Consider the following 576,716-nt stretch of genomic DNA (forward strand, 5'->3'; position numbering starts at 1 on the left):
AATTATATCAAATTAAAAAAAAACTTATATAGTATATTCCGTTTTTTAATACAAGTTTTATTACATTTTTCCTTTCATCATACTTATTTTATGAACAGAGTGCTGACCGAGTCACATCTTATACATAATCATAATCATAACTATAATGTATTTTAATCTTCCCATTTTTTTCAATATTAATCTCTTTTATATAATCCTTTATCACAAATTAGTCATTTTTCACCATATCTTATTATTTCAACTTCTGCCATGTTGTTCTCTTTCCATAATTCTTGTATCATTTTCAATTTTACTTACAAATAAGATCATTTTAGGCCTTATATTTCTCCTCACTTTCAATTATTCCAGTTATTTACCATCTTTCTTCATTTCCAGAACTATGTTTCTAATTCCTTTTTCCCAATCATTAGCATTTGAATTATTAATCTTAATTTACATTGTTATCAAAATTAATAATATTAAAGTAGTTATTTTCACATTTCAATCTGCTGAGGTTTCTCACAAACAAGTTCTATTCATTCTTCTTTACAATAATAATTGCTAACATGATTTCAACATTGTTATTCTCTTTACAATTGACATTTGAAATATTCATCTTATTTTACATTGTTATCAAAATTAATGTTATCAAATTACTTATTTTCACATTTCTTTATCATTTCATATTCAATGCCTTCACCTAAATAACATCACAGTATATCCTATAATTCTTCTCTTACCAATACAATAACAATTTAAATTCAAGACTATCACAATCACTATTATTGTTATATTGTCTACTTCCCCATTCCCGTTTATTAATCTACCTTATATGTATTTACTAATATTTATCTCATCATCATTCATCTTTAACCATCATCTCTCAATCTTTTCCCATTTTCTAATAGTTTTTTGCTTGACCCTTTATCTCGCTCTAACTTCTCAATTCTCTTTTTTTTCTTTTTATATATGTTACTTTTCATCTTCTGCATTCCTTTTATCTTTTTTTGTTGTACTTTTTGAGCATCCCTCACCAAGACTTTCCCTTGTCTCTCCCAGATATTTCCCTTTTCCCTTTTAACTGTTTCTTTTTTAGGGAGAATTTTCCCCCTTTCCTCTCTACTCTTTTTGCATTCCCAAAAATTTCTATAATATTATCTATCTGATTTTTATTTTTTAATATTTTCTCTTCAACATTATTAACTTCTTGCTTCTCATTTACAGTTCCCTCTTCACTTTCTTTTTCTATATCTTTCAGTGAATTTTCTGGGGTTTTGCCTAATAAACATTCACACCTACTTTTAAACATCAAAATTAACTCTTCATATATCTGCAACTCCATTTTGTAGCAATTTAAAAGATTATTAAAACTTCCCCAATTGTATCTCTTTGCAATTAGCCAATATTTAAGTCTATTTAATTTTCTTATATCTCTTCTTTTCGTCTTTTTCTTCTTCAATTATTCCTTTGTTCTTCAAGTTTAAAAAGATCACAATTATTAATTGTCCAAATTCAGCAACAGTCAGATCCAATTAAAAAGCTATCTTCCATGAGAGAAGGGAAATGAAACAAAATCTCAGATGTAAAACAGTCACTCCTTAATTGTTCTCAGTGTCCAAATTATCTTCTTCTATATGACCAAGGTCAGGGCTTCCAGCTGCTATTTCTTCTGTTTCGTCTATTAGTACTGCAGTACTTTTTCTTTCCTCCAGCAGATGACTCTCCGTTACTATTCCGTTACAAAATAGTCTGTTAAATCCGATTATCAAAATATCCAGAAATTTTTAAAATCCTCATATAAGTTGTTGTTTTCTTCCGAAAATCACTTTTTACCCCTTTTGAAATATTTTGCTTTTCCCAATTTTCCAGATCTAAAACTTCTTCTTAGGCTTTTTATATTACAGTCCCAGCTTCTTCTTTTTTCCGCCTGTTTTTCCCCCCCAAATGCCAGATATGCTAGTCCAAGCTCAGGAATTTCTTTTAAGACTCCAATTTCAATTTTTTCTTAGTATAAATTGGCAATTATCTCACCCAGTTCTAGCACTCCGTCCAAACACCACTCCAAATCAATTCTTCAGTCCAGTTGTCCCAGCTTCAAGATGGCCACCATAAAATGGCCGCTGGCCCCGCTGCAAAATGCTGTGAAACATAATCACAAAGATTACCAATAGTCACAAAGGTCAGGCAGATCTGTTTTCCTCCCAGGGGCACTTCATAAGCTAAACAAGTCTGCTGATCAACAGCCTTCCAGTATCTTTTCTATTTCACTTTCAGTCAAGGCAAGTGTGGTTGCTCAGACAATAAATCACCCAGTTTTCATAATCCTTCAATATATTTGAGTTAACTATACAGGATAGTCCTCAACCTATGACTACAAATGAGACCAGAATTTCAGTTGCTAAGTATTGTGGTCATTAAGCGAGTGGTTCTACAAACTATTGAATCATAAGGTGTACTTAGTTATTTACATGTGGCTTCTCCATTTTGCTTTTTTTTTTTTTTTTTTTGTAAAAGAAATGATGACACGATATATCATGTGTTGTTCCTCTGAGGTTGTATTTACCTACTTTTAAGATCTGCTAAGGACCTGATGATTTCTCCTGATACATAAAACCGTAGAATTCAAAGAGGGTGTATTTTCTTTTTCACATGACTGTATTTAATGATCATGGCAATTTGCTTAAACCATAATAGCAAAAAAAGACTGTACAATTGGGTATGACTCATTTAACAACCACCTCATTTAGCAATGGAAGTTCCAATCCCAACTGAGGTCATAAATCAAGGACTTCCTGTACATCAAAAATAGAATGGTAACTGCACTTTTAGTCTTTTAGTCATGGGGGATTTCAACCTGCCGTCCATCGGTGAGGCATCTGAGGTGGCTCGGGAGTTCATGGCTTCCATGACGGCCATGGACCTGACCCAGTTAATTCAGGGCCCCACTCACATAGGAGGAAACACGCTGGACTTGGTTTTCGTCTCTGGTCAGTGGTTGAATGGCTTAGATACAGGGGACATAGTTATCGAACCCTTGTCATGGTCAGACCATTCTCTCCTTAGACTTGATTTCCTGACCGCTATGCCCCACCGCAGGGAGGCGGAACCGATCAGGTGGTTCCGCCCCAGACGCCTGATGGATCCTGATAGGTTCCGAATGGAGCTTGGGCCATTTCCTGAGACTCTGGCGCGCGACTCGACGGAAGACCTGGTGGCCGCCTGGGATAGGGCGGCCGCTGGTGCTTTAGATCGGGTCGTGCCTTTGCGGCCTCTGACCCGGCGCCAAATCTTCCCAGCTCCTTGGTTCTCCGAGGAGCTGAGGGGGATGAAACACCGGAAAAGACGCCTAGAGAGTAGTTGGAGGGCCAGTCGCTCCGAATCTGATCGTACACTAGTGAGGTCTTATATCAGGACCTACTTAGTGGCAATAAAGGCGGCGAAGTGTAATTACTTTTCCGCTCTTATCGTGTCGGCAGAGAATCGCCCAGCTGCCTTGTTTAGGGTGACTCGCTCCCTTCTCCATCTGGGAGCGCGGGAAGACCCCTTGCAAGGTCGTGCTGAGGATTTTGCGCATTATCTGCACGATAAAGTCGCTCAGATTCGGGAAGGCTTGGACTCTGACTGGGTAGGTACAGGCAGGTTGTCCGAGGTCTGTCTTGAGATGGTTATCTGGGATGAGTTTGACCCTGTGACTCCCGAGGACGTGGACAGGATGCTGGGGAGGTTGAACGCAACCACATGTTTATTGGACCCGTGTCCCTCCTGGTTGGTGCTGGCTACCCGGGAGGTTACACGAGGCTGGCTCCAGAGGATTATAAATGCTTCCTTGAGTGAGGGGTTCTTGCCTCCCGCCTTGAGTGAGGCCCCTCCTCAAGAAGCCCTCTCTGGACCCAGCTGTTTTAGCAAACTATCGTCCAGTTTCCAACCTTCGCTTCTTGGCGAAGGTTGTTGAGAGTGTGATTGCGCGACAGCTCCCACAGTACCTGGATGAAACCGTCTATCTAGATCCGTTCCAGTCCGGCTTCAGGCCCGGGTACAGCACAGAAACGGCATTGGTCGCGTTGGTTGATGATCTCTGGAGGGCTCGGGACAGAGGTTGTTCCTCTGTTCTGGTCCTATTAGACCTCTCAGCGGCTTTTGATACCATCGACCATGGTATCATGCTGCGCCGGTTGGAGGGGTTGGGAGTGGGAGGCACTGTTTTACGATGGTTCTCCTCCTATCTCTCCGACCGGTCGCAGTCTGTGTTGGCTGGAGGGCAGAGGTTGACCTCAAGGCACTTGGTTTGTGGGGTGCCACAGGGGTCGGTCCTCTCGCCTCTCCTGTTCAACATTTATGTGAAGCCGCTGGGCGAGATCATCCGTGGTTTTGGGGTGCAGTGCCATCTGTACGCTGATGACACCCAGCTGTATATCTCCACCCCAGACCACCCCAACGATGCCCTTGAAGTGATGTCCCGGTGCCTGGAGGCGGTGCGGGCCTGGATGGGGAGGAACAGGCTCCGACTCAATCCCTCCAAGACTGAGTGGCTGTGGCTGCCGGCGTCCCGATATAGTCAGCTGGTGCCATTGCTGACTATTGGGGGCGAGACATTGGCCTCCACGGAGAGGGCGCGTAACTTGGGTGTCCTCCTGGACGCACGGCTGTCTTTAGAAGAGCATTTGACGGCCGTGGCCAGGGGGGCTTTCTATCAGGTTCGCCTGATACGCCAGTTGCGCCCCTTTCTGGATCGGGACTCCCTATGCACGGTCACTCATGCCCTCGTTACTTCCCGCCTCGACTACTGCAATGCTCTCTACATGGGGCTCCCCTTGAGGAGCACTCGGAGGCTCCAACTGGTGCAGAATGCGGCCGCGCGGGTACTTATGGAGGCGACATGGCGCTCCCACGTGACACCTCTCCTGCGCAAGCTGCATTGGCTTCCGGTGGTCTTCCGAGTGCGCTTCAAGGTGTTGGTTCTCATCTTCAAAGCGCTCCATGGCTTAGGACCCAGCTATTTACGAGACCACCTTCTGCCTCCGATAACCTCCCACCGGCCAACACGCTCCCACAGAGAGGGTCTCCTCAGGGTGCCGTCTGTCAGGCAATGTCGGCTGGCGACCCCCCGGGGAAGAGCCTTCTCTGTGGGGGCACCCGCCCTCTGGAATGAGCTACCCCCAGGGATACGACTAATCCCGGACCTCCGGACCTTCCGCCGGGCCCTGAAAACTTTTTTATTTCAGCAAGCCGGGCTGGGTTAAAAATTTTTAATTGGGTGAATTTTATGGGTAACGGGGTTTTAAATTGGAGAAGCCTAAGATAATTTAATTTTGTTTTAATGTATTTTAATATTCGTATTGTGTGTTTTTAATTCTGGCTGTTCACCGCCCCGAGTCTTTCGGGAGAGGGGGCGGTATAAAAATTTAATAAATAAATAAATAAATAAATAAACTTAATGTTTCCTGTAGCCAAAATATAGAGACCTTAACTTTTAGATGGAAGATTAGAGCCAGAAGAAAATGCCATTGTATTTATACAATTATGAATAAATTAAGAAATGTGTGAACATTTTGTGATCACTACCGTTTCCCCTAAAATAAGACATCCCCTGATAATAAGCCCGATCGGGCTTTTGAGTGCATGCATTAAGCCCCCCCCCCGAAAATAATCTCTCTCCAAAAATATTTAAATGCCATGTGCAGCCAGTCCCCGCCATTTCCTCTGGTTTCCTCCACGCGCCTCAAAATAATAAGACCTCCATGAAAATAAGGCCAAGTGCTTATCTCAGGGTTCAAAAAAATATAACAGGGTCTTATTTTCGGGGAAACATGGTATAGTATAAGAAATGGGGAACCTAGCATTTTTATGGCCAGCAAAAAGGATGGTTTGAAAACATTTGTATAATGTGGAGTTACATGGAGACAGTTATCAGATGATGAGGTAGCAGTATCCAAATTTTCTGTCTAATGAAAGGTGATAGAACAAGCTGTTTACCTGAAAAAAATATATAATGCTGATGGAAAGAGGGCTCTTTTAGAAGTCACACTTGATCATATTTCTTAGGACACAGTATAACATATGAAGTCTTCTAAGGGCAAGCTAACTCTTCTGATATGGGTTATGCTTTGAGAAATTTCTGAATGCTCTTAAGGGCAAGAGCAAGAGCCTTCTCTTCATTTTCTTGGAAAGCAAATAAAAAAATCATGATGTTGCATCACAAGCAAAAGTCACTAAGTATAGTACCCAGATGTTGATTATGGATGCTTTGTCCGACATAGACAGGCACCACTTGCAAAGTACCCAAATGTAGATCACGTGACTATAGGACGTTTTGATAGTCATAAATACCCACTGCTTTTTTTTCAGGGTGTCCAACCTTGGCAACTTTAAGACTTGTGAATTCCAATTCCCCAAATTCCCCAGCCACATCCACTCATTACTCTCAAGATCCTATTGGTAAATTTTATGCCCACTTATTACTGTTGGATGAATTTTCTACATCATAACACAGCTATTTTATGCCAAGGAACAGGATCTGACCAAGTTTAATAGCTGAAAAGATTTTAGTCTTTTATTTTTTAGCTTATAGCTTCTTCAAGTCAGATCCCTAAAAGTGATACTGACATTCAATTGGGAGAAGGGGACTTGGATTCGATTTATTAGCGTTGCCTGTGTCAACAGATATTTTACAACCTATATCCTGGTGCCAAAGCGCCCTGAAATCTCCTTAACATTGAGAAATGTTTATGACAGCCATGTGGGACTGTTTCACTTTGAAGGATAACGGACGATAATGATGTGAATACACGTTTATCTGGTTCTCAGGGCAGCTGGTAAAGAAAACATCTTCACACTTGTGTAATGGCTAAAATCTGCATTCTGGCTTAAGGGAGGGGTCTCTACTGCTTTAATCCTACTTGTCTTGCCTAAGGGTATTCGGACGTTGTTTTGTATCCATTGCTGTCACTTCGGCTTAATAAAAGGTTCCTTTTGAAATATCTCATTTCAAGAGTTTTTACTTTCTTAAGTTCAGCCAAAAAGGTTGGAGACCGCTGTTGAATTTCATAGATCTTATAAACTGTTTATAAGTAATGTCCATTTTCAGCTAGATAAAATGGACATTACTTTCCATAATTTCATGTATGTTATGTCAGGGGTCCCTAACCCCTGGGCTGTAGCCCAGTACTGGGCCATGGCCCATTGGGAACTGGGTTGCAGAAGCTACCAATTTGCGCAAGTGGGCATGTGCATGAAACCATCCTCTCGCCCCTCACAGCAGCTACTACTGGTTCGTGGAGCTGGAAAAATTGGGGACCACTGTATTATACAGACAAATACTGATGTTTGTGTACAAATATACTTACACATACATACAAACTAACTTGAATGTACACATCTAATATGTACGGTCTTTAAGTATGTCACCACATTTCAAATTTTAAAAAAGCGATTTTGACTATCTTCAAAGAGCAAAGCACTAGGTATTTTATTAATCACAATGTTGCATTTACCAAAACAATTTTCTAAAGGCAGCCATTTAACTGCTCACAAAAAGAAACAAACAAAAAGGTTTACATTACTCGGAGGTAGAAAGTTGATGATTTATACATTACATTACAGAACTATAATTAGGATAAATTTGGGAAATTAGAACAGTCTTACATCACAAGTCTCCAACAAAACAATCCAGAGTTGTAACTAGCACTCATAGTGCGCAAATTGATGTTGATCACCTTATTTCTGTGCTCAGCAAAGAAAGTGACTGGGTCTGGTTTCTGAAAGTTACATTAAGCTACTGTATAGATAAAGCCATGATGGAGTCATTGCTGGAGTTTTCAAACATCCTCAGGCATGGTATTAAAGTGGTTCTTCCTTGTTCTCCTGTTTTAGTCTTTTGGAAAGATGCTGACTAATGATTGACAGAGGGTTGGCTTTGAACAAAGGGTTTGATATTGTCTTGTGAAACTGTGCCATTTCCTCTTCCCTGGGGGGAAAAAAGGAAGAAAAGGGAGAAATGTATCAATTAATTTGCTGGCATTACATTTTTTGGGTGGGGTGGGGGAGAGAAGATTAAAGTGTGAGGGATGGAAAAATGTCCTAACAAAAGATGCACAGTATTTTAGTAAAGCAAAATATTTCGCTACAATATATTAACACACTCAAATATGACCAACTTAACATAACCAAACTGATAGCATATGTACACTGAAAACTGTAATCCATAAGAAGAGAGCTCTAAGCATTACATTTTAAATAAATCCTATTGCCAATGCTCCCAGCATATATTCTTATAATATAGAGAAATTAAAGACACTAACAAGGCACAGCTGAGCTCACCCAGTGTCCTACTGTCTGTAAAAAAAATATTATATTAATGTACTTTTACAAAATAGTTCCCATTGGTGTCTTCTTTACAGGAAAATGTTTCTACTAAATTAGAGAGCCTGATTTTTGTGAATCTCTTCCACAGCCATATCATCCCATTTCCCCAGAAACAAGATGCTCTTGAGGGTTATAAGGTCCTCCAAAACAAATGGGATGTGATGCAGAGGGCAGAAGTGTGTAGAGCATATCTTCCATTAATTGCTACTGATTTTTTAGGAGCAGAAGCACATTTTTCCTATGGCAGCTTTTGCCTTCCAGATACACTGAATAAAGCCCAACCAGAATATGTTCAAACCCTATGTTGGCTGAAGATGATGGGAGTTAAAATCCAAAGTATTTGGAGGGCACAAGATTGGGAAAGACCATTCCAAGGGCAAGACATCACCTAGAATATTCCAATTTGTTTCCAATTTGGCTCCATAGTCCTCAAATTACAACCATAATTGAGCCTGGAATTACAGTCATATGTCATGGCAGTCATTAAACAGGTCGACACCTGACTGTCCAGTTTTACAACGTTTTTTGTGGTGGTCATTAAGTGAACACTGCAGTCACTAGATGAACCTGTTTCCTTCAAGGGGCATTTTTTTGTTAGAAACCAGAATTAAATGGAAGGAACCGGCAAAAATCACAAAAATCATGGTCATATGACAGTGGGACTGTGTAAATGGCCGTAAATGTAATTGGGTTGCCAAATGCCCCAAATGCAATCATTTGCAGGTGTGTATGTGCAGCCATCAGAAGTTCAGAACCAGGTCATAAGTATCTCTAAGGAAGTCTTAGAGATACTTAGAGTTGTAACTTTGGTTGCTAATGGACCAGTTGTTAAGCCTGTACAACCTTCTCAAATTATTATGGGCACTTTTTATCAGGATTTTGATTGCCTTGTTAATTTCTGTTTAATTTCTGAATAGCAAAATAGGTCAAATATCTATAGTGTATGCTGCACACTAAATGCCAAGTAAAGGAACGTTACTGGTCAACATGTATTAGTATCTTTAATGCAGTGCTCAATAAGGGACACTGTCAGTGCATACATGATGGTATGATAGCAACAAATTGTTAGAGAATGTGAGATGGTACAAGTACTACTGGTTTTGAATTTGTTTTTACAGCTATTTTGCTATTGCCTTGCTACTTGTTAAGAATGGAATCTGCACAACTTCATCACACTGGCAATATCGGGGTGCAGCTACTTTTCCCACAGCAGAACCACAGAATTGCTCTGCAACTGTGATACAGCAGATTTTGGTGTCATTGCTCAAGAGACTTCTTTCCCTATGAATACTTACAAGACCTTGCGCTTCTGGGCTGATTTCATCTGGTTGAAATTTGTCAACACTTTCTTCTTCTTCTGCCTAAAGAAAACAGAAATAATGGTTAATGCACTTTGCCCATAGTTTTGTTTTCTAAAAGTGTCCATCACTTTTGAACAATGTGGTGCTACTTTGAATTCCAAATAAATAGTATTTCTGTGACAGGAAGAACCATGTTACTTCCAACTTTGAAAATAACCCGGAAACCTCATTTTTCTCATTCTACCATTGTTTAAACATCTACTGATTTATCAACTGAGTAGTTGCTAAATTACACAACAGCAAAACATTTTTTAAAAATATATATATAAATTAAGTTTGAGAATTTACTTTAAGACAAATTAACAAGTTTATTGAAAAATGATCTGTAGTTATACATTCCTGGAATAATATTAAAGCTTCACATTTTCAATTATTTACAAATATTTATCTAAACCTCCAATATTTAGGATAGTCCTGATTTTTAATTAAAACATGCCTTCAGGAGTTTGTCCATCTCTTTTGAAGCAAGTATGTGTACCTTTGCAACTTTTCAGTCAACAAAGGATTGGAAAATTTTGAAAGCACATCCTTAGTACCATGTTTCCCCGAAAATAGGACGTATCCCGAAAATAAGGCCAAACCTGATTTTTGGGGCGGGCATAAATATACGCCCTCTCCCAAAAATAAGTCCTAGTGAAGGGGTGGGCATGGCCAGCACAGGAGGCAGCCCTTCCCTTCCCCGGTCACCTCCTGGAGGTTCAGCCCCTTAATTGCTGCCCGCTGATCAGCTAAGCTAGCGAGGGCTGTGCAACTCGGCCTATATCTCTAGAGCACCTCCCCAGCTGCTGGCCTCTGCCCCCTTTTCCTGCCAATCTTTCTTGATTTGGGATCGCAGCACAGACACACATCCCCAAAATGCTCCATCTGAAGCCTTCAGCCTTGCAATCCTGGAAGGGCCATCTGTGCTGCAATCCCAAAGAAAGAACAGTGTGTGTGTGTGAGAGAGAGAAAGAGAGAGATCCGATCCAACATTGGAGAGTTATCCAGGGCTGGCAGCAATGTTCTCTCCACCCCACCCCCTCTCTCTACACAACACACACAGAGGTCCCTCACCCCCACAAACCTCCCAAGGCAGCCACATCCCTTCACTAACCTGCTTTCCATCTCCGTTCTCCACCGTCACATGCAAGGCAAGAAAAGTACTCTGTGGGACTACGGTAAAAACACCTTCCAACTTTGCAAGGTTTTTTTTTTCTTCATGAGAAGTTGGAAGGTCTGAACTACTGGTATTTGTTTTTTTTTACTGTAGTCCAACAGACTATGCGCAGGGGAGAACGGAGCTGGAAAGCAGGTTAGTGAAGGGATGTGGCTGCTCTGGGGGGGAGGGGGAGGGTTTGGCATGGGTGGCCTGGCTGAAGGGCCTTCAGGTAAGCCGATGTGGGGCTTTGGGGCAGCTCCACAGCCCCTGCCTTGGTTTGTCCTCCACCCCACCCCACCCCGCCTTGCTTCGTTCTTCTCTGCAATGTGCAGCCTCTCACAGTAAGGAAAATTGCAGGCAATTCTCATTACTGTGAGAGGCTGCATGTTACTTATGGGCAGTGTGCAGTGTTGCATCTTCTGTAACGTTGACAAAGGCAGGCCAAGAATTTGTGGGGAGGGGGCCACCCGGTAGAGTCCTGAAGGCAGAACCGGGGAGCAAAGGGCTCCTGGCCTGCACTGTTTGTGGGCGAGGCTGTGTGGAGATTAGCTGTGACATTTCTCCAAAGCAACGACTGGCCAGAAAAGGGCACGTCCTTCCTAAGTGAATGAGCCGCTGCGGCAGCCTCGGGCCAGGGAGGCAGTGACCGAAAGCGGTGAGGCTCAGGACAGGTTTGACTCACTGCTGTGAGCGAATTTGTGCGAGCCTCTTGGCCAGTTTATCCCGAGGGGCTGGGAGGCTGTGCAATCGGAGCACTTGGAGAGGGGCGGCCAGGCTAGGGGAAGCGCTGTGCTGGGCCTTTAAGTGGGGCGGGCCTTCGGGAGGAGGAGGCGGAAGCTGCCACTCCGCCCGCCAAGGACAGCCTCCCTGCTCGGAAGTGGAGGGCAGGGAGGGCCCGGTGTCCAGCAACCAGAAAAGGCTTGCACTCGGGAAACTGTGGCTGCCCCACCAGCCACGCAATGCAGGCTCAGCGCACCTGCACAGCGGGTACTTTCATCCGGTGTTTTGCTCGTGGCGACGGTCGCTGCTCTCACCACCCAGCATCTCATCTACCTGATCCTCCTGGTTCCCCTCCACCGTTTCTCTTGCTGCTTTTGCAGCCTCAATCAGCTGCAAAAGCAGCTGTGATTCTTGTCGTCTCTTCTCTCGTCAGGCATGGCAGGGCTTCCTGCCCCCCGTTTCTCCCCCTCCCCACCCCACCTGCCACCCCCAAATTGTGCCCCAAAATAATAAGACTCTTCCCAAAATAAGGCCAAGCCCTTATTTCGGAGTTCAAAAAAATATAAGACAGGGTCTTATTTTCGGGGAAACACGGTAGGAGCTAACAAATAAGTGTATTCATAATCTTGATTAACAGCAAAAAGTGAGAGGGGTTTTTTTATGTATCTAGAACAGCGGTTCTCAACCTGGGGGTCACGACCCCTTTGGGGGTCGAACGGCCATTTCACAGGGGTCGCCAAAGCCCTCTCTCCCCCCCCGACGCCTTCTCTCACCCTCACTCTCTGCTCTGTTGGATCGCCGGCCGTTCGCTTATCCCGCCCACTCCCAATCTATTGCTGCCTCCTGAGTCCCAGCTGATGGCTAGAGGAAAAAAAACTGTTTAAATTCTTGCCGTGGGGCTTCAAAGGGCCGCCCTATAGCCAGTGGTGGGATTCTGCCGGTTCTAGGGGGTTCGGCCGAACTGTTTGTTAAACTGCTGGCTTGCCCTGCCCCTCCGCACCACTATTTATTGCCAATAGTGGTGGGCGAGGGGCGGGCGAGCCAGCAATTTAACAAATGGTTCGGTGTTTTTTTGTAATTTTATTGGCCCGCGGAGCTTCAGCATAGGCTAATTAGCCCTTGATTAGTTCGGCTCCCGACTCACAGCTGATTTGCTCTCAGCTGTTTTGCTCAGGGCTCTGCTGCTTGCTCGAGCAGATTTTTTTTCCCCTAGCTATGCTGAAAAACAAAACTGAAAGTAAAGCAGGCTGTTGGCTTTGCTGTTGCTGCAACATTGGAAAATTAGGCAGGCAGATTTCTTTTCTTTTTCCTCACCAAAAAAGGTAGTTGCAAACAATGGGAAATTTAGGGAAAAAGAGGAGAGTTCAAGGTTTTAAAACACAAAAGAAAAAAAGCTCTATTTAACTAGGGAATTGTAATAATTGAGATACTATTAATTGTATATTGTGTTGAAAGCAGAAATGGTTAAGTTGTGGTTTGGAGGAATATATGGGGGAAATTATTTGGTTTATTATTATTGGTAAATATAATTAATTGATTTGTAAGAAATTGGATTGCATGAAAATAATTGGAATATTCATGTTCATATTGATTAATATACAAAAGAGGTAGTTATATAACTAATTGATTTATATTAAAATGTTGAATTTATATTAAACAACTGTAATATTACATAATTAACCAATGTGAGGATGGATATAAAAATAGATGACAATGGGAAGGGGTATAATATAGAATAGAAGGGAAAAATTGAATTTGATTAAGATTAGAGATGAGGATGAAGGGTAATATTGGTTTTTTATAAAAACAGATGAGGAATAAATATGGCAAAAAGGAAATATAGAAATTGTAAATTTAATTGAAATGACTAAACACTGTTTAAATTTGTGAACCAGCCAAATACTCTGTTCAAAGGAAATACATTGTATGTTTCTTTGTGTGTTTCTAATTATTGTTATTTATTCATATTTGTTCTCTTTTATTCTTTAAAGTTTAACAATTCATTCTTTATCTTAATATCTTTATATTTGTTTGGGGCTGGCTTTCTTCCCTTTCATCTTTTTTATCGTACAGCAATCTTTCTCCTCAAACCTACCACCTCTCTCTTTTCTTTCCTTCTTACTTTCTCTTCCCCCTCTTCTTCTCTTCCCTACTTCCTCTTCCTTTCTCCTTCTCCTCCTCTCTTCCTCCCTCTCTTACTCTCACTCCTACTCTAATTTCCCTTCCCTTCCTTCATCCCTCTCTATTGCTGTATCCTTTTATGCATATGGACTACTCAGAGGGCTGAAAAAGTTATTTCTGACTGGTCCTCGCACTTTTGACCAGATCTTGAATTTACGACTGTCCTCACATTTTACGTTTTTTGCCCTATCTTATCACCATAGTGAAAAGAAGCAGTTGTGAAATGAGTGACATGGTTTTTAAGAATGCTGCACGGGCATAAATGTGAGGATGGTCATAAGTGTGAAGACCAGTCAGAAGTGCGAGGACCTGTCAGAAATGACTTTTTTCAGCCCTCTGAGTAGTCCCTATACACATAGCCATGGCCACCCGGTCACATGACCAGCTAGCCATGGCCACCCAGTCACATGACCTCCAAGCCATGCCCACAAAATAAGCCACGCCCACAGAACCGGTAGTAAAAAAATTTAGAACCCACCCCTGGTTGGGGGTCACCACAACATGAGGAACTGTATTAAAGGGTTGTAGCATTAGGAAGGTTGAGAACCACTGGTCTAGAACCTAAGCAAAGCCTTCGACCTTGAAGCTTTCTTATATACAGCCAGAGTTTGCTTAAATGAGGAATCAGAACCATCTATTACAGTACTCAAAGCACTTACATTTTAGTACGCTGTTTGCAGAACTTGCTTACTGTCACCAGATCTGAAAGTTCAGGCAGAGCATCCATCAATGGATGCATATCTCCAACAACTGGAGTCGCTTTCCGCTTTGCCTCTGCTTTGTGCTGCTGCTTTGCCAACTTAATGCTCTCAATTTCTATTTAAGGGAGAAACATCTATTAGGAAAGTACTTTAAAATTCTGTTAAACTAATTTTTACATTGTGTACTACTGCCTGAATAAGAAGTCGTGTAGTATAAATGCAATGATTAAAATGATTTTATTAGTGAAAGTATAGCGTTTTGTCAAAATGTAAACTTTAAAATGCAAAGCTCCAAAAATAAGAAAATGCAATCTAGTCAGCAGTAAGATTAATGGAACAATGTGATATGAGTCAATAATCCAAAGAATAAATAATTATACAAGAGGAGTAAAGTATGTTGGGTATGTTCACTGCCTTGTAAAAATAATAAAAAATAAAAATAATATAGGTGGGATACAAATAAATAAATAAAAAGAATGTTATACATGCACTAAGTTTTATGGCTTGGGAAAGGAATAGTTTTTGAAGCTGAAAGTTCATTTTTATATTCTCTCTAAACTAGGCAAATATAAGGAACACTTTCTCTCATGTGTTACCCTTGGATTAATGTCCTTAGATGAGCCTCTGCTTCAAGCATGCCAACTTTCAAAGAAACCTGACAAACATATAAAGAATTCACCATTTTCAACAGGGCATCTACATTACAGGTTGTCCTTGGATTATGATGTCAAGGGGGATCAAAATTTCCACTGCTAAGCAATGTGGTTGTAAAGTGCAAAGTAACATGACTGCATTGCTTAGTGATGGCAATCCGAGCAGTCCTGGTTGCTGTTGTAACCCCAGGACTGTGTGGGTCATTAAGCGAGCACCTTACATGACCATGAGGGCCCCGACAAACAAGCTAGTTGGGAAGTACTATGAATGGGAGTGTGCTAGAGCTGGGACAGGCAGTACAGAGGGCGAGTGGGTGGGTGCTGCAGACAAGTGCTATGGAGCATGAGGGAGGGGGGAGTTGCTATGAAGCATGAGTAGATACCATAGGAGAGCATACCATAGGCACTACAGAGCCTGTGTGGGCAGGCAAAAAAGTGGTGCAGGCAATTTGCAGGAGCAATTTGCAATCTTCTGCCAGATTCCCCATGGACTTTGCTTCTGGAAGGCCAGAAGGAAGGGTTGTAAATGATGATCATGTGATCTTGGGATACTGCAACCATCATAACTGCGAGCTGGTTACTAAGCACCCAAATTGTGATGATACTACAATGGCAAATTTGAGGGCCAGTCAAAATTACTGTGTAATTTTCAACAGTCACTGAACAAAGGGTCATAACCCAAAGACTACCTGTAAAAATTTACTATCTTGAACAGCTCACCATATTTATTTAAGTTTTTCACAAAACTTTCTGTTCTGTCAGAACTTTTCTTTAAATGGGCTTTGAGATCAAAGCTTATGCCAATGGGTTTATTTCAACATTGATGCTTCTTCTTAGATTTTTTTTTTAAATCAAACAAAAAAATTAAATACCTGAATTATAATAGTCTGGTACATAATAGGTATTCTGCAATCTCTCTTGATTCACCCCTATTTTTTAGGGCAAAGCTATTGCAATTAAATTAAATCACGTCCTTCTTAAATAAAGGAAAAGAGTGCACAGTCAGAAGCACCTCTCCCTAGTACTGAAAATAGACCTATGATACACTCAATAATTAATAGCTTATTGCCCTTTTAAAGTGTTAAGAAAGAGGAATCTAAAGCACTGGTTTTACTCTCTCTACTTGTAGCATCAGCTTTCTTATATGCAACAGATAAACATATTTTCTGTTCTTTCTTTAAAGGTTTCTGGTAAGAATGAAAGACAGAAGAAAAGGGTAAAAAAGAAATATTTATTTATTCAGGGTTACAACAATGGAATGACAGCACTTTTAGCCTGAACAGTAGAAGCTCAATAGCTTCAAAGTGCTAAAACAATCAGTCAATTTTACTGCAATTTATTCAAAGACCTGGTATAATTTTAAAAATTCCTATTAATGTAATGTTCAAAGAAGACGGAAAAGTACATAACTTGAGTTGGAATATTAGTTCAATCTGGTTGTCTTTTTCTTAGCTGAAGACCTACTCAACATTATCATGGATTCTCTGCATGAACTATTGAGCTGCAAGCATTCTGTTAATTCAGTTAGTACATTACTACTTCCCTGGTCATTTTATTCCTTCATCCTTGAGTTATGCTGTTTTGACATCTTAACGTACAACCTTCATTTGACCTGTCATAGTTGCTTTTAATAGATGCTTATGAAAAATATGGATTGTATATACTTTTCTTGGAAGCACTCTCTTGGCTAGTTGTCAGTATTTTCAGCTCTGCAACACTTCTTTTTTTGGTCTGCAGTTATGAAGTTGTGTTGCTTCAAAGCTTTCCAAAAATGTCACTTACTTAAAGCTTGCACATACCTAATTTTGAATTCTTTTCCTATGAAATCATTTTAGGAGTTAAGCCACAGGGTACATTTTTAGTGGTCAAAATTTGAATTCTTTTTCTTCCTTTTTTCTTAATTTAACATGATTTATTTGTGACTGGACTGGAAAACATAAAACTGCTATTATTCCATTAGAATGAATTTTAACTCTCCAGTTGTCAAAAAAAAAGTAGGACAAAAACAGAATGTCTCCTCTCTCGCCCCCCCCCCCCCCCAAAAATCAGCAGGAAGCAAATCAACTGATGAAAATGTATTTGCTTTGATAGTTACAGAATTAAATTTGCTAATCAAGTAATTTAATCCCCTAACAATTAGTTTACTACATTGATGTGTAAGGAAGTAATATCAACTGTTTCGTAGGCATATAATTGTAACTGATTACTGCTGAAGTAAAAGAAATGCAACATTACATCAATTTCCTAATTAATTTCAGCTACAAGGGATAATAAAATTTGATTTTCACATATTTCTTTCTTATGCATCACCAACTAAATCCCCCCTCCTCCCCCAGGCAAGTACCTGGACAAAGGCCTGCAGTTCTCCTGGCAAAGTTTTGGGCAGCTTCCTAGGGCTGAGAAAATGATTGGCTCAAAGTCACCCAGTTGGCTTCGTGCCTAAGGCGAGACTAGAACTCATGGTCTCACAGTTGCTAATCTACTATAGTATCTTAACCATTACACCAAACTGGTTCTCTTCTTTCCACTGTACCTTTATCTATAAAGGATCACCCTGTGACAGTTCAATTGAACTCAAATCAATTACTTGGTTACACTTTTTGTAATTCTTCAATCCTGTAACTTCCCCCTTCCCTTCAGTAGTTCAGCTATTTCCCAAAGAATAGTTATACAAGGATAAGAGTACAAGGATAAGACTTTTTGTCAGACTTTCCATTTTAATTTCCTCCCTAGTTAACAAATCTCTGCCCTCTAAAAACAGTTCAGCTGTTATTATTAAGTCTCATTATTTTTCTTCTCCAATCATTCTCTCTCATTACTCCAACTGTTCTCAAGATTTATAAATTCAAGTCAGATATGCTAATGACCTTCTAAGATTGAAGTGTGAAATTGGTTCTACAGTATGTACTTAGATATTCATTTTATCATTATTATTCATTTTATTGTCCAGAGATCATTAAAATAACTTATCTTTAATGAAACCTCAGTGAGTTAACTGTGTTTTTTGATCTTGGCATGAAACATCTCACTGAGGGATATTTGTTTGCAAAATCTATATAGCCCAATCAGTACACAGTTTAAAAATACACTTTGTCTATCCTGAGAAACAATTTTTGGTTATTAAAATGTCCTCTCAGGAAACCATTTTAGTTGTTATCTGGCCTTCCAGGATTCCACTTATGAAGAGACTTTAGATGTCTAAGTTCCTTTGTTCGCTCCACTTCCTTTGTGCTGAATCATGAAATCCCATATTTCTTACCACAAGTGGCTCATTATTTTCTTACCTTTCCACTTCTACCCTTTATGCTTTATGGTAACCAAAGACATTACTCTTGTCTTTTTCCTTTTTGGGACTATCTCCTTAACTTAAAGCAATCAAAGGCCCATTATAATCTTAACTAAGCAATACAACTAATACCAAATTATTAAACATTAAGTCAGCATTGTCTTCAAATGTTTGCTTCTGGGAACAGAAGTATTCAACACACACAAAACCACACCCTTATCAATTAAAATTGAGAAGGCTCCTTGGAAACAGGCAAAAGAAGCACCAATGTAACCCCGTTTTCTCCATGTACTTAAATTATATTTCTCCTCCAGTGAGGAATCGTTCCAGCTTCTCTATAGCCCCAGAGAATTTTAGCCATCGAATACAATACAGAAGACCAAAGTGGCCTGGGGTTCTATACTCCCACTAGATTTATCTGTCTGTCTCAGGCGGAAACCTAACCTTCTTAACAGTCAGAATATGGCTCGCTCACATGATTACTTCTTATGTAATTTTTAGGCAAGATCTTAGATTTGGGGGCAAAAACCTTAGAAATTATAGAATTATAGAAGGGGAATTATTTCTGTATGGTTTATTTCTGTAATTAAAAGGCATTACACGACAAACTACTATATAGTATTTAGCATTTGTATTTTATATGCACATATCTAAGCATAATACAATTTATATGTATTTAAGAAAATTAGGTAAATTTTGAAATAATTTGAGCCAGCAGAATTATACACCCCATTCCATATATATACTGGGCTTTTTTCAGAAATAACTGTTCAGACAGATTCTTATTCATATTTCCAGGAGCATTTTCTTGTTTGACACACTGTACCTAACAATCCAGCTATCTGTGAAAATCATTAAACAAATACTAACTTTGCAGCCATCTCTCCTTACGCATCTTCATTTTTTCTTTCTTAGACATTACTTTTTCATCTTCATCTGAAACACAAGAGAAATAATAACAATGTTTCTTTGCATCAATGAACAATATATTCTCTATATGCATAGAGAATATATATGGAAATAAATGTAATTAACTGAACAGAAAATAAAACAACATATTAAACAGCCTACACCTACTGTCTCTGTCTTTTATAATTAATAAAGACTTAAAATATTCTAACTAGGCTATATAAATAACATGATTGGGGTGCTAGTCCATAAGCATCCAATTACTGGATTATAGATGATATCTTTAATAAGGTTTTATGTGAAAACAAAAGATAAATTCTAAAAAAAGGGCAACTATTATTGTAATTGCTTTTTATCTTCAGAAAAGCGATAGAAACCAATATTCCTTCTGCATACAGAAAATCCATAGTGTTTTAATGATAGGACAGGTAAAATCAATTCAGAAGGGAGATACTGATCAGAGAACATGCACCCCATAGTGTGCCCCTTGCAAGTTTCTCCTTATTCTTTCTGATAGTATAGGGAACAGGCAAATATCCCCCTTCCTATATGTACTACATTAATGGGATATGAATGACTACCTCAGACTGAACTTGGATGTTTTAAGAAAGAGGTCACACAACTCTGTAGGATTCTGTATTATTTACACTCAGAAGCAAACTGCAACATTCTTAATGAACCTCTAATTTGCATCCTTTTGCTTGCTCAGGTATCAAAACAGAAAGCTTGCAAAATGGATTTCCAACATTGGTAAATCATTCTTGTCCTTTCCTGATATTATTTTTAGCACTGCTATCATCTGCTGCATGAAGAGGACACTGACAACCACCAAAGCTTGCTCTTTTTTCAGTCAATATTTGTGAAATGGCATTTTCATTAGCAATTTATTGGATTTCCAAACTGTGTACTTCTTCCAGTTGAATGCTTCAGCATATATTCTGATTTGGCATGGACAGACATGTGTGAAGGGCAAGATCATCGAGCTTTAATATAAATTCAAAGCATAAAATGAAAGCCATAGTTTGTTTCAACTACATTATAATCCAGGGGTGTCAAACTCAATTTCATTGAGAGCCACATCAGCATTATGGTTGCCCTCAAAGGACAACGTAAAACTATGATGACTTACAGTGGCCAGGTGGCTGGGTGGTCACAAAGAAGAAATATTCAAACTTTTCGATTTTTTTTTTCTCCTGTGCTATATAATATATTGCCTGTTCCTTTCTAGCCTTTTTCAATCTGGGCTGGCCTTTTTCCATCTGTCCTTTGTTGTCACATGGTCAGATTTGTTCGTATCTAGTTCACACTGATAGTGTTGATAGTATGAGAACTAACTCTTATGAGCAGGAAAGAAAGGAAGGAGAAGTTCTACTGCACAAACAAAAGTCTGCTTCCATAATATTGGCAGTAGCCTGTAAATTCATTTTACAAATATTTTTCCTTCTAGAAAGGAAACATTTTTCTATCAGTTATTACATATGCAAATGAAAATCATGCTTATCCTTCTGAAAAAAAAAATCAGTAACTTTATTAAAATCAACAAGGATATTAAGGGATGTCTAATTCTCCAGAATCTTAATCAGTCAAAATGTAAGAAAAGCAAAGAATGAAGAAGCAAATAAACTTTTTTAAAAAATTGGCGGCATCTGGATGTTACAGCCTCTATTGCTTTAAATTCTGACCTAATGATATCTATATACAATGTTATGTTCTAAGACCTGACTGTTTTAATTCCAAAAATGTAAGCCTCATGAAAACAATTCATTCTGCAATCTAGTTACCACGGAAACTGCAAAATATTAGTATTGAATGTAATAAATGTTTGATTCAAAAGTTAGGAGTTTAACAACATGATTTTAGAGGGTAGATTTGAGATTCTTGAAATAGCAACTTCTAGCTCATGAAAGTTCTGAAAATTCTACAAGATAAGAGCTAATTGTGTTGTAAAAATGTAGATAATTGTAATGACTGGAAAGTAATAGATTGGAGGGTGCAATTTTGCCAACAATTAAGGCATCCATAAGACAGTGAATTAGTTAAATAATATTACAGAGTAATACTGTATTGGATTATCAATACTATAAGAGCACTTGTCCATAAACTTTCTCTTGAACTAAAAGGAAAAAAGCACTTATAAGTAAACTTTTTTTGAAGGGGTGGGGGATATATCATCTTAGGCAAGAATGACTTGCCCAGCTTCTAGCTGCTTATATTTAAGCACCAAGAGGTAAAAATCTGTATTTTTAAAAAAATATAGAGCATTATTGGATGAATTTCTACATTTTATGAAAATTTCTCTCAAGGGACAAGATGCACCACAAGATAACCTGTTTCCCCCAAAATAAGACATCCCCTGATAATAAGCCCAATCGGGCTTTTGAGTGCATGGCAATAAGACCAAGCGCTTATTTCAGGGTTCAAAAAAATATAAGACAGGGTCTTATTTTCGGGAAAACACGGTACTTACTTAGTGTGTGCATGTCTGTATGCATGTGTATCTGTTTGCATGTTTATAGATAGACAGGTAAACTGAGGAACAGTATAACAAATAACAGTAACTAAGACTTCTCAGTCCGGAGGAAACGCCGGTCACATGAAGGATGTGACTTATCCAGTAATCCTAGGACCGAGTCTACCAACTAAAGAAGTCCCGCCTCTTCCTGTATCCAGTTTTTCGACTCGGTCCGGTAGAGGACAGTCGTGTCTGTTTAGCTCTCCCTTTTAACTCCACGTGGGGAGAGCTTTTTTGGCCATTTTTTTGCTATTTTCTACCTATTTTACTCATTTCTACTTACTTTGCTGGCGTTTTACAAAAAAGCAGCAGGACTTAATTGAAATCAGCTGGGGAGCGCTAGGAGCGTTCCGGCAGCCATGAGCAGCCCCGCAGCAGTGCGTAAGCACCGCCGCGCCTATCAGCAGCAGTTTTCTGTCCTTTTGGGGCGATTTGGGAGGTTTCCTTGCCTCCTGCAGCTGTTGGAACCTTTGTTGCTGCAAGTTTTGGCGCGAGACTTTTCCGCGCCTAATTTTGCCGCGCCTTTAAGCCATTTGGCTAGCAGCCATTTCCAGCCTCCTGTTTGACCATCCTGGCTTCTGGCTCCTTCCAGCTTCTCTCCTGGCGCAGTGAGTTACCTGAACCACCAATTATTCCTTGTGGGTGTATATTTAAGGGTTATTTCCCTCTTTTGGTCTTAGATTTCTGAGCTGTGAAAGTAATTTCCTGCTCCAAAATGGCGGATGCTAGGGGCAATAAATCCCAGAACAAAGGAAAGAGGGGCCATACTTCTGATCCTAAGGAAGGATCTTCAGAGGACCCTGTCCCTTCCAAGGCAGCCAGAGTTTCTACTAGATCCACTCATTCCAAGAGTGCCAATCCTGCTGCATCATCAAGGGAAGAGACCAGGAGGCATAAGGCCATGGAAAAGGCCTTTCAGAAGGCTGCATCGGAGGCCTCTAGAGTTTCATCTCCTGCTGTGGGGCCCTCTAAATCCTCTGCCCTCCCCACTTCCAATGTGGCTGTTCCCCCTTCTCAAATCCAAATTGAACATGATTTTTCTCCAGATCAGTCTACTCTGGGTGAGAATGTGGCTGCTGATGCTTCTTCTGTATTTCCTGCTGCTAGGCCTCTATCTCCAATTGTGTCTATTCAGGCCCCTCCAAGGCAAGGACCCCCTGAGGTTCCAGCTCAATCTAGCAATCAAGGGGCTGAGGCTCCTTTGAGTTTAACTCCTGCCTTGGCAGAGCTTATTTCATTATCAATTAGGCAGGGTATTGCTGAAGGCCTGCAGCAAAGAGCCTCTTCTGAGGCCTCCAGTTATGTGAGTCAGCAGAGTCGTTCTGTGAGGGCCCAGGCTGTTGCTGATCCTGTGGATTGTGAGGAAAGGAGGGATTCCCAGGAAAATGCAAGTCAAGGTTCCCTATCTGAAAGGGAAATTGCCCCGGATCAAGATCTCTCGGATGATGAAGGTCTGGAGCCAGACCAGCCTTCCTTCATTGGGCTTTTCAAGCCTCAATTATTCAGATCCTTGTTATATAAAGCTCAAAATGTTACTGGCTTGGGAAGTTCTTCTTCTTCTTCCACTCAAAAGGAGGCTTCTACATCTTCTTCTCAGCATCCCTCTTCATCATTATTATTTCAGGAGCCTTCCATTCGTGCAGAGGTGGTTCCAGCTCCCAAGCTGTTTTCTGATGTGATCCAAAGACAGTGGTCTTCTACTAGTTCTGGCCCTATTCCTAATGGTCTAGATAAAAGATTTTACAATATGGCTTCTGAATTTGCTAACATCCTTCAAGTTCCCTCTGTAAATGCACCTGTGGTGGCTCTCTCTTCAGCATCTCCTATTACTGGTCCGTCAGAGGAATCTCTGCGTCCTGAAGACAAGAAGTTTGAGCGCTCCTTGGTCAAGGATCACCAGGCCTCAGCTTGGTCCATTCAGGCCTCCTCGGCCGCTTCCTTTTTTAACAGGGCTTCCATTCTTTGGCTTCGCCAACTGCAGGAACCGCTGCCTTCTTCTGATGTACGATCCCACCAGGACATCAACAAAATCCTAACTAATGTTGAGTTTTCTGCTGATGCCACTCTGAATGCGGCCAGGTTCTCAGCGAAGGCTATCGGGGCTTCAGTGATATCATGACGGCTTCTTTGGCTTCGACAGTGGCAGGTGGATGCCCGGAACAAGTGGAAGTTTGCCTCAGCTCCCTTCTCGGCTCAGCATTGGATCCACTTCTCATCGAGACAAAGGATCATCGCAAGATTCTGCCTTCCTTATCGAGGAGATCTGATCCTCGTCAGTAGAGTTCCTTTCGAGCCAGTTCCTTTCGCTCTGACTACTCTTCCTTCCAGTCCAGGCCTCAGTGTTACTCTCAGCCCAGGGATGGACAACAGCAGGATTTCCAGGTCAGGCAGGGGTCCCGTTTCCCTTCCCGCAGGCCCTTCAGGGGAGGTAGGGGCCGCCCCTTCCATAGATCCCGTTAGTTCTCCCTTTCCTATCCCTGACTCCATAATTGGAGGTCGGTTAGCATCCTTTACTGACCAATGGGATATTTCAGTTTCAGATCCTTGGATTAGGCGTACAATTAGGTTTGGTTTAACCCTTGAGTTCGCTTCTGTTCCCCCTATCTTGTTTGTCAGGTGCCCGGTTTCCCATGTCAGAACCAAGAGGGTTCTGCTGGAAGAGGCTATTCAACATCTTTTGGAGATTAGGGCTGTTCAATGTGTTCCCCAGGAGGAAGTCGGCCAGGGCTTTTATTCTCGTTTGTTTCTAGTTCCCAAGGCTTCAGGAGGCTGAAGGGCCATATTGGATCTTAAATCCTTGAACAGATATATAGTCTATCGTTGGTTCAAGATGGAATCCCTCCAGACTATTCTCCTTTCTATTCGTCCAGGTGATTTTTTGTCCACCATTGACTTGACGGAGGCATATCTTCATGTGCCCACATTTCCTGAACATCGGAAATATCTCCGTTTTTGTTATCAGGGTAGGCATTATGAGTATAGAGCCCTTCCTTTGGCCTCTCTTCGGCTCCCAGGGTTTTTACGAAGATCATGGCTTCCTTATCGGGCTATATGAGATCATTTCCTGTTAGTTTTGTTTTATCTAGATGATATTCTTATTTTGTCTAGTTCTGAGGCCCGGGGTAATAGGGATGTTCAGGTCACCCTTCAAACTCTGCAGTCCCATGGTTTTTTGGTTAATCGTTCCAAGAGCAACTTAGTTCCTTCCACCTGCATCCAGCATTTGGGGGCTGTTATTGATACTGTCAGGTTGCAGGTTTCCCTTACACAAGAACGTCAGGACAGTATTGTTGAATTGGCAGGTCAGGTTAGAGCTTCGCGTTCTTTTTCCCTCCTGGGTCTTTCCCGCTTGTTAGGGAAGATGGTATCTGCCTTTGGGATCACGCCCTGGTCTCGGTTTCACAGCCGAGAACTTCAGTGGTTTTTGCTTCCGTTTCAACAGTCTCGCAGGAGTATGTCAGTGACCAGAGTTCCCTTGACCCCAGCAGTTCTTCGGTCCTTGGCCTGGTGGACCTCTCTGGCTCTTGCTCGGGGGTGCCTATTCAGAGATCCTCAGCGCATGAGCATCACCATGGATGCGAGCCTCTTTGGATGGGGGGCTCACCTGGGGTCTCATCTGGCTCAGGGGCAGTGGTCAGTCCAGGAGAGAGGACTTCACATCAACATCTTGGAGCTCAGAGCTATCTTCCGGGCCCTTCGCAAGTTCGCTCCTCTCCTTCGGGGTCTGGATGTCTTGATCAGGGCAGACAACGTAGCTGCCAAGGCCCACATCAACCGACAAGGAGGGACCCGCTCCAAGGCACTCATGAGGGAAGCCTCCTGTCTCTTCAGGTGGGCGGAGAGTCACTTGGACTCCATATATGCCTCTCACATCTTGGGGTCCTCAAATGTACAGGCGGACGCCCTCAGTTGCTCAGTGGTGGACCAGACGGAGTGGAGCCTCGATCCGCTTCTGTTCCAGGACATTGTGAATCGCTTCGGTTTTCCAGCAGTAGACCTCTTTGCGTCCGAATCCAACCACCAGCTCCCGAGGTTTCCTGTCCAGGGGGCCGAGGCTGTGGATGCCTTGATCAGCCCGTGGCCTTGTGGTCTTCTTCTCTATGCTTTCCCACCTCTTCCCCTCATCTCCAGGGTCATCAGGAAGCTGTTGCAGGAACAAGCCGAACTCGTCCTTCTGGCTCCCTTCTGGCCCAGACAACCGTGGTTTGCGGATCTGGTGGCTCTCTCTGTCTCACCCTATTGGCAGATTCTGGATGACAAGATCTCTCTGTGGCAAGGCCGCCTAGTTCATCCAGACCCTCAGTGGCTCCGGCTGACCGCTTGGAGGTTGAGCGGTTCCTCCTGTCCACAGCCAGAGTCCCTTCGGAAATAATCTCTACGATCCAGGTTTCTCGTCGCGAGTTGACAAACCGTATTTACAATGCCACTTGGATGGCCTTCTCTGCCTGGTGTCGACGTAAGAAGGTTCTTCCTACTGCTGCTTCCATTCTTGACATTCTAGGATTTCTTCAGGATGGTTTCAAGTCGGGACTTTCTCCCAATACTCTCAGGAGGCAAATCTCTGCCATCTCTTCTATCCTCACCTGCGGTACCTCGGAGTCTGTGTCCACTCACCCTCTTATCCGTTCATTCCTCAGAGGCGCTTCCAATCTGCATCCTCGGTTCATCGGTTTCCGACCTGGGACCTGAACAAGGTTCTATTGGCTCTTACTGGTCCTCCCTTTGAGCCTCTCCGGGAAGTCTCTCTGAAGTTTTTGTCTTTTAAAGTGGCCTTTCTCGTAGCGATTACCTCGGCTCGGAGAATCTCGGAGTTGGCCGCTCTCTCAGTTCATCAGGACCTCTGCATCATTCATGCTGATCGAGTGGTTTTACGATTAGATCCAGCCTTCGTTCCAAAGATCAATACAGCCTTCCATCGTTCTCAAGAAATCATTCTCCCCAACTTCTGCCCTTCCCCCCGTCATCGCCTGGAGAAGGTGTGGCACAAGCTTGATGTTCGTTGGGCTCTCAAGGTTTATGTCTCCAGGACTTCTTCCTTTCGTCGTTCTGAGGCCCTTTTTGTGTCTTTCCAACCCCAGTCCATGGGGTCGAAGGTCTCTTCCACTACCTTGGGTCGTTGGCTCAGGGCCTCCATTTCCTTAGCTTATGAAGCTCAATCCTTGCCAGTGCCTCGTGGTGTTACTGCCCACTCTACCAGGAGCGCAGCTTCTTCGGCTGCCTGGTCTACCCAAGCGTCTCTCGAGGAGGTCTGCCGAGCTGCTACATGGACTTCTCCGTCTCCGTTTATCCGGCATTACCGGTTGGATGTTTATGCATCGGCGGAAGCTTCCTTTGGGCGACGAGTGCTGCAGAGGGTATCTTTCCAGGACCACGAGCGGTGCCGGCCTTCTCCCTCCCAATAGGTACATGGGCTTTGGTATATCCATCCCTCATGTGACCGGCGTTTCCTCCGTGACTGAGAATGGGTGTTGGTCTTACCTGATACGCCATTTCTAGTCACTAGGAAACACCGGTCACCCCCTCCCAGTTGGTTCGGCACCTCTCGTGATGGATTATGGCTGTTGGGGGACAGGGGTGGGTCCTGGGGATTTTTTACTTCTCTTTTATCTTTACAGACACGACAGTTTACTGTACGTCCTAGTCTCAAACTGGATACAGGAAGAGGAGGGACTTCTTTAGTTGGTAGACTCGGTCCTAGGATTACTGGATAAGTCACATCCCTCATGTGACCGGCGTTTCCTAGTGACTAGAAATGGCGTATCAGGTAAGACCAACGCCCAATTTCTCAAAAATTAAATAATTTTACAACAGTCATTTTTGCAAGTTGTTTAGGAAAAAATTAGCCTAACTGCATTATTACACTAAAAATACAGGACATTAAACAAATCAGCAGTAAGTTTTTGCACTCTGTTTTCCATTCTCTTCTGAGCAATTTTGACATAAATGCACTTCATACATAGTCAGGAAGGGAAGAGTATTATGAGCAAAAAACCACAAAGATAGACTTTGAGAACTCCAGTGTGTTCCCAACTTGAGTAAAATATGTGCTTTTGGGAGCAAGCACTGATTTAAGTTAGGGAGATGAACTGGATCCAGTTCACATGCCCTGACAACCAGGATCACATCACCAACAAGTCTTAATGGGGAGAATTCCAGTCCCCTGAGATCATCTATTTCTCACAAAGTAGAGAAGCAGCCAAAGAATCATTGTTATCGTGATGTTAAGCATGAAGAAAAGTATGCTTTCTGTTCAATATGAAGCTATTTCCACTTCTGTCCCTTGATCCAATTTATCAATTTCAAATCAAATCAAATCAAATCAAATCAAATTACAGCCATTACAAGATGAATTTTATCCATTTTTACATTCTTATTCATTGCAAAGACATGTGTAAAGACGCTCAATTCTTACCTTTTATGACTGAAACAGGATTCCTTGAATCAGTGTCCAACTTCTTCACTAGAATTTTTGGATCAATATTCACTCCAGAAAAAATGTCTGATGTCAGAACTCCCTTGCCCTAACAAGAACAAAAAAAAAAGATGGGAGATAGCCAATGTTTAATCATTGTTTCCATTTTGATATACAGAATTGGAGCAATAACTTCATTTCTTCTTTTAAAGGAGGCATGTTTACTGTAATGCAATCTAGTATGCAAACACTGCTAGTCTTTTTGCAGAACGTATAATACTTCAAACCACTTGGTATCTTAGTTTATGTAATCACTACCCTGTTCTTCAAGCTGATTTAATATATTTAGCTTATTAACTTTTATTGTTTCCCCAAAAATAGGACCCAACAAGAAAATAAGCCCTAGCATGATTTTTAGGGTGCTGCTAATTTAAGCCCTACCCTCCCAAAATAACCCCCATTAAGATTGTCAGCCCTGGGGGGCATGGCCAGCACAGGAAGCAGCAAGCATATGGAGGCCGACAGTCTGTGCAGCAAAGGTGAGTCTGAGCGCTGCAACAATCGGCCCGGCCCTCCAAGCGGCAGAGGCATGGGGGGGGGTAGGCACACAATGTAGCACACCATCACAGCTGGGGGCAAGCAAAGACAAACAGTGGGGCGGGGGCCCATGTGAGGCTTGTTCTGCATGTGCGGCAGAGCTGGGACACATGGGATTGAGCGTACAGGAGCCGCGGTGTGGCACCACCCCCACCGCCTGCCTCTGCAAGGACCCTGCAACTCCTCTTGGAGCCTTGTGCAGGGGTGGGCTGAGCTGATTGGTGGTTGGGGAGGTGGGTAAGAGGAGGAATAGGTGCTTCCCAGTTTTGACAATGAAAGATAACTGCTCTGGGGAGAAGCAGGGAGATCCTGTACATCAGCCTTGCCTGTGTTGAAAGGCAGAGATTTCCTTTCTGGAGGGAAGGAGAGAGGAATGTGGAGAGAAATGGGAAAGGGACAAATCTAGCCTGTAAAATGAAGTCACCTCTGTAGTGTTTCACATGGGTGTGCTGGCAACTAAGCACATGAGCAGGAAACCTCAGCTCTGAGTGGTCATGCCAGACAATGCCTTTCCTCTTTGCTTGCCCGCGGCTGCAATGGGGAAGGTGGCCATGTCTGGTGAGCCGGATCGCAGGTGTTGTGGCTCCGTCCTCCGAGCCTATCTTATCGGAGGAAGAAGGCTCCGAACATGAAGGAGAGGAGACGGCCAGGCCTCCCTCTCCAGGACCCTCCTCTCTGGCAATGCCTCAGGTGTCTCCCGAAGGAGAAGAGATTGGCCAGGAGCCAGGTGTTTCCGAGCCGTCGGATAGTGATGAAGAAACATTGTGGTTGGACCCACACCAGCGTCGGAGAGACAAGCGTGCGCAGCAGAAAAGGAGGCGTGCCAGAGATTAAGCTGAGTCACTGGACCACACCCCACAGGCTATAAAAGGGAGTGTGGTGGCCATTCAGACTCTGTGACGGACAAAGCTAATCTCTGGTGAGTCACTTTGCACCTTTGGACACAACGCCTATTTGCTGTGGATTTAATTACAAACTGGACTATTCAAACTGTATTTTTGTCTGTGTTATCGGAGTAAAAGTTCTTGGCAGGCAGCCATGGAGTTGCTGCCAAGTTCCTTATCACTGAAGTTGAGTGTTTGAAGAGTTTATTTAACCCTCGGCTGGCTGGTTGGGTGTGTGCATGGTACGGGGACAGAACAGCAGGCCTCCTCATGCCTCTGCTTCTGCATGCTGCCGGTGCCCCCGCCACAAGGCAGGTAGCGAGGCGGGGGTAGTGCCATGCCATGGCCCCTGCGCGCTCGGCCCTGCTGTCCTCCAGCTCCACTGCACACGTGAGATGAGCCTCCCACAGCCAGCCACCATTCTGTCCCACCATCTGTCTTTGCTTGCCCATGGCCATGACGGGGGAAGTGGCTGTGCAGTGCATCCGGTGGGCCAGATCACATGCCTCCTCCCCTTGCCTCTGCCTGCTGCTTCAAGGGCTAGGCCAGCAGTCGCAGCGCCCGACTTATTCTGAGTCTATCCATCAAAAATTCAAATTCAAATCTTTATTGTCAGTGCACAACATATGTGCAATGAGATTGGTTGAGCTCCCTCAGTTATGGAACAGGCTTTAATACCTCTATAAGAACATTCGTTTGTTTTTGGGGGTACTTTTTCTTTTCTTTCCTCAAAATGTCACTTTAATCATATTGAGACATATGAGGCTGCTGTTTTTGCCATTTTATTCAAGAATGCAAGAATTAAAACAACATCACTGTTGCTACTATAAAAATGCAGCTTAAATGAAAATCAACTTAATTTCTTTTCTTTTTTAGACATAGGAATTACTTTTTAAAATCAGCCTTTCTCAGACTGTCAATTGCAGTGATCAAAACTGCAAACTGAACATTGGTTGAACATAGAAGTCAGAATCATAAGGCTGGCAGGGAGCTCAGAGGTCTTCTAGTCCAGGGGTCTCCAACCTTGGCAGCTTTAAAGCCCGGAGGATTTCAGCTCCCAGAATTCCCCAGCCAGCAAGTCCTCCGGGCTTAAAGCTGCCAAGGTTGGAGACCCCTGTTCTAGTACAATCCTGCTCAAGGCAAGAGATTTCATACCATCTCGGTCAAATGGTTGTCCAGTCTATTTTTGAAAACCTCCAACTGATGGAACTGTAGGAGGCAAGCTATTCCATTGATTAAGTGTTCTAAACTTTCAGAAAATTTCTCCTTTCACAGTAAGATCAGCAATTTCCCCAGGACGTGCGGCGCGTGCGCTGTAAAGTCCGCCCACCACCACCCTTTTTTTTTTTACGGCCACGAGGGGGCGGCAGCGCTGCCGTCTCCTTTACGAGTTGGCCGGGCGGCTTTCGTATTTTGAAGGAGATTCTGGGCAGTGGAGTGTTGAAATAAGAGCTTAGGACACCGAAGAGCGTCTCTTGCGCCCTTGACTTCCTCTTTTCATCGCTTCCTCCTCGCACCATCACCACCCACCTTTCCGGTGTTAGCGCTGAAGGTCTGCACGGCCGCCGAAAGCACCTCCTCGCCCCCACTCGGCTGTGACTGTGTCGGCTTCGGCGCGGGTTGGTGGAGCCTCCTCCGCCTTACTATTTTCCCCACCATCGCGAGCCAAGAGGAACCAGCGCGCGAGGGGGAAGCAGCAATTGGGGGAAGGGGGGGAGGGGGCAAAAGAACTTAGACCACGCGCTCGCTAGCAATTTCCCCCGGAAGTGTGGCGCCTGCGCTGTGAAGTCCGCCCCCCCTTTTTTTTTCGGCCACGAGGGGGCGTCAGCGCTGCCGTCTCCTTTACCAATTCGCCGGGCGGGTTTCGTATTTTTGAAGGAGATTCTGGGCCGTGGAGTGTTGAAATCAGAGCTTAGGGCACCGTTACTCAAGAGATGCACGTGTGCAAAGGGGGAGGAAACGTATTCCGTGTCTGGCAAAGAGACCGATGCAGAACTATAAAAGGAACAGGCTTTCCAAACTGAGACTTAGTGATGATTCCTTACTGATAATTCTGTTCCTTTTTCTTTTATCGGAATGCAGGCGCGCGGGGTGTGTGGAGGGAGGGGGGGGGCTAAATTAAAAATTGGAACTCAAAACATTTTTAAACTAAAGCCGATGCCAGTAAAATAGAGGAATGAAAATAATAGTTAAGAACTCTTTCGATATTTTATCTAGCTCAAAACACCCCAAAGCCGTCCGCAAGATAAATTAATAGCTTTGAATACTTTCTAGCTTGCCAAACAGACCAAAAGGCCTGTAGTTTCATAAAATGAACGAAAGTTTCCATGTTCCACTACAAAGTCTAATCCAAATGTCTAATTTCTAATTAAGTATGAATAATAAAATATGTTGATATGATAAACTCCAAACTTCAACAGGAACTGCATTTTGGACACAAATCTATACAGTATTTCCAAATATGTCCAGAGTCCCACTTCTTAACCGTTCTTGCCAACTAAACTTGTTATTCGTATAACAGTAGAAAGGACACTAAGAGTCTAAGATCTTTATCCTTTTGGTCTCCCTAGAACAGCGATGGATAACCTTTTTGCTGTTGTGTGCCAAAGTGGGGAGAGTGCGGGGGGGATCACACGCGTGCGTGCCTACACCCATAATTCAATGCCCCCCGTGCCCTGCCCCCTGCACATGCGACCCCCCATGCTCCTCCAGCTTTTGGCATGTGACGGCAAAAAGGTTACCGGTGGGCCCAGTAGGCCCGTATTTTACCCTCCACAGGCTTCAGAGACTTTCTTGGAGCCTGGGGAGGGCGAAAATGGCCTCCCCCACCACCCCAGAGGCCCTCCAGAGGCCAAAAACAGCTTCCCAGAGCCTCTATGCGAGCCCTGTACTTAACTGGAATACAAAATGGGCTGTGTGGAGACCCCTGGGAGGGGAGGGGCAGCGTAGGTGGGGCCAGCCGAAAACCAGCTGGCCAACACACTCGTGTGCTGGAGCTGAGCTAGGGCAATGGCTAGTATGTCCACATGTGCCATAGATTCGCCATCATGGCCCTAGAAGTTCCAGGCATATAAATGTTTAACCTATTGGGGCACCCGGGAGAAAGTCTTACTTATTGCAGGGAACAAATCTGTACATCATCAATAAGACTGCATTCTTCATTTCAAAGGCCACCTCAAAGAGGACAGAATCCCTATATCAGATTGGAGTTATACAGTTAACTGCAATCTGATTGGGATGATGATTCATTGTGAATTACTATATTTTGTTTCTTTGAATCTATATGCATTTTTTATCAGTTTTATAAATTTGATATTGTTTACATAATAACCTCCATGACTAAGGTCCTCACTAAGATCATCTATTCCAAATAGAATCTGCCCACCAATGTGTTAGCCAAGAGGGAATACAGTGAATTCCTACTCACTAAGGAATTAGGGAGTGGAGTTCTGTTGGATGGTCACAACTTCTCACTCTGGGAAATTACTTCCCAAGTTAGGATAGTGCTCATTCTGTTAATATTTTGTAAAGTAATAAATATTTTCTTCTTCCGCAGGACCACTGGTGGGGAGAACTCTACTTACATGTACAGCATTACAGTGATGTTTATGTGTGTATTGTTCTGGGAGGGGAAATTGTAAGTTATTTAGCATATCTGGTATATTTAGAATATTAAAAGGATATAATAAATAAATGTGTGTAGCCGTGAATTTCTTTGTATGCTTGCATTTTGGGCTACTTAAAAAAAACTTGACTTTTCCCTGGAAAGGATTGAGAATGTAGTTTCTCTGGAAAATTTGTGTCTTATACTCAATACCCTCTAAATCTGAATTACATTGGATTTTGGGCATTTCTATTACATTCTGATTTGGTTTTGAATTAATAAAAGTAATAGTGTTTGTGCATATCATGAAAAGTTTCTATTTTTAAATAACCTTCCCACTGTTTCATAACACATCTGGCCCATTCTGTTCTGGCTTCTGCATTATTTTACATTTTTGTTCCTTTTTATTTTTATTTATACTATTATTTAAATATATAGGAACCACATCATCATTAGTGCCGTACCAGTTGAAAACAACAACAAAAAAGGAAAAGGATCTGTACAGTACACACCTATACACACTTTCATACAGAATAGAATGAGAAAATTGTTCTCATTGGCAAATTAGAGATGTTTCTCAGGAAACATTAAAGAAGTGACAAACTAATTCTGCATTTCAGATTGCAGCATTGGTTTCCTGTTCCATCTGTAAATAATATTTTTTCCTCTCTCTCATGCAAACACTTCTCACTCTTCTCAAAAGTGTTGTGATGATAATAATTACTTGTCTTTATTGTGAGTTTGCTCTTTATTTTATTTTATTCTATCAAAACTTTTCAGATCCATAGTAACTTAAAAAGTAAAACCACACAGAATGATAATTATAACCTTCAATTTAATTAATATTTAAAAAATTGGTAAAAACATATCTCAAATAGATATATCTAGAGAACATGCATAGCCAAAGTTTTCTTTAAAAGAGTCATTTGTCATTTATCTGATCTTTTGTACCATCCCACCTTTTCTTACTGAAAATGAAATCTGAATATATTCATACAGTTTTCTAACTTCAATAAGTGTTTAAGATTATCACTGGACTTTATCATAATTCAGATTGATCTCAATAAAATATTGATAAAGGTTGCTTTTGTTGCAAAAGGTCAAATTGTTGCTTTTTTAGTGTCTTTTTCTCATCGACTATTTTTTATTTATCCTAAATCAAGTCTGATTATAGGAATGAAAACCTTCAAATTCCCATTATATTTTAAAATGTTTGCCTTCTAATACACTCCAATTAAACAATTAAACTTAATGGGTACAAAACTCAATTTCTTTGTATTTAGCTTTTGCTGTCTATTTCTTCATAGTGCATTTTATAATACATGCACGCAAAGGTCAATCTCAACATCAGTATATCCGATTTACATACAATTTAGTTTAGTTTATTTAGATTTATATACCGCCCTACTCCCAAAGGACTCAGGGCGGTGAACAGCCATAGATAAAACAGATACAATATAAAATTAAAAAAAAAACAATTTAAAAAACATATTAAATAAATTTGGCCCATGCTAATTAAAACACCCCTATTTTTAAAAACAAATTCGAATTAAAATAAAACAATAAAAAAGAGTTAGGTCAGCCCTGCTTGTTGGAATAAAAAAGTCTTGAGGGCATGGCGGAAAGTGCGTAAATCTGGGATCCTCCGTATCTCCGGGGGGAGCTCGTTCCAAAGGGCAGGTGCCCCCACAGAGAAGGCTCTCTCTGCCTTCTCTGGGCCGCCAGTCGACACTGTTTGGCCGACGGCACCCTGAGGAGCCCCTCTCTGTACTTGCAGGTGAGAGGCTACCGATGGCAGAAGGCGGTTTCGTAAGTACCCAGGTCCTGAGCCATGGAGCGCTCTAAAGGTGGTAACCAGTATCTTGAAGCGCACCTGGAAGACCACCGGGAGCCAGTGCAGCTCGCGCAGGAGAGGTGTTACGTGGGAACGCCATGTCGCTCCCATAACCACCCGCGCAGCCGCATTCTGGACCAGTTGGAGCCTCCGGGTGCTCCTCAAGGGGAGCCCCATGTAGAGAGCATTACAGTAGTCCAGGCGGGAAGTGACGAGAGCGTGAGTGACCGTGCATAAGGAGTCCCAATCCAGAAAGGGACGCAACTGGCAAATCAGGCGAACCTGATAGAAAGTCCCCCCTGGCCACAGCCGTCAGATGTTCTTCTAAGGACAGCCGTGTATCCAGGAGGACGCCCAAGTTGCGAGCCCTCTCCGTGGGTGCCAATGACTCGCCCCCAAAAGTCAGTGATGGCACCAACTGACTATATCGGGACGCCGGAAACCACAGCCACTCGGTCTTGGACGGGTTGAGCCTGAGTCTGTTTCTCCCCATCCAGATCTGCACGGCCTCCAGGCACCGGGACATCACTTCAGAAACTTTATTGAGATTTTTTAAAGAACAAAAAAGAAATAAAAAGAAAAAACAAACAAACATTCAAACAATAACGTAGAACACATAAATATAATATACATTTTCAATTTGTATCGGATGTGCAGTGTTTTAACTATTTACATAAATAATACTTGGTGACATTTTAACTCACTTTTAACCAATATTTAACACACCTTTAGATCTTTCTTTCATTTTATCATGCAACCACTTGTACCACCTTTCCCATACCATATAGTAAACTGACTTTTCATCATTTAATTCATAAGTTAATTTAGTCATCTCTGCGCACTCGAGTATTTTCTTAATTGTAAGCTCTTCTGGTGGTTGAATTTTCTCTTTCCAGTACTGTGCGTATGCCAATCTAGCGGCTGTAATTATATGGATCATTAAATGTGTCATTTCCTTTCTATATGGCTTCTTTATTATTCCCAGGAGGAAAATCTCTGGTGTTAGTTCGATATCTTCATCAGTTATTTCATATAACCACCTCCTAATTTTATTCCAGAATCCTTTTGCTTCCGGGCATGTCCACCACATGTGAAAGAAGGTGCCTTGACCGTGGCCACATTTCCAACAATTGGGATGTATATTGGGATATATCTTCGCTAGTCTGGCCGGGGCTAGGTACCATCTATGAAACATTTTGTAATGGTTTTCCTTATATGCCACCGCTCTAGTCAATTTAAGATTTCTGTTCCATGCCTCCTCCCATTCCCCAAAATTTATATTGCGCCCTATATTTTTCTCCCATGCAATTCTTTGTAACATCTTCGAACTTATCATCGCTTAATAAATAATTGTATAGTTTTGCCAGAATCTTTTTATTTGTTCCCATCAAGACTTTATCCAATCCATTTGGTCCCAGTTCTAGACCGTATTGTTCTTTGTCTCTCTGATATCTGGATTTTACTTGTGAATAGGTCCACCAATCTAAAGTTATTCCTTGCTCTCGTAAGGTATCATTTGGTTTAAGCCTCCCTCCTTCGTCTAGAATATCTTTATATCTGCCCATTTTCTCCCTCTCCCACCTATTTGGGTGGGTCAGGGCCTCCATCGTTGAGAGCCCATTTGGGATTTTTTTGTAATGTTTTTGCCTAATCTGGGTCCATGTTTGTATCAAGGAATCTCTAATTTCATGTCTATGGAAATGTGTCTTCCTTTTCTTCTCCGTTTCCCAGATGTGGGCGTGCCAGCCTTTTTGCAAGTCATGGCCTTCTAAGGTAAGAATTCTCTCATTTTCCAGGGTGATCCAATCTCTTATCCAAACTAGCTTGGCTGACCTGTAGTATGTTTCCCAATCCGGGAGTCCAAATCCACCTATATCTCTTTTGCCCCTTAAAATTTTAATGGAAAATCTCGGTTTTTTCCCCTCCCATATAAATTCTCTAATAATTTTGTCTAGTTCTAGAAAGAATTTTTTATCTAAATTTATCGGTCTATTTTGGAATAGAAATAATATTCTGGGGAGGATGTTCATCTTAATTGTGGCTATCTTGCCCAAAAGTGATAGTCTTATTTTTTTCCAGCTATCTAGGTCTTGTTTTATTTTTCTAATTAGGGGAATATAATTATCGTCTTTCAGGGTCGAACATCTTGATGTAATCCAAATTCCTAGGTATTTAATTTTTTTGGCAACCTGTAATCCTAGTACTTCTTCTATCTCGTTTTTCTGGCTCTCAGTTGTGTTCTTGATCAATACTTTAGTTTTAGTTTTGTTCAGTATGAAGCCTGCCACCTCTCTATATTTACTTAATTCCTCCAATACTTTAGGTCCCGACTCTATAGGGTCTTCAAGGATTAGGGCTACATCGTCCGCAAACGCTTGTGTCTTATAAGTCTCCTTCCTGATCTTCAATCCTTTTATTTCGTCGTTAGATCTAATTTTCCGTAGAAGGACTTCTAGGGCCAAAATAAACAGTAAAGTGGATAGGGGACAACCTTGCCTTACTCCCTTACTAATTTGGAATGTTTTAGTCCTATCCCCATTCACCAGGATACTCGCCTTTTGGTTATTATAGATGGATTTAATCATCATTTCAAAATTTGTTCCGAATTTCATAATCTCAATTTGTTTGATCATAAATTTCCAATTTAGATTGTCAAATGCCTTTTGAGCATCGACAAAAATCAGAGCCATCTGTTTTCCGGGGTGTTCCTCATAATACTCTAGCGTGTCTAGCACGATTCTCATATTATCCCTAATTTGTCTCCCCGGTAAAAATCCGTTCTGGTCTTTATATATCCAATTATTTAAAATCTTTTTCATTCTTTCCGCCATTATGCCCATGAATAATTTGTAGTCCGTATTTAGGAGTGAAATTGGTCTATAATTTTGAATTTGTTTTGGGTCGGCACCTTCTTTCGGCACAAGTGTGACATGCGCCTCTTTCCATGACTCTGGAATTTTATGGTCTAACAGTGCATCATTAAAAATTTCTACTAATTTCGGTTGGAGTATTTCTTCTAATTTTTTATATATTTCCCCTGGAAATCTGTCAGGTCCTGACGCTTTATTATTTTTCAATTTGGAAAGGGCTATTTTTAATTCTTCAATTGTAATCTTTCTGTTAAGCATTTCTTTCTCATCATCAGTTATTTGTGGGAGCTCTGCTTTTATCAAATATTGTTCTATTTTGTCATCCGATATCTCCTCTTCTTTATATAGGGATTCGTAATATTCTCTCACCCTATCCTGTTTTTCTTCCTCGTTAGTCAATAATTTGCCCTTAGAGTCTTCTAAAGTATGAATTATTCCCCTTTCATTTTCCTTTTTTAATTTATAGGCCAGCTACCTCCCCGATTTGTTGGTATTCTCAAAAAGATATTGTTTTGTTCTTTTCATTCTTGTGCCAACTCTTCTTGCTCCATGATATTTACTTTATGCTTCCACATCATCCAATTTTCTTTGGCTGCTTCATCTTCTGGATTATCTTGGAGTTTTCTTTCTGATTCTCCTATATGATTTAAATAATCTTCCAGGGTCTTCCTTTCTTCTTTATTTTTATATGCGGTGTATGAAATCACGACTCCTCTCAGGTAGGCCTTCATTGTGTCCCAAACTATTGCGCGGGATGTGCCTTTGTTTTCATTTTCCTTGAAAAAGAAGTTTATTTCTTCTTTGAATTTTTGTATATAGTCTTTGTCGCCCAGTAATTTGGCATTAAACCTCCACCTCCATTGGTATTTTCTCTGAAGAGGCTTCCATCTAATTTCTAATGGATTATGGTCTGCCCAATCGTTTGGATTAATTACAGCTGTTCCAATTTCTAACCCCAAATTCCTACTGACCCATGCCATGTCAATTCTGGACCACGACTTTTGTGCATTTGAAAAGAAGGTATATTGCCTATTGTTTGAGTGCAAGGTACGCCAGATATCAATTAGATCTAATTCATTGACTAACTCAAAAAAAGCTCTCGGTAAGTTTGTCCTTTTATTTTTTTTTACTTTATTGCTCTTGTGGTCCTTCTCCGGATCCACAATGCCGTTAAAATCCCCTATCATACAGATTTCGTTATATGCCATTTTCACTAATTGTTCATGAAGTTTCTTAAAAAATTCTCCCTGTTTTTTATTCGGGGCATAAATGCCCACTAATAATACCTTGGAATTCCCTCTCTTAATTTCAATCATAAGGATTCTACCCTTTGTATCTTTGAATTTCAGTTCTGCTTCAATTCCTTTTTTTACGTAGATAACCACCCCCCTCTTCTTTTTCTCTGCCAGCGAATCAAATGTTTGACCAAATTTTTTATATTCTAAACATTTACTTTCTTCTTTTTTTATGTGCACCTCTTGTAAACACATTATATCAACATTTTGTTTACCTAGTTTTGTTAATATTCTTTTCCTCTTTTTATAATCATTTAGTCCATTGACATTTACAGATATTAGCTTCAAGCCATTCATCTCTATACCCCTATCTGATTATTGGTTCTTGTTTGTTTCTTACGGCCCTTACTGGTCTTGCTTTCTTCTCTTTGGCTTCTTCTTCTTCTTCTGTCTTCTCCTCTACAGTTGCTTTGTTCATGTTCTGTTGGTGTAGGGCTTCCTCCTCCACTACTGCTGTTTCTAGTTCTTCCTTGCTCCCCTGCTCTTCTTCCGCACCTCTTAACTGGTCAAGGAAGTCTTGTGCTGTACTCAGGCTTTCTATTTTAATTTTTCTTCCTTGCCAGGTTATTAGCATCCCTTCTGGGAGAAGCCACCTGAATAGTATCTTTCTTTTATTCAACTGTATGGCCAAAAATCTATATCCCTTCCTCATCTCCCGGACTCTTCTTGGTATCTGTTTTAGAATTATTATTTCTTTTCCTCGGTATGTAATCTGTTCGTCTCTTGCCATGTTGTAAAGAATATCTTTAACTTTTTTCCGTGCGAAGCGGATATGTACTTATCTAGGAAGCTTGTTCCTTCTTGCATAGTTAGTCTGGACCCTATATACGTCGTCCAGCTTCCTAATTATCGCCTGTTTGTCTTGGTGAAGTGCATCAGCTATCAGCTCCGCCATTTTTTCACCTAGGTCTTCCTCTTTGTCCTCGACAACATTCTGAAATCGCAAATAGAAGGAAGCCCGGTCCATCTCCAGTTGGATTATTGTATCTTCTATCTCTTTATTTTGACTCGTTAATGTTTGATCCACAATATCTAATTTCTTTTCAGTTTGGTCAATTCTTGTTTCGGCTTTTTGAATTCGTAGTTCATTATTAACTATTGATGTTTGGATATCATTCATTTTCTGGTCCAATGCGTGTATGTCTGATTTTAATTCGACATGGTTATTTAATAATTTTTCCTGCATTGCCATCATCGTTTCTTGAATCAGGGTTAATGATGCTTGCAGAGTTTGCATTGCCAGGCTTTCTGTTGATTTTTGTGTCGCCGGAGAGGTTGTCACTATAGTGGGATTAGAGGGAGTCTTTTTTCCTGTTTTCCCCACTGTGGATGACATGCTTGTCATTTCTTTCAAGATTTTCTTTTGCTCCTTAATTATCCTATTGATGTTACTCCAAATTCTCATTCGCCAGTTAGCGCCTCTATTATCTTTTTTTTTTTATAAATATATATTTATATATATATATTACTATATCTAATTTTTCCTTCTAAATTTATAGACAAGTATAGCTAGTTTTCTGATGGGCAAGCAATGTCAATATCTATACAGTGATTCTAATCTCTTCCTCACAATACCTTATACTCAGTGTATTATTTAAATATATTAGATATTAAATTGGCTTAGTAGATATAAGTTAGACAGTTCAATACTATACAAATCAAAATATCAGTTAATCAACAGTTCACAATCAGTGTATCAATATAGCAATTAATTTGGCTAAATATTGTACTTTTAAATGCTTAAAATACTATGAATACTGTAAATAGAAATTTTTGAATACTTAATTTTAAATACAATTATAATTTTAGATACTATAAAAATACTGGTAAATACTATAAATGCTAAGCAGCTAAATATATATATAGAAAGATTTAAAATATCAAAACTTTAGAGTGTATTATATTATCTAGTCCAAAAAAAAATCAATTTATCAAGATATGTACAATTTTAACAGTCAGGATACTGAAGACAGAATATCTAAAGGTTCAAGTGTTGTTGTTAATTTTTATATATATATATATATATATATATATATATATATATATATATATAATTTTTTCTCCTTCTTAAGATATACTCTATTCTTTTTTGCTCAGTCTCTGATCTTCTGTGAGCTTAGGACGTTCCTCCAAGTTCAGCACTCTATCGTATTTCTTGCTGCCAAACAAGGCAGATTATTCCTCCGTCAAGTCACTTTAATGGCTGAGCTTCCTGTTCATTACAAAAAAAGAAAGCCAAACTCAATCCACCCAATTTCAGCCTCCGCTGGGTCTACTTATGTTCACAATAAAAAAGGAAATAAGTGCTGGTCTTAAATTTTCTCACCGATCCTCTCTTGGCACGCACACTGTCAATACAAATTTTCTTTCTTATTTCGATGCCGGCTTGTCGGGCTCTCTCTCTGCCAGGGTACTCAGGAAACTTTCAATCGCTGCTTCTCTCATTTGTGAGACTCTCCCGCCTGATTTCACCGACCCCTTTCCTGATGTCCTCTCTCCTCAATGCAGGGAAGGTGTGTATCGATCAACACTGCAGCATCCGATCTCCCTTGCTTCCATCTGGTTGCTGGTTACCGCGGCTTCGCGTCGGCCATTAATTTGGCCGACTCACGTGTGCTGGATTAGACAGAGCCGCCCGGTCTTGCGATCACGCTCGCCCGGCTTGCTCTCTCGTCCGTGGGGCTCTCCAGGCTCCACGCCCCTCAGGGGGTCCCCAAAACACGGTGACTGATGGTATTGAGGAGCAGCAGTCACTCACTCAACGCCATATCGCCGCGGGTCACCAACCGGAAGTCCCGGGACATCACTTCAAAGGCATCATTGGGGTGGCCCGGGGTGGAGATGTACAGCTGAGTGTCATCAGCGTACTGATGATACTTCACCCCAAAACCACTGATGATCTCACCCAGTGGCTTCATATAAATGTTGAACAGAAGGGGTGAGAGGACCGACCCTTGTGGCACCCCACACACCTCGCGTCTTGTCATTTCCACAGATGACAATTAAGCAAATGGTATGAATCCTGACATCATCATACAAATACCAGACTTCCCCATGAAAAAAAGACATGTATTGCTGAGTTAAGGTATGCAGAAAACAGACCAGAGTAGTAATGGGAGACTTAAACTACCCTGACATCAATTGGAAGAAAAATTCTGCATTAAGTGAGAGATCAAATAGGTTCCAGATGTGCCTAGCTGACAACTTTATCATCCAAAGGTGGAGGAGGGAATTTGAGAGTCAGCTACACTGGACTTAATTCTTACTAGTAGGGAAGAAATGGTTGAGGGAGTGGAAGTAATAGGAAGTGGAACCTATAGGAACTTTGTGAGAGAGTCAAACTAGAATTCATCATAATGCAGCCACAGGTAAGTGAACGAAGTCAGACTAATGTTTAGACTTTAAAAGAATTGACTTTAGCAAACTAAGACTAGAAAGAATTCCTTGCATAGAAATCCTAGAAGAAAACACAGTCCAAAATGCTCGGGAAATTGTGAGAAATGAGATAATAAATGCCCAAGCAAAAACAATACAAGTAGTCCTTGGTATACAACCACAACCGAGCCCAAAATTTCTGTTGCTAAGCAAAACAGTGGTTAATTCAATTTTGCCCCATGAATCTGAAAGTTTGCAGGTTTTCCCCACCCAAAGGAAAGTTCAAGTCCCTGCCCAACACTCACAAGTCCATCACATGGTCCAATCATAACACCGTCCCAACTGGAGATGCCTCCCAGATCCAGCCTCCCAGGTGCAGGGCAAGATGTCCTTGACTCTCTGAGAAAGGAATGTTATTATGACTATATATCACTCATGGTCCATACAATCTCCCCTCCCAATTTCCCACAGCAGTAAATGTGGCAGGCCTGAAGGCCCAATGCAAAAGATGGCACACACTTGTCAAATGAATCTGGCTGCCTATTGACTTTGTTTGTTTGTCAGAAGGTCACACAGTGTCTGAATTATGATGATGTGATCACTGGTGGGTTCTAACCAGTTTTACCACCGGTTCGCATCGCACATCCGCTTTGCGTGCGATCACCATGGGGATGTGACCATGCTGCAATGGTCTTAAGTGTGAAAAACAGTTATAAGTCACTTTTTTCAGTCTGTTGTAACTTCAAATGGTCACTGAAGGAATGGTTGTCAGTCAAGAACTATTTGTATCAGACAGAAAGAAAAATATGAAACTCCATTGCTAACACATAGGAAGATAGATTCAGGATTCTGAAGTACCTTGACGAATTCCAGCCCTATCCAACAAGTTGTAGTTCATTGGTGAGAAAAGTAAGGTCATGCACATAGGCATGAAAAATCAAATGCACAGGTACAGAACAGACAGTACCTGGCTCAACAGTAGCACCTGTAATGGGTCTAGGTGTCCTAGTATACCACCATTTAAATATGAGACAGATGTGTGCTGAAACTGCCAAAAAAGCCAATATACAGTAGTTCTAGGTTGCATCAACAAAGCATCAAGATCATGAGAAGTTATAGAATCACTCTATACTGCACTGGTGAGTCCACACTTGGAATACTATGTCTAATTCTAGTCACCACAATACAAAAGAGACGCTGAGGCCTTAAAAAGAGTGCAAAGAACAACAAAGATGAATAGGGGTCTGGAAGCTAAACCATATGAAGAACGGGTAATGGTATGCTAAGGTACGCTTAGCCTACTGAAGAGAAGGCTTAGGGGAGACCTAATAGCTCTCTTCCAATTCCTGTGGGACTGTCACAAGGAAGAGGGGTTCTATTTATCCTCCAAAGTATCTGAGGGCAGGACCAGAAGAAATGGGTGGAAGCTTGTTAAAGAGAGATCCAACCTGGAACTAAGGAGAAATTTCCTGACAATGAGAACAATTTGTCAATGAAACAGTTTGCCTCTCAAGGTTTGGGTACTCCATCACTGAGGTTTTCAAGAGAAGATTGGATTACCATTTGTCCAGGATGGAAGAAGGACTCCTGCCTTGGACAGGGGGTTGGACCAGAAGACCTCCAAGGTCACTCTCAACCCTATTATTCTATGACTTCCATCACAATTTCTAAATCCAGAGATTAAAAGAGCATGACTGTTCTTGATCAGCAGGCAGAGTCAACCCTACATGGGTGTGGCTTGTGACTCCAATGGGATGCCATGTAGTATGACTTTCTATAGAAATGAAAATTCAATTTTAGTCATTCTTTCCACAGGTGGGAGAAAGAAATTTACAACTTTATTTTCAAATTTACGAGTATAAATTTGGGATGTGGGATTTAAACCTAAATGGTTTAAGTTACATATGGCAAAGCAAGTAAGTCTCATTTCCTTCTAAACAGACTAAAACCACATTACTTTATAAACATGTACATATATTATTTCTTTACTTGATCAATTATTTGACTTTATAGTTGGGGGAATCATGGTGGATCTTATCCAATTACAAAAGAGAAATTGTATTTGCCAGTGATAAGTTTTTCTCTCATTTCTATTAGTAGGATCTAAATGTACAACAAATATAACCATTCCCATTTCCTGAAGTACTATTCATTCTTACTTAACTTGCAAATATTGCATCAGAGTCAGGATATGACCCATCCTCACTGGACTATCCATACTTCACCACAACCTTCATTTAGTGTTTTGCTTATTTCTTCAGCAATTGGTTGCTTCGACATTTGTGCTGAATCTTAGCTGTTGTTTTTAGAAGGGTGTTATGGAACATATTAACTAAAATAGGAAGGGAAAAGGGGGTGGAACTAAATCTTTCCTATTTTTCCCATTATCATTTAAGTAGTGAGAATGCTTAAGAGTCTTAAGCAAGAATTAAGGAAAAGGTTGTAAAACACAGCTGCTACAATTCTTTCCGACTTCTTTACCAAAAGTGTGTGGTATACTGTATACATACCCATGTTTCCCCAAAAATAAGACTGGGTCTTATATTAATTTTTGCTCCAAAAGATGCATTAGGGCTTATTTTCCAGTTGGTTTTATTTTCAGGGAAATACAGCATTAAATGCATCCGTCTGGCTGACAATTTTAACGGGGGCTCATTTTTTGGGCAGGGCTTATATTACAAGCATCCTGAAAAATCACACTAGGGCTTATTTTCTGGTTGGGTCTTATTCTGGTTGGGAAACAGCACAGTGGTGAAATCCCCCCCGTTCTATCTGGCTTGCCGAACAGGTAGCGCCAGTGGCGGGAGGCTCCGCCCACCCACCAGGACGTCATTATATCCCGTTGTTTAACCATCTGCGCATGCACAGAAGAGGCGCACGCGCACGTAGTGTGCATGCATGTAGCATGGGAGCATACCCAAACTGGTAGCGATGGTAAGTGGATTTCACCGCTGAAACAGGGTAAATATACTTGTTTCAGAAGTAATAAAACAGTTCCCCAGATAAATAAGTCATTGCAATTTTATTAATAATAACTATATATAATTATTTCTGGCATGCATTCATTAATTTTTAAAATTAAAAAAATAATTTAAAATGTTTTACAGCCAATTTTTGACTTGAGATATCCTGTATATGTATGTGTGTAAGGGAGAGGGAGAGCTTTACAGTACTTTACAGCAGTGGTCCCCAACCCCTGGCCCATGGTCCACTACTGGAATTGGGCCATGCAAGTGGCTGGCTGGAGCACATGTGTATGCAAACACAGCAAGACTTGCATGAGCAGCAGCCCAGTAGACATTCGTGCACGTGTGCACTGACCACTCACACAAGTCAAGCTGCACGTGTGCATGCTGGCCTGCTACTTGCGCACGGCTGCATGCACATGCACAGGCCTACCACTCAGATGGCCCAGTTCCCCTCTCCCAAACCAGTCTGCCAAGTCGCAATGGTTGGGGACCGTTGCTTTACAGCACTCTTGTTGTGACCCAGGCCCAAGTAGATAGTAATCGAAGCAAACAGTTCCAAAACAAACAAACTTTATTAGAACAGCTGAGAATTAACTCATTCTCAGCATAGTCCAAACTAAATTAAAACAAACTCTTCATAACACAAATTCTTCAGTCTAATCACCAACCTTGGTATAATTAGGCAAACTGCCAAAGGCTTCTCTTAGCAAAAGTTCAAAAGCAGAAGACACCGACAAGAGGTAAGTGCAGCAATACTATCAACGTTGTTTTCCGACAAAGGGCCTAAGAGCCGTTGCTGGTCTTTTAAGCCTTATGGGAGGGGCCAATCATCTCTTGGCCCTACTCCTGAGTCGTCCTCTTTGCTTTAGGTGCTCTTGCCTTCTGGCAGCTCTTTTCATATGTGCACTAGAAACAGGCTCCTCCTGTTCCTCTGCCTCTCTACTGTCAGCCTCTGGAGGCTCCGGAGTCTGCACATCACTCCCCGATGGCCCTGGCCCCATCTCTGCCTCTGACGCAGAGCCCTCATCCAGGCCTTCCCCAGCCTCCAGGACTGGCCCATGTTCTTCCTCAGCCTCATCACTGTCCAACTTTGCTACCAGCTCCACAGGCTGCTGGCGAACCACAACAACTCTGTAAGCAGTTTACAGAGTCAGCATATTGCCCCCAACAATTTGGGTCCTCCTTTTACTGACCTTGGAAGGATGGAAGTGTGAGCCCTTCAGGGTTGAAGGAATTGAACAGTGAGTGCAGTGTGAGCAGAGTTAGCCTGCAATACTGCATGTTAACTACTGCATCATCACGACTCTTCTATGTATCTATTGTCTTATAGATCTAGCTAGCTAGCTAGCTAGCTAGCTATCATCTATCTATCTACCTTTATTAAGAATTTTTATTATAATAATATAATAACAATAAAAGAAATATGTAAAGAAGTGACTTCCAACCTTCATCACAATAAGTATAAACAAATTTGGTAATTCTTTGCCCTCTCTAAAGTAATGAACATTTCTCTCTCCTTCCCATATCCCATCTCTTACCTATAAACAAATTCACAAAAATCATCTTTTCAGTCCTGATATTAGCAGGAAGTCCACAAAGGACTGACAGAAGTAACAACATAGCTTGTTTCAACCTTGATCAAATAAACCAGCTTTATATTCCTTTTTCTTCCATCAGTTTTTAGTTCACTCAAATATTGTCCTAGGATTTGATTTCTCTTCATTTCTTCTTTGTCCTATTGCTCAGAGCTCTATAAAACTTTAACAAGTCCTTCTATAAATCCAGTAGGAAAAAATATTATCATGTCATTCTTTTGGTTTGTCACTTGTATTTCCCATTGAAATTATAAAGCCTTGGCTAATTGCTTACGTAGATCCAGTAAAACATCCTTTTCTAAGTCATTCTCTTGGCCTCTCACTAGTAAATCTATTTTCAATGCCATCTCTATCTTGTCATGTTCTACATGACAATTTGTTCTACAGCTTTTGGATATAGTGTATTGATAATGAAACTCAGGTAGAGTAGCCTGCTGAGTCCATGTCTAAGACTGCATAGTAACCTTATTCAACAACTGAACAATAGCAAAGTTATTGGAAAAGGACCTGATAGTAGTTGAATTCTTAAAGATAGATTTTGATTGGTGGGTCCCTCTACTGTTTACTTATGTAGACTATCCTTTTCAGATGCCCAAGCAGTGCAGTCAATTTACTATAGTCCTTATAAGAAAAAATGTGTTGGGCAGAGGAGCAAGTGAGGTTTAAAGTGGTACAGTCAATATTTGACCATTGAATTGCACTCTATCATCTCTTTAAAAAAATATTCCCACTACCTAGATGCATTCTCTCTGCCTCCTTTATTAATATAAATGTAATTTTTGATTCAATCTCCAAAGAAAGGGTATGGGAAAAAATTAGCAGTGTCTATTGTTGATTGTCAACTATTTTGTCTAGTTATAATGCCATGAAAAATACAGAAGCCTTTTTGTACTACTACCATCCCAAGAAAAGCTAAGCAAGAGTGTACCTCAGCTCCATTCTTTTCAGCTTTTAAGTACTGCCCAAAAAAGGGAGGTTCATGTTATGAAGCTAGGATACAAACCATCTTTAGTAGTTATTTATTGATCTTTATGAAAGGACTGTGATCCCATTAATTCTTGTACATCTACAGCCAAAGAAATGTATATTCTGCACAGGTTTGAATTAAATATTCTTCATATTCTTTACTGAATATTCTTTTCTTCATATTCTTCTCTTCATATTCTTTACTGAATTACTCTTCCTCTGTTTTCACTTCCTCTCTACAGAAATAGAAGATCAGTACACTAAAGGAAGGGGGTGTGACTTTAGTCATTTTCTAAAGAGAGGGTTGTGGGCTTGTTTTGTTTTTATTATTAATACAGAAGTGACTCTTCAGAAGAATAGGAATTCCACATTTTCACAAGTAACAAAGAAACCTGATATGAAGCCACGGAGACTGCTTGATGTACGTTTTATATTTCTTTTACATTTTTCTGGGTATTTCTCTCCTTTGAAATGAGATTATTATAACTAATAACTACATTGTATAGTTTTAATTCATTTCCTTTTTCTTTTGAAAAATCTATGAATTGGGATTGCTTTTTACTTATTCTTGTGCTGTGAATTGTCAGCTATTCCACTATTTTTGTTTCCCTGTGGTTTTAATACAACCAAGCTTTAATTCTTCTGCTACCAGCAGCCACAGATGCTTTTCACCATCGAGGTAACATATCTGTTGTGCCACAAAGGCTTGACGCTCTGTTTCTGTTCACTTGTCTTGTTTTATTTTTGTCTAAGAAAAAGCAACCTGTTTCTTGGCTGTTTTCTTAACTACCATTTCTCAATTCTAAATCAACTTCTCAGTTTTAAATCCTGGTATATGGAGGTTACAGAGTGCCTGTTTAGTCATTGCATTGCAAGCAGTCAGGTACCTATCACAGGAATACTGTAAATATCCTAAAATTGTAAAGAGAGAGAGAGAGAGAGAGAGAGAGAGAGAGAGAGAGCACATGGTTTCAGCTGTGTAGTTTATCTGTGTAGTTTATCACCAGTTTATCTGAAGCTCTTAGCAGTGGGTGCATCAGAGTGCATCAAGATGGCAAGGCAGGCTTTCTGGAATTATTAAGCAGAGACCTATTTGTTTTAAAATAAGATGGCTAGTTCCACCCAACATTCTGCATGTGAGGGAATGAGGGAATACAGCAGTGGTTAGAGTGGTATTTCTTTGCTGAAATACTATTCAGAAATGTTTAACTTTTTTCATCGATTACTGTGGAGGAGTTAGCTATTTATAAGCATGTATTATTGGATATAAGGAACTGTGAGAATTTTGTATCATGGCTTGTTTTTCAGTAAGCTATATCCCATTGTTTCTAATTAAATTGGGTGTGCAAATAGTATTCATGCAACCTTGTAATTCACAACTATAAGGATTGCAATACTTTAAATGTGTTGTTTAGGAACTGTGGCATAATGGATCAATAAGCATCGCAATGTTAATTGAAAATGTGTACAGTACTTCCAGGTTGATCTGAGGGACTTGTTTTGAGCATAGTTCCCTACCTTCTGGTAAAAATCATTTTGCAAAAAATGATGTTGTTAATACGAATTAGAGTAGTTGGGAGCCAATGGTATAGAAACTTAATAAATAAAAAATCTTCTTTGTTGTATCTAACATTTTCCTGGTGGCAACAGTCCATAACAACAATATGACAAAAAGTGCTGTTGGCAACTCTGTTGGGAAGCATAATTTCTCAGATATGAAAGCAGAATGTTTCTCTTTATGTGATTATTAAAAATAGAGAACCTCTGACAGAAGTAAGGTTATCTATAATATCTGAATTTCTGTTTTCACAGTTCTTCCAAATCAGTCTCTTTAATCTCCCTTACTTTGTTTTGCATGAGGATCAGCGCTTATTGTTATATCCAAATGTAACTTCCCTGATGATTAAAATTAAAGCATTTTAATTTAATAATAGATTAATATGTATCTTCCAGTACTTAAGTGAATTGCACAACAGGCAGTCTGCAGATCAGAACATCAATTAAGCGGACTCTTGTTAGTCTTTGTAAGAAGTTTAATTTAATCATCCTAAATGGTACAATGGTGACTCTTGCTGTATTCATTTTAACAAGTTTGCTAGATCATTGTCTAGTAGCTACCAAATTATTTTCTTTGGTTAGATTATTTAATATTTGTTTAAAATCACATAGTGTCCACCAACTTATAATTGTAAGTTTGTTAAACAACGATAAAGATGTTTGTAGGACTCATCATTATTATTAAAAGTAACTTTATACTACCGGTACCAATTTAATTGAAGCTATTGTTAAAATGCTAGATAGCCTACCTGTTGAATATGAAATGCCAGTCAAAATCCTTAAATGAAACTCATGATCCATTTTCTAGCTATTGATAATGCTTCTTCATGTATATCATTAGTTGAACCCCTGAAAATGTTCCTTTAAAAAAATGGCTAATGAATGACCAAAGATTTGTCGGTCCCTCAAACGTCCTTAAAACAACAGTAAAATATTTCAACACCAGAACATTTCTGGATTAACACATAGCAAATAGTCTTTGGAACTTTTTAACCAATTTATAAATAACTTTTTATCCTGTTTAGTATTCACAGCATATGTAACCGCTGACTAAAAAAAATGTAACTGTTGACTAAAAGTTCTGCTTCCCTTCCTCCTTTTATGTTGTGGTAATGTTCTCTAGTTTTTAGTTTTTGGGTTGTCATGCTCTGGTAAATTGGCCATCACTTCAGAAGGGGAGGGGAGAGGAAAGTGGTTCCTTGTTTAAGATATAGCTGTTTTTTTCCCTACAGTATTTCATCATATTCATAATAAATTTTGTCAACTTGTTCCCCATTTTTATAAAAATTAAATGTGTCAGAATATGAAACATTGATTTAAATAAGTTAATGGAAATTTAAAAACAAGAAAAATCCTTGAGTTCAGTGCAGCCTTTCCTTTCCTTTCCTTTCCTTTCCTTTCCTTTCCTTTCCTTTCCTTTCCTTTCCTTTCCTTTCCTTTCCTTTCCCTTTTCCCTTTCCCTTTCTCTCCCCTTTCCCTTTCCCTTTCTCAGTCCTTCGATGCCTTTGAGTCAGTGGTGATACCTGGAAATTGCCTGGACACATCCTTGTAATTTTCTCGACAAGATTTCAGAAATGGTTTGACATTGCCTCTCTCCTAGGGCTCAGAGAGAGAATAACTGACCCAAAGTCACACAGCTGTCTTTGTGCCTGAGATAGTACTAGAATTTAAAGCAGCGGTTCTCAACCTGGGGGTCGCGACCCCTTTGGGGGTCGAACAGCCATTTCACAGGGGTCGCCAAAGCCCTCTCTCGCCCCCCCACACCTTCACTCACCCTCACCCTCTGCCTTTGTTGGATCGCCCGGTCACCGTTCGCTTACCCCGCCCACTCCCAATCTATTGCTGCCTCCGGAGTCCCAGCTGGTAGCTAGAGGGGAAAAAAATTTTAAATTCTTGCCGCGGGGCTTCAAAGAGCTAGCTGCAAAGAGGTAAATTCCAGGAGCAAATTTTTTTCCCCCTAGCTATGCTGAAAAGAGAAATTGAAAGTAAGGAAGCAGGGTCTTTGCTGTAACGTGACAAAATGAGGCACAGAGAGAGATTTCTTTTTCATTTTCCTCACCAAAAAAGGTAAGTGCAAACAATGGGAAATTTAGGGCAAAAGAGGAGAGTTCAAGATTTTAAAACACAAAAGAAAAAAAGCTCTATTTAACTAGGAAATTGTAATAATTGAGATACTATTAATTGTATATTGTGTTGAAAGCAGAAATGGTTAAGTTGTGGTTTGGAGGAATATATGGGGGAAATTATTTGGTTTATTATTATTGGTAAAGATAATTAATTGATTTGTAAGAAATTGGATTGCATGGAAATAATTGGAATATTCATGTTCATATTGATTAATATACAAAAAAGATAGTTATATAACTAATTGATTTATATTAAAATGTTGAATTTGTATTAAACAACTGTATTACATAATTAAACAATGTGAGGATGGATATAAAAATAGATGACAATGGGGAGGGGTATAATATAGAATAGAAGGGAAAAATTGAATTTGATTAAGATTAGAGATGAGGATGAAGGGTAATATTGGTTTTTTTAAAAAATAGATGAGGAATAAATATGGTAAAAAGGAAATATAGAAATTGTAAATTTAATTGAAATGACTAAATACTGTGTTGGAAGAAATATCCTTCTGGGTTCTGCTCCAATGGGGAAAAAGACACTGGAAACATGGAGACTGCTTGGAAAGATGGTTTAATGGTGGACAGGATCACATGGCTTGATGGGGCCCATTGTGTTAGTTTCTGTTGCTATTGTGTTGCAAATGTCCTTTGACAAAGGATTGACTTTCTGCCTCTGGCCCATTAACAAAGGGTGGGGGGCAGGAAGGTGGGAGCTGCTTTGTCTGTAAAATATGCTTCTCCATTTCTCATCCAGGGAAATATAATATTCTGCCTTTTTAATATTTCCCAAAATATTTCATTCTTCTAGGAAAGGGGTGGGTGCTAACCTCCTACAACTGTTTAAATTTGTGAACCGGACAAATACTCTGTTCAAAGAAAATATGTTGTATGTTTGTATGTGTGTTTCTAATTATTGCTATTTATTTCTATTTGTTCTCTTTTATTCTTTAAAGTTTAACAATTCATTCTTTATCTTAATATCTTAATATTTGTTTGGGGTTGGCTTTCTTCCCTTTCATCTTTTTTATTGTACAGCAATCTTTCTCCTCAAACCTACCATCTCTGTCTTTTCTTTCCTTCTTACTTTCTCTTCCCCCCCCTCTTCTTCTTCTTCCTACTTCCTCTTTCTTTCTCCTTCTCCTCCTCTCTTCCTCCCTCTCTTACCTTCACTCCTACTCTAATTTCCCTTTCCTTCCTTCATCCCTCTCTATTGCTGTATCCTTTTATGCATATGGACTACTCAGAGGGCTGAAAAAGTTATTTTTGACTGGTCCTCGCACTTTTGACCAGTCCTCGAACTTACGACTGTCCTCACAATTTACGTTTTTGCCCTATCTTGTCACCATGTTGAAGAGAAGCAGTTGTGAAATGAGTGACATGGTTGTTAAGAATGCTGCATGGGCATAAATGTGAGGATGGTCATAAGTGTGAGGACCAGTCAAAAGTGCGAGGACCTGTCAGAAATGACTTTTTTCAGCCCTCTGAGTAGTCCCTATACACATAGCCATGGCCACCCGGTCACATGACCTCCAAGCCACGCCCACAAAATAAGCCACGCCCACAGAACCGGTAGTAAAAAATTTATAACCCACCCCTGGTTGGGGGTCACCACAACATGAGGAACTGTATTAAAGGGTCGCGGCATTAGGAAGGTTGAGAACCACTGATTTAAAGTCTCCTGACTTTCTAGCCCGATGCTTTAACTGCACCAAAGTATAAATTAAAAAAGCTTCTTTGGAGGCTTTAAAGCTCTCAAATTGCATCAGAAAAAAACTTTGCAATTAGTTTTCCATTTATTAAAGAAGAAAGAAAAACTTCAGATGCTGATAGATGCTGCCTCTCTCAACTAGCTGTTGCAGTTTCATTATGTTTTACACTTAGAAGAGAAATGAGGTGTAATTTTCAATAAAATGCAGATGTCTTTGTCACTAGAATTTTTGCACTATTATCAAATGTTTATGTTTAAATAGCGATCCAGACAGCTTTGGGAGACCTGCCACACTTTCCTCTTTTTTTTTTTTTTTAATTTGATTTATATGCCGCCCTTCTCCGGAGACTCAGGGCGGCTTACAATGCGTTAAGCAATAGCCTTCATACTTCTGTATATTTTATACAAAGTCAGCTTATTGCCCCCACAAACTGGTCCTCATTTCACCTACCTTAGAAAGGATGGAAGGCTGAGTCAACCTTGAGCCTGGTGAGATTCGAACGTACAGTCATTGCAGACAGCTGGTGTTAATCACAATGCTATTAGTCTGCTGAGCCACCAGGCCCTTAATAGGCTCTTTACTCGGGAGGGAGCAACCCAGAGTTTCCTGTTTCTCAACACTCTTTTTATTTATTTATTTTATTTTATTTTATTTTATTTTATTTTATTTTATTTTATTTTATTTTATTTTATTTTATTTTATTTTATTTTATTTTATTTTATTATTTCATTTCATTTCATTTCATTTTATTATTTTATTTATTAGTTTGTCAAACATGTACAAGGTAGCAAGTATGAATATGAACATGGACATGAGTGAAGGAAATGAATACAAATAAATGGGGACAGTAGGACAGGGATGGTAGACACGCTGGTGCGCTTATGTACATCCCCTTTACGGACCTTTTAGGAATGGGGTGTCTGTGAGGGTTTGAGGATGTAACAACGGTGTCGGGTAGAGCACTCCAGACATTGGCCACTCTGTTGCTGAAGTTGTATTTTCTGCAATCGAGTTTGGAGTGGTTTACCTTGAGTTTTTATCAATTGTTTGCCCGTGTATTACTGAGGTTGAAGCTGAAGAAGTCATTGACAGGTAAGAAGTTGTAGCAGACAATTTTGTGTACTATATTTAGATAAGACTGCAGGCGGCGCAGTTCCAGATTGTCCAAGCCCAAAATTTCAAGCCTGGTGGCATAAGGGATTCTATTGTGAGTAGAGGAATGGAGTATTCTTCTTGTGAAATACCTCCGAACCCGCTCAATCATATTAATGTCTGAAATACAGTGTGGGTTCCAGGTGGACGAGCTGTGTTGAAGAATTGGTCTGGCAAAGGTTTTGTATGCCTTAGTTAGCAATACAATATTATTGGAGAAGAAACTTCGCAAAATTAGGTTAACAACTCTTAATGCGTTTTTGGCAATAATGTTACAGTGAGCTCTGGGGCTTAGATCGTTTGAGATGAGTACTCCTAGGTCCTTGACAGAATGAGGGTCATCTACAAGGTCATTTCCGCCCAACTTGTATTTGGTGTTCTGATTTTTATTGCCAATGTGTAGGATAGAGCATTTATTAGTTGAGATTTGGAGTTGCCAAATGCGCAACCATTCTGACACGTGGTCAAGGTCGCTTTGTAGGGCAGCAGCATTGTCAATGGTGTTAAATAATTTTACGTCACCAGCGGAGATGATGATGTAACATTATTTTTAAATAATTTAAAATAATTTAAAATGTATTTAAATAATATAAATAATTTAAAATAAAATGTATTTAAAATAAATGTATTTAAAATACACTTTACAATGTAAAGTGCAATTCACACAGTTCCCAGGAATGACAAAGGAGAAGAGCAGATGATGATGGTGAGACAAAAAGGAAGAATCCTCCAAAAATAAAATGAAGCTGACAGTGCCAGAGTCTGACTGACTCTGATAGTGCCTGTCAAAAGAAGTTTCACTTATCTTTCTTGTTCTTCTCCTATTTGAAGGAGTTTTTGAAGACTCTGTTTTTGAAGACCACTTTGATGCCAATAATTCAATGTGAATATTAAAACATAATAATTTAGCAATTATTATTTGTTTATTAAAACAAATAATAATTGAACCTTGGTGGCGCAACGGACTGAAGTGCTGTTAAGTAGCATTTAGCTGCTACTTAATCCATAAAATGAGGACCTGGATTGTGGAGGCAATAAGCTGACTTTGTATAAAAAGAACACTGCTTGGGGGGGCTGAAAGCCCTACTAAGCAGGTATATACAAAAGTATGAAGGCTATTGCTTAACGCATTGTAAGCCGCCCTGAGTCTCCGGAGAAGGGTGGCATATAAATTGAACCAATAAATAAATAAATAAATAAATAAATAAATAAATAAATAAATAAATAAATAAATGATTAGTCTGGGGATCACATGCATTCCTTTACTTTCTTCAGTACAAGCTCATATTTAAAGTTGGTCAGTATGTTAGAACTTGGCAAAACTATTGCTAGCTTAATCAACATTATTTTTGAAACACGTCAGGATGAAACAGCTCTTTAATATTTGTTTCAGCAAATCAGAGTAATGACAAACTTGTTGAAGTTAAACAAAGAAGATACTTTATTTTATTTTCTGCTTCCTTTCTCGCAAGCATTTTACAGATTAAAGGTGCAATGCTAGTGTAGTTTCATTTATAAAGAGATAAACACACCTTCTCCAACTTGCCACCTTGTTACATTTAGAGTACATTGTCACTCACATTTCAGCCAATCTGAATAAAAGTAGTTTTAGCTTTCCTGTGGAATTGAGTTCCTGGTTTCTAGTGGGGGCTGACATTATGAGACAATAATCACTGGGTCCAGTTTAGCTGTAATTCTGGGCAGAAGTGTGAAGCAAGAATCAGCTTGAGAAATTTTCAAAGATATCCTTGTTCCTTTTTTTAATGACCTCTTCTCTGTAATAATTGACCTAAGAATTGCAAATTACAGTAACATTGTAAGCTTGGTCAATGTCTCCCTGCATGCCTCATCCCACAACAGAAGAAGCTGGCAGTGTCTGAGAATGAAAGTTTAAGAAACAAATTTACAGTGCCGAACTTAAGAGTTCATGGCAAAAATAATATTTGACCCAAAGGTTTCTTCAACTATAACTCAGTCTCGCCACTATACAGAGCTTAGTCACCACCTATACTTCTACAGAATTATGTGGGTGTGCACCACATCCATTACTCAATTTATACTAATAGTGTGGTTACAGTTTGATTCTATCACTTGCTTTGTTGCAAGAGAGTTGCCTATGTTGTTCTGTTTCCTAGCTCTTCTCCTAAATATAGTCATCTGCTTTTATGGAAATGTTCCTACCATCATAGATTGACTAATAATCAGATCATATTGCCCAGAAGTTCATTCAGTTGAGTTCAGTGGAGTTTCATCCATTTAAGAAAGTATCCAACCGTATCTGTGTTTGTAGTATGGAATTAATACCTCACTTTCCTCTTGTTAGAAGATTGTCCCATTCTTCCACTGAATGTGGATTGTTCTGTTAAAATTCTGCATCCATTTACAGTGGTCCTCACTTCCAACCACTCATTCAGCAACAACAGCACTGAATGATTGATACTTACAACCGGTTCTCATAATTGTGACTGTTGCAGTGTCCACAATGTGATCACCATTTATAACCTTCTGTGCCAGCTTCCGACAAACAAAGTCAGTGGGAAAGATGGCAGAAGTTGCAAATGTGATGCCCTTGCTTAACAATATTTGTTGATTTGTTTAACAATGGCAATTGGAAGTGCTAGAATTTCTGTGGCTAAATAGTGCAGGTATATGACATTGCAGCTTCCCATTTCATCGCTTAGAGACAAAAATTCCAATCCCAATTGCCATCATTACTGAGGACTACTTGTAATCGTATAGCTTTCGACATTAAATTTTGTATTTCACCAACAACTTATTTATGATTAATTATCTGAGTTTTGTATAATACTTTTTTTAACTCAGTCAAATCTCTAAGTATTCCATGTGTATTTTTTTGTTTTTGTTTTTGTCATTCCTTTTGGATGAGTATATGCTGTTTATTTGTAGATGCTTAAACCAGTGAGGTGGTCCTGGCTATTCTGAAAAAGGAATATTGAAAGATTTTATATTTGTCTTATTAACAATTAAATATTTTAATCTATATCAATTGTCATCCACTGACCAAATTTCTCTGTACATTTTTTTTCATGGTTGTGAATTATCTAATATCAAGATAAGAGGCAATAAACCAACCTTTATTATGGTCAAAAACAAACACAAGAAGGGTGAAGTACAGTACAAAAGAATGTAAAACATATAAAATACAAAAATAAAAATTACATAAAAAGCTAAAAATATCTAAAAATATTAAATAATAAAAGCAATAAATGCTGGTAAAACAACAAATTAAATCTATCATACCACAAAACATTATGTAATAACAGTCTAGATGCTCATTAAAACTAGTTTGTGGCACAGATCATCTTCTGACAAACTTTTAAGTGCTTCTGCACAAAACCTAGCAACACTATATGTTGTAACAGGGTTGGTATTTGAGAGCAGCAGGAAGGTGAAAAATTGTGCTGTGCGCCTTTGGTTTTTATTCAATAACAAAAATGAGACTAAAATGAATGCCTATATAGTACAGCTACTAGAGAAGTACATGTTATATTATTTCTGTGTGTCCAGGGTCACAGGGGCATTGTCACTGTGGGTAGGAGCTCTTCCTGCATCAGCCGTCAAGGACAGCTGAGGGGAAAATGTGACATCTTGCTAAAATAAAGGCCCTTTGATGATTAGGAACATCGATTTGTTAAGTATGCCATAGGGGAAGCAAATCCCTATTGGGTTCACTGGCCCTCTAGAGTCGGGAACAACTAGCACATATATGCGAGGGAAACCTTTACCTTTATTAGGATTAATAATTTTAGAAATTTACTAAGCCTTATATTCCCTCAAAGTATATTGAACTGGTTTCATACATGATAACAACTGCTAGGATTTTCTGCATTTCTAAATGAAAATTATGAGCAATTTCTTCTGTAGAAGAATGATTATGCAATTATGGGCTTGATGTCAAAACTAACTTCTTATTTGAAAAATAATTCTAATATAGAATGTAATTCAACATTGAAATTATTTTTGGATTGTAGTTTTATAAATAGGTTTATATCAAAGCCAAAATTTGGGTTTCTCTTAACGGAAGATTATAATAGCCAATATTTTTGTGATCTGATAAATTTGCCAGAAGATTAGATTAGTCAGATTAGTTTGCAATTTAGATTAGTCAGAAATGTTTGCAATTTGAATTATATTTTATGGGTAATGGTTGTTATAATTATTATGCTACACAATAACCCAATTTTAATATTGATTTATTTTATAATGATTTAAATTTTTAAATTGATGTAATATAATATCAGCCTTTATATAGTATGTAATACATCCACACTTAACATCTAATAAGTACTCAAATATGCAAATTTATATTACATTAATTTTGAAATAGTTTAACTAATTTTATAATCATTGTAATTTTCTATTTTCACTTTTCTCTCATTCTCCCCTTTCTGTAAAATTGCTTGTACTTGTAAAATTAATACATTAAAAAAACGGGGGAAATGGAAAGGCTCTGTCTGTACGAGTAAAACCAAGCCCTTTCGCCACTTTTGAAATCAAACTGGAAGTAAGACAAAAGAGAGAAACATTCTTCCTTTTTTGGCTATCATCTGCCAACAGAGGAAAATCTGAAATGCTCTGTTGTAATGCTAGTAGAATATGAATGTGCAGCTTGCAATGTTTCCTCATACTGTAGTGTTTTACAAATGTCATTGCTTCCTTCATGTCAGCCAGGGGCATGTTATTTCTTTTTTAAATTTGTACTGTCTAGAACAGGGGTCAGCAACCTGCTGACCTGGAGCCGCATGTGGCTCTTTCATCCCTCTGCTGCGGCTCCCTGTTACTCAAAATATGTGTCACAACAACCAATGTGTGACACCTGCCGGCACACGATTTATTGAGCTATTCAATTCCCGGTTAGGCCAACCATGGATAAATCTAAGAAAAGAAAAGTTTCAGAAGAAAACGGAATGTTTAATTCAACTACATATACTAGTTTGACCCGTCGCAGACCCCGGTTGACTCCCTGGTTTACCGAGGAGCTCCGGGGGATGAAGCGGCATAGACGAGGCCTAGAGAGCCGTTGGAGAGCCAGTCGTTCCGAATCTGACCGATTTCAGTTAAGGTCGGCCACACGGGCCTACCTGGGGGAGTTGGCGGCGGCAAAGCACTGCTACTTCACCGATGTCATCGTGTCTGCAGAGAATTGTCCGGCTGCCCTGTTCAGGGTGTCCCGCTCCTTCTTAAATCAGAGGGTGAGGGAAGATCTTTTACAGGGACAAGCCGAGGAGTTTGGTCAGCACCTGTCAGACAAAATCGCTCAGATTCGGGACGGCTTGGACTTTGACTGGATAGAGTTAGACGGGGGTGAGACAGCGGGTCTTGTGCTTTGGGAAGAGTTTGACTGTTACCCCAGAGGAAGTGGACAGGATCATGGGGAAGCTGAGTGCGGCCACCTGTTTGCTGGACCCGTGTTCCTCCTGGCTAGTTTATTCAGCCCGAAAGGTGACAGGAGGCTAGATCCAGGCGGTGATAGTGGCTTCTTTGAGGGAGGGAAACTTCCCGACCGCCTTAAAGGAGGCGGTGATGAGGCCCCTCCTCAAGAAGCCGGCCTTGGATCCAGCTGTTTTAAGTCATTTTCATCCAGTCTCCAACCTCCGCTTTTTAGCAAAGGTTGTCGAGAATGTGGTGGCGCGTCAGCTCCTGCTGGTCCTGGATGAAGCGGATTACCTCGACCCGTACCAATCGGGTTTCAGGCCTGGATACAGCACGGAGACGGCATTGGTTGCGCTGGTGGATGATCTCTGGAGGGCCAGGGACAGAGGTTATTCCTCTGTTCTGATCCTATTAGATCTTTCAGCGGCATTTGATACTGTCAACCACGGTATCTTGCTGCATCACCTCGAGGGGCTGGGAGTGGGAGGCACTGTTCTATGGTGGTTCTCCTCCTACCTCTCGGGTCGCATGCAAGCGGTGTTGGCAGGGGGGCAGAGATCGACCTTGAGGCCTCTCACCTGTGGGGTGCCCCACGGGTCGGTCCTCTCGCCTCTCCTGTTCAACATTTATATGAAACCGCTAGGGGAGATCATCCGTGGTTTTGGGGTGAGGTATCATCAGTACGCTGATGTTACTCAGCTCTTCATTTCCACCCCAAACCAACCCAGTGATGCTCTCGACGTGATGGCCTGTTGCCTGGAAGTGGTACGGGTCTGGATGGGTAGAAACAGACTGCAACTCAAACCGGCTAAGACCGAGTGGCTGTGGGTACCGGAATCTCGGTTCAGGGGAGAGGTGCCATCGCTGACTACAGGGGGTGAAGTTTTGCCCCCTGTAGATGGGGTGCGCAACTTGGGCATCCTCCTGGATTCACGGTTGAGCTTAGAAGACCATATAACGACCGTGACCAGGGGGGCATTCGCCCAGATATGTCTGGTGCGCCAGTTGCGTCCCTACTTGAACCAAGATGCCCTACGCACAGTTACTCATGCACTGGTCACCTCACGGATTGACTACTGCAATGCTCTCTACATGGGGGCTGCCCTTGAGGACCACTCGGAGGCTTCAGCTGGTGCAAAATGCAGCCGCGCGGGTTGTGATGGGAGAATCCCGATACTCCCATGTCACACCCCTCCTGCGCGGCTTGCATTGGTTCCCAGTTGCCCTCCGGGTGAGAGTCAAGGTGCTGGTGATGGCCTATAAAGCCCTACATGGCTTAAGTCCAGGATATTTGGCAGACCACCTACAGCCAGCAACGATATCCCATTGCCCTGTTCGCGCCCATAGAGAGGGCCTGCTCAGGGTGCCTTCATCTAGACAGTGTTGGCTGGCGGCCCTCAGGGGTACAGCCTTCTCTGTGGGTGCACCCACCCTCTGGAATCAACTCCCCTTGGAGCTCCGATTAGTGCCTGACCTTCGCACCTTCCGCCGTGAATTAAAAACTTGGCTTTTCAAATCCCTTGACCTGGACTGATGGGGTTTTAAGGGTTAAATTTTAATTTTTTTAGATTTTAGATTTTATTTTGTATTGTGGCTTGTGTTTTTATTATTGTGCACCACCCTGAGTCCATTGGGAGATAGGGCAGCATATAAGCCGAATAAAATAAATAAAATAGTTTTGTGGCCGCTCAAGAAATAGTCAGGCATGGGAAGAGTTTTGTGGCTCCCGGTGTTTTCTTTTCTGTGGGAAACGGGTCCAAATGGCTCTTTGAGTGTTTAAGGTTGCAGAACCGTGGTCTAGAAAGACAACACGGATACGGGTAGGAACATTTTTGGGAATAAATTAACTTCTTAGAAAAAATCAGCACCATGGATATTTCCAGCAACATATTATCAGAAAATCACTGTACAAAACATGGCAAGAGATTAGAAAGCACTATACCAAAATTCCACGATGGTTATCGACAATGGAAGCACTAATATATCCCAACGCCATGGATATAGAGAAAATGAGGAGTTATAAAGAACTACTGAACAGTGAAGGAGAATTACAAACAAGACAAGAATTACAAAATCAGGGTATAGACATTGATTGGTGGCCATACATGCAAATAGAATCAAGATACAAAACTGATTGGGCACAATTCAGATTCCAAAATGAACCAAATGAACTGGATAAAATATTACAAAGTACAGATGAGAAAATGATTACCAAAATTTATAAGTACCTACTAAAATTGCGGTGGTTCTCCTCCTATCTCTCCGACCGGTCGCAATCCGTGTTGACAGGGGGGCAGCGGTCGACCCCAAGGCGCCTTGTTTGTGGGGTGCCGCAAGGGTCGGTCCTCTCGCCCCTCCTGTTCAACATTTATGTGAAGCCGCTGGGTGAGATCATCCGTGGTTTTGGGGTGGAGTTCCATCAGTACGCTGATGATACTCAGCTGTACATTTCCACCCCAGACCATCCCAATGATGCCTTGGAAGTGATGTCCCAGTGCCTGGAGGCCGTGCGGGTCTGGATGGGGAGAAACAGGCTTCGACTCAACCCTTCCAAGACCGAGTGGCTGTGGCTGCCGGCGTCCCGGTATAGCCAGCTGACGCCATCGCTGGTTATTGGGGGCGAATCATTGGCCCCCACGGAGAGGGCCCGCAACTTGGGTGTCCTCCTGGATGCGCGGCTGTCTTTAGAAGGGCATATGACAGCCGTGGCCAGGGGGGCTTTTTGTCAGGTTCGCCTGATACGCCAGTTGCGCCCCTTTCTGGACCGGGACTCCCTACGCACGGTCACTCAAGCACTCGTCACTTCTCGTCTGGACTATTGTAACGCTCTCTACATGGGGCTCCCCTTGGGGTACACCCGGAGGCTCCAACTGGTGCAGAATGCGGCTGCGCGGGGGATTATGGGAGCGACTGGGCGCTCCCATGTGACTCCTCTCCTGCGCGAGCTGCATTGGCTTCCGGTGGACTTCCGGGTGCGCTTCAAGGTGTTGGTGATCACCTTTAAAGCACTCCATGGCTTAGGGCCAGGGTACTTACGGGACCGCCTTCTGCCACCAATAGCCTCCCACCGGCCGGTTCGCTCCCACAGAGAGGGCCTCCTCAGGGTGCCGTCGGCCAGACAATGCTGGCTGACGACCCCCAGGAGGAGAGCCTTCTCTGTGGTGGCACCTACCCTATGGAACAATCTACCCCCAGAGATACAAGTGATCTCCGACCTTCGGATTTTTCGTCGGGCCCTAAAAACTCATTTTTTTCCAGTTAGCCGGTCTGTCTTGATTTTAGGGTTAGTTTTTAAAATTTTAATATTGATTTTAATTGACAAGTTTTAAATTATGGGCCAAATTATAAATTATTTTAACTTTATTTTTAAACTGTGATGTTTTGTATAGATGTTTTTATCTTGGCTGTTCACCGCCCTGAGTCCGAAAGGAGAAGGGCGGTATAGAAATTTGAATAAATAAATAAATAAATAAAATAAATAAATAAAATACAAATTAGAAGAGGAGGTCGTCAAAGAGAATATGATAACATGGGCCAAAAATATAGGATATACTATTGAACTGGATAAGTGGGAAAATTTGTGGAAGATAAATTATAAGATGACATTGTCTATACCCTATAAGGAAAACCTCTACAAAATGTTCTACCGATGGCACCTCCCACCGGCGCACCTGGCCAAGATGTTCCCAAATACGTCTCCAATGTGCTGGAAATGTAAATCACAGAAAGGGACATATTATCATCTCTGGTGGTCATGCCGAAGGGCAAAACAATATTGGCAACAAATTAAAATAACGATTGAAGAAATCACAAAACAAAAACTGGAAATGAGGCCGGAAATCTTTTTATTGGGAATAATCACAGCACAATATATCAAAGAAATAAAATATCTGATCATCCATATCCTCACAGCAGCATGTATACTCTTTGCCCAACATTGGAAATCTGAACAGTTACCCACAGAGGACAAAATAATAGCTAAAATTACAGAATGTGCAGAATTGGATAAGCTCACAAAAGAAATACAAGAGAAAGACGATACTGACTACTATTTAGTATGGCAAAGATGGTACAGCTGGCTGGAGGCAAAAATAGGAATATAAAGATAATTTTCAACTATTCAATAGAAATGCATAGAAGTAAACAAGGAGTCAATTATATATATACATATATAACCATGTAAATATGTGAATGTAGATATAGATACAAATAGAAGTATGAAAATAACCCACTGTTGTAGTAACTTCTAAAAGTCAGTCATTGGACTGAATTGATGTTTGTCCGTTTTGTATGTTTGGTTTAATGTATTTATGTTGGTTTTTTTTTATTATTATTATTAATAAAAATATTTAAAAAAAAAATATTCAGAAGAATTTGGTTCAGTACTTTATATCTTGATGAAATTCCTGGCCATGAGGGCCCTCTTGGTTTCTTTCCAGGTGCTGAATAATAGTTACTTTAAAACAAAGTAAAATACAAAAAATGACACTTCACTACTGTCTGGCATGGAAGAAGAGAACTACATGTTATAGTGACTCATATTTTTTAAATGCATATCCAACCTTTATACAGGTTTTCCAAAGGATTTGAAGTTTTGTAACTTTATTAGTCCCCACTTAAAGCAAGGCAGACAAGAGGTGGGGATTGGAGGCCATAGTCTTTTTTAAATTGTTTTTTGGCCTTCAGAATTGCAAGGCATGTGGTGATGATACCAGAAGAAGGAGAAAAAACATTTAGCTCGTTGGGAGAGGCTGTCTTTATTCAAAATAAGTTTAATACACCTATATGTGACATATTTTATCAAAACATTTTTGTGTGATAAAAATTGAACAATTGGCCACTGAATTTTATGTGTGTGATCTTGTGAGAGAACAGAAATAGTGGTTATATATAGCACAGATATTGTGGGTTTCCTCACCTTTGTAGTAAAGCATGTACTGAACATATTCTGTGGCTTTTAATCCAGTCTGAGCAAGAAGGCAACCATTTGTCTAATTATAAAATAGTAATATAATATAAATATAATTAGCTTTTTTGGCATAGCAGCACACTGCTCCTTTATGCTTACTTTGTGGCCTACTAGGATGCCCAGGTCCTTCTCATAGGTAGAGGTAGTCCTCAACTTACAATAGTTTGCTTAGTGACCATTAGAAGTTACAACAGCATTGAAAAAAGCAATTTATGACCATTTTTCATACTTATAATCATTGCCACATCCCCATGATTACGTGATCAGAATTTGGACACTTGGCAACTGGCTAATATTTATGATGGTTGCTGTGTCCCAGGGTCATGCAATCATCTTTTGTGACCTTCTGACAAGCAAAGTCAATAGGGAAGCCAGATTCACTTAACAACCATGCTACTAACCTAACAATTGCAGTGATTCACTTAACAACTGATTCACTTAACAACTGTGGCAAGAAAGGTCATAAAATGGGGCAAAACTCATTTAACGAATGTCTCATTTAGCAACAATTTTGGGATCTATTGTGGTCGTACATTGAGGATTACCTGTACTAGTGCCAAGCCAACTCCTATTTTGTATCTGTGCACTTGGATTTTCCTACTTAAATGCAGAACCTTACATTTTTTCCCCATCAAACTGCTTTTTGTTGGATAGGTCTTAATATTCAAGTCTGTCAGATCCCTTTGAATCTTGTGCCCATCTTCTGGAGTGCCAGCTGTCCCCTCCTCCCCCAGTTTTGTTTTATACAAATTTGTTCAGCCCTAACCCTATTATACATTCATCTAAATCATTTATAAAAACGTTGAAGAGCATTTGGCTCAGGACACAACCATTAGGTGCTCCTAATGAGAAGGTAGTCCTTTTCTTCGTTAGACTAGATATACCCAGTTCTCCTAACCATTCATCATATATTTAGCCTCCAGGCCCATCATTATCTTTGTTGCTCTTCTTTGCACTCTTTCTAGAGCCTCAACACTTTTTTTGTATTGTAGTCACCAGAACTGGGTGTAGTATTCAGAGTGTGGTCTTACTAGTTCCAGTTCCTTGATATTGTGTATTTTACATTCGTTAAATTAAGTTAATTATTTTATTAGTGTAACCCACAGTAATTTTAATGTGACCATAATTTAAAACAGTCAACACAAGTATAAACAAATACTACGAATCCTTCCATTTCTTTTCAGGAGTTCTTCCTCCACAAAGTATCTTCTTCCATTTATTATTTAAATTTTAGGCCTGCGTTGTAAAGATAATTGTCTCATTTCTTATATTTCATTGCATCCTATTTACTTTTCACAGGAGATGTTTCCTAGGTACTTCATTTTGCTATTTGGAGCTCTGCTGCTGCTGTTGACAACAGGTAAGCTGCATTTACTAAGCAATATTACTATGCAATTCTGCCATATTGCCTCAGTCGTTAGAATAAGGAAGATGCTTAAGACCATTGAAATAAAGAAGCCCAATTCTTTAGGTTCTGCTGAAGGGTCAATATGTCCCATCACATTCTAAGAATAAGCCACAATCAATTGTGATCCTAAATTGAAGGCTAAGAACTGGCAAAATGCATTTCCAGATTGTAAGTTGCTGCCAAGGTGGGCTATTTTCATATCTGGGGAGATTCAGGGTACTTCAACTTCTATGTTGTTCATTATTATAATATCTCTTTTATAACATTTTCTTCTTCTTCCTTCTTAAGCATTTTCTCTCAAATGTACCAAATACAACGTAAAAACATGTCAGGACTGCATTGAGTCTGGCCCTGGTTGTGCCTGGTGCAAGAAACGGGTAGGTTATTTTTTTTTTTAAAAAAAAAGAGAAACAAAACACAAAACCTTACATTTTAAAGAGTCCTTCAGAATGATGTATCTTTTTAATTTGTCCCTTTCAACTGTCATTAGGTATTTGGGGTTGCTTTTTGTTTTTTTGCTTTGAGTGGAAACTTTTGCTCACATCAAGTTCTGCTTTATGAAACGACTTGTTGCTCTCAGTGCTCTCAAAAAAGAAAATACTACCTTGCAGTCTGAAAATATTAAAAAAAGAATTTTATCTTTATTTTATCATCTGATGAATCTGACCTTCTCTGACTCATCTCTCAAAATGCTACTTTACTGGGGTTATAGGAAACAAAGCATACTTTGTTTCCTATAACCATTACATTCCTTTGTAATGTTCTTTCTTATAGCTGCTTGTAATGGAACTCAAATCCAGGAAGCCCCCGCTGGCACTTGCACAACATCTACCCAAGATCAATTCTCAGTGGAAAACCAAATGGACCACTGAATGGCCAGTTATAGACATATAAATGACCTCAGAAAACAGGTGCCAGGCTTTGAACTATCACATCAGCAACGGGCAATCCTGAATAGAATTCACACATCACGTGGTGTCTGCTGGGACTCTCTGTATAAATGGGGCATAATATCGTCCCCTCAGTGTGACTCTGATGTCCCACATCAAACTGTAGATCACACTGTGGCTGGCTGAAAGCTGAGGGCATATACTGGTCCAGCATCAGATATTTTTAATATAAACAATGCTGCGCTTCAATGGTTAGATGGCAGCATTGATATTTGAATATAGATCTCTTTGACATTTATATTTTATTGGATTCTATTAATCTATGGTAGTTGAAATGTTAATTTATATTTCTAGTCCATGTATGATATACCATAAACTCTTCGGCCGAAGAGGTTGTAGAAAAAAAAATGCTTTTAAAAGCCTCTGACGATCCCAGCTGAGTTGCCTGATTGTCAGAGGCTTTTAAAAGCATTTTTTTCTGCAACCTCTTCGGCCAAAGTGGTTGTAGAAAAAATGCTTTTAAAAGTAAAAAAAAAGTTGGCCACGCCCACCCAGTCACATTAACCCCCACCACCAAGCCACGCCCACAGAACCGGTAGTAACAAATTTTACATTTCACCACTGATCTGCAGGCAATTGTGGTTTTGGATCAGAAAACAAATGCTTACTATAGCTAGTTCCTAGAGGGCAGAAATATCTATGGATACTTCTATTGATTCTAATTTGAGTATGTTTCTATATCGTACTTTTTTTTCAGTCTTTCCTTACATTCACACCTAATGTTAATCCCAAGGAAAGAATGTATGCACAAATCACCAGAAGCATACAGAAATAAATGTTGTTAAAATGAGGAACCGATTTTCCCTCTTATTGTGGAACATAATTAAATTTTGATTGGGTATTGTCTTCATACTCTAAATCAGTGGTGGGTTGCCCCTGGTTCGCACCGGTTCTATAGAACCAGTAGTAAAACTGGTGGGAGGCTCTGCCCAATGACCCCAACGTCATCAGAACGCTTCTATGCATGCACAGAAGCTTCTGCGTGAGTGGCCCTTTTGCGAACCGGTAGTAAAGGTAAGTAAAACCCACCCCTGTTCTAAATGCACAACAATATAAATATGTTTGTGTTTACAGTGTTTTAGGTATTCTGATTTGGTGTTGTAAATGCTAGGGAAACAGAATGTATGGAAAATCTGTAAGATTCTTCTAATTCTCATCCATTTTTAGTTTCCCCACTAAAAAGTGGAATTACAAGGAAGATGTTAAAAATAGGCTTTATTGATCCCAAAAAGAATAAGTATATTCAAAGGCTTGTAAAGGCTATTCTTAAAGAAATAATAATTGTTTTGTGCACACTTGATATTTTAGCATAAATCCCATAAATTTATATTTTCAACTACTTCTGATGTGCCCATCAAGGCTTTGGTCAATCAAGGATTTTAAACCATTTTTACAAGAGAAAAATAAAAATAGCTCCGTCATACTGGAGCCATTGCAGAATTTCTTGCTAATGATAAGGACATTATCAGCCAGTTTTTGGCAAATATTGGCTAGTTTGCCAAAAGGGCAACTAGTGCCCAATTTGGCATGCTTATGTTATTCTATGCAATTTAGGATATCTGAGGCATAGGTTTGCAAGCCAAGATACTATTGACCACACCTCACTGACCAGGAGGCAGATGCAGAGGACCAACATATTCAGTAAGTTAGGCTGGATGAAAAAGCACCCTCGAAAAATACAATCTCATACCACTTCTGTATTGTTGTCAAGGAAACTATATGGCCCTATCATTAAGTTCTAAGAACTGAGTTCAACTTAAAGGAGGTACTATCTTCATGTACCAAGTGAATACCAAGTAGATTAATTATTATTTTAAGAAATAAATAGCCCTAACTCTACCGGTATTTCGAAGGCATGGCTCTTTGCTTAGATTTGATGAGAACAATTGATCCCCATTTACTTTGTTTCTCTTGTTCCTATCTGGGTTTGTTTCTCTGCTTTGTAGTTTTATAGTTTTATGCTTTTTTGTACTGTTACTTGGTTTTTAAATGTTTTAAATAATTGGTAAACTGCCCAGAGTTGCTGGGATGATGATGATCATAATAATGATGATGATTGCAAGAAGTATGCCCTTTAACAATGAAATATTATTTTCCTCTATCTAAAATATATTAGGTCCACCCAATATCTCAAGCTTATTAAGTGTTTTTGTGCTTTGATTGTTATGAAACACAGGATTTCACAAAAATAGGAGAACCAGATTCTGTTCGATGTGACACAAAGCAGCAGCTCCTTGAGAAGGGATGTGATGGAAATATTATTTTCCCAGAAAACTTTGTTGACCCAGTTTCTTCTGCTCAATCAAACACAAAGAAACAAATCCACCCAGAGGTGGTGCGATTGCATCTAAGACCAGGTATCTCACAAGCTGAACCTCAAATCATAAATTTAGGAAATGGCTAAAACGGTGACTGCAATTTTAGGATAGGAAGCATATGACACATGTGACTTTTTCCACCTCTTATCAGGCATTTTTAAAATAGAAAATTAGTATAATCCCACTTCAAATATATTGATATTTTGATTTTTTCTTACCCAAAAGCTATGTTTAGACAACATGACTAACTGTGTTTTCCAAGGCAATTCATTCACCATGACTTTGGCACGATAATTTAGACTAACTTCAATTCTATTAATTTCAATTTTTTACTCTAAAATTTCCTACTTTTCAGTATAATAAAACACTATATGCATCTCTCAGAATATTTATGTCAGATCTGAGTATCGCATATAAAGTTATGCAAATTAAAGAGAATGTGAGCTGTTTGTGTTTGTGTGTGTGTGTGTGTATCCACAATGATTGCTGGATTGCTTTCTGTTTCTCCACCAAATATTCCATATTCCCCATTAATTCTGTGCGTTTTTCACTTTGCTCCTCTGCTCCTACACTCTGTACCTTCCCCTGGGACCTAATTAACTTCAGTGGTACCTTCTTTATCATTCTGCCACAATTTGACCACCATGTTGATTTATTCTGTCTTTTCCTGTCCTTTCATGGGTTTCTCACATGACTCACAATCTACTCAGCCTACAGTCTTCTAGTTCAGAAAAGCATCACTAGCTTTGTGAGATGAGGTAAAATTGGAGCAGATGTTCAATGTCTTCCCTTTTACCAATAGAACAACCTGCTGTTTTTAATGTGACATTCCAGCGTGGGGAAGATTATCCAATAGATCTCTATTATTTGATGGACCTCTCATTTTCTATGGATGATGATTTGCAAACAGTGAAGAAATTAGGAGGAGATCTCCTTAAAGCTCTCCAGAGTATTACCAGACGTGCACGGATAGGTATGTACATTCTTCTAAAATATGCAACTGTCTTGTCACAGCAGTTGGAAGCACCTAACCAACTTTAGCTGATCTTGAAAAACACCTAATAAGAAACATACTCAACTAGTGGTCAATAAGACACCACTCTGAAACTCTAAGGCTGTTGAAATTACGAAAATATATTCCAGGTGGTAATAGTACAAATGGCTTAATATTATTGATAAGAAAATGGCATGGCAGTGTCCATGAATGGCCAAGAACTAAGCTTGACATCATTCTTATTTTTTCAAGTATTTCCAGCTACTAAGATTCTACTGAGATATTCTATACTATGAGATCTATTTATCATATCTTAATTGACATGTCTTAATTTTGTAAGAAATAGCCATTTTCAGAATTTTAACATTATATGCAATTATATTTTATAGCAAGCTTTCCTTTCTTTTGATTTGATATAATAAAATACCATACCATGGGAATAAAGGAGTGTAGGGTTCTGGAATCTGGTGCAATGATTCTGTAAGGAAGGTGTACATTATTTGGAATTAGATTAGGAGCCTTCTGTGTTACTATAGTTTCCACTCTTGAAGCCCTCAGATTTGGTCTCACAATGGTCAGCACTTGTCTCCACTTCAACCATTTTGAATAACCACCAAGGGCAACCAATACTTATTCTGGTGGCAAGAGTGCCAAATCAACTACTTAATGCCACTGCATGTACTTGCCCCATCCTTATCTCAGAAGGATTATCTCCACAGTGAATAATAAGGTATATCCCTGGGTGAAAAGCCCAGCGTGACAGTATCAAGATTTGTAATTTGTCAGCAATGGAGAAGTAGAAATATCAAAGGGAAGCCAGCCTGCCCCAAGCACGAAAGAGCTCCAGCATTGCAATTTGTAAATGGAAATTTTGCAAAGCGACATTTTGGACATTTGGACTGGAAAAATACAGGGGCATGATAATATTGAGAGATCAACACTAAAGCCTTTTGAGATAACTTCACCTCACATTGTGCTGCAAACCAAGATCCTACAAATAAGCTACAGGTTGGGGGAATTTAAGAAAGTGTTCCTCATACTACTAAATGAAATAGCAGAATTTACTTTTTTATGCTATACTGAGAGCCTTCGACTTAAATGGCTTTAAAAGAATATTAAATAATTCATGGAGGATAAAGCTACAAATATGCCTTAATAATATGCCTTCTCCAGGAGAGTTAGCATTGATTTGAATATCCGTTATCTTCTTGTCCTTCTCATAGATGTCTGATGAGATTTGACTGATTGTTGCAAGAAACAGAATGCTTGGCTAGGTAGGTCCTCAGTGCAGTCCAACCAAGCTCTTCTTAAGACAGTTGGTATCTCCAAAACAAGTCCTTGAAGGACAGAAGTTAGTAGAAAATGAGAGGGAATAGTATTTCTAAATGAAGGGAAAAGCATCATTTCTGTTTTGCACAACAGCTGTGTACAAGGAAAATAGCTATTCCTTAACAAAAGAAAAGATAAATATATATATTTATCCAACTGTATCTTGATTATTAAATGATACTGTAAAAGGTAAAGGTAAAGGTTCCCCTTGCACATATGTGCTAGCCGTTCCCGACTCTAGGGGGCGGTGCTCATCTCTATTTCAAAGCCGAAGAGCCAGCGCTGTCTGAAGACGTCTCCGTGGTCATGTGGCTGGCATGACTAAACACCAAAGGAGCACAGAACCCTTTTACCTTCCCACCAAAGGTGGTCCCTATTTTCCTACTTGCATTTTTTACGTGCTTTCGAACTGATAGGTTGGCAGAAGCCGGCACAAGTAACGGGGGCTCACCCTGTTACGCGGCACTAGGGATTCGAACTGCTGAACTGCTGACCTTTCGATCGGCAAGCTCAGTGTCTTAGCCACTGAGCCACCGCATCCCTTTTATTAAAGGATAATCAGTGGTGGGATTCAGCCAGTTCGCACCACTTCGGGAGAACCGATTGTTAACTTTCTGAGCAGTTTGGCAAACTGTTTGCTGGAAGAAATCATTAGGGCAGAAAACCGGTTGTTAAATTATTTGAATCCCACCACTGTGGATAATCCTTTATAATTTTAATAATTGTATGAATAGTCCTGTTTTTTCCTATAATTTTATTTTTAATGATATTTTCCTGAAGTGATTTATGGTTCTCCCATACACACATTTACATTGAACAAGGTTGACTATTTTTCCTTAATATTTCCTTTAGGTTTTGGTGCCTTTGTGGATAAGACTGTCTTGCCATTTGTAAACACCCATCCAGAGAAGCTCCAGAATCCATGCCCAACCAAAGAGACCAAGTGCCAACCACCATTTGCTTTCAGGCATGTGCTTAGCCTCACTGATGATGTACAGAGTTTTAAAGAAGAAGTAGGGAAGCAGAACATATCGGGGAATCTTGATGCACCAGAGGGAGGACTTGATGCCATGATGCAGGCTGCTGTCTGTGAGGTAATAGAATTGTGTGGAAATAGAATTGACTAAGGACCTTTTTGGGTTAAAAAATGAAGATGGTTTCACTAATTTATTATTTCCAATATATGCTACTTTTCCACAAATTCTATACAAATAATTTTCTGTTCAGGAGCATGAATGTAAGCCCATATAAATGCCGCTATTGACATGACACTATGATTATTTACATTTATATTGTGCTTGTTGTCAGTATGGGCAACTGAAACAGCTTGCAGGAAAAAAGTGACAAACTAAACATAATTAACAGTCCAGGATTTACACAGTTATTAAAACTAATATTTGTCTTCTGCTAAGGCTGATTTTTCACCTGGAATGAAACATCTGACTTCAATTATCATATCTTACTGTTTCTTTACGGTTTCTTAAGATTAAAAATTATTAGAAAATAAATTCTTTTTATGGTTCCTGAGGTTTGGTTGCTCTGTTCTTGGTTTCAATAAACACACTAGCTCCGTGATGGCAAACCTATGGCACGCGTGCCACAGGTGGCACACGGAGCCATATCGGTGGGCATGCGAGCTCAGCTCCAGTGCACATGTGCGCACTGGCCAGCTGATTTTCAGGCCTTCTGGGCCCATCGGAAGTCGGAAAACAGACTGTTTCCAGCCTCCAGAGGACCTCCAAGGGGGTGGGGAAGGCCGTTTTTGCTCTCCACAGGCTCCTAGAAAGCCTCTGGAGCCTGGAGAGGATAAAAAACAGGCCTACCCGGTCCACCGTGCCATCACGTGCCAAAAGCGAGGGGAACACGGGGGGGGGGGGGGTCGCTCGCACATGCATGGGGGGGTGCATAGAATTATGGGTGTGGGCACGCGCATGTGTGACCCCCCATGATCTCCCCGCTTTTGGCACATGATAGCAAAAAGGTTAGCCATCACTGCACTAGCTGAATCACAACTGAGGAGCTTTGGGAAGTAGAATGCCTCACATTTATTTTCTTTGTATCTCTGCCACTGAATTCAACCTTAGGGTAGGTCAGGAAAAATAAATTTTCATGAAGAACACTTTTGGTGGAAGATATCAGGAAGGGAAATGCTGAATATCTTTCCTTAGCAGCAGGACAGGTGCCTGTTAAAGCTGTGACATTAGATAAGCTTGCCTATCTTAGATCAAAAAATTGATCGATTCATCATGTTCCTTCCTGTATCAATGATTTTGTAATTTGTTATAATTTCTACTGCTTTAAAATTTGTTATACTTTAAAATCCAGAATATAATTGGCTGGAAGAATGTGACTCGCTTACTGGTCTACACAACAGATGATGGTTTTCATTTTGCTGGGGATGGCAAACTTGGAGCCATCTTAACACCTTTTGATGGACAATGTCACTTGGAAGACAATATGTATAAAAAAAGCAATGAATATGTAAGTATACAAGTAGCTGTCAGCTAACCCTGCTATATGATAAGTAGTTTTCTTTTTCAATCTAGAAATAGACTGGAAGTAACTAAAACAGCAGCTGGTCTGCACTATTTGCCCTCTAGAAATTAGAATCAAGAGGCCAATCATTTTCACAATAAAAACATGATTTACCGAATTATGTGCAATCCAATAAGCAATAATTATATTAAGAGCAAGATTTTATATTGTTTTTAGTTGCATCTACTGTGTTTTCCTGAAAATAAGACCCTGTCTTATATTTTTTTGAACCCCAAAATAAGCGTTTGGCCTTATTTTGGGGCATGTGGAGCAAGATGGGGCTCCTCTTGCTGTCTTATCTAATTTCCAGCTCTGCGTTTAAATATTTTTGGGGAGGCTTTATTTTCGGGGGGAGAGACTTATTTTAGTGCATGCACTCAAAAGCCCGATTGGGCTTATTATCAGGGGATGTCTTATTTTTGGAGAAACAGGGTAATTACACAATTGTATATATATTTCGATTATATATTTAGAGTAACATGTACTATACTTGTACCTCCATGTATGCACACACACACACCAATATACAAAGTGTGCTGCCTAAAAGAAATCCATGGAATAAAAAAAGAACAAACAAAATATTAAAATGTAGTAAGGCTATCTTCTGTCATTTATTAAAAAGACAGAAGATTATTAAACATTTATTAAAAAAGACAGAAGATTATTAAACAGTTATTAAAAGGAAGATGTGCCAATATTGTGTGAACACAGAAGCTATTTATATTCATTAAAGCTGTACAAGATTTTGGAGATTCTGGGGAAAAAATTAGTGGCTTTATTGAATAGCCGAAAGGGGCTGTCCTGTCCACAGCACTTCCTCTAATCCCTATAAACAGGAAGCATGCCCACTACAAACCCATTGTTCTGTTGGTCGTCCCATAACCCCTTTTGAAGAAAGGATGGCGAATGACAGAAGATCTTGATTGTTTAGGCAAGACTAGTGAGGATCACGTTCTGAGAGTGATCATCTCTAAAGCAAAAGGTCTCATAATCTGATCTTCTGTTACTCAAAGCCAGCGTTGCTCTCAGAGTGATGCTGCTTGAACTACCAGTCACATGGCATGGTGCAAAAGAGAGACAGAATAAAATAGTAGAATGCAATAAGGCATCCATACAATTATGAATATAGTAAGTAAGCATTCAGCAATTATTCCATTTTTTTCTATCTCAGTGGAGATTTTCTTGTGGCAAGAAAAAGTGGGAGGAGAAAAACAAGTGGGAAAATATGAGAGTTGTACAATGGTAGCTAAACAATACCTGAAAAGAGAGCTCTCATACCATTTCCTTGGTTCCATAGGATTATCCTTCTGTTGGTCAGTTGATACAAAAACTTAAAGAAAAGAAAATCCAGCCCATTTTTGCTGTTACCAAAAAAGTCTACGATACATATGAAGTAAGTAAATCTCCAATAAAATAGAAGATTTTATAAATTGTGTCACGTGAACAAAGCAAATGCTATTATGGTATCATGCCAGTGGTGGGTTGCTCCCTGTTCTGTCCGGTTCTTGCGAACCAGCAGTAAAAGCGGCGGGAGGCTCTGCCCGCCCGCCCAGACATTATAATGGATGATCTGCGCATGCGCAGAAGCTTCTGACCATGCACAGAAGCGTGCACACTCCCATTGCAAACTGGTAGTAAAGGTAAGTAGAATCCACCCCTGTATTATGCTGCATGAAAGCTCATAAGCTAATGCTTTTGGCATATTTGTTTTTTACTGATAGAAACTGAGCAAAATGATCCCCAAGTCTGCTGTAGGAAAACTGCAGGAGAATTCAAATAATATAATTCAACTCATCCAGCGTGCTTATAATGTAAGTGTTATTAATAATCTTCTTATCTTACTTAAGTCCGCTTCTAGCTCATAGGCTAGTATATATGATCTCTGGAAGCTGCCTGCAGCTCAACACATCTGTCTCTATCCGTTTCTCACTTCCAGGCAGCCTGACAACCTACTTACTTACTGCAGAATGTCATTCTTGCAGTGAAGAAACAGAAAATCTTGTGGCTTCTCATTTTCTCCCAATCCAGTTCTGGGAGAATAATATCTTTTGTCAGTGTTGGGATAAAAAAACCCATAATAGCTTCCCCTTCACTCCCCATCTAAGAGCTTAAAGCTAGTCTGTATATGTATAGGAAGTTCTTTTTTAAAATAAAATTTGTATTGTTTTTGAAATAACAATAAAAAAAAAGGAATAAATTCAAAAGGATATGCATCACTGTATCAAAAGGCTGCATAAAAAATAGATAATAAATGCTTAAAATAAATGAAAAAATATAACAGAAAAAGATACAGTACTGTAAAGAGATACAATTCTCTATGTAATTATTTAATACGAATATTATTTGTATTAGATAATTATAATGCACATATGGCATGTGTGTAAGGAAGATATATCTGTGGATTTCCATGCACCCATCATGCATAGGTGCAGCCCCAAAGAATTTGGTGTAGTCCTTGCAGTGAAAAAGTGTGCTAAATCAGCTATTTATTTAACCCCTTTGAAATATATTTAAATTCCTAAGAAAGTGTCAGGCAGAAGAAGTAAAAACAAAACAACTCTTCACTAGGATAACTGTAGCTGAGCTGACCATTTTGCTTTCCAGGCCAGAGAATAATGCATTCATTATAGGGAGAGAAAATCCAGCCATCTTCCAGAAAAAAATGTTGCTGTGACTGTCTCTTGGTTTGGAAGACTATGTACTTTCTGTAAGAAAGTAGCAGTCAGCTGTATTAGTGGATCATCACTTACAATAAGATATGTCATCAAAATGAGAGACACCAAAATTCTTTGGGGTTGTTTAATTTTATTTTTATTCTGTATGTAAGGAGTGTATAATTGTGAACTTACAGACAACAATATCTTGTTTTTCTTCCTCTGAATATGGTAATAAGACACTGGTTCTAGTCTTTCATCAAGTTTATTTTTATTTCATTTTAGGATTTATCTTCCAAAATTATTTTAGAACACAGCTCTGTGCCAAGCTCTATCAAAATCTCATATGATTCCTTCTGCCTTAATCAGATACATACAAAGAACCAACCACAAGGGGAATGTGACAATGTAAAAATAAATGATAAGGTAGGGGGTAACTCATATATTGTTTCTGTTGAAAAGTATTTTGACTGTAGTGTACATAGAAAGAAAAGGCTAGTAGTTTCTCCATTTCCGAAAGCATTTATGCCCAAAAAGTTTTTCATTTATTTACATACTAATTTATTTTGTAAGCCTGTTCACCAAACCTAAAGATTCTGTTGAAAAGTTTGTGATTTTTTTTTCTTTGAATTTAAAAGATACTATGCTCCATTCAAAATTCCTTCCCATTCCTTCTTTTTTTAAAAAAATGAAATTGACATAAAATTGTGGCACCCCCTTTCTTAAAAGATGTGCCTGAATCCAAGGGACAGATTCTTGACAGAATGTTACATCTGGAGACAATCTTCATTGAAGTTGCTTTTGCATACGTTTAGTGCCAGTTGTTTTATAAAATATATTTCCTGCTCAAGATAAACCTTGTTCAAGGTAGGACAAAATGTAGCTTTTAATACCGGAGTCAACGTATCTTGTCTGATACCCTTCAGCCTATATTTTGTGGCTTCTTCTTAGCTACTGAGCTTCAATGGATTCTGGCCTTGAAACCAGACCCTGGGACCCCCCCACCATCTCTCATCGGTTACTAGCAGAACATTTCTCTCTGCCCACTTCCAAACACAGGAAGCACACTAACTCCATAGATCCTCCACTTTGTAAGTGGCCCATTGAGGCAGCTCTGGAAAGATAAAGCCTTTCATTGCATGTAATACAAACGAGTGACAATAACCTTCAACATCAGCCCTCATGCAAGGCCAATAGAACTGACCTTTTACTAGCTTAAATGTTCTCTCTGGTCTAAGGTGACTAGATTTTAACATTGGTAAAGAGGGACATTGTAGGAGTGGCTTATTTTGTGGGCGTGGCTAGCTGGTCATGTGACTGGGTGGGTGTGGCTAGCTGGTCATGTGACCGGGTGGCCATGGCTATGTGTATAGGGTAAGGTGAACAGATTTTAACATTGGTAAGAAGGACACCATTGTGGGCGTGGCTTATTGTGTGGGCGTGGCTTGGAGGCCATGTGACTGGGTGGGCGTGGCTAGCTGGTCATGTGACCGGGTGGCCATGGCTATGTGTATAGAGACTACTCAGAGGGCTGAAAAGTCATTTCTGACAGGTCCTCACACTTTTGACTGGTCCTCACACTTATGACCATCCTCACATTTATGCCCGTGCAGCATTCTTAACAACCATGTCACTCATTTCACAACTGCTTCTCTTCACCATGGTGACAAGATAGGGCAAAAACGTAAAATGTGAGGACAGTCGTAAGTTCAAGGACTGGTCAAAAGTGCGAGGACCAGTCAAAAATAACTTTTTCAGCCCTCCGAGTAGTCCATATGCACAAAAGGACTAACCAGAGGGCTGAAAAAAGTCATTTCTGACAGGACCTCGCACTTTTGACTGGTCCTCACACTTATGACCATCCTCACATTTATGCCCGTGCAGCATTCTTAACAACCATGTCACTCATTTCACAACTGCTTCTCTTCACCATGATGACAAGATAGGGCAAAAATGTAAAATGTGAGGACAGTCGTAAGTTCGAGGACTGGTCAAAAGTGCGAGGACCAATCAAAAATAACTTTTTCAGCCCTCTGAGTAGTCCATATGCACAAAAGGACTAACCAGAGGGCTGAAAAAAGTCATTTCTGACAGGTCCTCGCACTTTTGACTGGTCCTCACACTTATGACCATCCTCACATTTATGCCCGTGCAGCATTCTTAACAACCATGTCACTCATTTCACAACTGCTTCTCTTCACCATGGTGACAAGATAGGGCAAAAACGTAAAATGTGAGGACAGTCGTAAGTTCGAGGACTGGTCAAAAGTGTGAGGACCAGTCAAAAATAACTTTTTCAGCCCTCTGAGTAGTCCATATGCATAAAAGGATACAGTAATAGAGAGGGATGAAGGAAGGGAAGGGAAATTAGAGTAGGAGTGAAGGTAAGAGAGGGAGGAAGAGAGGAGGAGAAGGAGAAAGGAAGAGGAAATAGGGAGGAGAAGAAGAGGGTGGGGGGAAGAGAAAGTAAGAAGGAAAGAAAAGAGAGGTGGTAGGTTTGAGGAGAAAGATTGCTGTACAATAAAAAAGATGAAAGGGAAGAAAGCCAACCCCAAACAAATATAAAGATATTAAGATAAAGAATGAATTGTTAAACTTTAAAGAATAAAAGAGAACAAATATGAATAACTAGCAATAATTAGAAATACACATACAAACATACAATGTATTTTCTTTGAACAGAATATTTGGCTGGTTCACAAATTTAAACAGTGTTTAGTCATTTCAATTTAATTTACAATTTCTATATTTCCTTTCTGCCATATTTATTCCTCATCTATTTTTTTAAAAAAACAATATTACCCTTCATCCTCATCTCTAATCTTAATCAAGTTCAATTTTTCCCTTCTATTCTATATTTTAATATAGAATCCTCACATTGTTTAATTATGTAATACAGTTGTTTAATACAAATTCAACATTTTAATATAAATCAATTAGTTATATATTTTTTGTATATTAATCAATATGAACATGAATATTCCAATTATTTCCATGCAATCCAATTTCTTACAAATCAATTAATTATATTTGCCAATAATAATAAACCAAATAATTTCCCCCATATATTCCTCCAAACCACAACTTAACCATTTCTGCTTTCAACACAGTATACAATTAATAGTATCTCAATTATTACAATTTCCTAGTTAAAAAGAGCTTTTTTTTCTTTTGTGTTTTAAAATCTTGAACTCTCCTCTTTTGCCCTAAATAATTTCCCATTGTTTGCACCTACCTTTTTTGGTGAGGAAAAGGAAAATAAATCTGCTGCCTAATTTTCCAACGTTGCAAGCAAACAGCAAAGCCAACAGCCTGTTTTACTTTCAGTTTCGTTTTGAGCTTGGTTTGCACAAAGAGAAAAAAAAAACTGCTGAGCAATTTAGCAAGAGCAGAGCCCTGCGCAAATCAGCTGAGAGGGGGAAGCCGAGCTAATCAACGTAAGGCGGCCCTTTGAAGGCAAGAGTTTAAACAGGTTTTTTCCCTCTAGCCATCAGCGGGGACTCAGGAGGCAGCCGGGACTCAGGAGGCAGAATGAAAAATCGGGACTTTTTTAAAACGCCGCGGGACGCGGGACAAATTGCTCAAAAGTGGGACTGTCCCGCCAAAAGCGGGACGTCTGGTCACCTTACTCTGGTCTCAAATCATCATGGTCATGTAAATCATCCAGCACTGTCTCTCTATGCTTTTCAGGTAGAAACAATTGCCACTTATTTCCAGAACTATCTGAGGGGTCCTTTTGTAGGCCACCACATTGTAGAGCTGCAATTGATCCCATTCTTTATGCAATAGATGGGCTTCCTTCAGTAAATCAGTCAGCAAAAACGTCAGCTAACTGCTCTTTAGGGCCTTCACAGTCAAGTTGTACAAGAGGGTCTTCAGCTTGATCCTTCCTCAAATCTTTCTTTATAAGAACAGGTAGACCTCCATCTCTCACTTGTACTGGATTACAATATAGCTTGGGGACACATATGGCAATGACCCCAATAGTTTCTGCCCCTATTGCTCCTCTAGTTCAATGTTCAACTCCTTGACACAGGTCTTGTATAACCTCTGGTGTCAACCAAATCCATTCATCAACAGTGGCTTTAGTTGTAAATCCTTCTCAATAGGTTGTCTGAATCTCTTTTTCCCATTCCTGGTCAATACTTTAAACTGAAGTGGAATCCAGAGGGGGCAACCAACCATTGCTATCCTCTGGCATCAAGTTTGGGTTATTACTCTTTTTTTCCCAAAATAAGACATCCCCTGATAATAAGCCCAACTGGGCTTTTGAGCGCATGGCAATAAGGCCAAGGGCTTATTTCAGAGTTCAAAAAAATATAAGACAGGGTCTTATTTTCAGGAAAACCCAGTAAGTTATTAGGTCCTTAGGTTATTAATTAGGAGCTTTACCAACAATTGTATCTTATTTCCAAAGTTCATACGTCTCTGTTGTAAATATCTCTGAAACATCCATTGTTGAATAATCCTTGACAACATAGAATTTTATTTAACCAAATGATATTCATAAAAAATAATTTGTAAATAATTAGATAAATAATTAATGAAATACACTGTCTCTACTAATTATTTTAAATGTCATTTGAGACTAGATGGGGCAGTCTTCTTTTTTTCTTACAGATTACCTTCCAAGTGCAAATTACAGCAACATCATGCATTGAAAATCAGACTTTTACTCTGCAGCCTCTTGGTTTCACAGACTTGACCACTGTACATATATACAGTCGGTGCAACTGTGAATGTGATGAGGAATTACCAAATAAATCTGATTGCAATGGACAAGGGACTATAAACTGTGGGATTTGCAGGTAATCTAACTATTTTAGCAACACAAGTCAAATATTTGCTATTAGGTAGTCCTCAGGTTATGACAGCAATTGAGCACCAGTTTGGTCTAATGTTTAAGGCACCTGGCCAGAAAACAGGAAACCATAAATTCAAGTCCCGCTTTAGCTATGAAAACCAGTTGGTGACTTTGGGCTCTTAGCCCACCTCATCTCACAGGGTTATTGTTGTGTGGAGGAAGGTGTGTTGGACATGTGATTATAAATTCTGTGATAACCAAAGCGATCATATAGTGCAACATCATATTGCTGTATCACTTAATGACAGCAGTCTCAATAGGTGCAGTTGCCATTGTAACTCCAGGACTATTTAGGTCATTAAGCAGGAAGAGGTGGGAATTCTGGGCAAGGAGTACAGGTGATGCACAGATGTCATGAGGCAGTGTGCAGATACTGCTGGCAGGTGATATAGACAGTGTGTGCTGGCAGGGGTGTGTGTGCTATGGATTATGGAGTTCCTGGCGCTATGTGAACTTGATTGTCCTCTTGCAGACATTTCATTACCAAACTAGGTAACATCATCAGTGCTAGAAGGCAGTGGTGATTGCTCTTGTTTGATATATGAGTGGCTTGCCCTATTAGTGTTGGTGGGAATGGTCTTGGTGGTCCCTTGAGTAGGCTGTTGTTTATTGTTACCTTGTTTGACTGAGTTGATTATTGGTCTAGTATTAATTTTGGTAATAATCTCTGTGTATCTGGCTTGCTGGTGAGGAGGTGTTTGGGTCTTTTTGGCTTTTTGATTGTCTCTTTTGAATGGTATATACCAGTGATGGCTAACCTTTTTGCCATCGCATGCCAGGAGAGGGGGGGCGGGGGAGGGTTGCGCATGCACGTGCCCACATACATGCTCGCGCAACCCCCCTCTCCCCCACTCCTGGTACATGATGGCCTGGTAGGCCCGTTTTTCTTTCTTACCTGGTTCCAGATCCTCTCTATTTATCTGGAAAGGGCAAAAACAGCCTTTCTCACTCCCTCGGAGGCCCTCCAAAGGCCTGAAACGGCCCATTTCCCGATTCCTGGTGGGACAGGAAGTGACATTTTTTGCTGTCCCCAGCTTCCGGAGCCTCTGTAGGAGTCTCTAGGAGCCTCTCTAGGAGTCTCTAGGAGCCTCTCTAGGAGTCTCTGGAGGCTGGGGACAGCAAAAAAGTCACTTCCTGTCCCACTGGGAGTCAAGAAATGGGCCCTTTCAGCTTCCGTAGGGTCTCCAAGGGAGTGGGAAAAGCTGTTTTCACCCTTCCCAGATAAATAGAGAGGATCAGGAGCCAGGTAAGAAAGAAAAACGGGCCTTCCCCACCCCCCCACACCCCCAGGCCCTCCAGACGCAGGAAATAGCCTGTTTCCCTACTTCTGGTGGGCCCAGAAGGCCCAAAAATCAGCTGGCCGGCACGCGCATGCACCCCAGAGCTGAGCTGGCGTGCCCACTAATATGTCTCTGCGTGCCACCTAGCATGCCTAGCAACCTGCTCGACATCGCTAATGCGCACTGAAAGCATCGAGGGACATATACGTACTTGGTGGTGGTGGCACTGGGTGGAGGCGGTCGTATGCAGGGTGTGGGGTGATGGTATTGGGTGCGATGGGATTAGGACCTCACCGGATGACGCAGCAAACAGCACCTTCCAGAATGCGCTGATGCCGCTAACACTAACGAGGGGTATGGTAATAAACAAGGGCGCGGTTTAAATGGGTTAATGGGAGGATGGGCTATATAAATGCCCCGTTCCTGGTGTAACGTAGCACCGATTTCATTCGTATTTACGAATCACAGTGTGTAGCCAGATGCGGATACGAATAAACCAGTGTGCCAAAAAGAGCTGAATAAGGCTGTTGCTGTGTTTTGATTGCGCCTCGCACGGCATTCCTGAGACCTGTGGCACGCGTACCATAGGTTTGCCATCACGGGTATATACTATGTAGATGCTTGCTGTTTATGTCTATGTAGTATTGATATCTGATTTGTCATTGTCAGGGTTCCAGGAATTCTCTAGCATTTTTGGACTTGGCTTGGTCTAGGATATTCAGAGTTTCCCAATTGAAACCATGGTTAAGTCTGTCCATGTGTTGTAAAAATAAGGAGTTTTCATCATGTCTTCTGAATGCTAGTTGGTGTTCATAGATGTACTCTGCTAGTCTTCTGCCTGTTATAGTTTTGAAAATGAATTTGATTTGTAGTTTGGTTTTTCTTTTTCTAGCATGTCTCCAGGAAGTAATCTTCATGAGGGTTGTCGGCCTTTATGTGTGTTCTGGTGTGATGGTCTATACTAATTGTTCCTTGAGGTTTTCCACAGTGTGCTGATATTCGTTTAGTCTGAGGTGTGCAATCATGATCATCAGCCATATAATTTTATGCTTACTTTCTTGGGCCATTTTCCATCCAGCTGTACAGTTTATTGGAAATTTGTATTTCACCCTGGTGGGCAGGGCATGCACCTGGAACCATGAAGACCACTCCTACCAACACTGACAAAGCAAGCCACTAGTGCATAAAAGAGAGCAAACCCCACTCCCTTCTAGTACCAATGTTACCTTCTAGTAGACATTTGGTAATGAAACTTCTGTAAGAAAACCAAGTTCAGAGTGTACCAGGGACCCCACAGATCTACTCTGAGGTACACATACTGTCTTTTATTGCTATAGAGTACCTCAAACTTCATAGGAGCTCCTCGGGGGAAAAAAGCAACTTGTGGGAGTGAGTTGCAACCTTCCTTGCTCACTACCCTGTTGACTTTGTTGTGGAAAGCCAGCAAGGAAGGTGGCAAATGGTGATCATATGATTATTGGGGGGGTGGGTGGGGGAGGGTGCTGTTATGGCCAGAACCTCAAGAAACAGTTATAAGTACCTCTTGTTCAGCACCATGGTAACTTTGAATGGTCGCTGAAAAATTTATTGTAATTTAAGGACTAGCTATATATCAATATTTTTATGTAGAATGTCTATAAAAAAACTGTTCTCATAGAAAAAAGAAATGCCTACTTGAATTTTTTCAAGGCAAGGAACTTAACTTGAGAACAATAAATAGTAATAAAAAACATTTTGGGGAGGGCTCATGGTCTCCCAGTTTCTAGACTAATGCCTTAACCACTACATCAAACTGGCCCTCTGAGTACCTGCCTAGCAAATATTTCATACTGAATCATTTTCTTATCAAATTCACAAATCTTCTGGGTAATTTTTAACACATGCATAGTATACAGAAACTTTTAAAAAATGTAAAACATAAACTTATGAAACAAAGTAGAAATAAAAAAATCTGATTGTATATATTTATAAATGTAATACTTGCCTGAAACCTTTGTGATTGTTGCAAGTGAATTCAAATAGCAGTTTACTAACCTGAGGAGAATAGTGTAATCTGTACAGTCTGAGCAGCAGAGGCATCCATGGGCTGGACTAAAAAGAAATTAGTAGAATAATTCTATGCCTCTCCATCCAGAAGTAAAATCCAGTGGGAATCCTTCTTTGTTGAGTATATATGGATGCAAACTGTATAGTAACAGATTATAAATACAGGTAAAAGAAACTGTAGTTGAAAATAAGGATGAGCATGCTAATGTTGCTTGCTAACGCTATTCTTTGATGTTGAATATTTCTTCTTTCATGCCAGGTGCAATGCTGGCTATGTTGGAAAGAATTGTGATTGTAAGACTGGAGGCAAAACCAGTAAGGAACTGGAAAAAAGTTGTCGAAAGGACAATTCTTCAGTCATTTGTTCTGGCCTGGGAGATTGTGTATGTGGACAATGTATTTGCCATACTATGGCAGATAGCAAAAAGCATATTTATGGTCCCTTCTGTGAATGTGATAACATGAACTGTGAACTTCACAATAATCTAGTGTGTGGAGGGGAAGGTAAGTGACTGATGAAAGCTGAATATGAAAATACCAAATTTACCTCCTCTGGCCTTTGATACTATTACTCCAGACATTTTTACTATAAGCTGTAAAACATGATTCCCATTTTGCACTCTATGTTATTTTTCTGCATTTTACAAAGAGCTGTATAAATAGCACTTTGATCCACACTGTGTAATCTGGAAGTAAAACAGCTGATAACCATATACCTGGGATGAATTTATGTGTTCCTATAAATAAATATTGACTATTTTCTTTAGAATATTGCTTACTTCAGTTTTTGAACATCCAGTTTGCCAAGGACAAGCTGTTCTTGCATTTTTTAATTTGATTTATATGCCGCCCTTCTCCGGAGACTCAGGGCGGCTTACAATGCGTTAAGCAATAGCCTTCATACTTTTGTATATTTATACAAAGTCAGCTTATTGCCCCCACAAACTGGGTCCTCATTTAACCTACCTTAGAAAGGATGGAAGGCTGAGTCAACCTTGAGCCTGGTAAGATTCGAACCTGCAGAAATTGCAGGCAGCTGTGTTAATAACAGGGTGCAACACTACAGTGTTTTTCATATGATGCACAGAATTCCAGGGCTTCTGTACCTGCAGTGGGTCACTTGTGAATGGTTGGCCATCTGCAGCAGAGTGCTGGCCTGTATTTTAACTTAATAACTCTTTCTAGATAATGTGGATGTTATGTGTCAAGGAAGATGCAAAGAAATGCTTTTGGTCCTAACCTCTCCAATTTCTCTTTTCAGCAAGAGGTTCTTGTGACTGTGGGAAATGTAAATGTAACCCAGAATATGACGGCACTGCCTGTCAGTGCCTAGCTTCAACAGAAAAATGCCAGAATAAGAATGGGAACGTGTGCAGTCTCCGTGGGCAATGTCAGTGCAATACATGCAAATGTAATGGACGCTATCAGCCCCCTCTCTGTGAGGACTGCCCAAGTTGCCAATCTCCCTGTGCCAAATATATGTAAGTGATATGCGGGAATTGTCTACTTTGATCCAACTCCTTATCATCACTTAATTTCACTTTGCTACTTGTAATATATGAATCAATCAGCCTGACATCAATACCTGGAAGATTCTGGAAAAGATAATCAAATACTTAAAAGCGAGCAAAGCTATTACTGGAAGCCAACATGAGTTTGTAAAAAAGAGATCATGCCAGACAAATTTTAATGCATTATTTGACAAAATGACTAAATTAGTGGACTAACACAATGCTAGTATACTTGGACTTCAGTGAGGCACTTGACAAAGTAAGCCACAACCTACTTCTTGGTAAGGTAGAAAAATGAGGGATCAACAGCATCTGCCTGATGGATTCATAACTGACTTGAACTACATTCAACATGCCATCCTCAATGGAACTACATTTACATGGAGGAAGCATGCAAGGTTCTGTCTTAGGCCAGTACATTTTCATAAATAATTTCAATGACAGGATAGAAGGGGAACTCATCAAATCTGCAGATGACACCAAGCTGGCAGGAATAGGCAACACTTTATAAAATAGGCTCAAAATACAGAAGGATCTTGACAGACTCGAATGCTGGGTCCTATCCAGTGGTGGGTTTCACATTTTGTTATCACCGGTTCACTCTGCGCGTGGATGCTTGCTTCACGCACTTGTGCGCCTTCTGCACATGCACCTGGCCTCAAAAACGTACCTAAATAGGATGGCATAGCGGGCGGGAGAAGGGGTGAACTGGGGCGAACCGGCTGAATACCACCTCTGGCCCTATCCAACAAAATGCAATTCAGTGGTGAGAAAAGTTAGGTTTTATACTTAGGGAAGAAAAACCAAATGTACAGCTAAAGAAAAGGTACCTGGCAGTAACTATGAGAGGAAGCTAGGAGTCCTAATGGACAGCCACTTAAATGTGAGCCAGCAGTGTGCAGCCAAAAAAGGCAATGCAATTCTAGGCTGTATCAACAGAGGGATAGTATCAAGATCACATGAAGTATTAGTATTTATACTGCTGTGGTGAAACCACACTTGGAATACTGCATCCAGTTTTGGCCACTATGATATAAAAAAGATGTTGATGTTCTAGAAAGAGTACAGAGAATGGCAACAAAGATGATTAGGGAGCTGGAGGCTAAAACATGAAGAACAGTTGCAGGAACTGGGTATGTCTAATCTAACGAAGGGATGGACAAGGGATGATATGATATGAGACTAATCTTCCAATATTTGAGGAGCTGTCGTAGAGAAGAGGGGGTTAACTTATTCTCCAAAGCACCTGAGAATAAGACAAAAAGTAACCGATGGAAATTTATTAAGGAGAGATGTAACTTCAAACTAAGGACAAATTTCCTAGCAGATTAATCAATGGAATGGCTTTCCACCAGAGGTTGTGGATGCCCCATCACTGGAAGTTTTGAAGAAAAAAATTGAACGGCCTTTTGTCTGGAATGGTATAGGGTCTCCTACTTGAACAGGGAGTTGGACTAGAAGACCTGCAAATCCCTTCTAACTGTTATTCTGTAATAATGCGATCCTAAAGGAATATGCCATCTTATTCCATGACTTCTAGATTTACTTAGGAGCCTGTGTTGAAGATCACTGTCTGTCAGTCCTCCCTCTGTTCAAAACTCAAGAAAGAAGACCCCCAACTCCATTGATTTAGAGAAGAGGTACTTTTACTACGTTTGAAGTGATAGCAGTGAAAGCAAGGCAAGATCTGATTCAACAGTTGCAGATTGAAAGTCACCCCAAATCCCTCCCCACAAGATCCAGCTGTGTGAGTCCAATCATTATCCAGTATGATAGTGTAGAAAAGCCCATCTTCAGGTATTTCTTCCATCTGGAGTCTCAGGACAGTTGGCCTTGACAGAGTATAAAAACCTCCCTTCAGCAGCACCATATTTCATGAGTGCAAACCTCCCTTTCAGTTCTCAAGGGACTACACTAGCTCACTTCCCCATCCCAAATATCCGAGACCCCCCCTCCCCGTTACTATGGCAGCCGATACCAAGCACGCTGAAGAAACCCATGCTGGAGATCTGGCTGACACTGTCAGAAATCCTTTGAGAGTAAAAGTATCCAAGGAATTTGAGACATAATGAGCTGCAGTAAACATTTTGCTTGCACACTCTTTCCTTTAGTGTTGCTGTAAAGAGAAATTGGGCTACTGTCATTTCTTTTTTAGATTATATCTGACATTTCAGTACAAAGGAAAAATTCTGTAGCTAGTCTTCATAAAATCATTATTTGTTAAACTAGATTACATATTAAAATTAGCTAGAGTTTAAGGTTTGGAAAATGATTTAAATTATAATTAATTATCCTACTTCAGACATATTTTGCAAACATGAAGCTTTCTGGAAAAGATTCTAATGCTGGGAAAGGTGGAAAGAAAGAGAACAACAGGATAACCAGTAGCAAGATGGATCTGGTTAAAGACAGATTATCATAGAGAAAATCTGTGTGGTTGTCAAGAGTTGACATAGATTTGATAGCCTAGTCTATCAATAGTTAATTGAAAAGATTAACAGAAGAAAAGATATTCTTCAGAATAACAGGAAAACAAAGTTGGAAGGGACCTTAGAGGTCTTCTAGCCCAACCCTCTGCTCAAGGAGACTTTATTCCATTTTGGACAAATGGCTGCCCAATCTCTTAAAAACCTCCAGTGATGGAGCACCCACAACTTCTGGAGGCAAGTCGTTCCACTGATTAATTGTTCTAACTGTTAGGAAATTTCTCTTAGTTCTAGAGAGATGTTCAATTAGGAAATCTTTCTTAGTTCTAGATATGTTTCCATCCATTGCTTCTTGTCTTGCATTCAGGTTCTTTGGAGAATAAGTCAATCCCTTTTTCTCTGTGGCAAACCCTTGGATATTGGAACACTGCTATCATGTCACCCTTTGTCCTTCTCTTCATTAGCTATCAGTTAAATGCTTTGAACAAATTTTACAGTACCAATAATGCAGTAAAATGTTTTTTCTATAATTACATCTTTTTATGATTTTTTTAAAAAAAGTGTGTTGCTAATAGTTCATTGGTCTTTGGGTATATAAGTATCTTAATCTATAAATGCAAATGAATTGCTTATCAATAACTTAATAACATTTATTAAATCTATAGGAATGTTGACACCACTAGAACCTTTCCTACCTTAATCTGGCTAATTAAACTTTTAACCTTTGAGTTTGTGACTGGAATAGTGATTGTAAGCTATCATCAAATATATTGTAAATGGAAGTAAATTTCCCTGGTTTTTGGGGGGAGGGAATAGGATAAACAGTTCTGGGTTCATTCTGTCAAAGAGTTCCTGATATAATACTTTAAAATTTAATTGTAACTCTCTTTTTGGTAGACTGAGCAAGTTATTGCCAAGCTTTGTGCATCATTAAACTTTTTAGGTTTAAGTGATACCTTGTGCAAATATTCCTCTACTTACAACCATTTGTTTAGTGATCATTTGAAGTTACAATGCACTAAAAAGTAACTTTTGATAGTTTTATATACTTATAACCATTGCAGCATCCCTATGTTACATAATCAAAATTCAGATGCTTGACAACTGGCATGTATTTGTGATAGTTGCAGTGTCCTATGGTCACGTGATCACCTTTTGCGACCTTCTGATAAGCAAAGTCAATGGGGAAGTCAGATTCATGTAACTGTGTTACTAACTTAACAACTGCAATGATTCACTGAACAACTGTGGTAAGAAAGATTGTAAATGGGGCAAAAATTGCTTAACAACTGCCTTTCTTAGCAACAGAAATTTTGAGCTCAATTGTGGCCATAAATTGAGGATTACCTGTACTGTCTTTTTCCACAGTAACAGGCTGCTGCTGCTACTTCTTCAAACTTACTATATACTAACTCATATTTTCTTAGCAATTATACATTCATTTTAAAGCAAGGCTTTGATTTAAAAACAACAAATTCAAATTCACATTGTTCTCTTAAAAATCAAAGACCTTTGGAGGCATGATAAAATCTGAAGCAATTCTAAAACATATTTGATCACCCAATGTGATATACTGGTTTGTGATTTAAGATACAGAACTGAAGAAGTTCATTGATACTTTAGACAGATCACTAGTCCAGCATACTGTATATGCATGGGGTACTCCCTTTCAACTGATCAGAATGAGATAATAGATAGATGATAGATTAGCTAGCTAGCTAGCTAGCCAGATAGACAGACAGAGAGATAGATAAAGGTAGAGATATATACTGTAGATACTGTTATATGGTTATGTTATGTTATGTTATGTTATGTTATGTTATGTTATGTTATGTTATGTTATGTTATGTTATGTAACACATTCCCAAGCTATCATGGTGAGAATCAATATGATCAATTGTTTATCATTTCTGATCTATATTCTACTTCCATTCAAATTACAGAACATAGCAAACTCTATGAGACAACTATATAGTGCCTTTGCGCACAAGATGAGTATGTTAATTTTCAGAGCTTCCCTAAGCTGCTCCATTCGATACAAAAAGATGTAAACTATTTAGTAAACATGCAAGGCATAGTTAGTTATGTGTAATTACAGCTTTGCCCTTTTGATGTTGTTGTTGATTAGCCTTTATTTCTTTCTGAAATATCTAGGTATGCACAAATTTAGCAAATAGAAATTTATTAGTAGGGCCCATGCACACATTACAGTCTCTTCCCATCATTATTCAACACCCAGGGAAATGTCCAATCATCCTAATTTTCTCTCAAAAAAAATCTTGATCTTATTTTTAAAAATATGGCAGCAATGCATATTCTAATAAACAAAAAGTAGAGCTCATTGTAATAACACATACAAATGCACAATAACAAATTTAATTTAAATCCCAAAGTACATCATTTTTATTATTCATGTTTTGGTCTTTATGTTAATAGAGAGACAGTGAGCCAGCTACTATATTGTCAGTATAAAGGGTTAAGCAGAACTTACCTTAAACTATTTCCATTGATTTTCCAACCTATTCAGGAATTGGCATCAATTCATTACTGTCTGTAGATTTTGGTATTAAAAATACAAAGAGGGAGTCTCCAACAAATCCTAGGCTCCTAGAGAGATATCTGTTGTACAACTAGATTTTATTGCTCCACTTCAGGTTCAGATTATTTATATCATAAAATGGTTTGGAAGGAGTCTCATTAGTATATTACCTCAGTCTCTCTTCTCCTTAGTAAACAATACCAGTTGACCAGGGACAATTAATGTAAACCAGGGGTGAAATGCTCCTGGTTCCGACTGGTTTGCTGGATCCGGTAGCAATGGCAGCGGATGGTACGGAGAACCGGTAGCAAAAATCCCTCCCCCCCCCCCGCATGCCCAGCTGAGTCGCACGATCATCAGAGGCTTTTTTTTTTTACTTTTAAAAGCAATGCTTTTAAAAGTAAAAAAAAAATTGTGCGCCACAGCTGATCACCCCCCCAACGCACTGTTCTACTTACCGCATACCTCCTTTTGGCATGCACTGTGCACATGCACCTCGCATTTGGTGCATGGTGCGCATTGCGCATGCGCAGCCAGTGAACCAGTAGTAAACCGGTTCAGATTTCACCACTGAGAGATCTCATCTATTTGAGGTTAGCTCAAATTTTTCATCCTCCTGAAACAGAACTTACATAGTATGTATTTTAATAAGTTTGGATTCTCTCAGCTTTACATCCTCACTTACAATATGCTATAATATGCTATATAAAATATAGATTTGTAATGGTTCTGTTATGAAACTTTTTTAAAAAAAGCTTTGCTTCTTGTTTGTTTGTTTTTTAGTTCTTGTGTTGAATGTCTTGCTTTTGGGAGTGGTCCGTTTCAGAAGAATTGCTCTGATAATTGTTCAAATATTGCTCTTGAAAGTAAAGTGCAACCAAAAAGTAAAGAATGCAGGGAGAAGGATTCACAGAATTGCTGGATCTCTTACACAATGTTTCAGACTGACGGAGAAGAGCAATATTCTATTGCAGTCAACCCTGAGAAAGGTATGCTTAGTGCCACATCACCAAAAACTAACATCTGTTCTCCATTGTAATATCTCTTGACTAGAAATGGCATTAGTGCTGTGTTGGTCACAGCCAGTAACAGAAACAGATCTTGGCCTTCATTGTGTAAGTAATGGGAAAAGAGGCAACTTGTATTGTTCAGCATTTTGAGAGGATCTCATGAGGATTTTTCTTCCTTGTGATAGAAGACCCTGTAGGAATTAGTGAGTCAGAATTAGTTAAGAGGTCTCCCTGATGGGATGGCAAACCCTGCCACTGACAGAATATGTGGCCTTTAAAGAGTTTCTGGCAATCTCATATGGAGATTCAGGATCTGTTATTTATATAGGGAAAAGTTTTTGAATTCTGCCTCATCTTTATCCATTAAAAAAAGTTTACCACTAGCATGTAATATATGCAAACAGATATAGTCTTATAAAAACATACCTAGCGCTCAGTCAAGCACACGTATTTTAATCATTTTTCCTTCTTCTCTTAGAATGCCCCCAACCCCCAAACATTGCAGCCATAGTGGGGGGCACTATAGCTGGAGTGGCTCTTATTGGGCTTCTTCTTCTCCTGGCTTGGCGGCTAGTGGCAGAGTTGATTGATCGCAGAGAATATCACAGATTTGAGAAGGAAAAATCCAAGGCCAAATGGAATGAGGTAAGATGTTTAACTCTTGTGGCGAGATATAAAGGAAGGAGAAGAACCTCTTGTGTCGTTTTCTTCCTGTATTTGAGTTATTAATCAAAGTAATTGATTCAGCTTGGGGTACTTGGGCAGGCCTTTGGTTTAGATTCTATCGTCTTCCTGCTGTTTATTTTGGGTTTTATCACGTTAAATGAGTGTATAATTGTCCATCTGAATCCTGATCTACTTTTGAAATATTAGGTTTTATTAACAGCTAAAGGTTTCTGATGTTTTATTGACAGGCTGACAATCCTCTTTTCAAGAGTGCCACTACCACTGTTGTGAACCCCCGATTTAATGGCCAATGAAATGAAACTTCAGCAACAGTGTAAAGCACAAAGAAACTCTTCAGCAGAAAAACAGAAGATGAATCCATTTGCTTTTCCTAAATCAACCGTTATTGCTGTATAATATTAGTTATTTTTGAGAAAACCATTCTGTGGGTTTTCTGATTCATAATTCTATTCCATTTTTTTTTAAAAAAACTAAGCATTAGAGAACTTTACTGCATAACTCAGATGAAGCACTCAGAACAACTAGGCCTCTTCCATTCATCAACCACACAAACTGTAGAAATTTGAATTTTCATTTGTGAAATTACCTAAAACTCTACTATATTACTATATAGTATGTAAATAAAATTGCCAACTGCCACTCAGGGAGTTCTTTTAATTAACAATTTTGCTTAATTAACAATAAGGCCTATTTTAAGGTGAGGTACATAGTGAGAAGGTGATGAGCTATTACCACAAACTGGCAATTTTCCCAAGTAAGCACTATGTTGAATTCAAAACAATCAGAGCAGAGCAGCCAATCAGCATTCAGTCCCTTTGCTTTAAATTGTTGCATTTACTACCTCAGAGGGCTTCCAGCACTTAACACATTTCTAGCATTGCTCTTTCCATACATATTGCCTATATGTACCTATGTGTATGCTTGTCTTTTAGTTTACAAAACCAGGTGAGTAGTCAGAAAATATTGGGGGATTTTTTGTGTGTGGGGGGGAATATTTGGCTATTGTGGAATAGCGTCAAATGGCTTTGGCTCATCCATGATTGTAGGTCAGCAAGCTTTGTGAGGTCTTGTCCAGCAAACCCAAAATTTTGTTTCTGGTTGTAAGGGACAAGTCTGAAGCTATTATCAAATGAATTAGAAAATCCATAAAGACTTTTATTCACCTGGTGCTATATCAGGGATCTGATGATCTGATAACTTTGAGGAGCAGATTATGAACTGAGGATGAGATTCCTTTTGCCAGATGTCTTGTCTGGATAGCAATCGGCCATTGAAGCCCCAGTAATAGGATTGTTTTAAACAATAACATGTTGGTAAAAATGTATTTGCATTTCTTTTCCACTGTTCAGAATGTTTTGTTAGTCCAGAAAAATGAGTTTTTCCAAAAGTATTACCCAGTGAGTGATAAGACTGAGTGGTAACTTCCATTTTCCGGTTTAAACTTAACTATATCAGCTGCTGAATATAGAAAACCCTTCTACTGAAAAAATGCTGACAGATCCACAAATTATGGTATAGCTTTCTTTGGGCTGTTGATTAGCGCTACATTCAAAGAACATGCTAAGTCATAAATCAGGCAAACCATATTATGATTGATGAGATGCATGAACAGAGTTTTATCCTGGTTTACCAATTGAATTAAACCATTTTTACTAATTTGGTTAAATTGGTTAAGTCCACAGAATATAAGCAAATGCAAAGCCAAGCAGCATGAGACATAGTAGCAGATGAGATGTTTGAAAGCTGTGTGTTTCATTTTTGATCTATTGACATATGTAAATCCTAAATTTTCAGCACTGTAGACATCAATTGCTGACATGAAAGCACAAATTCTGGACACTACATGAGGAATAGTATTGTCACAAGTTACAACCCATTTTAACAAATTTTAATTAATAGAGTGGTATATGAATTAAAACTTCTTTGTGGGTTAAAAAAAAAACCCTGTAGTTCTACAGAAAAAGATTGGTTTGATCAGGCAAGCTGTATGCAACCAAGATGAAACAAGATAATTGCAGTCACTTTAGCACTGTATATTAAAGTTTGTCAATTCTCAAGATGCTAGGCATGACCCTCCACAGGGAGAGAAAATGGCAAGACAACAATTGGAAATGAAATTCTCCCGTTTTGTATTAGCACTGCAATGTATCACATGTATAGGTATGAAGGGAGCAGTATTTTTGATGTCACAAATGTGCATAGCATTGTTTTCATAAAATTTTGGCTTGTTGCAAATCCCAGGCACTTAATAAGGTACTTGATAAATGTTGTTAATGCATCATTGAAATCAATAAATCTTTTACTGATTTAAAGCCATTTCAATTTGTAATTATGTAGCCATGCTTGCAATTCTCAACTATACACTGATATCAATAAAGCTCATGTACATTTCAATTTGTGCTCAGATATGCCTTATGTGTTGAAGTAGTCTGAGATGTGAAAGGGATTATTTGATATCAATTTTATTTCCCCTTAAATTATGAATAGGTAGAATGTTCATACGTTTAAAGGCAAGCAGGAGAAGATTCAGCTGGGATTAAATAGTAAATGAGATTCAGGTATGTAATCAGAAATACAACAGATTCAAATGTACTTCCAATTTTCCTAGTGCATACTCTCTGCTCTCTGCTCCACTATTCTTCGCAACTTTGGCCCCCACCCCACCTTCTCAGCCTCTTCCTGCTGGCTCTTCCACCTACCAGTCATCATAGCATCTTCCCACCAGCTTGGCTGCCTCCCATCTTTCTAGGATTGTCTCACTGACTTGCTCATTTCCTAATTTTCCCAGTGTCTTCCCACTGGCGATCTTACCATCCTCCCAGAACCATCTGCCTTAAAATCCATTGAGCATGACATTGAGATTTAGAACTTTGGATGGAACTAATACTGTATCATGCAAGCTGAATTTCACTGTTGCCACAAAACCTGAAAGACCCTCCAGGTCATATTTTGAGGATGCGCAGGGAGATAATTATAGAGGAGAGAATCATTACCTTTCTATTGCAATTACTGAAACTGTTCTAGCAGAAATAGACAACTGGATCCTAACCAACAACTTTATTTTTTTTTCACCATACTAGAACTTGAGAACATATCCATAATAGGATTACATGAAAATATTTTTTAAAAGATGCAGAAACAATTGAATTAGATAACACCAAGCATTGCCATAATGATTATCTTATGGGAGAGAACCGAAGATGAGATGGTAGAACAGTCTTAGAAACGCCCTAGCGTCTTCTGTCAAAATGTGTTGATGATATAGCTGGGATATTGCAGATTCCTTGCAAATGAAACACAGGACAGCAAAGCAACGATGAAATGCAAGGCATGTCCTAATCTAGAAGCGGCTTGACATGTTCACTGATAACAAAATAATAGTGAATTTCTTTATATGAACAGGAATTTAGGTCTTGGATCCAGCATTCATCTATATCATATGTGTTTTTATATTTGGAAGACCAACTTCTAAAATAGAGACTAATTATTCAGAAAGCATTCATTTCTATCTCAAATGATTTCTGAAAGTTTCCCACCATTTTTAAGTATGTTTCCAGAAATCCTTTATACGAAAGTCAATTTTGGGTAACTTTCCATTTCTGAACAGATAGATTCCAATCACTGCTGCTGCTACCATGGTGAGGAAGAGGCCTCTATTGATCACCTTTAAAACAATGAAAAATTTGAATTTTAGTAAAAGGTCTGAAAAATATTGCAGGGGTAACAATTGCAATTATTTTGCCAACATTTTTAGTAAGACTTAAATCTGGCTATTTAAGGCTCTTGTTCTGAACACACATCAATGTCAGTCCCAAAGAAATTTAGGTTTGAGTTCAGCCAGCATTTCTTGCATCCTTAATTACTGTTGAATTCAGTAATCAAGTGACAGTTTAAATAAGCCAATCAGGAATTAGTCCTGAGAAGTGGGAAATTTAGAGGCATGTCAGTGGGTGAAGCCACGGACAGCTCCAGACTATATAAAGGGCTGCCGGGGCTAGAATAGCCATTGCTGTTTTGGAGTTAAATAAAGTGTTTCCAGTTACATTGTGTTGAGTCCTTTCTTCAATCGCCCACGATTTAACATTGGCGATGAAGGTGGGATCTGAAGGAACAGGACAGCACAGCGATCTCCAAGCAATCATCAGCCACCCATCTGATCCACCGTACTGTACCGGTCAGATCATCGGCTACCGTGATGTCTGCAATCACACCACCTGCTCCATTCAACCCAACCGGGGAAGATTGGGAAGCCTACATGAAGCGATTCTACATGTTCATGGAGGCAAACAACCTGTTGAGTTTGTCAGAGCAGAGGAAGAGGGCCCTTTTTCTCACCCATTGCGGCCCAGCAGTGTTTAAAATGGCAAAGGCACTCGCCGCCCCAGCCGACCTGAAGATGATGACCTGGACAACACTGCAGGAGATACTCAAGGCACACTACGCACCGCAGGCATCATCCCTGGTAAGAAGGCATGAGTTTTACCGGAGGGACCAAAGAGAGGGAGAGTCGATCAATGCGTTCGTGGTGACCTTGTGAGAAATAGCCGCCGCATACGACTTCCTAAACCTGAAAGAGGCCATGAGGGATCGTCTAGTGCTGGGACTGAGAGACCTCACGTTACAGAGTAGGTTGCTGGCCCGGCCTCAAATCACATTCAAGGAGGCCTTGGAAGAAGCATCCGCAACCGAGGCATCCCAGAAATCGGCGGCGGCTATGAAGAAGATGAAAAGCGGACCGCCAATAAAGGAGGAGGCGGCCATGCACTACGAAAGAGCGGAATCGGAATCGGAGGAGGAGGACGAGGAGGATGAAGTCCATCACCTTCGGGCCGATCGTAAGGAGAGACAACAAGGGAAGAGAGAGGCCTGGTGCTTGGGATGCGAAGGAAACCACCCAAGAGCCGAATGCAGATTCCGGGACGCTATTTGCCAAAGATGCGAGAAGAAAGGGCACATAGCGAGGGTTTGCAGGGCATCCCAGCCAGCCTCCAGAAGGACCAGACCCCCCCGTTCACCAACGAACAGCAGAAAGTTCCAGACCAGCGGGAAGAGACAACTGTTTGGGCGAGGACAAAGAAACGATGACAGATCGAGGTGAGACCCATCAGACCATCGTGATCGGCCACGCCAGCATGGGGAGAGCGAACAAGATGGCGGCAACAGTCTTGATCGAGGGGAGACCCTGCAAGATGGAGGTGGACTCAGGATCCAGCCTATCGATGGTGTCCTGGACGACGATCAAGAAGCTGCTGCCACATATCATAGCCCGCGACCTCAAACGACAGCGCCGCACGCTCATCGACTACCAAGGGAACTGAATTCCTGTGGTAGGCATCAGCAAGTTCAACGTCGCCTACAAGACGTTCAAAGCCACGCTACCCCTCATGATAGTGGACAAAGACAGACCCAGCCTGCTGGGCATGGAGTGGTTCGAGCCACTGGGGCTAGCCATCACCAGCATCAATCACATCGAAAACGACACCTGGGAGAAAGACCTGATGAGGGAGTTCGTGGAAGTGTTTAACGGCGAGCTAGGCAAGTACAAAGGGTCCCCAATCACGTTCAATCTAGACCCCCAGGTAGCCCCAATCCAAATCAAACCCCGGAGGGCCCCCCAAAATAGATGAATAGATAGATAAGCTGGTCGCGCAGGGGGTCTTAGAGCCAATAGACCACGCGAGATGGGAAATCCCCATCATGACACCCATTAAGCCTGATGGGTCAGTACGTTTGTGCGGAGACTATAAAAGTACATTAAATAAGGCGCTCCAACAAAGCGCCAGTAGTACAACACCTCTTGCATTCCCTGGGGAGGGGAAGAATCTTCGCAAAGTTGGACCTAGCACAAGCGTACCAACAGCTGCCCGTAGATGAAGCCACCGCGGAAGCACAAACTATTGTTACGCACAGGGGGGCGTTCAAATGTAAGAGGCTGCAATTCGGGGTGTGCATAGCGCCCGGGCTATTCCAAAGTCTAATGGAACGGCTCCTACAAGGAATCGACGGGGTCGTCCCTTATTTCGACGATGTCCTGATATCAGCAAGAGACATGACCCAGCTGGAGCAGTGACTGAGGGAGGTGTTGACAAGGTTCCAGAAAGTGGGGCTCAAAGTTAAAAGGGACAAGTGCCAGCTAGCAGAGACCCAGGTCGAGTTTCTGGGATACTTGATAGAAGAGTCGGGGATTAGGCCCACCCCGGGAAAGCTGAGAGCGATCAAAGAAGCAACCACCCCAAAAAATAAAACCAAACTGCAGGCATTTTTGGGGTTGCTTAACTTTTATAATATCTTCCTGCCGCAGAAAGCCACCACTGCTGAACCACTTCACCGGCTGCTGGACAGGAATGCGGAATGGAGATGGGGGGAGCGAGAAAGGAAAGCATTCGAAGACATAAAGAACCTCCTAACTTCGGACAGAATTTTGGTGCAATACAGCGGGACATTGCCAATAAGACTAACATGCATCCCCTTTCAGCATCGGAGCTGTATTGAGCCATAAAATGCCAAACGGAACAGAAGCCCCCATCGCGTTTTTCTCCCGAACTCTGTCGAAACCCGAACGGAACTACAGCCAATTGGACAAAGAAGCGCTAGCCGCAGTAGCCGGAATAAAAAGGTTCCATGAGTATCTCTATGGTCGGAACTTCGAACTAATAACCGACCACAAGCCGCTTTTAGGCATCATAGCAGGGACAAACCAACACCCCCGTTTTGTCGCCCAGAATGCTTAGATGGGTGGAATTCCTAGCGGCCTACAATTACACACTGCTCCATCACCCTGGGAAATCAATCGACCATGCAGACACCCTCAGTACGTGCCCACTTCCAGAAACGGGGGAGGATCCAGCGCCAGCGATGACCACACTGCTAATAGAGACGATGGAGGAAGCCCGAATATCTGCAGCCGACATCGCAAGGGCCACCTTGAAGGACAAAATGTTGGCGCGACTTTTAAATTGGATTTCGAAGGGGTGTCCGGAAGAAAAGGATATAAGCACAGAATTCCCACCATACAGACGGAGGCAAAATGAACTGTCAGGACTAAGGGAGTGCATGCTGTGGGGAGATAGAGTCATTATTCCAGACACATTAAGACAACACACACTCAAATTACTCCACGAAGGGCATCCGGGAATCGTGAGGATGAAAGCGCTAGCCAGGAGCTACGTGTGGTGGCCAGGAATGGACAAAGAAATCGAAACGTGGGTGTCCTCCTGTGTGAACTGCCAAGAGTCTAGGGCAGCTCCGAACTCATCCCCTGTCCACGATTGGGAGAACCCGGGAACACCATGGACCAGATTACATATCGACTTCACAGGGCCATGCAAAGGGAACACGTTCCTAGTCATCGTGGATGCGTACTCGAAGTGGCTCGAAGTAGTGCTCATGACAACGACCACAGCAGACGCAGTGATTAAAGTTTTGAGACGCTTATTCGCCACACATGGAATCCCCGATCTCATAGTTTCCGATAACGGGCCACCATTTACATCGAACGCCTTCAAGATGTTCCTCGCTGACAAAGGAATAAGGCACGCGTTATCCGCCCCAAAAAAACCATCGACGAATGGTCTTGCGGAATGGATGGTGAGATCTACGAAGGAGACGTTGACGAGACTGGGCCCAGGGGACATTCAGGCCAAATTGGATAAACTATTGGCCATCCAGCACATTACACCAAGTGCCACAACCCACCGAAGCCCAGCGGAATTACTAATGGGCCGCAAATTGAGATCCCCCCTGGACAGGCTGCACCCACAGTACAGCACGGAGAAGCCAACTGACTCCACGAGCAGAATCCGAGCGTTCCAGCCTGGGGACAGCATATACGCAAAAAACCTAAGCGGAAACCCACTCTGGGTCCCAGCGATGATAACCCAGGTGACGGGACCCCTGTCCTACTGGGTCCAAAAGCAGACGGCCAGCACTGGAAAAGGCACATCGACCAGATTAGGGGAAGATTGATGAGGGCCGAGAGTGAACCCCAACATAACAGCTAGGGGGAAGGAAAAGACAAACGAGTAGCAGCAGAGTGGGCCGGTCCACAAACGCCAGGACTGGAGATGCCAAACACCAGCCTGGAAGAAAACAACAGCGAGCATGTACCTGAGACCCCGGAGGAGGAGACGAGCACCGAAGGGGACCGGAGAGGACAGCCAAGTGAAGCGGGAGAAGGAAGCGAATCCAGGCCAGAAACCGAGCTCGAGAGAGTTCCAGAGCCCACACAGAGAGAGCAACGGACCTCAACCTCTCACTCCAAAGACACCGGAACGACTGAACTGCGCAGGTCCAGTCGAGCCTCCAAGTGACCCGCCTACTTATGCGACTATGTAGCCTAGGAGACACTGGACCAGCGGACGCTGAACTAGGGGGGAGGAGTGTTGAATATCAAGTGACAGTTTAAATAAGCCGATCAGGAATTAGTCCTGAGAAGCGGGAAATTTAGAGGCACGTCAGTGGGTGAAGCCGCGGACAGCTCCAGACTATATAAAGGGCTGCCGGGGCTAGAGTAGCCATTGCTGTTTCGGAGTTAAATAAAGTGTTTCCAGTTACATTGTGTCGAGTTCTTTCTTCAATCGCCCACAATTTAACAATTACCATTTTTATTTCTTTGTTATATTGCTAATGTCAGCGTTCCAGAAAACCCCCAACTCCCAGTAAAAATGCGGAAGCAGGCATTCTCCAAAGTTCTCTTTACTAGAATAGGTAAACCGGCACATCTGACATTATTCCAAATCTGAAAAGCCCGGGCTTTCCTTCAGTAAGTCAAAGCTCCCAAAACCATCCCACTTCTCCCCTTTCGATCACATGTTCCAATCAACATCCGTTCCACCTTGACCCAGCCCCTAACCTTGACCGAAAGGAAGAATGTTATTATGTCTACTAATTCCCCTCTCCTAGCTTTCTGTTTTCATCTGTCCCTTTACCTCACCATGAAACTGGCAAGATATGGCACAAGGGAAGCTGATGATGATGAGCATTTAACCATCCTACTTCATTAGTTCTCTCAGAACTGTTTGGTGAAGTTGGGCTCACATTCCAGGAAGGAAGAGAGTCCTGGAAGGAAGAGATTTAAGGGCAGCCTCTGATACCCTGCTGATCCTGAACAACCTCAGGACTCACAAATTCTAGCTAGGGGGTTATATGTAGTGGTTGTCCTGGAGTGTGTCTGGTCATGCTCTCCATCCTGATGAACAAAGAGGAGATGAATCGGGTACGACCTGGGAAACTATTTGCATCTTTACAGTACATATAATTTGATGATAATAGATATTCCAAATTTTCATCTTTATCAAATCTAAAGTGAAGACAGATATACTTCTCAACTTTTTCCTATGCATTTGCTACAATAATAAATGTTTGAGGTAGGTCAGGCAAATGCATCTGAATTTAATTTACCTTATTCTGCCATTTCCATCTCTGCACAGCTTCATGGTATCGGATTCTGGAGAATGTTACCTGAAGGAGATTACAAAATCAATACAGGACCCTGGGCATATCCCAGAAGGAAAAAGTGGATAATCGGGAGAAAAAAAATACATGAAAAATCCTACGGTATTAAGGTTTAGAGTCTTACCATAGTATACAGAGGAATGATGATAGAGGGCAGGAGGGCATGAAGCCAATTGTCTATATGCTTTCGGAAAATGAACCACCTTGAATTCACACGTTCCCGCATCTGAAATCAGAAAGAGATAGATTTGCATTTGGTGGCCTTGCCCATAATTCAATGGCCAATCAAATATTCTTTAACTTACCTCTATATAATTATACATGGCTAAATCCGAAATTGCATGATCGTCAGGTACCCTCAGCTTTGAGAACATTGAAAGGCAAATGCCTAAGGAAAAAGCACAGGGACAGGCCTCCTTCAGAGAGAAACTTTGATATGCCATAGAAGATGCAAATAGAAGTTGCAGCTAGTTGCCATTCCCTGATAAGCATTTGTTGCGTGCTTTTTCATGTTTTATTTATAGCTTTATGAGCATACAGTGTCTAGAGATACAATCTGTAAACTGTTTACAGTAATATTCTACTTCAATCCTTATCAATTCAGGTTCTGCAAGAGATTGCAATAAAAAAATATATTTTTAAAAAACTTTGTATGTCACATAATACCAGTGCTTGCAGCGTTGGAAATTTTTACAGACCATGACTCAGCTGCTGGCCTGCCATTTTGCTGTTGCAGATTAATAACGTCTACTGTATAATTTTGTAACTGTTACTTTATATTTATATCATCATGTCACTCACTAAGGGACATTTTTTCAATGTTTTGTATAAAGTTTCTAGATTTTTATACATATTTCTTAGGGTTAAGACTTTTAATAGCTTCACTGTTCAATATTGTCCATATTTTTTCATAATCAGCCTTTTCTTTAAAAAAATGGAATGAGAGTACCTTTACACAAATTACATTTAATTAGCTTAAAAAGTTTAATATTTTAACTTCAAAGGTTTAGTATGTGTGCCTTCTAAGTTTTTAAAATTTATGAAAGGAAAGATTTTAAGAATGATAACCTTGCAAATGTTTTTTGTTTTTTTCAGGAAAGGTAAGCCCCCCCCCCTAATTTTTTTAGTTTAAATAGGGAAAAACTTTACATATATCATTGCTCATTAGCATCTTTACAGAAGAAATTTGTGATAAGACTTTTAGGTTTACTTGTATGTGTTTAAAAAATCAAGCAGGATTTTTTTAAAGAAAGGAAAAAATTAAGTTTCATCTACTTATATTACTGACTTACATTAGACTTCATATCCTTTCTGGCAGGGGAAAAAATCAAACAAAAAACCAGAGCCACAGAAAAATTTAATTCTCCATTCCAAAGACCACCAACAATTATTACTGTATTAGACTATTATACCTACAACTTACTGACCATACTAATGTACTATGAGCTGTAGAAAAAAAATATTTTAATGCGGGGGTTCCCTAAGACCTGAACGTTTTTTTAAAACAAGGTTGAGAATGGCCTCAGTCACACTCTTTCAGCTCCACCCCCCTCACAAGATTGTTGTTGTGGAGAAAAAGGGAGGCAGGAGCATTATGTACACTTGTACAAAATAAAGGCAATATATAATTCTAGCAAATAAATACATTTCTCAGGCTTGTTGTATACAAGGCCACTTTCTAAAAGCTAGGGCTTAGATAGCTAAACTAGTTTTGTCCTTGTCTTTTGCCGAACACAATGTTGACTTAAATGAGACAAGACCTGCCAGATTTTACTGCTTCTCCAACAATGGGTTTTGCCTGACCATATTTTCCCTGTTTCTGTTATTCTGGGGATTCAATGCCATTCTGCCTATTCTTATCCTACTGAATGCCCCATGGCTATTCCAGTTTCTGCCAGCTGAAGCCACTCATCTGCCATTCCTTTGCAGTGTTTATCAACTGCAGCTTCCTTCCAATTCACCCTATACTTTTACCCAGCTTTTACAGCTTTTCCAACTGGCACATATCCCAGGCATGGAGGAAGGGCATAGGCTGAAACAGGAGTTGGTCAGAATTGCTCCTTTTCATTTTTCCTGTAAGCCTGTAATTTGCCAGCCAGAGAATTTTTGGATAAGAGCTTCCCACTCTTTGAAAGCCCACCAAGCAGTGCTATTATGTATCCCACAAACCGGTATCACTCAGTGAAAGGGAAATAAATGCAGGGAAATCCACCAAAAGCTTTCTTAAATTATCTCCACTACACTCACTCACTCACTCTGGCTGGTCTCTGTTATTGTACTGAAGCAGAAGAAGGGGGCTGAACTAAGAAGAAGCAGGGGGTTGGACTAGAAGACCTTCAAGGTCCCTTCTAACTCTATTATTCTATGTTCTATGTTTTAAGCCTCAGCTACTAGAGCAGTGCAATTGATGCCGGCCTCCATTTCTGCTGACTGAAAAACTAGAGGATAATATGTTAATGCAGCTTGAGGAATAACTCATGACCTTTATTCAGCACCTCATTTTAAAGAAAACAGTAACACTAGGGTAGGATAGGATTATTAATTTCATTGAACTAACTACAAAACAAAGTAAAGAGCAAATATATAATGTTTGATTTTGTCTGTAGAACAGTCTTGAGGCAGTTCCAGATTATAAATACAAACAAAATGAAATGCAATATATCAAATTATCAGAACACGTTCACAAGATTAATGAAAAACAGTTTGGTCTTGTTTAAAAATAGTTTGCTAAAAGAGGAATTTCTGCAGGCAGAGACATCATATTTGTCATTGTCTTTAAAAAGTACAGGACATAACAGAAGGGGGACTTTGAGGCCCAAAACTGAGATGTCATGGGATTAGCATAAAAACATGGAGTCAATTTATGCATGTTATTTGCTTTAGATCAGTGGTGTCAAACTCCCGGCCCATGAGCCAGATGAGTCACATGCTGGCCAACCCCACACCTGGTTTAGCAAAGGGGAAAAAAGTCCTGATACGACAATGTGATGAAGTGAGTTTGATACCCCTGCTTTAGACTATTTCATGCATATATTACAGAGTAATTCACAATGTTACTCACAGTACACATGATAAAGAGGAGACTCTGGTCTCATGGTAAGTAGCCAATTTATGGTGTGCTTCATGTTCAATTCCTTCTTATTACTGCTGATGGGGAAACAAATGTTTTTCCCACAGAATAATCCTCCAAACCTGTAGATTGTGACACCTGAGCCGTATTAGTTAAGTTATCTCAGAAAGATTCTTTCCATTTCAGGAGCAATCACAGTCCTTATCTTCTATTCTGCTATACACATACATGTAGCACCTATCTGACTTTATAATCTGCCTAGCACACAGAGGTTGGGAGAGTTGATTCTTATGCCTTTTTGCAGAAGGAGAAGACACACCCTAAATATGTGGATGGGGAAGTAGATGACATAAAGCCATTTCACATAAAGCCATTTTTAATTTGCATTTGGTAGAATATTGTTTTTTCTATCTCATAGCCACTTACAGAGGTCATTTTGAAACTGGTCCATCAGCTCATCAAAGACTAGACAGTCTTCAAATCCCTGGGGGGGAAATGCAAGGAAAGTAAGAACCTAATTTTAAGTAGTAAATTCTAATTCCATGGGTATTGCATTGGGGAAAACATAGAAATGTATGACCTAGTACAGGGGTGGGCAATTGTGGCTCTTTTACAACCTGTGGACTTCAACTCCCAGAATTCCTGAGACAGCTTGGCCAAGCTGTCTCAGGAATTCTGGGAGTTGAAGTCCACAGGTTGTAAAAGAGCCACAATTGCCCACCCCTGACCTAGTAGGTGCCAAATTACTTTTACAGTTTTCAAATGATAAGGTTGTCACACAGGCCAGGTAACACCTCCTCAAACCTTGATGCTTTGTTCTTTCTGACCAGTTAAAACAATTAAATGCTCAATTACAAATATTTAACTCAGAATTAAGAAAGCAGAAGTGATTACCTCAACTTTAATAAATCAGAAGTGGAAGGCATTTGAGGAGAGGCTTCCCCCAAAACCTCAGAGGGGCAAGGGGGCAGGAAGTTTGGCCTGTTAAGTATCACTATTGTTCACAATGATATCTTTTTTTTTGAAAAGTTTTTCAGTTTTATTTCTTATGCACATAACATAAAATGTACATTTTCTTATACATAATTAATAATTATACATAATTAATCATACATATACATGTTTTCCTTAAAGAAAGCATTAAAAAAAGTCATTTTAATTTACATTCTTCTACCCTTTCTTCCCTCATTTTGCAACAACCTTCCTTCTTCTCTTTCCCTTCCGTCCCTCCCTCCTCTCCTCTCCTACTTTCTCCTTCCTTCTCTCCTACCTCATCCTACTTCCCCTTCCTTTCCCCCACTCCTCTCTTCTTTTCCCCTTCTCACCTTCTCTCCTACTACTGTCCCCTACCCTTCCTTCCTCTCCTTTTCCCTTTCTTCCATTCCTCTCCCTCCCTCTCCTCTTCCTAACCTCTACTCCTCTCTCCTTTCTATCTTCTTTGCTGTGGAATATTCTCCTTGTTTGATATCTGAGCAATTTCTGTATTCTAATAGTATATACTTTCTTTCAATTTCTTTTCAGATTTATTCTATCAGTATTATCATCATAATTGTACATTTATCTTCTTTCTTTTCCCCCCTCCCATCCCCCTTTTTCATTTACTCTGGTGTCATCTGGGTTTCTATTTCTTTTTTATCCTCTCCCTCGTTTAACTTTCTATTATCTAAATCATTTATCTATCCTCTTATCTTCATATTTCTTTTCTAACCATATATAAAATCTTCCCCATGTCTTGAAATACATTGATTCCTCTTTATCTCTAATTCTTAAAGTTAATTTATTCATTTCAGCACAGTATAAAATCTTTTTTATTACTTCACCTTCTGATGGATTTTTTTCTGTCTTCCAATTTTGTGCAAATACAATTTTTGCTGCTGTTATTATATGTATAGTTAAATATACATCTTCTTTACTATATCTCTCTGGGAGAATACCCAATTAAAAAAACTCTGGTTTTAATTCTATAGATTTATGTAGTATTTTTTCCAACCATTTCTATATTCTAGACCAATAATTCTTTGCTTCTAAACATGACCATCACATATGATAGTATGAGCTCGGCAAATGCAAACATTTCCAACATTTGGCTGATTTATCCTTTGATGTTTATCTTTGCTAATCTTTCTGTTCACAATGATATTTCAAGAAAGTTCTCTATTGTTAGATTTAAAAAGAGATCAGTAAATAAGAACATCTCTGAAGCTTGTTTTTACTGTTTTTGGTGAATTTACTGTTTTGTTCTTAATCATTCTGGGCACAGCTCAGATCTATTTAATTCTTTGTAATTTTTTGTCCCACCTCTATGATTACTCTTGAAGCAGACATCCTTTGTCTTCTAGGCTTGCTAACTTTCTTACTCCAAGACCTAGTTGTTCTTCACCTGGATTGCCACAAGATTAATTCCTAGAATCATGTGTATGATATTTGTCTAACCCTGACTCCTATCTCCACAACTTGGCAGAACTAGAATCTTTACTTGAGTCATCTTCCTGCTTCATTTACCTAGAAAGACCCATTTGCTGCATCAAAACCAGACTTTAAACTTATTTTCTGCTCTGATAAATTTTGTTTAAAATTTTGTTCTATATCTGGTGTGGTTTTGACAGCTAGTTCCCTTATTACTGGTTCTGAAGATAGATGTGAACTATGTCCTCTGAATTTTCCACTGAGGAAATAGTCAAGCAAGGTAGAAAATTTTCTAGGAAACTATTATTACTACAATTCCTATATATAGTTGTAGTTTTATTCCCCCCTAATGTATTAAGCTTCTGATCAGTATCCCTATGATGGTTATCGCTGCTTGTTAAAGAAATGCTTGAGGTATTTTTATTTAATTTAGCTAGAGGCTGATACAGAACTTATAGTCCGTCCTACTCCAAATCCATCATGTTCTTTTCCCACATCTCCCTTTTTATAATGAAGTTTTTGCCTTCCTGTTCTCATGCTCACTTGTTAATAGATGTGGCATGTTTACATTATCTGCATTCCTGCTCCGAGTCTCTCCTGCCCTAAGAAAATCCAGACACCACCTCACAATCCCTTTGCCCTATTGCTTGGCAGCTTTCCCCTTACTCTCATTCCCGTTTTCCTTGTTGTGTGAACAAATGCAGAGGAAATAGGGTACTGCTTTTTTTTTTAAATTGACCAGCTCCTTCTCCACTCCTTCAGATTAGCAATGAGGACACTTCTGCAATTATCTGAAACTACTGCAGAGGGTGGAAGCTGATAGCTGCAAAGAAGTGCTCTTTATTGAGAAACACAAAACAACAAAAATTTCAGTTGCAAAGATTCATTGACTTACAGCATTCATGCCTTGGCCATAAAAGGGTACAACAGCATGTGCAGCATCTCCCATTAGCACGCATTGAGAGCCAATGTGATACGATGAGCATTTCACAGAGACCATTGCCTGAGCTGGTAGCACAAAGTAATCTTGCATCAGTTCGTGCCTGAAATTTCAAAGTGCTGTATCACTGATTAAATGCTAAGTAAACATTAACATTTGATAACTGATTGGAATATGGATATTTTGAAAGCTGCAAGGAGAATGGGAAGTGGGATTTTGGCATAACTATTCTTAAATACCCAACAAGTAGCAATGTGTAAGTTCAGAACTTCAAAGAAAAATTAAAGATCACAAATACATACATACATATCAAATGAAAAAAATTATAGGCAGATGTATGACTGAGCTCCTGAGGGTTTTCTGCATTGTTTTAAACTATTTTTATTGTTGATCTGCATTATGATATAACATTGAAAAAAACACCACTAAAGGAATAATTAAGTCCTAATATAAAGCAAACATTCAATAAAATATACAAGTTGGGGTTGAAGGACAACTGGACTTGTTTTGGTCTTTACTTGCTTTTTTAATATTCAAACAGTTTATTTTCCTGAGTTAAACTTTTATTAACCATCTTGGATTGCAGGAGAATTTACAGAAAACTCATCTCAGAATCTTTTTTTTAGAGTGAAGACTAAAGTAATAAGTGGAAATTAATGCCCAATAGTAAGCACCACCCAAAGAACAATATCAATGACTTTAGTGTCTATCATAATCTCTGCAAGAGCTTGCTCTGTCATGTGCAATAGCCCACTGATGCTTAAATGCTTCTATTCTTAGATTACGGCTTGTTTTGTTTTGTTTTGATTTGATTTATAGTAGACAGATTGAAACTTACTCTCCTATTAGAGGAACTGAGTCTGGAAAATAAGTTTTGAAGAAATTCAGCACTTGCTCTCCTGTGGCAAGCTTTTCAAAATCATCAAAGGGCATGAAGAGTGTACAGGTGAATGATTTATCCTATGGATTAAAATGGTTAAATTACATGAAAACTTGAAAAGAATTTTGATTTAGTCCAAAACTAATTTCTTTGCAAATGAAAGAATATACATACATACATACATACATACATACATACATACATACATACATATATTCAGTTTTGTCAAGTTCACTTATTTGAATACACACCCACACACATATATACATATATTTATATATATTTAAATCCTATAATTTTCTATGCTGTTCCATGAGGTTTTCAATAAAAAAGAGGGTCCCACCCTTTTCAGAGGTACTGCACTTACTTTAGGGGCTTCCCCCATTGTTTGATTGAAAAAACAGAAAACTATAGTAATATATCTCCATTGTCAAACTCTTATATTTTATTGGCTCTGTTCATTGCTAGTCATCTTAACTTTTCTGGCTGACAAAATCTACAGTTTTCTTTATATTGAGTGTGTTCCTGGGTGTTGTTAAAATAAATGCTTCTTTGGGCTACTATAAAACCAGTATAGCTAAGGATGACTTAAATCTGCTTTACTGATAGATTGGCAATGAGCTGAAGGCAATCTCTTAGGGACATAGGAAAATGCTGTTGCCAGGGCATGTTAGCACTATGATTAGATGCAAGTGGGGAGATACCCACAAATTTTTATCTCTCATCTTGATGAACTTGCAGATCATTAAATGGATGAGATGTTAATCACATTTCAAGGATTTAGAGTCTGTTGGTTTGGAAATGGAACCGGCATTCAAAAATGAAATATTTATTTATTGTTTGCCCACGTTTGGACAGCAACCATCAGCAAATGAGTGCCTATGGAGTAAAAGAAAAGGGCATTTTAAAATACCAGCTCCAAAACTGTCTGTTAGAAACTAGGAGTGTACAAAATATTGATACCATTGAGCCACAGGCAGAGAGAAAGGATGGACTAGGTCAATCTAATCTATCAAGTCCTTGAAGAAAAACAAGTTGAGCAATGAAATAATCCTTAATCCTATCAGTTGAAACTAAAGCCAGAAAAGATAAGGGTGAACAAAGACAGAGCTGATCTTTTCTAACCGCTGAACCACACACCTTCTACTCTGAATTACTGAAGGCTGACTTATGTTTGTTCGTTTGATTTTTCAGGCAGCCCTGATATACTGTATAATACAGCAAGAGAATGTCTAAAGTTGGGAAAGAAAATAAATCCTTAGAACAACTTCATTACTAAATCAGGCCTGTCCAACCTTGATGGAATAGCAAAGGCTCTTTTTCAGTCTTTTTAAAGAAATGAAATAGCAAAGTTGGTTTTGGCTGTCATTTTTTTATCTGACAAGAAACTATCTTTTGGAAGGAAGAAGGGGACACAATAGATAGTAATAGTTAATATTTAACTCTATCTGTTACACTCAGGGGTGGGTTCTAATTTTTTTTACTACCAGTTCTGTGGGTGTGGCTTATTTTGTGGGCGTGGCTTGATGGTCATATGACAATTATTTAGGATTTAGCAGAGGTACTAGTCTACCAGGCTTTTAACTGCTTGCAGAGCTGTACCGATCTACCCATTTATTTTTGCAGGCACTGATCTACCCATGTATTTTTGCAGGCACTGGTCTACCCATTTATTTTTGCAGGCACTGGTCTACCCATTTATTTTTGCAGGCAACGGTCTACCAGTTCGATGATGTCATATCGTCACCGCTACCAGCTCGGCGGAACTGGGAGGAACCCACCACTGGTTACACTCTTCCTTCATTACAAAAAAATGACCATTCGAACCTTGTTCTTTTCTAGAATATGTTATACTGTAACACAGAGAAAATAGAAACTTCTGAACTCTTGTATACTAATCAAGCTTTTAAAATAGCAATTCTGATAATTGAAGTTAATTTCAAATTTTAGTACAGCGTGCAAGTGATGCTTCCTTTCCTCCACTTTGTGACTCCTCCTAAAATCACCCTTCAGGCTGTAATAAACTATGCTGGCAATGCTTTTATATAAGAGAGAACAATTATGAATGAGTGAATCCACTCAGGCAGTTCAGTAGTTGGAGGAGTCAGAAATTACCTGCCAGTAGCAATAAGAGAGGATATAAGAATGGGAATGAACTGCATGAACCATGAATGGAGTGTAGGAATGGAATTTGTATCAGTAAAAATTTAGACATACAGTTCCAGGTATGCAATCCATAATACTGTATGCTTCCAGGAAGTCAATGTTGACTGAAACTGATTGTCCAGACCAAATCCAGATTCCCAATTGTCAAAGATGAAAGATGCATTTAGGGTCTCTTACCAGGTTTGGCAGTGCAATCATCATGAATGTGTTCCTAGGCCAAATGTGAAGATAGTTTGGCTCCATTGCAAACTGAAAGATCAAAAAAAAAAGTAATGTAAAAGTATCTGTCAACGCCAATGTACCTTATGAACTGGGAACATGAATTTTAACTACCTACATCTCCATTTTTTGGAGGAATTTTCAGTTCCAGGTATCCATGTGGAATATATACTTGGCTGTAATCAAACCGTGTTTGTCTCATAAACTGCTTCCTAACTGTGGAAAAGGCTCCATCACAGCCCACAATTAAGTCACAGGTGACCTCTTTAGTCATTTGGTCTGATCTTTAAGAAAACACAAAAAGTACCATTAGTATGTGTGCTCAGGTATAAATAAATATTGTGGTATATTGTGTGATAATAGAACATGACTTCCGTTTACTTAGATCTCTCTTGTAGCACTAAGTTTAAAAAATGTACTTTTTTTCCCTACTTGACTCCTTCAGATTTGGGGAAAAGGAAACTATTTCTGAAATAAGAATTTTGACATCAAATAGTAACTCTAAAAAAATTCAAAAATCCTGACTTTTAAAATTTATATTTTAATGTAACAAATGACACTCTACATGTCATTAGATTTTACTGACAATAAAATAAGGTTTTAAAAATAAGGTATAGATTTCTGAGTCCTATATTCCAATATTATACATAATGATTTTGTGTGAGATGATCTTTTCAAACTCCAATTCAAATATGTTTCCATACATTTCATCTTATATTTTTATTACTAGAAGAAGAAGAGGATGAAGAGGAGACTAAGTAAATACATAAACTTGGCGCTTTGTATTAAGATTTATTTATTGAAAAAACTCATAATCTCCTGAAAATATAAATCATTGCTCAAGTAAAAAATATATCCTGAATTCAGCAGAAGCCCCTACATCCAAGAAGTTATATTGCCAGGAGTTTGTGAAGTGCAGTCTTCTGGTTGTTGATTAAACATTTTTTTATGTTTGTTAATTTGGGTTAAATTATTAATCTTTGCTAACTTGGGGGTGGGGAACCTAATGATTTTTCAATTCACACAAATATAGGGCCATAACAGTTGGAAAGAGTCAGTGTGGCCTAATGTTTGGGTACTGGTTAATGATTAGAGTGTGCTGGAAAAATCGGAGCCATTTGATTACCCTGAAAAGGTCAGTAGCCCCGAGTCTACATTGCAGTGAAGCAGTTTGTGCTCAAAGTATAACTTAACATTGGGATACTTCTCAGCAGCTGTAAATAGAGAAAAAAGAAACAACATGAAATCTAAACATTTAGATATATTTTTTTCTTAGAGGTAGAATAACTGTTCACAAAAAATAGTGTCAGTTTTGGAAGACAATTTTCTTTTTGCTTCTAAACTGCTACAGATTTTAGTTGGGGAAGTTGGGAGGGGGTTGTTGTTGGAGCGGTAGAAAGTTAGTCATAACAACATTCTGTACTCAAGGACTTTTGCCAGCATCTGATGTAGACTGCATGAAGATTGTATCCGGTGGAGTGTGAAGAGTTGATTGGACAATGTGATGAACTTGTGGGTGTGGGGCAGGGCTGTGAACTCTTAGCTGGGTGGGGGAAACCTGGAAGCTTTCAGATTCAGGTTTTTCCAGATGTGTCAACATGACATCTCTAATAAATTGGAACTTTGAAGAACCTCAGGCCTCAGAGCTTTATTTTGTTGGGGGTGTTCCTTGGAGCCCTGACAAATAGTTCTGTAATAAATACTTTTATAGAACGTAGCACATTTTCTAATCACTTTTTCTCACCCAGTCCGTTCACTAAGATCCCTGTAGTTAGATATGGGTAATTTGGCCTGTCACACATGTCAACACAAGATTTGACTTTTGGCATTTGATGTGATGTATCGACTTCCACTTCCTAACTTTCTGCCTTCATCTTCTCAATAACTCTACTTTGCACCACAAAGACAAATCATATGGTGAAAAACAAGTCTGGCCCACTCCAACATACTCATTACTTGCTTAGTGTAAGCAGCCAGGACTCTACCAACTCTGAGCAACTTTCCAGTATGCCTGGTGAAAGTGTTGTTCTCCTATTCTTGAATGGGGGATGGGTTAGTAAACTCTACCAATATAACTTTTGCTATGCCCATTATTACTTTTCTGCAGTCTCTTTTTTTGGCTTGCCACCAAATGTTTGTGTTCTACATAGCAGCATGCTGGGCATTTAAAGCAAAATGACTAGATAAACTCTCTGTCTTGTAGTTACTGAGATGTTCAGCTTGCCTGAGGTTGTGGAAGTGTGTTACTTTGAAAGAGTATTTAAACCTAAGAATTTGGCAGCCGGTTGACAAATAGCAGAAGTTTAATGGGTTTTAAGAGTTGGTGTCTTCAGAGACTTTATTGAGGTGCTGATTTTGAGTTCCCTCTCTCTTTCTACAAGCATGCATTTACTGCTTGTAGTCTTTGCTCATGCAAAAGGAGAAGAAGACACTAATTTTAAACAGTTAATAGCCATTCATCCTTCTTATATCTTGATTCTATCTGTATAATGATGATTCTACCTCAAACACAACATAATTTTAAATATGATAAATTGAGAAAGGATCAAAACAGATTAATCCACACTTACCAGTTAATAACCCCTTATTCAAATTTGCTCTATCTATAGAAAGAATATACTGTTTAAAAACAAACAAAAACAAAATAAGGCAGAGAACATTTTATATGTTTAACTATATTTAAATATAGCCTTGTACAATACACTTTTCCCAATATTTTAGCAATATAAATCTTAGATTATTTTCATGAGCAGAGGCCATGGTTACTAAAAGTCTATCCTAAAGAATTATCTCTTGATGTGCTGGAGGACTCCATATTTTCAAGAACTCTGAGAACAATGCTAATGGGAATATGATTTCCAGAATCAATCTTGTTTGTAAGATAGAAAGGGTAAAGGAAGTCACAACACAGACCATAGCAAGAGAGGCTATGAAGAGATGAAGGAAGACAAAATTAGAAGAAGCATCTCTAAACACCATACGCAGAAGAAGGCAATAGAGGAGCTCTTCTGTATTTTTACCAAGAAAACCATATGCACGTGGCTGAAAATTCAGGCAAGTTTAGACACCAGCTGGTGAGACATTATCACCCCTAGGTCAGAAGGCACTGTTTTAGATACTTGGGAGGAATATTGAATATTCACAGGTAAATCTGGAAGTGATGAACTCACCAGACCAGAACTGCAAGCATAGCTAGTGGTGGCACAGTGGTTAGAATGCAATACTGGAAGGCTAACTCACTGCTCACTCCAGGAGTTCAATTCTGAGCAGTTCAAGGTTGACTCATCCTTCCATCCTTCTGAGGTTGGTAAGATGAGAACCCAGATTGTTGGGAGCAATATGCTGACTCTGTAAATTGCTTACAGAGGGCTGTAAAAAACCGTGAAGCGGTATATAAGTCTAAGTGCTATTGCTATTGCGAGTCAGTGGTGGTATCACTGCTGAAACAATTGGAAAAGAGAATGTGAGAAGCATGAACCAAAGAAAACCTGAAATCATCAAAGCAGAAATGAAGCATACTACATTTGATGCCTTAGGACAGGGATGTCAAACTCACGTCGTCACGGCATCATCACGTTACTTATCATGACTTTTCCACCCCCTCACTAAACTGGGCGTGGGCGTGGCCAGCACGTGACGCATCCGGCCTGTGGGCTGCGAGTTTGACAGCCCTGCCTTAGGACTTTAAATGGACTGGATCTGGTCACTTTAAATCAGATGATTACATTATACTCTTTAGGATACAAGATCATATGAAGGATCAGAATGGCAATGATGCTCCAAAAGGGCATTGCTATATATCAGGGGTCTCCAACCCCCGGGCTGTGGCCCTTTGGGCCTTTTGGAACCAGGCTGTGGTAGTGGCATATGTGTGTGTGCATCTGCACTTGTGGAAACAGTGGGCTAGCATGTGCATGTGCACTCCATTTGCATGAGTGGTGAGCATGTGTGCTCACGTGGAAGCATCCCCTTCCACTCCCTCCCAGTTTGCAAAGCCAGCCCGGAAAGGTTGGGCAACTCTGCTATATATGCTTAGTTAACTCAATGCAGGACAGAAATGATATCTATTAGAATTAGTGGATACCCAGCAACCATTAATGTAATAAAATGTAATAGCATAATGAACTATTATAAATGCAAAGGTGAAAGGTATTTAGGAATTCTATGGCAAATTGCAGGAAATGCTTAACACATCATCTGGAAAATTAATGGGTAAATAGAATATAAATATTTGAAAAAGGAAAGAAGCTAGAATTAGAGGAGAAATTGGAATGGGCAGCTACAATTATGCAGGAGATAGGTTGTGGGGGAAAGCTTTGATTATTCCTAAGCATTGCTTCATGCAATATAAGCACAGACTCTATACACAGGCATTACCAGATGCAGATCTACAGCACGGGACACAGAAAATGGACAAGTGCATGCCAGCCCTCAGAAATATTTCCAGTTACAGACTGTTACAGATAGTGAATTTTCACTATCAAATATATGGATTAAATTGAAGAGAGTAATTGTGCCAGCAAGAAAGGAATATAAATGACATGCTTAATTCATGTGAAACAAAACCTGATGAAGTGGGGGATGAGATAAAAGACATTCCGAAAACAAAAAACATTTCCAAAATTTCAAAGAAGAAAATATCCAAGTGACTTTCAAAACAAACTTTCATGACAGACAACAAAGGATAAGAGCTTTGAATATTAAGAAGAACCAATAAATGTCAGTGACAAGCAAGAAACAGCAAGGTAAGATATCTCAATCAAGAATACCAACAAATAGAATTTAAAAAAAAAAACTTAAGAAAGATAAGTGTTTAAGGTCAGATACATCATAATATTGTATAATTGTAATCCATCCAGGGTATACTGTAAGCCATCTAGAATCGTCTTGGAGAGCAAGACAGGGTGGCATATAAATTATATATAAATATATATAAAGTTGCCACTAAAATAGAAATACTCTGACTAATTTGATAGAAGCAGATGAACATTAAACTGAACCCCTTTACAAATGAAATTGTAAAATGACAGAAGTGTTGGCACAGAAGGAAAATATTTAGGAACTGATTTCTCTAGAAAGTGAGGTACAAAAGAAAGTACATCATTCACTAAACAGGAAAGTATTTACAGAATTATATACAGTTACAGAAGAAGAGGAAGTTAAAATATCTATGTCAAGAAGTATGGCAGAGACTGAAAAAGGGTGGAATCAAAATAGCTGTCCAAAATACAATTTAAGTGGCAAGGCAGCCGATATCACTCTGTTTGTTGAAAGTAGAAAAGAATTGGAAGAGCCCATTTTGAAGGTTACCAAATCAAGGCTGCAATATTTTAGAATTGCTGTTGAATTTCTAGCAGAGCTTACCTGAAATTACTGTACAGTATAAATTATTTGTATGAATTGCATTGAATATGGGCCTCATCTGCTGAGGCAACATTTTGATTTTCATTTCTAATCCAATAACATTTATTCATCAATGTCTGTATAGACACCCTATGATTTTTTTTTAAAAAAAACTCTTATTTTAAAGTCATTTCCCCAAATTTCACTCCATTCTTCCAATATGCTGTCACATTTTAGAAGAAGGGAGAGAGAGAATGAGAATACATATATAAGAGCAGAGATTATTGTTATAGGCTAGATTAGATAACTAGTCCACAGGTATATCTTTCTATCCTCTTCTAGACAAAACAATATAGCAAAAGGGAATCTACTGTGTGCCATGCACTCCTGCTGATCCCAGCTTTCCCTGAGAGCAATGCTAAAGATGGGCGCAATATTGAAAGTGGCCATTTGTGTCCTCATACTTCCAGGAAATAGACAGTAGTGCCACTGTTCATAATAGTAGCCGATTTTTCATTAGTCACATCATGCACAAATATGCAAAAATAAAACACAAAAGTTAAATGCTTTAGCTTTAACATGTTTTGACTGATTTAACATACCTGGTTCTTTATTCCATAAAAAATGGTATATTTTTTCCCTGAGCGAGTGTGAATTCTCCTTCCTTTCATGGGGATGCCTTTAGAAACAATCTGAAATTTAATTGAAAAAAAAATTATTTTAATACTGCATGCAATTTTTGAATTTTCAAAAACCTTGTTACATTTTGGGGCGGGGGGGGGGAACATAACCAGACCAAGGAAGTTTAAATCAGCTGTCTCCGAATATTCTTTGGTTGGAAGCAAATTATTTTAGTTTTAACTAGTGGATTGCTTTTTAGAATCTTGAAATGTTATGGCAGTCCTTTTATAAAAGGCAAACATTACTCCCAGGGGTGAGTTCTACTTACCTTTACTACCGGTTCACAACGGGGCCGTGCGCACGCTCTTCTGTGCATGCGCAGAAGCATTCTGATGATGTCAGGATTGGTGGGTGGAGCCTCCCTCCGGTTTTACTACCAGTTCTATAGAACAAGTCCGAACCGGGGGCAACCCACCACTGATTGCTCCTTATCAGAGACTGTATCATACTCTCAAGCTCAAGTGTGCCCACTTGCCTAAGAAGGTTTGTAACCTAGCTATCACAGAGAAGAATGGATCAGTCTATTCTCCAATGCATCTGAGATCAGGATAAGAAGTGATGGGTGAAAGATTAGTAAAGAGAAATCCAGTCTATAACAAAGGAGAAATTTTCTGACAGTGAGAACAATTAATCATTGAAATGACTTGCCTTCAGAAGCTGTGGATGCTCCATCGCTGAAGGTTTTCAAGAATAGACTGGACAGCCATTTATATGGAAAGTTATAGGGTCTGCTTGAGCAGGGAGTTGGACTAAAAGACTTCCAAGGTCTCTTCCAACCATATTATTTGACATTCTATATGTTCTATCTGTAGTGACTTGCAACATATCTTCCTTTCCTTCTTATTATTGATAATCCATCCAGAGTCATTGGACACGAGATGGGCAACAAATAAATTTCATAATTAATTAATTAATTAATTAATTAATAATCGATCTATCTAAAGATTAACAATTCAAAACTTCCTGCACAATGATCACTGGCCATATTCTACCCCTGTTAATTCTTTGTTGTGTATTGTGTACATTTGTACTTTTCTCCTGCCTGATAATTAAAGCATCCAAAAGGGAGATGGAACCCCTCTTAAATTCTTCTGTTCTCATAGACAAAAATTAATACTTTCTCCCAGCATTTCAGTTCTTTCTTCCATTTCTTCCATTTTTTTGCAACTGGCACAGCTCATGGAGCATTGGGCTGTAAAGGTTGCTGAGAATTCACTGCTTCCCTAGATGTGGATGTTGCCAAGCACCTTCTCTACCAGCACAGATGCCTCTTCAAGCAAGACACCACAGGAGCTTTCTACACATGTCAAGTCATCCTGGAGCAGCTCGGAAAGATTCAAGTAGACCCCAGACGACAAGCTCAGAATCCAAAAAGATCTTGACAGACTTGAACAATGGGCCCTATCCAACAAAATGAAATTTAATGTGGAGAAAAGCAACACCTGGGTACGAAAAAACCAAAGATACAAGAACAGATTAGGCAAAACCTGGCTCAAAAACAGTAACTGTGACAGGGACCTTGGAGTCCTAGTGGAGGATCACTTAAACATGAGTCAGCAGTGTGCGGCAGCAGCCAAAAAAGTTAATGCAATCCTTGGTTGTATAAACAGAGGCATAGAATCAAAACCACGTGAAGTATTAGTACTGCTTTATAAAGCCTTAGTAAGACCACACCTGGAATACTGCATCCATTACAAAAAAGATGTTGAAACTTTGGAAAAAGTTCAAAGAAGAGCAACTAAGATGATTAAAAGCCTGGAGACTAAAACATGAAGAATGGTTGCAGGATTTGGGTTTGGCTAGTCTTGAGAAAAGAAGAACTAGGGGAGACATGATAGCAATATTCCAATATTTGAGAGGCTGCCACAAAGAGGAGGGGTCAATTTATTTTTCAAAGCACCAGAGGGCTGGACCATAAACAGTGGATGGAAACTAATCAAGGAGAGAAGCAATCTGAAATTAAGGAGAAACTTCCTAACAGTGAGGACAATTAACCAGTGGAACAGTTTGCCTTCAGAAGTTGTGGGTGCTTGATCACTGGAGGTTTTTAAGAAGACACTGACAGTCACTTGACTGAAATGGTATAAGGCAGGGCTGTCAAACTTGATTTCATTGAGGGCCGCAACAGGGTTGTGTTTGACCTCGGGGAGCCAGGGTGGGAGTGGCCAGGGTGGGAGTGGCTAGCTCTCATCGAAGCTCTTGGAAACAGCGAAGGACCAACCCACGGTGCCTCTGCCAGCGAAACGGAGCTTGGGAGGGCTGCGCTCGACCTCCCCGGGCTCCGTTTTCACTGGCAGAGGGCTGCAGGAGGCCATCACAGCTGAAAACAGAGCCCTGAGCTCTGTTTTTGCTGGCAGAGGCACTGTGGGCCAGTCCTTCACTATTTCCAGGGTGGCCCCACTGCCGAATCTGGCTCACGAGCCATGAGTTTGACACCCCTGATATAAGGTCTCCTGCTTGAGCAGAGGGCTGCTCCAAGGATCCTTCCAGCTCTATTTTGATTGAAATCTTGTATTTATTTATTTATTTATTTATTTATTTATTTATTTATTTATTTATTTATTTATTTATTAGTTTGATTTATATGCCGCCCTTCTCCAGAGACTCAGGGCGGCTTACAATGTTTTTAAGCAATAGCCGTCATACTTTTGTATATACCTGCTTAGTAGGGCTTTTGGCCCCCCCAAGCGGTGTTCTATTTTATACAAAGTCATCTTATTGCCCCCACAAACTGGGTCCTCATTTTACCTACCTCGGAAGGATGGAAGGCTGAACCTTGAGCCTGCTGAGAATTGAACTCACAGTAATTGCAGGCAGCTGGCAGCTAAATACTACTTTAACAGTAGTTTAGTCCACTGCACCACCAGGCTCCTTCATTATATGGTCTATTTCACTGGAAGGTTCTGGAAGACTTTGTTTGGTCTCTTGAACATGGATCTCTACTGGTCCATTACATATCATTATCTAAACTCTACATCATCCATAACATATTCCACTATGAATTATTGGCAGCCAAGGAGTAATGTAAGCCCATAAAATGAAAGTAGTGGACTTTCATCAAGCAAGACCAACCTAAAAAGTTAACGATTTAATCCCTGTAAGGTCAAACACAATAGCTAGCAGCATGATTTATTGTTCTGTAGAGAGTAAGGAAGATGAGTTTGATGGAGATATGCACGCTCTATTGCCAAGACAACAAGGGGTAAAAGATATAATTATATATTATTTGTAAATGTTTACATTATGGTCAGTAGTGGGATTCAAATCCCGGCGCTACTGGTTTGCTATTGGTAGCATGCGGGCGCACGTGCTCGCTTTGCTTCTGCCCATGCGCAGACTGTTTTTGATGACGTCTGGGTGGGTGGGCGGAGCCTCCCGCCAGCACCACTTCCAGTTCACCCGAACCAGGGTGAACTGGGAGCAACCCACCACTGATTATGGTGGACAGAATCCTTAATACTCTGCCCTAGAAATGTTATTAATAAATTAACAAATAGTCCTATAATGATCCACCTCCCACAGAGAATGTTAGCTCTTTCTCTTTAAGGTCACCTGATCTTCCATTCCAACTGCCTTGAGAGCTTCCCGTCCCCTGTGAGATAAGGCCAAATTAATGCTCCTGCCACGAGTTACACTTGAACTACGGATATCTGAAAAGAAATGAAGCAGACGTTTATTGTGTGCATTGAGATATAATTGCTAGTATCAAAAATGTTCATAATTCCGTATTACTCATTTTCCAAATATTGACTTGTGCCAGGGTAGAACTGTACAATTTTTCCCATTAAGGATAGCAGAAGAATACGAATGACATGTTTATTTATAATTTTGTTGTGGCTCCGTTACCTGAGCCTGTGTCATCGGCAGGAGAGGACTCCGAGAGTGAAGGAGAGGAGTTGGTAAGGCCTCCCTCTCCAGGACCCTCCTCTCTGGCAATGCCTTCGGTGTCCGCCGAAGAGCAAGAGATAGGGCTGGGGCCAAGCACGTCCACACAGCCACAGATGGACAGTGATGAGGGTAATAAGTCTTGGCTGGACCCACGCCAGCGTCGCAGAGATAAGCGCGCGCAACAGAAGAAAGGGCGTGTCCGAGATTAGGCTGAGTCACTGGACCACACCCCACAGGATATAAAAGGGAGCGTGGTGGCCAGTCAAACCTTGTAACGAACAAAGCTGAAAGCTTCCACGCCATTCTGCTTTGTCGAACTTTTGCTTTAAGACGGGATTATCTCTGGACTTGATTGTAATTATTGAGCTGCTTTCCTTTGATGTATCAGAAGTGGGAAGAAGTTATCTCTCCTCTTTGTAAATAATAAATTCTTGGCAGGCAGCCACTAGGTTGTTGCCAAGTTCCGTTATCATAAGGAAAAGGATTTTGCCAGCTGGTTTGGTCTTTAACTCCTGAACTTCTGTTGGTGTGTGTGCGTGGGGTTGGGGACAGAACAAATTTATAAAATTTATTGGCTGTCCATTTAATCTCAGGGTAAGTCTCTGTTGTACCTCATGATGGATATCCTTTGGGGGGGGCAGTGTCAGTCTCTATATGACTGAAAACATGTATAATGAAATCAACTTCATAGCAATTCCAAAGGTGCTTTTCAGGAGGAACTGGACTTTCTTGTTTTTTCTTTGAAGATATTTCGCTTCTCATCCAAGAAGCTTCCTCAGCTCTGACTGGATGGTAGGGAATGGAGGGATTTATATTCCTTGCAGACAGCTGGTCATTTGCATCCTTTCTGAGGGTCGTTGAAGCACTTGGAGATTTATTTGTGTCTTCAGGGTCACCTGAGTAGTCTCCTAGTTTCTGTAGTCTGCAATTTTTCTGGATATCTGTTCATACTCCCACACCATTCGAAGGATGTTCATCCCAAAACATCCAAGTGCTTCAATGACCCTCAAAAAGGATGCAAATGACCAGCTGTCTGCAAGGAATATAAATCCTTGCATTCCCCACTATTCAGTCAGAGCTGAAGAAGCTTCTTGGATGAGATGTGAAATATCTTTAAAGAAAAAACAAGAAAGTCCAATTCCTCCTGAAAAAGCACCTTTGGGACAACCATGACCTGGATGATTGAGAATCTATACAGACTTTCAACCTCATAGCAATTTTCTGCTCCTGGGGGAATGGCTTTACACAATGGGATGGTGAGGGGTTTCATTGCAATTTTGTTTACATCATTCTGACTCTCTTGCCCTCCCTTTTTGGATGTTGATGGACAATGGATTGCTTTTCAAACACGAAGATTCAATCTGGCTGCCACCCCCCCTCCCCCCGCCAAACAAACACTATTGATTCCATAGGATTTTCTGACCTCCTTCTTGTGCCTGACACCAGCCAGAGGAAAACAACTGGCCACAGAACTGCAGAAGGGTCTGCCTGTATGTCTTTTCCTCTGAGTCTTCCCTTGCACTTTTGTTGTTGTTATTATTTGAGCGGAATAGTTTTTTAAACAGTATTGAATCCTCAGCAATGTAAGGAATGGAGCTAGTTTGATCTTTTATCCAGCTTGATCAACAGTAAGCAAGCATAAATGTAGCCACACACACACACACACACACACCAGGTTGTGGCTATAAATTTCAGCCAATAATAGCTTTTAATGAGCCAAATTCTTACCTCCAGGTAGACAAATCCTCTAAGTCTTCTAAGTTGAGGGCTGAATTGGGCACATAGGATAACACTCTGAAAACTGATCTCAGAAATGTTACATTGTTTGAATTGCTTGGAAGGCTTGGAGAACTAAAGGGATAGAATTCCCACTTTTTGAAAAGAAAAACCTGACAATGGCTGATGGACTTCCCATCTAGGCTCTTGTAAACCCTGATTCTAACAAGACAACTGGCTATTTATATGATTTTATCTTCTCATATGTGAGTTTATTAACATTCCATGCTTATACTTTGGCTTTGGATAACACCATTTCCTTGGTCTTATCAAGGAATCATCAATGCTGTATTTCTCCACAGTGTAATATTTGTCACCCTACTTCTCCATCCTGAATATTGTATTCACAGGTAAAATGATTGAACATACAGATTTTTCTTCTGTTTTTAAAATCACACTTGGGGCAAAAGATTCTACAAATTTTTTACTGATTCTGCAATTTTGATCAATAAATGTTGGTATAAATTCATTGATGTGAAGTTTAGAAGCAGGTCCTATTGCTCCAACTTGCAAATATAAGGATAACAGATATGCTGTATTTGATCTGAAAAAACTAAACCATCACTTAAAGTATTATTGTAAATTATTCTAATTATCGAAGTCTCCTGGTGATTTAATACTATAAAATCTCCACTTCTGAAAGAATGAGAAATTTCAAAAACAGCATTGCAGTAAGATTTGCAGGCTTCTATATACAGCCAGGGCCAGAAATATTGGGACATCGACACAATTCTAACATCTTTGGCTCTATACACAATTTGGGTTTGTTTTGTTTCTTCAGCCTAATGATGGCTTGCTTCACTGATAGTGACAGCTCTTTGGATCTCATCTTGAGAGTTGACAGCAACAGATCCACAATTATTCTGTCCCATTACCTTTGGTCCCTTAACAAGTGGGAGGCACATATGCAAACTGCTGTAAGTCCTACACCGTTCACCTGAGTTGGATGTACATACCCTCAAATTAAAGCTGACAGTCTGCAGTTAACGCACATTGTGATTGTTTCATTCCAACTCCATTGTGGTGGTGTATAGCGCCAAAGATGTTAGAATTGTGTCGATGTCCCAATATTTCTGGACCTGACTGTACGTAGGTTTATCATCTAAAATGTTCATATATTATCAAATAACAGATCATACCTGATCTTGCTTCATACATTTCTACTTGGAATCCCCTTCTTGCAAAGAAAGAAGCATTTAGAGAACCCACCTGTAACAGAAGCATTACAGTGTTTTTTCAGCCAAAAACGAAAATATGCTGAAAAGGATTTGAGAGAATGCTACATGGTTTTAAAATGCATACTGCATCTGAAGCCTTTTCTGTAGGGGAGAATCAAGTCAACCAAATCCCCCAAAATGATATATTCATGTGAATCAGGCTCGACAAGATGTTGACAAAATGTAAATGCTGAGGGACTTTCCTCTGCTAGAAATGTGAAGATTGCCACTTCATTGTTTCTATCCACATAAAGAAGTTCCTTTCATAAAAAGTCATGAAATGCAGAGAATAAGGAAACTATTTAATCATTGCTTCTTATAACAGTCAAAACAAGTTGGAAAATATGTTTTTGTCTTGTTATATTTTAATTTTTATGTCATGTTTTATTTTACGTTTATTTATTTATCACACAATCACTCTCAATTCTGTTTTTGAGGCATATTTGTCTCTAGAATTGCTTTCTTTTTTAACTTGCTCAAAACCACAAATTTTACCAACTTTTAACAGGTGTTTTTTTTGTTTTGTTTTTTTGCACAGAACCTTCCCAATTAGGAGAAATTAGCTCTACTGACTTGCTGCCATTCACATCACAGTATCACAGTTAGAAACTTTTAAGGAAAAGACAAATGTCTTTTATGGACCATATTCTAATTTCCATATTATTTTATCCTTATTTCTTTAGACACAGGGGAGGCTTTATATTTTTTAACAATAAAACAGGCATCTGTTACTGTAGTCACTTGTCCTTAATAACAAATTTCTCAGAAAGTTTCAAGAAGCTAAGTCCTCAGGGACGGATTTAGATGAAAAGAGGCCCTAGGCTATTCCACTTATGAGGCCCTTTCACCTATAGTGAAAGTGTAATTTTAATTTTGCTAACAATTTGAATGTAGGGAATGTAGGCCCAGTGGTGGGATTCAATTTTTTTAACAACAGGTTCTGTGGGCGTGGCTTGGCAATCATGTGACTGGGTGGGCATGGCTAGCTGGTCACGTGACTGTGTAGGTGTAGGTAGCTCGTCATGTGACCGGGTGGGTGTGGCTATGTGCATAGACTTTTTTCAGAGGGCTGAAAAAAGTCATTTCTGACTGGGCCTCGCACTTTTGACCGGTCCTCACACTTATGACCATCCTCACATTTATGCCCGTGCAGCTTTCTTAACAACCATGTCACTCATTTCACAACTGCTTCTCTTCACCATGGTGATAAGATAGGGCAAAAACGTAAAATGTGAGGACAGTCGTAAGTTCGAGGACTGGTCAAAAGTGCGAGGACCAGTCAAAAATAACTTTTTCAGCCCTCTGAGTAGTCCATATGCACAAAAGGACTACCCAGAGGGCTGAAAAAAGTCATTTCTGACTGGGCCTTGCACTTTTGACCGGTCCTCACACTTATGACTATCCTCACATTTATGCCCGTGCAGCTTTCTTAACAACCATGTCACTCATTTCACAACTGCTTCTCTTCACCATGGTGACAAGATAGGGTGAAAAACGTAAAATGTGAGGACAGTCATAAGTTCGAGGACTGGTCAAAAGTGCGAGGACCAGTCAGAAATAACTTTTTCAGCCCTCTGAGTAGTCCATATGCATAAAAGGATACATCAATAAAGAGGGATGAAGGAAGGGAAGGGAAATTAAGAGTAGGAGGGAGGGTAAGAGAGGGAGGAAGAGAGGAGGAGAAGGAGAAAGGAAAAGGAAGTAGGGAGGAGAAGAAGAGGGGGAGGAAGAGAAAGTAAGAAGGAAAGAAAAGAGAGAGATGGTAGGTTTGAGGAGAAAGATTGCTGTACAATAAAAAAGATGAAAGGGAAGAAAGCCAACCCCAAACAAATATAAAGATATTAAGATAAAGAATGAATTGTTAAACTTTAAAGAATAAAAGAGAACAAATATGAATAAATAACAATAATTAGAAACACACAAAGAAACATACAATGTATTTTCTTTGAACAGAGTATTTGGCCGGTTCACAAATTTAAACAGTGTTTAGTCATTTCAATTAAATTTACAATTTCTATATTTCCTTTTTGCCATATTTATTCCTCATCTATTTTTGTAAAAAACCAATATTACCCTTCATCCTCATCTCTAGTCTTAATCAAATTCAATTTTTCCCTTCTATTCTATATTATACCCCTTCCCATTGTCATCTATTTTTATATCCATCCTCACATTGGTTAATTATGTAATATTAGTTGTTTAATATAAATTCAACATTTTAATATAAATCAATTAGTTACATAACTACCTTTTTTGTATATTAATCAATATGAACATGAATATTCCAATTATTTCCATGCAATCCAATTTCTTACAAATCAATTAATTATCTTTACCAATAATAATAAACCAAATAATTTCCCCCATATATTCCTCCAAACCACAACTTAACCATTTCTGCTTTCAGAAATATACAATTAATAGTATCTCAATTATTACAATTTCCTAGTTAAATAGAGCTTTTTTTCTTTTGTGTTTTAAAATCCTGAACTCTCCTCTTTTCCCCTAAATTTCCCATTGTTTGCACCTACCTTTTTTGGTGAGGAAAAAGAAAAGAATTCTGCCTGCCTAATTTTCCAACCTTGCAGCAACAGCAAAACAGTTTCAGTTTCGTTTCTCAGCATAGCTAGGGGAAAAAAAATCAGCACTCTTTGCAAGGAAGCAGAAGAGCCCTGAGCAAAACAGCTGAGACAAATCAGCTGAGAGCCGGGAGGCCAATTAGCCTATGGTGAAGCTCCGTGGGCCAATAAAATTACAAAAAAAACACCGAACCCTTTGTTAAATTGCTGGCTCCCCCACCCCTCGCCCACCACTATTTATTGGCAATAAACAGTGGTGCGGAGGGGCGGGGCAAGCCAGCAATTTAACAAAGGGTTTGGCTGCACCACTGGCTCTAGGGCGGCCCTTTGAAGTCCCGCGGCAAGAATTTGAAGTTTTTTTTTTCCTCTAGCCATCGGAGGCAGCAATAGATGGGGAGTGGGCGGGGTAAGCGAACGGCTGGCGATCCAACAGAGCAGAGAGTGAGGGTGAGTGAAGGCGTGGAAGCTGCTTTCTCCATCCTGCTCTCTTGCGTCCGGAGCCGGTGGGAACCACGTGGCAGCCCACGTGGATCCCAGGCAGCGGAACTCAGGCTAGGGAAGGGGTGGGCAATTGTGGCTCTTTTACAACCTGTGGCCTTCAACTCCCAGAATTCCTAAGACAGCCAAGCTGCCTCAGGAATTCTGGAAGTTGAAGTCCACAGGTTGTAAAAGAGTCACAATTGCCTACCCCTGGCTACGGTAGGCTGGAGCCGCGCGGGTGGGAGGCGAGGGGCAGGTGAGCCAGCAATTTAACAAAGGGTTCGGCCGAACCCCCTAGAACCCCCAGAATCCCACCACTGTGTAGGCCCCTCTTGATCTTGAGGCCCTAGGCTGAAGCCTAGTTAGCCTATAGGAGAATCCGGCCCTGTAAGTCCTACACAGGGTTTGGCTCCGTTGGCGCCGCGGACGGTCTTTTTAGACCGCCGGCATCGTGATTCCGTTGGAGCCGTTCTGACAGCGCTAATCAGCTGTCAGATGGCTCAAAAACCTCTCCTTCGGGAGAAGAAGGGGAGGAGAGCTGGTGGGTGAGGGTAGAGCTCCCCGGAAGCCCCTGGAATAACTCCAGGGGCTTGGAGGGTGAGAGCCCCCCCCCGGTCAGCCCACTGAAGCTCCAGATCCGATGCGACTCTGTATTAACAGAGCTAGGCGTCGCGTCCAACTCTGTTGTCAAAAAGAAGATTGATTGAATCCAAAAAGCAGGCTGAACGGAAGCAGGAGAACAAGCTTTTGCAAGTATAATGCTTAACTCCGGGGATATAATGTTTCTATTTGAATTTTCTGAGCTGGAGGTGAAGATGGCGTCTTTGTTGCGAGTCTAAAAGTAAAAGTTAGAAAGGAAAGGACAGATTTGTGCTCAGAGACTGGCTTTAAGTTGCTGGATTTGATTTTAAAGAGCTGCTTGGAGAAAAGATCATTTTGCTTGGGGATTTACAAACAAATTGCTGAAAGCTGTTCAAGAGACTTTATGGCTGTGACTTTATGACTTTATGACTTTAAAGTCATAAAGATGGCTTCCAAGAAAGGAGTTTTTGAAAGTGCTGGAAGTTCTCCAGTGGTGTCAGAAATGACACAGTCGAGTGATTCACAGAGATACAATTCAATTAATGAATTTACAGAATTTGTAAAGGAAGCCATGAACAATCATACTGTAGCTATGATTAACCAAATAGCAATCTTCGAATGGAAATTAAAAGAATTGTTGGAGGACACAAAAGCAAATACAGAGCACAATGACAATGCAGGAGACATTTTGATTAAAGCAGAGAAGGTGGAATCGGCTGGTTCTCAAGAATTTTCAAGCTTACTTCCTGCTCTTTGTGATGATTTGGAGAGGAAAAAAGTAGAAAATGACCAGCCTTGCGAGGTTTTGGAGGAAAAAGGAGATTTGCCAGCGGCTTTCACACAACTAACTGAAAAGAAACAACTGAATTTTTCTTTGCGAACTGATGATAATTTTTGGTTTTACAGAACAAGGAATGAAGTGACTGACTATATAAGCAAGGAGAGGCGATATGGTGGCTCTAAATCAGAGGAAACACTTTCCAAAAGGGGACAATTTTTACAGATACATCAACCTCAAATTAAAATTAAAAACCTCCTCAAAACAGAACTAGGAGGGATGAAGAAAGTTTGGAAAAAATATAAAAAGAAAGCAAGAATGGAAGATTAAACTTTTTTGGTTTTTGCAGTTGATGTTTTAATGACTAATTAAAAGGATTATGTTTTAAGATTTAAAAGTTGGAGGGAGGAAGACTTTTTGTTATAAGATTTTTATGTATTAATGGCTAATTAAAATGATTATGTTTTAAAATTTAAATGATAGAGGGAGGAAGGAAGATTGAGGGGAAAATGCAGAAATTCAATTATTGACTAATTAAGGTTTACTTTTTGTTATAAGATTTTCTAAAATATCTGAATTTTGAGAAAAGTGGAGGGAGAGTAAAATGTTTAAGTAAATTAATTAAGAATATTTTACAGATATACTGAGAGAGTTTTTAGGGTTTGAATGATCAATGTTTGTTAATGTTTTTAGAATCCTTAGAGTTAATGAAAGGGGAGGTTGATGACTTTTTAGAAGGGGAGTTAAGGGGTCCAGGGAGTTTTAAATCTTGCAGTAAGTTAGCATATGTTAGCGAATGTTTGTTGAAGTCTATGCCCTGTTTTTGTTCTGGGAAGTCGGGGGTGAGGGGGGGTTGAAGGTTGATGATAGATTGAATGATTGCTTATATTGTATATTTGTTTGATTATAAAATAAAATAAAAACTTTTTCAAAAAAAAAAAAAAGAAGCTAAGTCCTACACAGAATCAAATTGTAATGCATTGTAAGCCGCCCTGAGTCTCCGGAGAAGGGCGGCATATAAATCAAATTAAAAAAAATAAATAAATTTCTTCCCAATTCATTTTTATACAAAGTAAGTAATATTATCCCCACCCTCTCCCACCCCACACTTTCTCACTCTCTCTTTCTCTCTCCCACACACAAATTCACACCATCCCATACTCAGCAGACATGGGACATCTTATGGTAGCTTCCTGATTTCTGCAGACTGGTGCCAATTAAAAATTAAAATGGTGCTACAAAATACCAACAGAACTTCAGTAGCTACAATTTATAGGGGAAAGCTACTGGAAACAAACAGGTCCAGAATTCCTACAAATACATTTCAAAAGCCATTGAGAAATCCATATGATAAAGTGAAAACGAATTATGACATACTTGTGAGTATACATAGATAAGAAGACATGAAAGCAATCCTTTATCATCACAGAATGTGCAACTATTTTCATCTTAAACAGATTTTTAAAGGTTGAAACGTTTTCTGTCAGACAGACAAACCTTGTTAGGTTTCCTGTTTCATTCAAATACAATAAATAGCCACTATTCAACACCTAGCAATGATGGTTAAAATTTGGTTTGCAGTTCTGCTCAGTGACCATAATTTTGTTATATTTTTATATTTTAAAAGATCTTACCAATCCTCCCCCAATTATAGCTACTTTTTTCCTCTGTGTATTAGAAGAATCCATGGTTTGAATGTCTCTCCTTTGACTAGTCAGAAGATTCTGTACCCTCTTCTTGCATTAAATGTTTGCAAGGGAGGAGAAAGAGGAGGGTCCATTCAGTTCAATGACCAACCAGATTTTGCAGAAGCAGATTACATTTTGACATCAGGTCTTCTCAGGTTGTTCATTCTCTAATATAACTTTCAACAGTAGAATAATAAGACTAAAGATCACCCCTTCCCCACTGCCTCCAAGACAAAATAATTGAATCTGAAGATGGGTATCTGTTACCTATACAGGTAATCCTCAAATTACAACCACAATTGAACTCAAAATTTCTGTTGCTAAGCAAGACAGTTAAGTGACATAGAAAGGACATTCTATGACCTTTCTTGCCACAGTTGTCATGTGACTGACTGCAATTATTAAGTTAGTAGCACAGTTATGAAGTGGCTTCCCCATTGACTTTGCTTGTCAGAAGATCACAAGCGTTGATCACATGACCCTGAGACATTGCAACTGTCATAAATACATGCCAGCTGCCAAGCATTCAAATTTCGATCATGTAACCATGGAGATGCTGCAACAGTACTGTGGTCATAAGTCATAAATCACTTTTTTCATTGCCTTTGTAACTTCGTATAGTCACTAAACAAATGGTTTTAAGTTGAGGACTACCTGTAGAAAGGATGAGGGAATTCCTTGGTGTACTTCTCACTCAGCTCCTATTGTGAATCCATCTTTTTAAATTATTAGAGCAGGCTGGGGTGTTTTTTTTCTTCTTTCTTTCCAGTGTAGGTACTCGTAATCTGAACCTTTTGGAAAGAAAAAGTTCAAGAACGTCCTAGTTGTCAGCCAGACCATGGGACTGCTTCACAAGCTGTGATATGCTACAATCTGAATTAGTTTAACATGTGGCGCAAAGCACAGTAAAAGCTACCTGTTATGTATCTAATTTTGGAGGGAAAATTAGAGCGGGAAAAAGCTTGATGATCATTGGCTAACACATTTGGCAAGTAGCTACTGTATATAAGGAGAGCTGTTAGACTGTAAAGTTGCTGGATTCTCACTGTACATAAAAGACTTGTTGTTCATTTAGACCTGGCTCCTGGCTCCTCATTCACTCTGTCTAACACTGGCAACAAGGGTGGGATCGAGGTAGACAGGTTGCACAAATAAGAGCTGACAACCGAATCCAGCCAGGCAGGAAAATCTGCACAAGCCGAGCATAGCAGAGCTATGTCCGCCTTCACACCGCCGTTCGATCCCGCGAAAGAAAAATGGGGATCATACATGACGCGATTTGAATGCTTCCTCGAAGCAAATGACCTCCAAGGGCTGTCCGACAATTGGAAGCGAGCCCTCTTCTTGAGCCACTGCGGCCACGAAGTGTTTGACACAGCCGAATTGCTGTCAGAGCCAACATCGGTGCAGTCTGTACCGTGGCAGGTCCTGCAAACCACATTGAGGGCACATTATGCCCCCGTGCCATCCAAATTCGTTCAGCGCTATGAGTTCTGGCAAAGACTCCAAAAAGACGGCAAGTCGATAAATACATACATGGCAGCATTACACAAGGCCGCCACGCATTGCAAGTACCGTGATCTAGATGATATTCTCCTAGACCTAGAGCAACTAATCTATGAGGTTAAGGACATTAGCCTCCAGAGGTGACTGCTGGCCAAGACAACCCTCACCCTCCACATTACCCTAGACCAGTGATGGTGAACCTTTTTCTTGTTGCGTGCCGGAAGTGTGTGTGTGCGCGATAATGCCCGCACGTGCCAGCACCATTAATGCAATGCGATCCCCCACGCGTGCGCATGCACACGTGACACCCCCACGCATGCACCCCACATTGCGCACACTCCCCCATGCATACATTCTGCATTGCGCATGCACAGTCCCCCACATGTGCTTCGTGCCGCCCCTACCGCAACTTGTTTTAGGCTTTTGGGAGCAGGGATTGAAGCCCCCAGTTGCTGCTTCTGGCAGCACAATGACCGGCTCCACTAGGTACAAGGGGGTGGGGAGAAAGATCTGCTTTCGGAGCTTCCCTGTCTCCCCAGCCAAGCAGACTGTCCAGGGGCAGGGATTGAAGCCCCCACTTGCTGCTTCTGGCAGCACAATGACTGGCTCCGCTGGGTACAAGGGGGTGGGGGGAAAGATCTGCTTTCTGCTCCTGGTGCTGCCAGGGAAGAGGCACCGCAAGAACCGCTGTTGCCAGGGATGAGGGGGGTGCCAGCGCCAGAAGCAGCGGGCTGGGGCTTCAATCTCTTTCCCTGGACAGCCTGCTCGGGTGCGGAGACAGGGAAGCCACAGACAGCAGATCCTTCCCACCATCCCCTTGCACCTGGCAACAGTGGTTCTTGCGGTGCCTCTTCCCTGGCAGCACCAGGAGCAGGACTTCCTGTGGGTTTTTTCCCCCTTCACACCACAATGAATGAAGAATGAGGGGGTGGGTGGGAGCGACCCGCTTAGCCCTTTTCTGGAGGAGGTGGAAAGGGGGGGGCGGCGTTGTCTTTGTTATTCCGAGGCTGTTTGGGCCAGCCGATTCTTGTTGTGCCACAGCGGCTTGTAAAGCTCGGGCTGAGCCTGCGGGCTGCCAGGTCTGGAGCTGGCAGTGGCTTTTTCCTTCCCCTGGACAGCCTGTTCAGGTGGCGAGACAGGGAAGCCCTGAAAGAAGATCCTTCCCCCCACCCCCTTGTACCCAGCGGAGCCGGTTCTTGCGCTGCCAGAAGCAGCGAGTGGGGGCTTCAATCCCTGCCCCTGAACAGCCTGCTTGGCTGGGGAGACAGGGAAGCTCCAAAAGCAGATCCTTCCCCCACCCCCATGTACCAGGTGGAAAGGGGGGTGGGGATGGTGTTGTCTTTGTTATTCTGAGGCAGGGCTGTTTGGGCCAGCTGATTCTTGCTGTGCCTACACGGTGGGCTGTTTGGTGATCTGGCAAGGCTGCGTGGTTAATACAGCGGCTTGTAAAGCTTGGGCTGAGCTTGTGGACTGCCAGGTCTGGAGCCGGCAGCAGCTTTTTCTTTCACCTGAACAGCCTGCTTGGGTGCGGAGACAGGGAAGCCCCAGACCGCAGATCCTTCCCACCATCCCCTTGCACCCAGCGGTGGTGGTTCTTTGTTAGGGAATGGGGTTGAGGGGTACCCCGGACCGTGAACCACCTCATGAGTAAACACACTGAGACTGAAATAATTCTGACAGAGGCGTCTTGTGTAAAAATATAATTTACTTTAAAACATTTAAAAAGCACTATGTCTTTAAGAAAGCACATTAAAACAAAGTCTTATCTGGGTATGTGAAGCAAGGCTATCTCCCTAGATCCCTCTCCACAATACCAAAACAGTTCACAAGAGAATAAAGCTAGCATGAAGGTAAGCAGCTTCGGCGTCGATACATCATCAAGGCAATCCAAATGGGGGCAGCACAAACATCACAGCTAAAAGTCACCTAAAGTAAAAACAGTTCAAACAGCAAACATTGCTTGAAGCTTGTGGGAGGAAAAAGGTCCAGCAACAGCAGTCCCGATGATAGCTTGCGTGCTACAAAACAGCAAAAGGCAAGCATCGGTGGGATTTTCTCTGCAACGGCGTCTGGAGTCCTTATCTGCATTCTTCTCCCATCTGCGGCGTTGCACTGAGCTTCTTGCAGGAGCTGTGCATTTAGGCCTAAACCAGGAGTCTAGGCCCGAGTAGCAAGCGAAAAGGTCCTTGCTTATATGGGGAGTTAACCTGCAATTAACTAGGGCGGGGAAGGCTTGCAGGTAATTACAAACAGGAGATGGCTTGATTGAAACCATACTCTTTGTGAGTAGGCAAGTAGCCACAGCAATCCTGGAAACACTTGTGACAATCCCCTTCTCTGCGGCTATTTGACTCATTAACAAACATACATTCTACATTGGGTACATGTACACATCAATGGTAAGTACGTTCACATAGCCATCGACATTTTACCCAGAAGATAGAGGTGTTGGTCACGGGGCAGCGATTTGGTAAACACGTCCGCTACCTGTTCCTTGGTTTCACAATACACAGTCTTAATGAAACCTGTTTTCACCAATTGCCTCACATGTTTGTTTTGTATATCAATATGGCGCGATCTCTGGCCTACAGCATCAGCTTCCGATATGTTAATGGCAGCCATGTTATCCTCATAGACTTTTATAGGTTGCATGGGCTGCCTCCATAAGCTTACCAGAAGATCGTCAAACCAAACTAGGTTATTGGAAGCTTTGGACAAACTGACATACTCAGCTTCCGCTGTGGAAGTTGCAATTAACTTCTGCTTCCCAGAGTACCAATACACGGGGCTACTATTTAGGTATACAATGTACCCCGAGGTACTTTTTCTAGATCTAACATCCCCTGCCCAATCGGCATCCGAAAAACAACTCAATCTTAATTCTCTAGTTGCTTCTGGTTCCAATAACAATGAATAGTTCACAGTACCTTTTAAATATCTCAGGAGTTGTTTGATTCCGCTCCAATGGTACTGTGTGGGATGTTCAGAATGTCTAGATAACACATTTACACTTAGACTGATGTCCGGTCTAGTCCAATTTGCAATGTACAACAACGACTCAATCACGGACTTGTAAAGGGTCTTATCTTCTAACTCCGTGCTCTCAGTGTACATATTCTTAAGGAAGTCTGTTGCCATAGGGGTATCGCATGGCTTCACCTCTACCATGCTACACTTTTTAAGCAATTCCTGAATTTTATCTTCCTGAGAGAGCCGAAACCCCTTCTCGGTTTTTACGAATTGCACCCCTAAAAATTTGCTAATGTGACCTAATGGTTTTAAGGCGAAACTCTTACTTAGGTCCTCAGAGAACTTCTTATGCCTGTTCTCTGATCTGCAAATATATAGGACGTCATCAACATACAACAGTACCGTTTCCCTAATGCCCTGATCTTCTTTGACAAAAACACACTCGTCAGCCGACGATGGTAAAAAGCCCATCTCTCTCAGGCTTTTAGTGAGACACTCGTACCATCGTTTACCAGATTGTTTTAAGCCGTATAGGCTCTTGTTCAACAACCACACATCGTCTTCCCGATGGCTTACTCCCTGAGGAATCCTCACGTACAGCTCTTTGTCTAACTGGGTGTGCAGGTACGCGGTCTGAATGTCGAACTGATAGACATGTTCGCCTCGCATGGTAGCGATAGAGAGAGCTGTTCTCATGCTCTCAGGGCGCACCGTGGGCGAGAAGGTGTCCTCATAATCGTCAGGGAATCTCTGCGAGAATCCCTGCGCTACTAGTCTTGCTTTATAGATAAAGCCCCCACCTTCAATGGGCTTTTGCTTGAAAAGCCACCTGGTGCCGATCACACTCTTATCCTTGGGCAATCTTGTTGGCATGAATACATCCAGCCTTTTCAGGCTGTCTAGTTCTGTATCCATGGCGGCCAGCCACTTCTGTCGTTCATGGTCAGGTAAGGCCAACACATCCTCATATCTCTGAGGGGTAGCCAAAACCTGGTCGACTGAGGTAACAAAGTCATCGTACCTCTTAGGCTTATTGCCTCTAGTAGCCCTAACTGGTCTGCGTTTAGGAGTGTCACTCACATCAGAGTCGTCTGATGAGTCATCTACCTCGTGACTATCACTATGCATCTCAGAAGCTGGGTGCCTATCCTTCCTGGCTGCCCCCATCTTACGCTTCAATACCCCTTTCAAGGGTGCCTGGGATGCACGCTTCCCAGAACCAGATGTATCCCTATCATCGGATAGGTTCTCCGATACATCCTCCGATTGCCTATGACAACTACGGGAAGGGTTCTGAGTAAGAATCTCATTGGCATGGATCTTACTCCAATTGGCCCCTTCGTGAAAGGTGGCAGACCTTGATATCATTAATTTCCCGTTAGGGTAGGCAAACCTAAATGCCTTGGAGCCCTGCTCATAACCAATGAATCTCAGTTTAACAGAGATCCGGTCTCCCTTTCTCCTGAGCTCCTTCCGGACATGAACGTCGGCCATCGCTCCGAAAACGTGGAGGTGCGCCAAGCTAGGCTTATGGCTGTATAGCACCTCGTATGGGGTCTTCTGCACCACGCTAGACCACACTCGGTTCAAGGTGTAATTCGCGTATCTAACTGCTTCTACCCAATACGCGAAGTTTAATTCGGAATCCTCTAGGGCGCACCGCATCATAGTTTGTAACACGCCATTGCGTCATTCTACAACGCCATTTTGAAACGCGGAGTAAGGCGCGGTGCGTAAGTGGACTATGCCCTTACTCCTCAACCAGCTGGAGAACTGATTCGAATTAAATTCAGTTCCTCTGTCAGTTAAGATTTTCTTAACTCTGACCTTGTGCTGGTTCTGGACTAAGTTACAAAATTCCTTAAACTTAGTCAACGTTTCACTCTTGGGCATTAGGGGAAAAACGAATCCAAATCTGCTATGGTCGTCTACTATGGTAAGAAAGTACCGTCTTTTACCCACGGAAGGTGCGAATGGACCCACCAAATCCATGTGGACGAGCTGAAACGGGTGTTCAGAGTACCTCTGAGACCTCTTGGGCACAGATTTCACCTTCAACTTTGCACTCCTACAAATTGAACAGTCTAGGAATGTGTTACAGTCATTGATCTTGGTTCCCCTTGAGTGTTCAGTTACCTTTTTCACTATAGGAAAACTCACATGACCTAATCTGTGATGCATCAAGTGAGTGCATTCATTGTGCAACAGCTCACCTGTAGAAATTGCATTAGCATTTTCAGGTTCCCTACTATCTGACTCTAAATTAAAATTTAAAAACTTTTTATTAACTTTACATTTGTCTTTACAAGGCTTCCTCTGGATCAAAGTCTTGATCCTCATCACCTAGTTCTAACTGTGATTCATTGTTACTACCAAATGAGATAGTATAATTGCTATCACTGCAGGTCTCAGCATTCGTATTGGGGGAATAATAAGGCAAGCCACCTATCTTAAAAACCTCCCCAATCACACATTTGTTGTTTTTGTACATACAATGCTCCATGAATTTCTCCTATCCCAGGAATATGAACATCTCCAATGCCAACAACATTCACCTTTTTACCGTTTGCAACTTTGACCATGGATTGATGCCTTCTCATATTAACAAACAACCTTCGGTCACTCACAACATGGTTACCGGCCCCACTGTCCATCAACCATAGTTGCTCTCGCTGTTCCCTTGTAAGCTCTGACTCAGTAGTTTCCACTATACCTACAGAACTATCATTAAACCTAGGATTGTTCCCTTTGTTGCCTCTATTTGGCTTTTTACCCCTTCTGTGGTTAGGAACATCTACACTTGGCTTTCTACCAGGAGGTAATGGCCTCCTTTTACATTTATTATCAGAAGGTACCTTTAAGCATGCCCTAGCATTCACATTTTGTGGGCAATCCCTTCTATAATGTTCTCTTGAACCACAATTGAAGCATTCTCCGATAGTATATGCTCTATCTGAACTATCGGGCCTTCTTAAAGGTTTTTCCTTTTTGTGAAAAGCCGCCCTGCATTTTCGCAGGTTATCTTCAGCAATCAATCTGCCAGATAACACTTCTAAAGATAAATTATTACAACTAACATTATCCAATTGCGATATAAAATTATCCCAGCTGGGATCAAGGGAATTGAGTATAACAGTAATGAGGGTTTGTTCAGACACTGTTTCCCCCCTCAACATCAATTCCTGCCTTAACCTGTTTAACTCAATAAGTGTTCATTAATATCTACTCCTGCCTTCAACCTTGCGGAATAGAACTCCCTATAAACTCTGTTTGTAACATGGGAGCTTTTTGAACAAAATAGCTTATGCATTTTCACCCAAACTTCTGTTACGGTCAGGTTACTAGGTATACTGGGATATAGTGCAGGGTCAATGGACATCAATAAAATACAAAAGGCCTTATGATGTAAAAGATCAACTTCTAAGGACCATGGTCTAGGTGGGGGTTTTAGCAACAACGATAAAACATTCTCTTTCATTAAAATTACTTGGATACTCTTAACCCATTCCTTCCTCCACCCACACTTAAACTTTTAAAATTAGGAGGAAGGACCTGTACATTATTAAACATGGAAACAGACATTAATTGATGTTCAAAATGTGGTCCATCCTGGAATGGGCAATAAGGCATTGGAATGGAAGCACACAGCACAGTGTCTTCCATCAGGCATTCTGACGATCGTTCCTCCCCAATGGGAGGGATTAAAACTTCACGTTGTGCGGATGCAAAGCTCATCCTGGCTTGATCACAAAAGCTCGAGAGTCCTCTCTTGTGCACATCTCTAGGAATTTTTGAATGCGCTCCCAAATTCCTATCTTTAGTTGAGGCAGCCTCCGGAACCGTCCTGGATGTCGATGTCGTCACGGATGGATATATCCCACTCGTGGCGTGTGCTGAATTAGTCGCAGACATCAGGGGTACTTTGGTATGTGCAGCTACTATTTGTTGAGCAGATGGTGCCTGCAAACCATCGCCTAAAATGGTTGCCAAAGTTTCTATCACACTTGCAACCTTACGCTCAACATGAGAGTCTCTTAAATTTTTAGCAGGAGTCACTGATGTCATCAAGGGAGCTAAAGTCTTTATGGCCTGATCTATGATGGCTTCAACAGCAGGTGGCGCAATATCAACTTGGCCATGCTGGTTTAACAAAGAAGCAGGAACATTCGAATCAGGCAGTCTGTTATCCCCCATTGTCCACTTATGGTCTGAGGTAGGGGTTTTAGGAAAAGATTGAAAGTCTCTTACCGATCCGGTGTTTTCTAGGACTTTGATCTTCTTTCCTTTCACGGCTGGATTCTTTAATAATCTGCTAGAATCAGTGGGCAAACCTAAAAACTGAAGGATTGCCTTCCTAAACTCATCATCCACCTCTGTATTTGTTTTCAAGACCTGAAGTGGCGTTCTTCCAGTCTCTACTCCTTTAGGTGATGATGGTTTATTCACTATCTTAGGCCCTTCAGAAGTTAAGGCCTCTGCTCCAAAATTTACAGCTCCACTATTCTCTAAATCAATTAGAGTTTGGGGTTTTTCAGCCAAAACATTTTTGGCCTGAGCCCCAGACAGTCCAGTTTGTAACTTCATACTTTTTGCTGCTGCTGCTGTCCTAGTCAACATCTATTCAACTGCAGACATTCCAGTCTAGCACGTTACCACATGAGCGTAAGTTCGTTAAACCATCCTCTGCTACTAACTGTTAGGGAATGGGGTTGAGGGGTACCCCGGACCGTGAACCAGCTCATGAGTAAACACACTGAGACTGAAATAATTCTGACAGAGGCGTCTTGTGTAAAAATATAATTTACTTTAAAACATTTAAAAAGCACTATGTCTTTAAGAAAGCACATTAAAACAAAGTCTTATCTGGGTATGTGAAGCAAGGCTATCTCCCTAGATCCCTCTCCACAATACCGAAACAGTTCACAAGAGAATAAAGCTAGCATGAAGGTAAGCAGCTTCGGCGTCGATACATCATCAAGGCAATCCAAATGGGGGCAGCACAAACATCACAGCTAAAAGTCACCTGAAGTAAAAACAGTTCAAACAGCAAACATTGCTTGAAGCTTGTGGGAGGAAAAAGGTCCAGCAACAGCAGTCCCGATGATAGCTTGCGTGCTACAAAACAGCAAAAGGCAAGCATCGGTGGGATTTTCTCTGCAACGGCGTCTGGAGTCCTTATCTGCATTCTTCTCCCAACTGCGGCGTTGCACTGAGCTTCTTGCAGGAGCTGTGCATTTAGGCCTAAACCAGGAGTCTAGGCCCGAGTAGCAAGCGAAAAGGTCCTTGCTTATATGGGGAGTTAACCTGCAATTAACTAGGGCGGGGAAGGCTTGCAGGTAATTACAAACAGGAGATGGCTTGATTGAAACCATACTCTTTGTGAGTAGGCAAGTAGCCACAGCAATCCTGGAAACACTTGTGACATTCTTGTGCTCCCCTTCCCCAGCGGTGGCAGGAGCAGCTGGTGGGGGAGAGAGGGTGGTGGCAGGCTGCAACAGCAGGCTGGTCGCGCTGGCTACAAGGCAGCAGCAGCTCCTCCTCCTGACACCCTCGCACTCCAGGCAGCCATATCTGTCCTCTCCCTGCGCCAGTCCACATGGATTCCAGACAGCGCAGCTGCAGGGCCTTTCCTCACAGTGGCGGTGATGAGGCAAGCAGGCAGCCAGGCATAGGGGAGTGACTGGTGGCAGTGCTCCTGGCTGGCAAGGGGTGGATATCCTGCGGCTGTATGCGGGCAACAATGGCATGGCCGGTGCGCACCTGCACTAAAGGCCAGCTGATTGTCATGCACGCATGCGCACCAGTAACCTGCAGACTAGCTGGCTGGTGCTCATGCGTACCCTGGAAACCTGGAAGAGGAATGGGCGACACGACGCATGCCAGGCAACATGGCTCTGCGTGCCACTTCTGGCACGCATGCCATAGGTTTGCCAACATGGCCCTAGATGAAGCCAGAGCACATGAATCGTCGAATAAAGCAGCAGAGTCTCTGCAGCAGCAAGCACCACCCCAGGCGGCACAAAAATCTACCCCCATCCATAGTGAATCAGCTCAAACCAACAGCGCTGAAGAAAGCGAGGAAGAAGTATTCAAAACAGAGAGCAAGCAGCAGAACGATATTGACGACCAGAAACAGAGCTGTGCTAGCTGTGGGGGGTTTCATCAGAAGCAGACATGCCGTTTCAAAGATGCCATCTGCAGGCAATGTAATAAGAAAGGGCATTTGGCGCGAGTTTGCAGGGTGACTCAACCATCCAACCACAGGCAGCGAATGGCTACCAGCCAGGCTGGCCAACCACGACCCCCCAAGAGGGATGGGAACAACCTTCAGAGGAGAAGCGCCTATGTTAAAACCCCCGAGATGTACCAGAGTCACATCAGCCAGGCTACCACATCCCCGGAGCAGAAACTGCATGTGACAGTCAAGATTGAGGGATCGCCATGACAAATGGAGATAGACACTGGCTCATCTATCACAATCATGTCCTGGGCCGAACTAAAGGTGGCCATTCCGAAACTACAGAAACACCAGCTGAAACATCAGCGTCTAAGACTGAATGATTACCAGAGAAATCGCATCCCTGTGGAAGGCTATGGGACATTCCAGGTGAAATTTGGCAAGTTCAACGAGTGGTTGCCAATCACCATGGTCAGCGGACGTCTGTCAAGCCTTCTCGGACTTGACTGGTTCAAGGCCCTGGGCATGGAAGTGACCAGTATCCATTCCGTCACCAGCAGCCTGGCAGACAACTTGCTCTGTGAATTCCAGGATGTTTTCGACAACCGCCTTGGCAAGTATGTGGGGACTCCTATTTCTTTTAATCTGGATCCCCAGATAGCCCCCATTAGACTGAAAGTGAGAAGAGTGCCATTTGCGTTTAAACCTAAGATAGACCAGGAGCTGGACAAGCTCATAAGCCAGGGTATACTAGTGCCAGTCGACCGGGCAAAATGGGAGACCCCGATAGTCACTCCAATTAAAGCTGACGGGTCAGTGCACATATGCACTGACTATAAGTGCACCCTCAAAAAAGCTCTACAGCAGAGCACCTATCCTGTCCCTATTGTGCAACACCTACTCCATTCCCTGGGTCCTGGCAAGGTTTTCGTAGTGGACGCTTATTCTAAGTGGCTGGAGGTCATCCTAATGCACTCCACCACTGCGGAGGCTGTAGTTAAGGCACTCTGGAGGCTATTCACCACGCATGGCCTACCAGACACCCTGGTCTCGGACAATGGGCCTTAATTCATGGCTATGCAATTTGAGGGGTACCTGGCTGAAATTGGGGTCCGACACGCCCTCACAGCACCTTTTCATCTGGCCAGTAATGGTCAAGCTGAAAGGATGGTCATATCGGCCAAAGAGGCCTTGGCCAGACTTGGTCCAGGGGATTGGCAGGCCAGGATTGACACTTTTCTAGCGGCACAACATGTTACCCCATGCATGGCAACGGGAAGAAGCCCGACGGAACTCCTAATGGGTCGACGACTCTGCTGCACCCTAGATAGGCTCCATCCCAATTACTCACTTGAGGGGTATATGGAAGCCAAAAATAGGACCAGGAGTTTCCCCATAAGGTCCACTGTATTCGCAAGAAATTATGTGCAGGAGACCCTCTGGGTAGCTGGGCATATTCGTGAAATCACCGGCCCCCGATCATATATTGTGGAAGTTAGTAATGGGAAAGTGTGGCGAAGGCATATAGATCAATTAAGAAAGCGTATTGCCCAGGCAGAGCTCGACGAACCAGAATACAAGTACAATCCAGTCCAGTGGTGGGTTGCTCCCGGTTTGCACCGATTCACAAGAACCAGTAGTAAAAATTTGTAGTAGTTCTGAGAACCGGTAATAACATTGGCTGGCCATGCCCCTGAACCGGTCCCTGGCCCGGTTGCTGGTCGCTTACCCCACCCACCTCATCAGAGGCTTTTTTTTTTTTTTTTACTTTTAAAAGCATTTTTTCTGCAACCTCTTTGGCCGAAGAGGTGGTAAAAAAAATGCTTTGAAAAGCCTTTGATGATCCCAGCTGTGTTGCCTGATCGGCAGAAGCTTTTCAAAGCATTGTTTTCTGCAACCTCTTAAGGTTGTAGAAAAAAATGCTTTTAAAAGTAAAAAAAAAAAAAAGTTGGCCACGCCCACCCAGTCACATTACCCACCAAGCCACACCCACAAAATAAACCACGCTCAAAGAACCGGTAGTAAAAAATTTTAGAACCCACCCCTGATCCAGTCCCTGACTCACCAATTGTTACTCCATCAGCTAACTCAAACCTGAAGTGGCCAGAAGCCTTACCTGAGGACTTTGGTGTCCAGCACCTCCTCCATGAGAAGCCAGGCCCACCTGAAATCTGTGCCGCCCATGAGAAATTCCAGGAGGTTCCATTGGCTGGGCTGGGAGAGACAGAGTCCATCCGACCAGCCCAGATCTCCGCCTCAAACTGAATTGCGCAGGTCAACTAGAATCAGGGAATGCCCTAGTCATTAGCGCGATTATGTATGTAAATACTTGGTACAATGCCTTCTGGGAGGGAGGAGTGTTATGTATCTAATTTTGGAGGAAAAATTAGAGCGGGAAAAAGCTCGATGATCATTGGCTAACACACTTGGCAAGTAGTTATATAAGGAGAGCTGTTAGATTGTAAAGTTGCTGGATTCTCACTGTACATTAAAGAGTTCACTTTGACCTGGCTCCTGGATCCTCATTCGCCCTATCTAACACCACTTGTGACTTGTAATTTGTAAACCAATTGTGTTATTGAGTGCAATAGCTGACTCTCCAACTTCATGTGTTTTAATGTTCAGCCCGTGAAAATGGTGTATGCAGCAAGCCAAAATTACAATGACAATGTTGTATCATTGTGATACAAGATCTCCCCCAACCCTTATCTACATCCCTGAAAATCACAATGCCAGCACAAGGGGGGGAGGAGTTGTGTCAGATGCATTCTTGATCTTTTAATCCCCCTCCTAAAATGGCCACACAATCAATGTTGAAAAGCAACAACACTTTATTCTGTTTGTTCTTTTTTGGCTATGCATGTAAAATAGGGCAGTAATATCAAAGAAATACTAAACTTCAGTGTTTCTTTATCGAGAATATGGTTTATTTATTTTGACTTCTGAGTACACAATATTTTAATCTTACATGAGAATAATATAATAATTTATAATATAAATTGGTGAAACAAGCACAGAAAAATGCATTTATAGATGCTTTTGAATGATTTAGTTTTTCCAATCACCCCATTAATTTAATGGTTGGAACTGTAATCCCAGGAAAAAACAAAATGTATCAGACTGAACAGATGCAAATAAAATTAAAAAAAAAATTACAATGCAATCCTGTAATTAAGGTTTTCTGTTTGAGATGTAATATTGGTAGAAAATTAGGTACCAGAATTTGAGTTATATTTGTTCAACTACAAATTCTTGCTGCTTCTACTCTTGTGCAAGAGTAAAAATTGGTATTATAAAAATTCACAGTGCTACCACATCTTCTAAGCATCTTCCCACAAACCTAATACCCAATCTTCTCAGTCTCTTTCCACTACTGCTTTTTTAAAATGTATTTATATCTCGCCTTTATTATTTTTACAAATGGCACAAAGTGGTGAGCATATCCAACACACCTTCCTCTTCCTATTTTCCCAATAACAATAGCCTTATGAGGTGAGTTGGGCTTGCTTTCATGGATAAGACAAGGCCTGAACTCATGGTCTGTGCTTTCTAGCCTAGTGCCTTAACCACTACACCAAACTTTTGCCAATCTTCTTGGTGGTCCATAACCCCATCTCCTTATCTTTCCAGTGTCTTTAATTTCGGAATTTACAATAACTGTAAATATTGTATGTTTCGTTGAATTTTGCACAGAATGTCAATGTAGGAAAAAAATGGTACCTGTAAATGGTACCGTGAATTTATACTCTCATCCTATACGCATTACTGCAGATAATCAAGGAGACCATCACACAGCTGGGTATTAGATATCTCAATTCCCATTTCACATACACTTACAATACAAAATGGAGAACAATAGAAACAAACAAACAAAAAAGGCTAACATCTGCCTGCAAACATCCAGCCATAAATTCAGACTTGGACTTTCATGCAGGCCTCTGCTGCCACCTAGTAGTCACCTAAGGTTTTGCAGTCACAATCTGAGAGCCCTAAAGGAAAGACATTTGGCCTGAGAGTATATTGACTTCCCATTCAAGAACTTGAGCTATCACTAACATCTGATCTTCTAAAACTTTAACATGGATTCTGTCAAATCACTCAAGAGACAATTATTGAAGAACTGCAAACCTCACATACAGAGTTGGGGATGCTCAGAGACAGGCATTGCTCAGGAGCAAATTCATGCTCCAAAGCAGAACTCATAAGTGGAAACTTGAGGGCCATTTATGTAATCCTTGACTTACAACCATTCATTTAGTGACCATTCAAAATTAAAGTGGCACTGAAAAAAGTGACTTATAATCAGTTTTCACACTTATGACCATTGTAGCATCCCCATGGTCATGTGATCAAAATTTGGGCGCTTGCCAACTGGCATGTATTATGATAATTGCACATTCTGGGGTCATGTGATCTCCATTTGTAAATTTCCCAGTTGGTTTCCAACAAGCAAAGTCAAGGGGGGGGGAGCCAGATTCAGTTAATAACTGGAGTAATTTGTTTAACAACTGTGGCAAAAAAAGGTCATAAAATGGAGCTAATCTCACTTAACAACTTCCTGGTTTGTTGCTGGTTTTGGTAGCAAAGTGTCATGAACAAAAACAAAACAAAACACAATATCATTCCATTTGGGGAAAAAGAAAGATTCAGAAAGCATTGTTGATGTTTAAACATTAAGAAACCAGAGCCTCCCAAAGCCTGGGCATGCCATCTTCCTTTGTTTCCATGAGATACATAGTAACTCATTGCTCACAATTGGAAGATTGCGTGCTGCTTATATCACTGTTGTAACTCTTCTCCATATACCCATCCTCTTGCTATATTTGATAACAAGTGGCCTGAACCATCAGAGAAACTTTCTTTTCTGCAATATTGCATGCATAATACTGAAACGTAGATCTCGAGAGACAGAAGTTTTGAGACTGACTGGAAGGACCTCTGTTCTGTAAATTGCTTCTAATTGACAGAATTTCATAAGAAATACAAATCTTATTCAGGAACTTGAATACGGAGAAAAATTCAAAGTTAGGGGAGGATGGGTAACATTCAACCCTGCCCCAATTTCTCCAACTATCATGCATGCTTCAGGTGATAGGTCTGAAAGGGAGTTCTAATGTTTACTTAAAGGCAAATACAGCTGTCAGTACAATCTGGATCATGCACAGAGCTGATTTATTTAGGTCCTGGATCATGCACAGAGCTGATTTATTTAGGTCCTGGATCATGCACAGAGCTGTCCTTGCATTCAAGGAAGGACAGGTTCAGTTCCCTTTCAGATCTCTTGATTAACATGAGGAGGTTGGAGAGCTTTCCACTTTCCAGGAGTGGAACACAGGAAAATGATTGAAAGGGATTTTGATCTTGTAGAACTACAGCTGAATGTAAAATGTAGAATTGTCATTATTAAGAAAAGGACAAGGATTTTTTCAGTCTCTGAACGGACTGGATCTGCTGCTGAAGTAAATTCACTGGCTGGCAGCATTAACTTTTTCCCAGGATTCCAGGATTTAAAACAGTTCATTTGGTGACTGGATAGCGTCAGGATGGTTATACCCTAGAATCTCTCTCTCTGTATTTATTAGATTAGAAGATTATAGCTGTAGTCTAGCACGATTTTTTCTATTACATGTAAGCAAATAAAGAATTGGAGTCAATTGGATTTCACTCTGTTGTCTTTGGGCTTGGGCCTGATACTAAAGAACAATAATGTTTTCAGATAGCAAAGAAGGCTCCAAGCCACTCCTGTTGAAAAGCTCTGGCAGTTTTAAACTTTGGACATTCTGCACATATAACCCAGAATTATTTAACGTGCACAAAAGAAAAGGGATGATGAGTGCCTCATAGCTTCTCTATTATTTTGCAACAGAAGAATTTAGCCAGCACAATAGCCAGCACAATAGTTTTGATTTCTGGGCCCCCCTTTTCTTTTGCATATGATGACACTCTTGCTAGCTAAACTACAACTATTTTCTTCCTATTCTGTCTCATAGAGCTTGTTTTGCTGCTCCTGATGCCCTAGTCAATGCACTTTTACAACAGTTCTGGCTTCCTTAGCTTTATTACTCTGTCTGTATGACCAAACACTATTTCCATTGTTTGAGAAGAATTGTGCCACTATGCTCCATGCTACCCCTTCTTCCCTGTTTTGGGGCAATTAGAGCAGTGATTTCCCATCAACTCCTAGTTCGACCACTCCGGTAGACAGCCTTGCAGTGAAAGGCTCTGTTGTTGACATCCTATTTTAAATGTTAGGTGGATTGAACAATGCGCAAAGGTGTCTCCATCACTTCCTAATTATTATCATATGACTGCTGCTATGTAACTCATAGCTTCCAGTATGGCCAGTATGGATGCTGGCACTTTTCCTTATTTTCCTATGGCATTCTTCCTCCTCTTTCATGTCTGTAACATGAATGAACAGGATATGGTGCACAATATTTATCACGTAGTATAGCTCAAATAAAATTGATGCATAAGTCTGTTGTATCAGGTGGAAATTTTATGCTTACTGGAAATCCTATGTTCTCAGCAAATGTGCATAATTTCTGTCTATCTGCAGCGAAGTGAAGTATCAGATGAGAGAGCTCCAATGCTTTTAATTAGGTACTCATTGCCCCTTTGCAAGCCACCTGTAAGAGAAACCAGTTAGCGTGTATACAATATTTAAGCAAGGTAATAGTGTACTTCTACAGTTATGGAGGGGTACAAAGAAAGGAACTAAAAAACTAATTTGGAAAACGAGTTTATATATGCTACTAAAATTCTCTTTCCTTCTCTCTAGCTCCAAAATCTTGCATCTCACATAGTTTCATGAATAAAATCTTTATAGTGTCAAGAAGTTCATTAATAATTGAAATCAATTGCGTGTGTCTATTCATTATGTTTTACTATTTACAGTACTATGCCTGCATCATAGGCTTTCTATAAATTCACATATTTTTCTATTATTGTATAAATTATAAAATAAATAATTCTATAAAGGCAGCATACTAATCTAATTTTAAAATTAAAAATCATATGAATAGCCAGAGGTAGAATGATAAACTATATAAGCTATTCATCATCATCCTAATTCTGGTGGAAAATAAAATATGTATCCAAAAAAATTATTAAAAATATAACTCTAGGTGCTGACGGGGCCATTCCAAATAAAAGAAAATTTTCTCAGCTTCTTTTGGGGCCAATATTTTATCTGGAATCATTCAGAAGACACATAATACACTCCAATCCATTCTCCACATGTTATTTTCATTCACATTCTGAACTCAGCAAATATTGCTGCAGTTATGGTACCAAACACATCAAATGGGTCTAGTATAAATTCTGTAGTAGAATCTGTGGGAACTTTGTCTTTATAAGCTTACATTATCTAATATGCAGATTAGTTCTCCCTAACAGGAGTTCTCTATACCAGCTGTTCCAGGAGAATCTTACTACAAAATGATCAGCTGAACAAACAAAAGTTTCATGCAAGAAGATGCAACCAGAACTCCTATGCTGTACAATAATTGGAAAAAGATGCTTGCTTACTTTCCTCCTCAATAGGTGATACAGATTTGGAAATGTCCAAACTCAAGCTTCAAGGGGTTTTGGGCTATAATTCCCACCATGTCTAGTCAATGTGTTTGTACTCCTATAAATCTAAAGGGGACTTTCCTAGATTCAGGATTGTTCATCTTTATTCTGCTCACACTTTATGAAAGCAGAAAAGCTCTCAAGGTTATGAGAGAAGCCCGATAGGGCAAGCTGAGGAACATCACTGTTACTGTTAGTTATGCCTAGTTGAACAATTAAAAACATCTCAAATCTATTGAGTTAGCAGGCAGAAAAGGGCTAATCTGGCATGCTGACGTAGCCCTGATATAAATACAGGAAGTCGGCACTCAAATTACCTTTTCTAGATTGTTGCTATGGAATCTACAAACCCGAAGGTAATCCAAGCAGTCTGTGAGGTGGCACACTTTGGGAAGGAAAATGTGTAGTTAGAAATATACATTTACACAATGATCTAACTTTATATGATTTATCTATTTTTTCCTTTTAGTGCACCTTTGAGCAATTGAAAGTAACTCAAATATGACTTGCTATAGGGAATATAACAGAACTTGCTATTCCTGAAAAAATGACTTTTGATATTTCACAACAACTTATTGTTGTTTCTCTGTGATTCTTTATGGCTAATACATAAAGAAATGTACCTGAACTGGAATACTGTAAAAAGGGAACAAATAGAACCAATGTCTTAGAAAACTTCGAAACCAGTTTTCCTACTGTGGCAAACTCTTGACTTACGTGTGTGATGCATTAACTGGAATGGGCAGATTATGTACTTCAGATGGGAAACCTTCCAGTTGTGGGCTAAGGCCAGGTTGCAGAACTAATGGCCACATGGGGAAGCCACTTTGAGAAGGAATAACTGGTGCTCCTAAAGATGTATAGTGATGATGATGTATAGTTGATGGTCGTGATTTCTCCACTCTTGTTGGAATAGGAGCAGTAAGCTGCAGATATTTTTTTAAAAAAATCAGGATAATATATTAAATACATCAAGTCAAATGATGCCATGATTTCGATACTGATTTGAAGTTTACGGTTTTATCCATTTTTTCTCCTTTGTTTCAGACTCACAAAATACATTAATAAATCAGTGACAAACTCACTTCCCACCATAAGAAACTCCACTCAGGGAGGGCCAATCTTTCATGTTGGAAGAAGCACAAAACATTTCATTGTATAATGCTTTCACTTGTTTTGATTGGAAATGCAATATACTTTTGAAGTTGGCCAAAACTACTACAGTATATTGGTGCATGCAGTTTCAGTACTGAAATTTTTAAGTATTGTAAAACTTAGGTTTCAAAAGGTGAAAAAAAAAGGTGAAAAAAGGGTCAGATACAGAGGAGATTGCCTACAGAAATTGCTAGTCCCCCTCCCCCACAGTAGAGAGAATGGAGTGGAAGGGAGTATAAGAAGTAAGCAGACACACAATGAGGAATACAGCAGGCTGTTTATGTGGTACACTTGTGACTCCTGGTGCCAGTGCATTCCGTTTGATGTATATTTCCCATAATGTGCCTTCTTACTTACTCATGTGTAATCTCTTCCGCTCCAATGATTGTAACTAGAAACATAAATTCCTTTCTTGCTAATTATACCAGTGTTGGGCTGAGCATTTCAGAAGTGGGGGAGTGGGGAAAATGAAAGCGCAGTCCCGCTTGTGTGATTTGCCAATTAATCACCACTCTGCTTAATGACAGAGCTGCCAGTCCTAATTGTGGTCCCTAAATGAGAACTATCTGTATACTATAATCCATCCTTTTAAGAATCTCAGTTCGAATGACGCTGACCATTAAAATGATTAGCACACATAAATAGCGCTCTCTACATGGGGCTCCCTTTGGGGTACACCCGGAGGCTCCAACTGGTGCAAAATGCGGCCGCGCGGGGGATTATGGAAGCGACGGGGCGCTCCCACGTGACACCTCTCCTGCGCGAGCTGCATTGGCTTCCAGTGGACTTCTGGGTGCACTTCAAGGTGTTGGTGACCACCTTTAAAGCGCTCCATGGCTTAGGGCCAGGGTACTTATGGGACCGCCTTCTGCCACCAATTGCCTCCCACTGGCCGGTTCGCTCCCACAGAGAGGGCCTCCTCAGGGTGCCGTCAGCCAGACAATGTCAGCTGGCGACCTCCAAGGGGAGAGCCTACCCTCTCGAACGATCTACCTCCAGAGATACGAGTGATGTCAGAGCTCCGGACTTTTCGTCGGGCCCTAAAAACTTACTTTTTTCAGCTAGCCGGGCTGGCCTGATTTCATGTTGGTTTTAACGTTTGATACTGATTTTTAATTGATATGTTTTAAATTATGGGCCAAAATTTTATTTAATTAGTTTTAAATAATTATTTTAACTTTTGTGTATAAATGTTTTTATTCTGGCTGTTCACCGCCCTGAGTCCGAAAGAAGGGCGGTATACAAATTTAATAAATAATAATAATAATAATAATAATAATAATAATAATAATAATAATAATAATAATAATATGTACAGATACAATTCAGACTAAATAGTTATTACCTGTTGTCCATGTTGAAGCATAGGGACCCCGTACCCACTAGTTGGTGAATATGTTGGTGGTAAGGATTTCAGCATCATGTTCTGCATAATGATTTGATGCATCTGTGCATTTTGCATTAGCATCATTTCTACCATATCTATAACGGATAAAAGACAATTCAAGACCATCCTATGGTTATAATGGAGAACATAATGTAATTCAAAGGGTGAAGTACAGCCATTTGAACAGCATAATCTCTCAGATCAATGCCTTTTTAAAAAAACAAGCAGCCTAGTATTAGCTGAGCTGCCAAATCTATACTTTAAAAGTATTACAATAGCATATGTTAACAACTTGGAAGTTACACAGTGGTCGTACCACACAGTGGTCGTACTACAGATGTACACAGAGTTCTTCAACAAAGAAGGAAATAATTAGTTCAACAATTCCTTTATTTTCAAAGACTGTCCAGACAGAATCTAGGAAAGGACATCATAAATCTTTCAATTGAATGAAAAAAAACCAAGCAGGTTCTTAGCTACTTGCCTACCTTATATCAGAGTAATATATGTTTATTTAGAGTGTGCAGAGTGCTCAAGTAGCATCTTTTGTAGCTCCTTAAAGCAGCCACATCTTTGGACAAGTTTTCTCAGCTATTCTCTGCACCTGAACCAAGATCCCAGGCTGAAGACAACTGCCCCGTGCATGCCATTATGGTAGCCAATTTGGTCTAGTGGTTAAGACACCAGGCTAGAAAGCAAAAGACTGTGAGTTCAAGTCCTGCCTTTGCCTTAAAAGCCACCTCACAGGGTTATCATTGTGGGGAAAATAGGAGGAGGAAGGTTTGCTGAATATGTTCAGGCGTCATTGAGTTATGTAAAAATAATAAAGGTGAGAACTAAATAAATTCTCAAAGACACCATTCTACCTTCTGTTGCTTATGCCTGCCATTTTGAGACATCCCTGCCAGTATGGTAAAGTTGTCAGGGAAAGTGCCATGAATGGTTTTATTTCTTTTCAAAGCTACATTGGTCAGTGGTGTGACTTCACCTTTTCTGTCCCTTTATTTACGGTATTTATTTAGATTGTCTGATTATAATTTAAGATTAGCACTTGTGTGCAGATCTAAATTTCCTGTCACTTGGTGCCACTATCTTATCCACAAGTCCTTGTTTTGTTGCATGTATTAAATTTATCCAGTACATAATACAGACACAGACACAGGTTATATCAGTAAAGAAGAGTAAAGTAAGCTCCTCTTATTCAACCAGACTTTCCATAGCTACTCTTTACTTTTTAAATTGCATCCCCAAACCTTGTAAGTCGGAAAATTAAAAAAAAAATGGCATTCTTTATGCCATTTTACTTAAAAGTTGAGACCCAGTTTAGTCTAGTGCAGTGATGGTGAACCATCGTGTGGAAACGTGTGCGCGCACTTGTCAGGACCACGCTCCAGAAAAGCCGATATCTGGATTCTAGTGTGTATGCATGTCCGACGATCAGCTGGCCGGCATGCATGTGCAGGCCGGTTTTCGGCATTGCCACACACACAAAGGGATCGCGCTCTGGAAAAGCCAAACTTCCGAGTTCTGGAGCACGTGCACCCGACAATCAGCTGGCCGGCGCGCATGCACACTCTGGTTTTTGGCACTGCCGCGTGAATGAAGGACAGCTGATCATCATATGCGGATGCACACCAGAAACCCAAAAGACAAACAGGCAAGGCCACGCATGCTGGGCGACATGGCTTCGCATGCCACTTTGGGCACACGTGCCATAAGTTCGCCATTATAGGTCTAGTGGTTAAGGCACCAGGCTAGAAACTAGGAGACTGTCAGTTCTATTCCTGTCTTAGGCTGAAAGCCAGCTGGGTGATCTTGGGCCAGTCACTCTCTCTCAGCCCTAGGAAGGAGGCAAGGTCAAACCACTTCTGAAAAATTTTGCCAAGAAAACTACAGGGACTTGTTTAGTGTCTGAGAATCGAACACAATTGAATGGAAGAAATAAAATCTTGTTAGTCTCCCTGAATCTAACCAATCTTACTCTTAAATTTGTGTACATAGATAGGAGCCCTATCAACAATCCTGTCCAAGTTCTGTCCAGTGGACTTAATTCTGAGTCAATTTGCATAGGGTTGTAGCTCTGCAGCATGCTGTAATCTTAGATATATTTCCTTGGACTTGAAATAAGATCTACTATATTAAATGAGAGTTATTCCTACATAGTGTACACATAGTTATAGTTTTTGAACTATAGTTTTGAACACAAATACCTTCTTTAATACTCCCAGATCTGGGTACTGAAAAGGACTGTGGAGTTGGAATCTGTGTAATGAGTGGTGGCTGATATGAAGGTATTTGTTGAATTATGGTTGCTGGTTGCTGTGGTAACTTGCAAAAGAAAAAAAGATGGAAAAAAAGAATAGTCAAAAAGTAAACCGTCACTCCATTGTTACTGTATATCTGCAGCTGAATGAAGTTAATGGACAACATATTGAACAATTAAAATGTTATACTTACATAGAATTCACTGAGCAAACAAACAGTGAAAGCTAGGAAGAGAGAGAAGAGAGGCTAGCAAAGGTGTATGTTCTGAAGAACTGCATGCTGGTTCACAAAGATTGAAAAGATCATTATAGAAGAAGATCATTACAAAGAAGTGGGGAAAGACCGGGACAAAAAATTAAATTAGATTTAATTTAACAATAGAGGAAGAAATACAACACAAGCATTTTAAATATAACACTTATGTTGTATTTCTTTTTCTATTGTTTTAATATGTTGGTAGCTGCCCAGAATTGCATTTGTAGCAACCATATAAATTGATTTGATAATACACTACAGTATGTAACATAACATAAAACATAACATAACGTAACAATATAAATGCTTATGAGTATTATTTCCCATGTGTTTAATAATTCTATTAAAAATTACATTTGTTCATGATTGGTACAATTCTAAGAGTTGTATCTAGGGTTTTGGGATTTCAGATTATTTCACTCAAATCGAACGTAAAGTTTATTTAAATCTTCAATATTAAATTTATCATACCAGTGCTAAAGTGCTTTAATGTATACACTGTTGGACCATTCACCAATTAATATGTGGTGTCATCTTCAGGGTAATTAATTAAGGAATTGAAATCTGCCAGCAAATTTTGTTCATCAAGAATTGCCATCTGATCAGGGCACAACAAAGTAACTCAGCCTGTTTGATATGCAGAAACCTGCATAGCCTAATATGAAGAAATTAGATAGTGAATATATTACAGTTCTCATTAATATCTGCAATTGAGTTGCTAGTTATAAAATCTGGAACCCAATAATACCCCAAGGGATCTTATGAAATCATGATGTACTGATGAAATGATGTTCCAGATTTGTTATATAATGAATTTGTGCCCACAGTTAGTTTTGCTTGGATTAGTTTGATGGGGAGTTTTTGTTCCTCCTTGAAATAAAGCAGAAAACACTTACTGTTTGCTGGATAATTCTTGGTTGTTGAGGTAGAAGAGGAGGAGGAGGAGGAGGAGGAGGAGGAGGAGGAGAAGGAGGAGGAGGAGGAGGAGGAATTTGGTAGATATGATGTGGCTTCAAGGACTTTTTATGAATTCTTGGTAAACTTTGTGGTACTGAAATCTCTTCCAAAAGATTTTGTTCCTATAACACAAAGTATAGTTTTTCTAAACGCATACATTTGCTTAAAGAAAACCAACCTGTAACAAGACAGAAACTGAAGACATTTCCAGTATATAGTCATTTCTTGCTAGTCATTAGCAAAAAAAAAATGAACATTAAACTTTTCATTAATTGTATTCAACATATTGTAGGGAAATAGATGTCATACTGCATAACTCCACCTCCAATTTTATTATACTTTAAAAGTGCTATAAGAGATTTTCCTTTCCCCCCCAAAAAAAATCATGATGCAAAAATGTTTTTCTTGCCTCTCCTCCCAAATTTGCCTACTTAAAATTACTTTGCTTTTCCCTAGAATTTTTACTTTTCCTAAATTCCCACTATACCTTATCTAAACTGATAATATTATCTGGCAAAGAACTAAACTATTCTATTAACATCATATTAACATAGTAAAAAGTGAGCAGAAGAAGATGTATTTTATTCCATTTTTAAAAGAAAATGATAAGAATTAGGGATATCATACTCTGAGCTGCTGTAAAAGGTCTTTCCTTCTTCTCAGTGCACTTTGTAAGGCATAGCCATAATTGTCATAATTCCCTGCAAAAAAATATGGGTGACATTAAGATGTCATTTAAAAAGGAGTGAAGAGAAAAGAGAGAGCAAAACTACAAAGCTGCAGAATTCAAAAATTGTCACTCCACTTAAAGAAGATCTTGAAGCTGACATTGCAAGCAAGAGAAAGAACTGGAAAAGGAGGGTCATATTTTGGGTCAGAGCTTTTGCAAGTCAAACCAATCCATGTTTGTTATTTATTTATTTAACAATATTTGTAATCTATCCCAGATCTGATGGACTCCAAGCAGCTAATAATGAAGTATAAACACATTAAACAGATAGTGAAAAGTAATAAAAATAATATACTCGTGTTTCCCCGAAAATAAGACCCTGTCTTATATTTTTTTGAACCCTGAAATAAGCGCTTGGCCTTATTTTCGAGGTCTTATTATTTTGGGGCGCGTGGAGCAAGATGGGGCTCCTCTTGCCGCCTTACCTGATTTCCAGCACTTTGTTTTTTGGGGAGGGCTTATTTTCGGGGGGGAGGCTTATTTCAGTACATGTCCTCAAAAGCCTGATTGGGTTTATTATCAGGGGATGTCTTATTTTTGGGGAAACAGGGTACATTATATCAACATACTTATAAACAGGTAAGTATTGCCATATGGAGATTTCAGGACAGCTCTGCAAGTAGATATACACAGACCTGCAATCCTAGATTAATGCTTTTGCGCTGATATTTTTAACTTTCATCCTCCATGTTTAGCAATTAATTAGGTAACCTGATCAATAAAACTTGGTGTGATAAAATATTTTTAGACAGATATTAAATCCAGATAGGATTAATTCTGCAGAATTCTTTATTGCAATCCATGACTTGACATCATACATAATTCCAGTACAAATATGCTTTAATTGCTTACTTGTAGAGAAGGGTGATTCAGAGTCATCCAAGTTTTCACGTTCATTTTCTAATTTCTGTGGAAAAATATAATACGATTCTTTTTTTAAAAAAAACTGTAACTTCTCACATTAATTTTAACATGTTAAGTTTTCATAGTAAAAAAACGTTGATTCTTAAGAAAAGGAATCTGCGGGAAACAATTAGACAAATCTTAAATGACATAAAACTCAACTTGCTATTATACAGCATTAGAGTAGACATCCCTCTTGGACTGAAAGCATCAATGCCCTCTGACATCCATTTTCTTTCTTGTAAACTTGCTTTATATTTTAACCCTAGCCAGCAATCAGTGTAAAATTGTCCTTAGCTACACCAGTGTAGAGGGAGAGGGACGCGGTGGCTCAAGATGGACATGGTAGCTCAGTGACTAAGATGCTGAGCTTGTCGATTGAAAATTCAGCAGTTCGAATCCCTAGTGCCACATAACAGGGTGAGCTCCCGTTACTTGTCCCAGCTTCTGCCAACCCCGCAGTTTGAAAGCACATAAAAAATGCAAATAGAAAAATAGGGACCACTTTGGTGGGAAGGTAACAGCATTCCATGTGCCTTCAGCGTTTAGTCATGCCATGACCGCGGAGACATCTTCGGACAGCGCTGGCTCTTCGGCTTTGAAACGGAGATGAGCACCGCTCCCTAGAATCGGGAATGACTAGCACAAATGTGCGAGGGGAACTTTTACCTTTACCTTTTACACCAGTGTAAAAGCAGGGTTTCCTCCACTATTCTAACACATTTCTTGGGCAACTTTTCAAGTATCTGTGTAATTTTGTCAGTTGGTTCCTCCAAAGTAATTTACGGAACACAGGCAATAGAAGCAGGATATGGCTTGGCAATAGGACAGTAAAGTTTATGACAGTAAGACTTTCTGATAGGCAGGTAGGAAATCAAGACAAATTGGGGAAAGGCCCAAAGTATCAGGAATGCTTGACAAAAGGTACATATTTATGCATACATAGCATTCTTGACATGTTCAGTATGAGACAGCTAACTGCTGATGAAAAAATCTTCATTATGCCAAAATTTTCATTTTGAAAAAATTTTTTCTGCCCTATTACTGGATAGTTAATACTTGGATATAATTGTAGAAAAATCAGCTTACCTTTTCAAGGAGTTTGAGCTTCAGACGGGTCATGTGATCAGCCACATCAGATTCCATCACTGGGGGAAAATTCCAAGGTAATGTGTGTCTGGTAAGCTACATTATTTTGAACATGGGTTAACTTTCTCTCTCCCCAGCTTCATTATGAATTTCCATGTATTTTTTCCTCAGTAACCACAGCTACAGGCTGTGGTTACAAGGAGAACAGAAACTTCTTATACTGCACCATGTCTTTTGAAATGTACACTCAACAGGGTTGCTAAGATATTGTTTCACTAGAACAATAGAAATATTTTCTTTAGGGCTGCTGACTCTTCCAGTGCAAGTTCAATGTGCCCAACCCTGTGCGTTGCTAACACCCTCCTCTTAATAACTCTGTTAAGCCTAAGGAATGAATTAGCTTCACATCTGTTGGTTGCAATTTAAACAATATGTATTTCCAAGGATTAGTACTCACCTGACTCATACAATATTTGGTCATCAGAGAAAGACAGAAAACAAACAAACAAAAATGGGTGAAGTTTCAACCAAATGTTTCCCAAACTGTAGTTAAAAAATAATTCCTGAAATTTCATACTATGACCAATATCTGACAATATAAAGCATCAACTTATGTTCATTAAAGTCATGATTTCAGAAATCAAAGAAAAATAGAATGAAGATTGTATAGTTGTGCTGAAGATTAATCTAAAGCACATTTGATCAATAACAAATAATAATATATAGCTGTATATCAAGACCGCTGACTTAGGTCTCCTATATTTGTTTCCATTTCTGGCCAATCACAGATAAAATTTAAAGAAATCCCAAGCAACAAAATGTACCAATTAATAATTAAAAGATTGTTACTTCAAAAGAGATACTATCTCATATGGCCTAATATAATTCTTTTCCCAGGACTTCTAATTATAAATTATTGCAAAAACCGTCAGGGCAGTATGTGAAAAATACTTTCCTACATTATTAATTAGAAGTCTAGTCAGTGCAGTTACATCTGAGATAGTATGTATCCATTACATTTATGTGTGTGTATGTAGGTGTGTATGCCTTTGAATCAGTGTTGACTCTTAGTGTCTGCTTGGATAATCCCTGCAGTTTCTTTGCTAAGGTGTTTTCAGAAGTGATTTGCCATTGCTTTCGTCCTAGGGCTATGAGGGAATGACTAGCCCAAGGTTACTGAGCTGGTTTTATTTATTTATTTTATTATTGCGATTTATATGCCGCCTTTCTCCCTAGGGACTCAAGGCGGCTTACAAAATGACAAATTCGAATAGAAATCACAATGAAACAATTAAAATCAACAACCCTATTAAAACAGTTTAAAATTATAACAGTGTATCCCCAAACGTATCAGTTGAGTTGACAAAAGAGCCACGTCTTCAGCTCGCGACGGAAGGAAAGAAGGTCGGGGGCTATCCTGAGCTGGTACCACCCTAGGCTTTGTGCCTAGGGTGGTACCAAAGCTCAGTCTACCAGTTTCCAGGTTAATTCCTTAGGTAGGCAGGAATCAAAAATGACTTGAAGGTACATTGCTCCCACTAACTTACGGTAAGTACAGTACTATATATACACAGCCAAGGGAGATTTATTTGCAATCTTTCACTGGCAACATTTTAAAATGTATCTAGACTGAGTTCACACGTTTCATAACATTTGTCAGAAATGATGCTATTCCATTTTTCTCACATTCATACAGTTTTCTTAGGTGATGGATTTTTAAATACAATTTATAATATAATTTTCAGATAGTGGAGTTTCAGCAATAGGACTTGAATTTCATTCAACAGACCCTGGAAAATGCTTGAGATTAGTTATTAGGTTAGTTATTACAGTCCTCTGGCCTCAAAAGCGTCTTTTTCAAAAACATTGCAATAATTGCCTCTTTCTAAAAGAATTATGTCCTGAAGTTAGTTGATTAACCCTTCCTGTTAGATATGCAATAATGAGAAGATATATGGGTGAACTGAAGGTTAGCTCATCAATACAGGTAGTCTTCGACTTACACTAGTTCATTTAGTGACTGTTCAAAGTTACCTTGGCACTGAAAAAAGTGACTTATGACCATTTTTCACACTTATGACCATTGCCGTATCCCGATGGTCACGTGGTTTACATTTGGATGCTTGACAACTGACTCATATTTATGACGATTACAGTGTCCCGGAGTCATGTGATCCCCTTTTGTGACCTTCTGACAAGCAAAGTCAATGGGGAAACTGGATTCACTTAACAACTAAATACTAATTTAAGAACTGCAGTGATTCGCTTAACAAATGTGGCAAGAAAAATTGTAAAATGGAGCAAACTCACTTAACAAATTTCTCACTTAACAACATAAATTTTGGGCTCAATTGTGGATGTAAGTTGAGGACTCCCTGTACAATGAAACAGTCTTTAAAACATATTGGTGGACTGACTTGTAGAAATCATGGTTGCCAGTAAAACATTGTGAATTCTAGTCTTGCTGTAGGCACAAAACTCAGTCCAGGAAGAAGGAAACAGCAAACCGGTTCTGAACATCTTGCCCAGAAAACCACAAGGACTTGTCCAAGGAGTGGGCAGGAGTCAAAAACTACTTGAAGATACTTTGCCTCCACTAACTTAAGTACAGTACGTTATATACACGGCCAGGGAAGATACATAGTATTGTAATTTCTCCTAACTTGAAAGCCTACCTAAAATTCTGTTTGACAGATAAAATCAGTTTGATCACTGATTTTTTCAATAAAAGGTGGTATCAAAAATCCACAATTAGGGCCATTGAAATAGTACAAACTATTTAATAGTACAAACTATTTCAATTGGTACAGAAGCAGAATGCAGCTTCAGTGCTGTAAATAAAAAAGTTCACTCTTGTTATGTAGTAAATCCAATCTCACATTTATAAGAAAAATCTATTAAACACTTCAACACCAAAATAATAAATGTGCAATTAATACAGTTGGTTCCAGGTCTTTTCAGGGAAGAAATACATAAGCCATCAAGGAAACTGCAGGCGCCTTGAAGCTGCTCCACTCTATATTTCTTATCATTTTTTGCTGATTAGCGCTTGAGAAACGTCCATTTTTCTTAAGATGAATTTTCTTTGTTTAACATAGGAGGAAAAGAGCTTGATTCATAAACATCAAAGAGTTAAAATCTATGGTGCTGCCTTTTCCTCTTCCTATTGCCGGCGGCTCTTCGATATGGAGGAAATCCATGTTTTTGCTTCACTGTACTGTATTAATAGTTTTGAGAACGAAGGCGGGGAGTGAAATTTAAAACTAAAACAGAGTGTGCAAAGTGTTCTTCTGGATCAAATTATGGTTGTGAGTTTTCTTTGGGGAACCATCCGCATGAGCTGTAGAGAAAAATGAAGAGTTAGAACTCGATTCTTGGAAATTACTAACATTATTTAACGCATTGGAGGAGGGTGAAATAGGTCCATTGTAAACTAGGAGGCCTTACAGCCCGATAGCGAAAAAAAGGAACCTCAATGCTATTTTCCAACTCTGGGTCTTATTTTTTCTGAAACTACCTTTTTAAAAAGCCATGCCAGGTTCAATAATTCATTTGTTCTCACCACTAGCTTCGCTATGCTCCCTATTCTCATAATGGAGGTATAGGTAAAATATATATAATAATTTGTTAAACCTGTATGCTCGAATCGTAACGGGGGTGTGCGTATACCCAATATATACACATATTGTATTTTTTCTTCAATAGTGTACTAGATTGGACTGTGATCGAGAAAATTTATTGGACAGTACAAATTACTAATGCTTTATGGTTTTCTTCCACAAAAGTAATACATCAGTACGCCGTCCGAAAACACTCTGCAATTTCATTTTCTTTGCTCGCCCAATCGCAGACGACCTAGGACCTAGGCTTACAAAGGTGAAAAAGAATGTAAACAGAAAACTACTATAGAAACGGCCGTGCCAGGGACTTCGAGTGCACGATCGGCAGAAACAGGCTCGTATGAATTCGTAGGGAATTTACTACATAAGTTTCTTTCAGAGGCCGTTCTTACTCCATCTTTTGTATACAGTACTGAAGCCCCTAGACAGGTTGCAGTTTTGAAACTTCGACAATCGAAACCAAAAGAAAGCTTTGTTTCCCCAAGGACCCCAAAAGAGCTTCGGAGTTCTAAGGGCGCCTCCCCCTCGCTTTTCCCAGTTCAGCGATTACAGGCTCCGGAAGCTGCGCCGCCAGCTCAGTTTGGAGCGTCGCGCCCTGCTACTGGCTCCCTATTGGTTCCCGGCGCTCCAATACATGGCGCCGAGGCTGCTTCGCTTCGGCTTTGCCGGGCACCTGGGTGGGAGGGGCGCTGGATGACGCCGAGGGAGCCCATTGGCTGAAAGTTGGAGGCCTCCACGGGTTGCGCGACCGTTGCTGGCCCGAGAGTCGGGTCGTCGGTTGGATATGGAAGGGGAAGATCCGGCAGGAGTTCGAGAGGCTGCTGGCAGCCCCCGCGCTCCTCCAGAAGTGCGTTGCTTTCTACTTGCTCTGGGATGGGGTGGTCGCAGAGTGCAGGCGCTTTTCCGAGCTGCCTGGGGGAGGGGGCGAATGCTCCATCCGGAGTGTCCGGGGACTGTTATGTACCGGGTGAGGAAGGGTCTTTCTCTCAGCCTCAGGTGTGGGATGCGCGTGTCTGCACGGCGTGTGGCTCTTTCTCCCCCCCCACACACACTTTTAAGGGGTTGTCCGTAGCCCTGCCTCATAGCACAATTTTGTAGCAACAGCCATAGGATAAATAACGATGCTAATCATCCAATTATAGCAAAGAAATATTAAAACTATCTTAGTGTAGTATGCAAATGATATACAAATCAAACTGTTGTAATCTTGGAGGAAAAAAAGTAATATACACTTTAATAATTTTTATGCTGTTATCAGAAGAGTGAAGGTATATCTGGATAGCTTGGTGATTTGAAATAGAACAGCGCACATTCCTGATCTAATTTTTTTAAAATCAGCAGGAAAAATGACCAACCCCAAACAGTAAAACATATTGCTGATGAAGAAAACTCAATAAAAAAAAGGACTGTAAATTTGGTTTTGATACTTAAAATAGTCTTGAATTTGGAGTTACTTAATTCCAAATATATGTTTACTGCAGCTGCTGGATCTCAGGTTTATAATAAAAAGCAAATTTTGTTTCCAACCTTGAAATCTGGTTATCATATTTCTGATGATATGGGAATGTTCTTGTGTATAAATATATGTAATGCTCTTTACTTCTCCTTAGGTTCAGGAACAAGAACAAAATTATGACATAGATGAATTTTTTAAGTGTCAAGATGAGAACAAAAACCTGCATGCTAAACTGATGGAGGAACAAAAGCAGTTATTAGAAGACTTGCAACAAAAAGTGGAAGCTATGCTTCAAGGGGAGCTGCAGCAAGCTGAGGTACAATATTCAATCTATATATATAAAAGCGAAAACCACTCATGCATTAATCACAAAATCTCCAGGACCGTAAAGCCTACAAATTTGAAATTTGCCACATATGTTCCTCTTGGCGTCTAGGTGCTCACTAAGAAATGATTTTTCAAAATGACCATCAGAGCATTAGTATTTCCTATATTATTATTAACACAGTCTGATGCTTAGGAGTTCTATTCTCCCTCCCCACCTGAAAAGAAATCTGTTCCAAATGCAAAAGACTGAGGGAGAGAAGGGGATAGGATAGGATAGGGTTCTGTGGGGCAAGGCTGAGGGAGAGAAGGGGAGAGGAGAGGCCTACTACTCATTAATTGTCAAGCTGTAAGTGTCGATTTATCAAGCCCCATCACATAGTTTTGTAGCAAAGCACAGGTATCCAGCTAGTAGAATAATAAAGTCCTTGGCTACTGCAGATCTTAAATCCTCACTAATTGCAACCAATGAAGTTTTTAATTTGTGCCATTTATATTGTTAGCATGATGTTATACTAATTATGAAACCAAGCTGTGAGGAAACAGCATGCTGCTCTCAAAACCCCATATAAACCTAATATATCTTCTGTTTTTAGTAGCAGCTTGATTCCAAGGAGCACAGCATTGGAACTCTAATATTGTGAGAAACTGATAATTATAATAAAGCATATTCATTCATATGCTGTCTTTTTTCATTTGTAGGTCCCAGATAATCTTAAACTGGATGCCATAAGACTAAGTTCAAATAACATATGCACATCTCAGATGGAGCTAATGCAAATGAATCTGACAAAGGAGAAGGAAATTGCCCTAATGGAGCTCCGTGAAATGCTCAATGATAAGCATGCTCAAGAAAATGCAGTTCTGCAAAGTCGATACCATTTTGAATTGGAGCATATAAACAAACAGAATCAGAAAGAAAAGGAAGAAATGGTTTTGAAACATCAACTTGACATGGGTATACAACTTATAGATTCTGAGTCAATATGATTAATAAAACACCAGATTTTTTGATGAGCTGATTTATTACTAGAAGCAGTAAATAGGAAGCAAAATGAATCCCAAATACTGTAATAATGGATCATGCAGTATATTCAGAGTGATTAAATAAAATGAAAAAAAAAATGAGTTGCCAAAAACATTTAAAAAAATTAAATAAAAACATATATTTCAAGCTTTGTAATATTTTGACTATTTTGTACAAGCTAAAGGAGGGAATATTAACAAAGATGTGCAAAAATTTGTACTAACTTTGAAAATTAATGAAGAATGCTTTCACGACCAAATTTTAAAAAATATTCATTTGAACCTATATGTCAGTCCCATTCTGTTCCACTTCATTTTGCAGATGAAATGAAGGTGAAAATAAGTCTGGAAATGGAGGAGAAGCATCTTAACATTTTAGAGGTATTGTATGTAATTTGTTACTTTTATTAAATCACATTTTCTATCTTTTAAATTAGAAGATTGTTTTAATATTGTTCAGAATTTGATATGAATATGCTAATTAAAAACAGGTTATATATATATAATTTTGAGATGTCAATAAGGTGTTCTCATTTCTAATGTAGGTTAAACTTTACAGAAGATACCTTGAGCTTACTGTCCATCTTGTGTGGAATTGCAGTGCAGCAACTCAATCGCTCTTGACTATTGCCTCTCCTATCTTCATCCTAGCTACTGTTTTTCAATAGCTGATAGGTTGGCAATCAGTAGCTGGGAACCATTACCACTTCCATAACTCTGGACTCCTCTGCCTTGGAGTGCAGAAAAGTAATAACTGTATTAAAGGCATGGAAAAAAGGATATATGTATGTAAGAAGGATGGGGCAACAGTGCTAAGAGTGACAAACGTTGCTGTTTCAGTTCTTCCAGAATGCCCCTTATGTAAGAGGCAAGGATAGGCGTGAAATTGCCAATTCCAGTCTTCCTAAGGTCACCTAGTTAAGGATATATTTAGAGTTCTGTGTTTCCCATTAGGAGACAGATTTCAGAGGTGCTAAAAGAATCCTGAGATGATTAGTAAGATGTTAATGCTCTTGGGGGGGGGAAAGGTAGGTTGTGTTTCATGTTTTGATAGATGCCTTATAATAGAATCCTATTCTGAAGTTCCTATTGTGAATTCCTATTGTGAATCTTACAATATAGTAACTGGGACAGAGTAGAAGAGTTACTAAAGTTACGAAGAGTCCAATTTGGAAAAAATGTTTTGTTAAGGTAATGGAATTTTCATTATTAAATTTAATTTCCTTTTAGAATCTTAAAAAGGAATGGGCCTTGAATGTCAGTTTAAAAAATGTATCTGAAGAGTTATCTGTAAAACATCAGACTGAACTGAACAAGCTGAAGCAAAACTTAACAGCAGAAACTGAAGAATTAAAGAAAAAAATGGAGACGCTTTCTCTTGAAAAAAGACAGGTTGAAAGTAAGCACTTCATTTTGGGAATAATTTTTTCCAATATTTCTATGCTCCCCAGAGAGGTCAAGAAATCAGCAAAATAAAAGATTTTGTAGTGTTAAAACAAGTAGATGTTTGTTACTGTTATCAATACAAAGTAGACTTCATTTATTTTGAAGTATGTTTTTCAAAAGTGGAGTGGCATACAAAATGATGTGAAATTTGTTAAGTCTTAAGTAATTACGAACTGAAACTGTAACTATCAGAATCAATACTAGATGCTCTATATAGGTGGACCTCGACTTGTGACCACAATGCAGCCCAAAATTTATGTTGCTAAGTGAATCACTTCAGTCATTAAATTAGGGACACAATTTTTAAGTGAATCTGGCTTTCCCATTGACTTTTTCGCAAAAGGGGATAACCTGACCCCCAGGGACACTGCAACCGTCATAAATATGAGTCATTTGTGAAGCATCTGAATTCTGATTACGTGACCATGGGGATGCTGCAATGGTTATAACTTATAAGGTTATAAGTTAAAAACTGTCATAAGTCACTTTTCTCAGTGCCGATGTATCTTTGAATGGACAGTAAACAAACTTTTGTAAGTCGAGGACTATATGTATTAAATAATGTTGCTTCTTTGTCTCAGATAATCAAGATTTGCTTAGTCTTCTGCACTGGTAGGAAAAGTGATAGTGTGAGGATTACTCCAGTTCTTACACTGTCACTATCACCTTCTGCCAGTAGTTCTAAAGAATCTCCTCTTTCAGTTTTATCCATGTCTTGTCCCCAGTGTCCTGGACATTATTTACCAGTAGTAATGTATCTACATTTAGTATTAAGTATCTTTTCTCCTGTGAAGAAACAGCAGCATTGCTTGCGGTGGGGTTTCTGGAGGATGATAATCTCCAGTGGCTTGGTTTATAGCAAAGAATATATAAGACCTCATAAGCCCCTATGCCCAACTGAAAACACAATATTTAATTTTTCCTGATTGTATTGTTTAAAATATCCCATATTGATCTGAATAAGGATGATTAAATATCTAGTGAAGAATATTTATGAGAGGATTAGCTCTTTATCCTTGGTATTGGGCCGAATTCTCACTTTTGTTCTGCCAATTTTGTTACAAAGGAATGTGGTTTTGTAATATTCTTTTAAGCTTTGTACCTTGCAACATAGTCAATTTGAAACTCAGGTGGGGAAACAAAACATCTTTTTATTTCATGCAAATTCATTACTAGGGTCATTTTATTTTTTTATTTTTTGTGGCTTGTTTCACTGTTTTTCATTACATTTAAATGTATTCTGTCTACCAGCATATCCCTTTCATCTCCATATATATCCATTCTAGAAAAGCTATCCAAGTTTAGAACGTTTTGTACCTAAACTGCTAACCACTCTCCTTTACAGCTATCCCTTTTGCCCTTTGTTGTTTTTTCCCCATTTCTTTCTATTATATCTATTATACATACACACACACATACACACCACCGACAAACATATAATTCTTTCGGTTATAGCCTTTTTTGTTTTTGCATTGCTCCAAAAATTTCAATGATTTGTTTTTTATTTATTTATTTATTAGATTTATATTGTCGCCTATTCTCCCATGGTGACTTTTTAAAAGTTAAATAAAATTATACAAATTAAGCAGACCATCAAATTCACTACTTTTTTCCTACATCTCTTCAGAATTCTCTAGTTCTCTACTTCTCATACTAGAAAAGGTAGTTTAAATGAGTCATCTCATAATATAAGAATGTTCATAACAGAATTCAACATTATTTTGTAGTGGAACATAAAAATCTAGAAAATAAATACCATCTAGCCATGAAAACACTGCAGAGCAAGCATGAAAAAGAAATGCAAGATATAAAAAAACAAAACAAGAAACAAGTAGAAGAGTTGCAGCAGGAGGTAAATATGCATTATAGACACAGTATTTGATAAAGACAAATCCTCTTGAGCATCAGTATTGTAAAATGTTGTGCAGAATTGTGCCTTACTGCTACACAAAACCATAAAGTGAAAGAAGCATTCTGTCCTTTCCATGTATAAAATTCTACTGGTCTGACAACAGTTAGAAATTCACTTCTCTGTTGCAACTTTTGGCGCTGTCCTACTTCACACTTGGAATATCCATATTACTGTCCATAATGTCAAGGAGTTTAAGCTATTTCAGATTCTCTAGAGCTCTGGAAGAAAACATTTTCGCGCTAGTGTTTCTAATCTCTATGTACATGTAAAGCTTTTAGCTCAACTCCTAGTACCGTGATGGCGAACCTATGGCACGGGTGTCTAAAGTGGCACACGAGTCATGTCGCCTGGCACACATGGCATCACCCATTCCTCTTCTGGATTTCTGGCGCATGCACAAGCAATGATGGCCTTTGTCAGCTGATCATCGGCAGTGCTGGAAACCGGAAGAGCTGGTCTTCTGTTTTCTGGTGTGAGCATGCACACCAGCCAGCTGATCGGCGCGTGTGCATGTGCAGCAGCGAAAACCGGAACTACCTTATCCAGTGCGCACATGGCCCCTGGGCAGCTCATCTTCCTGGTCACAGCCCTGACAAGCGCGCACATGCGCGTGAAGTGCTCCCTTTTCGGCACTTCGTGCCACATGCACTCCCTTTTTGGCACTCGGTGCCGAAAAGGTTCGCCATTGCTGTCCTAGTGTCTCAGCAACAGTATGAAATAGTTTCATTGTCTTCTGAATCTTATTTAAATTTTCTAGTCTGGCATATCCTGGTATATCCTTGTCTGGTATATCCTAGTGGTCTCCTCTGCAATTAATCACCAGGCCTGGTCTTATTTCATTTTTTGAGATTAGCCAGAGTAACCTAGATGCCCTATAAAAATATAATTGTTATTTATGTGGCTTTGATAATTCACAACATTATGATATACAACAAAAACTTTGTAGAATCATTGCAAAAAAAGTATGATTTTAAGCATTTGAGTCTGTGATAACTCAAAATCTGATATTTCTTCATATAATGGATTAGAAAAATTATCTCCACTAACTTCCTATATCTAAAGTATTATCAAATATTAATATTCTTTGTGTACTGTACATGTGATCCAAATGATTCTTTCCTATTGATTCTTCAGCTTCCTCCTTAATAATGTTCCACAGTTCATATAGTAACGTGTTAATGTAAAAACTGACTGATGTTGTAACTTACAATGACTTCTGTAGATACAGAAACTAAAGGCAGAATCAGAAGAAGAAATGGCGCAACTTTGGTCACAATTGGATGGCGCAAGGGCAAGCCGACAAGAATTAAGTGGTAGGTTTAAAATTGGGAAATTGTAAATTGTAATTAGAATAGATTTGCTATAATTTAGTGAATGTATTTTGCTTTATGTTTACCAGTGTCATTAAAGGAATGCTTTTTTTTAGTGTCTTATTGTATACTTAGAAAAGGAATCATTAATAGCTTCTTTTAAATTATATTATTTAAATTAACAGCATTTTAAATTATATCTACCTTCATTTTTGGAAATAGATACAATTTTTTCATGTTCAAAAGTAGGGGACATATATATCACAAACTCACTTGTAAATTTTTAATTTCAATTGACAGTAATGGTTGTTGTTCAGTTCCTAAGTTGTGTCTCATTCTTCACAATTCGACCAGGCTCCCCTGTCCTCCACTCTCCCAGAGTTTGCCCAATTCATATTCATTGGTCGATGATACTATCTATCCATCTCATCCTTTTAAGAGTTTTCCACATGTTTGCTGGTTCATTTGTTGAGAACTGATTCCTTAGCTTTTCAGAGTAGCTTCTTTTTGCTGCTCTGATCTCCCTTGTTAATACATTTCTGGCCTGATTGTACAGCATTTTATCACCTTTTCTGTAGGCTTCCTCTTTGGAACGACATAGCTGCTTAGGTTTAGCTGTGAACCAATGTTTGTTGTTACTGTATATTCGCAAGTTCCTGGTGAGTACACATAGGTCTTCACAGAAGCTGACATATGATGTTACAGTCTCTGTGAGTTCACCTAATTCTGCAGAGGTACTTTCAAAAATATTCCAATCAGTGCAGTCAAGGCAGGCCTGTAGCTTTAACTTTGCCTCCTCCGTCCAGGTCTTCACTGATTTAATTGTTGGTTTTGTGGTTTTAAATCTTTGCCTGTAAGCAGGTACAAGTGAATCATGCAATGATCATAGTGTCCCACAGCTGCTTGTGGTAAGGACTCATAAGCATCTTTTAGTGTTGTGTAGCAATGAGCAATTCTTGCCTCTAGTGGGACAATTGACATGCTGAAAGTATTTTGTTAGCTCTTTCCTTAAGTTTGCCTTGTTTCTATCTCCCAAAATAATGGCCAGTGAATCAGGGTATTTGGCTTCAACCTCCATAATTTGGTCAGCTAGAGTTCGTAATGCCTTGTTTACACAGGCTTGTGGGGGACATAAAGAGCAATTAGAAGAAATAAGGGAAATTCATGAGGCGAATAGTATGGTTTGCAGTTGATAATTAATGTGTCTACGTTTTCATTACAGAATTTATATATTATATCCTGAGACCAGCTGTTGTTGATATATAAGCATAAGCCTCCTCCCTTCTTTTTACCAGATTGAATCTGAAACCCTGGGATATGCAGGCTGCTATCTTCAATTGATTCATTTAACCAGGTTTCAGAGAAGCATAGGGCTGTTGAATTCTAAAAGTCAGAATTGTATCTGTTTAAAAGGAGTATTTCATCCATATTATTAGCAAGTGAACGTACGTTGGTTGGGAAAATTGAAGGCAGAGGAGTTTTATTTCTCCTATTCCTTAATCTGTTTAAAATCCCCCCCCCCCCCTTTTACCTCTCTTTCTTCGCTTCTTCCATTTGGTTTTTTTGGTAATCCATAACTCCGGGGAAATTCCTTCTTCCTGTGTTAAAATCTCCTCTGCCTTTGTAAAAAAAGGGGGGGGGAGAGAGAGAGGAGAGATCACAGAAAGCTGCTCCTTAAAGAAACGTTGCTTAATTTTTAGCAGATGGTCTCATGTGTAAGAAATCCGTAGTGAGTCGCAGAGAATAATTAAAAATAAACAAACCATTAACATTTCACCGAGGCAACATTCGGCGGCGCCATCTTGGATCCAATGATGAGGAGTTAGAGAATGATCTGGAGTTAGGGGGGGAATCACTCTTTCTCATACACATTTTTCCCATTTACTCAAAATCAGTCTTTGGTATTTCTTGCTTGTTATCTTTCACCTCTTAAAGAGCGCTTGATGCTGTCATTGCACAAAGCAAAACTATTCAGAAATACTGCCATAGATAGAGAATTCTCCCAAGAAAGTTAATTGGATAGATGTAATTGGACAGATGTAATACAAGATGTATTAATCATAACATTATTTTGATTTGTTTAACTTGATAGAAGTGATGCAAGAAGTGTATGATATTAAACATTTGTGTCTGAGATCTCAAAATCCGGTATTTATTCAAATATTATGAAGGACCTAAAGTACACCTCCAATAACTTTCTATACAGTACCTTATCTATACATGTAGTCCTTGACTCAGTTTGTAGTTTTGTAGATCTTGCCTACAAGTGAAACAAAGTATTGCGTTTCTTATGTGGAGAATTTTGTCTGTATGATTTTAAAAAATTCAATAAGACATTTCTTTCCTTCTTTAGGAACTCTCTTTTAAGGATCTGATAGAGCATAATGGAATCACTTTACCTTTATTAATTGCAATTGCACAACTAATTCATCATAGGTTACAAGATTCCAATTTGGTTTTCTAGTTTAATGCAGAATGTGCTATTTGTAACCTTACATTTCATGTTATCCCCAAAGCCCTTCTAAAAATTAATTTTAAATAAATAGTGAAATATTATGAAATAATTGTATATATTAATTTAATTTTGCAACTTTAGTTCTTGTTCTGGTCCCATCATTTTGTAATGTGCAATCTTGTTGTACCATGGAAAGAATGAGGATGCTTTTTAAAGAAAAAACTGATGAAAAACAGTCTTTTAATCATTTATTTCTCCTATAATTTCTTTTCAGAGGGCCAGCTGAGAAAATCAAATTATATTACAAACTTAAGCTGCAACCCCATAGATATATATCAGAGTCTACTGAATTCAGTTAATTCATCTTTTTCATAGATGTGCATAGAATGGAAATGTATGTTTTTGTAATGAGATCTCCATGTTCAGAATTAAGTCCCAGTTTTGAGTAGTGTTTGCATTCAGTATTGAAACCTTAATAGTATAGGGATTGCATTTTTAAAAACAATTCAGCTGAATTAATATATTTAAAGTGAATGATATTTTTTTATCCATCAGAATTGAAAATACAGCTGCTTGCTCGTACCACACATGTGGAAGAACTGGAATATCTGAAAAAAGATTATCAACTTAAATGGGATAAAAAAAAGACAGAACATGAAACTGAGTTGGAACAACTAAGGCTTTATTTTGAACAGAAATTGAAGTCTGTGGAAGAAAATTACAGAGAAGAATTAACAATGTTGCATCAGAGATTGCAAGAAGTAAAAGATTATTCCATAGAGGAGATGGAAAAATCACAAGAACAAGATATGGAATTTGGGTGAAGCTAATAATTTAATATTGCTATCCTGCTTTTGGTTCCACCCCAGTAAGCCTTAAATCCTAGTTTAGGATGAATATATTAATTATTTTAATTTCTTGTTAAAGAAAACTTTTTAGCTAGCCATGTTCACTAAGAATAGGAAAAGGTACTATGACTTCCAGAATAACTGTTCGAGTGACTCTTGAGCAGTTATTCCCCTATTTTACAGATATTGGAATTTTAGAATTTTACTGAGCACTTAGTGTGAAATTAGCTGTATATTACTAACACTTGTGTCCTCTAACCATCATAAATGAACATGAATTAGGAAATCTATATAGCTTTACTTTATGCTAAAGGTAAAGGTTCCCCTCGCACATACGTGCTAGTCATTCCTGACTCTAGGGGGCGGTGCTCATCTCCGTTTCAAAGCCTAAGAGCCAGCGCTGTCCGAAGATGTCTCCGTGGTCATGTGGCCAGCATGACTAAATGTCAAAGGCGCACGGAATGCTGTTACCTTCCCCCAAAGGTGGTCCCTATTTTTCTACTTACATTTTTTATGTGCTTTTGAACTGCTAGGTTGGCAGAAGCTGGGACAAGTAACGGGATCTCACCCCGTTACGTGGCACTAGGGAGTCAAGCCGCTGAACTGCTGACCTTTTGACCGACAAGTGTCTTAGCTACTGAGTCACCGTGTCCTTATTACTTCATGCTAGTATTTTCTTATTTGATTCATCATAGATTACAATATTGATACATATGTGAGGATTTTAAGATTGTCTCAGATTGTAATTCAGAAAGTTTAAATTATTCTGTTCTTAAAAGAATACTAGCTGAAGTTATTTTTCTGAATTATTCCATATATTTTATACAGCCCTTCTGTTACGCTATTGGAAGAAATGACAGAAAGAGAGAGATTGGATTTGTTTGAACAGCTAACTCAGCAATTGGAGCACTATAAGGTCAGTTACCAAGCAACAAATAGTATTTAAAAGTTATTTAGCTCCTCCATACCACCTGATTTCTATAGTGTAAAAATGCCAGGGTACGATTTGCTGAGAACATATCCTTACAGTGGAGCTTCCCACTTATTTATTTATTTATTTATTTATTTATTTATTTATTTATTTATTTATTTTTCGTATTTCTATGCTACCCAACTCTCCGAGGTCTCTGGGCAGCTTACAACAAAGACAGTATAAACAATATACAATAAAAGACGTTTAAAAAACCCATAAACACCGCTCATGGTCAGATTTCGCAAGATCGCAGTGGCAAGATCAACGGCCCCAAGCCTGCCGGAAAAGCCAGGTTTTCACCATTTTCCGGAAGGCCAGTAGGGTGGGAGCGGTTCGGGCCTCAGGAGGTAGCTGATTCCAGAGAGCTGGGGCAGCCACAGAGAAGGCCTTCCCCCGCGGACCTGCCAGCCGACATTGTTTAGCTGACGGGACCCGGAGGAGGCCAACTCTGGGATCTTACTGGTCATTGGGAGCTATGCGGTAGAAGACGGTGTTGAAGAGAGCCTGGCCCTAAGCCTTATAGGGCTTTAAAGGTAATAACCAACACCTTGAATTGTGTCCTGTACTAGTCCTCCCACCGCCTCCCTTACACAGTGCAGCTCACGGAGGATTGGTGTAATGTGGGAGTACCTAGGTGCACCCACGACCGCTCAAGCAGCTGCATTCTGGACCAACTGTAGTCTCCGAACACTTTTCAGGGGTACCCCATGTAGAGCGTGTTTCAATAATCCAACCGTGAGGTGACAAGGGTGTGAGTGACCGTGAGAAGAGCCTCCCGTTCCAGATAGGGTCGCAATTGGTGTACAAGGTGAACCTGTATAAAGGTCCCCTTGCAGGTTGCCTATTACTGAAGTTGGAAAAGAGTGTTCTTGTTTCTGTTTTAAATGGTTAGGTTGAATAGTCAACAGTTGAATTACAGATAGTATTTGACTGATAACCTTGATGGAACTTGCCCATTACAGTCAGAAGGCATGACAGCCATTAAGTGAAGCATCCATATGATCACCTAACTTGCGACCCCCCTCCCTACTTTTCCCAATGCAATCATTAAACATGTGCAAGGGAGGCACTGGGAGGATTAGTACAGGACATGTCCCAGGCCTTCAGAGGCCTCCCTTACCCACTGAGGCATTCTTTGCTCTGCTTCCCACCCCTTAGAGTCCTTACAGGCCTTAGGTCTGCTTCCCACCCCATTGGATCCCAGACCCTCCTCACCTCACATCATCCATCATACACTTAGCTTTCAAAGATCTCCAAAGCTTGGGTTAGGGAAGAAGGGCAAGCCGCTATGTTCCTGGGAGACATGACATGGTTCCAGAAGTGGTTGCCATTTTGGGGGCGGCTGCCCTGAATTGCAGGCACTCCAAAAATGGCAGCTGCTTCCAGGGTTGCGCCACATGGCCCAGGAACGAAATGGCCTTCTCTGCTTCCTCAAACTCTGGATCGCTGCAGATCTTTCCAGAACTCACATTAGGGAAGCAGGGCAGGGCTCTTTATTTCTGAGCTATGTTGAATGGCTGAACTGAATTCTCTTTCTATTTGTTATTGATCAGGCCTTAGCAATCCATTTTTAATTTAAATGTGACGTGAAAAATCATTTTCTTCTGGATGGTTAAAATTCTGTAGTTTTGAACTACCCAATTGAAAGTGGAGTGAGGGAGATGTTTTATTCATAGGAAAAAAACAAAAAAATTTTTGAAGAAAATAAATATATCATTTTACCACCTTAAAACTGCTCTAAAAACATTTTTTCAAATTTTTAAATGTGTAAAAACATAAATTCAATGCTTATGCTATTTTCATATTCCTTTTTATCTCTTTTTAAATAGATAATTCACTATAAAGTAATCACTTCAAATATTTTACTTGTGTTCTAAAATCATTATCATTGAACCTTTTTTCCTTGAATTATTTTATTCATTTCTGTACCTTAACTTTGTTTGCATTAATACTCCAGTTGTTAAAACAATGCTATACTTAATACTTGTTCAGTTCTCATTTTGTTTATGAAGATTCAGTTTTCTCAACCCGATTGTGATGTTGTAAAATGTCATCTGCATATTGTAGTATAATATTGCACTTTAAGCAAGAGTATAGATTGTGGTAATGTATAAAATAGTGCAAAATAGTTAAATTAGATAAAAATTTAAATTTCCTAGTCTTAATAATAGATTTCTCATACATACTCTAGGAAGAACTTTGTTCTTTACAACTGCGTTTGGATAAAAAACATTTACATGAGATTGAGTTATTAAGATCTACTCTCACACTCCAGTACCAAGAGAATATTATAAAGCTGAAATTGGAGCTCTCAGATAGATATACTTCTGAAATAGAACAATTGAAAAAGAAACATTGTTTACATCTTGAACAGCTCCATGCAAAAATTTCAGAAGAACACCTCAAAGGTAAAAGACTGTCTCATAAGCAAGCTGTGGTTTTTAAATGCCCTGATTTGTAACAGATTTACAAGAAAAACCTCTACACTATAAATGGGCACATTTTACATCAAATATCAAAGATAAATAATTGATTATCCACTTAGCCAGTAGTCATATATTGTAGAGGAAGATCTCACTTATTGACCGGCTTGTTCAGCAACCAGTTGAAGTTATGATGCTGAAGAAATAATTTTACGACCAATGCTCATACTTAGAGACCTTTGCTGTGTCTCTTGCTCACATGATTGCCATTATAATCATTTTGTATTATCTTGTGTCTGACCTGTCTCCCCCTCCTCCCCCCCCCCCCCCCCCCCGCAGAGTGGAGAGTCCCTGCTCACCCTTTGTAATCACTGCCCCTTTCTCTATGCAATGGGAGAAAAACAACAGGTCAAGTATAGAAAAGATTGCCTGGTGTCTCCTCCCTCCCCCCTACATAAGTTATATAAATACATTGAAAAATATATTAAAATATTTTATCGTGTAATTTGATAAACCTGCAACTAAATGGTTGAATTACCAGGTTATATTGTTTAGAGCAAAATTTTATGAAACCTTTTATAAAATTTACTGCAATTTTTAGTAGCCAGCTTGGGCCAGTTACTCACTCTCAGCCCAACTCATCTCACACAGTTGGTGTTGTGGGGGAAATTATAGAAGGAAGGAGTATTAGGTATGTTCACTACCTTGAGCTATTTATAAAAATAATAAAGGGAGGATATTCCTGATTTATTGCTTAGATAATAAGAGCTCTGTTAATCCCATCTCTAGAATTTCAGCATACTTTTAGGTACATATATTTTCTCTACTGTCTCTTTAACTTGCAGAAGTAACTTTTCTAGATTGGCTTTCATTGGGACAGAACCAATATTCTCCAGCTACTTCATGTGGGTTGACAATTGTCTCTTATCAGAAAGTTAGATGTATGAATAATTTTAAGTGCATCATAATAGAAATGACAACATAGTTTCTTAGAATTCACAAGACAAGGTTTCAACTACAGTCTTATCACAGGGCCCCCCAACCCCCAGGCTTTTGGGAACCAGTCTGTGGGTGAGCATGTGAAACTTTATTTGCACATGCGCAGAATTAAGTTGCACACATGAAACCATTGCCTCCAACCCCTGCCACTGCCACCTCTATCAGTCCGTAGAGCCAGAAAGATTGAGGACTGCTAGTCTCTGAAACTCTTTTCTGTGCTTTAAAACATTTCATCATTTTCAGAGATTGCTAAAATTCGTCAACAAAGTACTCAAGATGCTGCACGTCAGATAGAAACAGAGGTGGCACAGCAACTCTTGTTATTAGTGAATGAATACAAGAATGACCTGGGTGGTCTTCAGCTTGAGATGCAATCTATTTCTAGTCAACAAGAAGAAATAGAAGAACTGAAGAGAAAAAACACTGAATTAAAAGAAATCGGCATAGTACAAGAAAAGAATGTGAAAGAAGAATTAGAACAGGTATATACTGAGCAATGCAAAAATACTGCTTTTAGGAAATAATTTGTTTAGACACTTACTGTAAGTAATCTTTATTATTGAAAAATAGTAAATCTATGCCATTTTTTTAAAATAACAAGGTGTGTGTTTACTATTTTATTTATTTTGTCAAACGTACGAGATAACAGGCATAAGTATAAACATGGATATGAGCACAGGTAATGAGTACAAATAAATGGGACAAAGGGTAAATGTAAATAATTTTTTAAAAATAACATTTAATTTCAGAGTTTAAAAGATGGCTTTTATTAAAGATGAAACTAGCTCAAAGATATTACCATTAACTTAGGTTATAAATATTCAGATTGCTATTGGTAATATAGAAAAAAGCAAACTGACTGTAGCAGACAGTTTTCTAAAAGTCAATGACAAGGTCAGTAGATAAACATTTTTTTATCTGCAAGAAAGAGGAGTGAATATATGTAGTCCTTGACTCCTACCTGGTTGCTTAGCGATTGTTTAAATTTACAAAGGACCTCTCTCCCGCCCCCCCAAACTACTTACGATTCAGTGCCAAAGTTACTATAGCCAGCCACATCTGGGTCACATCTTGGGTGCTTGGCAACTGGCCAGCATTTACAATGATTTGTAGCACTCCATGATCACATGACCACAATTTGTGACATTTTTCCAGAAACTGGTGTTTACTTCCAGTTTCTGGGGGAAAAACCCGCCCCATAGTGAACAATGGGTTTGTTTTTTACAACTGTGGCATATGCTTGACTATCACTGCAAAAATGATAAAATCTGGTCTGATCACATGATGACGTACTATGACCATAATGATTTACCACCATAACTGGCAGACTCAATTACAGTTATAAATCGAGTTGTATGCAAAGAAAGGTGAACAAAAAGTGGAGAAATCTATTTCTGCCCTACGAAGATTTAATAAAATGCTAATACTACATTTGCCTGCTGGACCTCCTGTGGGACTGCCTTCGGCACTCTTAGTTGCAATTTTAAGATCTTGAACTGGCTCTGTCTACTGGGAGATTAAGCAAGTAGCTCCAGCCCTTAGCAAATGGTATAAGGAATGTGGGGTATGGCCTTTGCATCCACTTGGTGTTTCCTCCAGCTGCTGATTGTGCTACAGCAGAAGAAGATTGGGGAGATGCTATTCACTGATAGTTGGCTGTGATTGTTTAATGTGGAGATGATTATGTTAAATGGTTCCCAGGATTTGAGGGAATGATTGATGGAGGACATAAAATGGGTTGTGGTATCAGAGTGGTAACGGGAGGAGGGGGAAGAGAGAAATGATGACAATTTGGAAGTGGACAACAAATGGATTTTGTGTAATATTTAATAGATTAAGCATAAACTAATTGAAGATCATACAGCTGAATTAAGAAGAACTAGAAAATTGCTCCAGGAAGTGGAACAGACTCATAAAGCAGAAGCTGAAGAATGGAGACATGAAAAGAAGATATTGGTAGCAGAATCTGAAGAAAAAATATTATTGCTTCAAAAAGAGCTTCAAAACAAGGCAGAATATGAGAAGCAAACATGGCAAAGACAGTCTGACCTTCGAGAAGCAGAAATGACTTGTCTTCAAGAACAGCAGGCTGCTCTAATTGTAGAATTAGAGAAAACTCTAAAGGAGCAACAGAATACTATCCAGCAGTTAGAAGATAGTTTAGTGAATACACAGAAGACTTTGGCTCAATATAACAGTGAATTATCTTCCACAAAGACTCTCATGGCTGAAGAATTAGAAAAAGCCAAACAAGTTTTAGAAGAAGAATATAAGGCTAAATACAAAGAAGCACAAAGCAGGTTTGTAATTTTTCCTATTACTAATAACTTGATCATTTAGTGTAAATGCTTTCATAACCAACTCCCAAGGCTAGACCCTATATGTGCAGTTGTTTAGCTGTTTCATTAATATGTTAACCATCAATGTGTGAAATTAGATATTTTTAGAATACCTAGGAAATCTATAGAATGCCAAAAATGGGACATTAAAGTATGAAACGCTTAATATTTCACATACTGCCTAGACATACTATGTAATGCCAAAAGGCAAACTGGCAAAGTATTAAAAGTATAAAATAGAATATGACATTCTAGCCTTCCTTGTCGCAACAAGTAAGTCAGGACTGGTCTTTTTCTCTTTTTTCAGTAAGATAGCCTTATGCTTTATTTTGCATTTCTTTTCATTTTCATACCCATCTTTTCAGTAAAAGGTTCAGTAAATGACTCTTTTTTCATACTTTTCAAAATAAATAGTTCTTGTTATTCTGTACAATGCCTAGCATTTATATACAATACCTAATGAAAGTATATAACTTATTAAAATAACACAGACATTTTGTACTTTTTTGGGGAGGTTGCCTCCCGTACACTTCTTTTGGATCATTTATTCCATCTACTTTTAGGTCTGTTTTGTCTATAACCTCTAGCTTTCTCTCCCCTCATCTTTTTCCCCCGTTGTTTTTTTCTATGACTACTTATTCTAACCCCTTTTTCTTTTCCTCCACTATCTTCCTGTTTCTTCCATTTCCTTTTCACATCTTCTAAGATACTTTCCTTCTGATCTAATCCCTTTTTCACCCTTCATTTTACTAATGTCTTCTTATTTTCTTTTTGATTTTCCAATTCTGCATTCTCCTCTCTTTCGGGTGTTTCCATTCTTTCCTCATTGTCCTGGTCTTTACTTGTTATTCCTTGTATTACATTTTCCAGTTTTTGCTCTATACGATCCATACAGCCAGATATTTCCATCATCTCCTTACATTGTTCTTTTATAAAATCCTTAATGTCTTGTTAAATCAGCTCCATATTGTTATCTTCACTTATTTCCATTTTACAGTCAGTCCAGTTTTTTTAAAAAAACATCCAGGAGGGTCATCCACATTCCTTCCAATCACTTTTATTTGTTCAACAGTTTCATAATTTTGAAGTTTAAAGTAAATTTAAAGTAATTCTTTATAATCCAATAAAAATAAAGATCCCATAGGTGCACAGTTCTCTTAAAAGCAGATGGTGCTCCTAATTCAACTTGGTCTTGCCTCTGCATAATGTTGATAATCCAATTTTAATTATTTTAAATTGTAAATCCAATAGGTGGGTAAATTTGATAGTAATAAAATAGGAACAAATTCCAGATCAAATTCCAATATTTTTAAAAATACCTTTTCAGTGTCACATCTTCACTTTGAGAGTTCAATTTATTATCTTTGTTTCCTTTTAAAAAATTCTCTTCAATATTATGACTTTTTTTTTCTATAAATGTGCTTATTCCGCCACTAGCAAATAGTCCCAGTATGCTTCCCCCTCGTATTTCTTGGGGATACTTTAAATATATATATATATATATATTCACTTTTTCTTCTCCTGCTTAGTCTTGTGTATTCTGGTCATCTTCGATTTCATGGCAGCCATCTTTTGCTGCCACTGTTCCTTGCAGTCGGTTGAGGGTACTTTCCAGGTCAGGGAGAAGAGATGCGGCTCCTCTCTACCTGCTAGACAGTCCCCCTTTGCTTCACCACTCTTCCGGAGTGGCTATGGTCCCAATTAGGACCCTCCGACAGGAAAAGTTTGACGCCAGCTGCACAGCTCGCAGACGAAGCTTCCGATACTGCCGGAAGTTCAACCGAAAATTTCCCTTAATTAAATTAATAAATTTAAAGGTGAATTTTGTTTTGAAGATTACTATTGTCACTAAATCTATAATCTATACATAAGATCTGTGTACAAGTTTGTATGTATAGTGCCACACTATCAGGATGACAAAACAGTACAGGTAGTTCTTGACCTATGACTGTTCGGTTAGTGATCATTTCAAGTTATGATTGGATTGAACAAATTATGGTTGCTACTGGTCTTCAGCCATCTTAGCAACCCTGTGGCCATGATCTGGGTGCTTGGCAACATCTTCATAAAATCAGTTGCCAAGTACCCATCACATGTTCGCTATTTGCAAACTTCCCTCCCAGCTTCCCCAGAAAGTCAATGACAGGGAAGATTGAAAGTCATTGGGGTAAGTTTCCCCTATCTTGTGCACCTGCATCCAGCCCCTCCTCATTCACACCATGCCAACACTTGCATGTCATTCCCAATCTGCACAGTACCTCTCACATACCATTGTACATTCTCCCTTTTCTCATGGTGCCTTTCACACATTCTCCCTAACCCTGCCTGACATATCCACTTAGCACCTGACTCTCTCCCTCACTCCAGCATCAGCTTCTTACCTCCTCCAAGACCTGGAACTTGCATCTTTCCTGGCAACTTGGGGATTTGGGGATTTTAAATTGGTTTTTAATATTATTTAATCTTTATCTATTGTTGGGTTGTTTTATTGTTGTGAGCCACCCCGAGTCCTACGGGAGAAGGGCGGCATATAAATCTGACAAATAAATAAATAAATAAATAAACAAACAAACAAACAAACAAACAAACAAACAAACAAACTGACTTTGGCTATGAAAAACCGGCATGAAATTACCTTGCCTAGTGATAGTGTGATTCAGTTAATGATGACAAATGGTATTGTAGGTGATGCCATCACTAAATGATACAGTTGCACATTATGACTGCATCACTTAGCAAAGGGAATTCCAGTCCCAATTGCCATTGTAAATCAGGGACTACCTGTAAATAATCTTATCTTTGGATTTCAGCAGAAGACTACTATGCTACTATCTTATCTTATCCTTTATGGAACAAACTTTCATAGAATCATAAGGTTGGAAGGGACCTTGGGCATCTTCTAGTCCAATCCCCTGCCCAAGGTTTCTTGAAAACCTCCATCAACAGAACACCCACAACTCCAGGAGGCAAGCTGTTCCATTGTTTAATAATTCTCACTGTCCGGAAATTCCTCCTTATTTCTAGGTTGGATCTCCCTGTGGCAAACCAACTGTTTTTTGTCTTACCTCCAGTTCTGTGGAGAATACATTGTTACTCTCTTCCTTTTGGCAGTCCTTCAAGCAATTGGAAGACTGCTGTCATGTCTCTTTTCAGTTTTCTCTTCATGGACTTGTATTAATAGCTTTAGTTGACTTGGTTTTTAAAAATTAGCTATACTTCCTGGTACACATTAATGTGGGGCAGAAAAAAGTAGATGGATGATAAGAGAAATAAATAAGCAGACTTCTTTTGCCTTGTGTTACAGTTACAAGCAGAAGAAATATGAATAGCATTTTAAGATAATGTTCAAAAAATATCCCAGATATTTTACATTATTATGTTATTTGTTCTTTGCACTGTTATATTTTTGATAATATATTTTGTTTGCTTCCTTATAAATCTAGATTTTTGGAAGAAAATAAAAAAAACAGAACAGAACATGAAATTCTTCTCCAGAAATTGAGGGAAAAGCATATTGATGAGCTAGAGCTTCAAAATAAAGAGTTGCATCAAAAACATAAGGAACACATTTTGTCCCTTACATCCAGCCAGCAAGCCGAAATTGAAGTTCTCAAATCTATATTAGAAAGAAAACAACAGAACTGGTTAGAGACTCCTGTGGCTGATATCCAGAGAAATAATCAAGCACACATTATGCAGCTGGAAACAAAGAATTTATCTGATTTGAATAGTTTGGAGGCTACATATCTTTTTAAAATTAAGTTCCTGCAAGAAGAGCACAAGAAAGCTCTTGGCGGTTTACAGATAAAATTGAAAGAACAATTATTTCAGAAAGATAAAGAAAATGAAATGCTTTTGGCTCAAGAATTAAATACAATAAAATTTGCTGAAGAATTGCAGATTTGTGAAGACAATCTGAAAATAGAACTGGCTGATGTTCAAAAAGAAAAACATAAATTAATGGCTGCTGAACATGAAGATGTTCATAAGGTAGAGTTGAACAGTAAAGATTGCAATTGGTTTTGAGTTCTGATTTTAGCAATATAAGCCAACCTGGATATTTATTTATTTATTTATTAGTCATATTTCTATGCCGCCCATTCTCCGAGGACTCTGGGTGGCTTACACCAAAGACAGTATACTAAATAGCATATTGCCCCCGACAATCTGGTCCTCATTTTACCCACCTCAGGAGGATGGAAGACTGAGTCAATCTTGAGCCGGTGAGATTTGATCCGCTGAACTAGCAGTCAGCTGAAGTAGCTGCAGTACTGCACTCTAACCACTGCGCCACCTCGGCTCTTAGTTATCATAGTTGCACTGTGATTATCTGTTGCATTACCCCCTTTTTTCCCATGTGCACACAGTTTTGCATCTTTAGGTCTTAGTTCCACTCTCAGGACATACTATCATCTATAAGAGATTGGATTAGTGGCTAGATCTCATCTTTTTAGTAGACTTGTAAAGCTATTCATTCTGGCTGCTGTAGTAATGGTTTCAGTAATCTGTTTGCACTTGAGAAACCATTCTTTCAAATAGCTTATTTAAGAATTCAAAGATGTAGGGAAGGCTTTTAAAGAGATGTACAGTAATGATGCAGTAACAAGGGTTTTTTATTTGATCCAAGCTATTTGATAACACAACAGTTTGTATGTAAAATTACACATTTTTAATATAATTTTATTTATAGTTTTTTTCTTTGACATACATAAGTGAACAGTGTAATTTCCTTGATGAGGGTGTGACATTGTCCAGATGAGGGTTGTATCAGTCGGATCTGATGCTGGCTGAGTCATAATTTTTGACCACTCCCCTTGCTCCGCCCCTTTCATGCCCAGTTTTGACTTAGTCGGCCTGAGAGAAACATCTCCTACAGATCTGGCTATACAGCCCAGGTCTGTTCAATATCACAGAATTGTAAGTCTTTTTGACCACCTTTTTATTTCTCTAGTTTAAAATTGTTACTTCCCCTTTAAATTTTTTTTCCCCCTTCTATTGTAGCCTGCCGGTTTTGCCTTGCTAGAGCGTCCTAAGCTGCAGGCTTTGCTTCGCTCCTGGCGGCGGCCATTTTGAAAGCCCCATTTTAAAAGGGAACTTTTTTCCTTTTTCTTTTTCCTGTCTTTTTTGGGGGGGATTTTTTTGATCTATCCCACCAACGATTGTTTAAGGGGCCCTAGACCACAATACCACCAACAATAATAGTGATTCCCTAATTTTAAGGGAAATCGCCAAATCGGGCCGCCGCCCACGCTACAGCGATCCCAAAACCGCTGATCAGCTGTAGAGCGGTTAATTGAAGCGCCGCGGCAATTTTAAAAGGAAAATTTTTGCCGCTTTGCCACCAACGAGTCTGCAAGTTTGGGGGGGGCAGCAAGCTGCTTCTTGCCTCCCCCTGTGGCATTTCCAGCCAGTATTTTTTATTTTTTTCTCATCGTGGCTGTGGGGGCGCTGAGGAGGTCCGTTTCTAGGCTTGCCTAGACAGATACCTCCGGAGCAGAGTTTCCTCCTGCTCAAGTGTGACCTGGCAGCCATCGTGCTTAATGCCAGAGTCGTTGCCATCTCAAATTTCAACCACGTGGCGAAACTGAAACCAAAAGCTATTTCTCCAGTCGACATTGTGGTCGCAGTGAGTATACTAAAGATGGCGGATCGCTCTTCCCATGGGGAGGAAAATACTATGTACACTGGGAAGAAATCAACTTCCAAACGTAAGCACCTTTCTAAGCCTGAGGAGAAGGATTTAACAAAGAGGCATAAATCTCTAGAAAAGCAAGTTAGTGAGGTGCCTGCAACTGAGCCTGGTAAGGGGACCCCCCCCCATCTACCCCCCCTCCTCCCATTTCAACTGTTAGCCAGGCCTGGTCTTCGGAGGGAGAGGGTAATGTTCTTCAACAAGACCAAAGCAATTTGCAAAACCCCTTTGCAAGTCAATTAATGACCCCTGCAACTCCTGTATTTGGTGGCCATGCAGCTGCAGCTGCTTCAACAGGTGAATCCTCTATGCCTGTGCTAACCCCCGAAGATCCTTTAAAAAATGTGCCAGAAGGATTGAGAATTCTGATTGAACAGGCCATTGCTTCTAGAATGGCAGCCAATATTCATGGTCACCACTCTGGCTCTGCTATTTCAGAGCGATCTGCCCGTATTAGAATTTCTCCTGCAGTCAGTCTTACTGGCTCTCATTCTCCTGCAGCCTCCAGAGTTAGTGAAGCCTTTGTGTTTGAGGAAGAGAGACATTCTGACCTATCAGATGATGAGGGGATAATCCAAGATCAACCTGCCTTTACAGGATTATTTCCCCCCAATAAATTCAAGTCTTTATTGCATAAGGCTCGCTTAACAGCCGCCTTAAAGGAAGATGAATACTTTCAAGAGATGCAGGAGGCTCAAAAGGGTGGACTACAGGGACCTTTTTCTGAGCCCCCCCCCCCGAACTTTGTTATGTACCAACTCCACAACTGTTCATAGACGTGGTAAAGAAACAGTGGGCTGGGCCTGCAACCATGGCATCTGCACATGGTTCAGATAAGAAATATTATGCTGTTGCTCCAAAGTTTGCTCAACTCTTGCAAGTTCCACCTGTAGACAGTCCTGTAGCGGCCCTTTCCTCTTCTTCTTCATACGTAACTGGGGATACTTCTGAAGGTCTAAGGCCAGAAGACAAAAAGTTAGAATTTCTGTTTAAAAAGAACCATCAGGCCTCGGCATGGGCAATTCAATCAGCTTCATCAGCCTCATTTTTTAATAGAACTACCATCCTTTGGCTTCAACAGTTACAGGCAAGGGTACCCCCCAGTGAGGTTCGCCTTCATCAGGATGTTAATAAAATCATTGCTGCCACTCAATTTTCGGCTGATGCAACCTTGAATTCAGCCAAATTTGCATCCAGAGCCTTAGCCTCTACAGTTTCAGCCCGCAGGATGCTCTGGCTTCGCCAATGGCCTGCTGACCTTAAGGCCAAATGGCGCTTGGCTGCAGCTCCATATTCTGCAAACAAACTATTTGGGGAATCACTTGACCCTCTTCTTGTAGAGACACGGGACAAGCGAAAAATTTTGCCCTCAACATACAAACGGGCTGAAGGAAGACCCTCTCCATATTACAGAAGGCCTTCCTTTCGTTCCTACCCCCAGGGAGGCCCCTCCAGGCAGGAATATCTTCAGGGATCCTATCGATCCTCGGACCGTCAATATTTTCGGGACAGGAGCAGACAATTCCAGCCCAAACGGTCCTTTCGGGGTTCTGGTTTCCGCCAGTCCCGCAGTCGTAAGTGACTCACTACCAAATCCTCCAGTAGGGGGTCGCCTGTCCCTCTTTGCGGACAGGTGGGAAAGGTCATCTTCAGACCTTTGGGTTCTTTCAGTTGTGAAATTCGGCCTCCCCCTGGAATTTCTCTCCAGGCCTCCAACCCGCTTTCTTCAATGTCCAACTTCCAAAAGCGAATCCAGACGTCAATTAATGAACCAAGCAGTTCAGCACCTACTACAGATTCACGCCATAGAGGAGGTCCCCCACGATCAATGGAAACAGGGGTATTATTCCATCCTGTTCGTAGTTCCAAAGCGGTCAGGGGGGTGGAGAGCCATTCTGGACTTAAAAAATCTCAATTCATACATAGTGTATCGCAGATTCAAAATGTGTTCACTAACCTCTATTCTTCAAGGGATTCGTCCCAACGATTTTCTAGTTTCCATAGACCTCATGGAGGCTTATCTTCACATTCCCATCCTGCCAAAGCATCGACAGTATCTCCGATTCAGCTATGCAGGAAAGCATTTTCAATACCGGGCTCTTCCCTTCGGACTGGCATCTGCACCAAGGGTCTTCACAAAGGTCCTGGCGGTGGTGGCGGCTCACCTGAGACAACAACCGGTAAGGATCCAGGCTTACCTGGACGATATTCTGATTCAGGCTCACTCTCAAGAGCAAGCCTTACACGACCTACACCTCACGATTCAAACCCTGAACGACCATGGGTTCTTGGTCAACTACAAAAAAAGTCAGTTAGTGCCAGTCACCAGGATCACACATCTTGGCGCCATCATAGACGCAGCCCAGGGGACCGTCTACCTAACCTTGGAACGACGGTCAGACATCAGGGACCTAGTAGCTCTCATTCGCAGAACTCCATCAGTTCCATTGGCCACTCTATCCAAGCTCTTGGGCAAGATGGTCTCCTGCGTCCAGATCGTCCCATGGGCACACCTTCACGCTCGCCACTTGCAGTGGTTCCTGCTTCCTTTTCAAAAGAAACGCCAAGCTCACACCATGTCAACAGTCAAAGTTCCACTCTCAGTCAGGCGATCGCTAGGTTGGTGGACATCGCCTTCTCTCGACAAGGGGTGTCTCTTCATGAATCACGACCGACTTGTACTCACTACAGACGCCAGCCTTCACGGATGGGGGGCTCATCTTGCATCACACGTGGCTCAGGGCCGTTGGTCTGCATCAGACCTCGCCAACCCTATCAACTGGCTGGAGCTGAAGGCCATTCGTCTCGCTCTCACGCACTTTCACCGGTTCGTGCAACACCGTCATGTTCTGGTGTTGACAGACAATATAGCGGCGAAGGCACATGTCAACCGTCAAGGGGGCACCCACTCAAAGCGCCTCATGGAGGAATCATTTCGCCTGGGCAAGTGGGCAGAACAACACCTCCTCTCCATCAGAGCGGACCACATTGCGGGGTCGGAAAACACCCAGGCGGATTTCCTGAGCAGGACAGAGGTGGACAAAAGCGAGTGGCAGATTCATCCCGACATATTTCATCAGATTTGCAACAGGTTTGGCATCCCAGCCATAGATCTCTTCGCCACACACCTGAACAATCAGCTTCCTCGCTTCTTCTCGAGGTTCCCGACGCCAGGGGCGGAAGGGGTCAACGCTCTCCGTCTCACCTGGCCACCGGGTCTTCACTATGCCTTTCCACCGCTGCCTCTGATTCCGGCCCTGATTCGGAAGGTCATCGCCGACAGAGCAGAAATTATCCTCGTGGCTCCCCACTGGCCACGCCGTCCGTGGTTCGCAGACCTGGTCAGTCTCTCCACATTTCACCCTTGGAGGATTCCACCAGACGAGATTGTACTGCGTCAGGGGAACCTTCTTCATCCGGACCCTCAGTGGCTCCAACTGACTGCATGGCGCTTGAAGGGGCCCGTCTAAGGCAGGACAATTATTCAGATAGGGTGATTCACATTGTTCAAGCCTGCAGACGTAAATCCACAGTCAGACTCTACAATATCTCCTGGCTCGCCTTTTATAGGTGGTGCCGCTCCCGGCAGATAGATCCTGTTTCAGCCTCACCTGCCCAGATCTTGGAGTTCCTCAGAGATGGGTTTGACCGTGGTCTGGCCCATAGTACCCTTCGGAGACATGTGGCGGCTCTGTCTACGGCCTTGTCCAGTCCATCCGGCCGACCACTCACTCAGCACCCTGTGATAAAAAAGTTCCTGCGAGGAGCCAGGCTCTTGCGGCCCTCCTCGATTCATAGATACCCTACTTGGGATTTGCCCAAGGTCCTTAACGCTTTAACTGAGACTCCCTTTGAACCCCTCCGCACGGTTCACCTTCGCTTTCTCACCCTTAAGGTGGTTTTCCTTATAGCCATAACTTCAGCCCGTCGCATTTCGGAGCTGGCAGCCCTCTCAGTTAGGGAGGATCTCTGTGTTTTCCGGCCGGACACAGTTATTTTGAGATTGGACCCTTCCTTTATTCCCAAGGTTAATTCCCCCTTTCACAGGGCCCAAGAGGTTATTTTGCCCAATTTCTGTCCCCGGCCCTCTCATGCCTTGGAACGAAGGTGGCATACCTTAGATGTACGGAGGGCCCTAAAGATTTATATCAAAAGGACTGCTCCCTTCAGGAAGTCAGAGGCTTTGTTTGTTTCCTTTTTGCCAGGCTCCCTAGGGCTCAAAGTCTCTTCTGCCACAATTGGTAGATGGATCAGGGCTTGCATCGCCTCGGCATATCAGGCCCAGGCGATTCCTGTTCCCAATAGCATTACTGCCCACTCCACTAGGAGTGCTGCTACCTCAGCAGCTTGGGCGACTCAGGCCTCCCTTGAGGAGGTATGTAGGGCAGCCACCTGGTCTACCCCCTCGCCATTTATTCGTCATTACAAGATAGATACCTTTGCTTCTGCTGAAGCGTCATTTGGCAGGAGGGTTTTGCAGCAGGTGCATCGTGCGAGGGTCTCTCCAGGCCCTTCGACATCCCGCCCTTGAGACAGCCAAATCTTTGGTATGTCCCTCATCTGGACAATGTCACACCCTCATCAAGGAAATTGGGCATTGGTCTTACCTTAAATGCCAGATTTCTTGAGTGGGGTGACATTGTCCAGCCCCTCCCTCTGTCTCAGTGCCTGTACAGTTTATTGTTCTTGTTCAGTAGTTTTTTTCCAGTTGTCCCGTTGGACCGATTTACTTCCTCCTGATAACGGTGGTTCCTGTTGGAGATACTTCTGGTGGCCTTCCTTCGTCAAAACTGAGCATGAAAGGGGCGGAGCAAGGGGAGTGGTCAAAAATTATGACTCAGCCAGCATCAGATCCGACTGATACAACCCTCATCTGGACAATGTCACCCCACTCAAGAAATCTGGCATTTAAGGTAAGACCAATGCCCATTTTCTGGGTCAATTTACTTTATACACAATATTAATAACAATAATAATGCTATTTAGGTATACATACTAATCTCTCAACTTCTAACATTTACGTATATATAGTAATTTTATTATGTAGCAGTATACATAATATTTTCCCAATTTCTAATCTCTATCTCTATTTTCTAACCCTTAATAAAGCAAATCCCATATTAAGAAGTATACTGCATCTATCCATCATCTCTTGCCCTTTTTAGTATTTCAACTCTTACTGACTTTTTGACAAATCTCCCATGTTCCTTCCTTGGGATCTTGTATCCCCTTACATCACTCACATTTAGTCTAAGTATTTCATCTGCCTCTATGTCTATCTCTCGCTGTTGAATCTCTAGAATACCCATCAATAACACTTTAATTACATCTGGGAGTTCTTTCTCTTTGTCCTCTTCTATATTTTGACCTCTTAAATAGTAATTACCTATTCTATTTCAAAAAAAATTACTATCTCTTCCATATATATTATCTGTTGATTTATCTCCTCTTCTTTCCTTTTCTCCTCCTAATTTCTTCTCTATTTTCTGAATTTTTTGTTCATTTTTGATTGTCATTTGCTGAGGGTTTCCTAGTCTCGCATCTGTATCATGCATCAGTTTCTCCATCTCCCTATGGTTCCTTATAGCTTCCTGAATACATTGAAACATCAATAGCATTTCTTTTTGAAATGTATTTGTTTTTCCCTGTTGTAACATTTTGCTTTAATTTAATGGGCTAAAAGTTACTCAATCCCAAATCCACCAATATCCCAATTGTCCAGAACATCAAAAAGCCAATATTAGAAGAATTTGCTCAATCCCGGAACTGTTCCTCAGAATCCACGAATTTTATAGTCCTCGAAATCTGCCAATTTACTCCCTCTGAGTATCCAAATTTGTAAAAATGAACTTTTCTTTTCGCCTCATAAGATGTTCTATCAAACAATATTTATGATCCAGAATGGCCCACCAAATTTCCCCATGTCTCATTAATCCACAAAGTCAAATGTTTAGTTTTGAGAGCAATTTCTATTGTTTATAATCCACGCCACATTGAAGATCTTCAAAAGGCTCACCAGTTACTCCCAAATAGCCAGAAAGCAAATAGATGTAGAACAAAAAACAAAAAGTCAGCCTTCCAGGTGTTGTTTGCCTTTCACTTTGTTTCCCTTCTTATCAATTCTGGCTTCCCGTCAAGGTCTTTTTCAACCATGTACCATGTTTCCCCGAAAATATGACATGTCCCGAAAATAAGGCCAAGCCTGATTTTTGGGGTGGGCGTAAATATACGCCCTCCCCAGAAAATAACCCCTAGTGAAAGGATGGGCGTGGCAAGCACAGGAGACAGCCCTTCCCTTCCCCCGTCATCTCAGGGCTTCTCGCTCCATTAATGGGATCAGCTGAGGCGCTCCAGCCGCCATTCAAGAAACAGCTGATTCGTGGGTCCAAAATGGCTTGAAAATGGGGAGGGGAGATTTTGCCTCTTATTCTGTCTGTGCTGAGCTTCAGAACAGGGTGAGAGGCAGGAAAATCCCCCCCTCCCCATTTTCAAGCTGCTCACAAAAAACACCCCATTCCAAGCCTTCAGCATATTCCAGGATTACAACATTGAAGGCTCTGAATGGGGCGTCTTTGCAAATGGCTTGAAAATGGGGAGGGGGGATTTTCCTGCCTCTCCCCTTGTTCTGAAGGAAAAGATGGTGTGTATGAGAGAGAGATCCCTACCCCCCACCACTCCCATGGCAGCCACATTCCTCCATTAACCTGCTTTCCTGCTCCATTCTCCACTGCCACTTGCAGGGCAAGAAAAGTAGTCTGTGACATTACTTCCAACTTTGCGAGATTTTTTTTTTTTTTCAGGAAGTTGGAAGATCTGAATTTCTGGTTCATGTGGAAAATTTGGGTCATTGCGGCCGCAGGCAAGCAGGTGGTGGGATGGAGAGGGTGGGGCCGGTGGGCTTGCTGCCTCCTGCCCCTCAAAAACAACACCTCCCCGAAAATAAGGCCAAGCCCTTATTTGGGGGTCAAAAGAAAATAAGACCCTGTATTATTTTCAGGGAAACACGGTAGTAGTATAGTATCTTTTTTCACCAGTAGTTGGCATCCCAGCTCCAAATTCCAGCATTAAAACCAAGGGGATTGTCAAATGATCAAAAGGTCCATTTTTCTTTATGCAATTTCTTCCAGTAGTCAAACATTGTCAGCAAATTAAAATCACTTTTCACAGTACTGAGAGTTTCAGTCCGGTCTTCCTATATTTTAAAACTTCATAGTCTTCCATTAAAATTTTATTTCTCTTTTGGATCTATAATCTATCTCCATGTGCTAACTTGCTGCTTTCTCATTGCTTTGGAGAGTCTTTCAAAAATTCTTTTACTTGGGGTTGAGTTTCTAATATAGAAGTTGAAAATCATCTCACCCAGTTCCAATCCTCTGTTCATGAACTGCTCCAGCTCATTAGTATTTCTTCTTCAGTTGCCCCAGCTTCGGTGTGGCCATAATGGCCGTCTCTCTTCTTCGTTGGGAGGGTGCCTTGGATCGAGCAGCAGAGCCGCTGCTCTCCCGCAATCAGCAAGGAGTCCCTTCTTTCTTCGTCATCCCTCCAGGGTGACTTTAGCCCCTTAGGCCTTCTAATGAAGAAGGGTTGGACGGGATTCACGGAGCCCGCTACCCACGACTGTCTCACTGCAATACCAAACCAGAAATCAAAATTACACATTAAGGAGATTGCCTAAGGACCACCTACCTCATCTGGTAGCGACTCAAAAGTCAAGCTTTGTCTACGGCTGCTGCCCCTTTTCTTTGGAATGCTATCTCCAAAAGGCATAATAACTCATAAAATATCTCAGAAGTGAGGCTTTTAACTGAAAATTTTGATTGTTAATTTTAATTATGAATGCTGTTGGTTTACCTGGTTATTTTAATTGCAATTTTAGTATTTTCATTTTATATTTTATTTTTCAATAGCAGTACACCCAAATAAATATATAGCAGTTGTTATGATTTAAACATTATGACTTTATAAAATATGGGTACCACCATCCATAGTACAGGAATTGGTTTCACAGCTGTTTCCCCCACCATCACCACCACTACCACCATTCTAACTTTGAACAGTTCCTAAGTGTGAACGTTAGGTTAGGACTACTCATATGCTAAGTATAATAGCATTGTTGTCACTAGTTTCAGTTGGTTCCTCATTTTCTTCTCATGTCAGATTGCCATAACTAAATCAAAGGTCACCCCTACTAGTTAGTTTTAAAGTCTATGTTCTGAGTGTTCAGTCATTTAGGATATATAGAAATTTGGGTCTCTGTTACACATGAAAGAAAAAAATATATGTAAGGCGTAATTGCAGACTTCCTGACCATCTTAAACATGTTCTATCTTAATTTTTGTGATTCTGATTATAATAGAGATTGCCTTTGCTGTACATGAACCTTGAGCCATGGTGGTGCAGTGATTAGAATGCAGTATTGCAGGCTAACTGCCCACAGCTAGGAGTTCGATTCTGAGTGGCTCAAGGTTGACTCAGCCTTCCATCCTTCCGTGGTCAGTAAAATGAGGACCCAGATTGTTGGGAACAATATGCTGACATTTGTAAACCACTTAGATGGTGCTATAAAGCACTATGGAGCTGTATATGAGTGCTATTGCTGTTGCTGTTGCTATTGTTATTGCTATGAAGCAACTAGTTGAAAATTGGGGCCAAATTAGCATTGTCTGGAATTGTGCAACTTAGATTTGGTACCTTAGTGGTAGTTTACCACTAAAATGTAGTGAATTTAGATCTATGATAATGTGCAGACTATTAGAAGGCATGGTGACATAAACTATGAATCATTGCATTGTTTCAAGTTAGAATTAAACAGGAAGAATACTTTGTAATAAACTCTAAATTATGTTTTAATCTGTAAGTATGGTGGGGAAGAATTATTTTAGTTTTTTCTGGTAGCAACTTTTTGTTTCTTTTTTTCAAAGATGAACAATTTATAATTTGTGAATTATTATCTTTGATTCTATATAGGAAGAATTGACTGTTGTGCTAGAAACACAGAGGCCTTTGTTTGAAGATGAGCATCATGAAGCCCTGGATGTTTTGCAAAAAACAATCCTCCAAATGGAAGAAGAACATAAAAGAACAATACAGGGCTTTCAAGATCTTCATTTGGTGGAAATTGAAAAAGGAAAAGAAAAATTTCAGCAGCTTCAGAAAGAATTGGAGAAAATAAAGTCAGACAAGCAACAGGTGAGAAATGCTTTTTGAAAAAGTAAAATTGTATTTCCATTTGGACCTCATTTTGTATTTTGCTATAACTTGCAATTACCTATTTAAGAAACTATAATAGAAGTGGTCAGTTTTGCTGCTCTTACCAACTTTAAAAAAAAAAAAAAGTACAGGTAGAACTTGACTTACAACTAAGGTTTATGGCATTTTTTTGCAGGAAACCAGTATTTACTCCTGGTTTGCAGCAAAATCTACCCATTATGAACAATGGATTTGATTCATAACAGCAGTGTTCATTTAACAACTGCAGTGATTCACTTGACAACCACAAAAAAGGGTCTTAAGATCGGAGGTAGTGATGTAGTGACCCGCTTAACAACCAGCATGACTTACTACTGTAATTCCAATTATAAGTCAAGTTCTACCTGTACTTTTTTTTTTTGGTAAAAGTTGGTAAGTTAGTGCTTTAAACCTTTTTCAAGTTCCAGAAGGAAATTTTTCTTGTGCATATGTCTGTTTTGCTGCCGTACAGTCTTAAAAACATTGCCAGAAATTCTGGTTCTATCTATTCCAGTAATATTCTTACATTGAACTTGCTTGCTATTGTTCTTGGTAACTGATTTTAAAACGTATGTGAACTTTGATCACAAAAAAAGTCATTCACTCAAGCCTAAAGCATAAATGTAGATATATTCCAATATTTTTGCTATCTCCCAAATTTCCATAACATTATTTATTCTATTTTATGTGGCATGGTTCATCAAAATGCAGTGAAAATACAAGATAGCTGCATGCTTGTCTTAGCAAAAATTGATATTTATCCTTACTGTTCATTTTTTTCCACAGTTGGAGAAAGAAGTCAATTTTTTAAAGAAAGAAATGGAAAAGGCCAATACTGAATTTAAAAAATTATATCCACAAGAGAGAGAGAATCAGGAAGAAAATATTCTTATAGCCATGTTGAGATCTGATATTGACAGTTACAGGAATGAAAGGTTTGAACACTTGAAACATTCTGGAGTACATTTTGTATTTTATATAAAGTAAACAAACTATGAACATGTATGCATATTTTGTATGTAGATGATGTCTTGTTTGCCAAGAACCCAAATGATTTGCAGTTAATATTAGCTTGTTAGATTATATGGGTCTGGGAATTAATATATCAAATATCAAGTTATTTATCCTGACAAAAAAATGGAATGAATAATTTCAAGTCATAAATAAAAGGAAAAAATAGAACAAGTAAACTATATTTTGGTAAAATGTGTACTAAACCTGGGGAAATTTATATTGCATACAACTACTGATAGAATTGTATTGGGGTATATGTGATTTGCGCAAGAAATGAATGTTAAAATGGATGTGGACATGGAATATGTAAGGACAAACAAAAGTAATTTGAAGTGAGTTACTTAAAATGTATCTGGCAAAAGTAGAGAAGATCTAGAATGAATTAATGATCAGTATAGTAGTACTAAATCGAAGTAATTTGATCATATAGAAAAAATGAAAGAAGATCAAATTGTAGAACAATTAATAGTATATATAAAGGAAGAATGGGGGACATGTCAAGAAAACCAAGTAACTTGTAGCTGGATAGCATTAATGACATTCAAGGACAGGAAATGTAAAGGAAAAAAAAGGAACTGATTTATGGATGTGCTAGAAGAGAGGATTGTTCAAGAACAGAAAAGTATAGAGAGAGTTATGAATGGTGTTGGCATCAACTAGATCTAGTAAAAAGTATTTTTGTTGTTATATCCATTTAATTTCTTGTGCTTATTAATTCTTACCTTTTTTCGGCACTCTGCCTAATACTGCTTACCCTGAAGGGGAATAGTGTGATGGGCAGGTATGTATAATAGAGAATATTAAAGCTAACATATTTGTCAACAATAAGACCAACTTTTAAACATTTAATATTAAACATTAGTAATGCAACACAATGTAATAATAATTTCAAAATTGTTTCAGAATTCAGAGATAATTTGTAGGGAAATTACAATATATGTTAATATATAATATTTAACATAACTTTTGTATAAACACTATGATATAATGCAGAACTTATTAGGAGAGATGGCCTAATTATTAATATTCTATTCCAGAATTATATGAAACTTAGAAATAAAAAAACTTCTTTAAATCTTTAACTATATGATATAGTTTACCAATATGCATTTTTAAAGATGGGATGGGAAAGAGGCACTTAGAGTTTATAGTGTATTAGTGTTTCTTCTAATATAAATACATTGGTAGGAAGCAGAGACTACATTAGTGAAAGATGCAGAATCTGATTTAGCCCAAGTAAAATCATCATATCATTTTTCTGATCTCTCAGATCTTCAACATAGTAAACTGTTTTGATGGTATGATCAATGGATAGTATTAAAAACTTTAATGTTAAAAAATAAAAAGGTACATGGATAAGTTAAGTGAATAGTCTAAGAAATAAAATAGAGTTGGGTGGAAATTCATCTCATATCTGTCAATGAGCAAGGATAAAAATACAACTGTGTGATATAGTAGTAGAATGAATAATCCACAACTATGTGAATACCCAAACATTTAAGAGGTGGATAGTGAAATTAGAATTTATCTTCTCAGCTCTTTGTCACTGCTAACCAGGGGTGAAATGCAACCGGTTCGGACCGGTTCAACTGAACCGGTAGCGATGGCGGCAAGTGGTTCGGAGATCCGGTAGCTACGGCAGCGTGTGGCTCCGCCCACCCACCCGGTCATTGTTACTTCCTGATTCTCCCTAGAGCTGGATCGAGAGCAACCAGAGTGGGTAGTAACTATGTAGACTGAGCATGTGATCTTTATTTGCATCTCTGGTCACTCCCTCCTCATCTGGTGATTCCCAGTTTGGCTTAGTCTTCATTGCAGACAGACCTGTTTAAATGAGCGGCTTTGCCTTTCATTCTGAGACAACCAAGCGTGAGCTTTAGAGACTATTTTTACTTATTTTGGAGGATCGCTTTGGCAATTAGGCCTCTAGCTGGTCTGCTGGCGAGTGGTCTTGTTCCGGCTTCTATAGCCAAAGTCCCCGCCACCCGTGATTAGTGGTAGGGCCTTTGTAGGCTGGCATTGAATTGGGCCGGGGGTTGGGCATTCCCGGCGGAGGGGAAATCAGTCCCTACTCAGTTTGGGCACACTGTGAAGCGGCAGGAGCGTGTGGGAGTGCAATCAGAGCCACGGCAGCTTCAGCCTTTTGCAGGCCGGTTTACCTTTGTTGTGGGGGTAAATGGTGTCGCGCGCGCCTTCCACCAGCCAGCAGGCCCAGAAAGGGGACAAGAAGGCTTGCCCTACTTCCTCCTTGGGCCAGAAGAAGGGAACCTCCAGTCAGAGAGTTGCAACTAAGGGGGCAACAACCAGGAGCCAGGCAGCCATTTCAAGTGGCAAGAGGGGCTCGAAATCAGCCGAAAAAGATGCAGAAAGGCGTCAAAAGGCCTTGAAGAAAGAGCTGGCCAAGCTCCAGAAGGCTAAACAGAGCCAGAAGGCATAGTGACCCCCTCCTCCCCCAGAGAAGGAGTGGAAATTTCCTGCCCTCAGGGAGAGGAGCCATTGGATCCTATTAACGATCCAGCTCATTTGCAGCCAGCCACTTACAGTCCCTGGTTGCCAGATGGCGCCAGGGAATTGTCCTCTCCCACCTTGGGAGAGGTTCTGGATAGAGCTGAGGCCTTTGCATTTGCAAACCCTAGTTTGCCTGCAGCAAGTTTTGCAGAGTCAGGCTTGTATTCCACTTCAAGGCCCACAGCTTCCTTTACTCCGACTGCAGCAGGGATCCGCCCACAGGAGGAAACTGTGTCAGCAGTACCTGGTCATTTGCAACAAATGACTTCTCAGGCTATTGCCAAGGGTATAGCCATAGGCTTGCAGCAAAGGGACCTACCTTCTCCGGGGGTTCCACTTCATCAGCCTCCAGTGTTGCAGCCTGTACTTCAAGAGGCTTGGATGGGGCCTCAGAGTCTTCTATCTGTGGCCCATTCAATCAGAAGCAGAGACTCCTTGGCTGAGGAGGAGGATCGGATGGCCTTTTCTGAGGATGAAGGGAGGGAGTCAGATCCCTCCCCCTTTACAGGCTTTTTAAAATCTTGCTTCACAAGGCCAAGTCCAAAACGAAATTTGAATCTGAGGTTGTTCCCGACCCGGCTCCCAGCCTGGGGAGTTCTAGTCATGTGCTCTTTACAGAGCCAGCAATTGAGGTGGAGGTGGTTCCATCACCCAAATTATTTTTATATGTAGTCAAACATCAATGGAACAGCCCTGGGGCAGGGCTTCCCCCTTCCAGAACTGAGCAGAAGCTCTATAATGTTGCTCCAGATCTGGCTGAAATTTTACAAGTACTCATGGTGGACAACCCAGTGGCAGCATTGACATTCATTGCTCTGATTCCAACTGATGCAATGGATTGTCTGAGATCTGATGACAAAAAGGTTGAATTATCTTTATGTAAGTCCCATCAGGCTGCTGTCTGGGTGGTGAAGGCTGCCACTTCGGCTTCATTCTTCAACCGCGCTTCCCTGCTCTGGCTTTGCTAAATGCAGGAACGCATTCCACCAGAAGATCTCAGGGTACACCAAGATATTAATAAATTAATCGCTGCAGCTGAGTTCTCAGCAGATGCCACATTGAATGCGGCTAAGTTCGCTTCACAGTCCATAGCATCTTCAATTACTACCCGTTGCCTGTTTGCTTAAGCACTGGCAGGCTGACAATAAAATCAAATGGAAATTGGCTTCAGCTCTCTTGATAGGTGACAAATTATTTGGAGAAGTTCTGGAAACTATCCTGGTTGAGACCAGAGGCAAGGGCAAAGCCATGCCTTCCCTTTACAGACGGGGGGGGGGGGGGACCACCGGCCCTCTCCTTATTATAGGAGGCAGTCCTTTTGGGCCCCCAATCCGGGTTCCAGCTATCAGCCCTTTCAACGACAGTATCCTAGCCACCAGGATAGGCAACCGGACAGGTCAGATTTCAGGAAAGCAGACCTTTCAAGGGGCTAGAAATCGTCCTTACCACCGTGCAAAGTGACTGCAGGGCCTCACCACCTATAGATGGCCGGTTCAGCCTCCATTTCCATCAGTGGGAGGCCACGACTTCAGACACATAGGTACTCACTATGGTCAGGGTTGGTGCTGGAATCTCTCTGTTCCCCCCAAAAAATTTTTCTCTCATGCCCGGTCTCCAGGGACGCTTCCAAAAGGCACCTGATGGAGACAGCAATCCAGCACTTGCTGGAGATCCAGGCTATAGAACCTGTCCCTCTAGAGCAACAGAGACAAGGGTTCTATTTGATTCTATTTGTGATTCAAAAGATTTCCGGGGATTGGAGGGCAATTTTAGATCTAAAGCATCTGAACCAGTGTCTGGAGTTCAAACAATTCAAAATGCAGTCTCTCAAATCAATATTGGACAGCACGCGCGAGGGCGACTTCCTCACCTCAATAGACTTAAGAGAAGCATACCTTCATGTTCCGATCAAACCAATACACAGGCAGTTCCTTTGCTTTGCCTATTCGGACAGACATTATCAGTACCGAGCCATGCCATTCGGCCTCTTATCAGCACTGAGGGCCTTCACGAAAATATTGGTGACTCTGGTGGCCCATCTGCGCTCAGTTCCAATCAGAGTCCAATGCTATTTGGATGATATTTTGATCCAGTCCTCATCAGCCAGACGGGCGGAAAGGGATCTATAGGCCACAATAAGGGCGCTTCAAGATCATGGCTTCTCCATAAACCACAGGAAAAGCCACCTTTCTCCAATGACCAAATTGTTCCATCTGGGAGCCTTAATAGACACAGCAACATGCCAAATCTCCCTCTCTCCGGAGAGGAACGACAGTCTTCAACAACTAGCCAGGCGCATAATGGCTATGAGAGCAGTTCCTCTCTCACTCCTGTTGCAGCTCCTCGGCAAAATGATATTGTGTATCTCTATAATCCCATGGACACGACTTCACGCCAGGACGCTGCAATGGTTCCTCCTGCCATACCAAAGATCCGGCAGGAGCAACTCACAGGACAAGGTAAGACTCCCGTTGAACGTGTGGCGTTCCTTCCTGTGGTGGACATCACCAGCCCTCCGCAAGGGTTGCCTGTTCAAGGAACCTTCCCGCATCACCATCACGACAGACGCCAGCCTCTGGCTGGGGAGCCCATGACCAAAATCTGCTAGCCCAGGATGGGTGGACCCAGGAGAACCTGTCCCACAAGATCAATTGGCTGGAGCTCAGAGTGGTCCATTTGGCTCTCAAGGCTTTCAAGGGCTCCATCTCTGGCCGCCACGTATTAGTCCTAATAGACAATGTGAGGGCCAAAGCGCACATCAACCGACAAGGGGGGAACACATTCCAGGTCCCTCATGGCAGAAGCAGGTCATCTGGGTCGCTGGGCAGAGCGGCACCTTCTGTCATTGAGGGCAGAGCACATCTCAGGGGTCCTGAATGTGCAGGCAGACAGTTTCAGCAGGGTGAAGGTGGACCAGGTGGAATGGCATCTGCATCCCTCTCTATTCCAGCTACTGTCAGATCAATACAGGACTCCAATCTTGGATCTGTTCACATCCCCAGAGAATTCTCAGCTACCATGCTTCTTCAGCAGGTACCGGACGCGGGGAGCGGAAGGGACAGATGCCCTCCGCATTCCATGGCCTCCAGGTCTTTTGTACTCCTTTCCTCCTCTTCCCATGATCCCAGCAGTCATCAGGAAGGTGTTGGAGGAAAAGGCGGAGGTAATCATGCTGGCTCCTCATTGGCCCAGGAGACCATGGCTTGCCGACCTGATGATTCTTTTAGTGTGGCGACCTTGGAGGATTCCGGATGACGGGATCCATCTCAGCCAGGGGGCCTTGATCCACCTGGAGCCCCAGTGGCTACAACTGACCGCCTGGCGGTTGAGTGACAGGCCTTGAGGCGCAAACATTTCTCTCCCAGGGTCATCCACACTATTCAGGCCTCCAGACGACAATCCACATCTAGAATATACAACGCAACTTGGAGGTCCTTCTGCACCTGGTGCTCCAGGTTGCAGGTTGATCCATCGGCAGCTTTGGTGGCTCAGGTCCTGGAGTTCCTCCAGGACGGGTTGGATAAGGGATTAACACCAGTGCCATCAAGAAGCAAGTTGCAGCATTGTCTTCGGTTTTGTCTCTCGGGACATGGGAATCCCTTTCCAGACATCCCACAGTACGCAGATTCCTTAGGTGAGTTACTAATTTGTGTCTACCGGTTGTTCACAGGTATCCCATCTGGGATCTGACTAAGGTTTTGCAAGCTCTCACGGGCAGCCCCTTCGAGCCTTTAAGGCAAGCCACACTTTGTTTCCTGATGCTTAAAGTGGCATTCCTCATTGCAATCACTTCAGCTCGAAGGATTTCAGAACTGGCGGCCTTATTAGTCAGACAGGACTTATGCATCTTTCACCAGGAGAGGGTCATCCTGCGGCTGGACCCTTCTTTCATACCTAAGGTTAACACCTGGTTTCATAGGGCGCAGGAGTTGATCCTACCAAACTTCTGCCCGGAGCCACGACATGCCCTTGAACAAAGATGGCATACCTTGGATGTCAGAAGGGCCCTCCGTATTTATATCAAGCATACGTCTTCATTCAGGAGGACAGAGTCCTTATTTGTTTCATTCCAACCATCAACATTAGGCAACAGGGTCACTCCTTCAACAGTGGGATGGTGGCTGAGGGCCTGCATAGCCAAGGCATATGAGGTTTAGGCCCTCCCAACACAGGCCGAATAACGGCTCACTCCACCAGGAGTGTGGCCAGCACAGTGGCATGGGCGACGCAGGCCTCCATTGAAGAGGTGTGTCAAGCAGCCACATTGTCCTCCCCCTCACCATTCATTCGGTATTATAAATTGGACACCTTCGCTTCGGCGGAAGTGTCTTTTGGGAGGAGAATCCTCCAGAGGGTCCATAATGCCTGGGGGACTTAGGACCAGATGCTACCCACCCATTAAGGGGACAGGCCAGCTTTGGTATGTACCACTCCGGATGCTCTCAATCCAGCTCTAGGGAGAATGGGCGTTGGTCCTACCTTCCTAGTAGAGTTGGTAGAGAGCATCCAGCCCCACCCTTACGAATGTTTGGTCCACAATCCGAGAGGGACTACTGTTTTACAGGTCACAAGTCTATGCATCGCTTGCCTTGCCAAACTGGGAATCACCAGACAAGGAGGGAATGTCCAGAGATGCAAATAAAATCACGTGCTCAGTCTACATGCAGAACATAGAGTTACTACCCTCTCTGGATGCTCTTTACCAGCTCTACTAGAAATGGCGTTCAGGTAGGACCAATGTCCATTTTAACCAGGACCTGTTTTTACCCTCTGTGCATGTGCAGAAGGGTTTGCGCATGTGCAGAGGGTCCGCGCGTGGGGCGCATGCACTTCCGAACCAGTAGGGAAGGTAAGTAGATTTCACCCCTGCTGCTAACTATGTAGCTTGCTGGTCCTTACTGATGTCATATATCCAGCTGCTTTAAGTACAAATAACCTGGAAAAGATCCATGGTGAAAAGTATTCCTGTATATCTCTCCTCAGTCTGCTTCTAAAAATCTTTAAGAATAAAGGATGAAGCTAATATAATTCTATTCTAATTTCCCATTGTTTGAGATCTTCGTGGTTTCTGGAGACAATCAACCTAGGGACCATAGTGTTCCTCCTACATGAGACTTTTTTCCCTTGGTCCAATTTTAAAATCTTGTTCAGTGCTTTTCCAACTGATAGCCTAAACACTAAAGAGCAATAACTAATCTCTATGGGATAGTAAGCTGTTATAAATCAACTGGTAAGGTGCATAAGCCTACTTTGGAAATCTTTGGCAGTACAAGGAAAGGTGCACATTTTTACCAAATGGAGAAAAGGAAATTTTATGCTAAAGGGTTAAGTATTAATACAATTAAAATATACAGTATGCTTAATGGAAGTTATTAATAGGAAAGCCTGGAGCAACTTTGCTTTTTTGCCCTTATTTATTAACTGTTCCTTGCATTCTGTTCCTTGGTGCTATTCAGTAGGCTGCTGCATACCATCTTGAATTGTTTGATCTACTAATCCAGTTTCCTAAGAAAGTGACAAATATCCTTATTCACCCTTAGATCTTAGTGTCATTTGTAAAACTTAAATTTCTGGGTGTTTCTGTGTCAGGTCAATGTAGAATGAGTCACCTGGATATGATGCATATCAAAACTTTAACTTGTGTTTTGTGTTGGTAGGAAGAATAATTTTAGCTGAAATATAACTTGTCTTGCTTGCTTTTTTGTATCCAAATTTGTAATTTTAGATACCTAAATAAAATACAAAATTACAAATAAAGTTATAATTTTCAACTTTATTTTAGAGAAGTTCTTGACTAGGGATAATTTGTGGGAGAAATGGTATAAGAATTACACCTATTTTAGCCTTTCCTGTATGGCTTCTAATAAATACATAACATGTAAACATTTATTTTTGCTTTTGCTTTAATTTGCTTCCTGTTTTCTAATAAGGAAGAAATCATTGTGGGAAGAAGAGGTAATCAGTGGAAATGGGAAACAGAACAATTCAATCTATAATGTTTTGTTGTAGGGATAAACTACAAGAATCTCGTCAGCAGGCTTTGAAATTACTTCTGAAAATGGTGCAGTCCACAAAAGATATGGAAGATCTTATCTGCAAGAAAATTGACCTTTGTCTTGATGACAGCTTGGCATCTGGAGAGTTACAAGAGATCATATCTGAAGAAACAGTACTTGCACACCCATTGAAAACAATAGAGCTATGGAAATTAAAGAAAAACAATAGAATTTGCCAGGGTAAATAAGTAGAATAGAAAATAAACTATTTGACAGAATTTTGCAACCATGTTCTTGCTGTCTTCCATAGCTTTGCTGTACACGTAGTCTTTGTTTATCAACCATTTGTTCAGTGACTGTTCTAAGTTATGATCATGCTGAAAAAAAACCTTTGCTCAATTACATCCTTTGTAGTATTCCTCACTCATGTGATTGCCATTATATTCAATATGCATTGTCCTATTCCTTCCCTGTGCTGCCCCCCCCCGGCCCCCTTGCAGAGAGATTGGAAGGAAAGTGATAGCAAGAAAATAAGTTGTTTGCTCTTCTACACATTGAAAGCAATGTGATTGGGCTATCAGCCCTGGGCACACTATACATAACTGTTTATAAGTACTCTCTTAAAATCTCTTTTTGTCCAGTCTCTCCACTCTGCAAGGTAGGAGGTAACTAAGAGCTTTGTGTAGGCAGATTATCATTTGCCTAACTAACCCTTTCCTGCTGTTGGCATTGCTCGGGATGTGTAGTAAGCAAATAGCTTACTCTCTTGAAATCTCTTCCTCTCCAATCTCTGCTCTGCAAGGGGTTCTATGAAGAAAAGCAAACCATTTCTATAGGCAGCCCCTTTTCCCAGCCTAGTCATGGTCAGGTGATTTCCCACTTAGCAACCACTTTGCTTAGTGGCAGAGCTGCCAGCCCAATTTTCCTAGTCCTGGGAGTGCTAAATGGGTGTTTAATTGCTGTCAATGAAAGGAACCTACTGTTGCAAATTTCTGTTGCTTTTGTTCTTTTAATCACTACCATTGAAATCCCTTGAGCTGCCTTTCTAAATGACAAAAAGAAAGAGAGCACCTTCATTATTTTGCAGTTTTCTCTGAATACTGATATGAACCTGGATGTAGGATGCAAATGAAAAGACCTGAGAACAAAAAACAGTCTTTGATATGAGGATTAGACATTTATATTGATAGTTTTTTTTCTTTCTGGAATATATTATAGTCTTTACTAGACCCTGTTCAAATACAGCATTACCTTTTGGGGTGGGGGGAGAGGTTATCAGGCAGGCAGCAGAACTTGGAGTTACATAGTCCTACTTTTATTTCTTCTTTGCCATATTAATTTTTTTTATATTTATTTGAATCAGCTTCGTAGGCTTTTACAATACTGATTGAGAGGAGGGGGTATGTTATATAGACTGTAGAAAGATAAGGCCTTATACATCAGTTTGGATTTTAGTTTGAGCTGTCTATCTAATTTTATGTTTTTTTCTAGGTTTGCATGCCACCCACATTAAATAAATAAATAAACCATTTAATTAATTAATCATTTAATTATTTAATTAAAATGATTAGCTACAACTATTCATATTCATCCTGGGTTGAAAAAAAAAGTACAGATATCAGTGGCCCATAAAATAAAAGCAGTATCTGATCAATACAGGTAGTCCTCAACTTACAACCACATCAAGCCCAAAATGTCTGTTGCTAAGTGAGACATTTGTTAAATGAGTTTTGCCCCATTTTGCAACCTTTCTTGCCACAGTTATGAATCACTGCAGTTGATAAGTTAGTAACAAGGTCGTTACATGAATCTGGCTTCCCCACTGATTTTGCTCATCAGAAGTTTACAAAGGGTGATCACATAACCCTGGGATACTGCAACCGTCATAAATATAAGTTGGTTGCCAGGTATCTGAATTGACCATGAGGGATGCTGAAAATGGTGATAAGTATTAAAAATGGTCATAAGTCACTTTTTTCAGTGTGGCTGTAACTTTGAACCGTCACTAAATGAATTATTGTAAGTCAAGGACTACCTGTATGTACATGTTAGTCACTTAATGCTAACTCATAAATTGTCCCATTCCCATCTCATTTGCAATTTAGTTGCTATTGATAAAGTCTGATGGGAAGGGATTTCTTCCATTGGACAGGGGGAAATCATAGACCTAAACTAGAAGAGATGCAGTTAATCCTTCCCTCCTAGATCCATCTTTCAGTGGCTAGTCAAATGCCTTACAGTAAGTCCAGCTATCATTCTGAACTATAGTTGGTCAATACTTAAAATTTTCTTTTACCAAGGATTCAATTTGATATTGTAAACCACAGAAAACAAGAAGAATACTCTAAATGAAGTTCTTCACATGGCTATGAATTTATTTAAACCCTCTAAACCAGATTTTAAGGAATCATTATGAAGGTCTTATTGATTGAGAATGAGAAATATCCATACCTTATATGGGATCCTCCTGTGGAGACATAATTAGACTCTGTCAAATGTTTTACATTTGGAATGTGCAGAAAGAAGCACTGTGGGGATAAAAAAGCTACCAAGCAATATAATAAATGTACAAAAAAGAATATACTAAAATCAATAAAATCCAATCAGCACCAGTAAAAAATAAAAACATCTGCAGATACAGTTTTAAATAGTAAATATAAAAATACTAAGAACAACAAGTAGCGTAAAACAATCGAACAGAATCTCTTGAATATTTTAAATGCAGGAAAGTTACGTGTAAAGATACGCTTTTAAAAACTAATTCTATTATAGATGCTGAATTCTGCACAGTGACAATTCTGTAATAATTTTAATTCAGTTGAATTGTAACTTGGTTTATAAAATTTTATTAGCAAAATATAATAAAATGTTTTTCTATGTTTTTTAAACTTACATTTTAAAAATCAATTTATTGAACAGGTGAAGCTCCTGATCAAACACTACTGGAACACAGCTTTGATTCTTTGGAATTGAGTGAGCATTTATGTGAAAGTATTTTTGAAAATCCAGAACTTATATTTGAAAATGAAGAGAGGATTAAAAAAATTGGCCGTTGTTTATATATCGCTGTGGAGAAACTTCTTGATATGCTTGCTGAATCAACCAAACAAGTAAAATACTTTTATTTAGCTAAGTAGTAATTAAATTTTATATATTAATAGCATGGGAAGCCAGGCAGTGCTGAAGACCTATTCTTTTATATCAATGGAGGGAAGGGAGATAAGTTCTTGAATTGATATGCTGCTGTTTTATATAGTTCACATGTTATTGCATCTCAAACAGTCTTCAATATAACACTTTAAATAAAGATAGTCCTCGCCTTATGACCACAATTGAGCCTGGAATTACAGAGATAAATTGTTGTGGTTATTAACAGGCACCTGCATGACTGCCCTGCTTAAAGACCACAATCCCTGCTCTCTCTTTTGGGGTTGTTAAGCAGACTGCGGGGTGCCTCAGGATGGGAGTGGGTTCCTGGGAGACCTGGCATAGGCATAGGCCCACTCTGCAGCATCTCTCCCAGCTCATACGCGGTGTGTGCAAGGCGCCCCCCATTCCTTAGGCAACCTTGCACAGCTTCCCACCCCACTGGGAACAACAGGCCTTGAGTTTCCACCCTATCCCATCACGCCTTGTCTGCTTACCTCTTCTGAAGGTCACCTTTCTTGAAAGAGCATCCAGCCAATGTGATACAGGGCCTTCTTACAGAGCCACCTAGAGCCATCCCAGAAGTGGATGGCATTTTGGAAGTGGGCACTATTTTCAGGATCTCAGGAGGGTGTGATTTTCCAAAGTGGAGTAAGGCATGACTAAGTGGGGAGGAGACCCAGGGCCTCTGGGATCTGGCAAAACAGAGGTGGGGTGGTGATAGATCAGTGGGGCAGTTGCAGTGTCCTTGTGGTTGGTCAGAATGGCAGGTGGATTGCCAAGCGCCCAAATTATCATAATGTGACCATGGATGCACTGCAGCATCCATAAATTTGAGTACAGATTGCATGTCCTTTCTTCAGCATTTTTATAATTTTGAACAGTCGCTGAATGAATGGTCATAAGTGAAGCAAATAACTACATGCTCAGCAATATGATTAAATAAAACAGTGAGAGATCAATGTAGCTTTATGAAACATAGCAAGTAAAAATACCCAACATTACTAATAGTTTTATAGACATTCTAAAGAGTACAATTATTGCATGGCACATCAATTGAGAATTCTGAGATACATGAAACCCAACTATCATTGGTCAGTATCTATCAATCATTATTGAATAATGCTTTGCCATATGATTAAATATCACTTAAGCTTCTTAAGAAATTGAAATTGTCCATTTCAATTGTACTAAAACTCCAGTCCACTAAATATATTAATAGCTTTACTTTATTTTTAGTAGTTTAACATTTTCAAAACTAATGGCATTTTAGATATAATGATAATCTAATAGATAAATTAAACATTTTGTATAATAAAAACATTATGGAAGTGTAAACGTTCCTTTCAAATAATATTCTATAATATAACATAGAATTTAATCTTGGTGATGGTTCATAAAACCCTAGAAACCCTTTTTTCTGCTTCAAAAAGGAAGCAGGTGGATACTTATATTCTTATCTTACCAATACTTCAAAGTCCAAACATGACACCATGCCTAAGGCATTATTTTAATTGTGACATACACACCTGATGCTCAGTCTCCCAAGGATCACAACCTGCAGGGTTTCAAATTTTATATATAAAATTTCCTATCTACAAATTGTTTTTGTGTAAGAAAAATATGAGTATAAATGAAACTTCACTACAATGTAATATCTTTCCTTTGAAGGTACTGTACTTAAATTTAAAATAGTTACAGAATGTTGATATGTTTATGTTACTGACAAAGCTAGGATTCCTTATCCTTTCTTTCATTGGATTCTTGGAAGAGGGCAGGGAGAAATCAGTTTTCTAGATATATTTCCCGCCAATAAGCACTAGGAATTGTGCTACTATTTAGTCATTTGCCATCAGATTTTGATAATAATCTCAGGTGACAGCTATAAGAGGGATTTGGGGACTAGGTGCAATCTAAGACTTCAAGTTGTCTCTCAGTACATATTTTCATTGTCTTTTAAATCTCTTTGTTTGGAAGCTGGAGGAAATGCACAATATCCATAGTAAGACTAAAGAGGAATGCAAGAATAAGAATTGGGAATCATGCCAAACATTTAATGAACAGCACAAATTAATGGACTGTTTTAATGAAGAGAGTAAAGTGCAGAATCAACTTGTGTTAGAGCTTCATAAAGCAAAAGGTAAGCAAGCTAAACTTCCCAGTAATGGATCATGGACCTGGCCACAATTACATAAAGAGGAGGAAAATTTTTAGCAAGTAGAGAGCCATAAACATTGAATAAATACTGGAATTTTGCTACTATAGCAACATGTTTTTCCAGTTGCTAAAGTTTTCACTTGACTCTATTATATATAATTTCATTCATTCTATTCTTTATTGCTAATCCTCATAATTTGACAGCAGAATTCAGTTAAAAATTTAGGTACAGTAGTAAAAATCAATTGAGTACTGGATTATTCCTGAGAAATATGAGCTATTAATTTGTCAATTAATAAAAAAGATAGGGAAAACATGGCTTCTACAATTCTTTCTGCCACACTTTACCAGAACTGGCTATAAGAGGTGAGGCATCAGTACTGTTTTAGAATAACAAATTAGTACATTGCATCTATGTATTTCAAGGACTTGGAATGTGGATAGTGGGAAGCATATATTCCAGCCTGGATCATGTGATCAGAGAGAAGAGACTTAAAATGGAGCGGTCAGCAACACTGAGTAGCTGCTTAACTACATTTCCTATAGGAATGCACTGGTATATTTACTAGAGTGTTTTTCTCTGCAACTTACAACTAGAGTGTTTTTCTCTGCAACTTACAGATCCAGCCCATTTTAAAATTTGATATTTGCTCAATCTGGAAAAATTGAGAATACTTGGACCACAACATCATTCAGTGTTGGATGATGTAAAGTCAGAATCCTCAATTGAAATACTAATAATGAAGCAAAAGGTTAAATATGGAAACTTAATGGAAAGGCAATAGTTATTGGAAAAGACATTAATAATTGAAAAAATTTAAAACAACAGAAAAAGAAGCCAAAATGGTTAGAGAGCTGTCATTGATAATGCAGGCAGAAGCAACCAATGACAGACATTTCTGATTAAACTACATCCATCAAATTAAAAGAAGTCAGAAATAAATAAGAACAAGAAAGTTTTAAGGGAGGAGTATTTTGATTATGGTGTTATAATATTGCAGAGCACAGTATATTACATGGGAAAAAAAGATTATCTCATGCTATGCTGATTATACTGCCATCTGATGCTTTAACTGTATGGTGCTTTAATGTTTATATAATTAGAATAAATGGTAAACAATTACATATAGTGAAATTGACATTTTAAAGACAGACTCCCTGCATATAGAATCCTACACATAGAGAATGTTAGCATTATTGATTGATTGATTGATTGATTGATTGGTTCGATTTATATGCCGCCCTTCTCCGTAGACTCAGGGCGGCATACAATGCGTTAAGCAATAGCCTTCATACTTTTGTATATACCTGCTTAGTAGGGCTAAGCACTAACAGTTATTATATTACTATTTTGTATAAATTATTTTACTGTTGTTCATAATAATTCAAATGTTACTCTGTTTTGAGTTATAGGTCTCATTGAAGGTTATTTAACAGAAAGACATTATTTGGAAGAAGCTTTAAAACTTAAAGAAGAATCTGAGCATCGTCTCATTGCAGAATTGGAAAAGCTTAAAGCACAGATTCAGAAGTTAACCCAGCATAATGCAAGATTTGCAGAGGAACAAAAATTACTAATAAGTCAAAATAAAGCTTTGGCTGCCAATGTGGGAGAGAGAGAAGTTGGTATGAAATGAAATATATAATACTATATTAAATATGTAATTTATGTAATTTATGTAAATGTTGGCTGGAGAATAAGACTGCTGCCAGTGTTAATGTAATTTTCATTGTATCTACTTAAAACAAAAGTAGGCAATAGTATTTATGTTGGTTAAACTGCAGCACAAGTGTTATTTCTAACAATAATATTTTTATTAACGACTTTAGAAAATGTTCATGTTTCTTGAAATATTCATTTGCATTGTGACCCATACCATATAGACATGATTATACATGGATCTGGGGAGAATGAGGATAACCTTTTCACAAAAACTGATTGAAATTTGGGGAAGCTATGGTGAAGTTTTCTTCTCATTAACCCTCCTCTTTTGCTCCTTGTAGGTTTACTAGCAATGATGATAGGCATCAGAGTTAGGTGGCTATAACTTCCACTTTAACTTCCCAAAATCCTCCTTGTACAGCTATATTACAGAATATTTTACAAAGGAAAAAGTAGTTAGATTCTTATTCCCTGTATTACATGCAGTCAATTCTGGGCCTTGCCAAGACAATGTTAGATGCCAATCTGAGTCATAATTATAATTATAGTGTATTGAAAAAAAGATTAATTTATGGTATATAACTAATTTAAAAATATATGAATTTTGAAAAATGTTACGTTCTTGGTACTGCTGTTTTTCCTTTATGTATTAGAATTAATCAAAGAGATAGAGCGTCTAGCAAAAACAAATTTGGAATTGCAGTGTCAAGCAGAGAAAGATTGTTCAAACTTGAATACACAGATGAAAATCTTGGAGATTGAACTTGAAGACCAGTTAAACAAAAATCAAAATCTAGCTGCAATGGCATCTGAAGTTATTGACCTAAGACAACAAATGGAAACTCTTGAAAGACAGCTGAAAAATCAGAGAGATTTCATGGATGTAAGAAAAACATGTATAAAAATTTGGAATATTTTTTTTTCTAGCACTCTGACTTAAAGGTTTCTCGCAAAGTATAAAATTATGCTAATCTATGAAAAAAATAAATGTTAAAAATTAGTAATTAAATTATTTTGATTTGGTTTGAAATCTAAAATAGACTCTAATATCTGTAAAATTAACTTTCATTTTCTTAACAGAAGCAAGCTATTGAAAGAGAACATGAACGTGATGAGTTTCAAGAAGAAATTCAGAAACTAGAAATGGAATTAAAACTTACAACAAAATCCCAAGCTTCTGGAAAGTCCAGAACCTATTTGGTGAGTAAAATCATTGCATATCAAAACTATTTTTAGTGTTAACTTACAATATAAGTATTTTGTTGGCTGGGCAGCCTTGTGCTTGAAGCAAGCATTAAGAGAATCTATCAAAATGAAGAAGAATGAATGTTAGAAGTCAAATATGATCTGCTGTGATTGTATGCAGGCTAAATAGGAAAACTATGCTCCATTACAATAGGATATGGTGTTCCAATGAGTTCAGTATGAGTGTTTTGTTTTATACCATTTTGTTGATGTACCATGGGCACCAAAAGATTTTAAAAGATTTAACAGAGAAAAAGTAAATTCAGCTACAGGATGGCAGAATTGAAGCCTCTCAGGCCACAATTTTAGTAGACTTTCCCAAATAAAAGGAAATGAATTAGAGGCACTCAGGGAGAAAGTGAAACTTTATAGGCTCACTCATTTTCTCCAATTTTTTTGCTTCTAATCAGCAATGAGTAAATGAAGTCTGATGAGTGCTTACTGACAGAACGAGGAATAGAAATCAAAGTAGTGTTCTAATTCCATAGTTTCCCAAGCTTTTTCTAGTATCATTTTATGAAATGTGGCAATCTAGAGTATATAGGCTTTATCAAGATCAGAACCAGCTATAAATTAATCAGTCAACTTGATTCACTTTCCTCATTATCATGGAGCATTTAAAGGTTCCTGCAATGAAATCCTTACAGGTAATCCTCACTTAATGACCCTAGTTGGGCCCAGAATTTCCATCGTTAAGCTAAGCGCTTCTCAAGCGAAACTTCATATGACTGCACCGTTTGGCAGTTTCAGTATGGAATGGGACAACTCGCCACAGGATAATTCAACAAATACAAAATTTAAATTAATTTCAATGTGACTGTGGCAAATAATAAAATAAAGTCAATCCAGAAATACAAGAGTTAAAATAATTTTGACAAAAAAATGGTCACGAATAATAAAAGTAACTGAATGAAACAATTAAAACAGCATTGAATTGTCCCATGGCAAGTTGGCCATAGTGAGTTGGCTGCAGCATGTTGGCCGTGGTGAGTTGTCCTAGATCAATTTCAGTAATCTCAGTTACTATTGTTAGGCCAGAATCATGCAGTCATTAGACCAGAATGTTCTGTCCCCCATCCTCACACAGACAAATGCAGTATCAAATGCCTGCCAATAATTTATTGTATAAATAGACCAGAATTCCTGGCAGACAAGAGTTCTGGCAGCTTACTGTAAAACGCCTGCCAAGTCCAATTAGTACTCCCAAAAAGCAGGAGATGCCTTATCTGCAGTCCGTTTCCAGAGTGACAAATTATCCACAAGAGTTTAGTCCAAAATATATCTGAGCCAAAGTGCAGGATTCACCATGTGACTCTTTAGAGTTAAAACTTTTGTCCGTCACAAAGCCTACTGAGCAATCACGCCCCTTTTATCCCTTGTGGGGCGTGGCTCAGTGACTCAGCTCAATTCCTGGCCCTCCCACGCCTCTTCCTTTGCTGCGCACGCTTCTCCCTCCGACGCTGCCTGGGATCAAGCCAGGATTCATCATTATCACTCTCTATCAATGGGTGCTCCGAAATGCCTTCCTCCTGGCCCATCCTAGGCTGTTCCCCTGGCCTTTGGATGGAACCTGAGGCATTGCCAGAGAGGAGGGTCCTGGAGAGGGAGGCCTTGTCAGTTCCTCCCCCTCACCTTCTGAGTCCTCTTCCTCCATGAGGACAGGCTCAGGAGTCGGAGTCACAACACAGAACCTCACACTTCTGCTGTTGTTGCCTCTGCTTCAACTCTTCCCACCTGCCTATTTCCCCCTTTTCTCTACTCTTTTGGCCAGCCTACACTCTGCCATCTTTGCTGTCCCTGCTACCCTATGCTCTTTTTACACTACTGCTGCTCTGCCCTTTGCCATGCATGCTCCACCAGCTTTGTCTTTTTCCTCCCACTGCTGACAAAGTGCATATGGTCTGGCCCTTTACAAGGCAGTTGCTGGCTACATGCAGATCATTGGAGATCTTGGAAGGGCCAACAGAGGGCATAAGCGGATAAGCAGAGACTGTATACAGATTGGTGGAGGCCATAGATGTATGGGGTAATGTTATTCAGTGCAGGCACAGTACTATAAAGTAAGAGATTCAAAATAAATTAAAAATTAAAAAAAGATTATGATCCAGAACTGACAGGGTAGATCACAAGTTGCTCCTGCTACCTTTTTTGATCTCCGTGATCTCATACTCCATAAGGAGTTCCTTGGGGGAGGGGGGGAGGTAGCAGGAGCAATTTGTGATATTCCCTTCAGCTTCTCCATTGACTTTGTTTCTGGGAAACCAGGGAATATCACAAATGGCAATCACATGAGTGCAGCTTGCAATGTTGTAATCATAACACCTGGCATGTCTGAATCATAATCTTTTTTTAATTTTATTTTATTAAAAGTTTTCTCTTAATATAAAATAGAAATAGAAATAAAGACAATGGAGAAAGGGGATAGAGGAGATAAAGTGAGGGAAGTGAGAAAATTTTTAAAAAGAAACAAAAAGCAGTAATTTCTTACTTTTTTCAGTGCAATAAGATACAGTACATAATAAAGCTCTAAAATCAACTTTTTTTTTTTTTTAATTTGATTTATATGCCGCCCTTCTCCAGAGACTCAGGGCGGCTTACAATGTGCTCAGCAATAGCCTTCATCCTTTTTGTTATATCAATAATACCACTAGCCATTAAACATTAAAAAGTTAAAGATGCATATTAATTAATTATAATTAGGCATACTGTTTTATCTAAGCCTCCCCCCCCCCATTCATTTCTGATGCAAGGCAGGACTACATGAGACCTATGTGTATCTTAGCATTTATATGACTGTATCATTAAAACTAGAATATGTTGAATATATAAATTGTCTACATTACAGGATGAAGTATAATGACTTGACTACCATACATGCATTAAGATTTATCTTTTTTCTTCCTTGTAATCTCTTGGGATCTTTCAGAGAGTCTCCAGTTGCCTTGGAGCAAAATACTTTGAGCAGGAGCTAACTGAATATAGGCCTTCGAGTTTTTAGTACTGCCAAGGAGCAGCTTTTGATTTGAAACATTAGATTAATCAAAGTAAAAATATTAGGAATATGGTGATTATTTTCTTATCGTTTGTGTTTCTTTTGTATTTGTCTTTATAGGTAGAATCGCTCCACAATGAAATAAAAGAGAGAGTGGATGATTATAACAGACTTTTTACAGAAAAAGAGCAAATAGAGAAACTCCTTGCTGCTCGTAATGAAGAAATAGAAAAGCTGGAAGGACAGGTCAGGGAGTTGCAGTGTCTGAATAAGGAGGTGGCAAAGAATGTTGATAAACATATGCAGGAACTGGAAAAAATGAAAAAGAAGGAAATTGAATTAAAAGAAGTAAGCTTAATTTTGTAATTTTATATTTTTAGTAAAGGGTTTGGAATTTATACAGGACAGCTAATAACTGAAATTGTGCGCTTTTTTTCAAATGTACAAACTTCTCAATGAAGATGGGAAAATGCAAACAGGTAGTAAAGAAAAATGCAGCTACTCAACTATTTTGGCTTGGTCTACTAAGAGGCATGGGCATGTATTTGGAAGCATTGTGAGGGGCAGGAAGAGGTCTGAAAGCACATGACCGATTGAAATATAATCAGGGAATATCTGTTTATTTTGAATAAAAGGTAAAGGGGTCCCTTCAGATTTTACTTCACTAGTCATTGCCAACTAAGGGGGAACTGCTTATCTCTGTTTTAAGGCCATTGAGCCAGCATTGTCCAAAGACATTTTGGCGGTCAAGTGGCCAGCACGATGTTACCTTCCCACCAAAGTCGTTCTTATGTATCTCGGATTTGCATGTTTTCAAAGTGCTAGGTTGGGAAGAGCTGGGGCGAGGACAGGAGCTCACCCTGTCACATGGTACTCTGCTCTCGAACCTGGGCTGCCAGCTTTCCAGCTGTCAAGCCCAGCATCTTAATGCTGAACCACCATGCCCCCCTTATTTTGAATAGGTTTTTGTTTATTAATCATATCTCATTTTTATTATTGGTAATTTTCTTGATAAGAGCGTAAGAATATATTCTCATCAAGGTTTGATGGTCATCCCAGCTGGTCAGGTAAAGTAAATAGGTACCTACTGTATATTGGGTAGATGCTTGCAGTGGATGATCACTTTAGTAACTATGGCCAAAGTATCATTTCATTTTATATGGAAGAAAGCAATTGCAAAAACATTTCTTTATTTTATCAAGAAAATTACTCGGTTATACAGTATAAAGTGATTGCCAGTATAATGCCAGACATTAGTTCTCTCAGGTCAGATGCACTCAGCATCGTATTGAGAAAATGCTGAGGATCTAACAGTATCAGTGAAGTGGTTAGATTAAAGCATTCAGGATAGCCAGTTGCTGATGTTTCTGTGCAGACACTGGACACAGTGAAAACACTGGATAATGAAGATTTTGCTTCCTGAACACTTTTGGGTATGTCTTACAGATTTTTGGCTGCTAGTCACAAAAATAACCTGTAATTTAACCTATTGCTTAATGTTCTATAGAAATCTTCTGTTTTTACATAATGGTAATTTATACCTTCAGTACTTGTTGGCTATGCTGCACACATGAAAGAAATATACAAAACGGAACTGTTGTTGAAGCACATCGAGTACACCAAATACAACTGAAATATCTATGGAGATCCAAAAGTAGTGGCTCTGCTGCTTGAAATGCAGCTCAGATATACCAAGTACTGTTGTTACATATGCAGATGGGATAACCGTGCAAGAGGGTCACCTTACATTAAAAAGAAATGACCACTCTGAAAGTATTTGGTTCCAGGAGAGAAAAATGTGGCCCATGAACCCCTGTTGACACGGCAAATATTTTTGCCTCCACTTTACATAAAACTCACTGATTAAAAATGTTGTTTCCAAGAATAACTGATGCCAAGATTAAGGAAGGCTTTTATTGGTCCACAGATCAGATACATTATTAGTGTCAAGCAATTCAAAGATCTGTTAGTCAGGCTAGAGAAAATTGCCTGGAATGCATTCGGGAAGATGTTGAGAATTTTCTTGGCAACTATAGAACACCAACATACATTCATCTGGTTGACAAACCTCTTATGGCACATATGACCATGGAATTCAAAATGTCACTAAGATTCATTTTCTGTATTCACACTTGGACTTCTTTCCCCAAAATCTAGGTGCAGTCAGTGAAAAACATCATGAAGATTTTCATTAGGATATTGCCATAATCAAAAAATGATATCAGGGCAACTGGAATCCATTAATACTGGCTGGCTGGCTATTGTTAAACACTGCAGTGAGGAGCAACTGGCACTTGAGTACAAACTAAAATCATCAGCTAAACACTTCTGCCCCTGTTGAACTCATGCAGCATGTCAGAAATATTAGTAACTAAATACATTATAATAATTGAAAATTAATTTCATACTCTCAAGATTCCTATGTGATATGTCCTCCTGAAATTATATTTGTGTTCAGTTTGAAGGAATCTATGATAACCATCAGAAGGTTTCCAGAAAGCAAAACTTTTGAAAAAAGTTGTCCAGTGAAATTAAAGCGGGAAAGAAGAATTATAGTGGAAATATGGAACATAAAGAACATGATCATGGAAAAACTGAATGCAATAAAATATGATATCCGTGAACTGTTTATTGACATCTTAAGCATCAACAAATAGAAATGGCCTGGGATTGGACATTTTCAGTCAAAAGATTATACTGTTCACTAGCTAGGACATGAAAAACAAAAAGTACAGCATTGCTTCAGGAAGGATTTAGCAAGGACAATGGATATAATGCAAACAGTGACCAAATAATACCAATTAGACTTCTTGGACTTTAATATGAAGATTATCCAAGTTTATACTCAATGACTGATGTAGAAGAAAAGGAGGTTGATGAGTTTTATGGTCAAGTTCAATCTGAAAGCGAACACAACATGAAAGCAAGATGAGTTGCATATGATTGGAGACTGGAATGCCGAAGATGGAGATATTGACAAAAATGTAGTTGGACTATGCAGCTTAGGAAACAAAAATGAAACAAAAGAATTATTCACCAACTTCTGCTGATCACATTGCAAGATGACCAAGGCCTGAGGGATTGATTGCAGGGACCCATGATCCAGGAAAGAGCGCAACTAGCATGCAACACAAAATTGCACAGAGTTTCTCCTAGCTACAACTGCCTTCTTCAAGCAAGAGTTGTGAGTCTAGGAAGAACCCCAAGTTTTGCATGGGATCTCTCTGGTGCAGTGCAACCCTATCCAGAACTAAAGAAGATCCATGAAACTATAGCCACTTGGAGTCTTATCAGAGTTTAACCAAAGTCTGTTGTTCCCATCCAGACCCCATAACCTCCAAGTACTGCAAGACAGTAGCAATAGCAACATGTGGGTCACCTGGATGACAATATGAGTATTGTCAAGAAAATGGATGATGCCTCATCCCAAAGTGATAGATGATGTCTCCCAGCAGCTATCTGTAGATGTTAAAGAGGAGCGCAGAAAGTACCAAGCCCTGCATATGTCACAAAGGAGTGGCCATGGACTGGACCTTTCAGTCTATCAATACTGATTAGGACCAGTCTTAGAAAACAGCCAAACCAATGCAAAACTGTGCCACTTAGAACTTGCAGCCATACCAAAAGGCTACTATGGTCAGTGGTATTGAAGGCTGCTGAGAGGTCAAGGAGAGCAAGGATGGATGCATTATTCCTATCACACTTTTGCGAGATTATCAAATCACAAGTGTGATCAATACTGTTTCTCTGCTGGAGCCTGCCTGAAATGCAAGTGTTCAAAGGGTAGCAACGATAATCAAGGGAATAAGAAGCTAAGTCTACTGAAGAAAATGTTTATTATGGATTTGAGTTATAGAAAGTGAGATAACAGTTCAATATTTCAAAAAAGGACTTCCAGAACGAAACCAATTACCCAGAACAGTGAGGGAAATTCTCTTTATTGAATGTACTCAACAACAAGATGTAAAGAGTAGTTTAACTACTTTCTTTACTGGGAAGGGGGTATTGGACTGGATTGCCTAATTATAGGGCTTTGTGAACTTTAATTATCTTCAATTAATTACATATTAATACATATAAAATCCTTTCAAAAGATGATCACATGATTACTGACTAGAGCAGCACTTGCCTCTTGCTTTTGTTGTTTCTGGAAAGCTAAAACATCAACATGTATGAAAAAATATTTATTTATACAATATTTACTTATTCAAGCAATTTTTGATGTTTTACAGGATAAAGGAACATTACAGCAGCAACATAACAAAAATTTAATTCTGATTTCTACTTTGCAATCTAAACTAGATGAAGTTAGACATAGAGTACTTACTGATACTAATGAGGATCATATAATGCTAAAGGAACAACTAAAAATACAAGAAGAACTTACAACAAAAGAGAGAGAGGTACATCAAATAAAACTCAGTGGGAACAAATTTCATGTTGATTATTCTCATGTGAAAATATAATTAGCAGTGAAAAATCCTATTCCAAGAATATAATTTATAAATGCATAATGTCTTTTGTAAAAGTCCACAGATCCTTTTTCTTTTGTTTGCAGATGTTTATACAGATAATCCTCATTTAAAGACCATTTTTTCAGCAACTGTTTGAAGTTACAACAGTGCTGAATGAGATTTGCGACCATTAATCTCTGCCTCCTGAAACATCCCAATTTAGTTTCTATCCATCATGGGCAGATGGAACAATTGATTCTATCTTCTCTAAAATACAAAGAATATTAGGTCTTATTTAGTTCTCAGAAAAATCTTCATGGTTAAATGGAGTATGCAGAAAACATTTCCATACTTGCACAAAATGCCATTTGTTTAATTTCGACAACCCATAAAAAGAATTAAGTCTCTTTTTAGCATTTTCCAAATTCTTTCTTACTTTTCTGATCTGAGGAAAGAAAGAAAAGCTGGAGGTTTCCTTGATGATTGCTTGTAAACAATGAAGCTAGCACATTCATCACCATTTTTTGTAAGAGAGTTTTTAGCTCAGGTTTGCAAATCTGGGTGTAATTTTCTTTCTTTTGATAGATGTTTACAGTTTAGGAGTCATTCTAACTGAAATATATATAATTTATATAAATAAATAATGTGAACTTTTACAAAGATATGTTGATAGAATGACTGAAGATAGTAATAGTTTGTTTAATTCCATAATTTCATTTTGCTTCAGGTTGCTGATTTATTAGAACAACTTGAAAAATTTAAAGAGAATTTAATGAATAAAAATGAAGAAATCTTACAGCTGAAATCAAAGTTAGAAGTGGAAAAAAATGCTAACATCAACAAACTAATCCAATTGAAAGAAGAAAATGCACACCTGAAAGTACGTCTGCAATTTAATTTTAAGGAAAAATAGTTTCTTTAGAGATTGTGTTCCTAGAAACTACATCTAAATTACCTTAATTAAGGAGAAAACATATATATATTGCTGTAGCAATGCCACGAAACATTACCGGTAATTAAAACTAGACCTAGAGTTTAGATCTAGTTTAGGTGCACAGCCTTTTTAAAAGCAAATAAGCATGAGTAAAATTAGAGAAATATTGCACTAGGAGAAGATGGTATGCAAATCCTAAATTTAATTCCAGTGTCTCTGTTCAAAATTGGACTTCTTAGGAGAACAGATACATTTATATTCATTATATGGTTTTCAGAAAGGAATGCAGAGCTGTTTTTTCCATTTACATTTGTTGAAGTGCTAACATTGGTGTTTTGATAGACTTCCCATCTAATTTCTAGGAAAAATTGAAGGAACATTATTCATTTTAAAAAAATAAGACTTTGTTATAGATTGAAACTAGTGTAGTATTTTACGGCCTGGCTCCCTTTGAGTTAGAAATTTATCACTCAGTGATTTTTCGGAAATAGACATAAAAATACAAATATAGCAATTTTGCTCTGACTGATGAAGTTATTTGGATTAGCAACAAAATGTCTCAGATTAAAAAAGATTGATCCAGTTGCCATGATTCAACCTTTAGACACCTTTGGCCTGGACGATTACAGTAAGTCCTCATTGACATACAAATAAGAGCAAGGAACCTAAAAACATAAATATAAGTAAAATTTTGAGGCACTGAAGGCTGTAAATTTTAACAGAATTATCTTTATACTTTACATGCTAACTGATGTCTATGTTGTATATAGCACACATCAAAGTATATTTTGCTTTTAAAGTGCAAGGCTCATGTATCTTCAGTTGGGAGTATAAGTTTCCCCCATTTAGAAGCTATGTTTCAATCCTGTTTGTAGCTTGATGTCTGAGCTCAGATTCTACTAAGGCTAAGAGAAAGAATCTTGAAAACATAATCTATTTCCTAGAAAATAGGAAAATGCAATAGCTTTGTACTTTTGAACAGAATTACATAACAGTGCAAACGTATTTTGTTAAATTTTATCCATCTGCAAGCCAAAAGTTGTTTTAATCAAGGCTATGCTATCTCATAATATTCCTAAAAGCAGAAGCTATTTGTTCCAATTTGTTCCAAATATAATTTGTTCCAAATATAAGAGAGAAGGTACTGATTTAATACATAGAAACTAAAAAAAAGTATTATTAATATTTTCCACAATGTGGGACATATTTGGAGTTTCAGCATGCAGTTTTATTTTTGTCAACAGTAAAGGAACAGATTGTGATAGATTGATCTGTCTAACACAGACCTTTTTTCTGTTAGGAAAACATTGAAAAATTGGCCATACAATGTCAAAATCCAGGTGAAAATGAGCTGGTTATTCTGCAGTTTCTCAAATCCTTGCTTGAAGAAAAAAATCAAGAAACTGATCACCTGAATGAACAAATTGAGAGACTGGAACAAAAAATAGAGAGTAGCAAGGAAAATGAGGTAACAAATACCACTTTTTAAAATTTGCCTTATCTATTGATATATATTAAATTATAGAGATTCAAACAGATATAACAACAAAATTGCCAGAAACTCAAGCAGTGAGAATATTATTTTAGAAGTTTCTACTGCTAAAGTTCTAAAATACTAGATTTTATTTATTGACCTAAATAGAAATAGCACTTAGACTTATATACCTTTTCACAGTGCTTTTAGAGCCCTCTCTAAGCGGTTTACAGAGTCAGCATATTGCCTCCAATAATCTGGCTCCTCATTTTACCGAGAAGGGATGGAAGGCTGAGTCAACCATGAGTTGGGAAAAATTGAACTGCAGCCAGCAGTCAGCAGAGATAGCTTGCTGCATTCTAACCACTGCACCACCACAGCTTATGTGACAAATATGACAAATACAGGTAGACCCCAGTTTATGACCACAACTGAGTCCAAAATTTATGTTGCTAAGTGAGAAGTTTGCTAGGTGAGTTTTGTCCAATTTTACTACTCTTCTTGCCACATTTGTTAAGTGAAATACTGCAGTTGTTAAGTTAGTAACATGGTTAAGTGAATCTGGCTTCCCCGTTGACTCTGCTTGTCAGAAGGCCACAAAAGGTGATCATATGACCCCAGGACACAGCAACTGTCATAAATATTAGTCAGTTCACAAGCATCTGAATTTTGATCAGATGATCATGGGGATGCTGCAGTGGTCATAAGTGTGAAAAATGGTCATAAGTTCGCTTTTTTTTTAGTGCCATTGTAACTTTAAACAGTCACTAAATGAACTGATGTAAGTTGAGGACTATCTGTAATAGTTTGCTTGAGTCATCATTTCTTTTCAGCCCACAATCACGTTTTTATTTGAGTTTCTAATTAGTTTCTACTTCACAATATTAAAATGATTGATTGATTGATTGATTGATTGATTGATTGATTGTTTCGATTTATATGCCGCCCTTTCTCCGGAGACTCAGGGTGGCTTACAATGCTTTAAGCAATAGCCTTCATACTTTTGTATATACCTGCTTAGTAGGGCTTTCGCCCCCCCCCCCCCTCCACGGTGTTCTTTTTTATACAAAGTCAGCTTATTGCCCCCACAATCCGGGTCCTCATTTTACCTACCTCGAAAGGATGGAAGGCTGAGTCAATCTTGAGCCTGGTGAGATTTGAACTTGCAGTAATTGCAAGCAGCTGGTGCTACTTAACAGCACTTTAGTCTGCTGCGCCACCAAAAGATCTTAAAAAGATCTGTCCACATAGATCACATAAAATAAAATATGTTTATAATATATGTTTAAAAATAAAAAGATACGTCAGAACTAATGCATAGTAATATTTCAGGTTCTCGAAAAGCAAATGCTTGAAACCGAAGTCATGAAATCAACTATAGAAGAACTTCGTAGTGAGAAGGAGCATTTGTTAAGAAATAAAGAAGATGAAATCGAAGAGCTTCGTAAAGTAATTAAGAAGCTTCAGGAGGAGACAGGAGCTCTTATACCTATTTATCATGAAATTGAAAATGGGCAAGGCAATCCAAATTATTTTTCTTTGGAAGAACCAGAAGAGAATCTTGATAATAAATTTAAGGAAGGGTCACAAAGTCTTTTAGAAAACGAAAAAGGTGATGACAACTGTGTATGGCTTAGTAGCAGTCAGAATGAACTTCAGAAACAACTAGAAATGTCTTTGATGGATAAAGAAACTTTGCAGCAGCTGCTTAATGAAAAAGAATCTCAGTTTAAAATGGAATTTAAAATCCTAGAACAAAATCTTGAAAATGTTCAGGAATCTTCTAGGCAGCACTGTTCTGCGTTAGCATCTTTACAGTTGTTATACAAAGAAATGCAAGAACAACACATGCTTCTGAAGGTGTATGTAATGCAAAAGGAAGATGAAATGAAAGAGATGAATTCATGTAGTCAGGATCTTGAAGTTCACCGAAGAGAGAGAGAAATGAAACTGTTAGAGACAGAACTACAACTCCAAATAGTGTCAGAGCAGAATGTAGAGCAAGCAGCTAAAGTTCAGCATACAACCGAAAATATTGTGAAACTTGAAAATGAACTTAAAATTATGACACAAGCACTGCACAATAATGAGATCACTTATCAAAGAAAGATAAGTGAACTTCAAGTTACTATTGCAGAACTGAAGGCTGAAATTAAGAAAAAGGTGGAAGAACTAGAATTACTAAGGTCTGAAAAAGATCTGTTTCACTCACAGCTGAAGATCCCTATGGAAAATGACCGAGACAATTACCAGAAAAAAGTTGCATGTCCTAATACCCTTGATGTTCATGCCTTATTTTCCTCTGAAGAAAAAGAGAAAGGGGAAGATTTAAGTAATATGCTTTCCGCATCTGCTGATTTTTCATTCCCACTGGTAGGTATTAACCCCAATTACTGCTAAATCTTTAATAGACTCAGAGGTTAAGATAAACATCGTTAAAAGAAACTCAGATGTATAGGAAAATTATCAATCATTTTTCAGTAAGCAGAATGTGCCTATCACCAGTAATACTAGCTTGCCAAGTCATCATACCAAAACTTAATATTGTTATGATGCATCTTTACAGACTTACTCTAAACATATTATCAAAAGAATGGGTCAGTATATCTAATTGGAGGAAAATACCACAACTTTAGGAAATTTCAAACAAGTTAACTTTGAAGTATCACTGAATGCTAGATGACTAGGGAAAATAAACTTTTCTGAATTCATACTGAGAAATGTAGTTGTGCTTCATTTTCTTTTATAGAAAACAGCATGTTTGCACAAAACTCCCTATTTTCTGTTTTATCTCAGCTAATGTTAGGAAGTATTCAATTTACAGCAATTTTCTAAAGATTTGTATTATTTTACAGGAAGAAGATAGTGTGACTAATCTGCAGATCTCGAGCAGAAATCCAAATATTCACAATAAACAACTGCAAGACATCCCTTTTATTCAGAGGAAGCAAACAGATCATAATGAAGTACAGCAAAATCTGAAACTTCTTTTTAAAAATATGTGGCAATCAAATCAGGATTCTCAAAACTCACAAATCTCTCAAACAATACCAAATTGCTTTCAGAATATAATCATGAATAAAACTTTGTGGGATTCTCCTGAGAATATGAGAAAAGAGAACCAAAATTTAGAGTTTCAAGCGAGTATTTCCCTAACACCCTTCTCAGAAGTTGATATTATGCATAGTATAGCCTTTGAAAGCCTGTGCTCGGAGAACTCAATCATCCAGGAAGACACCCCTAGAGTTTTAGAATGTCCAGTTTCTTATTCTAATAGCAGTGAGGATGCAGCAGCCAATCCCGACTTTTTGTCTTCTGTGTTCTCAGAACCCACCTCTTCTGTTAACAAGTGCAATGGTCTACAAGAAAATGTATCAGTAAGTAACTAATTATTTCCATATTCACATTGTTTTGTTGCTGAGTCATGTATCTTCAACAGTTCCCATGGAAACTAAATGAGTTATGAATGGTAATTACTTTGTCATAGTCCTTTTTGTATCATTTCACCATGAACTCTTGTCAGGAAAGCAAAGGTAATTCTCAGATAATACTGCCGTGGCCTTTTAATAATCAATTATATGTAAGTGACTACTTGAAAGTAAATATAATTACTTTAGGAAGTAATAAACACAATTGCAGCAATCTAATCTAATAAGAGAGCTATTATAACAGTTGAATGTAGGATTATTCTACCCATTCGTTAATGATTTCAAAGAAAGTGTTACTGATTATCTTGTGCATGCTTTGAAAGTGATTGGGAAGAAATGCTTCACTTTTTTCATAAATGCAGCATCTCTACATATTAAAGCAGACTTTCCCTTTTTTAGGCTTCTGTACAAGCCTAAAAGAATGCCAGTCTGCTTTTAAAAAATTAATTCAATATGATTCTTAAAGCAACTACACTTATTTCAGGTTGACATGAAAACCTAAAAAAGGGATTACTTTTATGGTTAGAGAGGTGCTATAATTACACAAGATCCAAAATATTTCTGAATAATATTTGATTATATTGATTATGTTGAATCATGCAAGTTATAAAAGCAAATTTGTATAGATTAAGCCAAAAGCTTATCTACTCCAGTACCTTGTTTTTGCCTGGAAAATTTTCAAAGGATTTCTCATGGAAGCCACATAATTAGTGCATTGGTTGTTGGATGAAAAGGATGATCAAAATGAAAAATTAATGATGGGAAAAATTTGAGAGAGGAAGCCTTAAATCTACTTATGTCCTGGGATTCAGAAGAATAGGCAAAGGCATCTGATGAGCCATACCTTAGCAGGTGAATTCTCCTCAAGACCAGGTGAAGTTATATATGGTAGATGGAATCCAATGAAAGATGCTTAGTCAAGATGACTACCAGGCATGGTTGAATGAAGCAGATAAAATCTAGATCAGTCACTAATTTTCCTGTGCGCTGCTCCCACTATCCATGAATGGGTTAAGTCCTTCAGCCTTTGGCAAACAACTGAGTGATATTTAAAACATTTTCCCCTTTCCGGCTGCAAAGCCACACCCCCAATCCCATGATACCCCAGTCTTCACTCAGTTGTTTGCAAACGCTGAAGTGATTCCTGGGGGCTTGTGGATTTTTATCCAGGGATTTGTTTTTCCCTTTCACAAGGGACGCATAGGCTTTTGATTTATTTTTGAGTATTTTCCTTTTCGTGTTTCGGCTTGCTGCTTGGAGCGCGAGAACAGCGGAGCGCTCATCAGCCGGGTGGCGGGATTGGAGGTTTGGGCCGCCCACGCTTCAGCGCTCGGCGCCCTTTTTAAATCATTGCCATTCGCCATTCATCTCAGGGCGAACCCGGCTTCTCCTCAGCGTGGCGGGGGTGCGCTTGACACGGCAGCCACCCCCATCATCGTGACTGTCTCGCAGCTGGTCGTCAAAGGCAGACAGGTTGGAGCTGCTGAGGAAACGCGGAGCTTAGACTCAGGAGCGTCGGTGAGCCATTGCGATCCAAGTTTTGCTGTAAATACCCTCGAACTCTCTGATGGTGCGCAGCATTTGGTAGGACCTTCGGGCCACCATTGTGAGTCCGCCACCTTATGCCAGCTCCCCGGTACTTCACGCCACATGCGCCCACCATTTGGACGGACCCTCGGGCTGCCATCTTGGGTGTTTTTCAGACCGGCTCTTCTCATTACCGGCCCCTTTGAACTTCGTGCCTTGTGTGCCCGCCATTGGGATGGACCCTCGGGCCGCCTCCTCTCATTACCGGCTCCTTCGAACTTCGTGCCTCATGCGCCCGCCATTGTGACGGACCCTCGGGCCGCCTCCTCTCATTACCGGCTCCTTCGAACTTCGTGCCTCATGCGCCCGCCATTGTGACGGACCCTCGGGCCGCCATTTTGGATGATGAATTTAGACCAGCTCCTCTCCTGACCATCAGCGACGATCTGCCGGAGGTTCCAGACATTTGGGACAGTCATCAAGAATTAGGAGGGGGAAGTGATTTCAGCTGGGGAACCCTTGCTGTAGAATGTTGTTTGGGGGACCTTCGGGCCCTCAACAGACCATAAAAGTACAAAAAAAAAAAAAAATGGGTCATATACCCTGCTGAACAACCATGTCAGACTCTCCCCTCTCCTCTGACCTGGAGCTGGAATCAAGCCCACCTCGCAAGGTGGCCAAATTAGCCAAAAAGTGCACTGGGAAGCGGGCTGAGAACTCCAGCCGCAAATCCAGTGCGGACAAGGTGCAATCCACACAGGACAGAGATGCCTTAAGACGCCATAAAGTACTGGAGTGCCAGTGCGCCAAGGCTCAGAAGGCAGTGGTGGCAACACCAACCATGGAGACTGAACCCTCAAAAGCCACGCCCTATGCATCAAGGGAGGCAGGCCCCAGAATTACAAGCTTGGCCTTGACCCCAGTGACTCCCGATCCAGCCAAGTCGGGCCACTCTACTCCGCGCAAAAGGTGTCTCCCTTTCTTTACCGGACATCTCAGCGGCTGGCTCACCAGGCCAACACCACCGTGTGGCAGAGGCGACCTATACACCAACGGCGGCAGGCCTACGGGCGCAAGGGGGGCCCTTACCAGCAACTCAACTGGATTTTCAGTCTATGTTTTCGTCAGCATTATCATCACTCCTGGCTGCAGGCTTGCAGCAGGCTACACAGGTCCCCTTACAGCCATTCACGGCCCAGGGGACGCATCATCAGCATCAGTCTCAACTTCAGCTGCCTCAAATTCAAGCATCTTCATCAGAGGACTCAGAGGAGGGGCCAGAGGACATTGAGTTCTCAGAGGATAAGGTGTTGATGCCCGATACTCCAGCATTCACTGGTCTGTTCCTCCCGGCCTTGTTCAAGTTACTCCTCCATAAGGCTCGTCTCACGACTAATCTGGGAGTGCCCGGGGAGGTCAGGACATCCAATCACATAACTGTGGGGCCCCACGACGCGCTTTTCAAATCTTCTAAACCGGGAAAAGAATATACACTGCCCGCAATTGTTCGCAGATGTAATCCAGAACCCCTGGGGTCAGCCGGCTTTGCTAACGACACACAGCAGTTTGGACAAGAAGCTGTACTGTTCTGCCCGGAACTGGAGGAGTTACTAGCCCTTCCATCAGTGGACCAGCCGGTTGCGACCCTGTCTTCTTCCTCGATGATCTCCACGGATGCCTCGGACGGGCTCAAGGCGGAGGACAAAAGGGCAGAGTGGGCTTTTCGCAAGTCACATCAGGCGGCGGCCTGGGCAATCAGATCAACAACAGCTATATCCTTTTTCAACAGGGCATCTCTCATTTGGCTTCGGCAGCTGCAAGAAAGGCTTCTTCCCGAGGACACCAGACTACATCAAGACATAAATAAAATAGTAGCTGCCACCGAATATGCCACAGATGCGTCTCTAAATTCGGCAAAATTTGCCTCGAGGGCTCTTGCTTCTACTGTCACGGCGAGGAGACTGTTTTGGTTACGCCCCTGGAAGGCCGACCTTAAGGCAAAGTGGAAGCTGGCTGCAGCCCCATATAAAGCACCTGGTGACAAAAGGAAGGTGCTTCCATCGTCCTACCACCATCAGGAGCGCAGATACACACCATATCCTCTCCAACAGCCCTTTCGTCTCAACTCAGGACCCAGGGGGTCCTCCTCACAGTACTCCCAATATCAGGGCAGCAATAGTATCAAGACAGACAACAGTTCCGAGACCAAGGCCAAAACCAACAGTCCAAACGACCGTTTTGTGGGACCGGATTCAAAACCAGCAGAAGGGGGAAGTGATGCCCAAGCTGCGGGCCCTATAGGCGGGAGACTCCACCTCTTTCACCAGCAATGGGCCCAGTTAACCTCGGACTTGTGGGTAAAGTGCATGACTTCTTCTGGACTTTCTATCGAATTCTCAGGTCCTCCTCCCCATCATTTCTTGCGTTGCCCGACCCCGCATTCAAAGGAACTCAAGCTCCTGATGTCTCAAGAGATTGCCCACCTCTTGGAAATCAGGGCCATAGAACCAGTACCACCGAACCAACACAGCTTGGGGTTCTATTCAATCCTCTTCCTCATACCCAAGAGTTCTGGGGGTTGGAGGGGTATTTTAAACCTTAAAAAATCTGAATCAGACAGTCCAGTACCGGAGGTTCAAAATGCACTCCCTCTGGTCAATTCTAGCGTGAGACAAGGAGACCTTCTTCAGTCAGTCGACTTGCGAGATGCCTATTTACACGTGCCCATTCACCCAGACCAGTACTTGAGGTTCGAGCACGCGGGGCACCACTTCCAGTACTGCGCAATGCCCTTCGGACTCTCGTTGGCACCCCACATCTTTACCAAGTTGATAGCGGTGGTGGCAGCCAGACTCAGAGCCATTCCGGTTTGAATCCTCTGCTACCTGGACGACATCCTCTCGTCATCGCACAACCAGGCGGTCAAGGACATGAAACTAGTCTTGAAAACGTTCCAAGAGCACGGCTTCACGATCAACTTCAGGAAAAGCAATCTTCAGCCTTCCACCCGGCTCCTTCACCTAGGAGCAGTGATAGATTCAGTCAAGGGCCAGGTATTCCTGTCTCCAGACAGGGTCCACAGCATTCGAGACCTGATAAAGCAGATCCTGGCCCGGAGGAGAGTACCCTTACTCCAACTATCACATCTGCTCGGGAAGATGGTCTCCTGCTTCGGCATTGTACCGTGGGCACGCAGGCACTCGAGGCCCCTCCAATGGCTCTTACTCCCCTTCCAACGGGCGGGCAAGGCCAACTCGAAGCACGAAGTGTGGTTATCTTCCCAGGTCCGCCTTTGCCTCAGTTGGTGGACGTCGGCCTTGCTCCTCAAGGGCTGCAAGTTTCTAGACACGGACAGGTTGACCCTTATGACAGACGCAAGTCTTCGAGGGTGGGGGGCACACCTCCACAACCTAGTGGCACAGGGCCAGTGGTCACGACGAGAACAACACAACAGCATCAACCTCCTGGAACTCAGGCTGGCCTTACTCCAATTTCAAGCTGCAGTACAAGGTCAGCACGTATTGATCCTGACGGACAACATCTCGGCCAAGGCACACGTGAACAGAGAAGGGGGCACAAGGTCCCGAGCTCTGATGTTAGAGTCCGAGGCCCTGTTCAACTGGGCAGAGAGACATTGCTCTCAATCAGGGCAAATCATATCTCGGGTTCGACCAATGTCAGTGCCGATTGGCTCAGTCGAGAAATGATAGATCCGGCAGAGTGGCAACTCCATCCCCATCTATTTCGGGAGCTCTCCTCCCGATTCGGGACCCCGGAGGTAGACTTATTTGCGACTCCAGCCAACACCTAGCTGCCCCGCTTCATGTCTCATTACCCAGCACCCCAGGCGGAGGACCATGATGCTCTTCGCTGCAAGTGGCCCAGCGGCCTGTTATACGCATTCCCACCGATTCCACTTCTACCAAGTCTCATTTGGAAGTTGCTGACCGAGAGGGCCAACCTACTTCTGGTGGCTCCCAACTGGCCTCGAAGGATGTGGTATGCCGACCTTGTGGCACTATCCGTAGACCCGCCGTGGGTGATTCCAGCACACCAGGTAGTTCTGTGCCAATGGGCGGTAACTCACCCAGAGCCTCAGTGGCTTCAATTGGCTGTCTGGCATTTGAACGGGTCATTCTAAAGAAAGTCAATTTGTCAGATAGGGCCGTCAGTACCATCCAGGTGGCCAGACGGCCCTCAACGGCTTGCATTTACGAGGCCTCCTGGCGGGCTTTCTGCCGCTGGTGTTCTAGCCACCATGTAGATCCCACAGCGGTGGCGGTACAAGACATCCTTGAGTTTCTGCAGATGGGACTAGACAATGGACTGGCCCCGGCTACCCTAAGACGTCAAGCAGCGGCCTTGTCAACGGTCATCACCTGCGTACCCTACCAGTCACTATCGCACCATCCACTCATCAAGGACTTTCTACATGGTGCTACTTATTTGTGCCCCCCTACGGTGCACCGCTATCCAACATGGGATCTACCTCTAGTGTTGCAGGCCTTGATGGGCCCCCCATTTGAACCTTGGGTCAGTTGCTCTCAAGTACTTGGCTTTTAAGGTGACCTTTCTCCTGGCTATCCCCTCGGCTAGGAGAGTCTCAGAACTGGCGGCACTCTCTATTCGAAAGGATCTTTGTATCTTCCGAGACACCACAGTGATCCTACGTCTGGACCCCTCTTTCGTGCCCAAGGTGAATTCCTGGTTTCCAGGAACTCATCTTGCCGGACTTTTTCCTGTCACCTCGAGACCACAGGAAGAAGCAATGGCATACCCTCGACGTTCGTCGTGCCCTCCACCATTATATTTGCCGGACCGCCTCATTTCGCCGTACGGAAGCACTTCTGGTTTCGTTCAATCCGGCATCCATGGGCCTGAAGATCTCGGCTTCCATGGTTAGCAGGTGGATTAAAGCCTGCATTGCCTTGGCGTATGAGCTGAACTCCAGACCACTGCCTGGAAAGATCCTACCGCACTCCACCCGCAGTGCGGCCACTTCGGCAGCCTGGGCTACACAGGCGTCAGTAGCAGATATTTGCAGAGCGGCGACCTGGTTGTCGTTGTCACCGTTCATTCGCCACTACAAGATTGACGCTTATAATTCAGCAGAGGCGTCCTTCGGCCGCAGGGTATTCCAAAGAGTCCTGGCAGAGGAGGACACTGGAGGCAGTCAGCATCCCGCCCGTGGGGTTTGAGCTTGGGTATATCCCATTCATGGATAGTGGGAGCAGCGTACAGGAAAATGGATGTTGACTTACCTGAATGTCCCTTTTCTGGGCGCTGTGTACACTATCCATACCCTCCCTTATTTTTGGGCTGCCTGCCGGGTTGTATTCCTAGTGTTAAATTTCTGTTTGAAGTTGGTTGCTAATAAAGTTGTGGTTTATTTTACTCGACAGTAGTTTGTCGTTCGCTGCGCCTTCGTTCAGACTAGGGTATCATGTGATTGGGGACGTGGCTTGGCAGCCAGAAAGGGGAAAAAATTTTAAATATCACTCAGTTGTTTGCCAAAGGCTGAAGGATTTAACCCATTCATGGATAGTGTACACAGCGCCCAGAAAAGGGACGTTCAGGTAAGTCAACGTCCATTTATTTGGGGTCTTGACAGTGCTGGATACTTAAGTTTTTCCTAATATCATAGAAGATTGTTGCTTTAACAAGAGAATTAAAACTATGTGAAGCTTTATGTAAGCTATCAAGAACTCTGGTATAATATTCTGACCGATGCCAAAGAATCTGATTTCCCTGAAAAGAAAGCTGAGTTTTTCAATTCAGATTTCTGTATGCCTGAAGAAATGTAGTGTCTGCCCAAGGGTCATTCTCTAAGTAAGAAAATTATTCTTAATCTTCTCTTATTGGGAGTCTCTAAAAGGAAAAGATTGAATTTCTCTGCAAATTTGGGTAGCCAGCACATGGGGCAATTGTAAAAATAAAAAGTACATTTAATAATTCAAGAAATTAAGAATAAACAAAATATCTTGAGGAATTTGAAACTAGTTTTCCTATCCCCTTGCTTATGTGTAATTTCCTTTCAAGCTGCTCAATTCTAATGAGAAAGTAGAATTAAAAAAGGACCAGGCACTCCCTTCCCTTCATACCACATGATGATCTGCACTCAGATGACCATGTGTTTTGTCTTACAACATTTTGTGGAAGGCCCTTTAATTTATATGGCATGCTCCTTTTATACTGAGGGAAAACTATTAAAATTTTGCAAGAAGCATGTGTTATGTGAAGCCTGTTAATGTATTACTGGTAGAAATTATGGTGGGAGCAGCAGTTCATTGCCCAGTGAAGCTAGAGCTCTTACCTGAGCAGCGGTCCTGAGGAGAACATTCACTTTTCTTATGTTCCAGGTCTTATTCAGTTGAATGTTTCCCCTGTTTAAATTGATTTTTTCCTAATAGGATATTTTTTTAGTAAAACTGGATTCTTGCAGTATTGAATCTGCTGCTTCCAATGCTCTGGAAAACATTGGGAGATTTTTACAATGCTCAGGATTGGATTGAAGTATTGGTGTATCTAAAAAAGATCACCCTTCCGCAGAGCTTCTTATGAGAACAAGAGTTTCTGTAGAAACCTATTTTCCTCAGATGAGTTCTCTACAAGTTGGGGTGCAAATATATCATTTTAGTCACTGATACGAGGATCACCTACTTCAGGGTTCCGTTGGGTTCAGTATATTATGACTTGTATGTAAAACGTGTAGCATATTGCTTCAGAATATTCAGTAGTGGGGACTCATTTAATTCTTGAGTGCAAAGACTAGCACTGTGTTTGCACAGTTAATACTGTACAATGTTAAATACCATTGGTCACATTAACACATAGCCTTTAGAATATTATAGTGTACTTTGAAAAAATGTTCATAAATTTATGTTTCATATTGTTTCAGCTATATGGTTATGTGCAACTTGTGACTATTTTTAGAACAAAAGGATGGAAACATGTTATTTAATAACATGGGTTATTAAATAAATAAAAGCAAGAGTGGTTGTAGATCAATCGTTAACATACCTAGGGATTCATTCCATTTTTCTGTATGATATCTAATAGGTAAACAACACTGAAGTCTTCTCTTTGATACCACCTAAGTTACAAGATGGTCTGAAAGTGACAATGTCCAGACTTCAAAGTGCAAGCACTGAATATGGAAGCAGTGAGTTCATGGATACATATTTCCTAGAATTAACTCTGTGGCATTCCATGACAATATTCTGGCCTAACAAGGATATGGAATAATTTATAAAAACAGAAGCTGTAAATAAAGTAGTTAAGTTAGACAGTCCCCTCCCCCCCACAAATGATCATCTACCTGGGAAAGATGCATTTCAGTACCCATAAACTCTAGTTAGCATGGGCAAGGACTTGGTTATATGGGAGATGAAATAAAGTGTACTAGAGAGCACCAGATTAGGAAGTCATTTGAATAGAAATTAAATACAAAAAGCTAACAGCAAACCACAAGCATTAGAAAATCATGCTACCATTTGGTGCACTTTGGCCCTCACAGAGGACAATAAACATTTTGCCTTTTGTTGTTCTATATACTTTATTATTTTAATTACTATTATTTTAACAAGTTGCATCAAAAATAAAAATGGAAAAAATAACATATTTAATACTCTTTTTCAGATACTAGTTTAGATTTGATACTTCAGCTTAATCAGGCAGAGCCAGAAAATAAGGTATGCCAAAACAGCAATATCATGGCTCCTCTGCAGTGTTTTGGAATGACTCCAGATGTCACTGCACCAACAGTAAAAGAAACAGAAATGATGTCGCAACAGTTGATGGTAATGTCTCATGAATAAATAGGTGATCTACTATCTATATGAAATAGCAATATTTTAAATAAGGTATTTATTGATTTCAACAGAAGACAGAATTTAAAGAAAAGTTTTCCATTTACTCTGTCTTCCTTTTAGTATTTTTCTTAACATATAAACAGCAACTGTTGCTGGAAATTAAATTTGTACTTCCTCCATCACAAAAGCCTGGACATGGAGATGAATAATAATAATAGTAATTAAAGATTTCCTTCTCCTTCAAGGGCACAGCATGTAGGAATCTTAATTTATAATTTGCAACATAGCAGAAAGTCAAACTTTCAAATGGTAAATGCCTTGCTAAGTGTTGACCTTTTGTTCTCATTAAGTAATATATTTAATTCTTTTTCAGACTGTGCTGAAGATGGTATATGATGAGAGTTACAAAATACTTGTTCTATCAGAAAAATCTTTACCTCTTGATGATGGTGATAAGATTCAACAAGGTCCATCAGTGGAGGGTTGGCAAAGAGAGAGACTAATCTTGGTTGATAAAGTACAATCACTGAAGAATTATCTCAAACAATCTAATAAAGAAAACAAGGTACATGGATATTATAATATTTTTGTTTACAGTCACTGTAATTATTAATGTATATAATTAATACATAATTATTACATACAAAACGATATAAAAATTACAGTTGCCAGTTCTTTAGCTAGTGTTTGCTTTCATGTGCATCGAGTTTTTCCCAAGAACCTAGGATATCATGTATCAATATGGTTATGCATAGAAAAGCAAATTCTAGAACTAAATAAAAAATGCTGTAATTGCCAGAAAACTAGTCAGATTGACAGGATATAACAAACCACTAATGACCTCTTGGAAATTTAGTTCTCACTTGAGTAGTTAATCCCACTTGGGATTAAACAATTATGATCTGCATGGGCAAATTGTCAGAAATAAATTCTTTCTCCAATCTTTTCATAAGTCATCATTTAAACCATAAAAAAACCTTGATAAACCAGGACATTTTCTGAACAAGTTGCTTTGGATTGAGAAAAACTGAACTGTTCTCTATTACACTTTGCCAACCATTGAGCATGGAGTTGCTGTAGAAGTGGTATGGCAGTCAGTGGCACAGGAAATACTATGCAATGGAAGGAAGAATGAATTAAGTTAAATACCAATGATTAGGGTTATGGCCCACAAACAATGAAGGAATTAAAGCTGAAAAAGGATGCTTTTTTCAGCAAGACAACAATCTGAAGCACACCTCAGTCAGCAGCTATGAAGTATTTACAAGAAAGAAAGATAAAGGTTGGTATGTTTACTGTCACCAGATTTGAATATTATTGATAATCTGTAAGGAAGTCTCAAGCATGCAGTGCAAAGGAGACTTTAAAAATATTTCTGAAGTAAGAGAGTTTTGCAAAGAAGAGTGGGGAAAAGCACGTATAGAAAGCTGGCTATAGGAAACATTTGGAATAAGGATGTGTTAAAAAGTACTGATTGAAATCAGATTCAAATATTTGTATCTGTCATGTTCACTATTTTCCTATTCTGAATCTACAAGTAAATGAACATAACTAGTAAATATACATTAAAATTTGCAGAGAATTTCAATAACAACTTTGTATCATGTATATGTTGACCCAAGTTCCATTTTTTAAGGATGAATTGAAACATACAATTATACTAAATGTCTAAACTTTTGCCTGCAACAGTAAAGTGATATGATAATTTTCAACTGCCACATTCTGTTCACTAATATGAAGCAAACAGCTGTGTATGGCTATTTTTTCCCAGTGTTTTATTTCTAAAAAAAATTAGTCTGGAAATCACATACCATATTGAGAACAAAACAATTATATATTAATTGTTTTATATATTATTGTGGTTCACTGAAATATGCATGCATATACACATGCAAATCCAAACCAGTGCCAATATAAATAACTCATATTAAATGTTTTATTTTTCCCTAAGGAATCAGAAAAACTCTTACAAATCTATGTAAATTCAAATGGCCTAAAAATGTAAATGATATGTAATTCATAGTTTGAATTAGTTTTAAATTCTGTGCTGTAAAAAATACGCATGTGAATTTACATCTTTTAAAAATCTACCATATATTATTTCAGTGTATGAAATGAACTTTCTTTTCAGGAGGAGCAGCAACCAAAGAGAGTCATGGAACATCTTTCATCCTCAGATAGGGGCAGCTTGCTTTCTGATATGCAAGATCTTGAAGTTCAATTGAGACTTACACAACTTCAAAGTCAAGAGAAGTTACAGGAACTCCAAGAAACACTTATAAATACAGAGAATCATGGGAAAAAGCAAGAACAACAGCTTCAAAGACAGGGTAATGTATTTTTCTTTTCTTCTCATTGTTAATTTTAATTAATAAATAAATGTTTATATATTATAATATTCAATAAATAAATATTAAACATAAAAATTGATTTACAAGCACAATTGGGCCTAAAATTTCTGTTGCGAAGCAAGACAGCTGCTAAATGAGTTTTACCCCATTGTATGACCATTCTTATCACACACTGCAGTTGTTAAGTTAGTAACACAGTTATTAAGTGAATCTGGCTTCTTAATTAACTTTGCTTATCAGTAGGTTGCAAAATGTGATCACATGATCCAGGACATTGCAACCATCAAAATGAGCTAGGTGCAAGTGTCTAAATTTTTATCACATGACTATGGGAATGCTGCAATGGTCGTAAGTGGGAAAAATTGTCATAAGTCACTTTTTTCAGTGTCATTTCAACTTTAAATGGTCACTAAATGAAGTGTGCTAAATTGAGGACTACCTTATGATCCTCATTGGCCTTCCATCTAAATTGAAACTTTAATTTTTAAAAATGGTAAAGGGAATATATTGGGAAATATATTTGGGAAAAATATAGAAAGTTTAGAAATAGATTTATGTATTTACATTTTGCAATGTTTAATTTTATTTTCAGTTGAACTTCTAGAATACAAACTTCAGCAACAACAATCCATTGCAAATGACTTGCAGGCTTCCCTAAAACATGAACAAGAGAAAGCTTCTGAAATGCACGAATTGCTGAAACAGGAACACACTGCAATATTGAATTTGAAATCAGATCTTTGTGAGAGCAAACAAACAAATGAGAGATTAGAAAAATCTTTACAAAATACCCAAAATGAAGTAATTAAATACAGGTAAAGATTTCCAAATGGATTCTGCCTTACGTTTTTGTTAATTCATTGCTATATTATGAAAACGGTCTCTTTTCTTCCATAGGGTTTTTAAACAAGAAGTTTGCAATCCTCTGGAGAGAGGGATCATAGGCAAATTTTAGGCGGAGGGAGATTTTTTTTTTTTTTTTTTGCTTTAATTTATATGCCGCCCTTCTCCGGCGATTCAGGATGGCTTACAATGTGTTAAGCAATAGCCTTCATACTTTTGTATATTTATACAAAGTCAGCTTATTGCCCCCACAATCTGGGTCCTCATTTCACCTACCTTTGAAAGGATGGAAGGCTGAGTCAACCTTGAGCCTGGTGAGATTTGAACTTGCAGTAATTGCAAGCAGCAGATGTTAATAACAGTGTTTAGTCCACTGTACTACAGGCTCTGTAGTAGTAGTAGTAGTAGTAGTAGTAGTAGTAGAGTTGTAGTAGCCAGCTTGTCTACACAAGGGACTTCTGCCAAAGAGCTTTGCAACCAGGGTCACTAGGATTCTTTTAAGTCTTATCTTTCTTTTTTATTTCCATATACAGGTAGTCCTCGAGTTATGAATCTGAGGGTGGGGAAGGCCATGGGGAGAGTAGTACTTCTAACTACCCAAGGCTTCCCCTGCCCCACTGAGAAATCTCATGCTTCCTCCCCCTCACCCCCCAATCCTGCCTGATCACTTACCTTATGTAGATCTTGATGATCAATGGTGCTGTCTCCTGTGCAGTCTCTCCGCCATGGTTTCACCTTGGGCTTGCCAAGGTCCTACAGGGAAGAAAGATTGCGTCCCTATAGGCTCTAGTCCAGTGGGTCTCAACCTTCCTAATGCCGCGACCCTTTAATACAGTTCCTCATGTTGTGGTGATCCCCAACCATAAAATTATTCCTAAAACCATTGAAAATATGTGTTTTCCGATGGTTTTAGGCGACCCCTGTGAAAGGGTCATTCGACCCCCAAAGGGGTCCCGACCCACAGATTGAGAACCACTGCTCTAGTCGGTTTTGCAAAAAGCCTTTGCCGGTGAGATTGGAGGCTAGGAGGGGTGTGTGCATCCCGCTGAACCTCCGTTTTTGCTGGCAAACCCCTCGAGCATTTTGCCGGCGAAAATTGAGGCTGGGAGGGGCATTTGGAAGCCCTAAGGAAGTGGGGTAAATGAGGGTTCATGTCCTCTTCCCTTTCTGTAGTACAGTTTGGCAGCTATTTTGCAAGGAGAAGTGGTGGTGAGCCAATGTCAGACTGGATTTATAGTTGCAAGAAAAAGTATGTGAACCCCTTGGGATTACATGGAGTTTTGCATGAATTGGTCATAAAATGTGCTCTGAACTTCATCTAAGTCACAACAATAGAAAAACACAGTCTGCTTAAAATAATACTACACAAACATTAGATGTTGCCATAATTGAACATAACATGTAAACATTCACAGTGCAGGGAGGAAAAAGTATGTGAACCTTTGGACTTAATAACTGGTTGACCCTCCTTTGGCAGCAATAACCTCAACCAAACGTTTCCTGTAGTTGCAGATCAGACCTGCACAACCATCTGGAGTAATTTTGGACCACTCCTCTTCACAAAACTGTTTCAGTGTAGCAATATTCTTGGGATGTCTGGTATGAATCGCTCTCTTAAGGTCATGCCACAGCATTTCAATCGAGTTGAGGTCAGGACTCTGACTGGGCCACCCCAGAAGGCATATTCTGTGCTGTTGAAGCCATATTTTTGTTGAATTACTTGTATGCTTTGGGTCATTGTCCTGTTGCATCACCCATCCTCTGAGGAGCTTCAGTTGGTGGACAGATGGTCATACGTTTTCCTGCAAAATGTCTTGATAAACTCTGGAATTCATTTTCCCATCAATGACAACAATCCGTCCAGGCCCTGAGGCAGCAAAGCAGCCCCAAACCATGATGCTCCCTCCACCATGTTTTACAGTGGGGATGAGGTTTTGATGTTGGTGTGCTGTGCCTTTTTTTCTCCACACATAGTGTTGTGTGTTCTTCCCAAACAACTCAATTTTGGTTTCATCTGTCCACAGTATATTTTGCCAGTAGTGCTGTGGAACATTCAGGTGCTCTTTTGCAAACTTCAAACGTGCTGCAATATTTTTTTTGGACAGCAATGGCTTCCTCCATGGTGTCCTCCCTTGTACTCCATTCTTGTTTAATGTTTTCCTTATTGTAGATGTGTCAACAAAAATGTTATCATGTGCCAGAGATTTCTGTAGGTCTTTAGCTGACACTCTAGGATTCTTCTTTACCTCATGAAGCATTCTGCGCTGTGCTCTTGCAGTCATTTTTACAGGACGACCACACCTAGGGAGAGTAGCAACAGTGCTAAACTTTCTCCATTTGTAGACAGTCTGTCTTACCATGGACACATGAACATCAAGGTTTTTGGAGATACTTTTGTGACCCTTTCCAGCTTCATGCAAGTCAACAATTCTTGATCGTAGGTCTTCTGAGAGCTCTTTTCTGTGAGGCATGGTTCACATCAGACAGTGCTTCTTGAAACCAGTAAACCCAAGACAGATGTGTGTTTTTAAAGGGCAGGACAGCTGTCAGCAACACATCCAATATCATCACACTGATTGGAGTCAAGGTTGGCTCACTCCTGGCTCCAATTAGCTCTTGGAGAAGTCATTAGGCTAGGGGCTCACATACCTTTTCTCCCTGCACTGTGAATGTTTACATGTTATGTTCAATTAAACCATGGCAACATCTAATGTTTGTGTAATATTATTTTAAGCAGACTGTGTTATTCTGTTGTTGTGACTTAGATGAAGTTCAGAGCACATTTTATGACCAATTCATGCAAAACTCCACGTAATCCCAAGGGGTTCACATACTTTTTTTTACAACTGTATAAATTACTCCAAAGTAAATTGCATGTGGAAAGCCCTCCCAGTAACCTACTATATTTCTGGCATAGGGTTAGTTTATATTTGTTCCTAAAATTTGCATCAGGAAAAAAGGAAGATGTAGGATTTTCATGGCCCCTTCAGTAGGATTATCTCACTCATGAAATCATTAGTTTTATTCATGGGAATTTGAATAGAAGGGGGTGGTCCACTCCAATTCACTGATCATTTTAGAGTACATAGCATCAATCCCTACTGTATAGTATAAAGGCTCATATCTGAGATTCTTTTAAGCGAATTCTAATTTATAGATGCTCAAATTCTCTTTGGCTGTTTACAACTTCGCTAATAAAATGCCTGCTTCCTACATAAAGAAGTTTTTTTGTTAATTTTATTGTAGTAATTAACTTCATTATTGTTACGATTTCTTATTTTAGTTGTCCTTTTCACATAGCCCTAATTTTGTAATGAAACATACCGTTCCTAGTTTATGTTTTCAGCTGTGTGTGCACAGATAGAGAAATTATTTTTATATTGTGTATTTTATACCAGCATGAAAAGGTTCACAAAAAGAAGTTTGACTTTTTTTTTACCACTGTGATTAAAATTTATAATGTGAAAAATATATTGATTTTATTTTTGTTCACTCATTAAAGATCTAATTTGCTGAAAAACAATAGTTAGAATAACAATTTTTATAAATAATATTTTAAAATGTTATGTCATAGTTCTGCATTGGAAAATAAAGAGAGAAGTATTACAGCAGCACTTGAGAATTTACAGAGGGAACATCTTAAAAACATAGAATTACAGATTAAATTGGATGAACAGCAGAAACATCATAAAATAAAAGAGGATGAAAAATCAAAAGCTATAGAGGTAAAATATCTCATGAAAATAATAACTCCTATTGCTACACTGTTTTTTATATTCTTGTCTTCAAATCCTGCTCCAAGAAAATTAAGCATTCATCATGTTCAGAACAAATATAAATAAACATAAATTAATTTTAATGTAATAATTTTATCCATTTTATTGATTTTATATCACAAATTCCATTTCTAAATTGAACAGTGTGTTTTCTAGGTAATAAAAGTGTTAAAATTTAAACATCCTCATAATTATTATGATCCTATCAACATACAAACATATAGTAGATACTATCAATCATTGTTATATAGTATACTATCTTCCATATTAACATCAATTATATAAGCATCAAAATGTTTATTAATCAATTTTTCTTTCTCATATAATCCATATTTCATATAAACCCGTCCATCTGATCTCTGTATCTATCGACTAACCATTTATAAAAAAAAGTTCCCTTGTCATAAAGTATTCAGAATCTTATTTTTCTTTAATTTTTACATTAAAGGCATTAACCTATCCATGTCTGCACATTCCATTATTTTTTTTTTTATTATATTCTCATATGTGGTGAGTTTGTTGATTTTTCCAATATTGTGCGTATACAGTTCTAGCTGCTGTTAAAATATGTAAAATTAAATATGTATTACCCTTATTGTACTTTTCTGGTAGCATGCCCAGCAGGACTATATCAGGTTTCAAGTCTATGTGTTGTTTTATCATAGCTTCTAGCCATATGTGAATTTTCTTCCACATGTCCACCACATGTGATAATATGACATTTCCAATATTTGACAGATTTGTCTTTGTACATATTCTCTATTCTTGCAGGTGACAAGTGACATCCGTAAAACATTTTATAGAGATTTTCTTTATACGCTGTTGACATTGTAAACTTGTAGGTTCTATTCCATAATTTCTGCCATTTGTCTAATTCGATTGTATAGCCAAAATTCTTAGCCCAAATTATCATAGTTTCTTTTACCAATTCTTCCTCCAATTTAATGGTTACTAAATAATTATATATCCTCTTAAATAATTTTTCATCTGCTCCCATTAGCATCTGGTTTAGCTCATTTGGTTCTTTATAAAACCCATACACCTTCCTGTCTTTTTCATACCTGGATTGTATCTGTAATTGTGGCTACCATAATAGGTCAATCCCTGATCTGTTTAGTTCTTGTTTAGTTTTTAATTCTCCCCTTTCATTTACTATGCCCTTATATCTTTATGATTTCTTCCATATTTATGACATTTGGCCTCCATTGTAGATAATCAAACTGGTATTTTCCAATAATGTTGCTCTTTGATTTTAGTCCATACTAACAGTAATGCCTTCCTAATGTAGTGCCTCTGCAAGTAATTATGTATCTCACCCTTCTCATACCATAGAAAGGCATGCCATCCCAATTGCAAATCATGACCCTCCAGTGTTAATAACCTTGTATTCCTCAAATTAATCCACTCCTTCACCCACATAAGTGCTGATGCTTGGTAGAATAGCTCCCAATCCGGAAGGCCAAACCCTACTCTACTCTTAACATCTTGTAGTATTTTTAATTTTATTCTCACTTTTTTACCTTGCCATACAAATTCTAATATCATCTTGTGTAATTCTTCAAAATATTTTTCCCCAACTTTATTGGGATTGTCCGAAAGAGGTACAATAATCTAGGCAAAATATTCATCTTAATTGTCGCTATTCTACCAATAGGGACAATTGTTTTTCCAGTTTTCCAAGTCCTTCTTAATTTCTGTTTTCAGTTTATCATACTTATCTTCTTTAAGAGATACACATCTTGCTGTTAATTGGACTCTTAAATATTTAACTTTCTTTACAATCTGCATGTTCATCATTCTTGTAAATTCTCTCTTCTGTTTATCTGTAAAGTTTTTAACCAATATTTTCATTTTCTCTTTATTTTTAGACCTGCAACTGCACCATAGTCTTCTATTTTTGCAATTAATTTAGGTCCTGTTTCCTGTGGATCTTCTAGAATAAACACCCAAGTCATCAGTGAATGCCTGTAGTTTAGACTCCTCCTTCTTTATTTTCATGTCTTTTATTTCACTATCTTGTCTCAAGTTTCTAGCTAACACTCTAAGGTTAATATAAATAACAATAGGGATAGAGGGCAGCCTTGCCTTGTACTTTTCATTATACTTAAATTCTCAGTCAGATCACCGTTTATAATCACCTTTGCTGTTGGTTTTCAGTATAGTGTCTTAATCATACTGATAAATGTCTCTCCAAAGTTCATCTGTTTTAATTGTAAGAACATAAACTGCCAACTCAAATTGTCAAAAGCTTTCTGTGCATCAAGAAAAATCAATGTCATCTGCTTTCTGGAGTGCGTCTCATAGTATTCCAATGTATTCAGGATCATCCGCATATTGTTTTTAATTTGCCTCTTGAGTAAAAATCCGTTCTGATCTACATGTATGAAGTCATTCAAAAATCTTTTAAGTCTACTTGCAATTATTGAGACATAAATTTTACAGCCTACATTTAACAATGATATTGATCTATAATTTTTTTATTTATAGTAAATCAGAGTAGGTATCAGTGTTATAATTGCCTCCGTCCATGTTTTGGGAATCTTTGCTTCAAACAGTGCTTCGTTGTAGACTTCGAGTATATATGAACCTATGGTGTGTTGCAAGTATTTGTAGAATTCTACCAGTAAGCCATCGGGTCCTGGTGTTTTGTCTTTTTTTTTTTTGCCTCTTGATTGCTTCTGTTAACTCCATCATTGTTATTCTTTCCTTCAACATTGTTTTCACTTTGTCCGACACTTTTGGTAAGTTGGCTTCTTCCAAATATTTTGTCTTCTACCATAGTATGTTTTCTTTGCTGTATAGTTTTTCATAAAATTCTTTTATTATTTTTTTCTTGTCTTCATTTTTGTGTCAAATTGTACCCGTCTCATCTTGCAGTTTATGTATACTTTCTTTTCTTTCTCTTTTTTAAGTCTGAATGCCAGCCATCTTCCAGCTTGTTTGCATTTTCGAAGAAGTTCTGTTTGGCTGCTTTCATTTTTTGTGCCAATTCCTCTTTCTCTAAGATGTTTTACTAATTTCGTTTTTTATGTTTCATGTTTTACTAATTCCATTTGGTTTTTGCTATTTAATTTTTGTGGTCTCTCTGTAATTCGAATTCAAGTCTTTTGTATTCTTCTTCTAATCCCTTTCATCTTTTCTTCTTCTCCTTATTTTTCCTTCCTATATAGGAGATCGCTAATCCCCTAAAGTATCCTTTGGCCGTGTCCCATACATTTTGCAGGAATGTTTCTCCATTTTTATTCTTTTTAAAAAAGAAATCCATTTCCTTCTCCATTGTTTGTATAAACTCTTTATCTTTCAGTGCTGGCTACTTTAATGTTCATCTTGGTTTTCTTATTTGTCCTTTCCATTTAGCTTTTATTGAATTATGGTCTGCCCAAATGCTTGATTCCACTTCTACTTCTTGTATATTCTCTTGCAATTCCAATGACATCCATATCATGTCAATTCTCGACCATGATTTAAGCAGATTTGAATAAAAAGTGTATTGTTTTTTCTTTGGTTTTGATTCTCTCCATGCATCTTTAATTCCTATTTCCTCCATCATTTTAAAAAAGGTCTTTGTTAAAGTTCTCCTAGCTTTTAGATTTGTTTCACTACTTTTTTTTTTATTGAAAAGTTTTAAAGAATTTTACACATATTTTCCCTTCCCTCCTCCCCCCTCCTGCCCCAACCCCCCCCTCAACTTCCCAGAGCAAATACAGGATATAACATTTAACAAACATATAAAAAAAAAACATAAGCTAACTATCTATAGGTTTATCTCCCATTTGCACTTTAACTCCCCTTGTTCATATCTGAATATAACTATTTAAACCAATTATTGCTTGAAAGTAATCAATCCAACTTCGTTCTTGTCCATTCTTCAATAATAAACAAGTCTTCTTTCTTCCAACATTGCACAGTCAGAGCCCCTTTACAGTTAACCATCACATCTCCAACCCTTACATATATTAACCCATTAACAAAATATTTTAACCAATCTCAAATAAATTATATTGTAAAAATTTTATTTTTACTTTTTACCCCATAAACTTATATTAATTCTTCCTGGAAACATTCCTTACTTAATAGCTTTGCATAGACTTATTCATCTTATTCTCTACAAATCCACTGCATATAATCAAATAACATCTTCACTATTTAATATCTATAAAAAATACTGTAAAAACCTTCCCTCAACCCTTGCACCACTTGTATTTTCCTTATAACCCACAAATTTATATTTATTCTTCAACAAAACATTCTTTAATATAGTATTAAGTATATTAATACTTTAATACTTAATATTAATATAGATTAATATAGTAATCTAAAACAAAATATAAAAATTTAAGTAATATCTTTCTTCTAACCCGTAAACTTATATTAAATGATCTACACTGTCCATAACTTTTACATCCCCAATATTTTTCTTTCTTTTCTTTTTTTTTTAACCTTATATAAAGCTTATATAAATTTTTCAACAAAGCATTCCTTGAAATATAACTTTAGTGTTAATATACTTCAGGACAAAAGTGAAAGTTTGGTCAGTAGCCCATAACAATTCAAACATAACATTACTTAATATAACTTTTCAAGACAAATCATGTCCCTAAATATAAGTAAATCATTCATTTTCACTATAACATAACTTTTCAAAACAAATCATATCCCTAAATACAGGTATAGTCATTCATTTTCACTATTACTATCCTCCCCAGGCAAAAGGATTGTAATTTTTCCATCTCCATTTTTTCTTGACTTTTTTGCGAACCTCCTTCTTCAGTCTTATTCCTCCACCTTCTTTTATTTTTATAAGTTTTTGAATTTTCAGCTGAAGTTGCTGTACCTTACAAACTTGTTCTCTTCGCAAAGTAGTTCCTTTCCGTAAACACACCTTTTTAACTAAGATTGAGAGTCCATTTTTGTAAAAAAGTTGTAAAATTCCACTTCGAATCCTCCTTCTTATATTAGAAATCCCAACGCCTCCTGACAATTTTCCTGTTGACTGTATCAAAGCCTCTGGAGAAATCTCTCTCAATATTTCCTGGTTACACTCCTTCAAACCTCTCAGCCTTTCCTTCTTAATTTGAAAAACATCCATTCCATTTCCCAAAGGCACATTAAACTGGATTGTTTCTTCCACCTCTTCATTCAGCAATTCACTATTATTTGGCAACTGAAATACCGATACAGTATCTTCACTTGTATCTTTGTTTCGAACTTGAATAAAATCCTTCTTGAAAAGCCCTTCCATTCTTTCCACAAACACGGAGGTAAATGATTCTAAAATTTCTTTAAAGAGATCCACAATCAGTATTTGTGTATTTACTGATGTTTGTAATAGTGAGCCTTCATCACTTTCAAAAAAGCCAGCCATTTTTTTTTTTATCCAACCACCTTGAACAGTGCTGAGTGTTAACAGTTTTATCGAGAGTTAACTTTCACTTTCACACCCTGTTAAGCACAAGCACCATTTTCTTCACTCCTTTAAGCAGCTTTAAAAAGTAGCAATTTAAGCATGGAATTAAGGGTTTGTTACTTGCAATTGTCTGCTCTCCTGTCTTCACTCTTATAAGTTTCCATCTTATCGCCGCGGCACTAGCCACGCCTCCCATGTAATCATTTTAAATGGCATGTTTGAAAAATGAAGGAATACTATAGTTAGATTAAATGTTAGTCCTCTATCCAGATCAAAGAAACTGGGACATGATGTGCCACAGGTGGCACGTGGAGCCATATTAGTGGGCATGCCAGCTCAGCTCTGAGGCACATGCGCGCGCCGGCCAGCTGATTTTCGGGCCTTCTGGGCCCACCAGAAGTAGGGAAACAGGCTGTTTCCTGCCTCTGGAGGGCCTGGGGGAAGGCCCATTTTTCTTTGTTACCTGGCTCCAGATCCTCTCTATGCATCTGGGAAAGGTGAAAACAGCCTTTCCCACTCCCTTGGAGGCCCTACGGAGGCTGAAAGGGGCCATTTCCCGACTCCTTGTGGGACAGGAAGTGATGTTTTTTCCTGTCCCCAGCCTCCAGAGACTCCTAGAGAGGCTCCTAGAGACTCCTAGAGAGGTTCTGGAGGCTGGGGACAGCAAAAAATGTCACTTTCTGTCCCACCGAGAGTTGGGAAATGGGCCCTTTCAGCCTCCGTAGGGCCTCCAAGGGAGTGGGAAAGGCTGTTTTCTCCCTTCCTAGATGCATAGAGAGGATCTGGAACCAGATAAGAAAGAAAAACGGCCCTACGAGGCCATCATGTGCCAGGAGCGGGGGTGGGTGGGGTTGCATGCGCGTGGGCATGTGCGCGCGTGACTCTCCCCTGCCCCCCCCTCTCCTGGCACGCGATGGCAAAAAGGTTAGCCATCACTGTTCTATAGTATAGTTTTGGACAAGCAAATAATACTAGATAAAATATCAAGTTGAAATTAACTTCACCATGAATTTTCTTGAATATATCAAAGTTCAATCTACATTTATTTTTTGTTAGCTCAGTTCCATGTAGTGTTGTTAATACTTCTTAAATGTAAAAGAGAATAAAATCATCCAATTGTTTTATTTATTTCCCTCCAAATATACTAAGGTACAAACTTACTAGGTCAGTTACTTAGAAAAATAAAACTCAAATACTTAAAGGACTCCTTTCAATAGTTATCTTACAAAGATCATCTAATATTCAATTTACAGTAAAGAAAGATATGTGTCAGTGAAAAGACAGCTATAACCAATTCAGTAGAGCACTTTCATTTTTCTACAAACAATAAAAAGAGAATTTGCCCTATTTTTTTATCATAAATATAAATTTATATAAAATTTATGTTGATATTTAACACCTCAATGTGGAGAGAGGGCATTTATTTTTGTATTTTGCTTGTGTTGCATAACTTAGCGACATAACTTAGAATGGCAGCCATGACATGGTCAAATATGCTGAAAAATAAGACAAATGTGAAAATTCAAAATATTTTCAAGTTTGATAAGATAACACACTGCTCACCAGTTAAAAATCTTCTCTGAGGGCTTTATCAAATTCATTACCCCTGAATTGAATGTTAGTTCTATTGGATATGGCATGATGTTTATGTCCTGACAGATTCAATCCAAATTCCCAATAGTTATAAAGAAAAGCCTAATAGCAGTAAATCCACCTCCAAAATATTTTAAAATTTAGATCATCAAATTATCTTCAGCTAACCAGCAAAAGTACACTTTAGATTTGTATAAGCTATACATGGCTAGTTTGGCAAACTTCAATCAACTAAAGCATTTCAAATAGGTTCACCCTTGCAACACCAATTGAAATGATAAAAATATATTTACTATTCATGTCTCATTAATTTACTTAATTCTTTAACATATTTTCTTGGGTAAATGCGTGTTAAGACAGACCCATTCCCTGATTGTATGCTGCTGTTTTATAAACCAATTTATCTTCGGGAAGGTATAACCCATAGCTGAAAACACAAGTACAAAGGATAAACCTTCTTTCACTGGTGAAATTGTTTCTTTGCATTTCTTAAAGACTATACTTCTTTCTGTTTTTCTTAAAGCTGTCTGGACTCAAATCTTAATTTCCATGAAATTGCATTGACTATGGTATTAGACTTCATACATAGTCAACTTTGAATTTTACTCTAATTAATGTAAATATATCTTTGTGTTGTACAGGAATTGCAAGCTGCCTTGGAGTTACAGTGTATTCAGAACAATCAATTAACTGTGGCTTTAGAGCATGAACAGTCAGCAAACAGTAATCTCCGTAAAGAACTCCAAATTGAACATTCTCGCTATGAGGCTTTATTATCCAAGGATCAGAATAAACTGTTGGAACTGCAGAAAAATTTAGATATTGAAAAAAAACAAAATGCAGACATGTTAACTGCCTTGAACCATGAACGTGTTTTGACAGAACATCTGACTATGAGATTAAATGAATGTGGGTCTTGTAAACATAAAGATTCATTGCAGGAATTGCAAGCACAGTTGCATTTAGAAAGGTCCAATTCTATGAAACTTTTGGCTATAATTGAGAAATCACAGCAGCAGATATTTGATTCAAAGAAACAGATGGAAGAAATGCATCTGCATTGTAAAGACTTTCAACAAGAACAATCTCTCCAAAACACTGTTCAAATTACAGGGTCAATGATGCAAAATAAAAAACAAGATGTTGTTCATACTTTGGAGGTACAAAGAGAAAAAGAAGCACAAACAAAAATGGGGTGGAAACAATCAACGAGAGATCAAGAGATCAGGACAGTACAAGTAGAAAGAAAAATGGCACAGGAGCAACAAACTGAATGTCACTGTCTAAGCGCACTTCTAGAAGCTCAAGAAAATCAAGTAAGAATATCCTTTTTTGGGGGGAGGGTTACCTTAGTAGTATAATGCATTTTGCATATAAAAGAATCTACATAGAGCTTTAGATTTTGTGGGCCAGCCTTTAGATCATCTGTGCAAGGGCTACTTACGTATTTGGAACAGATTGCTCTGTTTGAAGTCTTTGAGTAAAAAACATTGATTGATTGATTGATTGATTGATTGATTGATTGATTGATTTGTATTGAATTGAATTGAATTGTGTCCTACTTTTATTATTTTTATTATTTATTTATTATTTTACTGTTATTAACACACCTAATACATATTGTTCTTATTTTCCCCACAACAATCCTGTGAGGTGAATAGGACTAAGAGAGAATGACTGGCCCCAGGTCAGCCAGCCGCTGACTCTCATATAATCAATACAATAAATGTATTTTATACATACGCACATACATAAAATTAAAAATGATTGAGTCCAAAATAGAACCCTCTACCTTTGTTCCTTCTACTTTCTGCGAAAGAGGTTATCAGCAAGAGAAGACTATAATTGTTAATTTCCAGTAGATATCACATTAATTAAAATCTCCCATTGTCAAGTTTTTAATGTGGCACAGAAGGATTTCTTCCATTTATTGTGCTGTCTAAGGTAACCTAATAAACTCACAATAATATCATGTTTAAAATAATGAATCCTATTGATTCCACTTTTATAATTTCTTTCACTCTCTACATAACCTTCTACTCCTTTGATTTCCTCTTGTCTCCTGCACTGTTGATGTAAGGAGTGGCAGAACCTGGGGATGCAGTTAAAGGTGGGATCACCCTAAAATCCCTAAGTAACCACAAGTGAACTAAGTCCAACCTTCCTTGAATTCTGTTTACCCGTATCTAAATCCAAGCATGTGTTAATTATCAGTTGAGAATTACTGTGCGTAAGCAATAAATCAGTTTAATTGGCACTTCAGGTGTGGACCTGATCTTTTGCTCTTGACAAAACTCTTGCTGAGACTCTTGGTCTTAGTCCTTACTGATACATTCAATTCTGGGCTTTCTCTGTCCTTCCCCTTTTTCTTCAATTTAATGCTTTCTTGTTGAGAATAGTGAGATACCTGCTGAGCACATACTTCCTGGGTCCATGAGATGTAGCCCACCTTTTTCATGAATTCTTTGTGTAAAAGATCCATGATCAAGTAACTCAAAGATAGCAGCACAATCTACAGTATATCACAAAAGTGAGTACACCCCCTCACATTTTGTAAATATTTATCTTTTCATGTGACAAATGACACTTGGTTACAATGTAAAGTAGTGAGTATACAGCTTGTATAACAATGTAAATGTGCTGTCCCCTCAAAATAACGCAACACACAGCATTAATGTCTAAACTGCTGGCAACAAAAGTGAGTAAATCCCTAAAAAATCAGCCAAATTATTTAATTCGTTTTAATCTATTTTAAATTTTGTATTTATATGTTTTATTCTATGGCTGTTCACCCCCCTGAGTCCTTCGGGAGTAGGGTGGTATACAAATAATAAAATAAAATAAAATAAAATAAAATAAAATAAAATAAAATAAAATAAAATAAAATAAAATAAAATAAAATAAAATAAAATAAAATAAAATAATAAAATAATAAAATAATAAAATAATAAAATAATAAAATAAAATAAAATAAAATAAAATAAAAGATACTGTCCAAATGGGGCCCAAGTAGCCGTTTTCCCTTTCTGGTGTCATGTGACTTGTTAGTGTTATAAGGTCTCAGGTGTGAAGGAGCAGGTGTGTTAAATTTGGCTCTTACTCTCTCATACTGGTCACTGGAAGTTCAACATGGCACTTCATGGCAATGAACTCTTTGAGGATGGGAAAAAGTGAATTGTTGCTCTACATAAAGATGGCCTAGGCCCGTGTTGGTGAACCTATGGCACGCGTGCCGGAAGTGGCACGCAGAGCCATGTCGCCCGGCACGCATGGCATCGCCCATTCTACTTCTGGGTTTCCAGGGCACACATGCGCACCAACCAGCTAGTCTGCTGGTTACTGGTGCGCATGCGTGTGCAACGATCAGCTGGCCTTAATGTCTTAGTGCGCATGCGCACCAGCTTTGCCGTCATTGCCCGCATGCAGCCCCGGGACTCCGTCCTTTGCCAAATAATGTCCTCATTATTGCACTTAGGGGTGCACTCACTTTTGTTGCCAGCAGTTTAGACATTAATGGCTGTGTGTTGTGTTATTTTGAGGAGACAGCACATTTACACTGTTATGCAAGCTGTATACCCACTATACGTTGTAACCAAGTGTCATTTCTTCAGTGTTGTCACATGAAAACATACTTAAATATTTACAAAATGTGAGGGGTGTACTCACTTCTGTGACCTACTGTATATAGCTAATTGTTGACTTCTAGAATCCTGTTCCTCTTACAACATGTGAAAAGATTTTATCCTGATAAGTGGAAAAATTACCAAAACAATATTTATATTCCCATTTTTCTGCCCAGGACCTTGTAGACTTTGAAAGTCTTTTTTAAATTGTCATTCATGTTGAATATTCAGAGGGATAGATACCACATTTTGCAGCCTCAGCAACCTGTTCATCATATTCTGGTTGTCCCTGTGATATATAATAACAGCTTGGCATACTCAGTCCTTATTTCTCTTAGCACAACTATCACAAGATGCCTCTTGTACCTCAAAAGGTTCTTTGTTTCTCTGTATATGACTGCAGAAGGATTAATACAATTTTAAAAAATCTCAGGATACTCAGAGGTTGAGAAGTATATTTCAAATAATATTTTTGTCAATTAAAAATCAATAACACTGACAACTTCCCTCTGTTTATGAATATTGTGCATATGCATTATTGGATATAATACAAATTACTGTATTTTTTATTTCAATAGAATGAGTCCACGTTACAATATTTACATAACTGTGTGAGATTCAAGGAATTGCAACAAATGCTAGAAGATCTGAAGAATCAAGAAATATTATTAAAAAAATATAACCAATTTCCTTCAAAAAATAATTATGCTAACTTAACTTTTACAACTGATACTGTAAGATTGCATGTTGAACAACAGATATTGGAAAACATCAGAGAACAGCTGGTTCTTGTTGCTGCATATCTTTCTGAGTTCATATATAAAACTATAGACAAGTGAGTATTCTTTTAAGAATTCTCTTTGTTTTAGAAACATCTTCTAGAAATTGGAGAAATAAGGGTAACTTATTCATTCTAACAATTGGACACGCTGTCTATACCTTTCAAGAAATATCAGTTTACTTGGAAAAAAATGTTAACAGCAATACCTGATATTATATTTAGATTAGCGATACTTAATCAGAAAGCTTTAATTCAATGATACATGTAACTCTGCTTTCTTTACTGAATATTAACTGCTTTCCAGATTTTAGGCAAGTGCTCTATGAAGATTCTGAGTAGCAGAAATTGTCCCCTGGCCAAAATCACTTTTGAGGTTGGCTGGTGAATATTAATTTTATATGACTGCAAAGTTCTATATAAGATTAGTTAATTGTTTTATACAAACTTATTATCTTTAGTTAAGTTGCTCAAGACTAAATATACAGAATTATATATTTGTTTTTTGGGACAGCTACTTGTCACATAGCTACCTAGATTAAAGTTTTCTGTCTTGTATTTAACAGAACAGTAAATTGGTCTGCATCAAATGATGAAATAGTTGCAGCCTTACTTCATATACTTGAAATCAAAGAATTACTGGCTTCTTCCAAACCTGTGGTAAGAGGGTACATTTTCTTTTCATAGATAACTATTTAGACTTAAGTTACAGATTTTAATTTACAGAAAACCAGCTAATATCTCATAACTTCCAATAGGATAAAAATATTTTATTTTAATTATTTATATCCTGCTTTTATTATTTTTACAAAACTCAAGACAGCAAACATATCCAACACACTTTCCTCTTCCTATTTTCTCCACAGTGATAAAGCTGTGAAGTATCACATCAGTTTTGAATTAGTATTTCAGTGAATTGCGATCTAAATCGATATTAAAAATGGCAAGAAAACTCTCACAGTAGCAACATATTTTTCCAAGCTTTGTGGTTTGAAAAGCCTCTGTAGCAGAATCTTGGCATAAGCCTATGATCTTGTCCTTTAAAACCGTAGAGTGTCTAAAATAAATTAACTATTCTTATATTATTATAATACAAAATTTTATATTACTGTATATATGTATGTGTGTGTATATATATTTTATTATAAAAAATTAAAAAATCATATTAAACTACTTCCCTCCCCTCCCCTCCCAAATCTTTCTCTGGGAAATTAAATGAGTGTGTGTATGTGTGTGTGTGTGTGTGTGCGCGCACGCACACGCTGCCAGGTGGGAGAGTTCACAAGGGGTGTGGGGGAAATATTATAAAGGTTGGGGAGGGTGCACAAGTGTATAAGGAAAGCTTAGGGATAGTGTGAGGGAGGCAGAGAGAGGGAGGGTGTGCAAGGGTGCAAAGAAGCAATGCTTGGGAAGGGTGCACAAGGATGTGTGAGTGGCTGGCACAAGTCTAGAGCTGGGTGCACAGGTGCAAGAGACTTAGGCCAGCAACTTGCAACATTCCATACCGGCTTCCCCATTGACTTTCTGGAGAAGCCAGAAGAGAAGTTTACAAGGGGTGATCAAGTGGTAATGGGCACTGCAACTGGTCATAAATGTGAGCCAGTTACCAAGCGCCTAGATCAGGGGTGTCAAACTTAAGGCCGGCGGGCCGGATCAGGTCTATGGGAGGTTTAGATCTGGCCTGCAGGGCTGCCTTGGAAACAGTGAAGGACCAGCCCTTGGTGGCTCTGTTTTTGCTGGCAGAGGGCCACAGGAGGCTGTCCAGGCCGAAAATGGAGCCCGGGGGACCACACATAGCCCCCCCCCAAGCAGGGGTGGGTTCTACTTACCTTTACTACTGGTTCACAAAATAAGACGGGGTCTTATTTTTGGAGAAACACAGTATATATTTACATCGTTGAATTAAAGCAGTTTTGTTGTATTATGAAGTTTGTATCACATTATTTAAATGTTACATTTAGATTATCCCTACAAGTATAATTCACACTGTGCAAGCATCAGAAGGGTATATTTACCAGGATAAGCGTGGTTTACAGAATGGTTTGAAAGGAACAAACTATGCAGCAACCAAAACAAATGTGCCAGAAAATAAGCAAACTGTGATGTCTTCCAGCCCAAAGGTAAACAACACTGTAACTATATTTAAGTTATGTGGTCATGTGATTATGATCTGGTGCTTGGTAATTGACTTGCATTTACCACAGTTGCAGTATCCTATATCACATCATCATCACTTGCAACCTTTGCTGTTAGCTTCCCCTAAGCAAAGTCAATCGAAGAGCTGGTAGGAAAGATTCTGAGTTGCTATAGTACAGGGCTCCCCAATCCCTGGTCTGTGGACTGGCACCAGTCCGCGGCATGCCAGAAACCGGTCCATGCAAATAAGTGAAATCCCACCCAACAGATGCAGGCAGCACACAAACCACGCCCCCTCCAGTCCACAGAAAAACCTCCACCGAACGATCCCTGGTGCCCAAAAGGTTGGTAAATCGCTGAGATTCCCATGGCTTTTTCATCTGAGAATTCTGGGGATGTTACACTCCATATTCATGTGGAATTGCTGCACCCCCCCATGGCAGCCACCTATGCAGCTTCCCCTATCTCACAGCAGCCAACTCCAGGCCCACGGTGCTCATGCCACATCTACACAACCTTGTGCCTCCAGCAGCAGTTACCGCATGGCTGTTGTGACTCAGGCCCAAGTAGGTATTATCAGACGCAAACAGTTCGAAACAAACAGACTTTATTAGAAGAGCTGAGAATTAACTCATTCTCAGCGTAGTCCAAACTAAATCAAAGCAAATTCTTCATAACACAATTCTTCAGCCTTATCACTAATCTTGGTCTAATTAGGCAACCTGCCAAAAGCTTTTCTTGGCAAAAGTTCAGAAGCAGAAGACGCCAACAAGAAATAAATGCAGAAAGACAAGAAACCAATCTATCAATGTTGTTTTCTGACAAAGAGGCCAAGAGCCATTGCTGGTCTTTTAAGCCTTATGGGAGGGGCCAATCATCTCTTGGCCCTACTCCCAAGTCGTCCTTTTGCTTTAGCTGCTCTTGCCTTCTGGCAGCACTTCTCATGCGTGCACTAGGAACAGGCTCGTCCTGTTCCTCTGCCTCTCTGCTGTCAGCCTCTGGAAGCTCCGGAGTCCGCACATCACTCCCAGATGGCCCTGGCCCCATCTCTGCCTCTGACGTAGAGCCCTCATCTGGGCCTTCCCCAGCCTCCAGGACTGGCCTGTGTTCTTCCTCAGCCTCCTCACTGTCTGACTCCGCTGCCAGCTCTGCAGGACCACAACAATGGCAGCAGCCACTCCCTGGTCCCATTCACACTAGACATCCACATACCCTCCTACATTCTTGCAAACCCTTTTAAATAAGGCCAACACAGGATCTTATTTTTGGGGAAACATGGTAGATGGAAACAAATTATTATGGAAACATAAGCAGTTCACAAGAAGTATTTTCTGAATAGTTTCTTAGCTCCCCATAAGAAGACTCATGGTCTGACCACTCGCTCCTTCGACTGGACTTTCTAACCGCTGCACCCCGCCGCAGGGAGGCGGGACCGACCAGGTGGTTCCGCCCCAGGCGCCTGATGGACCCTGATAGGTTCCAGATGGAGCTTGGGCCATTTCCTGAGACTCTGGCTCATGACTCGACTGAGGACCTGGTGGCCGCCTGGGATAGTGCGGCTGCCGGGGCCTTGGACCGTGTTGTGCCTTTGCGGCCTCTGACCCGGCACCGAACTCACCTAGCTCCTTGGTTCTCCGAGGAGCTCAGGGAGATGAAGCGCCGGAAAAGACGCCTGGAGAGTAGTTGGAGGACCAGTCGCTCCGAATCCGACCGAACACTGGTGAGGTCTCATATTAAGACCTACCTAGTGGCGATAAAAGCGGCGAAATCTAGTTATTTTGCCGCTCTTATCGCGTCATCAGATAATCGCCCGGCCGCCCTGTTTAGGGTGACCCGCTCCCTCCTCCATCTGGAAGCGCGGGATGACCCCTTGCAGGGCCGAGCCGAGGACTTTGTGCAGTATCTGTATGACAAAATCGCTCAGATTCGGGAAGGACTGGCCTCTGACTGGGTATGTCCGGACGGGATGACTGAGGCAGGTCTTGAGAGTGTTATCTGGGGGGAGTTCGATCCTGTGGCTCCCGAGGACATGGACAGGGTCCTGGGACGGCTGAACGCGACCACATGTTTATTGGACCCGTGTCCCTCCTGGTTGGTACTGGCTTCCCGGGAGGTGACACGAGGCTGGCTCCAGAAGATTGTTAACGCTTCTTTGAGTGAGGGGGTCCTGCCGGCCGCTTTGAAAGAAGCGGTTGTGAGGCCCCTCCTCAAGAAGCCCTCTCTGGATCCGGCTGTTTTGGCTAACTATCGTCCAGTCTCCAACCTTCGCTTTGTTGCGAAGGTTGTTGAGAGTGTGGTGGCGCAACAGCTCCCCCGGTACCTGGATGAAGCTGTCTATCTAGACCCGCTCCAGTCCGGCTTCCGGCCTGGGCACAGCACGGAAACGGCATTGGTCGCGTTGGTGGATGATCTCTGGAGGGCTCGGGATAGGGGTTGCTCCTCTATCCTGGTCCTGTTAGACCTCTCAGCGGCTTTTGATACCATCGACCATGGTATCATGTTGCACCGGTTGGCGGGGTTGGGGGTGGGGGGCACCGTTCTGCGGTGGTTCTCCTCCTACCTCTCTGACCGGTCGCAATCTGTGTTGACGGGGGGGCAGCGGTCGACCCCGAGGCACCTTGCTTGTGGGGTGCCACAAGGGTCGGTCCTCTCGCCCCTTCTGTTCAACATTTATGTAAAGCCGCTGGGTGAGATCATCCGTGGCTTTGGGGTGGAGTTCCATCAGTACGCTGATGACACCCAGCTGTACATCTCCACCCCAGGCCACCCCAACGATGCCCTTGAAGTGATGTCCCAGTGCCTGGAGGCCGTGCGGGCCTGGATGGGGAGAAACAGGCTCCGACTCAACCCCTCCAAGACCGAGTGGCTGTGGCTTCCAGCGTCCCGATATAGCCAGCTGACGCCATCGCTGGCTATTGGGGGCGAATCACTCGCCCCCACGGAGAGGGCTCGCAACTTGGGCGTCCTCCTGGACGCACGGCTGTCTTTAGAAGATCATTTGACGGCCGTGGCCAGGGGGGCTTTTTATCAGGTTCGCCTGATACGCCAGCTGCGCCCCTTTCTAGATCGGGACTCTCTACGCACAGTCACTCAGGCACTAGTCATTTCCCGCCTGGACTACTGCAACGCTCTCTACATGGGGCTCCCCCTGGGGTGCACCCGGAGGCTCCAGCTGGTCCAGAACGCGGCCGCGCGGGGGATTATGGGGGCGACGAGGCGCTCCCATGTGACACCTCTCCTGCGCGAGCTGCACTGGCTCCCAGTGGTCTTCCGGGTGCGCTTCAAGGTGTTGGTGACCACCTTTAAAGCGCTCCATGGCTTAGGGCCGGGGTATTTACGAGACCACCTTCTGCCACCAATAGCCTCCCACCGGCCAGTACGCTCACACAGAGTGGGCCTCCTCAGGGTGCCGTCCGCCAGACAATGTCGGCTGGCGACCCCCAGGGGGAGAGCCTTCTCTGTGACGGCGCCCACCCTCTGGAACAACCTTCCCCCAGAGTTACGTATAATAACAGACCTCCGGATTTTTCGTCGGGCCCTGAAAACCTATTTATTTCAACAAGCTGGGCTGGCCTGAGTTAAATTTTAAATTGATTTTAAATTGGGTTATCTTAATTTCGGCCAAAATATTTAATTATTTTAATACTGTTCTTAAATTTTGTATGCTTTGTTTTTATCTTGGCTGTGCACCGCCCTGAGTCCTATTTGGAGAAGGGCGGTATAGAAATTTAATTAATAAATAATAATAAATAAATAATTATTATTTTGCTTTTATTTTTTATTTAGATACAAAAGCTATATCGTAAATATTTGAGAGCTGAGAGTTTTAGGAAGGCCCTGGTTTATCAGAAAAAATACCTTCTTCTGCTTTTGGGTGGATTTCAAGAATGTGAACAAGCAACATTGTCCCTGATAGCACGCATGGGCATTTATCCTTCTCCTCCTGATCTAAATGTTTCTGTAACACGAAGCCGTTTTTTTACCAAATTCAGATCTGCAGTTCGTGTAGTCATTGCAATATTAAGGTAACTTATCTTTAGTACTTTTTTTCCCCAAAGGGTTTACATTAATTAATTATTTCCTAATACTGGTTTACATAAGAAACTTCTGCTAAATAAAAATTCTTGCAAGTCCAATGGAACTAATGGGATTTAAATGGTTGGTTAACAAGTAAAGCTTTAATCCATTGTTTCCTTGTTTTTTAAAAACAAGGCAAGTATAAGAAAGCAAAATATTGTGGTTGAGCAGCACTTGTAAACTTCTATAATTAATAGTTAATATAGAAATATTATCTTGTGTGTTGTTTCAAGTTACTCATTAATGTTTGTCTTTTTCTATCTCTAAAGATTAAAGTTTCTAGTGAGAAAATGGCATAAAGTAAATAAGAAAGAAATGCCACTGGAAGCGATTTCTTCTAGCCTTGGACGCAATTCATGTGAGAGTTTTTTCTGATGAATCCTATAGCTTTGGTGTAATTGTTAGTAAATCATCTCTTAAGTAAACTGAAAAGTAAAGTAATGATATATACATATGTTTCAGTTTGATTGATTCTGAGTAAACAAAATAAGATTTTATTTTGCTGCAGAAATTGAAAAAGTGTAATTATTAACAGAACATATTCTTACTTTTTGCAAATGATATGAGACAGAGGTTGTTAGAGAGCAATGGAGAGATTCAATGGATGGCTTAGCTGCCTTAAATTGGGGGTATTTATATAGCAAAATTATATCTATATGAAGATCTTGTGAAATCCGTCACTTGCTTATAACAAATAGGTACATCATATTTCTTTTCTGTATGATATTTTGATAAAATAATTGGATATTTGCTCCAATTACAATTTTAATTCAGTTTTATTAATTTGAATGTGAAAAGAACACATGACTGTTATAGGCAAATTAGCATTTGTATGCCAATATATGCTATATTCTCAAAATGTATTGTCACTAGCAATATTAAAATCTTAAGCCATTGTTTATTTCTTACATAAAAACATTCTAAATTAATATATATCTTAATTCAGAGATTTTCAAACACCTTCCTCATAATAAAATTAGTATCATTGAAGTTAGGGTTAGGCAGGAAATAAATACACTACTTTTAATACTTTATTTATTTATATTTATATTTATATTTATATTTACATTTACATTTCATTCAGCCGTTGCCTTCAAAAAGGGACTCTAGACAAGTAGCATTATACAGTAAGACATCAAAATATAAATCAATATATTAAAAAATTAAAATATTAGTTAAAATTTTGAGTTAAAAATTTTAAATTATACATTTTTAAGGAGGCAGGAATAATTAATCCTGTTAAAAATTGGTTGACAAAGGCAAAGAGATGGTTTTCATGGTGCTAACCAACCCCACGACTATGCACTCCTTTGGGCTCCCCACACAAGATCACAGAGCTGCATTTTAACCCCTTTTCAGAAGGCCAGGAGAGTGGGGGGCTGCCTTACCTTCAGAGAATGAATATTCCATTGAGTAGGGGCAGCAGCAGAAAAGGCTCTCTTCCTAGACTTAGTCGAAATTCTTTAACTGATGTCTACAACATACTTTCCCTGCTTGATTGTGTGGGATGGGATGATGTGATGGGACGAAGCAGTTTTCGTAGGTAGCCTGGCCCTATGCCATGTACGGCTTTATGGTAATAACCAACACCTTGAATTGGACCCAGAAGCAAACTGGTACCCAATGCAGTTCGTGGAGCAGAGGTGTTACATGTGCCTTTCTTTGGGCATCTAGTATACTATACTAGTAGTATAGTTCACAGGGCTGCACTTTGCACCAGTTGAAGCTTCCAGATACTTTTCAAGGGTCGCCTCATGTAGTTGCAGGATACCAAATGGGAGGTGACAAGGGCATGACTGATCAAATTGAGAGCCTCCCTGTCCAGGAAAGGAAGTAACTGGCACACAACATGAAGTTGATCAAAGACCACCCTAGCCACAGCTTCCACCTGCTCTTTGAGCAAGAGTCATGAGTCCAAGAGGACTTCCCAGTTACGCACCAGGTCCATCTGGCATAGTGCAACCTCATCCAAGACTAAGGATCTGGATATACAGCCACTCCATCTTCAGCTGACGTCTGTTGTTCCCCATCCAGGCACCAATAGACTCCAGGTACCACAAAATAACATCTACTACATCATTCACTTATCCCAGGATAGAGATATATAACTGAGTCTCATCAGCATACTGTTGAAACATCATCCCATGGTGGCAGATGATCTTGCCCAGCAGTTTCATGTTTAATTCCACAGGGCTTGGTGTGGATGTTAAAAAGGATTAGAGAGAACCCCATGGCACCTCACAAGGGGCTGTGAATTGGACCTGTCACTTCCTGTTAACACCGACTGGAACTGGAGAAAGGAGGTGAACAAGTGCAACGCTGTCAATTCCCTAAATCAGTCCCAAAGGATACCATGGTCAATAGTTTCAAAATTGTTAGCTACCTCATCATTACCTGTGCTAATGCTAGTGAGGACAGGAAATCCTGCCAATTTTCCTCTCATTCCTAGACAGTTTTAGGTTCCCCAGTGCTAGCAGTGCTAGCATACCAGTGGTGGGTTGCTACCGGTTCAGGAAAACCAGTAGTAGCGGGAGGCTCCGCCCACCCACCCAGATGTCATCAAATACGCTCTGCACATGCACAGAAGTGGCGCACGCGCGAGCAAACCAATAGCAAAGGTAAGTGAAACCCACCACTGTAGCATAGATAAGACTAGCAATGATGAAAGGGTTTTCCCTTTCAAGATGGGATTTCTTCTCAATTATGTCACATGACCCAGCAAAAGAGCAGCCTGTCCTCCTTCCCTATCCTGACCTCCTTGAGCTCTGAAGATCTCAAAACATTAGTGTGTGATTGTGATGGTGGAGTACAGAGGAGCCACATAGGGCTGTGGGCAGGAAGGAAATAGAAGGTATCTCACAGGGTGGGGGGAAGCCTTGGAAGGCCCAAAGCAGGTGGGCTTGTTTCTGTATTAGGCCTTCCAGGGCCTCCCCCTCCACAAGGCATCCCATGCTCCACTTAATGCATTTATTTAACGAATGCATTGGGGAAAGCAGTGATGGGGCAGTTGTTAATGAGGTGGTTCGCTTAACAGCCCTTCTGATTGCAATGGGCAGGATCTGTTATGGTCGTAACTTGAGGACTACCTATACATACAGTGTTTATTGCACAATAGAATGTACTATATTATTCATGCTTATTTTTCTTCATTTGTGAGGAAACAGCTATAACCTGAAATTTTCACAATTCAGATTAAAATTTTACATTGCTTAAAACAGATCCTGTAGCTAGTTTAGAAGTACTAAAGCAGCAACAGCCCTTCCCAAGTTACGCTGCTTCAGACGGTCAATACTGCAACAGAAATAATCTCATGAGACTTGCAAGCTGCACAGTTAAATCCTTACACCATTTACATAACAGGTTAGTGCATATCTTACTTCACTGTATGTGTGTCTTCTGCAGGATTATTTTTACTAACAATATTATAAAAATATTTATATTATGCTTAACTAGAGTCTTGTTCAGTTCTATAGATAAAATCTGTTTATTTATATCAAAATTATTTTATCTACATGTAATTATTTTATTTCCATGTTTATGAATGGTATAGCTTCAATGGTATGATTCAAGTACTTGTTGATAAAAAGTACATACAATATGAATAAAGTTTCATATCAAACTTAACTAGGAAAACAAGTCTTCTTTTTAAATGTTTGTAATTGCTATGAATTTGATTGTCTTTAATAAAGCCATCTTTATCCTATCATATATCTTACTGATTACATTTCTTTTTTAGTTTCTAGAATTTCTTTCAGTCATGCAATTGTTAAAAAGTAGCAGCATGGCTTCCATGAAAACAGTGCCATTGTTTTATCTTAGGCCACATACTCACAAGCACATAGAAAGGTTTGCAAATTTTACTATTGCAAATTTTACTACTAGGAAATAGTAAATAGTAATAGTAAATCTCACACATAAACACACACAAACAAAATCAATTCCCCAAATGTCTAGCAAGATTGCCTTGAGAGAGAGTTCAAATCCAAAGCAATAGGCATAAGAGAGGTCAGGAAAAGTTCAAGAGTCCAAATTTCATAGCAGGGTTGTCATCCAGGTCCAGAATCAGTCACAAGATTTCAAACTGTTGCCTCCAACAAAAGGGCTTGAGCTTACTGCTCTTTTTAAATAGAAGCAACCCTGGGGTTCATTTGGAAGGACGAGGTTCCTTTCTCGGAAGGAGCCTTGTAGAATACTTTTGCTCACCTCTGCTCTCCACACAGCAAGCCCTTGCATTGGGAGAACTGCAGCCTCATTTGTTCTCACCACCTTCAGTCCAGGGCACCTACTGTATGTGGTCTGCTGCACCAGCTGACTTTCATGTCTTTTTGATTTTGCTGCTGACAAGGTATGTCCAGCATAGAATGGTCCTTCCCAAGGAAGCTACTGGCCATGTTTTCCCCAAGTCTCACAAAGAAACCACCTTGTGTGTCCTTGGGAAGAAAGCCTAGTGCAGCCAACAGCTGCTTGAGAGAGGCGAAGCTTTGGAAGGCAAGGCAACAAAGAATCATGAAATACAGGGGGCAAAAGGGCATAGATGTGGTGAAATAGGCAAAGCCTCTCTACTGTTCTAAATGTGAGTGGGCTGCCAGATACCCACATTTTTTATCATGTGACAGGGGGACTGCAATGGTTAGAACTTGTGGGATCAGTAGCAAGTCCTTCATTTAGTACTACTGTAACTTTGAATGGTTGCTGAATGAATGGTCATAAATCTACTAGAAATTATGAATTTAGATCAGGTGTGTCCACCTCACAAACTGCAAGCCTCATATTGTCCTGGGTAGCTAGTGATGCAGTCCCACAAGATTGTAAACTTTTAACATTATGTGATTAATATACTTTAATTATATTATAGATTTTACATACAGCTCAAGACAATACCTCTTTAAAAAATTGAGATTCTTAATTCACAATGGCTTGGTCCACTGGACTGGTTTCAGTGTCTTCAGACAAGTACCAGTAGTACAGGATTAAAAGAATGGAGAACAAGGGGAACTCTTACTGACTTAATTGGATTTGTACTGCATTGGATCTGAGTCTTATAATATGTAACTCAAAGCATCTGACTTAGAAATCAAACAAGTCAAGATTTATACAAAGACTGTATAATTAAATGGATTTAAGATGCAGTAATATATCTACCAGTATAAGCAGCAATGGGAATTTCAAGGAAAGAATATTATATTTGGAGAAAATTGGTATAAATTGTATTGCTGTTACTCTAGTTCTGATTGCTAAAATGGATAGTTCATTTGCTTAAAATAGCTGGAAATGTAATGGAGAATGTCAGATCATTTTTTTTCATATTTACTGGCAATTTTACAAAGCTCAACAATTTTGGAAAATGATGATAAACAGATCTGAAAAGTTCAGTTCCCATTTCAACCCGTGATATTTTTACTGAGGTTTACTAAAACATGTATTCCACTGGCCAGTACGCTCTCATAGAGAGGGACTCCTCCGGGTGCCGTCAGCCAAACAGTGTCGACTGGCGGCCCCTAGGGGGAGAGCCTTCTCTGTGGGGGCACCTACCATCTGGAATGAGCTCCCCCTGGAGATACGGAGGATCCCAGATCTGCGCTCCTTCCGCCGTACTGTGAAGACCTTTTTATTCCATCAAGCGGGCTTGGCCTGATCTCTTCCCTTTTTAAATATGTAAATTTTAATCTGTTTTTAAATTATTGGGGTATTTTAATTTGTCTGGGCCAAAAAGTTTAATTTGATTTTATCGGGTTTTTAAATTTTGTGTATTTATGTATTTTATTGTTGGCTGTTCACCGCCCTGAGTCCTTCGGGAGTAGGGCGGTATACAAATCAAATAAACTAAACTAAACTAAACTAAAATATGCTAAATTAACTATTTGCTACAGAGATAATAAGTTTTATTAAGACATTAGATCTATGGACAAAGAACTACATTGTAGGACTATGCTTCAATGTCTAAAATAATTTCATATTTTAAGAATAATCTGACAACACAATTTAATTCAAATTGTAACCTATTCCTAGACCCTAACCTTAACCCCAGTTCATAGATTTGTACGTGGATTTATAACACATCCAGAATTTGAGTTTCTATCTGCCTAAAGTCAATATTTGAATTTCACAGGATTTTAAAATTAGAACGGACTTTTAGTACTATGGACATATTTTATTGTACTTCATAGTTTTCATTTTGTGACTCATATGTATTTATCATGGTTTTTGATATAATATATACCATTATTCACAATCAGGGTGGATAAAAATCAATGATTTTTTTTTTTAAAAAAATCAAAAACAATCAGATTTTTTAAATTTAAATCGGATTTTTTTATTTAAATCGGATTTTTTTTTATTTTTTTATTTTTTTATTTATTTTTTTATTGAAAAAGTTTTTCAAATACAGATTCCCCCCCCCCTTTTTTCCCCCTCCTCCCTAACCCCCCCCTCCCCCTCCCCTCCCCCTGTGGCTTCTCCAGAATAAAACCCAAATTAATAACAGATTATATAATACTTTACCATCCTTTTTACTCCACCCCCCATAAACTGACCCTTTCTTTCTAACAATATTATTATATCCCCCTTATACTATACATTTCAAAGCAACATTCAATTATAAAATTATATAATAAATTATATAATTATATAATTATATAATAAATCCTAATTTGGCAATTTCAACTCATAATCTATCCATTTCCTCCTCCCCCATACATATATCTCTTAATTCAAATCTTTTACGTATATTAATATAACATAACATCCCTTTTCCTAAACTAAACAATCAGTAAGCTAGCCTATCTCCACCCACTTTCCTGCAGGTCTACCATACATAATATTTTCAATATCTTTGTTCTTCTGCCCACACCACTAAAAAATATTTCCATATATAGATAAAATCCTCAAATGACTTTAAGCTTGTAATTCATATGGTATCTTCTGTAATATCTTTCAGCTGGATTGTTAATTCCATCACCCATGTTAGGGTAACATCAAATTCTAGTTCCAACAGTACCTTCAGTATCTTCAATTACCATCTGCCCCCATCAATAATAAATGTTTTCGTATATAAAAAACCACCCGAGTGACTTAATATTTATATTCCATATAGTGTCTTCTGTAATGTCTTTCATCTAGATTATTAATTCCAACCACCGTATTAGGGTAACAACCAGATCTTCTGCATGCCCCAGTCCCATAGTTCTCTTTGCCTTATAGCTCAGCATAAACATAATCCATTTGTCAAAGAGTCCAAAATAGAAAGTTCCAATCCACTCAGTTAAAGGCCATCTTCCACATCCCAGAAACACAGCACTGCAGAGATCTGTCAATCTCCTCAAGATAGTATAAACCAATACTTTGCCTCAGCTATATTTTCATGTTTTTAATCGTCTCTTAAGTAACTGGCATTACACTGTTGTTTAGTCTAAAACTTTTTATTTTTGTAGGACCTGCTTCTTCTTTTCTTAACTTTTTGTGGCTTAGATCTCCATCCTGGTTGCCTTTCTAGGAGTTGATTGATTTCCATGCTGGTCTGTAACTTGATAAGTCATCACATTAGAATCCAAAGCCGCCTCTCTTGTATTTATAGGTAATCCAACTACAACCTCTGAAGGAGAATCCATAAGCGGCTCGTCCACAAAAGCCTCTGTAACTTGTTGTTTTTCCATTACCTCCGCCTCCATCTGCTTAGCCTGGGTTTCAATCTCTTGTTGATTTTGCTTTTCTTTATTCCCCTTGTGTGTTATACATGGAGATGTTGAGTCCATTTTAAGAACCTTATAATAAAATTCTTCCACTTTTTCAACAGTATTTAGTTGGTATCTTTCTCCTTGATATCTCAATATTATTCCAACTGGAGCATCCCACCTAAATGGGATGTTTTGTTTCTTTAGCTCAGTCACCAAAAAAACAAAATCCTTTCTATCTTTTAGCATCTTGGGCGGTAGCTCTTTAAATATCCAAATCTTCCTTCCAAACCTTTCAAGAGTGGAGTTAAAAGACTTTTGCACAATATCATTTCTTATTCCTTTATCAGTAAAGTAAATCACCACATCTCTAGGCAACTGCCTTTGCTTTGCCACCCAAGAATTTGCTCTGTAGGCCTTATCAATCTTACAGGATACCTCTTCAGGACTAACCTTTAAAATCCCAGCCAGAACTTCAGCAGACATCTTTCTCAAATCTTCTCTTTTATCTTCCTGTATTCCCCTAATTTTGACCGCAAATTCCATAAATCTGAATTGCATCATTATGACTTCATTTTCAATCCTTTGTTTTATATTATCTGCATTGTAAGTCTTGTAGTCAGCTTCCTTTATTTTTAGCTCTACTTCTGAGCTATTTTCTTGAATCATTGTTAAATCATTTTCAATTCTTTGTATTTTATTATCCAAATTATGAATCTTGTAATCAACTTCCTTCATATTAGACTCTATTTCTGAATTAAACTTTTCATCCATCTTTATCATTGCATCTAAGAAACTTATCATATGTTACTTGAATTTATCATACTTTTGTTGAACCAACTCTTTAATTTCCTGTCTAAATTTTTCAAGGTTCTGGTTCACAATCTCATCATGTCTTGCCATCTCCTCCAATACAAATTGTGTTAGATCTTGAAAGCCATTCCTCTGCATCTGCAAACTCAAAACTTGTTCATGTGGTTTATGAATGGGGGAGCCCCCCCCCCCCACAGCTTGGTTGTCTGGCTTTGTGAGTTTTAATGCCATCCTGCCACACAAGCAGATTTTTTTTTCTTTTTTCCCCTTTAAAGAACAAGACTTCTCTCCAAACATTATCAATATCAAGCCTCTAAGAAGGAAGAAGCATGAAATAAGAATTTTTCTCTTCACTTCTAGCCAGCACTGTTATCTCAGTTACTTTATAACATATTAAACTAGTCAAACGGAAGTACTTTCGCTTTCAGCTCTTCTCAAGCCTCAGCCAGTCGCCATTTTAAACTTTCTTTTTTCCTCCCCTTCCACTCTTCTTTGCTTTTAAAGTCAGTCTTAGGGTTGTTAGAAGTACTTGCAATTTAGGGTCCCAGGTCCAGATTTCATCCTTCTTGTTCAGAAAATCTGTTAGTTTTCGTTGGTTGGTCTGGTCCCATCGCCTGGCTCTGCAAAGCGCAGAGTTCGCCCGAAGCCCGGAGCAGCGGCGAGGAGAATAGGGAGCCTCATACTGCTTCCTCCCCAGAAGTAAAAAAGAACTCTGGGGACTTCGCAGAGGGCTCTACCTGCCCTTGCTGGCTCTGTCTCACATTTTCTTATGGAAACGGAGTTTTTCGAGCCGCCTTTCAGGTGTAAAGGCGGCTCTTTACGGGCGACGGGGCTGGCGGTCTCAAAGGGCCGTCTGGCGGCGACGGAAGCCAGACCGGAAGCCCCAGATTTTTTTTATTTTTATCTAATTTATTTTAATAAAAAACTTCGGGGTAAAAATCTATCGTAAGATAGTTTTCTATTTAAGATACATAAATAATTTAGTTTATTCAGCATGAAATGGAGCTTAGTTATGTAGCATGAGGCTGTATATTCTGCAACACTAGGACTATAGTGAGTCAACAGTGGGTCAAAGGAGTAGCAGAGATGACAGTTTAAAAATTATGATTTAAATCGAGTTGATTTAAATCAAGCCTTTTTACTAGTGATTTAAAACATGATTTAAATTGTGTTTTAAATCAACTTGATTTAAATCAAATCCACCCTGTTCATAATTCATATACCAAAAAGTTTAGTGTGGCCAGTTTGCTGTAGCAGTTAATGTCTCAGGTTAGAAATCAGGAGATCATGAGTTCTGGTGTAAGCACAAAGCTAGCTAGGTGACCTTGAGCTAGTCACACTATCAGCCCTAGAAATGAGAGCAGGCAATGTCAAAACCACTTCCAAAAAATTTTGCAAAGAAAGTTTCAGGGTTTTGCAGACAGTTGCCAGGAGACATCACAGACTCAAAGGCATGTACATAAATAAGGAAAATGTCCGTTTTCTATGACAGTTGTAAGTCTCTTAACACATCCTTTTGTATTTTTCTACTTATATGTTTTCTAAGATATGTAATATTTTTAAAGGAAAAGTATAATTGCTTCTGTTTCACAGGTCTACTAGTTTTATTTCACAAACTTCATCCAAAGATCCTGAAGATTCATTAACTGAATACATTGCACACTTGGAGGCCATTCAGGAAAGACTAGGAATTCTTCTGCCAGGTAACTTCATATTGATAATTTCTGAATCAAAGCCTTAACCTGTTTTAACTCATACTTGATAATCTTAGTATTGACATAAAGTCCAATCTTAAACTAGATTCGGTTTACTGAGTTTGGTGTGAACACTATAGAAGTTTCATTCAATGATTTCCTATTCTCCTTTATCTTCTGGAGAACATGTAAAAGCTCTTCTGTCTGCATGACAGGCAAATTCCAGTCAAATTATTCAACCAAGTTTGGGAGAAACTAGTACAGGTTTTCGCCATGAAACAGTACTCCTTGCTTAATTACTATTCAGTCAGCAACTGTTGAAAGTTATGACAGTACTGAATGATTGGTTGACCAGCTGTGATCTCATGATCAAAATGTAGGCACTTGGCAGCCTGCCCACATTCATGACCACAGGGTATACTTCAACTTACCCAACCCACCTATTTCTCTCTCCCCCCCTCACCCCAATCTTTGCTCTTTTGGCTGTCCTCAGCTCAGTTGCCCATGCTGTCCCCAGTTGACCTTTGCCATCAAGGCCTTGGAAATGCTGTGTATGATCAGCACACGAAGGGCGGAATGGGACTTTTCGTCTCGTACCTTTGGCCGTCCCTCCTTCTCCTCCAGGGTTCCTCCCTTGGGCGATTCTCTGCTGACTATTCTCCTCGGCTCCATCCATTCACCCTGGTCAATGTGGCACGTCCCCTCCATCCCACACACTTCAGCATGGCCCATTCACAGAAGGAGGGTTCGTCCTGGGTTTTTCGATGCCTGGGACAGTTCCCTCAAGGTGTGTGTGTATTGATGTATATAAAGTCTCCTGCTGGAGCAGAGGGTTGGACTAGATTACCTCTAAGGTCCCTTCCAGCCTTGGATTGCTGTGCTGTTTCAAAGCATCCTCTGAAGCTGCATCTAGTGCCAGGGTTTATGGTCCTTCCTTCCTCTCATTTTTCTCTCCCTCCCTTTCCCCCCTCACCCCCGCTCTTCCCTTACTGTTCTTTATCAGGAGTTTCTACCCCCTCCCCCCTCCCATTACTTCTCCTAACAAGTGTTTTGCTTTCCTAAAGCCATTTGGCTGGAGCCCTTCTTCCAAATGCCACCACTGGCTTATGGCTGCTTGGTGACTAACTGTCCCGAGCGTCGAAAACCCAGGCCAAACCCTCCTTCTGTGAATGGGCCGTGCCAAAGCGTGTGGGATGGAGGGAACGTGCCCCCATTGCCCAGTGCAAATGGGTGGAGCCGAGGAGAATAGTCAGTGGAGAATCGCCCAAGGGAGGAACCCTGAAGGAGAAGGAGGGGTGGCCAAAGGTACAAGATGAAAACTCCTAGACCCCATGAAGGGCCAGGCTGGAGGCACCTTATCAGCAGCAGGAGGAAGAAGACAGGGAAGTCAACTGGTAGAGGCAACACAGAAGTAAGTGCAGGGTGACTAAAAAAGGGGTGATAGGGGATGGGCGGGAGTTCAGGCAGAGGTGAGTGCAGCAAGGTAGAAGAAGTGTGAGGTCCTGACCTAATGACTGCAACCAGGATTGCCAAAACTTATCGTTGCTAAGTGGTGTAGTTACATTGATATTTGGCCTAATGATTGCATCACTAAGTAATGGAAATTCCAATCCCAATTACAGTCATTAAGTGTATATATTCCTATGTACCTAAGTAATATCACAATATCAGTAATTCACTTTAGTTTAAGAGCACAACAAAAAGCTTGTTCTTTTATGCTACTTTAAGTGCAATTATATACATTTTTGGTCAGCTACAGCTACAAGCATAATTTTCTAGAAGCTCAACCTTACATTTAGGAATTAGTTAGCAATAGAAACTTCAAGAACAAAATGCCTTAATGTAGTTTGCTTTCTTGAGTCATATATTTTAAAAAAAATCAAAATGCTGCTGAATCCCAAATGTTAACTCTAGGATCTAAATCTATACAAACCATGGACAGTTTAAGAACTCCTGGCTTGTTAAGGCAAAGCCTGAAGCTAAAATTGATTGGTTGCAGTAGCTAATTAGAATGCAGAAGCAACATGTACAACTAGACTTATTGGAGTGGGAAGAATTATGTCTCACTGTTATGTGCAAATTAGACCACAATATGTTCTCTTATACTTTATTTAAATAGCAATATGTCAATATATTTTGTATAGCATCAGATTCACTTTTAATTATAAGTTAGATTTTCCATACTGTTTAATTCAAATCCCATTTAAAATATATTATTTTAAAATTGTAATACATCTATTTCCAAAAATTTGTGGAATAACAAATTTAATTTAAATTTGTATGAATTTAGGACAAGCTGCACAAGAAAAGAGTTAAATGTAGTGAGAACCAGCCTTGAATATGAACCAGAGTTCTTTCGTCACTGCTTTACTCACCAGTGAACAGCTTACTAGTGTTATACCCTGCGGATCTTTCAACATTGATGTGCATTTGAATAAAGAGATCTCTGTGTGATAAATTTTGCATCAGCTTTTATAAAAAAAAACAACAAACTTTGTGTTTGAATGTGCTTTTTACACTGATATTTCATATAAAACAATCCTCAGGTTTTTTTAATCAAAATTACTGGGAAGCTTACAACTACAGCTTTCCGTTTTTATATTATTAATGCTAAGTACCAATGTATGTTTTTATTAAAAATGTTCAACTGATTAATTGCACAGACTCTTATTCAAAATACATTTCTAATACTTAGAATGATTTTACTTCTTTATGATTGTAGTTGCTAATTCATCCACATTTTCAAAAACAGTAAGATTAATTAATCTAGAATAGAGGTCCTTGTGTTATAATACAAGGACCTCTATTCTAGATTAATTAATCTTACTGTTTTTGAAAATGTGGATGAATTAGCAATTCTTTCATTGCAAGTGAATGTGTGACTGGAAATCACAAGATACTTTCCCAGTCTTGTATATGGCGTTAGTCTGTCTTACATTAATGATTGCTTTTCAATGTCATGCTATGAATTCAATGAGATGATTTTAGCCCTCCAATTAATTTGTCAGCCCTTTTCTCTAAGCCAGCCCCCTGCAGGGTGAGATGTTTGAACTTTCAGTCCTGATTTTGATTAGTTTCGAATTAAAATATTTAATTTGAAAATTTAAAATATTTAAAATATTTCTTATGTAATGTCGGGTGAACCATTTGCTTTGTGGAGTATTATCTCTCCAAAGTGCCATATGCCAACCCTGTTGTAGGTCGTAACCTTCTATTTTAAGAAGACGACTATTACCTAAAGTAATCCATTCTTTTACCCAGGCTAACAGAGCGGCTGAGTAGTAGTTCTCCCAACATGGTAGGCCCAGGCCTCCTCTTTCTTTTATCTCTTGCATCATCTTTTTTTAATCGTTGGCTTTTTCCCCTGCCAGATAAATTTAGTTATTATTTGATTTAACTCTATGAAAAATTTTTTGGATAAATTCACTGGGGCGGTTTGAAACAAAAAGTTGAACTTCAGTAGAACGTAGGATTTTACTGTTATTACTCGTCCTAGAAATGAGAGTTGTATTTTACCCCATTTATCTAAATCTTTTCTTGTTTGAATTAATAATTATTATAATTGTCTTCTTGTATGCTCGAACATCTGCCAGTTAGCCAACTTCCCAAATATTTAATTTTGTTAACTACTTTTAATCCAATCACTTCCTGTAAGCCCTTCTTAGCTTCCTCTAAGATATTCTTAGTTAATATATTTGTTTTCTTTTTGTTGATTAATAAACCTGCTACCGCCCCAAATTCCTCAATTGTCTCTATTGAATATAAACAAGATTCTATGGGCTCTTCCAAGATAAAAACCATATCGTCTGCGAAGGCCTGGGTTTTATATACCTGTTGTCCAATTATAAGGCCTTTTATTCTTTCTTCATTCCTTATTTTACACAATAATGTTTCTAGTGATAAGATAAAAAGTAAAGGGGATAAAGGACAGCCCTGTCTTGTGCCTTTACCAATAGGGAATTCTTCTGTCAGGTCCCCATTTATCAGTAGTCTGGCCGTTTGTTTGGAATAGATAGCTTTAATTGCGTTTATAAATCTCTGTCCAAAGCCCATGTGTTCTAACTGTAATAATATAAACTCCCAATTGACTCTGTCAAATGCCTTCTGGGCGTCTATAAAAACTAGTGTGACCTGTTTGCCTGGGTGATCTTTGTAATATTCCAATACATTTAGCATGACTCTTAAATTATCTTGTAATTGTCGTGATGGTAGAAATCCATTTTGGTCATTATGTATAAATTCATTCAGGAAGCCTTTTAATCTGTTGCTAGAATTGTGGTGAAAATTTTTCCTCTTTAGGAATTAAACTGATAATTGGCCTCCCTCCATGAGTGGGGAATTTCTGCTTTTCCCAGGACTTCATTAAATAAATCTTTCATATGCTCTCCCATTACCTCAAACATTGTTTTATATAACTCAGCTGGAAGTCCGTCTGTGCCAGGCGTTTTCAAATTTCCCTGTTTCTTCACTGCTTTTTCAATCTCAGCTAAGGTAATTTCCTCTTCTAATATTTCTTTCGTTAAGTTGGGTATCTTGGGTAAGTCCGAGTTCTCTATATAATTTTTTATCGCACCTGTTATGATCTCCTCTCTTATATAATTCTTTGTAAAAATCCACTGCAATTTTTTCTTTCCCTTTTTTGTCTTTTATTAAATTTCCTTCCTTGTCTTCTAATTGATCAATTCGTCTATTCTGCTTTTCCTTTTTTAATCTAAATGTGAGCCATCTTCCTAATTTATTAGCTGATTCAAAGTGTTTTTGCTTTGCTGCCTTTATCTTATCTTTCAATTTATCCAACTCCAAGAGATTAAGCTGGTGTTTTAGGAGTACTATCTGTTCTTTTGCTCCTATGGATAGTGGATTATTTTGTAGTTGTTCCTCGGCTTTTATTAATTTACTTGTTAACTCACCCCTTTCTTGTTCTTCTTTTTTGTGTTTAATGGTCATGTGTTTAATAATAAGACCTCTTATAAAAGCTTTGGCAGTATCCCAAATTATTTGAAGTGGCATTCCTGGTGTTTTGTTTTCTTGAAAGAAAAGGGATATTTCTATCTTGAGCTTTTGTATAAATTCGGTTTCTTTTAAAATCTCTGATCTCATCATCCATCTCTTTCTATTTTTCCCCTCTTTCTTTAATACGGCTAATACTGGGTTATGATCCACCCAGTCATTCGGCATAATTCTGACCTCTGCCACTTGAGAATTAAGTTCTTGTGACATCCAAATCATGTCCAACCTGGACCACGATTTGTGCCTGGGAGAATAATAAGTGAATTGTTCACTTATCAGATTGTGCTCGCGCCAGGTCAATCCTAATTCATCCTTTCAATCCTTTCAATCCTAATTCATCTCTCATTTCATTACAAATGGCTGGTAAGATCTTCTTATCTTGTCCTCTGTTTCTTTTCTTTTCTTTTTTTTTCTTTTTTTTTAGTTTTCCCCTGTTTTGTAATCCTTTGTCCTATTAATAACTGCATTAAAGTCGCCCAGAAGACATACCTGCTCGAATTCCAAGTCTCGGATTTCTCTTCGTATTCTTCGGAAGAATGATTTGTGTTTAGTATTCGGGGCATAAATTCATATCAATAATACTTTGCTCTGTAGTAATTCCACCTTTAATATTAGTATTCTTCCCTCTTCGTCTGCGAATAGTTGTTTCGGCGAGAGATGTTCCTTTACATACATTGCTACTCCTTTCTTTCTCTCCTCTGGAGCCGCTACAAACAGTTTCCCTGCTTTAGGGCATTTCAATAAATTAGCTTGTGATAATTTAATATGCGTTTCTTGCATATATATTATATCCACTTTGGCTTTAACAATTTTGGTTAGTATACGACTTCTCTTTGTCGGGGCATTGAGGCCATTGACATTTACCGTCAATAGTCTCACTCCTTGATCCAAAGAAATAAATTTCTTTTTGATTTCTCAGAAACACCTTTTGTTTGGGGGGGGGAGAGAGATTTTACCTGGTGAGAAAGGGTTTGAAATCCATTATATAGCAATACTTAGATAACTAAACAAGTTCAAGCAGTATAAACATTAATACAAGTTTGTAATACTCTATTAGAGTATTTAATAAGTTAGCTCTAACTTTTAAAAATAGCTGTTTCTATAAATTCAATTGTACTACCAATACATGTAGATCAAACCCATAATTATATGCATATAGCAGAAAAAGAGATATTTTGAAGTACACCAAATTTGTAGGATTCAACTAAAACTTGCTGGTATGTCATGGCCCAGGACTCAGACTATGCATCCAATTACGAAGATCCTGTTTGAGCTGAACCTGTGGAATGATAGTATCCAGGAATTAATTGCACGAAGCTGTCCAAAAACATGTACCACTTGAATAGCTGGAACAGTCAGAGGAGGACGTAAAGTCTGCACCCTGTCAGTAAGGAGAAAAGCAGAACAGAGACTTCTATGAAACTCCTTGCCAAGCAAGGGAGTAATTCTCTTAATTAGTGACAGCTGCCTGCAGCCTGATTTAAGAGGCAGCTCTGACACAAGTTCCTTTGCTGGAAACAAGGGTTTGATCCAGGGGTGAAATGCTCCTGGTTTCGGACCGGCTCGGGCAAGTAGGTAGTGATGGCGGCGGGCAGTTCGGAGAACCGGTAGCAAAAATGCCTGCCCCCGCCCCCAATGCCCAGCTGAGCCCCGCGATCATCAGAGCCTTTTTTCCTTTTAAATGGCTCTGACCAGCCAAGCTCTGACATCCCAGTTGAGTTGCCTGCTAATCAGGCAACTCAGCTTGGATCGCCAGAGCCATGTAAAAGAAAAAAAATTATTTTTTTCTCACCCCCACCCCAGCCTCCAGCTTGCTTACCTTAGCTGCTGATCTCATGATGATCGCAATCCATGCATCAGCAAGCAACTGAATATCCCTGCCTGCAATCAAGCTCATCGGTGAGCAGCTCTTTCTGCCTGCCTACCTAGACTTGTGGACTTCAACTCCCAGCAAAGCTGGCTGAAGAATTCTGGGAGTTGAAGTCCACAAGTCTTAAAGTTGCCAAGGTTGGAGACCCCTGTTCTATTGGGTAAGTTTTTTTCCCCTTTGGGAGCTTTAAAAAAAATAGTTAATTGGGGTTTTTTTTAGTTGTTCTTTTTTTTAGACCTAGCCATTTAAAGTTTAGGAAGTATTTTATAAAATTTTTTATAAAATTTTAATTTTATATAAAAATAAAAATAAATTAAAATAAGATAATATTTGTGCAGCTTTCTGAAATTTAGTGTGTTTCTGTAGTATTTCACTGTAACTACACAAACACACAAAATCTCACAAAGCTGTATGTGGAATTTTGTGTGTGTAAAGTGTGAAAGTTGGTTTTTTGGGGCTTTTTGTGGCTGTGTGAGGTTCCTGCTTGTTGCAGGGGCCATTTTGGGGCTAGCACAGCTGCTTTTACATTGTGGGTGAGCCAGTTGTGTTGTGTTGTGTGTGTGCAAAGTGTGAAAGTTGGTGTCGAGACCCCACGCTCGACTCTCCGATGATGAAGACTCCTGCAGTCAGGGAAGCACCACGGAGGGGGCGGTGGGGGTGGGGATGGGGTTAATATGTTTCTGAGCACAATCCGGTGGAGGTGGGTGTTAGGGTAATCAGGCGGGCGGTCACCTTGCGGCCGCGATAGGGTGGTAGGCAGCTGCTGCACGTTGCTGCTCTTGATTAGTGGGACGGGCCGGCTAGGAGGAGCCCGGAAGTATGGCTAATGGGCGCGCTTATTTAAGCCGTGTTGGGCAACGGCGACGCCCAACACCGACTTTGTATTATCTTTACCTGAACTCAGCAAGTTTTTGCAGCACCTCCGGACGCTGAATAAACCGTTTCCTGCTTTAACAAGCCTTGACTGCAGCGTGGCTTATTACCGTCCTCAGTTTTGCGGCGAGAGAGCTGAGAAAGTCGGCGTTTCTCTTTCCACCGTGAGTACCGCCGAGCGAGAAGGGATGGCGGAGGGAGTGACGGCTGGGCGGTGAGTCCCGAAGGAGCGGAGGAGGACACCACCGTGTTGGAGGAACAGAGCCCCAAAGACCCTCCAGTGGTTAAGTCCAAGGAGAAGAAGCCCCAGCAAGTCGAAGGTGCCGCTGAAACCCAGGACTCGACCGAGTCGCGGCGAATGAAGAGCTCAGCAGGAGAGTGGTGGCAGAGCTCCGCTCTTGTGGGTTCCGGTACCCATAAAACCCCAACCCCTGGGGGTTATTCGGGGGATTCCTCCTTCCATGGCTGGAGGGAGAGGAAGTGGCTGGATGATGATGAATGCGACTGGAGTCAGTCTACCGGTCTTGGAGCATCTACCCTGGACGTCTTGAGGGAGAAGTTCGGGGAAGGGAGCTTTAGAGATGCAGCGTCCTGGCAACCCTGGATAGGAACAGAGGCTGCTGAGTCGTGGCAAAGAGGCGGGGGTGGTCGTGAGTCCCGCTTCCATTTAGCAAGCCCAAAACTGCGTGTGGAGAAAGGGGAAGGAAGCAGAGGCCAGCCAATGGGACAGTCCCGGCCCCGGGTGTCTTCACTAGGCGAGGCGTTCCGCGAAACGGACCAGGAAAGACAACAGAGGACGGCAAGGAGGGAGACGGACCAGACTGGTGTAGGGGGATGGACAGGTCAGCGGCGGTCGGGCCCCACCACCCGCCTGTGATGTGGCCGCCTGGCGTATGGCCACAACAATCACATAGGGTCCTCCCCCTATACAGGCCTCCTTCGACGGGAGCCCTGATCGGGTATCTATTTTCTTGAGCCAAGTGCTTAGCCACACTGATCTTTATGGACATCTGTATCCCTCACAGTGGGCTGTGGTCATGGCCATAACTGCAGTCCTCCAAGGGGAGGCCGCTAACTGGGTTGCGGACTTACATAGTGAGCATGCTAGGGAACTAGCCGATGTGGGGCTGTTCTTGGATGCACTACGATGACGCTTCGAAGATAGTGCAAGAGTCCAAATCACAGAGGGGAAATTGCTGGCACTGAGACAAAGAGGACGGCCGGCCAAAGAATACGTCAAGGAGTTCCGGGCATTGGCGGGAAGACTTCGGTCGTGGCCAGAGCGGTTGTTAGTACACCAATTTCGGTCCGGCCTGGATAGGGAAGTGAAACAAGCGTGTGTATACCGTGGTTTACCACCAAAACTGTCCGAGTGGTTCAAGGCGGCAGTGGAGCTAGAAGTTGGATTACGGGAGTTCCGAGGCCGCGTAGGTCAACCACAACGTTTTGTGCCAGCTGGCACTAAACCAGTAGCCCCGAAGGATTATGGGGCAAGCCCTGCCACCCTTTAGGCCAGCAACAGGCGGAGGACGAGGGGCTTTCCGTTGCAACCAACCACGACATCGGGCTGCTGAGTGTCCCATACCCCCCTTGCAAGCTACACCTGCGCGAACTCCACCATCCGGGGCCAAGGTTAGGGAAAGGGCGAGGTCTACGTCAGAGCGAACAGCCATATCCACACCGATGCCCACTAGTTGTTCTCGGTCCACACTAACCGGTGTGAAAAGCCCTTCGGGGGAGGAGGGTCTGCCAGCATTGTCGGATGGCAGCGATGACAGTGGACCAGAGGACCCTATGGTAAGTGATCCTATACACCCGTTTGTGATACCAGTGGTGCTACAAAATAGACGCACCTTACAGAGGGTTCAACAGGGAGCGCTCATAGACTCAGGGTGTACTCGTTGTCTTATCCGGAGTACAGTAGTGGATGCTTTGGGGCTACAACGGGTAAAACTAAAAACCCCTATTCGTTTCGAACAGATGGGTGGGTCTTTGCTAGGGGGCTCACCAGCCTCACATATTACAGAGCCCGTCTACTTAGAGATTGGGGAACATAAGGAGCAGATCCGGTTCATCATAGTAGACTGTATGGTCGAGTCGATTATATTGGGACTGGCCTGGTTGGACAAGTGGCGTCCCACTATATGGTGGGAGGGGGGTTATCGGAGATTACAAATCAGTTTAGGACCAGACCCGATCCCCGAGTCCCAACCACAGACCCAGCGGTGCACTGGAGTGGGGAACGCCAAGCCAGGATATCCGGAAGTATATAGGAACTTAGCAGCTGTGTTTGACGAAAGTGAATGTGAGACGTTACCGCCCCACAGGGCGACAGACTGCGCAATAGAACTGATACCGGGGGCGAGGCTTCCAAAACCGTGTATGTACGCCATGACAAAACCTGAGTTAGAAGAGCTACGGCGCTACATTGATAAGAATCTGGCTAGAGGGTTTATTCAGCCTAGTCGGGCGCGTATGGCAGCCCCGGTTCTATTCCGCGAAAAGAAAGACGGTGGTCTTCGTCTCTGCGTTGATTTCAGGGGCTTAAATGCTGTTTGTGTCAAGCACCTGTACCCTCTACCGTTGATGAAGGACTTAGCCACATTGGTGACAGGGAAGGTGTTCACAAAGCTGGATCTGCGGGAGGTTTATTGCAGAATAAGGATACGGGCGGGAGACGAGTGGAAAACAACCTTTAATTGTCCGTTAGGGAGTTATAAGTTTCGTGTCATGCCTTTTGGGTTGCAGGGCGCCCCGGCCGTGTTTATGCAGGTTATTAATGAGGTGTTACATGAACATCTATATCGGGGCGTCCTTGTGTACTTGGACGACATTTTGATATATTCTGATACGATGGAGGAACATATTCAGCTAGTGAGGAAAGTTCTGTCCAAGTTACTAGATGCAAAGCTCTTTGTAAAGTTGTCAAAGTGCGAGTTCCATCGCACCACGTTGGACTATCTTGGATATCGTATTTCAGCACGAGGGGTCGAGATGGATCCGAAAAAGGTGTCGACAGTATTGGAGTGACAGGCACCCAAAACCAGAAAGCAATTACAGAGCTTCCTTGGTTTTGCCAATTTCTATCGGCAATTTATCCCGTCGTTCGCACAGGTGGCTCTCCCATTAACAGATCTATTAAAAACGAAGCATTTAGGAGTTGGTAAGGTAAAACCGGGACAGCTGTTACCATGGACTGTGGAGTGTCAGCAGTCGTTCGAGCGATTGAAGGACTTGTTCGCTAGGGAACCCGTACTGAAACACCCAGATCCCTCATTGGAGTTTGTGGTACAGGCAGACGCAAGCGACGTAGCCGTAGGGGCTGTGCTGTTGCAGCGGACTAAGGATGGAACCCTATGTCCTTATGCGTACACGTCCCGCAAATTGACACCCACAGAGTGGGGTTGGGCTGTTTGGGAGAAAGAGGCATTTGCGGTGAGATGGGCTTTAGTGACTTGGCGACATTTACTAGAAGGGACCAACAAAAAGTTCAAGGTCTGGACAGACCATAAGAACTTGGAGGCCTTACAAACCCCTAGGAAACTATCACCAAAACAGGTTCGTTGGGCACAGTACTTTCAGCGGTTTAATTTCGACCTGAAGTATGTCCCGGGTGGCAGAAACTTCCTAGCCGATGCGTTGTCCCGGATGCCTCAGTTTGATAGCAAACGGGAAGATGTAGTGCAAGCGATAATTCCAAAACCCCAACAAATAGCTTGGGCATGTGATAAACCAACCAAACTCGCATGGAAGATAGAACTGCAAAAGGCAGTGCAGTGCGACCCCTGGGTAGTCGAGCATAGAACGTTGGTAACAATGCGTGATGGATTAGCTTGGATGGGGTCTAAATTGTATATACCACAGTCTCTATGGTCAACAGTGTTGAACAGGTGTCATGATTCCAAAACCGCCGGACATTTCGGGTTTTTGAAAACACTCCATCTCGTTAGACATCAGTTCTGGTGGCCTCATATGCATAAGGAGGTAGAAAAATATGTGAAAGAGTGTCATGTGTGTGCTGTAATGAAGACAAGACCTGGTAAGCCATTTGGTTTATTACAACCAGTTGCTAATCCCAGTAGACCGTGGGAAGAGATAGGGATGGATTTCATTGTAGACTTGCCTGATAGCAAAGGCCACACAGTTATATGGACTGTAGTTGATCTTTTCTCTAAGCAGGCTCATTTCATTCCATGTAAGAGCTTACCGTCTGCGAGACAATTGGCTCGGTTGTTCATTCGGCATATATACCGGTTGCATGGTGCACCCTGACGGATTATATCGGACAGGGGTGTACAATTCACAGCGCGATTTTGGCGTGCGTTTGTCGGTCTAATAGGTTTCATCCCAGGGGTTGAGTTCTGCTTTTCACCCAATTACCAATGGGGCTGCAGAAAGAGCCAACGCTATGATAGAGAGATATTTACGTTGTTATGTGTCGTATCAACAGTCCGACTGGTCAGAGCTCATACCACTCGCTGAGGTAGCGTATAACAATGCGATACACCGGAGTACTGGTGCTACCCCGTTCCAGATTGTGTATGGTTGGGACTTTACTGCAATCCCTGAACTTGAATCAGGTGAGCAGGAAAGGGTGTCTCCTAGGGAGTGGGGAATCCGAATCGGAGTTCAGTGGCCAAAGATCAAGGAGGCGTTGCAGAAAGCGGCAAGAGAGTATAAAACGTTCGCTGACAGAAAACAAAAGGACCACAAACCGTTTCAGGTGAGGGACCAGGTTTACTTATCCACTAAATATATCAAGTTGAAAATACCCAGTAAAAAACTAGGTCCAAAATACCTTGGCCCCTTTACTGCTGTAAGGCTGATAAATCCGGTAACTGTTGAGGTTAAGTTGCCACCATTACTGGGAAAGATCCATCCGGTTTTCATAGCAGCTTGCTAAGACCAGCCGATGGTATGCGCAACCCCACAGATCGGCCAGGACCTTTGGTGGGTTCCCATTACGAGATTGTCGAAATCCTAGATTCCAAACTAAGCAGAGGAAAGTTGAAATATCTAGTAAGATGGAAAGGCTATATTCTGGAGGATTTATTTTTTATTTATTTATTTTATATTGGATTTCTATACCGCCCTTCTCCCTGAGGACTCAGGGCGGTGTACAGCCAGATTAAAAAAAACATGCAGAACAAACATTAAAAACAATTAAAAGATATATAAATTTGGCCCAATTAAAACTCATTACCAATTAAAAACGTTTAAAACATTTAAAAAACAGTTAAAAATTTCATCTTAAGCCAGCCCGGCTTGTTTAAATAAATGGGTTTTAAGGGCGCGACGGAAGGCACTGAGGTCTTGGATTCTCCGTATCTCTGGGGGGAGCTGATTCCAGAGGGTAGGTGCCCCCACAGAGAAGGGTCTCCCCCTGGGGGTCACCAGCCTACATTGTCTGGCTGATGGCACCCCGAGGAGGCCCTCTCTGTGGGAGCGCACGGGTCGATGGGAGGTCGTTGGTAGCAGCAGGCGGTCTCGAAGATAGCTAGGCCCTATGCCATGGAGCGCTTTAAAGGTGATAACCAACACCTTGAAGCGCACCCGGAAGACAACTGGGAGCCAGTGCAGCTCGCGCAGGAGCGGTGTTACATGGGAGCGCCATGCTGCTCCCGTCACTACCCGCGCTGCTGCGTTCTGGACCAGCTGGAGCCTCCGGGTGCTCCTCAAGGGGAGCCCCATGTAGAGAGCGTTGCAATAGTCAAGGCGAGAGGTGACGAGGGCGTGAGTGACTGTGCACAGGGAATCCCGATCAAGAAAGGGCCGCAACTGGCGAATCAGGCGAACCTGACAAAAGGTCCCCCTGGTTACAGCCGTCAGATGTTCCTCCAAGGACAGCTGCATATCCAGGAGGACTCCCAGATTGCGAGCCCTCTCTGTGGGGGCCAATGACTCGCCCCCAATAGTCAGTGATGGAGTCAACTGACTATATCGGGATGCCAGGAGCCACAGCCACTCAGTCTTGGAAGGGTTGAGCTTGAGCCTGTTCCTCCCCATCCAGATCCGTACAGCCTCCAGGCACTGGGACATCACTTCAAGGGCATCGTTGGGGTGGCCTGGGGTGGAGATGTACAGCTGGGTGTCATCAGCGTACTGGTGGTATCTCACCCCAAAGCCACGGATGATCTCACCCAGCGGCTTCACATAAATGTTGAACAGGAGAGGCGAGAGGACCGATCCCTGCGGCACTCCACAAATGAGAGGCCTCGAGGTCGACCTCTGCCCCCCTGCCAACACAAACTGCGACCGGTCGGAGAGAAAGGAGGAGAACCACCGCAACACGGTGCCTCCCACCCCCAACTCTTCCAGCCGGTGCAGCATGATACCATGGTCGATGGTATCAAAAGCCGCTGAGAGGTCTAACAGGACCAGAACAGAGGAACAACCCCTGTCCCGAGCCCTCCAGAGATCATCAACCAACGCGACCAATGCCGTTTCTGTGCTGTGCCCAGACCTGAAACCCGACTGGAACGGATCTAGATAAGATGTTTCCTCCAGGAATTGCGGAAACTGTCGTGCGACCACACTCTCAACAACCTTCGCCATAAAGCGAAGGTTGGAGACAGGACGATAGGCCTCTTTCAAGGCGGTGGGGAAGTAACCCTCACTCAACGAAGCGTTGATAACACCCTGAAGCCAGCCTCGTGTAACCTCCCGGGAAGCCAGTACCAACCAGGAGGGACACGGGTCCAGTAAACATGTGGCCGCACTAAGTCTCCCCAAAATCCTGTCCACATCATCAGGAGTCACAGCATCAAACTCCTCCCAGATAACATTCTCAAGACTATTCCTCGTCACCCTGCCCTGATCTACCCAGTCAGAGTCCAAATCCCCCCGGATCTGGGCGATTTTGTCATACAGGTATTGTCCGAAATCCTCCGCCCTGCCTTCTAAGGGATCCTCCCGCACTCCCGGATGGAGCAGGGCGCGGGTCACCCTAAACAGGGCGGCCGGACGATTCCCTGATGACGCAATAGAGGCGGAAAAGTAGTTAGACTTTGCCGTCTCTATCGCCACTAGGTAGGCCTTAATATGCGACCTTACCAGTGTTCGATCAGATTCAGCGAGACTGGCCCTCCAACCGCTCTCCAGGCGTCTTTTCCGGCGCTTCATTTCCCTCAGCTCCTCAGTAAACCAAGGAGCCGCACAGGATCGGCATCGGGTCAGAGGCCGCAAAGGCACAACTCGGTCCAAGGCCCCACCAGCCACCCGATCCCAGGCGGCTACCAGGTCCTCGGCCGAGTCATGTGCTAGATCCTCAGGAAATGGCCCAAGCTCCGTCTGGAACCTATCAGGATCCATCAGGCGCCTGGGGCGGATCCATCTAATTGGATCCGCCTCCCTGCGGCGAGGGGTCGCGGTTCGAAGATCTAGGCGAAGGAGTGAGTGGTCAGACCATGACAAGGGTTCCATGTCTATATCCCCTATAACAAGACCACTCAACCACTGGCCAGAGACAAAAATCAGATCCAGAGTGTGACCTCCCCTGTGAGTAGGGCCATGAACTAACTGGGTCAGGTCCATGGCCGTCATGGAAGCCATGAACTCCCGAGCCACCTCAGACGTTTCACCGACGGATGGCAAGTTGAAATCACCCATGACTAAAAGCCTGGGTGTATCTACTGCCACCGTGGCTATCACGTCGAGTAGCTCAGGTAGGGCTGTTGCCACGCGGCAGGGAGCCAGGTACGTAAGCAACAAGCCCATCTGAACCCCACGGCCCCACCTCACAAGGAGGGACTCACATCCGGCTATCTGAGGCACAGTGGTCTCCCTCGGACCCAGATCCTCGTTAATAATAACCGCCACCCCCCCCACCCCTCCCCTGAGCCCTCGGCTGATGGAATGCTCTGAAGCCTGGTGGGCACATTTCAACCAGAGGGACGCCACCCTCCGGGCCCAACCAGGTCTCCGTAATACCCGCCAGGTCCGCTCCTCCCTCTTGTATAAGATCGTGGATGAGGGGGGCCTTATTGACCACGGACCTGGCATTGCACCGCATCAGCCGAAGGCCCAGCTCCTGAGTATCTAAGCCACCTAGTATCCGAGCAGAGCCTTGGGGACCGGGGCAAGCAATTGCTCTCAGACAGCAAGTGCGAGCCCCCAGCACCTGATGTGGTCCCCAGCTCCCGCCATATCTGCCCCTCCCATTCACCGTGCCGATGGTACAGCCCTCATAGATATCGTCCCCCATCCCTTTCCCAATCCCTCGTCCGGTGCCCCCCGAATCGTTACCCTGTGCCGGGCACGGCTCTGACCCTGGTGGATTTCCCCCCCAATCCGCCCTAGTCGTCTTCCCAATATCTTTAAAAGAATAATTACAACCCCCTCCCCCAGAACCCCTTAAAATCTTTAAAAATTTCCCTAAAAAGCCCCATAAATTCTTCCTTGCTCCATGCCATCTCTCCGGACTCCAAAGTCCGTCATCGAGATAGGCCCTCGGTAATGTGGGGGGCCAAATCTGCGAGAGGGGAGAATCTCGCAGGGCGAGGAGTTCCGACACCGAGTACATATAGCTATCAGGGGAAACAGTCCAAGGGTGGGGGACCACTGATGTTATAAGCGTAGGGAAAATTCCAGTCCATGGTCAGGCTGCCAAGCTCCACTGTCCTCTCACGACAGTGGCTAAGGAGGTGCATATCATTCGACCCCGAAAGTTTCCAGGGTGGCCGTCTCGTGGATGTCTCGTGGGTACCAGTTGAAGGCCTTTGGGCTGAGAGACTACTTAAACGGTATCACAGGAAATACCCCCACAAACCCGGGAACAGTGTACGGACAATTACATGATTCCATGTTCATTTTGTTACCTTATGTCTTACAGGTGGACCCCTGGTAGGGGGAGCCGCCTGTCGAGACCCCACGCTCGACACTCCGACGATGAAGTCTCCTGCAGTCACGGAAGCACCACGGAGGGGGGGTGGGGATGGGGTTAATATGTTTCTGAGCACAATCCGGTGGAGGTGGGTGTTAGGGTAATCAGGCGGGCGGTCACCCTGCGGCCGCGATAGGGTGGTAGGCAGCTGCTGCACGTTGCTGCTCTTGATTAGTGGGACGGGCCAGCTAGGAGGAGCCCGGAAGTACGGCTAATGGGCGCACTTATTTAAGCCGCGTTGGGCGACGGCGACGCCCAACGCCGACTTTGTATTATCTTTACCTGAACTCAGCAAGTTTTTGCAGCACCTCCGGACACTGAATAAATCGTTTCCTGCTTTAACGAGCCTTTTTTTTTTTTTTAATAAAAAAGTTTTTATTTTCTGATCAAACAAGTATACAATATAAACAATCATTCATACTATCATCAGAAAAAAAGAAAAAAAAATCAATTTGGTAAACTCAATCTTCAACCCCTCCTCACCACCCCCCACCCCCGACTTCCCAGAACAAAAACAGGGCATAGATTTCACCAAACATTCGCTAAAATAAACTAGCTAACTGCAAGATTTAATAACTCCCAAGACCCCTTAACTCCCCTTTTACAATTTCATCAACCTCCCTTTATATAAACACAAAGTAACATGTAATCCAATAACTCTAAGAATTTTAAAACCATTAACAAATCTTAAACATTCAAACCTAAAAACATTTTTCCCCCTCCTACTTTTCTCAAAGTTCAGATATTTTGAAATCTCATAACAAAAAATAAACCTTAGATATTCACTAATTAAATTTCTACATTTTTATAATTAACCATTAGTACATTAACTAGAAAACCAAAAAAGATTAATCAACCATTAATACATCGTATTTAAAAATCAATATTCAACTTTATACTTTTTCCCCCTCAGTAGTTATAACACCTAAAACATAATCAATTTAAACCATGAATAGAACAACTGCAAAGCCAAAAAAAAAAAAATTAATCTTCCATTCTTGGTTTCTTATTTTGAAATCTCATAACAAAAAATAAACCTTAGATATTCACTAATTAAATTTCTACATTTTTTAAGTTTCTAAATTTCCCCCCTTCATTATTCCTCCCTCCAATTTTTAAAATTTAAAAGATAATCAACAACATAATTAACCATTAATACATAAACTAAAAAACCAAAAAGGATTAATCAACCATTAGTACATCATATTTAAAAATCAATATTTAACTTTATACTTTTTCCCCCCTCAGTAGTTATAATACCTACAACATAATCATTTTTAACCATGAGTAGAACAACTACAAAGCCAAAAGAAAAGGTTAATCTTCCATTCTTGCTTTCTTTTTATATTTTTTCCAATCTTTCTGCATCCCTCCTACTTCTATTTTGAGGAGGTTTTTCATTTTAATTTGAGGTTGATATAACTGCAAAAATTGTCCCCTTTTTAAAAAAGTTTCCTCTGATTTAGAGCCCCCAAATCGCCTCTTCATGCTTATATAAATCAGTTCATTCCTTCCTCTGTAAAACCAAAGTTTGTCAAGAGTTTGTGAAGAAAAGTTCAATTGTTTCTTTTCTATTAAATGTATAGATGCCACTGACAAGTCTCCTTCATCTTCTGAAACTTCGAAAGTCTGGTCATTTACTACTTTTTTCCAAACCAAGTCATAATTTTGAAGGATTCTATCAATTTTTCCGAAAAAAGCAGAGAGTAAGCTCGAAAATTCTTGAGAAAATTCTTCCACCCTCTCTGCTGCAATATCTCCTGAGTTGTCATCATGCTCCGTAGTTGTTTTGATTTCCTCAGTCATTTCTGTTGTTATCCCTTTAAGAATTGCTATTTGGTTACTTATAGCTGCAGTGTGATTATTCATGGCTTCTTTTATAAATTCTGTAAGTTCTGCGTCAAAATCCTTACAACTCTGTAAATCAGACAACTGTTTCGTTTCTGACACCTCCAAATAGCATCCAGCACTTTCAAGATCTCCTTTCTTAGAAGCCATTTTATTTTAAAGAAATTTTCTTTCTTCCCACAACCATAAAATCATAAAGTCAGAGCCATCCTTTTGAGCAGCATTCAGCAATTTCTTTATAAACAATCTTTTCCCAAACAGCTCTTCAAAATCTATTCCAGCAACTTAAAGCCAGTCTCTGAGCACGAGTCTATTAGCAAAAACTTTTTCTAACTTTCCCTTTTAAAATCGCAACAAAGAAACGCCATCTTAACTTCCAGCTCAGAAAATCCAATTAGAAACATTGTATCCCCGGAGTTAAGTATTATACTTGCAAAAAGCTTGTCCTCCTGCTTCTGTTCCGCCTGCTTTTTTGAAATCATTTAATCTTCTGTTTGACAGCAGAAATTGGACGCAACACCTAGCTCTGTAAAAAAAAACAGAGTCCCCCCGGATCCGGAGCTTCAGTGGGCTGAACGGGGAGCTCTCACCCTCCTAACCCCTGGAATTAATCCAGGGGTTTTCAGGGAGCTCTACCCTCACCCACCTGCTCTCCTCCCCTTCTTTTCCCGAAGGGGAGATTTTCAAGCCGTTTGACAGCTGATTAACACTGTCAGAACGGCTCAACGGAATCACGGGGGCGGCGGTCTAAAAAGACCGTCAATGGTGCTGCGGAGCCAACCCGGAAGTCCTTTAACGAGCCTTGACTGCAGCGTGGCTTATTACCATCCTCAGTTTTTGGGGCTTTTGGGGGCTGTGTGAGGTTCCTGCTTGTTGCAGGGACCATTTTAGGGCTAGCACAGCTGCTTTTACATTGTGGGTGAGCCAGTTGTGTTGTGTTGTGTTGTGTTGTGTGTGTGTGTAAAGTGTAAAAGTTGCTTTTTGGGGCTTTTTGTGGCTGTGTGAGGTTCCTGCTCGTTGCGGGGCCATTTTGAGTCTAGCACAGTTGCTTTTACATTATGGGTGAGCCAGTTGTGTTGTGTTGTGTTTTGTAGGTTAAAAAAGGGCAAAGAAGTGACATTGACTTGGCCCCGCCCACCCAGTCACCTTACCACCAAGTCCCACCCACTAATTAAGCCATGCCCACAGAACCGGTAGCAAAAATTTGTAGATTTCATCCCTGGTTTGATCTCTAACTCAAGTGACATTTATGTGGATTCTGCCAATGAAACTCTGACCTCTGGACTCGCTGACAACTCTGACTTATATCCTTTCATACTATGGGTTAAACTAACAAAACCTGTATATATAGTACTAATGGAAGAAAACTTTAGCTTACCTGGACATTCCATACAAACTTCAATCATATACTGAGAAAAGGATTATCTTACATCACTGATTTAAAATTAATTATAGGTTATATTTTGGATATTTACAATAGACTATTGTAGCATATGACAAGAATGGGACAAGATTATCTTGGAAAAGCTGGAAGAATATGCCAATTATGTCAACTGTTCGACTAGCAAACCCAAAACAAGTAAACAATCTCGGGAGTTTTGAATTTCCAAAAGTAAAACTTTATTAGATAACAGCATTTTGGTACTGAAGAATCAAAACCAGCTCTAGTTTTTCTGTGCAAATGCTTGCCTAGTTAAACAAAAGCTTCCCTTTCTCTCCACCCTTGGGTGATCATATTGTTCAATTATGAGACATCTTTTTGTTATGGGAACAGTCCAGCTCTTCTCAAACACCTGCAGTGGTGATCATGATGGCTTCCAGGCTCTCTTGATCCATGCACAAATTCTCAGCACTCCATTCCATCCTTCCCTCCCCCCAGTTCATTGGCAAGTTGAATAGCGAGAAGGTTTGAAAGAAGCAAAGCAGTTCAATCTTGACAAATTGCTTGTTTTGCATTTCCTTCAAGCTTGGTGGTGTAGTGGGCAAGCATCCTGTGGAAGGTTTTAAACCAGAGATTAAAATTGCAGATCGCCTTTGGTTAGGTTGCTAAACTGCTATATGTTAAAAGAGTTTAGTTGCTTTATGCTAAAGAAAGGTTCAATATCAATTTTTAGCAATACACAAGGTAGCTGTGACCTAAAGCAATTATGCTGTAAGCTTTGCATTAATAATGTGAACTGTTAATTTTAGTTGATATATTAAAATAAGTAAAGAACAAACTTTTAGCATTACTTAGGGGCTGAAGTTGAGAATGTATATTCAAGAATACAGTCAAAGGGCTGAGGTGGAGAATATATTCAAGAATAAAATCAAAGTCAAGAATACGCAGTCTTGTTTATTTTAATGTCATGGGTTGATGGGGTTTGGAGACTACAAATACAATACATTCTAGTAAACCCATGTTTTAAGGGGAAGCATGCTATAACATACAGTATTATTGCAAAAATACCTTAGTAGAAATCAATGTTTTTACTATTCCATCACTTGCTTCACACGTCTATTGAGATACCTTGCCAATACATATATGGGTAACTATCTAAAATATGCACCCATATCAACTTTCAGTGTATTATAGGAGAGAGCACAATATATTACAAGGAATGTGTACTGCTATATTTCCACACTCTTACAAGGTGATTTGAGTATCAGTATTTACTAAAAGAAGCAGGAGGTAGGCATAAATGTTCATTTGCAGCTGTTTAAATTATTAACGTTTCTTTTTAACCTGATGCTTCTGCAGACACACACACTTCAACTAGTCTGCCTTAGCACAATGACAACCAATCCTTTCAGCTCTATACTTTTTCCACCAGCCGCTATCCTTTGAAAGACATTTGAAACATGCACTTTATGGGCGTCTCGGGCAGCAACAAAGGTAAGACTGCTTTTGCTACTGTTGGATATGACAAATAGTGAAAGTTGCTGAAAAGGCAGACCAATGAAAAACAATAGAAAAGTATCTTTTCATTTGTGCTGTTCCAGGTGAGGAGTTGGAAGACATTTTTGTTAGTACAATCTTTATGTTCTATAATGATTGAAAACTATTAATTTTTTTTTTCAATTTAACATGGATAATTTTGGAACATGGAAAAAATGGAACTATTTAGATTTCTCCATTCATACACAAGTGCTATGACAGTTTACTCTCACATTTCATGCATTAAAAATACTCAAATAATTTACTACACTTCATCACTGGGAGATGATACACAATTAATATATTGTGGATCTTTGTCAAAGCAGTCTCAGTTAAAACAAATTTAGGGTTATTTCAAAATAACTGTGTTTATAATAAAATGAGAATAAGGTCTTCAGGAGCCTCTTCTGTAGCTCAATACTGGTTTCCATATTTTCCATCTCAAAATGATAAGCCATGTTTACAATAATTATCAGTATATTATGGGTGCTACATTACAAAGCAAACATTTGGAAGTTGTAATAGAAGTGGAAGTTGCCCACTCCTATTTTGCAATATGAGGCATCTTTATCAATTAAAGATAAAGAATATAAATATCTTGAGTTTGAAGTGATGTCCTTTCAAGCAAAATCATCTAACTCATCTTTTAATGAAATCTTTTCAATGTTTTAAAGAATTTCAGTGCATATCAGGAAAAGAAAACACACACTCTTCATCAAGTGAAATTATCTCAAGGTCTGCCTTGTTTAAGATGAAGCTGTTCCTTACATCATATACAACTTTAGCTCTCCACCCTCCACCATTAAGTAGACCGGCATCTTATTTATAAGCATCTTTTCCAAGGGATTAAATAAGCTTTTCATAGTTTGCCAATTGGTAAATGGTATATTGTATGTCTAAGTATTTTAAACTTCTTAAACTATTAAACTTTTGTACCACCTTGGGAATCTATTGATTGAAACAATATAGAAATATTCTAAGTCAGAAATGTCCTACAAAATAAGAATTCTGAAATAAAAATCTTAATTTAAATTGTCATAATCCCTATGACCGTGATGGTGAACCTATGGCACGGATACCAGAGGTGGCACTCACACCCCTCTCTGTGCGCACGCATGCGCCAGCTGCTCTTTGTGCGTGCCGGTTTCCAGTGCTCCAGTTCGTGTGAAGATCAGCCAGCTGGTGCATATACGTTCCAGTTTTGGGCACTTGGTGCCAAAACGGTTCACCATCAGTGCCTTATGATAAAGCATTAAAGTGAATATCCATTAAACATTAACTGAGTAAAGTTAATTTTTACTACTTAACTGTCGCTTAAATGATTAGTTTTTAATTAAAGGAAATATAAGGTCAAACCTCTCTTCCTTGATTCATATTTCATTTCTTTCTGCTTATAAGTGGGTAGCCTATTCTCTTATCAAAAATACAGAAAAAATAGTTACATTAATATCCATTGTGCTTTTTAAAAGATGTATCCCAAACTTATCAAGTTATCAACATTTGCATTAAAATGTAGGTATGCAGATGAAACAAAATCTGCTTTATCCTAAATGCAGAAGGAACAGATCTATTTTAAATCTTCTGTCAGATGGTATCTTGATTGTTAGTGCCATTGGGAGCAATGGGAACTCAAAACAACTGCTCCCTTGGACAATCAGTCATTTTAGTTGTGTATTCATTATAAGTAATAAATTCTTACTTAAATCTACCATGTTATGTGCTGAAGAGCCTTAACATGCAGACAGCCAATAATAATGTAACTAAACTGTAACTCAAAATCTGTGGAAACTGCTGAGAACTTGACAACCTGGCAATTTATTAAGTATACGGGAAACATGTCAATGAGATAACAACTTTGTCTCATGATGATACAGGTAGTCTTCAATTTACAACAGATCATTTAATGACTGTTCAAAGTTACAATAGCACTGGGCGTTCCGGTTTGGCTTCTGAAAGGCGGCTCGAAAAACTCCATTTCCATAAGGAAGTGTGAGATAGAGCAGGCGAGGGCAGGTAGAGCCCTCTGCGAAGTCCCCAGAGTTTTTCTTTTACTCTTGGGGACAAAGCAGGATGAGGCTCCCTATTTCCTTCGCCGCTGCTCTGGGCTTCGGGAGACCTCTGCCTTTTGCAGAGCCAGGCGACGTGACCAAGCCTCTTAACGAAAATCAACAGATGGTTTAATTAAAGAGGACGAGATTTGGACTTGGGACCCTAAATCGCAAGTATTTTTAACGATTTTACAAGCGTTTTTAAGTGAAGGGAAAAAAAAGTTTAAAATGGCGACTGCTGAGGCTTGAGAAGAAGAAGAAAGCCGAAAGCAAAAGTCCTTCCGTAACAAGCTACAAAGTAGCAGAATAAACAGTGCTGGCTAGAATCTAGAAGAAAAATATCTATTTTAAGTTTCTTTTTTCTTGGAGATTTGTACTTGATCTTGTTTGGGGAGAAGTTTTCTTTCTTTAAAAAGAGTTTGTGTGGCAGGATGGCGTTAAAACTAATAAAGCCTGACAAACAAGCAGCGGGGGGGGGGTGTTCCCCCATTCACAATTATGTGAACAAGTTTTGAGCTTACAGACTCAGAAGAATGGCCTTAATTTAAAAGAATTTGTCCTGGAGGAAATGGCAAGATATCACGAGACTGTGAACCAGAATTTTGAAAAATTTAGGCAGGAAATTAAAGAATTGATACAACTAAAGTATGATAATTTGCAACGAAAGATTGTAATAGTGACTAATGCTTTTTCAGAAATAGTTATAAAGATGGATACAAATATCAAGTTATTAGAGTCTAAAATGGAGGAAGTTGATGATAAGATTTATAATTTGGACAATAAAATACAAAGAATTGAAAATGATTTGATAAATATTCAAGACAATAGTTTAGAAGTAAAGTCTAAAAAGGAAGCTGGTCACGAGACTTACAATGCAGAAGATATAAAGCAAGGGATTGAAAAAGAAGTTACAATGATGCAATACAGGCTCACGGAATTTGCGGTTAGAATGAGAGAGTTACAGGAAAATAATAGAGATGATTTAAGAAAAATATCTGCTCAAGTTCTGGCCGGGATTTTAAAGGTTCACCCTGAGGAGGTATCTTGTAAGATTGACAAGGCCTATAGAGTAAATTCTTGGATTGCAAAGCAAAGGCAACTGCCTAGAGATGTGGTGATTTACTTTACAGATAAAGAAATAAGAAATGATATTGTGCAGAAATCCTTTAATTCTACTCTACAATTGTATGGAAGAAAGATCTGGATATATAAAGAGTTGCTGCCCAAGATGTTAAAAGATAGAAAGAAATTTGGATTTTTGGTGGCTGAGCTAAAGAAACAAAACATCTCATTCAGGTGGGACATTCCAGTTGGCATAATATTGAGATATCAAGGAGAAAGATATCAACTAAATACTGTTGAAAAAGCGGAAGAATTTTACTACAAGGTTCTCAAAAAGCAAAATCAACAAGAGATAGAAATTCAGGATAAGCAGAAGGAGGTGGAAGTAATGGAAAAACAACAAGTTACAGAGGTTTTTGTAGATGAGCGGCTTCTGGATTCTCCTTCAGAGGTCTCAGCTGGACTATTTATAAATACAAGAGAGGCGGCTCTGGATTCTAATGTGATGACTTATCAAGTTACAGACCAGCATGGAAATCAATCAGTTGATATACAACTTATAGAACCAGAATGGAGATTTAAGCCACAAAAGCAAAACCAACAAGATCAAGTTATAGATCAGCATGAAAACCAAACAGTTGATATACAATTTATAGAAAGGAAATCAGGATGGAGATCTAACCCACAAAAAGTCAAGAAAAGAAGAAGCAGGTCTCACAAAAACAAAAACTTTTAAACTAAACAACAGTGTAATGCCAGTTATCTAAGAGATGATTGAATATATGAAAAGATAGCTGAGGCAAAGTATTGGTTTATATTATCTTGAGGAGAGTGACAGACCTCTGCAGTGCTGTACTTTTGGGATGTGAAAAGGGCCTTAAACTGAATGGATTGGAACTATCTTTTTTTGGATTCTTTGACAAATGCACTACGTTTATGCTGAGCTATAAAGCAAGAGAGTTATGGGATTGGGGCACGCAGATGATCTGATTGTTACCCTATTACGGTGGTTGGAATTAATAATTTAGATGAAAGACACTACTATAGACACTATATGGAATACAAATATAAAGTCACTCGGGTGGTTTTTTTTTTTTTTTTAGAAGATATTTGCCATTGATGGGGGCAGATGGTAATTGAAGATACCGAACCTACTGTTGGAATTAGAATGTGATGTTACCCTAACATGGGTGATGGAGTTAACAATCCAGCTGAAAGACATTACAGAAGATATCATATGGATTACAAGCTTAAAGTCATTTTAAGAGGATTTTACATAAGGGAATACTTTTTAGTGGTGTGGGCAGAAGAATAAAGATATTAAGAATTATTAAGTATGGTAGTCCTGTAGGAAAGTGGGTGGAGACAGGTTAGCTTATTGATTGTTTAGTTTAAGAAAAGGGATATTATGTTTAGATATGAATATATGTAAAAGATTTGAGTTAAGAGATATATCTATGGGGGTGGAGGAAATGGGCAGACTATGAGTTGAATCAATGTTAAATTAGGAATTATTATATAGTCTTATAGTGGAAGGTTGTTTTGAAATGTTATATTAATATACATAAAAGATTTGACTTAAGAGATATATGTATGGGGGGGAGAAAAAGGGTAGATTATGAGCAGAAATTGCTAAACTGGGAGATATAATAATATGCTAAATTAGGAGTTATTATATAATGTTATAGTAGAATGTTATTTTGAAATGTATAGTATAAGGGGGATATAATAATATTAGAAAGAAAGGGTCAGCGTATGGGGGATGGAGCAAGGGGATGGTAAAGTATTATATAATCTGTTATGAATTTGGGTTTTATTTTGAAGAAGCCACAGGGGGAGGGGAGGGGAGGGGGAGGGGGGGGTTAGGGAGGAGGGGGGAAAAAGGGGGAAAAATTTATATTTGAAAAACTTTTTCAATAAAAAAAAAAGTTACAATAGCACTGAAAAAAGCGACATGACCATTTTTCACACTTATGACTGTTGTAGCATCCCCATGATAACATGTTCAAAATTCAGTGGCTTGGTAACTGGTTCATATTCATTGCAGTGTCCTGGGGTCCCCTTTTGTGACCTTTTGATAAGCAAAGTCAATGGGGAAACTGGATTAACCATGTTTCCAATTTAACACAACTGCAGTGATTCACTTAACAAATGTGGCAAGAAGTCATAAAATGGGGCAAAATTCACTTAACAAATTTCTCACTTAACATAAATTTTGAGCTCAATTGTGGTTGTAAGTCGAGGACTACCTGTAGTTAAAATGTAATTATGCATTATGCAACTTTTTCTAAAATATATATTTTATTTGTATTACTCAACAGGAATCAACAAAAGCACAGAATAAGGCAGAAAATGTATTTCCATTGCTTAGTCTGGCTCTGGTTTGCTCTTTCACACAGTGATTCTAAAATCTACCAAGCCTGCAAGAAAATCTGTTTTTGCAAAGAAGGGACAATGTTTGTGAACTGCTCAGGAGTTCATGCTCTGGTGTCCAATCTAACGTTTCCCCCTGATGCAGAACACTTGGACCTTTCTCAAAACAACTTGTATTTTATTCCTTGGAAATCTCTAAATTCCCTGTGGAAGTTGCAGGTTCTCCTTTTGAGCAGCAACTCCATTCACAAAGTTGAAAGAACATTCATTTCATTGGGCAGGCTCCACAAGCTTGATATTGGTAGAAATGATATATCATTTCTTGGCAACAGTTTTTCAGTGGGTCTTATTTCTCTCCATGAACTTATTTTGGCCTACAATAAATTGCAGGAGCTACAGTACAAGAGTTTTCAATACCTTGAAAACCTTCAGAAGCTGAATTTGCAAAATAACAACATTTCCTCCATAGAAATGGGGACTTTCCGCAGTCTTACGTCCTTGAGGCAACTTTACCTTCAGAACAATTGCCTTCATGTCCTACATAGTAGATTATTTTCTATGCTGCAACACTTAGAGATCCTGAATTTGGAGGGCAATATGATAAAAACTATTGCTCCTGGAGCCTTTATTCCATTAAGCCACCTTACAACACTTAACTTGATCCACAATAAAATTGAGCATATTAAATTCAAAACATTATTATCTTTGCAAACCCCTGGAACTCACATCTTACTCTCAGACAATCCATGGTTCTGTGACTGTGATCTTCAGAGAGTTTTTGCAAAACTGCACAGTGTTAGGAGACTGATCTTGGATGATTATTATAACATGACATGCATGGAGCCCCATCTGTTGAGAAACCTGCCTCTGTCAGCTGTAGATACGGAGCTTTGTACTGCTGAGACAGTGACTGTTCTTGTTATAACTTTTACGGTCTTTGTAACTGTGGTAGCTGCCATTGTAATGGCTGAAAGGAACAGAAAGAAAAGGGCTGAGAAACGCTGGAATGAGGATAGTGATGTTTCTTATAATGCTCAAAACTGATTAAATATTTGGTAGTAGGAAACTTTGGGCTTGAATATGCTACTTGATTTAGCTATATATATTAGAACAATTTTCAGGCATGCAATTCTGAAGATATGAAGAGGATACATGTGTCTGTCTCCCTCTTATCCTGTTCATCGGGGGCAATGTACTGAGTCAATCTATCAGCTGAGGCTGAAAAAATGCTTTCAACATAATTTGGACTTTACATGTCTTAGGAGTTCTGACTAAAAGTTCTCATCCATATTGCAATCTTCATCCACTGAAGCCGATTTCTTCAGGAATAAGTACAGCAACCACATTGGCAGCCACAGGGTGTTGCTAATGCTGTGACTAATATAGAGATACTAAGAAGATGGAATAGACAGGTCATGAAACAACAGAATCCATTTTTATAATAACATAAGAGATAGAAATGTAATGATTTCAGCATAATTAGCCAGCTTTTGTCTGTTCTAAATAAAAAAGTAAATGTTTCTCGTCTTCACATTAGTTTCTGGAAAAGAATCTCTGAGGCATTCAAAAAGGGTGCCAATTTAAATAGTAATATTCAAAGAACTTTTCAATCTTAAAGAATTTTTGACATACCCTGTTCCCCCCAAAATAAGACATCCCCTGATAATAAGCCCAATCGGGCTTTTGAGTGTATGGCAATAAGGCCAAGTGCTTATTTCAGGGCTCAAAAAATATAAGACAAGGTCTTATTTTCGGGGAAACACGGTATATATCCGTACACAAGAGCAATTAAATATTCTGAAGTGATAACTTATATATATTGTGTGTTTCTGGCTGATGGTGAGGGATGGATTATAGGCAGGGGCAGGATAGATTTACTAATGATTTTTTTCCCCTTCAGTATATTATTATATGTATTATTATAAAGATTACAACAAATAGAAAAATATAGAAAAAAGGAAACTGGGGAGGGTATTAGCCTGGTTAATATTTGAATAGGAAGCTGCTTGGCTACCAGATCTAGTTTGTAAAAATCTGAAAAAGAAATGACAGTACAAAAAACTTCTGTGTTCTACGGGTTATCCTAGAGCAAGGCCAGTCAAACTGGCAGCTGCCCACCCCGACTCCACAAAGGCAAAAAATCATCCCAATATGGCACTCAGGTTTGACACTCCTAGAGACATTTGAGGGCCAGATGTGGTAGCTCTAAGCCAAAGATTTCAAAATGTGGATTATGATTCCAGGGGATAGGACACATTTTTTAAAAAAATAAATGTGTATGTCAGCGTTCCAGAAAACCCCCAACTCCAGTAAAGACGCGGAAGCTGCCAGTTTGCTTATGTTTGTCCAAATTGATAGCACTATCAAAACTTGCTCCTGCTTTATTTGGGCAGTAGCAGCAAGCAACACAGGGAGTGAAGTTCAAAAGTGCCAAACAGCTCTCAGTCAAACTCAGCTGGTAAATTCTGATTGTGATTTATAAAAGTATATAATTTTTTTTCAAAAATTCAATTGCTGTTTTAGAAACCAAGAGACTGACAGTTCTAATCCTGCCTTAGGCATGAAAGTCAGCAGGGTGACCTTGGGCCAGTCACTCTCTCTCAGCCCATCACACCTCACAGGGTTGTTGTGAGGATAATAGGAGCAGGAATGTTTGCCACCTTGAGTTATTTATAAAAAAAAATAATGAAGGCAGGATAAAAATAAATGGCCAGCAGAGTAACATATGTAGTCTCCATAGCACACGTAGAAGTGAAGTTTAGAATTTTGTTTAAATTCTAGTTTTTAAAAATGGGGAAAAGATTACTGTTAAAACAGCTTAAGTCTGGAACCATGAGAGTTTTAATAAACGGTACCTTTTTTGCAGAATTCTAACCAACAAAAGAGTTTTATTCATGTAGAAAATGACACAAATTCATTTATCCATTTTAGGAAGTTACAATACTATAAATTTTGAGAAGCCCTACCCTAAACAATGTGCTAGACTAGGACATCAAAATAAGAAATCCTGGAAGGGGCTCCTTCCAGGCAAATCATTTATTATAGGAAAGTTAAGTTATCCTCGAGTTGAGTTCTGGTCCGATGTTGGAAAGGAAAGGTAATTAAGAGGGACTAAAGTTTTCTTGCTAAAAAAAATTCCTCGAATTCACCTCTATGGGAGAGGCGGTGAATAGTACCGGGAGACTGCTCCACTGGTGATCCACCCCAGAGCATGCATAACACGCCACCGCTAGCAAAGGGGCTAGAAATAATTCGGCTCAACCCGTCGAGCGAGAGAGCTACTTCGTGAATATGCATTCAGTGTCACTTCTTTCGTTCATAAACCAGAGTAGGAATCGAATTACTAAGGCGACGTTTCTCAACGGGCAGAACGGGGCTTCCTTTCCCCGATTGGCTCAATCCTGTTCCGAAAGGAAGCGCGGGCCCCTTTGGGACTTTCCCCAGGCCTTGGCGGGGTGGGGACTCCGTTCTATCCCCGCCTCCGCGCAGGCGGCCGCCTGGCCGGGCAGAGGCTCCCCCAGCAGTACCTGAGCAGCCCTTTCGGCAGCAGTGGCGCCTCAGCGGGCGGGAAGAGCCATGGCGGCGCTTCCTGCGGGATCCATAGTCCCCGATGACCCTTGGGTTTGAGAGTGGATAGGCTTCGGCTAAATAAAGGGGTTATGTTCTTCTGGCCCTGGCTCTGACCAAGCACTTCATTATTACCTCACTTGACCCGTAGGAGGAGAGATTTTTGCCTGCATTTTGGTCAAAAGCCCACTAATCAAGACCATCGCTGGGTGGCAGCGGGACCCACGAAAAGCTCCCCTTATACGGTACTGCCTTTTAACGATCGTTAGGATTTCTGCAGTTCAGGATACAGTATTCCTACAGGACTTTCATTGCTCTTGCAAAGCAGGAACGCGGTTTTACTCCATAGCAAGGAGATTTCACCCCAGCAGCAAAGAGACCGAAGCCACAACAGTTCCCGCCGCTCTGGGATAGCAACGCCCCGCCTCCTTTCATCAAAACGCGAAAGCCCGCCCGCCGCTCTGAGCCTTGCGAATCAGAAGCGGCCGGGGTGCGTTTTACGCGGCGATCGGGCCGCTCTGTTTTTCCTGCCTGCTGGGTTGCTGCTGCCCCTGCCGGAGCGGCTAGAATGCTGGAGGTACGTTTGGACCGGGCGCTGCCCCTGCAGGGAAGACTGCGAGACGGCCTCGTCCTTTCTCCCGCTCGAGCTCTCCGGGTGCACAAGCGTGTTCCTTGTGAGACCGAGCTCATTTAGCGCGCCCGTGTGTTTGTGTTTGTGTGTGTGCATGTTGGCCTGCTCGTCCTCCACCCCCACCGAAACATTTTAGAAATCTGAGTTGACAATTATGCCCACAGAAGTTGATTCACAGGTATAGATCCTTTTGTGAGCTACACAAATGGACTATTATGTTTAGTTTTGAACTTTTCCTTGAGAGGTTCGAAGGTTGCAAAATTTGCAACCGTTTCTTGGGAGGGCTCGGCAGTGTTGCTGTTCCTAATGTTTACATGTGACACTGAACTTCGACACGGGTCCTGTTGGCGGGAGAGAAAATTCAAAACGGACCAAATGTGAATGGTGGCATACAGCCCATGGTTTATTTTCTCATGTGGTCTGAGCGGCATACATACCACATAGTCATGTGGTCTGAGCGGTATACGCAATAGCTTGAAATACGGGAAATAGATCCCCTCCTATCCTTCTGCAAGAGCCTGGAGACGTTGCTCTGCCCGCTGGTCTAGGGACCAAATGGGGGAATTGCACGCTGAAGGTGGCTGCTGGATTGATTGCAGACTCCACGTCCCTCCCCTTTGCTCTCCGTCCATCTTTTTATTATAATATTGATAAATATCTTTATTAATGTCTGCTTAGAGTGGCCCCATGGCAAGATAGGTGGCAAATAAATTTGACAAATAAATAATACATTTTCTCTTTCAATGGTCTGTATGAGAACTGTTTTCTCTTCTTGTTAGCAACTAGGAAGAGGCCATCTGCTCTACATTACCTCAAGTGGCTGGCTGGCTGGCTGGCAGGAAAAACGAATAAGTACCTGCATCTCCAGAGCAGACCTTAGATGTTGGTATGTTCCTAACACTTTATTCCTAACACTTTATTGCAGAATATTGTTGTAGACTATACACATGTCAAGACTTGTTGGGTCCTAAGCTGCCTGTATAGACACCAAGGGTTGCTAAAAAGTAAGACAGATCCCACTATTTAGATATTGTAACATTTTATGATCAGGAAGGAATACTTGGTCAGTCATGAATAATAGCAGCATACAAATGCACAGGGCTCCAAACAAATCAGTATAGTTAACTTCATAATCAGTATAAAGTCATTTTCCCCTATATTAGAAAATTGTTCCTTAGATAGTTGTATGTCCTACTCACTAGTACACAGTGTTTATGCAGATCTGATGTGTCTGTGCTGAGAGATCCCTCTCTTGATCAAAGTTTAACGCCAAATAAGTTTGAAGCCAGGTTTCTTGCAATAAGATCACATTGAACTAGTTATGAAGTCATTATTTCTACATTTCGACAACCAAATGGCTACATTCCAACTAATTGGGATAGCTTTGTTCTGGTGTGCTTCATATGGCTCTGAGCATTTAAAAAAAGCAAAATATTTTACTTAAAAAAAATAGAGACAATTTGAGGGGTTTGTGAACAGTGGGGCTTCTGTTTCCATCAGTATCCTGGTCACTAGAGAGGACGTTTTGGAAATTATGCCAAGTGACTTGTGGGATTATGTTCTGTTAAGAAGATACCAGTGAGTAAAGTCTGATAATAGTGATTTGGCCATCTTCTCATTGCTTGATCTCAATCCTACTGTAAGGTCCCAAAATATTATAACCTTATTATTGTTTCCCTTCACTACAAGAAATGTCTGGTATTGCTATTCCATCCTGTGAACTTCAAAAGTCAGGACAGGGAATGTTCAGGGGAGACAGTTGTAATGAACTTTTCCCATCTCAACTGAGATACGTACCATGCTTTTAGATAGCACAGAAAGAAGATTGATATGAGTTCAGGTCAAATGGCAGGGACATACGTTTGACAAATACCAGATACATTACAGAGGCCTAATAACAGAATATGTTTGTTACAGGAGATAAAATTTAAAGGCATAATATATGTGATACAAATACAAAGGCATATATGTATTACAGGAACCTAATGGTTACAGAATCTAGTATACCAGTATATCATATTCTAGTATTATTTATTATATCCTTATTATTGTTTCCCTTCACTACAAGAAATGTCTGGTATTGCTGTTCCATCCTGTGAGTTTCAAAAGTCAGGGCAGGGAATGTTCAGGGGAGACAGTTGTAATGAACTTTTTCCACCATAGATAGAAAGTTCAACAAATGACATGTTAATATTTAGGTGGTTCTAGAGACAAACAAGGAAGATGATAGGATTGGAACAAATGAAAACACAATAAGGAAACCCCATTAATAAAATGTATAGAATAAAAGTAACTATACAGGAGTCTCTCCTATAGAGTCTTCAGTGCTCTCTGAGCTTGGTTGTTTTCTTGCAGACATTTCATTACCAAACTAGATAACATCAACATTGCTAGTAGCAAGTGGGGTCTCTACTAGCATTGATGAAGTTACTAGTTTGGAAGTCTGGAAGAAAGCAGCCTAGCTTAGAGCATACCAAGGACCCTACAGTTCAATGCTGAGCTACAAATATTGCTTTTTATAGAAATTTGTCCCTCAGCTAATCTTAATTTGACTCATTAAACTGCATTGTTTCCACAGAATTAGGAAGTTACAGTACACAGTTATCCCAAAATTTGCCAAGTCTGAACTATCTCATACTTGTATAAGTTTGGGCAGCAGTATAACAGATTATGCAATATCTGTATATACTATATTTTTACCGAAACAGAAGATGCTGGATGTTGGGAAATGGCCATTATTTGCTCTCCACTCTCAAGAGGAATTGAAGTTAATTCGTCAGGTTTGCGTATTTGGCAGTGCTGGCAATGAAGTTCTTTATGCAACTGAAAATGATGAGGTAACTTTTGAAGATATAACAGTGAATAGCTATTTGTCTTGGTATCGACTTTATCTTTAGTTGTTCATGATTCCATACAAATTTGAAGCTTGACATGCCAAGAATCTTTGCATGCACATTTGTTTTAAGATTTGGAAGGCATGAGACTTCTCTGCCTTGCTTAATATGTAGCTTTTCCCCAGGTCTAACACAAAAAAGAATAAATATACTATATTGTACATCTGTTAAATAAGTCTCACTTCCATGATGTTTATTATAAATTTTATACTTGATGTACACTTTTGGTTTCCTTTAGGGCAGAATACATGGCAGAAATGTGGCTAAAATATATATCCTCAAATATGTAAACTCAAAATTCATTATAAATGCATTTTGGGTGTTTTTAAATATTTTAATTATATATGCTTATAAAAGTATTTTGGTACTGACAGTATCATTGTGTAATAGGTTTTTGCTTTAGGCACTAACTGCAGCGGAAGTTTGGGAATTGGTGATGTACAGAGCAGCATTGAACCTCGAAGAATAAATATTTTATGTGGCAAAAAATTATCTTCCCTCAGTTATGGAAGTGGACCTCATGTTGTTCTGGCTACTACTGGTATGTTATATGGTTCTTGCTATGGTTATTTTATTAATATATTATTTGGAAAGGTTTTTTCTTTTTAAAATAACAATATTATTAAGAAAGGAAAGCTAAGAAATTCTGGGGAGATGCTGAAATTACTTTTCTTTAAATGATAAAGTAGATGGGGTTCTTATACAATTGGGTACTTAGAGCTTAGTTGTTAGAATAGTACATGGAAGGGATGTACAAATAATCTTGACTTGTACTTAAAATTGGGACTGTAATTTCTGTTGCTAAACAATGCAATGATTAAATGAGTCACACCCTATTGTATTACTTTTATGCTGTGAGTATTACGAGAATCCAGTTTAACCCATTGATTTGTCAGAAGCCCTGAGAAGGTCGCACATGACAATCATCTAACTCTGGGACACTGCAGCCATTGTAAATATAATGCTGGCTGCTAAGTGCCTGAACTTTAATTGTGTGAATGCTGCATGAGTTGTAAGGGTGAGGACTGGTCATAAAATCATTTTTTTCAACACCGTCATAACTTCAAACAGTCATAAAACAAATGGTCATAAGTTAAGGACTACTTGTAATAACACTTAGCAATTTGCTTTTAAATGTCACATGGCTAAGAAATATTCAAAATTTGTAATAAAACAACTTGTATGACAGGCAAGCTATGAATTTTAGGATATATTTATTCTATAGCTGTACATATTCTTCATTAAATGTTACAAAACATCATGAGAAATGAAATGTGTTATACCTCAAAACACATCAAAAATTAAGCAAGTCTATACAATCTGACTAGGTTCAAAGTTTCAAATATTGTTTCTGTTTGCCCTAGAATTTTGGTCAATGGGAGATGCTGAAAATACATTATTTTGTTAAAGTCCCTCTTTATAAATTTATGTAAAAGATATGTGTGCTTGGATATAGCAGCAAGGTATTAGATGGGATATAAACAACAATAAATAATTGATTGAATATAATGCATCCTGTACCTAGTGATATTAGGGAAGCAATTAGGAGGTAGTAGATTGGACTACAAAGACATTAGAGAATGGGAAAAAAACAATATAGCAGTATTGTATGAACGTAATTTCTTTCTAGATAATTAACTTTTTATCCAAATTTCCTTGGAACATTCTAGAAATGAGCTATATTTGATGGACTCTGAAAGGTTCCCTCTCAAGGTTTACAAGGAACAATGAACAGGCTCTGCTTATAAGATCATTGTAGTTGCTGAGCTGTGCTTCATTATCTTGATACTGTTCAATTTTAACAGTTATAGTAATAGCACTTAAACTTACATATATATACTTCATAGTGCTTTACAGCCCTCTCTGAGCGATTTGCAGAGACAGCATATTGCCCTCAAACAATCTATCAACCTCAGAAGGATAGAAGGCTGAGTCAACCTTAAGTCGATCAGAATCTAACTCCTAGCTGTGGGCAGAGTTAGCCTGCAGTTATGCATTCTGGCCACTGTTATACTTTAAAAAATTAAAAATATTAAAATGATATTTCTGTTGAGTTATTTAAATTTATTTAGAGACATCTCTGAATAAAGGAGAGATCGGGAAATAACCACTTGTTCTCCAGTCTAGATGATTAATCTAGTTAATGACAAGCTAGCCGCCTAGGCTGAATAGTAAATTGCATCAGTTCTAGTTTCAATACTGTTGCTACCAGTACATGTAGGATTCATAACATGCTGCCATTTCTGTTTGCATTCTTTCTTTCATTGCAAAATCTTCAGAGATTGGTTTACATTGATTTGATGGATGCTGGTTTCCATCAGACCATCTGAGCAGATCATCAGAAATTTCTTCATTTTGCAATAAAGGAATTTGCCTTCCATTTCCTTAAGTGTTTGCATGTTTAATGGCTATTGGCAGTTTTCCTTATCTTGTTTTTACTAACAGTCCCTTGAGTGAAGAAGCTATCCATATTACAGCTATCTTGACTCTACTGGATCACCTGCACTTTTATGTCAACTATGAAAGGTCACTACTGACCAACTTGCACTACATATTCTCCAAAGTCTCAAATTAGTTCCCTAGTCAATTAACCTGTTCTTACTGGTTGATAAAGTACTCATGCCCTATGCTCTTGAATTGTGATTAATGGTAATACAATCACTTTGAATCCATTTGCAGAAGTTGATCTTGGGCTATATTGTGATGATTATGGATGTTCAGAATGCCAGTTTTCAGATATGATCACTGCAGTGTTGGTTTATAATATACTTTTCTCCACAAGCTTACCAAGCACTGTTTCAACTCAACTGTTTACTTTGTTTCATCACATTTGTAGAGCAACATGAATCAAATGCTTCCATTCTTCATGTAAGATCCATTTGGATTCTTAACTTCTGTACCTGGACAAGCCTTGGACCAGACCTTTAGGGAATGCTTTCCCATACTGTTTCATTATTTGGACAAATTCTATAGGCCATCTGCCCAGTTTCATAATAATAAAACGGTTGTGAAAATTAGTCACTATTGATTAATTATCATAGTTTTTATTTGGAATAGAGCCAGTTATTTAAGATGGTTACCTATATTTGCATGTCACAAAAGTATGTGCATAGGTCACTTAGCTAAACCTTTTCACCATTATCTGTGGACCTGAACAATATCAATGTCACTTGCAAGTTCATAAAGTATTCAGTTTTCTGACATATGTACCACAACTATTAGATCAGATGTCAAACTTTGTGTGACACTATTGCCTAGATAGGGTGTAGTTAACGCCTAATTGTCAGATAACTGCAGCTTACTAGATATCTATATAAGTGATGTACAAAGAAGTGAAGAACAGGCAGTATATGTGAAATTCTAGTTCAAAGTATAATCTTTCTATATTTCCCGTTCAAGCATTATGTCTAAATTAGAGTTATGATGGTGGCCTTAAGGAACTTAGGTAACTCAAAGTAAATCTTTGAGGTATATGCCCCAAAGAAGGAATCTTTCAGGTCTGTCAAATGTAGTTTAGCTGTAGAACGTTCTGATGATATCTGTGCAGCTGGTAACAAGCCCTTTGAAGCCAGTATGGGGAAAAGCTTTGATGTTTGGATCTTTTTAATAAGAATGAGATAATAAAAGAGAAAGCAGATAGTCACACTATTTTGTATATCATGTAAAAGAAATTCCACTTCAAGGATAACAATATTTGAATATTGATTGGTTTACAGACATCATTTCCTTCTCAGCCTGCCATCTACTCTGTTTATTTGTTTCAACCGTTATTATATTGATTAATGTTAGCAAAGGGTTCGTTTTTCATTTTTTTGTGATTTATGTAATTATTTCACAATGAAGGAAAATCATCTTGTTATTCATTGTGAAAAAGATAGCTTGTAATGTAGCCAATTTTTATATCAGCCTTTCAGAATTATTTTCTTATATTATAGAGGGAGAAGTATATGCTTGGGGTCATAATGCTTACAGTCAACTGGGAAATGGAACAACCAGTCACAGCTACATTCCTTGCCAAATCTCCACCAACTTGGTAAACAAAAAAGTAATTGAAGTTGCCTGTGGCTCACATCATTCAATGGTATTGACTGCTGATGGTGAGGTGAGAAGAATTATTGTAATTCTGTGCAAGTTGCTTTTGAATTTTGTATCAATTTTATTTTTTAATATAATTTTTAACAAAGTTAAAAGATATGAAAAATGAAGAAAAATCAAAGAGAAGAAAAATGTGTTGAAAACAATAGAAAGTGAAGGTGCTTAAAGAAGCTACTTTCAATCTTTACACCAATTAGATTTACTTGATTCCATTTCCCCTTTCAAAATAACGTCGTGTAATTTCCTTCTTCCATATATAGCTCTTTTTAAATGGTTAAATCCAGAAATCACCAGTTCATGTTTTTCCATTTTCAGGAAGAAAAAACATAAGGGGGGAGTTTTATATAAAATTTTTAAAACAGCAAGAATTCAATGTTAAAACTTAAAGGTAAAGGTTTCCCCTGTCCAGTCGTGTCCTACTCAAGGGGGCAATACTCATCTCTATTTCTTAGCTGAGAGAGCCAGTGTTGCCCAAAGACGCTGCTGTGGTCATGTGGCCAGCATGACTATATGCCAAAGCACATGGAACACTCTTACCTTCCCACTGAAGTACCTATTTATCTATTCACATTTGTATTGCTAGGTGGGCAGGACTTCAAACAAATAAGAAGAGCTCGGTGCTTGGGTCTCAAATCGAGACTGTCAGCTTTCTCAGCCATCATACCCCCACAGCGTTAAAACTAATGACTTCTAATTCCTTAATGCTGTCATTTTTGTGGTCCTTAATTACCTAAGCATTGATTTTTATTCTTTCTGATAAAAATATGAACAAGGTATAACTCTGTTGGAGCAAGTGGTTCATTTTTTAGCTGTAACCAGGAAGGCGGAATTTTTTTAACATGCTGTGCTGTACTATCTTTACAATATATAGGAAGGTACTGTACATGCTTAAAAAAATATAAAAAAATGTACTGTATATGTTCCAGTTCAATTGCTTCCATATCATAATTCTACAAATGCATTGCTTTTCTATTGAAAGTAAAATTGTAACCACACTTCAGGAGTCTTACAGTAGTGCTATTTTTCAAATCTCCATTCTCAGAGTTATACCAAATTATTGGAACAATGATCATCGTTCTACTTCATAGAACTGGCACTTACCCGTCTGTTATTTTGCAGCCAGTACATTTCAACTCCATTTTAGATAGACTTTTTATAGGTCTTTTTTCCCCATTGGCTCAGCATAAGTGGACTGTTTAAATGTAGGTCAGAATTAGACTTAACCAGATAAACCTATATACTCAGTTAGGAAGTCTGTGAACTGGAAAATAAATGCATCTGCATGCAGTTTTGGGAAGAGACACCTTTGATTTAAGGAGTTGCAAGATTGCTGCAGACTCTGAAGCATCTTGTTGACTTCAAATGTGAAACATGAATAATTAAGCAGCATTAATTTTATGTACCAATAATTGAATTTTTTTATAGTAGGTAAAAATATTTGAATTTTTTTGACTGAAGCATTAGTTGCAAATACTTTTGTATTACTTTTATTTCAATATTATTTTTGTACTTTAAGACATGATAATTCAATAACATAGTTTTCTAGGGAAAAGGTACTAGAAATGTTGACAGAAATCTGTCCACAAAAAAAGACATGTTTTATTCCATGCACAAAACACAATAGATCTGCATGGAGTTGAGTCCATATCAGTTAGCATTCTTTCTTTGTGCTATTTTTATGAAAACAAATGTATTTCTAGAATGGCATATCAGTCTGTTACTAGTTTATTTTTGCAGGTGTATTCATGGGGTTATAATAATTCAGGACAAATTGGATCTGGTTCAACAGCCAATCAGCCTATTCCTCGAAGAGTTACTGGCTGCTTACAAAACAAGATAGCAATTAACATTGCTTGTGGTCAGATGTGCTCAATGGCTGTGATAGAAAATGGTGAGGTAAGGTATTGTTCTGTATTACAGACCTTATTTTTTTAACATATGAAGCCTTATGTGCTAAATTGTTCATGGTGCCTGTCTCTTCAATTATTGGTCAATGGAGCCAATTAAGAAGAATTATATGTCAAAACTATATGCTGAATTCTAAGATAATAGAATTTAGATATTAGCTAACTTTCTAAAGTTTCATAAACAAAAATAGTGATTTTTTTTTATATGAGATTTAAATAGACACCCAGTACTATTGCATAAGAAGTGTCACCATCAGTAAATAGGGTTTCTCATGCTCTTGTTGAGACTCGTGAATTAAATCAAAAGAAATCTGGTTAGTCTTGCTCTCAGGAAAAATTCTAATGAAGGATAAGAGTGGTTATACTTACATTTCAGTGGTGGGTTCCTACCGGTTCGCACCGGTTCGGGCAATCCGGTAGCGATAATTTGTTGTCGGTCGTGGAACTGGTAAAGATGGCTGGCTGGCCACGCCCCCGAACTGGTTCCCCGGTCGCCACTTGCTCGCCCCACCCGCTTGCCCTGCCCGGGCGGCAGAGCAGACTGTGTGGCACTTGCACATGCGCACAGTCTGCTCTGCGGCTTGCCTGACTAAACTGCCTTCCCATGTGGTGCCTGCCCTGTACCCCAACTGAGTTGCCTCTTCAGGTAAGTATGCAAGTCGCGCCAGCCTCCTCCCCCCTCCCCCAGTCCCTGTTGCTTGCCATGGCCCCTCCTACTGTCTCTGCCGGGCTCGTGTGCCTGGCTAAGCTGCCACGGCCCAGCCCGGCTCCATTCCAGGCCATGCTGCCTGTGGCCTAGCTTGCTACGCCCCCCCCCCCCATCCCGCCGGGCTTGCGATCTTACCTTCTTCCTCCCATGGCTGGTGGTAGATGGGAAGGCAAGTCAGCGCTCACGAGGAACCACTCCTCAGCCCCAGCCATGCGTTTTATGCAATAGCTTTTCATTCCAAGCAGCCTGAGCTTGAAAAAACAAGGAACCAAAGAACGGTTCCTTGTGGGCGCTGAAAATACCGGCCTTCAACCTGGCTGTTTCTCTGTGCCAGGCTTTCTGGATGGGTCCCCAAAACACAGTGCTGCAAAAAACTCTCTCTCTCTCTCCCAGCAAGAGAGCAGGGGAGAGAAAACAGGTTGCCGGAGAACACGTGAAGGGCTCCATGTGATCTCCAAGTCAGTGGCTGCTGCTTCTGTCCCCTGCTGCTGCTTGCCTGGGAGAGAAAAACTTTCAGAGCATTAAACAAAGGTAAAAGGGAAGCAGGGGGAGGGGGGGAGAAAGAGGCTTTAATTTGCTTTGCATCGGAGGCTGGAGGCTTTTTGTTTTCATTCGCTCCGTGTTCCTCCTTTATGCAAAAAAAAAAAAAAAAAAAAAGCCAGATCTGATCTGGAGCGGAATGTTATTAGAAGCAATGCTGTCAGCTTGGAGCATTTCATTTCAGTCTTCAACTGGGCAATGAATTGAACCTACTCCCCTAAAACAGATGCAATGTGGGTTGTTTGTTTGCTTTAGCAACGTGGATTGCTTTCCTAGGGCAGGAGTCTCCAACCTTGGCAACTTTAAGATTTGTGGACTTCAACTCCCAGAGTTCCTCAGCCAGCTTTGCTTTGCTGGCTAAGGAACTCTGGGAGCTTTGCTGGCTGAGGAATTATGGGAGTTGAAGTCCACAAGTCCAAAAGTTTCCAAGGTTGGAGACCTCTGCCCTAGACCACTTTAGGAGCAAAGTGGTGGGTTTTGCTGGCATTTAAGGAGGAAAAGAAAGGAGGGAGGAAGAGAAAGAGAGAAAAAAGAGAGAAAAAGGAAGGAAGGAAGGGAGAGAGAGAGAAAGAAAAAGGAAGAAAGGAAGGACCACAAACTCTGGCACTAGACAGAAGATGCTTTGAAACAGGATAGCAATCTAGGGCTGGATGGGACCTTGGAGGCCATCTAGTCCAACCCCCTGCTCCAGCAGGAAACCTTATATCGTCTAGATTGTTTTGGTGCCTCCAACAGAGAGGAAAATTGCCAGAAAGGAGAAGGAGTACTAGGTCAAGGCTGCCATGCAGAGGAAGGCAGAGATAGTCCTTGACTTATGACCACAATTGAGCCCAAAATTTTGGTTGCTAAACAAGAGCGTTGTTAAGTGAGTTTCACCACATTTTACTCAATCCATGACCTCTCCTGGCTCTTAACAGTCATGTGCAGGCTAGGTAGGGAAGAATATCTGAAGGTCTGTGTAATGTTCTAAAGGTATAGAAGTTATAGTTAAATGTGTGACAGAAATTCTGGGTCTGTTTTTCCAAATGTAGTGAGTGAGTTTGAATGTGTATAGTTTTAAAAGAGCTCTCTGTGTGTATACATACAGATACACTATATATAGTAGATAATGTATCCTTTTGTGTGCCTATATACACTCTATACTATGTAATATGTATGTACACATATGGCATATGTACATAGGATTAAATAGTATATTTTGGATGTTCAGTAGTAGTAAATAAATAGACAGGGAAATTGTATCTCGTTGAGGCCTTTGAGGTGAGGAGAGGCCAGGCATCCTAACCCTAACCCTTGACGTGAGTGATGTCAAGTTGGCCACACCCACCCAGTCACATGACCACCAAAACACGCCCACCAAACAAGCCACGCCCACAGAACCGGTAGTAAAAAAATTTGGAACCCACCCATGTTACATTTCCTTCTGGATGCTTTTGGTTGTATTTTCTCCCTTCATCTCTGTTTTTGTTGTCTTTTTTACAGTTCAAATGATGGAGCCCAAACTGGCTTCTGAACTGAAACATCCAGCAGCCCTTCTGCCTTTCAAGGGCTGTTTGCTCATATTCAGTGATGCGGTGGATGTGATGTGCCGGTGCCTGGAGGCTGTGAGGGTCTGGATGGGAGTCAACAGGCTCAGACTTAACCCAGACAAGACTGAATGGCTGTGGATATTGCCTCCTAAAGACTATGTTGACTGTCCATCCTTGGTTCTGGGGGGGGAGAAATTGTCCCCCTCAGAACGGGCTCGCAATTTGGGTGTCCTCCTAGACTCATAGCTAAGATTAGAGCAACATCTGACAGTTGTGGTTAGGGGGACCTTTGCACAGGTTCGCCTAGTGCACCAATTGTGACCCTACTTGGATTGGGAGTCTCTCCTCACGGTCACTTATGCCCTTGTCAACTCACGGTTAGATTATTGCAACGCGCTCTACATGGGGCTACCCTTGAAAAATGTTCGGAGACTACAGTTGGTCCAGAACACAGCCGCGCGGGCTGTCATGGGTACACCTAGGTACACCCACATTACACCAATTCTCCGCGAGCTGCACTGGCTCCCTATTGGTCTCCGGTCACAATTCAAGGTGTTGGTTATTACCTTTAAAGCCCTATATGGCTCAGGGCCAGGTTATCTTCGAGATCACCTTCTACCGCATAGCTCCCAGCGACCGGTAAGATCCCATAAAGTTGGTCTCCTCCGGGTCCCATCAGCTAAACAATGCTGGCTGGCAGGCCCATGGGGGAGGGCCTTCTCTGTGGGTGCCCCAGCTCTCTGGAACCAGTTACCTCCTGAGGTCCGGACCATCCCCACCCTATTGGCCTTCCGAAAAGCAGTGAAAACCTGGCTTTTCTGGCAGGCCTGGGGCCGTTGATCTCGCTCGCGAGATCCGGCCATGAATGGTATGAATGAGTTTTAATGTTTTTAATGTTTTTAATTTTTAAATGTTTTTTATTAGGATTTTAAATGTATTGTGAGCCGCCCTGAGTCTTCGGAGAGGGGCGGCATATAAATTGAATTAAATTGAAAAAATTGAAAATTCCTCCTTTTTCCTATCTCTCGATAATTACTCAAATGTTTGCCTCCCTTCTGTCACAGCCTCAGAATAGTTTTCCCTTTTTATATGAATATATTCTGTTTCTGTTTGGATTTGACTCTTTCTCTCTTTAACCATTCCATTTCTTTTCTTATTCCCCTCTTCTTTGCTGTACTTGGAATTCATTAGTCAGAAGTTTTAACATAAAGTGTTTTAGATACAGTTATACCTCATTTAATGTTGATTGGTTCAGCAACTCTTCAAAGTCTATCCAAAGAGACTCAAAAGTCCTGGCCATTATAGCAGCTACATGGTTATGTAGTTATCCTTTCCCTCGTTACTTTCCACTCATGCATTCAATGCACCCACTTTCCCTCCCTTTGCTTGCTCCCACTGCAACCTCCTTCCTGTACTTATACCAGACCTTAGCATTCTCCTCACTAACTCGCACACAACCTAAGCCAGGCATCCCAGGGCCTTCTCCATCCTTCCTGTGGCACCCTCATATTCCCTCTGCTTTCCCTTTAATCACTTGTCTTGGATTGCAATAGCAACAGGGACTGCTTGGTTTGCTTTGCAACCATATTGCAACAGCAGTCCTAATTGCCATTGTTATTTGAGGACTCCCAGAATACAGAATAAATCAGATGCCTTAATCTAAATCATTTGGACAATACCTCTCCTCCCCCCTCCCTTGTTGTGTAATGTGGGCTAGTGACCTTTAGGTTGTGACACATACCTGAACTTTCATGAATCTCTCTGGATTTCAGCTAGGAAGTTTCAACCTTATCATTATATTTTCCAAGAATTAATATAAAGAGAATGTATTTTGTGCTGCTAAATCTGTATAGTAAATTGGAAAGATAGTTTTAATTGAGATAGTATTAGCATTTTATCTTGATATAATTCAATAGAAATAATGAAGGTTAAGTTCTGAATAATTAATTAAAAGTTGTTGTAGACTGGAAATTAAATAGATATATTACAGGTTTTATTTACCATATTAAGTATATGGGACAAATAGTTTTGAGTAGTCTTGGTTTATCCTTCCACTATGTTCCTTGAAAAACTAACACTTGCTTAGATATCTGTCTGACTTCCTGTCTCAGTTGTTGAATGTATGATAGGTAGCCTTTGCTTGATTGCAACCAGTGTAAACTGGAGCAAATTGTTTATAAAATGCACTTCAGTATTTGGTTGCCCCCAGTTTGCACCGGTTCTATAGAACCGGTAGTAAAACTGGCGGGACGCTCCGCCCACTGACCCTGACGTCATAAAAACGCTTCTGCGCTTGCGCAGAAGAGCGCGCAAACAAAGTTCGCATGCACGGCCCAGTTGCAAACCGGTAGTAAAGATAATTAGAACCCACCCCTGATGGACTTATATAGATGTTATAGATGTTGAATTAGTTTCAAGTTAGATTACACTAATTCATCATTCAGTTTAATACTTTCTTAAACTTAAAAGAGGTCTAGCAGTCATGTGGCAATTTTATTCTTCTGACTCAAACCTCTGATTCAGATTTTCATGAGATGCTGTCATCTGAACATCATGAAGACCAAAGTAGTTTGTAGAATTGGGCTGCCTCCTATAAAGATGGACTGTTCATAGGGAAGCTAGCAAAGATAATTTACTATATGGAGCTTTTAAACAGCTATTGACTTATACATTTATGTACTTCGTTATGATGATTGACTTTATGTTCTTCGTTGTGGTTTTTTTTTTTTTTTTTTTTTTTAAAGTAGTTGAGAAATGACACCTCTTTCTCTAAGATTCTCATGGCCTATCACTCTTATCTGAAGGACACCAGAGATAATGGGAAGGGAGAACAAGAAAAACCATTATCTAGGTAAAAACTAGTTCCTAAAGCATCAAGCTGCCATTTTCACCAATGCAGTGTTGGAGTTGAAAGAGAGTGTTTAAGGATAAAAATATTCAAGCTGTTTGCCACCTTGAATCAGTTGAGATTTCCCTGAGCATGAGACAATTTATTATCCCCACCCCCCACCCCGGTTAAGAAAGGACAGGTATTTTAATGTTAGCCTGATCTCAGGTATTTTAATATCTCCATACAGGACAATATTGTTACTGTTTTACATAAATGAAGTGTAAAATATGTAGCAAAAAATCATACATAAAATTACTCTAATTTACAGATCAATTTTAATGGTGTGTGTGTGTTATTTTTATATGCTTTATGTTGATTTATATGTACACCCACATACTAACTAGATTTATCTCCTTTTTAAGGTTTATGTTTGGGGTTATAATGGTAATGGTCAGCTTGGATTAGGCAATGGTGGCAATCAGCCGACACCATGCAGAATAGCAGCTTTACAAGGCATCCACGTGCAAAGGGTATGTTTTCAGCATCTTCAGATCCTAATTGCTAATTACTGGGATTTCTGGTGCATCCAAAACACTAGTTACAAACTAATAGCAAATTGTAAATAATTTAAATATTAGTTTTCATTTGTACTATTTTTATATTTTGCATCTTTATTTCATATTTTAGCTGATACTAGCCATTTTAAATATTGAGATGAATAGAAAGTATAAGTAAAATTCAGTTAGATGTCTTATGTATTGAAAACAAAGTGACATTGCCAATAACTTAATGAGTTGTCCAGTGCTTGCAGAAATAAGAATCTGAAAGAGTTGGAAGGCAAGATTAGCTCAAGGTCACCCAGCTGGCTTTGTGCTTAAGACAGGACTAGAATTCAGTTTCCTGTTTTTAGCCTGATGTCTTATCCACCATGCCAAACTGGCTCTCTTTCATAAATATATTTATTTGTTTGTTTATTTGTTTTGTCTCTCACCTTTATTATTTTTATAAATAACCCAAGGCAGCAAACATATCCAAACATACCTTCCCCCTCCTATTTCCCCATCCTGTGAGGTGGGTTGTGCTGAGGGAGCGTGGCTGGCCCAAAATCAACCAGTTGGTTTTCATGGCTTAGGCAGGACTTGAAGTTGCATACAACATCCACACATTTAAAACCATTGCAGCATCCCCAGAGTCATGTAATAATATGATTCAGCCACTTGGCAACTGATGTTTTTACAACAGTTGTAGTATGTTGGGGTACAAAATCAGCATTTCAACCTCCTCAGTTGGGTTCCAACAATGGAGTCAGTGGAGGAAGCTGGATTCATTTAATGACTTAGTGATTCATTTAGTGACTGTGACGAAAAAGATCATAGAATTGGGAACAGTCACATGATTACTCACATAATGACCATATTGCTTAACAATGAAGTTCCAATCCCAATTGTGGTTGTAAATCAAGGTCTTATAGGTTGTACTAGAAAGAACAAAGCTGACATAAATATTTAGTAGATTAAATGCCTCCTAATTCCCGCTCTTCCTCATAATTCTTGATTTCATTCTTGGCCTGGATATTGCCCGTTTGGCAACCTCTTTAGTGCATCTTCCCCAGCTTTATGGGAACATCACACTCTGAAATCCAGCAAGAAGATAGCCAAAGTTTGGCTTGCTTATTTTGGAGTTAGGGAGGATGGTTGATCTCTCTTAAGTAAGGTTAATGAATCAACCTACATGTTTTATTATCTGCCCATCTGCTTTTGAGACAAGAAGCTCAGTGTACCTCACAGTTAGGCACAGCTCTTATGAGCAACTTTGATTTTTTTGAAAATGATTCAACTATACTTTATTTTTTATTTTGTTTTTCAAAAAATGCAATTATTGCAATTAAATTGGATGTTTTTTCCTATCTTTTCATGGAATCAGAAAAAAAACAATTTCTGAATAATAGAATGTAATTCTTTTTCTTTTCTAGATTGCCTGCGGCTATGCACATACACTAGTGTTAACAGATGAAGGCCATATCTATGCCTGGGGAGCCAATTCTTATGGCCAGCTGGGAACTGGCAATAGGAGTAACCAGTTACACCCTGTGCTGGTCACAATACATCAAGACAGGTACAGTTCTGTTCATCTTGACTCAATCGGACAAGTTTTACGCTGTAAGAATGCTTCTAGCTTTAAACATTAGGCAAGGACCTAAGAAAAAACACTTGTTTTTTGTTAGTGAAATTGTTACTGAATTGTTTGTCTGTCTGATTCTAAGGCAGCTACAATCACATAAAATAACTTCTAGCAGACAAAAATGGCCATTCGATGTTAAGTTATATCTTTTGATAGTTTTCTGTGCTTCCCAACTGCTCTGCAGAACCAATTACTAATTCTTGTGAATTAGTAATTATTTATATACAAGGTTATATTCTCTGTTTTTATCCCCTAAGTATGATCCAAATCATAGCTATCTCAATTTGTTAATAAAAAAGATTAAAACAAAAATAAGCAATAGTAGTACAAAAATAGTAGTAAAGAAAATACAAGTAGTCTTGACTTAAGACCACAATTGAGCATATAATATATGTTGCTAAGCGAGAAATTTGTTAAGTGAGTTTTGTCCCATTTTATGACTTTTCTTGCCACATTACTTAAGTGATTAACTGCAATCACTGCAGTTGTTAAATTAGTAACATGGTTGTTAAGTGAATCTGATTTCCCTATTGATTTTGCTCAGCAAAAGTCACAAAAGATGGTCACATGCCCCCTGGACACTGCAGCCGTCATAAATATGAACCAGTTGTCAAGCATCCGAATGTAAATCATGTGACCATCAGGATGCTACAGTGGTCATAAATAGGGTCTGGTGGCTCAGCAGACTGATAGCATTGTGATTAACACCAGCTGTCTGCAATTACTGTAAGTTCGAATCTCACCAGGCTGAAGGTTGACTCAGCCTTCCATCCTTTCTAAGGTAGGTAAATTGAGGACCCAGTTTGTGGGGGCAATAAGCTGACTTTGTATAAATATACTAAAGTATGAAGGCTATTGCTTAACGCATTGTAAGCTGCTCTGAGTCCCCGGAGAAGGGCGGCATATAAATCAAATTTAAAAAAAAAATATGTGAAAAATGGTCATAAGTCACTTTATTATATACATTTTATTATACATATATTATACATATTATATAAAATTCTATACATAATTTTTCATTTATTTATTGTGTCATGTTTATGTAGTGTATATTGGAGGTAGTGACCTTTCTAGAGGTGTGTGGAACGAAATTTCATTTTAATGTATGCCGATTAGTGTACATTTAAAGTGACAATAAAGTTATTCTAAGTTCTAAAATAAGAGTTAGTGATTAGGCATAAAGCAAAGGTATTTACAAACTTATTTTCTGAAGTTGAAAAGAAATCTCTAGCCATATTGACCAAAAACAATTTTTACTTTGTGTTAATGTATAATATTGACAATTAACAAATTTTATTTCAGCTTGGTATTTTGCCTTGAGTGAGGTCATATAGGTAGTCCTTGACTTATGACCATAATTGGAATTGAAACTTCTATTGCTAAGTGATGTGGTCATTACATGAGTTGTACCCAACTTTACGACCTTTTTTGCCATGGTCATCAAGTAAATCCAGCTTACCCATTGACTTTACTTCTCAAAAGCATCCTAGGAAGGTCAGTTGGTGATCACAGGACACTGAGATGTTGCAACCATCATAACTGCATGCCAGTTGCCATGTGCACAAATTTTGATGACTACGAGGGACACTATCATGGTCATAAGTACAACAACTGGTTGTGGGTCATGTTTTTCAGCTCTGTTTTTACTTTGAACAATCATGAATTGTTGTAAGTCCAGGACTGCCTGTAATGTCTTCCAATAAAAGTCATTCTTGCTTAACAATGGTAATTGGAACTGGAATTTCTGTCGCTAAAGCAATGCAGTTGTAAAGAATGATCTCACATGGCTATTCTGCTTAGTGATGGCAGTCCCTGATTACCATTGTAAAGGAAATCATTACAGACTGTTAAGCAAGGACCTCACATGACCATTACTTCTGACTTCCTGCAGGTTTCCCCATTGAAGCCAGCAGGGAAGGTTGTTAATCATGATCATGTTCTGGGCTTTCTTTCATAATTTCCGCTAATATTCCAGCAATTTTTTCTAGTAAATTCTCTCCTTTTTCTTCCTCTATGTTTTGGAATCTTAAGTAAAAATCTGCCCTCTCCATCTCAAGCTGTATAATTGTCTTTTCCTGGCTTTTATCTGTAGTTGTGAGTCTATAGTCTATCTCCAACTTTTTCTCTGTCACTTCTGCTTTCTCTTCCACTGTTATCAATCTTTTTCATTTCTTCCCATCATTTCTTTCATTTCCTTAAGGTCATCATGCATTGCTTGTATCATGCTTTTTAATTCCATGTTGGTTTTGTCTTGTTGTTTCTGCTACTTTTTGTGCTGCGGAGCTTGGTGCTGCTGTTACTGATGGTGATGATAAATGTTGTGGTTGCTTCTTCATTTTAATCTTTACTTTCAAATCGCCCAATTTATAATCCAAATTTCGTAAATCAATATTTATAATCCACGTTTATTGTCCTGGTCACCACAGATCTTCAGGTTCTTGATACCCTAATCCATAAGTTTAAAAAATGATATTAACAAAACCAAACACTAATGTTCCTCCTAAAGGGAAACTGAAATAAGAGCCTTGGTAGTACAAGGGTTTAAAGCACCCTGTTATTAAGCTGCTTAAGACCAGCTGCCTGCAATTACTGCAGGGTTCGAATCTCCCCAAGGCTCAAGGTTGACTCAGCCTTCCATCCTTTCTAAGGTAGGTGAAATGAGGACCCAGTTTGTGGGGGCAATAAGCTGACTTTGTATAAATATACAAAAGGATGAAGGCTATTGCTGAGCACATTGTAAGCCGCCCTGAGTCTTCGGAGAAGGGCGGCATATAAATCAAATAAAAAAAAAAAATAAGAAAAAAGAAAAGAAAAAGAAAATCCAGGCAGTGGAAGAAAAAAGAAAAGAAAAAAAATACCAACTGCCAAAAAGAAGTTTTAATAATCAAGAAATAAAAGCAAGAAGTCCAGCGGTCAGCCAAAAAATATAAAAAACCCAACTATAAAAAAGAGAGTAAAGAAAAAATATAAATGAATAAAAAATAAAAATCTGGTTATCGAAATGCAATAAAAAAACAATAAGTAGAAGAAAAAAGAGTAGTTATTCCAAATACAAAATATTAAATATCAAGAAATGCAAAATCCAAAAAAGGAAAAAGAAAGAAAGAAAAATACAATATCCAAATTTTAGCTTTTCCACATTTCAGGTTTTAAACAGAAAAAAATAGAGGAAAGGAAGAGAAAAGATCCAAAAATTTGCACTCCAGGTAGTCAGCAAAAATAATTTATCAGCAGATAATATATAGACAGGGGAAAAAAACAATTCCAACAAAGTAGTCTTTGAACTATTACTCAGTTGTTAATCTTTTTTCTTCTTCCCCTTCTCCACTTTTACTCTCACTGAGTCATAAGACAGTTTATCTCAAATGTTACTCAAGGTCATTTGTTCATTCCACACTTCCCAAAAAAAAAAAAAGAGGATTTTTTTTTTGCCACTAGATGGCATTGTATATCTTTACAACTTTTTTTCTCTGATCTAAAGTCTATTCGTTCTGCATTAGACCTTTCCGGTTTCTAATTAAAAGTCCAAAAACCATCCAGATTTCAATCTAAATTCACTCTGCCCAATATTCTTTCCCTTATTTTCACAATCAGTTCATATTCTTTGAAAAAATTAATTTTTATACTTGGCCAGCATTTTATATCGCCACTGATCCAGAAATGGGGAGGTAGCCAGATATCCAGTTCCTCCCCTTTCGCTCTTGCAGTTCCTTTTTGTTCTAATTAATTTTTTTTACAGTTCAGGTTATCTCTTAAAAAATAGAAGTCTTATTTCCAAGATAGCAATTACTTTCTCACCCAGATGTCATGCCTTGTTTCCTCTTTCTCTTCACTCGTGACTGCTCTGGCTTTGTGACAGCTCTTCGCTGGCGTTACAGGGAAATTACAGATTTCCTGCCCACACCAGCCTGTGCCTCCTTTCTTCACTGACCCTACGGGCCAGCTATGGTTCCCTATGAACCCCCAAAACAGCTGAGATATCGAAGCTTACTCCAGAGCCCCAGAGTTTGTGTCGTTCCACCAGGTTGCAAGCTACACACCCCCAAAAAAGTGGGGAGAGAGCCTTCAAGGTAGTAACCAACCTCAAGACTGTGTGTTCCTCTGTGAGCTTCATGCGAGTTGGCAGAGCCAGGTCTTCAAACTCTTCCGAAAGGCCAGAAGAGTGAGGACTCACCTCACCTCTGGGGTGAGAAGGCCCTCTTCTTGGACTCTTATCAGTTGGAATTCTTTAATTGATGGGATACATAACATGCCTTCCCTGCCTGACTAGGTGGGGCAGGCAGATGTAAGATGGCTCCACAGGTAACCTGGCTGTGAATGCTCTCCTTACACTTCTGAATTTTTTATTTTTTCTTTTCAAATTTAGAATTGTAGAGATTGCAGCATGTCACTCTTCTCACACCTCTGCTGCTAAAACCCAGGGTGACGATGTGTATATGTGGGGTCAGTGCCGGGGACAGTCCATCATTCTTCCATTCCTCACCCACTTCTGCTGCACTGATGATGTGTTTGCTTGTTTTGCTACTCCTGCAGTGACTTGGCGTCTCCTTTCAGTAGGTGAGCTTCAAATTAACTTTTTTTAATGCTTGCATTCCTGAATCTAAATTAGATCTTGGAGATGTATAAGTTACCATATTTTAAGTGCAGTCCTTAAAAAGAGTTTGAATCATGATTTGGAGGAAAAAGTCACATTCTTTTTCGCTATCAGTAGTGCATCCTAGGCTAAAGATACAACTCTTTCGTGTGTTCCCCATTTTTCTGCTTCATTTATTTATTTATTTATTTAATTATTTAATTATTTAATTTAATTTAATTTAATTTATATACCGCCCTTCTCCCGAAGGACTCAGGGTGGTGAACAGCCATAATAAAACAGTGTACAAAATAGAATTTAAAAGCAGATTAAAATAATTAAATCATAGGCCGAATTTAAAACTCTCATTTAAAACCAATTTTAAAACCCCATTAAAACCAAATTAAAACTATTTATCCCATCAGAGTGGCTTGCTGGAATAACAGGGTCTTCACTGCACGACGGAAGGCGCAGAGGTCGGGGATCCTTCGTATATCCGGGGGCAATTCATTCCAGAGGGCAGGGGCCCCCACAGAGAAGGCTCTCTCCCTGGGGATTGCCAGTCTACATTGTTTGGCTGACGGTACCCTGAGGAGGCCCTCTCTGTGTGAGCGTACCGGTCGGTGGGAGGCAATCGGTGGCTATTACATTCGTGGGTCAACAGTCATCTGAGGTGACTCTGTGCAGGAACAACACTCGTTTATTAACAATCTCTAACAGGTGAACACACACACACTCCCGCGCTTTGACAGCTCCTTTTATATACCAAGCTGTCAATGTATTAACCAATCAAAACTCCTTTACAATAACCAATAAGAACTCATGTATAATTAACCCGGCCGCTAGAGGCCGTAGCATTGGAACCCAGTATGCAACACTCCTTCCCACCAAGTTCGCGCGTGCGCTGTCACGCGTAATCACTTAGATACACAGGGCGCCGCCGTACCCTCCCTGATCTCCTGGGCTCCACCCCTTCCAGCTGGTTCGGCGGCAGGTTTGACTCTGCCAACCTGCCCTGTGTGATTCCCTGGCTTCCAACATCCCCGGCCTCCACTTCCCCCGGGGGTTCGACTATCTTGGGGGCACTCACTGCCGGCAAATCTGGCGGGTGTATTTCTGCCGGTTGCAGTGGGGCTAACACGTCCATATTCGCAGTGTTTGGCCACGAGTTCGGGTACCCACTTCCATCATGACCAGTTACAAATACCCTCCTGGACCGCAGTTGGTCCTTATGTCGTTTCCAAATTCTCCCTTGATCAACTTCTACTTGGTATGAACAAGGCCCAACTATTCCCACGACCTGCCCTGCTAACCACAATGGTTGTCCCCCGTAATTTCTGGCATATACTGGATCTCCTATTTGTTAAGGCCGGTAATTAACGTGGGAATCTACTGGTTTGGTCGCACTGTATGCAGGGTGTAGTCTGTCTAATGATGTGCGTAACTTACGGCCCATCAACAGCTCAGCAGGGCTCTTATTAGTTAACTGGCAGGGGGTCGTATGCTGAGCCGTTAGGTATTCCTCCACCCGGTCCTGCCAATTCCCTTGCCTTATCTTACGGAGCGCCTCCTTAGCCGATCTTACGGCGCATTCAGCAAAACCATTGCTGGACGGGTGGAAGGGAGAAATTAAACAATGCCTTATTCCCCTATGTGCCAGAAACCCCTTGAAATCGGCTGAAGTAAATTGTGTCCCATTGTCGGACGCTATGACATGTGGCAACCCATGGGTGACAAACATGTGCCGTAAGGCCCGAATGACAGCCTCCGACGTGGTTGAACGCATGGGAACTACTTCAACCACTTAGAGAATGCGTTGGCCACCACCAAGAATGATTGTCCCTGCACCGGGCCCGCCAGGTCAATGTGTAACCTGGACCAGGCCCCCCCCAGGAACCTTCCACTCCCGAGGCTGGTCCCTGGCGGGCATAGCCATGTTCCCCTGACATGCCGAACAATCAGAGACCCAGTCAGAAATGTCTTGGTCTAACAGTGGCCACCACATGTAGCAGCGGGCCAGTGCCTTCATGCGCACCAACCCCGGGTGGCCCCGATGTAGTTGCTGCAATAAAGAGCGTCTCAGAGGTGGCGGTATCACCACCCGGTGGCCCCACAACGGGCACCCGGCCACGGTGGATAGTTCCAGTCGTCTTGAAGCGAACGGCCGAAATTCAGGAGTGAATGGAGCCGCAGGCCAGCCCCTGGCCATCCAATCAAGCACTTGTGACAGGACTGTCTTTGGCAGACAGGCGAGCGACGTCTCGCGCCGTGACCGGAAGCGTTGAATCCTCGATCAGGAGGACTGTCGACACAGGTACTGGATCCTCGAGAAGGTCAGGAACTGGGCAGCGGCTCAAAGCGTCCGCATGAGCCATGTCTCGGCCAGGGCGATAAGTTAACGTATCAGAGTAGGCGGCCAAAAAGACAGAGTAGCGAGTCATACGGGGAGGCAGAATTTGCGGAGCTTGCCGGTCGGCCGCTAGGATACCTAATAAAGGCTTATGGTCGGTATACAGTACAAAAGGCCGGCCGTACAAATGATGGAAACGTTTAACTCCGGCCACCAAGGCGAGGGCCTCCTTATCCAGCTGCGAGTACTTCCGCTCAGCTGGAGCTAAAGTTCTGGAGTAATAAGCTATCGGTAGTTCCCAGCCGGATGGAAACTTGTGACTCAATACCACCCCTACCCCAAACGGGGAGGCGTCGCAGGCCAGTGTCAGTGGGAGGTGGGTCGAGAACTGCGTGAGGACAGAGTTGGAGGTAAGTAGACGTTTTACGGCCTGAAACGCCTCCATTTCCTTGGTGCCCCATCGCCATGTGGTCTGTCTGTCAAGCAGGCGGTGGAGAGGCTCTGCAACCGAAGCTTTATGCGGAAGAAAAACCTCATAAAAATTTAGTAGACCAAGGAAGGCCTGTAGATCGGCTTTGCAACGGGGGGTAGGCGCATCCCGGATGGCCGCCGTCTTCGCAGCCGTCGGGTGGATGCCTGAGCCATCTACCATAAATCCCAGGAATTCCACTTGTCACACAGCTACCTTACATTTAGATTTGTTAACTTTCAGTCCGGCAGCCTTGAAACGTCGTAGGACCCGACGTAATCTATCCAACAATTCAGATGTGCTGGTTGCCGCGACGAGTACGTCGTCAAAATAAGGTATGACCCCAGGGATGCCCTGCAACATTCGCTCCATCATACCCTGGAAAATCCCCGGGGCCACACTGACCCCGAACTGCAGACGGCGACACCGGAAAGCCCCCCAGTGCGTCACAATTGTCTGGGCCTCCGCTGTGCGATCATCCACCCATAATTGTTGGTATGCCTGGGCCAGGTCTAGCTTAGCAAAAACCGATCCCTGGCCCAGGGAGTGCAGCAAATGCTGCACCACATGAACCGGATAAGCGTGACCCATGAGAGCCCTGTTTAACATTGCCCGATAGTCCACGCAGATGCGGATCGAGCCATCTGCTTTTATGGGTGTCACTATTGGTGTCTCCCATTGGGCATATTCAACAGGCTCCAACACCCCCTGTGCCAACAATTTATCCAATTCGGCGTCCACTCTTTCCTGCAATGCGAAAGGTACCCTGCGGGGTTTTAAACGCCTCGGCGGAACCATGGGATCCAGGCTAAACGATACTGGGGGGCCTTTATAACATCCTAGTTTTCCATCAAAAACTGCAGGAAATTCTTGAACTAACATGTCCAGTTCTGCCGTCTGCAGTGCGTTTACCCCTTGAATTTTGAGACCTAATGCCTGAAACCAATTAAGACCTAATAAACTCGGCAAAGGGGATTCTACCACGATTAAAGGTAACCTGCCGCAGAAGTCTTTAAATTTAACTCGGAAATGTGCAGTCCCCAAGATTGCAATGGGGTTTCCCTGGTAGTCCCTTAATTGCAGCCGGCACGGGTCTAGGCGGCGTTTAGCCATAGAGGGCACCATGCGTTTTAACGTGCTCCAGGAGACAATCGAATTGGCTGACCCTGTGTCCACTTCCATTGGACAGGTCCGACCCTCAATTTGAACAGCCAGGGTAATCTTAGGCCGCGCTGTTACGTCACATGCAGGATACACGCCGTTGACTCCCCCATCATTTCGGCCCCACATTGAGCGGCCACTTTGCGCGCTCGCTCTCCTGACAGGCACTCTCCTATCTCCTCTGGGGGTCGGCTGAGGCGGCTCCGCCGGATTTTGTGCTCGGCAGACACGAGCGATGTGACCGCACCTTCTGCATAGTGCGTCCTTTAAACAGCACACAGCCCTTGAGTGTCCACCCCCGCAGCTCCAACAACCCTTTTGCAATTGACCCGCTAGTCTATTGGGGCGCTGTGTGTCTTTAATTCGATCCACTTCACTGGTCACTCCCACATCATCCTCATCGCTCAGCTGTGTTTCGTTATAATGTATTGGTTCAGCTCTCTGTTTGCTAGGCACGTGACCCCTGGGCAAATCAGCCAGGGACAATGCGGCTAATTCGGCTGCACACACTTCATCCACGGCTTCCTGGAAGGACAATTCGGACTTGGCAATTAAACGTCTCTTCAGATTTTCGTCTCTCACACCACTAACCAGTCTGTCTAACAAATAATCATCCAGATCCACGAATTGGCAATGCCGGGCCGCCTTCCGCAATGCCGCGATATATTGGCTTATGGATTCCCCCTCAGCCTGGTCCCGATGGTAAAAATGCTGGCGGCGAGCTATCCGGGACGGCGCGGGGGCATAGTGTTTTTTTAGCTTGGTCAAAAACTCTTCCCAGGTCCCAGCATGAATAGACAAAGGGACCATCAGTGTCATGGCAGTTTCAAATATTTCTGCCCCACAGAAACTCAGGAAATATGCTCGTTTCCTCTCGCTCGATAACTCCCGGTAGTCATTAGCTATTAGGAAGCAATCAAATCTGGCTACAAACGCCTCCCAAGACTCCGTCGCTGGGTTGAATGGGGCGAAATTCTGGGTGGACGCCATTCCCAGCCTCGTACTCACTAACTATTTGTGAGGCGTTCCTCTACTATTTCACCCCCGCCGGCCTGTAATTTTACGTTACCACCTCACTGTTTGTCGCCAGAGAATCCCATCCTCGTCGCCAATATTACATTCGTGGGTCAACAGTCATCTGAGGCGACTGTGCAGGAACAACATTCGTTTATTAACAATCTCTAACAGGCGAACACACACACACTCCCGCGCTTTGACAGCTCCTTTTATATACCGAGCTGTCAATGTATTAACCAATCAAAACTCCTTTAGCAACAATAACCAATAAGAACTCATGTATAATTAACCCGACCGCTAGAGGCCGTAGCATCGGAACCCAGTATGCAACAATGGCAGAATGCGGTCTTGTAGATAGCCAGGTCCTAAACCATTCATTGCTATGTGCTATAATGACAGTAAGGAACAACCACCCATTCTGGACTTTTGACATTTCTTTCAGTCTGGTATTCTGTAGCAGTGCTCCCCAACCTTTCTGGCTCCATGGATAGGCAGCAGCAGTAGCGTGGCATGAGGGTGAGAGAGGGGATGGTTTGATGCACTTTTGCGCAAATGAACCTGCTGCTTGTGTGACCCAGTTCCATGCAGGCCACGGACCGGTACTTGTCCACTGTCCTGGGGTTGGGGACCCCTGCTGCAGAAGATGTGAAAGTAAACATCAAATGCATTGGGAGTCAAAAAGTTGGTTATCAAGAAGTCAAATGGGGTGATCCTGGAAGAATGAATTTATAAAATACCACTCTTTGTTGTTTCACCAAAAGCTTTAATCTTTAAATGGAATTTGAAAGAAACATTATCTGAAATTTCCAATTGTAAAGTATTATGGCTTTATGTGGATTAAGGTTAGAATTAGAAGTTTTTTGGTTTGTATTATTTTAGGAAATTTCATGCCAGCATGCAGATAATAGAAATTGCTATGAAAAACTCTTAAGGACGCTTTTATCTGTTTTGCTTAGAGCCACATTGATTTAATTTTTTAGTAGAAACTTCCAAACCAAGTTGATGTGAAGAGACCTGCACAACATTGGTAGAAAGCACATTTTAAAGTTCACCAAATGGGTGGGTAAGTGGGTACATGAAAGAAAGTGAGAGAAATAGATACGTACATACATTTACTTGAGGGACAAAGGCCTTTAACATGTAAAATCCATAGAAGAGTCTTTGAACAAATAATTTTAAGAAGAAAATACTTTTATCAGTTACATACAACAACATGTACTACTAGACGATTATGCAGATATTTTACCACTTGTTTTAATTATCTTCTTTGTCCTCCCATATAAAACTAATGATTTGGGCTGAATTGACATGGAGTAAATGAATACAGAGTACTTATTTAACAGCTTTTTGCTGTGGAATATATGAAATTTTACTGTTTAGTCTGCTAAAGTATGCTTGTCCTTCGAGCCAATCAGTATCCAACTGTGGCTTCTAGCTTTACTGGAAGACTTCCTTCCCAGACATGAGCTTGCTCAATATATTACCCTCTAACTCAAGCTGTGCAAATGTTTTGCATCCTGGGGTCAAGAGACCTGGGGTAAGCCACTCTGAGCAGAATTTGCATTACTAATAAAGACAAGGTTAATGCTTTTAGGAGGAGAGGTTAGTTCTTCCCCTCCACTCATCCCATTATTTCATTCAAATTAAGGCACCTAAAATTAGAGAAACTCTATTACTTTTCATTTGAGACACAGTTTTTAGGGTTCTGAAGTAGACAGCAAAAAGGTAAGGATATCAAGACACAAAACTTAAAAGATAGAAAATTGTATTGGAGAAATTTAAAAAAAAACTTTAATCCTAGGAAAGCAGACAATGATGATCATAAAAGATAATATTTCTGTGACTAGATCAGTAGAATAAAAGCAGTAGTCTTTCCAATAGTAATATAAGGTCCCAAGAGAGTGCCACAGAGAAAAATAAGAACTTTGGGTTATGGATTTGGAGACTCCAAATTCATAACTCAAGGGGGTAAAAGTACCCCCTTAATGGATTACTGCCTTATCGTGGTAAAGGGGCTTGGGTAGCTCAATGAAGCTATGAGCTATGCCGTGCAGGACCACCCAAGATGGACAGGTCATAGCAGAGAGTTCTGACAAAATGTGATCCACTGGAGAAGGAAATGGCAACCCACTCCAGTATCTTTGCCATGAAAACCCTATGGACAGTACCAAAAGGAAAAAATATATGATGCTGAAAGATGAGCCCCTAAGGTCAGAAGGTGTCCAATATGCTACTGGGGAAGAGCAGAGGGCTAGTGTAAGGATTGCCTCTCCTTCCAACTTAAGAAAGTAAAGACTCTTGAACCATGGTAGTTCAAACGGATCCTTTTATTAAGCAGAAGTGATAGCAACCAAGTTAAAGCAAGATCTGAATACCCTTCGGCAAGACAAGTAGGGTTAAAGCAGTAGAGACCCCTCCCTTTAAGTCAGAATGCAGATTTTAGCCAGTACACAAGTGTGAAGATGTTTTCTTTACTAGTTTCCCTGAGAACCCAAACAAACATGTATTCACATCGTTATCCTTTAAAGTGAAACAACCCACATGGCTATCATAAACATTCCTCCACTTTAAGAGGATCTCAGGGCTCTTTGGCGCCAGGATATAGATTGTAAAATATCTGTTGACACAGGCAGTGCTAGTAAATCGAATCCAAGTCTCCCCCTTCTCCCAATTGATTGGCAGTATCACTTTTAGGGATCTGACATGCTACCCTCCTTAGAAAACGAAAGGGTCTACCTGTAAAAAACAAAAACAAATATAAACAAAATTTCATGATAGTATATTAACAAGGTTTGTTAGGGTATTGGGAATGAAATTTTCTCAGTAAGGTTGGAGCCCTAACATGGTGTTTAGCGACCCATTCGTTGTGTGCTGATGGTAAATGTTTCCAAGTGACTAAGTATTGGATTTTCCCTCTGTGGATCCTAGAGTCAAGGATTTCCTTGATTTCAAAGTGTTGTTCACCTTCAATCATGATGGGAACAGGTGGTGTAGATGCAGGTGGTCTGAGGGATGAGATTACTTCTCACTTGAGTAAACTAATACGGAATACTGCCTGAGTACTGCCTGGACTTGCCTGAGTGTCTTTGGAAGGAGTAGTTCAATTGCTACTGGATTGATGACTCTAGTGATGGGGAAGGGTCCAATGAACTTTGGCCGTAGTTTCTTCAATGGTTGTAATGATTTCAGGAATTTTTTAGATAAGTATACTCTGTCTCCAACATGAAAAGGTTTGGGTTCCATCCTTTGCTTGTCAGCTTGAATGTTAAAAGCCTCTCTAGCTTCCTTTAAGGCTAATCTAACCATTGGCCATGAGTTTTGCAAATTATCCATCCACTCCTTAAGTGAGGTGATGGTAGGTTCTTCTGTGGGTAGTTCAGGCATGGAACTGAAATCCTGGCTTGTCGCTACTCTAAAAGGGGTAAAACCAGTGCTTGAATATACAGCATTATTAAACACAACTTCAGCAAAAGGCAAAAGTTTGGTCCAGTTATCCTGTTGAAAATTAATAAAACATCTTAAATATTGTTCTAATACCGAGTTCAAAATTTCAGAATTTCCATTAGTAGACGGGTGGTGTGAGGAGCTCAACCCTTGGCTAGTACCAAGTATGTCCAAAAATGCCCTCCAAAATTTGGAGGTGAATTGAACCCCTCTGCCGGAGATGATCCTTTGTGGAGCTCCATGAAGTCAATAAATGTGTATTAGGAATAATTTGGCTAAACTTTTAGCAGTTGGGATCTTTTGGCAAGGTATAAAATGCGCCTGTTTTGAAAACAGGTCTGTTACGACCCAAATAATGGTATTTCCCTCATGTTTGGCAATTCTACAATGAAATCCATAGCAATCTCTCTCCATGGCGCTGAAGGCTCAGCTACTTTCTGCAAAAGACCTGGGGTTTTCCCCTGACATCTTTTTGCTGCTGCACAAATGGGGCAGTTAGCGACCAGTTCGTTCCCACAGAGAGGGTCTCCTCAGGGTGCCATCAGCCAAGTTATGTCGGCTGGCGACGCCCAGGGGGAGGGCCTTCTCTGTGGGAGCCCCAACCCTGTGGAATGAACTGCCCCCGGAAATTCGTAAGATATCTGACCTCCGGGTGTTTCGCTGCGCATTGAAGACCCTGTTGTTCCGCCAGGCCGGACTATCAATACAATAGTTTTAAATTGGGGTATTTAAATTTATTGGGGTTTTAAATTTGAGCCATTTATTTAATTATTTTAAATTTTATATCATTGTTTTGTTTGTGTTTTTAAATAGGCTGTACACCGCCCTGAGTCCTTCGGGAGAAGGGCGGTATAGAAATAAAATTATTATTATTATTATTATTATTACATAGCTTTCTATGTCCTTTTTTAGTAATGGCCACCAAAATTGTCTTTTAATTAGGTGTAAAGTTTTCAGAAACCCAAAATGTCCAGCTAATCTGGAGTCATGGCGCCTTACCTTAAGCCTAATCTTTGGCTCGCTGGAACATACAACTTTCCTCCCACCCAAGCCAAGTCTTCTTTCATCAGACAGCTAGATTTGTTGTTCAAAAACAATGCATCAGTGGCCAATGCTTGTTTACAAGTTTGGGTGGTGTCATTGTCCATCAATGTTTCTTCTTTTGCCTGGGATCTGGTGATTACTTTAGCGGCTAGTTGATTGTTTTGTACTATGGGTTTGATTACGTCTGACTTCACACTATTGTATTGTGGTTTTCTCGATAGCGCATCAGAAAGTTTTTTCCTCCCGGGAGGTATTTTAGAGTAAAATCAAACCGTTTAAAGTACTGAGCCCATTGTACTTGTTTTGGGGAGAGTTTCCTTGGGGTCTTTAGGGCTTCTAGATTTTTATGATCAGTCCAGACTTCAAAAGGGGTCTTACTGCCTTCTAGGAAGTGCCACCAGGTTAACAATGCCCAACGAACTGCATAAGCCTCTTTCTCCCAAATGGCCCACCTTTGCTCAGTCTCATTCAACTTTTTGGATGTGTAAGCGCATGATTGTAGTTGGTCTTGCTCATTTTTCTGAAGAGGACCGCTTCGCTGGCATCTGCTTGTATGACAAATGGTTTCTCCGGGTCCAGGTGTTTTAGAATTTGTACTGCCGAGAACAGCCGTTTAAGTTTTTCAAATGCCTCCTGGCATTCCATAGTCCAGTTCAACGACTGCCTTGGTTTAGGATTGCCCTCCCAGTTCGTTTTTAAGAGCTTGGTGATGGGGAGGGCAATTTGAGTAAAAGCGGGGATAAATTGGCAGTAAAAGTTGGCAAAACCCAGGAAGCTTTGTAACTGTTTACACATGCAGGGAGGTTCCTAATCAAGTACAGTCTGCACTTTTAGAGGGGCCATTTCTACTGGTGTGAAATGCGGTACCCAAAATAGTCAATCTTCTCTTGGTGGAATTCACATTTAGAAAGTTTAGCATAAAGTTTGACAGAGCAGAGTTTGTTTAAAACTGCCCTAACTAGTTTTACATGTTCTGCTTTGGTCTTGGTATATATTAAAATGTTGCCCAAGTAGTCCAGGACCCCCTTATACAAATGCTGATGTAGCACTTCATTTATTAACTGCATAAACACTGCAGGGGCTCCTTGTAACCTAAAGGGGAGCACCTTCAATTGGTAGCACCCGAGGGGGGTGTTAAATGCCGTTTCCCACTTGTCCCCCTCCTTAATTCTTACACAGTAGTAAGCCTCCCTTAAGTCCAGCTTTGAAAAATTTTTCCCTTTAGCGAGGTGTGCTAACCTATCTTTCATAAGGGGGAGAGGATACATGTTCTGCACACTGATAGTATTAAGGTTTCGAAAGTCAACACATAGGTGTTTTGAGCCATCTTTTTTCTCTCTGGAGCTGCAATTTTTGGTCGGGCTGGCTCGATGAAACCCCTTGCTAGGTTTTTCTCAATAAATGTTCTCAGCTCTTCCAACTCCCTCGGTGACATGCTGTACATCTTGGGTTTAGGGAGTTTCGCACCGGGTAAGATTTCTATTGCACAGTCAGTGGCGCGGTGGGGGGGAGCTTATCTGAGGCTTTTTCGCTAAAAACCTCAGCTAAATCCTTGTATTCTATGGGTATGCCCTCAGTTGGTGTGGCGTGACCAGGCATGGCTGTTTCTCGATTCTCTGCCCCCTCAGTTCTTTTATATGGATTCTCAGCAAAAGTCACGTGCATCTGAAATTTTATGATACCTTGTTTCCAATTGATTTTCCTCTCTGAATCCAAAAACGGGGTGTGCGGAGGCCAAAAAAGTGCATTGCATTTCAGGCCTCCAGGGGAGGGATTGAAGCCTTCAGAGAGGAAAGGGTTTTCAGGCAGCAGCGCTGAGATCCCCTCCCCAAATCAAAAAAGTGCACTGTGTTTCAGGCTCCCTAATAATAATTGTTGCTGTTTTCTGCACTCTTTCCAGACTGACATCTGTCAAAAATGGTGCAGGGTCTCCAGCTTGGGCATGGGGTTGGGCTAGATGACCTACAAAATCCCTTCCAACTCTGTTAATCTGTTAACGTCTCAACATCTTTTTTATAATATGGTGATAAAAAAAGAATGCAGTATTCTAAGTGTGATCATACTAAGGCTTTATAAAGCTGTACTAGTACTTCATGCGATCTTGATTCTACCCCTCTGTTAATGCAACCTAAGATTGTATTGGCTTTTTTGACTGTTGCTGCACACTGCTGGCTCATATTTAAGTGATTGTCCATTAGGACTCCAAGTTCCCTCTCACAGTTACTGCTATTGAGCCATGTTTCACCTAATCTGTACCTATACATTTGGGTTTTCTTTCCTAAGTGTAAAACCTTACTTTTCTCTACATTGAAGTTCATTTTGTTAAATACAGCCCAGTGTTCAAATCTCTCGAGATCCATCTGGGTCTTGAGTCTATCTTCTAGGGCAGTGATGGCTAACCTTTTCTGAATTGAGTGCCCAAAACGCGCCCAAACCCCCAAGATGCAATGCGCCCCACACATGCGCCCCACCCCTTGCTCAAATGCGCGTGCCCCCACGCATGCATGCGTGCCCTCTGCGTGTGTGCACGCCCCCTGTGCATATGCGTGCACCTCCCTGCACGCACCCCACCCCATGCGAGTGCAACCCCCCGCACGTGCCCCACTCCCCAAACATGCATTTGCATGCCCCCTGCATGCGCCCCATCCCCATGCATTTGCAGCAGAGACCCAAAGACCAGCTGGAGGCACGCACATATGTGCAGCGGAGCTGAAATGGGGCGATAGCTCGTGTGCCTACAGGATGCTGTGTGCCACATCTGGCACGTGTGCCATAGGTTCGCCATCACGGTTCTAGGGTGTTAGCTATTCCTGACAGTTTAGTGTCTTCAAATTTGATGAATTTCGCTGGTCCGTTAATTTAGTCACTTTGTCAAAAAATGAATCATTTGCTCATTATTCCTGAATAAGAGAAGAATGTAACAAAAATATTCTCTTGTTGCTTTGTTTATATCCAGGTTTTGTAGTGATTTTATTTGTGTAATGAAAAATGTTTGATTTCCATTATTTTCTTGTTTTTATGTACTATGAAAGAGATTGAAATAGAAAGTATTGCTGAAAAATATTCGTAATATTTTTGTTTCAGAACCTGACAATCACTTAACAATAGCTCAATCAATAAAAAAGGCATTTGACAACCCAGATAATGCTGATTTGAGGTTTCAAGTAGATGGAAAATACATTTATGTTCATAAAGTGTTCCTCAAAATTAGGTATGAAATTCTAAATCTTCTCCAATATTTTCATTAGCTTCCCTTTTTTGGCCTTTTTTGCCCATATACAGAAAATTTTTCCAGTACTATTAAAATACGGCTTCTGCTTTTGGTTGCATGCTAGGGAAGCAGCAGAAGTCTTTCTTTTTCTCCCCCAAACTATGCTTCTGCGGCTTCCAAACCCCAGCCAGGGCAGTGGCCGCTCTGGGAGTGTGCTTCCCACTCTATGGTGACGGCTGGAGCTGAACCCTGCAGGGAGAGCTGGCCCTGGCCATGGCTTCCACGCGGGTCCTAGTGGTGGGCACCAGTGGCATTCGCCCACATCAACGTGGTGAGGCCTGGGAGGCGCGAGAGCCGTGGGGGAACAGACACTTGCGCGGCTTGGTACCTTCGGGCCGCTTGTGTTCTACACACACACCCTGCAGAAGGGGAGGGGCTTGATAGCACTTGAAGGGAGCCTCTTTCTGCCGGACTCCCGGCTGTAAGTGCGCAGGCCACCCGGGGCCTCCTGCACCCCCAAAATAATAAGACCCCCCAATAATAAGGCCAAGCCCTTATTTTGGGATTCAAAACAAAATAAGACCCTGTCTTATTTTCAGGGAAACACGGTATGTTTTTCATTAAATGAAAAATCTACCATGCATGAATAAGCAGCTTCATGATCAGCAAAATATTGTGCTGATTATTACATTGTCAAAAATAGAAATAAGTCTCTACAAGGTATATAATTCATTTCAAAGCCAGTTTAGTGTGGCAGTAAGGCACAAAATACTGTCAATTCTAAAAACACAACTAATATGGAAAGGAATGGTTCAGTCCCTCTTAATACAAGTTACATTCGCAGGAGTTCATCTTTCCCATATCATTTTCATGTTAATATTTCAGGTTTTCTGTTACATGGTAGGAATTGAGTTGTTTGTTGGTGCTGATGTTATAACTGTTTCCCTTTTATGCCTAGGTGTGAACATTTTCATTCAGTTCTGAACAATGGTACTGAGGAAATCATAGAAATAAGTGAATTCTCATATCCTGTTTACCGAGCATTTTTGGAGTATCTTTATACAGATAGCATCAGTCTCCCTCCTGAAGATGCCATAGGTAATTGGAACAACCAGCTAAGGTGTTAATATATATTTTCATGATATTTACATACATATTTGTGTATACATACATACACTATTAACTCTTGAATATACTGACTTGTGCAAACTTAGTTCAGAGTATGAAATGAGTTTGCATATATTTTTCACATCTTGTAGCATTAGAGAAAGTATTTTGTTAGTGACGAAGGAAAATAAACAGACTGGTATAACAAGTTGTGCAGTGTTATAAGAAAAAGCATTATATTGCACACACACACACACAATAGAGTATATATATATTCTACATTTTTGTGACTTTCCCAGTAGGCCAGAATAAATATAGGCACATGTAGATGTTCATAATTAGTAATTAAAGGTCTTTTTTTTCAGAATTTAATATTTCTATGAATAATTATGAGAATAGTTTTAAGAAAGATTTAAGTAGCCTAGTTGTCCTTTGTTGCATCCTTTGTTTTAATCAATAGTAACAGGATAGTTAGGAATTTAGTCATCTCTGTTGGCTCCAAAGCTATTTAACTGTGTATAGTTTGGGGAGTACTTATGAGAATTGAAAGTATTTATTACACCCTTTTCTCTCTTCTGTCTCACCTTGGAAAAAGCAATTGCTTTAGCAGCAAAAAAATCAGGCATGGGCATTAAATTAAAATTAAGCCTTGCTACTGTTACCTTCATTGAAGGTAAGCTGATATTGTCCAAGATAATATCAGCTTACCTTTATGTAGGGAAAATCCCATATTTCCCACTAGAACTATGAAAAAATTCACCTGACAATTGTCTGCAAATGAAATGCAGACTACTTAGCTATTCTATATGTAAGTAATTCAGTGAAATCTTATTTTACCAGACATTGATATAGTACAGTGATGGCTAACCTTTTTGCCATTGGGTGCCAAAAGTGGGGGGAGTGGGGGTGGGTCGTGCGTGCATGTGCCCACACCCATAATTCAATGTGCCCTGCCCCCACCTATGCATGCGTCCGTGAGCCATTCGCACTTCCCCTGCTTTTGGCATGCAATGGCACAGTGGGCCCGGTAGGCCCATTTTTCACCCTCCCCAGGCTCCAGAACCTTTCTAGGAGCCCACCCCCCGGAGGCCCTCTGGAGGCCGGAAACGGCCCATTTGCTGACTTCCAGTGGGACCGGAAAGCCCGTTTTTTGCTCTCCCCAGGCTCTAGAGTCTTTCTAGGAGCCTGGGGAGGGCGAAAATGGCCTTCTTCACCCCCTGGAGGCCGGAAACAGCCTATTTCCCTACTTCCGGTGGGCCCAGAAGGCCTGAAAATTGGCTGAGCCCGCGTGCCCACTGATATGACTCCATGTGCCACCTATGGCACGCGTGCCATAGGTTTGCCATCACAGATATAGTAGATTTTAACTGGAGTAGAACAAATTACGGCAGAAATAATGCAAATAGAATTCAGAAATGAATTTATATCATTATGCAAATGATGTAAATCCTCACGCTTGGACTCATCAAACTTTCCTCAGTAACAGACATCTTGTCCCTCAATTAGTCTCTTAAATTGAGATTTTACCATAATTGGTAGGCAGACAAGGCACTGAATAAGAAAAGTTAAAATAAAAGCAGCTCATTCCCATGAAGCTGTCACGGGTGTCAAAAAAGGCAGTTTAACCAATATATTATTTTTCCTTAAAACCATTTTAACATTTTTGCTGAGTTGAAAATATTTCTGCTGGAATCTGTCTTGAGAGTTTTTTGTTGCTATAAGAATTGTAGCTTAGAAAATTTTATTTAAAAAAAAATATTTCCAGAGCACAGAACTCCACAAGATATAATTTTGGATTTCCAGATAGTGGAAGCTCCATTGGTGGCTCCAATGTTGAATTGTCTTTCCATTTAATTGGGAAATTAATGTTAAATTGGCAGTCAGAGAAGGGAGAATGAGGAAGAATTTCCTTGCCCATTTCTATTATATGCGAAAGGGGGAAAAGAGACTAGAAGCTCCATACATTTGCTAAAACCTTGAAGCAAATTTCGACTTTTCCAGATGCTTAGTACAAAATAAAAGACAGAATCTCCCTGATTGTGATGGTCTCTAACTCAAAGGCAAAGGAGCCACTCTATGGTGGAAAAGACAGACGGGGGGACCTAAAACTATTTGGTCTTGTCAGGTTTGAGCCAAAGCTGAAGCTGATGCCTCCTCATCCACATGCATACAACCTCCAGGCATCTGTAAAGTGCTTTAGATGGCCCAGGGCAGAAATGTTCTGATGAAAAGAGGTTCCAAGCTTAACACCACCCCCCCCATTTCTGGATTGTCATCATTTTTTGAGCCTAGAACTGCTATCAACAGTCATCATTTAGAACGCATATTAAATTTGCAGATAACTATGTTTAAAACACCAGCTTTTCATATGTGACATCACTAGCAACATTTTTATTCCAGAAGTATTTTATAGTTGTGTGTTACTAAAGGTTTCTTCTAGCCTGTGTATAGACTTGATTCCCCCCCCACTCTTTTGGCAGGCCTGTTAGACTTGGCAAGCTTCTATAGAGACAACCGACTAAAGAAGCTTTGCCAACAAACAATTAAGCAGGGCATTTCTGAAGAGAATGCAATTGCTCTTCTATCAACTGCAATCAAGTATGAAGCAAAGGTATGGAAAATGTTCTTTACTGAGTTGCTACTGACTGGGGGTCCTTGTTCTACATTGAGCTATGAGCTTGAATTTGTCTGTGCAATTAATATATTGAGTAGTGTTAGTCAAGGAATCCACGCTGTTGGAATACTGCTTGGCCTATTTTATGGGGTCTGGTAAAAATTAGAAGCAGTTCTTGTACAGTCAGGTCCAGAAATATTGGGACATCGACACAATTCTAACATCTTTGGCTCTATACACTACCACAATGGAGTTGGAATGAAACAAACACAATGTGCGTTAACTGCAGACTGTCAGCTTTAATTTGAGGGTATGTACATCCAACTCAGGTGAACGGTGTAGGACTTACAGCAGTTTGTATATGTGCCTCCCACTTGTTAAGGGACCAAAAGTAATGGGACAATTGGCTTCTCAGCTGTTCCATGGCCAGGCGTGTGATATTCCCTCATTAATAATAATAATAATTTTATTTCTATACCGCCCTTCTCCCGAAGGACTCAGGGCGGTGTACAGCCTATTTAAAAACACAGAAACAAAACAACAATTAAAATTTAAAATCATTAAATAATTAGGCTCCAATTAAAATCCCAGAAATTTAAAATACCCCAATTTAAAACGTTATGTTAATAGCCCGACCTGGCGGAACAACAGGGTCTTCAGAGCGCAGCGAAACACCCGGAGGTTGGAGATCTTACGTATTTCCGGGGGCAGTTCATTCCACAGGGCTGGGGCTCCCACAGAGAAAGCCCTCCCCCTGGGTGTCGCCAGCCAACATAACTTGGCCGATGGCACCCTGAGGAGACCCTCTCTGTGGGAGCGGACTGGTCGGTGGGAGGCTATTGGTGGCAGAAGTCGGTCTCGAAGGTACCCGGGTCCTATGCCATGGAGCGCTTTAAAGGTGGTAACCAACACCTTGAATCGCACCCGGAAGACCACTGGGAGCCAGTGCAGCTCGCGCAGGAGGGGTGTCACGTGGGCGCAATGAGTTGCACCCATAACCACCCGCGCGGCCACATTCATACCCCAATTACAATGTGCAGATAAAAGGCCCAGAGTTCATTTCAAGTGTGCTATTTGCATTTGGAATCTGTTGCTGTCAACTCTCAAGATGAGATCCAAAGAGCTGTCACTATCAGTGAAGCAAGCCATCATTAGGCTGAAGAAACAAAACAAACCCATCAGAGAGATAGCAAGAACATTAGGCATGGCCAAAACAACTGTTTGAAACATTCTCAAAAAGAAGGAATGCACCGTCAGCAACACCAAAAGACCTGGGAGAACATGGAAAACAAGTGTGGTGGATGACCGAAGAATTCTTTCCTTGGTGAAGAAAACACCCTTCACAACAGTTGGCCAGATCAAGAACACTCTCCAGGAGGTAGGTGTATGTGTGTCAAAGTCAACAATCAAGAGAAGACTTCACCAGAGTGAATACAGAGGGTTCACCACAAGATGTAAACCATTGGTGAGCTTCAAAAACAGGAAGGCCAGATTAGAGTTTGCCATACAACATCTAAGAAAGCCTTCACAGTTCTGGAACAAGATCCTATGGACAGATGAGACCAAGATCAACTTGTACCAGAGTGATGGGAAGAGAAGAGCATGGAGAAGGAAAGGAATTGCTCATGATCCTAAGCATATCACCTCATCAATGAAGCATGGTGGTGGTAGTGTCATGGCGTGGGCATGTATGGCTGCCAATGGAACTGGTTCTCTTGTATTTATTGATGATGTGACTGCTGACAAAAGCAGCAGGATGAATTCTGAAGTGTTTTGGGCAATATTATCTGCTCACATTCAGCCAAATGCTGCAGAACTCATTGGACGGCACTTCATAGCGCAGATGGACATTGACCCAAATCATAATGCAAAAGCAACCAAAGAGTTTTTGAAGGGACAGAAGTGGAATTTTATGCAATGGCCAAGTCAATCACCTGACCTGAATCCCATTGAGCATGCATTTCACTTGCTGAAGACAAAACTGAAGGGAAAATGCCCCAAGAACAAGCAGGAACTGAAGACAGTTGCAGTAGAGGCCTGGCAGAGCATCACCAGGAATGAAACCCAGCATCTGGTGATGTCTATGAGTTCCAGACTTCAGGCTGTGATTGACTGCAAAGGATTTGCAACCAAGTATTAAGAAGGGAAAGTTTGATTTATGATTATTATTCTGTCCCATTATTTTTGGTCCCTTAACAAGTGGGAGGCACATATGCAAACTGCTGTAAGTCCTACACCGTTCACCTGAGTTGGATGTACATACCCTCAAATTAAAGCTGACAGTCTGCAGTTAAAGCACATTGTGTTTGTTTCATTCCAACTCCATTGTGGTGGTGTATAGAGCCAAAGATGTTAGAATTGTGTCGATGTCCCAATATTTCTGGACCTGACTGTATGTGAAGTACTTTGAAGAAGTGAAACCATTGTGCAAATGCTAAGAATTTGCTGTTAAAAATAACAATTTTTGTAGTTTTCAAGATATCAGAGCAATTTCACAATTTGTTGGGAAGGATATATTTGGTGTCTAGAGAACGCCATAAAAGAGGTGAATAAAGGAAATATTCTGAACTCAGTGAAACTAGCTTCTTAAACTCTCAATCACCTAGGTCATAGTTGTCTCAAAGGTGCTTTTCCAAAAGGCAACTGGACTTTCTTGGTTTTTTCCCTTGAAAATGTTTTGCTTCTCATCCAAGAATTTTTTTTCAGTCCTGACAGTCAATTGCTATTTGTTTTAGAACTCTGGATTTAGTTAGGGTGTGACCCAACTATATTTAAGGGATATGGAAAACTGTAGGGGGAGGACCCAAGACAAAGAGGTGTAAATTAGAGCTTAGGAAAAGTTTAATTGAACGCCTATTGGGTCATTTCATTTGGGAATCTGCTCTTCACTGATTGGGAAGGCAGGGACACAGGAGAGTATGATTTGATACTTTATTTATCATGCTTTTTAATTATTTCATATTTTGTAGGATTGTTGAAATAGTTCTTGAGGTTTTTTAATATGAACATTTCTCTCACTCCATTTAATTTTCTTCCCCCTCAAGAGCAAAATTTTCATGAGTGAGAAATTGGCACCTCAGTTAGCTATGAGATGCAACAAGTTGATTTTTAATGAGTGGAATAGATTGTCATGGCTGTTTTTCTGTTCCAGATTTCTTTTTCCATTTTAGGGTTATCTTTTTTTCAGCCCTGACCTGCCACCTATAGTGATTATGTGGAACAATATCACACATTAGTAGTGTGTATTAATATGTAAACACTCCATTTCTAGGAGTTAGAGGAATTTTGCTTCCGGTTTTGCATCAACCACCTGACTGTCGTTACTCAGTCTCCAGGTTTTGCAGAAATGGACCATGACCTCATGAAGAACTTCATAAGCAAAGCCAGTCGAGTTGGAGCATTTAAAAACTGAAGTAAAACCCTTGCCTAATAATGAAGATAGTTTCATTATCATTATTTGTATTTCTGATGTCATGATAATTTTCTCATAAACCTTATTTAAAAAGAGCATTATGCATTCTGGCTCCCTACTGTGACAACTGATCTTAGAAATTAAGGAAACACCAAAACAACAGTTTTCACTAAAAGCTAAGTAAATAAATTTTGATACAGCTAAACTACTTTAAATATCTTGAAATAATCTTCCATGCTTCAGGAAAAGCCTGTCCACAGATATCATATCTGCAGACAGTTGCTACAGTATCTTGCAATATGAAAGCAACAGTTTTTCTTACCAACAGCTGAAGTTGCTAGTCTATGAATAGGAATATGAGCTTTGGAAAATTAGAAGGGAAGGGGAAGCCCACAAAAGATAAAACCTCTGGAACCCCACAGCAATTATGAAAGTATTAGAGATTTAATAAAATTAAAACTATGCTAGGTAACTTTGTGTCATCCCTTCCATAAAGCCAACTTGTACATCTAGAAATTTCTCTTGTCCCAGCCAAACCAATCTTGCAAAAGTGAAAGTGTCTATCTAGTTTATTGGAATGCTACTGGATGATAATTAGGCTGTTGCTTTTCTTTAAAAGTAGGATGATGAAAGAAGAGTTTCAGCCTTCAGGTATTTGGGATGCATTATTGATATGTGAATAAAGCAGGAGATGGCAAACTCACCAATCAATATTTTTAATAACAATTTGGCCAGCATTAGGTCACTGTTGGAGGCTTTCCTAGTTTTTAATTGATTGATTAGTTTAACAATTTCCAAACTGGGACTGATGGCCAGGCGGAACACTTATTTTTAGAATACAGGTTGGGGCAACAGGCTGATAAAGGAAAAGTCATATATCTTACTGTAAAATTGTTCACCTCTCTTGGGCAGAATCTTTTTTCCAGCCAGACCATCTCCCGCAGTGCTAATATTAATTATCTTCTAAAAGACAATGGCATTGTTATCCTCTGCAGAGTGAAAAATATCCCAATTGATTGACACAAATATTTACTTCTTTCTATTAAGAGTTTTTTACAGTTTAGGAGCAAGTAACTAATTCTAATAGTGGAACAATTTCTGGATATGTAACATTGAAAACTATCGCTAAATCTGCCTTGACTTATACATAGTACTGATCAAACCTTCAGGGATTCTGCTTGAGGTAGGAGGTTTTGCTCATGAGAAACTGAAGAGTCGATGGTGAAGACTGTATACAGAGTGGCTAGAACATCTAACAAAGTTCTCAAACAGGAGCTCGGAAAGCTCAAGGGGCATGCCTGAAGCAAGAAATAAATGTCTTGCTTTCCTATTTCCAAACAATCTAATCCCGGAACAGCTAAACCTACATCATTGTCCCTAGTCAATTAAAGTTGTGTATGAGATAAAGTAATATTGAGTCACTATTTTGCCAAAACCCAAACTTTCAATGAAATAACCCAATTTTAAAAATCATATTAAGACTATAAGAATGAGGATGATTCCACACAGTCCTGTTCTTTTATGATCTTTCTGAAATTTTAAATGAAAATGTAAATATATGTGTTTCTTCATGACATTTATTGCAAATAAATTCAGATAAGTAGAGAAATAATTGTTTGTGGGAGAATTTGTTTACACTAATGAATAGATTCACAAAACAATAAGTAACCTAGATTCTAAACTTAAATCTGAAATATCAAAGGTTTTGAATTTGAGTTTAAATAGTATATTTCATAAGGTAACACATTTAAACATTAAGGTCCTTATTTTCTTATACTTACTGGGAAAACACAGATTCATAGGATGTAAAGAATGTGGATTGCATTCCATCAGCCAGTTTTCCAGGTTTAAGTTCACTGTATGAAATATTTCTGAAAGTTTCATTGCTTTCTATTTCATGTTTACTAAATTATAGTTAGCAAGCCAATAAACTAAATTATATCAGCAACTCAACTTCAGGATAAAAGATATTAAATATAATTTGCATTGTATATTAATGATTCTCATTCTTATTTTTAAAATTATTTTATTAATCTTTAATTTTTATTAGAATACAGAATATTTCTATGCTCAATTTGTCAAAATACTTCGTTATGATAGTTTAGGTTAGCCAACTCTTAATAGTTACTGTTAATAAAATTTCAGAACTTTATTTTCATAGTCTATATTGAGTTTGCAATCTTGACTACTGATTATTACAAAACTAACAGACTAAAGAATGACAGCTACAGAATTACACTTCTCTGCTCAGGAGACAGATAAGAGTGTGCAGTGTAGGTGTTTTGTTGCAGTCATTGTGGTTTACTGAAATAAAATAATAACATTCAACCAGGCTGCCAAATTTTCTAATTTGTATATGAGTTTTAAGATGGAAAAAAAGATAAAATTGTTAGCTAATGTATTTGATCTAGACACCATACGTAAGCGCACTGCCCAGGCAAGTGGGGGACATTCAGAACTAATGACTATAAATCCAATTGTATAAATTATTGTAGAACTCTGTCCTGCAGACAGTTCTTTGACATAGTGTTGGGTGTTCCTTGGAGGGGGACCTCAAACATATAAATAGTGCATCAATTCTAACATTAAAATGACAATTCTTAATAAAATACTAGTGCATTTTGTATATTGAACCTGAATATCTAAAACAAAGTAGTTCAATAAAAACTGAAAAGGTAATATAATTCAACAACAATGCACTAGGAAATCAATTTTACTGAAAACTAATATGTATAAATTAACACTTAAATGGATAATACATATGCTATGTCATAGCATGAAACACTGAAAAACATTAAACTCAACTAATTAAATTAGCTACGCAATATATGCAAAACAATGTAGTAGAAATAAAAGCTACAGTGCAGATCCAGGGTCTCAAGAGCAGTTCACTTCTGTACAGTGTCTGAAACTTCAGCACCATCATTCAGTTTCTGGTTTTGAATTCTAGTCCTAGTAGATGCTAGAAAAACAAAAACAGTACTGCCTTTTTAAATGTGTTAGTCTAAACTGATAAATAAGACATTTGCTAAAATAAAATTGAAGACATGCAAGCAGCTAATCTCGGATCTGTAAATTAAAAACAGAATCCTCATGAAATGCAGGTACCTAGATTTTCATTACATCTTGGGGATTTTGATATTATTCATAAAATTGTTCATGCATGAACTGAAAAGTGGCCAAGATATGGAGTGAAATGGGGTTCTTCCCTTTTGGACACAGACCAAAATGGAGAGGATTTCGGGGTGGGAAAAACCAAGGTTGAGGGATTTCCTGGGGAAGAGGAAAAGTAAAGGTGCTGGGAAGCTAAAGAACAGGCCAGATGATACTGGAGGTTGATTAGAATCCAAATGGCATGGAGATTCCTTTTACATGAAGTATTTAAATAGTGACTAGCTGAGCTTGTTGGATTATAGCATGTTGTTTTATGTGCTTGGGAATCACTACCCCCAAAGCCCAGTAAATACATGGCACTAGTGAGGAACTTGCTCATTGTTGTATAAGACCATCTCAAATGTCCCCAGTAGTAATTTATATTATTCTCATGCAGTACAAAAACTTACTCATTTCTGCAAGCTTTTGTTGGAATTTTGACTCTCCAGAAAGATGTTCCCTGTAGATAAGGGAAGATAAATTATACATTTTATACAGTTCTGATTTCAAAGTGTGTTGCACATAACTTGTGACTCCAGACCAGGGGCAGGCAATTAATTTTATCAAGGGGCTACATGAGAAAGTAGAATTGTTGTGAAGGGCTACTGCCCCACCCCCTGCCACCCTGTCCCTACAGTACTACCACCGCCCCATCACCACCACGGACCAGACTGGGACCATCTGCAAACCGGATATGCCTGTGGACCATAAAATGCCCAGGTCTGCTCTAGACAGCAAATGACAATTCACACTGCAATACCTATAGTAACCAAATTGAATAAATCTCCTTCAGCTGCATATCTGCCACATGTAGAAACTTCGAATAAATCAAGGTTATCTTCTGCTTGGGGAACATGCCTTCCCTATGCAGATGTCCTTTGAAAAGTAAGACTATACTTTCATTTTTATATAATCCTGAGTTTAAAACTTAAAATTCAAATTTCATTTTTTTCCCAAAAATAACAAATTACACAGAATTTCCAATTTCAACACAACAGCTCTATTTCAGAGGACTCTCTGCCATATATACTAATTAGTATAACTAAATTAGACATAACACTATGTCTAACTAAGTTACTATTACTATTATTACTAACTTGCTAAGACAGCAACAATTTTTGAAGTCAGGAAACTGCAAACTAATATGTTAATAAACTACCAATAAGTGGTATATGTACTGTATATGTAGAAAACAGTTCAAGAAGTAGTCTGGTTGAGCTGGAAAGTTCCCTGCATAGAGGACAAGAAAACCACCAAAAACCAGCAGGCAGAACCGCCAAGGAGGGCAGGGGGATATTGTTAAAGAGAGATATCAATTTAACAGTGTTCAAATTTCATTTTTAGCTTCTACATACTGCTTTTACTAAAAATAAAATTTGAAGAAATTGCAAATAAACAATTTATGGACCAGCTGGAAAAAAAGGGGGTGCCCACTGAATTAGACAGCATATCATCTATAACAGGCATGTCCAGGCCACGGGCCGCATGCAGCCCTAGACAGGTAGTAATGTGGCCCAAGATTTTATTTAAAAAAATTAAAAAATAAAGGAAATTGGTTATTTATATACATACAAAAGAAAACAAAGGTAGTACCAATAGTAATAAGCCCTTGATGCAATCCCAAAACAACTGGAGCACTACCTGAACACCATCGGCATTGATAAACTCACCATCAGTCAATTGCAAAAGGCAGGTTTACTAAAAACAGCTTTCGTCCTGCAATACCTCTAACACCATGAAACATCAACATCTTCCTATCCCAGGCTGCTGGGAAGGACTCGATAGGTAAATAAAATGCCAAATCCTGTCTGAACATTTGGCTGACTGCAATGAACCATTTTATGTGCAGCCCAGGACAATTCCCCTTCACTCAATGCAGCCCAGGCAAGCCAAATGTTAGACATACCTGGGCTATAGCAATATTATGCTAATGATATAAATTACATCATTTGTACCCATCTGATAATCAATATGCAAATAGAATAAATGATGCAAATAACAGGGAAATTTGTCCACTGCATCCAAGTGGACTAAACTGAGATTTTTCTTATAAATATATAACAAACATCCTATCCAATGTCCATTTTCTACATCATATCAACCTAAAGGTGTCAACCCAGTTAAAATCAATCCTGGGGATGTCCCGTTGCTTAGTACAAAGATGCATGGACAGACATATCTGCCTGTCCACATATGCTTGGGTATGCCAAAAGACAGACTTCAGGCAGGCCAGGACTAATAGCATTAACTAATAAAATAATCCATTTTATAAAATCAATTGATCCCTCCCATCTACATATCCCAACCATTCTCCTGCACACAAATCATTGCAATACAATGAAATGCAGAGACATGAATAAAAAACTAAAGTTTATTATACTGAGTTCATATATAAATTTAATGAAAATTAAATGAAACTATTCTGATGACTTTGTAATCATGTCTTTTTTCACCATAATCTCATTAAAAATTACAACATTTCTGCCATAAACTAGATGGCAGAGGTGGGTTTCCACACAGTAAGCCAAAACTCTACATGAATGAACCTAGATACTGAGATGGGACCACTAATACAGACCTGCATTAATTTATTCAGAAATCGGCTCACCTTCCATCAGCTTCATCCTGACCTTCTATATCAAAACGCAATCTCTTCAAAGGCTTAGGAGTGGTGCTTAGTTCAGAGCTTCGTTTGAGATGACGATCACTGTTACATACCATCTTGTTTATCTTTTGAAACTTTTCAGAACTCTAGAATACCAGGAAGATAATTAAAAAGATAATTTATTTTTACATATTGTTGGATAAGTATTAAGTGGAATCCTTTAAGAGAAAATATGAATTGGGCTCTTAAAACAAATTGACAGCATATTCCAAACCTCTACGCATGCCGTTGTTCAGAATGCCGAGCAACAGAGAGTGACAAAGATTGCCTTGCCAAAATTGAAACTTGTCTATTTCTGTTTGAACTGACTTAATTTGCAGCCTCTTGGCTGGGAGTTCATCAGCCTTGCATTTATCATAATGAGTGGATAAGGAATATTGTTTCAGTTAACTTCTTGCTGGACTCTTGCCTGGCCTTTCTGTTGGTGAACGCAGTTAATTCCCAATGTGTAAATAAAGAAGGGGTTTTCTTTGCAGGGTCTCAGTTTCTTGCTTCTGCAAGGGCTGGGTCAGAACAGGAGTATAATGTGATTGATCTCTAAGCTTCCCAAAAACGATGGAGTAATTAAAAGAAATTAGGACTGAGCTTTTAAGACTGTACAAATTAATGATATATCCTGTTTTGAACAGATAATTCTTTCAAGAGATTTGGAGAATGATGCAGATACATCTTGATTTCAGCAAAAGATTTGACAAAGCACCCCATTCCATTCTGATTACACTTGTTCTATGTTCACAATTAAATGGAAACCTAAAATCTTGATAATCTGAGTCATAATTCAAAGAGTTTTGTCAATGGAAGTCGTTACGCAACATCTGGAATCAATAGCACTCCCACAAATGCAACACAAAAATGGATCAGATATGTAGATGACACCTTCATCATAATGAAAAAAGGTCAATTAGACAACACCCATAAAATCATCAACACCTTTAAAGGAATCCAATTCATGAGGGAAAAAGAAAACGTAACGAAAGAAAGAAAGCAACCAAGATCAGAGAACATAAAGAACCCTTCGTTTCAATCCTGAACTATAAATATTCTCCTTTATTGACATGCATTTTGATGCCCACAAAATATTTTGGCTCCAATTTCTATGGAGGTGAACTGACATTGCTAATGTAGGCAGTTGTCATCCCTCTGAAGCAAGCAAGATAAAGAAAGAGAAGCAGCGGGGATTCCAGTAACTGTTGCAGAGTAGGATAACCAGAATCTGGAAAGCTTGTGAAGAGGTTCTCTTTGCCTCATCTCATATTACAATAAAACAGACAGTATTATCCTGAGTTTCTTTCTCACCCTTTCCACTTTCTCAGGACAATTTCCATTTTCCCTTCCTCAAAGCCAGATCTACAATCTTTTGCACAACCATTACCTATGGTTCCATTTGAACCCTTTTCCTACTAATGAATGTCTGTTCCTTACTAATAGTTGGGAATAAACATATATGTTCATTTTGGAACAGAAAAACAGGCAGAGGAAACATAATGTCATGGCTCCATCGGAGCCTGGTTCGGAGGTGGTGGTGGTATCGGGACCGTCCAACGGGGACGACATATTTGAAGAGGCCTGGGGCTGAGGACATTGCTGTCCCAGGCCTCTCAGACATTTGGGGGGGGAGGGGTGTCAACCAGATGGAGAGCTACCTGCACTCAGACACGGGAGGATCGACTGCTGACAAGCAGTGGTACTGATAGGCAGCAGATTCCCTCCGATGAGGAACAGCTGCCTCCCCACCTCAATTCAAAGGCACGGAGAAGCAGAGCATAGGCAAGCTCAGAGAAGGGCTGTGAGGGTACTCAGTAGAAGGTCACCCCACCCCTCCCTCACAAGGAACACCTGGAGTGGATTGATTTAAGAAGAATCTATGGGGATTTAGTCTTTGCCAGGAACAATTGTTTGTTTTGGCTTATACTCCCCCAGCCTTGACTCGTGCTTTTTGCCTTGCCTTGAGGACTGTCTTTTGCTTATACCTTCCTTTTGCCCTGAGGAGACTGCCTTTTGTCTCATGCCTTGCCTTGTGGAGTACAGTGTGTCTTGTGAACTCGCTTAGCTGGATGGACTCTTGGGACCCTAGAACTCACCCTGTGAGCGTACTCCTACTCTGTGGACTTCCTTTGTTATATATGGGCTGTTATTTGGGGGAAGAGAGGGTGGATGTCTTCAGGGTAGCATGGGGTCGTTGGAGGACTGTTTGTTGCAATATTTACTTATAGCAATAAAGGACTCTCTAGAGGCCTGCTTTGCCTTGACCATCTGGGTCATAACACCTTGTGTCTTGTTTTTTCTTCCAGTGTCAACTGACTTTCAATTACTTTTCATCAAAAAATATTAGGAGAAACGTAAAACCTCAGCTGTATGTAGAGCAAACCCCAATGCAATACATTTAATTTAAATAATTACTCAAAATAGGAAACTTACCCCAAAGGATTCACCAATTGAAACCAATATTCTGTAGGACAAGATAAAAAAAAGTATTTAATCTTTTTTCTAGAAATGATGTTTGAGACTACACACTACATAGACATATATTAATATAAAGCAATTTATATAATATTGTCCAGTTGTATTACTGCCCGTGTTTTCCCGAAAATAAGACCAGGTCTTATTTTCTTTAAGGGCCTCAAAATAAGCACTAGGGCTTATTTTCAGGGGTGTCTTATTCCCCCCTCCAATGTACAGGAGGCCCACTTTTTCTGCTTGCTCACAGCGGGACAGGAGGCCATGAGGTGCGCCAGTGCCACCACTGTGAGGTGTGGGGGTGGAGCTGCCCCACACTGGCTTACCTCAGGGCCCCCGCAGCCAGGCCATCCACATCCCAACGCCTGCCTCACCTCTCAGCTGTGACACCGGCACACCACTCAGTCTCCTGCTCCATTGCGGCCATGAGAAGCAGAAGTGGGTCGGTGGGCACGTGGACTCCTGCACGTTGTTGTTGGTGCTGCCGCTGCAAGGCAGGTATCAGGGCGTGGATGGCCTGGCTGAGGAGGCCCTGAGTTAAGCCAATGCAGGGTGCGTGGAGCAGCTCCAGCTCGCCTTGCGGCCAAGGCATCACAAGCAACCAGACTGAATGGGCGCAGGCTCTTAAATAGGGCTTATTTTGGGATAGGGCTTATTTTCAGGAAAAACAGGTATACAGATAGTATCTGTCTTACTAATTCCCCATGCCACAACAGGATCCATTTTCTGAAGACAGAAAAGGCAAACAGAAATATTCTAAAAAGAAGTCGCACTCATTAACTTTTGATTATGCCAAAATCAAAAGCCAATCCAGAAATTATTCAAACATGCAGATAAATTAATCTGGATTTGATGTTTGCCTCAATTTTTGGAGATTCATAAAGATAAATTTTGAGAGTTATTGAACTCAATTTTTTTAGAGTGAATCATGATTTTCAGCTTGAGATGGAATAGATGCTTTCTCCGACAATAAATCTAAAATGTTAATTCTAAATACTCAAATCATATTCATGAGGCATAACCTTTAAACATAATTGTACCTGAAATGTTTTTTCTTCCCAATAATAATCAGAAAAATACATGGAAGTTCTGTGAAACAGTCTTCTCATTCATGTTTGCCACACATGTAGTTTCTAGGAAAATATTCCACCAAGTTTTACTAGAAGGATACTTTGGGAATGTAAGGGTCCATAAATTTAAAGGTCCTTTAAAATAAGCTTCCCTGGTCAGTCAGTGAGTTTATCTGCCAGAATGCCCTAAAACCTGCCCAGCAGCAGTCAGCTTAAACTGGGTGGGAAGCACTTGCTCATTTATACAACTTTTGCAGAGAGGGGAAGGGCGGATTCCCTTTCAAACAACAGCTCCATCTTCTTTGCTCCATCTGGTGCCCTAAAGTTTCTGTAGCCCTTGTGTTGATTACTGTCATATTAGCATTAGAACAATGCAGCTCCATTTTTAATTTCTTTGGGGCAGGCTTTCTTTCAGCCCAGTGTTAATGTGTTTCTGTGAGCACTATTTTTCACTGCGCTCAGGTTTTGATTTTTATTTTTTTAGCATTTTTCCAGAAAAACTGTATTTTACAATAAAATATGGGTAAAAGCAGCAAAACAAGGGTTGTTAGTTGATAGAAACTGGATCCCCACCTGAACAAGAAAAGGGTGCTGCTGTTCACATCAGCAATTGAGGCCAGCTACGTGAATGTCAGAGCAGCAAAAGAGCAATTACTAGCAAGCAGCAGGGATGACAGTAAACAGGCCAAGGGGAGAACAGAGAGAAAGGAGGCTAGAACTGATCATTCCTCCCAATTAGCTATTTGAATCTATGGTTCCCTTGGCCTCAATAGAAGTCCGCCATAGACAGCTCAATATGAAAGTCCACGTGAGGCTCTATTAGCCCACTAACAAATACATTAAAATCTAGGAAACTATGAATGCCATTCACATTACATCCAGAATGTCTATATAGAATAAATATAGTGTCTATGGGAGCAAGGTTTCTTTTTGAGGGTGAGGGTATGCAGATTGTACAAACAACTTTTTATGTCTAATCAAATAGATATTTCCTATAATGGAAGAAGAGCAGAATTGTGATCACTTGTATTAAAACTGAAAAATATCTATCCATCTTAGGCTGGCGTTTGATTTAGTTGCTTAAAGGAATAATTTACTAACCTTGTTCTGGGTGTCATTTTTGTGGGTGACAATAGCCCTTCAGAAAATTTGCTGGGATTCTTCAAAGGTGAGACATAGATGTTATTTCCAGCAGAAACACGTAAAGGAGAATTAGAAAACTTATAAGGGCTCTGTAGAATGTGAGGAATGGGTGTTAATGTTGGAGGCTGGAAGATGAAATTTTAAATTAGCGCTATGGGGATTTGTCAATTTTTATTGAGAAATATTCATTAGAGGATAGACATGTAATTACTTACCCTATTGGAAGCATATTGCAAAATATTAGTTTTCAGTCTTTGCATAAATACCATGTTGTAGAAGACTATAATGGAATCGTATTGTCCTTCCCTGATCAAAACACACTTGAATGTCTAGATGAAATTGATTAGAAATTTAAGCATCAGCCCCCTATAATAACAACTTCTTCCAGTAGTTATATCTGTTTGTAACATCTCTGTTATACTTAATTTGTACAGGATTTTCCTTCTTTGGAAAATTCTTATGCTCACATTCCCTCCCACAACAATGTTAGCTTCCTTAATCTGAGGATGATTTATTCAGAAAAAGTTTGGTCCTGAATGAATTAAAAATATAATGAATAATTACTGTTCAGTGAATTTCACCTTTTTTTAATCATCCTTTTCAAATGCTTTAGACAGGTGGTATACTGAATAAAATGTGAGGGAAGTATTTTTAACTGGAACCTCATATTTGGATATAGTGATATACTAATTAATGTTGACATTATGCTTAGTTTTTGACCACATATTCATTTGGAATTTTGAGAACATATCGCATTCTTGCAAAATCTGATTGCTAGCAGAAAGGCAAGTTGATTAAATTGTTTCCTGCCACATCTGCTAGAAGTTGTCAGAGGTAACATCCATAAATCAGTGATGTCTAGAAGCTTCTGGCTGTTTGCTATTGTTGCAAAGGTACTCGACAAAATAAGAGTTTTAATACAAATAATAGCAATAATAACTGCTAAAAAGTGTCCCATACCTCTTGATTTGCATTGTTGAGTTCCTTGTATGCTGTCACAATAGTTTTAAACCTGAGATCAATATTCTTCACCTTACATATGCCATACATGGAACACATCATAATCTGTTTAAATGCAGAGAGGAGCCATCATTATTCTCATCACCATCATCACTCGTTATTAAAGAAAGTCCAGCCCCGGCTTTTCAGGAATGGAAAAAGCTTTAAAACCTTAGCTATTGGAGCACTTGTTTAATTTAAAAAATATGTAAAATTTATTTAAACAATTGAAATAACAAACATAACAAAATTATAAAATTATAAGAATAATAAAACTATGCAATATTAAATACCAAAAACAAAATCCTTTAAACATTGTACTACAAAATAATTGGGGCACCAGCCTGAGAAAGGTTCATGTAGATATTTAATATGAGAAATAGATATGGAACACCAATTATATGCCAAACTTGGGAATGATATTGAATCCTTTACTTCCTACATTTACCACTCTAAATAAGGATACTAGCTTTCAATGATAAATAACCCTGAAGGAATATAATTGACTCATATTCCCTCTAATCTTGTCTTACCATTTGTGTGTTACTGCTTGTTTGGCCATGTCATGCGGGGCAATTCACTGAAGAAAGCAATTATGTTTGGAAGAGATAGCGGTAAAAGGAAACCTGGCTGTCAAAGAATACGGTGGCTGGACAACATCAAAGCTCTCAGCAGCCAGAGCTCAGAAATGCTCAAAGTAGTCCAAGATTGAAAGATGTGGAGAGACCTGGCCCACAGAACTGCCAAGAGTCGGACATGACTGAATGGATAACATTATCATTTGTTTTTGCTTGCCTATTATCAAGTTTCTGATAGGACTAAGGCAATGTAATGTAACATAATGTTATGTAAACTTGCTTGAGCATGGAAAAATCTAAATTAAAAAAAAAAAGTAAATAAGTGGATCCAGTCAAATATATTACCTGGTCTAAGTGTCTGTCTTTCATCAGTTCATATTCATTTTGCAGTGTGTGATGAAAAAGGGTCCATATCAAATGTTCAAGTTCAGGATGGTCAGGCAGAAGACGCAAACATAAGTTATTTAATCTTCTATAAGCCAAGCAATACACTGGAAAGAGATTTGTTTATAAATTACAAACAAGGTCAAATCAATATTTATATTTATAGAAACACAGGGAGATAATGTAATATAATGTACAGAATATATTTAAGAGTTTACTCCAGGAATGTAACAAGGTGTATGTGTTATTTTAATCACAACAAAAATTATATTAGCCTGTACAAAGTCAGCATATTTATTGAGAGACTGTCACTTTTGAGAATGGTATAGAAGCTCTTCTTTTCTAAAACTCTGCTGTGATTTCAGCAAAAGTCTTTTTAGTAATCTGAAATCATTGCTTGAATTTGTAGAAACATATTAGGAATTAGTAATACATAATAATGAAATAATGTTTTAATTTGGTAAAATTCTATATTTAAGAAAATTGTGTGACATATGTCATGGGCAAGTAATTCCAAAAGATATCAAATGCATTAAAATATTTAAGAAATATTGATAATTTACATAATGCTGCAATTAAAATATACTTCAGGACTATTAAATTGCAAAAAAGTTAGTGGTAAAGGGGGCAATGCATTAACTTAGAATCGAAACATGCCTTAAATATCTGTTCCATCTCCAGTCCTTCCCTCCAGCCAGAAATGGCTTTTGCCAGGCAAAAAAGACTGGCGCAGGAGACTTCCCTGTGCAGTTGGCTCATCTGCCGCCTCACTGCTACCTTTCTGATTTACTCCAAATCAGGGGTGTCCAACCCTGGCAACTTTAAGACTGGTGGACCTCAACTCCTATAATTCTGAGAATTGAGGTCCACTAGTCTTAAAATTGCCAAGGTTAGACAGCCCAATCTAGATTCGATGAGATAATGTTGAAAAATAGCTTTTAAAATCCACCTACCTTTTTTATAGAAATATGACAAAGAAATAGATTTATGTGGTTTCTGAGACTGATTTAATCCCACAGCCTGTGACTCTGGAGAAGAATATACAAAAGTGGAAGAAACTTTTTTCTTAGGAGACTTTGTAGGAGAGAGGTACCTTTAAAAAAAAGGATACAGACACACAGAATAAAAAGGATAATTAGGGTAACGATATTCTAGACCATAAACCTTATTTTCAAAATGACTGAGTATAAGGTGGGCTACCTCCTTCTCCATTAATTGCTTTCCAATCCAGCTCTCAATGACTGTTACTAATAAGACACAGCTCACATTGCTAGAAAAATTGCAGAAAACATCATACTGGATCTATTTCCTGCTGCATCTTGTCTGTTTACTGTCTTAACCTACTTAAATTTTAATCCAAGTGTTTTAAACTTGCATTTACTGTAAACTTCCTTAGATGCCATTATCTCTCAAAGACAGTAAAATACCGAATAAAATAGCAGAAAGTAGCACTGTTCAAACAGATAAAAGGATGGTGCAAAGTGCAAGATATGGGATCATGGATTTAGATCGCAGGCTATAGGAGGAAGCAGACTGACAAAAACAGCCTTGCGTTATCAAAAAGCCTGCTCACTCTTTTCTGCATTATAAGGATGCCTGCCTGCCCCACAAAAGCTAAAGCTTGCAAAACAATAGCAGAATGCTACTTTGACAAAAGCAACAAGTACTGAAGCTTATGATTACAGGAAAGCAAATTCTGAGTGAATATTAGGGAAATTCTTAAGAGAAAGTACCACTTGACAATGGTAACAGTTACCCAGAGAGGTAGCAATCTTCCGTTTCCTGCTGCATTATGTTCAAGCAGATGCTACACAACCATCTATCAGCAATCTTTTAATCTGGATTCCCATTGAGGGTAGCTCTGTATGAAAGTGGAAAATATTTCCTTTTACTTACAAATCTGCAGCACTGTGATTATGTTGAAGAGGCTGAGTAAAATAGTGGGCAGGTTCGGGTTCATCAGCCTGCCCCTCTCGGTCTTTGGACTGTTTTATCAGTTCAAATAATGGTGAATTCTAAAAGACACCAAACAATAATTACATTTCTTATTTAAATTCTTCTTATAACACAATAGTCTATCTTAGAAGTGCCATCTATGACTACTCAGAATGGAAGCTAACTTTCATATACATTTCAAACATTTGTCAATACAGCTTTTAACAGCAAGGAATTTAGCAACCATAAAACTTACAGTATATATGAAGTGTATATGAATACAGAAAGTTGCATGTTAAGTTATTTAAATAATTACATTAGTAAATCACAAATTATGAAATATATAAAGAAACCAATGAGATATAATAAGCATACACAAATTTGTAAGACTTTCATACTATTCTGCTTCATTTTGTGTCACAAATAAGCCTGATTTCCACATTAATAATACCATGTAAAAATGTGCTATACTGAGTCCCAATAAGGTTCAATTCTATAAGTTTATAATATTAGATGGACAGGCCTTCTAAATCTTGGACTGCCAATTCTGGATGCCAATGAAAAAAGTGCAGTGCTGCAGAGTACCACAGTAGAAGCCAAGTAGTGAAATTTCCTAGAGGTCTCTTATTCAAGTACTACATAGCTATGATTCAAAGGAATACTTCTTATTTAACCCTAGAACAAAGATAAGGCTATATAAAGGAAAATGGCCAAGAAATATGTAGTAAAACAATTCCCAAATATCATACATTAGAATAACAATATCGCACAAAACAATGTTACCAAAAAGGCAAGCTGTGATATAAACTTTTTCAAAATGTTGGTAAGAACTAAGCATGTCCAGGGGTCATGAAATATTCTCTAAAAGTTGGGAAGGAACCAAAATCATAGCTGAAATGGAATGAAATTACCTCTAGGCTCATTGAATGCTACACTTATTTACCTCAATTATCAACATTTGATTTAAAAACAATCAAAGTAGCTTTTATTATTTCTAGCTTAAGTGATCATACTATGGAGGCTCCCAAAATTAAACTATTTATTCTGTTGGAAATTTTGCAAATAATTTATTCTATTGTTAAGGAAATATGAGAGATTATATGTAGAGAGTGAAATGAGTATATTAAAGTACTTAAAAAGTGCAACCAATTTACATTATTCTTTCCAACTTTGTATACAGAAATTCATTTATATTAAGTAATAGTACAAGTTTCTTTATTCTCCATAGGTCAACTTTTGTGATAAATGACAACTAGTTGAATAATCAAAACTACCAAAATAGTGACAGAGCATGACACACACAGAACCTCTTCAGAAATGCTGTAGGTACAAGTTCTCAAAGTAGGCAAACCCCATTATCTTGAGTCTTTGTGTAGATTTTTAAAAATATAATAACAAAACAGTAAAAAGCAGCACCCAAGTAAAACAGTATCTATACAAAGATGTTACTTTTCTGGAGGAAAAAACCCATCTACTATTACCTAAAGATAAGTGTGCATTATTTTTTTAGGAATTCATTACACATTGTTTTCAGCATTTCCTCAGAAGTTTTAAAAGACAATAGCATGTTTACAGAAAATGCCATATCAATTCTTCTAAGTGAGATATAGCACAATTCCACCACTTAGTGGTGCTAGACTATAAGTTTCATAAATGGATTTTAAAGTAGTACATACATACATATCTATAGTATTTATGATCAAAGACAAATTTATAAAATACTTAAAATCTAACAAGAGTCCTTTCCATCCAATGTATGATCAATAAGCTGTTGTCATAGTTTCTGAATGGTCACACAAGAAATAAGATGCCATAAAATCCATATAAATTCACTTGATCTGCCCAGATAATCCAGCACTATAGAGCTGGATTTTAAAGGAACATTACTAAGCAGAGCCACACCCTACATCTAGGACTTTGTACCTTCTTTCACTTTTATCTAGGGAAAATATTTAGATACCACATTTGTACATAAAGTTAAATATATTAAATTCTGTCCCATAGCATTAAGCATCCTATATTTAGTTACATATACATGTATAGGAAATCAAGGTGAAACATTAATTAAGGCTTTCATCAAATAAAGACTGGTTTCAAAGTAGCTCAACTCTAAAGCTCATTTGAATCAACAAGGAAATGCCAGCTCAGAAAATACAGTTTAATGCAAAAAAGTAAGTGTTTTGAAAAATCTATAAGAACACAGCAGAGCAAAAATATTCTTATTTATAAACTTTCTGGGCGTCTGGAGGGGCGGACACAGGCAAGCCCTGCCGGCATATGGCTGGTGCTGGTGCTGGTGCTGGTAGGAAGAAACAGGCTAACGCTGCCTGCGCGCTGCTCCTGGGGGCTTGGGGGGGGCAGCAGGCAAACGCTGTTTGTGTGCAGCTCCTGGCAGTGGAAGATATTGAAAGGTGGTGATGCATAGTGGGGGGGGGGGGGCAGTCAAACAGCCCATTCGGTATCAAGCAGGCAGGGGCAGGGGGAGGGGGAGAGGCAGCAGCCGAACTGCCAGTTAGGCATCAGGCCAGAGTCCAGGTGCAGAGGCAATGACGGGGGTGAAAATGGGAAGGGGGTAAAAATAGGAAGCCAGAGGCCCATTGGCCAGGAGAATTGGAGGAGGAAAGCTGGCTGTAAATGGGCTGAGGCAGGTGGCTGGAGGCGAAGGAGGCGCAGCCAAGGGTGGGAGCCTGAAAGTCCCATTCCATACTTCATTGCATGAATGTGGCAAACATGCCTTTACAACAAGCTTTAAATAATGTACATGTATTAGGTTTATTACAGAAAAACACTTATGTTTAAGCCTAATAAAGTTTACGTGTCTCTAAAATAAGTTCAGTCTAGCAAAGATTTCAAGAGAGTTAAAGAAGTTTTGATTATCATACTGAGTTATATGCATACTTTCCAATACAAATATTTGTGACTAAAATCTTTTCAACTAAACACCTTAAAGCAGAATTGAAAACTGAAACCTTTTGTAGCTCAGCCCCTTCTTCCTGTGATGTTATCATGTAAGTTGAGTAAGCATGGGTAGGGCTTTTTGTTTAATCTTCTCTGAAGACGGAAACGCATAATAGCAGAGTAGCATCTGAGGAGGGAGCTGAAATTCAGCAAGAAAGGACATGCTTCGGAATTTTATTCTATCGTACAGTTCAACGACAAGAAGATTGAAAACTGCAACACAGTGATGAAACCTGGACGTCTATTTTCCCAGGAGTTTCAAAGTTATTTAATTTAAATTTACAAAGGATTTATTTGTAATATTTTTTTATTTCCAATATTTTTTCCAGTGAATAAGAAGAGCAATCTCAACATTTGAAGAAATTATATTTTGGATTTTAATTAATTTGAAGGACAATATTCCTTATTTCTGAAATTTACTACTGTCTAGATTTGTGAACATGAACAACTAATATTTTTGGAAGAAAGAAATGACATATTGATAAGTAGACTGGCTTACTGAACTATGAAAATTTCAAATAATGTGGACCCAAGTGAAGGGAAAGACTAGATTTATAAACGATCTGAGGATTTACTACAACTATAACAAAGGTACAGACTTACTGAGGAATTTTGTAATTATAAATAATTAAGTTGTCATTATGGTGGCAAATTCCAATTGTACTGTTCAAGACTCTTTTAAATATACTTTATATGGCTGTGTGTTTAGTATGGTATTTGTCCTTGGTTTAATATCAAACTGTGTTGCTATTTACATCTTTACGTGCACACTAAAAATCAGAAATGAAACTACAACTTACATGCTTAATTTAGCAATATCAGATCTCCTTTTTGTGTTTACATTACCATTCAGAATTTACTCTTTTGCATCAAAAGACTGGCCATTTGGAGATGTACTATGCAAGATTTCTGTCACACTGTTTTATACAAACATGTATGGAAGCATTTTGTTTTTAACCAGTATCAGTGTTGATCGTTTTTTAGCAATTGTATATCCATTTTGGTCAAAGACAATCAGAACAAAAAGAAATGCAAAGATCATCTGCATTATAATTTGGATAATTGTGACAACAGGAAGCATACCAGCAAGCTTCTTTCAATCCACCAATGCTCGTGTTAGTACTGAAGGATGGACACACAATACATGTTTTGAACACTTTTCTGAAAAAACTTGGAAAACCTACCTTTCAAGAATTATTATTTTCATTGAAACAGTAGGCTTTTTTATTCCTCTCATACTGAATGTGACATGCTCTGCAATAGTTATAAGGACATTAAATAAACCAATTACACTGACCAGGAATAAATTAAGTAAAAAAAAAGTTCTACGAATGATATTTGTTCACTTACTGATTTTCTGTTTCTGTTTTGTTCCTTATAACATCACCCTAATATTTTATGCCCTCATGAGAACCCAAGCATGGATTAATTGTTCAATTGTTACTGCTGTTAGAATTATGTATCCAATCACTCTGTGTATTGCTGTTTCAAACTGTTGTTTTGACCCTATAGTATATTATTTTATATCAAGCAGTATTCAAAATTCAATAAAAATGAAAACTTCATCAACTAGAAGACAGAGATTTTGTGAAACTCAAGTTTCTGATACTCAAGTTCGATCCCAAGCATTAAAAGCAAGAGTACTGGACATTGAATCTACTATATAAATGGTGTTGATAGAGTTAGAAAATAGAATTCAGCTATAAATATTCTTATGTTTTCTACAAATGTAAATGGTTATATTGAATTTAAAAGTTGAGAATTTTAAACACTATTTTTAATCTGTAAGATGTTGTTTCATGAAATTTATATTATCAAATTAAAAAAATATTTCATCCGTGTGGATTTAAAAGAAAATCTTTTTATTATTCAATATCCTTGGAAAATGAGGTGTTATAATAAAGTGCTAATAGTTTTCCTTATTATCCAATAAATTGTTTTATTTCTATGTTACCAGTATCAATATTAACATCATGGACAATTTATTATTTTATTCAAAGATAATTCACTATTGAAAAGACTGTATATAATAAATTCTACCATGTAAAAGTGAAGAGAAATAGTTTATGGGGATTGTTTACCAACTGAGCCTTGTTTATTTGAATTATGAAGTATTAAATATAACTTTATTAAATATATTTATTAAATATAAATATAAATATAAATATAAATATAAATATAAATATAACTATCACATGGAATTAACAAATTCTAAGTGAGCTATTATTATCTCCAAAATTTTGGTGACAGTTGAAAAAATTCCTACTGTGAATGAGAAAACAATTTTTGCATAGCCTTTGGACAGAATATTATGAGATTTTCAGATACATTTTGTATTATTTTGGGATATTAGTTAATTGCAGGAAAAAACTGGAATTATATTGTACCTTAGAAGAGGGATCCTCAACCTCTGGGCCATGGCTCACTACTGTGCCGTGGCCTATTCATAATTTGGCCGTGCGAGTGGCTGGCCAGAGCATGCATGCATGCAAATCTATTTGTGTGAGCGATGGATTGGTCAGCAATCATGCATGCGCGCCACCTTGCCACTCACACAAGTAGAGCTGCACATACATATGCTGGCCGGCCACTCACGCTATCCAGTTCTCCTCTCCCCCCCAACCAGGCCACCAAACCACAAAGGTTGGGGACCACTGCCTAAGAAAGATACATAAATGCATCTTTCTAAGTAGATGACTTGTGATATTTTTAAATTGTTTTAGCTAGTAATAATAGGGAACAATTAATACACTGAGTTCACAATGTAAGATATTGTTCATTTACTTTTAGCTTAAAATATGAACCTATCTATACAGGTAGTTCTCGACTTATGATCACAATTGACTCCAAAATTTTTGTTGGTAAGCAAGACACTTGTTAAATGAGTTTTGCCCCATTTTATGACCTTTCTTGCCACAGTTATTAAGTGAATCACTGCAATTGTTAACTCAATAATACAGTTGATAAATGAATCTGTCTTCCCTATTGACTTTGCTTGTCAGAGGATTGCAAAACACTGCAACCATCAAATACATGCCAATTGCCAAATATCTGAATTTTGATTATGTGATGATGGGGATGCCGCAAAGGTCTTAAATGTAAAAAAACAGTGATAAGTCACTTTTTCTAGTGCTCTTGTAACTTCAAATGGTCACTAAATGAATGGTTGTAAGTTGAGGACTACCTGTACTGATACATGTATACAATTTATTTTGATTTATAAACTTCACAACTTAGGGTTTTTTGAGTACCTGGTTAATTGTGGCAATCCATAATTTTAAAAAATGATATAAGTGAGTAAACTATAGTGAGATTCCAATGTTTTTTTTCTTCTGGTCTATACTTTACACATTTGTTCTCTTTAATTTTACTGTTTAGTTCTATTAGTCTTTAAAAGATAGATGTGAGAGCTCAGATGGATTTTTATATATTGTGTTCGAGGTAACACATCTTTTAAATTGCACAGTTTCACAGTTTAACTACTATCTTGAGCAGCCATTAATTGCTCAGCAACTTTTATCAGAAGACTAAACTACTTCACCTTAAATTACTGTACAGACCAATAATCAGTTGGTTTTATATTTTCAGTGATTTTAAAGGCTCAATATCTTGCAGAAAATTTTACAATAATCAAATCATAATCAAATTAATACTTGTATAGTGATAGTATAGTAATAGTAAAAAAAGACTGCATCTTTAATGCCGGTAAATAAAATAGGCACATAATTCTCAACTAAAGAAAAGCACTTCTGGCTACAATCAATATCAAAACATAGTAAATTACAAATATATTAATAATCCTTATTCAAAAGCAAATGTGCAAGAAATTATCTTCACTGTAAAGCTATGACTAAGGCTGAGTAAAGCATTCAAAAGAGATGTTTCCAACATGTAGAAACACATGATTCTTTAATTAAATAAAGCAACAATTTTATTTACAAAGTCCACACATTTCTTTTGGAAGCTACACCCAGTTGTCTCTGCATGTATGTGCATGCAAAGTCACTTCTCATTTAGGAGCAACTAGAGCATTCAACCTTAAGAGCTGGCCTCCAGCAATCTGCCATTTTAATTCCACATAACCCTCTGGGCCTCACAGGAACCAAACATATTTCTTAGAAAATAAATATAGCAATGAGCCAGATTTTACTCTGAAATATTTCTAGTTGCATGGTTATGGAAGGAGGTAGAGTAATTATAGCAAACTACCACAGGATCCTTTGGGTTGGACAATGCTACAACTATGTTGTAGAAGTCTCAATGTGTGTTTGTTTATATAAACATTAAGGTAGCTTCTGTAAGCAACTTTAATCATTCCTTGTTCTTTGTATTTTACTCATTATTTCTTTGGAGATTTTAGGATTCTAAATATGATTTTTCCCCCCTATGCATGTCAGGATTTTTTCCCCTATGATTCAATTCATCAGAAACCCGGAACTTCTCCAGTTCATCATGCTGGTTGGGGAATTCTGGGAATTGGAAGTCCACCTATTTTAAAATTGCCAAGTTTGAGAAACACTGACTTAAAGCAAGTATTAAATTGTCTCTGCTAATAAGTATTATTACAAATTCTGAGCAGTATCTTGTAAACAATGTTCCAAAATATGCAATCTAAATTCATTCATTCATGGGTTTGTTAATCCGTTATTCTAAAAAACTATTTTTTTTCTCCATATACAATCGCAGAGATTGAAATATTTAACATACCTAAAGATAATTTCTATCTAACTTTTTGTATGTCTATGTCATTTAGATATATAAAATTATTTCATGCATATACACATACAAGCACTCACACATTTATCAGAAACTAATTTTCCGCATTCTATTATTTTTAAGTCAGTTTTCTAGTAACTTTGCACCCTATTATCTGTATTCATAGAGTTTTAATCCTTGTTTTGTACTCGTCTTCTTCCAATTAACTGACATAAGAACCACTTGAGGCAGTTTCACCACTAAGGCAGAACTAAAATGAACTCCTGGCTTCCATGACTGACAAGGATATGATCTAGTTCTACACAAGATAATATCCATAAATTCAGATAGAGGAATGACGTATCCTCAGAAAAATTAAAGAGGTAGTTGCAACATAAGTTTGAAGAGGAAAAGATTATGAACTTTCAGAATAACTGTACTTGGTTAGCTACGAGAAACATGGTTTTCTATATTATCTTGCTGTTGAAGACTATTACAGGTAGTCCCCAATTTACAACCGCAATTAAACCCAAAATTGGTGTTGCTAAGTGAGACATTTGTTAAGTGAGTTTTGTCCCATTTTACTACTTTTGTTGCCACAATTGTTAAGTGAATCACTACCATTAAGTTAGTAACATGGTTGTTAAGTGAATCTGGTTTCCCCATTGACTTTCCTTCTCAATGGGGAAGGTCACACGAGGTAATCCATGACTCCAAGATACTGCAACCATCATAAATATAAGGCACTTGCCAAGCATCTGAATTTTTACCACATGACCATGGGGATGCCACAATGGTCATAAGTGTAAAAATGGTAATAAGTTACTTTTTACAGTGCTGTTTAACTTTGAATCATCACTAAATGAACTGTTGTAAGTCAAGGACTACCTATACTTGCATTAGAAAAATAATTTTCCAGATGTGTAAGTGTACCCCTCTAGATTTATCTGCCTGCTTTATCATTGAAAGCAAGATTCCTTTATTGCAAAAGGCTAATATGTAGAATTTTAATAGGGTCTAGTAATATGAAGATTCCCTATTTAATCTGTCCCATCATCTGATGTGAATACATTTAAGAACAAGACCAGTACAGAGGATAGGCCTGTATATCTCAGCATCTTGGGCATTTAAAAAAGCAGTAGGCATCTAATACTTAAAAGTTATATAAACTATAAATAAAATTAAGCTTTCCAATATCTGTTGAAGTATCTTAGAAAACACTAAAAGAGAGAGCAACACCAAATGCCACTTATGTCCTTATGAAAGCTGAGAATGCTCTTGATTAAATGTTACAAATCAGTTTCTGGAAAAGGATGATTACATAGGCCTTCAACATTGAAAAGAAGCTTAAGTTAGGCTGAGAGACTTGGGAGGTATAGCAGCATTTGGTGGATGGTTTTATCAATATACTAGTAGCTAAGAATTAGTTGCATAATTAAAACAATGCCGACTGGCGACCCCCAGGGGGAGAGCCTTCTCTGTGGGGGCACCTGCCCTCTGGAATGAATTGCCCCCGGAGATACGTATGATCCCTGACCTACGCACCTTTCGCCGGGCCCTCAAGACACTATTATTTCATCAAGCTGTGCTGGCCTAAATACTAAATTTTAATGGGTTGTTTCTCTTTTTACAGTCGGGCAAAAAAGTATTTAGTCAGCCACCAATTGTGCAAGTTCTCCCACTTAAAAAGATGAGAAAGGCCTGTAATTGTCATCATAGGTAGACCTCAACTATGAGAGACAAAATGAGAAAACAAATCCAGACAATCACATTGTCTGATCTGGAAAGAATTTATTTGCAAATTATGATGGAAAATAAGTATTTGGTCACCTACAAACAAGCAAGATTTCTGGCTCTCACAGACCTGTAACTTCTTCTTTAAGAGGCTCCTCTGTCCTCCACTCATTACCTGTATTAATGGCACCTGTTTGAACTTGTTATCAGTATAAAAGACACCTGTCCACAACCTCAAACAGTCACACTCCAAACTCCACTATGGTGAAGACCAAAGAGCTGTCGAAGGACACCAGAAACAAAATTGTAGACCTGCACCAGGCTGGGAAGACTGAATCTGCAATAGACAAGCAGCTTGGTGTGAAGAAATCAACTGTGGGAGCAGTAATTAGAAAATGGAAGACATACAAGACACTGATAATCTCCCTCGATCTGGGCTCCACGCAAGATCTCACCCCGTGGGGTCAAAATGATCACAAGAATGGTGAGCAAAAATCCCAGAACCACACGGGGGGACCTAGTGAATGACCTGTAGAGAGCTGGGACCAATGTAACAAAGGCTACCATCAGTAACACACTACACCGCCAGGGACTCAGATCCTGCAGTGCCAGACGTGTCCCCCTGTTTAAGCCAGTACATGTCCGGGCCCGTCTGAAGTTTGCTAGAGAGCATTTGGATGATCCAGAAGAGGATTGGGAGAATGTCATATGGTCAATGAAACCAAAGTAGAACTGCTTGGTAGAAACACAACTCGTCGTGTTTGGAGGAGAGAGAATGCTGAGTTGCATCCAAAGAACACCATACCTACTGTGAAGCATGGGGGTGGCAACATCATGCTTTGGGGCTGTTTCTCTGCAAAGGGACCAGGACGACTGATCCATGTACAGGAAAGAATGAATGGGGCCATGTATATCGTGAGATTTTGAGTGCAAACCTCCTTCCATCAGCAAGAGCATTGAAGATGAAATGTGGCTGGGTCTTTCAGCATGACAATGATCCCAAACACACCGCCCGGGCAACGAAGGAGTGGCTTCGTAAGAAGCATTTCAAGGTCCTGGAGTGGCCTAGCCAGACTCCAGATCTCAACCCCATAGAAAACCTTTGGAGGGAGTTGAAAATCCATGTTGCCCAGCGACAGCCCCAAAACATCACTGCTCTAGAGGAGATCTGCATGGAGGAATGGGCCAACATACCAGCAACAGTGTGTGCCAACCTTGTGAAGACTTACAGAAAACGTTTGACCTCTGTCATTGCCAACAAAGGATACATAACAAAGTATTGAGATGAACTTTTGATATTGACCAAATACTTATTTTCCACCATAATTTGCAAATAAATTCTTTCCAAATCAGACAATGTGATTGTCTGGATTTGTTTTCTCATTTTGCCTCTCATAGTTGAGGTCTACCTATGATGTCAATTACAGGCCTCTCTCATCTTTTTAAGTGGGAGAACTGGCACAATTGGTGGCTGACTAAATACTTTTTTGCCCCACTGTAACACGTGGCGGCAAGATTATTTAATATGTTTTTTAAACTGTTTTTTAACTTTTATATATTTGTTGGTTTTATTTTTTGGCTGTGCACCGCCCCAAGTCCTTCGGGAGAAGGCCGGTATAAAAATTTAATAAATAATAATAATAATAAAAAAAAAAACCACTTGTGAGAACAGCTAAAACCAGAAAATCTTGATATCTTCTGTGGAAATCACTTAAGAGTCCATTTTTTGTTACTGCAGCTTTGATTAGAGTTAAAATAATGTTTGATCATCAGGACTATCTGAATGCATTTGGACTGAACACTTTCAGAAGTAATTAAACCCAGTATAAAATCTGTAAACTGAAAAATTGCAGTATTGTTATTAGCATAAAAGTCTTTGAAACAGTGGACCAGCAGTCTCCAACTTTTCCGGTTTTACGGACCAGTGTAGGGGGAGAAAAGAGGATGGTTCCGTGCAAGCAGTGGGTGAGCACATGCAGCTCCATTTGCACAAGCAGCGAGCATGCGTGCACACAGCTCAGAGAAATGGAGCTGCATGCACATGCTATCCACCGTGCTCATGCACCACTTCCGTAGCCTGGCTCTGAACAGGATGCAGCCCAGGGGTTGGGGACCCCTACAGTAGACTACTATGGAAAAAGTAAGGTTTTATGTAATATTTGTTTGTTTGTTTAATCTTACTTACTTCTTAGGGTCCAAGACTTCCAATTGCAAAATGCAAAATGCTGAATTTACCTTCTTAATCATTTTGGTCCCCTTCCAGGTAAAACAGTCATCTTTTGACTGCTTTAGTGTTTAACTAGAAAGTGGAAAACTCAAGTTTTTTCCTTCATTTAATGATACTGGTCTATGACAAAAATGAAGATTTATTGATTTATTTCTTCCTTTAGTTTACAGGTAGTCCTCAACTTACAACAGTTCATTTAGTGACCGTTCAAAGTTACAAAGGTGCTGACATAAGTGGCTTATGACCATTTTTCAGCTATAATCCTTGTAGCATCCCTATGATCATGTGATCAAACTTCAGATGCTTCACAACTGGTTCATACTTATGACCATTGCAGTGTCACAGGGTCATGGGATTACTGTTTCCAACTGTCTGACAAGCAAAGTCAATGGGAAGCCAGTTTTACTTAACAACTGGGTTACTAACTAAACAACTGCAATGATTCATTTAATAACTGTGGCAAGAAAGGTCATAAAATGGGGCAAAACTCACTTAACAAATGTCTCACTTAACAAACATTTTGGGCTCAATTGTGATTGTAAATCGAGGATTACCTGTACTACTGTGTGGTGATACACCATGGTTCTGAAGCTGAAAAAATTGAGAAACCAAGGTTCATTTCCCCCTTATTATTAGATAAGCAGAAATATTCTGTGTATAAAGATAGGTGGAGTTGACCACAATTTTCATTTTTCAATATTATTTAAACAACCCAATACCAATTTCTACAATTTTCAAAACAATACATTAAAGTTAAAGAACAAAGCTTACATTTGATTTCTTTAGTCACGGTCTTTGAAATCTAATGAAGGTATTTTTCTTTTCCCCCTTTACATCCTTTTTAAATTCAAATTATATGCAACTGTCCGATAACAAAGACAAGGGGTGGAGGGAGTATGTACAGGCCATAGGTAAGATGCCCCAAAGAAGACCAATACTGAACTGACAAGAAACCCCTGAGACAAATATTTTTGTCCTGCTCAAGTTGCTATCTTTTTTAGTAATTCACTTCCAATTCATTCTAAGGAGCAGGTGCAAACCCAACAACTAATCTGTTTCCAAACACTGTAGAGAAGCAAAACTATTACCGTATAAAGAAATAGAAAATGCCTCTGAATGTAGGTCTTCAAACTAGTCTTCACAATTTAAAAAGTATGTGTGTTCTACTGAGGAAATAGGTATCACTTCAACTCCTACTTTACTTGGATTATACGTTTATAAAATTGTCCTAATGTAAATTCAGAGTTCACCCAATATACAATTAAAATAATTTTATGGAACACAGATGTACAATACCATGGTTATTATATGTTTAGAAAACAACTTACTGATTGCCATGCAAGTGATTCCATAATTTTGTGTTCACAGCATTCTAGGTGTTTTATCATCTCTCTGGTCAAGCTTGGTTCTGCTTTAATGAAGCTTTCAACAATCATGTATAATTCAAAGGCTTTCAAATCCAGGATGTTGATGATCCATGGAAAAGACAAGTCTGTCTCTAAATTCACGCTCTGTGAAGCATTTCTTGAAGCTTAAGAGAACACAACTGATTAATGTAGAGCAACAAAGTCATGTATAAAATTATTTATTTATTTATTTATTTATTTATTTATTTATTTAAATTATTTATTAAATTTATATACCGCCCTATTCCTGAGGGACTCAGGGCGGTGAACAGCGAACGATAAAAAATACATGTAATACAAATGTTAATTAAATAAAAACCAATTAAAATATACTAAACACTCTGGTCTTAGATAATTCAAGACATCCCAGTTTAAAATAAAATCGAAAGCAATATAAAGGGAAAGTTAGGCCAGGCCGGCCTGCTGAAACAGGAATATTTTGAGGGCACGGCGGAAAGTGCGCAGATCCGGAATCTTCTGTATCTCTGGGGGGAGCTCGTTCCAGATGGTGGTGCCCCCACAGAAAAGGCTCTCCCCCTGGGGGCCGCCAGTCGACACTGTTTGGCTGACGGCACCCTGAGAAGCCCCTCTCTATGGGAGCGTACTGGGCGGTGAGAGGCTATTGGTGGCAGAAGGCGGTCTCGTAAGTACCCCGGTCCTAAGCCATGGAGTGCTCTAAAGGTGGTAACTAAGACCTTGAAGCGCACCCGGAAGACCACAGGGAGCCAGTGCAGCTCGCGCAGGAGGGGAGCCACATGGGAGCGCCATGCTGCTCCCATAACTACCCGCGCGGCCGCATTCTGGACCAGCTGGAGCCTCCGGGTGCTCCTCAAGGGGAGCCCCATGTAGAGAGCATTACAGTAGTCCAGGCGTGAAGTGACGAGGGCATGAGTGACCGTATTTAACGAGTCCCGATCCAGAAAGGGACGCAACTGGCGAATCAGGCGAACCTGATAAAAAGACCTCCCGGCCACAGCCGTCAAGTGTTCTTTTAAAGACAGCCGTGAGTCCAAGAGGACGCCTAAGTTGCGAACCCTCTCCGTGGGGGGCAATGACTCATCCCCAATAGTCAGTGATGGTACCAACTGACTATATTGGGACATCGGAAACCACAGCCACTCGGTCTTGGATGGGTTGAGCCTGAGTCTGTTCCTCCCCATCCAGATCCGTACAGCCTCCAGGCACTGGGACATCACTTTAAGGGCATCATTGGGGTGGTCCGGGGTGGAGATGTATAGCTGAGTATCATCAGCATACTGATGATACTTCACCCCAAAACCACAGATGATCTCACCCAGCGGCTTCACATAAATGTTGAACAGAAGGGGTGAGAGAACCAACCCCTGTGGCACCCCACATACAAGGGGCCTCGGGGTCGACCTCTGCCCCGTCAACACAGACTGCGACCGATCAGAGAAAGGAGGAGAACCACCGCAACACGGTGCCCCCCACCCCTAACCCTTCCAACCGGTGCAGCATGATACCATGGTCGATGGTATCAAAAGCTGCTGAGAGGTCTAATAGGACCAGGACAGAGGAGCAACCCCTGTCCCGGGCCCTCCAGAGATCATCTACCAATGCGACCAATGCCGTTTCCGTGCTGTATCCAGGCCTGAAGCCCGACTGGAAAGGATCTAGATAAGACGATTCATCCAAGTACTGAGGAAGCTGTCGCGCTACCACACTCTCAACAACCTTCGCAACGAAGCGAAGGTTGGAGACTGGATGGTAATTAGCCAACACTGCTGGGTCCAGGGAAGGCTTCTTGAGGAGAGGCTTCACCACCGCCTCTTTCAAGGCGGCGGGGAAGGCACCCTCTCAAGGAAGCATTTATAATCCCCTGGAGCCAGCCTCGTGTAACCTCCCGAGAGGCCAGCACCAGCCAGGAGGGACACGGGTCCAATAAACATGTGGCCGCGCTCAGCTTGCCCAGTATCTTGTCCACGTTTTCCGGAGTCACAGAATCAAACTCTTCCCAGATAATATTCTCAAGACTTGCCTCCATCCTCCCTCCCGAATCTACCCAGTCAGAGTCCAAATTTTCCCGAATCTGAGCGATTTTGTCATACAGATATTGTACAAAGTCCTCGGCTCTACCCTCCAAGGGGTCCTCCCGTGCTTCCTGGTGGAGCAGGGAGTGGGTCACCCTAAACAGGGCGGCCGGGCGATTATCTGATGACGCAATAAGAGCGGAAAAATAGTTACACTTTGCCGCTTTTATTGCCACCAGGTAGGTCTTAATATGAGACCTTACCAGTGTTCGGTCAGATTCAGAACAGCTGGCCCTCCAACTGCTCTCCAGGCGTCTTTTCCGGCGTTTCATCTCCCTCAGCTCCTCGGTGAACCAGGGAGCCAGGTGAGATCGATGCTGGGTTAGAGGCCGCAAAGGCACGACCCGGTCCAAAGCTCCAGCGGCCACCCAATCCCAGGCAGCCACTAGATCTTCAGTCGAGCCGTGTGCCAGAGCCTCAGGAAATGGCCCAAGCTCCGTCTGGAACCTATCCGGGTCCATCAGGCGCCTGGGGCGGAACCACCTCATCGATTCCGCCTCCCTGTGGCGGGGTGTGGCGGTTCGAAGGTCAAAGCGAAGGAGGGAGTGGGCACATCTCTACGAGAGGGACTCCCCCCTCTTGGCCCAACCAGGTCTCCGTAATACCCACCAGGTCCGCTCCCCCCTCCTGAACAAGATCACAAATGAGGGGGGCTTTATTTACCACGGACCTGGCATTGCATAGCATCAGCCGAAGGCCCAGGGCCTGAGGGTCTGTGCCACCTGGGGAACGAGAAGAGCATTGGGGGCCGGAGCGTGCCACCGCTTGAAGACAGCGAGCGCGCACTCCCACAACTTGATGTGGCCCCCTACTCCCGCCATATCTGCCCCTCCCACCTACAGTACTGATGTAATGTCTATCAACAGCACAAGCTCTAACCCTCTCCTTGGCCCCGGATTCTGCATCTCCTCCGCCGTGCTCTTCAGATGGACTAGATCCCGTCCCTTGTGGGTTAATCCCTGAACCCATACAACCCACCCCCCTCCCGGGAGGCCCCCCAGCCTCATTATTTACATTGGAAACCACCCTCCTCCCAGATCCCCTTAAAATAGAATTTGAAAAACTATCTAAAATTAGCTGTTATGCTGAGTTATTTATTACAAGACTTTACATTTAAAATAACATTTTAAAGATGGTAGATTCCCAATCACAGAAAACACTTTGGGAAAAGAAGTTTGTCCCAAGAATGTCTGCTTGATAATGCTTCTAGTTAATTTGAACTTACTGCCATATGTAGCCATGACTAGCTCAAGAGCACAAGCCAGCAGAGAGATGTGGAAGACGTCATTATTCAAAAGTTTGCTGTAAAAAAAATAATAACATACCCCATTAACAATGACAAACATTAACAAATTATATGATAATTTTTATCATATAAGCATTCTAAAACAGTTTTACAAAGTAGAGATATCTAAAGAATATTTTAGTAAACATACCTGAAATTATGAACTGACAGACGTTTTTCTTCCTGTAACAGATATATAACTAAAAATTTAGCATAGCATTTGATAAAGCTAACATATAGAATATTATAAAAAATAATATACTGAAAACATACCGACTTCAATAAGGATTCCATCACTCGGTAGTATAATCTTACTCCAATTTTGTACCTCTGAAATAGCAAATAAAATATTTTACAAGTGAAACATAATGCTATGAATGCAAATTATTTAATCTCTTTTGCCAATTTTTGTGGACCATTTATACAGTACTACTTAAGAAAGTCTACTATGGTCAGCATCCAAAAATTTAAAAAACAGAATTCAATGCCTATATAAAAAAATCATACACAATACCATGACTTTTATAACATACTTTATCTTATGAGCCAAAAAATACTTCAGTGTATAATATACTTTTGGAAATACATCACATTGAACGTTAAACTTTTGTTTAAGTAAAGTGCTAAATTCGCCTTTATCCCTTTATCTTTTTTATACTGCACCAAATAATAAAAGATACATGCCTCATATTTGCATGCTATCCCTTCATGGGAATGTACCCAAAGCCATTGAAGAGAACTGTGTATTTAAAACATTGATCTTAGTGATATTTTGCAAAATCTATGTTAATTAACTTGAGAATTAGATACTCTTAGAAAAAGGTGGTCAAGTAAGGCATTCAGCAGGCCATCTTCAGCAGTTCTCCAATTCTTATTGTAGCACCTCAAATGCCATTCATTCAAATACATTCATAGGCAACATTGGTTTTTATTTCATTTCTATATTGTTCTAACATATAGGACCGTGATGGCAAACCTATGGCACACGTGCTGGAAGTGGCACATAGAGCCATGTCACCTGGCATGCACAGCGTCGCCCATTCTTCTTCCGGGTTTCCGGCACACACATGAGCACCGGCCAGCTAGTCTTCTGGTTATAAGCAGGCATATATATATACATGTGCGTGCAACAATCAGCTGGCCTTCACATGTGCGGTAGTGCCAGAAACAGGAAGATCAGCTGGCCAACTGATCGTCCATTTCCTGGCGTGCGCATGCTCACTGGACAGCTCCTCCTAGCGCGCCTGTGCACCAGCCAGGCCGTTGACGCCCGCAAGCAGCTCCAGGCTTCCCTCCCTCCCCAGCGGAGGCTTGGGGCCGTACAAGAAGCTGCTCAGGTGGGGAGGGAACCGTGCCCCCTCGCCCCGGCGATTCTTGCACTGCTACTTCCCTGGCAGCAGCAGGAACAGGCTTCCCTCCCTGGCGGAGGCTTGGGGCCACTCAAGAAGCCCGCTCAGACGGGGGAGGAAGGGAAGCGGGCCCCCTCATCCCGGCAATTCTCGCACTGCCGCTTCCCCAGCGGCGGCAGGAGCAGCAGCTGAGGCTTCCCTCCCTCCCTGGTGGAGGCTTGGGGCTGGCAAAGTTTGGTGCAGGAGGCTTTCCAGGCCCAAAATAGGGCACATGCACGGGGATGCGCGCATGTGCAGGAGAGTATGTGGGGTCGTGCACGCATGCGCAGGTGGGGCACACATTGCATTATGTGTACCAGCACACACACACACGTTTGCGCGCACATACTTTTGGCACGAAACAACAAAAAGGTTCACCAACACTGATATGATGTTTTCTTTGAGTTCTAGATTACACAATATGTTTTGATAATAAAATAGAACTGACATTAAAAAAAACTAAGCTATTAAAATCAGCTTGTTTCTACAGATAATTGCAGCATCTTATTTGCAGCATATTTCCACAAATATGTAAAGGGTGTGAATTTATAAGAATTATGACAACACTTATATGTTTCGTGAGGAATACTTTAAACTCATTGATTTCCCCAACTCAATGCATTCCCCAGTTCAGAATTTTCCTAGCACTTAAGAAAAAAATTGATTTTGTTTTGAATTATTGAAGAACCCTACCTGAGATCCAATTTCAGCACAGCCTTGTCCAACTGCTTCAGCAAATTTGTTCTTGAAGATAATACCCATATTTTCTATTCTTTTCACTATTGATTTATGAGGATTAACTGTGCAGTTCTGTAATATTTGGAAGGAAATCTTTAGATACCACAATCAAAGCTGACACCAGCCAGAGCACAGAACAACTCAAAATAGTAGTGCATGATCGGAAAACGTGGAGAGACCCGGCCCATAGAATTGTGAAGAGTCAGACACAACCGAATAGGTAACATCATCAGCATCTTTAGATACACAATATTATAGAATAATATAGAAAAACAAAATATCTTTAACTAGAGGACAAGCTTTAGACATTACATTATTAAATCACTGCTTCATTTTATTAGCAATAGGATGGGATTGTTTTAGTCAGAACAAACATATGTAATTAAATTATTATGCTTAAGAAATCAATTCAGGAGGCTAACATATAAGAAAGAGCCTTTGAATTAATTTAAAACTTAAACTCACAGATGTATTATTACAATAGAAGAACCCACTCTGCAACTTGAGTTATTTTTATCAGAATAGTATGATTGCTATGAACATTATAGTCAGTAGATAGCAATGATTCCCACTCTGATAACCTCTTATATTAACCTGCCTTTGAACATAGTTCAAAATATGGAAGTAATCTTACTATTTAGAATCTGCTATTATGAACATGTTATAACAAAGGTTTGTTTGTTACAGGGATGAATATTATAGACCTATTTAGGGTACAATATGACATGGATGCTTGCTATATAAAACAATGCCTCTCATATTAATACCTGTTTTTCCCTGGTTGGCAGAATATTTATTAATTTTATTTGCCACCCATCTCACCATGAAGTGACTCTGGGGAGCTTGCAACAGAGCTCCCCAATCCCCAGCCACTGCCCATTACTGGTCCGCTTCACGTTCAGAAGCGGGCCATAGAAGCAGCAGGTGTGTGCGGGCTCACCTGCCCCTTGCGCAGAACCATCCCCTCTCCCTTCCCCCCCCCCCCCACTGGTCTGCAAAGCTGGAAAGGTTGGGGACCGCTGGCTTACAACACTGAATAAAACAATACAAAAACATGTATATATATATAAAAAAATAAAACACTATAAAATACAAATTATCAATTATAATTAAAAGATGGGGAATGGGGAGTAGGATAAGCATGGGGGAGGTGGAATCTGTTATTAATCTATCAACCACCCCCAGCATGACACCCCCATATGTAACTAACATAAGTAAGGACCAAAAATAATTTTCTGGGTGAGTCACATTTTGCCTTTGCATTAACTGAGATTTTAGGATTTTGTGCAATGATTGAAAAAGAGGAAAAAAACAAAGTTTAGCCCATAAGCCTAAAAAGTCTGCTTATATTCTGGTTATAGTTCAGCAGTTTGGCAGATTGAAACTCACCAGGCTCAAGGTTGACTCAGCCTTCCATCCTTCCGAGGTCGGTAAAATGAGGACCCAGATAGTTGGGGGCAATATGCTGACTCTGTAAACTGCTTAGAGAGGGCTGTAAAGCACTATGAAGCGGTATATAAGTCTAAGTGCTATTGCTATTGCTATATTTATTTTAAGTTCAACAAGCTCTTTGAATATGCTCCAATTTGAAGTACAGACAATGACCATTTTCTGTGGTCATTGCAAAAAGCATTTTCTGTGTCAGCTCCTTCCCAAGTATGAGATGTTGCCCAGATTAGGACCAAACTGGTTGTCATATCAACACAACTTTCAAAATCCTGGGTTAGTATGATGTATAAAACTCAGCCATTGTCCCTTTGACTAATAGCTATTGGGATGGCAGATCAGGGAGATTGAGGTTGCTTGAAATAGAAATTATTCTCTACTTAAAAAATTTATTCAGAGCAACAAGTAAAATAAATAAATTCAAGATGTAGGGGAGTAATCATAAGTACACAAATATCAATTTACAGAAACTGACTTGTCCTTTCCTCCTGTCACTGAGCTCTAAAAAGGTCCTTTGGAACATCCATATGTTTTAGAGAAGTTGTTGGTGAAAGCTGTATATGAGGAAATCCTTTCTGCCAATGTCAATCATAGTGGATAGATACCGCTGAATTTCACCCAATGATTCAAAAAATAATATCAATGTTCTTCTTAATTAGTAATTTTATTATAACATTGTGTTTTTATTCCTGACAGAAATAATGCCCATCCTGCAAAAATCTTCCTTTTACCAAAGTTTATAGCTTATCAGAGAAGAAAGAACTAAATCCTGACAAAATTATATCCTCTATAACAGTGGTCCCCATCCTTTCCAGCTTGGCAGCCTAGCCTGGCATGGGGCAGGCGCATGTGTGCACACACAGCTCCACATGTGTGAGTGGAGGGAACTCGTGCACGCACTTGCCCATATCTCCCATGGCCCTGTTTCAAACAGGCTTGGCTTGGTAACGGGTTGCAATCTGAGGGTTAGGGACACCTGCTCTATAATGTTGAAAAATGTATGTTTCTTTATCTTCTTTTTAGTTTCAAAAAGACATATAAAGATCCTAACAACGTAAGACATAGCCTGGTTTTCCTGTAATATTACACCATAATTTTGAATGTGCTTATAACTAAAGGGCTTGTTTTAACAGTTGTCTTACTATGTCTTAACCTGAATCCAGCTATTTTTCTGGTACGTTTTATATTTCATAAAAGCAATTACAAGACAAAAGAACTCCTGTTATATTCCACTCCATTTAGTTAAACAACAATATTTTTGCATGCCCAGATCATACCTGAGCAAAAGCAATATGGAGATTTATTAAATTTTGTTACTATCCTAACAAAAAATAATTTCAGAAATTAAACAGCAGTCTTTAGAATTGCAGGAAAAGCACAAATATAAATACTCTTCATAAAAACACAGAATGGCATAAAAAATGTCTAATTTATTGGTGTAGTGTGCACAAGATGGTAAGCCAACAAACCTGATCAACAGCAGGTATACACTGCCAACCTCTTCACATGTCTACTTTTAACCAAATTGGATCTTATTTAAACTATCCATACCATACCTGAAGCAATTATTATTTCCAATCAAAAACAAAACTCAATCTGATACAATTAAAAGTCACAAGTATAGTTAAATTGTTGCTACTTACATTAAAATAGAAGAGAAGGTTGTCTGAAGGAGTATCACTTGCAGAGTTCAATATTATCATTAACTGCTGAATAGTATTCATTGCAGCTCTAAAGTGAATGAAGAACACTTAGTATTTTCTGAAACACAACAGCATTTAAATAAAGACATTCCTCAGAAATATAACTTTTTAATATAACATTGTAGTTGTTCCCTATAATTGTAGTATTAACATCCTCTGAAGCATTTCAAACTACCCATATTATTAAGAACTTATTTGCAGGAGCAGTGAAGTTGTACAACAATTTCAATCATAGATTTGCTAAATGGATCTAAGAAATAAAATGTTTGCAAGCTTTGAGAAAACTGCTAATATTAAAATATTTGAACCCCTAAAACCCCTAAAATAGGCTAAGACTACTCTTACTGTTGCATTTTTCCTTTGAAACTACAAATGTAAATGTATGCAATATTTTAATGATCTAAATATTTAAGAAACTGACACTTATTTCGTTCAATTTATTTAAATGTGTGAGACTTACAATTCAAAAATAATTTAATTAAACCATTAAAATACCGTATTTTTCGGAGTATAAGACACTTTTCCCCCCCTAAAAGAAGCTGAAAATTTGAGCATGTCTTATACTCTGAATGTAGCTTTTTTTGAAGCTTTTTTCAGCCCTAATGAGGCGCTAGTGAGTGAAGCGATCTCAGTGCTTTGCCTGCTTTTCTCATTGCTGCTCCTTCTCAGGACGCTAGCCAGATGAATACCTGGTAGGCAGATTTTTTTCCTATTTTCCTCCCCAAAAACTAAGCTCCGTCTTATACTCCGAAAAAACTACGGTAATTCAATATTAATACAATTTAAATGATTCTTACCGAACAGGGGTTTGTGGAAGTACAATAGGAGAATCTTCAATTTGGTTTTTTGTAGGAGTTCTCTCTAACTGTAAACTTAATATAAGAAAAATGTCTCTACATATATGTATCATGTAGGTATATAAAAGCTTCTTTTCTTAAACCAAGCTAAAATCTCTGGTCACATTTGTTCCCCCCACCACTCATGACAGAGTTCTTGTTAATGGCAACATTCAAAGAGGTATTGTTACATACTCCTAGCTGAGTTCTGATAATAGTAGTCCCTATAAGTGCCCTTGTTCTGTGACGTTTCTTGCTTCATTCTTTTCACTCAATTTTTTTCAAGATGTATTAGATATTCATCTAGTATTTATTCATTCTCATTTCCTTTAGCAAACGTCCCAGATTTAGGCTTGACTGACTCTTGTAATTCAAAATCATATCTACTTATTTATATTGTAACTTGGAAGGATCAAATATCCACTTTAGCCTAAGCTTCTACAAAAGCAGCAACAGCATTGCCAAAGCTGGATAGGAATTAATAAAAGAGAGCAAAGTATCTTTAACCAAATTGGACTGTGTTCTATTGTCAATAAAATCAGACATCTGGATATTCATTCTAATCTTCCATTCTTAAATGAGGTGCCTATGAGTCACTGCCTGTGAGGCAGCTGAAGCTAATCCTCAAATTATCTAATGAATGAATAGATATTACTGGAATACGGACTATGCAAAAAAGAAAATATATTACCATTCTGTATTTTCATATTGCAAAGTCTCATCTTTCTCTAGAAATAATCTAGCATCAATATCCTTGTTTTTCAAATACATTTCCTCATATTTGCTTGACATATCTTCAACCTTGTTGAAAGAAAAATAGATTCATACTGAAAATGTACTATTCATCTATGATACATTTATATGTAATTTATTTTGGAAAACATTGTTTATACTCCATTTATTTACTCCATTTATTTTAATAAAAGCATTACCTAAATTATCATCTAATGCAGTGGTTCTTAAACTGTGGGCAATTATTACTAAGGGAATAATATGGGCATATCCTTGGGGTAATGGAGTAATTTATAATTTTTTGTTTTTGTCCAGGATCCGGTTTTGGAAACCTATCAGAAAAAGGGTAATTGGGTAAACAGTTCAAGAACCACTGATTTTATGTCATTTGACATTCAAGTGCATCTATATTAATAAAAAGTATTAAAAAACTGGTAAGTAGCATTTCCCTATTAGAAAAGTCTATCAAGGGACAAGTTTCTAATTATCAAAATCAGATCAAGGATTCATAATGGCAAACTGATTTTCAAATTAATTTAGGTTTACCTCCTGAAGACTTCCGAAAGTTGTAATGCCCATTGAATTCAGAAATGGAATAAAGCTAGTAAAGTAAACATTTTTCACCTAAAATTATAAAAGAGCATCAGTATCATGAGTGTCATTTTTCATGCATAAAATGGTATAAAAATGTATGTGGTTTATTACTATAATTTAGTAGCATGAACACATTACTACATCTGAGACTTGTTATCTAGAATTACATTTAGTTTAGCATGAATTCCTATGAAAACATATGGTTTAGGACATATCACTTGCATGAACTGTTCTAAGCAGATTGATTAGCATCCTAAGTTTTGACCATAAAAAAGAGAATCATCTTCTTTTTCTGCAGTACCTTCTCTTATTTTACCACCTGAAAACTAAATTCACTGCATGTCTCAGGATTAGCTTTACTGATTCTATTACAAAGGAATGACAGCAAAGAGCAAATAATGAAACTTTATTACATCCATATTAACAGCATATATTACATATCAGATGCTACCAATATTATGAAAGCTATCTTCATGTAGTCATTGACTTATGACCACAATTGTACCTGAAGTTTTGGTCTTCAAGTGATTGTAATTGTGTGTCAAGTCAGCCTGTGACTGAATTAGATTTTATTTCAATCTATTTATTTCAGTTTTTATTTCAATCATTAAGCAAGTCACTGTAGTTGTTAAGTGAATAATGTGATTATTAAACACGTCATATGGCTGTCCGAATGGGGTTTTTATTTTCTAGAAAATGACAAAAAAAGTCACAAAACAGACCACAGGATGCTGCAATGTGAGCAGGGTTGCCAAGTGTCCAAAATGTGATCATGTAACTATGGGAAGTTTTGCAACAATTGTAACTTCAAAGATGGGTTGTAATTTTTTTTGAGTCTGTTGTAACTTTGAACAGTGTTAAGCGACTACCTGTAATGGAAATAGTAAGCTCGCCCTGGCAGCCAGTTGCCTTCATCACTTCTGCAACCACTGACTAAAATATCAAAATTGTGCAAATATTGAACTGGTTATGACAGGAAAAAATTACAGTTGACAAATACAATTTATTTAAGCAGTGTGAAAAGTCAGTTTACTAAGCAAATATAATCCTTCTAAAGAAGATATGAATGCTGAGCATCCAGTAGAGAGAGAAAACAAGTGTTAAATATTGGAAACATATCCAATATTGTTTCCATATTCAAATAATTAAGAGGAACAGGAAGTGTCCTAGAAAATACCAGCCAACTAATTAACTCCAGAGCCAGTTTGGGCTAACAGTTAAGGCACCAGGCTAGAAAGCAAGAGACCATGAGTTCACGTTTTGCTTTAGCCATGAAAGCCAGCTGGGTGACCTTGGGCTAGTCACTCTCAGCCCAACTCACCTCACAAGATTGCTGTTGTGGGTAAAATAGGAGGAGGAAGGTGTGTTGGATATATTTGCTGATTTGACTTATTTGTAAAAGAAAAAATAAAGGCGGGATGTAAATAAATATATAAATAAATTTAAAAATCATGGAATTTTAAAAAAATGTATAATGAGATTATAGGCTGGAAAAAAATTTGCAGAACTTTTCCAAAAAAGTTGAATATTCGTGACCTTTATAAAGTTAATTATTCATTAAAATATAACCAACAGGACCGAAACATGTCAGCTACTTAAAAATCCAGAAATGAATACCCTTTCTATTATGTGGACCCCAGCAACTGCCAGGATCTTAATGAGATATAAGAAGACATTTTCCAAGAGAGCCTACAAAGACATACTCTGCTGAATTTACATTCATATTCCATAGCTGATAAAATATAAAGTCAACTATAGTTATCATAAAATAATTTCAATTTAGCTAGTGAAATCCTAAGAGATTTATTTTTAGTTAGGATTAGCATTTGGGTGCTTGTTAATACATAAATTAATCATGGAACATTATTAGATTAGATGACATTACATAAAAGGCAAAACGTTCTACAAGTACTCCTTGACTTATAACAAATGAGACCAGAATTTTGATTGCGAAGCAATGTCATTATAAAACTATTCATCAAGTCATTGGATCCAACTTTAAGACCATTTTTACCATGGTAAAAAAATGTGAGGGAGGATTGGAGAGACATAGATTAGGAAAAGTGCACAAGAGGTGGGCCAGGGAGGGTGTATGCAAAAGACACCATGTAAACTGAGAAGGGTACATGGGTGTGTGGTGCAGGTGAGGGAGAAACTGGGGAAAGATGTATGGGTGGGTGGGGAAGAACAACCAGATTGTGAGTGTTCTGGAACAGCTGGACCAGGCATAGCCCCCATTCATTCAGTGCTGCTCTAACTTGGAGTGGTCGCCAACCAAGTGGTTGTAGGACTATTTGTATGTTTCGCTTTTCATTTTTTTGTATTTCTTTCAGTAAAACCTGGTAAAATATATTAAAAATTAAAAATACAAAATTATAAAAATTCTACTCTTACCTCATCCAAATTACAATCATACTCTTTACAGAGCTCTTCAATAACCTTGATGTCTGTATCAATGTTTGATGTTCTTGCACTTTTATTCTGACCTTGTCTACTTGTTCGAGACGATACTGCAATTACAGATTCTATGGAAAGAAGCCAGTCATTTGCTTATTGTAAAGAATTACGTCAAAGCAATGAACAAAATTTAAAAAGTGCTTTCAAGTATACAAAAAAGGATTTGTTTGCTAGATCAGAAATTGTCAGGCATGAACAGGTAGATCCACACATGCTTAAGCCCTCCTCCTTGACAGGCTGAGTGCTTCCCAAAAGAACTATTACATGTGAGACAGTGTGATATACAGATCATAGGGTTTTGGGCACACACCAAGAAAATCTAGTCCATTTTCAACCACAGGAGCCTATTGAATGGGCTGGTCACTCTTAGCTCAGCCTTCATGATAGGGTTGTTGCTGTGGGGAAATTGCGAAGAGGGAGTATACCATCTTAAGCTCCTGGAGGAAAGTAAGTGTAAACCAATAAATCCATAAATAAAATATAATTCAGTTCATGAATAAATTTCAAAAGTCATCTGTCCTTTCTGTGTGATACCTTCCTCAAAACTTAACAAACTTTGACTTAAGATCTTAATTCTCATATCAAACTGAAAAAGTCTAATGATTTAGTCCACATCTCTCTAGGAATAGAATGAATCCTTTAGTTTGAAGAGATATCAGATAGTGTTTTCTCTTTGGAGGAAAAGGGAAAAGAAGTGATTTTTCCCAGTTGCTTCTTTTCCTCTATAAAGCTTCCTTCTACTTTTTCACACTACTCCAAATGGTTCCCATGTTATTCATAGCATCTTCTCAAAGGGATGGGGCAATCTGTGAAGAGAATCTCGTCCATTTCTTCCAATATGACCTAAGAATTTCATTATAAAATATACATTGTTGCACTCCTATTCCCAATTCTTTCTCTCTCTTTTTTCCCATTCCCCAATTTTAGATTGCATTAAGTCATACCTAATATTGCCATCAGTTTTAGGCATATCTTAAGTAAGCCGCTGACAAACTGGAGTGATAAAGAGCTTGGAAGAAAAAGCCTATGAGGAGCAGTTGGAGGAAAAGGATACATTTAGCCTGGATGGAAGATGATTATAAGAAGACAAGATGGTCAAGTGTCTGAAGGGCAATCAGAGTTATCAAGAGTTGCTCCAGAAGATAGAACAAGAAACCATGAATTTATGTCACAAGGAATAGCAATAGCACTTAAGACTTATATACTGCTTCACAGCCCTCTCTAAGCGGTTTACAGACTCAGCATATTGCCCCCAACAATTTGGGTCCTCATTTTACCCACCTCGGAAGGATGGAAGGCTGAGTCAACCTTAAGCCTGGTGAGATTTGAACTGCCAAATTGAAGTCAGCAGAAGTAGCTTGCAGTACTGCACTCTAACCACTGCGTCACCTTGGTAATATTTATATAAGCATAATAATTTTTAGATTGATAAAGATAGCCAAATCAAAATACTCAAGGTCAGGAGCAGATGAACATCCTAGGAGATGGTAGATAACAGGAACATGTTGGCATGGATTTCTGAAGTTGAAGGATAAGCCCATAAGGGTTCACAATACTTAAACCCAAAGCTAGGTCAGACTTTTTCATTAATTCTAGCGATGGAATAGATGACTCTCTTCTTTTCATTTAATTTATCCCCATTTGTGTAGCATATATTGTTTTATTGACCAACAAAGGTGACAGCTAAGAAGACTTTCTTCTCTCTCATCTCAGGACTGTTGCAGGTCACTTTATAGACTGCACTCATGCATCATGCCAAGTCATAAAGGAGTTTGTTTATTTTGACTGTGAACCCAAACAGCTTCTTTTCAAAATGAATATCCTTAGGAGATTGGAATGGAAACAAATTTCCTTAGGAGATGTGTACATGTTTAAATAGAGGCTGGAAGGCCATGTATGAGAAATGCTGTAGCACTGAAATTTGTACTGGGTACCTGGACTAGATGTTTTCCCAGATCCCTTCTAACCTTTAAATGATATGTTACTAGGAAGAGGAAGATAGTAGATTATTTGAATAGATGGTGTTAAGAAAATAATTGGAATATCCACAGAACAACTACAGGTTAGAATGAGACACATCTAGTTAAATGTATTGTTAAATAAAAAAAAATTAAAAGCCGTCCAGAGTAGCTTCAAAACAAGATGGGTGGCAAATAAATTTAATAAATAATCAGGGTAACTGAATTTAATGTTAATCAGGTATTACTTGATTAATAACCACAACTGAGCCCAAAATTTGTTACTAAGTGAGACAGTTGTTAAGTAAGTTTTGCGCCATTTTACAACCTTTCTTGGTTGAAATATGAATAAATATGAACCATTGCCAAGCATTCCAATTTTGTTCACATGACAATAGAGATGCTGCAATAGTCTTAAGTGTGAAAAGCATTCATAAGTCACTTTTTTCAGTGCTGTTGTAACTTCAAACAGTCACTAAGCGATTGGCAGTTAATCGAGGATTATTTGTAAATAAAAATAAATGTTTTCAGAGCTATATTAACAAGTGAGGTATTTGTGGCCTTCTGAATATTGACTTTTGAATTCTCATCAGCTGTATCTACCATACTTTAATATAATACAATAGCAACTTCAGACCAATACTATGGTCTTTGAATGGCCATCCTTATATAAATCAAAATATAATATTCCAGCATTTTTAAGACTAGTTTACAAAATACAAGTATATCTTCCATTCTGTAATATGAATATAAAACATTTGTTTCAGTTTTAGTTCTGGAAAAAAATAAATATAGGAATGTGTATTCTCTTTAGATTTGGTAATGTCTTTCCAGTTGTTTTTCCAGTTTTTATAATCACCATTAGAATTATAAAGGGATGTAAAAGAAATGGACAAATATCTTTTTGTCCAGCATGATAAAAATGTAATTCTAAGCCAGTTCATATATTTGCATGGGCTAAAATAAAATAATGCACATACAATAATTTATTAATTTTCAGAATTTTCCCAAGCCTGATTCAAATTTAAAAATTTCTATTTGCACCTGCTTATTTAGATCATTATATGAAAAAGTGTTATATTGCAATTAAATAGGCAAGGAGTGTTCCCAGAACCTGGGAATGGAGTTAAAAGAGAGCACTCAGCCTAGAAGTTCTATGTAGCCACAAGCAGACTAAGTCGACCCTTGAATTCAGTTGACCTTATCTTACTCCCAGCATATGCTTAGTTGAGAATATTTCTGTGCATAGACATGAGTAGTAATAAATCAGTTTAATTGGACCATGTGTGGATCTGATCTTTTGTGCCTGACACAAATGGGTTAGAACAGAATAGAAGCAGAAGAAAGCGATAGTTAAAATGAAAACACAACTATGAAATGTATAAGGAAGGATATCATCTTTTGAACTGTTATATTTTAGTATAGTCATTATTATTATATTTGTTAATGAAACATATTAAATCCTTACTATATGGTTCTTTAAGTAGTGCAGGGGGTAATTGTCTGGTACAATAATCAAAAACACACAGCAGAAGCTGGAAAGAGATAACCAAATCATCTTCCATCTGCAGTATTTTTCCTGAAATATTAAATAAAAATATTTGTGCTGAATATAAATCTTTAAAAATTAAGACTTTTTCTTTTAAAATTTTCATCAAAGCCACTATAAAATAATTATTTGCTTCTTTTCTCCTGTACCCCCCTAGTTCAGAGGAAGACCTAAAATTCATAAAATGTTAATAATAGTTTGGTCTAGTGCAGGGGTCTGCAACATCAAACTTCAAAGAGCCATTTGGACCAGTTTCCCACAGAAAAGAAAACACCGGGAGCCGCAAAGCCTGGTTGGGGGTGACCAACTCAACATCACTCACTCCCACCCACCCAGACACATGACTGTCTCTGTCTCTGTCTGTCTCTCTCCTTCCCTCCCTCTCCCTCTTTCTCTCTTTCTTTCCCTCCTTCTTTCCCTCCCTTTCCCCCTCCCTCTCTATCTCTCTCTTTCTTTCCTTCCCTCTCTTCCCCCTTTCTCTTTCTCTCTTTCCCTCCCTCTTTCTCTCTGTCTCTCTTTCTCTTTTTTCCTTTTTCTTTCTTTCTCTCTCTTTCCCCCCTCTCTCTCCCCCACTCCCCATCCCTACTATCCAACCCACACACCCAGGGAATAACTGTAAGGAAATTCAGCCACATTCTCTCCGTCTCTGGAAAGATACAAAAACAAACCTTGCGTTACAAAAGGAATGAGTGTCAGGCTGTTACATCACAGTGTCACAAGGTTGCCGCCTTAGATTGCTGCACACACATCAGAGAAGCATCATCCCAAGCAGCAGCACACTCACACAGGCATGCATACGCATCCTGCAACTCTGTCCTAAGTGGCCAGAAAATATAGTCCCCAGGCGCCCCTGAAGATGCTTGGCAGGCAAAGTACAGGACAACATCCCTCCCCCCCATCACCAAGGTAGCGTCCACTGAATCCTTGCAAAAGTGGGCAAAGGCGGAGAGATGGGAGTAGACGGAGCCAAATCAAGCTGAAGCTCTCTCTCTCTCTCTCGCTGTCTGACTGCTGCAGGAAACAGCGGGCGGCTACTTCCAGCCTCAGTTGGTGCTGGACGCGCAGCCTGCTCTCCACCCCAAGACACTGGCCTGCCCCGTGCTGTACCATGCCCAACGCCGCTACTGTTGCCAGGGGTGAATGGGGAGGGCCAGGAGGAGGGAACCCCATCATCCCCCAAGCACGTTCACTGTGCTGCACGTGGCGGGCAGACCATGGAGGCGGCAGCAGCAGCAGCAGCATCGTGAGCCACAGCAGAGGGCAAAGAGCCGCATGCAGCTCCAGAGCCGCAGGTTGCTGACACCCAGTATAGTGGTTAAGGTACCGGGCTGGAAAATGGGAGACCCTAAATTCTAATTCCGTCTTAGCTATGAAAGCCAACTGGGTGTCCTTGGGCCAGTCACTCTCTCTCAGCCCAACTCACTTCACAGGGTTATTGTATGGAAAACGGGAGGATGGTGTGCTGGATAGGTTTGCTGCCTTATTTGTAAAAATAATATATGGGATAGAAATAAATAAAAAAATAGAGGAATATGGAATTTCAGTTGGTACAGATATTAAATATATTCCTTTTTCCTTTGCTCAGATAAATTGATAAGATAAACCTTATCTCGGTCCTACCAGAATAGTGAGCTACTATAATACGTTGGTTAAAATGTTGGATTGGAACAGAGAAACTGAAGTTCAAGTTCCACTAGATCATGAAACTCCTTGAATGACACAGGGCAAGTCATATTCTTGTTGCCACACATTTTTATTATAGAAATTATATGAGGGGAGACTATTACAATCCTTTGAGATCTCAGAATAAAAATAGGTTTTAAATATACTAATGTACCACTCAATAATATTAACTATTACTTGTTTTTATTGTCTTGAATCAATATTAAACCAAAAAATCCCCCAAAATACTTTATTAATCAAACCATTATTTCAGTTATAAACACAATTTGAAATGAAGTAAATTGCATGTAATAATAAATATGATTTAAACATCCATACCTTTTGCTAAAAGAAACATGATCCAACAGAGTTTTATAAATAAGCAAGAACTTATTTCAGCACAAGTTCTACAAATAAAACACAGTAAGTTTTCACATTTGACCTTTTAAAACAATTGTAAATATAGTTTGCATGGCATAGACCTTCTCAGCCAAATAAAATAGTTAAATAAGAATATTTTGTTTACATTTTTAGGAAAAATGCTAACATTACACTACATCAATGAAAGTAAAACAATATGATTGCCCTCCTACTATTAACTTTATGAGAACTCATAAAAATGTTGTAGTATTATCATTACTATCAGTATATGGGTTATTTTTTCTTTCTTGTCTTTCGTAAAATGATATGCCCAGACAATACACTATATTCAAAATATTGATATATAAATAAAAAAACTTGACACACACACAAAAAAAGAACTCATAAAAATTCAAGATAGGAGCAATAGTTTTCACTTTCTTGTACCATCAGCTTGGATGAATAGCTATACTTATGTTTATCATCTGAATTTATTTCAAAATATATAATTATGGTAAGAGTATTTCTTAAAGTTATTCTTACCTCTCCATCACTAATTGTAAAGGTAACATGTAAAATCAGATTCTTTGTCATTTAAAGAAAACATCAGCTAATAACACTATACTTATCTGCTCACCCGTATGCCCTTTCCCATTGCACTACCTGAATATTTGAAATAATAAGTTTTATAATAATAATATTAGCCATTTTTATTCTATGAAAACAGACTTACTGATCATTGGGCTTGTTAATGCAGATAATTTCACAAGTCCTAAAAACAAGAGAAATGAACACATCTGGTTATAAAATTTGAAATTTCACCTTAATATATTTATAATATCTTAAAGGAGATGATTTTCCTATGGGGGATAATCAGAATTGATTATAGTAGCAAAAGTATTTTTAGTGAAACTGAGCTGATGCAAAATGGGATTATTTATCATTTTTGAAAAATTTAGGAAGCAGACCTCAGGGTTCACAATTCAACAAGAAGGGTCCTTGCTGACTATGTTCTTGAGGTGATCTGGTAGTCCTCAGAGCATAAGAAAAAAGTTGTAAACATTTAGCTGTTATCGAACTAAAAAAAAGCAAAACTCTAACATATTACATCTCATATTACATCCATCAATTTATGTTCATGTTAAAATTTGTTTAAACCACTTATTTAAAAATTAAGTGATAAACAATATAAAATAACAAAGCTCATAGTAAAAATATTATATTATAAAAAGAATATAATAAAACCAACATTCACTATCAGAGAACCTGGCATGTATTTAGGATGGTTACAGTGTCCTGGGGTAATGTGATCACTTTTTGCGACCTTCTGAGAAGTAGTCAATGGGGAAGCCAGATTCACTTAAGAACCATGTTATTAGCTTAACAACTGCACTGATTCATTTAAGAATGTGACAAGAAAGGTAGTAAAATGAGATAAAACTCACAACTAGATTTTAGAAAGAGCCAGCATGGTCGTACTCCACTCAGTATCAAGGATGCAGCTGTAGAGGTAGTCAACACTATTAAGTATCTGGGGGTGCAGATAACTAGCAATCTGAACTGGTCTTTCCACATGTCATCCTTAGTGAAGTGTGCAAACCAGCATCTGCATTTCCTGCGTCGGGTGAGGAGAGCACATCTTTCTCCTTTTCTCCTGGCCACTTTTTACAGAGGCACGATTGAGAACGTTTTAACAAACTGCATCACTGTTTGGTTTGGTGACAGCAGTGCGCCTCAGATAGAAAGTCCATACAGAGTGTGGACAGCCAAGAAGATTATAGAAAGCTCGCTTCCTGTTATTCAGGATACTACTGATAAGCGCTATGTGCTTAGAGCTCAAAACATTGTTAGAGACCCTACACACCCACTTCACGGTCTCTTTCTGTTGCTCTTCTGTTGGATGTTTCAAAGTATTTCTAGCAAGACTACCAGATTCTGTAACAGCTTTGTTCCCTATGCCATCCATCTGATCAACTTGCAAGATTCATTTTTCTCACCATGTACATGTATACATCCGAACTAGACTGTGTTGTTTCTCTTTGTCATATAATATATGCATAATTTTGTATTTACTTATTTTGTCATGTTTATGTAGTGTATATTGCAGGTAATGAATGACCCTGAGAGCTGTATACAACAAAACTTCATTTTAATGTATGCCAATTAGTATACAAAGTGATAATAAAGTTATTCTATCTAACTGTCCCGCTTAGCAATAGAAATTTTGGGCTCAACTGGGGTCATAAATTGAGCACTACTTGTATTCGGGTAACCTATAGCCTATCAGTATGTGAAAACTTTAATTACTGATTGACTATGTATGGAATGGATATATGTTTCTGCTCTGACCACAAGAGCTGATATGTGTTGTCAGTTTCTTAAAAAAATAGGTCTCTACTTGTTCAAGTAAGGTAGTTTTTGTAAGAGTCCAAAATTCCACACCATAAATCAGCATTGGGGTTATTTTTGTCCTGAACTCTTTCACTATGGGGGTCAAGGTATCTGGGTAATTATAGTTAAACAGTTTATATAATCTTTTAGTACTTAGTATTCATTTTATTCTTTTTTAACCCCAATATTTTCTTTTTCAAATATATATTAGATGATGTTAACAAGTCATAAAATTCAAGATTAAGCTATAAATTTCCTTTTTAAACAATTGTTAATAGTATAAAAGTGGAATAATCATGTGATTCCTGGTTCTGATTCAAAAAATAACCTTTAAATTTGTCCTAATTTTCTTACCAGCAATTATAAATAAAGCTATTTCATAACATATATTTAAGTATCGCTTAAGCAAAAACTCCATTTTAAAGAAATCTAAATTTCAAAATGCAATAGACAATGAATATTTTACCTTGTAAACTTCTGGTACAGTGCAAACATTATATCATATTTTATTTTCAGACGTGATATAGTACAGTCCATTTTAGCACTAATTGTATCCATGTTAACATCTATTTCTTTAATCAAGTGCAGAAATTTGTATACACTGCAAGAAAAGTAGAAAAGAGAGCAACAAATCATTCATTTATAACATTTACTAAATTAAGTGTAATATTTTCCCATTCCTATGAGATTATATTCCGTATTATAACAGTGACTTTGTTCTCATGTCTGATATTTTCTGTTAGTATACTGTCTCATATCTGATGTTTTCACAACCTAATAAATATAATTACAATAAAACCTCCATAATTGACTATCTCCCTAAGTTAATCTAATTTTCATAGACTAGACATACATTATATGTGCATAATAGAAAACCAACCTCTCTATATAGTCCAACTCTGTAAGTTATATCTTGACCACCTGGAGCATGACACACAGTATTAATTTATTCTCTATAACTTGACCAGTTGAGTCTAGTCTGCACCAAGGGCAAGTAAAGTGAAATGCAGAATTGGTAGCAATGAATTTCTTTCAAGAAGAATATCAAAGAATACAATATTTTGGACTTTGATTCAGCAGTTTAACAATGATAATTATGGATTCTTTTCGTAATACAAATGGCACAAAGTCTTAATTTTTTTCCACTTCAATTTTTTTCCTTTTTTCCTTTTTCCTTTTCCTGGATCGATAAAAAAAATACCCAATGATAAAGATGGCGGAACATTTTGGTGTCAGCAAGACAACAGTAAGCAATATCCAAAAACATAAAGATGAGTACCAGGAGAGATAGGATGAAGAAAGTGGAGATTTACAACGGAAAAGGAGAAAAACTTCGCTGGATGAAGTCAATGAAGCCACGTTACGTTGATTCAAATAAATGAGGGCCGTTAACACTCAGTTCTCAAAGGAGCTCAGGGGATCAAATTTCCAAGTATCAAGTGGTTTGCTCGAGAAATTTAAACTGCAACATGAGATCTCCTAGAAAATATTGTGGTGAATCTGATGGAGATCCAGTAGAAATTGTTGAAGAGTTCATTAAAAAGTTACCAGACTTCGCCAGTGACTTCAAAGATAATGACATCTTTAATGCTGACAAGTGTGGACTCTTTTCCAAGATGATGCTTGACAGAAGCCTCGTTATGGTGACAAATGTGAGAGTGGAAAAATTTCTAAAGAACAATTCACAGTTCTGCTGTGCACTAGCTTAACCAGAGAGAAGCTAAAACCTTTGGTGATTGGTAAATCGGCAAAGCCACCCTCATTCAAGAACCTGCAGCCCAAAGACCTTCCCGTCACCTGGAAATCTAACAAATCTGCATGGATGACTGATGCCCTATTTGAGGAGTGGATAAGAGGTACTGACCGAGAAATGAAGAAAAAGAAACAGCCCATTTTCCTTGTAGTGGACAATTGTCCTAGCCACCCCCAAGTGAATCATCTTACAAACGTGAAACTGAAATTTTTGCCTCCAAACACTACATCAAAAATTCAACCTCTTGACCAAGGCATAATCAAAACATTCAAAATGCATTACTGAGCCCAGCTTCTGCAGTGGGTCATTGCTAAAATTCAAACCTATGGTTCGTCTGCAGAAGCAAAATCATCCATTTCATCAGTTACTGCTCTGGATGCAGTTCTCTGGATTAGTTTTGTTTGGAATAAAGTTCAGCCTGAAACAGGGTGGGTTTGATTTAAATCGAGTTGATTTAAATCACAATTTAAATCATGATTTAAATCACTAGTAAAAAGGCTTGATTTAAATCAACTCGATTTAAATCATAATTTTTAAAGAGCAACTGTCATCTCTGCTACTCCTTTGACCCACTGTTGACTCACCACTAGTCCCAGTGTTGCAGAATATACAGCCTCATGCTACATAACTAAGCTCCATTTCATGCTGAATAAACTAAATTATTTATGTATCTTAAATAGAAAACTATCTTACGATAGATTTTTACCCCAAAAGTTTTTTATTAAAATAAATTCGATAAAAATCAAAAAAATCCGATTTAAAAAATCAGATTAAAAAAATCATTGATTTTTATCCACCCTGGCCTGAAACAATACAGAAGTGCTTCAAGAAAACTGGATTTGTTACAAGAGCAAGATGTTGCAGCCCCGCTAGACAGCCCACTTCCCATGGTGGAATTCTAGGGAGTAGATTTTGAAGATTTTGTTGCAATGGATGACGATGTGATAATCTGCAATGAACCTCACCCAGAAGCAATTTTCCAATCAGTACTGACAGAGGTGCAACCCAGTGAAAAAGTGCTGGAAGCAGCTGATGAAGAAGAATTAAGTGGGGAATTAAATGAGGACACAGAAATTGCAGATATTCCAAAAGAAGAGGATATCAGTCATTTGATAATGCATTAAAGTCATTTCTGTGGAAAAATGCCAAGGTATGCTGAATGGTATAACTAGCGTTGAGAGTGCTTTCTTCTTTTACCTTCATAAAAAGAAGAAACAGACTAAAAATGACTCTTTTTTTCAGAAACAATGAACAAACCATGAAAAAACAATACATAAATGTATTAAATGTATTGATTTTGTATGATACAGTATTGTATGAATTATTTTCCTGTGTTTTCACTGTGTGTGTTTCTGTATGACATGCTCTAATAAAAGCTGTATAATAAAGTGAGGCACATGTACATATCAGTATAGTCGTTCCGTATGTTGACCAGTTTGTATGTTGACCACTTTCCTTCAGACCCTTGGGTGGTCAACTTTCAGAAGTTTTATTTATACAACCCAAAAACATGCTATTTGAATAGTTGTTATTAAAAACTATCACAGTTCTTCAACCAAGATAAATAACAATTAAGAGTAATTTTTGTTAAATCCAACTTTCCCTAAGTTCAACATTCTTCCACCCAAGGCAGGTGTAGTAAAATCTTTATAAATTATCCTATTTGCTCATGAGGTGATGAGAAAGTTGAAACCATCTCATACGTATTACACTGTAAATTCTATAGAGACATTAGATTTATTTTCATTTTGCTCCTAATAGAAGAATTCCCTGGGAGACTATATTTATATATATATACCTATTAAGGTTTTAGATATACATTATCTGGATTATAGATGTATTAATACAGTAATAGAATAATGAATATTATTTTGTGGATTATTTTCTTAGTTGCCAGTATGCTATATTATCTATTTGCTTTTCTTTGTTTTTGTACTTTTAAATGATGCTGACTATTGATTATTATCAATCAACTAATAATTTATTATAGCAGTCAGTAATGTCTAGCCAAAAAAATGTAAGTATTTGCTAGTACTTGAATGGTGATGACCAAGGAAACTCAGAGCCATAGGCTGAACTTTGAAGTTTAAAAAAATCATCTCATAAGATCAAAAGAAGCAATGGCAGTCCAATGCTGTCACTGCTGTAACAGGTATGAAGAGGAACTGATTTTGTAGAATGCAGTTGATGAATACATGCTAAGAACTGAAAGTGTAGAACTATAAATAAAATTGCTAAAATACATATCAGAAAGTATGAAACAGTGCTATTAAGGTTGTGGCAGGGGTGCTATTCAGCAGGTTCTAGAGAACCGGTAGTGGAAATTTTTAGTTCAGAGAACCGGCAAATACCACCTCTGACTGGCCCCAGAGTGGGGTGGGAATGGAGATTTTGCAATATCCTTCCCCCAGGAGTGGGGAAGGAATGGGGATTTTGCAGTATCCTTCCCCTGGAGTGGGGTGGGAATGTAGATTTTGCAGTATCCTTCCCCTGCCACGCCCACCAAGCCACACCACGCCCACCAAGTCATGCCCACAGAATAGTAGTAAAAAAAAATTGAATTCCACCACTGGGTTGTGGATATACATGATGCTACAAATCTATACTGGTGACATCCACAATTTATGAGTATAGAGAAAATGAAAGAACTAGATTTTGGTAGATTTGTTTTGAATACAAGCATTTAAGGATGTTCATTCATTTAGACAAATCTCTACAGAATATAAATCTAAAAGTATAACAGATGAAAGTCTGACAGAATCAGAGCTGGATACAAGGGTGGCTTGAAGTTCTAAACATGAGACAAGCCATTTTGGGGGACCACCAAGAATGGATGTGGAAAAAACATGGACACAGAAGCAAAGAAAAAATGTGAAAGAAAAAAAGAGAAAAAGTATGATTCTGGATGAAAAAAATATTAAGATGGATTATTTGATATTTGATGGAACTGCTTCTCCCCACTTACTGTACATCTATCCCATCAGGTCCACAGGAGAGGTATGTTGTGTGTCCTGTTAACCAGGGAGTTCCATTGGGCAGTACCTAGAAGGAAAGCCTTTTTCTGCTGTGATCTCATCCTATGGAATATCATCTCCCCCCATCGCAGAAGAGACTGGCCTCAACCTTGTTGGCCTTCAAGGCCTTTAAAGCATTTTTTTCAACCAGCTGGCTTTATGACAGGGGTCTCCAATCCCCAGTTCGTGGCCTGATGCTTGCCCGCAGCCTGTTGGGAACTTGGCCTTGCAAGCAGCAGGCAAGCATGCAAAGTTGGATTTCCGCAAGCAGTGTGTGCATGTGCAAAACCATCCCCTCCCCCCCCTCCCGCCACCAGTCCACAGAACCAGAATGGGTGGGAATCGCTGCTTTATGACAATTAGAGTATATTTATGCATATTTGCTACATTTTTACTAATTTTTACTTGTTTCTGTTTTCATTTTAATTGGTTGTTTTACTGTTTTTATGTACCTTACTTTTCGGACTATAAGACGCACCTCCCTCCCCCCCACAAAAGTGGGTGGAAATGTCTGTGCATCTTATAGAGCAAATATTGCGGCGGGTGGAGGGGGTTTGGTGTGGCGCCAATCATCTGTTCACTGGTGCCTGTTCACCGCCACCCGTTTGCCAGTGAACGGGCTGCTGCAGCGAACAGGCCACGCAAATGGGCAGTGGTGAATGGGCCGCTGCAGCGATCCCCGCCGGCAATCCCTGCCACCTAGATCAGTTGATCGGCAGTATTCTGGGAGGCCAATCCAACCGCCAATCAGCTGTTCAGCAGTGAAGGCTCCAGTGTTCCCCGGCGGCAGCAGCTGCTCAGCTCAGTTGACTGGTGGTAGGCGCAACAGAGTGAAGCCCTGACGAGCCACATGCTGGAGTTGCTATAACGTGCTGAAGCTAACCAGGCTGTTTGCTACAAGAACGCTAGCCAGATGAATACCAGATGGATGCTGGGAGGCAGATGCAGATTTTTTTTTCCTGTTTTCCTCCTCTAAAGCTAATGAGAGTCTTATAGTCAGGAGTGTCTTATAGTCTGAAAAATACGGTATTTTGATAGCTTTATAAGGTACGCTACCCACGATCATTATAAGATGACTGGCTATATAAATATGATTAACTAAATAAAACAATTACCCAACAGAATGAATAAAAAATGAAAGTAAGGAAAGCTGACGTAAAAGATGCTTGGAATAAAATGAAAAGAACTACGGTATGTAAGTGTGCCTTACATAATTCTGCATTACTGAGCAGCATTACTGAAATGGATGAGTGAATAGACTGAGAGGAAAGGAACAACTAAGAAAGTTCTGGTTGGATGGTAGTGATAAGATTTTTAAAAGAGATGAGTATTATGGTGATTTATAAGCTCATGTATGAATGAGCAAGGACAGTATCCAAAGACAAAAAGATATTAAGAGATGTAGTAGTATTAGTTTTTCCTTTACCTTTACTTCATGCTTTTAATTTCTTTTCTTTTTTTTTTTAATTTGATTTATATGCCGCCCTTCTCCAGAGACTCAGGGCGGCTTACAATGCGTTAAGCAATAACGCATTGTAATAAGTAGGTTTTAACCAAAGTAGGTTTTTTTTGGACTCTACATGCTTTTGTTTATCCTAGAGGGAAACAATGTGAGGGATATGTATAAATGAATAATTTCTTCAAGAGGCTCAAATAGCAGTGGGAGAGAGGCTTTAAAAGATGGTAGAACGCTTAAATGTTTCTTGTCTTAACCCAGTTTCCCTCAAAATTAGCAATCCTACTACTTTAACATGTAATTTACTAATTACTGATTATGAACACTCATACAGATCATTTAAGGCAATAAAAAAGATGCTTCTCATCATGACTCTAAATAAAATTTATGTATTCTTTAATGTCAAACAGACATTACTATAATTGCAAAATTATGCCGATCTATGTGGACACAAAAAACATACCTAATTTTTAAACATTTCAGAAGTTCTGTAAAAGTGAATGTCATCTCATCCAGGTCAACTGCAGCCATAAAAATGCAGATGCCCCACATTTCTTTTTTTAGCTGGGTTTCCTAGAAAAAAAAGGTTAGCTCAGTTGTATTATTTAGAGCTGTAATAAATAAACAATATCAGATCAAAATTTATATTCAATATAATTGTTTTATATAGAACTTTTGTAGTTATATTTATATAGTTTACCACCATATCTTCTATTATCAAAGTAAGTGGACCAACATCTATCAGTTTACAAAAGGTAATTGCTGTTGCTGTATGCATGTGGAACTCAAAATAATTTTTAAGTTATTGTTATTTCAAAGGTAAGAATAGCTCACCAATACTTAGGATTGTGCTTTTTAGGATCAATCAAATATTGAAGGTTATTGCATCAAAAGAAAAGGGAGATAATAGAAAAAGTGGGATTTTTGTTTAAGCCCTAACTGTTATCCTATACTTGCTATTGAGTAACATTTCAAGATTGAAATTATTTGCCTGGTACCATATCACCAGTATATACTATTTGAGAAGTCTTTCCTAGCTTGTATCTTCCAGATATCTTGAAAATGCAAAGATCTGGCAATGCCAGGAGGTGAAAGCTATACAATAGTCTCAGATTCAAGTCCCAAAATTTGAATAATTTATCGCTATTTCATAGGATTTGAACAAAAAGGTTTTTAAAAAACAGAAAAATGAAAATATATATTTTATACTTCAAAATATTTCCTCCCAATCGTATTAAAAGTCTTGGTACTAATTGAATGAAGCCATAAATGGGAATCCTTTTATTATAGGCAGAAGATATATACATATACTTTTATGCATATGTGTGCCTTTTATATTTAATACAATTCTGTACTTAGAGCCAGCATATCAAATTGCATTTCTCCAACCATAATTAATACTCAAGAGTAACAGAAACACTTTCTAGGATATACCTGAATATTAGTACAGCTTGGGATATGTCAAGAAATCAATGCAAAACTAATGAATAGGATTTCTATATTTCATCCACTCTTACTGGCCAAACAAGCCATAGGAGCTTAGAGTAGACTATACAGAGAAAGAAGCTGGAACAGACTCCCTATTACCCAAAGAAGGAAGGAAAGAAAGGAAGGTATCATCAATAGTCACTTCCTGTCTTGATTACTGCAACGTGCTCTACATGGGGCTGTTCTTGAAGAGCATCCAGAAACTCCAGTTGGTGCAAAATGCAGCAGTCCACATGGTTTTATGCAGACCTCGATGTGCACGTTTCACGTCTCCTGCAGGAGCTGCATTGGTTGCCAATTTGCTTCCAGGTGCAATTCAAGGTGCTGGTTGTCACCTTTAAAAGCCCTTCATGGCTTGAGACCAGGTTATCTGAGAGACCGTCTCTTGCCGGTCACATCTACCTGACCCACCAGAGCAGGGAGGTAAGGAATGTTGCGGGTCCCATCCCCTAGGGAGATACATCTGGTGGGACTCAGAAGAAAGGCCTTTCTGTGCTCCCTCTCTGAAACATCATTCCCCCAGAGATTAGAATGATCCCCACTCTAACACTCTTCCGGAAGGCACTTAAGATCTGGTTCTGCCAGTGGGTCTGGGGAACACAGAACGAGATGGAGCCCATTAAATGGCTCGTATGATGTATTGTCACCAGGGCGGGTGGTTGTTTTATTATATATGATTCTCTCTTTTACTGTTTTTATTATTTTTATATGTTATATATTCTTGTAAGCCATCTTAAGTCTCTATGTGCAAATAGGAAGCAATATATATCAAATAAATAAATAAATAAATAAATAAATAAATAAATAAATAAATAAATAAATAAATAAATAAATAAATAAATAAAGGTCTACCTATAGATGGGCCTTCTGTTTACATAAGGAAGGACTGTGTACCTTATCAAAGTTGCCAGCCATAAATAGCAACAAGCAATTCTGAAATATTAGCACTTTGCAACCATTTTCGCATGGAGAACAAGAAACTAAACACTACTTGCACTAAAAAACAAAACTTTGTCTAGATTTTATCAGATGTGAACTAATATTTATTTTAAAATCAACGTCAGCTCATGTTGTGGCCCGTCAGCGGCCTGTGCAGCTAGTAGCTGATTCCAACAGCGAGAAGGCTGATATGGTGCTGTGCCAGCAGCCTGTGCAGCTGGCACTCAAGTCGGACAATGAGGAGGCTGGAGAAGATGTGGTGCCAGAGGCGGGGGTTCAGCCAGGGCCTTCAGAACCTCCAGAAGCTCCCATAAGTGAAGAGGAAGAAAAGGATGAGCCTCTTCTCAATGCACGGGTGCGCAGAGCTGCCAAAAGGCAGGAGTGGCTCCTCAGGAGGAGGTCTCCTCGAGAGTAAGCCTTGGGGCTAATTGGCCACTCCCTTAGCCTATTTAAGGAAGGACAACGACAGGCAGTTTGCAGGGAACTTCTTTCACTCTCCTTCGCGTCTGGATCTTAGTTCTCTGCAAATTGTTTCTGGGCTTTCTGCCAACCATAGTAAGATTACGATTATTTATTCTTTGGATTCTTGTAGGCTGTTAAGAAAGTTAATTAACAGCCTTTGTTTGAAAAAGACTGATTTAATTTAGTAAACTAAAGTTTGTACAGACTTTGCGTGTGCTGCATTCTTTGTGGTCCGTAGCTGGGGCAGAACAGCTCATGAGAAAAGTGAAATAGCACTAAAAATATAAACAAAAACTAAATTGGGGGGGGATGGGTGTGAGTGTTTGTGTGTGTGTTTGGTATTATTTTCCAAAACGTATTATGGTTATTACATTGTGATTTTAGTTAATAAAATTACATACTTAATAAGGAAGATATACTCACTATATCCATTTTTTCATAGGCCTTCCAAGCAGTTATTCTCACATTGTCTGTTATGCGTAAAGCATCACATAAGGAAACAAAGTCTGTTTCAGCAAACAAAAGCCTAGCAAAGAGAAATATATTACTTTATAAAACTGAATATTTTAGGTACTTGACAGATTGCATAATTTTGTGGAATATGTACTACACTATTTTAGCAAATAAGGTACTGACTTTTCACTTCCAATACTTTTCTTATGTATCAATAAGCACAAACAATGCAAATTGTATATGAAAAATGCAATCACAGGCCCTATTTGTTACCGACAGGTACCATAGTATTTTCCTGACCTCATTCCATGAACTCAAGACACAAGTTCATTCATATATATATCAATGTACACAGTTATTTTAGTGGTATCTGGATGCAGTGAAACGTATTTTATTCATTATGAAACCTAAAAAGAATTCTGATGAAAAGCATCATTTCAAAACAATGACACTTTAATTGTTGCTATTAAACAGTGATGTAATTTTAGATCTATGTTTTGTTAGTTCCTTAAACCTGCCAGTGGTCTTTTCAGCACGCTAACACATCTTTTTCCCCCATCGTTTATTTTATCTTTAAACCTTGCTGCAAACTCAGTATCTCACAGCCTCTACTCTCGTTGTTATATTTTTTCTAATATTCTATATTAGAATATTATGCCAATATTTTATATCCTATTCTTACTAAGACAGTAAAATGTTAAGAGGATAGATGAAGGTAACAAGAAAGAAAAGTGAAAAAGAGAACACTAATAATATTAAACTTCAAGTAATTGCTATCTTTTTTTACCACTGTAAAACTGATGGCTGGTTAAGAAATAGTTTTTGCAAAGAAGCTCGAGTCTCAGTTTCAGATATATGAAGATGAGAAGCAATATTATCAAATTTTGAAAGTAAATTAGGCCAAATATTTTAGTTAGTATTTTATTTATACACACGCACACACATACATACATACATACATACATACATACATACATACATACTCTTATTTAAACAAGCCCTTAGATTCTCAGGCTATGGGTTATAGTGGGCAAAGGACCTCTTTTAGAATGTTTGATATATTAGTCTGCCATTCTTTTCCCCCATTTTCGTTTTTAAACTACACAATTACTGTTAGTCATGGCAGTCTATAAATACCTGGATACATACCTACATATATACATATCTGGAAAAGTCCATGGGTGTCAAGTTTATAAGAGAAATTCAAAAATGAGACTGAGAAAAAAAAATGAACTTACAGGAGCTATCTTATCAGTTAAGAGGGGGTGGAAGGGAGGGAAAAAAAGGAGTTGGGTTTTTCAAGACTACTTACTCTCATAAAACTCTGGGCTTGAAAAATGTGCACTAGAAGAAAGATCAAACCTAAGCTCTTTCTGCAAATTGAAAATGTCTCCATTTAAATAGCTGCTGAATAAAAAATATATAAACATAATAGGGTAGGTAAAAACTATTTGTAAGGTCTTGCCTCTCCAATCATCCCAGAATTTGGATGTGAATTTTTTTCCTTGTGCTCTATTTTTCTAACTTCAGCTACATATGTTCATATACAGGTAGTCCTCAACGTACAACCACAATTGAGCCCAGAATTTATGTTGCTAAAGTGAGAAATTTGTTAAGTGAGTTTTGTCTCATCTGAATTTTACTAATCCAATACCAAATACTATCACCTGGAAAGAGAGGGCTCATCTCCCTCAGTTTTCGTTTAATATGACTGTAAACATTGCTGCTGAAAGGCTGGATAGAATTTAAAATCACCTAAAGTGTTCCTTGCTTTGCTGATCTTTTAATATCTAAACAGGTACTTTCTTCTTTCCAGTTGTTACTTCTATCTTATTCTCCTCCGATTTTCTATTCCTTCTTCCGTTTAACCTCTTCCTAGGACATCTCTATCTTGGCTTTTCTTTTACTATTACTGCTTTAGGGAAGGAGTAGTATTCACATATCTGTGAAAAATGTATGGTTTTTATAGTATAGGCAGATAGAGAAAAGGATTTTACAGGAAACTAATTTTAATCAGTAATATTTTGAGTTTGTTATAGCACTGCCTTTTCTTTGCAGTATAATTTCTTGCACACAAATGTCATTTATTGTGGAGAGAGAAATCTCAAGAACTTGGCAATGTTTATAATTTTTTTTCTGTTCATCTATCTCCCAGGTAAAATTCAGATTATGATGAGCCTAATAATAATAATTTTATTTCTATACCCCCCTTCTCCCGAAGGACTCAGGGCGGTGTACAACCTATTTAAAAACACAGGCAAACGTTGAGAATGAAGCCTGTATTCCTCTGTCCTGTTAAATATCACTGATCTCAAAACTCAGCACTATCAGGGTGGGCGTTTATTTACATGTCTGTTTGGTCTCCTGAGCATCTTTTCCAAGCCATCAAGCTGTTTCACTCCTCTTGGGACCTCGTTTGGCACCCACTCGTTTTCCAAGAGGAAATAAGGGCGACAGCTTTTAAAACGGGAAAGGCTCGGTTGGTAATTTTATTTTATTTAGATCATTTTATTTTCGATGTAACACACAAGCTCTTGGGGGGGCGGGGGGAGAAATCCAGCCATGAGTCCCCAAAATATGATTCCCTTAATCCAAGGAGCAATCGAGAGGTAGAGGCCACGAATTTCCTTCTTTGCACGGAAAAGAAGATGGCAACCTACGGGCCACTCAAAAGGAGCTGGACTGACGGCCCTCTCTCCTCTTCCCTGACCCAGCTCTCACTTGCTGCCCCACGCCTCACCCCACTCCCACCCTCCGCCCCCAGGCGAGAGCTACCGCTGCGGGGCGAACTGACCTGTCAGGAGCCTGGGGGGCGGCGGCGGCGGCGGCGAGAGTCTCAGATTCCCCCGCGGACTCGGAGCTGTCGTCCGTCTGGCTTGAGGGGCCAGTTCCCATTTTCCGGGAGGGACTGGTCGACGCCATGTTCGACGCCTCCAGCCACATAGAGGTTCCCCCGAGAGCCTTAGACGCTGCTGCAGAAAAGCCCGGCCACTACCGTAGCCGCCTTCCTCAAAGCATCCCCGCCCGTCTCCCAAACCGCGGGAAAATGCTTCGCGCCCCTCCCCCAGACGTCACTTCTGGTGAAGCGCTCCGGCTGAGGCTGCCGTAGAGATACATCGACGGACGCGGCTCGCACTCAGCCGAGGCTTCCTGGGCGCCGAGCGCTGGGCTGGTTTTCACGGGCTTAACGGTTGAACTGTATTTCTACCTATGATCATGATTTATCATTTATAGCTTTTATGTACACTGAGAGCTTATGCACCGAAGACAAATCATACTTGGCCAATAAAGAATATTCGATTTTCCAGCCTGGCACCCACCGACCTTGTGCCAAACTGGCCACATTTTCTCGGAGTGACAAGTGAATCCGAGTTATAACTCTCAAAGTTTCTATCTCTGCAACATTTTCGGAACAGGGAAGGAGGGAAACAGTGAATCCAACCCGTTCTTGCGTAGGCAAAGCCGACGCTTCATGCAATGTCGCTTAAGAGGCTCGGCACAAAGGAAGGGGGAAGGCGACCACCCTGGAAGAACAGGCGGGTCTCAAAAGTTGCTTTGAACAGCAGGAGTGTTTGCTGCTACCCTTTTCTAGCCCTTCTGCTGGAGTCCCGGAGGCTCCCTAATGGGAGCCAATAACCACTGACATGGTTTAGTGACTGCTTTTGTACTGAACAGTAGATGTTGTGATATTCACGCCAACAATTACTGCTGTCGACGTCGACCCCTTTCGCTAGGTTTGCTGGGCGGAAGCTGGTGTCCTTGTGCTCTCCATGCAAGACTTGTTGCGACTTGGTCAACTAGGTTGGTTCTATGGAAATCATAATCCACCGATCTTCAGCTAACTACTTTTATCAATATTTCTCATGATCCCAAATCAAAGTGAATAAATGTTCGCGCAGAAGTAGTCAGAATTTAAAACTTAATTCAAATCGAAAATTACAATAATTTAAAGGGTTACACAATGTGTTAACCACATAATTTTTATATTTGTAGTCCACCTTTATTACTTTTACAAATAATTCAAGAAGGCAAATATACACACTTTTCTCCCCCTGTTTTCCCAAAAATAACCCTGTGAGGTGGGTTGGGCTGAGAGAGAGAGAGAGGCACAAAGTCATCTATAGCCAAAGCAGGACTTAAAATCCAGGAGTTTGGATGGAGGGTTCTTTAAATCTGACATAGTTGCTCAAACCTATTTTTCAAACCAATATATTTTCATTATATAACCTACAAATTCCAAAGATCACTAACTAGCATGCTTCAATAATCTTCTCACAAGTTTTTGGAGGCCTGATATAGAAAAGTTCCCTATGAGCTAAAACTTTGCCTCTGCAGATGAGGCTATTGAAACTACAGCTCATATCTTACACTATATTTCTTATGAGGCTCATAAGATTTGTCTAATAAATTACCTGACAAATTCTGATCTTTTTATGTACAATCAGATCAGTGATTTAGTTATCAGATCAGTGACTGTTTCCTTGAACAACCAAAATCTATTATACAGCCTGTAAAATTAGTCATACCTTGACTAACACTACAAATTCCAACATTCTTATCCTGTTTTGTGTTTTTATTATTTTTAACTTTCTATCTGGGCCATAATAAACTCTACATTTGGATTTTGTTCTCCTTTGTTCAGTTCTTCAGAACACTTTTCCATGCTAATACAGATAGTCCTCACTTATTTTTTAAAAAAACAATTTTATATTTTTCAAGACACATAAACATACATTTTTTCTGAATAGAGTATTGACCAAATCAAAATTCATACAGCTTATTTTCTCCAAATTTACTATATATATTTCAATTTCTGCCAATGTATTCTATTTTCTCCTTTTCTCTAATTTTTATTTACTATATAATATATAATCAATATTACAATCCACCCTAACCTCCTTATTTTAGCCTATTTCATCTTACTTCTCCCTTTATCACATCTATTTTCCAAAGTTTTTTATTCTATTGAAACCCTTTATTTTAAACACAGTCATTTAATCATTTAATTTTTCACAATTACTTTCCTAAGGTGGACCAGTTTATCATATCATAATTCCTTATTAATCATTTTACCATTTTAACTATATATTTCTTTGAATTTATTTTACATCACCTTTATCTAATAATTAGTCATTTTACCATTTTAGCAAAAACAGTACACTTCTTCACATTTGTTATTCTAATTTCATTTAACTTTCCATCTCTTAAACCCCTCCTAAATATATCATTTAATATAATCACCAATATTACTCCTAATACCATTATTAATAAGATGATTACTATTTATATATCATATTATCCTTCTTCCAGACCTCTCTTCCATTTCAATTTCATTCAAAATTTCCTTCCTAAATAAATTCTTATATCAAACCATTTAAATTCAATTTTACAATCCCAATAACCATTTTCTCCTGTCTTACTACCTTATCCATTATTTTACCCTTTTAAGCATAAATTTCTTTATATTTGTTTTACATCATTTCTATCTAAAAATTAACTTTTTTTATCATTTTACCAGAAACAATACAATTCTTCACATTTGTTTTTATAACCCTCGTTTTGAGTAAACCTAACTTCCATTTCAAATTCATTCCAACTTTCCCCTTCAAATAATTCATTTTGTATAATTCAATTTTTACTGTCCTGATATTAATACAATTCCTTTGCGCTTTCAGAGTTAGAAAATATATTTCATCTTATTCATATAATATGATCACCAATATTACTTCTAACACAATTATTGATAAAAACTATTATTATACTTATATATAATTTCCCCTTCTAAATAAATCATTTTATATCAAACCAATTATATTGTCATTTAAGTTTCAATCTTTTAATCCCTTCTAAATGTATCATTTTATACCAAATATATTCCATCTTAATCAAATCATATAATCACCAATATTAATCCTAATACCATTGTTAATACATTTGTTACTTTACATATATATCGTATTACCCTTCCTCCTATCCATTAATTACTCCCTTTAACCGTTTTCTCCTGGTCCATCTAGTATACCACCCATTTTCTTTTTTTTCTTTTCCTTCTTTTTACAATTATCCTATCTTTTATCCTTTTCTCCTCTCAACTTCCTTGTTTCCCCATTGTTAATCCCAATGTAATCATTCAATTTTTCCCCTCTGGATTTTCTATTTTTAACATTGTTAATCCCAATGTAATCATTAAAAAAAAATTGCTCGCCTTGATTGCCCTCTATTCCCCACTGATCTATTCCCCTTTTTTCCTCTTACCTTACTCATTCCCCCATTGTTAGTCTGTCTCTTTTGTTTCTTTCTGACCTCTCTATTTTTAGCACTGTCAATCCCAGTGTAATCATTGAAACTGTTATTCACTCTCTTTTTTTCATTGCTACTCCCAATGTAATCATTTAGTTTTTCATCAGTGTCTTTATCATCAGTGTTATTTTCTTGCTTCTCATTAATAGCTTGTTCATCCCGTTGAATATACTCCGGAAAAATTCTTGATTTTTTTCTGTCCAAATCAAATGATAAAACATACCATTTTAACCACCTCAATTAGTTCTTGCCACATTTTGACATTCTAGTTGCTTTTTAACTCCAATTTAAAGTTTGTTATTTTCCACGTCTTGTATTATCAATATCAAGTTACTGAGAAGACAAACAAATGCTCCTTACAAATTCTCACGGCTCAAGGACCCAGTAAATTTCCCATATTTAAAGTGTTCACTGTAGTACTTTTTTTTTTCTGCCAGTAGATGGCTCTCTAGAATCCATCAGTTCCAAATCAACAATTTAACAAAGTATCCAGTTTTGTGTATTAAATCCAATTAACTTTCCCTTCTAATTTTTTTTGCTTTCCAATTTCCAACTTTACATTCCAGTTCAAGTCTAATTTAAAATCCTTAATAGGGCTTTTCTATTGTGGGTTTTTCTTTATTCTTTAATCTTCCTTTAAGGTTCAAAATTTTTCTTGAAGTTTATATCCAATCCTATTCCAAAAGTATTTTCTTTTGAGTTTCTTTTTCTTATAATAAATTTAGTCTCTCCAAATTCAGTATCCACATTTAAAGTTTAAACATCAAACTCCATTTTGGGCTTTCGTGTTTTTTACTTCCGCTTTCTCTCTTCTCTGTCAATTAACCTCCCCTGACACTATTTAGCTGCTATTTCCATGCCAGGATAACTTTTAACAGCTTCCAATTTTTTTTCTTTATTACCTGTGAGTTGGCCAATCACTCACCTGGTACCAATACGCTGTCCAAATATCCGCTCCTGTACAATTCTTATTCCGGATGCCCCAGCTTCATGGCAGATACAATGGCCGCCCCCCCCCCCCCCGCCATCGGATCAAAGAGTTTTCTCTGGTTTTCCGAGGAACTTGCCTGTTCCTCTTAGCCATCCGAGATGCCTCTCCTTCTTCGCCGTCCCTACAGGATGGTTCTGGTCCCGAAAGACCCCTCCGACAGCAGTTCGTCTGGCTGGGTTTCGCCAGACTCATTACAGCCTGGTATTTTCCCAACCAGTCTCATCCTGACACTTCTGGTCTTACTTATTGAGTACCTTATCCAGGACCTTCAAAGTTTTTTTTTTTAAATCAAGTTTTATTGATTTCCCCCCCCCCCCATTTTCACCCACATATTTTATGAGCAGAGTATTGGCCATATCATAACTTATACAATTTAACATATTCAAATACATTTTACGCAGTTACAATTTTTGCCAAAATTTCCTTTTTCCATTTTTTAATCATGTCTTAATATTTATATGCTTATTTATATAAACATCTTTATTCGCCCTCAAATTCTAATTTTTCTGTTTTAACTCATATTTATTCTCTTTTATTTTTTAATAACTCATTCTTTATCCTAGTGCATTTATGCATGTTCAGGGTTGCCTTTCTTCCATTTCATCTTTTTTATTGTACAGCAATCTTTCTTCTCAATCTCTTCCATCTCCCTCCCTTCTTTCTACTTTCTTTTTCCCTCTTCTCCTACTCCTTCTCTACTTCCCCTTCCTTTCTCCCTCTCCTCCTCTCTTTCTCCCTTTCTAACCCTCTCTCCTACTTATTTCCCTTCCTTCCTCCCCTTTCCTTTCTTTCCATTCCTCTCTCTTCTTCCTCCCTTCCATCCCTCTACTCCTCTTTCGTCTCTATTGCTGTATCTATTTTCTATTTTCCACTATGGTGTCCAGGCAACCTTGACTTTTCTTTCATTTATTTTCTCAAAATTCCCCTTATCTTTTAATTATTAACAATGTATTTCAACTTATTCCATTTTTATCTTAAATCCTTTACTAATATAACCTTCCAATAACCTTAACAATATATTTCTTCTATTTTATTTCTTACATGTATTGTTTTATTCTTACTTGCATCATTTATTAACATTTCCATTTTATTCAATTTTACATTTCAATTTTCCCCTTAATTTCAATTAATTCTTTTGTTACTATTATTTCGCTCGAATTTGTACATCTTCCAAAAACAAAATATATAGTCCATTCTGTCTTTCACATTGCATCTACTGATCTATTTTACCTTAGTGTATTTCTTCTTTTTTACTTACTCACATTTCATTTTATCTTTACTTATATCTGTTACAATAATCTGTATCTTCCTTCTAAATTGCTTTTTACATGATATCTAAAGTTAACATCCTTCTCTTCAACTAGCATATTAATCTTTTAAATTCCTTTTTACTATGTCCTATTTTCTTTTAATTTCTCCATAATTCCATTTCTTGACACTTTCCTCCCTTTCTCCCATTCCCTTGCCTTCTTCTCGTTTTTCTTTCCCATTTCTTTCTCTTCTCTTTCTTTTTGAGATGTATTCCCCCTTATCCATTTTTATTCTATCACTATTAATCCCAGTGTGATCATCTTTTTTATTCTATCACTGTTAATCCCAGTGTAATCATATTTTTTATTCTATCACTGTTAATCCCAGTGTAATCATTTTATTTTGTCACTGTTAATCCCAGTGTAATGATCTGTATCTTTATTTTCATTTATTTCCTTCCCAATTCTCCAAGTTATCAATTTAAAAGGCAAGGATTTTTAAGTTTATTATTCCTTTACATATAATTCATATTCAAAGTCCATGTAGTGTCTCTTTTTTCTTTTTTTTTCTTTCCAGATAGTGTCCAATTCAAACGTTCCTTTGAGCCATTCCAATTTCAGTCTTTGTTCTCCCTGCTCTTCTTGCAATCACGTTCTAGTTATATAAACAAAACACTCCTACAGTACTTCCAGAATTTTCTCATGATTATATAAATAAGCTTCGTACGATACTTTCTTTCCACCAGCAGATGTCTCTCTCCAATTCACAAATCCTCCAGCCACAAAATATCCCTTTGTAAATCCACAAAAATGATTATTTCCTCTTCTCCAAATTAAATCCTTTTGTTGTTTAAAGAATACTTCTCTATCTCCTTTTTTCTTGTCTTGTTTTAATTTCATCCAAATCCAGTTTTAAGTCCTGGTGAAAGGTTCCTTTTAAGGCTTTAGTTTTAGTTTTAAAATTCCTTTTCTTCCTTCGCTTAGATTCCCAAGTGCCAATTAGTCGTTGGGACTTCTTTCAAGCTTTTAAAAGTTTTTTCTTTACCTTTGAGTTGGCCAATTACTTACCCAGTAACAATACTCTGTTCATTCTCCACTCCTGCTCACATCTTAATCCGGTTGCCCCAGCTTGTAGCGGACATAATGGCCGCCTCCCCCACCGTCAGCTCAAAGAGCTGTCTCCGACCTTCCGAGGAGCTTGCTTGCTCCTCTTTAGTCTTTTGAGTTGCCTCTCTCTCTCCCCCGTCCCTCCAAGACAGTTCCGGTCCGAAGACTCCCCCGACAGCGGTTTGTCTGGCTGGGTTTTCACGAAGCCCATCGGAGCTTCACTATTTTCCAGCCAGTATCACCACGACGCTTCCGGTTCCTGACCTTCAAAGTTATTGTGGAAAAATAATTTTGTAACCAATGCCCACATTTACGACCTTCACCCCATTCCTTTGTCATATGATTACCATTACAATCAATACAAATTTTTCTGTGCCTACCTTGGGTTTTTTTCCCCGTTGCAGAGTGGAGAAATTAGGGATTACAAGAGAATAAGCATGCGCACTGAGGAATACACAACAAAAGCAATGCACTGTCATTGCCAGCTGGAAGCACTCTATTCAAACATATTCCCAGTGTGCACTTGCTTCCTTCTCTTGTAATTCTTTTCTCTCCAATCTCTTCACTCTTTGGAGTGGGTGGGGGAAAAGCCCACCTTTTGCATCTCTCCTGTGCCTGACTTGTTTCCTCCACCTTGCATGCAGAGAGATTGCCAGAGAACGGATTTCAAGAAAAATCCATTCTTTGCTTCTTAAATAAACATTTAAATGATAAACCCCTAGTTAAAAAAAACAAAAAAAACCCAATACTTTAACATTTACTTTTTTTTTAAAGTGTTTCATTTCTACTCTAAATCACTATTACAAATAAATTTAAATAATTCCAAGACTTAGTAACCTAGTAATTATAAAAATTTAACTCCAGTAATTTCTAAAATACAATTCTTAAACACACAGTTCATGTAAAAAAACTTAGCAAAAACATTTACACAAACAGATTTTTATTTATTTTCTTTTGCATACATTTAGTTTATATACAGGTCAATAACATGAAATTACTGCTGGAGTTTGTACAGCAGACACCTATATTAGCACAGCCAATTTGAAGTGAATTTAAGTGTGACTGGAAACACAACAAATTCCATCTTTCTTATAAAATATTTCTTAATGAGCTGTAATCAGTAATAGTACTAATACACTGTTAAAAACCTCAAAAGTTGCAACTGATCTATACATTTTTTAGCTTTTAACTAGAATTATTTTATAGAATTTTTTGGTAATATTGGATGCACAATTTATCTCTTGATAGTTCAGGATTTATTATGTGAAATACACTAACAATATACAGCTTCTATTCCAGCATAAAAAATAACATTATACTTCAAAATATGACAAAGATGTTTCATGAGATTACGTAATTGGATTACTTAATCCAATTACAAGCTATATAGGCTTGTCTATTCTTTACATAAATGATTATAAAAAGAAATCACTGCATATAATAGAAATGATAAACTGAAGTATCTTAATTTTTGTTACAGTAGCATTCCTTATTCTTCGCAAATAAGCGTTTCCATCACAAATCTGTTCTCAAAATGTCGAATTATCCGGCAGTTACCTGCTTCACGCTTGTGAATACCTATTATGGGAGAATGAATAAAATATTAAGTAATTTTATAAAGAAACTATACATTGTCTTGTATGGAAAAATATGCATTGAAAAAACACTGTATATTTTGTTAAGTATGTAGAGCAGCTCTCCCATTTAAGGTCTAAATTAGTCTCTTGAATACAAGAAAACTCTGCAAAGAAACAGTGACCTTATTCTGTACTGAAATGACAGGCCGTATGGGAATTCAGGTAATCCTCATTTGATAATCACTCACTCAGTGACCATTTGAAGTTCTAATGGAGCTGAATAATTGGTGTTTACAACCAGTCCTAAAAGTTTTGGTCATCAAGGCACTCCATAGTCATATAGTTGCAATTTGGGTATTTGGCAATCAGTTGACATTTACAACAGTTGAGGTGTCCTGCAGTGACATGACTACCATTTGCGACCTTTCCTGCCATCTTGGCAAAAGCAAAGTCCATGGAGAAGCCAGCAGAGAAGGTTGTAAGTCGCTTTTCTCAAGGTGCTCCGCTATGAGATCCCAGGGATCTTTCACTCTGTAGTATGTGCTCACACTACAGCACTCCCTCCCACATACATAGCTGTACTCAGTCAGCACCGCAATACCTTGACCACAGTCCACACATACTCATACAATGTCACAGAATCTCCTATTATTAACAATGGGAAGACAGGTGAGCCTAAAAAAGAGCATTATGGGTTTTCTTTTTTTTTTTTAAGCACTGTTCTCAACAGGAAGTATATCCAAATTTTTCCATCTGCTATCTTCACTGGTTTCTTATTTTAAGTGTGTATTGAAATTTGTAGAAAGATACTAAGTTTAAGTTTGTATTATGAAGAGGTTCTATCAGTTTCCATTCACTGCACAGATTCACTGGACTCTTGAGTGGACAAAAGATGCATGAATTTATATCTGTGTAATTGGGAATAAGCCTCATGGAGCACTGTGGACTCTGCTTTGAAGTTGCATAGCACACCCTTCAGACTCTCTTTATCTCACAGAGAGAGATCAAATAAATAACTTGATTTAAATAATTTAAATATGTAATCAAATCTTCAATTTTAATTTCAGGTTTATTCACTATACTTTCCTAAGAAATACTGTAAAATAAGGCATTCTATCTAAATATACTGGACATTTTCAAACTTCCAATGAAATACTTTTAAATACGTTTAAATGTCATTAATGTTGGTAAGTTAACCACATGCTTAATTTATCAAAGTAGTAGTACATAACTTTAGGTTTGCCAAACATTTGTGGGAAAAATGTACAAAAATGTTTTAATACATGAAAGTAATATTAGTAAAATTAATACACCACTATACCAAATAATTTAGCCACAGGTATAGCATCATTTCTTCTTATAATAGAGTATATTCATAATTTATTCAGAACCGTTTTTTTCCAACCAGAACATTGTGCTAAGCATAAAATTACTGACATTGCAATCTGATGTGAAATATTCAAAGGCAAAAAAATCTGTTTTAAAGCTTTGCATATATTAAATATGCACATCTGTAATATTAAAAATTAGGTGCTATAAGAGGCATGGATATTTTTAGGAACATTTTTATAATATAAGTAAATCCTCATGTAAAATCCGCTTATTAGCCACTCTCTCATGTTATAATGGTACACCAAGTTGTAGCCTTCCCAGAATCACATGATCACATTTGGTGACTTACTCACAATTATGATGCTGCAACATCCCATGGACCTGTGATCACCACCTATGACCGTCTCTGCTGGCTTTCAACATGCAGTCAATCGGAAATTTGCAAGTCATTTGCAAGAGGTTGCAAATGGGTAAATGCAGGATGCTGCAATCACACAGAACTCGCCAAATTCCAGCAACTGTTGTCACAGATCAACATGGTCACACAATGTCATGACTTATGACCATATTGCTTAGTGATGGTGTTCCTGATCCCAATTAGCATTGGTAAGAGAAGACTGCATGTACCAGATTTTATTACAATGCAGCAGAATATATACAGACTGAAATATTAGTTTTGCATAGTTTCATGTGGAAACAAAACATTAATTAAGGCTATCTTTATTATCTCATCTATGTTTATACCATACCTTTCAGTACTTCCTTGCGCTGCAATTTGTAAGTCTCTTTATCACGACAAAGGTGATAAATGAAAAAACCCAGTTGATCCACATTTTCAATGCGGTCAGTGACTATCATCTGCTCATGAATCAAGTATGACTGTGGCAAGTATGTTCCAGCCTACATGAATTAATAGAATCATGGAAGAGTTTAAAAAAATATTAAATATGTTGCATTCATTTTCATTTAACTTCTTTATTATTAATTCAATTTATATTATATCTATAATTTTGCCTCTGAAGAATATGGATCTTAAGAAACAGAAAGAAAGTAGCCTACTTCCTACTTTTTCAAGAGATCATAGTTTAAATCATGGACTGAAAACCAATAATCCCCATACACAAGTCAGTAAAATATTTTTTGCCAGAGAAGTTTGTCTTTTAAAAAATACTTCCAGGATGCCAACTGATTTTTAAAATCCAAATGGCATACCATTAAGCTATTCAAGGTCAATATTTTGGGTATACTACTGCTATATGGTACTCAAATGTGTAAGAAGATGTCCAACCTGTACTCTTTCCAAGCTGTTTCTAAAAATAGCAAAATAAAGAGCACAGCTCAGGGCCCATGGCAAAACTACAATACTTAGGGTCTCAAGAAGATAAATTCTTTGGGATGATCCCTGTGGTTCATTTTAGCCCTGAAGAATAGATTTGTATTACCCTGCAAAGACAAATTATGATCTGTCAATATTAGCTTTACATTATTTACTTTAGGCTCACAAAAATCTGAGCAGAACTCTAAAGGAAGGTCTGTAACTTATATCATCTAGTCAGTCAAGGCTCAAATCACCCATGTCTATAATAAAATTCTCCCATCTTCCTTGACTCTCCCTGAGTATTTTTTCTTTTATGATCATGCATGCTTCATATAAGAGACTTTTTTTCCTCTGACCCAATTATGCATCCAAAAGGGTGACAATTTAAAGTTATTTCAATTGTTCAAATGAAAATGTTATTTATTATTTCAAGTACAAATATTGAATCTATATTCCATATTTTATTAAAATGTCCACTCTACACACAATGGCAATTAAAACATATAACTCCAATTCGTCACTTTAAAGGAAATCAGTACTCTCCTTGTAATGAGGAGAGTACTGATTTCCTTTAAAGTGACCAATTTCTCTATGGCACTGGCAAAATTATTACCTGTAGCTTTAGCCCATGGGAAGCAGTTGGTGCCTTTTTTATAGTTTTGGTCACCTTTTATGTAATTTATGTATATTAATTTTTTAAACTTGTCTGTTTGATGTTTGTTCGACCATAAGTAAAGAACAAATTGCAAAGATCTGGTTTTGTTCGGAGGGGTTATTACTAAATGGGTTTAGTGTAAGGTAGTAAAAATGTTAATATAAATACCATAATGGGATAAAACTAGGTTCACAGTCATTCTAATCAACTGGGACATAAATTAGCTTAATAAAGATAAGGATTACTGAATACATAAAAAAACCTATTTTAATCTTACTTTGATGTTGATCAGCAGTTCTAAGAAGTTTTTAGGTGGCATAACAATTGACGTATTCAGAGGAATGACATAGCACTTATTCAGGCTGAGGTCAAGATAAGCTGTAAGTCTCTAATAAAGAAATGTTATGAATCTCTTAATAGTATTAGAATATGTAACATTGTATATGACTTAGTGTAGTATACTGCTCTTTCAAAGACAAAAATTTAAATACTTCAGGTATCATTTATTCCATTTCAGTCTCTAGTTATTAAAACATTATTTTCTGATAACAAGAAAAAAAGAGAATTAGCTTAACTTCTGGAAAGTATTCCAGAATAGTTTTCTACCTCATATGTTCCAGATACATTTAAAACAGTAAATACAGATCAAAATAATACATGATAGGTATATAACAGAATAACAGAGTTGAAAGGGACCTTGGAGATCTTCTAGTCCAATACCCTGGTCAAGCAGGAGATCCTAGAGAAGACAGACAAAGGTCTGTCTAGTCCAGTGGTTCCCAACCTTTTTTTGGCTATGCCCCACCTAAGCATCTTTAAAATCCTGATGATTCCCCCTCCCCATATCACATATAATTCTTACTATTCAAAAAGTGAACTCCTACTCATGCATAACCAAGCCATTAACTTGGTTTAAACAAGGCTCCAATTGCCCCCATTAAAAATCAAAGTGCCCCCCTGTGAGGCGTGGGGCCCACGTTGGGAACCACTGGTCTAGTCTCTTCTTAAAAACCTTCTGGAGGCAAACCATTACACTGATAAATTCTTCTATCAGGAAATTTTTCCTTAGTTCTAGGTTGCTTCACTCCTTGATTAATTTCCATTCGTTGTTTCTTGTCCTGCCTTCTGGTGCTTTGGATAATAGCTTGACTCCCTTTTCTTTGTGGCAGCTCCTCAAATATTGGAACACTGCTATCATGTCACCCCTAGATATTTTTTCACTAGACATACCCGATTCCTGCAACCGTTCTTCATATGTTTTAGTCTACAGCTCTCTAATCCTCTTTATTCTTCTCTGCCCTCTTTCCAGCGCCTCAACATCTTTTTTATATTGTGGCAACCAAAACTGGATGCAGTAATTCAAGTATGGTCTTACCAAGGCATTGTAAAGCAGTACTAAGACTTCATGTGATCTTGATTCTATCTCTCTGTAATGCAGCCGAAGATTGCATTGACTTTTTTGGTGGCTGCAGCACACTACTGGCTCATATTTGAGTAGTTGTTTACTAGGATTCCAAGATCAATCTCACAGTTGCTGCTATTGAGCTAGTTTTCACCTATTCTACACCTGTACAATTGGTTTTTTTTGCCTAAGCGTAAAACCTTACTTTTCTCACAATTGAATTTCATTTTGTTAGATAGGGCCCAGAATTCAAGTTTGGCAAGATCCTTCTGGATCTTGAGTCTGTCTTCTGGGGTGTTGGCTATTCCTGCCAGCTTAGTGTCATCTGCAAATTTGATAAGTTCCCTTTCTATTCTCTCATGTGGATCATTTATAAAGATATTGAAGAGCATGGGCCTAAGACAGAACCTTGGGGTACCCTACTTACTGTCTTCCATGTACATGTAGTTCCATTAAGGATTACACATTGAGTGCAGTTTGTCAGCCAGTTACAAATCCATCTTGTGATGATGCTGTCTATCCCACATTTTTCTAACTTACTAAGAAGTAGGCTGTGGTCTATTCTGTCAAATATCTTACTGAAATTTAAAAATATCATGTCCACAGTATTCTTGTGGTCCACTAATTTAGTCACTTTTTCAAATAATGAAATAAGATTTGTTCGGCATGTTTATGACAAACCCATGTTGACTTGGTTATAACTTTGCTTGCTTCTAGGTGTTCTCAGATCTGTTGCTTGATTATCTTTTCCCCTTTTTTGAAGATGAGAACCATGTCAGCTCTTTTACAGTCTTCTGGTATTTCCCCCGTGCTCCAGGATCTTTGAAAGATATGATTCAGTGATTCTGAATCACATCCGCCAGCTCCTTCTGAACTCTGGGATATAATCCATTTGAATTTGAACTCGTCTAGAGTGGATAGGTGTTCTCTTATCATTTTCTTGCCTACTTTAATTTGTATTCCTAGTCTGTCTTTTACAGTTCTGGTTTTGGTAGATTGGGCTATTTTTATATTTTTTAATATTATTATATTAAAATTTTAGTGCAATATATCACAAGTAAAAGGTGGGAAAGAGTGTCCTTCGTAAACTCTAAATAGTATTAAATGTTTCAGCCTAAAATTAACCCAGAAAAGGCACATTGTTTTTAGAAGCTTGTATACAAGCAGTCTTTTGCTTGTTCTTACATCATTAAATTATTTCTTCACTTGTAACAACAGAGAATTCAGAACTCTGCAGGCTTTAATAGCAATACCACTTAAACTTATACAGCTTCACAGTGCTTTACAGCCCTCTCTAAGCCGTTTACAGAATCAGCATATTGCCCCCAACAATCTGGGTCCTCATTTTACCCACCTCGGAAGGATGGAAGGATGAGTCAACCCTGAGCCAGTTAGACTTGAACTATCGAACTGCTGGCAATCAGCAGTCAGCAGAATTAGCCTGCAATACTGCATTCTAACCACTGCACCACCACGGCTCTTTAAGCAATTTACGCAGTCCTTTTACTTCCTCCTTTACTTCTGGGACCTACCTTGGCTTTCTTTGTGCACTTAACAGTATATATACAAATATAACAAAGACACCAGAAGTAATCTGTAACTTCAAACTCCTTTCCCTGCAATTACAATGTTATTCAGAGCATTATTCCTTACCCTCTGAAAATCATGGACAATATCAGCTGGATCATTGTCAGCAAATTCTGGAACTGGCACACTAATGAACTCAACATCCTCCTCTTGAAGGATCTGGATACTTTCTTCAATTATCTGATAACGAGCTGAAGCAATTGTATCTGAGTCAGTTAGGGTTAAGCCATCCTCAATATACTTAATTCCACAGAAGTAAACATTTTCCTAAAAAACAAAGGTAATACACCTTAGCCAATGCAAAAGAAAGCAGAGTTCATGAATCTTGTAGCAATATATATCCATCCCCACCTCATCACTGCTAAATCTCAAATCCGGAATACTAGCCACTCTATTTTTAAGCTTATTAGATAATATTATAGTTTATTCAGAGCAGAATTTATCATCAGAGGAAGATTACTATCTATCATCTGAAAAGAGATATTGTAGTTTGAACTTACAACTTTTTGTACTGGCCAACCATTAAGTAATAATTACTACAAAACCTCAGGTTACCTTCATACAAATTTCATACATATTTGTTTAATTATTAAATGAACCACTGTTGACTACATTGGTGTTATTCGGATAAGCATAACCATTTTGGTTTTGGTTCAGACAACACAAAGAACAAAAATTAAAAATGAGAATCCATATTGTGGCTTACCACAAAGGTGAGCATTCTGTAGGCCACAAAAGATAACTAGGTTTTAAAATTGCATCAGCAAAATTTGCCAAAAAAGGCCTAACTTTCACTATATTTTTTTCAACTTTTAAGAATGAGAAAGGAGGTCCATTGAAAGACAAGCTATTTCCCACCAGTAAGCTATCTCCAAACAGCCAAAATTGCTGCTTTCAATTCAGTTCTTGCCCATTTTTGCCATTTGTGGGATTTTTAAAGGAAAATGATGATTAGGATTGATAGTATCAACTATCCAGAACATCTGCTGGTAAATAAGATAAAAACTACCAAGCCCCTTCAGAAATCACCCAGGCCTCTGAGTCAGACTATTTTGTATCCATCAATCTAAAATTGACCAGAGAATGACCAGTTGTTATTTGAAATTCTAGATAGCAGCAGCTGGAAATTCTGGTTGCCTTGGTAGACATAGAAATGATATTCTGAAATTCAGATCAACCACTAGCAATAATAACATGGCCAATAGAATCAGATTAAGATGGCACTGAGTAGCTTAATTTAACCAACCAACATTCTTCAGCAAGTCATATATATGCACTTTAACTTTATTATGGTGAATATTGTCTTTCTTTTGCTAATGTACAAGCAAACTATGAGCAAAATGAATCACAACTTATTTTTAGCTCTAGTCTAGACTAATTGTGTATGAAATCACGAAGAAACAAACTCTATTTTAGCCCAATGTGTTGTACAAACCAGCCCACGGTATTAGTTTGACTATATGCAGTATACCTAGAAAATTAGATTAATTCCATAAGGATGTTTAAATGAAGATGCCACCAGGCTGTTCAGATCGAATACTCAAGACCAAAGTGTCAAACTCACCATATCACATTGCCGTCACGTGACATACCATGACATTTTTCCCCTTCATGCTCAAAATAATTTTATATCCTGTAGTCTTCAATTAACTTTCCAACATTAGCCTGGTTTCCTATAGCTAGTTGATAAATACTGAGGTGGGTAGGCATAAACGAGGCCAATTCAATTAACCATAACCATTCCTTTAATTAGAACAAGTTAACAGCAACGGCTGGATCTCTACAACAACAACTAACTGAGGAACTAAAACAATTCTGTCAGGCTTTGACAGCTCTTAATATATTCAAGCTGTCAGCATCTTATCCAATGAGCGCTCTGCTCATTCCCGCCAAAAGAGCGCCCTCTCCTGGCGGTGGCTGACACGCATGCTCCAATCTGTCAGTACATAATACCAGTGAATTCAAAGTTCTTGTTAAACTGCACAGGGGTTTACAGCAAAGTAATGATACAGAAAAAATAATGCCCTAGCAAAGAGCCCAAACTGCTACATCCAGAGAAGTAACCTTTCTAGGCAAGAAAGAAGAACTAGTTAGCTAGCTGTCCTTCTGAATCTGGCTGACAAAGAGAGGCAGTAGATAACCTTTCTCCTATTGTAACACTTGGGAGAAAAAGGACAGAGGTCCTGGTCACTGTTAATTTCTCCTTAGGTTTTTTATCTAAGCTTTAAAAATAAAAGTGCTTGGAACTGAAAAATATGCTGCTCTGAGTGTCTGAAGGGAAGGCGAGATAAAACATCACAAATAAATAAAAACACTTTTCCTCTCTCTCTAATATAAAAACTGAACAGCTTACATTTTACCCATTACTTTAAACAATTTCCATTTTTGATATACAGTTAATATTTTATTCAGGTTAAATATATATTGAGAACATTTCCTCTGGAGACAACTAACAGTACATATATTTGCCATTTGCAACATTGCTAACTAAAATCAGTAAGAAACTTCAACAAGTTGAAAAACTTCTACCAATTGAAAACTAAGGAGATAATCTAGTGTTTAGATAATCTAGATTTTGTTTTCACAGCAGGAACACTGGCAAATATTTCCTATTATTAAGCTTAAATCCAAATGTATTTATGTAGTTTATGTTGTATTGGAGTTAATTTTCTCAAATTTAAAAATATTAAAAATGAATTTTATATTAAGACTTAAGCTGATAAGACAAGTTGGACAATTCCTAGTAAGTTAACAACAAAAACATTCAAAGCTTGGTCATATATTCATCTTACCTGAATTTGAAAATACTTGTACAGATAGGTACCGCCAAGGATTACAACAGCAAGCATAAAAGCTAATCCAAAACACATACACCAGCACCAAGCTCTTCTTTGTCCAAGAGGCACTTCTGCTGGATCCTAGAAAGCCACACAGAAAAAAGTAATCAATAGTGAGGTATATCCAGCTACATCAGTGGTGGGTTGCCCCCAGTTTGCAAGAACCGGTAGTAAAACCGGCGGGAGGCTCCTTCCACTGACCCAGACATCATCATAAGTGATCTGCACAGGCACGATGGAAACCGATAGTAAAGGTAAGTAGAACTCACCCTGAGCTACATCATGTAGGTATAATGTAATCCCCATTTGTGTCCATGCTATGTGAACAGGCTTCCTTTCCTATCTTCTTTTCTACCTTGAACAACCACCAAATCTTCCACGGAATCCCTGAACTCCCTTCTGGAGTGGCAGGTGGAATTCTAATTCAGAAGCTATTCCATCAGCAAAAAGAGGTTTCACTTATTTCTACCAAGGCCACACATCTAATTATTTTTTCCAGGCAGTTTTTAATTATTAAACAGAAATCTATTAAATTTACTCAATAAATATAAAATAAATTTATTAAATTATTAAACAGAAAGCACTTGTGTGAATGATGTTTGTTGACTTCAGTTCAGCATTTAATGCAATCATTCCTCGGCATCTAGTATACAAACTGGGCATTTTAGGCTTTAATACTCCTTTGTACAGCTGGATTATTGATTTTCTTACTGATAAATATGTGCGAGTTGGGACTAATATTTCTAACACCATTTTCTTGAGCACAGGTTTTCCTCAGGGCTGTGTCCCAAGTTCATCCTTTTTGACCCATGCCTATTGTGCTAGGTTTACCACTAACCATATTGTGAAGTATGTGGACAATAGAACAGTAGTGGGCCTTATTCAAGATGACAACATGGTTACTTACTGCAAGGAGGTAGAGGATTTAGTGAACTGGTATAACAAAAACAGCCTCATTTTAAACACAGAAGAAACTAAAGAGATCATTATCGATTTTAGAAAAGGCAGGTTCAGCATACCTCTACATATTAATGAGTCACCTGTGGAGGTAGTTAGCAGCATCAAGTTTCTGGGCGTGCAGTTATTGAGTAGGCTAGCTTGGTCGCACTGGTGAAAAGGGCACAGCAGCTGCATTTTCTACATCACATGAGAAAAGTTTATCTTCCTTCCCCTGTCCTTCCCACCTTCTATAGAGGGATGATCAAAAACATCCTGTCATATTGCATTATTTTCTGGTTTGAAAGTATTACTGCTTCAGACAGGAAGGTGGTGCAGAGAGTGGTGAGGATGACAGAAAAGATAATTGGTAGTTCACTTCCTTCTATCCAGAATATAGCATATAAGCAATGCTTGAGCAGACTCTGCGGGATTGTCTGGGACACTACATTCTCTTCACAACTGGTTTTCCTTGTTAGCTTCTGGGAGGAAGCTTCGTAGTATCCAAAGCAGAACATCTAGATTCAGTCACAGTTTTGTTCCATATAGCATCAACCTTGTGAACTCTCAAGTTTCCTTTTTCTGCTACATATTCAAAATGCACAGTGATTAATATATACTGCTCAAAAAAATAAAGGGAACACAAGCAGAAGACATCCGAGATCTGAATGAATGAAATAGCCTTATTAAATTTGTTCGTTACATACAGTAGTTTTGTGTTCCCTTTAGTTGTTTGAGCAGTGTATAAACTATTGTAACGAACGAAGTATTTAATAAAGCTATTTCATTCATTCAGATCTCGGATGTCTTCTGCTTGTGTTCCCTTTATTTTTTTGAGCAGTGTATATGTGTATGTGTGTATATTTGTATATATGTATGGTGCAAGTATATGTTTATATATGTATATAGCCTGTGTACATGTGCGTTATGCGTGAGTTTGGATAAATATACACTTTCTCTGGAGAGCAGGCAACAGAATTTCATTTTTAATGTGGGCCAGTGTAGTCACAGTAAAAAAAATGACAATAAAAAGTTATCTCTTATCTCTTAAATTGACCATAAAGTTTTCAGCACTTATGAAATCAAAACATTATAAGCATAAATGTGGAACAGAAGCACATAAGTCTTCACAATTATCTTTGAATAGCAACAATGTTGCTACTTGAATAATCCATGTCTTGATAACTGCTTAGATTAATATAATGCAGTATATAGAAGGCTGATCTGAAAGACAACCTGGAAACTTGAAACTTCAGTCAACATAAGAAGGTAAGCAAAAGAAATTACCAGAAGTACTCAGTATGATTACATTACACCAAGCATGTGTTTATTTCCAATTTCAACTTAATGTATCATTACTAACCAATAAAGTCCTTCATCTTTGGGGACAACAACATCTGAAGGAATCCAGTCCTCCCACTCACTCTTGTCAATTTTATGAAGAGACTAGATAATTTCAAAGTCACTTTTAGAATCAATTAACAATAAGTCTGGGTTTCCAACTCACATGAAAACCCACATGCACTTAGATGGCTATATGAAGGCTTATCTGTTACAGACATACATACTCAATGTGCAGATATCTACAGTGGCTGAGATACTCAAATTACGTGGACAGAAAATTGGGAGCACTCTAAATAATGGGTTATACTATACAGATCAATCTCAGACAGAATGAAAGAATTTTAAAATGTATCAGATGATGTAGATAACATCTTCAAGATCAGCTCCTAATATTGTAGATGCATCCATGCAAATTTCTTGGCATGCCATTGCTTTCCTCCAATTGTTTAATTTCCTAGTTAAACTAACAGCTCTGGAATTTCCTGGACTAACTACAGTTAGTCCTCAATTTACAACCACAATTGAGCCCAGAGTTTCTGTTGCTAAGCAAGACAATTGAGTTTTGCTCCATTTTATGACCTTTCTTGTCACAGCTGTTAAGTGAATCACTGCAGTTATTAAGCTAGTAACACAGTTAAGTGAATCTGATTTCCCCACTGACTTTGCTTTACAGGTCATAAAAGGTGAGAGGAAGAGAAAGAACAAGAGAAAGAACAAAAGAAAGAGAGAGAGAGAGAGAGGAAAGAAAGAAAGAAAGAAAGAAAGACAGACAGACAGACTTCTGTGCCACTGTCTCTCCTGTCATAACAATTACATGACTCTTTTTGTACTTACTTGCTAGATGTCTGTGAGCAAAAAAAAGTTTTCATAATTAATGTCACTACTGCTTTATTTAGAAGTCTATTATCTAATAGAATTTTCAAAATGCAACAACACATTTATACTTACTTTAAAAGTCAGCAGATGTTACATTATTCTTTATTAAAAGATATTGTAAACTAGTAACATGACATATACAATTGGAAATGTGCTTTTAAAATACACTTTGCATATGAAAATTATATGCACATTAAAAAAGATGCCATATAACAATGAAAGAACCAAAAAAAACCTCCCAAAAACATCAGTGGAAACCAGTGTCCTGAATGAACCTGAATCATGTAAGAAGTTTGCTATATCTCCCAGGCAAGGAGCTCCAATGAGAAAAATCTGCAATCAAGTGAGCAACCCCTGACAAAGAATTGGGACGGCTCTAAGACTGTCATAGTTAAGTTATGACAAGCACAAAGCTGGTTGCCCAAGGCAGCTTCTGAAGGGACCTGAAGCCTTGAAGTATCATCACCTCAGAACATTCCATTGCTACTGCCAGCCCTAACTGGGAAAGTTTGCACCGCATGGATGTACACAGTATGCCAACCAAATTTCTGTTCTTTTTCTAACAAGGAGAAAATCTTGAAAATTGGCTCCTGGATCTTGGTCACAAACAGATAGCCCTTCAACTGCATTTCTCCCCTGATCATTCAAATCTGTGTTGATATTATACAAAATACCTACACAGCACACCAAAATTAAATTAAGCCACATGGTCTTATTCATGCAAAGCAGATTAGTCTCTTCATTCACAAGAATTCTTGGATTGCTGCTCTTTCAGCAACACCATCAACAGGGAGAAAGCAATAGACCAATGTGACTGCCCAAGTACTGATGGACAGGCAAAATCCAAAGAAAAGAGATAGCTATTGCCTGAAGCCTCTTCTGACCTGTTGTCTCCTGAACAACAAATCTCTTTCAAAAATATAGAAGAAATCCTAGGAAATCCTTCCTAGGTTCCAGGAGTAAGTATCATGCCATTTTTAATCTCTTACCCATCAAGACTGACCCACAGTTTTTGGACTAATTTGAACTCCAAATGGTCACTGTTGCAACTCTCTTTACATCAGATGGTATACTTTAGGTTGATGTAAGTTATAGTATCTGGACAAAGGACAACCAAGTGTTTCAATGAATACTTTGTTCACAAACCCACACTTAATCAGCTCATTTAAAGAACTAAAAACTGCACACATATAGCATGCTATGCTTTGATAGTTTTAACAAATTTGATTTCTCCTTTTGGTTGATAAGCTTTTCAAGGTAGCCCAGATAAGAAGCAAGACAATGAATACTAGCTCTGTATTTATTGTAAAGTTAATTAACAGAATCCTGTAAGTCTGAAAGTACTTCTCCTGTCCCCTACTTTTACTCTCTCAAAAACTAGGGAGGATCCCTTCTGCGACCCTTTCTCCACCCCTCTTTTGAACTCAGATTTCTCTTATCAGACCACTGTCTAAGCTCCAGATCTTCCTCCTGTCTTCCATGGTCAGTCCCAAGGAACATTACAGGTTAAAATGTTGTATAGTACAAACCCAGCACATCTGGTTAGTTTATGGTTCAATGTACTGCATAGATCCAGATAATGAGTTATATAACAGGTATTGTATGATTAGTTATACTGGATCTGAACTGAACTGAACTGAAATCCAAAATCACAATCTTCAGACAAGCCATGCCTGAGTCAGTTTGGATGCCTGGCAACTAGACAAGTGCCTACAATTTTTATTATTGGTTTACTTTTGTCTTCTTCCTTGGGCTCAGGGAGTAACTGGAACAGGTTACCCAGAGAGGTGAACAAGAATACCAATTTTGAAATCAATTGCCATTGCCCTTTTATTGGTATCTGCATCCAGTGTCAAAATATGATATACTTTTTTTCCCCTAAATCCCATGTCAATCTAGTCTTGGGAGTTCCCTTTGATCTCCTAAGTACTAATGTTAGTACTAAGTACTAATCAGGCCCAACTATTTTAGGTTCAGAGCCCAAGCTCAGAAAAAGATGATGTTATGCAAAAGAAAAACGAAAGGCCTGCGCAACTGAGATAAAATATGCAAATATAAAGAGAGGCCCGCGATGTTTAAAGGCTGCTCACGCATCAGCCATTTTAGATTCATAAACTGATCTGCCAAAATTTAGGTAATATTTCACTTTCCCATAGTCGCGCTCCGAGGCAACTCTTCAAGCTAACGCACATTAAAAACCCATGAGAAATACACTCCTCTCGAAAGCCCCAGCCGGTTTAAAGCTACTTCCGGAGCCTCAGTAGGCCCTATATATGAGCGAACCCCCCCTCCACGCCCCAGTCCCTCCTTGTTGATCCCATCTTTCTCCTTCCAAACTCGGCGCTGCCCTTCTCGATTGATCTTTTAGGCCGCAGCTTGCAAGATAAACTGCTGCTCAGCGCCCGGGAAAACCGCCCGTTTCTGCTGCTGGCCCTCGGCAGGAGCACTTGCTGGCGCCGGACTCCTCCTCACCTTTGTGTCTGGGGGCAAGATGAGCACTTGGTTGCTGCAGCTGTTTTTTTCATTCTGCCCCACTTCCTCGTCCTCCTCCTTCTTGGCTGCGTCCTTCTGCGCCAAGGCCGAGTTAAACGAGACCTTCACCATGGCTGCAGAAAGCTCTCGGCTAAGGCTTCAGAAGGGATACAAAAAGTCAGGCTGCCGCGGCGAAGGTAGCCGATCGGGCTCCCGCCTCCTTCCCGCCGAGTCCCAGGAGCAGAACCGGTGCAGCTGAAGGTTCTGCGCGGCTTCCCTTCTCCTTCTCTATCGCCCTCAGGTACCGAGCCTGCCCGACCGAACAAGGGAAACCGAAAGGCAGGTAGAGGATTCGCTAGGGCGGGAGCCAGCCAGCCAGCCAGCCAGCCAACTCAGCGTCGACAGCCGGATCGAGCAGCCAACCCTCAGCCGCAAGGCAAGCGGGAACCAGACTCGACGGGCCAGAAATCGGATCTGCTGCGCAGGAAACCAAAAGCTCCGGCAGAGCGCGAGCCTTCTGAGGAAGTTTGCCCGAGGCACAAAAACAAACATGACCGCAACTACTCAGGTTCGCCTTCATTCCGGTTGTATCTGAGATGCTAGCTTGAGCACGGCGCTAGATTGTGGTTGTCTGAAACTTGGTGAATTCAGCTGGTGTGAACTCGCTGGCTTAGGTCGGCAATTGCTCATAAAGCTCACTTGGTTCCGACCATACTCAATGTAATCTTGAGCTACTAGAGGAAATAAGGCAACCATGCCTTACATCACAAAATGTCTCCTAAATGCATTCACCTTTCATTTTACTCCCACGGTCATACACAGGCTCATATCCCCCTCCAGGGTTTTAATGCAGATATTTACTTCTACTAAAATGAGCTATGGCTCAAGGCACTTTCTGCTATTACAGATGTGCTCATCTTTGGCTAAATAACTGCCTGAACTGTAAATTAAAGACCAGCCAGTTAGCTCAACTCCTAGTCAAGACACAGACATCTTTGTTTCCCTCTGCATATGTGGGATTTTTTCTCTTTTTCTGCCTGGACAAGTTCCCAGAGTTTTCTTGGCAAAATTTTTCAGAAGCGGTTTGCCACTGCCTGCTTCCTAGGGCTGAGAGAAAATGACTGGCCAAAGCTAATCCAACTCAAGGACACCTGGTTTCTAGCCTTGATGGTGTTAAATCCTCGCACTTACGACTCCGCCCGAGCCAGTCGGCTACAGCTCGTTCCTGATTGATTAAGACTCGAACAGCAAAAGAGAGGGAAAATGTAGCCATCCGATTGGTTCCTCCGTCTGACAACTCCTCTATTTAAGCAGCTGTCAGACGGCAACAGTTCTGTCCGTGCGTTAGCTCGCGCGGAGTTGCCTTGTTCTTGTTAGCTGTTGGTGTTAGCAATAAACGTTGAGTTGTACCAGCCTAGCCTCCTTCCGTTCCTGCCTCGTTTTCCCGACAGAACAGATGCCTTAACCATAAACTGGCGCTCTTGGTCTAGCTTACCCTTCCATAATTCCCTGTGGCCTCCATCTACCTACTAATCAGGTTTGACCCTGCTTAATTTTAGCAAGAATAACCAAGGGTGCTTCATTCAGGATATCAGTTTGTGGCCCAGTGCTTGTGCAAATCCAGTAAATCATGATTAAGGTAACAAGGGGTACATTGCAAAGTCAGAGCTAGGCTCTTCATTTTAAAGTGAAGTTTAGCGTTTTTACCCCTATTGGTATTATTTTGTGCTCGTTTACCCTGAACTGCACCCACCACCGCCATTGTTTGATTAGTAGATGTGTATAGTCAGCTTTTCTTTCATTCCCAGTGGAGAGTTAAAACGGTTTCTGTCCTTTTAAAAAGTTTTTTTTTTTAATCGAGATAATAATTATCCTTCAAGAACATCTCTGCTACCAAATTGGCAGTTACCACCGGCAGTTGAGCCCTGAAAAGACTGCCTCTCCCACGCAGATTGGCTGCGCCACCGACTGGCCGAGGAAGGCGGAGTTAAACCGCACGTAAGTCTGCGGGGCCGGCCATGGAGAAGCTGCTGCGCCCCGGGGTCGGAGTTGGGGTGGTGATCACGAGCCTCAGGCACCCTGGTTGCGTCCTAGTAGGCAAGCGGAGAAGTGTCGTCGGCAGCGGCTTCTTCCAGCTTCCCGGAGGACACTTAGAGTTCGGGTGAGTTGGAGGCGTGCCTCGTGATGATGTCGCACGGCCCGTTCCTCTTGCGCACGTGGAGCTGGCGGAGGGGCTTTGGCGGGTTACTCGGCTATTTTTAAGATATTTGGACTCCAGTTTCCAGAATCCCACAGCCAACATTCCGGGAATGGAAGTCCACACATTTAAAGCTGCAGTCTTTGAAAAACACCGGGATAAATAGATGGGGTGCCTTCTGAATGAATGCTCGGTTTTAATTTTAAAAAGTTGTAGGCTTCCTACACCTAGGGAGGGGAGGGAGGGAGGGATGGAAGGAAGGAAAAGGGAATTAGTAAGTAAGAAGTCAAGTCAGTCGTCATCAGTAACCGAATAACAGTTGGAAGGGACCTTGGAGGTCTTCTAGTCCAACCCCCTGCTCAAGCTGGAAACAGTTTTAATTATATGGAGTGTTATTGTTTTAAACTTTTATTGGTGGTAAAGCTTCTAGATTTTGGTTGCAAAACATCAAATGACAGTGGTAACGAATAGATATAGTAGACCAACGTTCGCTCTTTTTTGTAGCCCAAATCTGGTATTGCTGGTTAATAATTTTATTAAAATGGGGGATTTTAATAAATCCCCCATTTCCCTTCCCTTTGAAAATTGAGGGGAAGGGAAGGAAAGGCTTTGATCTGAATAATGGGATGTCAGAGCTTTGCTTGACTTTCTAGTGGCAGTAATAGTAACAGAATAACAGTTGAAAAGAATGTCAGAGGTCTTCTAGTTCAACCCCCTGCTCAAGCAGGAGACCCTATACCATTCTGGACAAATGGGTCTTCAATCCTTTCTTTAAAACTTCCAGGGATGGAGCACCCACAACTTCAGAAGGCAAGCTGTTACATTGATTAATTATTGCCATTGAAAATTTCTCCTTAGTTCTAGATTGGATCTCTTTTTGATAAATTTCCATCCCTTACTTCTTGTCCTGTCCTCATGTGTTTTGGAGAATTGGTTGACCCTCTCCTCTCTGTGACAGCCCCTCAAATATTGGAAGACTGCTATCTAGTCACCCCTGTCCTTCTCTGCATTAGGCTAAACATACCCTGTTGCTGTTCTGTGCAGTCTCATCTTTTTTGTATTGTGATCAAAACTGAATGCAGTATTCCAAGTGTGGTTGTACTAATGTAGTATAAAGCGGTATCATCACTTCATGTGATCTTGATATTATCCCTTGGTTGATGCAGCTTTAGGACTGTATTGGCTTTATTCAGCAATTGCAGCACCCTGCTGGCTCATACTTAAGCGGTTATCTACTAGGACACAGAGATCCTGCTCAAAATTACTGTTGTTAAAACAGGTACCACTTGTTCTATACATATGTATTTGGTTTTTCTTGCCTAAATATAAAAGCTTATTACATTTTGTGGTATAAGGCTCAGTGTACATATCTGTCAAGATCCTTCTAGACAGACATGGGCATTCTATGGTTCATGGCTGTCTTTATCCAGTCCATGATAGTGGGGGGCACTGCAGCAGCCTCATTGGTTTAGCCCTCCACAACAGTCCCAGTTTTGCATGTGGCCCCTTGGGAAAAGTTTTGTCTACCCTGTTCTAAAGTGTTGGCTACTCCCCCCCCCCACTTGATGTCGTCTGCAAATTTGATGAGTTCCCCTTCTATCCCCTCATCTAAACATTTATGAAGATGTTGAAGAGTACTAGGCCTAAGACAGAACTTTGGGGTACCCCACTGTATTCTTCCTTTCATGTACATGTAGTTTCATTGAGGACTACATATTGAGAGTCATTGGTTTAGCCAGCTACAAATCAATCTGGTGATGGTGATGTCTACCCAAATTTTTCTATGTTGCCAAGAAGTAGGCTGTGATCTACTTGGTTAAATTTCTGAAGTGCAATGTCCACAGCATTTCGCTGGTTCACTAATTTAGTCACTTTGTCAAAGAATGCAATAAGGTTTGTCTGGCATTCACAGATACGTTGCTTGTTTATCTTTTCCAGGATCTTCCCAAGTATTGATGTCAGGCTGATAGTTCTGTAGTTTCTTGGATCCATTTTTTTCCTTTTTTGAAGATAAGAACCATATCAGCTCTTTTCTGGTCCTTTGGTAATTCCCTGGTGCTCCAGGATCTTTGAAAGTAGGGTTCAGTAGTTCTGAGATCACATCTGTTGCCTCCTTCAGAACTCTGTAATTCATTTGATCCAAGTGATTTGAACTCGTCTAGAATGGATCGGTGTTGTCTTACCATTTTCTTGCTTATTTTGACTTGCATTCTTATTCTGTCTCCTATAGTGTTGCCTTTGATAAGTTGAACTATTTTTTTTCTTTTTGTGTAAAGATCAATGCAAAGAATGAATTCAGCAGTTCTGCATTCTTCACTGCTGCCTGTCACCTCCTTGCCATCTTCTCCCATTAATGGACTGATTGATTCCTTCACTTTTTTCTTGTTTTTTACATATTGAAAGAAATGTTATTATTTTTGACATTGTTGCAATTCTTAGTTCTGAGCCCTAGCTTTCCTGACCAGATTCACGCTATATGCTTTTTATTCTTGTCGTTTTTGTCTTTCAGTTTATCAGAGGTTTTTTTTTATGCAGCCATGCTGGTTTTGTCGGGGACTGAGATACGTTTTAATGCCTTTTCAGAAGGCCAGGAAAGTGGGGGCTTGCCTCACCTCTGAGAGGGGAAATATTCCACAGGGTGGGGCAATAGCAGAGAAGGTTCTCTTCCTTGACCTTGCTAGTAGGAGTTTCTTTAACTGACAGTCTGAAACATACCTTCCCTTAACTGAATATGTGGGACGGGCTAATGTAATAGGACAAAGCATTTCCATAAGTAGCCTGGCCCCATGCCATGTAGGGCTTTATAGGTCACAATCAACACCTTGAATTGGACCTGGAAGTAAATTGGCACCCAATGCAGCTTGCGAAGCAGACGTGTTACATATATCCTTTGGACACCTAAAATTGCCCATGCAGCTGCATTTTGTACCACCTGAATCCTCCAGATACCTTTCAAGGTTAGCTTTATGTTGTGCATATTGCAGTAGTCCAAATTTGAGTTAAACAGCATAAATGACCAAGCAGAGAACCTCCATATACAGGAAAGGGCATAACTGGCACACAGATTGAAGCTGAGCAAAGACCTCCCTAGGCAACTGCTCTGACCTCCTCCACTGACTGTGGGGCAGTGCAATCCCATCTACGACTAAAGATGAAAAGCTCCAGCATATAAAGGGGCGTACCTATGGCCACTCCATGTTATAGGGTTATAAAAGTACAATAAATAAGAAAAACAATCTGAAGCTACTGAAACACCAAATATTTTCCACTAGCTCCACATACAAAAAAGCTTTACACCAGTAAACAAATATTAAAATTATGCTACATCACAGAAAATGAATTAATGAAAATAAAGTGCTATTACTTCTTTATAATCAATTTCTTTGAGAATAAAGCTGACAAAAATATTCAGGCACCTTGTTCAGAGTTGATGCCTGCGGGTTGTCATATAAACTGGATTCCTGTGATATTTCAAACTGATAGAACCACTCTTGCTTTCTGACTAACTCATATTTCCTTCACTTTTCCTCTCTGTGCAGTGAAAGTTTGGTAGAATGTGCAGAGAGAGAAACTTTAGAAGAAGCTGCTTTGCATCTAACAAATGTGCAGTTTGCTTCAGTTGTAAATGCTGCCAGTTTAAAGGATAATTACCATTATGTCACCATCCTAATGAAAGGAGACGTTGATATGAATCATGAATCTGAACCAAAGAATCTGGAACCTGATAAAAATGAAAGTAAGTTTTTAAAAAACTCTGTATCCATGTTGTCTGCATATATATATAATGTGAGAATGGTTTTCTGCTTTTTTCATGTGAACATTTGTGTGTGTATGAAAGTGCAAATCATATCCCTTATTTGTTGATATTGTGTTTAGGCAAGGCTTGGGCTGCAAGCTTCTCTAATTTATCTTGAAGTAAACTGAATTAATTTCCAGGGTACTGAAAATGTGTCCCAGTATTATCTTTTGAGTTGTCTACTCAATATTTGTCTTTAAATTTCCTGTAACAAAATATCATCTCAAGTTGTAAGACTCCAAAATAATTAGGCAGGTTGCAACTCTGATAGTACACTAAAATGTAATAATAAAACAGGAATGCTTAAACATAGTTTTATGCAGAACAGTTTGTTTCCATGCTTCTGAAGATATCTTGGTAACAAGTACCGTATGAGAAACAAAATGCTGGATTAAGATGACCCTTGACCTAATCCTTCAGGGCTACTATTATTATACAGGGCTGGGCTTGTGCTTATGTGTGTTATTGAAGCAATAATTAACCATTCAAAGAGTTTGATATACATCATTTTTGTTGGGATAGATTTGATGACACTTAGAGATTGGCACTTACATTTACTGTCACCTGCATGCAATAGGTCTTCTCTACCTCTTGAGAGGTACCTACATTTTAGATGTATGAAAAAAAAATTCTTTGTAATGTTTTTAATTTTTATGCTTTTAATTTTCTTTTTAAAAATTGAACATTATATGCACCACTTGCAGCTGTCACAGCCATACGGAGCATTGTAAAATGATGAAATAGTTTTGTGTTTCTGGGTTAAAAAATCATTGTCTTTGTATATCAACACTGGGAATTTTAGACATTTACTACTTGCCAGTGAATTTCTTCCTCTATATAAACTCCCATTTCCCAATCTGACGTTACATCATCCTAGCAATCATTGACAGATTAATGTACTTCTTATGCTGAAACATTTGTTCTTTCTTTTTGTAGGTTGGGAATGGGTAAAATGGGATGAGTTTCCACCAGCCAATAAACTCTTCTGGCCCCTACGCTGCTTAAGAGAACAAAATTATAATCCTTTCAAAGAAGAATTAAATCACCTGATTGGGTACACTGGAAATCTATAAAAGTTATATTTTCTGCATTTAAAAAATATATCAATAGGCCCCTATGAAGAGACTTTTGTTATCAGTGTTATCAGACTTTTGTTATCAGTTGTACATTTTCTCTAAATACTTGAACTAACCTCTGTCAATAGTGCATGACTGGCAGTAATCATATTCCCTCCAAATGCTGTATTTTGGCACACCACTTCACATATTTTTCTTTACAACAAATTTAATGCAGACTTAATGCATACTTGTGATACTTATGGTTTTGTTATTGGTCAAAGCAGCTGCAATAACGCATCCTATATTTTATGTTACTCTGCTCTGTAAGAAAAGATGATTGTATAGTAAAAGGATTATAGTTGTCTCCATAATTGATATGATCCAGTCTAATCACAAAAGGTCCATATTTTAAACTCTTCCCATTCTAATCCATTTTGCTCTCTGATTTAGGAGTACCACCATTGGAAAGAAAAATTACTACCAGCGTGAAAACCTTTTTTTATCATGAAACTTTTCCAATAATGGGAAAAAACATTAACATGTTTTTATGCAACTATATAACCCACATTGTGTTTAGTTTTCCACTAGTTATTTTTGCATGATACACTGAATCAAAATTTGTTCAGCCACATTAAAATATATTGTGTGAATTTTGCCTCTATGGTTAACTGAGTAAACCAGGAACTATGAAAATCCATTTCATGTTAACTGAGCCTTTAATTTTTTAGGAAAATTATTTTTTTTTTAAAAAAAGCCTTTGATTTGGGGATATTTTAATTGGAAAGAAAAAAGAGAAGTTAGCACAGGACCAGATCCAAGAGGAAAGTGTTGTTTTTTTTTTTTTTTTTTAAACTGCTGTTTTAAAACTGACATGAACAGTATTTTAGCAAGGGATCCCAGCAGGTAAGATAAAACAGCAAAGATGAAAAAAAACATCCTGTAACCTGGAACAGTCAGGAATATGTGCCCAAGTATAACAAGTGAAATCTTAATCCAAACAGGCATGGTGAGTTCACAGAGTATATCAATTTAATTTTGGCTTAATATAGAGAACTAGACAATTCTGATTTAATCAATAAATGAGATTTAAAAAAAAAACCGTTTCCAAGATGTTTGAATCCATTCATATTACTTAGGTTTTCTTAAAATTTATCTCTTCCTCTAGTTCATTGGGAAGGCCAAGTCCTCAGCGTGCCTACTGAAAAGCCAGCCCTTTCTTCATCATACTCTTTCTCTGACTGTCCTTAGCTTCTATCACTGATATTTTGCCCTGCATGGCTTCTGATGATCTGACACCATTTCTCTCTCCCTTTCCCTTGATCCCTCTTGCCTTCATTGTCTCTGTCCTCCAAGTTTGAGAACCAAAGTCATCTCCTGCGCACACTGGTTGCCAGGCTTAGGGCATGTTTAATGGGCCTAGCTTGCTGTTAAAAATTCAGGTTGTCTGCACTTAACAGTCACAATAGGGAGTGTTAAGTGCCAGCAAATCCATGATTTAGGGAGACATTACATGACTTTATGACCTCAGTTCCCTCATATTCATTAAACAAGACTTGGTGTAACCACAATACATTCAGTATTTTTAGTGAAAACTTACTATTTTATATGTAAAAGCTATTTACTACTTACACAACCTGATTGTTAATGAATCCAGCTAGCAAAATTCATACAAAACTATTCTATACTCTCATGCTCCTTGTGTGCATTGGGCTACAATTCCCATGACAAAAAGCCTATGAAGTGGGAATGCTAGTAGAGTATTACAAACGAATGCACATGCAAAGTAGCAGGCTGGGGAAGTCTCATCTAAATAATATTTTCTGATTTTATGCAATCTGAGAGATTATTAGATCTAAAGTTAGCAGACTTTTACTCATAGAATGCTTATTTAATGGAGCTGAAGAATGACATTTTCTCCCACATCTCTGCTGCTTGAAGATCTATTTTGAAGACTAGAAGACTTACTATAAAAATGTATTAAGGAATTGGTGACAGTTGCTCCTTGCAATTCTTTGTTGTTTAGAAAGTGTTACTCTACTCACAAGCAACAGCTAACTAGCAATTTCATATTTATTTTGTGCAAAAAGATTTTTATGAGTAAACACATACCAAAATAAATTATGTCAGAGCATAACACATTTCCAGTAGCTACTCCACCCTATTTCAACAATTATCTGAAATTCTGGGATAAAGTCTTATTCCTCAAATACAAAAGAATGATTCTCATGAATTTTTAAGTTTCCTCCTTGGTACGACAGCCTCTATCTGGAATGCAGAATGTGTGTATTTGCTGGTACAGTCAAGTGATTCAGATGCAGACCCTAATCGGAGTCACTACTGCTACTCGAGGAATCTGTTGACATAACCTCTACATCATCCTCATTCTCCTTATTATGTCCAGGAGGTTCTAACATAAAGTCATTGCTATGATTAGGAGGAAGCATGTTCATTGATATGTCACTTGATTGCCAGGGATATTGTGGTGCAAGTACATCTGAAGAAAAAAGAAATATATAATTACTTCATGCTCTTATTTATTTCTTAATAATATATTAAAATGACATGGAAGAACCTTCTGACGGGCAACCAGAAGTTTACAGTATAAAATTACACATCAATTTTACAAAAATCAAAGTAAACTAGCCATATATTTGTAATTCCCACTGATTTCAGAAGAACATACTCTTTTTTCCCCGTTAAACCAGGGGTGAAATCTAAAAATTTTCCCTACCGGTTCTGTGGGCGTGGCTTGGTGGGAGGGGGTGGCCAACTTGATGTCACTCACAGCAACGCCCACTCAGTCACAAGACCCCCTTCCACCAAGCCACGCCCACAGAAGCCGATAGTAAAACTTTTTATATTTCTTTCTCCCGCGGCTCCACCCACCCACCCCATTCCCTGGACTCCTACTGCTCACCTTTCTCCCGCGGCTGGCTGTCAGGGAAGGCAAGCGCCCGAAAGGTACCGGAGTCGCTTACTCTCCTCCTTGAATGAGCCGCTCTGGTCCACGCGCCGGCTGCGCAAGCGCACAGTTTATTTAATTCAGTGGCAGGTTGGATGTGCACTTGTGCAGCTGGTGCGTGGACCAGAGCGGCTCATTCAAGGAGAGTGAGCGACTCCGGTACCTTTCGGGCGCTTGCCTTCCCTGACAGCCAGGCGCGAGAGAAAGGTGAGCAGTAGGAGTCGGAGAATGCACCATTCCTCAACTCCGGCCTTGCCGCAGGAACTGCTACCTGCTCGCCCTTCGCCACGCGGCTCCACCCACCCGCCCCATTCCCCACAGTCCAGGAATGCACCATTCCCGGACTCCTACTGCTCACCTTTCTCCCGTGGCTGGCTGTCAGGGAAGGCAAGCGCCTGAAAGGTACCGGAGTTACTCACTCTCCTTGAATGAGCTGCTCTGGTCCGCGCGCCGGTTGCGCAAGCATACACCCAACCTGCCACTGAATTAAATAAATGATGTGAGCTTGCGCAGCCAGCATGTGGACCAGAGCGGCTCATTCAAGGAGGAGAGTGAGCGACTCCGGTACCTTTCGGGCGCTTGCGTTCCCTGACAACCAGCCGCAGGAGAAAGGTTAGCAGTAGTAGTCTGGGAATGGGGCGGGTGGGCTAAGCCTCCAGCTGCCATTGCTACCGGTTCTCCGAACCACCGGCCATCATCGCTACCTACTCACCCAAGCTGGTCCGAACCGGGAGCATTTCACCCCTGCATTAAACCCTCTGATGCTAAGAGTACCTTGTACAGGTAGTCCTCAATTTACAACCATTCATTTGATGACCGTTCAAAGTTACAACAGCACTGAAAACCAACTTATGAGTTTTTCACATGACCATTGCAGCATCCCCGTGGTCACGTGATCAAAGAGCCAACATGGTCATACTCCACTGAGTATCAAGGATGCAGCTGTAGAGGTGGTCAACAGTATTAAGTATCTGGGGGTGCAGATAAGTAACAATCTAAACTGGTCTTTCCACATCATCCTTAGTGAAACGTGCAAACTAGCATCTGCATTTCCTCCGTTGGATGAGAAGAGCATATCTTCTGTCCTAGGCACTTTTTACAGAGGCACAATTGAGAGCGTTTTAACAAACTGCATCACTTTGGTTTGATGGCAGCAGTGCCTCAGATAGAAGGTCCATACAGAGTGTGGACAGCCAAGAAGATTATAGAAAGCTCGCTTCCCGTTATTCAGGATACTATTGATAAGCGCTATGTGCTTAGAGCTCAAAACATTGTTAGAGACCCTACACACCCACTTCACAGTTTGTTGCTCTCCTCTGGGAGGATGTTTCAAAGTATTTCTAGCAAGACTACCAGATTCTGTAACAGCTTTGTTCCCTATGCCATCCATCTGATAAAACTCATAAGATTCATTTTTCTCCCTATGTACATGTACAGTGTACATCCTTTTAACAGTAACAGAGTTGGAAAGGACCTTGGAGGTCATCTAGTCCTACCCCCTGCTCATGCAGGAGACCTGTACTAGGGATTCGAACCATTGAACTGCCTACTTTCTGATCGACAAGCTCAGTTTCTTAGCCATTGAGCTATCTAGTCAGTCTGTAGCCACCTAGTCAGTCTGCAGTAGACTGTTATTTCTCCATGCCATATATGTGGGTATAATTTTGTATTTATTTATTTATTTATTTATTTATTTAGTCCTATTTATGTAGTGTATATTGGAGATGGTGACTTTCAGAGCTGTATGCAGCGAAATTTCATTTTAATATATGCTGATTAGTGTACACTCAAAGTGAGAATAAGGTTAGTCTAAATCTAAAATTCAGACTCTTGGCAACTGACTCGTATTTTTTATTATTGCAGTGTCCCGAAGTTATATGATCACTTTTTGCGACCTGATAAGCAATGTCAATGGGAAAACTAGATTCGCTTAATAACTATGTTACTAACTTAACAACTGCAATGATTCACTTACCTGTGGCAAGAAAGGTTGTAAAATGGAGCAAAACACACAACTCATTTAGCAACAGAAATGTTGGACTCAATTGGGCTTGTAAATTGACGATTACCCATAATTTGTTAATCTAAAAAGATATCAGCTTCCTGATTTCAAACCATACAACATATGCTTAGCAGATAAAAATAATTGAACCAACTAATATTCTTGATAAAATTTTTAACAATCTTCCATTGGGGGACAACTGTTTACTGTATACTTTTTCCCTTTGCAAACTGAATGCATGCTTACTGTGGACAGCAAATGGATAGTATTAAATAACTGGACAAACACCCTCCTCCGTATAAAACAAATGACCTTCTCCAGACACCAAAACTGGATTTCCCAAATTCCTTCCATACTAAATGCAACTGATATGTATTCCTCATGTACAAGGAAGTATAAACTATTGGCCATAATTTTATTTTCTGCCAGGCAGCTCATAAAGCTTCTCAATAAGCATATCAACAGCCACAATGGGTTCTCCTGCAGAAATTATGTTATCCTCTACCACCTTGAGCCAAGATAGTGCAATCTCAGAGCATACAGAATGTCAAGGTGTAGGTAATGGTGAAATGATTTGCTGATGCTAAAGGATATGGATACTTTGAGGGAATACTAGTGATTCTGCAAGAACTTATTGGCATTTGCAAGCAATGTGCTGCCAACCTGGGCTTTAGAAGAACTTCAACAAAGCTCTCACAATAAACAAGACAGCAAATAAAAGCAGGTATTCTTTATGCTATCTTCCATTTATTTTAATTGGTCAATAAGCTAATTTGCTTCTCTCTCTCACTTATACCAACCCTAGAAATTTCTGGTTTAGCATGTACCACACTTTTTCTTATTTTCCAAGCCACCTATCCACCCTTTTGTTATTTTTGTCTAATTTATTTCTCAGACTATTACCTCAAACTACCAGAATCTTGTCTTCTTTAGAAATTAATGTGCTTAACTCTTCTCGCCATCAGTAAAGCTTTGTTTTTTCCATTTAAAAAAAATCACAGGATTAAATTCATCCCTCAGAAGTCTTCTTTCCTCTAAAATTAGCAGTATATACAATTTCACCAGAAAAGCATTTTACAGAAAAAGGCAACCTTATTCTCTTCCTAGATTTCAACTTCAGTGGTAAGGTGATGCTGATATTCCAAAAACTCCAAGCCCTGATGGCGCAGTGGTTAGAATGCAATATTGCAGACAAATTCTGCCCACAGCCTGGAGTTTGATCCCTATCGAGCTGGAAGTTGACTCGGTCTTCCATCCTTCTGAGGTTGGTAAAATGAGGACCCGGATTGCTGGGGGAAGTATGCTGACATTGTAAACCACCCAGAGAATGCTGTAAAGCACTATGGGGCAGTATATAAGTCTAAATTTATATAGTAAATTATATATAAGTATATATAGTAAAGTATAGTATAGTAAAGTATATAAATCTAAAGAAGCCTTGGTGGCGCAGCGGACTAAAGTGCTGTCAAGTAGCACTTAGCTGCCAGCTGCCTGCAATTACTGCAAGTTCAAATCTCACCAGGCTCAAGGTTGACTCAGTCTTCCATCCTTCCGAGGTAGGTAAAATGAAGACCCGGATTGTGGGGGAATAAGCTAACTTTGTATAAAAAAGAACATTGCTTGGGGGGGCCGAAAGCCCTACTAAGCAGGTATATACAGTATGAAGTATGAAGGCTATTGCTTAACGCATTGTAAGCCGCCCTGAGTCTCCGGAGAAGGGCGGCATATAAATTGAACCAATGAATGAATGAATTAATGAATGAATGAATTAATGAACGAATGAATGGTGCTAAGTGCTAAAATAGCTGAAGACATCCTGATCTTATCCCTCTCTACTGCATTTCATAGTGTCACTTGTTTTTCCATTACAGACCAGCTTTGATTTAAAAGTTAGAAATAATCTCCTGATAAAATACTAAAATTTTTTTAAACAATTCTTTTACTCAAGCCTGTGCAAATACTGTACACACATTTCACTACAGTGATGTAAATGCTTTTAATATTTTCATTTTTAATTTCTTTGAATAATTTCAATCTGATTTTATTTTAAACAAATTCTTAAATAGTTTATTTCAAGGGACTTGTCTTTATTTTCTTAATTTCATTAACTTCTGAGATTTACATTTGTCATGCCTAAGGTTCCACACTGCATATCCCATACGTATATATGCATTTTATATACCTAAAGTGTGCATATGAACACACTTGACAGCAGACTCATTTCTCTTAAATTTCTATTACCTGGTAATCTGCCGGCTGCAAGTGCATCTCCTGGTAAGTGTCCATTAACTCCATTTGCTGAAGGATTATTCATCTGACCCAAAAGACCACTCCTCATCTCCAAATCAGTTGGATATGGTCTTCGAGGATCCCCTTAAAAATAATGATTTTGTTTGCAATTCTGAATAAGCAAATATAAGTCAAATATATAATAGTGGTTTTTCTTTTGTGATCATTTTTACTATTGCTTTCATTTACCTTTATTACTTGTTTTAACCTTCTGTAAACCACCTGAAGTCATTCATGAATGGCCAGCTTTAAAAATAGCATGAATGAACAAATAATTTATTTTCCCTATCATACTCTTCATTAAAAAAAAATCTTAGATAAGTTAACAGCTGCTCACTTGGTAGCACAAAACATGCATGCATTCAGTAGTCAGAAATTCAGAGTCAAAGGAAAAAAGATTCAGCACTCAAAGAGTATTAGCAACTCCTTAAAGCAGCTGCACCTTCTCCCAGGCTGTCTCTAAAGCTATAGCTTAATTCTAGAAGGCAGATTCAAGGAATTGCATGTTACATTCATATGGTTGTGTGCTCCAAAGCATCTTTCACCTTAATAATCCTAAACACTGCATAAACCTCCCATGTTAGAAAATATGTATTTTGCATTACCGGTCTTATCAAATTTACTAAGTAGTACACATAAACATATTTGCAGTTGCCAAAGAATATGTAAATACCTACTGCCAGTAAAAATAAGATGTTATAGATATATTTATTATTTACCTGGCACCCAAGTTAGAGGAGCACAAACAGCATTGCTGGCACTAATTCTATGAGCATATTTAATTATTTCTTCAGAAGAAATAGCGCCTGTAAGAAATGTAGATACAATGAATACATGCAGCCATCCATTCTGTAACACAAAATTCACTATAATATAAAATTAACACAAAAATTCACACTATTCACTTCCTTTCAAGTAAAAAAATGTAGAACCACTAACATTATAAAATGATTATTTCCTTTTGTTTTCCCAACCCCTTTCTTTTTTGGGAGGGCAGTTCTATGTGCATTTCAATCTCTTCTATAGTCAGGGCCGGATTTTCCTATAGGCTAACTAGGCTTCAGCCTAGGGCCTCAAGATCAAGAGGGGCCTACATTCAAATTGTTAGCAAAATTAAAATTACACTTTCACTATAGGTGAAAGGGCCTCATAAGTGGAATAGTTTAGGGCCTCTTCATCTAAATCCGGCCCTGTCTATAATGGAAATTTATCTTCTAAGGTGCTGCATTTTCATATGGTATGATGGTTCTCATGAGAAACTCTTTGAAATACCCAAATGAAAATAATTCCTAGTCTTCAAATTAAATTCTTGTGCAAAAATGATGCAATAAAAGCCAAACATTCTGAACATTCCTCCCTGCTGATTCACGAATATATTACAGACAACAGAGACATTCCAGTAGTTTTACTTGTTCTGCTCTATAATTCACCATAAATTACAATTCCCTGTTGCTCTAATGTAAATAATGCTGGGAGTTGCAATTTTCGAATCTCCGGAAGGCCATTGTTTCCCCTTCTCATAATTATATCTAGCATCCCGTGAAGCACAAAAAACTGTCCTTACAAAGCTAGAGAAATTAAACCAGGAATGTGTGTGTTGTTCAATTCCTCCTTTTAGTTTCACCTCAATCCTCTTCTAAATAACTGTTCCGGGAGGAATCTATTGTTGGACTCAAAGATCTCATAGAAGATAGCAAGATTTTATTTAATTTGTTTTGATCACAGCTTTATCAAGGTGCAAGTGACCAAAAATGCCTTGAAGTAAACAAGAATAAATGATATGTAATGCTACTGAATTGTCTTGTTTTTCAAATGTACCATTAATTTTTAAAATATATAATTATTGATGAAAATAAATTATGATTGAAACCAATGTTTATAAATTTCATGAGACATGCAATGTTCAAATTATGGTTGTGGTAACAGTCTTAAGAAATCATTATAAACAACACTTACCTTTTCTTGCCTTTTCTATTGATTTCAGTTTTTCTTTTGCTTGATAAACAGCTGTAGCCTATATATAAAATACTATTCATTGTTATGCTGATTTATAAAAAGTGCATTCTTTCATAAATCCTCTACAGAAATTAAAATTTGTATAGGAAATATGCAAATTATCCTAATCAAGGGAAAAGTCTAAGAACAGCAGCTTGGTTATTTAATAGCATCCCAAGAATGTTTCTACACTTCTTTAGGGCTATATTTCTAACCAATTTGCTAACAAAAGAAAATCTTGATCAATTGCCTGGTTTAAAATTGTATTAAACCATAGTTAAATAATGGGCTGTTAATTAAATGAGAACCAGCTGGCTTCATACAAAATGCTAAAGAAAAAACTAAATTGACTGATTTTCTACAGCATACTAGCCAAAATAAGTTTTTGGTCCAAAGAATTGTACAATTCAACCTCTTGCTTAATTACAGTTCCATAGTCATGCTGGCCACATGACCACAGAGATGTCTTCGGGCAGTGCTGGCTCTTCGGCTTTGAAACGGAGATGAGCACTGCCCCTAGAGTCGGGAACAACTAGCACATATGTGTGAGGGGAACCTTTACCTTTTTTATGCTATATAAATTCAGACAACAATTTGATAACCAGGGGTTTCAGGCTCAAGGAGCCATTATATCTTCTTTAGTTGTAGGATTCATATAAAATATTTACATGGCTACCAGCTAGCTAGGTGGCTCAGTGGCTAAGACGCTGACCTTGTTGATCAGAAAGGTTGGCAGTTAAGCGATTCAAATCCCTAGTATAGGTGGTCTGCATGAGCAGGAGGTTGGACTAGATGACCTCCAAGATCCCTTCCAACTCTGTTATTATTATTATTAAATATCAAGAAAAAACCATGCAAACTAGCACAGAGAAAGAAAACAGATTTCAAGAAAGTATAGACAACTTTGGCTTGCAATAACATAGCAACCAAAGGAAAGGATTGAAGATATTAAAAATAAACTAGCCTAATTTGCATTTACTAGAACATTTAATACTAATAAACTATACCAACTTTCTGTATGACTGATTTAATAGGCAGAAACATCAAAAGATATTGAGCACTTCACTTACCAGAATATGCTCTGCTTCTTTCAGTTGTTTTTGAAGCTGCTGAATATCATTGTCTCTTTTCTCTACAACTTTTTCCAATACCTGCATTTCATGGTGGATTTTCCCTTGATCAAGAGCTAGTTTCATCAATTCTTGGAACTCTTTATCCCGCTGAATTAACAATTCCAGGATCTGTGCAACAAATAATTATATATTATAGGAAAATGTAACTTGCCAATTTCAGGATTTCCAATAAAATCAAATCTTGTAGTAGCTATCTAGATTTTCTAATAGCTCTAGTTATAAAACTCGGCCTGGATTAAAAAAAGTATAAAATTGTTTATGTAACAACATAAGTAAAAATGGAGAAACAGACATACTACTTTACTTTTCAAGCTGGTCAACCTGTAGATAATTAACAAAATATTTTTTCTATAGTTTTATAAGATTTTTAAACTCTTTACCTGGCTCTCTTCCCCAGGTTGCGCTAGCTTCTGATTTCTTGAAATTGCCAAAACTTCAATCAGTTCTCTAAACCAAAACAATATAAGTGTGTGAGCAAAAAGGAGACAGTTTTAGTATATTACCCGTTCCTTCAAAGCAAATGAATTAAGTCTTCCTTTCATCTTAAATTTTGTTCCCCCCTCCCCTTGTTTCAGCTACTCAGGGTAAATCCAGTTAGATTTGATATTTGACTGACATAATTGTTATAAAAATATGACTGATAAATAAATGCAGTTAGTAAAAAAATTAAAACTATTTAAGTGGTCTTATAGGAAAAACATAACAAACAGGGATGGGGATTCTAGTTTTAAAAATATAATTTGTGAAATTGAGCTAGAAAGGGCCTGGTGTTTAAAGTGGACATCCTGTCTGTGATGGCACCAGTTGGGTTATTGTAGGTAATTTTTTTTCCCTAATCATCAATTGCTAATGACCTTGGATTGCCAGGTGAAGTAGCACTTGCAATGTAAAGCAAACCTTTAAAATTCTGCTCAGAGGTGCATCAAAATAAATTACATTCAATTCAGAAAAGTAATTTTTATACCCCACAGACTTGAACATGTAAAATGTTTGAAGAGCAATTTTCACACAAAAGCCAGCTTCAAAAAAAGAACAAGAGTTACATTCTGTCTAACATATCTTGACTTCCCTCAACTTGATGCTTCTCAAGTTTGTTCCTGCAAGTCTGCCAGCCCTCCACAACCGTTCTGCAGGGAAATAAAAAACTCCATTTTATGGTTAACCACTAGCCAGTTTGGGTTACTGGCAAAGGCACCAGGTTAAAAAGCAAGTGAGTTGAAGCCACCCATGAAAGCCAGCTGGGTGACTTTGGGCGAGTCACTCTCTCCTCAGCCCAATCCACCACCTCACAGGGTTGTCGTCGTCGGGAAAATAGGAGGAAGGTGTGTTCGCAACCTTGAGTTATTTGTAAAAGTAATAAAGGCGAGATATAAATAATTCTTTGTCACGTGAGCCTAGAAATCAATAATTTGGAAATTGGGTACTTATTAACTGTCCAATAACGTTATGTTGCACGTCGGGACGCCGTGCAAACCACCCCTTTGGCCGAGGATAGGAGCCCGGAACACAAGACGACGACGACCAGCCCAGAACATGGGCTGCCCTCCTTAATTCCTGGTTAGGCTCTTCCACGTCCAGCGCGAAATCCCGCAGCGGAGCGCCAACGGCGGCCCCGGAGAGATCCACGGCGCAACGGCCGGCAGCGCCCACCTGGCCAGGAGCTCCAGATCGTCCAAGGCAACCAACAGCCTCTCCCTGGTGCTGCTCTGCTCTCCGCTCGCTCCGGCCGCCATCCCGCCGCCTCTGCTGGCCGGAAGGGGAAGCCGCGGGTGAGATCGGAGGAAAGTACTGCAGCCGGGCAGCAGCCAGCGAGCTGAGAGCGGCCCCTGGTGACCTCGGCGTCAAGGCCTGCGCAGGGAAAAGGGAGAAGGAAATTCACGCGGCTTTAAGCCCCACTTCTGTTCCGGAGCCTCGCATTACACTCAATAAGGCCGCTTTCTTCCCTGCTGGGAAACACAACCCCGTTTTAAAGGGGCCCCTGACGCCTGCGTTTAACCTCATAAGTTTCTGCGAAGGGGGGCCCCTTTTTTTCCCAGCATGCCATTCGGTTGGGGGGGGCGTTTAAAATGTTTACAATAGCATAAATAAAATTAAAGCTCTTCGGATAAAAGGCAGGGAAAAGGACGGTTTCTTTGCAGCTACTGTTATGTTGGGAAAGGTGGAACGAAAAACGACATCGGCGGCAAGTGGAAGGACTCGGTTATAGAGCCGATGCCCGTCACCGCGACTCGAAAGGCCAGGATGGGGGTAGATCGTTAAGGAGAAAAACTGTCTGCGATCGCTAGGAATCGGAAACAACTCGACGCTACGTAATCAAATCCCTAAAATACTTTAAAGGAGGGGCGGAGCAATCAGGGCATCACAGCACCAACTTGAGCGCTTTCATTCAGGGTAACGTGCCCGCGAAGTAAAGCCCAAGGGGCTCAAAGACGTCTTACGCGCCCCCAACGCAGGATAACCGTCCCGGGCGTCTCCGCCGGTGGTTTCCGTTTCCTCCCTGGAGCAGGAAGAAGAACAAACGCACCAAGAGGCTCGGCTGCCTTCGGATCAGTTCCTGTCTTTCTGCGCAGGCGCCGGGCGGGCGGGGCTGTTCTCGGGAGCGGCGGTGCCCCGCAGAAAGGAGGTCGATCATGGCCGCCTCCATGATCTGTACGCGGGTGGTCACCGCGGCCGCCCGGCAGCTGAGTGGGTGCCAAGGTGGCAGCGGCCACGCGACTTTGAACGCTGCTGCCAAGGTGAGCGAGTGGGCAGGTGATCCCTGGCAGGAAAGGGGCATGGGGACGTCCTTCCCACCCTCCCACCACCCGCAGCTTCTTGGGAGTTCACCTGCAAGAGACACACACTGACCCGAGGCGCCCCGAAGGGGATCGGGTGCCTCCTTGCTTTACAGGGAAAGAGCACAGATGGAGGGCAACTGAGGCCCCGGCCATTCTTCCCACCCTCACCCGCTCCTGTTCAGGTGCCTCTGGCCACTACACTGGCTTATTTCAGCACCTTTCAGGGTTTGGAAAGAAGAGTGGATACAGGTGAAAGCAGAGAGGGCTGGCCAGAATGGTGCTGGGGTGCCTGTCAATCTCAGTTTGAAGGATAGGGAGGAAGGTTGTGATCACTTGGCTAAAGCAAGGTCATTCAGAAAGATCATGGCCTGTTTACTCTTTCAGTATGCTTCTGGCATCATAAAGAGAAAACCAAAGTACATTATTAAGTGTTGGCTTTATGTATTTTGGATGCAGATTTTGCTCAATTAGAAGTGGAACAGCTACAGTAAAGGACTGTGAGCATTGAAATTCCATATGTTTTTTTAGAAAGAAATAAGACATTGATAACTGCAGCCTCTTCTGCACTTGTGGGATAACATTCTCGGGTGCTGTTGATTGCCTTTGTGTATTGATAGTTGGGGGGAAATGTGTGTGGAATTTTCACTTAGGTATTTTTTAAACTATAAAGTCCTGAGATGAAGTTGGTGCCTATTCATATCCCTGCAATACTGTGACTCACAGTGTGTTTATCCTGTTAGTAGAGATTCTTGCAACTGTGTACAGTGTCTTTATTGAACATGCTAATCCAACATTCATTGTTTTTGTTGGAAAAGATATGTGAAACCTTAGGATAATCAGCTATCTTAGGGACACATTGAATCAAGTTTCAGTGAGTGAGGCAATCGGAGTTTAAGAGCTCCTTCCCTATAAAACAAACATTGATTGTCATCACTGGAATCTGCTCTTCATATGTTTGTAGAACTGAATCTTGCCTCAGTCAAAAGAGATGCAGGCAGTCTTCATGTTGATGTTCAGGAGGCTGGAAAGAGCTGCCAAATTCTTGCTAAAGATTTTGGCCTGCATCAATCAACAATAAGGCAGATACTGTACAAATGGAGAAAATACAACACTTATTGTTCTTAGGGATGGATATATAGCAGGAGGCATCCCAAAACCAACGCATACAATATTTCATGAGATCACAAACAAGTACCTAAGTATCGGTATCTAATGTCAGCATCAACTAATCTTTCATTAGGAAAATACTGAACAAGAGTAGGAGCAGGGGCAGCTGTGGCTAAGGGGGGCTTTGCTCACAATCATTCATACGGCTCCTAGCCATAGTCATTTATTGTCACTGCTCTGTAGATTACTGCAACATGCTCTACCTGCGGCTGCTATTGAAGACCACTCAGAACTGGAGCAGCACATATTTCATTATTTGCTCATGTCACACCACAGTTGCATGAACTGCATTGGCTTCCAGTTCATTTCCAGATGCAATTCAAGGTGCTGGTTAAAGCCATGAATGACATGAGGCCATGTTCTGCAGGATAGCATCTCTCTGAGGAAATTTGCTTACCCCAAGTCAGCTCCAGCTTCTTTTCGTTAAATGGTGTCATCTGGTAAGACCATGAAGGCACAACTTTTCTGAGGCTGCCCCAGTCCTTTGGAACAGCCTTCCCCCTCTCCCCTGCCCCCAAGATTCAAAGAGCTACCTCTATTAGCCTTTTCAAGGGTTGTGAAGACCTAGCTGTTCACTTGATTGGACTGAGATGGAAGTGAACCCAGCAAATGTAGAGTTGGTGGAAATTTGTGCTGCTGTCATGGGAAGTATAGTTCTTTGGGGATTTTGTGAGTTTAGATTACTATTTTGAATTACCTAGAATTATCATTTATAAAATAGCCATGTAATTTTTTAAATAAGTAATTTGAATATGCAAAAATATTTTAAAATTTCAGTAACAGTACATAATTCTACTATGCAAAATTAGAAGTTATTGTAATTACCAAGTTTAAGAAATAGAATGCCTACAGAACCAAAGCAGTAACTCATACCAAACAAAGGCAAGAAAAAGTACAAAGTTTTTTGCGGTCTCTGACAGATCATAAATTTAGATGTACAAATTGAATAAAGTTTTACAGCTTTCCCAACAAATAATTTCCTGCATATAATCAAGTATCTTCAATTTTCTGCTTGTCCTTTCCATATGCTAAGAGTTTCTTCATATGCATGGCTTGTGCATTGTCATTAGCTACATTGCCAAAGAAATGTTTCTATGTTGTTTTTTGCCTGATCTTTATTAGACTAGCTTAATGGTTTATCTCCATTTGGTTAAAAAAAAACCTCCTTTTTTCTTATTTCTGAGTTGCAGATTTATATCTGACAATGCTGAAAATAGGGCAATTTATTCTATGTGCAGCAGTTTATGATCGCTTGCCGGGGGAAAATATTTACGAAGTATTTGCTAACCTGTTGGACAAGAACTGGGAAGAACCAGATTCACATCCAGCCATTGAAGCACAGTAAAAGCTTTGGGGCCAGTCATTGTCTCTCAGCTCAACCCATCCCATAAGACTGTTGTTGTGGGGACAATGCAGATGAGAATTTTTTGCATCCTATTTGACCTCCAGGAGGAAAGGAAGGATGTAAATTTAATACATGCATTATAATAAATACCCATGAAAAATACTTGAATGATATTTGCTATCTAAACCTTTAATTTAGAGAATGAATGTACATTTAATTTACTTAGATCTGTTTTAACTATTTTCAGAAAAATAATGCAAAACAAGTTACTAGAGATGAACTGTACCCTTTAAAGCTAGCCTAATAAAGGTTTGAGATCACTTTAGGAAGGTTCTATGTTTCTTACAATAGTGGCCAAAATTGTGGAAATCTTTTGGGAAAAGTGTATTTTTGAGTTTGATGGCTAATAACACCATTTTTTTTGGAGACATACTGTAAAACTATATATCAATGGAAAGATAATTTAATCAAGAATGTAATGCAGCAAAGTTTGTTCAATTATCTGTATTCTAGGAAAAGTTATACCAAATAACCAAAAAAAGGGAAGCTTAGGTATTGATATCAGGTAGCTTTCCTTCATCTGATTGTAGCCAATGAGCATGAGTATTTAGTATTTAGAGAGCCAATCAGGTGTCATTTTGTTTTGGCAATGAGCCAATCAGATCACAGTAGGATTCAGTTATTGATATCATGTATTAAAGCTGAGAGGAGGACATTTGTCAGTGTGTTATGCTATCAAGTTGGTTGGGGTATTTGTGTTCTTTCATTTAGTGAGCTTGTAAAACATAATAAAATTAAAGTAATGGTGCAAAGAGTTGACTGGTCAACCAGAAAGTGACGTAAAATAGTATTATTAAGTGAACAAGGCTACAGTTATAAAGAAATTAGAAGAAAATTGGTGGAAACTTAACCAAAGGTGGCATTTCTAAGTTTTTGAAGAGGTATAAGGAGACTCAGTCACCACAAAACCACACTGGTAAAGGCAGGAAAAGGTGCACAACAGCAAGTGATGATAGAAGAATTAAGAGACTGTGCCTATGTGACAGAAGAAAATCATCTGGGTGCATACAAGATGAAATGGCGCAATGCAATGTGAAGTTGGGTGCAAGGACTGCAGGAATTTGGCCTAAAATCTAGAATTCTACAAAAAAAATCCACTTTTATCTCTCAAACAAAGGTTGAAAAGCATTACATTCTTCATTAAATTATCTTTCCATTAATATATAATTTTATGGTACTACTCCCCCCCAAAAATGATGCTATTAGCCATCAAACCTCAAAAATACACTTTTTCCAAAAGGTTTCCACAATTTTGGCCACTACTGTATATATGAGTACTTAGGATAGATGGTTATGTAGATGAAAGACAATGTGCCTTTTGAAAGAGAAGGGGTTTTCCTGGAAGAAGAAAGGGAAAATAGTCATACTCAATGTGTTCTCATTGCTGTCAGCTTGAACAAGAATGTGACCTTGAATATCCTTGGGATCTTCTGTCTTGAAGCTCCGTTCTGTTCAACTTTTTATAAATTGCCAGGCCAAAAGAATAGATCAGTTCATTATTTCAGCTGTCATATTGAAAATTGTCCCGTTCATACATTTTTACATTGTTACTACCGGTTCTGTGGGTGTGGCTGGGGGGGGGTTAATGTGACAGTGGGCATGGCCTTTTTTTTAAAACTTTTAAAACCATTTTTTCTACAACCTTCGGCGAAGAGGTTGTAAAAATATGCTTTCAAAAGGCTCTGACGATCCAAGCTGAGTTGCCTGATCAGAGACTTTTTTTCTTTTAAATGCCTCTGCTGATCAGGCAACTCAGCTTGGATGTCAGAGGCATTTAAAAGAAAAAAAGGGTTTTTTTCTTTTAAAAGCCTTTGATGATCCCAGCTGAGCCGCACGAACATCAGAGGCTTTTTTTTTTACTTTTAAAAGCATTTTTTTGGCCAAAGAGGTTGTAGAAATAATGCTTTTAAAAGAAAAAAAAAGCCTCTGATGATTGTGCGGCTCAGCTGGGCATGTGGGGGGGGGCAGGGATTTTTGGTACCAGTTCTCCAAACCACCCGCCTCCATCACTACCGGATCAAGCGATCCGGTCCGAACTGGGAGCATTTCACCCCTGGTTCCCGCTAAGCTGTAATTGCTTGCATGTTTTCTACTAGGAAAAAAACGGGAAAAAAATAATTGAAGTCTTTGAAAGACCAAAGATAAGCCTAATTCTCTCTCTCTCTTAATGATTCGGCTCAGGGCAACACATGTGGGACAGAGTCTTTGGGAAGAAGGAACAGCAGTGAGGCAATTCAGTTTCTAATGGGAAACCAACCTTTTACTGTCAGCGAACTGATTATACATTAGTGAATGGCTCTTCTGCACTTTAAAAAGGGTTGGCATCATTGATGCAGGTTGTTGATTTATAATGTAAAGATTTGTTTATCAGACATATAGATGACCCCAGACTACAAAGTATAGTTAATAATTTAGAAGACAGATTCTAGTTTTAAAAGGATCTTCATTGTAGAAAACAGTATTCATTACCAAAAACATGAAAGTATATGTGAGCCGTATATTTATATGGAAAAGCTTAACCTGCTTATCTTGCCTTTGCAATTTGTAGGATATGTTTGCCAAACACGCTCATGTTTAATCATAACTGTGTTTTTCTCTGTTAATCTGATTTTTTGGATTTGTACAACACATGAATTGTAAACTAAAACAATTAAGGTTACACAATACACTAAGTTAAAATCTGCTTAGTTAATTTATGATTCACTATGTCATGCAAGCATAGCCAAGAGAGGATGATTATTTAAGTCTCAGTGCCAACATGGACTCAAATAACCAAAGGAAGCTGGTGGTGATTTCATTGACTTTGCCTTTCCTTATTTTTATTTAACATAAGAGTAATTTTTCACAAGTATTTCTTTAAAAAATTCTGAACCACCTACTCTTCCTCATAGGTGATGCAGTGTCTTCAAGCAGTTGTCATTGCTGTAACATTAATTGTTTCAATTTAAAGTTACCACAGCACATAGCGGAGTTACATTTTGTACTTCTCATTTTCTTGTTAGAGTAATCCAAATGGAATCTATGTATATTCTGTTTTCTTGTATAATTATTTCTGCTGCTTCAAATAGGATAAAAGTTAGTGTTTTTCACTACTGCTAATTCTTTAGATGCTGGAACGTCACTTGTTCCCAAAGGATTTACAGAAAATGAGGTAGGATGGAGGATGGCTGAAGCACAGATAGCAGAAATGGCACAAAAATAATCAATAGAGGCTAGAACATACTTTTATGCATATCCAAGATTTGGTTATGTTGAATTATCAGTTCTTTTGACCTGAGAATATGGACAAGAAACTTGTGTTAGACTATATCTCAACTCAATTCCTACACATCACGGCTGAGTTAATCTAGTTTCAGAGGATTAGCTGAACAGGTTGGAAGAGAGGTAACTTCATCCTTGAAGAAGGAAAAGTTGCTGAATATAAGTGGTGTATAAATAAAAAAATTAGTTTTGGTTTCTTTGGATCTTAACAGTAATTACTCTGTTAATATGTCCTTTCAGGTGAAAGGAATTTAGGTGGTAGCTACATAACTGCAGATGCTCTTGGAAGAAGCAGATTATCTAGTTCTGTTTTGATCTGGTTTCAAGTCTTGGTTGTGAAACCTATTGGATAAGCTATATAGGAAGAGAAGTATAAGGAATGCAACCTAGTTGGTTTTTCTTGACCTCTCAGTGGTTTTTGATTCTGTTAACCATAATATCATTCCAGGCCAGCTTTTTGCATTGGAAATTGGGTTTTTGTTTTGTTTTTTACAATGGTCCCATTCCATATATGGAGGTGTGATCATAAGGGGACCATTGGGTGGTTATACCATAGTCATGTGAAAGTCAAGTTTTTATGGATTCTATACTGTTACCAATGTTGTTTGAAATCTTTATGCAGCTTTCAGGAGCAATCATCAGAAGAAATGGAGTAACATTAAAACTATTCTAAATATCTCATATTCTCTTTTAATATTATGATAAACTGTGCTATGGATTAATATCTGGAGAAAATGGTAGGCTAGTTGAAATCCAGTATGTTGAGGTTATATCCCAATAAGCAACATAGTTGTCTAGTTTGGGAATTTGCCTGTTTTGGACAAGAGAGCCAGAGCCATCATTGGCTTCCAGAACAAAGAGTGCCTCTTTCCGGTTACAGTTGTTCCTGGACACAGATTGCTCTGAATTACTTTTAGATTTGATTATTGCAGCATGCTATCTTTGCTATTACCGTGTTTCCCTGAAAATAAGACCCTGTCTTATATTTTTTTGAACCTTGAAATAAGCATTTGGCCTTATTTTTTGGGAGGTCTTATTATTTTGGGGTGCATGGAGGAAACCAGAGAAAATGGCAGGGACTAGCTGCGCATGAGTTTAAATATTTTCGGGGAGGGCTTATTTTCAGGGGGGGGAATTATTTTATTTCATGCGCTCAAAAGCCCGATTGGGCTTATTATCAGGGGATGATTTATTTTAGGGGAAACAGGGTACAATTTAAAAATATTACATTTGTTCCGAAGGAGCTGTCATTTTGCTACCAAGACAGATTAAGCATACTTACTCTGACAAACAAAACTCCCTATAGAATCTGGCTATTGGATATAATACTTGTGCTATGACTTTATACTCCTTATCAACTGATCTTAGTCTTATGCCATCTTGAGGGTGCAGCATACACTAGGAATTTATTTACAGAATTTATATCAAGAATGCCATCCATTATGACATTTGCTCTGCTTAGTTAAGTTGAACCATAGGCATTTCAGATTTAAGGTGTATGTGTGTCTTTATCCTGATCTTTGTTTATATGTAGTTGCTGAGTGTTTGTTTGGATAGTATTGGGAGAAGAGTTCCTTCAGATCAGTTTTGTCTCCTAGCAACTACCCGGATAACCTGTAGTTTTCTTAGCAAGATTTCAGAAGTGGCTTGTCCTTGCCTTCTTCCTAGAGCTGAGAGAGAAGGGCTGGCCCAAGGTCACCCAGCTGTCTTCATCCTAAAGTGGGATTAGAACATTCAGTCTCCTTGTTTCTAGTCCTGATGCCTTAATCACTACACCAAACTGACTCTTTTTGAACAATATTATTATAAAATAGACAGAAAATTAAGAAATGGTGGTTTGCTCTCAGAGGTTTTCTTTAAGCAGTATTTTTTAAATGTGGTTGTATTGAAGTGCTTATATTTTAATTGAAATGAATCCCTGCTTTTGAATTGTTTAAAAAACAGAATAAGTGAAGATTGCTACATGTTGACACTGGGGTGATGACATAAGAGTTAATACTTCAGTGAGATGGTGGTAATGTGGGGAATAATGTGTTCTCAGTTATGTGGAGAATAATGTGGAGAAACAACACATCTCTAATCTGCTAAACAATTTGTTTCCTGACTGGCTTCTAACTTCCCATTATCTGCTGGATGTGTTTCCCTTTCCCCTTTCTTTAATCATCTAGAGAGCATCATTAGGAGCTGTTAGACATACTGAAGGGGTGGCGTTAGGTGCTTCTATTTCTGCAGAAGGCTATGAGGGAAAATTGTTACAAGCCGCCTCCACTTGTAACCTTTCCTGCTGGCTTCCCGAAATGTCGATATGTCACCATACATGGGGGGGAGGGACAGCATAATATTTTACAGTGGCCAGATGTGCACAGAGGCAAGGGAAAAGACAGGCTGCCAGAACAGAATTGAAATCTCAAAGATTTCAGGTCCACTCCTGCAGCTTCATGAAGGATTTCTCCTCTGTGTATGGAAGGGAGCTGGGCTGCAGGAATACTGGAGACCAAATAGGCTGCTGCCAGAAGAATTTCAGTTTTTCTTGGGTTTTGCTCCATCTATTTAATGGCCTGGGAGATTGGTTAACACAGCCAGGGATACAAGGATTGCAGTTGCTGAGCCAAGCAGTCACATGAGTGTCTCATTTAATGACCACTCAAGGACCAAGATTCCAATCCCAATTGTCATAAATCAAGAATTACTTGTAATGGCAGGGTGGATAAAAATCAATGATTTTTTTAAAAAAATCAAAAAAATCAGATTTTTTTGATTTAAATCGGATTTTTTTTTATTTAAATCGGATTTTTTTGATTTTTATCGAATTTATTTTAATAAAAAACTTTTGGGGTAAAAATCTATCGTAAGATAGTTTTCTATTTAAGATACATAAATAATTTAGTTTATTCAGCATGAAATGGAGCTTAGTTATGTAGCATGAGGCTGTATATTCTGCAACACTGGGACTATCAGTGAGTCAACAGTGGGTCAAAGGAGTAGCAGAGATGACAGTTGCTCTTTAAAAATTATGATTTAAATCAAGTTGATTTAAATCAAGCCTTTTTACTAGTGATTTAAATCATGATTTAAATTGTGATTTAAATCAACTCAATTTAAATCAAATCCACCCTGTGTAATGGTATTCCAAATTAGTGATACAATTTATCAATGGATGTTGCAGTGAGGCAGATAGTTAATGTAATCTCTCTACTACATTCAAGCTGTGTTTTGGCTAAAGTCCTACAGTGATGGAACACAGTAACACAGCAGGTTCCCAGGAAGGAAAGGGGGGTGGGGGTAAAACAAAACATGGCACAATCCCAACCTGGATCATGAGAAGAGGAAGAGATTTAGGATAGCCACTTCCTAGAATCTCCTATTGATTAAGTTTAGTCTGGCAAGGTTCTGTCTACAAGTTGTAAGAAAATAACTGAACTTTGGCTGGATTGTGTTATATCTTTCTTGGGCTAGGACTGATACTTACCTATTAAATACTTCATCTTTTGATACTTCTGGAAAGGGTCTACTGTGGATGTTCAATGGGAGTTAAGTTTCTTTTAGTCTTAACTCTCCAGTTTTGGGAATCTCTGCCATTAAGAAAGCCATCTCAATCTTGGTTCCTAGATGTTCGGGTAGTTTCTATTTTTTGACACTTTGCTCTTAGCTAGGCATTAACTCAACTTATAGTAGATATTTCAAATGGTTCTGTAAGCTTTTTAAAATTTTGTCAGCAAACTGCCAGAGATCCATACCATCTGAATTAAACTGAATTAAATCTGTCTTCTCTGGGGTAGTTAGAATGGCATACTGATGATGATACCCAATTATAATGCTGATGATACCCAATTATACATCTCCACCCCAGACCACCCCAGAGATACCCTTTCTGTGATGTCCTGTTGCCTGGAGGAGGTACGAGCCTGGATGGGCAGAAACAGACTCAAACTCAATCCCTCTAAGACTGAGTGGCTGTGGATGCCGGCATCTCAGGTTTCAGAGGCTCCATCACTTTTGATAGATGGGGAAAAACTTGCACCCGTTGATAGGGCTCGCAACTTGGGTGTCCTCCTGGATGCTCGGCTATCCCTAGAAGACCATCTAATGGCCGTGACCAGGGGGGCCTTCGCACAGGTTCGCCTGGTGTGCCAGTTGCGCCCTTTCATGGACCGAGATGACCTTCGCACAGTCACTCATGCCCTGGTTACTTCCCGCTTGGATTACTGCAATTCCCTCTACATGGGCCTGCCCCTGAGATGCACCCGGAGACTCCAGCTGATTCAGAATGCAGCTGCACGGGTTGTTATGGGAGCCCCTCGTTACTCCCATATAACACCCCTCCTATGTGAGCTGCACTGGTTACCAGTGGTTCTCCGGGTCCGCTTCAAGGTGCTAGTCCTCACCTATAAGGCCCTTCATGACTTAGGTCCGGGATATTTGCATGACCTTCTCCTGCCTGCCTCTCACCGTCCTATTCGCTCACATAGGGCTGCTCTCCTCAGGGTTCCGACGGCGAGCCAATGTCACCTTGCTGTGCCAAGGGGTAGGGCGTTCTCTGGTGGGTGCTCCCACCCTCTGGAATGAATTACCTACTGAGCTCCGGACGGCTCCTGATCTCTGCTCCTTCCGTCGGGACTTGAAGACTTGGCTTTTCAAACAAATAGGCTGAGACTGATTCCGGGCTTTATTATTTATTACTAATTAATTATTTGTATTAAATTATGATTTTATTGTACTTGTTTCTTAACTTGTGTTCGCCGCCCTGAGTCCTTCGGGAGAATGGCGGCATATAAATACATGTAATAAATAAATAAAATAAATACAGTTGGATTTTAGGAGATCTTAAAAATGTTAACCATTGCCTAATCAGTAATTATGTCAGTGCTCTGGTTGATAAGAGAAATAGGAAGCAATGTTATTGCAGTTATTCTTTGGTGCATCTACTTCAAAAATGGTCCTGTGGTATAGAAACAGAACTGTAGGAGCTAAAGCACTCTGGTAAGCAGCTAAGGTAAACCTGATTCCAATCCAGTGAGATACAATGTAAAGCCAATTTAAAATGCTGTGGCAATATCTATTGCAAAAGGATATTTCTTTTGTGAGTGCTAGTTGAACTTACTGTCTTTTAACTGCACATTGAGAGTTCAAGCAAGCTCTTTTTCCTTTGACCCCCAGCTGCTCTACTCAAAAGAAGATCACAAGACTTTCATCCTACAGTCTGCTCAAGAGGAGCAGCTTTCTAGGACACAAGTGGGCAATTTCCCATTTTTTCCATTATGCAGAAAGACTTTTGTCCACCAGAAATCAACACTGGGCAACATTCACAGTTGCTACACCATCTCTGCTACTTCGGAGTGCCCAGTTCATCATAGAAACCTCACCCAGAAGCTTCATTTTAAAGCTTTTAGGATGTTTTAATCAGATGATTGAGACATTTCGAAAGGAACATCTGGAAAGGGAAATGTTTTGTCTTGTGGAAATGTCTTGTAACTACCTTTTCAATAAACGTGACATGTTATTCATTACATCAAACTAATTAGAATAACTATGTGTATGTATGTTATCGTATATATACATACACATGTCCATACAGAGATTCTTAACAAAACTGCACTGAAATATATGGAAAAGAAAAAAAGGCATACACATTTTTCATCTACAAAAATCATAAAATACAAGCAAATTTATCATATTTCCTCTTTCAGCCTTTCTCAAAAATCTCCTCAATTCATATATTGATAGTTTATATGTATCTGCAATCCATTAGATTCAATATACATAGTTTATGTACAAAGAAACTAAAGAACAATAGGAAGTGGTAAAAGGCATTTGTCAGCCCTAGTGTGCCTGGTGGGGAAAGGAGAGGCCGGGACTGCCATTCCAGTGGGGAACTGAGTGTCACGCGGCCGCACCACACCCACCAAAGCACCATGCCAGAACGTCAGCCGGATGGGTGAGGATAGGCCAGACCTGATTGCCGCCAGTCGGATGGGCGAAGACAGGCCAAGACAGTTGCTGCTGCTGAATTCACGGCTGAACAGCTGTGAAGCAGCCACACAGCTGAGAAGCGGGGCGGGTGCCTGCACGCTGGGTGTGCCTAGCTGTTTGGAGCCTGATGGGTTTCACGTGATGGGTGGAGTGCGCATGTAGGTGGTTGGGCAGGGCTGGGGAGAGGCTTAAATGGTGTGGGCTGGCACTGGGCGGTTAGCCCTGACTTTGTTTTCACACAGTGATCATCAGTTAAGTGCCGGAGTTATTCGTGGCGAAGATAAACCTATTGCAAATCAGGACTGTGGATCCTTTGCTTTCTTCCCGTGAATTGCCGGAACCTGACAGCATTGTGAAAACTGGAACAGGAAAAAAAAATCTCCAAATTTCAAAGACCAAAAGATCAAAGTCCAACACATGACCTGACCCTTTCTTAAAAGCATTTAATCACATGATAGTTTGTAATCATATATTGTTTATATGGACCCTTCAGTATTGGAAATGTTATATTTGGGGAAACAGAGCTTCCATCTAGCCTGTGAATTTCTATGAGTCAGAGGTTTTTGGTCCAGTTAGTAGCTGTACAATATACTTCTGCAAATGTCAGGCTGCTTATTTGAAAGAATAATACTAAAGGATTAATTAACATTTTTGTTCAGTTGAAAGCTGTGTTCTAATTTCCACAGGTTATAGGTGGAAATCCAGTTTTATTTAATAGACGTGTATTTCAAGTTCAGCAACGAAGGAATTTATCACTGCACGAGTACCTGAGTATGGAATTACTGAAAGATGCTGGCATTTCTGTTCCATATGGATTGGTTGCACAGACACCAGAGGAAGCTTACAACATTGCAAAAAAAATAGGTAAATGACTAAAGGAAATATATATAATAACATTTATAAGTTCATGCAGTATCCTGTTTTCATTCTTCAAATAAAAATACCAAAATCATGAGATTTAGGCCATTTTAAACATATGTGTTTATTTTAACTCCCATTCCAGAGTCTATCCATATGAATTTAGCTATTCTAGTAGATGTTGGGAAGAAGCTACTGTAAAAGGAATACAGGTCTTCAGGTTGGAATTAATTGGTATTAACAGATAAATACTACTAAAAAATTTATATTAACCTAATTAAAACTATTAAAACATCTAAAAATTAAAAAATATTAATATTAAAAATCACCTAATTAAAAAAAAATCCATTAAAAAGTAGTACAGCTTTATGATAGAAGCTGTCTCTGCATAACAATCTTTATGATTGAGGTTCTTTACAGTTCAAGTGTTGATAGTGGCTGTTTATTATTAAATTTTTATCCTATATTTATATATATAACTCAAGGCATACCCAATATTCCTTCCTGCTGTTTTTCCCCACAGCATCAATCCTGTGAAGTGAGTTGGGTAGAAAGAGATTGACTAAAAGTTAAGTTTGAGTCATTCAGGCGGTAGGGATTTTATTTTGCTATATTTCATGATTAAGCATACTAATACAAATGTGAAACCTAATTACTTTTTAATTGGGAATGAGGTCAAAAGGAAAGGCAGCAAACTTTTTGTTAACACTTTTTTTTTGTTCCACAAGTGCTAAAATATTTTGAGCATTTTAATGCTCAAACATCCTACAACCCCATGCTGCTGTTTTAAGCTTATCTAAAAGTGAAATATTTGGTCTCAGTTGACTGTTTACAGAAGCATTTGTGATAGTAATCTCCTTTCACTAACAGCTAGTGCACTTCTGACCTGTTTTAGTTAAAAAGCAAACAGCAAAGTTACATCTTGAGGAACAAGTTCATAATCTTATTGGAATCTTTCTTGAGCTGTATATTTTTCTAGCTTGACACCAAGGATATTTTTCAATAATAAAAAGTTGATTTCATTTTTTTCTTCATTATGCAAAGAATAGTTTCTGTCTTAGAATGCATTATTTTGTCACTGATTTTCAAAACTAGATGTACAATTGCTATAGATTAAAAGATGTCATGCAATTTTTAATATTTAAATTAAGATAGTTCTTGCCTTTTCCCTTTTTATTCTAGGTGCAAAGGATCTTGTTGTAAAGGCACAAGTTTTAGCAGGTGGCAGGGGAAAAGGAACATTTGAAGGTGGCCTTAAAGGAGGAGTGAAAATAGTTTTTTCGTAAGTTAAATCAATAGATGAACGCTATTTTAAATTTTAGAAATCTACTACATTCAGACATTTTCTTGAATTATTTCAATATCAGAATTCTAATCATGTTTGTTATTTGAAAAATTGACTGTAAGAAGAGCAATGCTGGATATGATCTATGTAGTTCTACATTTGGAATCCAAGTGGACAGATAATGCCTATGGGATTTACAGAGGGAACCTAAACAAATCTTTCCACTTGTAATTCTAAGTAACTGGTTTTAAGAGATTCTCTGAACCTAGTAATTAAAGTTTATATCTAGTCCCAGCAGCCTCGTTCGCCATCTTTTCGTAATTGAATGCAATTTTAAAAAATACATTATTTCTACTTTCCTCTATCTTTAATACTTGATTTTTTTTTAGTCCAGAAGAAGCAAAAGAGATATCCTCAAAAATGATTGGAAAAAAGTTGTTTACTAAACAAACAGGAGAAAAGGGAAGGATATGCAATCAAGTATTTATTTGTGAACGCAGATATCCCAGGAGAGAATACTATTTTGCCATAACCATGGAACGGTCATTTCAGGCAAGTGCATCTGCCTAGTACAGACTGTTACTGTGTGAAAATATTTTGCTACATAAAAATCTTGTTCCATAGTCAATCATATAATTTACAGTTTTCTTTAGTATACTTTTATATTAAGTAGCCCCGCTCTACATGGGGCTGCCCTTAAAGAGCATCCAGAAGCGCCAGTTGGTGCAAAATTCAGCGGCCCTCATGGTTTTGTGCAAACCTTGGTGTACACATGTATCACCTCTCCTGCTTGAGTTACATTGGTTGCCGATTTGCTTCCAAGTGCAATTCAAGGTGCTGGTTGTCACCTTTAAAGCCTTTCATGGCTTGGTGCAGGTTATCTGAGGGACCATCTTTTGCCAGTCACATCTACCTGACCCACCAGAGTGGGGAGGCAAGAAATGTTGTGGCCCACAGGGTTCTTAGATCTGGCCCACAGAACTGCCTTGGAAACAGCAAAGGACTGGGCCATGGTGCCTCTGCCAGTGAAAACAGAGCTCAGGAGGGCTGCATGTGGCCCTCCCGAGCTCTGTTTTCCCTGGCAGAGGGCTGCAGGAGGCTGTCACAGCCAAAAACGGAGCTCGAGAGGGCCATGGGCAGCCCTCATGAACTCCGTTTTCGCTGGCAGAGGATTGCAGAAGGCCGCCGCAGCCAAAAATGGAACTTGGGAGCCCATTTTCGCTGGCAGAACGCTTGGGCCACCACAGGCACACCCAGTATGAGTGATGTTGAGCTGGATATGCCCACCTTGGTGGTCAAACACAACCTTGATATGGCCCTCAGTGAAATCAAGTTTGACACCCCTGCCCTAGGGAGATACACCTGTTGGGACCCAGAAGACGGGCCTTCTCCATGGTGGCTCCCTCTCTCTGGAACATCATTCCCCCAGAGAGTAGAATGGCCCCACTCTAACACTCTTCCAGAAGGCTCTGAAAATTTGGTTCTCCAGCGGGCCTGGGAAACGCAGAGCAGGATGGAGCCCATAAAATGGCTCATGTGATTTGTTATTGCCAGGGTGGGGGATGGGGAGTTATTATTTTATTTATTATGTGATCATTATCTTTTATTAGTTTCATTGTTTTATATATGAGGTTTTTATATTCCTGTAAGCCGCGTTGAGTCGCCATGTGAGAATAGGCAGCAATATAATTTTCCTAAAATAAAAATTAAATAAATAAATAAATAAATAAATATTATAGAATTAAATATAATAAAAATATAAAATGATAGCTTGCTTGCCACTTTTGGGTCATGGCTTGTAAAGAATTTGAGGGATAGTTGGATATTTGGAAATATGTGGATAGACAGTATTTGTCCTCTGGATTAAAAGCTTTTTGCATAAAATGAAAACTGTTAAAGCTGCTTGGAATCCTTACCTGTATGTACTGTACTACAAGTTGATACCAGACTCTTATTGTCTTTGACAGTCAGCTTATATAAAAAATCCATAAATGATGCATATTTTCCTACAGGATTTCTACTACAGGGTTTTTGATGTAACAAAGAAGGCTGGAATAGTTATCAGAATTTAAAATTATGTGGCTATCACATTTATATTAATAAACTTTTATTGATTTGTCTTCCATTCAGTCACAAGCATTCACCCTCATTAGTTACCATTAATATATAGCTCTATTGTCTGGAAGCCTATTAAAAAGCCTTAAAGCCTTAAAGAGGCTAAACAGAGTATGAATGTGGTTTCTGGTTTTAAACAGTACTAATATAGTACTAATTTGCTAACACACTTCCTGTTTTCAGGGGCCTGTTCTCATTGGCAGTTCTCAGGGTGGTGTCAATATTGAAGATGTGGCTGCCGAAAATCCTGATGCAATCGCGAAGGAACCAATTGACATTGTAGAAGGCATTAAAAAAGAACAAGCCATCAGGGTAATGAACTGGCCCTTTTTGCTCAGTGACAGCACGTGTATAACATAAGTGATGCAACCTATTGAACTGATAAAAATATATTGGATAGATGCCCAGGGAAATGTTCTATGAGAAGGAAGCTGCAATATAGAACGTTGTAATTTGTCCTTAAACAGAATATGTTGATACAATGTATGGCATATTTTGTTTTGCATGTGGGCTTTGTTGCATAACATCCTGTTTTTTGACAGAGATGCAGTATGGGAATTTCAAGAATATATTAAATGATTTTAGTGCCATCATCATTTTTGTAAGTTCAATAAGAACTAGGTCTTCAGCCCATCTATCTTAATGTTGTCTACATTAATTAGCAGTTTCATCAGTTTCATAATTCACAGGCTCTCAATATAGTTTTAATGGAAGATGTACATGCATTCTGGAACTTTTTAAAAATTCATAAAAATAAAAATTTAAAAATAAGAATTAAATTAGGAACAAAAACAAAAATGTTAGTTTATCTTTGTTTGGTTTGTTAGTTATACAATGCTTAATCAAAGCTATACTACAAGTGGATTTCTGTTTTGTTTTCCTCAAGAGGAATGACTGGATGTTCACTGAGGATCACCACACAAATTTACAGAAGGAGGGGCTTCATGCTTTACATGTGACTGTATTGCTTTCATCAGGGTTTTTCCAAAATTTTTGAAATGTAACAGGAATTTTGGCAATATGGTTCATCTGTGAGGAGAGCAGATGACACTTATTGTTGAGTGTCCCAGATATATGCTATGCATATTTATTTGTAATATAAAATAATACAGTATTTGGTTTCTTACTGTCTTCCTCTTTTATTTTCTTTTTAGCTAGCCCAGAAAATGGGATTTCCTGCTAATTTGGTAGATGAAGCAGCTGAAAATATGATTAAGATATACAACCTTTTCATTAAATTTGATGCCACTATGGTAGAAATAAATCCAATGGTTGAAGATTCAACAGGGATTGGTAAAGTACTTTCTTATGGACTTCTTTAGTATGGTGACTTATAAAAATCTTAAATTTCAGTATCCAAGTTCTATTCTTTTCACTAAAAAGGAAATTATGAACAATAAAACTTACTTGGGATATTATGGTATGATGGAAGGGCAATCTTTATGTCCATATTGCTACTCAATCTTCACAATGGTACTCTTGTAAAATGCTATATATCATTAGTATTCTAGTGTTTGGACCAATTTATTGCATCTGTGGTTAAATGTAAGGATGGCTTAGCATTATATATGCCTCAATCTATGGTTTCTTCAGAAAACTATGCCACGTTTTTAAAAACGTTCATCATAAGCATAGACTTTTTGAAAGCAAATTATGCCTCCTTTTTTTTGTACATCATAGGAGTCTTATGATGTAATATATTTTGATTTTGGCAAGGTTGTTATACTCTTTTTAACAAATTAGTAAAATATAGAGAAGGTTGTACTATTTTATGGAGATATTTATCTGTCGTAATTGTTTGATTGTATTTGCAATGAATGCTCCTCAGTGACTCTGATCTATTTTGAAGAAGTGACAAATGAAATGCAACGTAGTGTTTACTAACTTTATATCAGTTTTGGATAAAGAAACAGAGAAGATACAGCACAATAAGGATGGGTGCATGCATAAAATGCAGAAAGATTCTAGAGTTGTAAACCAAATCTAAATACAGATCAGTTTCATATTAGCATTATACAGCAGTTAAACTGGCAAGGCGCATAGTGTCCAATTCACAAGGAATAATGGTCACTTTATCACTTTTTTCTACTTTGGTCAGAGCTCACCTGGAATTCTGTGTTCAGTTGTAAGCACTGCAGTTTAAGAAGGATGTTGACAAATTCTCTGGAATGTATCCAGAGAAGGGTGATGAAGTTGATGATGTGCTTGGAAACCAAATACTATGAGGAAAGGTTGAAGGAGTTGGGACGTTTAGTCTGGAGAAAGGTCAATGACGAGGTGACATGACAGCCATCTTCAAATACTGAAAGCTGCCACAGATGAAGGAACCAATTTCTTGGCTCCAAATAGTGGGACTAGAGCCAGTGGGTTTAGTAAATCCCCCTCAAAAGGGAAGGATTTAGATAAAACTCCTCTTATAATTGGTAAGCATCTGAACGGCAAAGGTTGCTGACTCACAATAATCCCTCGCCTTATTCCATGTTTATTAAAATGATAATGAGTGGAATGTCCTCTAGAGGTGCCCTGTTCCCCACTCTTATCACTGAACTAAACTTTAGGAGAATAATCTGATGATAAAGGCTGTTTGTTGATGAAACAGACTGCCTCCAAAAGGGATGGATTCTAGATCTACATATTTGAATTCAAGCATTGACAGCTATCTTTAGTGTTCTTCTACTGTAGTTGATGCCCTTCTAATTCCATGGTTCTTTGAATTCAGTCATTTAGAAGTTAGCCTACTTGGGTCTCAGAGTATTATGGGATGGAGAAAGACGAGGGTGGCTGGAATCTTGACACAACCTTGCCCAGTACTTTTTAAATAAAAGGTTAAAAGTAAACAAAAATTCAGAATAAGTACCTGCGATATAGAAGGCAGACATGTTACACTGACTTATCTTAGATCACAAAGAATGCAGTTATCTGTCATTTTGCAGAACTGCATTTAGTGAGGGGGGAAAGAGTAGTGTGACATCACACCTAACTTCCAGAACATATTTTTCTAGGAGAGAAGTTTAAGTTTTAGTGCTAAGGGGTCTAAACACAATTTATTTGTCTTCCAAGTGATGTGTATGGACGCAAAGATAAATTTTGATAGCAATTCGGCTTATCGTCAGCAGAAAATCTTCGACCTGCAGGACTGGACCCAGGAAGATGAAAGAGACAGGGATGCAGCAAAGGCAGATCTCAATTACATAGGATTAGATGGAAGCATTGGATGCCTGGGTATGTTTTGCTCATCCAATGTAGGAAGCTCAAAACATGGGTGCTCTGGATCGTAGTGATTCTTTTTTATCCTCATCCTTTGTCTTTCTCTCTGCCCACCCCACGTTCATTCTAGTGAATGGAGCTGGTCTGGCAATGGCTACAATGGATATAATTAAACTTCATGGAGGCACTCCAGCAAATTTTCTTGATGTCGGAGGTGGTGCTACAGTGCAACAAGTAACTGAGGCCTTTAAGCTTATAACTTCAGATAAAAAGGTATGAACAGAATCTTTGATTTATTTCATTGTAGTTCTTTAAAGCTCTTTCTGAGCTGAAGGACCCAAATGCTAGTGTATCATAAATAAGGACTTTTTTCTGTCAGAATACCTATTGAGTATTTATAGATACCATAATCTCATATACTGTATTCTCATATTCAGAAACAAGTCTCAAAAAGCTTTCAGTATGCTGTCTACTAAAAAGTGTGCACAGGCTTATAGTCTTGAGTAGAAAAATCGTATTACTGTTTGTTAATTGTTAAAATCTTAATTTGAATATTTGTAAGACATTCACATTCACTTGTGCACTCTGTGAGGAAGCCAGTTTTGAAGTTGTCTGTGTCCTTGTTTTGCCAAGGCCTAAATGCAAGTAAATTTCTTTTATCTATAAATTTGTATAGTGTAATGGTAAAATGTATACATCTGGCTCCCTAGCAGCTTCCCACTCAATGACTGACTAAAGCTAGTTCTGCTTAGCTTTCATTAATTTGTTGTAGTCTCTGCTACCTGCTAAACCTTTCTAAATCTAAATATAGTAGATGCCCATACTTCCATATCATCTATATCAGTGATGGCTAACCTTTTTGCCATCGCGTGCCAGGAGCAGGGGGGTGTCACAGGTGCCCGGCCCACACCCATAATTCTATGTGCCCCGCTCATGCGCGCACGAACCCCCCCCCCACTCCACCCACTCCTGGCACGCAATGGCCCAGTAGGCCTGTTTTTTGCTGTCCCCAGGCTCCAGAGCCTTTCTAGGAGTCTGGGGAGGGCGAAAACAGCTTCCCCACACACCCCCGGAGGCCCTCTGGAGGCCGGAAACGGCCCCTTTGCCAACTTCCGGTGGGAGCGGAAGGCCCATTTTTTGCTGTCCCCGGGCTCCAGAGCCTTTCGTTTTCACCCTCCCCAGACTCCTAGAACGGCTCTGGAGCCTGGGACAGCAAAAAACAGGCCTTCTGGTCCCACCTGTCAGGTATGCCTCCTTTCAGTACTCAAGAAAGAAAACCCCCGACTCCATTTTCATAGAGAAAGGTAGTTTTACTGAGTATGAACTGAATGCAACCAAAGAAAAGAAAGGTCTGAGGCAATAGGCGCGAAAATCACATATAGAAACCATCCTTAAAACCCACCCCCCAATGGTCCAGTCAGGATTATCCAATCCACATCTCCCTCAGGGATCATGTGGGGTGCAGCTTCCGATGGCTCCATCCTTCTGGTATGCCAGGACAATTGACCTTGACTGGTTATCAGCATGCTTCCCAGTTGCAGAGAAACATTGAGGAAAACTTTCTCCAGTTTACTCCACCAGCTCACTTCCCCCCTCCCAACTATCCGGACAGCTCCCCCCTCCCCCCGTTTCAATGGCAGCCATAGCAAGCAAGCAGTATAAAAGCGGAGGCTGACAGTTGGCAAACGGACCATTTCCGGCCTCCAGAGTGCCTCCTGAGTGGGGTGGAGAAGGCCATTTTTGCCCTCTCCAGACTCCTAGAAAGTCTGTGGAGCCTGGGGAGAGAGAAAAATGGGCCTTCCCTACCACTCCTCGAGGCCCTCTGGAGGCAGGAAACAGCTTGTTTCCCTACTTCTATGCGCCAGAGCTGAGCTCACATGTCCACCAATATGGCTATGCGTGCCACCTCTGGAACGCGTGCCAAAGGTTCACCATCACAGATCTTTATACTACTAAAACTCTCGATCCCATAACCTTTAACTGGGCAAAGTTTAACGGTGAGAAGAATGGAACAGCTTGCCTTCAGAAGTTGTGAGTGCTCCATCCATGGAAGCTTTTAAAAAGAGACTGGACAGCCACTTGTCTGGAATGGTAGAGAGTCTCCTGTTTGCCCAGGGGCTTGGACTAGAAGATCCCCAAGGTCACTTCCAGCTCTTATATTCTTTTCCATTCTATAAAATGATGATCATAGGGCAAATATTTTCAAACCAAGCTATTCAAATTAGCTAACTTGCAGAATTTGTCCAAACTCTGGGACACATAACACCCATGGAATTGAAATTTGGCAAACTTTATTAAACATATAAAACATTTTTTAATTATATTCATAAAATATTTCCTGTGCTAATGTTTGACACTGCTATACAGTTCAACATGGGCTGTTTTACAGGCAGATACATCTCTGAATGTATCCCAGCTTTTCCAATGAAGACAGTACAGGTAGTCAGTACACGTATGATCACAATTGAAGCCAAAATATCTGTTGCTAAATGAGTTTTGCCTCATTTTACAATCTTTCTTGCCTCAGTTGTTAAGTGAATCACTGCAGTTGATAATTTAGTAATGCATTTGTTAAAGTGAATCTTACTTCCCTATTGACTTTGCTTATCAGAAGGTTGCAAAAGGGGATCACCTGACCCTGGGACACTGCAACTGTTATAAATACGAGCCAGTTGCCACACACGCCTCACGCACATGCGTGTGCAGCCCCCTGCATGCGCCCCGTTCATGCACGGCAGAGACCCGATGACCAGCTGGCCTGCAGGAGGCACACGCATGCGTGGCAGAGCTGAACTGGAGTGATGGCTCACATGCCCACAGAGAGGGCACTGCATGCCACCTGTGGCATGTGTGCCATAGGTTCGCCATCATGGCTATAAACTCAGCCAGATACATATAATATGCTGTGATTAGCCCTATGAATCTCTGTCTGCAAAAAAGAACCCTTTTGAATAGCATGGTCTATTGCTTTACCTAAGAGTCTGCTGCCTAACTGACTGAAATGTTTCTTTCTGCCGCAGCCCCACTTTCACATATCATCACAGTTTGAGAGGGCTTCTCCAAGAGCTTTTTGACATTGCAGTCAATAAGCAACTCACTTTTACTCAGCCCTCCTGGATTCTGATTTTCAATCTTTTAAACAATCTCTCAATATATTTGTTTTTCTACTCAGAAAGATGTGGCAGTTTATACACACAATTATGTAAAATAGAAATATTTCTGTAGAAATATAGGCTGCAAATATTGTTTCAGTAGTTTTTCCTTTATATTCTGCCACCTGCTTTGCTTCTTTATTAAACTATACACTTTATTTTTTATTATATTTTGGAGGATAGGCCACTTTATCCTTCCAGGCATTTACTATTCACTCAATTTATGGTTTTTAGAAATCCACTATTGCTAACACTAGTTGCCATAGGGTAATTATCCAATACATTAAATATTTGAGCATTGGACACTGTCTATTTATTTGTTATATCAATTTACATATTGTAACCACAAGTCATAATCATGATTCTGATCAGCAAACACAAGATTAGAAGCCAAGAGACCAAGAATAAGTAAAAACAAAGAACAATAACACAATAATAGCACAATGGGACCGATTTAAACTTTTAGTAGGGAATATTGTGGGTCATTTTATTTGAAAAGATTGCAGTGGCATCATTTTAAGGTTGCTAAATGTTATACAGTTTCCTCTATCTCTCCATGTTGCCAAAATATAGACATGTATTTTGCTAACAAATTGTATTTCCAAAATAAGTTTAGGAAATATAGATTATTGACATATAATTATGTCTTAGAAACCAGCAATGTACTAATAATTTTCTGTTGACACTCTCTCTATCCCCCTTCTATCTTGCTTTTTTTCGAGACAAAAATTGATGTTTCACTCCTTGCTGCATTTCATTAAAATTTAAAACTTCTTTCAACAAGCTTCTGTCAGTATTACCTATTTTTGGCAAGCCAACTTTTAAAATGCTTTTAAATTCCCAATATCACCTTATCTCCAGTCTCAGCCTATTTGATGCTTAGTTTATTTTTAATTTTAAGTTTGAATATCTGCAGATTTTTCCTAAGAAGATTCATATCTTTGCTTTAACTATTGGCACCAAACATTATTTTCTTCCTTTTCTAGTTCTACTAGAACTATAATCTAGATCGGCGGTGTCAAACTTGATTTCATTAAGGGCCACATCAAGGTTGTGTTTGACCTCAGGGGGGCTAGGGTGGGCGTGGCCAGCTTGATGTCACTCATGTGACATCAGCGAAAACAGGCTCTTGAGCTCCGTTTTTGGTTGTGACAGTTTCCTGTAACCCTCTGCCAGCATAAATGGTGCTTGGAAGGGCCACCTGCAGCCCTTGCGAGCTCCATTTTTGACTGTGACATCCTCCTGCAACCCTCTGCCAGTGAAAACAGAGCTCAGGAGCCCTCTCAAGCTCCGTTTTCACTGTCAGAGGCACCACGGGCCAGGCCTTTGCTGTTTCTAGGGTGGCCCCGTGGGCCAGATTTAAGCACCTCGCAAGTCAGATCTGGTCCCCGGGCATTGAGTTTCACACCCCTGATCTAGATAATCTACCTATGCTATTGATTTGCTGCATATGCCAGAGCTCGCTATTTAAATTGAAAATATGTCACTAATATTTACAAACTTCCAATTCCAAGAGCAGTGAAGAAGCAATAATAAAGTACCAACTTCTTTTTGCAAGAAGTACTGTATATGGAGCTAGTCTGGGTCCTATTTGAGCTTTCCTGGATTGATAATTGCTTGCTAGGTCTTTGGTTTTTTTTTTTTTTGGTTTTTTTTTTGTTTGTTTGTTTATTTTAAGTAAGCATGCCTGTCTAAATGTGAATATGGAATTAGCATTTCATGTGTAATTATAACATTTACTCTCTGTCAGAATAAAAGACTTGCAAAAGATCACCTCCCCAATTTCCTTGAGTCTGGATAGCCACCTTGTTTTAAGGAGGAAGAATCCAAATAAATAATAACTTTTAAAAGGAACAACTTGAATCTTTTAAGTGTATTCCATTATGTAGAAATCAACCCATTCCTATAAGGGTGAAGGATCGATGTATGAATATTCTACAGAGTTATTTAGTTGCTTATGTTTCAAAAATTGATTAAAACAAATTGTTTTTATATACATTGGAAAAGCTTAAAGAATATCTACTTTTCATAGTTCTTCAACTTATGATGACATGTATTACTTATTTACATAGGTTCAGGCTATTCTAGTAAATATTTTTGGTGGCATTATGCGATGTGATGTGATTGCCCAAGGCATAATTATGGCAGTAAAAGATTTGGATCTAAAAATACCTATTGTTGTACGGTTACAAGGTAAGCATTCCAAATATTTGAATGCAAGGTAAGCATTCAAATATGAATCCAAAACTATTAGTGAGTGACCTCTTTGCTTTTTTCATCCATCCATTGATAGTTAAAAAAAAATCTTAATACCTATTTAAATAATAATATTCATATGTTAAAAAGCTATATGGACCTGGAGCAATTGCCTTAGCTCTCTACCACATGCAGTATTGCACTCCGTTACCTCCCCACTCCCAATATCCTTGCTTTGTAAAAAGCAGTTACCAAGTGAGATCTGGTTATGCTTACAAGCAGTTTTTCCTCAGATAACTTAAATGTAATATATGTCCCGGGGGGGGGGAGGGGGGCACACTTAATTCTAGTATTGAACTGAGAACAATTGAAAATTCTGTTCTGTTGGGAGTTTTCCACCGTTCATGTTTAAGCCTGTTTCTACTTATAAACAGGTAGAAGCTTTGTGTTCAATCAAATTGTTGGTTATTGGCCTGTACCTAAAAACTAGGCTGGAATGATAATTCAGTTTAATTCAGAAATGCATTCTTGACAGAGGTTTGACATTAAAGTCAGCTCCTAGAGCCTTAGAGGCCTATAAATTATGGGAAAAATCAATGGGAAGGAAGGAATGGTGTGGCAGCTGAATGTTGTACATTATTGAAATTGAGAGAAGTAGTATTGTAATCCTGAAACAACCATATAATTGTGCAGGTACACGAGTTGATGATGCCAAAGCTTTAATAACAGACAGTGGTCTGAAAATACTTGCTTGTGATGACTTGGATGAAGCTGCTAAAATGGTGAGTGAAAACGTTTCTATATACTTTTGCTATTGGTTCTTAACCACACAGGTACTCTCAACATACAGTACATACAGTGGGGCAAAAAAGTATTTAGTCAGCCACCAATTGTGCAAGTTCTCCCACTTAAAAAGATGAGAGAGGCCTGTAATTGACATCATAGGTAGACCTCAACTATGAGAGACAAAATGAGAAAACAAATCCAGACAATCACATTGTCTGATTTGGAAAGAATTTATTTGCAAATTATGGTGGAAAATAAGTATTTGGTCAATATCAAAAGTTCATCTCAATACTTTGTTATATATCCTTTGTTGGCAATGACAGAGGTCAAACGTTTTCTGTAAGTCTTCACAAGATTGGCACACACTGTTGCTGGTATGTTGGCCCATTCCTCCATGCAGATCTCGTTTAGAGTAGTGATGTTTTGGGGCTGTCGCTGGGCAACACAGACTTTCAACTCCCTCCAAAGGTTTTCTATGGGGTTGAGATCTGGAGTCTGGCTAGGCCACTCCAGGACCTTGAAATGCTTCTTACGAAGCCACTCCTTCATTGCCCGGGCGGTGTGTTTGGGATCATTGTTATGCTGAAAGACCCAGCCACGTTTCATCTTCAATGCTCTTGCTGATGGAAGGAAGTTTGCACTCAAAATCTCATGATACATGGCCCCATTCATTCTTTCCTGTACACGGATCAGTCGTCCTGGTCCCTTTGCAGAGAAACAGCCCCAAAGCATGATGTTGCCACCCCCATGCTTCACAGTAGGTATGGTGTTCTTTGGATGCAACTCAGCATTCTCTCTCCTCCAAACACGACGAGTTGTGTTTCTACCAAGCAATTCTATTTTGGTTTCATCTGACCATATGACATTCTCCCAATCCTCTTCTGGATCATCCAAATGCTCTCTAGCAAACTTCAGATGGGCCCAGACATGTACTGGCTTAAGCAGAGGGACACGTCTGGCACTGCAGGATCTGAGTCCCTGGCGGCGTAGTGTGTTACTGATCGTAGCCTTTGTTACGTTGGTCCCAGCTCTCTGCAGGTCATTCACTAAATCCCCCCGTGTGGTTCTGGGATTTTTGCTCACCGTTCTTGTGATCATTTTGACACCACGGGGTGAGATCTTGCGTGGAGCCCCAGATCTATCAGTGTCTTGTATGTCTTCCATTTTCTAATTATTGCTCCCACAGTTGATTTCTTCACACCAAGCTGCTTGCCTATTGCAGATTCAGTCTTCCCAGCCTGGTGCAGGTCTACAATTTTGTTTCTGGTGTCCTTCAACAGCTCTTTGGTCTTCACCATAGTGGATTTGGAGTGTGACTGTTTGAGGTTGTGGACAGGCGTCTTTTATACTGATAACAAGTTCAAACAGGTGCCATTAATACAGGTAATGAGTGGAGGACAGAGGAGCCTCTTAAAGAAGAAGTTACAGGTCTGTGAGAGCCAGAAATCTTGCTTGTTTGTAGGTGACCAAATACTTATTTTCCACCATAATTTGCAAATAAATTCTTTCCAAATCAGACAATGTGATTATCTGCATTTGTTTTCTCATTTTGTCTCTCATAGTTGAGGTCTACCTATGATGACAATTACAGGCCTCTCTCATCTTTTTAAGTGGGAGAACTTGCACAATTGGTGGCTGACTAAATACTTTTTTGCCCCACTGTAGTTTGTTAATAGGGGCATGTATAAGGACAATATTTCATATGCTTAAGAAATTCAGACTGTTGTAGAATTTGTATAAATGTATTCAAGCTTAGTTTGTATATATTTACTACTTAATTTGTATACTTAATTTACTACTTCTCAATTGTATAAAGTTCACTATATTAATTCTCTGTGCTGGAGCATCACTCTTGGGTTTCAGTGCCCTGATGACCTGTCACAAGTTACAGATTAAACATCAAAATCTTTAATGGTTCTTTTTGTGTGTGTAGGTGTAGATCAGAAAGCCAACCACAGAATTATAACTTTCAAGATGATTTATGTGGAACTGAAAATATCTGAAGAGTAAAATCAGTTTTGATAAGACTGAAATGATAAGATGAAGAAATGATATGGACTGAGTGGAAGAATAGATGGATCTCTGATGTTGAAACTGGCATCTCTGATTATAAGAAATATAACTTGAACTTAGATACAGATCCCATGACTATATACACATTTCAGAAAACCACAAGAAAGCCACTGATCAAAGATGGCCATCATATTGGCCTAACCTGTCCAAATTTGCCAATCTCTTTGATGCAGTTACTTTACTTAATCAATTTAGGTACCTGCCTAAAAGAGGGGATTTAAGGCTATCTTTCAGCTTGGCAATAACTTGAGCTTGACTGAAAAGTGGGCTTACAACTAATAAAGGTTCGCTAATATTGCATGTAGGAAAAAGTATATATTGCCTCAACTTTTTTTGAAGAGATTATCTCATAGTAATTTCTGTTTTGTCTTCCAGGTTGTGAAGCTTTCTGAAATAGTGACCCTAGCAAAACAAGCCCAAGTAGATGTTAAATTTCAGTTGCCAATTTAGTCCAGTAGGTAGTTAATATCCTAATCCCTCAGCGTGTTTTTTTTCTCTGAAATGCTTTTCTTCTCCCCTTTCCAACTTTTATGTATGTCTGCATTTGATGTGTAGTAGTGTTGATGACCACATACAGGTTTCATTTTTCTATGAATAGAATGTTTATTGTAAAAGAATGGTTTGATGCCGATTACTTAAGTTACAGATCTTAGTTCCTTAAATTTCCAAATGCAAACTGAGCAGTTCTTAATATATCTGTTGTAAACAAAAATATGGATTTGTTTTTTCCAAATATAAATTTGATGTGAATAGGATTTCCCTTTGCCTCTCTGATAATTCACCAAGTGATAAGACTGTTGAGAGTAGAGATGAGCAGTTACACTTGCAGCATTCAACAGCCGTTGAGAAATAATTCAGGAAGCACAAAAATATTAGAATATTATGATTGGCATATACTGGTAATGCATTGAAGGTATTTATATTCTGCAGTACACTGAATAAATGGAGCATCTCGCTTAACTAGTTATGAACAGTGTATGTCTCCAATTATTGTTTTCTAAAGCAACTACTCCTTGAACACTGTAACTTAACCACTACAGCAAATACTGTAACACTTAATTTTTAATTTCTGGTACCATGGAGTTTTCTGTTTGTAAACAAATAAAATTTATTTATCTTAGTGCTAAGCAGACATGATATAAAGTAATAAAATTTTAAAAAGCTCAGCATTGTTCTTAGTCTTATTTTTCAGCATTCTTTTATTTAAACATTGCAATGAAATTTCCAATAGATAATTTATCCAACTATAATGGGATTAGAGCCTCAGTTCTATGGACCTACTTTCAGTTGACTTTGAATGCAAGAGACAGTTTTACTTTGGACTTCACCCCAAATAATGAAGTCCTTTGTTTGCAAAACCAGCAGACAATTGATGTAATTAATGACACTTGTGTAAGTGTATAATTTTTACATCACTTCTATCAATATGTGTTATCTCTTATCTTTTATGAAAAAGATATAAACATATAATATCAATCACTACCCTTTCAAGAATAGCAGTGTTTTCTATAGCACTCAATATATTAACAGATTAACAGAGTTGGAAGGGACATTATAGGTCACGTGCCTCCCGTGGGCGTAAGGTTTGCCATTGGTTGCTTTACTGCACATGTCATAGGCTTAATTAATGCTCATGCTAGATCTTATATTTGAGGCTGATTTATTGTAATGTTATTGTAATGTAGGTACTGATGAGTCAATACGAAATGCTTGCATCTACCTCTCTTCGTCTTTTAACTGTATTGTTTAAATTATTATTATTATCTTTGACATATTACAAATACGTCCACATGAGAAATGAAAGAATGAGAAGGAAACATTTCTACAAATTCATTCAAAATAAGACTTTATTAACCCCTTATACAGTTTTGTAAGAAAACAGTAGGATATGATAAATCATCTTTTGGGATGCCTATACCTGTTGATGTATGGGCACAGGAAAAAATATTTTTGCATTACTTCTCACCATTGTACACTGGCTTGGAGTAAACTGCAACTTTCTCATGAGCAAAGCTAGAACTTTGGAAAAGATCTTGCTCTTTTTTCACATTCCAATACTTTTAAAAAAAACAGATATTCCTTCAAAAATTTTGTTCTACCTATTGGCCCTTAAGGCCACATTTATACAAAAGATAGGGAAATCTAGGAGATAAACACTTAAAATCTATTGCTTGTCTTGGACCTTTTAATGGGATTTTAAAAGCAATATTGGTTTTAAAAGCTATATTATATCATTTAGAAATCTTTTCTAAACGATATAATTTTACTGGAAAGATTATGGGGAGCCTCATGGTTACAATATATGTAGAAAAGGAGGAAACTCACTGTTTCCAAATATAAAAATATTCTCCAAACCAGCTTAAAGATAACCTTGTTCAGTTCTTGAAAAAGTTAGATTTGTGGCAACATAACACCAAACCATTCTGTTTCAAGGAAGGGGACTGAATGATGGTTTTGAAAGTGTGAAATCTGCTAAACTGAAAACAGTTTGAGGGAGCCATTTTCCTCAGCTGGAGTGGGAGGAAGCAGAACTGGCACAATCCTTACATCCAGGGCCATAGGTATAACATAGGAAACGGAGGGATTGTCATCATCTCACTTTCTTAATAAAGGTGAAAGAGAAAGAGGTCATCTCCTCAGCCCCCTTGTGGTCTTGCCCTTGGCCTGCGCGTGGAGTGTGTTCCCCTCACGCACCCGACTGCAGTGGCAGGTGCATAAGAGGGGGTGCTTTGCCAGTAGGCCCTGCAGGAACTGGGGAGGGCATGGTATTTCCCCATCCGCTACCAGATCCAAAATGCGATGCCCTGTCAGGCTTCCCTGAAGTGTAGTGGGGTGCGGGGTAGGAAGCGGCGCCTATCCCAAGGCCTTTGAGCCCCAGGCACTGGTTCGGGCAGCACTCTGCCAACTCACCCATTCGCACGAAAGGAAGCCTCATTACCCCCAAGCCATGCCTTCCCGGAACACCGGCCAAGGGGAGAATTTGGCTGCAACCCTCAGCTCGGAACCAAGATGTGGCAGAGATGGGCTGCAAGACAGAAGACTGTCTTCAGTACAGGGAAGGCACTGCATCCTCAGGGGCTCTGTCTGAAAGAGCTGCCTCGGTTGGGCAGCACCCCAAAAATGCTGTGGAGCTGCTGCCTCGCAGGGAAGAGTGGGGCTCGGCTCTCTCTGCTGAGCAGCCCCAATGAAGGAGGTGCATCATTGGGGGTCTCTACCCCTGGCAGCTCCTGGGTGGCAACTCCACGCCGCTTGGCAGACCCGCCCAGCTGGAAAGGATAAAGCACGCCCAGGCCCAGCAAGCAAAAAACAGTCACCGTGAGAGGGGAAAGCCAGAATCTCCTGTGCACTGCTTGGAGTGTCCAAGCCTGGGCTCTTGTCAGTCAGATATGATGTCACTGGGTTGGAATTTCTTTGGCCACGCCCTCCATCTTCCGGCCGAGCCTTCAGTTTTTCCAACTCAGTCAGAGGAAAGTCTTGTTAGAGTTAGCTCTTAAATTTATTTAAATTTAAAGGTATTTTTCTTAGTTAATTTGGCCAATTCTTTAATTCTTAAAAAAAAAAAAAAGCGAGCCTTTTGAATTCGGCTTGGGTGAGTGAGTGAGTGAGTGAGTGAGTGTGAGTCAGCAGCTGAGCGCTCTGCAGAGGAGGCTAATAAATCGCTCCCAGCCGGCCGTTTTCTCTAAGTGCAGCCAGGATCACAGGAAAGGCTTGGGGAAGCCTTTAAAGCATCGGGGGAGTCCGAGGCTTCAGATTTCGCCGCGGATTGCTGCAGGAGAGAGAGCGTGCTGACCGCATGGCCAATAGTCACCATTTCGCTGGTGGCGGCCATTTTGTTTGGGCTTAAAGGCACAGCAAACTATTGTGGAAGGCAGCTGGGTGAAAACTGAGAGGATTGCAGCTTTGGAGAGCCAGATCTGCTTCTGCTCATGCAAGTAAACGTGTTCCAGTATTTACTTGGGCTGCTCTTTCTTGCTGCTGCTGCTGCTGCTGCTGCCTGATTATTGTAAAAAAACCGTGTTGCCGGTTTAGCAATTCATTATAAGCCCTGAACTGCGCAGTGAGTAATCCTTTTCATTTGCCTTATTTTGATTGTTATATTGTGTCCATTATGGCCAATAGTAGTGATTCTGAGGAAATTTATGCTCCTCAACCTCAGCCTGAAGGCTCTAGAAGATTGAGATCCAGTAAGCCTTCTGCTAACACCCAGGCTAAACAATCTAAATCATCTGCAGCTGCTGATAAAGATGCCTTGAGAAGACAAAAAGCTTTAGAAAAACATTTTGCAAAAGCCCAACTCCAGGCTGCTTCTGTTGCTTCTAAATCCCCTGTGGTGTCAGGGGATCAAGGTGGGGCTCCCCATATTTTTCCCACTGTTATTATAAATCAAGGGCCTCAAGAGGAGCAACCTAACTGGTCTCCCACTATTGTTCAGGAACAACAGGAGTTTCACGCTGTTCCTTTTCAGGAAGGTCATGTCTTGCTTACTATTCAGCCCACTCCAGTGCCTTCCCAGGCCCCAGATGCTCAGGGCCCTGCTCCTTCAGCTACTTTTACGCCCACAGCAGCAGGGCTCCGCCCACAGGAGCATGCACAGCAGGTTTTGTCCTCAGACTTACGTTTTGCCATTGTGCAAACCATTACTCAGGGCATTGATGAGGCATTAGCCCAGAGGGGTTTTCCAGCTCCTGCTCACCCAAGGTCTTCCAGGGCAGACCCTGTGACTCATCCAGCTAGACATAGGGATTACCGGGAGGAAACCTATCAGGATACTCAATCTATTCACAGTGAAGATTCCCTGGTAGGTGAGGAGGAATTAGGTGAATTTGAGATGTCTGGGGATGAAAGCCTTTCTCAGGATAAGCCTACTTATTCTGGTTTATTCAAACCTCACCTTTTCAGAACATTATTAATGAAGGCTAAAATGACTGCTAATATGGGCCAGGTGGATAAATCTACTTCTGCCCCTAGCAATTCTCAGGATTTGTGCGCCAGCCTGTTTTCAGAACAGGTCACTACTCAGGAGGTTATCCCATCTCCACAGTTCTTTGTGGATACAATTAAGAGGCAATGGGAACACCCTATTTCTGTTTCTCCTCCTAGTGGCATGGATAAGAAGTTGTTTTCTGTAGAGAAGGAACTTGAGGATCTTCTCCAGATTCCTACTGTGGATTCCCCCTTGACTAATTTGGCTTCGGCCTCTATTCTTCCCTCTGATAACGCAGAAGGATTGAAATCTGAGGATAGGAAGGCAGATTTGGCCGCGCACAAAACTCATCAGGCCGCGGCTTGGGCGATTAGATCTGCTACTGCGGCTTCCTTCATGACCAGAACTTCACTCCTCTGGTTCAAACAGCTTCAGACCAGGGTTTCCCCTGAGGATACCCGCCTGCAACAGGACCTTAGTAAGTTGATTGCCGCTACTGAATACACAGCTGATGCCTCCATTACTGCGGCAAAATTCGCATCCAGGGCTTTAGCTTCCAATGTGGCATCTAGACGCTTATTATGGCTACGCCAATGGCAAGCAAATGTTAGGTCTAAGGGCCGGCTGGCAGCTGCACCTTTTAAAGGACAACAGCTGTTTGGTGATGTGTTAGATCCCATCCTAGTAGAAGGGAAGGACAAGAGGAAGGTGTTGCCACAGCTGAATAGGAGATATGATAGGAGACAGGCTCCTTACTATCGTAGGCAGTCCTTTCGGAGTGCGGAGGCGGGGTTCTCCGCCTCCCAATCTCAGCGACCATATTTCCAGGGAGGAGATAGATCTCATGACAGATCAGGATTCCGAGATAGATCTTGGCAATCACAGTCCAGACGCCCCTACAGGGGTTCAGGGGGACGCCCCTATCGTCGTTCCAAGTGACTCTTGGGCCCACATTCCCATTGGCGGCAGGTTGAAGGTGTTTGCCGACCAGTGGGAGGAATTCCACCACGGACGCGTGGGCTTTACAAACTGTGACTCTTGGACTAACACTAGAATTTTGTTCCAGACCCCCTCATCGTTTCATTCAGTGTCCAGTTCCCAGGGATGCCACCAAGAGGGCCATGATGGAGACCGAAATTCAGCATTTGCTGGATATCGCTGCCATAGAACCGGTACCGATTGGTCAAAGGGGTTTCGGATTCTACTCCATACTCTTTCTGGTGCCAAAGAGTTCAGGGGGCCAAAGGGCTATTTTGAACCTGAAAGACCTCAACGTTCACATTCAATACAAGAGGTTCAAGATGCATTCTCTGCATTCGATCCTGGGAGGCCTCAGACATGGGAATCTCTTAACATCAATAGACCTCAAGGAGGCTTACCTTCATGTGCCCATAAGGTTATCCCACAGGAGATTTCTCAGGTTTGCCTTTGCGGGCTGTCATTGGCAATACCGGGCCCTTCCCTTCGGCCTATCATCAGCACCCCGCACCTTCACCAAATTACTAGACGTGGTGGCAGCTTGTTTGCGGGCCCATCCAGTCCGCCTGCAGTGTTACCTGGACAATGTGCTGATCCAGTCATCGTCTCCCAGTCAGGCACAGCGAGACCTTCATCTTACCATCCAGACCCTGCAGGATCATGGCTTCTCAGTAAACTAGGAGAAAAGCCATCTGACTCCATCCACCAGACTGGTGCATTTGGGGGTGGTAATAGACACCCAGTTATCTCAGGTGTTTCTGTCGCAAGAACGCAAGGACAGCATCAGACAGTTGATAGGGCAGATTCAGGCGTCTGGCACTGTGCCCCTTCTTCTCCTGTCTCAACTATTGGGAAAGATGATATCTTGCCTTGCCATAGTTCCCTGGGCTCGGTTTCATACCAGAGCCTTACAATGGTTTCTACTTCCCAGTCAGAAGTCAGGGAGCAGCAATTCTCTAGGCAAGGTCAGGGTTCCTCCACAGGTGCTTCGCTCCTTGGACTGGTGGCTGTCGGTAGCCTTGGAGAATGGATGTCTGTTTCGGGACCCTCCCAGACTGGTTTTGACGTCGGACGCCAGTCTCTTCGGTTGGGGAGCGCATCTGGGAGCCTCCGTGACGCAAGGGCGTTGGTCTCAGGAAGATCTCCAGAACGACATCAACTGGCTGGAGCTGAGGGCAGCGCACCTGGCGCTTCGACACTTTCGGGCCGAGCTGTCGGATCAACATGTTCTACTTCTCACAGACAATGTCACGGCCAAGGCGCATGTCAACCGGCAGGGCGGCACCCGTTCGAAGGTCCTCATGCATGAGGTGAGGCGGCTGTGTCTCTGGGCGGAACGACATCTTCGGTCCTTGAAAGCAGAACACATCGCCGGGACGTCCAATTCCACGGCGTATTGGTTGAGCCGGACTACGATAGACCAGGCCAAATGGCGTCTTCACATGGACCTGTTTCATCTCATCACTGTTCGTTTTGGGGACCCGATCCTGGACTTGTTTGCTACCCCTCAGAATGCTTATCTTCCGAGGTTTTTCACCAGATTTTGGACTCCAGTGGCCGAAGGGGTCAATGCCCTTCGTTGCCCGTGGCCAACCAGATTGCTGTATGCATTTCCCCCGATTCCCCTGCTCCAGAAGGTTATTGGGAAGATTCTGGTGGAACAGGTGGAGGTATTACTAGTGGCGCCGTACTGGCCGAGACGTCCATGGTTCGCAGAACTCATGTCCCTTTCGACGGAGCATCCCTGGAGGTTGCCACCGCACCGGGTCTCCCTCAATCAGGGCACTCTTCAACATCCAGACCCTCAATGGCTCCAGTTAACCACCTGGCGATTGAGCGGGAAGCTCTCCAGTGGGAACACTACCCCTCCGAGGTAATTTCCACTATTTTAGCTTCTCGGAAGCAGTCAACGCTTCGCATCTACCAGGCCACCTGGGCGGTGTTTTGTCGCTGGTGCGCAAAGAATTCCTTCATACCAACAGCTGCGACGGTCCCGCAGGTTCTCGCCTTTTTGCAGCACGGCTTGAAGAAGAAGCTGTCCACTAATACGCTGCGTCGTCAGGTTGCTGCCTTGGCAACTGTTTTACCAGGTGAGGGTCCTATTCCCCTTTCACACCATCCCAAGGTTCGCAGTTTCTTGAAAGGTGCTGCCAACTTGTTGCCGCCCGTGGTCCACCGTTACCCAACTTGGGACCTTTCTCTAGTTTTGCAGGCGCTCACCTCGCCTCCTTTTGAACCTTTAAGATCTTCCACTCTTCGGTTATTCACATTTAAAGTTGCCTTTTTAGTGGCTATTAATTCTGCACGCAGAGTTTCCGAGTTGGCGGCGCTTTCGGTCCGCCAGGATTTGTGCATTTTTCATCCGGACCGGGTCATTTTAAGACTGGACCCTACGTTTGTTCCAAAAGTTAATTCTTGGTTCCATAGAGCACAGGAACTTATTTTACCAGATTTTTGCCCTAATCCTAGGAATCAGACTGAGAAGCACTGGCATACCCTTGATGTGCGCAGAGCCTTGCGACGCTATGTCAAAAGGACGGCCTCGTTTCGACGGACGGAGGCCCTGTTTGTTTCATTTCAGCCCAGGTCAATGGGGAAGAAGGTTTCACCATCTACATTTGGTCGCTGGCTCAAGGCTTGCATCGCATTGGCCTATGAACATCAAGCTTGTCCAGTGCCGCGTCGCATTACGGCACACTCTACTCGTAGTGCGGCCACTTCAGCTGCTTGGGCTACTCAAGCCTCCATCTTGGAGATCTGCAGAGCCGCTACTTGGACCTCTCCTTCGCCGTTCGTGAGGCACTACAAGTTGGACCAGTTCGCATCAGCCGAAGCAGCGTTTGGGAGGCGTGTCTTACAGAGAGTCCTACCGGCCGAGGGGACCCTGGACCGATCTGCTTCCCTCCCTTCTTCGACTTAGCTTGGGTATATCCCAGGCTTGGACACTCCAAGCAGTGCACAGGAGATTGAACGTTGGGCTTACCTTGAACGTTCCATCTAGGTGCACTGCTGGAGTGTCCAAATCCCACCCTGGCTTGTGCTGGTCCGGGGTCCAGGAGTGGTCGGTTTTGATCAGATGGCGTCTTCCATGGTTCCGGTTTCGTTGAAAAAACTGAAGGCTCGGCCGGAAGATGGAGGGCGTGGCCAAAGAAATTCCAACCCAGTGACATCATATCTGACTGACAAGAGCCCAGGCTTGGACACTCCAGCAGTGCACCTAGATGGAACGTTCAAGGTAAGCCCAACGTTCAAACCCATCGGAGCCCTGGCTGCCCAGGCCCAGAAGAATTTGTGGGGGAGGCACGTGATTCCAGCTGGGCTTGGGGGGGGCATAGCTGGATAGGGATTGGTGCTCTGGGCGGTGATGGCGAACAATGACGGTTGTTGTGGCCCGTCAGCGGCCTGTACGGATTGTAGCTGATTCTGACAGCGAGGAGGCTGGTGTGGTACTGCGCCAGCAGCCTGTGCAGCTGGCACAAGTCAGACAATGAGGAGGCTGGAGAAGATGTGGTGTCAGAGGCAGGGATTCAGCCAGGGCCTTCAGAACCTCCAGAAGCTTCTTTAAGTGAAGAGGACGAAGAGGAGGAGCCTCTTCTCAATGCACGAGCACGCAGAGCTGCCAAAAGGCAGGAGTAGCTCCTTAGGAAGAGGTCTCCTCGAGAGTAAGACTTGGGGCTAATTGGCCACTCCCTTAGCCTATTTAAGGAGGAACGTCGACTGAAGCAATTTTAGTTCATTCTCCTTTGCATCTGGATTTTCTGCACATTGCTTCTGGGCTTTCTGCCAACCTTAGTAAGATTGTGACTACTTTATCTTTGTTTTCTTGTAGGCTGTTAAGGAAGTTTATTAACAGCCTTTGTTTGGAAAAGACTGAGTTATTTTAGTAAATTAAGTTTTGTACAAATTTTGTCTGTGCTGTGTTCTTTGGGATCCATAGCTGGGGCAGAACAGATGGTCTAATGGACCTGCACAAGCTAGTGGTGGCTTGAGTCTCCTTTCTGTTTTACTCAGAAGCCTTTATCTCACTGGATTACTCTTAACACCTGAACAACAGATGTGGGATGATGGAAATTGCACTCAAGGATCCGAAGCTCCCCTTTCCTGTTTGACATACAGTTTTCCCAATACACATAGCTGATCAGCATCTGATTCACCAAGAGTGGGCAGGCAGTGATGGTGATCACTCTAATTTATGTATCAAATAATGTACCTTAACTGCATAATAAGTAGGAGTTTGTCCAGTCATAACCTGTGGGTAGCTAAGCACCCTTCTTATCAGCCTCTCATCACATACACATAAAAGGGCTGGTAGGCAAGGCACACAGTGCTATCAACAGCAGTAAGCTACTGGTTATAATTCTTACTCACCCACATAGCTAGAGGCTAATGCTTTCCTGCTGTGGAGACAATAGCTTGGTCCTGAACAGCAATAAAACCAAGGATCTTATAGTGGACTATAGAAGGAATAGATCAGACATCCAGCCCTTGCTTATTTTTTTTTTAATTTGATTTATATGCTGCCCTTCTCCGGAGACTCAGGGCGGCTTACAATGTGCTAAGCAATCAATGGAGATCAAGTGGAGAAGTGGCCAGTTTTAAGTTTCTGGGTGTTATCATAAAAGAGGGCCTGACCTGGGGCACTCACATTGCAACCCTGATGAAAAGGGCCCAGCAGAGATTATACTACCTGAGACTTCTCAGGAAACAACAACTGAATGAAAAACTGCTGGTGACCTTCTACCGCTGCACCATAGAAAGTATTTTAACTTGCTGCACCTGTGTATTGTCTGCCAATTGCCCAGTGGCAGATAGGACAGCACTCCAGAGGCTTAATGTCATTGCCCAGAGGATCCTTAGTTGCCCTCTCCCCTTTTTGGAAGAGCTTTATAGCTCCCACTGCCTTAAGAAAGTTCAAAACATTCTTAAAGATCCAGCTCATCCTGGGCACCCTTTTTTTGAACTATTACCATCTGGCAGATGCTACAGGATAATAAAGACAAGAACAAATATGCTGAAAAACAGCTTCTATCCCAGGGCAGTAACTATATTGAATTCTATGGTATAGTGAAATATTAATGCAATATTGGGTTTTCAATTCAATTGTATAGATAGAAAGTGAAGGATGTGTGTTTTATTTTTATAGTTATAATGTACACTGAACATGGCATTTAATTTCATTGTACAAGGTGCAATGACAATAAAGTAAACTAATGGACTGAGCTCTGAGTCCTGTGGACAGTTGCTATCAGTTGGGTCTTCTTTTCCTACATGTGGTGACACAAGTAGAAAAAATATACAATGCCAAACCAGTCATTTGAGTCTCTGAAGTCTGCATGCACCAGCCTCACAATGACACCTTTTGAAAGCAGCTGAAAGATGCTGAGGAAGATCCCCCAACTTCACCACCACATCATTAACTTCAGATACACCACAGATCCTACATGTTTTGCCAATAACAAGGATTCTGTTGGGTTGGAGAAAGTGGGAAAGAGCACTTCAGAGAAAATAAATGTTATGGTAGCTGCCCTCAGATACAACCTGGTTAGGAGAGGACAGGTGTCCTTCAAGAAGGGTTAGATAGACAACCTCAAGTGGAAGTTTTATGGTTGTATAGAGATGCTCAGGTAGTTGCTTTCTATATGTTTTTTTTTTCCCAAACAGGCCAAGTTAGTTGTTTGTAATCCAAAAAGCATGCAAAGGTAATTCCTTTTCTTGAACAAATTATTTTCTATACATCAAAATTACCCACCCCCCCAAAGTAAACTATTGACAGTGTAATATTCAACTTTCAATTTAGAGCTAGGATGTGATCAATTTGTTGAAAGGAATAATCTGATGTTTGCCCATTATATGCAATTCCTTGCTTCTTCTTTTTCATAGAAGAATCTACTTTATTACAGGCTGCTGTTATCAAGAGCTGCTCTGCAGGATATCCTGTGGGAAATGTTAATTTTTTTAAAGTATAAATGCCTCACATTGATATATATAAAACTGCAACACGTAAAAAAAATCCAGCTCTGTTCAGTTTATTCTCCTTCTGCCTTTGCTGTTTATGTAATGTCAAAAATAATGTGACATCTTATAAAGAAACAGGACAAAAGAGAATCACTTCCATTTTTGCTAGAAACTATTTTGAACCCCCTTTGGAAATTTATTTTCTCTATGCATTATAATTTTTGGGGATGATTATCCAGAGATTATTCTTCCAATATGATTCATTTTAGGACAAAAACAACAGAGAGAAGTATAAGTGGAGCAGCTGTAAAGGACAAAGAAGACTTAACAGACAAGGAAACACTGTTGCTGTAAGAGGGCAGCTGAAGAGTCTACAAAATGCATTTGATTCATGCAAACTGGAACTAAAGAATATCATGCTAGCAAATACAATGAAGGATAAAATAAATCAAGGCACAGCATTAATTTAATATAGAGGATTTTTCAAATACATTGTAAGTGTTTTTCTTATAGCATTTTTCAGAATGAGAGCATTAAATAAATATATGGTATTTAATAACTTCTATGATAGGACAAAATAATAATTGTAACTAATTATTGCAATATTTTTTAATTGTCAGTTACATGATTAAAATGTTTTGGGGGAAGATCGCTATGACTAAAAACATTGGATGAGGATGGATTGCTTTTTCTTTTCCTTAATATTTTGAAATTGACTGCAATTGTTCAGCAAGACTTATTGTATATAATATCAAATTATATATGAAATTGAAAATCATACAGTCATCTGAACGACTCAATTTTATTCGTAAAATTTTATTTCCTTTTTGGCACTAATAATCAATATAGAGTTTGATGGTAATAAAACAGCTGCAATTTGCATTTTTAATGGTATATATTCACCAGTTTCAGAATTTTTAGAAATGGATATTTTTTCTGAAGAATGGTCTGTGAACCTAACAGCATATTCCTTACTACAATTAAGCCAAGATAGAAAATTCAACAGAAGTGTACTTACATCTGAAGAAATTAACAAGTCTTGTTTATGCAATGTGACTGCAGACTTTGATCATACAATGAACTGTTCTTGTGAAGGGAACCTGACTGCATCATTATTTCCTATTTTTCATGAGAAAAACTGGCCTTCTCTTTTAACTATTATTGTGATTATTATAACCATTTTTGGAAATATTCTGGTCATCTTGGCTGTTTCATTAGAAAAGAAGCTGCACAATGCCACAAATTATTTCCTGATGTCACTTGCAATAACTGATATGCTCTTGGGTTTTCTTGTCATGCCGATATCAATGCTAACTATATTATACGGTAAGTACTATTAACAGCCTTTAAAACTCAATATACCACACTTTAATTGATTAATATGCATATTACAAGTTACTTTAATGTAATTATAGACTCAATGAAAAGAGGCTTTCTAAAAAATTAGAATTATGAACTAGAAGATGTGGATGTCTGAAACCTTAATTCTGCACAATGCTTTCATTGTTTCTCAAATAATAGAGCATTGTTGACTAAAAAAGGCCCCCTACAGTCCTCATTCTGTCCTCACAGTTATCTGAGAATTCTAGTTGTTGTTCCAATGTATCCAAAAAGTACTAGATTGCCAAATATGTGCACAATTTGATGGCTTGTATTTTTAAAAAATTAAATATTTGTATTGAACTTAAAGATCAGTAAATATATCACTGTATATTTTAAACACGTGCAACATCTATTGCATTTACTATTCAGATTTCATAGTTGAAGAATTAAGACTGCAAAATCATTAAATTTTAGACTAGACTGGTAATGGGACTAAGGACCCTAAATCATCACTATGTGGGGAATCATACTCTAGGAGAAAAAATTTGAAGATAAGAATATCAACATAGTTATGAATTAAAATAAATGACTGTTGTATATTTATACAGCTACTGTAACTCTAACAAGTTAATGAAATTAGGTGTATCATTATGAAACTTTATACAGATCCGTGTGACACAGTTTTCAATGTTATCACTACTTTGGATATCCTGATGAAAAGTCATGCAAATTTTAAAAGATGATTGCCTAACTATGATTCATTTGCCATAGAGTTCCTCAGTAACTAAAGGATAAGAAAGTAACCTTGATATAAAATATCAGGAGTATTTCACAAGCATTATAAATTCAAATGCTTGAGGCAGAATGTAGTGGTGAGGGTTATATCTGTAAGACTGCATATGGTTTAGGAACTAATATTGTTATTTGTTTGTTTGATTGAATGTTTATTAAATGCCCATTTCAGTGAATGACTCTGGGTGGCTTACATATTTAATATTTGAGGGAATGCTTTGTGCAGGATCGGGTGTCTGAGGTTTAAATTCCAAAGAAGAGCAACCCTCAATGCCTATGGTTGGGACAGATATCCTATGTGAGGTCACTCAGGATTCTTGAGTAGGCAGCGTGGCATATAAATAAAGTAGAAACTATTAATAATGTGATTATGGAAAACTGATCTTGCATTTGTAGATTAGTTTGGAATATTTCACACTGTCCAAATGAATTTTTATTTTCTGAAACAGCATAGTGTTTGAGATCATTATGCTATCATTATGCATAGAGATAATTATGCTCCTGAAGTTAAGCTTCTCTAGTCAAAATGACAGCTTTCTATACTGTGCTTCAGGGATAAGTGAGAGAGAAGTTTTTAAGAGTGCTATGGACATATATTATTGCCTTAATTTTAAGAGAAATACAATGTCTGGTTTTGGTAAGCTGTACTTCCCACTGTCAGTCATGGAAGCCATGTTTTACTTTGGATCTTCAGAAAACTTTGGAACTCTAAGAAAATAGCTGCAGGGTTATTATTAAAAGTGGAATATTGAGAAGAGTTTATGCCATTTTTTTCTGCATCTTTTCTTTGAATAACTATTGAAAGCATTGTAAAGATAATTTTTTCAGTCTGTGCACTTGTGTTTGTTCAAACAGATATAAAGTCTGTTTGTCTCTGACTATATGTACATTGACAAGGCACAAAGAGATACACATCTGTCAACACTCACAAGAAGTCCTAAAATACAGGTAATCCTCGAGTTATGAATGTAATGGAGCCCGCCAATTACATTCGTAACCCAAGAATTCATAGGAGTGAATCGTGTAACTTGACCACAATCACTCCCTCCTTTTGCCCATGCATTTGCTAATCGAATGCCCGGTTCGTTAAGTGCACATGAGATATCTCAGGGTGGGGAGGCCTTGTGATGGAATAGGCCACCTTCATCAGAGCACCCAAGGCCTCCCATGATCCAGATACCTCATGAAATTGCTTCCCTCCCACATACACAGCTTACCATGCTGGGCCCCCACAGGCAGGCCTGTGGAGACTCACTTACCTTTTGAAGACTTCACTGTTTGCTTGAGATTGCCCTCAGCAAAGAAGCTGACAAAGATGTTCATCAAACAGATTTACCGACAGCACAGGATATCCTGCCGGGTCAGCTCAGACCGAGGAGTCCAATTCACAGCTAAGTTTTGGAGAGAGTTCCTGAGATCAGTTGGATCCACACAAGGACTTAGCTTGGCTTTCCATACGAGTATGAATGGAGCTGCAGAACGAGTGAACATAATCGTGAAACAATATATATAAGATATTATGTGGATTACCAACAAGAAAAGTTGACGGACCTGCTGCTGTTTGCAGAAGTTGCTTTCAACAACACCATGCACAGCAGCACCAGATTGACCCCCTTCAGGTCAAAAGTGGCATGGACTTTGTACTCATGCCTGAACTGCCCAGAGAGCCCCCTCCTCCACAACCCTGACTGAGCAGGGACGGAGCTGCTGAGAAAGGGTTGGGAGAACACTAAAAAAGTGCTAGCAGAAGCTGCTGAGGCATATAAAAAGCAAGCAGACAAACACTGATCTCTTCAACCTCCCTTCCGTGTGGGAGATCGGGTTTATCTGTCAACCAAATACATAGAACTAAAGCTGCCTAGTAAAAAGCTGGGACCTAAGTTTTTATGTCCATTCCCAATAATGAAAGTAATCAACCCAGTGACAGTGCAGTTTAGCCTCCCCTGCATTCTAGGGAAAGCGCATCCTGTTTTTCACTGCAGTGTCTTGAAGCCAGCCATCGGGTCTAGATTAAGACCACAGACTCGACCACCTCCCAAACCTATGGTGGTGCAAGGAGAAACCCATTACAAAGTTAAAAAGATTTTAGACTCTAGATTATATAGAGGTCAATTGCAATATCTAGTTCATTGGAAAGGGTACCCTTTGTCTGAAGCTACTTGGGTTAAAAGCTGGGATGTAAAAGCAGACAGGCTAGTAAAACAATTCCATGATAAATACCCTGATAAGCCAAAGGGTCCCCCTGGGGAGGGGAAGAGGTGATTAGTCTTTTCAATTAACCCCGTGTTATTCTGTTGCAGGACACAATCTTCTGATGAGGAGAGGGGGGCAGCCTGTCAAGCCTAGAAGCCATCTTTTGCATTGGGCTTTCAGGCCTGCCACATTTACTGCTGTGGAAAACTGGGAGGGGGGATTGTATGGAACAGGGGTAATATGTAGTCATAATAACCAGTGGTGGGTTTCAAAATTGTTTACCAATGGTTCTGTGGGTGTGGCTTGATGGACGTGGCATGGCATGGCATGGCATGGTGGGGAAGGATACTGTAAAATCTCCATTCCCACCCCACTCCAGGGGAAGGATACTGTAAAATCTCCATTCCGTCCCCACTCCAGGGAAAGGTTACTGCAAAATCCCCATTTCCTCCCGATCAGCTGGGACTTGGGAGGCAGAGAATAGATGGGGGTGAGGCCAGTCAGAATTTTTACTACCGGTTCTCTGAACTACTCAAAATTTCTGCTATCAGTACTCCAGAACTGGTCAGAATCTGCTGAAACCCACCTCTGATAACATTACTTTCTCAGAGAGTCAAGAACATCTTGCCCTGCACCTGGAGGGGTGTGGCTGGGAGGCATCTCCAGTTGGGATGGTGCTTTGATTGGACCATGTGATGGACATGTGGGTGCGGGGCAGGGACTTCCTTTGGGTGTGGAAAACCTGAAAATTTTCAGATTCTGGTTTTCCCAGCTGTGGGAATATTAGATGCCAATATGGCATCTCTAATAAAATGGAACTTTGAAGAACTTCAAGTCTCAGAGTCTTCTTTCATTGGGGGTGTTACTTGGAACCCTGACAAACACATTACAATAAAAGCTGCAACCTACTGGATGTGAAGGTACTCTAGATATTTTTAGTCTCAAGTTTGAGCAGTTTTTTAAATTGGATGTTTGTAATTTGTGTACTTTTTCTGATCTCTTTTTCTGATCTACAACAGTACTGTATCTTTTAATAAATTAAATTTTAATTTGAATGGAATATAGCATGGTAGGGGAATGGTTGCAATAATGGCACTATAGAAAAAGAAGTCCTAAGTATTTATCATCAGAAATATTCATTGGACTGGTTCTGGTGTCGTCACTTCCAATTTTATCTTTCTTTAATGACAGTTTCACTAGACTACCTTAAAAGCTGAAAACAGAGAAATTAGAAACTATATAAATACAATTACAATTAGTTTAAATGTGATATCAGCACTGGATAGGGTTTGATGTGCCCCCCTCCCAGATTTAAGGAGGTTTCGGTGCAAACTATACAATTTAAAAGAAGTCCAAAGATGGGAAGGCGGAGTACAAAGACAATTGTATCATTACAATTTAGCAGATTTGCTGCCATATCAGCTGCAGTGAAATCTAGAGAACTCTGCTGGCTTCAGAATTGGATATTGGAGCCTTCAAGAGCTTGGAGGAATCAGCAGGACACGGACTAACCACTTTTAAAAATCTGTAGATGGATGAGATAAAATATAACAACAGGAAATGCGTTTCATATCAGTGAAATATAGATATAGCTTTCCAAACTGCTGTAGAGTTAATAAAAGCTGTCCTTGGTTACAGAATATAGATGGCCACTGCCCAGGAACCTCTGTGCTGTGTGGATTTATTTAGATGTGCTTTTCTCCACTGCCTCCATCATGCATCTCTGTGCCATATCTCTGGATCGTTATATTGCCATTCAAGATCCCATTCATCACAGCCAGTTTAACTCCAGGACAAAGGCCTTGGCAAAAATTGCTCTTGTTTGGACAGTATCAATAGGTGAGTTGTTCAATCTTTTTGTGTTATGCTATCATCAGAGATTTTTACTTTCAGTAAAATTATATGTGCATCCTATCCCAATCTCTCTCTAAAGCTATGCATTTTTGCCTGGGGCCTTTTGACGTCTTGATTGATGCCATATTTTCTATTGCATTTCATGGCTTTTTATTACTATTAATCCCATTTGGGCAATCAAAAATATTTTCAGCTCCATGTCACCCCAAGATAATTCAATTTGAACTAAATTGTCAATATTTTACATTGATCCCCCCCCCAGGATTTAGTTTAAAAGCTAATGTACTGCTACTATTTTAATTCAAATGGAGTCTTCCCTTCAAAATACACTTACTTATAAAGTGAAATGCAAATCTGAATAGATACAAAACAATTTATCAGGAAAGTGCTTTGTAAATTCACCACAGCTCAGTAGCTTTATTATCCCAAGAACTCTTCACATGAAATAACACTGCTCAACAATAGTAAGTGCTGCATGGGACAATGGCTGGAACATGAAAGATCAATTCCCTGATCAGTTAAACATTTGGAAGTTTTATTGCTTTCTGCTGTAAGTATATTGTTAATCTTAATCATCAATGAAGGCATGAGACATAAAATTTCTTTTCTGGGAATAATGTCTTTTTTAGTTAGCATGTCCTTTCAGAAGGAGACAAGGAGATTCCCCCCCCCATTTTTTAATTACAATTACAGAAGTAATACAAGAAGAAAAACACGGTTAATTGCAGACATGTACCATTGAGAGAAAATTGCAGTAACTCTTGTTAGTTTATTAAGTGATGTTTTCTCGAAGATGCAGTTTTGTGTGCTTTATTGGCATATGTGCATTAGTGCAGAGCACTAGAACATTGTCTTTCTCTCTAGCTGTGTCCTGCATAGATAACATTGTTTCCTTTTACTATATATATATAGAATGCATGGAAATAAAAGATGCAAAACCAAAATAGCCCATAAGAATAGGCATTGATCATTCACAGCAGACTAACAGTGGATGAAATATGTATGGCTTGAACATACAGTATTAAAGGACAGCTTTGTTCTGTTTTTGCTGGAGGGAATGTTAAAAGAAAGTCTTAAATCTTAAAAAGAAAGTAAGGAATAGAATAAACAACTGAGTTTTTTAAAAATGCACTCATCGCATCCGAAATAGAACTATCTCAATAAAGTTTGCTGATGAGGAGATACTATCTTCCTCTTCCCACTGATCTCAACTGCATTAAATCACTGGAGAAGGAGGGGAAGCTTTGTCTCAAAGTGTATATGTGCTGGCAAACATATACGTGTGATTCCCAAGGTACACCAGCATTATTTCTGTGTTGTGTGTGAGAATGCATTAGGACAATATAGTACAGGTAGTCCTTGCTTAATGAAGGTAAATATGACTAGCAGTTTCATTGTTGAGCAGAGTGTTTGGAAAGCACAATGTCATATGACTGCATCAACTTACAATGGCAGTTGCAGCTGTTCCAGTTGCTATTGTTAAGGCAAATCCTGCACAGAGTGTCCCAGAAGTGATGTCCCGGTGCCTAGAGGCCATGTGGGTCTGGATGGGGAGAAACAGGCTCCAACTCAACCCTTCCAAGACCGAGTGGCTGTGGCTGCCGGCATCCCAATATAGCCAGCTGATGCCATCGCTGGCTTTTGAGGGCGAGTTACTTGCCCCCACGGAGAGGGCTTGCAACTTGGGCATTCTTCTGGATGTACGGCTGTCTTTAGAAGAGCATATGATGGTCGTGGCCAGGGGGGCTTTTTATCAGGTTCGCCTGATTCGCCAGTTGCGTCCCTTTCTGGATCGGGACTCCTTACGCACGGTCACTCAGGCACCCGCCTGGACTACTGTAATGCTCTCTACATGGGGCTCCCCTTGAGGAGCACCCGGAAGCTCCAACTGGAGCAGAATGCGGCCATGCGGGGGATTATGGGAACGATGGGGCGCTCTCATGTGACACCCGTCCTGCGCGAGCTGCATTGGCTCCCAGTGATCTTCCGGGTGCGCTTCAAGGTGTTGGTTACCTTTAAAACGCTCCATGGCTTAGGGCCTGGGTACTTACGGGACCGCCTTCTGCCATCAATAGCCTCCCATCGGCCAGTACGCTTCCACAGAGGAGGACTCCTCAGAGTGCTGTCTGCCAGACAGTGTCGGCTGGCGACCCCCAGGGGGAGGGCCTTCTCTGTGGCAGCACCTGCCTTCTGGAACGACCTGCCCCCGGAGATACGTAGGATCCCAGATCTCTGTGCTTTTCGCCGTGCCCTTAAAACTTTTTTATTTCATCAAGCCGGCTGGCTTAACCTCCCCCCCTTAGATATTTTTAATTGTTAATTGATTTTAGTTGGGGTGTTTTAAATTTATTGGGCCAAAATTTGTTTAATTCTTTTTTTAAAAAAATTTAAATTTTGTATGCGATGTTTTTAGTCTTGGCTGTTCACCGCCCTGAGTCCAGTGGGAGAAGGGCAGTATAAAAATCTAATAAAATAAATAAATAAAAATAAATAAATTATGGGATCACTGTTTGTGATTTCCCACCAGCTTCCCCATTCATTTTGCTTGTGGGATAGCAGCTGGAAAGTTTACAAATGGTGACCATGAGATATCATGTCCATCGTAATTGTGAGCTGGTTGCCAAGCACCCAATTCATGATCATACAAATGTGGGGATGCTGCATTGGCTGCAACTACAAGGAACGGTTATAGTTTCACCCCATTCAGCAGCAGCATAACTTTAAATGGTTATGAGAGGCCACTGAATGAGTGCTGCCTGTATTACTAAACCTGCCAAACAGGAAAATCTTATGATTGTGTTTTTTTCCAAATAAAAGCTAATGAAGTACCGCAATAAACATTCACATTTCTGAATTGAAATTCTATCATATAAAGTTGGTGTTGCTAGTGACTTTTGAATTCAGCAATTTGTTCAAGTGGTTTTCCAATCTGTCCTTGTAGAGTTTACACAGTGCTTGTAGCTACTACCAAAGCCAAAACCTTTAACTTCTATTTGTAAGATGGTACTTTGTTTTTCGCTTCCACTGAATAGCTGTGCAAACTTCAAGGAAGCAAATTCACATTCTGCAGTGATGGTCTGATCTTTATGTCCAGGAATGTTATTGGGAACGAGTAGGCACCCATTGTGGTACATCACAGAATGACGTATTTTTAAAAGTGAAAATGACTGTGCTTATCTTTTTTTTAACTAAACATATAGGTATTTCAATGCCAGTTCCTATATTTGGATTCCGTGATGATTCTAAAGTTTTCAAGAATGGAAGCTGTTTTCTTGTGGATGAAAAGTTTGTTTTAATTGGTTCTTTTGTAGCATTTTTTATCCCACTTGCTATCATGGTGATCACCTATTTTTTAACTATAAAATCCCTTCAGAAAGAAGCCACATTATGCATGAATGATCTTGATTCAAAAGCTAAGTTTGGCTCATTCAGTTTTTTCCCTCAAAGTTCTCTTTCTTTGGATAAACATTTCACGCACTCTCTGAACAAAGAATCAGGAACTTTTAGGAGGAGAAAGATGCAATCAATAAGTAATGAACAGAAAGCATCCAAGGTACTTGGAATTGTCTTTTTCCTGTTTGTGATAATGTGGTGTCCTTTTTTCATCACAAATGTGATGGTAGCTTTTTGCAAGGAGGCATGTGACAAAGATATAATCGAGGATCTACTTAATATTTTTGTTTGGATTGGCTACCTTTCTTCAGCAGTCAACCCACTTATATATACATTATTCAGTAAAACCTACCGATCCGCTTTTGTACGTTACCTCCAATGTCACTACAAAGAGAAAAGGAAACCTTTGCAGTTGTTCTTAGTGGACACTATCCCTACTGTAGTGTACAACTCACATCAGTTAACACAAATGAAATGCTTTAGAAAGGAATCTAAGTTGATGGCTAAAGACTATTCTACAGGGACATCTGAAATACATGATCTGGATGAAACCTTAAAGGGCAAAGTCAGCAACATGAATGAAAAGGTTAGCTGCTTGTGATTCTGGTACAAGACCATTTTCTTTAACTGTGTATATTCTGCAAGCTGGAGAAAGCTGACCTGGAAAAATAGTATGCAACTTTGCTGGGAATTTGCAAGACAGTGCTTCACTATCAAAGATTTGTCTATCACTTTTCTCAATGCTGGAAACAGAATGTACAGGAGTGTGAATGCAGCTACTCCTATCTATGACTCATTAAAGTCACTCATTGCAATTGTTTCCAGGACTATGTAGCACTCACTTAATGACAGTAACTGGAGATGGAATTTCTGTTGCTATGCAACATGGTTGTAAAGTGTAATGTCATATAACATTAGATTTGGAAAATGAGAGCAATACAATATAAATTTTTGATTTAATTATACAAATACATTTTATATCAAACTGATTAACAGAAAATATAGGAAATATAACAGTAGACGTAATATGAACTATGTTATAAACAGAAGTCAAATAAATTAATTGCTAAAAGATGTTTTCCTTGCCTTTTTGCTGAAAAAAATTAATTCAAATGCTGATAAAAACAACATTTTCAGATCCAATACTGCAAATTAAGGAGCAATTTTGCAGACTTTGAACTACTATGATTCATTACACAGGTCCTCCTCAAGTTACAACCACAATTGGAACCAGAATTTCCATAGCTGAGCAAGGCAGTTGTTAAGTGAATTGTGCCTGATTTAATGACATGTACCAATCCAGCCAGGCAGTTATAGTAATTTTTAATTAATTTTGTTTGCACCCACAGAAAATATGGCTCATGGTGTCTTTAATTATATGTAATTTTATCAGATAAACTCCTTGCACTTTAGAAAATTGAGTCTTTATTCTCAATTATACCAATAATGAAACTGAATTTGATTGATTACTTTATGTAGTATGATTACAGCCATATTGTCAGAGGTCATCCCATACACATCTATGACTCTATAATTCTACATTCCAGATATCTCCATGAGAATTTAATATTTTTTCTACAGGGCTATCTACTGGTAGAACTTCTAAATGTAAACTGTACATAAATGATATTGGTTTTTCACTTTGGTTTATTTTATATAGATCTGAGAATCCCAGAAGGGAAAGACATTAGTTAGAATGCAAAAGGAATATGAGTTCTTCTCTTTTTCCTTGTACATATTGCTGTATTAGTTCTAACTTCAAGAGGAGAAGTTTCAATAGCTATGAGAAAAAAAACTGCCTTTTAAATACAATGTGCTACAATAATCTTATTATGATTTGATTCAGTGGTGAAATCTGAACCGGTTTGCTACCGATACGCTGGCTGCATATGCGCAGTGCGCGCCAAATGCAAGCTGTGCATGCACATGCACAGTTTGCACCAAACACACACTGCATGCGCATGTGCAATACACACCAAAGGGAGGCTTGGGAAGGTAAGTAGAACAGCGGGGGGGGGGGGAATCAACTGTGGTGCGTGATCTTGGGAACTTTTTAAAAAACTTTTTAAAGGCATTTTTTACTACTGGTTCGGGCGAATAGGTAATAAAAAAATGCTTTTAAAAAGAAAAAAAAAGGCTCAGACGATCACAGCTGTACCACACAATCGTCCGAGCCTTTTTTAAAAAAAATTTAAAGCATTTTTTACTACCTATTCACCCGAACCGGTAGTATAAAAATGCTTAAAAAGTAAAAAAAAAAAAAAAGTTCTGACAATCGCCCGTCACTCAGCTGATCGTCAGAACTTTTTTTTTTTTTTTACATTTTTTTACTACCAGTTCGGCGAACCAGTAGCATATTTTACTACCAGTTCAGGCGAACTGGCCCGAACTGGTAGCATTTCACCCCTGGTTTGATTAAAGATTAAAGAGACTGGCTTTTGGGATTAACATGAGCTTCATCTTGCATACCATCACAATTTTCTATTACAAATACTTCCAAAGATACCAAACTGATGTTTTAGTATGCACAGATTTTTTTCTAAGACATCAAACTTACATTTATTAGCAACTGTAGCAGACTGTGGCAAAATAGGGGGCGTGGTTAACTCCACAATTGCCTCTGTGTACAGTGTCAAGTGATATGAAACCTTCAGACACTCACAGCCTCCTCTTGACAATTCAGCACCTTTAGTTCTTTTCTCAGTCAGGTGCCAAACAAAAATACCCTGCGTGTCCAACTGTGTCAGACTTTCCACAGCTAGGTCTCTAGGAAAGACAGACCCTTGACTCCATTTAGTTGAAACAACAGGTTCTTTTACTAAGGATTAGTGGTTGCAACGAAAGCAGGCTAGAACTAAAGTTCCCACATAAAGTATTACAGTACTCCCCTTTGTCCCCAGCCCTCTCCCCTTGTCCGGTTTGTTTTCGTCCAATGATGTGCCGCATACGTGTTTTGGGAACGGCTCAGATATTTGGAACAGCTTGGTGCAGTTCAAATTCCTTTCTCAAGCTTTCCAGCCTTAAAGACTGGAACAGGCTGGTTCTCACATCTCTGGCTTCTGTCAACCTGTTACCCCCTCCTCTTTAGCTCATTTCTACCCTTTACATGCTAATTGCCTATTTCCTCTTCTACCCCAGCCCCCTAACAATTTATGGAAGGATGCCAGCAAAGCTCTAAGCTGAAGATGGCAGATCTGACAAACTAGTTTTCTTTACTCCCTTCAATAATTTCTATTAATTCATTTTCTACAACCATCAAAACTACCATGTTCTACTTGAAGCCTCTTGCACTTACACATACATTGCCCACATTCACTACCTCTTGAGAAACACAACTACCAGTAGTCCTAAATTACGACTGTAATAGCATCTGCCCATTATGGTCATAACATTAACTGAATCATATTGAATGAAGGAGCCCCATCCCTCCTCCCCCAATGCATTTGTTAATTGACTGCATAGGCTGTTAAGTGTGAATGAGGTACCTCAGGGATGGGGAAGACCATGGGGGTTTAGTGCAGGAACAAGATCACCTGCTTCCAGCCATCCAAGGCCTCCCTACACCCTCTGAAGTATCTCATACTCCCTCACTATTCAGGTCTTCTTACCTTTTGAAGATCAGCAGACCTCAAGGCCAGGTGGCAAAAAAGTGGCTGTCTTCTCAGAGGCTGGTGAAACTGTTTTCTTTAGATATTGTGCTCTTATACATGTTTCTGTGTTCTTTGGAAAAGCCTTTTTGCATGGAGAATGGAGAATCTCTAGGGATGCCAGATCTACCCCAGCCCTGCAGCCTTCTGTCTTCTTTGGAAAAGCCTTTTCTTTTTAATTAATTAAAAATAAACTAGTTAATTAAAATTTTAATTATTTTTTTATTTTTAAAATTTTTGTCAGATGATGGACATCTGTTTATCCCAACCATGTTTAATGCTAGTAATATCTTTTAATAAAACACATTATTACTAGAAATTGTACTGCACAGTCATCAACATTTTGAATATATACATAAAATTAAATATTCTCAATTAATTATTTCAAAACAGAATCATAAAATATATATTATTTAATTATATTAAATATTTATTACAGAATGATGGAAAAAGAAAACATGTGCAAAACAAACTATTCTTGCTATTTTATTGAAAAGCAGCCCTTTCAAGTTTCAGAAAATAGATCCCTGGGTTCTCTTTTGCTAAAACTTTAATTATGTTTGTTAACTAAAAGCCTCTTTGCTGGGGAAAGCACTCCTATGATGCATTTAAGATTATAGATGTTTTGAATTCTGAGGATACATATCCAATCATTTAAAAATTCATAAATTAAAGATGAATGAAACACGGATTTAGATAGATAGCACTTTTAAAAACAATTAAACCACATCTCAAACCACATTCAGTACTGGAAATTTCAACATATAGCCCTATTGGCTGCAAATAATAAAATTTATTTAGGATCTGTATATTTTAATAGATATAATTGAGTAATACAGGTTTTCCTATAAATATATTAAAAGCTAGGTAAAACAGATAAAAACACAAACATTGAGAAATAATCATCACCGTTTTCCTGAGCATCCTTTTCTTTCATTCACATACCTTCAAAAGAGTTGGAATATTAAAAGAATAGAATTGTGCAACATATTCAAAAAGCACATTCTGCCAGGTTAGTGTGCTCTGAAAACAACTTTGGAAGCAGCCACATCATCTTGCAGAAAGAATGGCTATTTTGAAAGAGATGTACTTCACTCCCACTCCTGTTACTGCAAATCACCTTCTTCAAACACTGCATAATCGTAACAAGACTTTTCTTACAAATTAAAATCTTACATTATGTACAAGTTTTCATTTTGTAATTCTCCATCTTTTACAGAATCCTTTATCCATTGCTCAGACACAATTTTAAACTTTTTCTTAAATGTCCTTCTGATGGCTTTTATTTTCTTCAAATCAGAATTATCTCCACTGATTACATGGGATACACCTTCCTCAAGCTGTGACACTACTTTTGCTCCATGAAAGCGAAGTATCAACTCTACGGTTAAACATCTGGTTTGATTTATTCTGTCCTTTGAATTGCTCATTTCATCAAAAAGACTTAGGTAAATGGTTTGTTGCCTGAACATACTTAGGGAACTTTCCCAAGAATAACGGGCTTCTATGTCAGCAATCACATCCTGAGAAATCTTTTCAGAGGTATTAATTCTTGAGAACACTGCCTTCAACTCTAGTGGATCAGTATCAGCTGTGAAACTATCACCATAAGTATCATATTCACAAGCAAAATGTTGCTTTGTTTCAGGAGACATGTGAATCATAAAAGCAGGCTGCCATGGAACAAACTTTCCAGCTTGAAAACACTGTAAAAGCCATTCGGTTCTCACAACATCATAATTGTTGGAAGAAATAATATTTTTCACTCTAACATTCTCAGTACCTGCCACAACACAGTAAGTATCTGGCCCAGGATTTTGAACTATGCTGCCACCATATTCTGCTATTTTGCTTTCCAGGGCATACTTCGAATAATTTTGTGTCCCAGTCATAATACAAAACTCAACATCTTCAAAAATATTAGAAACTTTGTTTATTTTAGAAAGATCGGGTGCTTTAAAATGATCCATTAAACCAATTGCTTTTTTAATTTTTGCCAGAGTTTTACGCTTCTTTTCTTGTGGTTCATCCTCAACTACATCAAGGTGCTTTGTTGCAAGCTTCCCAGCAGCTTTACTTCTGAGTTGTTCTAGAAGGTCAAGAGTCATACATTCATACCATTCTTTATCTTCCCTTATTCTTTCAATGCGTGGAAAACGTAATGTGCATTCTGTTTTATACATATCACTACTCACAATCTCAGCAGCTTTAATCTGAACGATCACTGAATTACAAGGATCAATATAGACTTGAGGCTTCTCAACACTACATAAGATATTACAAGGTGGAACCTTCCTATCATATTTTTTCCAATATGTGGCTAATTTCAAGCCAAGATCATAGAGTTCTTTCATAGTGCAACCAGAACCAACACGACAAATGGAATGGAATTTAGATGGTTTTTCACCAGGCAAAGGAGTCTCAGCAACCGCACATAAAAAATGAGATATCATGCCACCACGAAGACCTTTACCCCAGTAGCCTCCAATAATTAAAAGGTCCAGTTCATCCATCAACCCACTGACATATTCTGGCTTGATCTTCAGCCATCCTTCCCCACGCTTATCTGGCTTGTAAATTGATGTGGGGTCTTTTATTACAATTCCTTCTTCTCTGTTATCAATGGCTTCATTTAGGGCATCTACTACGTCTTTCTGTGTGTTTGCTTCAGTTCTAGAAACAATCTGTACTCGACCAGGTATTGATGTAAAAATTGTATTTAATATGTTGTATCTTGTGCTCAGCATTTCATGACCCAACTTTTGGTCATTGACCATAAGAACATCAAATACACAGAAGCATGTTTGTAATTCAGAATCATCCACCATCCTTTTGATGTCAAACTTGCTTCCTTTCTGCATAAAAGTCTGGGTGGTAGGATTATAGGCCATCATTTCACCATCCAGAATGCAGTTTTGAATATTTTTAAAGGCCTGATGAATGAAAGGAGTCAATGAACCTTCGAGGGGAGAAGCACCAAACTGCTGAGTATAATCATATCCATTTCTGGAAAAATATTTGTAAACATCTCCATCTTTGTGCATCTGCATTCGTTCACCATCTAATTTGGTCTCTATGTAAAAAGTCTGATTATTCATTTGTTTCTCAATTTGGCGCACACTGGCAATAGAAGCAAGCATTGGTTTAAAGGCAGAAAATAATGTAATAGAAGCATCGCTAAGTGATACCGAAGGATTATGCAGCTGCCTACAAACCTTTTCCAAATCTGTTGTGACATTGTACAATTCTGCAGCATCAGGATGGAAAATAGAAAATAAGGTTTGTTGGCTGACACCAAGTTTCAAATCCTTTATGATCATCCTGATCAACCACTTCTGTTCTAGTGCTGAGCTCTGAGTTATTAATTGAAGAAGGCTCTTCTTAACTAGCTCCTTCTTTTTGGCAGCATTATTATTAGAAACAGAATCTAGATGATCATTTACTTGTTGTATGGTCAGTTGACCTTTGTTGATGCATCTTGATTTTAAAACAAAGTACGCAATCATAGCAAAGTCTCCAACATTTCCTTGTGAGCCAGTGGCTGTTCGAAAATGTAAAAGATTTAAAGCATCTTTTCCATCTTTGGGTAAATTTAGCAATTCAATATACATCTTAGCAAGCATTGTTTCTTTAATTCCATAAGCCATCCTCTCTCTTTCCAACAGTGGAAAAATGAGCCTCATTGCAGGATAAAAAGAATCTATCACATCCTTCTCATTTTTATGAAGAGCATCATGAAATTTCCTCCAGGAATCTAGAAAATCCTTGAAATATCTTGTTTTATCTGATCGAGATTTGCACTTCTGAATGCGTTCTAATGTTGAACAGAGATCTGCAAATGGGACTTTTGATGCTACAGTTAGCTTGGAAGATGAATGTGAAGTGGGGACTGAAGCCATCTTAGATGTTTTTTTTTCTACAAAGAGAAACAACCAAAGGAATTACAAATGCATAGCTCTTTTTAGTTTGAACATTTTTAGTTATTGGTTTATTGTGAATTAATTCTATACCTCGACATTGCATAATGAACATTAAATTCAAAGTAATAAACTTAGTCTTACTCTTTGGTTCCAGCTATGCCATGGTGATCTATATGTGGTTAGAAACATGTTCTATTGGTTATCAGAATATCATCAGATGAAGTACACAGGCAAAGCCAAATGCCATCTGAGACACTAAATAAAAAAGTTTTAGGCGGCAGTGTTATATACTATTATATTGTTTCTTTTCATATCCAGTTATTCTAACTTTATAGTCTTAATTTACCTTTGAAGGTGTTTTTGCTATATGATGATATAGTAGTACTACATGGCAACACAGTGAGGAAAACTGTGATATATAAGTCTGTTATTGTTATTGAGTTACCTAAAAAGTAATAAAGGCAGGATAAAAATCTAATAAAGAAACAAAAAAAATAGAGCCAATTATCCTGCTTCCCTTAAGGTACTGATCCAACAGAATTCTGTTGCTCAGAAAGAGAGCAGATGGAGATAGCCAAGAGTTTAACCTAGAGCAACTGAGTCCACTCTATGCTAGGCCACCTGCAAAGGCAAATACTGGATCAGTCTTTCCTATTCTCCTACCATGACTGCCACATCTGGTGGAAACATAGAATGCTGCCTAGACTCAGCACTGCCCAGACTGGGAGAATAAACCAACACAAACTGCTACACCAGATTTGTCTTCTAAGGGCTTATATTTTTGTCTTGCCTTTTTATCTATAACTCAAGGCAGCAAGCATATCTAATACATCTGTTTCCCCACAATAACTCTGTGAGGTGGACTGAACTGATAGTGACTGCTTCAAAGTCACCTAATCATCTTTTATGCCCAAGGGAGACCTAGAACTCAGTCTCTCCTGGTTTATAAACCAGAACCATCAAACTACATCAAACTTGTCATTCCCACATCCTGTTAACTGCAGATCAGAGAAACTTCAGCAACCGTACTTGGAGCTTGACAAATGATTAAGTAATCATTAACACATTCTGACCCACAGAGAAGGCACCCTGAACACATATTTCCCTGTTCCAGTTTTAAATTATATTTTAAATATATGGTATATACAATATAGTTAGATTTTCAGCTTCTTTTGGCAGAAGCTGTGCCCTATCATCTATCTGTTTAATCTTGTATCAAGATAACAGCCAGAGGCTGTTGTGGATATGTCCCTGCCCCAATCCTTGCCTACTGATCTTCAGGACCATTTGCCTTATAGCAGTAGGAAAATCTGGACTCACTGAATGAGTTAATCAGCCATGTTTCCAATAGTTTGTGCCAACTTTGCCAGATCTGGCAACAGATCTCAGGCAGCTAGGAGGAATGGCAAGAAAAGCATGTTTGGGCAGCTGCTCTTTAACCACCAATTCTCCTATCCCAATTCTGTGGGATCAAGAACTGTTGGGGAAAGAGGAGGCATTCGTGACTGCCAGCACTCCCGGAATAATATTGCCCATTTAGCTATGGTAGATTTATTTATTTGTTTGTTCAATTTCTATACCTGCCCAACTCAACCAAGTGACTCTGAGCGGCTTAGAATTCTAAAATTATAAAACAATTTAAAGATATTAAAACAATAAAAACTCCACAAAATAAATAAGTATAAACAGCAGCTGTGATGATTAATCAACTAATAGCAAAGTCAAGTAATAGGGCCCTTAACACATTCCAAGTCCCTGGTCTGGGTATATAGCCATTAAAAAAAAAAAAAAGCCAACAGGATCAAGCACAGCACTGCCTAATTTAGCAGGGTTGGGTACAGCTTTTGACCCATTTCCAGCAGTCCTCTACAACATACAGGTACTATACAGGTAGTTCTTGAATTATGCCCATAATTGAGCTTGCAATTATGGCCATAAGTCACGATGAGCATCAACTGTATCATCATGTGACTACCCGCAATTTTATGATGGCTTTCGCAGCAGTTGTTAGGCAAATAGGGCAGTTAATTGAATGTTGCAGGCCATTAAGCAAATCCATTGTTTGCTATGGAGCATTCTTTGTCAGAACCCAGAAATAAAACCAGTTTTGGCAAAAACATCATAAGTCATGGTCATGTGACTGCAGGCCATTGCAAACAACCATAAATGCAGGCTGGTTGTCATGTGACCAATGGGGGAGGCGGCCTTCAAAACTCTGAATCTGAAAAGGGTCTGTTATAACTTCAAACAATCACTAAGCAACCCAGTTGTAAGTTCCTGTATAGACCTCAGGCATAAGCCTAGAAGTTGAAGTGCCAAAGGTACATCCAGAAAAAATGGGTTCAGCTTATTCGTAGTTGAATGTATCCACAAGTAAATAAGGTTACATTTTAAAGTAAAATACCGGTGTATATGTTTACGAGTAAGCCCACCTGCAGACACTGTAAACCAGTCCTTGAACTTTTAACCCAAAAATAAACCACCCGCCGAGAAGCCAAATGTGAAAACTAAGAGAAACTTCAAGGATTGCCTTATTGGTAGGTGGCGCATTTTTCATGCTGCTTTGGTTAAAAATTCTAGCTTAATTGGCTTATTCACGAGTATATGTGATATGTACCCAAATGTATTCTCACCGGCAGATTACAAGCTACGGTAATCAGGGAGAACGGCACCTCCTCATTCCACGGCGAACCGCGGCCTATTAAAGCGCTACCTCCGGAACTTCACAGGGGCGGTTCGGATGTCGCCATAGAAACAGGAACCCTGGCCTGCCCTCGAGCCCCGCCCCTCCTCCCTCAGCCCCTCTCTGGCCAATTTCTGCTGCGTTCACCAACTTGGTGCGCAGGGCTCTTTCCGTCGGTTCAAGACGATCCGTCCTCGTCACTCGTTGCCCGGAAGCACTTGTGACGTTGTCGAATCGGTTTCCCGGAAGTGACGGCTGAGCGAGTCGAGCCTGGTCCAAGAGGAGGAAGGATGGGATGCAGAGTATCCCGTCCCGGGCAGCGATGAGGTTGGTGTGCCGGGACTCCGCTGATTCGAGCAGAAGCCTGCGCGCTTAGCTAGGAAGCGGAGGGGCGCCGCCGTCCTCTTCCCTTCGAGGTGGGGTGGGGGAACAGCCGTCTCAAAGTGTCCACGGCCTCGGGCGCCTCCAGGTCTATCGAGCGCTTCGCCTCCTGCGTCTCCCTTCGTGCCGCTGTGCGTTTCTCTCGAAAATCCCCGGGGTGGGCGCGAAAGGGCTGCCCGTATGTACCGGTAGTTCTCCTCTCGGAAGCATTCCCTCGCTGCCTCCTCATACTCGAGGCCGGGGGATTTCTGATCTCTTTCGAAAAGGACATTTCACCGCGGCCTTCCGAAATAGGGCCCGTCCCTTAAAGGACCCTTGATGGCTGGGGAGGCTGGAACTTAAGAGTTTTGACTTTCTGAACTGCCCCGGATTGGGAAAGGTTGGACCTAGTGAACAAGCTAAGGCTGAGATGATGATTAGGCCGTTGTACCCGAGCCTCCGTCTATCCGAATTGTTCCCACGATTGTTTTTAAGCCAAACATACGTTGGAAGATCGGACTGTCGGTCTTTTGTATTGTATCAGGTTTGGCCAGAGGAGATCCACAGTGTTGAACACTCTGCTGGTTCAACTTCTAAAAATGGGTGACAGTGTAGTTCTTTCCAGTCGGTCACATTTTCTTATGGCTTACTAAACAGTAACATAAAGCTTACTAAAATATTTAACACCTTTAGTAGGATTTGTGAACAGTAAGATCGTTTCAAAACAAATATGGTAGTAAGTAATTGAAATAGTTACTGTTTGAACTTCTTTATTTTCTGTCCTAGCTCCATTTCTAAATCCTGTGGGAATTCTTTGTTATAAAACAGTTCCTGATCTAAAGTTGAAAAGAGATGGCTTATGTAAGAGACATTTTCTTCAAGAAGTTGATCCTTAGGTATGAAAGCATCAGCTGCCTTTTGTGTTTCTATTAGCATATATTACCATGTAGTTTCTCGGGTCAGTGCCAAATTCTACTGTTTATGTACATTACATTAGAATGCTAATAAATATCTTAGCTCATACCCAGAAATTATTTAGGTCTGGAAAAATACTGGCTTATTTCAAAAATACAATAGGCTTCCTTTGGAGTACACAAACAAGCACACCAAAGCCTTTATATCACAAATGCATTATGTGTGAATTAAAGCAGTTTGCACTGTTGAGATACCGCTAGTGGATATATAAGATATAGTTGGGTTTCTTCCATGTTCTTGTATGAAACATTGATTGCATGGGGCCAATTTAAACTATTTTCTCCATGCTATTATTATAAAACATAGTGTATTATTCTTCTATATTATATAGAACATATCTGTAGATATTTCTTCAAAGAATTTGCACTAATGTAAACCATGGTATTAAAAATAATGCTAAAAATTAGGATAGTTGATTTATTTGATTACTTTAAGAACAGATTTTAAAAGATTTTGTGGTAAACCAGATTGAAAGGCACACAAACAGTATTTCCAAGCAATAGTTTAACATTGTATAGAGAGTCTGCAACAAATTTGATTTGAAACCTTAGACCTATGTACTATAACCCTACCCTATGGTAGAAATAATTTTGTAACATTGTTTTATATAATACATTTAAAGTTAGTATGATCTAGAAACCAATTTTTGTCTTGTAAAACAAGGTGGTCAGCTTGAAATAAATCAATTTCCAATATGGTTTGTGAATCTGACTTGTTTATTTAGCACAAAGCTGAACTTAAAATTAAATATTCTAGAAATTGAGAACATGTGAGAAAGTAGGAAGGGTATCTTATTCCCATCTATGTTTTTGAGTCTATTTTCTTTTGAGTTTAATTTTCAGAGAACAGTTAAATGATTCTCATGATGCTGCAAGTTAAACACATCAGGCTTAACAGCTGAAAAAATAATGAAATCTGCAGAATAGTTTGTTTAAAAATCTAGATTCTTTGTCACTCATTACTGGTAATCTTTCATCTCTTCGTCACTTATTATTACCAAGGAACAAATATAGGATAAGCAACACTTAAACACATATTTTACAGGGCTGGAATAATGACAAGAATCAACAGCTATGATTATTTTTTTAAAAGAATGAAGAAAAACCAGAACTAAAATAATACTGTAAAATTAATATTACTGTTGCAGTTGTTCAATTCCAAGATTAGGGCATAGATGGATGATAAATAGATAAAGTAGTCTCAATGAAATCAGGATTTAAAATTCTATAACCAACCATGGTAGTCATTTATAATAGTTTGACTGAAATACTATTACTTTTAATGTGCAAAGTTATCATGTACATGTTTTTTTTCTTGGCAATCCTGATTATCATATTTGTTAGAAATCTGAAAAAAAATTAAATCTAAGAATACGAAATGAGAAGGTAGTACTTCTGAGAGGCAGCTTAATTATCCTTTGCACAAAACCATCATTATGCTTTTAAGTACCAACCCTGTAGGAGCTGAAGAATGATATTTCAAATTCATGGGTGCTATATATTTCTAGATTCCTGAATGATGAGATGTTTGTGATATTTTCCTCAAGTCATTTTTGGTATGTCATTAGACTAAAGTAATTTGTGTATCTAAAATATTTTTTTCTGTATGACATTGGCTAAAGTTTGTGTGATTCAAAATGAAAGCACCTCAGTGCAGTTCTTGGTCCTCTGATCCAGCTGCAATCTATTACAATTCTATTCTTGATGGTCCCTCAACTGTAAGCATCTGGTTTGAGGGATATAAGAATACTGCAGCTAGAATGGCCATTTGATTCTCAAAGCAGTTCATTCATTCATCACATTTCTATATCATCCTAAATCAAGAGTGTCAAACTGGTGGCCAGATGCATCATGTGCAGGCCACCCCCCACCCCAGCTCTGTCAATGGGAAAAATGTCACGTGGTGCGATGAGTTTGACACCCTGAGCTAAGTGATTCTGGATAGTTTACAATATAAACCTGAAGCTGCAAGTGGGCTGGATGAGACAGGAAGCTGCTGCATAGCTATAGTTCTGCTCATCCTATTTTGGATCAAATTATTATCTGGTTGTAGACTTTATTGGTAGCCTTGGAAGGTTTTGTTTTTTCAGCAGCTTTTATCAAAATTAGAGTAAATAGATATGGCCATAAAACTTTATGCATAATAATTATTATGCTAGTATAGATATTACTGGATGATAATGGTTATTTAAAATTTCTTTGAATCAATTCTACAGGTTCAGCATTATTAAGATGAAGAACTTTACTAATCTATTTAAAAATTTAATGTGCTGCTGTTCAACCTAGAAGGCTGCTAAAACAGCTTAGATGTTAATTGAAGTCAGTAAAAACCCTCAGGCCTATAGTTTAAAATGATGCAACACAAATGGGATGTTAAGGAAAAGGATGAAAAGATGAATACTTAAGCTTAATGTGAAAGCTTGTGTGTCATCAAAATTTGTCATTTTCTCATCTGCATTTGGTTATGACTCAAAGTTAGAAATTTTACCTCTGAAATATAGCAGATAAGATTGTAACATAATCATTCTACTAAGCATCAATGAAGATGTTTTCATTCTTCAAGGAACCATTACTTTTGGAAGAACACATGGCTTTGTGAAAGTAGAAAAGAGTCTTGGTTATCTTACATATTTTAGAAAGATAATACAACTTCTGTCACCCCAAGTTTGAAAAAGGGTTTTTTCCCTATAGAATTTTTGTAAAAATCAAAATTCTGGCCTGGAAATCTGCCCTACAAAGCAAGCAGGGTTGATCTTCCATAACCTATCCATTTCTACATTTATATGTTTACTAGTCTAGAGTATGTGTCTTACATTCTGTATGCTGTGCCACAGTTTCAGTATAAATGGGAGGATCTAAAGGGGATTCACTTGTATGTCCTTGTCCTAGCCCTGGTCTCTATTGAATTGGCAGGAAGAGAGGTGATCACAAGATACAGAAGGCTGAAAAAACACTTAGTCTTGAATGGCAGAATTACCTAAACCTAAGTTATAAACTAGAATGATGTTGCATAAAAGTGAGGAGTCAGCTGCTACCTAAACATGTCAAGCATGAGCTGTGATGTTATCCTGATTCTTCACTTGCATTCCTTTGTCCTACAGCACTTTGTGATCTCAGCCATTCTGCATCTTGTATCTCACATCTAAGGCCAAAGTTGTTCCTTTCTTTTACCTTCAAGTAATAAATTAGAAAAGTCTGAGATACCTATTTTACCCCCTTCTATGTACTTGGTTACATTCACATTTAAATAATAATTTGTGGAATAGAGATGGTACTTTGCATGTAAAAGTACAAACATTGCACCTGTCTGTGTCTCATTAAAGGAGTCAAGGCTACTCATGTCTTTGGGGAAACACTTCAAATCCAAAGCAATACACTGCCCTGTCTTCTCCACTTAATATATTTTGTGTTCCAGCTCGCAATTTTTTTGAAAATTTTTAGACAGCATATTTTCGTAGTAAGATTGTTTCTTTTGTAATCCATCCTTTCAATCTTTAGAACAGAGTGTAATGTAGTGCTAAAGGAAGAATAGGAGGGGAGTTGGTAAAAAATAGCTGTCTCAATTGTAGAAGTATTTTCAATTAAGGCATAGCCAAAGAAAGGCCATCACTTGTTGAGATTGTATGGCAGGCAGTGAAGTTTCCTTTCTTGTTTCATACTAGGGCAAAACCAATATTGAACACAACATTGCCCTTATACATTAAGTAATGGCTCTGAGTTGCCAACTAATGAGTTTTAATTGTTGCTGCAAGCTGTTTGTACATGGATTTGAATTATAGAATTTTGATTAAATCTTATTAAATTGGGCTTCTCTTGGGGTCAATGGGGGAAGAGAACAAATTTAATTTGCCTTAATTTAGAAGGCATCAGTCAAACCTAAGGAGAGAAAGGGCTTGAAGCTCTCAACCTTCCCTACCTCTATTTTCTCTGTCTTTTATTTATGAATTTTTAAATTAGTTTAATTTTCTTATTAATTTGTTAAATTAATTAATATACTTTTCAAGTGCCTTAGATGAGACACTTATTTTGTTTTATTTTTCAAAAACTGCTCAGTTGTCAGCAATCTAATTTTCCTGATATATTATGCTTACCATTTGTTTTGCTTTACTTTTTTTGTTCTTGTTGTTTTAAGCTTAAGTGTATTTTCTTCTTTCAGGATTCATGTGGACTAGAGATTCATTGGCTACTATAATGGAAAAATCATGGATGCTTTGGACTTCCATTGAAAAGTGGCTGCTTGCTTTGGTGTCATGGTCCTGGGGTGTCTGCCGTATTTCTCTCTTACCTTTGATAGTGACTTTTCATTTGTATGGTGGCCTGATTTTACCTCTGTTAATATTTGTATCTATCACAGGTATATTATATAAATTCCAGGATGTGTTGCTTTATTTCCCTGAGCAACCCTCTTCATCACGACTCTATGTTCCCATGCCTACTGGCATCCCACATGAGAATATCTTTATCAAAACCAAAGATGGTGTGTTGCTCAACCTAATTCTTCTCAGATTCACAGGTGATAATTCCTCATATTCTCCTACTATCATTTATTTTCATGGGAATGCAGGCAACATTGGGCATCGACTACCAAATGCTTTGTTGATGCTGGTAAACCTGAAAGTAAATTTATTATTGGTTGACTATAGAGGCTATGGGAAGAGTGAAGGAGAAGCAAGTGAGGATGGCATCTATTTAGATTCTGAGGCTGTTCTAGACTATGTGATGACTAGATCAGATCTTGACAAGACAAAAATTTTTCTTTTTGGCCGTTCATTGGGGGGAGCAGTTGCTATTCACCTGGCCTCTGAAAATTCTCATAGGATTTCTGCCATCTTGGTGGAGAATACATTCCTTAGTATCCCACATATGGCCAGCACTCTGTTTTCTTTTTTCCCTATGAGGTACCTTCCTTTATGGTGCTATAAGAACAAGTTCCTGTCTTATAGAAAAATATCTCAGTGCAGGATGCCTTCACTGTTCATTTCTGGACTTGCTGACCAATTGATTCCTCCAGTTATGATGAAGCAACTTTACGAACTTTCCCCTGCTCGGACTAAAAGATTGGCAATATTTCCAGATGGAACTCATAATGACACTTGGCAGTGCCAAGGCTACTTTACTGCACTCGAACAGTTTATCAAAGAAGTTATAAAAAGCCACTCCCCTGAAGAAATGGCAAAAATGACATCTAATGTAACAATAATATAATTGTAATTCCAGTCTGTCTTTCTGACACAACTGCATTGTACCTGGATTTGTGGGAAGTGATCATTAATTACCATTTTTAAAATGTGTATTCTGTCTGTATTTATCTTTTAAAAAATAAAATTAAACACGGAGGTATCTACTGATTTAAGATCCAACATAGTTTTTACACTGCATTGTAAACAAATAAAACTTCTATTTGTTTTAATAAAATGTCTTCTTTTATTTTAGGAAAAGACATTTTAACACATTTGCTGCTGAATGTTGTGTTCTGAATTGAGGGAAGAATAAAGCAGTTCAGTATAGTGTGTATGTTAACTCCGTGGATAAACATGGTTTGCAAAATATATTTGGCAGTCTGTTTTCAGAGAATCACAGACAGCTAGATACAAGATTAGTTACCGTATTTTCCGGCGTATAAGACGACTGGGTGTATAAGACGACCCCCAAATTTTCCTGTTAAAATATAGGGTTTGGGCTATACTCGCCGTATAAGACTACCCCTCTTCCAACGCACACCAAATAAAAATTAAAAAAACATCAACTGGCTCACCCACAATGTAAAAGCAGTTGTGCTAGACCCAAAATGGCACCTGAAACAAGCAGGAACCTCACACAGCCACAAAAAGCCCAAAAAAACAACTTTCACACTTTACACACACACAACACAACACAACATAACTGGCTCACCCACAATGTAAAAGCAGCTGTGCTAGACCCAAAATGGCCCCTGCAACAAGCAGGAATCTCACACAGCCACAAAAAGCCCAAAAACCCAACTTTCACACTTTACACACACAAAATTCCACATACAGCTTTGTGAGATTTTGTGTGTTTGTGTAGTTAGAGTGAAACACTACAGAAACACACTAAATCTCAGAAAGCTGCACAAATATTATTTTATTTTATTTTTATTTTTATATGAAAGCTAAATTTAAAACTTCCTAAACTTTAAATGGCTAGGTCTAAAAAAGAACAACTAAAAAAACCCCCAATTAACTTTTTTTTTTAAAGATCCCAAAGGGGAAAAAAACTTACCCAATAGAACAGGGGTCTCCAACCTTGGCAACTTTGTTGCTGGCTGAGGAATTCTGGGAGTTGAAGTCCACAACTCCCTGCCTGCTTGATTGCAGGCAGGGAGTTGCTTGCTGATGGAATGGATTCAGGCAAGCAAAGCAAGGCAAGCAGCTAAGGCAGTGGTTCTCAACCTTCCTAATGCCGTGACCCTTTAATACAATTCCTCATGTTGTGATGACCCCCAATGATAAAGTTATTCCTAAAACCATCAAAAATATGTGTTTTCCGATGGTCTTAGGTCAGGGGTCCCCAACCTTTTGGACCTCAGGGACCACCAACTTCATAATTTTAAATTTCGCGGACCATTAATACAAATCCAGTGTGCTGCTTGCTGAAGCACCTGGACTCCCAGTACGGGATGGGGTCCTTCAGGCACTCTCCCTCCTCTCTGTCTCTCTCTCTCTGTCTCCCACTCTTTCTCTCTCATTCTTTCTTTCTCATTTTTGCTTTCTCTCTCTCTCTCTCCCTCTCTTTCTTTCTCTCCCACTCTCTCATTCTCTCTTTCTCTCTCCCCCCTCCCCCCTCATTCTCTTTCTCCCCCTCTCTTTCTCATTCTCTTTCCCCCACTCTTTCTCTTTCTCTCCCCCCTCTTTCTCTTTCTCCCCCCTCTTTCTCATTCTCTTTCTCCCCCCTCTTTCTCTCTCTCTTTCTCCCACTCTCTCTCTCTCCCCCTCTTTCTCTCTCCCCCACTCTCTCATTCTCTCTTTCTCTCTGTCCCCCTTTCTCTCTCTCCCCCACTCTTTCTCTTTCTCTCTCCCCCTCTTTCTCTTTCTCTCCCACTCTTTCTCTCTCATTCTCTCTTTCTCCCTCCCCCTCTTTCTCTCTCTCTCCCCACTCTCTCCCTCTCATTCTGATTCTCTTTTATTTTCTCTCTCTCTCATTCTCTCTCTGATTCTTTGATTCTCTTTGATTCTCTGTCTCTCTGTCTCTCATTCTCTCTCTCTCACTCTCTCTCTCTGATTCTGTCTCTTTCTCTCATTCTCTTTCATTCTGTCTTTCTCTTTCATTCTTTGTCTCTTTCTCTGTCTCATTCTGATTCTCTCTCATTCTCTCTTTCATTCTTTGTCTCTTTCTCTCTCTGTCTCATTCTGATTCTCTCTCATTCTCTCTTTCATTCTTTGTCTCTTTCTCTCTCTGTCTCATTCTGATTCTCTCTCATTCTCTCTCTCTTTCATCTCATGGGCCAGCCAGTGTCTTGGGGCTGACAGGAAGTCAAGCATCTCCCTGAGAGACTGAGGGCCAGAAGAAGTGTGGGAACGAAGCACGCCTTGAACTTGTGCGGCATGAGCATTCGCCTTGGTATATTTGCGCCAGCCGATGGCCAAGGCAGCCCTCATCTCTCTGCTGAAAGTGCAACATCAGGATTCTGCCTTGGTATATTTGCGGCGCAAGGCAGCCTTAGTTTCCTGCTGCTTGGGACTCAGTGGGTAAATGGTGACTGGTCCGGGGAGCAGCTGGATTTTGCTCTCCATTGCGGACGCCAGATCAGCCCCCTGCAAGATCTCATCTTTCGAGGAGCGCTCCCTGAAGCGGGGCTGGAAACTTTGGTCGGGCTCCTCGAGAGACGAGATCTTGCAGGGGGCTGATCTGGCGTCCACAATGGAAAGCAAAATCCAGCTGCTCCCCGGACCAGTCACCATTTACCGCTCCGAGTCCCAAGCATCAGGAGAGGAGGGCTGCCTTGTGCCGCAAATATACCAAGGCGGAATCCTGATGCCGCTCTTAAGCGGAGAGAAAAAGCTGGATTTTGCTCTCCATTGCAGACACCAGATCGCCCCCCCTGCAAGCTCTCCTCTCTCAAGCAGCCCAACCAAAGTTTCCAGCCCCGCTTCAGGGAGCGCTCCTCAAGAGACGAGAGTTTGCAGGGGGGTGATCTGCATCTGGATTAGAGAGCAAAATCCAGCTGCTCTCCGGATCAGATGCCATTTATCACTCTGAGTCCCAGGCAGCAGGAGAGGAGGGCTGCCTTGCGCCACTGGCTGGCACAAATATACCAAGGCGGAATGCTGTTGCCGTACAAATGAAAGTAGTGCTTCACTCCCACAGCTTCCAGACATTGCAAACGCCGCTTCTTCTGCCCCCTCCCCCACCGCCACAACAGCACCATTCATTCTGGATGGCGAGGGCTGCGCTCGTTTTTCTGTATTGCACCACCTGCAAAACTCCTGTGAAAAGGTTGTTTGACCCCTAACCACTGAGCTAAGGTAAGCAAGCTGGAGGGGGAAAAGTTTTTCCCTTCTCCATGGCTCTGGCGATCCCAGCTGAGTTGCCTGATTAGCAGATCGTCAGAGCTTGGATCGCCAGAGCCATTTAAGGCTTGTCAGAGTCTTTCCGGCTGGTCTGCCTGGTTACAGGAGAACAACACCCGGTGTATAAGATGACCCCCGACTTTTGAGAAGATTTTCATGTGTTAAAAAGTTGTCTTATACGCCGGAAAATACGGTACTAAAGATGTTACTAAAATTAATCTGTATTTTCAACCCCTGCTCCTGCTTTCTTAAGGCCTCATGTTGGTAGATCCTTCCAATGATGAATGCTTCCTTGAGAGAGGATAATCCTTCCAACTCTGAAAGAGATAAGAGTCTCTACCTCAAAAAAACCACTGCTGGATCCCTGTGATTTGGACAATTCTCAGCCTGTCTCCAGGCTTTTCTTAGAAAAAATGGAGAATGTGATCAGAGTACAGCTCCGAAGGTGGCAATCAGGTTTCAGAACCTGGTATATAGTACTGAAAAAACTTGGTCATCCTTGATTTATGGCAGATCTAGGATGGGGGTAGTGTATTCATCCTGGCCCTTGGTGACTTTACAGCTTTTCATATTATTCATGGTGTCCTAGTCAAGTTTACAGTTTGGGTATAGAGAGCACTATGTTCCTGTGGTTCTTCCACAAAGTCTGAAGGTTCCAGTCAGTTTGAGGGCAGAGTCATGTCCTAAATTCCTGCTTTGAAGAGTGCCACAGGGGGTCTTCCCCCCCCTTTTTTTTTTAAATATCTACTGTACCTAAAGGTCCTATCACTTGTCGATATAGAAGGACAGACTCAGCTCAACCTGCCAGGACAGTGACTGGGGCTCCATAGGACCTGGGCTGGAGATATTTCAACTTTGAATGGAGTTGTACTACCCTGCTTGGATTCAGCATGCAATTTTGTAGTCCTAGATTCATAGCTCCTGTCCAAAGAGCGGGTGATATCTGTGAGCACAGGGATTTTTACATAACAGTCTTGTACGCCATTTGTACTTTTCCTGGACTGCTCCCAGTCATTCATCTTTAGTCATTCCTGAGTGAATTACTGCAACCTGTTCTACCTGGGGCTGCCCTATGAAGACTATTTGGAATATAGCTATGCAGGTAGTTAAAGGCATTCCTCATTATACTCATGTGACACCAGAAGATGCATTGGCTCTATATAGATTTGTAGTTGCAATTCAAAGTGCTAGTTGTCACCTATAAACCACTGCATGGCATTAGAGTGAATTGTTTATGGGACTGCATTTTTCCAACAGTATCTGCCTATCCCACGTTCCAACAGAAAGGGCCCAAGATGAAACAATGCCATCTTGTGGGATCTCAGAAGCATGCCTTCTCAGCAGTGGCCCCTAGCCTTTGGACTTGTCTTTCTCCTCCTGGTACATTGCTGGCCTCAGCACTGCAAGCTTTAGAAAGGTTAAGATCTGGCATTTGTTTGTTTGTTTGTTTGTTTGTTTGTTTGTTTGTCATATTTCTATGCCGCCCACTCTCCGAGGACTCTGGGCGGCTTACATCAAAGACAGTATACTAAATAGCATATTGCCCCCAAAAGTCTGGGTCCTCATTTTACCTACCTCAGAAGGATGGAAGGCTGAGTCAACCTTGAGCTGGTGAGATTTGATCCGCTGATCTGCTGAACTAGCAGTCAGCTGAAGTAGCTGCAGTACTACAATCTAACCACTGCGCCACCTCGCCTCTTTTCCCCCAGCTCTTGGGACAAGAGGAGCAGATTTTCCATTTGGTGGGATACAACAAGCTTTTTGTTTCGATCACCATGTAATTGTTCAGCATTTTATTTTAATGGTATGTGTTTCTTTTGTGTAGCTGTACAACTGTCATAAACAAAGGAAACTATTTTAGACTGTAGAAGCAGAGCTTTTCTATGATATTTCATTTATTTGAAGTCTTTTTCTTTGTCCTTGACTGCCCATTTGTCATTTTCCAGTCCAGCTTGGCAGAAGAAATCCGGCAACTATTACTTTAATACATATGATTAAATCTTCAAATTTAATTTTTGTGATTCATTATTAACATCTTTTAATATTATAAATATTATAAATAGCACTAGGGAAAAACAATTAATTGGAATGGCTACTTAAATACTTTTTACTACTCGTTCTGTATTTAAATAAGAAAAGGTATATCTAAAGATTATAATCATTTTGATATTACCATACAATGTCAAAGGCAGATAAACCTGGTCATGCCCAAGACTTTAGTTTGCAGTCCTGGTATTGCAAAATGAATTCTGTATATTTTCCTATGGATTTTTATTTACTTTGATCATGAGGAGGTCCTGGTTCAAATCTGGGTGGTCCCTCCCTCTGGGAGATTGAGATTGCCTGATATAAAACTACTATGCAGCCAGTTGTTTACTTTGGATGAAAGAGTGGGTGCTGCTGAGTAATAAAAGAACGTTTGAATTAGCATGATCTGAGGTTTGGAAGGCATGACTCTCTATTGAACTATAAAGAATGTAGATTTTAAAAATTACTGTATCAGAAGTGCCATATTGAGAATATGGAATGAATATATTCCAAACTGAACTTGAAAATGCTTTTATGAGTCACAGCACAACAAATATTTTATAGGAAAGAAACAGCAAGTTAAGAGAAACAAATATATATGATTGCTGCTGCTGAGCAACAATATGCACAAAAATGGAAAGATTCTGAAACACGCACAATGGAGTAATGGTTGGTGAAGATGATGGAATTAGCAGAAATGGCACAACTAAATTTTTGCTTTGAGAAAAATCAATTATTCCATTTATTAGTGACTTGAAACTCCTTATGGACTTTTTACTGAAAAAAGAAAAAAATGAACTGATGATTTAAGAGATTTGATTGGTACAAAAAGTAGATTATGGAGAGAAAGAAACTTTGAAAGCCATTTATTATTTTCTTATTAGGTCTTTTTTTCCCCCTTCTTATCTTTATATCTTTTCCACTTTTTTACATTTTTCTCTATTTCTTCTGTCTTTAATTTAAAATTTATATTGTTTTAATTGTTTGGGAAACCATTAGATAAATATTTTCAGAAAAACAAATTAGATAAAAAAGGAAGCCCTGGGATGAAAAAATTAAACTGCCTAACAGTACAGTTAAAATATTATTTTTTTTCCCTGGAATGACATGTTGATAATTGAGAGTAGGATCCTGAAAGTTTAGTTTTTTACATTCATCTCTAATTCTCCATGTAATTCATTATCAAAAAAGGAATCTTTCTATATGACCACAATGGAGAATACACTTTTTTCTAGGTTTTGTATAGAGATACTGTGTGTGTTCTATGTGTCTGTGTGTTTACATATATGCAACACAAATATAAACTGAAAATATTCTGGTTTTTGAGCAAAGAATCTTTAATTCCTATTCAAGAATTAAATTCCCAAGTATTGGAAAATTTTGTGCAAAGTTTGGTTTACAATAAAATGCAAACCTGATAGCAATTTGTGAAGGCAACAATACATATGTAGGAATTTGACCTCCATTATTATTAAATCAAATTATTTGCTCCATACAATTCATCTAGTAATGATTCAACTTTTTTTTTAGAAATTATTTGACTTTCCCCCCCTTAAGCCAGTCAGTCTGTCTAGAACCATTCAGACATCTCAAAATCTTAACACTTTAAGATACATGGTTTAAAACTCTCTTTCCTAAGAAACTATTGGCAATATTTTTCGATGCAGCTAGATGAGACAGTTTTTTTCATACATTTTACATATACAGTGGTACCTTGATACTCAACTGTTTTGAAACGCATCAAATTTGGTATTCAATGAATTTTGACACAAAAATTTTGTCCTGGTACTCATTGTTTGGTACGCCACACACAAGCTAGAATTTGGTGTTGGCTGCCTTGTGACTCACTACATTATTCCTTATGGGAAAAAATTGTTTGGTACTCAGTGTTTTTGGAACTCATTGCGCCTCCCGGAACCAGTTAACAATGAGTACCGAGGTACCACTGTATAAGTACAACAAGGATTAATATTGAATTTATACATGGGGCATCTTTCTATCCTTATTTTTGCCATTCCTTTTCACTTTTCATTATTATTTATTAGATGTATACCCCACCTTTCACTCAGAAACTCAAGGCAATGGATGTATGGTATTCTCTTCTCCCTTTTCCCCCAAACAACCTATGAGGTAGACTAGTAATTACTGGTAAGTAACTGACCCAAAGTGACTCAGTGGGTTTTTGTAGTTAAAGATAGACTGTTATAGTCTAATAACTTCTTTTTCATTTTGTTAATTATACTGCAAAATAAAAAATAGCAAAAATAACATAATATGTAATGCATTTAAATCCCAGTAGCATTTGCACTTTTGACATTTTTAAATTTTTATCTATGCTTTTCTTATGGCATTATTTACTTTGGAAACATCTCATTGCCTGTGCTATTTTGAACAAAACAATCATAATACAAAAATAGACTACACCAAATATTTTGAGAAATATTCTAGTATTATTATGCTAAATACTGTATATGTGGTGTCAAAAATTGATTATTATATTCAGAATAACACAGGCAGTGTGATATTTATACTATGCTAAATGAAAGCCAGTCAAGGCATCAGACTAGAAACTATGTGGTTGTGAGTTCTAATTTTGCCTTAGGCATGTAGCCAGCTGAGTGACCTGGAGATAGTCATTCTCTCAGTGCTAGAAAGCAGGCAAGGGCAATTCTTTTTTTTATTATTATTATTAATAATAATAATAAAAAAACCAACATAAATACATTAAACCAACATACAAAACGGACAAACATCAATTCAGTCCAATGACTGACCTTTAGAAGTTACTACAACGGTGGGTTATTTTCATATTTCTATTTGTATCTATATCTACATTCACATATTTACATGGTTATATATGTACATATATAATTGACTCCTTGTTTACTTCTATGCATTTCTATTGAATAGTCGAAAATTATCTTTATATTCCTATTTTTGCCTCCAGCCAGTTGTACCATCTTTGCCATACTAAATAGTAGTCAGTATCGTCTTTCTCTTGTATTTCTTTTGTGATCTTATCCAATTCTGCACATTCTGTAATTTTAGCTATTATTTTGTCCTCTGTGGGTAACTGTTCAGATTTCCAATGTTGGGCAAATAGTATACGTGCTGCTGTGAGGATATGGATGATCAGATATTTTATTTCTTTGGTATATTGTGCTGTGATTATTCCCAATAAAAAGATTTCCGGCCTCATTTCCAGTTTTTGTTTTGTGATTTCTTCAATCGTTATTTTAATTTGTTGCCAGTATTGTTTTGCCCTTCGGCATGACCACCAGAGATGATAATATGTCCCTTTCTGTGATTTACATTTCCAGCACATTGGAGATGTATTTGGGAACATCTTGGCCAGGCGCGCCGGTGGGAGGTGCCATCGGTAGAACATTTTGTAAAGGTTTTCCTTTACAGGGAAACCTGTAAAGGAAAACCATTGTCTATAGGGTATAGACAATGTCATCTTATAATTTATCTTCCACAAATTTTCCCACTTATCCAGTTCAATAGTATATCCTATATTTTCCAGTGCGCTGCTCCCACAATCCATAGATGGGTTCTATTCCACTTGTCCTGACAGTTAGAGTGAAAAAAAAAAAAAATTTCTCCTTCGTGCTATGACCACACCCACCTTTCCCAAGAACCTCCAGTCTTTTTTTTCACTCTGTCCCTGACAGGACTGCAGTGTTTCCTCGTGCTATTTCTAATTGCGGTGATTAGTTGCTTTTAGGTGATTTCTTTTATTTTTGATTGATTTTGTGATCGGTTTGAGAGCAGAAGATCTCTGGCCGCTGCGGAGGCGCGCGTGGCGGCTCTGGGGCTCCAGGCCGCCTCACGCCTCTCTCGTTCCATCGGATCGCAGCTTTCGGCACTCTGACTCTACGGGGCGGAGCCGAAGGGCCTAATTAGCCGCCGGTGCCGAGGGGAGGCAGCTGGTGAGCTGGCTTGCCTTTCCGCACCTTACCTTAAGCTCTCAATTTAGCGGGCTGCTCCGGAGCGACTGCACGGGATCGAGCAGGCTCCGACGTTTTCCCCTCCGCTGATCACCTGCTGGGCGCAGTTTCCGTCTCGAGCGGCTTCACAGCTGCCGTTAAGACCGCCATTCCGCAGCTTGGAATCCACGACAGCCCTTGCCGCCCAGCAGTTGCGGTCGCCATTTTGTAATCGCAGCGACCGCCATTTTCCTCCGGCACGTTCGCTACTCCATAGCTCGCCTACAATAATTCATCAGGGAGGCGGCTGAGAGCTTTTCAGCGGAGAGGGGAGGCCCGCCTATCAGGACTTGACTGCTCACCAGATAAGTCATCTTCGCCTTTTGGCGTTTTGGCGGGTTGTGGCCTCTTTGAAGTGGCCGTGGAATAGAAAGGGGGTGAGGCGAGTTCCCTGTTCACTTGGCGGGACAGCGCCATCTGGAGGCATTATCCAAGGTGCCCTGTAGCACTTATAATAATTATGGCTGACACACCCCTGTCATCAGACTCAGAGACTGAGGTCAGCCCGCCTATGCCTTCCACCTCTCACAGGCAGAAGACCGGCAAGGGGACAGTTTCAGCTGGCCATTCCTCATCTCAAGCCAGGTCTTCTGCGGCCCAAGATAAGGACGCTTTGCGGCGCCACAGGGCATTGGAAAAACAATACGATAAGGCTAGGAGGGCTAGCCAAGCCTCAACGGTGTTGGGTGACCAGACCTCCCTGCAAAGGTCGGCTAGTCCGGGCATCAACACGCAAGATCAGCCTTCCGCGCCTCCCCAGTCTCAGTTGCGGGGCGTTCAGGCTACTAAAGCTATGCCGTGGGGCCTAACCAGGGGGGTCTCCATGTCCTTGCCGGACGTGTCATCAATCGGTGGAGCGACATCTGCATACCCGCTTCACCGCCAGCCAGAGGCAACCTTCACGCCCACAGCTGCTGGCATGCGTACAACCGACGGCAGTCTGATGGGGAATCAAATTGACCTCCAGTCATTTTTCTCGTCGGCCCTGTCATCGCTATGGGCTGCGAGTATGCAACAAGGGATTGTCCCTCCCCAGCAACAACTTCCCGTCCCGCCACCACCTCCCCCTGCGAGGGCCCAGGCATTTCACAAAGACAGTGTCTCTCCATCCGAATCTGAACAGGAGGAGGAGCTGCCTGAAGATGTGGAATTGTCCGAGGACGAGGACCTCCCCCCGGATACCCCGGCTTTCACTGGACTTTTTAAGCCGTCAATGTTTAAATCTCTACTGCGCAAAGCCCGTTTAGCCACTAAATTTGAGCAAACATCATCGTCCGCTTCCGAGTCCCAGGCTGCAGCGGGTCCTCATGACGCACTTTTTCGCATTTCTACTCCAAACAAGGATTTCATCCCTTGCCCTCAGTTGTTTACGGAGGTCGTTCGTTCTCCGTGGGTCCAGCCTGGCTCCCTAACAGCGCCCAGTAACCAGGACAAAAAGCTGTTTTGTGCGGCACCCGAACTGGAGGCTCTTCTGGAGTTGCCGACTATAGATACCCCGGTAGCAAGCCTTTCGTCTTCCTCGGCTGTTTCTACAGACCCTTTAGATAGCCTCAAGTCGGAGGATCGCAAGACTGAACTATCCTTTCGGAAAGCTCACCAGGCGGCCGCCTGGGCAATTAAAACCGCCACAGCGACGTCGTTTTTTAACAGGGCGACTCTGATCTGGCTAAGACAGCTTCAAGAGCGTCTGCCTCCGGAAGAAACCAGGTGGCACCAAGATATCAATAAAATAGTGGCGGCCGTCGAATATTCTGCGGACGCTTCCTTGTCTTCGGCGAAATTCGCCTCCCGTATGATGGCCTCGACGGTTACATCACGCCGCTTGTTTTGGCTCCGCAACTGGAAAGCGGAGGCCAAGGCAAAGTGGAAACTGGCGGCTGCCCCTTATGAAAGTGCCAAGCTGTTCGGGACATCTTTGGATCCGCTGTTAATAGAGGATAAGGACAAGAGAAAAGTCCTCCCTTCTTCCTTTCGGCGTCCTGAACGCCGGTACGCCCCGTACCCCCAACGACAGCCCTTTCGGGCATATTCGGGATCAGGGGGATCTTCTTCTCAACGTTTCTCATCCTTTGGAGGGGACAGATACCCGGATCGACAGCAGTCCAGAGATCGGGGGAGGTACCAGCCCCCAGCTAGGAAACCTGGCCGAGGATCCGGGTACAAGCCTTTTCGCAGAGGCAAGTGACGCCCTGACACCCGCCCCCATCGGCGGTCGACTCCAGCGGTTTTATCGTCAATGGGAGGCGTCAACTGCGGACAATTGGGTGCTCCGAACCATTGCCCACGGACTGCGGATAGAATTCACCGGACAACCTCCACATCGTTTCCTGCGTTGTCCAATTCCATCTTCTCCGGTCAGGAGGGCGCTGATGGAAGAAGAGATCCAACATTTACTGTCCATCAGGGCCATAGAACCGGTCCCAGCGGAGCACCAGGGGCTCGGCTTCTACTCAGGTCTGTTTTTGGTCCCCAAAACATCGGGGGGCTGGAGGGGCATACTCAATCTGAAAACCTTGAACCTGTCGGTGCTCTATCGAAGGTTCAAGATGCACTCCCTCCGCTCAATCCTTGGCTGCGTCAGACAAGGGGACTTCCTACAGTCCGTGGACCTCCGGGAGGCGTACCTTCATGTCCCGGTGCATCCCGCCCACCGTCGCTTCCTCCGATTCGAATATTCGGGCTGCCACTACCAGTATTGTGCAATGCCCTTTGGGCTTTCCTCTGCCCCCAGGACGTTCACAAAATTGGTAGCGGTGGTGGCGGCCTCCCTACGAACCGTCCCTGTTCGAGTCTTGTGTTACCTGGACGACATCCTGGTTCTGTCCAGTTCAGCTACAGCGGCCCGCAACGACATTACCTGTGTGATCGATACCTTCCAACGACATGGGTTCACCATCAACGTTGCAAAGAGTCATCTGGTCCCGTCCACGCGTATCTTACACCTTGGGGCGGTGATAGACTCGGCTGTTGGGCAAGTTGCCTTATCTCCCGACAGAATCAAAAGTATCCGGGAGTCCATCAATCAAAGCTTGAGCCAACGCCGAGTTCCCCTGATCTCGCTGTCACAGATTTTGGGGAAGATGGTGTCGGCTTTCGACATTGTACCGTGGGCACGAAGCCATTATCGCCCCCTGCAGTGGTACCTCCTCCCCTTTCAGAGGTCGGGGCGCAGCACATCGGCCCGCAAGGTGGTTTTGCCGCCAAAGATTCGGCTCTCCCTGAGGTGGTGGATCTCTCCAGCGGTCACTCGAGGCTCCTACTTCCTAGAGCCAGATCGACTGGTCCTTACCTCGGACGCCAGTCTCCAGGGTTGGGGCGCCCATCTCTTACACCTAGTGACACAGGGCCAGTGGTCTCCGACGGAGAGACAGAAGAACATCAACCTGTTGGAGCTCCGGGCGATTCGGCTGGCTCTCCTACAATTCCAGTCCACGCTCGAAGGCGCCCACGTGCTGATCCTAACAGACAACGTATCCGCCAAAGCGCATGTCAACCGACAGGGGGGTACGAGATCGAAGGCGCTCATGGTCGAGTCGGAAAGATTGTTCCAGTGGGCAGAACGTCACCTGTCCTCCATCAGAGCGGACCACATATCGGGGGTGGACAATGTACAGGCGGACTGGCTCAGCAGGGAGCGGATAGACCCTGCCGAATGGCAGTTGCACCCCCACCTGTTCCTAGAGCTCACCGCGCGATTCGGAACACCGGTCATAGATCTGTTCGCCTCCCACCTGAACTCCCACCTCCCACGCTTCTTTTCCAGGTATCCGCACCCGAGAGCGGAGGACTGCGACGCCCTCAGATGCCCGTGGCCGGAGGGCCTTCTGTATGCGTTTCCACCAATACCTCTGATCTCCAGAGTAATCCGAAAACTGTTAGCCGAAAACGCAGAGCTCCTTCTGGTGGCGCCCAACTGGCCTCGGAGACAGTGGTACGCGGATCTGGTGGCCCTGTCGGCTTCCCCCGCGTGGGTGATTCCTCCTCATCGGCTCTCTCTGTGCCAGGGTGCCATCCGTCATCCGGACCCTCAGTGGCTCAAGTTGACCGTCTGGCACTTGAGAGGGCCATCATGAGGAGAGATCGTCTATCAGATGAGGTGATCGGAGTCATTCAGGCATCTCGCCGACCATCGACATCCAGAATTTATCAGGCAACTTGGAAAGCGTTCTGCATTTGGTGTGGCGAGCGGCACTTGGATCCGGCGTCAGCGGATGTTCCTTCAATCCTGGAATTTCTTCAAGCTGGCCTGAAGAAGGGTCTCGCACCTTCCACACTGCGCAGACAGACCGCCGCATTATCTACTGTGCTCACTTGTGCGCCCTATCCGACGTTGGCCCATCACCCTCGAGTTAAGAGTTTCTTGCATGGGGCTTCTAATATTTCTCCTCCCATAGTGCACCGATTTCCTTCCTGGGACCTTCCCTTTGTATTACAGACACTTGTGGAGCCACCGTTTGAACCGCTGGACTCCATTTCTCTTAAACATCTATCTTTTAAGGTGGCATTCCTACTCGCCATTACATCTGCGAGGCGGGTGTCAGAGTTGGCAGCTTTGTCAATACGGAAGGACCTTTGTATCTTCCACAGCAACACAGTCGTCTTGAGGTTGGATCCAACCTTTACACCCAAGGTGAACTCTCTGTTTCACCGGTCTCAAGAACTGGTGTTACCGGATTTTTGCCCATCACCTCGGCATCGTCAAGAGCGGCGCTGGCATCGTCTGGACGTTAGACAGGCTCTGAAGCACTATATTCGTCGCACTGCCTCCTTCCGTCGTACGGAGGCCATGTTGGTGTCGTTTCACCCGACTTCTATGGGGTTGAAGGTCTCGGCCCCTACAGTGGGGCGTTGGATTAAAGCCTGTATCTCCATGTCTTATGAGATCAAGGCCAAGCCTGTACCTGGCAAGATCCTACCACACTCTACTCGCAGTGCTGCCGCAACAGCTGCTTGGTCTTCCCAGGCTTCAGTACTGGATATTTGCAGAGCGGCCACGTGGACATCTGCATCACCCTTTATTAGACATTATAAGATCGATATGTATGCCTCGGCGGAGGCCTCTTTTGGCCGCAGGGTGTTGCAAAATGTGGTGTCTGACCCGGGACACGGGAGCAGTAAGCCTCCCGCCCAGGGACCGTGAACTTGGGTATATCCCATCTATGGATTGTGGGAGCAGCGCACTGGAAAACGGACGTTGTCTGGTCTGAACGTCCATTTTCTGGGCGCTGCGACCACAATCCATCCCCACCCTTTTTGTTGGGGCTTCCTGCTCATTTGTTGGATTTGACTTTGATCGTTGTCCGAGTTGTTGTTTCTTACTGTTCATGGTCTGGTTCCAGTGTCCTCGTGACAAAAAAGACTGGAGGTTCTTGGGAAAGGTGGGTGTGGTCATAGCACGAAGGAGAATTTTTTTTTTTTCACTCTAACTGTCAGGACAAGTGGAATAGAACCCATCTATGGATTGTGGTCGCAGCGCCCAGAAAATGGACGTTCAGACCAGACAATGTCCGTTTTTGGCCCATGTTATCATATTCTCTTTGACGACCTCCTCTTCTAATTTGTATTTTAGTAGGTACTTATAAATTTTGGTAATCATTTTCTCATCTGTACTTTGTAATATTTTATCCAGTTCATTTGGTTCATTTTGGAATCCGAATTGTGAAGGGCAATTCATTTCTGAGATTATTATTATTAGATTTTTGTATCCCTCCTTTTTATTAATAATTTTTATACACTGTAAAATGTCAAACATAACTAATACTCCTTCCTCCTATTATCACCACAACAACCAACCCTATGAGGGGATTGGGCTAAGAGAGAGAGAATGATTGGCCCAAAGTCTCCCAGCTAGCTTTTATGTTTGAGTTGAGACTAGGGCTCATTCACTCCTGCTTTCCAGGCTCTCTGTCTTCACATTACACCAAACTGAAATCCTGTCAAGAAAGTTGCAGAGATTTGTTCAGGTGAAAGATCAAGGAATGACCATTGACCTGAAGGCACAAACACCCGTATGCAAAAGTATGTGAATCGAATTGTGCCAACCATGAGGATAATGCTAGACTATTACAGTGGTTGTCCAGAAATAGGTATTCTTTTATAATTACTTAGGAGTTGATATTATAGCATTATGTTTATGTTGGTTTATTGTACTTTAGACCTTTTTTTCTTGAGTTTTACAAGATATTTGCTTTGACTTACAGACATTTTTAATAACCTTGAAGCTTATCATATTTTAGAAATACATAATTTTCATATTTTGATAGCAGAGCAACATTTGTGGGTCAGTAATTTCCTCAGCTTGTAATTAAAACTTTGATTAATCTTTTACCAATATTTTTGAGAGATAACCTTTTTAAATACACCATCTTCATCTAATGGTTAAAACGCCAGTCTAGAAGCTGGTAGACTATAGGTTCCAGTCCAGCCTTAGGCATAAAAGCCGGCTGGGTGACTTTGGGCCAATCACTCTCAGCCCAACCCACCTCACAAAGTTGTTGTCAGGAAAATAGGAGGAGGAAGGTATATTAGGCATGTTCATCTCCTCAAGTTAATAAAATAATAAAGGCAGGATAGAAATCTAATAAATACATAATCTTTTTCTATCTGGAAAATTTGTTTTATGTTTACATTATCATACAGTATTGGAGGGAAAGGACAAAAGAAACAATGTTTCCAAATAAATATACTATATATTTGAAAAGAAGAAATACAGTTTAATAATAGAGGCAGATAATTGTTTTTTATTTGTAATTGCTCAGAGGGGAAGGGTTATAAATATAAATTGCAATAATATTTAGTTTATACATTGATTCACTAATTAAATTACTTAATATTCTAATTACTTTCTAACATATGCAATTAATTTTCATTATTGCATCAAGAAATGTAGAAGAATTGTGCTGAAAGAATTGCAATTCAGGTAGGTTCATAGCAAATACTGTATATAAAGCCCTTTTAATTTTTATTTCTTTCTGAAATAGTCACTTGAAATGTTTATATAGCACTCAGCTCAAATGATTGCACAAATTTATTAGGCTCAGTTGTAATGACTGATTTTGTGCCCAAAATTTATTTTGATACACATTACTGTTTGAAACTGCAAACCAGTGAATCACACGTAATTCATCGTATTCTTTGACAGTCAGTCCTGGAGTATTTGTATATTGTAACACAGGGGTGAAATGCTCCCGGATCAGACCGGATCACCCGATCCAGTAGCGATGGCGGCGGGTGGTTCGGAGAACCGGTAGCAAAAATCCCTGCGCCCCCCCCCCCACCATGCCCAGCTGAGCCGCACGATCATCAGAGGCTTTTTTTTTTTTTTACTTTTGAAAGCATTTTTTCTACAACCTCTTCTGATGAAAAAATGCTTTTAAAAGTAAAAAAAAAAAGCCTCTGATGATCACGCAGCTCAGCTGGGATCTCAGCGGCTTTTCAAAGCATTTTTTGTCTGCAACTTCTTGGTCGAAGAGGTGGTAAAAAATATGTTTTGAAAAGTCTCTGACGATCCCAGCTGAGTTTCCTGATCGTCAGAGAGGCATTTTTTAAAAATCCTTTCTGACGATCCCAGCTGAGTTGCCTGATTGGCAGAGGCTTTTCAAAGCATTAGAAAAAATGCTTTGAAAAGTTTAAAAAAAAAAGTTGGCCACGCCCACCCAGTCACATTACCCCCATCACCAAGCCACGCCCACAGAACCGCTGGTAACAAATTTTACATTTCACCCCTGTTGTAACACTACATTGACCTTTTTGCTGTTTGGAAGAAAGTTCCACTGAGGCTTTTGGATGTGGGCAACAAAAATACAGACAACCATTAGATGGCAGCAAAGTGTTAAAGTACGTTCCTTTCTGCCCTCTAATGCAATGGTCACCAATTGGTGGTCCATGAGAAAATTTTGTTGGTCCACAGAAAAATTGTTTGCATTTTTTTATATTGCACTAAATCAGGGGTCCTCAAACTACGGCCCCTGGGACGGATACATGCAATGAATTTTTGTGTTGCTGCAGAGAGTCTCTCCCTTCGGGGTCTTTTTATGTGGATTGGAGGGGGGGAGAAATTCCAACTTGGGGTCTGCTTCAGCCTCCTGGTGCGGGGCTTTGGGCGAAGGCTAGAAGGAAGTGGTGAAGAGCCAGAGGACCTTGTTCCAGTGGGACTGCATCATGGCCTGGAACTGGCTGACCATCTCAGCCTGTTGAGCCTCCAGGCGCTGGTACCTGGATTTGCACTCCCGCAGGTCTTCCCTCTGCTTGGAAAGCCTATGCTCGTAGTCCTCAGTGAGGTGCTTCTAATGAGCCTCCTTCTTGGTCAGATCCAATTTGAACTGAGTCAGCTGTTTTGCCAACTCTTTCTCATGGTGGCTGCTTAGCTCCAACAACTGCTTCCTTTTGGGCCCTAAGGATCCTGGATGGGGAGGCGAGGAGTGGCTGAGAGGGGAGGGGTGAGTAAAGGCTGGTGAGGCGCACCTCGACGTGAGTGACATTGAGTTGGCCATGCCCACCCAGTCACATGCCCACTTAGCCACGCCCACCCAGCTGGTCATTAGGCAGATCATATTAGTGGTCCGCAGGATTTAAAATTATGAATTTAGTGGTCCCTGAGGTCCAAAAGACCCCTGTTCTAGTGGTCATTGAGAGTTTTGCAGACCAGATCCAAGAAAATATAGAAATTATGTGTGAGGGTTATATGATGTCCTATTATGCTAATAGTCAATTATCAAATTTATATGTGACCTGATCAAGTAGATATTTAAAATGTGCATTTGGATGGGAAAGGGGGAGAGAAATATAACATGACCATTATTGCATTGTTTTAGTTAATGTTTTGTAAAATTGTTACAATGCTATCATTAAAATTTGAAATTGTAAATGATAGTGTGCTGATGTCTCATTTGCTGAGAAATTCTCTTTGGTATGATATTCCCTGACCAATTTCTTCTTCGGATCACATATAATACATTTTAGATAGTCCTTTAATTTTTGTAAATTGATAGTGTAACACTGTTAATTTTTTGGAGTAAAGATTGTGCAAGATTTTTTTTTTACAAATCTGTATTTTGTCCAGTCTTGCATTATTATCTTTAGCAATTATATTTTACAAACATTTCCCCAACTGCTTCCTAAATTTCCAATATTGTAGCCTGGAAGAGAGAGATCTTTTTCACCAACTTTATTTTAGCGTTTTTAAGCTCTTAAAACAGTTTTTGTTTTTTTTAATTGGGGAGGAGGTGGTAGGACAGGCTCAAAATACATTTTCCCTTCAAAAGTCACTGTTTTAAGTTTGACTTTTCCCCTCAAAGACACTATTGATCTACAGTACTTTCACAAAGTGGTATCTGTCCACCTCATTTGCATTTGCAGAGCCTGCAATAAATCATGTAACACATTCCATGGCAGTTGTGGGAGGGGTGGTATGTATAAGCATTTTAAAAAAGGGATTGAAGTCAATGGAAGTTGAATAAATATGTTTAAGAGGAGATTTTTCTGAAATGTTACATGATGTGCCTGTGTGTGAGAGTAGACTTAAAAACTAAGTTGAACAGTCCTGCCATTTCCTCTATGTTCAGACTATGAGTAATATATAATAAAAGAATTGCTTACATTTTATTTCTCATTTTTCTTTGCATTACATTTTTATTCAAAGTCTACGGTAATTTTCTTTTCAGTTCCCATGAAGGGAAGATCATCTTTGACTAGCTCCATGGTGTTTGAATTGCAAACTCTGAGAATCTTTGGTTGCAAAGCAGCTTCTCAAAGCACAATAGAATGGCTTTCTGAGCCTCTATTTGAGAAAATCTGGAGAACAGATGAAGTGCCAGAGGAGAAGAAGCAATGGTCTATATCCATGATGGCGAACCTATGGCATGCGTGCCACAGGTGGCATGCGGAGCCATATTTGTGGGCACGCGAGCGTTTCCCTAGCTCAATTTCAGCATGCATGCGCACGCTGGCCAGTTGATTTTCGGGCCTTCTGGGCCCACTGGAAGTTGGGAAACACCTTCCGTGGGGGTGGGAAAGGCTGTTTTCACCCTCCCCAGGCTCCTAGAAAGCATCTGGAGCCTGGGGAGGGTGAAAAATGGGCCTACCAGGCCCACCGTGCCATCATGTGCCAAAAGCATGGGGAGCGCAGGGGGTGGGGCACAATTAATTATGAGTGTGGGCATGCACACATGTGACTCCCCCCTCGCACTCCCCCCGCTTTTGGCACACGATGGCAAATAGGTTAGCCATCACTGGTTTATATTTTCACAAAGATTGAGAGAACTGAATGTGACAGTGTGGGAAGTACACTCCAAAAGGACAGTGCCAGAAACCAGTAAAGCAGTGCCAAAAGACTTAAAACAACTCTTCCCCCTTTAAGAAATTCAAACCCCCAGAGTGGGCGTGGCCGGCATCAGGCGATACTGTATGGATTCTGGAGCTCCAGGAGAGCACCGATATCCTAGCCGATTTTAGTGATCCCCAGGGATCATAGTTGTCTTGTGAAGACAGCGAAGAAAGAAGATGCTGGCTGACATGGATAGGGAATGGGCAAGTTCCCTGAAGTGCCGGCATTAGTCTTCGACCCGTCAGCGAAGGAAGGCAGCCATTAAGGAGCTGTCCCAAGCCAGAACGGCCACGATCAGAAAGAGGGAATGTCGGAGCGGTAATTGAATGGCGTATTGTTGCCGGGAGAGTAATTAGTCAACTCACAGGTAAAGGAAAAAACTTTTAACAGCTTGAAAGAAATCCCAGCGGAAATTGGCGGCTAATTAGCACTGGGGAATTTAAGCAGAGAGAGAGAAAAAAGGAACTTTAAAATCAAACCTAAAGCCCTAAAAGGAATCTTCCACCTGGATTTATAATTGGATTTGGAAAAAATAAGAATAAGATTAGGAAAAAGGAGACAGAAAAATATTTTTTTAAAACAATGAAGGATTTAATTTGGAAAAGAAAGAATAAACATTTGTTCTTGTGGATTATAAAATGGAGATTTTATTGCCAGAAGACTAGTGAATTGGAGAAGACATTTGTTGGCGGAAAGAACGTGTGAGAGAGGTGTGGGAGTGCATATTTGTGCAGCTGAAGCAAGATTAAAGAGACAAAGACTAAACTGTACTGGCTCAAGTAAATATTTGAAGTGGACATTTTTTTTAAAAAGAGACATTATATGGACTTTGAAACCTGAAGTATAAGAACAAGCTTAAAAATCCTAGCCTTTTAAATTTGAAAATATGGAGAACTGGGAGGATGAATATGAGACACTAAGGGAGATGTTTCAAAAAATAAGGGAAGCATTTAAGGGAAATAAAGAAGCAGAGGATTGGTTAAATGGCCAAAAAAGAAAGAGAAAAGATGAATGAGAAGCAAGAGAAACGAGATAATATTGAAAAGGAAATAATTGAAAAAAAAAGATAAAGATGATTACACTGGGTTTAACAGTGATAGAATAAAAATGGATAAGGGAAAATACATCTCAAATATGAAGAGAAGAGAAATAAATGGGGAAAGATTGAGAATGAAAAGCAATAGAGTTAAAATTAAAAGAAAAAGGCTGAAGGGGAGAGATAAGATAAGATAAAAGAAGAAGGTAAAGAAATGGGAGAAAAAGAGGGAAACGTCAAGAAAGAGAACTGTGGAGAGACCAAGAGAAAATGGTTAAGAGTCAGTGAAAATATTAATTTGTCAATAAAGAGAAGGACACTAGTTGTAGAAATTGTATGTGAAAATGCTGTTAAATGAAAAATAGAACAATGTAATGTGAAAGAAAGAATGATATTGGAAGAAGCACTAAAAGGAGAGAATAAATTATAAGAATTAATTGAAATTAAGATGGAAAATGGAAATTAAATGTAAAATGAAATGAAAATGAAATGCAAAAAATGATTTAAATAATATACTTGTATGAAGTAAAGTAGAAAAAATATATTGTTAAAAGTTAAAAGTCTAAGGGTTGGAAGATTGTTTGAGTAAAGATTTAAAAGAAAAAATGGAATAAGATGAAATATACTGCTAATTAAAAAGATGAGGGGAAAATTTGAGAAATATACTTGATAAATGAAAGAAAGACCGGGGTTGCCTGGACTCCATAGTGGAAAATATAAAATTGAAAATGAGTACAGCAATAGAGAGGGATGAAGGAAGGAGAAGAGAGATGGAAGAAGGAAGGAGAGAGAGGGAAGGAAGAGAAGGGAGGAAGGAAGGGAAGGGAAATTAGAGTAGGAGTGAGGGTAAGAGAGGGAGGAAGAGAGGAGGAGAAGGAGAAAGGAAGAGGAAGTAGGGAGGAGAAGAAGAGAAGGGGAAGAGAAAGTAAGAAGGAAAGAAAAGAGAGAGGTGGTAGGTTTGAGGAGAAAGATTGCTGTACAATAAAAAAGATGAAATGGAAGAAAGGCAATCCCGAACAAATATAAAGATATTAAGATAAAGAATGAATTGTTTAAAGAATAAAAGAGAACAAATATGAATAAATAGCAATAATTAGAATTTAAGGGCAAATGAAGATGTTGTTTATGTAAGAAAGCATAGAAATATTGAGACATGATAAAAAAAGGGGGGGAAAAGATTTTGGCAAAAACTGTAATTGAGTAAAATGTATTTGAATTTGATTAATTGTATAAGATAAGATATGGCCAATGCTCTGTTCAAAAAAGATGTGGGTAAATGTGGCGGGGGGGGGGGGGGACCAATAAAACTTTTTTTAAAAAAAAAGAAATTCAAACCCCAAAGCAAAAAAAAAACAGCTGAAAGGAAAACTCAGAGCAGCCAAAAGCCATTAACTGCTATTACAAAAGTAACAAAGCTGACCATAGAAACACTTAAGTAGAGCAATAAAGATAAGTGGGACCAGGCTGAAAATAACTCACCAAGGCAAAACCAGAACTCCCTTTTCCTGGACCATGACAGGATAGGAAAAACAAAGGTCCTGGAACCAGGATTAACCCATTAAGACAGGAAGACAAAAACTCAGGGCAATCACTTCAACTAGAGGCACATCAAAACCCATCAAACTACAGACGCTTCAAAGGGAAAATAGGTATAAAAAACCACAGACACAGAATCCCAAACTGCTTGTTAGTCAGGAATGCTTGAGCTGTGCCACTACTTTCTCTTGCCTTCCTGAATTAAAGAGTTCTGCTTTCTGGCAGCTTATTTCAGTGTCAATTTCTTCTCATCACCGGTGACTGCTTCCCAGCTGGGGAACCAGGAAATTTCTTCCAACAACAGGTTGTGACTGGCTGAAGTGGTTGCAGGTTGGAAAACTGAAGAAGGAAAGAAACACCAGACAAAAAGCAAGAAACAAAGTTTTATTGAATAATTTTGGACACTTGGGAAGCATCAGAAGGAGTAATTCATAACAAAACTACCCACAATGTTGATCAAGTTTCATATCCTACCAGCCTCTTTCCTCACTCCCTACCCCCATTATTTAAATTGCTTTTGGGGAAATAGTTAAAAAATAGCTGTATAGTTTCAGCATCAGCAAGGGATGATCACATATTAACAAGGAGTAGCAACATTGTTGAGTATCTAGCAGTATGGATGCCTAGTTAAGGCAAAAACAGAAAATACTTAGATAATTGAGCAGTGAGTTTGTTATTTTGCAGCTCACAAAATGCAAAGTAGTTGCTAGCCTGCAGCCCAACAAATATTTCTTTGCTGTCCTGTGAGTGTTGGAGAAATTTGAAAGTGCCTGGGGTTAGTATTTGACTTTTACCACACAGCATGAATTGTTATGATGGGTCAACTAGCAGCTTCCTACAGCTCCCTTCAGGATTATTCTTTCAGTCTGCTGAGGAATGATATGTTACTAGATAATTACCAGAACTTTATGCAAAGATTTAGAGCTGCATTTGACAATCTGACTTGGAGATATTTACAAGCTGCAAAGCAACCACAAAATTTATGAGTACGTATCAGATTTTCAATTATATGCTAGAGATGAGAGAGGGGGGGGAAGAGGGCCTTTAAGTTACTAATTCCTGATGACTATCTGGTTAAGTCACTGCAGTTTTCTTGGCAAGATTTCAGAAATGGTTTGCCACTGCCACCTTCTTAGGGCTAAGACAGAGATGGGTTTCAGCAGGTTCTGACCAGTTCTGGAGAACCGGTAGCGGAAATTTTGAGTAGTTAGGAGAACCAGTAGTAAAAATTCTGACTGGCCCCACCCCCATGTATTCTCTGCATCCCAAGTCCCAGCTGATTGGGAGGAAATGGGGATTTTGCAGTAACCTTCCCCTAGATTGGGGAGGGAATGGAGATTTTACAGTATCCTTCCCCTGCCACGCCCACCAAGCCACGCCCAAAGAACCAGTAGTAAAAAATGTTGAAACCCACCACTGGGCTAAGAGACTGTGACTGGCTGAAGGTCACCTTTGTGCCTAATGTGTCTGTGCCTAATGCAGAACTAGAATTTACAATCTCCCAGTTTCTAGCTCGGTGCAACCATTACCAAAGTGGCTCTACAATATTCATAAATATCATAGAGATACTTTAGCCCCTGTTTAGTAGCTGTCTTGTTTAGTGGCCATTAGTTATAGTGATGAAAAAGTAAATTCTTCCATTTGCAACTTTCACAGTTCTGTAAACCAAAGAAAAGCTGAGGAAAGACCATTACTACAGTTTCCATTTCATTTAGCAACCATTTTGCTTAATGACCAAGTTGCTGGTCCCAGTTATGGTTTCCTCAGACCCTGATGCCATAACATGTGCAAAATGGAGTTGTAAAAACCCCTTTGTCCTCAGGAGAGAAACAGGAAATACCTTCATTGATGTTTCTACTATGGAACCTTGGGACACCCAGCCAAGACTTGAACAGTTAAAGTAGAAGGTCTCTGAGTCATGCTGTACTTGTGGAAGCAGCTATATTACCCCTTAAATTAATGGGCAATATACCATCAATCGGAAACCAGGAAGCCAGTTCCCAACCAGGAGACTATACTGCATCAAAAGAATTAGCCATTTTAAAAGAGTTTCTGGGCTGATTTATGGTTATGATGATCACTTGGATTATAGAAAGAAAAATATAATGTAACTACACACAGAGAGATTAAAATACATTATACATATAGCTGCTGTGAAGAATATCAGAAGCCATTTATTTTTTCTTCTATGTCTTTTATCTTTTTCCTTCTTTATATAAGTTGTGTTAGTTTTTATCTTTTTGTTTAAAGGTTGTAATGATACAGTATATATATGTGGGAGCTGTGTGGCAGATTTGTTAGAACATTGATCCCTTCCCGGCTGGATATCCACATTGGAGGCAGCAATGCACCCCAACACACTAGCTGCCCATTAATTAATAAGATACAAAGAACTACTGGATTCTCAAGGAAAATTAAAAACACGGCAGGAACTTAGGGAACAAGGTATAGAAATGGATTGGTGGCCCTACCTACAAATACAAACTAGATGCAAATAAAGATAGTGAGGAAAGAGGAATCGAAATAAATCCCAATTGCCTAGACAAATTACTAGGACCTAAAAATGGAAACCTGATTTCAAAGATTTACAAATATTTATTAGAATTCGACCTGGCAGAAAATCTAGTTAAAGGACAAATGATAGCCTGGGCAAGGAATATTGGTAATATTGGTAAAAATATACAATTGGAAGAATGGGAAAGGGAAACCAACTATAGAATAACAAAATCAGTAGCATATAAGGAGAACCATTGCAAGATGTGGTACAGATGGTATCTAGCCCCTGCGAGATTGGCAAAGATGTATGCAAATCTTAATCCAACGTGTTGGAAATGCAAACATGCACAGGGAACCTTCTTTCATGTCTGGTGGCTTTGCCCAAAAATTAAGAAATATTGGACAAAAATAAAAATTTGGATATCAGAAATAACTGTTGAAGATATTGAGCTAAAACCAGAAATCTTTTTGTTAGGAATGCTTAAACAAAACATTAGAAAAGAAAAAAAATATCTAATATTACATATAATCACGGCGGCTAGGTTAGCCCTAGCACAAGTCTGGAAAACAGATCAATTGCCAACGGAGCAGCAAATAATTCAAAAAATCTATACATGTGCAGAAATGGATAGACTAACATTGAAATTGAAAGACAAGGAAGACTCACAGTATTTTAAGGTATGGGACTGTTGGTATGAGTGGATAAACTAATGGAAAAGAAGGTAAAGTTAAAATTTAGTAAGAAATTAAAAGTAATAATCATACACCGTCATTAAGATAAAAGAGAAAATAAGTCACTGGGTATAATTGTACTTATATATTACATATATTTAGTTTCTTGTGATTAGTATTGTTGATTGTATTTTAATGTTGTGAATGTTTTATATAATTTTATCTTTTTAAATTTAATAAAGTTTGTTTTTTAAAAGCAAAAAAAAAAAAGAACATTGATCCTTGACACAGGTTCAAATCAGGGGTGGGTTCTAAAAATTTTTACTACCGGTTCTTGTGAACCGGTGCAAACCGGGAGCAACCCACCACTGGTTCAAATCCTGATTGGTGCCCACCTTACCAGTAAGGGTCTTTGATCAAAGCACTTCACCTGCCTGCCTCAGATATGAAACTGACATGAAGTAAGAGAATCAGGCCGACTTAGATATCATCAGGAATAACAAGGTCCACCACCAGGACAATCTAATGATAAGTGAGCTAATGGAGGAAACCATACATGATGAGACAAGAACATCTGGAACTGATACAATGATTCTACAACAGCAGACCTAATGAAAGGGGATATATGTAGCGTATGAGGGAACTATAAATGGACAGAAGTCCCACTTTTTAAAAAATTCTTCCACCCTACACAAATGCACTCATTTGCCAAGGAGGAAATAATGCCCAGCTGCAAGCTGCAATTTCATTGGTAGAGGTTGTGCAGTCAGGCAAGGTCATAGGGCTGCATAATGAGGATAATGGGTAATAAATGAGGCAGAAACCAAAATGAGGAAGATTCATTGCCGAAATACAGAAACAAAGCTTTACATTGTGCAGATGCAGAGCAGAAACAACATACGTGGCATCAGCAGGTTCTCATGACCGGAAGCACGCAGTATGGAATTTTGACCACGTAGCTTGGATGCAACTGGTAAAATGTTTGCATTGCACAGAATGAGAAGTAGCTGAAGTTTCTACTTGGCCTTTAATAAAGGAGTCATGAAATCTATGAATTTCCCGCGAGAAAAAGGCAATACCTTCACCACTTGTGGGGCTTCCCCCTCTTCCTCTCATTCTGTTAATGCCTTTGATTGCAATGGACTCCTATTCATCTTTCTTGGACTTGCAGTGTTTGTCTCCTCTTGCCTGGCAGCAGCATCTCTTTACTATGTTGTTGCACTAAAAACTGAACTAGCAGTCCTCACCAGCAAGCTGAATGGCAGGATTCAGGCAAGCAATTCACTTCCACAGCTTGTTGAGCCCTTGGGAGAAACCAAGGCAGCCAGCCCCTTCATTCCATACTGGAAGATGGCCAATGCAGTTTCCAGCCAGGTGAGTTGAAAACCTTTGGGCACTGGAGGAGTTGAAGAGAGAGAGAGAGAGAGAGGGAGGGAGGGAGGGAGGGAGAGAGCGAGCGAGAGAGAGAGAGAGAGCAATTATAGTCTTCATGATGCTTATTTGCCTGTGTTTTGTCAGGGAATTGTTTTGGGATCACATCGGGGAAACCGAAACATAATGTGGACTGGAGACAGACATAGGGGGAAAAGATCCCCCTCTCAGAGAGGAGAAACAGGTACGGTAAGATCTGGTTGGATGAAGTAAGATCTGATTGGAGATCATAGTGATCTCTGGAAAAACACCTCAGGGTCCAGGACATTAAGAATTGTGGCTGAGCATGGAGGGTCTTATATGGACAAAATATCAGATGCTGATAGGGTAGATCTGAGATATCTGTAATAGCAAACTTTCCTGCTGAAAAGATGGGTGACTTTCAAGCTTCCACCCTTTAGATGAATTGTTGCTTGATGAACTTTAATCCTTCTCTCTCTTTCCCTGATCAGTTATCAGTGGAACTCAACTCATATACATCTAACCAAAGGTGAACTTGTGTATCTTGTGTATTTCATTTTATAATTGCTCTTATTAATATGGTTCATTTATTTTCAAAATATAATATTAGCAATACTATAATTCTAAACTGTCATTTTTTTTCCAGGCATAGTTTGAACGGGCCCCTAGCAACATGTATTCATTACAGAATATGAATGCACATTCCCTTGAACCAGTTTGAATTAAACACTCATTAGTAGTGTAGGAAGAGTTGCAATCAAAACTTTCCCAAAACTAATTATATTTTATTTCCTTTACTTGAATCCCACATTAATTTCCTTGTTTTTTTTCCCTTCTCTCTAATTTGAAATATCTCTTTCTAGTATTACAGTCATGTCTGCAATTGATGGCTGACAGCAAAAGTGCCATTCAGCAACATGGTAATGTACTAATTTCTTAACTTGATTTTGCGCAACCCACCAATTTTCTGTGAGTAGACATATTCTGCCATTGCATTATAATTGTTCAAATGCAACCTTGTTCTTAAATAATGCAGGAAGGTAAAATCCAATTATTTTCATTAGCATTTTACCACTCCACCTTTCCCACTTTTAGGGGAAACTCTGGATCAGCATTTTCAACTCTGATGGTCCACTGTTTCAATGGATGACACATGGGAATGCACAACCAATTATGGTTTGTCCATAAGTTTGTCCAAAACAAAGGGTTTGTTTCTATATCTTAACCAGTATATGCTAAAAAACTAGGATACCTGACTACAAGCCTTCTCCTACATTCCACTGCATTCTTTTAGTTCACCAACCTTCTGAGATGAGTTCAGATAGAGTCTGAACCCTGGTAGATCCATAAAAATATAGCTTCTGTCAGGAGGCTGTTCTTGAAACCTTGGTATACAAAAGCTACTTATCTCTTTTTTAAAATCCATATGTATTGTTAAAATATTGAAATAGATTACAAAAAATATTGAAAAAAGCACATATATTACAAAAAAAGTTGAAACAAGCAAGATGATACAAAAGCACTACTACATTTGAATTTTAAAAGTCATAGCGAAAAAATAAAAGGTAAATTACCTTTTAGTGTTTCATCCTTCTTTTCCCTTTGTATTCTCAACACTAGTCATGGCTTAGTTTTGTGAACTACTCATCAAACATTAATACTTGTTCTTAGTTTCTGTTTGAGCTACTCATCTGAAAGGCATAATGATTTTTTTCTTTTTTAAAAAATCATAGGAAATATACAAGGAAAATAGTTAATCCATGTTTAATGAGATACTAATAATTTTTCAGATGACTCAAGTATAGTTCCCTGGCTTCTTAGCTTTAAAAGAGGAACAGCTCTAGAAGAACATGGAAATAAAATACTGGTCAGAGAAACTGGCTACTTCTTCATATATGGTCAGGTAAAATAGAGAAAAAAGTTCTTTTACTAATCTGTCTGAAGTATTAATTTAAAGTTGTAATAAAATTTATTTGTTCAGGTTTTATATACAGATGAAATGTTTGTAATGGGACATTTGATTCAGAGGAAAAAAGCCCACGTCGTTGGAGATGATCTCAGTCTGGTTACATTATTTCGTTGCCTGCAAAACATGCCTGAAACCTCTCCTAACAATTCTTGTTATACTGCTGGTAATTATGAAAACCATCCTAAATTTATTGGCCTAGATAAGCATTTTACTGGTAGGAAAGAGAATTAGCCATATAAAAGGATTCATTAGTGGGTGGTGTGGTGGGCTATGCTGAACTCCTTACCTCCTTACTCATTAATTCCAGTTAATTCTATACTGCATATCTATTACACCGCACTACTGTAGTCTGCCTTTTCATCCATGTTGGAAGTCAAAATCCATATAGAAAAGGACTTACAGATAGTCTTTGATTTACAACAGTAATGGAACCTATCCATTACTGTCAAAAGTTGGGGTCTATATTAAATGAACCACACCATTAATAACCTCCCTATCCCTGCTCTCCCCAATGCATTCATTAAACAAATGCATGGGACATTAAGTAGAGCATGGGGTGACTTGGATGTGGGAGATCATGGGAGGCCTAGTGCAGGGACAGGCCCACCCACATTGGACCTCCCAAGGCTTCCACCTATCCTCTAAGATACCTCACACTCGCTTCCTGCCACTTGGGTTCCCCACATCCCTATCTACCCTGTCACAATCACACGCTTACCTTTCACGGATGTCCAGAGTTCAGGAAGTTGGAGTAGAGAAGGCCACTCCATTGCTGGGCCACATGGCAGAATTGAGGGGAAGAAATCCTTTCGGTTCTGCTATCCTTGCTATGTTTTGCTCCCCCAGGACCAGCAGCACTAGCTTTACGTTAGCATTGGTAATGCTGGAGAACCTGAGAAGAAATCCTGCTGGTTTTACTTTCCTCACAATCTTTGCCTCCCCCGGTGACAGCAATGCTAGCTTTACACTAGTATTGCTGGCCCTGGGGGAACAAAGCATAGCAATGAAAGCAAACCCAATAGGATTTCTTTTCCTTGATTGTGCCATAGGGCCCAGCAATAGAGTGGCCTTCCCTACTCCAACTTTGAGTTCTGGATATATTTGAAAGATAAGTGGGGACACGGTGACTGGGGGTGGGGGTAAGGAGTGTGTAGAAGCCGGTGAGGTGGAAAAGCAGGCCCAGTATCTGTGGGGACACAGTAAGCAGGATGAGGGGAAATAGGTGGGTGGATGTGCTGCAGTGTTTCTGTGGTCGATTATATGGGCCAATGACCATGAGGAAGCTGCCGACATTGTAACCTTGAAACGAGTTAATATATAGCTTTTGGTGGAAAGGGTGTTATAACTTTGAATGTTCATTAAATGGCCTATGGCATCTTGAGGACTACCTATATTTATTTATATACACCTTATTTATAGGTGTTTATAATGTGCATAACATGCATCGTTTAACCTCAAAATGAAAGAAGGTGGCAGCTTTGTCAATTAAAGACTAGCCAAATCATAGCCAATATGATTTGTTTTGATCTGGGTATATTAGACTGTTGTACTTAAAATGATTGCAATGTTTTGGCAGGTGTTGCAAAATTAGAAGAAGGAGATGAACTTCAGCTTACCATACCACGGACAAGTGCCAAAATAGTCTTGAATGGAGATGTCACATTTTTTGGTGCAGTCAGACTTCTGTGAAAGTCTTTTTGATGTTATTAATTGCCTCGCTTTTTCCAGTGCACCAAGATATTTCAGGAATTATGAAATAATTTGAAATCATTATGGGAGTTTCTTGAATGTTACCTCTTTAGTGAGTGGATTTTTTAAAAAATATATTAACTTATTCAGAAAGAGGAAATCCTACTCATGCTTGTCATATACTACCCTCTCATGTGTGGATTACCAGAAATGAAACTTTTCTTGTGAAAATATAAATAGCCTTATTACATAAGAAGAGTTGAACTTCTGCTGCATCAATTCTGGAGTTCAAAGTCTGTTCCCAAGAGGTTATCCTTATGAGCCCAGCAAAGTCACAGACAAGGTGTAAATATCTCAACTTTCCCTACATTTTCCCCAAGCAGCTGCAACTGGAGAATCAAGACTCACATCTTGCAGTCTGCAGAAGAGGAAGCAAGAAATCATGCTGCACCTGAACAGCATCAAGTGTCCTACAGAGAGCAATAAAAATATGAAGTATAGCAGGAAGTACATAGTTCCTCTTTAGGACACGCATAAACATGGTTTCAAATATGATCATAAATAAAAATAATGTTTATATGATTCTTATGCAAGTAACTATACCAGGATGTTAGATTTAAAGGGCTAAGCAAGCAAGACGTGTATATTCTATTTATCCACCTGCTAATAATCTGCAGATAATTCTAGAATAGAATAGAATAGAATAGAATAGAATAGAATAGAATAGAATAGAATAGAATAGAATAGAATAGAATAGGAGTTGGAAGGTCTTCTAGTCCAACCCCTTGCTTAGGCAGAAAATCCTATACCATTTCAGACAAATAGTTATCTAGTCTCTTCTTAAAAACTTCCAGTGTTGGAGCATCAACAACTTCTGGAGGCAAGTTGTTCCACTTATTACTTGTTCTAACTGTCAGGAAATTTCTCCTTAGTTCTAAGTTGCTTCTCTCCTTGATTAGTTTCCATCCATTGTTTTTTGTCCTGCCTTCAGGTGCTTTGGAGAACAGCTTGACTCCCTCTTCTTTGTGGCAACCCCTGAGATATGGGAACACTGCTGTCATGTCAACCCTTGTCCTTCTTTTCATTAAACTAGACATACCCAATTCCAGCAACTGTTTCTTATATATTTTAGCCTCCAGTCCCCTTATCATCTCTGTTGCTCTTCTCTGCATTCTTTCTAGAGTCTCAACCTCTTTTTTACATTGTGGCAACCAAAACTGGATAGTCTAGAATGGTTAAGAAACAAACATTCACTTCTGATGCATACCAAATATGTGTATCAGCACTAACTGTAAATTTTAGTTCATTTGTATTGTCTTTTGTTGGAAGAAATATCCTTCTGGGTTCAGTTCCAAGTGGGGAAAAAGACACTGGAAACATGGAGACTGCTTGGAAAGATGGTTTAATGGTGGACAGGATCACATGGTTTGAGTTCCTGAGCAGAAAAGGGTCGAGATGCTGAGCACACCTTGGTTTTATGCCCGCTCTGAGCTTTGAACTTCCTGGGGCACAGGAAGAGTATCCTGATTGGTTGTCAGACTCCCAGGGGGTGGAGGTCTTAGCTAGCCTTGCTGGCTGATGTAATCTTCCCAGGTGCCATCTGGTGAGTTTATGTTGCTAGATGGGTCCTATTGTGTTGCAGATGATGGTCCATTGACAAAGGTGGGGGGGGAATGAGTGAGTTTGACTGAGGCCTTAATGGCCCATTGACAAAGGTGGGGGGAGGCAAGAAGCTGCTTTGTCTTTAAAATATGTTTCTCCATTTCTCATCCAGAGAAATATAATATTCTGCCTTTTTAATATTTCCTAAAATATTTCATACTTCTAGGAGAGGGGTGAGTGCTACTCTTTTACAGGAAGATACTCTTTCTGTAAAAAAAAAAAAGAACAGGGGCCTCTGGACTCTGTCTAGCCCCACCCTCCCTTTAGCCATAATCAATTAACATTGGGATGCAGGGATCCTTGGTGTCTACTGCTTTGCAGCAAAGAAACAGCAGATGCTAAAGCCACTGCCATTTACAGTAGTGGCCAAAATTGTGGCAACCTTTTTGGAAAAATATATTTTTGAGGTTTGATGGCTAATAACATCACTTTTTTTTGGAATAGTACCATAAAATTATATATTAATGGAAAGATAATTTAATGAAGAATGTAATGCTTTTCAACCTTTGTTTGAGAGATAAAAGTGGATTTTTTTCGTGGAATTCTAGATTTTAGGCCAAATTCCTGCAGTCCTTGCACTCAACTTCACATTGCATTGCGCCATTTCATCTTGTATGCACCCAGATGATTTTCTTCTGTCACATAGGCACAGTCTCTTAATTCTTCTATCATCACTTGTTGTTGTGCACCTTTTCCTGCCTTTACCAGTATGGTTTTGTGGTGACTGAGTCTCCTTATACCTCTTCAAAAACTTAGAAATGCCACCTTTGGTTAAGTTTCCACCAAATTTTCTTCTAATTTCTTTATAACTGTAGCCTTGTTCACTTAATAATACTATTTTACGTCACTTTCTGGTTGACCAGTCAACTCTTTGCACCATTACTTTAATTTTATTATGTTTTACAAGCTCACTAAATGAAAGAACACAAATACCCCAACCAACTTGATAGCGATCACATAACACACTGACAAATGTCCTCCTCTCAGCTTCAATACATGACATCAATAACTGAATCCTACTGTGATCTGATTGGCTCATTGCCAAAACAAAATGACACCTGATTGGCTCTCTAAATACTAAATACTCATGCTCATTGGCTACAATCAGATGAAGGAAAGCTACCTGATATCAATACCTAAGCAAGTTGTGCTTCCCTTTTTTTGGTTATTTGGTATAACTTTTCCTAGAATACAGATAATTGAACAAACTTTGCTGCATTACATTCTTAATTAAATTATCTTTCCATTGATATATAGTTTTATGGTACTTTTTAAAAAAAATAGTGTTATTAGCCATCAAACTCAAAAATACACTTTCCCCAAAAGGTTTCCACAATTTTGGCCACTACTGTACTTACAACATCTGAGATGAGGGTGGTAGTGAAAGATAACATAACTATAGGATTACCAGTCCTGACCGCAGCAAGACTTCTGTTCATTGGACAATGAACTACTGGGTGGCATGGAAGTAGCTGCAACATTTTGATATTGCAGAAAGCTCCCCTACCCTGTCTGTGTAGTTTTGCAGGATGGATGGGGATCAAGAGCTATGAGGCATGGTCAAAGGCTTTCTAATGCATGGTGAGAAAAAAAGCCAAATGCTGCTTGAATGGGAGAAGCAGGATGATATTAGAGAAGCATATTTTGTGTGTGTCACAACATTTCATTTCTCACAAAGGGAACCAAGAGAGGCAGTTGCAGCAGCTGCATGACCCTGCATGCACTCCTTCCCATTTCTCTCCTTCAGCATCCCCAGTCCTATAGCAGAGATTGAATAGGTTATAATTTCCTCACTTAAAATCTTGAAAGCTGGGATGCGGAGTTGCCAGAAAGTGTGCAGATGTTGCATGTTAGTATTGCTACTAAGATGGGAAGGTCTGCGCTGCATTTTCAGATTTATTACTTTGACTTTCTTTTCTCACAATCTTTCTGAATCTAGTTTAAAATATGTCCAAGATTGGCTTCCTGAACTATTTTCAAATTTATTCATACAACACCATACTACAAGCACATCATGTTTGCAGATTTCTAGAGGTGATAGTGTCTGCCAAGTCAATCAATACATGTGCACCAAGCAGCTAGAACTGAATCACGACCTCTAAGAACTGCACTAAGCCACCCTTGCTCCTCTTTACTTAAAATTATAATAATTATACTAGTTTTTCTCTATGTTGGCAAACCTCCACATTGCCTGCTGAATTGCTAACTCTCATGTTTCAGCAACTCTGTTTTAGAGCCCCTTTATTTAGTTGTGACAGCTGACATGATAGGATTGGTGTCAAGATGGAGTGAAGCCAAAGAAAGCATAGATTCTCCCTTACGCACATTGTTGCCAGCATCTCTTGATCCCTGGTATAATATCAAATCACAGGATATGTCAGTGTTTCAAAAACAAGCATCCGGTTAATGTAATCAACAGGGGATTTCTTCCACTCTGCTACTGCAACTCCTTTTAAACTTTTAAATGCCATCTTGAAGCTAAGGAGACTCTTCAGTGCCATCTTCTGGCTGGCAATTTCACAACACTTTCCATTTGCTACTTGCTATTTTTCTTTGCTGGAATTTACAGCTAGTCCTCGGTTTACAACAGTTTGCTTAGTGACCGTTCAATGGCACTGAAAAAAGTGACCTATGACCATTATTCACACTTACTACCATTGCAGTATCCCCATGGTCATGTGATATTTTTTTTTTTAAAATTTTGATTTATATGCTGCCCTTCTCCGGAGACTCAGGGCGGCTTACAATGCGTTAAGCAATAGCCTTCATTCTTTTGTATATTTTATACAAAGTCAGCTTATTGCCCCCACAAACTGGGTCCTCATTTCACCTACCTTAGAAAGGATGGAAGGCTGAGTCAACCTTGAGCCTTGGAGAGATTCGAACCAGCAGAAATTGCAGGCAGCTGTGTGCACTAAACCACTGTACTATCAAGGCTCTTTACAAGATGCTTTACAACAGATTCACATTAATGATGGTTGTAGTGTAGTGTTCTGGGGTCCCACGGGATCCCCTTTTGTAACCTTCTGACAAGCAAAGTCAATGGGGAAGTCAGATTCATTTAACAACTGTGTGATTAATTTAACAACTGCAGGGATTCACTTAATAAATGTGGCAAGAAATGGGGCAAAACTCAGTTAACAAATTTCTCACTTAACAACATAAATTCTGGGCTCAATTGTGGTCGTAAGTTGATCTGTACTTTGTTGATAAACACATTTCTATGAATCATATCAAGTCAGTCATTCAGACTCCAACATAGGTCTAGCTAACTTTTAAGAGCAGCTTGAAGATTGGGACATGGTGCTTTTGTTTATGCCACTTTCTTCTTTTTGTTTCATCTATTTTAATTTTATTTTTTAAAAAAGGTACAATGAAACCCAAAAAATGTTAAAGTGACAAAGAAAAAACACAAAACAAACAAGACACTAAAATATGCATAAAATAAAAAAACTAATATATTTATACATATTTTCCTCCAGCTGAATAGTGATTAATATATTACAACATTAGTTTCCCATCCCTTGCAAAACAGGTCCAAAAGATTTTAAATTACTAAACTATTAATTCTATTTGCAAATTATTCATGTCATCTATATAATATATTAATGACAAAATAGTTAAATAAAAGAACAATAATAATAAGACAAGATTAAAGTTTCAAACCCCTCTGTTAACAAATTGTTATTATATCAACTCTTAGAAAATTTACCATGGCTTCTTAGCTATCCTAAATCATCCCAAGAATTAATGATGATTCATCTTTGATGAAATATCCATGTTCAGTTGTTCTAGCAACATATTTGCCAATACAATGATGCCTAATTCACATTCTAGCCTTCTCTCTGTCCAGGAGATCTTCATGCTATAGTTCCTCTGTAGCTGTCTAGCATTTCATATTTCTCTGAATATTTCAGTTTAATTTTTGGAAATGTAAATAAATCAAACATGCATTTTGGAAAAAAAAAGACATGTTTATAGAAGCAATGCTTTGAATTGCAGAATTAAGCAATTATTTAGACATAACAAAAACTGAGAAGAAATTAACAGATGTATTCCTTTTTACCAGATATAGTAATGTAAAATTTATCAATTAGAGGAAGTATTTTTCAAACATTATGGCATGCATCATGGAAAAATTATACACTATTCTCATAATCTTGAGTCAAAAGAAGATTTTGGAATGTATAGAGGAAGCCAGCTGTCACAATGAAAGTAGAAATTTTAGAAAACAGAACACTGGATCAGATAGGTTTCAAAAAGTTAAGAAAGTTTTTAAGGAATGTGAAGATGCCTTATTGCTCTAATCCCAAACAAGCATATTTACTTCCCTATAAGTAAATATTTACTTATAGAGAAGTAAATATAAGTAAATATTTACTTCCCTATAAGTAAACACTGATTAATTTTTGTTGAGTAAAATAGTAAGGCATAGTAAAAACACCGTAATGTGTGGTGTGCACATTTAATCTTGGATTGGGAATTGCTGGGTAGCTTGAGCCAAATAATTTTAAAATGGTCTATTTCTTTCTAAAATAGCAAGGAGAACCATACAAACTTCAGAGAGATTGTGCCCTTGAAGTAGTAATCCTGGGGGAGAGTTCATGTGAAATAAATAACTCCAAGCACTTCTAAGTAAAAATCTGTCAGAATTCGAGGATCTCGCCCAATAATTACTCAGAGTCTGTTGTGATGATAAATCTCATTTATTCATATCTACTCTCTTGCAGGAGATGTAGAAGAAGAACCAAGAATCAGGGAGGATTCGATATATATACAGAGGAGGAGTGGTCAGAGGTAAGTAGGAGTGGTTTTGGGGTGATGTAGACAAAATGGGAGGTAATCATAAATATATACAGAGGCAAATATATTAGGCATTTACATATGTAACAGAACCCCCTCTAAATGCCTAAGATAATTGTATGTTAAGCTTTGACCTTAAATATAGATGCTGTTTGTTAGGTAATGGTTTCGTAAGTATGTCTGCTATTTGCTCACTTGTTTCACAATGTATGGTCTTTAGAAACCCAATATTAGACAACTGCCTTACATGCTTGTACTTAATATCGATGTGTCTGGATCTTTGACCAACTGCATCTGATTTGGAGATTTCTATGGCAGCTCTGTTATCTTCACAAATGATGATAGGGTAATTGGGTTCATTCCATATGGTAGTTAACAAATCGTCAAACCATATGAGATTATTTGCTGTTTTTGATAAACATACAAATTCAGCTTCAGTAGTAGATGTTGCAACTAGATTTTGTTTTCCTGTGTACCAATGGATGGGACAGCCATTGAGAAAGAGAATATAACCTGAAGTGCTTTTTCTAGTTTTTACATCACCTGCCCAATCAGCATCAGCATAACATGAGAGTGTCGGTATTGGTGTGCCATCAGGTTCTAGTCTCAGAGATGCACCTGAACTATGTTTCAAATACTTAATGATCCTTTTAACAGCTTCCCAATAATAAGTAGTGGATCTGCTTACATATCTAGATAGTAAGTTAACAGGCAATGCTATGTCAGGTCTGGTCCAATTAGCTATATATAGTAAAGATCCTATTGTTGATCTATATAATTTGTTGTTAATGAAAGGTTCATCTTCATTATGCATATTTTTAACAAAATCAGGATGCATCAGAGTTTCACAGTACTTAGCCTCACTCAGGTTACATTTTTTGGCTAATTCTAATATTTTTTCTTCTTGACACAGTTGAAATCCCTTTTGTGTTTGTGTGATATGAACGCCCAAGTATTTGTTTATTTTTCCTAGAGATTTTAGAGAGAAATGCTTGTTTAATTCATGAGCGAAGATCTCGCATTTTTGTTTCTGATTTCCTATATATAAAATATCGTCTACATAGATGAGAACATATTCTGTAGAATCTTTGTTTTTCTTATAAAAGAAACACATATCTGCAGGGGTGGGGGAGAATCCTATTGATTTTAGTATGGTGGATAAACAATCGTACCATTGTTTTCCAGACTGTTTCAGTCCGTATAGACTCTTATTTAACAGCCATGTGTTACCTTCCAGTGGGTGTATCCCAGGGGGAGCTTTAACATATATCTTCTTGTCTAATTTGGCATGCAGATAAGCAGTTTGAACGTCGAATTGATATACATCTAATTTCAGAATTGAGGCAATTACTAATGCACATTTTACACTTTCTATCCTTACTGTAGGGGAATAGATTTCTGTATAATCTTCAGGGTATTTTTGGGCAAATCCTTGGGCCACTAATCTAGCTTTATAGATGGTTTCGTTGTTATCTAGGGTCTTTATTTTATATATCCATTTTGTCCCAATTGGAGATTTATCATCAGGTACTACTGAAGGGGTGTATACGTCTAGTTCCTTTAAGCTATTTAGTTCTTTTTTCATAGCTATTTCCCATTTATTTCTCTCCTCATGAGGTAGCTTTGTTACTTCTTCATATGAAATGGGGGTATATTCTTCAGTGTGTAGTGACATGACAAAATCATTATATTTACTGGGTTTTTTGTTTCTATTCTCTCTGATGGGTCTGTTTTCTGGAGTGGTAGACTCATGTAAATACCTTGCTTCTTTGTCAGAGAGAGTGTCTAATTTCAATGATGGATGATTTTCTCTCCAATCTTTAATGTCAATTTCTCTATGGTTGGGTTTGGTCACTGGTTGTGTGTTATGATCCACATTGTCTGAATCTGTTTGATTATTTGTGTTGTGAGTCGTATGAGTTATTTCATTTAGGTGAATCTTAGACCAATTAGTGTGTTCATGGAATGTGGCTGATCTGGAGGTTATGAAGTTGTTTTGATTGTCAATAAATCTATACCCTTTGGTGCCAGATTCGTACCCCATAAATCTGAGTCTTTTGGATATTTTGTCCCCTTTTCTTCTAATTTGTTTGGGGATGAGGACGTCAGCTGTGACTCCAAAAACATGTAAGTGAGATATATTGGGTTTTCTTTTATACATTAACTCATAAGGGGTTGAGTTTATTGTGCTGTTGATTGTATAATTAGAATATAGGAGGGCCTCTGACCAGAATGCTTTTCCTAGTCCAGCATCTTCTAGTATGCAACTCATCATTACCTGTAGTGCCCCATTTTTTCTTTCTACAATACCGTTCTGGAAGGCCGAAAATGGACATGATGTGTAATGAAGTATTCCCTGTTCTCTAAGCCATTTAGAAAAATCCTTGGATAGAAATTCTGACCCTCTGTCGGTCATAATTTGCTTTATTTTTGTATTATGTTGGACTTCAACTCGTTTGTAAAATTCTTTGAATTTGTGAAAGACTTCACTTTTGTGTTTAATTGTGTAAACAAATCCATAGCGACTGTAATCATCGACTATGGTTAGAAAAAATCTTTTTTTATATTTTATGGAGGGTTTGAATGGCCCCACTAGGTCCATATGAATCAATTGGAAGATGGAATCAGTGGTACGTACTGATTTTTTAGGTCTGGGCTTTGTTTTTAGTTTGGCGGATTTACAAATTGAGCACTCAAGATAATTGTCACAATTTTTTAATTTTAAACAATCAGCATATTCTTTCATCTTTTGTACTGTGGGGAAACTTATATGACCTAATTTCCTGTGCAGGAGATGTGCACAATTATCATGTAACAGTTTTCCTATTGAGGGCTTATCTTCTTGAGTCACTGATTTACTACCATTGTTTGCATTATAATTAGTTGTTTGATTTGGTACTGTGAGTGTATTGGTATGATGTTGATTGGTGTTTGTTGTGTTGAGATATGGTAAACCATCAATAATAGTGATTTTTCCTATATGTATTCCATTTTTGTTCATGTAGGTTTGACCTGCTTTGATTTCAATTTCTATGTCTAAATCTTGGCTGAGTCTTATAGCAGCCAGTATATTGTATGGAATGTCGGGTGCGACCAAGACCCCCTCTATTTTGCCAATTTCTGGTAAGATTATATCTCCTTTTCCAATTACCTTGACATTGGTTTGATTGGCTACCTTGACTGTGGAATCTTCATTGAAGAATGAAGATAATAGACTAGCATCATATGTGGTGTGGTTGGTTGCACCTGAATCGATTAACCAGAGGTTTTCCCTTTTGATGTACTTGCTATTGCATCCTTGTTTTGTGAGCCCATATAGTGATCCTGAGTATCTCTCTTTGGAGGTATCTCTATGTTCCTTTCTATTGTTGGGGTTTGGAGAGTCTCTACGTCTAAATCTGCATTCTGGAGAATGTTTGTATCTATGTTCTATTTTGTCTCTGTGATAATTATGATCTTTACTTTGGGTAGCTTTAGGGAAGTCCCTTCTATAGTGACTCTTAGATCCACACAAGTAACATTCAGGGTGATAGTTGTATTTGTCTGTAGTGATTGGCTTTCTATCTATTTTGTACTCTCTACGAGACATATTTCTATCCTTTCTTAAGTTATCTTCTGCAATCAGTTTGCTAGATAGGTTTTCTACTGACAAGTATTCTATATTAAGACTATCTAATTGAGATATGAAATTGTCCCAGCTTTGATCTAAGGAATTAATGATTATACTTTTCATGCTTTCATCTGTTATGTTCTCACCTCTTTGAATTAATTCTGCTCTAGTAGCGTTAAGTGCAAGCAAGTGTTCACTCATAGACATACCTATTTTCAGTTTTGAGGAATAAAATTCTCTGGAAATTCTGGTAGTTGTTGCCCTACTTCTGCTGTAAAACAAATTAAACAGTTTTTGTATCATTTCAGTTACAGTTAGGTGGTCCCACAGACTGGGGTAAATACAAGGAGATATGCTAGCAATTAACAAATAGAAAGCCCCTGTGATGTAGACAATCTAACTCATAAGACCAGGGTTTTTTGGGTGGATTGTTGATTAGAAATAAAATGTTTTCTTTTAAAAAAATAATTTGCAATTGTTGGTTCCACTCTAATAAATTGGTTCCATCAATTTTAAGCTTGGGAAAGTCAGTGGGTAAAGTTCTTGTGTTATATGGTGTATTACTTACAGGCAGGTGCTTTCCATGGTTTACAATGTGAGGAAACTCACAATATGGTATTGGAATACAGTTAGGCAGTCTGTAGTGACTTGCTTCTATGTTTCTCTCTTGTTTCATAGGAGGCTGTCTCTGTGCATGCTCAGCTCTCATTTGCGCTCTGCAGTCGTCGGGGAAGGATCTCTCCACCGGAGCTCCTGCCCGTAGGCCCCTACCAGCCTGGGTAGACAGTCGGATCTGGTCCGGAGGCCTCTGGGAGGCCGAAAGGGTCCCAAATCGTCGCGCGGCCCTCCAGGATGTCCCTCCGGATTGTCGTTTGAAGCTGAGGATCTGCAGCGAAGTGCTGGACATCAGGGAAGCCCGGCTCCGCATCACGTTCGTCGGTGGGGGGTGCATTGAAGACTTCGCCAGCTGCTGGATCGGGATGCCTCTTCAGTGTCAGCAGAATTGGTAAGTATTTTTCCTGCTTTTTGGGGATCGGCGCGGTTGTTGTTTGTTGTTCGGGTGCGTTCCAGTGGTGTAGCGTAGGCATGGTAGTATCGATAGGGTCGTGGTAGTTTCTTGGATAAGCTTCGTTAGAATCTATTTCGGTGCGGTGGCTTTTTGCTGTACTTTTAGGGATGTTTGGGTTTTTATTTGTGATCTTTATATTTTTACCGAAGGCAGCTGTTAATACTTGTATTGCCTTCTCTATTTCTTCTCTGCTGGGTAGTTTTTCAGGAGGATTGTGATTTTCTTCCTCACTTTTATCGTCGCTGTCCGATAGGTTTTCTAGTGAGTAGGCCCTCGCTCCCGCTTTAGTGTTTGAATCAGGGGATTCCCTCCCTGATTGGTCAGCCATTTTAGTTAATATTTCTGGGCAAGATGGCCACCACGAAAAAGGCAGGAAAGTTGTTTCTGCCCGTTTGGTGGGTGTGAGGTAAATGGAGGATTCTCTTACCGGATTGAGGTCTTCATGTTCTGTTTCAGGGTCAGGTTTGTAGTTCTTAGTCGCTGCTCCACAGTCTTTTATTAAATCTTGGAGTTTCGCGATTAAGTCTCCTTCGCCTGGTGTGTTGTTAATCATCTCTAGCAGATTTCTTTTTAGATTGTCTTCCCTGCTTGGCGAGACTTCAACGAGGGTTTCTTTTTCGTCTCCTTTTGTTGAAGTTTCTTTTGATGTGTTGATCTCTGGTGAAAGTTGGGCTGCCATCTTTTGAGTACAAGCCCGGGTATTGGTTCTTTTTCTTTTGGATTTTTGGATTTCGTTGTTTTCAGACATATCTGGATTTAATTGGGCTGCCAACCATCCTCTGCTACCATATTTGTCAGAATTTGAGGATCTCGCCCAATAATTACTCAAAGTCTGTTGTGATGATAAATCTCATTTATTCATATCTACTCTCTTGCAGGAGATGTAGAAGGAGAACCAAGAATCAGGGAGGATTCGATATATATACAGAGGAGGAGTGGTCAGAGGTAAGTAGGAGTGGTTTTGGGGGTGATGTAGACAAAATGGGAGGTAATCATAAATATATACAGAGGCAAATATATTAGGCATTTACATATGTAACAAAATCTATAGATAGTCCCGTAGAATGCCAGCTTTCCCAAGTCTGAGGCCTTCTGGTGAAGCAGAATCAGCAGCCATGAGCGCTCAGCCAGCAAAATCTTTGGCTATGCTGGGTGACAATGAATGCTCCAGTGCATCTGGAGGGATGATTGGAGAATGCAGCAAGCAACACTGAATTCAGGGTGACACATGGCCAAGTGGAGATGTGTCAGATTGCATTGCAAAAGATTGTATGCATGGTAAACAATCCTAGTAGTCTCTTTAACAGTAACTTGAAAATGCTATTTATATTTTGGCTCACTTCAAAAATAGCTCACTGTAAACAAATGTTACAGGAGTAATTGAATTCTCATGTACTTTCTTCAAGAACAGTAATAATTATTAACTTAAAAGTCACTGATTGAACATATTAAATTGAAGGCCTAATTTAAAATGGCAACAATTTGTACACACACTCCTTTTCCCCTTCTTTGTGCTTGATGCTCTATTTGAGCATAATTACATTGTCAAATCAATAGCCATATCAAGCATCCACTTGTTTTTCTTTCTGTGCTCAGCACTGATTCACAGGAACTGCTGGGGAGGCCTGTCTGCTATCCATCTGTTTGGATCCATTTAGGAACTGAATACAGGAAGGTAGTCATCGTACATTATTAGTTTCCTGAATGTTGGTTGTAGCAGAAGCAGCAAACACAGAGTGCATTTATTAGCACAGAAAGTCAGCTAAGAAAAACAAATGATACCACCCAGTTTCCATATGAAATGGAAATAGCCTTGTCTTGACAACTTTTATTATTATCCTGAAGTTGCAGCTAAGGAGAAATTGCTAACAAGCCAATCTTTAGCAGTTGCTGTTCCAAGATAAATTGTTAGATTCAGGCAAGATTATTACTGCCACAATCAAGGGACACTTCTAGATATCCATCCATGGGTTAGCAATACAACAAGTACTGACCTTATTTACCATGAATGCGTTAGAAACCATTGGCCCTGTTTTAATGAAAATGTGAAGTATGCAATGCCAAAATTGCTTGAGATTCAGTACTAATTAAGTGGAACACTGTTTTCAGGATTTTAATTTTCACTAGGGAAAAATGTTTTATTTGTTTACAGTCCTGAGATCATATTATACAAAAGTGATGTGCATAATAAGTGCCAATTGCTAGCAGTGTAATCTTTCAGTGCTAATTACACCTCATAATAAACTGTGGGAGTCGACTCTGAACCAAAACAAGTTAGCAGTCTTTGGAAAACAGAGAGTCAATTAGACTGGTGACTGGGGTGCAGGTATTGAATGACTATAGTTAATTATAATGCCGCAATCTTCAGCAAGCTAGCTCTAAATTAGAAACAAATGAATAATTCTGGTTCAATAAAGAAAACCTTTTAAACATGTTGGACAATTCATCTTACATGCTTCCCTAGCCCCACCAAGCTGATTTTCATTTTCATGGAACGTTTATGACATCTTTAGAACTCTTGTTTTCTTTACCTTGTAATTTATCTTACCCAGAACTGTGCAGCTGTCCTAGAAGGACAAGATATAAAGTGCAACTAAATGTTGATCAACATTTAGAGCTTCTGATAATCAGGCAGGTCAGGAGCTGTTCTAAAACTGTTCTGCCTAAGAATTCTCCATCTCTGGGAAGTAACAAGCTGCAAGGATGCTTTTAATTCACATCTCAGGCAGCTGATAAACAAACCCATATTGTGATGTAATGTAATGAAGAATATTTACTTTATAAGAATTACAAATATAAACATAGACAAAACATAAACACAGAAACAGACAACGCTTAAATCTCAAAGGCAGGATATTAATAGAACAAGCAAACAAATAAACTCAGAAATTACAAAGAATTGAAAGACATCTACAAAAGGTCCAAAACAAAGAGCCAATTTTTCCATAGCTGATGAGAAACAACCTTAGACAGATATCATGGAATAAGCATACAAAGAGGACTTCTTCCCGTATTAGGAAGCATCACTTATCAATCTGGTTGGTTCAGTCTAGCTGGATGGGCAGCTTCGAGCTCACCTAGGCAACACTTGAAAAGAACATCACAGGTCATTCAGGTCTGATTAGCCTGCCAGCTCCAAAGGTTGTGTGCTTAGGCTTAATTTCCTGTTGACAGGTTTAAGAGGACTTGATAGAGATTGTGGTTGTCGAGTGTTTTTCTTCTTTCCCTATATGGTCTTATATGGGAGGAGTACATAATATATACTTTTGGGTATACTTACGATGTGGGCCAGTTTAGTGTAGTGGTTAAAGGCACTAGGCTAGAAACTGGGAGTCGGTGAGTTCTATTCCTGCTTCAGGCATGAAGCCAGCTGGGTGACCTTGTCCCCAGTCACTCCCTCTCTCTCAGCCCTAGGAAGGAGGAAGGACGCCACTACTGAAAACCTTGCCAAGAAAACTGCAGGGCCTGGTCCAAGAAGTTGCCAGGAGTCAAAACTGACTTGGACATACAGACACTATGTGGGATACAGACACACTATATTCCAAAGTAAACTCTGTCACAGGAGTTCATTCCTGGATTCTGTATACCAATTCCAGAAAAAAGCAATACAGGTACCTTAAGCATCAAATGGGAAAAACACCTACAAGAATTTTCAGCTGTTGAGAAGGTCTTCTTAAATTCAAGATGTTTATAAATGACATATGGATTATAGCACAAGTAGCAGAATTCTATGATTTATTTTTAGTTATCACCCTATAACAAGGATATTGAACTGCTAAGCAATTGGCTTCAGTTTAGCTAACTATCTTAAACTTGACTGAGTAACTAACAGGCAGCCAGTATATAATTGCTTTTGTAATGCATGATTACCAGTTTGTGAATACCAGAGGCCAAGATGTTCCTGTCTAGAAAAGAACAAAGATCAGTTAAGAAAAATATGGCAGGGAAATTTCTAGTAATATCCTGCAAGACTGTTCTTTCTGAAAGAGTTGAATCCATGGAGTCTTTGGTGCTTTCTGAGCTTGATTGTTTGCTTGCAGACATTTCATTACATGTCTGGGCAATATCTTCTGTGCTACTACAAGGGAAGGGAATTTGCTCTCTGTTTATATGCAATATTTTGCCCTGTCAGTGTTGGTGGGGATATTGTTTTCTCCATGGTAGTTTCTTAATTAGGTTGTTATGTATTACTTGATTGTGTGTCTACTGCTAATCCTGATGTTAATCCCTGTATATCTGGGTGCTGCTTGCTGGTGAGAAGGTGTTCTGGTGCTTTTGTTTATTTGTTTCCTTTTTAGCTTTTTTTGTTGTCTTTTTTGAATGTCCTTTATCTCTGTGAGCCTATTGATGGCTAATGCATTTGAGTGCCAAGCTTCCAGGAATTCCCTAGTATTTTTGGATTTAGCTTGGTCTACGATGCTCAGTTTTCCAGTTGGAATTTTGATTCAGTTTATCTGTGTGTTACAAATTAAGAAGTTTTCACTGTGTCATCTCACAGGTAAAATTAGAAAGATTTTTACAGTTGGCTGAAATTGGTATAAAATATTCTACATGTGGTATAAAATTCCATCAATAATATCCAGCATAGACAAAACAAAGTAGTAATTGTTGGAAATGCAATCAAACAGAAGAAATATTGTATAACAAGATACACAAGTCTAATGCAGAAAGTTTTGGAATTTAAATTTGAAATGAAACCAGTGATGATATGCAGCTGGTTTGCACCGGTTCAACAGAACCATTTATTAACTCTGTGGAGTTCTGCGAACTGGCTGAATAGTCCAGGCTGCCTGCCTGCCTAACGATTCCAGTAGCTCACACACACCTCAGATGTTCCTGCTTGTTTGTAATTAACCAAAGGAAGGGAAAAGAAAAAGAAGAAATAATCACATAGCCATTTCCTCAGCAGAAAAATTCTAGCCCTTTTAAAACTCAGGAAAACTCAGGAAATAAAGTGAAAGGGTTTTTTTTCTTCTCTCTCCCTTCAGTTAATAGCTCTGGGCAGACAGCCAAGAACCACTTAACAGGTGAATACTTAATTGCGATAACAAAACCGCAGGAATGCAGTCAGCACAGAAACAATAGATACTTAAAAATCATACAGATTAACAGAGTTGGAAGGGACCTTGTAGGTCATCTAGTCCAACCCCTCCCACCCAAGCAGGAGACCCTACACCATTTCTAACAAATGGCAGTCCAATCTTTTCATGAAAGCCTCCAGTGATGAAGTTCCCACAACTTCTGAAGGTAAGCTGTTCCATTGGTTGATTGTTCTCACTGTCAGAAAATTCCTCCTTATTTCTAGGTTGAATCTCTCCTTGTTCTTGACAGGATTAGGCCAGGGAAAGAGTTTTAAAAATGTTAATACAGAGCAGGAGTTTCTTGTCAGAGTTCTAATGTCTTTTTAAGTACATGTCCTAATTAACAGAATTGATTTTATTAATTTGGAATAGGATCGCAATGCTGTTTCTATGTTTATGTATTTTGATCCTGCATTTTCAGCATATAAGAGTTAGCTTACAGTATTAGACTGTAAAGATTTCAGATTATCTTATAACTTTGTTGCTTGTGTGTGATGGAGCACCCACAACCTCTGAAACCAAGCTGTTCCATTGGTTGATTGGTCTCACACTTAGGAAATTTCTCCTTAGTCCTAGGTTGCTTCTCTCTTTGGTTAGTTTTCATCCATTGTTTCTTGTCATGCCTTTTGGTGCTTTGGAAAATAGATTGACCACCTCATTTTTGTAGGAGCTCCACAAATTTCCTGACAGAACAATTAATCAGTGGAACAACTTATCTCCAGAAGTTGTAAATGCTCCAACACTAGACGTTTTTAAGAAGAGACTGGATAATCATTTGACTGAAGTGATGTAGGGTTTCCTGCCTAAGCAGGGAGTTGGACTAGAAGACCTCCAAGGTCCCTTCCAACTCAGTTATTCTATTCTGTTCTGTTCTGCTCTGCTCTATTCTATTCTATTCTATTCTATTCTATTCTATTCTATTCTATTCTATTCTATTCTATTCTATATATTGAAACAGTGCTATTTTATTGTGCGTTGGACTAAGGAAATTTCCTAAGGGTGAGACCAATCAAGTTGGCCACACCCATCCAGTCACATGACCACCCACCCAGTCATTAGGGCAGAGAACCAGTTGTTAAATTATTTGAATCCCACCACTGAATGAAACCATAACTTTTTATTAGGTGTAAACTCAGGGAAAAAGCAAAAGAAATGTGGTAATTTAATGAAATATAGGCTTACAGCAGCCAAGGGTGGGCTGCTGGGGGTTCACAGGGTTTTGGGAGAACCTCTAGTTAAGATTCTGTGCAGTTTGGAGAACCCCAAATCCCACTCCTGGCTGGCCCCGCCCACCCTGCCCCTCCCCTCCCAGGAGTCCCCATGCGGCCTGTTTTGGATGCAGGGGGCTTGGGGAGGGTGAAAAACAGGCCTACCAGAAGTTCGGGAAGGCTGGAAATGGGCCCGTTTCCTACCTCCCGAGGGCCTCCGGAGCCTGGAGAGCCTGTTTTCGCCTCCCAGAGGCTCAAGGTCCCCATGTCATGGTGTAGGAGGCCGGCTAGGCCATACCCACCCAGCAACCGGGCAGAGAACCCCTTGCTAAAATTTTTGAAGCTCACCCCTGCTTACAGCAGCAAGAATAAATTTTGCTCAACACTAGAAAAGATATTATTTTAACAGCGTCTGACTGGAGAATATGCAGCAACAGCAAAACTCACAGTATACATACACAATAGAAGTTTAAACAAAGCCACTTGTTGGAAGTGTGGTAAGGATGTCGGCACCTTCTATCATATGTGGTGGACCTGCCCAGAGACAAAAAGGTTTTGGTCTAGAACTCGAAACTGGCTATGGGAAATAACTGGAGAGGAATTAGCCCTAGCCCCGGAAATATTTTTATTGGGTATAATTAGAGATGGTCTCACCAAAGACAAAATTCAATTCATAACTCATATAATAACAGCAGCCAGATTAGTCTATGCGAAATTTTGGAAGAATAAAACTATACCACCAGTGGGAATATTAACAAACAAAATCCTAGAGTGTGCAGAAATGTCTAAACTAACGCGTGAGTTAAATAACGACGAGAAATCAAAACATCTCGAAGTATGGGGAAAGTGGTATGAATGGTTAAGTAACAGGATAAAAGCATGATGTCAGGATACGGTTATCTTTAGTAATGTAAGATCGAACTACATCTGATGTATAACGTGGAAACACATTAAGGAAGTTAAGTTGAAGTATAACTGACGTATATTTTGTAAATATGTATAAACACTACACCTCCGAATAATCTAATGATTTGTTATATTTTATAAAGGAAAAAACTAATAAAGTATATTAAAAAAAAAAAGAAGTTTAAACAAGAATAGTTCCCATACATACAATACACCATGCAACATGACAAATATAATCTGGCTTCTAAAGGCTCGTAAATGTCTACAATTTTGTAAATTAGCTGATGTACAAAAAGGAGGAAGTTAGAAAGGCAGTAGTTCATTTTTCGTTAATTTTTCTTTCAAAAAAATTTTGTTTTAATTTTTGGTAAATATTTTGCTTTTCCTTTTATTAATATGCCAACATATTAAACGACACAGTGGAGAGTTCAACATTAAGTAATCAACTCAAGAGCAAAACCCTTCTTATATATCTGATGCTTTGGTATAATCTGCAACATTTATTTTTCATAATGTTATATTCAGCTTTGGATGGAAAAACTCAATTATTTTATGTTTATAAAAAAAATGTACTAAATTGTAATTGATATTGATAGACTATTTCTTTCTCTCTTATTTCCAGCACTCTAAATTATCTAAGGAATAGATAATTATCTAAGGAATAGATAAAAACAGTCTGGTGGGCTGGGGAAGGCTGTTTTCACCCTCCCAGGCTCCTAGAAAGGCTCTGGAGCCTGGGGAGAGCAAAAAACGGGCCTTCCCCACCCATCCCCAGGCCCTCCAGAGGCAGGAAACAGCCTGTTTCCCTGTTTCCAATGGGCCCAGAAGGCCCGAAAATCAGTTGGCTGGCGCACACGTGTGCCAGAGTTGAGCTCGCATGTCCACCGATATAGCTCTGTGTGCCACCTGTGGCACGCATGCCATAGGTTCGCCATCACAGGCCTAATACAATCTTGTACCTACACTCTGTGCGGCAGCTGACTCATGTTTTTTTCTCCTTGGATCACTGAAACTTTTGGTTTACTTAGGATGTTTTGGGGGCTTTAATTTGTTTATTTATTTATTTAGTCCATGTATGGCAAATACATGGACTTATAGTGGTTCAAATGTTAATGTCCAGTCCACCCTGCCATTCAAGGACACAATGGTCTATGTTGAAAAATCAGTACATTGGGCTGGTGTAAGCTCTTGATGGACATTCGGACACAATGTGATGGATATTTTGTCGAAGAGCACCACAGTCACACTAAGGGGTAGAGACAAGACCCCACTTAAACAATGAGTTCTGGCAGACACCATGTTGGGTATGGATCCTATGATGACCTAGGGCATGGTACAAAGGCAACACAGCCAGAGGACCAGTATGAGTCCCTTTATTATCACCAACTGTGCCCCTTATGTCCCTTTCAATTCTCCTGCCTGGAAAGAGCTCTTCCACCAACTTGTAATAGTCTTTGGTTGGCAATACTTCAGTCCCAAACGTTGTAAGCAGAAAACTTCCCACTATAAATCCAACAATGCAAGATAAGGTAATTAATCTGGCAGGGCAAGCAAGATAAGACGTTCCAGAAGTGAAATAGCACGGCAGTAAATCAAACCAGTTGGGAGGATGCCAGGGACTGATAAACAGTGAACACAAGATGAACTCAGCGTTTGTTTCTGACAACCTTTCCTCCCATTTTTCTTTCCTTTAAACTGCATCCCCAGGTGTGCCTTGTGAAGGGAATTGGGGCCCTTTCCTCCCTCATAAGCCACACATTGCTCTCTTCACCATTCTTCCCTGTGCTGCCTAGGATGAGGAGGGGGTGGGTCTTGGTCTTCATCTGAACCTCATCTCCCTTGTTCTATCTCTCCTCTGCTCTGACCAGCCTGACCTTGCCCTTCCCCAGTTTCTTCCACAGCTAATGGAGCCACTCTCTCACTCTCTGTCAGCTGTTCATCTTCCCCTTTGGATTCAGACTCTGACTGGGTCATGACATGACCAATGCTGGCAAGGAAGGTCAAAACCTGGCACCTTCTGTATAGGGTCATCTATGTAACTGCCTATATCTGGGCATTCAGCAGCCCATTGGCTTTCCACCGTATGTTGATGTCAAAGTTGTTAGACAGCTGTTGAGCAAGTGCCAGAGAGGGCTTCCTGGATTTAAGTCTGCCAGTTTTTTTTTTTTTAATTTGATTTATATGCCGCCCTTCTCCAGAGACTCAGGGCGGCTTACAATGCGTTAAGCAATAGCCTTCATACTTTTGTATATTTATACAAAGTCATCTTATTGCCCCCATAATCTGGGTCCTCATTTTACCTACCTTAGAAAGGATGGACGGCTGAGTCAACCTTGAGCCTGGTGATAGATGAGGAAGATCAGCGTGCACAGGAAGAAGTGGGTTTCTCATAATTTTGTTGTACTCCTTCACTAAGGCTTCCTGCCTTCGTATTGGTGGTGCAATGTGACTCAAGACAGGGAGCCAGCAAGTAGGGGTATACTTTATGCAGCTGCTTATGATCCTCATTGTATCATTTAGTCTAGCATCGATCTTGCTAGTGTGACAGCTATTAAGCCAAACAGGGGTGCAGTATTCAACCCTAGTTCTGATATTCTGAGGCTCCCTATTTTGATCCTCTTATTTTCTGGAGTAAGTTGTTCCTGGTATTGTTTTAGCGGACATATTCTCTAGGTGTTTCTTATAGGAGACAGTCCGATCCAAAATTACTCTGAGGTATTTGGGGTGAGGATCATAAGGGAGTAGGTTGTTATTCAGGTAGACCTGAAGGCATTGGCGAGTTTGTTGTTGAGATGGAAACAATTTATTTTGTTGATTAGATAGATAGATAGATAGATAACATGATAGATGGATAGATGGATAGATGGATGGATAGATAGATAGATAGATAGATAGATAGATAGATAGATAGATAGATAGATAGATATAGAAATAGATAGAGATAATATAGAACAAAAATGATAGAGATGAAATTATAGAAGTTGAAGTGGCAAGAACTTTGAATTAGAATTCAACATAATGCAAGCATAAGCAATAGAACGAAGTCAAACTAGAGCCTTGGACTTTAAGAGATTTCAACAAATTTAGAAAGAGCTTGAGAAGGATTCCATGGAAGAAAATCTTAAAAGGGAAAACAACTCAAGAAGCTTGGAAAACTGAAAACTGAAATTATAAAAGTCCAGTCTAGCACAATACCATTACCAGAGGGATTTGTAAATGGCTGATTAACCATACTCAACATGTAGTCCTCTATGGAACTACATCTACATGGAGGAAAGTATACAGTGAGGTACTCCCAAAGTTCTGTCTTAAGTCCAATGCTCTTAAACATCTTCATAAATGATTTAGATGAGGGGATAGAAGGGGAACTCATCAAATTTGCAGACACCAAACTGGAAGGGAATAACATTTGAAGAAGATAGGTTCAAGATCGAGAAGGATCTTGAAAGAGTTGAATAGTGGGCCCCATCCAACAAAAATGCAATTCAGTACTGATAAAAGTAAGGTTTTATACTTGGCAAGAAAAACCAAATGCATAGGTATAGAACAGGTAATACCTGTCTCAAAGGCAATAACTGTGAGAGGGAACTAGGAGTCCTAGTGGACAACTACTTAAATATGAACCAGGAGTATGCTGCAGTTGCCAAAAAGCCAATGCAGTCCTGGACTGCATCAACAGAGGAATAGCATCAAAGTCATGGAAATGTTAGTACTAGTTTTTACTGATTTGGTAAGACTACACATAGAATACTGTATCCAGTTTTGGCTTACCATGATAAAAAGGGATGTCGAGACTCTAAAAGAGTGCAGAGAAGAGCAACACAGATGATTAGCAGACTGGAGGCTAAAACATGATGAATGGTTGCAGGAACTGGGTATGTCTAGACTAATGAAGAGAAGGACTAGAGGTGATATGATTGCAGTCTTCCAAAATTTGAGGGGCTGTCACAGGGAAGAGGTGGGTCAACCTATTCTCCAAAGCACCTGAGGGCAAGACAAAAAGTAATAAATGGAAACTTATCAAGGAGATAACCTAGAACTAAGGAGAAATTTCCTGACAATAAGAACAATTAATCAGTGGAATGGCTTGTCTCTAGAAGTTGTGGATGCTCCTTTTCTAGAGGTTTTGAAGAATACATTGGATGGCCATTTGTCCAGAATGGTATAGGCTCCCCTGGTTGAGCAGGAAATTGGACTAGAATTCCTCCAAGGTCCCTTTCAACTCTGTTATTTATATATTCTGAATCAAAACTCTGGTTTAGAGTATACAAAGTAGTATTATCTTCAAGATCTAGCAAGAGAATGATATCTCACATAAAATATCATAAGTGTTCAGTATTTTATATGAAAAATATAACATTATAGATGCAGGATTTTGATTAATTATTACAATTAAAATATATTTAATATTTGGAATTTGTAGAGAGTATCTAGAGATGTTTGAAAATCATGGTGCTCACAGTCATCATATTACTAATATTTGGAGAGGACTTTAGATTGAGTGGTTGACCTAGATATTACCCTTGTACACTTAGTGGACAGCTAGTGGTTGTCCCATTAGGTAATATCTTGTCCCTTATGTTTTTAACATCTACGTGAAACAGCTGGCAGATGTAATTTAGGGATTGAAAGTGCTACTACTGTCCAGCATTCTAACTCCAAGGAAGTAGTAAATACTGTTTAGCAACGCATAATCTTGATAATAGGCTGGAAAAGGAAGAAGAATCTGAAGTTAAATCCAAACAAGATAGAGGTACTTGTTGTGGCCCACCAGTGGCCAGCAGAGCTGGCAGCAGATTCGGACAGTGAGGAGATTGGGGAGGAACGTGGGCCTGGGGAAGGCTTGGACGAGGGCTCTGTGTCGGAGGCAGAGAGGCGGCCAGGGCCATCTGGTAAGTTATGTGTTACCTCTGGAGCCTCTGGAATTTGATATCAGTGAGGCAGAAGAACAGTGTGAGTCTGTTCCCAGTGTGCGCATGCGCAGAGCTGCCAAAAGGCAAGAATAATTAAGAAAAAAAAGGGTGACTTGGGAGTAAGGCTTGGAGATGATTGGCCCCTCCCATAAGACATAAAAGAGGAGCAAACAGATGTGAGCCTTTGTAGAAGCAATTAGTTCATATAGTCAATTCAAGCTCTGAGAAGTCCATTTGACTCTGTGCTCTGTGCTCTGTTGCAAAACTAATTGACAATTAGGTCTCTGGCAGCGTTTCAAGGAAGATAAAGGTGGATGCTTATCAACATTACCCTGAAAGACTGTGTCAACTTGAGCAGCCATCTGTCGTAATCTTCACAGACTGTTTGTGAATCATTAGGGGCTGTGAATGACCATAATTCACAGCCATCTCAATAAAAGACGGGACTAAGACAGGGGTGAAATCCAGCAGGTTCTACAGATTCTGGAGAACCGGTAGCAGAAGTTTTGAACAGTTTGGAGAACTGGTAGCGGAAATTTTGAGTAGTTTGGAGAACGGGCAAATACCACCTCTGGCTGGCCCCAGGGTGGGGTGGGAATGGAGATTTTGCAGTATCCTTCCCCTGCCACGCCCACCAAGCCACGCCCACCAAGCCACACCACACCCACCAAGCCACGCCCACAGAAACGGTAGTAAAAAAAATTGGATTTCACCACTGGACTAAGTGGGTGATTTATGCTTTCTCAGGAAGCTTAGGTTAGAACAGTGCTATTGGGAAAGAGAAAGTTATACTCAGGGAAGGAGATGAAACCTGTCCTGTATATAGCTGGTTCCCCCACAAAGAGCAGGTTCGCACACAGCAACAAATCAATTAGCCTTTTCTCCAAGGTAATGGTGGCCAAGCATTGCTGTAGATCTGTGGAGAGATTAGTTTAAGGTACACATTATAGCAGCTTAAAGTTAAATTTTTCATGCTAGAAATGAGCGGAGAACAAATCTGTGGCTTGCAGGGGAAGATCTGTGTTGTCAGGGTACAATTGAGTTGTGATAAAGGACAGATGAGAATGTCAGAAAGGATTACTAAAAGGCTGGTGGTTAAGGGCAGAGATGAAAGTGGGAGTCACTGTGGTTTAGATCATTGAGTTCATTGTTTATTTTTCCCTGGATTACTTGTTCTGAGTTCATAAATAAATATAGGTTTATTCATTTAATTTCTTGTGCTTTTCAGTCTTAGTGCATTCTAAAGTAAACATTTCCCATCCCGTGTTGGCTAAGAAGGTTTCCAATGAAATAAACAAACAAAATAATGTGGTTACTGTATAATTCAGTAGGTAAGGGAAGCAGTACTGGAGGCAGTCAATTGAGGGACTTAACCAGTATCATCTAGTGATTCTGTCCTTGTAGGAAGCTCATGTTCTTGATGATTCCTTCCTTGTATTTCTGTTCCCAAAACTATGAAGGTTCCTCCATGAACTGGCTACATTTCTGCCTAGACGCATGACTGGTTGGCAGCATGCCCACTCTTTCATGTTTATGTACAGAAGACTGATTTAACAAACTTCCAGTACATTTGAACTTTTTTTTTCAGATCAATTTATCTGCAGGACTATATTCCCATTCTAGAAGCTCTTAGTGGTTCTAGAAACTCGTAGTGGTTCTCCAGTTGAAAGATTAGAGAGATTAGAGAGGAAAGGATTACAAGAGAGTAAGCAAGCACACAATGGGGAATACACTGTGTTGTTTCTATACTGCACTTGTACCTTCTGGTCCTAATGCATTCCTCTCTATATGTTCCCATTAAAAAGACATAAAAATGGCCAATCGGAAAAATTGCCTGAATTTATTAATTTTTTAATAATCAAGTTTAAAAATGTGTCATTTTCCAAGGTAAAGGTGTTTGTCTTCAGATTCAATGCTATTATTACCAGAGCCAAGCCATGTATTGTTCAGGAAATCCCCTGATTTTTTTTTTAAATCAGTTTTTGGATTTTGAGAATCACTGTATAATTCAGGAGTGGGCAAATGTTTTACATATTTTTTATATTACTTGTTTGGGTAATACAGGACTATTATGGACAAGGTGATATCTATCATTTATGGAGAAGTTCTAGGATTGTTCAACCCATGTTCCTCTGTTCAGGAGGATATCATGAACTATAAATACATTAAAACTGTCATAGACTTAGTACACCATTTTCTTTGTTTCCCATAAAAAATGGGTTTGTTCCTGGATTTTCATGGTAAGACCATGGAAGCTAGAGGTTGCAACAAGTGGGGAGGGAGATGAGGATTTCATGTGGCATGGCAAACCTCTTTGTTTTCCCCGGTAATCCATCCATGGGAAGAGAAGTACCACTTTGAAGCAATGGAAGAAGGTGCATATACCTTGTCTCCAATCAAAATTACTATCCCTTACTTAATGAAGATATGTTTCACAGGGAAGATTTCCTCTGTAGAGCAACCAGAAGCTTGGGGAAAAATTTAATCAGGAAAAATGGTTATAAAGAAAGGAATTAAACATCTTCGTAATGGTTCCAATGCTCTGGCATTTTGATAAACATGTGTCTGAATGGTACAATCTAAACCATGGAAGTTGGGGCTTTTTCATAAAGTGAATAGTGGGCTCAATATGGTTCAATATATATGTCAGACTGTTGTTCGTTTGTAGACAATTGGCCACTGCTGAATGGGTTGGCTGCTTTCTCTCAACATGGGTATTCTTCATTTTTCAAGTTTAGGAACATAACCATATTTACTACCATAGACACATTAACTGTGGGAGTATCCTTTGCATATGATTTAAGGGCCAACCTGTACCGTATGCAGTGAAGCTGTCATTACATTGTCCTTATACAGGTCTCTTTTGTTTGTGTGTAAAATGGAGGTGGATATTAAAATTTCACATTAAAAGAAGTGAGGGAGACAGGATTGGAACATCTGTTTGCTCAGAGTTTAGGAGGAATTGTTTAGTTTCCTAACAGAAAGGCAGGGAGTTGTGACTGAGGAGCACCTCTCATGGGTCTTCAGCTTCCTTTGCACTCCAACTACATGCTGGAGATGCCCAAGTTGTGCATCTGTCCTCAGAGTAACTCTTCTACCTAGTGTTTCTTCCTTTGACAATCAGGACTCAGAAGATGACTCAGGAGGCCATCCTGTGGCTGAAAAGAAGCTCCTTACCTGAAAAAAATAAATTCTAGTAATAAATAATAAAACAATAAAATTAATACTCAAGTGCTACAGCAACGTGGCTGACATGATCTATGGCAGAAACCTGCTGCTTAGTAGCTAAACACTGTGTATCTGGATGAGGGCTTCCCAAAAAATAAAATCCCCATGCAAAAGGACTGGAGAACATGGTGGAAATTTAAATGTCTTCTGGGAATTATTCATTACCTCAGGTATCTAAGTCATAGAAATATGGGGAATGAGGGTTTAAGAGTTTGATCAGTTTAAAGATAGTTGTGTCACATTCTCTCTCTCTCCCTCTCCCTCTCTCTTTCGTTAGGCACTTGAATGTGGGGAAAAAAACATTTTAAAATATTAATTAGATAAAACAAAACACTGTTTAGAAGATGGAAACGTATTGATAGCTTTGTTATCAAGAAGGGATAGTTAAGGTATAACTTGGGAGTAAGTCCTGCTGAACTCAATGTAGTCATGTGCAGAACTATCTGTCATACAATTTAAATAATGGAAGAAATCTTAATTAAACTTAATACTATTGTCAAGTACAACAGCCTTCAAGTTTTTTCAGGCCATGGAATCTGCTAGAAAAAAAATCCCTGCTTCAGGAGCAATGCGCTCATGATAGAAAACTGGTAATAAAATGAAAAGTAATTGTTTATTGTAAATGTAAAACTAAAATTTCCAGTGTACACAAAGTAATATTGAATTTCACAGTTTTTGAGAGGTTCATGTTTTAGCCAAACAAATTAATAACTATGATGTGATTGTTTTTCCTTGGATAAAAGTTCAGTATTTAAAACTACTGATATTACTTGTAAGCAGAGATCACTTTCTATATTGTAAATAAATATAGATTTGTAAATAGATTTGTAAAGTTGTAAATAAAGCCCCCCTCATTTATGATCTCATTCAGAAGGGGGGAGCAGACCTGGCGGGTATTACGGAGACCTGGTTGGGCTTGGAAGGGAGGGTGCCCCTTGTTGAAATGTGCCCACCAGGTTTCTGGGCTTTTCATCAGCTGAGGGCCCAGGGTAGGGGTGGGGGGGGGGTGGCGGTTATTATTAAAGAAGGTCTATGTCCGAGGGAGGCCACTGTACCTCAGATAGCCGGATGTGAGTCCCTCCTTGTGAAGCGGGGTTGTGGGGTGCAGATGGGCCTGCTGATCACATACTTGGCTCCCTGCTGCGTGGCAGCGGCTCTGCCCGAGCTACCGGACGTGATAGCTGGGGTGGGGGTTGATACCCCCAGACTTACGGTTATGGGGGATTTTAACCTGCCATCTGTCGGCGAAACGTCAATGGTGGCTCGGGAGTTCATGGCTTCCATGATGGCCTTGGACCTGACCCAGTTAGTTCAAGGCCCTACTCACACAGGGGAACACACTCTGGATCTGATTTTTGTCTCTGGTCAGTGGCAGAATGATCTAGAAACAGGGGATTTAGTCATTGAGCCCTTGTCATGGTTGGATCATTCTCTCCTTTGAATGGACTTTCGAACTGCTACCCCTTGCCGCAGGGAGACGGAACCGACTAGATGGTTCCGTCCCAGGTGCCTGATGGACCCTGACAGGTTCCTGACGGAGCTTGGGCCGTTCTCTGAGGCTCTGGCTCATGGCTCAACTGAAGAACTAGTGGCTGCCTGGGATAGGATGGCCGCTGGAGCTTTGGACCGAGTCGTGCTTTTGCGGCCTCTGACTCGGTGCCTATCTCAATTAGCTCCTTGATTTTCCAAGGAGCTGAGAGAGATGAAGCACTGGAAAAGATGCCTGGAGAGCGGTTGGAGGGCCAGCCGTTCTGAACCTGTCCAGACGCTGGTGAGGTCTCACATTAAAACATCAGAGCGGCAAAATCCAATTATTTTTCTGCTCTGATTGCATCTGCAGATAACTGCCCAGCTGCCCTGTTTAGGGTAACCCACTCCCTACTTCAATTGGGAGCGCGGGAAGACCCCTTGCAAGGTAGAGCTGAGGATTTTGTGCAATATCTGCATGACAAAATAGCTCAGATTCGAGAGGGTTTGGACTCTGACTGGGTAGGCTCAGATGGGGTGATGGAGGCGGGTCTTGAGACTGTTAGCTGGGAGGAGTTTGACCTTGTGGCTCCCGAGGACGTGGACAGAGTTCTGGGCAGACTGAATGCGACCACATGTTTATTGGACCCTCCTGGTTAGTGCTGGCTTCCCGGGAGGTTACATGAGGCTGGCTCCAGAGGATTATCAACGCTTCTTTGAGTGAGGGTTTCTTTCCCGCCACCTTGAAAGAGGTGGTGGTGAGGCCCCTCCTCAAGAAGCCCTCCCTGGACTCGGCTGCTTTAGCAAATTATCATCTTGTCTCCAACCTCCGTTTTGTGGCGAAGGTTGTTGAGAGTGTGGTGGCACGACAACTTCCCCAGTACCTGGATGAAACGGACTATCTAGATCCGTTCCAGTCAGGCTTCAAGCCTGGGTACAGCACGGAAACGGCATTGGTCGCATTGGTTGATATTATCTGGAGGGCTCGGGACAGGGGTTGCTCCTCTGTCCTGATCCTATTGGATCTCTCAGCGGCTTTTAATACCATCGACCATGGTATCATGCTGCACCGGTTGGAGGGATTAGGTTTGGGGGGCACCGTGTTATGGTAGTTCTCCTCCTTCCTCTCCAACCATACACAGTCTGTGTTGGCAGGGGGGCAGAGGTCGACTCCAAGGTGCCTAGTTTGTGGGGTGCTGCAAGGGTCGGTCTTCTCGCCCCTCCTGTTCAACATTTATGTGAAGCCGCTGGGCGAGATCATCCGTGGCTTTGGGGTGGATTTCCATCAGTACGCTGATGACACTCAGCTGTACATTTCCACCTTGGGCCACCCCAATGATGCCCTTGACGTGATGGCCCAGTGCCTGGAGGCCGTATGGATCTGGATGGTGAGTAACAAACTCAGGCTCAACCCCTCCAAGACCGAGTGGCTGTGGTTTCTGGCGTCCCGTCATAGTCAGCTGGTCCCATCGCTGACTATTGGGGGTGAGACCTTGACCCCCTCAGAGAGGGTTCGCAACTTGGGTGTTCTCCTGGATTTGCAGCTGTCTTTAGAAGACCATTTGACGGCTGTGGTCAGGAGAGCTTTTTATCAGGTTCGCCTGATACACCAGTTGCATCCCTTTCTGGACCGGGACGCCTTGCGCACGGCCACTCATGCCCTCGTCACTTCCCGTCTGGACTACTGTAATGCTCTCTACATGGGGTTCCCTTGAAGAACACCCAGAGGCTCCAGTGGGTCCAGAATGCGGCTGCGCAGGTGATTATGAGAGCGACTCATCGCTCCCATGTAACACTGCTCCTGCGCGAGCTGCACTGGCTCCCAGTGGTCTTCTGGGTGAGATTCAAGGTGTTGGTTGCCACCTTTAAAGTGCTCCATGGCTTAGGACCTGGGTATTTACGAGACCGCCTTCTGCCACCAATAGCCTCCCATCGACCAGTACGCTCCCACAGAGAGGGACTCCTCGGGGTGCCATTGGTCAAACAGTGTCGACTGGCGACCCCAGGAGGAGAGCCTTCTCTGTGGGGGCACCTGCCCTATGGAATGAGCTGCCTCTGGAGATTTGTAGGATTCCTGACCTTCGCACATTCCGCCGCGTCCTCAAAACACTTTTGTTTCAGCAAGCAAGACGGGCCTAAATGTTATTTTAATGGGTTGTTTTATGTTATTTTAGTTTCGGCCAAATTATTTAATACTTTTAATTTGCTTTTAACTTTTATATTTGTGGGTTTTATCTTGGCTGTACACCGCCCTGAGTCCTTCGGGAGAAGGGCGGTATAGAAATTTAAATATAAATATAAATAAATAAATAAATAAATAAAAATTATTAATTCCTACACACTTATAAAGGCACTTTGTCCTGTGTAGCTCAGGACATCTGCATGCATACAAACAAATACAATCTGAAGTTTGGACAATTAAGAGGGAAGGAGAACTCACTATTATTTTTCTTATGCTGGTAAGCAAGTTACATAGGTTGGGCTGACTTTGGAGTAGGCAGGGAGTTTAATTTTATAGGTCTATTGTGAGAGAAAGACAGCCACCTGCCATCTGTCCAGAGCCCTTGCCAATGTTGCTGATGACAAATTGTGATGATGTTATAGCCAATGAGAAGAGAAGAACACATCAAGGAAAAAATGGATGGCTGAGTGAATGTCAGAGACCATGTTTGTGGTCTTCCCTCCTTAATCTTCCACAGAACCCACTCAGCCCAGTTTATGCTTGAAAATACATTATAATGCAGTTCTTGTTTTTAGAGATAATTGTTTTGAAGCATTTCTTTTTCTAAAGTGATCAGAATTTTCTATGGTTGGTAGAATGATGGCAAAAATGATGGGCCTCTTTCAGTGGTGAAATCCAATTTTTTTTACTACCGGTTCTGTGGGCGTGGCTTGGTGGGCGTGGCTTGGTGGGCACGGCAGGGGAAGGATACTGCAAAATCCCCATTCCCTCCCCATTCCTGGGGGAAGGATATTGCAAAATCTCCATTCCCACTCCACTCTGAGGCCAGCCAGAGGTGGAATTTGCCGGTTCTCCGAACTGCTCAAAATTTCTGCTACCGGTTCTCCAGAACCTGTCAGAACCTGCTGGATTTCACCCCGGCCCCTTTGTACACTGTAAAAAGTAAATATTTCAGACTTAATTAAAGTTTAATAAAACAAGATTTTACAAATGAATATTTTATTAGATCAAGGATTTCTAGTGTCAAACCCTGATATCTGGATGGAATTGATAGTGGAATTGTTCTGGAGATGGCTAATGGATTAGTCAGACCCCCACCTCCTCCCCACATGCACTTTGTTCCCTTCCTTTCCATTATGGTTAATCAAATTTTATCCAAATTTATAACTGCATGATAATTATTTATTGTTTTAGCATTTTAATGTTTAAATGGTATTATAATTGTTTTGACTGTAAGCTGCCTAGGGTCAACTTGGCAAAATGTGTGGCATAGAATCCTAATAATAAACAAGCAAACAAACAAGCAAACAAGCAAACAAACCAATAGCTACTAAATACAACTTCTCAAAATACAACTAAAATGCAAGGCTATAAATAATAAAAAGTCATTAAGATTAAATAATAATTTCTGGAGATATTACTTACCCCAAGTGGTAACACTGGCACTGATGTTCATTTGCCAAAAAGGTTGTTGACAATAATTTTCCTGAATTAATGTCATCACTACAGGGATTGATGGAACAAAATATCTGTTTAAAAGTACTGTTCTAATAAAAGACTGTTTCCAGATCTGAAAGTATTTTCCCAGGACTAGAGTGCACATTTTCAAGCGAAAGACAGAATTGATCATTTTTACTAACGGAACTTTTGACTAGAGAGGCCGACTGAGCAAGAGGCTCCAAAACATAGCAGAAAGCTATATTATTTGCAGAACAATTTTGATTTTAAAAAAAGAACAAGTCTTCAAGGACTTTAATGCTTCAATAAATAATATTTTATTGCATATGGCTATTAAGGATAGCAGCCAAGATCAGTAAAGACTAAAGACTAAATTTTAGTTCCATGTTTTCTCTTCCCCAGCAGCATCACTGATTATTTCTATATACATAGTATGCATTGGAAGACACAGCAAGATAAATTAAGTGTTTTGCCTTAGCACAATGCCAAGAAATATATTTACTATATCAATGTCCAGAAACAATTATATTTCTAAAAAGAAAACAATGCTTATAACTGTTAATGTTACATAGCAAAAAATATTTAAAATTTAAGGTAAAATCAGGCAGAATGTACAAAGACCCAATATACATAGCAAAGTGTTAGCAAATTTAACATTTATACATTTTGGTTTCATATTGTAAACTAGATTAAGAATGTAACTATTTGCATATGCCTTTGTGAAATGTAAAGTATTGACAATGTCAGTATATATTCAAGCTTGTTTATTTTAGAAACTAACTAAGTTGACTATTATGGTATCAAGAACTGACTTTTCCCCCAAAGTCATTCAGATGCAGTGCTCCATTACTTGAGGACATGATATCCAGCTATCTTCATTAATTTAATTTATGATATTTCCCCACAACTTAATGCTTTCAAGATTTTTGGATCACAATTTCCACGACCTAAGCCAGTGTGGACATTAATCAGGAATATTAGAAATTGCAGACAAAAATTTCTGCAGAAATGTGGGCTATTTATTATTATTTTTATTTGATAATTCCATTCTTCAACATATACTTTCCTCCCATTCCCTCAAAAAAACTCTGAGTGAGTAGAGATTACATTCAGATGCATCATTCTACAGAGCCCTCTGTCCCAATGCTCAGCATGAAAGCAGGAGAATTTTGATTATCCTGAGCAATAGTTCAGTAAAGATAGAAAGTACTGCTTCTGGTAACATTGTGTTCATTGCTTAAACATAGACAATGTTCAAGGAAAAACTTATGGTTGCTCTTAGTAATGATAACAATACATTTTAAAAAGTCTCTTCAATCAAAAATGGATCAGAAGCAACACGCGGAGGACCATCAAAGCTCTGAAGATATGTAAAAATAGCAGCCATGACACTGTTATTTTCAAAATACTGAATACTTATGTTCGTATGAATTATCCTTAGGAGATTGACTGAAAATTTTGCCCTCTCCCCAAATATTATGCTTTTTTTAAAATGGAAATTGTTATTTCTTGTTGAAGAAAAATATTCAGCTTTACTGAATAATATGTAGAATTTTGTACAAAAGTTTGCCATCTTTTTGACAAGTATTACCCTTCATTTCTAAATTTTAGTTGCAAGAAAATAAGCTAATACCAAGAATAGCTGATAAACATAAGCATACAAATAGGATAAAAGATCTCTGAAGTCTGCAGAACTTTAAAAGAAACTATCAAACAAATGTGTCAGAGGTATAGAGTGACATCCCAATATAGTTTAATGGTACCAAGTTTTGCTGCTTCCGTAGCAGATCTTATATTTATCAGAAATATAGTGATAAAAATCTAATCTCTCAAATTTCATCTTGGCTTTAAGTTTTTCAGGTCCTATTTTGGGTTTGCATGTAAGTAAACAAAGCAGCCAGACAGTAGCAGGGTTCTTGATAGATTCGGTAAGGCTGACAACTGTACTATGCCACTGAGAGAAAGGAAATGTCAGCCATCCTAAACCACAATACAAATCCAGTTTGACTTTTAACTGAGGTAGTGCTGTAGAGATTTGAAAATATGCTAGTAAACACCAAATTTTACTGCTGTAGCATGTGCAAGCAGAACCTCTCAACATGCTGAAGAGTTAAGTACAGTTCATTGGTACTGAAAAGGCAATGATCACAATCCATCAGCCGAGGTCCAAAGTCCTAAAAGATATCACGCTGAGCACAATTTATGCAAACAGCGGCATAGTGTTGCAAAAGATCCTGATAAATGAGACAGGTTGCTTCTTCTCCAATATTAATGAAGAAATGTTCTGAAAGCTACATGAAGTAGGGAAAAAATGGATCTTATAGCAGCTTAAATCTAAAATGATGACAGTTCTATCAAGTATAAGGGTGAAACTGGTTTCTTCATTCTGGAAAGGGGAAAAAACAAGTCAGTAAGTTCTAATCAAAAGTAACCAAATGCACAGACTATCCTTATGTACTAATTTACTGGTTTTTTCAATTACTGATTAATGTAGGCATGTCTACCTTCCTCATAGCTGATTTCTAAGTTCTAAGGAACCTTCTTAGGAATTCAGAACTGCTCCAGAAATATTAACTGCT

At 39.6% G+C, this 576,716-nt stretch overlaps 17 protein-coding genes across 26 annotated transcripts; 10 read left to right on the plus strand and 7 right to left on the minus strand.

The window, feature by feature from the left end:
* Positions 1-7,419: 7,419 nt before the first annotated feature.
* On the minus strand, positions 7,420-31,393 carry SLX9 (SLX9 ribosome biogenesis factor). The gene is made up of 6 exons (XM_070956739.1): positions 31,225-31,393; positions 28,214-28,322; positions 19,251-19,316; positions 14,400-14,556; positions 9,636-9,701; positions 7,420-7,942 (listed from the first exon to the last, which is right to left on the minus strand). The coding sequence occupies exons 1-6, from the start codon at positions 31,351-31,353 to the stop codon at positions 7,816-7,818; spliced, it is 654 nt and encodes a 217-aa protein (XP_070812840.1). The 5' UTR covers positions 31,354-31,393; the 3' UTR covers positions 7,420-7,815.
* Positions 31,394-70,643: 39,250 nt separating this feature from the next.
* ITGB2 (integrin subunit beta 2) lies at positions 70,644-93,997 on the plus strand. The gene is made up of 12 exons (XM_070956740.1): positions 70,644-70,761; positions 72,964-73,205; positions 74,437-74,592; positions 75,944-76,039; positions 76,368-76,457; positions 77,586-77,726; positions 81,921-82,108; positions 85,750-85,998; positions 86,756-86,971; positions 92,750-92,955; positions 93,455-93,621; positions 93,891-93,997. Exons 1-12 carry the CDS (start codon positions 70,659-70,661, stop codon positions 93,954-93,956), a joined length of 1,920 nt encoding a protein of 639 aa, XP_070812841.1. The 5' UTR covers positions 70,644-70,658; the 3' UTR covers positions 93,957-93,997.
* A 2,694-nt stretch (positions 93,998-96,691) lies between these two features.
* KMO (kynurenine 3-monooxygenase) lies at positions 96,692-131,817 on the minus strand. The gene is made up of 15 exons (XM_070956741.1): positions 131,756-131,817; positions 125,625-125,694; positions 122,374-122,471; positions 118,743-118,832; positions 115,368-115,416; positions 113,924-114,011; positions 112,916-113,081; positions 112,756-112,827; positions 110,371-110,492; positions 109,488-109,635; positions 106,613-106,670; positions 103,422-103,504; positions 103,241-103,342; positions 103,063-103,122; positions 96,692-97,327 (listed from the first exon to the last, which is right to left on the minus strand). The coding sequence occupies exons 1-15, from the start codon at positions 131,807-131,809 to the stop codon at positions 97,205-97,207; spliced, it is 1,383 nt and encodes a 460-aa protein (XP_070812842.1). The 5' UTR covers positions 131,810-131,817; the 3' UTR covers positions 96,692-97,204.
* Positions 131,818-150,380: 18,563 nt separating this feature from the next.
* Positions 150,381-158,836, minus strand: LOC139327062 (uncharacterized protein C21orf58-like). Its single transcript, XM_070956742.1, has 8 exons — positions 158,780-158,836; positions 157,640-157,694; positions 156,685-156,758; positions 155,997-156,179; positions 154,791-154,908; positions 152,539-152,675; positions 150,756-150,964; positions 150,381-150,423 (listed from the first exon to the last, which is right to left on the minus strand). The coding sequence occupies exons 1-8, from the start codon at positions 158,834-158,836 to the stop codon at positions 150,381-150,383; spliced, it is 876 nt and encodes a 291-aa protein (XP_070812843.1).
* A 4,322-nt stretch (positions 158,837-163,158) lies between these two features.
* LOC139309058 (pericentrin-like) lies at positions 163,159-296,856 on the plus strand. The gene is made up of 42 exons (XM_070933136.1): positions 163,159-163,246; positions 164,010-164,171; positions 164,882-165,137; positions 165,528-165,586; positions 166,436-166,604; positions 168,379-168,503; positions 169,786-169,876; positions 172,884-173,148; positions 174,005-174,092; positions 176,341-176,557; positions 177,815-178,053; positions 179,405-179,871; positions 183,354-183,900; positions 194,570-194,791; positions 195,617-195,765; positions 204,362-204,588; positions 207,268-207,458; positions 209,473-209,635; positions 211,066-211,278; positions 211,969-212,198; positions 212,396-212,515; positions 215,673-215,900; positions 219,785-219,955; positions 220,734-220,886; positions 222,241-222,408; positions 223,747-224,787; positions 225,270-225,791; positions 234,429-234,531; positions 235,008-235,168; positions 235,554-235,745; positions 237,312-237,510; positions 238,124-238,346; positions 241,949-242,099; positions 249,792-250,466; positions 253,352-253,608; positions 254,118-254,211; positions 255,513-255,671; positions 259,474-259,712; positions 260,034-260,122; positions 262,983-263,124; positions 269,841-269,950; positions 296,772-296,856. Exons 1-42 carry the CDS (start codon positions 163,184-163,186, stop codon positions 296,792-296,794), a joined length of 9,363 nt encoding a protein of 3,120 aa, XP_070789237.1. The 5' UTR covers positions 163,159-163,183; the 3' UTR covers positions 296,795-296,856.
* A 48-nt stretch (positions 296,857-296,904) lies between these two features.
* On the plus strand, positions 296,905-297,867 carry LOC139309124 (leucine-rich repeat-containing protein 15-like). Its single transcript, XM_070933281.1, has one exon. The coding sequence runs from the start codon at positions 296,905-296,907 to the stop codon at positions 297,865-297,867; it is 963 nt and encodes a 320-aa protein (XP_070789382.1).
* Positions 297,868-300,872: 3,005 nt separating this feature from the next.
* On the plus strand, positions 300,873-342,206 carry RCBTB2 (RCC1 and BTB domain containing protein 2). 2 transcript variants are annotated; one of them, XM_070933137.1, is made up of 14 exons: positions 300,873-300,967; positions 301,801-301,907; positions 303,600-303,858; positions 304,306-304,456; positions 307,851-308,017; positions 309,748-309,906; positions 315,948-316,055; positions 317,498-317,640; positions 319,189-319,308; positions 322,073-322,263; positions 334,849-334,975; positions 335,934-336,073; positions 338,563-338,693; positions 341,968-342,206. In XM_070933137.1, exons 3-14 carry the CDS (start codon positions 303,733-303,735, stop codon positions 342,106-342,108), a joined length of 1,704 nt encoding a protein of 567 aa, XP_070789238.1. In that variant the 5' UTR covers positions 300,873-300,967; positions 301,801-301,907; positions 303,600-303,732; the 3' UTR covers positions 342,109-342,206. The 2 variants fall into 2 exon arrangements, with proteins under 2 accessions (XP_070789238.1, XP_070789239.1); XM_070933138.1 differs by lacking the exon at positions 319,189-319,308.
* A 1,976-nt stretch (positions 342,207-344,182) lies between these two features.
* RB1 (RB transcriptional corepressor 1) lies at positions 344,183-403,176 on the minus strand. 4 transcript variants are annotated; one of them, XM_070933143.1, is made up of 27 exons: positions 403,022-403,176; positions 400,198-400,300; positions 397,349-397,458; positions 391,129-391,263; positions 389,005-389,043; positions 388,251-388,318; positions 386,169-386,279; positions 382,680-382,810; positions 380,238-380,315; positions 379,651-379,760; positions 378,921-378,995; positions 378,064-378,151; positions 374,930-375,046; positions 373,122-373,178; positions 373,000-373,031; positions 372,789-372,865; positions 369,435-369,637; positions 356,454-356,572; positions 355,511-355,650; positions 354,519-354,664; positions 353,557-353,661; positions 352,812-352,925; positions 352,555-352,721; positions 350,345-350,375; positions 347,870-348,012; positions 345,672-345,721; positions 344,183-345,070 (listed from the first exon to the last, which is right to left on the minus strand). In XM_070933143.1, the coding sequence occupies exons 1-27, from the start codon at positions 403,168-403,170 to the stop codon at positions 344,997-344,999; spliced, it is 2,772 nt and encodes a 923-aa protein (XP_070789244.1). In that variant the 5' UTR covers positions 403,171-403,176; the 3' UTR covers positions 344,183-344,996. The 4 variants fall into 4 exon arrangements, with proteins under 4 accessions (XP_070789244.1, XP_070789240.1, XP_070789241.1 ...); XM_070933139.1 differs by lacking the exons at positions 378,064-378,151; positions 378,921-378,995; positions 379,651-379,760; ... (7 more) ...; positions 400,198-400,300; positions 403,022-403,176 and having other exon boundaries at positions 352,555-352,685; positions 374,930-375,021; XM_070933140.1 differs by lacking the exons at positions 369,435-369,637; positions 372,789-372,865; positions 373,000-373,031; ... (12 more) ...; positions 400,198-400,300; positions 403,022-403,176 and adding an exon at positions 359,436-359,471.
* LPAR6 (lysophosphatidic acid receptor 6) lies at positions 359,531-361,117 on the plus strand. The gene has a single exon (XM_070933144.1). The coding sequence runs from the start codon at positions 360,092-360,094 to the stop codon at positions 361,115-361,117; it is 1,026 nt and encodes a 341-aa protein (XP_070789245.1). The 5' UTR covers positions 359,531-360,091.
* Positions 403,177-410,798: 7,622 nt separating the features above from the next.
* ITM2B (integral membrane protein 2B) lies at positions 410,799-426,630 on the minus strand. Its single transcript, XM_070933146.1, has 6 exons — positions 426,212-426,630; positions 420,539-420,664; positions 417,813-418,013; positions 415,035-415,145; positions 413,534-413,684; positions 410,799-411,453 (listed from the first exon to the last, which is right to left on the minus strand). The coding sequence occupies exons 1-6, from the start codon at positions 426,341-426,343 to the stop codon at positions 411,365-411,367; spliced, it is 810 nt and encodes a 269-aa protein (XP_070789247.1). The 5' UTR covers positions 426,344-426,630; the 3' UTR covers positions 410,799-411,364.
* A 33-nt stretch (positions 426,631-426,663) lies between these two features.
* NUDT15 (nudix hydrolase 15) lies at positions 426,664-434,360 on the plus strand. 2 transcript variants are annotated; one of them, XM_070933150.1, is made up of 4 exons: positions 426,664-426,779; positions 428,073-428,209; positions 431,948-432,144; positions 433,141-434,360. In XM_070933150.1, exons 1-4 carry the CDS (start codon positions 426,762-426,764, stop codon positions 433,275-433,277), a joined length of 489 nt encoding a protein of 162 aa, XP_070789251.1. In that variant the 5' UTR covers positions 426,664-426,761; the 3' UTR covers positions 433,278-434,360. The 2 variants fall into 2 exon arrangements, with proteins under 2 accessions (XP_070789251.1, XP_070789252.1); XM_070933151.1 differs by lacking the exons at positions 426,664-426,779; positions 428,073-428,209 and adding an exon at positions 428,220-428,372.
* MED4 (mediator complex subunit 4) lies at positions 434,307-446,178 on the minus strand. Of its 2 annotated transcripts, none has more exons than XM_070933148.1 (8): positions 446,082-446,178; positions 445,294-445,491; positions 444,024-444,090; positions 443,581-443,751; positions 442,472-442,529; positions 441,235-441,321; positions 440,468-440,599; positions 434,307-435,756 (listed from the first exon to the last, which is right to left on the minus strand). In XM_070933148.1, the coding sequence occupies exons 2-8, from the start codon at positions 445,374-445,376 to the stop codon at positions 435,584-435,586; spliced, it is 771 nt and encodes a 256-aa protein (XP_070789249.1). In that variant the 5' UTR covers positions 445,377-445,491; positions 446,082-446,178; the 3' UTR covers positions 434,307-435,583. The 2 variants fall into 2 exon arrangements, with proteins under 2 accessions (XP_070789249.1, XP_070789248.1); XM_070933147.1 differs by lacking the exon at positions 446,082-446,178 and adding an exon at positions 445,974-446,056.
* SUCLA2 (succinate-CoA ligase ADP-forming subunit beta) lies at positions 446,167-475,062 on the plus strand. The gene is made up of 11 exons (XM_070933145.1): positions 446,167-446,378; positions 458,910-459,087; positions 460,264-460,363; positions 460,756-460,918; positions 462,665-462,793; positions 463,636-463,774; positions 465,542-465,703; positions 465,819-465,961; positions 470,913-471,033; positions 471,730-471,818; positions 474,271-475,062. The coding sequence occupies exons 1-11, from the start codon at positions 446,274-446,276 to the stop codon at positions 474,343-474,345; spliced, it is 1,404 nt and encodes a 467-aa protein (XP_070789246.1). The 5' UTR covers positions 446,167-446,273; the 3' UTR covers positions 474,346-475,062.
* Positions 475,063-486,675: 11,613 nt separating this feature from the next.
* HTR2A (5-hydroxytryptamine receptor 2A) lies at positions 486,676-495,908 on the plus strand. The gene is made up of 3 exons (XM_070956743.1): positions 486,676-487,078; positions 491,699-491,899; positions 495,115-495,908. The coding sequence occupies exons 1-3, from the start codon at positions 486,676-486,678 to the stop codon at positions 495,906-495,908; spliced, it is 1,398 nt and encodes a 465-aa protein (XP_070812844.1).
* A 3,248-nt stretch (positions 495,909-499,156) lies between these two features.
* Positions 499,157-505,647, minus strand: LIG4 (DNA ligase 4). The gene is made up of 2 exons (XM_070933152.1): positions 505,508-505,647; positions 499,157-502,870 (listed from the first exon to the last, which is right to left on the minus strand). Exon 2 carries the CDS (start codon positions 502,851-502,853, stop codon positions 500,127-500,129), a length of 2,727 nt encoding a protein of 908 aa, XP_070789253.1. The 5' UTR covers positions 502,854-502,870; positions 505,508-505,647; the 3' UTR covers positions 499,157-500,126.
* A 158-nt stretch (positions 505,648-505,805) lies between these two features.
* On the plus strand, positions 505,806-512,306 carry ABHD13 (abhydrolase domain containing 13). 4 transcript variants are annotated; one of them, XM_070956745.1, is made up of 3 exons: positions 505,806-505,884; positions 506,704-506,813; positions 511,048-512,306. In XM_070956745.1, exon 3 carries the CDS (start codon positions 511,053-511,055, stop codon positions 512,094-512,096), a length of 1,044 nt encoding a protein of 347 aa, XP_070812846.1. In that variant the 5' UTR covers positions 505,806-505,884; positions 506,704-506,813; positions 511,048-511,052; the 3' UTR covers positions 512,097-512,306. The 4 variants fall into 4 exon arrangements, with proteins under 4 accessions (XP_070812846.1, XP_070812849.1, XP_070812848.1 ...); XM_070956748.1 differs by having other exon boundaries at positions 511,246-512,306; XM_070956746.1 differs by lacking the exon at positions 505,806-505,884 and adding an exon at positions 505,899-506,069.
* Positions 512,307-538,541: 26,235 nt separating this feature from the next.
* TNFSF13B (TNF superfamily member 13b) lies at positions 538,542-543,207 on the plus strand. The gene is made up of 6 exons (XM_070956749.1): positions 538,542-538,874; positions 539,019-539,115; positions 539,756-539,812; positions 540,683-540,795; positions 540,874-541,024; positions 542,438-543,207. Exons 1-6 carry the CDS (start codon positions 538,542-538,544, stop codon positions 542,548-542,550), a joined length of 864 nt encoding a protein of 287 aa, XP_070812850.1. The 3' UTR covers positions 542,551-543,207.
* Positions 543,208-576,716: the final 33,509 nt, after the last annotated feature.

The sequence above is a fragment of the Pituophis catenifer genome, unplaced genomic scaffold (assembly GCF_029215685.1).
Source record: "Pituophis catenifer annectens isolate HBS135680 unplaced genomic scaffold, rPitCat1.0.hap2 SCAF_1, whole genome shotgun sequence".
Lineage (NCBI taxonomy): Eukaryota > Metazoa > Chordata > Lepidosauria > Squamata > Colubridae > Pituophis > Pituophis catenifer.

What these genes read in the sequence shown, in the direction of transcription:
- SLX9 (XM_070956739.1), bottom strand. Translation starts at nt 31,353, where the DNA reads ATGGTGGGGAAAATAGTAAGGCGGAGGAGGCTCCACCAACCCGCGCCG. An exon ending in TCCTGTTTCAGTCATAAAAG is followed by an intron (nt 19,317 to 28,213) that starts GTAAGAATTGAG and finishes CTTGTGTTTCAG; the next exon opens with ATGAAGATGAAAAAGTAATG. An exon ending in TGCAAACAGCGTACTAAAAT is followed by an intron (nt 9,702 to 14,399) that starts GTAAGTGCTTTG and finishes TGTTTTCTTTAG; the next exon opens with GCAGAAGAAGAAGAAAGTGT.
- ITGB2 (XM_070956740.1), top strand. Translation starts at nt 70,659, where the DNA reads ATGGACCTCTCATTTTCTATGGATGATGATTTGCAAACAGTGAAGAAA. An exon ending in GTGTGTGGAGGGGAAGGTAA is followed by an intron (nt 85,999 to 86,755) that starts GTGACTGATGAA and finishes CTTTTCAGCAAG; the next exon opens with AGGTTCTTGTGACTGTGGGA. An exon ending in TCTCCCTGTGCCAAATATAT is followed by an intron (nt 86,972 to 92,749) that starts GTAAGTGATATG and finishes TTTGTTTTTTAG; the next exon opens with TTCTTGTGTTGAATGTCTTG.
- KMO (XM_070956741.1), bottom strand. Translation starts at nt 131,809, where the DNA reads ATGGATTCTTCTAATACACAGAGGAAAAAAGTAGCTATAATTGGGGGA. An exon ending in CTATAATTGGGGGAGGATTG is followed by an intron (nt 125,695 to 131,755) that starts GTAAGATCTTTT and finishes CTTCTGTTACAG; the next exon opens with GTGGGTTCTCTAAATGCTTC. An exon ending in TTTATGGAATAAAGAACCAG is followed by an intron (nt 115,417 to 118,742) that starts GTATGTTAAATC and finishes GTTTTTAAACAG; the next exon opens with TATATTCTTTCTATAGATAG.
- LOC139327062 (XM_070956742.1), bottom strand. Translation starts at nt 158,836, where the DNA reads ATGGAATCTGATGTGGCTGATCACATGACCCGTCTGAAGCTCAAACTC. An exon ending in CAAGAATTATCCAGCAAACA is followed by an intron (nt 154,909 to 155,996) that starts GTAAGTGTTTTC and finishes TTCTTTTGCAAG; the next exon opens with TTACCACAGCAACCAGCAAC. An exon ending in CCAGTTAATGCATCACACAC is followed by an intron (nt 150,424 to 150,755) that starts GTAAGTCAAGAG and finishes TCCTTCCCAAAG; the next exon opens with TGTGCCACCTCACAGACTGC.
- LOC139309058 (XM_070933136.1), top strand. Translation starts at nt 163,184, where the DNA reads ATGGAAGGGGAAGATCCGGCAGGAGTTCGAGAGGCTGCTGGCAGCCCC. An exon ending in AGCAATTGGAGCACTATAAG is followed by an intron (nt 174,093 to 176,340) that starts GTCAGTTACCAA and finishes TACATACTCTAG; the next exon opens with GAAGAACTTTGTTCTTTACA. An exon ending in TAGAAGCTCAAGAAAATCAA is followed by an intron (nt 250,467 to 253,351) that starts GTAAGAATATCC and finishes TTATTTCAATAG; the next exon opens with AATGAGTCCACGTTACAATA.
- LOC139309124 (XM_070933281.1), top strand. Translation starts at nt 296,905, where the DNA reads ATGTTTGTGAACTGCTCAGGAGTTCATGCTCTGGTGTCCAATCTAACG.
- RCBTB2 (XM_070933137.1), top strand. Translation starts at nt 303,733, where the DNA reads ATGCTGGATGTTGGGAAATGGCCATTATTTGCTCTCCACTCTCAAGAG. An exon ending in ATGCAACTGAAAATGATGAG is followed by an intron (nt 303,859 to 304,305) that starts GTAACTTTTGAA and finishes ATTGTGTAATAG; the next exon opens with GTTTTTGCTTTAGGCACTAA. An exon ending in GTCACAATACATCAAGACAG is followed by an intron (nt 317,641 to 319,188) that starts GTACAGTTCTGT and finishes ACTTCTCAAAAG; the next exon opens with CATCCTAGGAAGGTCAGTTG.
- LPAR6 (XM_070933144.1), top strand. Translation starts at nt 360,092, where the DNA reads ATGGTGGCAAATTCCAATTGTACTGTTCAAGACTCTTTTAAATATACT.
- RB1 (XM_070933143.1), bottom strand. Translation starts at nt 403,170, where the DNA reads ATGTGGCTGGAGGCGTCGAACATGGCGTCGACCAGTCCCTCCCGGAAA. An exon ending in CTGTACCAGAAGTTTACAAG is followed by an intron (nt 389,044 to 391,128) that starts GTAAAATATTCA and finishes TCTTGTTTTTAG; the next exon opens with GACTTGTGAAATTATCTGCA. An exon ending in GTCATATTTCTATAAAAAAG is followed by an intron (nt 354,665 to 355,510) that starts GTAGGTGGATTT and finishes ATCTCTTTCCAG; the next exon opens with TGTATTGCTTGGCTTATAGA.
- ITM2B (XM_070933146.1), bottom strand. Translation starts at nt 426,343, where the DNA reads ATGGTGAAGGTCTCGTTTAACTCGGCCTTGGCGCAGAAGGACGCAGCC. An exon ending in ACAAGTATTTTCAAATTCAG is followed by an intron (nt 418,014 to 420,538) that starts GTAAGATGAATA and finishes TTTGTTTTTTAG; the next exon opens with GAAAATGTTTACTTCTGTGG. An exon ending in AACTGCTGATCAACATCAAA is followed by an intron (nt 413,685 to 415,034) that starts GTAAGATTAAAA and finishes TAATTCATGTAG; the next exon opens with GCTGGAACATACTTGCCACA.
- NUDT15 (XM_070933150.1), top strand. An exon ending in AAGGCGGAGTTAAACCGCAC is followed by an intron (nt 428,210 to 431,947) that starts GTAAGTCTGCGG and finishes CTCTCTGTGCAG; the next exon opens with TGAAAGTTTGGTAGAATGTG. An exon ending in GGAACCTGATAAAAATGAAA is followed by an intron (nt 432,145 to 433,140) that starts GTAAGTTTTTAA and finishes TTCTTTTTGTAG; the next exon opens with GTTGGGAATGGGTAAAATGG.
- MED4 (XM_070933148.1), bottom strand. Translation starts at nt 445,376, where the DNA reads ATGGCGGCCGGAGCGAGCGGAGAGCAGAGCAGCACCAGGGAGAGGCTG. An exon ending in GATCTGGAGCTCCTGGCCAG is followed by an intron (nt 444,091 to 445,293) that starts GTGGGCGCTGCC and finishes GTTTTGGTTTAG; the next exon opens with AGAACTGATTGAAGTTTTGG. An exon ending in AAGAAGCAGAGCATATTCTG is followed by an intron (nt 442,530 to 443,580) that starts GTAAGTGAAGTG and finishes TTTTATATATAG; the next exon opens with GCTACAGCTGTTTATCAAGC.
- SUCLA2 (XM_070933145.1), top strand. Translation starts at nt 446,274, where the DNA reads ATGGCCGCCTCCATGATCTGTACGCGGGTGGTCACCGCGGCCGCCCGG. An exon ending in TTATAACTTCAGATAAAAAG is followed by an intron (nt 465,962 to 470,912) that starts GTATGAACAGAA and finishes TTATTTACATAG; the next exon opens with GTTCAGGCTATTCTAGTAAA. An exon ending in TATTGTTGTACGGTTACAAG is followed by an intron (nt 471,034 to 471,729) that starts GTAAGCATTCCA and finishes ATAATTGTGCAG; the next exon opens with GTACACGAGTTGATGATGCC.
- HTR2A (XM_070956743.1), top strand. Translation starts at nt 486,676, where the DNA reads ATGGATATTTTTTCTGAAGAATGGTCTGTGAACCTAACAGCATATTCC. An exon ending in AATGCTAACTATATTATACG is followed by an intron (nt 487,079 to 491,698) that starts GTAAGTACTATT and finishes CCTTGGTTACAG; the next exon opens with AATATAGATGGCCACTGCCC. An exon ending in TGTTTGGACAGTATCAATAG is followed by an intron (nt 491,900 to 495,114) that starts GTGAGTTGTTCA and finishes CTAAACATATAG; the next exon opens with GTATTTCAATGCCAGTTCCT.
- LIG4 (XM_070933152.1), bottom strand. Translation starts at nt 502,853, where the DNA reads ATGGCTTCAGTCCCCACTTCACATTCATCTTCCAAGCTAACTGTAGCA.
- ABHD13 (XM_070956745.1), top strand. Translation starts at nt 511,053, where the DNA reads ATGTGGACTAGAGATTCATTGGCTACTATAATGGAAAAATCATGGATG.
- TNFSF13B (XM_070956749.1), top strand. Translation starts at nt 538,542, where the DNA reads ATGAAATCTATGAATTTCCCGCGAGAAAAAGGCAATACCTTCACCACT. An exon ending in CCAATGCAGTTTCCAGCCAG is followed by an intron (nt 538,875 to 539,018) that starts GTGAGTTGAAAA and finishes GTGTTTTGTCAG; the next exon opens with GGAATTGTTTTGGGATCACA. An exon ending in CTCTCAGAGAGGAGAAACAG is followed by an intron (nt 539,116 to 539,755) that starts GTACGGTAAGAT and finishes ATCTCTTTCTAG; the next exon opens with TATTACAGTCATGTCTGCAA.